This window comes from Channa argus, chromosome 2 (assembly GCF_033026475.1).
Source record: "Channa argus isolate prfri chromosome 2, Channa argus male v1.0, whole genome shotgun sequence".
In the NCBI taxonomy this organism is placed as follows: domain Eukaryota; kingdom Metazoa; phylum Chordata; class Actinopteri; order Anabantiformes; family Channidae; genus Channa; species Channa argus.
Genome location: NC_090198.1, coordinates 8,188,506 through 8,713,840, shown reverse-complemented (window position 1 = coordinate 8,713,840; position 525,335 = coordinate 8,188,506). Strand labels below are relative to the sequence as shown.

Here is a 525,335-nt window from a genome sequence, read left to right as displayed (position 1 = left end):
TGGTAATAATTTCCCAATAAATTAGATCAGGGTACCTCCGGATTAGCAACCACCTCTGCTCAAAGGAATTCAAATTACACCATGTAGCCTGCGTTTTATTCCATTGCTGAGAGGCAATGAAAGTTGTACAGTAGCCTGGATTAAAAAATGCCTTTACATCACAAAGCATTAGCTACAATTTCCCATAATATTTTCCATAAGAATGCATCAATCCCCTTACAATACAACAAGTTGCATTTAAATGACTGTTTGCATGAGTATTTATCTATCCTATTCACCTATAAAGATGTTATGTGGGGGGCAGAGCATTGGGTATCAGTGGTAGAGCATTGGGTTGGGATGCAGATGGCAGTAGGTTCGAATCCCACCCCACCAGGTGTGGCCCCACCCAGCCACCAAGGGCAACCTTGGTTCCGGTCCCAAGCACGGACAAAAAAAAATGGGAGGGTTAGGCATCCAGCGTAAAAACACATGCCAAATCAAGGTGCGGAACATGTTCCACTGTGGGGACCCCTGAAGGGACAAGCCGAAAGCTGTTGATCTATTCACCTATAAAGATGTTATTTTTAATAATAAACCATATCAGCAATAATCCCCACGCATGGGCTTCCTAGGCTCAAACTCATATCATATTGAGCTCTGTGGTCAGCATAAGTCTGTCGTTTGGGGGTCTTTGACATGAGAATAAGGTTTAGTCTTATTGGACAGAGGCACCACATGAAAGAAGACTAAGATCCTTTTGAAGTCTTCAAATCTATAATAAAAGACAGAAGCTACTGTGCCATATCACGGCAGCCTGCCAGTACTTCAATGTGACGGCATAAATGCTGTGGGTTGTCTTGTAAGAAAGGGCCTGTAAGTTTTAATCGATACCACACGAAATTCCTAATGATCATCAACACAATATCTCAACTGCATTTTATGCAGTATTAACAAGTGATTGTGTAATGAATCCAAGATAAGCAACATTGTCGTATTTGTTCATATTGCTTTACTCCATTTTAACTGGGGCACCATCTTGTGAGGTATACGCTCAGCCCGCTGAAGTGGTTACAATGAGTTACCACCATGCCTTTTGTTTAGCTAGAAATGTGTTTAAATCATTCAAATCTGATGGAGATGGGCTAAAAGTAATGCAGCTCTCCTTTACTGACCACCTGCCAGAGTGAGAGGGTGGTAGGCACCTGCTGTAAAACTTTCAGCACCAGGACAAGAGAGCAAATATGAAGCTATAATAAATCACTAAATCATCATAAATAAATAAATAAAAAATATTTACATTTAAGGTGGTTTAATATTTTGTCACAACATAATTTTGTACCTATTGAAAGCAGGCGGATTCTCCCTGCAAAGGATTTACTTCTCCCCAGCTTTTTATTATTATTTGTTTAAATAACATATTTCTCCCACTAAACACAAAACATTTTAAACATGGTATTAAACTATTAATACACAGATTATCATTACAAAAAGGTTTTAAAATGTAAGTTTAAAATTAATTTATATCAAATGTGCCACCCTATTTTGAACATGTGCACTAACTAGTCTGGTCTCCCAATAAAAATATTTTCTGGATCCCTGCAGAGTCGAAACACAGCCTCCTGCTCACCAACAGAAAGGCAAATGGATCCTTCTCAGAAACAAAAAATCAACGTGGTTATACATTAACTTTACATTCTACAAAGGAAACACCTTAGTACATTGATACATAACCTTCAACTACACAACTGTAAATTGAGTTTTGACCTTCACAGAGGGAACAATTGTGTAGCAGTTTGATACATCACCTAATTGCAGGTCCAACGACATTGTTCATTAAGGAGTGTAGTGAGCGGCCAAAGGTGACATGGGGTTGATTTCTGGGAAAGTTCAGATCAAAAATGCAATCTGGTGCCAGGTTCCAGGGAAAGATTTTCACATATTTAGGGATGCGGCTATACACTGGACACATGTCTCTAATAAAACCCTACAGTTGCATTTTTACTAAACAGTGGTTTCCGCACCCTGACTCTATCATCACATGTTGAACCAAGAGGAATCAGTCTCCCCCTTTGAACTAGTCAGCCACAGACACACAGATGAGCTTGTTATTATAGCATCTCGCCTGAATTTGCTGGGAAAGAAGGCTGTCCCTCTGACACACTTCCTGTCCTTTGAAGAGGCCAACGGAGAGATGGCTTTGTGGGCCCTATTTCCAAACTTTGCCTTTGATGCCTGTGAGAGAGGGGGTGGCGGGGGTTTAAAGTCAGAGTTAAATCTCATAGACATGATCCCCACCAAACCTCCAATCAATCCCCATTATCATGGGATGCAGTTATTTTAGCCTGATAAATCGATAAATGAGAAAATAAATTAAGTATATTTGTCTGGGGTTCAGGCAGTTATCAAATCCAGTGGAAAAGCTGCGTTAGTTTCAGTTACGGTTCTTTTTTAATCATGAAAAAAATAATAGAACAAAAGCTAAACTCTTTAGACACCTGCCTGACTGATGTAGGTATTTATTGACCTGGGAGAGCTTCTGCCTTGGTGGCCAACTGTAGTTCACTACTACCATAAAGCTCCTTTGAAACAGGCATTATGGGATGCATTCAGAGAGCTAGATTCTCAAATGGTTTGTCTGTGCTTATGTCCTTGTAACAATGTTAGGGGCCCGACTCCTGGAGAGCCCACCAGAGGGAAAGGTGGCTGGTGCTTAGGAGGGGGATGTGAAGCATACAGAGGGAGAGAAGAGCAGCTGCTGGGCACTCACAGCTCAAACATGTCACGGTTGCCTTTATCCAGAAGAACAAAAGGGCATAGATGTTGCAAAGGGCAGAAGACAATTGTGACTGAAGTACAGTGTTGATTCCTGCAGCGGTGGTGACTCAGCCCTTTGTGGTGGCCCAGGGTGTGATGTGTCAGGCAAAGGACTTACAGCCCGGCATGTGTTTGCAATTCTGAATTCATCCTGGAAACAATGTGTATAACCTGGATTCATAATATGCCTGGACACAATGGAATATTTTGCCAGTTTTACATGTGGTTTAAAAATGTTACATTTCAAATTATTTTAAAATTTTAGCAAATGGAAAAACTCATTTAAATGGTTGATTGTGTATGTGTGGATTCAGTAAAATGAAGTGTATACATATTAATCAAAAGTTCCAATAAAACATCTACACTTAATTTAGTCTTTAACTTTTTTTTGGCACACTACATCATTAAGCTCCATAAAAGTTTAGTGAAGGTAGTGAGACTAATACAAACCACAGAAACAAAAAAAATCATTGGTTGAAGTTTAGGACTTATCTTAAGATTTCTAATAACATTGCTGATCCCATACCTTAAATTATTGGTTTAAGGGAATCCTTACTCTCCCACTTTAAAATTCCTTTTTATCTTAACAGCAGCATAAAATACACTTGTAATGAGGCCTTAAGCCAATTGACATGCCTTTTTGTCAGTAGAAATGTGTGTAAATAAATACACACTTGCAGTCTTTAAGGTGTGTCAAAACTCTCCAAATTTAGGTCTTTATAATCAATACTTTCTGCTTCTGTACTTCTCTTTACTATCTGCACTCGGCACTGGCTGCCTTTTTGAAGCAGTGGGGGTGTAGCCCTATCCAGAACGAAGGCACAATTAGTGTATTCAGCCGAAAACAGTGGGGTTCCCCCTTTGATGTGGGGATCAAATGAAGGAGCTGTGTGTTTTTGTCCAAAATGACAGGCTTGCCAGGTTTACTAATGGGTAGCTAATAGAAAGAGAGGTTTATGATGCTCATTTATTAAACAGTCTGTCATGTGTTGGAAGGGCAGAATAGAAGAGATAGAGAAAAAGAAAAGGAAAGTGGGGTGCAGAAGAGGAAGCAAAGAGAAGCAAGTGGGGGTAGTAGTGAAATGAGGGCTGGGTATACTTTAAAATGGGGAAATTGGAAGTGAGCAGAGGGAAAGAGCAAGGGCAAGGAGAAGATCTCCTAAGAGATCTGCACAAAACCTGAGTTGATGTGAGAAAAGAAGAAGAAGAGAAAGAAAGAAGCAGGAGGAGATAAAATAATCCTTTCCCAAGATAAGAGCAGCCACCAAGACAGGAGCTTCAAAGAGCAAGAGACACTCTCATGGGAGCGTGCCATAAACCTTTCCCTCATCTTCAGAGGAAAATTCAGTCCCTGATCCTAACACGCCCAAGCTCTCAGCACCCACCACTCTGCAGGTGTCCGAGGCCTGGCGACTCCTGGGGTGGGGTGCACACTTCCAAGCAACGCTGCCTTTGAACTGCTTGGACTCGTGTCGAGTGGCGATGGTGATCTGCTCATAAAGTGCAAATGCGAATAGTTAATGAAGAAAAAGAAAAAAATCAGAGACTGTCAGTCCCACCACAGGGAAGAGTAGTGATCTCTGCTATCAGTTTTAAGCAGCACAGCTCTCCGTAGAGGCTGTTTGTCATTTCAAACTGAGCCACAAACAATGCCCTTGCTTTACAGTAGCCCATCCTTTGTGGCTGAGCAAATGTGTGATTTGTGGGATGTTACTAGTGGATGTCATCATGAGTTTAGGGTAAATCATTAACAGTGAGACCGTCCAGTGACCTATGAAAGACCATGTTCCTCTCATCGAGGGCAGGGCACCAGTGGGGCCACTCAGCCAAACAAGGTTTATTTAGCAAAGCTCAGAGTCTCCCACACATTGAGGCCTGTACTTCCATGGAATTCATTATCCCAGGATGTTAACGGGCTGCGGGTGTTTTGAATAGTTTCAGCAGGCTTTGAAACTGCACTCGTTGCTTGGGTTCAATCGCGAAGGGCACCATCAAATTGCAGAGAGTGATATATCATTTTCAGAGCATCTATCTTCACATGCAAAGCTGAGGTGCACACAAGTGGTAGGCTAATGACCAGTACTTTCCACAGCAATTTGGCATGTTTCAGGACAACATGGCTATGGTTTGACCCAGTGAACCTTTCAGCCCTTAGTTTTTTTGTCCACAGACCTTTCACCTTTAGATGAACAGGAATGCAGGACGGTGTGTTTTTATGAAAAGGAAAAATCAACATATATGGTCTGCACCTATACAGCACTATCAGCTTCTTATAGACCCATTCACAGACCCCTTTGACAGCCTGACGTGGAGTTAATCCCATGTTGAGAAACACAAAGTAGTTATTGAAGCTGTAGCAGCACCCACCATCTCTATCTCCACTGATGACAGTGGTTTAACATTGCAGCATACATAGAGGAAACTGAGGGGTTACTGAATTTAGTGTAGCTGTGTGAACATAGCAGCCCTAAAAAGATGAGCTTTATGCTGAGAAGTGATTGGGTACATTGAAAGACAACATTATATGTACCACTTCCTGAACAGATCTATTCCAAAGACCATTTCACAACAGACTATTTAGACATTGTACATTTCATGTGTTTACTCAAAAAAAAATCCTGTAAAGCATATCATTTAACTCGACAAAAGCTTCAGAGTGCTGTCAGCAGAAACAGGCATGCCTCAAGCAGCTTTGTAAAGCAAGTACTTAAAATAATTTTTCCACAACAATAAAACATTTTTCAGTTGGCTCATAGCCACCCCCACAGAAATCTGCCTGTAGCTGCTTGGTGGGAAAACAACAAGGACATTTCAGAAGCAATAAAAGTTATACTAATTCTTTGTTGGCTGGTTTTACCTCTATAAAAAGTTTCAACAACAGTACAATGCAATGAACAAATAAATAATAAAGTGTAATGATTCCTTTTGTAGGACTAGTTCTGGCACAAGCCCATTCTATGAGCCAGCCTCCATACACGAATATGGTTTGACTATAGTGACAGAACAAAATTAGATTTCAAGATTTATTCTCTGAATTGTCTTCTTTGTTTCAGAACAACTTTGATTGTTTTGATCACTTACATGCTAAGTGAAATGAAAGCGACTGTACGCATCAGCTGTTTTTCCATTATATCCACTTTATGGATCCTGTGTTTGAAGTGGACAGCTACACAAATGTGTGTTACTCTATGATCATTTATCCAGATCTAATACACAGGCAGGCTTTGCAGAGCTTTGAGCCAAACTCTAGGGTCAGCAAAGCCACATGCTCATAATTGTGTATAACAGGTTTATTGTTTACCAGGTTCAGCATCTTAGTTTTGTGAGTTAGTATGCCAGGGTTTGCAAATTAGCACAAAACAAAATTAATCTATATGTCTGCACATTAAGCATTGTAGCTGCTTTTTTAATGTTCTGTTTCTCATCAGACGTGCTTCTAGTTAAATCAATTCATCTGTCCTCAGGCCACATGCTGAATTGTATGTTTCTCATGCCAAATGCTGCATGCATGGCCTGAGGTATTTTGCATTTTTGTCATGTTTGTCCATAACTCCAGTGATGGTGTACTGGGATCTGAGGACAAAGATGCAGATGTAGCAGTGAGGCATACTGTTCAAGATACACCTCCTGGGTAGAAACCAGTACAAATGAATGAAACATCAAAACTATGAAACCCTGGCAGAGCACCAAAGATAGGACAATTCATTTTGTGACAAACACGTATTCAGATTCAGAAATTTGTACCAAAGTGTTGGAAATCTTGACCCATGAACATTGTTCTGCTGTTGGCATAGTTAAAGTTGGCCTTACTTCTCAAAAACATTTTAGTATAATGTAGGCACAGTGTAGTGACCAGTTCCTTATGTCACTTCAGTAAGCGAGGATCTTCCACCACTGGGGGTCCTAGAAAACAAGATTCTCCAAGTGTTGCTTTAAAAAGAGGTCAGCTTGTACTCACATCATTGTTGTTTTTTATTCTTAATTTAGCATTCAGTGTAAGAAGATACTCTCTTTCAGAAATCTCAGCTTTTTATTTTAGCATCATTATGCCAACACATGACTGTGTTAACCACTGGACTGTCCCATTGAGAGCTGCATGTGTTCAGGCTCGTACAGTGTACAGTGACATACATGGATTTCGTAAAAAAGAAAATTGCAACTACACTTCTTCCAAAAGCTGATCACACACTCCCCAACATGCCTGTTTCTTATTTATATTTGACAAAAAGTGTCTGTCTAAAGGTTTGCCTGTCTGCCTTTCAAAAAGGACACGTTTTCCATACACATTTAATAAAACTGGGTGGATCTGACAGCACACATGTCTTAGTAAGAAATGCCTTAGTATTTTTCTTTACCCAGTGGTGACCAGGGTCAGCTGTTAGCCTTCAAACACACCACCATCAAAGGCATTAGTGCTAGTGTCAGTAAATGAAGCTCTACAAACTCTTTTTATCATGAGAGGAGGTAGTGCCTTCAGGGTCACATTGAAAAGGGGAAACTACAATCAAATTCAAAGTGCATGAATTAAACAAGTGCTGATAAGTCTGGCATGTTCTTCAAGTATATAGACACAGCTGCACAAGTATACATAGCTGAAAATATCAAAGGGTAAAATATGCAAATTTGTCAAATATGCCTTTGTCAAAAAAGCTTTAGTTTTTTCTGCTTTTATATAATTTTTATATTTAAAAATGTTTTACTTATATATAGCGTCCTTAAGAGTCCACTTAGTTTTCTCTGTTGTGGCTATGAGGCAGCCCTCAGCTGAGAAGAGGGGGAAGTCATCCAGTGATGCATTGCGTGAGATGCATTTCAAACAGTGGGTGAACTGACCCCTAAAGTCGGGTCACCACGTTATGCCCCAATGTCCAGCAAGGCTCCACCCTCTTCTAAAAGAGGGGGCAGTTGAGTCTTCACAATAAAACAATTCATCTCCATAATGAAGTCGTGTTCCCAGAGAGAAAAGGTTGGCCAGTTGGATGGCTGGCGGTCCAACAATTGAGTCTGAAAAAGGGGGATGGGACGGATGGTAAAGCAAGGTTTGGAGGGTGCACAGAGGCCAATGATGTCATCCTGTTAGAGGTTGCGCCTTTTGTTGCCCACTGGTACAAAAAGAAAAAGTAGAGTGGAGTAGAACCTCCCTCAGTAAAGACATTTAGGTGCACAGGCAAGGACATGAGAAGTAAGTTATACTACACATGGACTCAGCTACAAGGACCTCACATATTCTACTCAAGACCTACACAAAAGACATACACGACTAATTCATTTTTGTTATAATGATATCATTTAATTAAATGAAAACACTGGATCCCGCATTTGTAGTTTTAGAGTATGCACACTCAGCTCCACATGCTCATGATTGGGAATGAAATAAAATATTAGACTTTCTTTTCTGATATATTCTTAAAGTGTGTGAAACTCAGAAAAACGATTTGGTCTTAGTGGTGTGAAATTAGTAGTGTGACACTGTTGTCTCTATTAAGTGACAATCAAGACAGAAGGGCAGCTGCTGTCACAATAACAGTTAAAGTTAGCAAAAAGATGAACAGTGCACTTTACCATTGAGCAACTAAATACTTTGTATTTTATGTTCAGCCACAGCTAATTTTAATGGTGTTTTTACAAATCACCACCACAAAAAATTACAGTCCTAAAAGTTTAAAGAATGTTAAGGCTATGAACTCTGTGAGTGTCTCCTACTTTTCAAATGGTGAATCAAGCAGGGTCAAGTCCATCTCCCTTTTGCGTGTTAGGAAACATCTGGAGAGCATATGACCCACAGCAAAGTCTCTTGCTGCGAGATTCCCAATATCAACAACCTTCACAATCACCTGTTAAAACATTCAATGTAACAGCTACTTGATATATTCTTGTTACCTCAGTGATTCTTATCTGTGCTTAGGTGTCTAACATTCATTGACTTTGTTTTAGACAATTAAAATACTTGGATGTTTCCAATTCCACAGAAAGTGCAGCGTATTAAGCATTTGCTTTAAGCTTTTGGAAGTTCCAAAAGTCACATTTTTTTTCTCAGATGTATTTATTCCCTAATTTTTCTTCATGTTTTTAGGTTTGTAGACCATCTTGGAGACAAGGAATGAAGTGAGGAGCGAGTGTGGTGCACTTCCATGAGTGAATTTCTCTGATGAGAACAAACAGGTGCTCATGCTTTACAATCTTGGCAACCAAGCACCAACTCAGACAACCGTCCAGATGTGGTGCAAAATGTAAAACTGGTCATTAGAGGACATTAGAAGATTGATATTAGATGAAACAGCAGTGAAGATGATAATTGATGATCCCCAGTGTTAACAAAAAAGTGTTTGACTGAATTCTTAGAAAATCTCAGAAAAGGACACCCCAGGTGCAATTTGAATGGCTGGTTCCTTCACCATGATAATGGTGCTTGTTGCTAATGTCTTCATTGTTGCTTTTGTCATGCCCCAATCAACCTGCCTTACTTGACTAGTGGTAATAATGGTCAGATTTTCATACCTGTTTGATTAGTGGTTTGGAAATACATTCTAAAATGTGTGTATGTTTTTGCACCTACAAATTCAAATTCAATACACATTCACATTGTGATATAAACAATTTACAATTTAAAATGAATATGTCATTTAGTATTTATTTAATTTTGTAGTTGATACATTTCATAAGTTTTAATGGTACAAACAAATTTAGTAAATGTCTGAAGCAGAGCAGTAATTACTATAAGGCTTAATCTGTGTGTGAACTGTTGCATCAGACTAAAAAAGGGCCATTTCGTGGTCTCCATGTTGATTCTACTCTACTGTATCTGACTTTGATGTATAATGACTGCAGACCTCTGACTTTAAAATGGTAGAGCAACTTAATCCAAGATTAGTCATGTTTTCTCAGTACGAAGCACAAATCTCCCTCCACTTATCAAAGCTGAAACCCTTTTGAAAAATTGAGAAATGGCTCAGGATAAATGTGAGGTTAAAAAGATGTTGATTCTGAACCAAAAACAGCAACAAATATAAAAAAGCTATTTGTGTCGTTTCATTATTGACCTCTCTAATTTTTTATGGTCTCTCGTGTACTTGGTACAGAACAACCCCAGGGTTCAGATATGAGTCAGTCAGCCTGTCCTGTTCATTCTCACACATATTCAGGGGCAATGAAAGGAAAACACCATCACAGTGCTCTCAGTCTATTTTTTTATGGAACTGCTTCTCATTCAGGATCCCTTACCGTGTCAAAACATCTTACATTTCCATATCCACAGTCCTGCCACTGAAAATATCCCTAAACCCTTGTGATGCCTCAATTTGAAGCAAAGTGTCATATACATCCACACCTTGCCAGACTCACTAGTGGCAAGTCTCATCACCGCTTTGTTTTCCTGAGGTCTCAAGTTGTTCCTCTCAGTTTCATAACAGTTTGAAATCTTTTCCGTGAAGGAAGTTGCAAGGGTGTAATTGGGAGCAGATGAGGAAATGAGGCCCCCACTGCGTGCCTCCGTGGTGTCAGCTCTAGTGGAGGGAAAAGCATGGTGGGATGGGAGGGGTACAGTACATGTGGTAAACCAGAAAGTCTGACAGATAGCAAATCATGAGGGAACTACAGGTGGGCAGAGTGGCAGCAGCACCAATGTAAAATAAAACCAAAGAGCTCACACAATTCCTATCAATCCCTTTCATTTTAAAAAGTTGGAATGGATGGAATGAATAATTTTCTCACTGAACATTGAGATAAAACTGAAAATTATTATGTGGCTCTAGAAAATGTTGAAAAGGGTTCTTTGTAATACAGAAAATATTGTGCTGCACAATGTTTTACCATCGATTATCTAATCAAAGAGAGACTTGTCAAGCCATTTGTCATTTAGACATTAGTGTAACTGCTTTTTGTAGCACTCCGCTTGTTGAGATTCTGTGATCTAAAATGTAAATTTGTTAAGCACTTTGCTCTTATCCTGGTACACACAAACTGTGCCCACCTAGTCTTGCCCTGACCCATTTCACTGCACGCAGGACATTTGCATGAAAGGAGAGAAACTCGATGCCAAAATAAACATCAATTAGAGCTGTCAAACACCACCAAAAACAGCTGCAGCTTTGAACAGCTCGACCAGCAGGCTTCAAAAGAGCGCCTTCTTTAAAAGACTGCCTTGCATGTACCAAAGGCCAGGCTGGAATTAGCACGGCCTCAGTTAAAACAGAAATTACCTCTACTAATGAACCGAAGATTATTTCAGTCCTTCATTAAAGTCACGTTTTCCATAATTCATTTACCAGTTATTTTAAAGAGGTACATGTATATGTAGGCTTGTCTTGTACGATGAAAATAAAAACTAAATGTTTTTCTATACAAATACAACAGAGTTTTGTTGAGTTAAATGAAAGCACCACAGGTACAGTAAAGCTGAAGGTGCTTTAAACAGAGCAGACAGGTGCTCAGGAGGAGGGGAAAGCAAACAGGTATTTGTTCCCTCCTGGTGATTTCGCTGAAAACACACGAAGAGCTGTAGTGATTTGTCAATATAGATGTTTTATCTGATTTTAATGTATTATGGCTCCTCTGCTCTTATCCATTTACTCCTACCTTGCAGCCTCAATGCCAAACAGTTTCCGCTGGCAGGAAGAGGTTGAAACTGAGACCTCGCTTCTCATCCATTAAGGCACACAGTGATAGTGAAGGAGCCACTTGACCTTTATAAAAACTAATGAGAGTTCTTGTGAAATAAGAAGCTCTAAATTGGCTTACAGTTACATTAAATGATGAAAATTGAAAAATCTGTAAAAAAATTTCTGTAAAGTCTAGTTAGTCAAACTCAGTTAAAATAAAAATTCAAAGTGATCGGCTGCAAAAACTCAGTGGATTAGTAAGTTTTCCCAACAAATGCCTTTTTATAAACACACATTTATTAGTACAGATTACAACTCCTAGTCTACTTTACTTGGTTTTTCTAAGGTGATCGGTTTTTAGGGTTTTTTTTTCAAGTGAGGTTAACCAATTTGAATTTACAGTGCACAAAAAGCCGCCCTTGAAACATATTCTCACATCTAATGTCTAAATAAAATTCCATGGCAATTTAGTCAGTAGCTGAGAAAATATGTCAGTGTGGAAAGAAGAATTGTTCAAACCTACCTTTTAACATGGCTAACAAGAGAAGTAAAGATGAATGTACCCATTGCAGTCCTTTTATAGCCATGGTACAGCCTTATAATAATAATGTCCCTCTGCTGTTTGTAATTTTGTGAATCATTATCTCAGATATCTCTCCTAATAAAAGCGCAATGTTTGCTCGGCAAGGAATCCTCTGTGTACTATAAACATCTCTGAAAGTTTATACCATCATACACTGGAAGTCGTATAGAGCACATTTATGTGACCAAAATAAATTTTGGATTCTTTATTGTATTTCATGTGGAAGGCAAAGCAAAGGATTCCCCGAGACATCTCTCCAAAAACTGAAAAGGTAAACACATTTTCTTGCTACACACAGAGTAATAGCACTGTTCAAATTACCAAATTAACAATGAGTCAGTGTAATGTCAAAGGAGAAGGAATGAAAGTTTCACTCTGCTTTGATCTGACGTCTTATGGAGGAATCTTCTCAGCATAATGTTAATCTACCCTCTACATTGCAGATTACTCCCACCCTCCTTCATGTGACTGTTCTAAGATGGTCAAGGTAATTTTGACCCACTTAGGCTGCTTTGATCGAAAACCTCTTATAACAGATCATCCACAAAAGAGTTCAGACTGATTTTGTCACTGCCGACCACAACTCCTCTGCTAAGATTCAGAGTCGAAGATAAAGCTTTTCCAAGCTGCCAGAGTTGCTGACAGCCAGTAGAGTTTAAAGCGCTTTCTAATGCTGCCAATCAGCGCGAGTGACTTCCTGCTAATGGCATGCACTCCCGCTTTTTTTACACGAGGGGTGGGGGCTGTCTTATATTTTGGGACAGGAACAGTTCTTTTTTTCCTTTCAAGAAAGTTATGAAGTTTGCAAATTATCTTGTTTGCTCTTGTATTCCTCTGGCTTTTGCTGACACAGAATGACAGCCTGCTTTATGTGACTCTCCTTTTAAAGTCTCTCTTACTGTGATTCTGGCTCTGTTCTGAGTCAGTGAATCGTCGTGGATACGCAACAGTACCTCAAAGCAGCTGTGAGGTAAAAGTAGCAAAGCACTGTCAGCAGCCTCACAAAGGAACAGAAATGTGATTAAAGAGTTAGATAACGAGACAGAAACACAAGAGAGTGTTGAGAGGTGTGTTCACGGACTCCTCAGAAGCGATCTCAAAGCCCCTTTACTTGGAGGCCCGTTCCCTGTCAGAGCTACTCTCTGCTCTGAGCTGTTTTTTTAGAAATGTTGGAGTGGTGCTATGTCTGACTTTACTTAAACCAGACACCAGCTTTTGTTCCAAAAGAGCTAAGGCTTTGCCTTTAAATGCTGTAATGCAGATGTATATTTTCATCTCTTACTTTCCGATCGGTCAATTTTTTAAATTCCGGTTTCACCACGAGGCCATTACACCCAATGTGGACATGTGTCTGTAAGGTGCTGGTTGGATGTGGGATGGGTGGAAAGATTTCAAATTAATTCAGCTACAAAACCCCGAAACATCATGATCAAAGTGTCAGATTTGGCACTGGGTAACACAACAGGCAAAAAGAGAAACGTGCACTATTGATAGACTTAAAAAAAGCACTTGGTCTTGATCAGGCAGCATTTCTCCACAGGCTGAGAAGGAATGTTTGTGGTTGACCTCCATGTTCACTGCATGTCTAATTCAAACATTTGTAGAACGAAGACTTGACAAAGTAGAAGATACTTTTTGGCTGGGGAGTGGTGGTGGGGTGCTATTTAGGTAGGTCAACTAAATCATTTTCCTTTTTAAGGATAAAGATATAATAAAGATAAATATTTTGGTTATAAGAGTGGATGATTTCAGTAGTGTATAAACAGACTTCATTGAAGTGTGAAATGCATGAGTGTGTGAGTGTGTGTGTGTGTGTGTGTGTGTGTGTGTGTGTGTGTGGGGGGGGGGGGGGGGGGGGAGCGGGGTGACTGAGCAGGATGTACAGCCCCTGCTCAAAAGGTTAATAATTGCACACAGTTCTTTTGTAACTTTTAGGATACAGGGAGATAGCTGTGCAAACAGATACATGTAAAACTAGTTGTACAATTACAAAATAAGTCAATCAAATCCACATAAATGCATGTTTTTCTCCCAGGAAGTGTAAGTACTGTCAAAACCTTTTTTATAATGCAACATTTTTAATGTTTTAACCGTTTGGTTTCCTTTACATTGGGAATATTCACATAACCATGTGTGTAAAGGTACGACTATGAATACATTTACTGAGCATACTGTCAATAATACAACTGGAACTAGCATATATTATCATAAAACAGCCTTTTTTGATGTTAATAGTTATCAAAAGTAAAATAGAAAAAAGTTACACAAAAGTTTAACACAAAAGCACATCACAAATGGACATTTCTGTGTCTGTGACATTTTTAACATGCTGACAATATTTGGTGTCCATCTTGAAACTGAATGTAGGTGTTAAGCAGTTTTGTTTTTTGTTTGTTTTTGTTGCATTGGAAGATTTGTTTATTGCCAAGATAATCACTATGGTTATCAACAAATATCAACTGTGCATTTGCTTCAGGTTTCACAGCAATTTTTGTGTTTACATTTGTGTTTACCCCAGATCTGTTTAACCAATGAGTTGACAAAATGTGACATCATGTGATGTATTTTGTTCACTTGGATTTTTCAGTGTATGGAAGGAAACTGAATGAAAGGTAAACTGAAGCAAGTTCAAAAAATGTTCAACGATTAAGAGTAAATGAATCACAGGTATATTGCAATTCATCAGGGGGAAAAAAACAATTGCAGTTGATAACAGCATTTTTCCACAATAACATGTTGTAATACTACAGGCAAGTTGTATCTTGACTGTAGTTGATGCAAATTACAGCTGAATACTGTTGATTTAGGTGGTTGAATTTAAAAGAGAACAAGAGCACTTGATGACAGAAGCAGAGGTGCAACAATTATTTCTTTGGTAAGAAGAAAATTGTCTTATTTGTAAGAGTGATTGTAATTTCCCATTATCTTAACTAAGCTGTGCTGTGACCCCAGCAACACTGTAGAGTGAAGCAGCAGGGCAAAGATTAGTTACGTTAAAGCTGTGTGTAAATAACAGCCTGGACCATGTGAGCAGTAGAAGTCCTCACCCTGAACTACATTTCAACCTGCAGAAACCAGCCAGAGATCCTAGTCCACCTCAGCCTTCCGCTGGTGTTGCTGCCGCTGCACTCAAAGGACATATTTGCTCTTCAGCAAGGAATTGCTCTTTAGTCAGCCCAAGGATGAAGGAAAAAGAGGGACGAAGTGCTAAGATAATTAAGTGCATCACGAGAACAATAAAGTTGCAACCTTTGGCCCACTCACCGGTGGACGTGGGCTATGTTGCTTCAGTTGGCGCAATGCGCACGTGGATTGGTTCATTAGGCTACAGCCACAAGGCTGCGCAACATAGTCATAGAAGCTAGGGTTACAATACTTAACCATCATTATCCCACCGCAGAACTACTTCCTTTTGATGAAGTGGCATGGCAGAACTTTTGGAAGTAGATCTTCAGAAACACGGGCCAAATTGGGGAATTAGGTGAATTAACTAGCAAAAAGATTTTGAATTGAACTGGCCTGAAATTGACTTCTTTTAACATTTGTATAACATTTATATATGGTTGGGGGTGTTCATCAGGATCTTAAGGAGACTCATTCATGACTCAATACATTTTGTCAGAGAATTCCCAACATCTCTAAATCAACAATAGCAGCAACACAGCTTAAGAACCATTTAAACCATGACAACAATATTTTTAGTAATGAGTACTAAAAAGGTATTTTGGTGCAATTCTTTGTCCTTCCAATCTGCGGCTTGTTGAGAAATATCCAACCAGATTTTAGATTGAAAAAAAATAGATCACTATAAGTTAGTAACTCATACATTCTGATGATAAAAAATTCAATTATCCCTTTAACTGTTAAGAACCCCACATTTCCATTGCATTAGTCACTGTTGCAGTTGCTTCCTGCCTCAGCTTGGACAGTCCAATTTTCATTTTGTAAGGGCTAAAAGATTTTTTTCTCTTGTGTATTCATATGGATTTTTTCTCTTATGTAGAATAGCTATGTTTTGTCATTAACTTTCTTTTATGTACTTTTGTGATTTTCAGGTATTTCTTTGAAAGCAATGCAACCAGTGGGTCCAAGACGGCAAAGTGGGTCAACACAGGAAGTGGGAAAGTGCTTTTCTCTTCATGCAAGTGCACTTGAATGGCTTTGAGCATAAGTCAACTTTTTTGCCAGGTAATTAATGTAAAAGGGAAAACAGATAGGAGTTTAGTTAAAGTGGATTTGATAACAGCATTACTATCCAAGACCAATCACTCTCCTTTTGTCAGCTACACAATTTACTGTTTACTGTTTTACTAGAGAAGATTTGGTTACAAAGCTGTTTATAATAATTAAAATAATCCACACAAAGCAATAGGAGTGGCTGATTTTTTTGTCCCACAAGTCTCAACTCTGAAAAACAAAAACCCAATACAACAATTTTTCTGCACGGCTCCCATGAGTGGGACCCTCAATTTTTTCCCTGGGAATGGAATGTGTCCCAGCTCTCCATGTGAAGAGAGAGAAAGGCTTTTAAGTTTCGCTCAAAAATGCAAGAAATCTGCTAAGAGTTTGTGTTTCTCCTCTGGGTCACATTTGCACATTTGTGGCTAATAAAAAACATTTGTTGTGTGCTCACTGTGCTCTGGAATGAAGCCCTAATGGTAATTAATTGATTCCAAGCACTCTGTGCTTCTTCTTGGGAGAAATGAAAGAGACTGCCGACATGTTCTGCATCAATAGCATAACCTTCATTTGGACAAAAAAGCAGCAATACCATAGGGACAGCTAATTTGGAAAAAATGTGTCAAATTGTTATTAAGGGAATTTTTGGCCTTCACATTTCCATCTGGTAATATCTACACAATAGAAACAAAAACCAGGATCTTTTCTTTTTTCAAGTTGTTCAATGTTGAACCTCCAAAGGAACATGACTGAAGTGTAAATAAGTGTCCATTTAGCATTACACTTTCATTGAATAAGAAAAAAACTTTAAAAGCTGTTTTATGCTAATGTCAAGCTTAATTGACATTAGAAAAATTACTCTGGCATACTGAGGGGCTCTGAGATTAGCCAGAAGAGAAAGAACAAGATAAAGCCTTCAAAAGGCCTATTTCAGAGGAATTATAGCGTCCTTTGAACATCATCCAAGTTTTAAATACATTAAAAGCCTGTTGGCATACATGTAAATTAAGCAATACCAAAGTTCTCCAAAGAATTCATGGTGAATCAAACCAAGGGTGTGGGGATAAAATGCAAGGGAAACATGTCCCAGAGGGAGATGGGGGGGGGGGGCTCCTGCCATCTCCCACAAGCCTCTCTGCTCGTCCTTTCTTCTTCATGTCCATTCTGGTGTGGGCCAAGTGGCTTAACTAGATGAAAAGAACAACAGCTAGGAGCTCCCTTGGCAGCGGAGCCCTCATGGTGTCCAAAGTGCCAGTGATGGAGCATTGTGTATAGCACATACAGTACAAAAGCCTGTTTAGCAACACTAAGCACAGAGCACCAGGGATTCTTCTTATTCCTCTGGCCGTCTGGCTGGCCAAACACTGGCACTGTTTGGTCAGGATAGGCTTGGGTACTGGAATGTCTATTCCTCACTGTCCGTAAATCATGTATAGTGAATGGATAGCAGTGTAGGTTCTGTGTGTTTCTATGGCTCCACTGGAGGCTCCTCACAATGTACACTGTTTATAACACCATATATATCATGTCCCTGCAAGTGTGGAGATATCTGACTGCTGTGTCCAAGTTTCAGTTAAACTTCAGAGCAATTCCTGAACAGAAAATCTGCAAAATAAGTAATCAGAGTTACTATTTACAACCAATCTCTTTTACACATTTATCAGTCGGGTGCTTTAAAAAAAAATTTACACAAAAGATGGAGTAAGGAGATGAACCTAAGTAAATGAACATAAATAACAATTAATGTGTATATGAACATAAAAATGGGGCAAACAGACATATTTGTGTGCGTTGTGTATTAATTCAAGGAGCATCTCAGTCTCCTGAAAGTCTGCTTCCATGTCACATTCCATTTTGCTTCTAACCAGCCAAGTATAAAACTGTTTTGTAACATCTCTACTTCTGCTCTTTTGCTTTGCTAGAACAGAAAACATAGACGCTTGGTTGTTTTCTGTCCATGCTCCGCCTTGATGAAGTGATTCTTTGGATACTCATGAACACAAAAACAACAAGAACCATTTTAAGAGTTTTGCAGTAAGTGCAGCACAGTGGTTCATATCCTATAACCAGTGTTACACTAAGAAGATTGAAATCATCTTTAGCATTGCTTGACTATGGTGTTCCCCAAAGGTCCACTCTGGGTTCTCTAATACTTACTATTTCTATCTGTGTATGCATTACAATTTAGCAACTTAGGGGCAAGTGTTGTTGTTGCTGTTGTTGTTGTTGTGTAAACCAGTAGCTTCTTACCATGATGCCCAATGTTAGAATGTACTGCAGTACTGTAAGTGGGCAAGTAGTTGTGAGTAAAGAAGGAAAGCATTCCTTTAAGGCAGGTATGCATTCTGTGATTTTAGGCTGTCCTTGCCGGAGCAAATGGATGACAAACAATGGAAATGTTCAGCAGATGTTATCACTGTATAGCATACATAAACTATAGCTGATTTCATACCCAAACATTTTAGATTCATGTTTAAAATTAATTTATATAAAATGTAACTAAAAAAGCAAAAATCTATCACATACGTAAATCTAGATTCTATTACTGTTACAAATTTTTAAAACCCTGTTTTTACTTCAGATCTTAATTTACTAGGTTACATTCACTTTTCATCTCATCAATCCTCGAAATCTACTCTCCCTTGGTGAAGTTACTAAAAATCACTTAATAACTTCCAATAAATGTCAGGTCTGCAGATCTGATCTTCGGCTCTAAAGTGAAGTTTTCTTTTTGTAAGTTGGGCTATGTATGAGTGAATAGAACAATGAAAGAGAGAATTAAAGTCCGCACTTGAGTTCAGACTTGATCAACACGGTCAAGTCATCACGTCTCCACGAGGATTTACATCTCAAGACGAACAGCGACATGAAAGCACAGAATCTTCAACAGGCTGAAGCACTTAATTTAAAGTTAAGAAGATTTAGATCAAAAGGTTAGAGGGGAAAAAAATAAACTCAACGGACAACCTTCTGAAACAAATCTTGGCCTTCAAAGTGCTAAGCTGTACAAGTTCACAGCCATGGCAGGACACAGTCCGTTCCTTCACAGCCTCAGAAAGATGAAAGGGAAGATTGTCTGCTTGCTTTGATTCAGACTTGGCCAAACAAAGTCAAAAGAATGCCTGGCAAAGTTTATTTTCTGAAACCTTAAAGTTCTTCAACACCCCAACCCACCCCACACCTCCTCTCTCCTCCGCTTATTGAAAGCAAGTGAGCAGGGAGAATTTGTACAATGTAAATTGTTAATTACTTTGGCTTGCTGTGATGCTTAGCTGTGCCACGGGATTGTATTGTGTTGCTGAGCACTTTTAGGCCTCAGACCACATTTTACTGGAACAAGTGGTCAGCGAGTCCTCTGAAAACTGTAAATACTCGTCTCTTGGAACTAGCGGAATGTGCAGCATCTCCAAAATGGAATGGAAGAGGAAAAACCCAAAGCAGCAGAGGATCCTTTATCTGACTGTACAGCCACCCTGGATCCTAAAAATAAATGTTCATTCGCAACTAAACTGCACACATGTTATGTGAAAATGTTGACGTTTAACATAAGTGGTAAGTTATGTTGATTGTGAACATATCAATTATGTGTGTTTGCAAACAATTTTTTCTGGTAAAATATCTGAACTTGCAGTAAAACCTTTCAGCTCTCTCACTACACCTATTTATGGTTGTGTTTAGGGATCTGCCTAACAGTTGGTTAGGGTTATAGAAAGATGGTGGTCTGAGATGAAAATTATTATTGCATTTCTTGCCTGAATCTAACCACACATGGGACACTGGGGTCACAATCAGGTCTGTGGGATGACAGTGCTTCATCCTTTTTAAGCGTGTGTGTGTGAGGTTCATAGCTATGTTCAACTGTCCCGTATGTTGGATAATGTTTAAACATGGACAATATTCTTGCTTAGTGACTCAAGAATGTCGAAACCAAAGATAAAACCATTGCCAATGCCAAAAAAACCCTGTGCTGTCCTTTGGTATTTAATACAAATGTGTTCCGCCAGCTGGACTTTCTCAGTTCTTTCATTGTCTCATTTGTAAATGAACGAACCCACCCCACCAATGCAGCCCTCTGCATTTTTTCACACAGGATCTGTGTGAATACAGCCACTGCACATCACTCAGACTAAGAAAGCTACTGAAAGCCAATCAATTTAATTGATTTAGAAATGTGCTGGTTCTAGTGATGGTGACATGTGACAGAGTCACACATACTCTTCTAAAAACTGTTAAGTGAGAGTGTAGCACCACCAACATCATTGGATCACTGAATGAAGCTGTGTGTTTTTTTAAATATTATCTTGAAAAAAAAGACCTTGAAGTAAGACAAATGTAATTGCAAAAAAAATGTTTAAACATCCACAAGCACCGTGAAAACAAATGTTTCAGGCTATTTGTTCCCCCCTGCTAGAAGTTAAGTCTGATTCTAGCTCCATAGACAATGAACAATATCAGTCATGATCTTCCCCCAATGACAACCAAGTCATTCTTGTGCTAAACCCAACCAAACATTAATGCCTGAGACCTCCAGCAAATTCCAATTTGATGTTTATGGTGATAGTAAATGACAAATTAGTCACGGTGCAAAAACAATCAACCCTAGATGCACATGTCCAGAATTATTCAGAGGAGCAAATATGTGTTTGACTGAACACATGTTGTGGAAAGTTAAAAGTTCAGTCTGGTTTGAGGATGACTCTGGAGAGAATCACACATTTCTGAAATTCCAAAGCTTTAGATCAGCCTGACAAGAGTAACTGTTTGAAATAAATCTCTCAAATAACTTTCCATGAGAAAGCTGAAAAACCAAAAGCATTTGATTTCAAGATCTGCCTCTGATGTGCAACTCAAAGTGATTAAATGCGAAAGACTTTCTGAATTAACTTCAGAGAAATCTCCAAGTAAACAATAATAGGAAACAATATTTAATCACATGCATTTGCTTGTATTCATGCCTGCACATCAGAGAAGCTGCTCCCTCTGTAGTGGTGGATGAGGAAGGCTTCAAATGCGGATCACTTTAATTGACACAACGCTTCATCTTCAAACTACTGTTGACAATCCGCAATTCATGAGCATAATAATTACATAAATAACACATATGAAAGGCCTGTGTGAGCCCGCAGAGGGTCTGAAACATCATTATCAGAGAGTACACAGCTCACTGTGATCAGAGCCTCTCCCAGCTCAGGCCATTTGATGGAGATGCGAGGAGAAGATTACAGCACAATGGCTTTATGCTGCCTGCAGCTCTCCAATGAATGCACATTTGTATATATTTCCACTTTCACAATGTCAGCTGTGCAGCCGTATGGTGGTGCCACTCCCACCGGACTTCAAGAGCACCACTGAGCCACTGAGACAGTCCTAGTGTTCTTTGTTTTGATGTTTGTTTGTTTTAGCAAGAAACTCAACGAAAAGAACCATTTCTGGAGAATTGAAACTTTGAGAAGCTGCAGATCTTTCTGCCATTGATGTGTGTGTGCGCGCGTGTGTGTGAGTGTGTCACCACTTATTTCCGCCCAAAAAAGGCTGTGTTGAAAATGTGGGAGGAAACAAAAAGGCACGTAACTTTTGGGTGTGTCCTGTGGTGTTTATAATAACAGAAAATACCCCTTACTCCTACAACAACTTTGGATCAAGCTGTGCTCATATAAATCTGTAAGTCGAGAAGGGAACCGAATAAGGCAAGCAGGTCAACATGCTGGCTTGATGGTGACTAGATTATCCGCCAACTAATCCACTTTACTCCTTTAATTTTGTCAAATATGGGTTCATAACCAAAAGGAATGAGGTCACTCATTCTTTTTATATGATTTATATTAACATGAGACAGGCTAATGATAATTTCCCAACACTATTTGTAACAAACGCCAACAACTTGCATTTTGGATTTATGTTCAGTTGTGAACACTAGCCTATAAAGATGCACTTAATAATAATTTTTGAGTAATAATCAATTTAAATGAGATTTTTTTCCAGTTCCAAGTAAGCCAGAACAAAACTGAAATCAGACTTATCATTTCACAATGCAAACACTTGGTAATCAGTGAAAAACATTTACACTTTACAGCCCATAATCACACAGGCTGCTGTCTTAAGTTTTGACAGGACCAACATCAACATTGCATCAGTGTTTTTTTTTTTTTTAAATGTTTGCTCTTTTAAATAAACAGTCTTTTTCAAATACTGAGTTCATGAGTGAATGTGATTTTATTTAAGTTAAGGTGGTTCTAAACAAGACCCCTATTCTCATTTACTGTATTTATTGTATTCAAGGTTTGCTAACACTTGACATTAGGTGCTATTTAGTGACATCAGAAGCCTAGTGTGACTAACCATAACTTAGTGACACATCACTTTGTCATTTTACTGGGTGTGGATGCATCAATAAAGACATGAAGAATCACAATTAATAACAATTTATGCAGAAAACCAGGAAATTGCAAATAAGTCACTTACTTTTTCTTGCTACTGGATGATACTGTACATTTTAGGAAAAAGTTCACATAGGGAAGAGGTTTGTATGTTGTGTTGACTGAGAGAAGCACCTGTCTGTCTGGCTTGGGCAGCATTGTTTGTTTGGTGGATTTATTCATTTACTACATACATTTTTTCTACTATAATTTATAATACATAAAGTACATGTTTGGGCAGAGAGAGGAGACAAAGTCATCCAAAGTCAAAGGGCTAAAGTCCAGGTGATGTAACAAGTAACTGATGTTAAAGTCCAAGTCGAGTTGCAGGTCTTTCATGATTTTATCCATTATCAAATCATCAAATTCTTGACTTAACTCTGACTCAAGTCCAAGTCATGTGACTCGAGCCCCCACCTCTGCAATACAATATATGAAGAACACCTTCAGCAGTACGAATGAGAAAGCTGAAAGTTCAAATTAACCGAAAAGGAGGAAGATGAGAAAACAAGGTTCTGGAAGAAAATGTGATGGCCAATGTTTGGAATGTGCAAAAAGCAGAGTGGAGGTAGTTTCACATGGGATGCTTGAATAGCTGTTTCTGGGAGAGGCTCAATCATTTTTCTCGATGATAGAAATAAATGAATTGGGAGGTGTACAGAGACATTGTGTCTGCAAGTTTACAGAGAAACGCATCAAACCTAGTGGGAGGAGCTTTATCATGCAGCAAGACAATGTTCCAAAACACCCTGCCAACTCAACAAAGGACTTCATCAAAGGCAAAATGTGGAAGGTTTTACACTGACCTAGTCCCAAATAAGCATACAGTTCATGCATTTCTGAACCCCCCACTCACCAAAAAGTGCTCTGATGTATGTTATTTAATGTATCAACATTTAAATACCATTGAATAAAAGCTGACCTTTAATATGAAATACTTTGATCTTAAACCCAAATGAGACTTTGTAATGTGAGAGTGATACTGAAAAGTCACCGTTCAACAATAAAATACTGATTAGCTCCTTGTGATCTTACAAACAATGAGGTCCGGTATGTGCAATGCTTTGTACAGGTCTGCTTAAAACATTATAATGAATCACTTCTCCTTTTGATGCCCAGTTTAAACTGGCACAAGAAAACAAAAAAATATATATTTATATGGAATTCATTACATTTGACAGTGGGTTTATTGACAAAGATGCTTTGACTAAGACACATTTCCCAAACAAACTTATTTTAGACATGGTGAAGGTTTTAATGTTGTATAATGAATAGAACATCTACTCGTTTGTCCCAGTGGGAAGCATCCATGGCACATGGTTTTTCATTCCTGCTACACATATACTTGCTGTGACTGCTCCCATATTGAACACATCTGTGGAGTAAACCGCTGCCAAGGCCAAACACAGTGAAGAGTAATTAGTCTTTCTATTCGTATTATTGTTTGAAGACAGCAAAAATGGGGGGAAGCAGATTTAAGCTATTTTGATGAATGTTAATAATGTTCTGTTTGCAGCCATCCCTAATTGTCTTGTTGTCACTAGTTGCTGGCGCATTTCCCACTTTGGCAAAGGTTTAACAATGTCAGCTGTACAGGTTGGTGACAGGTTCGCAAATGTTTTTCCTCAGTAGAGCAGCTTAGGTATTTACAGAATGAGCTGCATCTTAGGTTGTGGCAGTAAATGATGTCCCAGCACGTGCTTTACAACATGCAATGTTGAATGGTTTTGCCTCTTTTGCATGGTTGAAATGATTTAAGCCACGGCAGGTGCCTCAGTGAGCAAAATGTCGCTGAACAAAGAACGCTGCTGTCCAGGCTTTGTAGGCAGGGTGTCCACAGATGTGGAGCCAGACCAGATGGCATGTGCATCTGAAGGAGAAGCTGGAGACAGATGGATAAAAGCACAGAGAATTGCAAGGGGACAAGGACAAGGGCCAGACACAGGCTTGCATTAAGCTATGCAAGTATGGCTATGTGCATCTGACATTTAGCCGGCCCCTGACTCTCCATTGACTCACTCTGCGTGGCTCAAAACATGCCTGCAGGCCAAGAGGACAATGACTGCCTTCTCCTTTAACCAGCATCAAACAGAGAGATGAAAACAGCCACACGACAGAGCACCCGTCAGAAGTGTAAAAATGTAAATGTAATATATGAATATAGCTCTGTGGTGTGCCTCATCCTGAAGACCAGTCTTTAAACATATTGGCCTTGTTCAACCTCACCCACCCACTGCCACTTCATATCTGGAGCATAATTTGTCTGAAGAGAATGCATGATATGTGAATAGCAGCAATGCATAAAATGTGAAAAAATTCCTCTCTTTGTACTCGTGATGTCTTTTTACATCTGAGTCCATGTGGCTGTATAACAATGGGACAAAGAGAATGTGAGATGAAAGCATTACAGCAATTTAAATAACTTTGTCTGCATGTGAGACAGAGATACAGAAAGAGAGAGAGGAGCGCCTAGTGTCACCCAATTAAAAGGTTCAGCAGAGCCTGTGGGAGAGCCAGAGAGAAACTATTACCCAGCTGTAGTTACAGTCAGGCACACAGGGCTCTAATCTTTAAATGTGATTAGATATCCCGCTATGCCTTGCTACAGCTAATACCGTCAACTATTATTTATGTTTAAAAAGTCAAAAATTGTAGATAGATGCATACAGATACAGAGACAATGGATCACCAAACTTTGATTTGTTTTTAGCCTTCTCTTTTATTCAAGTGCAATAGTTTTTTGTAAGCGCTGCATTTCTAAACAAAAGTTGGGTTGGGGACAATGTCATTATTAAACCGAGGAAAATGTGACCACAAAAGCAAAAAAGAAAGAAAGAAAGAAAAACATATGAACATAAAACACAATGTTGAGACTGTAGCCAGAGTTTGGCATTTATTACTTTCTTTTTTAAAACTATGTTATTGTGTTTTACATTTTACTTTAATGTCTATACTTTAATGTTATCGTTGCCTTTCACTTGTGCAGAACTAACTCTGGTTGTAAATGAAAAGATTTTTATTTAAAAATAAAAAGTATCATCCTGCATATTGAGTACTTTTAATAGTTACATAAGAAAAATGTTTGAGCACTTACTCCCTCACTGCTCTCTCTCACTTGTGCCACACATTTGCACAAGGTAAATAGAAATTTATTATATAACTCTTTTGATTTGGGTATAAGTACCATTTGGCATCTTGGTTTCACAGCTAGCAGGTTGTGGCATCCTGTGTGGAGTTTGCATGTTCTGGGTTCTCTGGTTTCCTCCCACTCCATGTTGTTACATAGCTCAGCTTTTTCATGCTTTATCAGCATGAGCTACTTTGACATTAGAGGCCGTATAATTAAAGATCAACGGCTTTGGCATGAATTTGGCATGCATGTTTGTGCCAAGGTGGGGAACCCGCTGTCTTCTGAATTCCAACCCAATGTGCTAGCACTGAGCTACCAGGCCCCCCTCTAATCAATATTCTTTTATAATATTTATTCATTTAGTCAAATTATTTTTCAATATTGTTAAATCTCATTACTGCCAACAATCTGTTTTATGAGGTTTGAATTTTGGTTTGAGTTCAGCTCAGTATCCTCAGTAGTCCAATGAAGTGGCTAAGGGATGTTGGACTGAGGACAGAAAGGTGACCACAGATTCCATCAACAGATCTGTGGATGTGATTACATGAAACACAAGCAGCCTGTGTGCTGAGCAGGATTAGACTTCCTCTCACATATTTACATAAGCCCTGCAAGTAAGTCTAAGTGACAGTGTCAGCTAAATAAAGAAACGACAAGGATGATATCACAAAGACGGCAGCATACAGCTCAGACAGACATCTGGGAGACTGGAAGCAAAACAAGGCCAGGCACCCTCATTGTGTTTAACAGCACTGTTAACGTGACTGCCCATCTCCCCCTTGACTTTACACTGAATGTTATTGAAAGGGAGATCCATTAAATATGGAATTTCAGTGTAATTTGTCTTCAAAAGGGGTAAAAGAGCTCATTATGTGGGCTCTGCTCTTTCTTGACTATTAGAAAGAGGCGTTAGTCATGCCTGCTTATCACACAACCTTATGAGCACAGGATTAAAAGATCAAAGGCTGTCTTAGGTTTAATATTATAGAAAATGTAAGCTCCTTTCTCAGATACGCTTTTGACTTTGCCTTTTATCCTTTCTCAATGCTTAGATAAAAATGTTGGAAATTCATATTCATTTCATCCACTGTCCAATGCAAAATTTATGTCCACACCTCTCATATCAAGAGTGGATGTAAGCGGGTACTGATCTATTTCAAAGTGGACCCTCTAAGACCTTCAAGTCAATTCTCTGTTGATTACACGGGCTTCAAGACTGACAGAAATAAAGACAGTGCTATATTTTCAAGAGAACTTTGAAGTACACTAAGCTGAGGGCAGAGACGTGTTGCTTGCCTGGGTCGGACAGCATCTTCTGACTTAATGAAAATATTCTGTAACCACTCAATTTTAAACTGCAAGGTTTAAGGGTTACAGGGTGATGCAAACACAATGGCTCACAAAAGCCCGAGTCGGGAACTTTCTGTTCTAGTAGCTGTGGATCGCCTAACGAGGACGTACGTTTCTGGCACAAACATCAGAGAGCGAAACCAGCTCCGCTGTCTTATCGCCTCATGCTCATTATTCCCAGAGGAGAATGTACTCCACAACTCAAGGGGACACTGACTTGTAGCAAACAGTGCCCCTTAAAAGCAGTTGTTTTACCACTGATGTTAAGTTTAAAACAGGTGTACGAACCGACAATCGCACTTCTTTCAAATGTAGTTTCATCTGTTTCAAAGTGTGTAGAGTCACTGCAGCATGTAAATATTTCTCCTTTAGTTTTAGACAAGGAAGAAAAAAGTAAGTTTCTGCGCCAGCTCAAACTCGGAGTCAGTCCTGCCCCCGAGCAAAATCTAAGCTCAAATATATGCTTCTGGACTTCAACCAGCGTCTAAACAATGTTGAGATGCAACTTTTTTTAAGTGGATCATCCAGCCTGGCTCACATGCCAAAATCCATGTATTCCTATTTGATGTTTTTACTGGATTTGGTGTTGGTGAGAGCCTTTCAACAACCACAATCAAAAGACAGAGCAGAAAGAAAGGAAACAAGTCAACACCTGCTTGATATTCATTCCAAATTCAGTCATTGAATGCAATTTAGCTTTTAACATATTCAGTGTTTTAAACAAATTATACACCAACCTTTTTTTAATTTTTTAAATAATAAAGACATGATACGTGCAGTGCAGCCTTTAGACTTTCTACGCAGCTTTTCTGCAATAATTCTCCTTTCAGTGTTGTGTAATGAGTTACTGATTAGGCCCTTAGTTTTTAAGTATGTCATTTGAAATGTGTATTCATATTTTTGTGATGTTGTGTCACTTGAATAAAAACCGGTTCTGTTGTAAATCTGCACTTAACAAATCGCTTTATGTTCCAGAAAAGTCGGAGTTAAAACGAAGTATTTTGCAGTCCTATAGCAAAATCAAATCATAAATATACAAACCCCGTTTCTATAAAAGTTAGCACTGTTTCTAAAATGTAATTGAAACTAAAACCTTAATTTATTGAAAAGTGCAAATGTTTTCCCAGTGTTTTCACGGACAAACTTACTTTTATTTTGCAAACTATTTAGCAAAGGAAAGCTACCAGTTGATGCCTTCAACGTGGCATCAAAAGTGGGGGATTACTTAATATTGCAGGTGATGAGACTGCAAACTCTCATCTCTGCAAGTTTTACTGTCCACTTTAAATGTCTTGGCGTGCCATTTCACTTACCCTTTTTCTTGCGTTTCCAATTTGATATATTTGGTTGTTTAATAAAATGTGATGATTGTAATAAAGATAACGGAGTGACTTGTTAGAGCTGGCTTGGTTTAAACAAATCTTACCATATTGGCATGTTTTACTGTTGGTTTCTGTCGGTGCAAGAAAGAAAGGAGCTTGTTTTTGTGAACTCAGTGGGACTCAAACCAAAACTTGACATTTACTGTTGATAATTTAGATAAGCGAAAAGTTATGTGCCATTAAGCCCTATTGTAGCTGCACTGAAAATATCTCAACTTAATGTCACGGGATCAAAACAAAATGAAGCCAGAAATGCAACATGCCTTGCCAAAGACTATTTTTTTCAACAAAGTTAAATAGTTCTTTTATGGATCAAATTTCTTGGAGCTGGTTAACAGCCAACAGGCTAAGATTCATGCAGTTGCAACACCCTTGTAGTTCCTGGCCTTTTGGTCAGGGTGATGTGGGAGAGCAGTGTCCTCTCCTCTTCTACTGGTCGTAAATAGAGATACTTCGACCAATCTTGATAAGAAGCAGACCAAAACACGTTTACAATTATCCCCATATTTCCATTGCTTCACATCTGCTCTCAACTTGGAGAGCATACATGCCAACAAAAGCCTGCAGACGAGACATGCAGAAGGAAAGGGGGTCATCGAGTTTTTATCATACCAAACATTAATTCGCCCTCATCCAAATGTTTTTATCAGAACACATTTGTGGGGTGGGTTCTATTAGAAAACATCTATCCATCTCCAAGAGAGGCTGTCTCATCTTCATCCTAAACTGAAAGCAGCTGGACAGGAGACGGTCCGTGCAGCGCAGTCGGTCTGGGTTCAGTCAGGCTGTCTGTCTGCACAGAGGCCTGCCCTGCAGGTTATGGTTTGAGTGAGTAAAGGAAGAGGAGATAGACAGGCCTGGCTGGAGATCATTAGAGCTTGTTAGTGTCCCTGCTGCCTGGGGCCTGGCGAGGGGCCTCTGTTTGGGGAGCCTCTCCTCTGATCCTACTGAGAGTGAAGCAGCGTGTTAGGGGAACTGGGGGCAGGGACAGAGGAAGGTTGAGCGGGAGTGCGATGGGGGTCTTTGCCACTTACAGTACACCAAACCCCAGAGACATCCCGGCAGATCTGCAGGTCTGACTTTCATCTGCCTCTTCCCTAGGGCCATTAGGCAGTTTAGCTGGGAAACGGCTGCTAAAATATACATCTGTCTTGGTGTCAGCACATACCAGCTCTCCTCTGTCTGTGTGCTGCCGCTAGTCGATTCAATATTTAAATCATCAGTCTCCATAAGTGTTTGATGTCAGCTCTTAACGAGCTCAGTCTCTAACACTGACAGGCCTGTGGACAGAGCGGCTGTTTACTGTCAGGGATGGAAAAGGCTGCCTTCCGTTGTTTCGTCATGTGTCGATAAGATCCAATGAGACTACTTTGTTTGAATAACTGCATAAAGTGCTCCGAGCAATGTGCGCTTCAGCAAGTCTGTTTCATTCTTTCAGCAATTCTGATGACACTTTTGCCAATACTGGATTTCTGTCAGAATGAAAGAGTTGGAGTCGCATGTATCCGTTGATGCAAATCAGCAAAAATCTCTCAGATTATATCGCAGGGCAAATATTCAATTTATTCAAGGTGAGAGATCTGCTGGCTGAGAATATTTCACAGTGACATTTAGATGAATAATATTCTGTGCTTAATGGAGTGCAGGTAACTAATAAACAGCTTACTTAGTGTATGTAGTGGGGAACAAAATTGCATTTATAATAGATTACCATTTGCTGTAATGAGACATTACAGTGAGGAACACCATATTAAATTATGAGATGCTATTAATCGTTTTACAAATTGTATTGTGCTCACACTCTTGTGATATGTCACCTTTTATTATATTACCATCATGCAAGTGGAGGATTCATGATGTGCAAGGCTGTGTGTGTGTGTGTGTGTGTGTGTGTGTGTGTGTGTGTATCTGGGAAGGCTCACTCTCATGAGATTTCAACATTAGAAAACCTGCTGCTTTGCTGACACTACATGACCACTGACCCATGTCAACATAAACCTTTAAGATCTCTGTCAGCAGAGGGTCCTACATATAGCCACTGTATCTTTTTCATGAGCTCAACTCCTGCTGCAGCTCACTCATGAAGAAGATGAAAACGTTTTAATTCAGAAAGCTGAAAAGATTTTATGTCACCACTCTTAACATACAGTCTCAAATGTCATTTCGTGGTCCCTTATATACAGACTACTGCCAAGATATCGTATGTCATGTGGCGACCATTTTGTAACAGGTGTGCAACTTTTATATAAGCAGCTCGGGTCAATCCTGTCCACATTAAGATAAAATTGATAGCACATTTCCAGTTTAAAAAAAGTTTCCAGTTATTCTGTACTTTAACAGCTGTTTCAGCAAAACCAGATGCCCAGCAGGAGAAAATCAATTAATGCTCAATGAGGTGGGTATCTTACTTTTCTAATTGGGTTTACTTAGGCCCCAAATTTGGCCTGGGGAGTGGTGACTTTGGCCACTATCATACACACACACACACGCACACAAACACGGACAAAACATCGCAATAATCTCAACCTTGTCCTTTTAGTCTTTCACCTCACCCTGAGTGCTGCACACATTGAAGGAGAAGGAGAAGGAATCAGTCCCCAGAGAAGGATCCTGCCCCACCCCCTGGCAGGATCTCTTCTGCTCTTTGTGCCTCCCCTGGGCAAAAGAGAAGATTAAAACAAACAGGACTTTAATCAGTGGGTCCCGCTTCTCTCTGCTCAGCTGCCGACAGAAGGAGCCCTCTCCAGGAAGGCTGCCTCAAATCAAAGCTTCCTGCTCGCCACTTGCTGCTTTGCCGATCCGTATCACAACAACAAAACCAGCAGAAACAATTATTTATTCCTTTTGATGTGGGTTTTGAAGTTACCCCACCTCTTCCACCATGCCCCCCCATCCTCTTTCCTCCCCTCCTTCTCTTCCTCACCCAGCCCCTCCAGCTTTCTGTATCTTCTACTCCCAAGGAAATAAGGTCATACCAGCTTCTCCGTTAAGCAGAGGCTGCTTCCAGAATCCACGTCTTTTTTTCTCGTCTTACACCAAGGAAAGTGTGTCATTGAGAAAAAGTTAATGGAGAGCTTCATTAACTTACCACCCCCCTGCTGGGTGTGTTAGATTATAAATGCCACTGTTACACTTTAACAAAATTTTCATTATATTTGTTTAGCTTCATGGTATAATGTGATAATTCAATTATTTCGATAAATTATTTTACTAAAATAAATCTATGGCATATTATTTGTAGCTTACTAAAACGTACACAATATCAAAAAATTTCAAGGTGAAAGAAATGTATACAATCTTTAAACCATTACAAAATGACACCTAGGCAAAAAGCAAATTTACTGTAATCCTGCTGTGAGTAATTTCTTCCTTCTTTGTTTTGAGTGTGCTTTGCATGGATTTGTGCGTTGTGTGAAGGGGTGGATGTGGTGGTTCAAGATGATATGGGAAGGATTTCTCTGTGAGCAGAGAACAAGGTGCTGAGATCGTAACAGATCTGAACCGTGCTGCTGTCACTGCCGCAGATCACGGTTAACCTTTTGTTAGATTCAAAGTGTTGCCGTTGAAAACAATCTCTCAACAGTGCCGAAATGTCTCAGAGCTGCTTTTCAGCTCAATGCACCGCAACATCTGCTAGAGCTGTTGGATAAGTCTGCAGCCTCATCAAAAGGTTTGGCAGAGAAAGGGATCCTCACATGTGAAGAGGGTGATCATGTTTTTATCATTTGCTGAAAGTTGTGATCCTCAGAATGTATTTAATTGGGAAGGCAGTGGGTTGGGGGTCATATACAGTTATTACCCCTTAAACGTCTGCCAAGCTGGTTTTTGACAGGTCACATTTTTGATTCTCGGAAAAACATCAGGAGATTTGTGGGTTTTTTCGCTCAAATTGTCATTTTGGATGCATGTCCCTGCGGTGCAATTTGGATGGTTGGGTGGTTCTGTCTCACATTTTCACCACTTTTTAATGAGCTGGGAGATTCCTAGTCTAACACTGTGTGGAAACTGCCAAGATCTCCACACTGCCTGAATTATACTAAAGAGCCGTACATGTCTTCATTTAACTCATGGCTCTTTAATTATAAGAAACTGTTTTAGTCAGTTATTAAAACCGGCACCATCTGCATAGTGTAATACTTGAATTGTTTTTAGATTTTTTTAATCAACATAAAACATCAGTAGTTCACCAAGATCATTATCAGCTTCAATAATAATATAATTTTTTTTATAATAACACATTTTTAGGTAAATATAAAAAAATTTATTGCCTCCAGGGCAATTAACTGCAGGGCAGACAAACTTCTTTCTTCATTAATTGTAACAAGAAGTGAAAAGTAACCAGTAGAAGTATTTTGTTATGGTACTTTTTGACTGGGACTATGTAGGACACACATTCTTTCAAGCTCTGTTGTAATCACTGGGCAGAAACCTTAATTCTCTTGTTAATACAGGTACCAGGTGCAGTTTGTCATGCAGGATTCTTGTGAACAGATGCCATACAAACCCTACAAACATTGCTGAGCTACGGACAAGCTGGGGTCACACCTCGTAGGCTGGCCTCTGCATGTCCACAGAGAGAGTACGTGAAAGACAAATTGGGTCCTGCAATGCAGACAGAAACTGGCTCACACTCTAACTAAAACAAACCTGATGACTGTGGTGTGCATTCAATGTCTCCTGACTACTGTGTTGTTCTCTACACTCTGTGTGTATATTTATAAATCATCACGCTCTAACCAACCTGCTTGGAGCACTCTGACGGTGTGACCTGTCTAACTATTGACTTGAAGGCAAATGACATCAGAGGGGATTCCCTCGCAGAGCCAGAGCCATGTGTGACTTTGGTGCAGACACAGGAGTAACACTGACTTTTTTTCTGTTTTGGAAGTTACTGGCACTGACTCTGTGTGATTTTGTATTGCTCCCTGCTCTTTAAATCACCACCGGAGATATCGAGTGGAGTGCAAGGTACAGAAAAAGCCCAATTATTTATATATTCCTCTGCTCCTGCACCACCTTGGTCTATGTTGTCCATTTAATGGTACCTTCTAAACACCCCATGAACCAATGTGTGATGAGCTTGTTTCACTCCACTAGACATGGACGGGACATGGGACATGTTATCCATCCGTATCTATCCGACCGTTTGATACAAACCCTTGTTTTTAAACTTTTGCTGAGTCTCATCCCCATCAAGAGGACCCCTTCATTATGTCGAGCTTATACTGCTGATAGGTTAAACCCATCAACATAAAGTGCAGCATAAACAACACTGCTATGTTCATTCTATTGTCCTTACTGTGTTGATTAAGTGTCAGCAAGAGTAAATATTATAACGTGGCTAAAGTCCGGCATCCTACCGCAGCAGGATTTTGCCCTGTGTCAATCTGCATGGAGATTTAATGCTGTGGGAAGAAGGAGATGCTCTTTCCAACCTGCCAACAGACACACTGGGGTGATGTCTTCTCAAATGGTTCATCATGTGAGAAATATTGCTGCTGGCAGAAGCTGCAGGTGTTGCAGTTTTGTACACAGGGGCAGTTGTTTCCACCACAGTCCTCCCCTCGTTGTTACAGTTAACAATAAACCTGTATTACTCCCATACAGCAGAGCAGACCTGCCATGACAGCACTCAGCTGTGCCAGTTTCACTGGGTTATGATCAGGGATTTGACCGTGACCAGCATCTCCAAAGGGTTGGATGTTTTACTTGAACCGTCCCAACGCTAACACCTTCCACCCAGAACCACACTGTGGCATCACAACCTTTCTTTTGTACAGTTCGCAGGTGAGCTTGACATTAAATCTAAAACTTTTTCCCTCAACTTTACAGTTGCATTTACATTCATTCATCACCGTTTTGCTCAGGTAAGAACCAGATGTGAGGTTTAAGATAAGAGGTCTGGAGAATTTTGTGCAGGGCCCCACGAATTCTGGAAATTGATTGCTTTCCCTTCTGTGGTGAAGTGCACTTTATCTTGTAGATATGGGAGCATGTTATTTAGAGGTACTTGGCATTTCTGTCTTCCATCACACTGTTCCCTAAACTTTGCCTGTATGGACATTTTTTTCCAGAGATCTGTCTGTGGCAATCCTCCTCCTATTGCTTTGTGGAGAGATGCATTCTGGGATTACCTTCTTCCACTGGTTAACTTCATCAAATGTTATCAAGTTTGATGTTTCAGTGTGTTTTAAACACAAAAGGTAGAAATTAGAATGAGTAATCGAAGGGTCTTCACTCATGGACAAATGTGGAGTGACTGATAAGAGGATATGAAATGTGTTAGTGTATGCTGGGTTTTGGAATTTCTGGTCAATGTGGGGCTTGTGGAATTTTTGCACTAAAAATTGTTGCACTATACTATCTCTTCATTCCTTACTGTTTTTACACCTAGACCTCGTTTTTCCAGTTCCCCCTGGGTAGTTTCAAAGTGTAGCTTTTGAAATATCCAGTCTTTTAAGACCCGATATGTGCCATTAGAGAAAAATGAGCTGAGATTTCAACACACAGGAATAAATCAGTAGCAACACTGGTGGAAAGTAACAAAGTACTGGACTAAGTAAAAAGTATTAAAATCCCTGTAGTAATTGTCTTTTTTCAAACATAAATCTTTTTATGTATTTTGTATCAATTCATATTCTGAATTCAAATTAAATCTGTCATGTTAAAGTGGATCGAACAGTATGACCAGTGCTCCAAATGTTTCCTGAACTTGAAACCATGCAACACGGACAATTTGAATGAGTAATCTTATGTTATTATCGCTCCCATGAGTCTTAATCTTATGAGTAATTTTAATGGATGGGTTTATTACTCTGTGCACATAGATTAGTTGCATATCTGCCGAGGACAAATGACAAGCACGAATTGACACTTGGCCTTTCTACTAAATGTAAATGTTAAACATATAAAGTCAGACTCTTTTCATATATAAAACTTTCAATATTGTGCAATTTGAAATATTTGTAAAAAGTAATAAATATATGCATTAATGGCATTAAAAGCAGTTATATTTCAAGCCAGTGTATCACCTGCATTGCAATCATGCAAAAATAAGTTAAAACTTTAGCAGACAAGGGATGAGTTAATTAAGTTCTGGTTTTGAGTTGGAAGAGCATAAAACGTCTGGGTGTCAACTGCCATTTTACTTTTAGCTTCCCTTCCCTTCCCACTGCCAGCTGGGGATAGAAAAGCCGTTCAAGAGTTGTGTAATTAGGCAAAGTTTAATTAAAGGACAATTTGAAAATAAAGCAGGCAGACAAAGAGGCAAATTAAAGAGACTTGTAGAGCAGAAAATGAAATACTGAACAAGCTCTGTATCACCTCATTCAGGGACCCAATTTACATGGCAAACAATTACAGTCAGCATGTTTACTATTTTGTGGGAGAAACTTACTGTGAAGTGAAATACAATTTACAGTATGTTGAAATATTACCACATCACATTTATTTCAAGCTCATACATACAATTTCCTTATGAGTGAGAAGAAAATCTTTTTTTTTATCTGACTGAACAAATGAAAAATAACAATATACAAAAGGACAACAAGAACAATGTCCAGGATGTTGAGGTACATGTTCTATACCTTCAGAGATTCAAACCAGATACTGGTTTACTTTTTAGCATATTTGGCAGCTTGGCACTGCAGACTGTAAACATTTATTTTTGGCTGCACATGGACGTCCGTAGTGGGTCTGTTTATAATTTTGGTATAAGCTGTAATAAGACTTTAAATATTTAGCAGTTGAATCTGAGTTGTGCATTGCCAACTGTACATTTGATCTATTTGGTCCAAAATCATTTGGTAATTCTTCTTTATGTTTTCCTCATTCCAGTGTGTGCGGAGCAAAAAGGTGTGACTGCAAGAGGTCTCTGCTATGCAAGCTCTATAGTCCCAACAGCGCACAAGCATGAGGATCATCCAGCTTACTTCTGTGACTGCATTCCAGCAGATTTTTTTCAAGCCACGGGGACTTGATAACTACTATATTCGTAGTTTTCAATCACGTGACTAGCACAGACATCATAACAACACAGTCTGATTGCAGCCTCTCCAAACTAGACACATCAAAAATGTTTCCTGCCACTCAAATATAAGAAGCAGCAGCAGCATCTGAAGCATGTCACTTTAAGAGGATTCAGCTGTGGCAGGCAAAATTAATCCATATCAGAGTCAGAGTTCCATTAAATGCAACAGATATGTCACCAATAAAAAATCCTGTTTGTATACCAGCAGACAGGCTGATAATGGCAAAGTCACTGGACCCTACACATCGAGATCTGACTACTGTTTTCTTTAAAGCACCTAAACCCACAATCTGTGTTGATCTAAAGGGGGGATTTCTGAAAAAAAGAATCCTTACCAGATTTGACAGGCCTACACAGTCCGGTGGATGTGTTGAAATGGGGAGTGACCTGAGAGCAGCTAACGAATCCCCCAGCTCTGGAGCTCAGAGTGCGTCTACACAGTACTCGCTCCACTAAACCCGTCCATATTGTGTAGGCTACTGCACAAAGTAAACTCGTGAGCCCCTCCAGGGACACAGCAGCTGCCCACACATTGTACACGTACAGTCAAAGATATAAAGTGTTTTTTATAATTATTTTTGCAGTGCTTCTCAGATACATTGTGAGGTGTGGATGAGCACTGTAAAGACAGCATCACCCCACTGCTTCCTGAAAAGTGAAAGGACATATTATGCCTTTGATATTTGTGCTGTCAAGCATCAGTGTTACCTTGGAGGAGATGTAAACCTGCAATGCGCTGAGATATCACTAAAAAGCAAGAATTGATTAGTCCAAAAATAGGGATGTGGTTTCTTCCCGGGCCTTAAAATGAACGTGGCAAAGTATGACAAAGGCCCAGCTTCCTCTGATTAATGCTGTGGCACACAAGGAGCTGGTGGCAATTCCAACCAAAAGGCACAATTTTCATTCTTCCTCCATCATCATTACTAACTTTACCCCATACTCAGCGCTGACCATTTAGTCTGAATTGAGTCACACTCAATGGGGGAGGAGAGCTTTGAAAATAACTCTTTATCTGTGTGTGGCTGTTTTTCAGAAAACACAAAAGGACTGACGAGACCATTTATCTGTAGATTCTTTAAAAGAAAAAGAAAGGCAAAGAAAAAAGCTGAGCCTACCTGATGTTTTCTCTCTTTTTTTTTGCCTTTTTTTTTTTTTTTTGTTCATGAGCCACTGTCTGCGATCCCTTTATCTGTCTTTCATTAGCGCCTCACTCGCCCTCTTGGTAGGGTGGGAGTCTGGGAGACAGTCACTTTCTCCCAGCCTGTGATGTTTCTGCAGATTACAGAGGGCCTTTGAAGCCACTGCACTCCTCATTGCCAGGGCCTCAGACAGGCCCATACCATCTGTCAGACTGACAGCAAAGTAGCGGAATGGGGCTGAGACACCCTCTGTTGATCCACACTTTTGTCTTTTATGTGTCACATTTGGATGTAGCGCCGCAGCCACACCTTTGTAATCTACTGCTGGGACCTGCCTGAAAGACCAGCCTCTGCAGCATACAAACACACACCCACAGGCAGGAGAGAATAATGGTCCTCCATAATTACTCATACCTGTGGGCATCAGTCTCTAAATGAGACAATTATTGTCATCCCCTCACAGTGATCGCTGGTGTCCTCCCACTTTTCCAAGGCCCTAGAAATGACTGTCGTGTGGGTCTTTTTGTGCCTAACCAGTGGGTAGGATGTGATTGTTCGTGTGCTTAGGACACTGTAAGTTTGTCTGTTGCAGGCTGAACAATACAGCAGAACAACCAGCCAACAGTAACTTTAGGTTTACTTTACAGGAAAGTTTTCAATTATAGAGAAATATACAAAACTGACTTTTGTTCCAACTGTTAAATATTATGCTAAACTTTTCCAGCTGAAATTATAACTGTGGCTGGCAGATTTTCTCTAATTTAACTGACCTCCGTTGTTGAAAACCTTGTGTCTGAGTTTTAACCAATGCCACATAAATTAAAGAAGTACAACCTTAAATATAGCTCAGAACTCACTTGAGTACGGTGCGACACAGTGCAATAGGAAACTGACTGACACACGTTTTCCCCTCTGGCCTCACGGTTGTTGCACGTCCTGCTGAGAACGTTCAGCACTACAAACCCAGACAAATATGACTCTGCTCATGCTGCTACCAGCTTGCGTACAGACTCGCTCTCCCTTGACACTTCCCGTGCAAGCAGCACTGCAGCACACTCCTCAGATTCCTGCAGAGATGCCTCAAATACCAGACAGTAGACTCAGCCTGTGGATGTCACAGCTGATTCCTGCTTCCTGTGGACTTTGCAGTGTGGTGTCAGTTAGTATTATATGATTGTTTGGATTTAATACAATTTTATACTAATATTTACTGCAAAAAAAAAAAAAAAAAGCCTATTTCAGGAGAATAATGATGGATTTCTTTTATTGTCACTTTATTCACACCAATGTATCATGTGTGACTCGTGTACTTGGGGCCTGAAAAGTAAGTGATACACCCAGCTGTGTCAATATTAAAATGTTTTTTACCTGGTTCCCAAAAGGACAAACAAGTAGCATAGAAATGTCCTCTAACGTGCCCTCTGTGACATCTTCTTCTGGTTGGTGTTGAGGTAGAAAAAGTTACAAACTTCGCAGCATTACTTCTCTGTAGAAACAATAACAACACATTCACACTACAGATGACAAATCGCTGGATTCTGGAGCTGCTGTAGTTCAGTGGGTGGGTTGTCTTGAGCTTGTTTATTTACATGATATGCTGTGAATGGACAATTGTTTGTCTGACACCACACCAACAATGTCAGCAATTTGTTTTTACAAGCCATTTTTTTCTGAGCTGGTACATTATTAAATGTGTTAGACACACACACAAAACAGTAAGTAATCAAGAAACTGAAATGGTGGTTAACAGCTTTTCGTCTGTTTTTTTTTTTCCAAAACACTCACACCCACAAATCTTACACACCCACACACATCTCCAATCAGAACACAGGTTACAAGGTGCTTACATTGCTTACATTGCATGTTAAGCATGTGAGTCGTATGTTAGCGCTGCCCTTTGAAAGAGTTAGCTATGCTGAAGACTATAACATCCAAGTGAGCATAAAAATCTGTTTAGTCCAAATCTAAAGAGCAGCGTGGGGATTAAAGTAGAAAAAAAAGAGTCAGGGTTGCAATGGATAAAGAGAAAGGCACGTATGAGAGGAGATGTCTTTTTGGATGAAACTTTACAAGTCAATTTTGTGAAATTTCAGATCAGTCCCCACTTTTAGGACCATAGAGAAAACTGGATTGCCCCTGTGAAGTCACTCATTGGACACCACTCGCACCAGTACAGCGGTATTTGCTTCCAACAGGTTTCGAGTAAGGCTCCCCCTTCTAAGAAATCAGAAAATTTCAGCTTGAATAGTAAGATTTGCCTCATTCTTATACTTATTATTGATGGCAATGTATTAATGATTAATTCCTGAAGTGCTACAGTATGCAGAGTGTGCGGGAGGGTTGCACATTGTAGAAGAGCAGGCAGAACAGGGAGAAGGAGGGTTTGTTGGTCAGAAAGGATTAAACACAAGTCTCATGCTGGTGAGTGTAGATTTATAATATAGTATAGTAGTAGATAGTTTTAAATAATGCATATCTTATTACTTCCCTCTGTCATGACCATGTGAAGCAGCTTTTGAGTCATTATTGGGCAATGACAAAAACAACACAGGTAATTAACTAGATAACAGCAACAAACTGCTATTATTGATTTATTATTCCATTTCTTTTAATAATTAACTTTTGCCCAACATCGTTTCTTCTTCTAACAGCTTATAAGTCTCCAGCAAAAATTGAAAAAAAAAAAAAGTGTTAAGGGGGCTCTGGGCTAAGAAGGATGGCAGTTGCTGTTCTAAGGTGTGTTGTTTACGAAGACCCAGGTTTACCTGTTTTTGGAGAAGGAGGGGTCCCCGATCAGGCTCTGAAGAGGAGTGAGATTACAGGCAGCGCGTTTCCACCTCAAACGATGCCTCTTCCTGTGTTGAGATGATAAACTCTCATTGAGTTTGCAAAGACCATTTCCCAGCGGCTGTCTTTCAGTTTATATGAACTTTTCAAACGACTAAGGATCTGACGAAGGATCGTCACCATGCTCACAGGCTTTGAACATGTCTCCCCTGTGTATTTTTCCCACCCCAGGACCACTGTCTTCAGAGGTTTGGGGAGAATAAAGGCTCAGACAGAAATCAGCAGTCAGCCCCCACTTCCCCACCTCGCCCCACCACCTTGTCCTGTCACAAACGCTCACGCATTTGCAAATTTATGATGCATGTAAGCATTTTGATGTGTGTGCGGCTTGAAAATACACACACACACACACACACACACACACACACACATACAAACATACACACGCACATACACACATGCAACTTCTAACAAGTATCCCTTGTAGAGTCACACATCAGACCAGCCTCCTTAAAAAAAAAACATTATAATAGAGTTTTTAAAAACAGAATAATACATTAAGCACCTTAAAGCAGAAGGCGACAAACTACAAAAGCACCAAGAAAGCTCAATGAAATATACATTAGAGTAATTGGATCAGAGAAGACTGTGGGTAACAATTGGAGATGGCACATGCTAAATAGAACACTTTCATAACTTAAAATAACTTTAGTGGGGAGTCGCGTTGGCTCAGTGGTCTAAGGCAAACTGTATATTAAACCACAGTGTCCTTTTAAAGTCTGTCTGGCTCGTTTGTCACTTTCCACTCTTGCCACTTGAGTTATCATGGCTGCATTAGGTGTTCTTTGGACAGAACAAACAATTTAGATTCTCTAAATTTCATAATATAAGTAATAGCTACTGCAGCATGTAATCAGCCGAGAGTCACAGCCTCAGACCTGGGTGGGATGTCAGAAGACCACAGGACTTCTCCTAGACGGCAGCGTGATGTAAAAACTGATAATTAAAGCAATGCACACGAAGTGTTTTGGTTGCAGATAAAAATAGAGTCACCAAACGCATAACACTTTAACAGGGATGAGTGATTGATGCTCAAAGATGCTGCCATGACAGACTGGCAGGCACGAGAAAAACACTGAGGCAGAATGATTGGCTTCTCCTCTTTGATGTTTCTGTCTGACTTACTTGTGATGGCTGGTTACATCTTCAAAACCGTTCTGCGTTGACAGTTGTAATGACCCCAAACATTTCATCTGTCATATCTGAGCAGCACTCTGACAACTTCTAGTGAATAGAATATGCTTCTATGACCAAACTTCATGCCTCATTCTTGTATCTATCCATAAGCGGGAAAGTTATTAATTTGCATTTGTCACAGGCTTTAAGTTTGATGAAATTAACCAGAGTAACTTACAGTAATACTTTACAACTTTAAAACCAAGTTTTTGAAAAGTCCAAGAAATGATGCAAATGTCAAAACTACAAAACCCAGAAAACTATTTTTATAAATATTCATGGGGAGGCAGAAGATATTTTTATTTTTATCAACTGTGTGTTAAAATAAACCAAGGTGTGGTTTATTTAACAAAAACCTTTGCAAATAAAAAGCTGATTGTTGAAGATCACTCTAGCATTTTACTGAAATACGCAAATTTACAGCTCGGCTCAGGGTTGTATTAGAGCAGCTCAAACTGGATTGTGCCAGCACCTTATAAATGAAAAAATGACCACAGTTCTCTGGCTCAGTGGTGTCCAAACAGCAAATTTTATCTCCAGTTCTGGTTCAGTCAAACCATAACCCAGACCGATTATGTGTTCAAAGCTTGCCTTTGTATGCCTGTTTGTGTTTTTGTTGTGTATATGTGGAGACACCAAACATCCCAGTTCCATCCAGTCCACAGAGTGGGAAGCGGTTTCCCATGGTTCTGCTGGGATGCTGCTTTCATGTGGAAACAGTCTCTGGGTCCCTTTAGCCCCTTTGTTGTGACAGAGGATAATGAATTTCACAACATCTGCGATTTGTTAACCCTGTTTGGTGTAACTGATCTCCTTTTAATCCATGGACTTCCAACACGTGTGCAGATCCACAGCTGGAATGAAGTAAATGGATCCCATGGCCTCTCTGGAGCTCCATCGGACTGGCCGGGGCTGGCACGCCCTGCCCTTCATCTCCTCCGACCCCAGACACAGAGCTGGGAAACAGCCTGTTTTTGACCACTGCACTCTGCTTTCCTGTAATGAAGACCTTGAAGGACATTTATCTAGTTTGTCCACCAGTTATTCTCCCTTTTAGGACAGATCTGCTGAAGGCTTATACAGTAGTTTGAATCTTAAAGTACACCTAGTGGGATTTGCTCCTCTGTTTAAAACCACTCAATGACTTTGTTTAAATTCTAGGAGGTCAATGGTTCTATTAAATGTAGCAACTTTGAAACTACAAGAACAGGCTGTTTGTCGCAGCAGAAACAGCACCACGGACATATCCTTACCTTTTTAATTGTTAGTGGTTGTTACTGGTAGCCGTTCCCACTCAATATTCTCACTCCTTAACCTCTGGGTGTGGTCTCTAACAACTCCTACGGGACACATCTAGAGTGTATTTGATGTTTGCTGCTAAATGCTCTTCTGTGTACCCCTGGCTGTCGTTAACAGTCTCATTCTATTGGTGTTAGGCCAGTAGTCTACACTAGTTTTGATGAAAAATAATACAAATTTTTGGACAGAGATTGGTGGGGATGAGTTTCCTAAGGTGGGACACTCAACATTATCAGTATGACCACCACATCTGAAGGCAGGAGTAGTTCAAATGGTGCATTCGGACAGTCTTTATTTCTTCAGACCTTTTGACTCTTCATAAAACCTGGAATGCGCTTAGAAGAATGCACACTATCTTTCCTCCATGAATAAAACATCTGTCATTTATCCGTTGGTACAATATGTGCTGATTTAACAGAACATAACAGGACTGCAAGTTAGGGGATCTCCACACTGCACAGTATTGTGCAAAGCTTAGCTTCAGTTTGTTATTTGTCTCCCACTCAAGCCCAATTTTGCTTTATTAGGTTAAGTAATTTGTTGATTAAAATTGTAAAAATGTGTCCTGTGAAAGTCTATGTTATCCAGGAAAAATGTCCAAGATTAATTACAGTTCCCCTCCACTAAAATGTTTTTTTGTAATGCTTATATTTCCCTTCAGTTTGCTGTCCTCTTTTTTTCTAGTCAGAATAATGTAAAGTTTGACACTAAAATCTTTCCTTGAACTCATCTTAAAGCTTGAAGATGTACACTTATGAGCATGATTTGGGAGATCAATTATATTCAATACTAATCCCAGTCTAATAAGCAATTTACCGGGAAATAAGTTTGACATCTATAGAATGGATAGATTTGCATTTAGGATTTTTTAATGAGTTACACTGTATTTTTAATGGAAAATCCAATATAAGCTAGTTAACCAATATAAGATAAGATAGTTGTTTAAAGCAAACTATTTTTAAAATTCAAAATACATGGTTACCAGTTACACGGATTTTAAATCTTTTACATCTTTTAAATACCCCAATCTTTATCATTTTAATGATAATGTGAATTATAACAAGGTAGTTATAATGAAAACAGTTTTTGGCCATTCTTGCTTTATTGTGTCACTTGAAAGCATCTCGGCTTTGGGAAGAAACTAAACGCAATAGAGCTGCTTTCTCAAATCCACTTGGACAGGACGGTCTTGTTCAGTGCTGTTCCCTGTGCTTGCAGAGATGAGCTCTTTAAAACATTTATAATTTAGTGTCAAGTCTTCTCACTAAATGACCCACAATGCAGAAAATCTTACTAACAATAGGCAAAACACCTCTACAGCGCTTGTCTCTTAGTTTTGAGGTTTAATCCTGAACCTGTTTCGCCCCCTAGCGGAAAGAAGTGGGAGGGGGTTGTACGTTCACCGCCTGACGGGCAGGTGGCGCTGCAGGCCTGGCTCGCGCTGTGTTGTTTTCCACTGTAGCGCTTCTGGTACCACTGAGAGAAGTCTGCCGGTGCCATATCAAAATACAAACAATGGGAAAGAAGCACAAAAAGCACAAGTCTGAAAAACACGGTTATGAAGGTATTTCCTTAGCACGTAGTTAAGGCGCTTGTTTATTTTAATCACTTTAGGTTTTGTTTGTAATAAAAAGGCTTGAAGACCAAGTTTCGCGCTTGGTAGCTGCGTTAGCATGATCATAGTTAGCTAGCTATGCAATTTGCTAAAGCTAGCTTTCTTACGGGCTAAACTAAACACATAGCTAATTATGTGTAAGTTATGTGCTTCACGTGCTTCTCTCGACATCGTCACTCGGCCTGAAAAGAAGGAAGGCAGTTTCAGATTACTATAAGTCCCAATCTTAGATAGCTAGCAGTAATTTATCTGAAAACGTTTGGTACGTAACGTTAGGGCTTAGCAATTATTGTCTCTAGCTTAGTATAACTCAGCAGTTCACATTGATCGGTTTGATTAGATCATTGTAATTAAATCATTAACGTGTTGTTCATCTGCCTCTGCAGAATATGGAGAGAGGCCACTGAAACTAGTGTTAAAGGTGTCTGGAAACGAAGTTACGACGGGAAGCTCGAGCCTGGACACATTTTACGACGAACAGTCGGCGGACTATGACAAACCCAAAGACAAAAAGAAGAAAAAGAAGAAGGATAAAGAGAGAAACCTTGGGTCACCGGAGGACGATAGAGGAAAGAAAAAGGTAACAATCTCAGTTATAGTTGAACAAATGTACTGTCGTGAAGTGGATATTTTACTTGATTTGTCCAGATGTTAGACGTAAAGTTCCTAAGAAACGATATTTTGAATGATCAGTGATGTATCTGAAAGACATCACAGGACCCCAGCTAGACTCCCTGAAGCTTGGCCACAAGACAAACTGGTCAGTGGATGATGCAGTTAATATGGGACTGGATTACATCCTGGAACGTCTCCACCGCCCTGGAACATATGCACAGCACTTGTTTGTGGATATTTTGCTGGGCATTCAACACCATCATTTCAGAAATCTCATCTTCCAAATTCTCGCTATCCCCCCAACCTGTTAACCGATTGGACTCGAGGATGTGGAAACTTACATCCTGCACAGACAAACCAGCACCAGTGTTCCCCAGGGATGAGTTCTCTCCCCTCCCTCTGCACAAGTGACTGCATAAACAGTGACTTGACTGTTGGGCTATTAAGGTTTGCAGATAGCACAACTGTTATCTGCCTCATCTGACACAATGACAAGTCTGCATACCGATGGGAAGTTGAGCTGGTGCTGTAGTGATGTCAAAACAGCCTGAAGCTAAACATACTTGAGACTGGAGATGGCAGTAGACTTCAGAAGGAGCCTCCCCACACCATACCCACCAGTTTGTTGTCATCAGTGGAAATCTTCAAGTTCTTGGGGTCCCTTATCTCTCAAGACTTAGGTAGAAGAATAACATCTATCCTCAAAAGTTCTCAGGAGAAGTTCTTGATGCAGAAGTCATTCAACCTACCACTGGAACTGTTCGTCCAATTCTACTCTGCTGTTACTGAGTCTGTCCTGTGCTCTTCTATTACATTCTGCTTATAAGCTATCATAAAACAGGACAAGAACAGACTGCAACAGACAGTGAAAACTGCAGAAAGAGTCTTTGGTGCTCGCCTACCCACTCTCCAGGACTTCTATATCTATAGAGCCAGGAAGCAGCCAAAGAAAATCACCACTGACCCCTCGCACCATGGACACAAGACACTAGACACCGGAACAGTTTCTTTCCTAAGTCCATTTTACTCATGAACAACTGGCATCATACTTACTACTACGTTGCGGCTATTCATGCTGTACCTTACTCTGTGTGTATCCCCACTCAACCACTACATCCCCACACAACGACTAAACTTGCACACAAACTGCACCTTAAGGACACAAGGAATTGTTTCTGAACTTCCAGAAACTGCATCTGGGTTTGCCTTCTTAATGTCGTTCAAATGTTACTCTTGTCTTTTCTGTAATTGTTTCAACATTTATAAATGTCTTGTATGTGTTAGCATAATTGGTCAATAAAGCTAATACTGATTTTGATGTTTGTTTGTTTTTTATGTTAGATGACAAAGAAAAAGAAAGGACAAGATGCTGATGGTGATGATGACCGAGAGCAAAGCAGAACTCCTATTCGTTCAGAGCTGGATAAACTAGAAGGTAGTCTTGTTTGAAAGTTTTCTACCAAGAATCTTTTTTTAACTTTACTTTTTCTTGACTTTTTGAACGTGAATGTTATTCCTCTTAGCAGAAAAAGAACAGACTCCTCTGCAAGAAGCTTTGAATCAACTCATCAGGCAGCTCCAACGGTACAGCATCAAGCTGTTGCAAATTTAGCAACAAGTCTCTTTTTTTGCTTGACATATTTGACCAATACCCATCGCTCTCTCTCTCTCTCTCTCTCTCTCTCTCTCTAATTATTTTTGTAGTGTTACTGTAATCCTGGTACTATGAATAATTGCTTTATGTTCTTTCTCTGTAGGAAAGACCCCAGTGCATTCTTTTCATTTCCAGTGACAGACCTTATTGCTCCTGGCTATTCTGCAATTATCAAAAGGCCCATGGACTTTAGTACAATGAAGGACAAAGTAAAGAAAGAGTGCTACCAGTCACTGGATGAACTAAAGGTATCTATTTATAGTGTGCAAAATTAGTTTATATTCACACACAACAGGGCGAGCCAAAATACATTTTACCTCAAGCTGTGTAAACATATACATTCATAAGTCCTTTTTCTAGTCATCTTGTCAAATGATTGACATGCAGTTTATTGTTGCAGATGGATTTCAGGATTATGTGTGAAAATGCCATGATTTACAACAAACCTGAGACAATCTATCATAAAGCTGCTCGGAAGCTGTTACACTCTGGAATGAAGATTTTGAGCCAGGTAGGAAGCTTCAGGGTAGGTTTCTGTTTCTTCACAGTAAACTCACATCAGCATTCACTAAGGGATTGTAACCAACAAGTTTAACAAAAGCATTCGCCCTTTACTTTGAAAACATTTCTTGGAATATATTCTTTAGGCTGTATATTTAAAATTTTAAGTGTGAAATTTGTGACCTTAATATAATGAATATGGTCAAATATATGATTTATTTTGATATTTTATACCAATTCAGATGATAAGTTAATATACGCTGACCAACTTCATTTACTGTTAAGATAAAACAATTAGCATAAATGTGAACGTCAGGCAAAGTAGGCTTAAAAATTTTCATGGAGCTTTTGAGTAAAACTAAAAGAACTTGCTTTTGCAATTATGAAACAGATGGGGGCAGCAGAAAGCTTCAGAAAGTTTTCTAAATCGTTACTTACAGCAGGGATTCTCAGTCCTGGTCCCCAATGACCCCTGTCCTGCCCACTGCTGATCACCTAAATCAGGTGTGTTTTATCAGTCACCAGTGGGTGGCGAAGTACAGTTAGAACAAGCAGGGCAAGGGCCCTTGGGGAGCAGGATCGAGAACGACTGACTTACAGTATCACCCACAAGTACCACCAACAAGTTAGTGAAGCCTTTTTCTCTTCTGTTCTCTACAGCTATTCTATTATTCTATATCTATTTCTAAATGGAAAATTAAAAGCAAATGGTGTATTGTCTTTTCAATAGGAGAGACTGGAGAGTCTGAAGCAGAGCATAGAATTCATGTCTGACCTTGACCCTTCTGCCCAGCAACTAGGAAAGTCTGAGGAACAAGGGGGCACCAGCCCGGACCAGAACAGAGGACCTGTGACCACAGACACCAGCAAGATTCCCCAAACACCCAGCACACCCAGGTCCTTCACTTTATACTTGTAACATGTCTGAAATCATCACAGCACCTCAACATCAGTGCTTTTTTGCTAAATGAGCCCCCAAGCACAACATGTGGCATATTACACACACAGAAGCCCCTTAATACTTTTGGGTTTTACTTTAGTGCTCAGATGTCTCAAAGACATTTTCGTTTAGAAATGGCCAATTGCTGCCCTGATTTGCAACAGAAAGCCATTTAAAAATACACCCAACTACAGTCATCACCTTGCCTTTCACAATCCTATATTTTCAAAACTGAATAAAAAGCAGACATTTTCAGTCACATGTCAACATAGGAAAAGCTATGTTAGCTAACCAAACACAGCTAACATCAACTACATTAATGGAAATAGTTTCCCACTCTGTCACAGCACAGTTTGTTGCCTTGGCTTTATTTTCCTTTGACAAGAAGGTGAATCAGTTTTCCACTGCAAAGCTGGAGGCTGAGAATGTGAGGAATGTCTTTCGGCATGCTAGGTCTTGTTTTCTTTCATGGCTGTACATCTTTTAAATTTGTTTTGTTGGCCAGTGATGTAACAACCTGGTGATAAAAGTCACGTTGGAAATGACTTGCTATTAGAGGACCAGCCTCAGAAATGCCTTTACTGTTCGACTGTCCTTCAGCTGTTTCCTTTCTTACCTTATCAAAGAAGATACAGTATATAAAATCTTGATGTTGGTCTTTGACATCAATAAAATGCTTACAAGTAGATTAGCTGAAAATGGAAGTCAAACGTAGGCGTTTAATGAACAGAAAAGCAAAGAAAAGCTCATGCAGATTTTCTCTCTGCTGTATTTTGCTGTGTGCATGCTTTTTATTCTCTCTGCAAAGTAACAACCATTCTGTTCATGGTCAAAGCGTCTCATCTGCCGGCTTTCATTTAATGTTTAATTTGCAGACAGGACAAGGACTCTAAGGACGAAGCCGCAAAAGTAGAGAAGGAGTTGGAGGAAATCCGCAAGGTCATTGAGGAATCGGGAGGAAAGCTGTCCAACAGAGTGCTGCAGTGTGATGTGAGAAAGCAGGGTTCAACTCTGGATTTTCTTTAAATAAGCAAATCCACTGATCAAAATACAACGCCTACACTTTCATGAAAGCATGAAAAGGAAAATAGCTCAAAATAGCTATTTGTTGAGAAAATATCTTTTCTTTTAGTCAAACAAAGCAGTTTTTGTTTTAAATGGTTTTGCTTCTGCATGGCAATTTTGGTCATTCAGTGATAGGTGAGATATATATGTTGAATGCATATCATTGCCTTCCCAGTTGTTTAATAACGACTCAGTTCTCACACTAAAGATGTTGTCGTTGATTTTTCCTCCATAAAGCATTATTTGTGATGCGTGTTAAATATACACATATTTATTTGTTGTGTAGTTGGAGTTTGCCAGGCGAAAGTCTGATGGCTCCACCACTCTGGCCATCCTCAATGCAGCAGATCTCTCAGCAGGGGGTAAGTCCATCAGGACCCTTAAAAAAGCAAACATGTTTATGCTAATTATTGAAAATCTAAATCTGTTTAAAAAAATTACTATTTCAAACGCCGATCAATTAATTCAGGAAATTATCTGGAGAATTACTGATACTGAAAAGGAATGTTTGTGGCCATGGAACTTCAGTAGAAAAAATATTATGAAGGAAAAAACTTGTGAACGTTGGTAAAAAGCTTTTCTGTTGCAGATGTTGGTTATTGTCCTGTGAAACTGGGCATGATGTCCAACCGACTGCAGAGCGGTGTGAACACCCTGCCGGGCTTCAGGGAGGACAAGAGGAACCGCACCACTCCAGGTACTCTACTGTGCTGACCGAGACACCTCACGTCACCTGTCTTAGTGTACATGACTGCTAACAAGCTCTTCTTCTGTAAAACACTTCTGCAGTGTCCTACGTGAACTACGGGCCATTTGCCTCCTACGCACCCACCTATGACTCGAGCTTCGCCAACATCAGTAAGGAGGATTCTGACCTTATTTACTCTTTCTACGGAGAAGAGTCCAGTCTGCAGGGATCAGACAGGTATGGACAGTATCGCCACGAACACACTCCAACTCGGGTCACGTCAGGCATTGCTAAAAGTTTTTATTTCAGAGTTGTTGTGTTTTTTTTTAGTCATCCTAACTCCAACCTCATGGTCCTCTGGGCCTCTTTGCCGTAGGGTACTCTTTAGACCTAGGTTTTATGTTTCCAAATAATTATGAAATAAATGATCATTAGATGAATTGTCAAAACAGCATGTTATTAAAAACTAATAATTATAAAATGTTATTTCATCCTTTCTCATTAGAGATTTGTAGCACTTCGGAAATGTAGATAGTTTTTTTTTTTAAAGCCTAACACGTTAACTATGAACTAAAAGCATGAGTTATGATGGCACTTTTCCCAGTAACATGCCTCTTTAATTAAGGTTTTAAGTTTTTAGTACAGTGACCACCCTCTCACCTTTCATCCAATTACTATCTTTCTTGGCCAAAACTAGGAAGCTCAGCACTTACTTAAACTGTGTGTGGGTGTGCGTGTGTGTGGGGTGGGGTGGGGGCACAGCCGTAGGCAGTGAGCATCTGTTAGCTAGAACAATAACAAAACTAAACTGTATTAACACAAGCTGCTGTTGTGAATAAACTAATTGCACACAAACGTTTATTAATTTAGCTCACCTGGTTGGCAAACCACACACAAGGTTGTTGATTTATTTATTACCCTACATCAGAGTGAAGAGATATCTTGATTAGGAGCTACCCTTGCAGCATTTAGATTCTTTGATGTTTTCTTAGGAGAAAGCAACTCTGTGACGACCAGAGTGTGGTTGCTAAAGCAAACAAGATCCAGCTAACATGTTAACTAGACAATCCGTTTGGATGTAGCAGCATAAACTCACATACCTGCAAAGTCAGATATGTAGCATGAACAGCTTTGTTTATCTACAGAAATACATTGTCTTTTTCTGGACTGTGTTCATTTACAGCCATTTATTCATTTGCTATTGGGCTTGGTAAGAGGGATTAAAGGTTATTGTGTTAAAACCAAACCATCTCAGGAACTTTAAAAAAAACAGTGGTGTCTGGTAACAAAATGGAAATTATTTGTTTCTGCACTTCACTCCTTCATTGTGAATCCCTCTTGCACAATTCACTCAATCCTTCATTTCATTTTCAAAGTCGTCTTTTTTTTAAATATGAAAATACATATTTATTGTTACTGGCCTCACATTATGTGAGACAAAGAAACTCTAATCTGCACCCCACTGCTGTTTTAAATGTTTTTGTGTGTTTTTCTGTCAGCTTGACAGAGTTCCTGGCCAAATCAGATGAGTACGTGTACAAAGTGGCAGACAATCTCCTGGATGCAATAACGAATGGAGAACATTCAAAAACTCTGAAGGACCCTGCCCCAGTAAGAGCCTACTGTGATGTCTTAGCTGATGGCTTTGTTTTACTACTGAGTCTTAGTAGCTCAGGAGATTATTATCTAAGGCATGTTCTTTTTGTTTTGCCTGTCCAGCAGGTGGAGGTTCCCGCAAATACACAAGAGGACAAGAAAGATACGGAGGTGAGAAGGGGAGAAAATCTGTAGCTCAATCTCAAACAAAAAAAAAACAAAAACAGTTTGTCCTCAGTGATAAACAGCTTCTGTACATTTTGTGTCCCCACTGTACAGAACAAAGACTGTAGAGATAGACATCAACCTGATAATGGGAAATAGCAGCATGTGTTACGTAAAACCCAAGCCATTTAGCTCCGGCTGTGCTGCTGATTGTCATAAAGCACATGTTCTTGCACTCTGCGTGTGGATACCAAATTTCATTTTGTCAGTATGTATGGTCTTTGCAGATGGTTGCAGCTCCAACCAGCTGTGTCAACATAGCAGGGGCCTCCTATTAACTGTGATCCATCCACACATGGAAAGAACATTTCCCTTCAAAACAGCAGTGCTACTCTAGCTCAAGGCCCGCCGGTGGAGAATTTGTAGAGACCAGTGTTTTCTTTCAGTGCCCGCTGGCTACGTGGCTGAATTGCTCCTCAGAGCAGTGGAGGAAACCGAAGCACAGACCCCCACCACCAGGCACACAACAACCCTCTGTCCTAAACTTTTGCTTTTTTGGGCTGCTTGCCAGTTTACTCATCGCCTGCTTGGTTGTTGCAGCTTTTCATTAGGTTTGATATTTGTTGGAACACAGAAGCAGCCTGACTACAGAGGCTTCAAACGGCTTGGATGTCCCCTTGAATCGTCAGCTGTCTAGTGAGGAATGCATTTTTCCAATCTGACTTAATTTGTTTCTGTCTCTCATAGGTAACTGAACCCGAAGCAACCAGTTGCAGTGGGCTTGAATTCCTGTGCACTGCTGAGGAGCTCTCTGGAGGTACAAGTTCTGACTCACTGAGTTTGTGTTAGATTTATGGATGCAAACAAAAAATATTCCCATGTAATGTTTTCATAATTTTTCTAGTTTTAGTTTCGGGTCACACTCTTCATATCACTCTTCATACATTTCATACACATTTCAAACTGTGTGCTTCAAAGCAGTACTGGTGTGGTTCTGCTGTTTAAATTTGACTGTGAAGAAATGTCTTACAAAACCAAGACCAAAAAAACAGTCTTGATGGTGTTATAAAGTTCAGCTGAAACAAATATCAGGCTTCAGCAATCAGACTTCTCTCATTTTGTCTCCACAAACCCCTTCGCGGCAAGGGGGTGGGGGGCAGCAAACTAAAAATGGGACCTTTGTTCTAAAAAGGTGGACACTATATTAGCTAACACAGACTGCTCTCCACTGAACTTTTCAATGACTACTCTTACATGCGCAGGAGGAACAGTTGCAGTGACACGTTTTATATGTCCATAAAGGCAACTGGGAATTGATTTAAAACTGACTAAAAAAAATGAGTTCATAAAATTTCTAGCAAGAGTCAGGCCAGTCTGAAACTCATACATTTAATTATTATTGACGCAAAACAGCAAATCCTCACTTTAAAGACAGTGTAATGTATGTGTTGATTTCTATCAAATTGTAGTAGCTTTGGTTTCTGCTCATACAATCAATCAAATCAAGTCGTTCAACTCAGTTTATATTGCACTTGAGTATAAACCTGTCTGACTGAACCTGGTCAGTCCTGATGTTTTTTGCGACTCATGGGAACCAACAAAGACTAAATGTTGTTCCCGTTGAAGAAATTAGAAACAACAACTCCCATGTAAATCAATCAGATGAGCCATTTAGCCATCCAGCATCCCATTACACTCCCTCCAAGGCTTTTTCTAACAGCCCATGAAAGCTTTTTTTCCCCCCATCTCCCCTCTCAACACTTGCAGAGATTAATGTAGCAGTCAGACTCGGGGCTCCATGTCAGGGTTCAGGAAGAATGGATGCATTGTGTTCAGTACATGTAACCGAGGACAGGAGGCCCGAGGTAACTGGAGGAACCCAGAGGAAGTATTAATGGAAAGAGTGTCTGTGTGTTCTGTCTCCCTTGTCTGTCACAGAGGCCTTGCACTTCCAGCAGAAATTGGACGAAACTACAAAGCTGCTGCGCGACTTGCAGGAAGCACAGAGAGAGCGACTAAGTGCCAAGCAGCCTCCAAACATGATCTGCTTGCTGGCCCCAACTGCCAAAGAGCTGGAGCTGGGTAAGAGCCTCAAATGTTCGTATAGTGTGTGCATGTAGTCCCTCAATGTCACCAGGGCAGTGATGTCCTTTTCTTGGATTTTACCATGGCTAAGCTGGCTGCTGCTGATGGTACAGTGCCTATAAAAAGTATTTCCCCCCTTTGGACGTTTCACCCTTTCATTGACATTACATCAATCATGGTCAATAAATGTTGGCGACGTTGACAAAATAAAATCTTAAAAATACCTTATTAATGCCAAAGCTTCCCTCTTCAAGCCACTATTTAGTAGATGCACCTTTGGCTGCAATCAAAGCACAGAGTCATTTCAACCAGGTTTTATACTACTTTGACAACTGCTCAAGATCTGGTTGTCGCAGCAAGTCCAGTGACAAATTGAGGTCTGGGCTTTGATCTGGCCACTCCAGAACTTCGTCAGCTCGTCAGTAAACCGTTTCTTAGTAGCTTTCTCTGTATGCTTCAGGTCATCATCTTGCTGAAAAACAAATCTTCTCCTAAGCCATAGTTCTCTTGCAGACTGAATAGAATTGCCCTCCAGGATTGTTCTATATTTTGCCACATTCATTCTACCCTCTACCTTTACAAGCCTTCTAGCCGGCTGTTAAGAAGGATCCCTACAGCATCATGCTGCCACCAGTGGGGATGGTGTTTGTGGTGGCATGCAGTTTTTGGAGACTGCCAAAAGTAGCACCTTGTCTCCTTGCTACACTCCCATGAAGCTTTGACTGGTGAAAAACCTGGGCAACATTTGTATGCACAGTCTCTCCCACCTCAGCTGGTGAAGCTTGTAACTTCATCGGTGTGTTGGTTACTACCTCTCTCACTAGTCTCCTTATTCCACCAACTCAGTTTGTGTGGACAGCCTGCTCAAGTTAGATTTAGACATGTGCCATATTCCTTCTATTTCTTGATGATTGATCGTTGTATGACGAGCATTGAAGATTTATTGTATTTGTTTCTCAACACTCTACACATATGTTTACAAACAGTAATCTCAAACATGTTCACAAACAGTTTAATCCAACAAATTTCTCAAAGTATGGCTAAACCCACAGAACTCGGAAAGAAACAGCGTGCATCCACAGCTACACAGTGAACCTTCAACTTCTACCTTGTCCCCACTATCTTGTGGTCAGTTCCTCTGCTCCAGCTACCATGTCTCTTGTAGTCCACGCCTGTTTTTTCCAATAGCTGAGCTGAACAGTGCACTCTGCTGTAACAAAACCAACGTATGCGTTGTTTCCTTGACAACTGGACAACAAACTTAAAAGGTAAACTAAAAAGGCATCCATAAAGGCAATCAAAGCCATGTGGAGTCATATGGACATGGACATAATCAGTACTTCCTAGTCCAATTAACCATACACGTAGCTTAGCATGAAAACTGGAAATAGAGAGATACATCTACTTGTACCAATGTTTAAATGTAGGAAATTCAAACTGAGTTGCTTGTAGGAGGATTTTGTTACATTTGAACAGAGCCAGTCTAGTTGTTGCAGGTCTTCTGGCTGTAGGTTGAATTCATAGTAAAAACACAGATTAGCCCTGACTGTCTCAGGATACAGCTCTTAAAAAATTGTTCTCTTGAATGTTCCTTCTTTTACCTTTACAGCTGAGAAGGTGACAGGGAACCTGGCTAAGCTGACTGGCCAAGTGGCCCCATGTGATGTCAGCAGCATCTACGGCATCAGGAAGGCCATGGGCGTTGCTGTACCTCCAGAAGCAGCTGGGCCCTTCACAGATCTCACTACAGGTACTGCACAGCTGGGCAGAACATCTTCACTGAGTATTAAAAGTGGCACATGCAGTAAAGCATTTTGTAAAATAACCTGTCATTTATCATGTACCTTTCCATGTTTTCAGTGCAGGACATGGCTGAACCAATGGAGACCTTGCCCAGTTGCCAGGATGCATTTCCAGTTGTTGCTGTATAATGAAATTCTGGAATCTCTCATTTTAATAACTTAAGTTTTGAAAAAGGGTGCTGTTTGTGACATTTGTATGCATTTAAATCAATAAATGTTTTTTATAGAAACCTCAACTCCTGTGAAATATTGCATGATGAACCAGACATAGGAAAACATTTATTACATTCGGTATATGTACAAAAGTCAATGTCACATTTGTTCACATAAAGGACAATATACTGTTATTTTGTAACCACAATTATAGACATGACTATGGTTTCAAAAGGTAAGGCCACAAGACAAATCAAGTATTAAGAGGCACATAGAGCATTTCAGAAGAGTTTAGGTGATCATCTGAGCTGAAGCCAGAAAAAAACATTCACAGCAGGCATGATGTCAGATCACACAGACTAAGGCCCCCGAAGAGCCGCAGGTTCACTTATTGCAGCCAATATGCAGAGAGGCAGCACAATACACCGACTTATCTCAGCAGAATAAGCAGATGTCATACATACAGTACATGGATTTGTCTACTTCCTGAAATGCAGCTGATATTGTATTATGGCTAATTTGCACAGCTGAAACGTAAAAGATTTTCATGAAGATTTGTTACACCTGAATATAAACAGGGCAATTAAAATGTGCTGAAGACCCACTAACGTAAAGATCTGCTTGACCATAAATAAAATCTCACTATTGTCTTTTCTCTGACAATGACGAAGAGAAGTTTTCTTTATCTCCTCTACAGCCGGTTTATGATACAGAAACAGCTCTGTGTGACTCTCATATGTCTTACTTATTACACAGTAACAGAGCAGTGGCCGACCCCTCTCAAACAGAAAAACAATGGGTTTCAATTTATCCTCCAAACAGAATCCTTTTTTGTTTTTGAAGGACCAAGAAGGTCTTGTATAATAACTATATTTGGCATTAGTACAACACGTTTTTTTTTTCACAAATAACATCTAAATTAAAAACAAATTTAAGTACAAAAGTCACTGATGACTAGATGAAAATATATTCTTGAACAGGCTGACCATTTGTTCAGCCTATCTGCGATATTTCAATCCATCCAGCAAGCCCAGAATGGTTCAATTTGACATCCACCAAACAGCAAGGCAGCAGTTCCTTTGTAAGTATCCATTTTGACATCCAAAAAAAAACAAACAAAAAAAAAACTGCTGTATTACAGTCAGGTCAGGTGTGCAGGAGTCTGTAAACTCGTTAAGTTGTGTACACAAGTGTGTCCCGAGTTCTGTCGGCGGTGGACCCGGGACTCAGCTCAGCCCCATACCTTGTTGCTTGCTCATGTCGGTACACACAAAGAAGGTTTTCAGCTCCCCTTTCCCCTTGACGTTGATGAATCCTCGACACTCACACGAGTAGCCCAGCTTATGCAGCACAGTGGACGTCTCTTCTGTTACCTGAAAACTCAAAGCAAATTATATAATGTGTATAATGCATTGTGAGACTCTCTCTACAGCCAAACACCTGACTTTTCTTAATAAATACATGTAGCGATGTAAAACTTCAGTATGACAGCATTATGCTGTAGCTTTGGTACTATTACATTTCAGGACCAGTGCCATTAGCAGAGCCAAAATAATTTAACATCTCAAGTTAAATCACAAATTGCTTTGAAGCCACATAAATGTGATTCACAGCAATAGCAAGTGTAGTTGCATGCAAACTTCTTATGACTAGCTACTAATGGGAATTGTTTTTTCGACTCTTTTTTCTTGTCACTGTTTTGATAGATAAAGACATAGAATCTTTGTGAATCCAGAGGTGATTGTGCTGGGATTTGCAGTACAAAGTTAAGATGTAACTATGTGAGAGGTGACATGACTGAACTAATGGTGTTTGTGTCTGACTGAGGTGAGTGTACCTGGATTTTTCCCAGCTCCCCGGTGCTTTCCATCCTGCTAGCTACATTGACAGTGTTGCCCCAGATGTCATACTGAGGTTTCCTCGCACCAATCACTCCAGCTATCACTGGGCCATGATTAATGCCTTTGGAAAAACAACAAAGTACACACAAATCAAGCTTAATTTTTTGGCTTTTTGGGGCCTTGTGTAATGTCCCTGTGCAGAATTTACAAAGTTAAAAATTTAGACTCATATGTTGACACATCTCAGGCTGTACACTGGTTTAGTTGGTAGAAAGATACCAGACGAGATTTTGATTAATCAAATACAGTGCAGTTTGTTTGCAGTCACTTTTTTCAAGGACATTAGCCAACAGTTTTGTGCAGGGACATTGAAATTGTGCCTGGTTGAAAAGGCTTTGGAAAATATTTCGGCTATTTTCAAAAGAGTTTTCAAAAACAGGAAACACAGTGTCAAATGCTAGTGACAACTGTAAAATGCAAGTAGAGTGGAAATGTTAGACATTAAACAGCAAAGATAGGAAATAAGCTAAAGTTAAAAATTCTTGTTTTGGATTTACTATAAATATAAATGCCTTTTAAATGCCTGTTCACTACACTTACATTTGGAATTCTGTAACAAAGTCCTCATCTTCTTAAAAATGGAAAATCAAATTAATAAATACAAAACATATACTTAATTCTATATGTACTGTATGTTCAGTGTTATTTTTCCCCAGGCGCCACATTTATTGGTCTAGTAAAACAGTAGATTATGGTTACTATTGATCACTATTGTTAACTAATGTAAGCAAACAGACTGATATTCCCAGGTAGCTGACTGACTTTGACTTTTTTGTGTTACTGTTACCAAGTTGTAGCATTTATTGTTATTCCATATAGGTTTGACGTTCTGTAACCCGGTGCTTTTCATTCATTTCATTCAATCGCAATTTTACCTTGAATTTTAACGCAAACAATTCGGTTAATAAAAACTGTTCACACCTGCAGAAACTAACACATCAGCTACAGAATGGGTCGCAGCCTTGTGACACAAGTGATGACTAAAATGTTGTGTGGTCAAGTACAAATTGAAAAAAATAAATAAAAAAGAATTTTTTTTTTTATTAAATAAAGAAAAAAAAAAACAGTAATCAGAAATATAAGCATGTTTAGCGGCACACAGGATCTAACACCATATATAGTGGCTGTCACTTTATTTGATGGAACTCACCCCCAAACCTGTGCTCAGCAGAAAAGCTGCTCACAAAAATGCTGGTATTAATCAATTAACATCAATAAATCTACTCAGAGCATGTATGAAATGTGTGACGTCATTGCCTAAAGAAACACGCCAAAGAAACATTATTATTTTTAATAAACATATTTAATAGTGGGATTAAGTGTGTTTTCTTTTGGTACAATATATTTAATATGACACGGCTGCTGATAAGAACAGCATTGTGTGAACGTTTATAACACTGAGTATCAAAATGTAGTGTTTATGCATTATGTGCATTTTAATCTCCCCCCAAATTGTGAATGTTTTAACAAAAACTTTTATCTAAGATGTCTGCTCAGTATCAGCTGTCTTTGATTGCAGACACAACAGACAGGAGCCAGGATTTCTCAAATGTTCTGTCTCTTTCTGTTTGTTTACTTTATATATTATTCAATGTACTAAGCATAATTTATCGACAATGTTACAGGCAACTCTAAAGAATAAATAAAGATTTTACAGATGTGTTCACTCTGCTAAGATGGTTTACATTTTACTTCAAGCCTGAGTCTGTAACAGCTTCACATCTGCAGTATAAGCAGTAGCACTCACCCTGTCAGTGGATGCTACTGCTCTCATTGCAAGAACACTCCATAAAATGCCAATCGAGAACAATGTAACCAAGGAAACCTGTTGCCTTATTGTGTCAGGGCTACTAGAGACGGATACTGTACAGAACAGTGTGGTATTCAGTCATTGAAAGGTGTACGTCGAAGCTGTCAAGCAGCTGAGTGCGCTCACCCACACGAAGCCTGAAGCTATTGAAGGAATGCCTGTTGATGCCATCCAACTTGCCAATCAAAGCGATGGCAAACTCCACCATGATTCCTATCTGGGCATGCTGCCGCTCTTTGTCCTGAAAGACACAAGTCAGGGCTTTATTACTGCCTGACATGTCAAGAAGTGTTTTGATGGCTTGGTGAGAACTGAAGCTCTACCTGGTTGTTCTCCTGGCCAGGTGTTCCACTAAGCCCTGCAGCAGCCATGTAAGTGCTGCCAATAGTCTTGATCTTCTCCACTCCACTAAACTTTGGCTTGGAGAGCAGCTGTAAGGTTAAAGGTAAGCAAAATTTAGGATGAGTGACCTTTCATCACTTACAGTATTTATTCCTGTTGGCATTTACTTTGTAGGGATATAGCTGGATAACAATCTGTGCCGTTTCAGACCAGCGTAAACTTTCACAGGATCATTATGGTCAACATTTGGAATAATATGTCCATAATAAGAGCTGTGCCACATCTGACACCTATCACAGGGAAGCAAAGAATTACACGATGAAGAGGAAAGAGAGGGTTTCTTCCTGACCTCGTCAAAGTCGGCTATGATCTCGTTGAGCAGCCTCAGGCACTCCAGGCCCTCCTTGTTGATGTCGCACTCCGTGTAAAATTCTTTAAAGTCTGGCACCGAGGCAAACATCACACACACACAATCATAGGACTTGGAATAGAGGTCCTGTTAGGAAAACCCCATAATACAAAACAGTAGTTATTTAAGTTCAGACATCCAGTAACTGCAACAACTCAGTAATGGGATAAATTCTCAAAATGATATTCAACCAAAGTAATTCGAAATGCCACAGCAAAGATTTTTCCCCTAAATTCCTAAACAACTTAATTTGAGAATTTTTGTACATGTAAACTACCTTCACCCAAGTAACGCTAGTTCTGCTTGAATAAAACATTGCCACATGATCCCCATTAGTTTCAGCAGCAATAAATAAGGCACGAGCATAGTTGCCTTGAGTTCATGTATATGACCAAAATGCCCCACTGATCTCAGAGAGTTGTGAAAAATATAGAATTGATCCCTCACCTCGTTCTTTTTATTCTCCCCAACAAACAGTGCTGCCACATGGGCTGGCAGCACATTCTCCAGCAAAAGGCGGTTCAGGTTCTCTCTGGTCTCAATCTCATCTTGCTCTGTGCGATTCTTATACTTTAGTAGAAAGTCTTGGCGGAAGCAGGACTCATTCTAAGAGACAGAGACACATTAAGATGAGAGTGTGCAACAAAAAACAACTTACAACTTTCACTAAGATTTTTTTGTGCCTTAATTGATTACTTTATTTCTTTTAATTAATAGTTTTTATCAGACAAACAAAGACAAAATCATGAACTGAACATATGCTTATAGGTTGTGTGGGATAAAATGTGGAAAAAATGAAATAGGACAAAGAGGCAGCCAGTGAGTGCAGTTACCTGTTTTGCAATGATGAGCATAGTGACCAGAAACAGGGTGATATATATGCAGCTCATCAACTGGGGGTGTTTGACCAGCCCTATACATCTCAGGATAGATTCATCTTCTCTGCTATAGAATAAATGCCAACATTTATGCCTGAGTAGCACATTTCATATACAATACAACAATTCAATGTAAACATAACTAAAATCTGTCTGAGGACCTGTGACCCACCACAGCTTTAATATAATGATATATTAATGATCTACATTAATTCAATTTCACTTTCATGAATTTCTTGTGCAAAAGAAGCATCATAGGACAAACTTCCACGAGAAGCGTCAGAAAACAGAACCCTAAAGAACAGACTACAGGCTGAGACTCACCTGCTGCAGTTACAGCTGCTGTTGGTCTGAGCATAGAGGATATTTCCATAGGCCACAAAAAGTTCCTTTTTGGTGCTGAGTATGAGTATGTAGTATGTGGTGGAGGCCAGGGTGAGGAAGAGCACTTTGAGCTCAAAGCTCACCCGAAGAAAGACTCCACATGCAATCAGCGATAGGATACAGCAGTATACAGAGTACTGAGGGAGAGAAGGAGGGAATGGAGATGGAATGAGACCAGGGACAAATAACAGAAGCAGCTTTCCACAGATAAGGCAGAAAAAGTCTTTGGACAAACTGGAAGTGTGGAATTTGAAAGATGTGGCCAACAACCAGGGAGGTACAAAAAAGAAAGATAATTTAAAGTTCCGTTATAGGAAACGTGAGACCCAGTGTTTCTGGGACTTGACTTTGGGTTGTGAACATTCTTTCATAATTAGTTTATCATAAATCCATCCTGCTATTACGTACTCTTACTCTGGTATTTAATTAAATACACGCCAGAACTACTTTTTAATAATGCTTTACCCTATCGGATATGAAAAATACAAAACAAAAAGCAAACAAACAAACAAAACTATAAATACTGACATTTTATTATGGTATCTGATTAAAAAAATCCATTACTTACTGGCAAGAAGAAGAGGCCTTCTTCAAATCCCTGCTCATTGGAATGATTTTTGTGACAAAGGTCACCAACATATTCTGTGACATTTGTCTGAACAAAACACTGCAGGTGAAATAAAAGTAAATAAATAAATAGACATACATAAATAGAGAGAGAGAAAAAGACAGATGGCAACTATTGAGTGTAGCACAGTAAGATAGTACAGTATATATTGACACATACTAGCACTCATCATGTGAGTGTAGCATTACCAGGTTGAACACTGCCAAGATAATAATGACCGTAGTGGTGATGGTGGCCAGAGGGAGGCGCACACATGGCCGCTTTACCACTGCATCCGAAACAGCTGGCAGCCACTGGCACCTTGACAGCTTCTCTGGAAACAGGCACTGCAAAAGATAAAGAGAATCAGAGAGAAAGGTGAGGGAAGATGGACTCAAACTCACCAAACATGTGACCTCACCAAAACCATTATTTCATCCTCATTATGTACCAAGCTCATGACTATTTATATGTTTGTGTTACATTTCTGGCCCTTTGAAGCATTTTGGTCAGTGATGCTGGGTACTGTGATTTGTAGGACCACCTTTGTGTTGTTTTACATGACCTCCTATATTATCTACAGAAAATGCACAGTATTAGTATCTCATTACTTTAAAATTGAAAAAAGAATTAAACAAAAAATGTTTTTCATCAACATAATTTGTAAAAGCTATTTACAAAAGTTTCTTGATTTGACAATAAAGTAAATTCTTTTCCACATTTTAAATTTTCACTACGATTTTCATTATTATTGCACATATTAAATACAGTGCATTCAGAAAATGTTCAGACCCCCTTCACTTCTTTCACAACTTCGTTATGTTGCAGGCTGATACTACAGTTGTAGTACAATTTTTTTTTTCTCATAATATACCTTCACCTATGCTTGATTATGAAAACAGCAAATGTCATAACAATCTTACACCACTATTGGATGTTCGCCTTCAGGTGAATCACATGGCCTTTGATCTATTGTGAATTTAATCACGAAAATCAAATGTGTGCTTTGCCAGTTAAAAACTACAGTCCAAATAATAAAAGCCATGTTTAACAAAGGAGTACTGACAGATTGTAAGTAAAATTATTTTCCTGAAAGCTTGCTGCAATTTGATGGCATTTACCATGTGTGGCCTGTACATATAATGATCTTCAAAGAATTTCACTCTTAATTTCTCATTCTCAAAGAAAGTAAATTCATGAAATCCCATTTTACAGTAAAACACTCGAGTAATTGACATGCAGTGTGGGTAACCCCTTTACACCAACGCTTGGCCTGCATCCAGTATGGTCTGCAAGGTTGCTGTGGAGATGTATGAAAGGCTTGCTGGTTTTGTTACGCCTGTTTTTTCCCCCCAACGTTACACAAACACACATGCAAATTGGGACAGACTTCCTGACATAAAATGTTCACTAAGTCACCTCACCTAAATCTCTAGTTGTTAAATGTAAACAGAAGATTTACCACACTGACCTGTAGATGACCTGCAAAACAGATGGCCAGGGTCAACAGCACCACACAAACCAACACAGCAAATGACATCCCCAACATCTGTCGACTGAAAGATATAAAAAGCACAGACTGTCATAAAACAGTTTCCACTATCTTCATAATGTAATTTTGAAATGATTCCTGGCTTGTGACCGATAATGTCTGCTACATATCAGAACTCAGAGACAATGAAAACAGATCAAATTAAAAAGGTATATCTGGTTTACGGTATCTGTCAGTGACTGTGGCACATTTTTAAATAACAGGAAAATATGTTCATACTCACTTCTTTGTGACCAACATCTGAACCAAAAAAATGCAGAGGAAGATGAAACTGGCACAGCCAAGATAGTGTTTGAACATAGGTAAATCCAGAGCTCGGTACTTAGATGAAAAAACAAAGACACATGATCCTCGTGTTTAGCACCAGAATGCTTAAATAAAAAGGGCAATGCAGAAATATGTATGCTTTCAGTGATCCATTGCAGCTTTGTAAACAACTAACCTGCTTTTCCAGATCTTTCTTTGGAAACCACAGGGCTAAACTGCCGCTCTCTTCAGACTTTGACCACTGCCTAACAGACAGGAACCAAAGAAGTATGGAATAATGGGAAAAAAGGGGAAGGAGGGTAGAGGGAATGAAGAAAAAATAGCTCTAAACTGAATTGCTTTGATTTTCACCCTTCATGTGTCACAAGTTTAAAATGTGTGCTCACTGTGGAGTCACAAAAGGACACTTGACACAATGACAACAATGATTCAGAAAGGTCTGAATTTTTAACTGCAGTATGTTTAGCTTCCAATGCAAGCAGTTTAAGGTGAATCAAGAAACATGCGAAAGGGCAGTAACATAGTAGTCATCATTTCTATTCTCATCATTTCTATTCCCAAAGAATTTCATGACGGTGAACTCTAGTCCACATCCAAAAAGATATGCAATGAACAACTTTTATAGGTGTGAATCGGCACAAAGCTTTAATCCAGTATACACTTCACATTGTTCATCCATGGCTTCTAAGCTACAGGTTTTGGGAAAAATAACAACACTCTGGTAAAAATGTATACTAAACATATGTACACTAAATCATAGAGCTAAGATACTGTTGACTGACATAGGCAATTAGGGGTGCACTTATTAAGCATTGTCTTGATATCAATTTTCCCATATTCTTTATTATAACCACAGTGATACACCAACATGAGACTACAGCCATGTTAGCAGCTCCATAAAGCTCTACTTTGGTACACTGGTGCTTTGAGCTACACATGGAACAAGCTCAAATCTACACTGACAATGCTAATATGCTGATGATTATCATTATGAGCATATGGGGCCAACTCACCAAACAACTGACAGATCAACGACCATCTCTATGCCATTTCTACAGCAATGCCAATACGTGGTTTGTAAGTTACAATACTGGTACAACTTAATAAAAAAAGAAGTTGTGAAAAATAATGAGAAATTTGTGACGTAGCCATGTCCGTGACTATCACAAGCTGAGGATATTATACCCCGTGCAATTTAGTGCAAATTTGACCTTTAATTTTTCAAGAAATCTGCGTCACAGTTTTGTTAAATACACTGCATGCATACAATGACTTACTTGCTGCTGAGCTCATCTATGGTAGTGGTCATCTCATTGTGCAGCTCCTCATCAAACTTACTCTTCTGGGATTTGTTCCTGCACCGGAAAGCACAAGACAATTACAAAGAGGCACACAGGCAGACACTGAAACACAGGCTGACCGGACTACTGTAGATGCTGGAAAACCAGATCAAGTCATGCAGGTTACTCACGTCCAGTTTAGCTGTGCTTGTAGGGAACTTTGTTAAGGCCATTCTGAGCATTAGTTAGAAAAGAGAAATATTGTTTGTGTATGTGATAGAATGATTTAGGGGGCCGTGTGTGTGGACGCTGAAGGCTGTGTGTTAGATCATCTCTGTGGGATTCAGCCAAAGTGTTTGCATCATGTTTCTGCTTGGAAACCCCCTACCCTATCAGGAAGGAAACACTCACACAGATGCACATACCCAGATACACAAAAGCCCCAGTCAGTGATTGGTGTTAATACGAGGGTGTCAGTCCTCTAACAGAGGTTACAGGTTTTCTGACGGCTTTTTATATCACACGTTGCCTTGTCACATAGAGGCAGCAGTGAGAAACAGTGAAAAAAGAACAGTATTGCACCACTGCTCAGGTTAGTGTTGGGACAGCAAGGCTCTCCACTAAGGCAGTAGTTCTCACACTGGGGGAGCAGACACCACGCAGAAACTATTTAGGGTGTGGAGGATTAACAGGGTGGTTAAAAACTGTGGGAGGGATTTTTAGTTTGGATCTTTCGATTTAGTGTAATGGGTTATCTTCCTATTTTATCATTGACAAATGAGCTATGTAGCCATTGATCCCACAAATATGTATCAAATCAAAAGGAAATAATTCCTTTTGAGAAACCGCATGAAACATAATTGCTAGGAACTAATTTGCAATTAAAAACTGGACAATTTATGGACAAGCAGAAGGTTTTTCAAAAAAATAATTTTCTTCGGCTACTTATTGGTTTTTTGGGGTCACATCCCAAAACTATGAAAAATACTGCACTTAGGGAAAAAAGACCTTGCGGGCCATAAAGGCCCCACTCACTTATAGCTGCTGAATGGTGGTGTGGGCAAGGTGAAGGGTTCCTCTAGAGACTCATCAAAGCTGCCAGGACCCAACATTAAAAGACAAACATAAATTCATCACAACAAAGGAGTGAGGAATAGAAAAATAAATAATTTTTTTGTAATTAAAATAAATGATGGGCTGATCCAAAGTGAATAAAAAATCGATCTTAAACTGTTAATTAACAGGAGTAGCACACTGAGAGCTGTTACTCTACCCATCGAAAAACACTACTCTGTCGTCAAGCTGGAGTTTGTGCATTTCAATGTCACTTTAGTGTTCACCAGCTGCTGCATCTGCTACAGCAGACTGAATACATGAATGAAATTAACAATTTCCGAGATAAAGCAAGCTTCCGCTCTCTCAAGGTGGAATGTGTGTGCTTTTGCCACACACTTATCTCTTGTAATCACATTACTCCAACCCACACTGTTTGTGTAGGCGAGCCCTGACCGCTAATCAGTTGCTAAACTTTGCCTGTACACTTAATGTCGCTGCCAGATGGGCAAACAGAATTAACCATTATAGGCTATAAACATAATCAATTTGTCTATGCATTATTTGAAGCTAATAGAAATAAAGCTTAACACCCCTACCACTTTCCAGGAATGACTGCCAAGCAGCACAGCTGTACTAAGCAAACCATCAGTGACAACAGTATATTCTGTCAGTGAATGTTTTCTTTTCAGGATGTGACTCCTCCAACACTCCTTTTGCTTCAGGAAGATACACTGCTTTATTTTTAAATAACGAATAATAACCCGCTCTACAATGTCATTGTGTTTTAAATGTTTGATACTAACTGAATGACACATTTAAGTTGCATCTTCTTTAACCAATGACCCACTCATACTGTACATGGGCTAGGGCTGAGGTGGGGTTTTCAGGGTCACAAGCTTTAAATGCTAAAATTCAAAGCCGTATAAAACAACCACTATTAAGATTCATCCCATCAACATTTTTAAGCTCCCACCAAATGCATGCACATTACAAATAATGTGTCTATAGTTCAACAATTGTTATAATGTAATGATTGGGATAGAACATCCCTCCAAATGGTTTGTAATTGTAAACGGTTGTTTGTCTTTGTATGTCTGTCTGTCTGTGCAGGTGCTGAGGTAGCGTTGCAATCTACCCAGGGTGTACCCTGCCTCTCAACCCCCGGACCCTGAACTCTGATGGAAAGATGATCAGTTCATATTATCTGAACAGAGAAAAAAAATCTTGGGAAAGATGGTAGAAGACACTGTTTCCCACTAAAATGCCATTAGCAACAGTGTTGTCCATGGGAAGTCCTCCAGGGTGAACGTGAGACGATCCAACTCTTTGTCCATGTCAAATTTCACAATGACTTACAGTAGTTACAGTTGAATACACCTTAAAATAATGCTAGCTACCAAATGGGACTTCATATGTGAATTTGTCTTACCTGTCAGTGACCTTAGAAGGGGCTGGTCGCAGTGGGATGTCCTGTAAAAACAGGGACAAATTCCTAGTAACATACCTAATAGAGGTTGCATCAACCTATGCTCAGTGTTTGAGAGGTACGGTATCTACATAGCAAAACAAGATATATGCAATATGCATAAGCTTTGACAGCTTAGTACTAATGCAGATTCACATTATTTATACACAACGGTAGTAACCACCTGCAACACAAGTGTTCCTACTGAAAGAACTGAAAGTGATAACAGGTATTGTTACTTTATGTGAGTAAAAAGATTACATTTGCCATTGCTGACACTAATACACCTGGCAAACATATTTAGAACAGCAGGAGTTTTGTATGCAAACAGTAAAAAGTGGCTATTCTATAATAGCTCTATTTGTAGTTTACACACCGGCTATTCCCAACATTATTTTACATTATAAAATGTATAAAACACATGCTTTAGATTTGTGTACTACGCAGGCTGCGAATTTTATTAAAACATATACTAAATCAATTAAAGAGTAAAAAGATTATTTACTCACCTTCATGTGGGCTTTGACAATAGGATCTGGGGTGAAGCCATCTCGGCTCTGGAGGTGGGCAAAAGGTTTAACAGCCCCCCAGGATTCCAGGTAACGGGTCATACGCACAGATGCCCGCATCTTTAGTCCATCATTAACACGAGGTTTAGGTGCACTACGGCTGTTCAGGGATGGGTCCTTGGTCTTAAAAAACATGAACAAATCACATTGCATTCATGGTGTAGTACTGTAGGTATTTGGTTGTAAATCTTAGGCATACAACTAGAGTATGTTCCTAGATCACAAACGTGTTGAGTCTTTAAGAGCACCGCTCTAATTTTGTAGATTTCTCAGTAAAAAGCGTTTTCACAAGTTTATAACTTTGATCTGTTGATGCAGTTTTGGCAGCCTGCCATTCCGCTATGTAGGGTTGTTTACATGTGGTACATGCATGGGTCACCTAAATTTGGTTGCAATTTCCCAATACACAGATGGAGTTAGCTAATTAACGTCAAATCAGCTATGACTTTGGCAACAAAATACACAAGAATGGCAGTTGTTGTTCAATGATATATGTACCAAAACTTGGGATGACTCAGGAGAAGAAAATGTTCTGCCAAAAAATATAAATAAATAAATAACTATATAAAAATCAGTTTTTGTAATTACGCTTACACTGACAGTCTCTTAAACCAAAAAAATTTAGATATCGGGGTGAAACTTAATTGGCCAATATGTGTGAAAGATCAGCTTGGAAGAAAAATATAGTGAAAAAAATAAATAAATCAAAAACACAAAAGAGTTCATATAAAACAAATGTAACGATTAAATGTATATATGCAATAATTTTTTTAGGATTTGTTTCATCATCATTGCAGCAAGACCAGATGTTTCAAAGATACTCCTTTCTCACCTGATTCCTCATTTTGTGCCTTTTCAAGAAAGATGAACACTTACCCGTGGATCAATGACTAGGTAGGTCCGGACATTAAGCTCTTTTAGGTAGCCATCCCTGGTGTGGCCGTTGCCCTCTTCCACTTCATAAGCCTTGTTCAGGTGCTTTAGAGTAGCCTCTGTGATGTGGACACGTCTGAACAAGTTTGGTAAAAAGCAGGAGAAACAATGAAACACTGGCACAGATGTAAGATACTTATTTTTAGTACTGAACAATGATTAGAATTATGGACTTAATTTGTTTAATCACAACACAGAAAAAATGGTATTGAGAACTGTAAGGTGACTGTACAAATGTCTTCATGTGAACTGACCATATGCAATTTCAGGTCAATTGAGTTTTAAGTGGAGTTAAATAATGTATATCCAATGAAAATTAAAAAGTTAATTTTTCAATTATAATGTTGATATTCCATCATATCATTTTCAAGATTTGGGGGTTAACAATGTTAATACTGAAAATATTTGAATATAAATAAACCCTTTCCTTTGTAAATGTAACTTTACATAAAGTTGAAAATATTGGTGATGTCCTGCTAATTACATTGCTGATGCCAAAAGAAACTGTAGGTCTATGAATCATATCCTGTCGTTTAGAGCAAGGCAATGAGGAATGGGTGCTGTTTTGTTTCATGTCAACAGTAGTTTGTGTATGCCAAGCTACTGTTATTAAGCTTATAATACAAAAACAATCTGTGCTACTTACCCTGGAAGGCCTCCAGCCTCCATGTGATTGGCCAGGGTCACATCATGTGACCACACATCAAACTGCCATTTGCGAAGTCCAATCACACCACAGAGAACATTGCCTGAATGTACACCCACTCTCATGTTGATATCCACTCCTGTGGCCTCTCGTACCTGCCTGAAGGCAGTATTTTTGTTAGCACAGATTATTATTGAAGGTTGCTTCTATATGCACACTACAGTTTTTAAGGTAGCCAGATAATGACAAGTCAGAGTAATCTATTTAGGTTTATGTGAAACCCTATTGTCTGATTGTCTGTGTATGTGTCAGTATTCTAAATATCTAAATAAAAACATCCCCTAGAGCCAAGTCACAATTTTCTCAGATTTCCTTTAGGTGATAGCTGGCACAAACTCACTTGATAGCTTCGCACATGTCTAGCCCCATTTTGACACAGTTCTTAGCATGTTTTGGCAAAGATACCGGCAGCCCCGACACACAGTAGTAGCAGTCTCCAAGGATCTTAATTCTCATGCATTCATTTTCCTGTAAAAAGTGACAAAAAATTAAAGTGAAACCATAAAAATACATTTTTGTGCAATTAGGATTTAGACAGATGGGAAAACAAATAAATGGGATGAGTGTACAGATGTCGAAACAGAGGAGCTGTCTAATACAACTTCAGTCTTCCACTAGTGGGATCCAAAAGCAAATCTTTACATTATTTAGGAGACAAGTTAGAGATTGCAAGTTAAACTTTGAGATCAGTGCCAATTGTAATAATGACGAGAAGAATTCTAAACAGCTCACCTTGGCAATTTGGTCAAACTTGCCAAACAATTCATTGAGCATGATGACCAGCTCCTTCGGAGAACAGTCACTGGCCAGTTGGGTGAAGCCAACAATGTCTGCATATAAAATGCTGAAAGACAGAGATACAGTGAAAGTTTAAAACACACAAACACACACATTACTGCTTATGTAGCAAATAAGTGTATTATAAACCTTGACAACAAAGATGAGTACTGCAGATAACCAGCAGGCTTAGATAACGCTGTACCTCCCCCCCAAAAAAGTTCCCACAGAGACCAAGGGTGTTTTCAGGTTTGAGTTATAATAGTCCACTTGAGCAACTGATAAGCAATGGTAATATACAGTTGCACTCACAATTATTTAACCCCCATTAAACGTCAGGTGTTTTGGCAATATTTACAATCTTTCAGCCATTTACAATAAACAAATTAAAAAAGAAAAATTCAAATAGCTTCACACAACTAATGTCAAGCACTGTATAGTTAATGACGTGGCAATTTGTTATCATAAACAATTATTGATGATGTATGATAATTGATACAATATGGAACTGCAAAAACTCCACAGCATCTATGTTGGGTGAAGGTCTGGGCTCTGACTGGGCAAATTCAATAAACAATTTTGTTAGGCCATTCTGTAGAAGATTTACTTTGATGGTTAGGGACATGGTCCTGCTGCATCATCCAACATTTTCTGAGCTTCAGCTTGAGTACAGCTAACTATTATCCTGTAGGATACTGCAATAAATTTAGGACTTAATTTTCTTTCCCACAGTGGCAGGCTGGCCAGTGCCAGAGGCAGCAAAACAGCTTTGAATAATGAATCTCCAATGTACATGTTTTTATATTGGTATGTGGTTCCTGCTTTTAGGGGGCCCTTGTCCCCAATCCCGGCTATATACGTCGAAGTGTCTCTGGCAAGACACTGAACCACCAGGAGCCCTTTTCCATCCTAAGCTGTGCAGTGCCGGTCCAAGCCCGGTAGTAATTGGGGAGGGTTGCGTCAGGAAGGGCATCCTGGATAATAACTGTGCCAAATCAACATGCGGACAATTAACACACATGTTTCATTGATTAGACTCAAGGTTTTCAACCTCCTGATTCCAGTAGCATTTGCTGCTGTCAGTAGCATTTGACCGGAAGAAACTAGACACCATAAAGCTCACACTGTTTGTGCATCACAAATTTAAACCACAAACAGCTGTTTTTTTTCTGCACAGCTCCGTTTCTCACTATAACCAACTATGGCCATTAGAGCCCCTGAGTTGGTTAGTAGGTTTTCCAGCGTAAAGGCACCTCCTATTAACCACCAGTACACCAAATCACTAAAAGGCATGTCTGGTTCACTGTTAAATCATAGTCTAGACCTTTTCAAGTCTGCTGGTTGGCAAATAATGATATCTTATCTGATCTCTGAAAAACTCCAACACCATGAGGAAAAACAGTTGGAAGTTTGGCAAAAGCCCAAATCACATACTAATGCATATGGTTCCAAACCATTTCAAACCTTTTTTTTTTTTAAACATTCTGGATCCTCCAACTGACCAATCCTGTTCCAATACCTGATTTAAAACTGCCAGATGCTTCACGAGACAAACAACACAGCTAATGACTGGTCTGACTGGGGTAATTACAGGTATAGCTCAAGCCCTTAAATGAACATGGTGGCACACATGACTGATGCCACACAGTAACATCTTGATTAGCAAAGGCCAAATAGTGTATTGTCAAAACCTTCATTCAGACATTTGGAAATGTCACTTTACAATGTAGTCTTACTGCTATTAAGAAAAAAAATAAAGTTAAAGCAGAATGCATTTACATTTATTTGAAATGTAAGTCAGTTGGTGAGCCATCTGCCAAAGTTCAGAATAAGCTGACCTAGTATCTGTCAGCACTTCCTAAATTAATGAAACCTTTGTAAAACAAAGAGCTTTAACTGGGTCAGTGCTCTGAAAACAGAGAGGAAACATAATCTCCATCCTTATGTGAAGTGACCAGGATTTGTTTTTGTTTTTTGGCCTTTTATGCGTTATTTAGATTTTATGAGGTGCATAGAAGTAGAGATTCACCTTTAACAGAGAAAGATTCATGTATCACGAAGAACTGGGACAAAGTAGACAGACAGACTAGAGAATGAGTTTGGTTTTGAGAACTTAGCCACGTTTTGTTTTAAAATTTGAAGTATAAGCGAGCTTGAATGTCTTGATGACTGATCAGCAGTGTTCATTCTATGCCAATCCCAAGTCAACAATTCGATGATTATAATAAGGCTTTCAGAATAATTAGATCCTTTATAACAAGGGCCAATACATGATCAATAAATTTATGTTAAGTTAAGTAAAACATTTAGAAAAAATAATATAATAGTTTTTTTTGGTGATAGGTTGTACCTGACATTCTCGTGCCTCTTGACATAAAGGCTGTGAAAGTTATTATCTTTCACAAGTCGCTGTTGCTCTTCCTTGTCTTTACATTCTTGCAAGCGCTCCATAATTGTCAGCTTCATCTTCATGGAGATGTAGACTGGCAGCACTGACTGCAGCAGATTCTCCTGCAAACAAACACATACACAATACATTACATAATCGCAATTTAGATGAGCCAGAAAATGTAACTTACTTGACTTGCACTCATTGTACAGTGATGCGTGATAGTGTCGGCAAATAAAATACAAAAGTCATCCTGGGAACCACTATAACACGCACAATCAAACACACATGCATGATCACAAGCTTATGATCTGAGACTTCTAGAACAAGGTCATTAACATCTTACCCTTTTAACATGGAACGGCACCAAATAATTCCAGACATTTTGACACCATGTTACTACTGTAGCCAAATAATGAAAAACATGATGAAGGGAAAGACCATCCTAGTCTGTGCCAGTATGATTGATACATTAGACAATAGTACACAACGTGAATCTGCCACAATAGCCAGAGGCCTGAGCAACATTGACAGTTCAATGTCATGATTAAGAATGGAATCTGAAGAGGCAACTGCCCAAGAATAGATTAATCCTTCTTTAAAATATCAAAAGGGGGGTCAGGTTCAAAACAAAAACTTTTTATTCATAAAAAATTTTGAATTAGTGTCTTATTGTATGCATGTGAACTTGCTTCCCTCTGCTACAACCTGAACTGCTTCCTTTTATTCTGAATGACCCTTTAATTTTTGTAATGAATCTGAAACTTGAAAATTTTAAAAAGCGGCCTTTGTATAGATGATGTTTATCTGAGATGTCTCACATAATATTATGGTGATGCAAATCGTATGTATTCTAAATGTGAGAAAAACTGTGTTGTCACTAAAAATATGCAGTGACACATATTTACTTTGGTTCTGTTGAAAGCAGTGTAGAGTGGTTCATTTCTGAAAATTACATTAGTGATGGTTTTTAGAACGGAATAAAGTTTAAATGCCATTATGAGGTCATTCATACTCTGCCAAAAAATAGTTCATTGAGGTCCTTACTTATTGAGGGGGGGTTTCTCCCTTGGCTCCTCGTTTGTAGCAGTTTTCATTCTTTGCCAGCCACGCTATTATGTCATGTTTTCTTTGTCTAACTTTGTGCACCAGGCTAATTTTCAGCCCCAATTCAAATACAACAGGAGATGTACATTTTAACGATTATATGATTCATTATGCTTGTCATTCTTCTGGTTAGGCAAAACAGCAGCTTTCCTGTCAGTGTGTTTTATGTTCTGTACTAAGCAACAATCATAACAAATATCCAAAGAGGAAAATTGGTTTTAAAACCGGCATGTGAAGTTGAAGCAAGTCAGCACAGATGCATTTAATTTAAAAGGCATCACAGGAAAATTTAATTTGTGAAGGATTTGTTAGTCACAATGAAAACATCTGTGGGAGAGTCAACGTGAGGCCAGCCATAGGCAAAACGTTAAGAGGAAACAAAATTATGAGCTTGGCAATACTGACAAGCTATTTTTATTGTGTCTGTAACGTTTGTTTCCATTCAGTGAGGTTAATAAATTACATTGCATGTGAAACTGGGCTGTTAAAAATCTCATCACAGTTGCCTTTGAGTATGTAGTACACTATGCTTTCCCTTTCGCCCTGATAAAAATTGGGTTAATGCCATCCATTTTTTAAAAATAAACAAACAGCGCACTGAATTATTACTCTCTTTAAGAGAAAATCAAATGAAAAGTGTGTGTGAATACACGTCTATGCTTATATCAACAAAATGTGTATGAGCCTACTCTCATGATAATCTTAAAACAAACAGGCTCTAAGGCACCTCAATATTTTTATACTTATTAAGAAGGGTATAGTGACAACTATAGTATCAACATAAGCATTAGAGACACAAAAAAATAATAAAGATTCAGACACACACTCTGACCATTCTGCAGCTACACAATCCCATAAGCAACAAAATGTAATACACTCTTCTGACACCTGTGGATAATGGATAACATTTCTCAGCAATCTTCGCTACAGGGGCTCTTCTGTGTGGCCTTTGTGATTCTTTGCCCTTTGCACCCCACATTCATTAATGTGCCATTAAAAGGAAGAGGGCTTGCAAGAATGTAAAGACAAGCAAGAGCAACAGTGACTTGTGAAAGATAATAACTATCACAGCTTTTATGTCAAGAGGCATGAGAATGTCAGGTACAACCTATCACCATAAAATTCGATTAGATAATTTTTTTCTAAATGTTTTAATTTACTGAACATAAATTTATTGATCATGTATTGTTATAAAGCATCACATTATTCTGAAAGCCTTATTATAATCATCAAACTGTTGACTTGGGATGGACATAGAATAAATGTCCATTACCCTTCTCTGGTTCAATGGTTGTCCTACCTTGGATCACTTTTACTTATTTTTTATGAAAGTACGATAATAATGTATGGGTTAACAATATGGTATAAAAAATATATTCCATATTTAACCACTGTTGACTAGGCTGGCCAAACTTTCAAAGTCTTGGCAAACTAAAGCTAGGCAGAGAGTGTGTTGATTTGGCCCGATTTTAGCACTGATCCAATTGTGCCTGATTGAGTTTATAATTGCATCAGACTCTGATCCGACCGGTTGTTGTTTGACGTGCAGTGGGAGTAGGATCCTGCGACCTGATAAATAACTTGAACAATCATCAAAAAGTTTGGTTGGCTGTCTTGATATGCAAGCACCAAAGCGAGATTTTCTTGCACTGCTACACTCATATTATGTTATAAAGGATAGGACGCTTGTTTAAACTTTTATGCTGTAGCATTTTATGGCTAAACCACCTGGCGGTTTAAATGTTGTAGCTGAAACTCCTGTGATATACAGAATTTCACTAGAGAACAGATGCACAATGTGTGCATTAACCCGGCATTCACAGCTTTACATCATTCATTCCCCTATTCTTTTTTTTTTCCCATTGTGGAATCACAATAAGCGACTATTTACAAAAAGCAAAGCTTTATTTCTTTCTTATTTTCAAAACTAAGTATATAGCCCTCTTGTTAACTCTTTAGGAGTCATTGCTGCACACACATGACTGGAGGCTCTATCCGCTGGTCAGTGTAAGCTCCTCATTACTGGTGACAGACTGCCCCATATACTGTGAGCAGTGAGGTTTGAGATTTCGGCCAAGAGGGAAAGTTAATTGAAATGTGTAGTGTATGTAATCACACAGAAGACCAGTAAAAGTCAGAATGGTTCCATTCAGAAAAAGTGTAGCTATATGAACCCCTCTTTGACTGCCAGTGCATTACACTAACCTGCTGCCTCTTTTCAATCTCCAGCTTCATCCGCATGCTCAAGCACCTCAGGGTGTCTTGGAAGGTCTGCCTTAGGGTTTTCTCCATTAGGACCTTATGGAAGGCTCCCACCACAATACCACACAGAAATATCACTGCGTTGGACAGTAGCTACAGAAATAGATAAGGAAAAAGACATTAGAGCGGACATAATATTGCTTATTTAACTTTATCAGTGACTTTCTGAATGTAATTTTTTTAATGCCTGACTCTGGCGAAAATATTATTCTTTAAGTCTTTATTTTAGCTTTACTTTGATAGTAAACAATATTTCATTAGTGTTTGTTTAAGACATCAGTAGGGTATTTATAATTACAGCCTGACTCTTTAGGACAGTTGAATATTTAAATGAGAATACAAATCATTATTATATATAAAAGTTTATATACTGTGTTATTCTTTTATATAAAAACACATTTATTTGTCCTTTCGGCTTATCCTGTAAGGTCAGGGTCGTCACAGCGAATCATTTTTGTTCGAAGCTTGATTTGGTACAGTTTTTACGCCGGATGCCCTTCCTGATGCAACCCTCCCCAATTTCTACTGGGCTTGAGACCGGCACTGCACGGCTGGGGCTGGGCAGTTGGGGCTTCAGTGTCTTGCCCAGGGACAATTCAACATGTGGTCTGGAAAAGCGGGCCCGAACCTCCGACCCTATGGTCAGTAGGCGGGCACTCTACCAACTGAGCCACTGCCACCACTTTTTTATAAAAATAAAATAAATTCAATTACAACAATACTGGCATAAACAACAGCTTAGTAGCTGGTTATAGTCTGGAATTCTTCAACACGCTGCTTCAGTACAAGTTATATAATCATTACAGAAAAATGAATTAAAAAAATTATGGCATAGGTTTATTCAAACAGGTATCACCTGGTTAGCAAGGTGAGATGTGGGTTCACTGTATATAGTGAGGCGCACTGTGAGGACCATAATATGGGACAAGGAGGAGATGATGCTCAATACCACACCATACCACAACTGGAATGGCAGCATGGTGTACACAGTGAAGATGATGAAGAGGAAGAAAGGCACCTGGAAAAATAAAGTTTGGGTCATTTCAACAAGTCATTTTGTGTCCCTGAAATAATCTGTGCCAGAACAAAGTCAAACTCTATTAAATTTTGCCCTCCCTAATTTCAGAAATCTGGTGTTAAAAAATAAAACAAATGAGAAATCTTTATAAACTTACAGTTTAGGCCTAGACATAAAAATCAGCAACAGCTTAAGTAGCTTTTTCACATTTCTGTACACTGAATGTGTAATTGAAGATGCCCCAACAAAATCCAGAACTGCAGAACTGTATCTTAATAGAACTCTGCTGAGAGGTGAGGTTACCTGGTCCCAAGGCAAAATGATAGGGCTGCAAAAGATGAAGGTAAAGCCAAGGGTGAGGTGTGCAGCCCAGACAATCAGACCCAGAAGACGTCTCCATTGATGTGGAAGCCTCTCTATTGTGTTTGTATACACCAGCACAAACACAGCCAGAAAGACACACAGGCTGCCGCTTACCACGCTCACAAAGGCACAATGTTCTCTTGCGCTCTGCTCCAAAAACAGGGACAAGAAGAAAAATAAACATGCATTTTATTACAGTCATACTGTCTTTAGTACTTGTTTGGTGTGAGTGTAGAAGACAGTTGCATATATTTGCGGTGTGGGAAACTCATGGTGGTATTTTATAAAATAAAATTGTATATACATAAGTCATTAGTATCATGTATATGCATTTTTAAAATGTTGCTTAACAAAAACAAAACAATTACAAAAAAAACAGTACCCACCTTGAAGACAGACTATGCAATTGCTTCCTGACATGCTAAACCATCAGCAACAAAATGACTTGTCATGTGTCATGTGGGCAAGTCTAAAAACTTGTCACAATGTAAGTAGGGTATCAACTCCACTGTCAGGTCACAGGCTCTACAAAATTATTATTAATATTATTATGATCACTGTATACTGATGGGTACTATGTTTTTCAAGAAAACCAAAGCAGGTACAGTCTCAACCAATAACCTTTTTTTTTTTTTTAATTCAGTGGTTTATTATTTGTGTCTGCCTGGTCAATTGTGCTCTATTGTTAAAAACGAGGAGTACAAGATGCTCCTGAAAGCCATTGAAACTCTGAGCATTAAGGCTTATCTAGGATTACTGTTTTTTTTTCCCTTAACATCTGTCAGTGCATCATGCCCTGTTCACTCCAGGCTATCATCTTCCTGATTGAGTTACTGTACAGTGAGGAGCAACAATGAGGGGGAAAATATGTGTCCATTTGTCTGCAATAAAGCATCTTGTGTGAATATCTGCATTGCATGTTGCATGAAACTGCCAGCCATGTTTGTCCAAATGTATGCAGGTTGTCTTGGAATAAGAGATAGAGTGGGTGTTGGGGGCAGCACACAAGAGAAAGCAAAGGTTTAAAAGAGTGCTCAAGAGTGAGACAGACGCACAATGTCAGTGTTAATAGATCTATGCTCAAAGAAGGCCATCCCAGCATTGTATGTTGAGCTTTCTGGTTACCATGGCAGCACTGGAAAAGGCCAGGTCTCAACTAAAGCACTTTGTACCTCCTATGTACCTGGGAGTCTCAACAAAACCTTTTGTATGTGGAAAAAGAACAATGATTCTATATGAATAAGAGGTAAAACCCCATAACTAGATTCAGCTGCATGATACACACCACATTAAACCATTATTCCAAATTATGACATTAAAATGTTATGATATATTGGAAAACTGTAATTTCTACATCCTTTCAGTATTTACTACAGGTTGTAATATTTTAAAAGCTGTTTGTTATAGAGTAATAAGTGTACTGCAAATTCCTGATGGCTTTGAAATACCATTTATTGCTAAACAGTCAAGTAAAAAAATTTGTTTTATATTACATTAAGATCAACTGTGAAGAAGAATGCCAATAACTAGATTATCATGATCATAAGTAATTATAGAAAACAAAGGCAGGGGTCAAAATCACAGTGGCTGAAAAATAAAAACACGTGAAATTACAACACAACTGCCTTGTATGTAGGACACCAATGATTTCTAAGAATATGCAACTCAAAGTCATCCTCTCCCAGCTTAGAAACATGTAGAGGAATTTTAGATTATATTTAAACCAGAATCCAGACAAAAGGCAGTTAAATACCACCTCACCATCCACACAGGGCATGAAAACGGAGGTACGAGTGGCACTTAGAACACTGACTGAGCCAGTTTTCCTCTTAGCAGCACACTTCATCCATTGTCCACAATTGAAGGGGAGTTATGCAAGTTGACAGGGACTTTCTGACACCAGTAGCCTCCACCAAACAGGCATCCTGCCCCCTCCTTTGCATCTACATAAACAGTGTTGCACAAGCTCCATCCCAACATTTTGTCTGAACTTCGCTGCACCCCCAGCAACTGTGTGTGCAAGAGAAACAGCTGAGAAGGAAGATAACAAGAGGAATGAAAGTAGATGGTGATGTTGGCATGTTGGGATCAGGGAGTGAATGACCTAGTAAATTTAACATGTGTGCAATTTAAGATGAACTAAACTCTACAAGATATCTGCACAACATAAAATTGGTGTATGTGCATTTATCTGTCTGTGAACAACATACAAAATCTCTGAACATGATGGAAGAGTATGAGAGTAAAACAAAAATCCCAATGTATAAGTACATGGACAAGAAAAAGGGAGTATGCCACAGAGTCAACAGTAACACAATAGAAGGAAGGGTACAATGGTTTTTCCAACAGGGGAAAGTAATATTATCTCCTGTGACAGAAGCTGTCAGTTCACTATATGACCTATGGAACTGACTGAATGCTCTTCTATCCACTTTCAAGCCAAAATCAACAGCATGATGCAGATCAGCACAAGTCATATGATTATCTGTCTTTTCCTCTCCCTGTCAAAACCACAATAACATTCTTTAAGCTTTGACAGCTCTATTGTTCTACCCATTGTTCCCTTGTTTTATGTTTTAGTTCCTTTTTGACTGATCTTCTACTACAAGGTTTTCAAAGCTTACGTGGATTTAGGTTTTAAGAGCAACAGGGTATTTAGTAAGAAATCTGTGCAAGAGGTCCTCAACAGGCATCTCCAAGCCCTCCAAGTCCCTACCAGTTTTGAGGCTACTGTTGTGTGCCTGACCTCTTGTGAAAAAAAAAAGAAATTTCTTCCCATATAACAATCATTATCATTTTTCCACATGCACTTGATGTTATTCAGCAAACACTTTCCTCCACAATGCAAACTGTCCCTTTATCTTATCCAGGGAAGGCACCTGAAATATGCACAATCTATTTCTGGGTCTGTTCCAGCAATGCCCTCGTTCACAAGTCTTACACAACTACGCACTCATTCACACTTCTCAGCAGCTGTACTGTTAGTGAAGAGGAGTGAAGTGCTTTATTTAAGTTATTGCCCAGGGAAAGGACAGAGTACAATTCTTCACATTTTCACAGGCAAACCTAGAGATTCTAACTAACAAGTCACTGCTTTAAAAAACAACTGCTGCTGTCCTAATGTGTCACATTAGTCTCCACACATTACCCTTTGTCTTCTTTGCCATCAGCACAGATAGAAAAATGCTATAGAGATTGTGAATATGTGTCTGTTTAGTCAAATTTCTAGAAGGATGTGCACATGAACCAGAGTGCTAAAAGTTATTTTTTATTATACAGAGCATTTTAGTAACTATGTAGCAAATTTGAACATAAAGTGTATTAAATTGGGTTATTTAACAAAATTTAATCAATTATCTGCCCAATAAATACAATATTTTCTCTGAGTGAACAGATAATTGTTATGGTCTGGTCCGATATAATTTCGAAGCGATTATCTGGCGTGAACTGTGTGTGAAAAATACTGTACAGACTGTCACTGTATTAAACATAAGGTAACATATGCCTGGAGCCCCACAACACATTTGCTGCAAAGACTAAAGGCCTTCAACAATGATTTCAAAAGAGCTTCGGATGTTTCCTCCTACAGCATAGTCTGAAGCCAAGTGTTGTTACTAGTTTCACAATTTACAAGCCATTGTACTATGGAGTCTTTGCTGCCATGTTCCAAGGACGTTGATTTGTGAAGTTAATATAAGGACATGAATGAATGAAAACAATGTGATGTCTATAATTATTCTATAATTACTGTGCTTTACTGTATTAATTAAATTTAAAAAATGGTCTAAAACACCTGAAAAAGCACCTTTCTTGCACTTACTGACATCTTGCCATGCCATTCTTTCAACCTATGTGTACGGCAAAGGCATTGGAACACAAACTAAACAGGCAAAGTGCACTTCAAGGTCATGATGATCTATCACAGGTCTGTGCAGATCTGATCTTAATGATCTGTTAATGTTGTTTAATGGAAAAGTTTCTTTGTTGCAAGTTGCCTAATAAAACTGGTTATATTAAAAAGCTTACAGTAAAGCACCAGGTGTGAAATCCCCTCATTTTGGCAGATCTTACATATCTGTTATTACATTTGCTCACTTAAAAGGCACAATTATGAGGTTTAATTTTACTACAAACATCTGGATGTTACTTACCAGTCGAAGGGCAAAGAAAAGGATGAGGAGGATTCCACATGAGAGCATGGAGAGGCCCAGCAGGAGCACCAGTGGCTGATACTGGCTGATGCAAGAGAATCTGCGGTACAGGGCCTCATGTTTCAGCTCCTGGTCATTCAACAGGTATTTCCCCTTGGCTGGCATGGCTAAGACTTCTTACACAGACATAGCAGGTGTTAAAAAGCAGCACCAGTGAGCAGGAGTGTGTGTTTCCACTTCTTTGTCTGTTTGTGTCTGTTTGTGTCTGTGGGGGTGGGGGTGGGGGTGGGGGAGGGCAGACGTTTGTTAAAAAGAACAGTTTAAGATCTGTTAAGAGCCCCTTTCTAGCTCATGACGCTCAAGTAAAATTTGTGGTTTTCCTCCGGCGTGGCATCTTTAATGTTGTTTCTTCTCTTACAACTTTGTTGTAACTTTCTCTACTATTTGTCCTTTCTTTCTCCCCTTCACTAGTCCTTTTATGTCTTCTATCTTCTGTCTGGTGTTGGCAGCCAGACCTGCTTCATCTTTTGCCAGCTACTGTGTTGATCCCTTCAGTGGGTCTGAGCAATAAGTCCCAGTCTGGGAGGCACAGAGGAGGAGGGGATTTTGAAAAAGGGGAGGAGGGGGCTACAGAAGAAGAGAAGGAGGAAAACAGGAGTTGGTGAGAGAAGAAACAATGGCCACTGATGGTTGCACCAAGATTTATGATGTTACAGAGTGGTGAGGTTGGCAGCTTAACTCCTTAGAAGCACCTGGAATGAAGAGTAAGGGAGAGGGACAAAAAAAAGATAAATATAAGACTGAGACAAACACACAGACACACACAGGGTACTACTACGCAATGAACAGAAAAATATTGTATTTTTGTATACATAATACATGTATAGATGTTATTAGGAAATAACTATTTAATACAGACTTATACCAAACACTAACTGGTTTTGAAATGAGCTTTTAAGGTTTTAATACATTAAAAGAGGCAGAATGTAATAACGCATTTCCTGTGACTCAATACTGTGACCGTGAGAAGTAAAAGCCTTGATCCTTGGATGATAACATGCTTATTCATACCTGAATTTCACAATTTCCACAGTCCAGAAAGTCCTATCTCTGTTTTGGTCATTAACTTTGATAGAAAGCAGCCACAATGATTCATTTGTAAAAAAAAACAGAGAAAGAGAGATGGGCTTGTGACTACTAATAGTAAAACCAGCCACGTAAACCTTTAAGAATGGATCCTTTTCAATTATCTGTAGCCAGTTATTCTGTATAGAGCCACATGGGGAATGGAGCCTATCACAGCTGTCATGTGAAAGGGTGAAAGGCAGGGTACACCCTGGACAGATTACCAGTCTACCTCAAGGCCAACATAGACAGACATACACAGACAGGGGATCATCCACACTTACAGGCAATTTAGACTCACCAACATTCCTTGTGACTATGGGAGGAAACCAGAACCCAAGACCATCATCATGCTATCAAACAAAAGCAATATCAGTAACATATCCTGTATTTAAAACAATATGTCTGCTCACTGTATGAGGGTTGTATTTACAGAGTCTAAAAGAAGAGGTCAGGAAGGCTATTTCAAACACACACACTGTGAATATAGACTGTTCTTATCTTTTTAGACAATTACAGCCCTTTGGCTAGGCCACAAGAAGATTTAAATTCATACATACATACAATCTGTAGACAACACAGTCTTTTTGAAGCATGGGCTGCAATAAGGTAATACCTAGATCCTACTACAGTTATTCTAAAAAATGCTGAGATGTAAATCATTTGGAAAAACGCGACACTGGCTTGGAGCTCAATTGAAACAATGTGAACTTCGTACTGGTGTCAATAGAAACCTCATTTCCCCCTGTTGCTAATATTGCTGTTCTAGAGTGCAGTGCATGTAAGGGACAGCTTCATGTTTGTCCCTCACATAGCAACTGTGACAGATGCTATGTGCCATAAAAATGGGTCCACACAGCACTGGGTATAAGTGAACAGGCTGAAGCAGGGCTGGTGTAAAAAAGCAATACCACAGTGTTATAACTCGATCTCCGGCAGTTTACAGCCACCTTCAACTTTAACTTTTACTGCTGCTGATGGACAGAACGGCATCCACCCAGCTCACCTCCAGTCTTACATAACACCACCAGCAGTAAAAGCAAGCCCGAGAGCAGGGAGGTAAAACAAAGCACGTAGCTGTGGTGGTGGATTGTCCTTGTCTTGCATCAATAAGAACCAGATGGTCTGTTGGAAGGGGACCCTGAATAGATGTGTACAGGTTGTTTACACTGAGGGAGATATTTACTTCACATAAGGAGCTGTTCATTTAATGAGGTCCCCTGATAACAAGCACCACAGTCAAATACTATGCCAAGTTTATGCTTTTTAGGGTGATACACTCCATGATGGGGAAAGTACCAAACCTTTCCATCACTTCAGCCAAGGTCTTTATCTGGAACTTTCACTGCCTATCCCTTGGTGATTGTATCGTTCATTAAGGCAATATTATCCATTCTGAATAGGAATTCCTGAGAAATTTCCTCTTTAAATTTGCAGCACGTTGTTCTGCCATGGCACGATTTTTTGGCATTTTTTTAAGCGAAAATTAATACAGCAGTGTCTGTTTACTTCTATGAATGAAATATTTATATCACAAAACAGTTGGTTGAACTCTGTCATCAGTTTGGTTTCCACCTGCTCCACGCAGCAAGCATCATCCATTAAACAAAGTATCTTGTTCTTTTTCTCCTCCAGCTGGCTTAACTTGGCCTTTCTTGCGTTTATCTGACTTTGCAAAGCATTTTCCAAATCCTTAAGACTTGGCTTTGCCTGTCTTTTTTCCACTATAACTAGATCAATTTCTCCTTCCATTATTCACCGAATGTTAATCCACCTGTTTAGTCCAGTTAGAGAGGGTTTCTTACAAATGTAGTGGCTGAAAGGGCGGCTGTATCTCAGTTGCTAAGGTAGTCTTCGACAGACCACAGGGTCAGTGGTTTGATCCCCGGTCCCGGCTACATGTCAAAGTGTCCTTGGGCAAGACGCTGAACCCCAAGTTGCTCCCAGTGGGTCAGGTGAGCACCTTGCATGGCAGCCACCATCGGGGTGTGTGTGTGTGGTGAATGGGAATCAACATTGTAAAGCACTTTGCATAAAAGTGCTATATAAGTGGCCATTTACCATTTAGTGCAGAGGCAGGCTTACTCGTGTCCAGTGTCCCAAAAATTATCCACTCCAGAGATCGTTGTAGGCCAAACACTGAACCTTTATTGACATTTATTTATCCTACGTTCCAATTGAGCGAATAACAAACTAATTTCACAAAATGTTTCTCAAATAATTCTACAAAACATGTTTCTACAGAACAAGTTTCTCCAATCTGTAAGCAGCACTGATGTACTGTTCATTCCTAAAAATGTAACTAATAATGTCACCAAGACATTTTTTCCCCCAATCTGAATACAACAAAAGAGGCAAGGTTAATAAGGTGTTCTCAGATCAGTGATTAGAGACAGATAACCCAGGTAGTTTATATTTAAAGGACACAGCTATTGTTTACTCAGCTGTTTAGCATTGCAGGAACTCTTATTTACTAGATTGATAAAGCTCCTGGTCCTGATGGAGCTTTCAATGCTCCTACTGTAGGGTTAGCATGGCAAAAAAGCAGCACCTTCAGACCTGTAGATGTGCTGTAGTGCTGAGCTGGAAGCTTCAATAAAGATGTGTCTCTTAGAGCACAGGGATGAATAGCTGAGACAGTGCTCCATTGACTGCCAGGTCTTTCACTATGAAAGCTTGGCAACTGAGGGAATCACATAGCAGCCTTGTAAACTGGCGTCAATGAATCCTGGAATGGCAGCTATACAAAACCAACTGACGTCACTGCTGCTGAGATGCAGGGGCATACAGGCCCTCGTGTCAAAGAAAAGAGGAGGTTAAGTGTAACTGACTTGGTAATTATAATATTTTTCTGTTAATTTCAATATTTAATCTTGGGCAGTTGTACATGTACCTTTATTTGGTGTGTGTGGTCCTTACTTTTTTAAAGGCCTGTTTGAGGGTCAAGATTTGGTTTTAGGGTTTGGGTTAGAAATGGGTTTAAGTTAGGGTCAAAGTAAGGGGCTAAGGATTCCATTATGTCAATTTAGGTCCTAACTAGAAATAAATACAAATAAATAATATACCATTGATAAGAATGGAAACCATGCTTGGAGGATTTGTATTAAATGTACCAGTAGACATTTACAAAGCTGCATTTTTTTGTTGGTATGAGATGATAGAAATGACATGTCATTAAAAGTGTTAATCTGTTAGATCACATTACTATCGGTTGTTGTTTGTGCTTAATTATGCTAAATCAGTATTTCTGTGAAGGTTTTGCACTGTGCACTGCAAAAATCTGCTTGCCCAGTAATACAACCCCAATTCCCCAAAAGTTAGGAAGATGTGTAAAATGTAAATAAAAACATAATGCATGACTTGCAAATCTCATCAACCCTTTTTCTATTCACAATAGAACATAAACAACATATCAGGTTTTCAAAGTGAGAAACTTTACCATTTCATGGAAAATATTAGCTTATTTTGAATTTGATAGCAGCAACAGATCTCAAAGAAGTTGAAACAGGGTGATGTTAACCTTTGTTCTGTTAACAACTGTCTTTAAATGTCTGGAAAGTGAGGAGACCAGTTGCTGGACTATTAGGAGAGGAATGTTGTCCCATTCTTGTCTGATGCAGGATTCTAGTTGCTCAACAGTCCAGGGCCTTTGGTGCTGGATATTTTGTTTTATGATGCGCCAAATGTTTTCTATTGGTCAAAGGTCTGGACTGCTGGCAGGCCAGTTCAGCACCCAGACACTTCTCCTGTGAAGCCGTGCTGTTGTGCTGGATGCAGTATGTGGTTTAGCATTGTCTTGCTGAAATGTGCAAGACCTTCCCTGAAAGAGACATTTTCTGGATGGGAGCATATGTTGCTCTAAAACCTTCATGTACTTTTCAGCACTGATGGTGTCTTTCCAGATGTGTAAGCTGCCCACATCATAGGCACTTATGCACCTCCATACCATCAGAGATGCAGGCTTTTGAAATGTCTGCTAATAACAAGCTGGATGGTCCCTATCCATGGTTTCCAAAAGAATTTCAAATTTTGATTTCATCTGACTACATCTGACCTTTCTATTTTTCCTCAGACCATTTTAAATGAGCTTTGGCCCAGAGAACACCGCAATGTTTCTGGATCGTGTTCACATATGCTGTTTTCTTTGCATGATACAGATTTACCTTATATTTGTGGATTGCACAGCGAACTGTGTTCAAATGTTACTGACCTGTTGTCAATTAACTTAATAAGTTGTCAAATGCTCCTCCATTTGTTTCTGATTTGTGCCAATTACTTTTACTTTTACAGCCTTTGTTTTGAGATGTGTTGCTGCCATCAAAATCAAAATGAGCTAATATTTTCCACAAAATGGTAAAATGTCTCAGTTTCAACATCGAATATGTTGGTCATGTTCTATTGTGAATAAATATGGTTTTGATGAGATTTGCAAGTCCTTGCATTGTATTTTTATTTAGGTTTTACACAGTCCCATCTTTTTTTGGACTTGGGGTTGTAGTTTGAGATTCAGTCATATTTTCTTAGAATATGCCAATACCCTGATTAATGAGAATAATTATGGCATAAGTCAATATTTTCTCTAAAATCTTTCTACTTATATTTTTAATGTTTCAAAAAAAGACATAACATAAAATGTCATGCTGTAAATGACTTGTACCACAAATATTACAGGGAAAAAACAAACAATAAAATAAATTCTAACAAGAGGTATATATATATAAATCTAAAAAGAAATATATTAAAAATATATTTAAAAAAAACACAAATTTTCACTAGTTTTATCTGCATTTTGTTTTTTTGTCCTTCGGCTTATCCTGTGAATTTAGGGTCGCCACAGCGGATCATTGTCCGCATGTTGATTTGGCAGAGTTTTTACGCCGGATGCCCTTCCTGATCCTTGGAGGTTCAGTGTCTTGCCCAGAGACACTTCGACATATAGCCGGGACCGGGGATTGAACCACTGAGTCTGTGGTTCGTGGACGACTGCCTTACCAACTGTGCTACATAATGAGATAATATTGAGAGGCATGTTAGAGCGCGTGCACGCGTGCGCACACACACACACACACACACACACACACACACACACACAGAGAATACCATTTTTGGCTTCCCAGGCATATTAAGCAGGACTAAATGCAGCCTAAAAACACAAGACCGAACAGGAAGGTTTTTATAGAGGTCTGTTAGTTTTGGACAGAAATACATAATATCTGCCCACCAATACATTTGAAATGGGCCAACGGCTATGAGGTTAAAACACTTAGGTCCAATTAAGTCATGATAACACTTCAAGCTGGACGTAAGTCTGACTGAAGGACAGGAGATTTTAAAGGAGAACTTCCAGTCTCCAAGAAGGACCCTTGAATACGGACTTTTATTTAATCAGTCTTCATTTTGTCATTGAATCCTGCCTGAGAATGATCATTCCATTTGTTTTTATTCAAAGTAATTACGAGTAATAAACCTATTTTATCTAAATATCTAGTCAGATTTTCACCAAACCTACACCCATTGCAAACTCTTTTCATGGAGAGCAAACGAGCAGGTCTCTGCAGCAAATCACTCTGCTTTTATGGTCGTCTTTGTGGTTGCATTCAATAAGCTTGGACAAAAAGAGAGAGAGAGAGAGAGAGAGAGAGAGAGAGAGAGAGAGAGAGAAAAGACAAAGCCTGACCTCTGTTAATGAAAAGAAAGAACAACATTTTCCAGCTCACGGTGCACAGATCTAGGGTTAAAGACAATGAAGCTAAAGGTCATCTAGACCAAAGCAACAAGACTCTGACATCATCTGTAGGACTGACTTGTTTGACTAAGCATTCAATTAAAAAAAAACAACAACTCAGAATTCTAACTTCAGTTTTTAAAGTAACCCTACTGATAAATACTCGGAATGACACTAGTTACTAAATCAACTTAATTTCAGATTCAGTTCTCTATTTATGCTCACTCATGCCCTCTCACTCAACCACATGTGCATTTTCTTGTTTCAACCCTTGGCCCAGTTTTGGGTTACTTTTGGGTGAATACTCAAAATGTCTAGAAACGGTTTAAACTTGGTTGTTAAGCTACTAAGAACAGCAAGATTTAACCATATGAAACCTATTTTTGCCTCTCTCGACTGGCTACCAGTTTGTTTGGGATAGATTTTGATGATTTTAATTACATACAAAGCTTTACACGGCCTGACTCTAGCCTACATATCTTTCAATTCAGTGTTTTCCCTACAATAGTACAGGCATGGTGGTCCATCGTGCTAACAAGTTCAACTCCCATGCCTATACAACAGGTATTTTAAAAAAATGTAATACTGTCCAATATACACTCATTGGGAAATAATCATTTTCATTTCATTTGGGAATCTCTGTCAGTTGCCTCTCTCTGATGTATAAATATGGGTCGCTGACGCAGGTATACAGGCTAAGGGGCAAAAGGAAGGTGCAGGTGAACCAATGGATTGAAGCAAACATAGAACAGCCGGCTGGGACCTAGAGTAATTAAAGAACTTCGAACATACCCAGTGGTTGTATCAGACTACCCACAGTGGGCTACATTTCAACTGGTTGTAGATAGAATGTACATACATAGAATTCAGATCAAGAAATTTAAGCTTTCTGAATCTCTCTTGCTTATATTTTAACATATTTTTCTCAGGCTGTCTTTCCGGATTCTATTTGGGCCAAAACACTGTCTTTTTTATCATTTTGTATTCACTACAGCACTTTGTTGTACTTTTGTGAAAAGTGCTCTATTTAAAAAATAGTTTATCATTATTGCTATTAAATGGTCTCCCTATAAGGTGCTTTTATCTGAAGTGCTTAACAGGGTTGCTCCCCATTCACCCATTTGCAAACACAATTACACCAATGATGGCAGCTGCCATGCATGGTGCACACCTGAACAGGGAGTGGACGACTGCTCTACTAACTGAACTACAGATGCCTAATATTATTACTGCACTTCAAGGAATTAATCTCCAGCAGACTAAATAAAAAGCCCTGTTTCATAACTGGACCATTAAACAAGAACTATTCTTGTTAGAAAGATTGTCTTAAGGGGTGTCAAGAAGAAGGGTTTGTTTTTGTAAAAAAATGTTAAAACTATAATCTATGACTTATTCAATGTTTTATAGAGGATAACACAGGAACATTTAAAAGATAGCAATTTAGTGATTTAATTGGAGTAAATTAATCAATTTGTATCAAGTTTCCTGTCACAGTATAATATATGCCATATGCAATATAAAAGGTTAAGCATTATGCTTTATATTCAACATGATTCTATATGAAATAAGAGAAAATTGCTAATTGCCCACTGCTATTCATACATAGGATAAATTCTCTACTGTTCTGAACTGGGTTTAAGCTAACGATGCAAGTAATCATGCAGTAACTTGCCTATACACAGAGCCTTTCCATAAACAGATGACTGATGCATGTACAGCAATGCACCAAGACGATTAGATTAGGCCTCCTGTCCTTTCCCATCTCCCCTACCCTAATCCCAGTACTATCTACTGGTATTGAATTAGCTGCATTCACCAGAAGGAGCTGCTGAAGACTAACAATATTAACAGGATGCTATCTCAGTACTGATATAAGCTACAAATGCCATTGCTTATAATAAATACAGGAAGTGTAAGCAAGAGCACCACATGCTCGGAAGCTGTTACTGTGCAAGTGTTTCACATTTACTTCCACAAACTAAAGCAGAGTCACACTACTACAAGAAAAGCCATTGAGTTTGTTGTTTGACACAAACAGCAGTACAAAGAAGCTTTATTGATTTAAATATACATAGAATTTAGATCTAAACATATCAGCCATGAGGCAAATCCAATATTGAAAAAGCATTGATTGAATTAGTCTCAGTCATTTCCTTCTCTACTACTGTTTTTAAATACACCAGAAAACTCAAAAAGGAAAATTTTCATCCAGGCCATCCTTTAGCATGTCATAACTTTAACTATATAAAATTGCAAATTTGCTTACTAAGCTACCCTCTCATAATGACAAGCTCAACTCATAATGACAAGCTGAACAGCTTTACACATACTCCTTTAAAAGACAATTTTGTGTGGTTATGTGCATCCTTTATTGCGTTAACTTTTCTGGCCTTCTTAAAATAAATTAACTTAACCTAATTTTCTTATATTAACAGTATAATCATCATTTTTTAATTTTAGAAATTACCATTCAATGTATAAATTGCCTACCTGTAGGTTTACAGCTTAAGCTTGGTTGCTGTTGTATCTGTGACAAAGTAGCAACATGTACTTTAGGCTGTCATATAAAACATACTGGTCACACCTATGACAGCAACCAAAGGTATCAACCAATTAACCAGGACGGAAATGTTAAGGAGGACAACTATAAAGAGCAAGCATCAGATGTTATTAACAGCACAACAACAACACCACAACTCTAGCAGCATCATTACTGACTAGATAAATACCAAAAATTTTATATTCTCACACTATGAATTTTGAACTATTCATGTTGTGGAAATAAAAGCTTTTTAGAAATATTATTGTAGTTTTTTTTATTCCAACCATTGGGATATATATAAAAAAAATAAAATAACTTCAGCGTATGATAGTGTACATAAAACGACAAACTTCATTGAATGTTTTATTTCTTTCTTCGTTTTTCCCCACCCAAAATATAAAATGCAAGACTTGGAAACAAACGAAAAGAAATCGGGGTGGAAGAATATGTCACAGTGAGAGAGAGAGACCATTGTTTCCAGCTGGTGTAGCCAGCCACATCCCCTTTTCAGGTTAGGTAATGAGACCCACTCTATTTTGTAACTGTGGATTGGTAGGGCCCCTCCACCACTAACAATAAGAAAACCATAATTATCCTTTGGAATGCCAGCCAACTTACTACCACCACTGCCATTCAAAAAGAAACCTCAACATCTGCAACCAGTGCAGTCAAGAGCTGTTTACACTGCTTAAGAAAACCCAACACTGATTACATACTGAGCTACTACAACAGAAACGGTCTGCTAGCTTCAGATCAGCCTGAAGATGGTAATTTTCCAGGCTACCATAAAGCTCTGGCTGCTGACAAAGCCATCTGGTGCATGTTTTTTTTCTCAATCTACCGTCATAACTAGTGTTGTTTTACTGTAACATAGTTAATGATTCCTACTGTCCATGGACCAAGTGTATTGGTTAAATTTAGGTGTCAGACAGCCTGTAGCCTATACCAGCCTACAGTACTACAGAGAGAGGCTTTGATGTTATACTAGCAGGGGTTAAGTATTCCCTGCCTTTAATAGAAAGAAACATATACCATGGTGACCATCCTAATTAAACACGTGGTGTGTCATTTTTGGGAAGCACAAGCAATAGACATTGGCAACACAGCAATGCCTTAAGATGTAGAAAAATCCTAGTAGTGTTGTAATAGTTTGACCTGAAAACCAGTTCTTCTTGTGCGTTTGCGCCATGTGCAGTAACACACCACACCCTCATGTGTCAACTGTGGTGTCTGCATCCTGTGGCACGAACAGTTAATGATGTAGCTTACTATAACCCTATAGTGCAAAGAGGTCTTCTCTATTTCTGTTTTGAAAGGGAAAAAAAGTAGTGAAATGAAAAGATAACTGAATACATAAATAATAGCAAAATCCAAAGAAAAACATTTAACAAATACTCATAATTCAAAGTAAATCTAACAGTTGACTGAGCATACAAAAAAAAGGCTTTCAAGAGTAGTGAAACATTTTCAGATGTAAAATATATACAAGCAAACAACATGTATTAACATGTGCGTGTAAATACATTTTAGCTTCTTTATATGTGTTTTACAAAGGGTGAGGTCTTGTATCATGCTAAAGGCAAATTAAGGTTAATGGGCCATGACTGCAGTGATTTACTTGTCACATTGACAATGGAATTACATAATATCTGTTACACAACCCCAAAAGAAAAATGGGTGGCAACCAATCTGCTTTTGGATATTGTAAGTGTGTGTGTGTGTGCAAGATGTTAAAATGAACAACAAAAAAAGAAGAAGCTGTAACCGTTTTTTAATTTTGATAGGCATATTCCAGACTATTGTGAGATTGACTTATGTCCAGACACTATTAATTTAATCATATGAAATGTGGGATAACCTAAATTTTTTTCCCGCATAAAAAAATTTAAGGCTGCCACTTCTGTTAAAATGTCATTTCGCCTGAAGCTCTTCCTGTTTGCAGTCTGCTGATTGTTGCTGTGGGCAGTTAAAATCACCAGGTCTGATCAGCTATCGTTAATTCACCAAAATTAATTGGGACAAGGTCAAAATTAAACTTGCCATGTGTGTGCTCTGTAAAGAAACAGACCTTAATACAACAAAGCCAATAATTTGTTTATAGGAGGTTAGAGGCATAAACACATATAAAATAACCAGAGTGGACTAACATTTCTGAAGTCCCAAATCAACAGATGTCAGTTAAGGTTCTCAGCAGTCTATCTGGCCTCAATTTTCAGATAACTCAAGCAAAGTAAGATTATTAGTCAAACCATCAGCTGTTCTAACATCAGTTTAACAGTCTCTCAAGTTATGATTTCAACAAATCAGACTAAAATTAACTTTTATTCTCAATCAGGACCTTCATTTGGACCAAGAAAAAAATGGAATAGGAAAAAAATGATGTATCAAGTCAGTGGGTCAGTATGTATATACATGTTTAAATAACAGTAGCTTTCTTTTGTGGCCATGTAGCTTACTGTACACAGTGGATAATTTTTACTGTGTATTTTGAACATCTCTGAATTTACTTGACATACGGAAGACAAAGGACGAAGTTTAATCTGGTCTCTTCTTCAGAATGTAGCTATAAGCGTCATTCCGATTTCTCTTGTCAACTTTTCAACTCAGATTGTTTTTGTTTTAAAATTAGTCAGATAACATAACAGGTTATATAGACTATGACTTAATTTTTTCCTCTGCAATATTTAATTCTTGTGTTTGTATAAATCAAATAATGTTGAAAAAAATGGCTATGGCTATGATGCTCTTTAATTTATTGTTGGATATAATGACGCTACTGTTGCAGAAGGAGTGATGATATATTATGATTTGATTTTTAATAAAAAAATGTACACACTGTAAATTCTCACTAAAAAAAAACATTTTATTGGCCGATTCCACAAAATAGAAAGAAAGTTAAGAGATATTTAACCTAACATGATCTTGGCCTTAAATTTTTAAATGTTTTATTTTTAAGATAATTCAGACATATTAGTGTAATTCAAGAGATAAAGCTCTCCAAATATTGTTCTTTTTAGAAATTGTAAGAAATGCACTTGCAGTCTGTCATGTTAAATTAGGTAATTTTCACAATAATAAACAATAGACTAAGACAACTGCACAGGTGCTTAAGTTTAAAAGAATATTTCAATAAATAAATTATATGGAGAAGACAGCTTTACACAACAGACAATTCAAATTAAGCTGGTATGGATTTTTAAGTTTAAACAACTACCTAACTTGTTTTATAATAAATAACATTACAAACTCCAGCAGCTGTTCTGACTTACAAATATTATTTAATTTTACTCAGTTATCAACAATGTATACTTACTTTATACATACTAACAAATTTTAAGTTAATTGTAAGGGGTTGTGAATAAAGCTAACTTAGGATGCCAACTACACTGCACAAGCTGAACATTTCACATTAGATAAACCAACTTAAACTAGTTTATTTCACTTTCACTCTATATTATTTTTTTATTCTAAATAGTTATTTTGCTTAGTTTATTGTGTTTAGTTTTAGCCTACTAAATATGTAATTGTTAATTCAAAAAACTATTATGAGAACTGCAACTCACATAATTTATTTCACATAAAGTTTCTTCTGTGTGTTTAGATATTTATTGACAACCAGGCTGCCTGAACTTGTTCTTATGTACCTAAGAGTTTCATTGTCTCTAGACATCTGCAGAGCTCCATAGTTACAATTGTATATATGCAATCTACTGTTATTTTGAGAATTATATGTATTGGTTTAGCAGAGCATCCTTGTAGAATTTAAGTCTTGCACATCACTGTAGAACAATGTTTTTTTTATGCAGTGCTTGTGGGTGGGAAGTCAGGAGGGATGCACAAGCATGTTGTTAGTCCAAGCATCTGTGCAGAGGAGGGTGGGCTCTGAATTAATTTGATAATACAGTTCTGTCTGCCGCAGTGCTTTAACAGTTGTGAATTACATTTTAGTCATCATTTGCCTAGAAGCCTTTTATTTCAATAACTTAGTTGGTCTTATTTGTTCATGCACAGCCATTCAGGAGGTAGACACATTATTGTGTAAATAACACATACTTAACTGTATAATAAAACTGGATTTTGGTATACTGTGAAATCTGCAAATAAAAAAACTATTACAGTTATTATGATATAAGAGTAGTAATGGATTAAATTAACTTCAAGTATATTTATGTATATTTATGTTTTATGTGTGGACTCCAGTGAGGAAGTTATAACGATAACCTGCATGATGCGTGGAGTCAGCATATGTACATCTGCGACAACAGCCTCGTGGCATTTGCTTAAAGTAGGGGTGAGTGATCTGGCAAAAAGTTCATTACTATCTTTTTTAAACAGAGTCATCATCCACAATCTACATCATAATCTTTCTTCCCAATTTTAAAACATAGAGTAGAGAACAGCCAGACTAGAAACAGACAAATAGTAGATAGTAAGTACTATGTTCCATCAGTCCAGATCAGTCCAGCAGTAGCCCTGAAGTAGTGCAGGGTTGTATACCAGTTGTAAGTTATACAGACAGTATGAATTCTTCATATACTGCCTTACTGTCCAAAATCTCAAATAACAGCTATAATAATTAATTCTGTATTGACAGCAGGATCCTATTGATTGTGTCAATCCTTACCCATTGTCTTTAGGTATAACTAAGTGTATAACATTAATTACCAACAACGTACTCTCTTTAACAAGGCAAAACCACATGGCATATATTTGTGCAATACTAATAGCTGCAAATTTACAAAATTACAGGCTTTACACCAGGGGTGCCCACACTTTTTTGGCTTGTCAGCTACTTATAAAATGACCAAGTGAAAAGGATGTACCTACTATAAAAATACAGAACATATATTTATTTCTGAATATATTGAGAATTCTTTATATGCACAATATATGTTGGTGTGGTGGCTTGCATAACGACATATACCCAATGCCGCTCCATATTTACCTTCTTTGGTATAGCAATGACAGACTGGCAGATGAGGTTAACGCACCTCGAAAAGGACATAGTGAAAAAAAAAGTCCACCTCCCACTCCGTATGGAAGTGGCAAGTTTTTGATTTCGAGCTTTGTCCAGCTCCCCCACTAATTTTTATACCTTTTAGTTTAAAAGAAATAAATTGGAGGCTCCCTAGCTTTCTACAGTTTTGCAATCAATTTGTAAGTCAATCAAGTGACAAATTTAAGAGTGAGGACAGATGATGGGCTGACGTTTATTTTGTTAATTCAATGACATTTACCCACACTATCTTTGCGATCAACCGGTAGATTGCGATCGACCGGTAGATTGCGATCGACCGGTAGATTGTGATCGACGTATTGGGCACCCCTGCTTTACACTGTCAAATGGCATGCTGGGTAGCTGCTCTCAAGTAAGGAAGGTAGCCTAAAAGTCTGCTAAGAGCTGCAGTTAACAACTGAGCCCATGGTGCAAAGTTAAAATATGTAAAATTATGTTTGTATTTTAATGTTTCACTCAAACACTATTGTTAATGAGAACTGGTGCCCTTGTAAGATAAACTTATCTATTTATTCATTAAAATGTTACATTTCACCTACTTAAGAGACACAGCTTGGTGCTGTTCTCGGTTAATCAACTCCCTAAAATGGTTGCTCTGCTTAGCCTCTGCTTCTTCAAATGTGTGGTCAACAGCCTCAACAACTCCTGAAACTGACCCACAGGCCCCCTGAAGTTTGTTCCTAAAATTCTGGTAGAACTGTAACTCATATACCAACACTGAAACCCTCTGTGTTCTCCCATTTTCCTTAGTATGGGATGCATGCATTTAGGTCTCCATTGTTTAGTGTGCATCACTGTACAGAAGCATATTTCCCCACTGACTTACAAAGAATGCACACACCTGTTAACATTTTTATTTCAGCCGCCTTTAACTTTTGTCAGTGGATTAAATTAGTTAACAGTAAGGATGGGCATTTGAATTACTGAGTTTGAATAATTGAGGAATATAAAGTCAATTATATGAATAAATGTAATTTCAATCCTGCTGGTAGAACCATGGAAATATAAATTAAATCTGCAAAGTGAGCACTCTTTGCAATCTGAGCAATCTTTGTTGTCCAACTGAGTGAAAAAAACGCTACACTACTAGAGCCCATGCGCTCTGTGCTTAGCTAGAGGACAAACAGACTCAACATATTTCCGCTCATCTATATTTAAAAAAAGAAAATAGCTCAAAAATTTATTCATCTTCTTATATTAAGCATTCAAACTATCCAATCAATTATTTAAGCACATCCCAAACTACCAGTTAATGTGATTTGGCATTTAACATTTTGACCAGAAACAGGGATAATCAGCGCTAAAAATAAAAAAGGTAAAAAAATCAAGAGACATGAGATTAAAAATTTGCATTAAATTAAAACAGTATTGCCACTGAAATGGTGTAGCCAGATAAATTAAATCAGAAGTAGACCCCCCACCCCAATTCTTGCTAGTTTTTCTCAAAAAAGTGCCATAGCACTGATCCACTTCACTTAAGCTCTATGAATCTATAAAGTTTACAAACAAGAGTGGGGTGTAAAATAAAAAAAAAAAAAAAAGGACCAATCTATTAATAACTTAAAATGACGCCTAAAGTTCACTACACCTTCCAGCCAGATACAAACAACATGCTTTAGGCTATTATAAGCAGGATGATGTGAGATGAAGTGGGAAGTCAAACAAGACTCTCTTATCCTTCTTAACACTGATAAGTTTTTTGTTAAGTCTATCTCTTAAAACCCAAGGGCCCCAGCAGGTTTGCAGTGTTGTCAGGGCATTCGATGCCAAAATACAGGCATTACGTTTTCTACATACTCATACCATTGCCGACAGTCAAGTCATGAGCTCCCGAAGAGTAGCGTGCTCTGGCTGCTTGATTCAGCCACTGATAGGATAGTCTAATATAGGTTAGGTCAATATGATGTGACACATTTCCCCACAGACGTAAATAAGATAGGATAAACTGCTTGAGTTTCACTTAAGACATTTATTGTGCACTTGGGTCATAAAGATAATCGAGTGACTCTGACTCCTTGTAGATGTGCACTGTTGCATGAACGTCCCAGTCATACACAGGCATGTCACAGTGAAAAATGCTGACTGTATGTGCTATAAGTGCTGTATGGGATGGCATATTCAACTAAGCTTTCAATTACAGCTGTGTAGCAACAGAGAGGTCACACAGTGGGAGTGACGCAGAATGAGCGCAGAGGGATGTCATTACCTGAAATGCCTCCTGAGAAACATGGACGACTGGAATAGATAGGAACTCGAGTGCAACAGTGTCCTTGTTTTTCATGACAGTGTGTTCATTAGCATTTTTTCAATAATCTTCTCTTACTAGATCTTTGAGACTTGTGTTGAACAGTTGTAGTCAAGTTCATGGTGGTCTTTACGATGGGTCTGTGTTCTCCAGTGCCACACTATTTCTTCTGGCTCTCAATGGAAGCTTTGTCTGTGGCAGCTGTAGACTATATAGCACAGCTAAAGTTATTGGATTTGTAAAAGCCTATGTTTTGCCATTACCAGCCAAGGAATGTGTATGTAAGCAAAGCTTCTGTAGAGCCACAAAGTCAGGAATGTCTGCAGGCAGAACCCCCCTTCCTAAGGGTTTCTGTGGCTAAGCAGGAAGAAGAGTTTTTGGCTGAATTGGATGAATTGGAAGTGAGGTTACTTTCACTGTGCATCTCTCTGCTGTGCAAGGTTCCACTAAGGAACTGGGTTTAAATTGTGGCAGTTTTAAAGTCCCACTTAGTGCCCAGGTGTGGAGGACTTAGATTACATGTTGACTATGACCCCAACCAGAACTGAAAAGGATTAGGGATTCTTAGTCATAACGTAATTTGTGGTTTGGTGACAGTCTATTTTAGTTCTCTCTTCAGTCTCTGGCTGTAATTCTGATCTTGCACTTACACTACATAGCACTGTGTGAGGACCAAATATTCATATCCTGATAAAGTTTATATCATATCCCCATAATGATATGTTTCTCTGGTCTTTTTTTCTTATATTCAGTAACATTACCACATGGGTAGGCCGATTTCTTATTACAATTTGAATTATATACATGACAAAAAGGTTTGTTTTAACTCAAGAACAGGCAAAAATTTCCTGTTCTTGTATAATCTGAAGCTTTGTCTATCTACACGACTTCCAGTTGTTTCCAACCAGTCGTCAAGTGTGTTACTCAGAGCATATTGAATCATCAGGTAGTCAAAGACTAGAAATCTGTAACAGTTGGTGGAAGCAGTCTTTATGTTTGAACAATCCAGTCTTGGCTAGATTTCTGGGGTGCTTTAACTAAAGCTTGGGACACACCTGAAGACTGGACAGGTCACACAAAGACTTTCCAAATATCACATATTTCTAATCTCTGACAGTCTTCAAATAGCACTTACCTGATGACTGAGTAAATTATGTGCAACACACTTAACGTCTGCTTGGGAATAACTGAAAGTCCTGGAGATTGACCGTAACCAAACCCCAACCTTACCCTAATCTTACACTATGCCATAACTCTAAAATTAATTTCTGGATTTGTGGGGCCCAGGTGTTAGGAACAAGACACGAGTGTGTAAAGTTTTGGGCCCCATCATCTAACACACGCTCATGCACACACACACTTTCTTGAATCACATAGGCTTCATCTGAAAGAGGAACATGGAGCTTTTTGTTCAATATTCTGTCAACTGTTAGCAATCATTACTTTCTGGTTCATTACATTTACTACACAGCACCTTTTCAGTTGGCTTAGAGCATGTCGCCACAAGTTCTGGATTTCTCACATTTCAAAGCTAACCATGTCGATTTTAGCAGGTCTTAGCAGTCTCTAATATTGTGTCACCAACAGCTTTTCTGAAATGTCTAAGTTTGAGTGTATATCAGTCTGATATACATCAGATTCTGCCTTGTTAAAGTCCAAAAGTTTTAGAATACTCTAAATGAGTTAAAACCACAAAGATATGTTCCATGTTCTTCAATTTAAATCCCTCCCACTCTTTTTACCTCTTCACCTCTCTTCTATCCTTTCATTCTCTTCTCTAAAATCTGAATGCTGTTCTACAGAGCTCAAACTTCAAACAAGCACACATACTTTCAATGCTGTGGCAGCTTTCTTGAGCGAAGGCCAAGCCTACCCTGTGACAGGCAGTCGACCGCACACCATTTAACTTCCTTGGCAACTGTGACTCATTTCCCTAACAACGCTGCAAGGACAGCTTTATAAAAAGGGAACCTGCAGCCACTGCAGATAGTCACAGATGGATGCTGTTACGAAAGCAACAACTGCTTTTAAGTTATATCTGGACAAACAATCATCTATTTGGGATAGATAAGGAACAGATAAAAACAATCATTTCTAATTGATTTATGGGCATTTGTTCCTGGGATTCAGATTTAAGCAGAACCTGACCCTTTAAGGCTATAGAAATTAAAGCCTTTTATCATACACTACAGAGAAATGAAAGGGATAAGGCACAATACATGAATTATTTTTGTTCTGCAAAAACGTTTTTGTATAATTCTTCAACCAAGACAGCATCATGTCACAAAATAGCTTAGCTAACCATTATTCAATTTGACAGAATAGCATCCTTTTGACTCGATGTGACATCTGAGCAGTAAACTTGACTCCACTGCACCACTTCATCTCATGTGGTGACACCAATGATCAGTGTGACAGCCTCACAAAAGGACACAGACAGCATGTGTAGCAGTAAGGGAAATCAGAGCATTGAAATGACATGGGATACCATAGTAAAGTCAAAATGGTGCATTAACAAACTGCAGCAATGTTCTTGATTTTCTTGTAATTTTGCTCAGCTAATTAATTATAAGCATCCACTTATAAATATTACTCACACCACTATTATCTCTTTGAATAGTGTAGGTAAGGATTATATAATAACTACAACCATTTTTTGTTTTGTCTGATTTTTAATAACTTTCAAAATAAATATTGATACCAACCTCCAAAGTCTATTGATGCTATTTTCTGATTAGTGGTACTGGGATGTATAAATTAAAATTTGGTGTTAGAAGAAAGCATAATGAAGCATAATGAAGGTTGTTAGCTGCATTTTCTAATTAATAGATTAACAGTTTGGTATATAAAGTGTCAAGAAATAGCATATTCTACAAAGACAATCCTGTCATTTGAGAACATGGAGTCAGAGAATTTTATGCAAATTATTTTTGACTTTCATGTAAAGTTTTCAGCTCTACATTATCAACTTAATAGGAAATCTTATCCCCTGCCATTGAAATCGTTCAGCTCGACTGCCAGCCATCCTGTTGTATTTGTATCGTAGGCCCTCTATTCATTCTACCAGGTCTTCTTCACAGAGAGCTAATCCTGGCTAATCACTCATTAACCAACCGAGCACAATGAGTAGCTTGTTGAAGCACCAGTGCCACAAGCCTCACTCTGGCATCCAGACACTGGAAATGTCTGACAGAGCAAATGCACATGCCTGTACAATACAAAACTTGCAAACTTAAAGATGCAGGCCACTGCATAACATCCAAATGTACTGCTCTACAATTGGGGTTGCAAAGTATGTACATTCCTCAAATCTCTAAAAATCCATCAACAGTCTTCAGAATGGATAGTTCCAGAATGGAAGTTAAAGATTTCTCATGTCTCTTTTCACTTAGTGTCCTTAGTTACTGATATCTTTTACAGTTAAGGTCTTTTCAGTTTTAAACTGAGTTCTGCAAACTCTGTCTCAATGGCACTTCTCCAGATGGGATGCTCTTATAAGCATTACATAAAGTCCTTCAACCACAGCAAGCACAAAATTTACTGAAATTGAAATGGGGGGAGAGCAAGACACCCACACATCTGCGCCATCCACACTCAACAAGCGTTCACAGGAGGCATGCATTGGCTCACACTTGCCACAGGGTATTTCAACATTTAATCTACAAGTTAGACACACAAGGTTATTTTAATGTGTATGAAGATGTGGCTTGAAGCATTTAACACATTTAACCTGTACTAGCGTATTATATGTATATTATTCAAGATTTAGGATATCTGAAAACCTCACTGATTGTGTTTGATTATAAATGAATGATTCAGTTTTCACTTAAATGCATTCTACCATTAAACTGCTGAAGGCAGACTATAATTAGTGCTTTCACAAAGGGGCTGTGGGTGGAGAAGGTGCCCAGGAAATGGAACAATTTAACAGACAATAGGGTGAAGAGGTATTTCTCTAATGGCACTCCAAGGCATCCCATCTTGTTGGCACTGATCCTCTTCAAATAGCGGAAGTAAAAGAAGGCTCAGGCTTTTATGGCCCCTCAAACCTTTCCTGAGCAAGACACATTAGTGATCTTGAACAAGATTGACTGAAAATTACAGGCCACAAAAAGTCAACAGAAGACACAATACAAATATAATACATATAAATGTTGATATACCAATGATGTTAAACATACTCCTGGGAAAAACTGTTTTGCCTAGGTTCCACAGAAGTACTTACTCATTAAACACATCAAATGAATTACACTTGAACATACCAAGTAGATGTGTTCAACTAAAATGTGTTGTAACGTGTGTACTTGGTTGCTGTGCATGTACATGAATAGGCAGGGAATTTTAAATATCACCATAGAAACAGCTGTAAACCAAAACACTGTGTGTGTGTGTGTGTAGCTTAATGTTGGCATGCATAATGAATACATTTGAAGGAATATGCAAAGATAAACTTGCATATACCATATTTTATCAAAGATTCCAGTTTTGTGAATCAGAGATTTTTGTGGTGACAGCAGAGCATACACGAAAACAGAGTAAGGTGAGAAAGAAGTCAATATTTTTTAGGATCTAATAAGCAAGGCTCCTCAAATCCAAAATATTCTTCTGTCATCAATTTGTCAGTATGGAATTTTTAGAGCCATGGTACAACCTACTAAATATGAAAAAAAGGAGGGCATACAAACTGACATGACGATGTCACCAAAACCCTTGCTGCATGATGTGCAGGCTAAATGTAACAGCAGAAGGTGTATTGGTCAAAGGTCATTGGGGAAAAATGTGAGCTAGGGGCCTGACATGTTTAGCCAGCCCTAACACTGCATTTACTGCTTAAAATGACAAACAGAATTTCAGCATTCAGTAATTAAAATTAATTCTTTAAGGAAAGATGGTTAGTGTCTCTATTAGTGCTCAAAGAATTTGAGAGAAGATGTTCCACTCTTTAACACTGTAATACAAACACAATTGGACCGAGTGATATTGTTGCATATTGTCATGTCAGTTTCCGTCCCATTCTCAGTTCAAAATTAAGAATTGAATCTGATTAACATAGTATATTTTAGCCTTTAAACTTTTAGCCTTTCAAAGTTAATATTTTTTTTACCTTCAGTACTTGGATCAAACAGATTCTGATAAACACAATCTATCAGAGGTCAGCTACATATTTAAAAACATTTACTTGAGGTTAACCTAAGTATCAGATCTGAATCAGTATCGGCCGAATACCTAATACTAAAAGGTTATGTAGCCACTATCCCCCACTTCCTGTTGTCAGTTTTCTCCCAACAGCTTCACTGGTCAACATTAGCTCTGATTGTTTTCTCCTGATCCCGACTATTTAAACCCAGCTTTTCCTACAGTCCCACTGCCAGATTGTCTCTGTGTACTCCCAGACATTGTGCTTTCAATCACCAGTCAGCTCATGGTCCCAGACCTGCTATCATCAAAGGTTCTAACCTGCGGTCCAACTGCCCATCGGTTCCTTAGCCTGTAGTGGTTGTTCCTTTTCTGGTGCCTGGGTTGGCCGACATGTTTCCCGTTCTCTTGCCCAAGACAGTGCTTGAGCCTCTTCCTGGCCTGGCTAATGCCTCCTCTGTTCCCAAGCAAGCACCTGGGTAGTCCAACGAACTATGTGCTCCTGAGTTAGCAAATTCCAGTTGGTTTCTGAACCTAACCCTATGCAGCTCTATGATCTGCCAACTTGTAAGCCGGATCTGGAGTTGGCCAACGGTCAACAACCACCCATTCCTGGACGAACCAACTCTCCTCCAGTTCCTAAGTCGGTCTGTGGTCTTCCTATTCCTGCAGCTGCCTATGGATGCCCCGCCTATTCCTAGTCCTGGGTGGGCCGAAGCCCTGTTTGTCCCTGGTCATGTCTTTAGTCGTCTGATATCCTACTTGCTGTGTTGCTGGAGGGGCTCAGCCATCTACATTGGCCTTCTGCTAGGCCCCTGGAGGGGTTAAGCCCCTGCTATCGGCCTCACTCTACCGGGCCTTCTTACCTGGACTATCTGCCTCCAACCATGGACTAGCCCAAGCCGGCTGTTTATACCCATTTGGTTGGTCCCTTTTCAGTATTTGGTTATTCAATATTTGGTCATTTTTTTCATTCCCGTCTGTTGGCTTTTGTTAAATGTTTGATTTGGTTATTTTTTTTGTCCCTGTCCTTCTCAGCCTCTGTACACTCAGTCTATGTATGTGCGCACCCTTTATTGTTAAATCTGACCCTGGTTGTTTTGTATGTGTGCACCCCTTTTGGCTAGTCCATATTGTTTTGCGCAGTTCCCGTGTATATTTGGTTTCTCTGTTTTCCCTGGCACTGGGATTAGTTCTCCTGCGTTGGTTCATGCAGTCTCTTTCACGCAGTTTCTTGCTAGTTTTCAGTTCTCTAGGTTACTCAGCCCTGTATTATATCCATTTCCTATAACCCAATTTTGGTGCTTTTCTCCCTAGCTACTGTTTGTTCTGTAGCTTCACTATAGTGTGCTGTCCGTTCTCCTTTTATGGAGTTCTGTTGTTCGACTACACCCTTTCAATAAAGTAGGTTTAACCTTTTACAGTCACCTCACTTGGGTCCCCTGTTATACTCCCCTGACAGAAAACATCTCTTTCATAAAATTAAATTCTGTAACTGCCACATTATGTTGCAGCCACAGGTCAAACTGTACTGCAAATTAAAAACTATATATAATCCAAGAGGTGCTTCTTTTGTTTTTTTAAAAACACAGTTACCTCCCTAGTCGTCTAGCATCAGTGAACAAACTCCCTTGACAGTACACATCATCTATATACGCAGCTGTATCTTGCTCCCATTTCTTACTAGCCATTCTTATCCACATTAAGACCTAGGGTCAATTTAGAGTTTCCACGTGATCGAAACTGTGCCTATAGTCAGGGAGAAGATCTGAGTTCAACCCAGCAAAGGCCAGAGCTCCTTATATCAATTCAAAAGTGCCAACCACTGAGGTACTGTGCTGCATCCTTTATGAACCCTTCAGTAATCTAACAAGTTATTTTTTGATCCTTTGTCTTCATTATGTAATTTTTATCAGAACAAAAATGAACCAAATTAGGCAATTCATATTCTGGTGTGTTTAATCTAAAACAATTTATCTCAGATTGATCACACCTAGATAATCTTGAATTTATTGCAGAACTTTCATGAACAACTTGCTGCATTGGTGCTGTTGTTTCCCAATAAAGGAGCTCAATATGTGCAGTCAGTCATTCAATTCAAAACAGTATTATTTAAATGCACTTGTAGAGATCTAGCATAACATCAAATGGTTGTGTTTTGAATCGACTTTGTGAGGTTTCAGGAAGGGACAGATAATGTCATTAAAACGTGTGAAGCCTAGTACTAGCACAAACAATTATATTTTATTACGTTTAATGTGTTGCTTTTCAAAGCATGGATTTGTCTAATTGCAAACTATGCAAAATATATGCGCACAACTTTAAGCAGCAGAGAAGCACTTACTGACATCGTGTCAGTGACAAATCTTTCAGCCTTTTGTAACTTTAATAAACTTGGTCCCAGTAGCATTTAGTTCATGCATTGTTTTTAAAATGGGGAATCTTCCTACAATTTCTTTACAATACACTAGGGAATCCTGAGTGTGAAAATAGAGAGAGCCATCAACCAAGTAAAGGTCATCTCCACACAACACTCTCACATGTTGGACCAATAGGTATTGACATGAGGTTGGGTTCACTTTAAATAGATCAAAAAGCTCAGCCAGTGTGAAAACAACGCATAGTGTTTGGTGATTTCAGTGTGTATGGTAGTAAGTGGCCTGAATCATGGGCTGATGATCTGCTGACCAATGTTTTTGCTCTGTTTTGATACCTGTATTTACATCTTTGCCATGTTTAAGTCTGACGAGTTGTCAAAAGCATCTTATAAATACATGGTCAGAAATTATTTTGAGGTGATGTCTAAAATTAAAAGTGAGCTGCTGCGACTACTTAAATGTAGGAAAACATATTTTCCTTTATTTGATGTCTTTCCAGGAAAAAGGAAGACAGCATAGGAGAAAGAATATTCACTGCAAGGTAAAGGCTGTGCTGAAGAAAGATTACTGTTAATCTCTGCCTGGATTTGGTTTTGCTATTATTCCCACAAATAAGCATAGCATACATATAGGGAAACCAAATGTCTCTCCATAGACATTAGGAATGATTGAAAAAAACTGAAGGCCCCAGAGTTGGAGTTAATGAGCCTAATTAGTCTCCAGTGTGTATTCAGGGGAAGAGCACACTGTCCAACAAGAGAAACCTTTTTATTTTAAGCCTGATATGGAAGACAGGGAGAGAGAAGGGAGAATCTGCTTTAAAGTGGATGAGAGAAAGTGAGAATGAAACATGAGAGAAAAACAGAGGATGGGAGAGTGGGGAGAAATTGGTGAACTCATCAGGGTTATGGCTGAATAGAAGCATTCGGAAAACATCATGGCGGTTTAATGAAAACAGAAAAGGCCTATTATGCGAGCAATCCTCACATAATAGGCATTTTATAATAGAATAGGCCTGGATGACATCTGTCTACTGATGCAGAGTTAGGAAGGGAGTTTGCAACAGTAGAGAGAGGGACAATAATTGTTTTCTGACACGGATTCATTTCAAACACTTTATATGACAAACCACCAATGTACTATAAAATAATGCTGTTTGGGGGATAGAGACTTACTGCAATATAGGTGCACAAATCAGATAGTGTGATACTTTCTGGTGATCAAACAGAATAACTCGTATTGAAACAAATAACTATTACTTTACCTAAAACAGCAAAGAAAAGAATGTTAGGCTGCAGAGTAAGAATGATACTGAAAGCATGGCTCCTGATATCAACCCTAGTTCTAAAGAAAACCAGCAATAAGACACATATATTTCCTGTGGAGGTTCCCTGTACTTCCTGTCAAGGTCACTGTTGTTATCAACCACAGACCAAAACTGTATCTACCAAATGCATGTGCACTTGCAGAGTTGTACGTCTTTAGGTGAGCCGAGAAAATTAACACAATGCAAGTCAACAGCATTCTCCTTAACATGAGTTATATACAAAACAACAAATATGACCACTAATGGCTTTATTTTGTTGAGCAGTAAATAACCTTAAGATACTCAAAAACAAATTCAGTACCAAGTACACCAAACACTTCTTTCAAAACAGGAAAAAAAAATTTACTAACTGCAGCAAAACCTGACCAAATTTCCAGCACTCCAAGGATACAGGTAGATGGAATTGATGCATAGATTGGTGCACAACAGTCAACAAAAGCCTACACAATATCCTGAATTGTCTCAGGCACTCCAATTTATTTGTTTGTTTTTTTGTCTTTTGGTAGTTCAGGGTCGCTACAGTGGATCATTGGTCCGCATGTTGATTTGGCACTTTTTTTCTTTAAATGCCGGATGCCTTTCCTGACGCAACCCTCCCCAATTTTATCGTTCTTGGGACCAGCACTACACGGCTAGGGATGGGGATGGGTGGTTTGGATTTCAGTGTCTTTCCCACTTCAACATGCGTACGGGGAGAGCGGGGAGCCAGCCTTCGACACTATGGTCGCCCCCATCCCAGTCCCAGGGACTCCAAATACATTACAAAAAACAAGAAGAAGATATACCAGTTGAGGCAGTTAATGTATCATCGGAAAAATCAAAGACTGTCTAACATTAATGCTCAGATTTGGAGAAGCCTTATACACCTGTGAAAGTACTTACAACTTACTTCAGGAAAAAATGCCCTATGCTGCCTATATGATGAGCTGAGGCTGAATAATAGAGGAAACTAAAAACCAAAATCACTCTACCACTGTTTAGTAGGAGACTCGTCACAAAAGAACGACGAAAATAGTGCACACTGCCATCAATCTAAATAGTGCAGAACGGTTTTTGAGGTTTTAGCGCATGTATGCATGCTTTCTGAAGCTGTCCAGCCCTCAACAGATGGCCCCTGTAGATATTCATCAAACTGTAAAATCAATCTACTGACCATGAAATCTCAGTAGGTTTCCCATTATGTCAAAATTTAATACATCACAGCATCACAATGGATAACATCACTCAACGACAGCAAATGTGTCACAACTGTAGATTACAGTTTTTCTATAAAAAGTCCGAGGCATGGTCCTAGGCACTGCTGCAGAGTACTGATTCATAACAAAGACGTACATTCCAGATGTTCTGTTTTGCTGCTCAGTAGAAAGATCTGGAATTAAAGTTTTGTATACTTGTTATATTTAAATACAACCTTCTCTATACCTCAAAACCCACACCACATTGGCTCTTCTCCTTGATTTTTGACCCTGTGCCTTCTTTTGTGGCAAACCAGTTTTTACCAGGAATCTGTCCCCATGACACAAAACCAGCTACTGTTGACCCCAAAAGTGACCTCCATTTATTACAGCAGAACTGATCAGTGATATGAACCTCGACATGTCTGTCATAATTATGCCAATTATGTAACACCACATACGCACCATATAAACACAATCACAAGGCCAAATGTACTAAATTAGTTCAAGTACAACTTGGATGAAGGCACAGATGTGTTGAAACTAGTTTGTTAGCAATCAAATCAGTAAATTTATTAATGTGATCCAGTCCCTTTCTTTTGAAAAAGTACAGAATTTTAATGTCAGGAATGCATCAATATCCAGTATCAGTGTTTACAGATTTTTCCATACTCCCTTGGTTGCAAAACTAAAACAAGAACTTTAGTTTACAGTGCTAACAACATGCAAAACTTTAGGAAACAGCTTTATTCAGCAACTACACCCACATTTTCTAGAGAAAAAAAGAAGAACACAGACATTTGTAAAGCTACACAACCTTTACTTGACCTCCAATGCATCAAATAGAGATTGTTTAACAGTTCAAAGGGTTCATTTTACTCTATAACTCTATCAATAATTCCACGTTATGAAATTTTACAGCTGCAATGACGTTCAATAAATGCAATGTCTTTGTATGAAGAGTGAAACTTGATGATATCAAGTTACCCCAAAGATTGTATCACATATTACAACAAACATTGTGTTCAGTTAAAGTCAATATTTTCTTTCCAGGTATCATGATGTACATGAGAGCCACTTGGTTAATGTTTTCTCCTAGCAGTAGATGTTTAGATCATGTTTACATACACACATTGCCAGAGTATGTGTACACTAAAAATACTGTCTGCTCTATAATTAAGACGTTTGATTCAATGTCTGAATTCACTCTAACCTGTGACGCTATATAGATGCAAAATTGCTGCATACTGCTAGGTTAATAAAAAGGATGGCTTATGATCTGACACTGAGGTCATGTCAACTGTTAAGTTGACACATGTCAACTGCAAACGACAAAATTTGATCTGAACATATACATGTTCATTCTAACCATAAAACTATGACCCTCCGTAGCCACTTACCCTAACCCTACCCAGATAGACAAATTGCAAACAGTGTTTCAATCGGTTTAGTGCCATTTCTTTAATATGTCATGCGTTACATTCTCGGTGAAGTGGACACTATTAACAAAAATCAGCTCAACTTTATTCTATTGGCATTGTGGCAGTAAATTAAAGACGGATATCCTGGGCAAAAACTTAGGCAAACAAAACCAAATCTAACTGCTAAGTGTTTTTTACTAAATTGATTTTGATTTTATCAAAAGTGAGTGACAGCACAGCTCCATGGTATAAGGTAGGACTCTATCATATAGAAAAGGTATACTGTGTAGGGTTGGTTTTAGTTAACATTAAAACCATTTTTAAAGTGGGGACTAAAGGGAAGACTAGTAAAACTGTAATCTTATATAATCTTTTGTACTTTCAAATGTTCAGGAGGACTTCATGTGGTAATTTTACCAAGAATCTAAAATCTGACTTTTAAATGATAAAAATAAGCGGCTCTCAATCTGACCATGAACACAATGTTTTAGGAAGAGATCTTAAGAGATACTTAACTCTGCAGAGTAGACATTAGGCAGTACGTTTGCATTAAAAAAAAACATTTCCTGTCTTTAAAAAAATTTTTCTAGGGTAAGGCTTGGTTGGAGGAACAAAGTCAAGAGACTAAAGACAACACACAAAGACTGGAAAACTAGATTTCATTTCACTGCTATGTCAATAGGGAAGCTTGTCCTAAAGAAATGACCAGAAATAAACACACACTTGCATTGACACGATGAAGCAATAAGACAATTGTCATGGCCACCCAGAGCAAGAACCCAAGAAGACTTTGGAAGACGGGTAGGAAGTCTTCAAAAACATGCACCTTTGGGATCATTGTCACAGGGCTCCAGTATAGTTGAACATATCTTATGCTTTTATAAGTGGTGGTCTTCAGCACTGACTTAAGACAAGGTGACTAACAGGAGGCACATAGCAAATATGATTTCTGTTCATACTGGATGTTTCTTATGATGCTCGTTAACTACTCAAAACGTGATTTATCTTTAGATCAACGAGCAAATGTTCATGTGAGAGAACGCATGTATTCAACTCTGAAGTTTACAGCTTATCGGCTCTTCTCTTCAAGTCCGACGACGCAAGCAGGCAGGCAGGCTGGCTAGCTCAAGGAACCCGAAATGCTAAAATGTCAACATCAAGACTGAAGATGACAAGAGCAGCCAGGTGAAAACGCGGCACGAAAACACCGAAAAAAAAAAAAACTCGAACATTTTTTTACTTTAACCGCTGGCATAACGTACAATCTTTGGCGCAAATCAAAAGCTAGCGACAGAGATGAAACAATTTTTGAATAAGAAATCAATTTTCATAATTTGGGGATTTAGTACGGCAGCAGTTTACCTTCCACTGAGTGTTGTGCCAAACGCCAACAGGATTTCAGTTGTAAAGCAAAAAGAAAAAACACACCATTATTTTCGGTTAAATTAAATACCAGTGCCTTACCTGGCTGGTTCATATAACGTCCCGCAGACACATCAACACAAGCGAGAGGGAGGTGAGAGTTGTGAGCGCGTGCTGGTTCCTCGTGCTCTCCAACTGTCGGTGCGCGTGCGGTTCACAGCGAAGACGCCCCTCCTTCATCTCCGTAACACCCACGCGCCCAACAGCTCACTATTGTGAGAGATGCACGTTCTCAGTCAAACCCCAACTTTCCAGATCAAATTACCTTACGGCAATAGCACGTTACGGCGAGGAGAGGAAAAGTCACGATACAGCAAAGCAAAAAACTGTCTCGACACCTGGTTTTATTGGACTGTTTTTATTGCATGAATTGTGGCTGCAGAGAAACAACGTTTCGGGTGAGTATAGTTGAGTTTGACACTTCCTGCAGGGAAGAAAGATGGTCAGTGGACATTCAGATGGGCACGGCTCACTTCAGTTATTCACCTTCCTAATGAGTCCGTCTACCACCAGACCTGCGCTTATATACTGCATTTAAACCACAACTGTAGAGCTGGAGGATGGGAAATGGAACCGTTGGAACCGGGATTCATAGTGCACATAACAAATGTGCTTTACCGTCTTAACAGAGAAATTTAGATTTGCTGTAGAAGTGATAGAGTAGTGATCTTTAACGTAAGGTGGAAGTTATTGCTGGCTACATGTTTTATGTACTGTGTTATGTCTTCTTACATCTGAATGGGACAGTTAAGGGAATTGCACTGTGCTTTATTGTGTGACTCCCTGCAGCAAGCACTAAGCTCAACAGGTTTTCTATGTGCAGCTGCCCATTCAGGTCAGATATCGGCATAAAAAAAAAAAAAAAAAAAAAAAAAAAAAAAAAATCACATCACAAACATAACAACTTTAACCATTCAAATGCAGTATACGAGCACAAACTGTGACTTAGAGCAACGACTCCATCTACAGGTTAGTTGTTGTACTGCAATAAACACAGGTGGTGTTGACAAAGTATTTTGTTGCTGACAGTTCATTAAAAAAAAAAAAAAAAAATCAGCTCCCTTTTAAAGTAGACCAGCCACATATTAAAACAAAATTACCGTATGACTTGTAAAATGGTCTCAAACTTTTCAAAGTAACTTGGTCACACAACTGCCACTGGGAAAAAAAACCCCAATTAAATAGTGATGGTGGTATTTTACTGTACCTGAATATACCGGTTTCCACCCCACCCCACCTCAACTTGTCCCATTTCAAACATAGAACTTACATAACATATGGGCTCTAATGTTAATTATACATTTACATCCTTACTATGTTCATATAATTAATAAAAAAATAAATACATTTAACTCATACAAATGATTTTGTAGTATGCAAATTGCCAAAGGAACAGATTATCACCCACAATTGTATTGTTAACACTTTTTTCTTTCAAGTGTAGGATTTTCAATAAAATCATTATCACCCCTTATTAATTGAAACCTGTAGTCTTAAAGCCTTTCTACACCGATGTGGCTGTGCTATTGAGCTGGGAGAGATCCACCTCCACCCAGTCATCTATAGGGCTGTACGTGAGCATTAGCTCACACAAGGCTAAATATCAACACTGGAGCACACTCGCAGAGATCAACCAGGAGTAAAAATAGATGCTGATGATTTATGTTGGCAATGGGCCCCAAACCAGCTTTTGGCTTTGGCCGAAAAGCTGAGGGCATGAGATGTGCACATTTACATGACTTCAATTTTGTAAAAAGGTAATATGAAACAATCTTGTCTACTTGTATTTTTTGACTTTTCCTGATGCATTTTTGTACAAATCTTTGTCTAACCTGTTCAGGCATAACAAAACAGATTAAACAACAGAAAAAAATCAAACAAAGAGAAATCTCATGCACAAGTTATGTCCCACTCTTATAGATTGCATTTGTAAGTTACCACCTTAAAAATCTGTTTACATATTTGTCTATTGTTCAACATAACATTTTTCTTTTTGTACATTTTAATTTTTTTTTGTTTTTTGATAATATTTTTGATCCTATTTTCCAGCCAGCAGCTCTGGGTACTGATCCAGAGAAGATTCCAGACACCGGACCTGTCCATTCCTGTACAGCAGGAGGTGCAAGAGGCATGTTGTGTAGATGCTGACGCTAGGAAGGAAAATTGCTCCAAAAAAAGAAGCGGTTTGGAAGCAAATGAGTATTTATCCTTTGTGATTTCAGTTCAGGTCTAAAAAAATTTAAACCCCATGTCTTATTTTTTTTTCTTTGTTCTTTTTCCTGCTAGAAATTGTTGCTTGTCACCCCGAAAAGCTTGACAGAGAGACAGATACTGTAGATCTTTTCCTACTACTAAAAACCTCCCGAAGCTGGCAGCAGAAGTGGGACTTGACAGTCAGTCCACTGCAGACAAGGACAGGGGAAAGGGTGCAGGCAAGGTCACCCCTATCTGCAGAGGTCCTCAGGGTCTCGCACATTTTTCCTCTTTTTGCCGTTGCCCTGGTGGTGAGGCTTGTTGTTCGGATGACTTTTGGTGCTGGAGGTGTTCTGCTGCCCGTGGTGGCCACTATTGTGGTGAGAACGAGACATTCTGGCCTGTGATCAGAGCACAAACAAAATCTCAGTGTTGATGTAAGGTTAATGACAGTTTTTTTTTTTTTTTTTAACCTTTTAAGGTAAAGATAAAAAAGCTAAGGCTACCTTTCCTGCTTTGTTGCTCCCAGTTGGAGTGCTGGTAGTGTGGGCCGGGGTTCTGTGATTATTGATGCCAGCAGGCTTTTCTTTGTGGTCACTGGAGACCCAGCTAGACTGCTGTTTAGAGGTCTTACATGGCGTGCCATCAGAATCCTGGCGAGGAAAATAATTGATGACTAAACAGTGTTTTTACCATTTGGACAGAAGTTTCCCTTGTTCACATTTAAGTGCAACAGATAAATGCAATGTGTGTATCTAATTGCAGAACTGACCGCGTCGCTAGAACTAGAGGTGGAGGACGTAGAAGAAGGAGACAGTGGAGATGAGGAGGGGGAGGAGCGCAGTGAAGGGGATGGAGAGGAGGAGTTGGAGGAGTTCTTGCTGTGCGGAGCCGACGGCAGAGCTACAACTGCATCATCATCATCCGGAACGTTGTTGTTGCACTCGTCAAGCTGCTGGGACTCAAACAATGTGACATCATTTCCTACAGAAACAGAGAGGAGACAAAAATAAAAGCAAAGACCAGGTTGGCTTTGAAGGCCTTACTCAGTCCAACCCACACTGACCTGGCATAGGGTGACCTTTAACCCTAGCTTTACCAGTTTTATAGTTTTAAGTTTTAACTAGGTTTCAATAAATATTGAAAATTGTTGGAACATACTGTTTAGTGGCAGATCATTCTGAGATCTGCTCCCCCAGTTAACTTGAATCCACTGCCTGTAGTCATCAACATCCTGTGTTACCCGGATTATTCTGCCGAGTATGCTGTGAGGGGACACATAAGAAGGCATACCTGTCACTTTTCTACTGGTGTAACAATTCAACACTGAATGGTGAAAGATCAACTGACAATGAAGGCTTAAGGGGCCGAGCGCTCATTAGTGTGGTTAAAAAATTCTTTAACAAGCTTCTTACCTCTCACTCTCATTATTGGGGTAATACTTGGCAATGGGTGACACAGCATGGCTAAGCACCACATAGGCGTAGTCAAATGCCTGCTTAACCTGCATGGCACCATATGAACTCCGCCCAACATCATTGTCTGTCGGACACAAGTAAGATAAATGAAAGAACCAGACGATATGATAATACACGCTATACTAAAATCTGGTAAAGGAAATTAAAATTTTTGTCCTTTTAAAAAGGTCAGGCTCATTTCATGTTCCTACCTGGCTGGAGTGGGTCCTCAATGTAAAGCATGGAGGGCCTGTAGCCATCCATCATGTTCTTCTGAACCTCATCTTTGGCAACATAGCAACCTCCATCTTTTATCCTGATGCCTGTTTTCAGGTAGTTGAAGTGGCGACCATAGAGTTCAAAGAATTCAATGAGAAGAACACCGATGTTGATATTGGGACTGCACACATCCTCCCTGTAATGAAGCTGGAAAAGGACACAGAAATGGGTAAATGTTAGAATTATTGCAGAATGGTAATTGCACTGTATTGACCAGTCCCAGACCTTTAAAAGACTATGAAGCATGGACTGTCATGTTAGTGTAATGGTAACATTTTGTGCCGTAGTATTTACTCTAGACCAACAATGATTTAAAAAAACAAAAGAAAAAAGACAACTGCAGTGGGTGAACAGTTTGGCACCAAATGCTCTGAATTGGCATTATTTTGTACAGCGGTCTGCATTAAGACTTAACACTGTGTATGTGTGAGATCTAGTTTTGGGCAACATTTTGTTTAAAAAAAAAAAAAAAAAAAAATGTGTTCACAAATTTCGGAATTAAGAAGCCTGTCACCCAGTGGAGTGGTGTGTCCTGCAGATGTGTATTTTATTGTTTTTGGACAAAACAGAGGTCCATGGTACAGACAAGTTAATCCAGACTGGTGGCTGACACTAAACATAAAAAGCTGTTGTTCATGACAAAGTGTGTCTGACCTGCAGGAAGCTGACTGCCATAAGAAACAGACTGTATGAGCCAATTCCACCAGTGAAAACTTCATTGAGCTCCCTCTGAAGTAGGAACTGCTTGAGCACCAAGACCAGGTAAGGCAGAACAGGATATTTCTACAGGAAAAACACAGATGCAGTAAGGACAAAATACAATATAGATATTGATGTCTACAGCACATTATAGAATGAATCATTAAGGTAACGAGAACAAAAAAAAAATAAAAATTTTTAATTGACCTGTAATTCTGGTCCCAAAAACACAATACACAGAGCCAACTAGAAATATTGCAATAGCAGAAATGTTGGAAAATGGACATTGCCTGTTTGTGAACTTGGCAATTAGCAGCCAATACCTCTTTGAATTCTTTGATGAGCCGAGAAGCTTTAACACCACTCTTCACATTGAAGCTGATGTCCACTTTGACCTCAGTGAAGGAGTCTGTCAGTTTGATGATGGGAACCTAACAACATAACACACAGTCAGAGAAGAATAATTTGTGAACGCACTACCAAATCACTACTGCTTAACTGGTGCTAAAAGACTAGTTGCATAGTTGTTAGCATATTCCTTAAATTAAATCCTCAAGCAAAAATTTACAGTCTCAATCTGCTTATTTTTTTTTTTTGTTTTGTTTTGTTTTTTTAAAGGGATTTAAAGAAAATGCTTAGTTTAGAACATTTAAGTCCGGAAATGAATATAACTCCAATATAAAGGAAAATCCTAGCAAAGATTAAAAATAACACAGTGCTACGAGTTAGTATTAAGCACACTACATTACTAAAACTCTTTTTGTGACACTGAACAATATAAAAGGTATGAACTTGACTAAGATAAAATTTAGTCTGATGCACTTGGCATCTCCTTTGATGCATACGTTTGTATATATGTCATGCATAACCAATGTAGACACAATAAAATTAAAGCTTGTGTGAATGTGAGTTACAGCACATCTTGTGAAGCTGACTGACATATTGATTAATATAAAAAAGGATGACCGTAGAGTATTATTCATCATCACATTTACCACAAATTGAACAGTTTTTAAAACAAAGAACATTTTAAAGTGGGTAGTCTTACCGTGGCTTTGTCCAAAACCTTGATGGAGTTCTCATCTGCAACATTTCTCTTACGAAGAGCCTCTTCCAGCGTCCAGAGAGGAAGCGTCTCCCATTTCCCAAAAACCACCAAGTCAATGTCACTGTAGGAAGGGGAAAAAATAAAATATACAAAAAAAACTAGAAATACTAGTGCGTTTTCTCCAATAATAAAAACTTTTGGGGGTTTTCGCTATATGTTCTATTTACTCTACAGGGATTGCGATAAAAATACAGTAACACTGCACTCCACATTGTAGATCTCTGCAGACAAATGTCTTTGGTTCCCTCTTTTGGCAACGTGCAGCTGAGCAGACTGTGTGGTTTGTATTTACTACACAGAATCTCACAAGCACCCACTGTAAACATGCAAACAAGGGTACACACAGTGTAAATGATTTGCATCATGTAGCTAAAACATAGACAGACTTTACAAATGTTTCCAGAACAGCAGACAGACAGACACGCACGCACAAACAAAGACACACACAGCATCCACAAACTGCTTAGTCCTAATAAAGTGCTAAATATGGGGTCAGGAGTCCACTAATCTGAGTGACATGTCTGTGTGTCTAGTTGGCCAGTTATTTGTTGTGTGTGGGTGGTTATGTGATTATCTGCCTGTCAGCAGTCACAAGTCTCTCTCAAATTCATGTTTTTGAAAAGATTTAGGATCAGCAGTGCTACAAATGACTTTGATCTTCAAAAACAAAAGCTTGCTAGACAGGGCAGTTTCCTTAACTGGGTCAGTTTGACAAAAATAAAAAAGAATGCATGAGGTAAAATCTCTGGGCTGGTTTAGGACACCAGGTGGCTCACCTTGTTGGTAGATAAAGACCAGTGTTGAAGCTCCCAAACACCTGAACCTGAGGAGAGACAAGAGGCACAGTCAGTTACACAAACACACACGGTTGTTTCTGTTTAATAGATTAAATAAATTAGGATCATTTAATAATCTAGAACAGCCTGTTGACCTTTTCTTGAGTATGCTAACAGTTTTTTCTCTGACAGACTAGAACATGGACTGACTGAGTAATCGAGCTATGTCATCAAGCAAGCACCAAGACAGTGTTCTTTGATTTTCCCACACTATCCTTTACTACAACAAGAACCGGTTCTCCGGCTGCACAAATAATAATATTGTACAGCTTATCATGGTAATGTATTGGCAAGCCCAAACAAAAAGCATAGGTGTGGTACAAGAGGTACTGATCAGGTGAGGGACAAAAAAAAGAGTATATAGTTAATGTGTTTTAAGAGAGAGATTGAACACAAGGATAACAGATATTTATTGTTTTTGTCAGACTGATGTAGAAATTTGTCATGGTGAAAATCCAAACTGGCAGAATGTTAACATTGACAATTAACCTTTAAGCCACTGATCTTTTAACCCTAGAGAAACTAAAATATCCTCAACCTTTCACCTTTTCTTGTTTTGCCTAGTGCACACAAATTGGTTTGCAAACAAGAATAGACTTAAGCGCTAGTCGCTTCAACAACCTCCCTACAACCCACATTAACCATTAGTGTAAGCTCTGGTTTAAAGCCCAGTCACATGTCCAGGGCTAAGATTATGCCAGAATTGTTTGTGTGAATTAATTATCTAGTGATACAAATTCTGAGCAGTTTTCTCAAATAAGCGTAGGTTAACAATCAATAATTGGTTAATCACCAACAAGTTAGGAAAAACAGCGCTCTTTAATAAAACCGTGTTTACAACTGTACTGTAATCGTTACTGGTTTTGCAGAAAAGATTTTTAAGATAATTTAAAGAACTAATTAAATTAATCAAATCACATAAATTGTAAATGAAACTGTGACTTTATTAAAAAGTTTTACTCCTGTCTGTTGATAGTCAACAATTGTCCAGATAATATATCTAAATTATTAAACGCAGCAAACAATGCAGCACAACTTGTAGGCCTTACTGCAAACCAAACATATCGGACTAAAAGTGCTTCAATATAAATAACTTCTGTGACATTTTCAAATAAAGGGCAAGAGCACAGTCTTCTGAAGATGATAGTGACCTGTTTGTTGTAAACTGTAGCTACTGTAAGTCCAGCTGCTAGAAACAACTGCAAAACTGGGACCAATTGAAATAAATTTACAAAAAATAAAGGTTCTTTCATGTCAGCATTAGAACAGACTTCTTGGTGGCCTCCCTGACTAGCACCCTTCTTGCGGTCATTCAGTGTTTGAGAACAGCCGGCTTTATTTACACGTTTGCCAAATTCTTTTTATTCCATTCAAAAAAATACAAAATAAGTATTGAACATCTCTCCATACATAATTCAAGATCATGATTTTCTGTGGCAACAGTCTGGAAACACTTGTGCCTAGTGGAAAATAAAGGTTGTAGGACCAAGTTGTCTCTGCTTGGTCTGCATTGTGCTCCTTAATTTAGGGGCTGCTAAGCTTAGTCCAGACACACTGTTCTATCAGCAGGTGAGTACAAGGATGCCTGAGGTCGAGCTGACTAAGATGACCAAGCTAAGCAGTGTGCAGCCGACAGATAAAAGACAACAAAAGAATTCTATAAGAAAGGCCGTGCAAAATCTATTAGCTTACAGCTTGGCTTTGATACTGACTCTGGTGAGTGAGTGCCGTAAATGACCCCGTAAATGACCATGTGTCCAAGGTAAACTAGTCTCAGTACCCAACCAGTGCAGCAAACAATCAGGTTTGTTAATTTACCATCCAACAATCTGTCTAAACAAAATAACCTTTGGTGATTCACGGAGTCCCTCTTAGATATCTTTAGTACAGCCAAGGAAAATAATTGCTGTGGGAAATTCTCCCCGATTATCAGTGGAACATAGAAATATCAGCCCTGTTGCACTGTACAAGCAGAACAAGGAAATAATTTTCTTTTGTTTTTTTGGGGTGATTGGTACCTCAGCACTGGGCCATAGGTCCTGGATGACTCCCTTAATTCTGTCCACCACCTCCAGCCTCATCTTCTCTTCCTCTGGACGTGGGGAGATGTACTCATAGAAGTCTTTGATCTCCTCGTGTAACCTGCACAGCACACAGAACAGAACATTTTAGAATAATATAGAAATTAACATAAAAATAACCTTGTTGAGTAAATCTGTGAGTTAAATATCTAGCATAATCTTTTTTAGGTAAATTAGTGTTAGGAGATTTCTGAAATTCCATTATATTGTAAAAGGACATTATGGCAGCAGTTTTCCTTCTACTTGTGTCTCTTTGTATTCATCAAGGTTTCATGAATCAGAACCTCACAAGGGAGCCCATTACCTTAAAACCGTTTCCTTCATCTCTCCACAACCCTCTGCAGAGATGTGAATCTAGGCTCCTGATTTTAAGAACTACTCGGAACAACCAAAAGGTGTGAATTACATAAACAGCAGAATATGAAGCAGGGTGTTGTCAAAAAGAGCAGGTTTGACTACAGGTAGATTCAAGCCAGTCAGTAAAATAATTAGTCTGAATCTTAGTCTTCCTGATGCAGTCGGTCCTAATGTGGGTAAACTTAAAGTATCTGCGTCAGTGCTCTAATTTTGTTGCACTGAATATTTGTATATTGCACAAATTACACTGAGTTTATTGTGAAACATTGTTCCAATGTATTTATTACAGTGTGGCCGCTTAAAAAGGTGTTGATAGGCGTATGATACCAAAAATAAATTAACATGGCCTTAGTTTTAGTTACATTCAAAATCAAGAAAGGGTTTACAGCACTGTTAAAAAAAAAAAGAATGACATTTCATCATTGTTCAGGAGGCTGACTGTGACTTCGATGCCTAGGAATTTCAGCAAAAGACATGACAATTGTCAATCCTGCTAATACATTTATTTATGACAAACAGAAAGGCAGTGACAAGTCTTATGAAAGCATGAGTTAATATTCCCAAGAGGAACAAGCAGAGCTTTTTCTCAAACGACTAGTAAACTGTAGAGCAAAGTTAAAATAAAACAGGAAGTTCCAGCATGTTTTCCAGCATAGGGTCAGTAAAAACAAAGTTGTTCTCAGTAAGGGCAGACTAAGCAAGGGGACCATATTTGTCCTTGGCACAGGTCACTGTGCCCACACACTCTGACCTCTTCACCAACCAGTTTTGTCCACATACACATTTACACTGTGGGTGGACAAATAAGAACTGAAAAACACAAGAGCAGACATACACATACGCTTGCATGGAGAACCAGCCAGATTAGGCCAATAACAGTTTTGTTCTCCTTTGCACTTGCCAGAAAGGGAGATGAAAAGTAACATTCTGCTTTCGTAATTAAACCAACAAAGCAAAGTGTGCGTATACCACATAGAGTTGGAAAAGAAAAAGACTTTGAGCCACCAACACTGCCTGTTGTTTGGATTACGCCCCAAAGAGCGTAAAGAGAATGTGTGTGTCAGTCTGTCTGCTGTCTGGGTTTTATGTAACCAATGCTCTTTACCTGATGTGATTGTTTAGGTAAATGGTCTTCTTGGGTGACCTGTGTATTCCACTACCAGAGAATGTGACGCTGATGTAATCAACATTTTTTGAGATTTACACCGTGGTTCTGTTTAGGTGAGCTACATGTTGCACAGGGCCACTGGAAAACTCTCCACGTAATTATAGTAATTAGTTTTTCCATATACCATTACTTGCTATTGCAATTTTATTTCTTAAGGTGGATTCCCTTTTCTTCATCTTCATCTCTTCCCATCTAAACCAAATTTGAGCAATTTGAGCAAACTCTACACATAAGCTAGATTACTTTTCCTACAAATACATTCGTCATAAATACACATCTGTTAACTAAAATAGTGGTTTGAGAGATTATCACAAAAAACAGCTTAAAGTGAATCCATGAAACTGGATCACATAATTTGATTTTATTGAAAAACAGACCAGTTAAAGGTGCCAGTGCAGTGTAAATGGTTTATTTTTTATGTTTGTGTGTTGAATTTTATCAAATGCTTTCTACCTGATAACCTTTCTGAACTATAGAGATTAATCTCTCTTCCCTGTGCATAATGCAGACTCCTCACAGAAATGTCAGGTTTCATTTTGGAGTAAAAGAAACTCTGAAGCTACAAAACAACAACAAGTTTGGAGTATTTAAAAAATCTTTTTTTAGTTTACAGCTATGTATGATTACTTCTGTAAAGATTATTCTAGAAAAAGGCATTTTCTGTCAATTTTTTACTTCTTTTCCTATGAACTAAATTGAACTAAAAACCACTACAGGGAAAGCAGACATCAATAACAACATCTCCACTCCAAAGCAACAGTAGGTTTCATTTCACACCAAACAGGCTACTACTGCTCCCTTTATCACGTGATCAGAGCAAGCATAGAAATTGAACCTCATGCTCCACCCCATTGGATCAAGTTACATTCCAGTCTTGTGCCTGCCTAAGAAGCACATGGACCCTTTGCACTGCTTATCGGATTATTCCACTTGCCTATATGGTAGTAATGTTATGTAATCTCATGGAACAAGTTTCTAAAGAGCTGAGGCTCCCAGAGGAGGAAAGAAAAATATTCTCCGTTTCCCTCTGACATGATTATGCTAGTGTCACTAAAAGGTTGCCAGTCATGCGGACTTGCTAGGTGCCTATCAAGTTAATGCTGGTTAAGTTATAGCAGGGAAAGGAGACGAAATGCTACTATGAAGGACACAAAAAGTGCAAAATATTTCTCCAACAGCTAGTCAGAGTCACACAAACTGATTAATAATTAAGCTGCTGTAGCACTGCAGCCAAGGCTATATTAATATGTTTTCAGACAGTACACCCTAGCCCAAGGGTATAAAGACACTATTGACTCATTGTTGAGGTCAATGCATCTTTAAACAAGTGAAACACGCATTTCCTTGACATTACTTGCAAATGTACTACAATGAAAAAAAAACAAACACATCATGTCTACCATATTAGTGTCAGGTAAACCTGTGTCCCACTCAGTGCATATTTAATGCAATGCAAATTGTTTCTTTTCAAGTCTCGGATGCAAACCATCATGTTTCTGTATTACAAAACAGTGCTTCATCCTGAGCTAAACAATGATCCCTGACATTCTTACGGCACCTCCACATCAATGCACTGCAACAGTTAGAGAAGCACAATCACAACTTTTTGGTAAAAGAAGAAGAAAGTGGGAAAAGTCTAAAGAGAGGAAAAATGAAATGAACAAAGTGACCAAGCACTGGGTCAGGCATCATTAAGATGAAAGAGAAAAAACAGACAGCAGGAGAAAGAGAGACAATTGGGTGTGGTGTTTTCATGTGAACAAGAGCCATCTGGTAAGATGGGTGAGAACAGGTTATTCGCATCACTCTGAGCATCACTCACTGACTGTTCAGGTATTTTTGCACTGCAGTACCAAGGTGTGTGTCTAATGCCTGCATCATAGAATGTAGTAGTGAAAAACAGACATGCTGAGACAACAAGACAAGACACTTATGTGTCAAGAAACACCTGCTTGAAATATGAGATTGCTGATGCGTTTAATTAAATAAGCCATGTTCGGCTGCTATGTTTTAGATCAGGGGTCACCAACAGGTGCCCGTGGCCCCCAAGGACCACATGAGTATCCTGCGGGCCTGTTCTAAAAATAGCTCACCATAGCACCACTTACCAATGAGCTGCATCTAATTTTGTTGTTGCTATTCTTTTTTAAAATCACATTTGATAGTTGTGGTGTGAAATCATTAACATGATCCAAGTCTTCACATAGATGAATATCATTAATTTAATTATTTACTAATATTAACATATAATTAAAAGGTAAATTGAGCACATTTGTTTTTTCAAAAGTGTGTATCAAACTGGTAGCCCTTCGCATTAATCAGTACCCAAGAAGTAGCTCTCAGTTTAAAAAAGGTTGGTGACCCCTGTTTTAGATGGTTGTGGTATTATCCAGGAAAGATTTCCAATATCAATTTTACAAGGGCTTGAAACTGTGGGCTTTGAGGATAGTGAGCGTTATGTGACACTTTAGCATAGAAGATCTACACCAACAAAGAGCAGCTTAGAGTTGACAGGATTGCCAGCGGGCAAACCAGGTGGATCACACAGCTTTTCAAAATGAGGACAACCCCAAACAGTAGCAGAGATGTCGATGTCTCGCAGATGGCGTATTCATTAATGTTTTATCAATAAACTGATCTGGGCTGCAAAGTGCTGTCAACTGGAACAAAACAGCTCCAGTTACACAGAAACGCTGCTGACTACTAGTGATAGGCTTGTTCAAGCTTGAGTGATGCAGCAGGGAGCTGAGGTCAAAAAAGGAACAATCGGGACTATAAATATTATAGCACTAGAGCTCGCACAAGCATACACAAGTCCATTATATAGTATCACACCAAGAGTGCAACATCAAGTGATCTGGTTCTGGTGTACCAACGAGGACAGTTCATTTTTATTCAAGATACGGGCGTCTGTAGCTCAGTTGGTAAGGAAGTCTTCCACGGACCAGAGGGTCAGTGGTTTGATCCCGAGTGGTTTGATCAAAGTCTCTCTGGGCAAGACACTGAAACACCAACACTCCTTTCCCATCCCCAGCTGTGCAGTGCTGGTCCAAGCCCAGTGGAAATTGGGGAGGGTTGTGTCAGGAAGGGCATCCGGCATAAAAACTGTGCCAAATCAACATGTGGACAATGATCCGCTGTGGCGACCCTGAACTTATTATCCCATAAGTGTCAGCCGAAAGGACAAAAAAGTTCAAAAAAGTTTCAATAGTGAGAGAAAAATACAACGCCTACCAATTGCTCCAAAATAATTTATTCTGGTTACTTTTTTGTTGACTGGAAATAGCTTTGGTGTAGTAAGCCCATCAGTCTGAGTAGCTTTTAGTGTGGCTTTAAATAGATTTTAATTTATTTTTGGTTCATTATTAGTGTGAGTATCTAGCAGTTTTCACTGCAATAGTGATTTTCTGACCTTACTAACACACTATCACTAATAAAACAATCACATTTCATAGATTATAACAAAAACGCATTTTTACAGACGTTCAACTACATCAGTTTGGACCACGGGAATTGTTTCAGTTGCACGGTTTCACTACACATGGGGAGGTTGGGTGATGGAAAGCTGACCACACATGCTGTTCAGAAGGGACCTGTTTCACCTAGCGTCTAACAGAGCAGCACACAGGCTGCCCTCTCCATAGGTTTACACACTTTGGCTGAGAGCCAGCCAGCGAGCAGAGAAGCAAGAGCGTGACATAGATGTCAAAGCCAGTAGAAGCTGGATGAACCACAGTTCTAATAATGGAACTTCAGTCACCAAGGTGCTGGGAGTCATGGATCACCAAACGACAGCGACAATAATCCTATGAGTCAGGGCATCGTTGAGCGGTTAACCACACATTTCATTAGCCTGCAATTGATGCCCCTGCTTCACCAGTCGAAACTAGCTGCCAAACCCCAGGCATGGCTAAAATGTATCAAGTGCAGCTGCTATGTCATTACTACCACTTTGGGCCACAGGAGCAAATTGCTTTGCAGAAATAGGATATTCCCCAAATCTGAATTTATCAGATTATGATGAAGCGTTTGGATGAACTGTAGAAACATATATTTGCAGTCACAGACAGGGCAAGCTAAAAAAGCTAAATGCAGGGGAGTAAAACATTCTTTACTACAGCTTCTAGTCAAGGTGTCCATGTCCACGACAGTTCAGATGTAACAGGAAACCCAAGCAACCACGGGGAGATTATTCAAACTCCTCACAGAAAGGCTGCTGAGGGCAGGTGGATCTGAACTAGAGACCTGGTAACTATGAGGCAGCATCTCTAACCACTTCCACACCGGGCTGCCTCATCAACTGTACTCTGTACTTCTGTGTTCCGTACGTTATTTGGCACTTCAGCCTCCTTTCAGCTAGAAACACTGTTCAAACTTCAAAACGTTCATCTTATAAAAAGGACATGGGTGCAAAATGCTTTTTAATATCTTTCATACTTTTTAAAAATAATCAGCTTTTTACAGAAACGTTTTCTCATTTAAACGAATGGAGAGACTCCTCAGCTCCTCTTCAGCTTTGTCCTCTTTCATCTTTAACTAGTCGGGCATACTTCAGCCTGGAGAGACCATTCAAACTTTCAGCAAATCACAAGACTGTCCGCTATAAGCATTGTATTCCCCTTTTAAATTTCGTTTACGGTTTTTGAATAATTGCATTTTTAGTTGGAGGTACTTTTTGGTGAATTTCCAACTTCCCCATTAGTGTGTATTGCAGAATGTTGCCCCAGCTAGAGAGGGTGACATATCCAACACCTAACTTCTAGCTTTAACTTTTATCAAAATTTTTTCCTTGTTTTCTTCAGTCAACTTTCATCTTTCCTCATCAAATTATACATTATAACGTAGGCAGTTCTGTGTTCTTTTTAGGAAATGTAACTCTCATAGTGACAGGACTTCCAGTTCTTTCAGTATTTGGCCAGAAGCAGAGAGAGTGCTGTCTCAAACTCCAATTGGAGCCTATTATAACGGAGGTCTAGAAAGTCTCCTCAGATCACAAACCAGGGCTGCCACACCGTCATTTTATTAAGTATCATCAAATAAAAGTATATCACTGCCACTCACATTTTTTTTAATGTTGTTAATAGTACTAATACACATTTGCAAGGCAAAGTCTGAGCAGTTTATAACCTCTCTTCAGCAAATGTGAGTGACTCAGCAGATTGAGAGCTGCCATTGCCATGGTAACAGACACCACTGAATCAGGTCTTGTAATTGGGCTTAGAGCTTTCCAAGTAAAAGCCATTTTGGTAAATATAAAAAAATCTCTTTTTTAAATAGTAAAATTTGATTGTGGGTTTAGACTACCTGCAGTAATCCAGGTCCAGGTTCCCTGATTGGATAATTGTTACTTTCTGTCTGATAGTAAACATTTTAGCTATTTTAGTTAAAGCAAAACTGGCAAACAATATGCAGAGAGGGGCAGGTTACTTTGTCTGACATGCAGTAGCAAATGGTGAGTTAGCAAGAATTAAACAACATTTTATTGTTTGCACTTCCATCGGTTATATGGAAGTGCAAACAATAAACAGAGAGCAGTAAAACTTCACAATAAAAACTCACAACAAGAGTTCAGCAGGACAGAAATGGACCTGAGCTGTCCCAGGCTGAACTTACTTCCTTTGCCCATACAAAGATTCTTAAATAACTCTCCTGAACAACCAGAAAATCAGGTGGAAACACTCCCTTAGAGCCCCTGATTTGATTGGATGGGCACTGAAGAGGATCAGGTTTCTCTCAGGGCTGGCTTTGTTTTGTACAAGCAAGACTGTGGGGTGCATGTAAACACTTGGAACTAGTTCCAGAAAGATTGCAGGAGCATAAAACACAAATATGCACATGGTTCAGCCATCCCTATGGTCAAATATAGTGATTGTCTTATGAGTACCGAATTTGAACTTGCACCAAAGTTCTTTCTTGCTCCTTCCAAATATGTTTCCTAGGTTAAATTTTTCTGATCCCAAATTACTCCTGACTGAGTTGGCAAATAAAATTGGGGATCCTTCATTCAACAGTGTGAAACTGGAAAAAGCAAACATGGAGATCAGGCATAATATAAAGTCCCTAGTTTGAAAAAAAATCCTACAGCAGAGCTTCTTCGGATTTATGGTTTTCAAACACGTCTCGTTAAAAATCAATTGCTCCTCAGCCTGCCCATAGTAACACTGCTGTGCTGCCTTATTACAAGCAGCCATAGCTGAGGTAACAGCATTATAGTAAAGCAGGGAGTTTTTATTTCACTAAACAGCATAAATGACAGCAACAAGCAGTCCTGTCACAGGATTATGTGGAAATTGGGTTTCTTTTGACCTTTGTATTGTGCCATTTTCTATGGCTACAAACCTGTAAATCAAGCGACCAAAACCAGCAGAACCATTTTTCTAAAACTGGGTGTTTAATATTCTCCTACACATCTCACATACAGAATGCATTTTCCTGGCACCACAATGTTTAATGTGAGTGCACTTTTGACTGTAAAATCCAAATAACAAAGGCAACTTCACATCCAGATACATGTGCAACTGGATATAAACATCCAGTAATGCAAGCACTCTGTCATTGTGTATGGTCAGACATGAGTATGGTTATACTAAAAGCCTTCTGTGGTGGAGAGTGTGATCAAGGCTCTGAGGTTCAGGTCCTGGTATTAGCAGATCTAATCACTGAGGAATGTCCCTGAGCAAACACAGAGCTCCCATATTACTATAAATGAGGATCAGCCTAAGACAGAGCTCTGTACTCCGATGTTCTGCTTGTCTATGCAAGCCTTGACAGAAAGGGGTGGTGAACGGACAAATCTCTGCACCTAAAAGGCCTTTAAAACACAACCCCGCCCACCAAAATATTTCTCCCCATTTATCGCATCCAAATCAACCATTGCTGAGCAAAGTTCTTCGTTAACAAACATGTGACTTAATACTGTTGCCTAATGTTTAGGATTGGGCTTGGTTATTTACAACAATGTAGGCAAAACTAAATGTAAATTTTCCCTAACGAATCAAATCTCACACTCAGTGAATGAAGTGCCAGTCTGGTTATGAACAACTCAATGAATTCCCCACTGAAGTGAAAGTGTGGTCTGTAGAATGACAAAAGTAGCAACTCGTGAAGTATAAAGCTAAAGATCACTGAAGTTGGCATTAACACCACAACACAATGTATTTCAACATATTTCACCATTAGGTTTCATCACCCTGCCTGTTGGGCTTGGTTAAGACTTTGGATTATCTGTTGATCAGATCCATGTAATTGTAACTTTCATAGCACCTATAAAGAAACCTCCAGTATTTGGATCAAGTAACTCAGAATCAGAATAATCAGTTTAATAATTCTGAATGATTCAAACTAATCCATCACAAGTCAGGCTGCTCTGCAGGTGTGTACACACAATCTTCAACAACCATTGTGTACACATGAGTGAGTGCTGCACATATATTATTGAGAACTGGATTTTTGGGAGGGCCCATAAAGCATACTCATACTAGATTTCATGTCACATGAGAGGATGCAAAAATGAGACTTCCGCAGTCCAAGTTAGCTGACTTCCTGTAGACTCCCCACACACATAAATGAGCTAAAGAAATTAAATCATGTGGCTCTTCTAAACTTTACAAATGTTACTGGGCCAAATTGATTAAGTCATGATAACACAGTTAGTTTAATGTATTTGTGACACTCTGAAAAAAGTATTGTTTGTTTTACAGACACTCCTTTGCCAATAATTGGTTATGGGAAAATGCCTTTTCGGAGACTACTTGTCACAGGATGACCACAGACCCTACGCTAAAAATGTCTTCACAACCAGGCTCAGTTCCTGGAGATGTGACTGGCATAAATCACACTTGTCTGTGCAGAAGTTACTGCACTTTCTGCACCTGTAGCAGGCAGTCTGGTAAAATCTACAGAAAGCCCTTGAGATAAAAAGTATGTTGGAAAACAGTGTCTGTACTCTGTCTTATTTTCACCCAATTACTCTTGTGGTCCTAATAAATGAATAGTTTGTCTAATCATTTGTGTTTGAAAGGTGAGGGACAGAAAATGCATCCAGAGTCATGTGCAGTCAGAACAGTTGCAGAATATATGATATATGTATATATATTTTTTTCCAGCTTTTTAATACCAATACACTGATTCTTCACACAAACTGTTGGTTAACCTTAAGACTCATTTGTCACCCTCTGGTATCCTTTCATCTGTCATTTGGCAGAAGTCCCATGACTAATTGAATTCTTTGAGTTGGAATATTATATTGTACATATTCTTGCACTGGATCATTGTGACAGCTTCAGTTGACAACAAAGTATTGAAAGCTATTTTACAACTTTGGCAAACACATCCAACCAAGTGTGACTTAGTAAAGTGCTGTCTAATATCTACAAAAATAGGGAGGACAGAGGTCAAGTGAAGGGGCCCACATGTGACTGGAGTTAGGGTAGCACCATTATAGCTCCTTGATGTGCTTTTTTAGGCTTCCTCCTTTGGATTTCAATCATTTGATTTGTTTTATTCACTGTTTGGTGGCAACATATAAATAAACCCCATATTATCCATCAAGGATTAACATGTTGAAGGTTCACAGGATTATACAGTAAAAACTAAAAAGGTATGGTTTGAATAAAATCCAGTCAAACTTTCTGCGTATTGAAAGATTTGCTTTTAACTGGACTTGATCATCCCTTTGGCAAAATGCTTTTTTAAAAATTATCTAAATATTCAACGAACAATCCATTCATGGGTGGTTTCTCTAAGTCCAGGAAAATGCCCTTTAAGTAGTTAGTCGTTAGTTGAAGGCAAAGCCTTTCTACTCAACACATTTGTAAAGGGCTCTCTTTTTAGTATATTATTGATGTAAGTTATGCTGAATGTAGTTTAAGGTCATTTAACAAAATGCAAATGCCATGAATTGTAGATTCACCGACTTTCAACATGTCAGCGTTGCATGCTACTTTACAATGTTATCCAAGCCGGTGGGTGTGGATTGTAAAGTGGGTGTGGTGGGATTAACTACTTCAGTTGTTTCCTTGGGTGTCACTCGAGTTTGAAGGTGTTTGAAGGTGGTTAAGTAATTTCTTAAATAAGATGATTTACATCAAGTGTACACAGGATACCCTGGAACATTAACAGCCTCACACCTGGGGTTCTGTTGTGCACCAGGATCTTTTGGGATTTTTGAGGTCTCGCTGTGGGTCTCGTTCCAGGAGTGGGTTATCAGAAATAACACACACAATCTCATCTACTGTAATAAACCATCTCTTACCCTACAATTCCCTCCGAGTAGTTCCTCACTTTCCACGGGGTGCCCGTGAAACCATCATAGTCTCCTGTGTCGGAGGCATTGCCACTGTTCAAGAGCCTGGAATTGAATCCGAAAGTGCTAGCTTTGTTGTCTCTTTTCCTTTTGTTGGGGTGTCCGTCCGTCAGTCCCCTGCAAAGCGAAGCGACCCCACTGCCCTGCTGCTGCCCCCCTCCGCCGACACCGCCCCTGCCAGCAGCTCGGTTGTTGTGGTTGCTATTGGTTTCCAGTGGTATAAAGTCCCGCTGTTCCGTTATTTCTCCGTCCCCGACTGAGGTCGACATTCCCTGAGCCCTGACTTCCCCGATACCGGTGTTTGAGTCAAGTGCCCCGTTTCTGCCGGTGAAGACGGTTCCCGAAGCCCCGTTGATGTTCGCTTTCAGGATCGCTGTGCTCTGAGAACCAGTGGTGTAGCTGTTATTTACATGCAAATAACCGAGCCCTTGGGTTGTCTCCCAAATCTGCATCCACAGGTTGTTAGCGGGTCCACGTTGTTCTGGTTGAAACCAAGCGATTCTCGGATCCATCAAACGACTCTATAGGCAATCCGCCCCCCTCCCCACCATCGAGCAACGCTCAGCTCGTGTGCAGCTAGCCAGGTCGCTAGCTAAGGTTAGCTAGCCTGCTATAGCCTCGTTATAGCTGCCGCTAGCCGAGCTTCTCGGCTCCCCGTTACTTCTAGAATCCGGTTAAAAACACGTTCCTTAGTAAATACTATATACAGATGTTAACCAAAGTCATCCACAGGAACAAGACAAGAGATGTGTTAAAGTGTTAAAAAATGGTGGCTGAAGGCAAAGTTCAGGTTGAAGACTGTAGAAACGTGCAGCTGGTGCCTGTCGAAATGCCTCTCTGACCCTTTCCTCCTTATCGCGGGTCCCTCAATGGCGGCGTGTACGGCGCTACTGCGCATGCGCGGAACAAAAGCGAGCAGGGGCGGAGAATGTTGTTACGCAACAAACTGGTGCTTTTTCTTACATAATGGCTGATTTATTATTCATCATTTAAGTAAAATGAACAAGGAATGGACTCTAAATATTTTCAATTCTACAACGTAAAGTGCACATATTTTAAATGTTTTTATCACTGACGTTTGAGTTCATATACCACTGTGAATCCCAGATATAATCCAACGCATAACTCAAAAAATTCGATACACGGTTTATGACCCAATATACTTAGTTGTATTAAAGCCCTAATACACCTATAATTAAACGTTTGCAAGTGACAGCAGGTAACATTAATTAGTAAATAAAAACTATTAAATAACATCAATTTTTATTTTAGCAATTAAACCAGTCATCATTCCAAATTTTGGTAGGTACACAATCATTTAGACCGGAGAATTTATCAACAAATTCCAAAGTCTAAAAATAGGGTATTTGTCAAACCAACATAAGCACAAATATATTGTGCCTTAATTTACTTTAAAACAATTCTCTCTCTCTCTCTCTATATATATATATATATCAGTAGCTATGACTAGCATCAAACTGGGCAACAATCATAGTTTAGCTAAGTTTTAAAGGATTAGGACAAAAAATTTAAAATATAATGAAAAACAGAAACATCTTCAGAAATCAGTATTTATTGTCAAAAAAGTCAATCCACAGCGATTACATATTCTCCCTCCAATAGCCTTTAGTTTGTTTTTTATTTGACGATATAATCTATGATTATTTTACAAAATAGCTGTTGGAAACACCAGAAAATGAAAAGGGTTGGATTTATCAGTTATCTGGCACATGACAAAATGTAGATCAGATGGAAAAATGATGACACCATTTTATAATGGTTCTAACAGCAATATTTTCAACATGAAGAGTGCATGAGAGTAGTGCTTGAAAGTAGCGTTATCTAGGTAAGCAACTGTAATTACCGTAGCAGGCTAAGCACATACCTCACACAACATGGTGTAATATAACCGTACATTCTCCCTTAATGCACATGGCAGGTGTTTGGTGCACAGTGAAGCAGAGGTAGACAATATGTGCTTATTTAAACTAAAACTAAAATTATTTAGATGATAAATGGGAGATAACATCACACAATCCAAGAATTCAGAACTGCCACAAGCAATTTTGAATAGCTCTGCCTCAAATCTCTCGTTAGGACCAGCAGAACTGCAATCATCACAAATTTGGCCCTATGGAATATGGGGCTAAACAGGAATACCTGTCATAACTTGATACATGGGTACCATAATTAGTCTATTAAATTGTTACCAGGGGACATAAAAATATTTAAATCCAATGCTGAAAATCCTCTTCAGTTAAAAAAAGGGTTTTTTTTTTTTTTACTGCAACATGCAGTAACTAATAATTGGAGCTTCTAGCATCTTTCTTCACAAGTAAACATTCACATCAAGTAAAACAGTAAGTTATTTGAATAAAAATGGAAAAAACAAACAACAATAAATGGTTTACTATCAACATAATAAATACTTCATGATAAAACAACCATATAAGTATACTATGCTTCTAGTCACATACAAAATCTCCAAATCACAGATCAGTTAGACTAATTGCAATGTGATGCACTGAAAGTGCTCATTTTTTCACCACCTTCTCCAGATATCCAATGAATCTCCTCAGGTTGACTTTGATGTTGTCTAGCACACATAGCTGCTGAGGGCTGTACTTGCCTCTTCCTTCTTTACGAATCTAAGAGCAAAAGAAAATATATTGTTATTCTTATTGGAAAGTAACAAGAAACAGAGTAGGGGGAAAGGTGCAGTGGTGGCAAGGATAAGTTATTTCGGCAATTACTGTAAAGTAAAAGTAAAATGTCAGAAAAATTACTGAGTATAATGTAAAGTAAGATTAACCTTGGCCTTAAAGACAGGCTGAAGTGCCTTTAGTGCAGGTAGTAACTGGATGTTTTTAGCAGCTTTTTCTGCCTCGTCTCCATCTGCAAAAACGTCAAACAAGGCGTCGAGGGCTTCTCCGTTCACAACCAGGTCTGCATCCTTTGTGGCAACTGCAAGTAAGGCGTTTCCAATCATCTGTGGGAGGAGAGTTTCTTAGAGGACGAACAAACACTCCACATGAAGAAAAGAGAAAATGATACCTGAAGCGTTTCGGCAGTTCCCTTTTCTTTGGCTAATGTGCTGCCAGTGATGCCCAGAATGGCGACAGCGTTGACCCTCACACTGACAACATCACAGCGAGTGGCTGCTTCGCTCAGGCTCATCAGCTGCTGGGGGGTCATACACTGAGAAAACCAAACATGCATAGTGAGCTGTCGAAAACAGACACAGTCCACAGTGTTTAGTGTGAACTGACACTGGAGTTTTGACAGGAATATAAACTCTAGACTGTGTTGTCTATGAATTTATTCAGCACATTATTTTGACAACAAATGTGAAATTAGAGTTAGAGGGGCACTCGTTACAGGGAATCACATTCAGCCTAGGAACCGAATCCATGTCCAACTTAATGGACATGCAATGCCAAATCAGTGGAGTAACACTCATCACCCATTCATGCAAATGTTTGCAAAAATCTTCTTTTAGTCTTTTTTACCTGTGGGATGTTTTGGGAGGCAATCATCTGTAACAGAGACCGCATTGCACTGATAACAGCCTCAAGAAACTCTTCATCTTTTGGTATCTCTGAAAACAAAAGAAGGAGTTGTGATTACTCAGCATTTGTATTGTTTGCTTCACAATTTCTACTCTATACTGCATGGAGTCATTCTAGGAATACATAAAAAATGTAATTCAAAATCTAAACTACATTAATGATTAAATGTCAGACCTGCTGCTCCAAAAACCAGGGTGGACAGATGCTGCGCTGCATCCTGCAGGGCTGCAGGTCCTCCCAGAGACTTTGCATCCATGGTGGAGAGGATGCTATGGAGACATGTCAGAGCCCGGGACTGCACACGGTGCATCCTAAGGAAATAATTACTTCTGTTAGAAAGCAGAAGGAGCGAAGAGGAAGATGGCAAATGATCCCTTAAACAAGGAACTCAGGATTACTTTATTTTCAGGCTTCTCCAAGAGGAATTCTGATGGCACACGTCCAAGGCTTCCTTTCTAGGAAACTCTGTTTTTTGGAGGACCTTCAATCAAGAGAAAAAAATGTAATTACTATAACCATCTTTACATAATTTAGTGAGTGTCTGCTAGTGCATGTTTGTGGATATAGATCTATGTTCAACACAGGTAAAGTAATTCAGTTTGCGTTGCTTGTGGTAGATGGGGTTTAGTATATATTTATAAATATACTTTATACTGGTAATAATTGCAAATAAAAAAAGACTACAATGTAAGTTGAATTATGTTCACATATTCAACTTTCTGACACCCTGTTGTCAATGAGCTGAGCTGTTACTGATGAAGCAGAAGGATATTTGCCTTTGCAGGGATGCTGTGGTTAATTAAAGCTCCGTGAACTTCAGCTGACAAACACAGTGGAGACATAAGATTGGAAACTCCATCACAAAGGCCATCTGGACCCATGTCACTTTCATCGCTGCTCGATTCCTCCTCCCACTCGTCGTCCGATGGGTCTTTACACGGACACACAGAAAATTGTTCAAGTACAACTAAAGGTATCTGTAGGCAATCAAATAAACTAATTTCATGCATTTCTTGTTATACCAAGTTATCAGAGACAATTATTTCCTGTGGCCGTGTCACAGGAAATAATGTTGATGAAAAGTGCCTGGGGTCAGCATTGGTGTCTATGCCCAGAGTACTCACCATCAGAGCAGCACATGTTGACGATGATCTCCAGCGACGTTTGCTGGGCTGTCAGCAAGGCCGTTGCCTCCCTCAGCTCCTCCTTGCCCCTCTGGAGAAAAACAAGCATGTAAGTCATCAGCCTACCAAATGACTGTTATCACCCAATCTGTGATTCCGCTGACCGCCAAAATGCAAACATCTCTTTTAAAAGCTGTATTCAAACATGTGGTCTTGTGCTTTTCAAACTGTGATGGCAGAGAAACCCTCCTACAATGTCATTTTTGCAGGAGAAGCAAGGTTTGTACAGAGCTGTCAGCTCAGTCCCACCTATTATAGCTACGCTTGTACGTGTTGAATTAAACTTAAAAAAACTTAGATGGTAACCCACAACATTGGAGGGTATTTTGGAACGACGCCATGATTGTCACCCATAGTCGTAGGGCACTGGCTGTGACAGAGCTGAGAGGGACAGCTCTGTCCTTAAGAGGTCGGTTTTGGGGCCTGTCAGCAAAGTGGTCCCCTATTGAACCTTGCTGAGTGTCCCCAATCTGCGCTCACGACCCAGACAGTTCGTCTTGCTCAGTAAGCCCCGCTCGCACTCCAGGATGACTCACGATGCCACCATTCACATTAACATGCGCCTTCAAAACACAAAACTGGATTGCCAAACATAGATGGCAGTACACATCACAATCTAAAATTAAAGATGTGGCAGTAAACCATTTTTACCTATCCTAAGAGCCCAAATAGTTTTTTGATAATCATTTACATGTATCTGTTGACTTAAGTATACAAATTTGGAATTTAAGATACTCTCCTTAAAGCGCGGAAAGGGCCAATAGCAGGCTTCAAAAGGATATGCCTCCTGCTTGCATCACAGCTTCATAAACATCTTTTCATCATTCATTGCATCCATTGTATAGCATATGCATTAATATAGTTAAACATATAAATAAGATTTTTTTTACTTATACAGCAACATATAGAGACCATATGAGACATATCACTGACAGGCAGGAGGTCGGAGAAATCGTTATCAGCCTTCACAGATTTTCCATTCCTTTTGTGTTTAGGTGCTTCCTCCTCTTCATCCATCTCCTCCACAGGGAGTTCCCCTGCAGCATGGTCTTCTGCATCTGTCACAGCTGGTGAGCTTCTCTGACGAACCTCTTCTTCTTGTCTGAGATGAGGTATTAGAGTACCTGCGTCTAAGTCCAGGCACTGTGACAAGGTGGCCACAACAGTGCTGAGTGTCTGGGCCTGACTGGCAGCAGGCAGGCTGCCTTTCATGTTCCACAGTGTCCCTGAGTGGAGCAAGTAATTGAGTTAGGTCCCAGGAAGGAAAATGAAAAACATGATAGTTATTTGCGTCTTCGTTTGTCATTTTTAACCTGCATAATGGTGGTAAGTTACAGTTTTGAACAATTTAGGAAAAATAAATATACAGAAGTGACTAAATGTACCTGCAGCCAATGTCCGAAGGAGAGTGTGTGCTATGTCTGGCTGGGATGACAGCAGCACTTTCTCCAGGGCTCCGACCACAGCAGTATTCAGGCTACATAGCAGTTCTGGGTTATCCTCAGTAACAGTGTGCAAACAGTGGGCTGTGAGAAAAGAAAGAAGACAACTTTTCTTTCTGAACTGGGGCTTCTTATCTCTGAGATGAGAGCTAAGAATATCTCTGATTTGGTCTGACTGAGGCTAAAACATGAAATTAAATAATAAAATATTGTAATCAGCTTCCAGATTTCCAATAAAATATTTTCAAGTGAAATTAATGTCACAAAAAGGAAAACTATATTGTGTTTTAGGTACAGATTCATGATTGTTATTTCATATGTACAGTGACCTTGAGTGACCCAAAAGGTGCTTTTAAATAAAATGTATTATTATTATTATTATCCTCTGTGATTGCTGGCCACACCACCTTTATTGCTTGTTATGCATTACTTTTGTATTTGCCCATTTCCTGTTTCCCTCTTTACACTCTACTAAAGGCAAAATGCCAAAAAAAAAAGAGAAAAAAATGTCTTCCCCAAAATGTCAAACTATCTTTTGTTGAGAGTATAAGCAGCCACATTTTATTTTATTTGTTTAGGTTTTTTATTTAACAAAAAAGTTGACACTTGGACTGAAAGGTTGTTTTACTGCCATAGGGATGTAATAAAACCCATCCACTTAGGTTGTAAAGACTGCATGACTTCAATACTGGAGCCACTGGTATTCAGTTATAATCCCAGCCAGCTGACAAATATTTTATTTGAGCTGTCATTAAAAATGTTATAGTACCTTAAATATGTTTTATTTTGTTTGCAAATATCAGTGCACCTCTATGTGAACCCGGTTAACTTTTATCGTTTACATATGAAGTCAACCAATGCAACCACAAGGGGCACAAGTAAGTGTCTTCTTGTGCCAATCTCAAGACTGGATAAATGCAGAGGGTTGTGTTAGGAAGGGCATCCGACATAAAACACATGCCAAATTAAACATGTAAATCATGACTTCCACATCTAATCGGACTTCCATACCGGATTGGTCAGGGCCTGGGTTAACAATGACGGCCACCAGTGGTGTTTACCTACAGGGTGCCGGTGGAAATTGGGCTACTGTTGGTCGAAGACTGTAAGATTGACAGAGACTTTGAATGTTGGGACTATGACAGGGGAAGGCAAGAAAGTTGGTTGATATAATGCAGAGAAGGAAGGTGGATTTGAAGGTGGACTGTGTATCCAGGAGACCAGGTGGAAAGGTAGCAAGGGTTCAAGTTGTTCTACCATGGGTCGGATAGGAAGAGAAATGAAGTAGGAGTTATCCTGAAAGAGGAGTTTGTGAGGAATGTTCTAGAGTTGAAAGATAATCAGACAGCTTGATGAGTCTGAAGCTAGAAATAGAAGGCGTGATGTTTAATGTTTTTAGTGGTTATGCTCCACACGTAGGATGTGAGTTAGAAGAGAAGGAGAAATTCTGGACTGAGTTAGATGAAGTGATGCTGAGCATCCCCAGAGGTGAGAGAGTGGTGATTGTTGCAGATTTCAATGGACATGTAGGTGAAGGGAACAGAGGTGATGAGAATGTGATGGGCAGATTCAGGACAGGAACACAGAAGGACAGATCGTGGTAGACTTTGCAAAAAGGATGGAAATGGCTGTGGTGGACCACATCTTGTGCCAAAGTTGTAACCCCCAAGAGATCAGTGACTGCAAAGTATTGGTAGGGGAAAGCGAAGCCAGACATCAAAGGATATGGGTGTGTAAAATGACTCTGCTCTGGCTTTGTCCTCTACATCTTCCTCACCATCAGAGGACGAAGTGATGGAAGTTGAAAAAGGAAGAATGTTGTGTAGTTTTCAGGGAGGAGACGAGACAGATGATGAGACTCTGGGTGGTCAGGAGGTGCTTCCAGATGACTGGACCACTACAGCTAATGTGATCAGGGAGATATGTAGGAGGGTACTCTGTATCTTTGGGAAAGAGAAAAGTGGACAAGGAGACTAGGTGGTGGAACGAGGACGTTCAGGAGAATATGAGGAATTGTATGCTAGGTTGGACACTAAGGTGGGAGAGGTGAATTTGTACAGGTTGGTGTGGCAGAGAGATAGAGATGGGAAGGATGTGAGTCTGTGAAGAAACTGTCAGGTGTGTTGTGTGATAAAAGAGTATCAGCGAGAATGAAAGGAAAGGTGTTCAAGACGGTGGTGAGACCAGCGATGTTGTTTGGCTTAGAGACAGTGGCACTGTAGACCGGCTTACCAACCGGCTGTAGCTAAGTTGGTAAGGCAATTGACCCTGGACCATGGACCACAGGGTCAGTGGTTCAATCCCCACTCCTTGCTACAAGTCAAAGTGTCCTTGGGCAATACACTGAACCCCAAGTTGCTCCCGGTGGGTCAGGTGAGCACCTTGCATGGCATCGGTGTGTGAGTGTGTGTGAATGGGTGAATGGGATGCAACATTGTAAAGCGCTTTGGATAAAAGCGCTATATAAGCGACTATTTACCATTTACCATTTACCAAAAGACAGGAGACAGAGCTGGAGGTAGCAGAGCTTAAGATGTTGAGGTTCTCTTTGGGAGTGACGAGGATGGACAGGATCAGGAATAAAGACACGAGGGACAGATCATGTTAGATATGTTGGAGATAAAGTCAGAGAGGCCAGACTCAGGTGGTTTGGACATGTTCAGAGAAGAGACTGAATATATCGGTAGAAGGATGCTGAGGTTGGAGCTGCCAGGTAGGAGGTCTAGAGGAAGACCAAGGAGGAGATTTATGGATGTAGTGAGAGAGGACATGAAGTTAGTTGGTGCGAGAGAAGAGGATGCAGAGGACAGGGTTAGATGGAGGCACATGATTGCTGTGGCGACCCCTGAAATGGAACAGCCGAAAGGAAAAGAAGATTTGAAGGACCAACAAACAAACAAAATACAAGAACTTGATGCCTGAGCAGTAAAGATAATGGTTATTCACATGCACAGTCCAGGAATAGCAAGGTAACAGGTCCCACACTAGCAATAATGGAACTCTGCATCTTAATATTCAGACAGGAAGTTGGTCATGAACCAATAATGTATTAACTATAAATCCTTACCAACTAGGATGAAAACAAACAAAATTCAGTCATCATGACCATTTACCAGAGTATTAATTACTAGTCTTACCAGCAGATATGGCCAGTTCCACGTTGTGTTGATGTCTCTCCATACAGAGGACAACCGCATCCAGGAGACCGGACTTGTTGAACATTGACAGTGCCTGGCTGCTGCTCTCACTGGCAGGAGAACATGTTATATCACAGACTTAGGTAAAGCAAAAAATAAAAAACATTTTGAATAACTGAGGATTGATATTTATGATTTAGTGTGAGTTACATTTGCAGAAAAACCCACACAGATTAAATCATCATGCAGTTTTCTGGACAAGCAACACCCAATAGCCTAATAAGCTGCTAAAGGGTGGCAGTGGCTCAGTTGGTAGAGTGGCCGACCTCCGACTAAAGGGTCGGAGGTTTGCACCCTGCTCTTCCTGGCCACATGTCGAAGTGTCCCTGGGAAAGACACTGAACCCCCAATGGCCCATCCCCAGCCGGACATTGCTGGTCACAAGTCCGGTAGATATTGGAAAGGGTTGGAGGGCATCCAGAATAAAAACTGTTCCAAATCAACATGCGGACAATGATCCGCTGTGGAGACCCTGAACTCACGGGATAAGCCCAAAGGACAAAAAGAAAAAAAGCCTAACAAGCTGGTGAGGTACACCGAGTAAACCATTCCTTGAGTTAAAAAAAAAAAAACAGTAGCGTGCATGACCTCTTGGCTTACCATAAATTCCAGAGTAAATTCACAGCTTCGTTGGCTATGTCTTCCACTGCATTCTTCTCATCTTTCATGGGGACAAGAGAGCTCTCAAAACCAGCACAGCACTGTGTTGTAGACGACAACAAAGCACAAGTGAAACAGGGACACACTTTGCTTTTGTCATTATCCACTGAAAAGTTTAAAAAGTAAACATTTATATAGACCGTGTTTTCCTTATATGAACATATCCAAAAGACTGATGATCATTGCTCAGTATAAGATGAAACATTAACTTCAGCATTAGTTCAGTGATCCCAGGTTGTTGATCAGATTCAGAGTAGGTGGAGGCATTTTAAAAACTCTTGGATATGTTTGCTCTGGAATCAGACCTAATTGCTGAGGATGTCGTGGTCTGCTGTAAGGCTGCTGATGAGGAAGAAATGAAGTGATGGGGTGAGCTAAAAGCAGGAGAGAAGTCTCACCTCTCTAAGCAGTGCTGTCAGAGGAGTCATGACGTCGTGCTTTACCATGTCCTCACATACCTCCTGACCTCCGCATGCACTCAGATTCCTGTCAGGGAGAAACACACCCAGTCAGTAAGAGGAGATGTCAAAGATGCTGTGTGTGAGAGAGAGGTAGAGCCTGAAGATACTCTATGGGCAATGTTCTTACTTGGATATCCGATACAAACGGATAAAAGCTTTACTGCAGGACAATAGTCAGGACAAGTGTTAAGGCTGTATTGTGGTGGCAAAGCAACTGTTGACTGTGAAAGGAGTATGATGATGAATATGATGACTGCATCCTTTTAGAAAGACTTCATCACTGATGAAATAGTTGTAGTATTTCAGGGGAGCTTAGAGATAGTTAACCAGCAGTAAAACAAAACAGAAAAGTGGCTGTGAAGGGAGTTAAATTGGTATGTGTGTGTGTGACAATTAAATAGTTAACTTAATATGTGATTTATATACACTTCTATGTGCAAACGCAAATAATCGCATAGTATATGCAGCCTATGTTTAACTGTTAAGTATTTATAAAATACACAAATATTTCCGTTTGGGTTCTATATGATATAATTTAACATATTTATAGTCACATTGCACCTATGTGGAAAAAAGAAAAGGTATTCACCCGTTTGTTTTTACCACTGAAGCATAGCTGGTTTAATTTAGATTTTCTGACCAACGTTTTTTTTTAAAGAGTGAAAAGGGGGAAAAATTACTACATAAATAATCACCCTGTTTAAAATAGGTTGCCTAATTGATGATAATTGATTGATACAAGAAAATTTCAATTTGTTGAATGTCCCTTTTTAGTGCATTAATTCCATTATTGAGAAAATGAATGCATACAGCACATGTGTAAGTCTGCTAAAACCTGGCACTCATGATCATTTTTTTCATATTGGTTGATATCAACAACTCCTACAATATTATTCCGGTCACTACTCTCTAAGATGCTGACAAACTGCTCTGAACGTTTTGGTCTAGCATCTGCCATATTCTCTTTAGGTTCTTAAGGTAGTGTTTTGTTTGAGATGGTTGAACAAACTACATGTGGTATTCGATTCAGATTGGCTCATACAGATTTCTGACAACTTGCAAATCGTGAATGGTTGAGGTTCCACTTGGTGTGGAACCATTTTCAATGGGAACCAAAGGAAGCACTTTTTGTAAGAATGACCTCCTTCAGCATGTGAGCTTAAACCCCCACCATGCTTGTTTGGTGGGGCGTGAAAATGGGATCCACAAATGTGTGTGACATCTCTACATGCTTACATCATACATCACAGTAGTAAAGACCCACTTAATGAAGGACCAAAATGAATTTATAGACAGATGGCTGACTTCAACTTCATGATATTACCTTAAACTTATTTAAATGTGCTGTTTCACTTGATAACAAACTGTCACAAAGAGAGCACCAATGGCTAAGTACCTTGGAATAATCTGCAAAATCTCTGTCAGAATATCGGTATCATACCTGTTTCTCCCATTCTGCTGACAGTGTGTAAATGCAGCTTAAAGCCGAATTTGTTCACCCATTCCGACTCACTGTTACTTATTGTAACACTGAAAATCAACCTAAAACTAAACTATTGAATTTTCATCTTCGTGGTCATCGAGCACAGCCTTAATGTCACTACTTGCTGTTTTTGAAAATAAGGCAACTAAGGCGGGGTGCCACATAAGACACAAGCACAACTGCAGTAGAATAAGCACAGTGTGTAATTGATAACATTAATTATTGAGGTATTCTAGCTTTTGTTTCCTGGAAATCTTAAATGGAGATGAGCCACTGGTAATATTAGTTCTGGCTAGGTATTTGTGCTTTGACAAGTCAAAATTTCTGGTTACTTTACTAGATTTGCTGAATATGGTGACCCAGCCAAACTCAAAATTAACATGTTTTAGGATAAAATGTGTATTAGACGCTCCTTTTACAAAGGATTCCCATATTTATGGGGGTCATCCTGCTGCTTGTTCCCTTTCACTGACCAGCTTGTTTAAAATAACTCCTAATCTTTTGTACAGTAGTCACTAACTTTCCAGTTATCAAGGGCAACCTTGGTGCCGGTCCGAGCACAGATAAAACGGATGCCAACATCAACGTGCGACCCCTGAAGGGACACGCTGTTGATCCAGTAGTCACCAACTTATATTTCCCAAAAATAAGGCTTGAGATGATCTTATAAGTCAGACTAAGATCTTCTCAGACTTAAGATTCTTTTGAAAAACACAGTCCAGGTCTGAAATAAACAAAGAACCTTGGTTTGCTACTGGCTCACCTGAGTGCACCTGTGGCAGTCTCTCGGACACCTAGGCTGCTATCCAGCAGCATGGGCCCAAGGCGCCTGACAGCATCTCTTTGGAGGAAACCAGGGATCGTCTGGCTCTGTTGCACCACCCGAGAAATGCTGGCACATGCAAACTCTCGCATGTCTGCACTGGGACTCTGCAACTATGGAAATACACACAAATCATAACACCAACTATAAAAGCTAGCGTGTATCAGACTATTTTACTCTAAGTAACGATATCCCCAGCTGCGTTCCCTAACACAAGTATCAGTATAACGAAAGCAAGTTATCATATGATCATACATGAGTTTTTGATTGAAATATGCAAACGAAACGAGCAACAATTCATAACAGCCGCAAAAAACAGCCTTCAGAGTAAAGTCACACATAGTAAAATAAATCATTGGTTAAATAAACTCAAAATTATCTGTCTTCGTTATACTAATAAAGCATAACTTCACCTATTTAGTGTTTAAGCGATTACTCCTAGGCATGATTCAGTTAACAGGTTAACAAAGTAACGTAGATATTAATAAAAAAAAACACGACTAATATATAGTCCTACTTTCTCCAGGAACTCGGCAGCTGGACAACTATCTTCATCGTGCTCCTCTTCGTCGTCCACTTCCTTCACAGCATTCACCGGCAATCCAACCGCGTTGAACTGCGGACGTTTAAACTTAGTGGTTTTACTTTTACCCATTTCAAATCGTATTAAAGTGCATATAATTGGCGCATATAATTAGTTTTCTCTCTCTCTCTCTGGCCAGATGGCTTAGCTTAAAAATCTCAAACATACAACACAGTGCCAGTCTGGTTAGAGGCCATGTGGAAAATTCCGCTCTACCGTAAAGTGCTTGTTGCTAACAGAAAGCAGAAGCTGTCGCAAAAATACGAGGAAAGCAACAACCAAAAATGAGGACAGATTTTAATACTCCGCAATTAAATCATAGGCAGAGGCTTTACATATAGACATGACTAAAGAAATGAGACATATTTACACCTTAAGTATTTATTAGCTAAATAACTTTAAAAATAAAAACATTTAGATAAAATACATGCTTTTCACATCAGAAACAGAAATACACATCTGAACTCACTGAATGAGTAAAATATATCAAAAACGTTTTTAGCAGATCAGCAGCTTTAGTGGTGACATTAACACAGAAACACTGTTAAAAGGCCTGTGAAGTTCATTTCTTCCATGTGCATTTCCTATTTGACGACAAATTCTGCATCCGTGTTGTTCCCCACTGTGTTGTACAGACCACGCAATGGAGAGGAGTCACTGAGAAATGAGTGGACATCGACAAGGACCAAGTATATTGTCTTTACAGCCCACATAAGCTTGTTGTTATTGGATGTTCGGTCGTGGTTTGAGAATCAGTTTTCCTGTCTGTAAAAACAAATGAAATAAGCTTTAATAAACTTGCACAAATAAAAGCTGTGTGAAGCACTGTAGGTCACACCGTTACTCACATCATCACAGGACATGTTGTATTCTGCTAAAACTGTCCGACAGCGGGCAGCAATACTGAGGTCAAAGGTCAAGGATGTCAAACAGTAAGTATACAAAAAGTGCACATATGTAAAATTAAATATCTTGTTAAGAGTGGATGTGTGTGGTTAGAACAGAGGCTAGAATCATAGGTCACACAAAACAAGGCACTTCATATTAAGTTAGACAAAAAGATACATTGACGGTGCCACAACTCGTTTGTGGATTCCAGCAAAGAAGAGAGCTATTAGAGTGATGCAGCTAATAGTGAAAAAGGGATGATTCCACAGTGATGAAAGAAAAGAGACCTGCAGAACAAAAGTGACAAAGGAAAATGATGGTGGAAACAAGGTACTAATAAAGACAAAAGTCAAAGTCAATGATAAAATGCAAAGTAATTTCAAAGTATATACAAAATGTAAAATACAAAACAGTATAAGTGTACAAAGAACTAAATAAATAAAAGATTATAATAAGTACTAAAGTAAGATGGACACATTTTAAAGTCATACAGCATACAAGCAAAAAGGATTTGTGTCAGCGGACAAACTGCAAAAAAGTGTTTCCACATTAGTTTTCATAGTTTTCACAGTTTTCATATTCATTGCTCTTACCCACATTTTTCAATAATAAGCACAACGACACAACTAGACTGGATTTTCCACTAATACATACCTTTTGCGTATCCGGGTCTATTAACCAGTTCCAAGCCCCCGTAGCCGTACAGACAGACACCACAATCAGAATCACTGAAACGTGAAGGCAGCAAAATGAAATGCATTTCAGGAGACCAACTGTGGCTCAACAATGGTGATAGTAGGGGCTTCTGGAGTTTCAATTGTTCTGGCTAAGTTGGAGGGATATGGCTTCACGGATCTTACCAATGGCCATCCTGGTACCACCGAACAAGTTATGGACATTTTCTTTTCCAACCTGCATTTTATACTAAGTGTGTGTTCATGTGAAATACTAAAAAACTAAATGAGGATTCAGAATATACTATAACATACTGTAGCACATGATTATTATAATTTTTTTAAAGAATGTTTTTCTTTTGTTTGATGAAGGATCTATTCTGTCTGTATCCTATGTAAACAATTTTTTTACAGTAAAGTAATTGGTCAAAGTTTTAGCTGCTGACAAGTATGATTTTGTCGTCAGAGGTTAACCTCCTTTAGAGCAAGTTACCCATGGAGCATGAGCCCGTCTCACATGCACTGGAATCCTGACATTTTTCTGACCTTGTCCAGAGAGGGTCTATGTGCGAATGCAAACGTCCAAGTGAGATGTTCCCGATATTATTGAGACAGAGATTTGAGTAATTGAAACTTTTATCATGTATGGCTCCAATGTGCTGTAAACAAAACACTGTTTACCAATGCCTACGTTTTTTATCGTATTGCGTCTCCTGTGAGAACTGAACATTGAAATCAAGTTTAGTTTCTCCCATGAGAACGCTTCAGACTCAGACAATCTCCCCAATGTCTGAAATGCAACTCTGAACAATATCCGGGCTGATTTCTTCGGACATTGTCTGGAGTTCATAAGTTAAATGCTGATCTAAGATAAATAAAAGTGAGAAATCCTTGTGGTCCTTCGACAAATGACAGATATCCGGGGCAATGCCACAGTTTTAGCAATCAACATAGGCGTTTACTCACTTCTCCATCGGCCAGTTGCAGGTTGCAAACAGGAGACATACTCTGTCAGTCTTCTCTCAAAGGCCTTCAGATCTGGAAGAAAAACAGCAACATTCATACACTGTATTTGGACCTGTTGTCATTTTCTTTTTATATCAAGACTACATTTTTGAATTCACTGATTGCTTGTATCATCTTAACATGAAACATCTTAACATAACTACTGTCAATCTCAGCTCTAAAGCTTGTCATTTGTGAATTATCCAAGTTGTTAACTGAAAGGAAGCATGGTAAAATGCAGACAGAAGGATAACTTCATTAAGTTGTTGCTGTAGTTTAAAGCGGACTACATTTATTATTTAGCTAGTGTTTATTTTTAACAGCACTAGCAAAATAATGCCACATACCAAGGCATTTATAGCCTGAACAATAGACAGGCAGAACAACATTAAATTAATTCGATGCACGGGACAGGACACAATGCAAAACACAGTAACTATAGTAAACACAAAATGATTAAAACATAAAACGAGCAAGAAAATGCACACCGATTAGGACAATAGACACAAATAATGCACAAGCACAGATTTCAAACGATGATACTCTACCAAACCGTATAAAAACAAGCACCAGCAACTTTACTTATGGCAAAGCTAAGCTGTGTTTGCTACTTTCCAAGCTCCAATAAGGCGCAGTAGGAACTGGCAGACTAGATTTCTAAATGTGTTGAGAGTCTGTCGGTTAAGCTAACGTTAGCAAACCGGCTAAGTGTGATAGCGTTAGGCAGGCGAGCCAGCAAACGTTGCACTCTGTATTGGCATCTTAACACACCTATGTTAATGGATAATAGTATAGCTATTAGTCACAAACATGTCGGAGAATAAATAAATAAGAATAAGTTAATTAAAGCGCCTTCAGTATTTATTACCTTCGGCCTGTTCCAAGGAATTCATGTCTGCCAGTCCCAGCAGCCTGCGGTTGGCTGTTCCACTGCTTACCTAAACTGAAGGACAGGCCGAACAGACCAATCCGCAAAGGCTGTAACATCACATCTAACGTGATTGGCTAACAAACAGGCAAAAGGCGGAACGAACAGGCAGAGTCCACCCAGAACCATAGAGGCACAAGAGTTCCGACAGCGGTCACATGATTCATGTAGCTTCGAATAGTAATGACCCCAGACTGTTTATTTAGATTTAATCTTTTCAATTTAGAAAACTATGATGTATTGTACAACTTTCCAGCCTGATTCTGTATTTGCTAATCAATGATTGATTTTTTGAAATAATATTAATATTCAGAAATAATTGTACAGAATTACTTATTACAGCATAGGCCGTTACTGTTAGGTTAGCTCTGTGAATGTTAAAAATATCGAATAAATCATTTCAAAATATTTTGACAAAAACATTATTCTTGCTGGTCAAATTAACATTAGGTTCCAGTCTGTTAGCTAGTTGTTAGCTAGTTACGTCTTTCCATTGATCAGCACTTTTTTTTTTTTTGCCCTTTCGGCTTATACCGTGAGTTTAGGGTCGTCACAGCGGATCATTGTCTTCTACCGGGCTGGGGACCGGCGCTGCACGGCTGGGGATGGGCGACGGTCGGTAGGCGACCGCTCCACCAACTGAGCCACTGCAAATTGCAAATGTGTGTAGGTATTTACGGCTTGTTGTTCACATGCTGTAAATATCCTGTAATAGTAGCTGCTAAGTCAAAACTATAACATATGTCATGATCCCAGCTGATTTAAACTTTTTTACCTTATAAAATACAAGAAAACACCGCAGCTTAACAACGAGATAATGGAGTTGACGTCACTGTCTTTCAAAAACCACTCCAGTCCAAGTCCAGCCCGTAGCGCCCTGGTCCATAACTGATCCACACTATAGATGGCGCTGTATGGATTCAGAAACACCTCACACTTTTTTCATATGATGATTGACGTTACATACATTCAATTTAGCACAAATAACAGTCAAATAATACTTAATATAGGGTACTTACAATTAAACCCAGGTGCAATTTGAGTTCAACTGTTTATTTACTAATGGAGATTTAAAAATGATTTGAATGATTGATTGATTGATTGATTCTAAGTTAGTTCAGTTTCGGAATTCGGATAAGATTTGGATAACCAGGACAGCTCTTTGATTATTTTATTCTGTTAGGATGCTTGATAATATTTGGAAAGTAAAAAGTAATTGTGATAGGGAAATGAATCATCAGAGTTATTAAATAATGGTGTTTTACCAAAATACCTTAATATTTACTTTACATTTTACTTATTCCCCAATCTTGTTTAATTATGTCTGTCCATGTTTTATTGGCCACCAAGACCAACCACACTTTTCTATGGTTGAGATTATTCTTGGGTACGTAAATTAAATGCACACAAATTCTGAAAATGCAAATCAGGCAATGAATAAAATGGCATTACATAGCATATTTTTTCCTTTGTTATTATAAAATGGCATCTTTAACATATACAAACTCAAAGTACTGCTCATTTTTTAACAGATGATTAGGCAACAACAAGCTATTCCTTGGAACTTAAAAAATCATCCAATTTCATGAAAGTTTCAAACTACAATGATCATGTGTTTGATTTAGAGTGTGTAGCATGCTGTTTTGTTTACAGGCTGTAATTTATCTTTTAGCATTATACAGAACTTTTCTTTTAGAATTTGATCGATTTCCTCATCTGGGATGTCCCTCATATCTAAGACATCAACATCTTCCTCTGGCTTGTAGGTCACCTCACTGTAGGTCCAGCCAACCAGGGCTCTGAATCCTGTGGGTGTTTGTAAAGAGCAGATGGTCTTATTGGTGAACAGTGAGCTAGGATCTGTCTGAAGTTTGTTGTTTGTCTCAAGGAAATGATCCACCTCACGAGGCACCAAACTGAAGCAGTAGATTTGGTTTGTTTCCACCCTGTTCACCAGACTTGATTTGGCAAATTCGGGATTGACAACCTTTGGCTTTCTCCCAGTTTTCTCCAGCACCCAAATGTCCCCCTTGTCAATGAGACGAAAGATCCCTGCTGCCTGAGGTTGGCCCTTTCCAGAGACAAGCTCCAGGGGCTCCCACAATTGGGAGGACACGCCAAAGCTCACATCTGTTATGTATGCCTTTCCATCAATGACCACCTTGTTGATGAGGTGAGTATCAGCAGGGCCAAAGACATTGGTGGTACTGTGGAAAACTTTGGAGCCCAAGGTCACAGTGTCATAGCCCATTTTTCTCAGCACCCAGCCAAACAGAGAGTTGTTCTCCATGCACCAACCACCACGATTGCTCCTCACCAACTTATTGAAAATGACCTCGAGGTCCATGGTGATTCTCTCACCACAGTGCATGCTGAGGTTTTCAAATGGAAGTGACATGACATGTTGTTTGTGGATCAGCTTCAGGGTTCCAAGATCCGGTTTATCATAAGAGCCATGGAAGCCAATTCTTTTGAAGTACTCCTCCAAATTCATCTTACCTGTGAAACATAGCATATTGTATTATTTTATCACATCAATGTACCTGTTTTGTAATTGCACCCAGTTCTGCAAAGTTATCTCATTTGTCTTAGACCTTAAAAAGGCTTCATGTCAATTATGATTGACAGAACTTAATGATTAATCAGTCACAAAGTTGTTGTTTTTTTTGTTTTTGTTTTTATTAAAATCAGACATTTGGGAAACTGGTTATTTAGTGCATTCTGCAAACATAATAATCCTCATTAAACACATTAAATTCACTTTCATGCAAATGTTTAATAATTTTAAAATAGTCATAATCAAACATCAAAGACTCACACATTTCCATAAATCCATACGTGTGTTATGTGGTTTATCCAGAGTGGATAACAATTAAGTCAAATGTAAACGCATTAAGTAACCAGGTTAAACTCAGCTTGTAGTGTCATGTAAAAGGGAAAACTAGTTAACTAGGGAAATAGGGAGACCTGGTTTCCTCTAGATTTCTGTTGGGGAAGGCCGAGTTCTTTGAAATGTAGATACATAACCAGGTTTCTAATGGGCTTTTGTCCAACTGCATGTGTGTAACAAAAAGCTGCAGACAGGAACAGACAGCTGAGTGAAAGGCAGAGTGGAGGAAGAGCTCATTAATGGGGCAATGTTGCCTCATTTTTTTAAACAAAGTCGGCCTAAAGCGCAACAGAAAATTTTACTAACACAAAGTCCCTCGCAGAAGCCTAAAAAAGTCACTTTCCCTTGTGGATTTTTTTAAATTCGGACAGCAAAGCAATACAAAATATGAAACAAAAGCATAGACCCTTACCTTTCATACAGGTTGGCCGCGAAACGTCAAAATTGTAAATTCTGAGGGATGAGAATTTCTATGGGGACGAAGCTTTCACACAAAGGAAAAACAACACAACTTCTTCTTTCTTTCTTTGTAGTTGATCCTATATACGAGTGAGGCTTAGTTAATTGTAAATGTCTTCCTGACTTTGTCTGGGGTAGTTGATGATTTGCCGGGCCTGACACATGCTTGGCTTAGGGGGCAAAGTATACACGATGAAGCAATCAGATAATACACATATTTCTACTTGCCCAAATGAGCAAAGTCGTTATTATGTTGTGCAAGCAAATCATTCCATTTGCATCTCATGTTCTTCAACAATACTGGAACAACAATTTTCCCATGTCCTTACTGATTATGTTGGGCCTTCATTTAAAACAAAACAAAAACAAAAACAAAAAAATTAACAATGGATTCACTTACACTGCCTTTATATGGGGGACACAATATAACTTTTTACAACGGAATAAACACATTCTTCCGATTCCAAAGGCAAATTACAATTTGTAAGATTTAAAACACACTCCTCCCTACTTCAATGCACTTGCATGCTGTTTTCTTTAAGTTACGTTCCATGAGATTGGAAAATTCAATATCATTAAACAACAAACAAGTGCGAGGAATTTCTGTATGCAATAGAAATCAACAGAAAGGAAAGTAACAGCATATAAGAAAAAATAATTTAAAAAAAACGTAAATTTATTCTGAAGCATTTCTTGGCCTTCGGATTATATTCAATGATTTGGATGTTTCAAGAGCTTTCTAAATTTTCACATTCAATATTGTGGCAAAAATTTCTACTTCTACTTGTTTTTCAATTAACCCAGCGTTCAAGTGTAGCAAAAAAAACAGATTTTCGTAGGTATCAAGAACATATTAAATAAAGTCATAAGTAAACCAACACATCTCAGTTCAAAAGAAATTTGAAAACAGAGATGGATTACTGAAAGGGCCTATGGGGCACAGTCCCGGGTGGACTAAAGAAGCCTGGGTGGAGTAAAGAAAAATTACACAAACTGAGCAAAAAGAGATTTAAAAAAAGACAAAAACAGATACAAAACAGAAAACACAAAGACACTCAATTTGCCCCCAAAGAAAGGGTGGGGGGCCCTTCCCAGTCTGTGCCCAGGGGCCCATTTTCTTCTTATCCCTATACTAAAAAGAATTATGGGGATAGAGACAAGTTGGGCTGTCTACACACTAACCCAACAATTTAAAAACTATGTAATGAAATAGTACAGTTAGTTTAAATTAGTTTATATGAATCTTCCAGGATCTGGATTGTGTTATCATAAGTAAATATATATAGTCCTTCAGCCAGGTTGTGACATATGTTCAGGACTGTAAAATTAAAAATTATGTTTTTCAGAGTGTGTAGCATGCTGTTTTATTTACAGGCTGTAGTTTGTTTTGCAGCTTTATATTAAACCTTTCCCTCAGAATTTGATCGATCTCCTCATCTGGGATGTCCCTCATATCTAAGACATCAACATCTTCCTCTGGTTTGTAAGTCACCTCACTGTATGTCCAGCCAAGCAGGGCTCTGAATCCTGTGGGTGTTTGTAAAGAGCAGATGGTCTTATTGGTGAACAGTGTGTTAGGATCTGTCTGAAGTTTGAGGCACATCTCAAGGAAATGATCCACCTCACGAGGCACCAAACTGAAGCAGTAGATTTGCTTTGTTTCCACCCTGTTCACCAGACTTGATTTGGCAAATTCGGGATTGACAACCTTTGGCTTTCTCCCAGTTTTCTCCAGCACCCAAATGTCCCCCTTGTCAATGAGACGAAAGATCCCTGCTGCCTGAGGTTGTTCCTTTCCTGAGACAAGTTCCAGGGGCTCCCACACTTGGCAGGAGACGCCAAAGCCCACATCTGTTATGTATGCCTTTCCATCAATGACCACCTTGTTGATGAGGTGGGAGGCATTAGGGCCAAAGTCATTAATGGCACTGTTGAAAACTCTGGAGCCCAAGGTCACAGGGTCATAGCCCATTTTTCTCAGCGCCCAGCCAAACAGAGAGTTGTTCTCCATGCACCAACCACCACGATTGCTCCTCACCAACTTATTGAAAATGACCTCGAGGTCCATGGTGATTCTCTCACCACAGTGCATGCTGAGGTTTTCAAAAGGAAGTGACATGACATGTTGTTTGTGGATCAGCTTCAGGGTTCCAAGATCCGGTTTATCATAAGAGCCATGGAAGCCAATTCTTCTGAAGTACTCCTCCAAATTCATCTTACCTTTGAAAAACGGGACATTATACGAACTGACGTCTTTCTAGGCAACACATAAGATAAACTATGGGTCCATATCAAAACCTATTAACCCGCTATAAAATATAAACAATTGTTTCTCGGCTGGGTGGCATTACGCACTAGGTTCCTGTTTAGACAGTAAGTTTTACAGTAATTTATGTGGATCATCTTGTTATTTGACCAATAGGTTCTTATCATTCCGCGGTCTCCTATCTTGTCGACGTTACGGTGTTTTGGCACCGTTTTGGATCTACAAACTCGCACACCATTATTAACGCTACAATTTCAATCAATAGTTTTCAACGCTGTTTCAATCGCTACTCGTATCTCGATGACACGGTTCAAAATTACTATCCTTACCTTAAAACTGTGATGTAACGTGCAGATGTCAGATGATGAACTAACATGGCTGTCTTCGAGTCAGGAAGAAAAAGTTTGTTTTGGCGTGGTGTCCAGGCGCAGTGTCGCCATCAGGTGGCGCTGTTTTCCTACTAACGTTGTAGCACGTGACATGTACAGAGAAGACGTCAACAAATTAACCATAATGAAGAAGTGTGAGATAGTTTGTTAATTATGTGATTGAACATAATATAACCTGTTGTTTGAAGTTAAAATCTACGCATATTATAGTATGACCATTCTTTTGTAACACTGAGCAGTCTATCTTAGAAACCGATAACGTATTATTTGTTTTTAGTTTAAAAATTGTTTATCACACAGAAAAACAATATTAGGTTGATTACAAAAAAATCGAAATTTTAATCAGTGCTACGGTTCACACAAGAAAAAAAAACGCATAATGGATGGATTGAGTGCAAATAGTAGTTTAAGTGAAATGCAATGGTTCGTGATTTAAATTTGTGTCTGACGGAATAGGTAATATATGAATAATAATACTGGTACCGCGATTGAACAAACTATACGATTTGCTTTTAGTTATTCTAGTACTTTTAAACATTAAACCTGTTACCGAGATCTTCGTGTTCGTTATTGCAGGCACTTAAGTGCCAGAAGTCTGCAGCGCATTGAGACATGCGACTTTCAAAATAAAAGCCTCGCTGTAAATAGCAACATTAGAACGCAGTGGTGGAGGTCTCCTAAGGTGGTTTACTCAAGTATACGTGAAAATACCATTTAAGAAAGCTTGGGCAGAAACCGAAGAAAGTATGTGCACAAGTATATTCCTGAAATGTAGCTTATCTACGCATCAACGTATTTCCCGCGTCTTTGTACGTTTACTGGACGTCAAGCCAATAGCTGCAGTTTTGGTGTAATTTACGTAAAAAAAAAATCACGTATAGCACCTACTGAGGAAGTGCACGCCGGTATCATCGCGCACTCGGATGTATTGTCTTTAGCGGAGTTTAAAACACATATTTTACTTATTTTCTTATCGGTTTCTGTTAAGGTTAGTATCGATGGTCAGTACGTTCATTTGAATAGTTTACACAAGCTGTGGATTTTTCTTAACTATGCTACTGACTGTGCATGAATCCACACGTTGTTGCATAATTTGCATGCTGTATTAATCCAAAAGTACAAAAATATTTATGTAGTGCGATCATAGACATCATATACAGCACGCTTGTTCGATAGAATCATAAAGCTGCCATATATGTAATACAGCGTTAGTACACATAGAAATATCCACCTTATTACCTACATCTCATTGAGCCCCCAAGGTCAGTGAACTAGCCCACATACTGTATGTTACGCAAGTTTAGCCGAAGGGTTTTTGTACGATTTTCAATTGTGTGGGAGTGTTTTTGTGAGTACTTTCAGAAACTTAATGTATAGTCGCTTTTCCAACAGTAGATCTAATCCTTTCTTCGATGCACAGCTCGCCCTCTGGAATGGAAAACGTTCGCGCAGACACGTTTTTGATAACTGGAGGATGTGGCTACTTTGGTCATCGGTAAGGAGTTTTCGTACCGCATGTATGTCATGCATGAATGTATTCCTTCAGTCCTATTATTACTGGTACGTTGTACTGTCACGCTGCTTTACCACAACAAGATGGCGTAGTTGCATCAGTTTTGTCCATTAGGCTGTTTTAGAATTTCATGCAATTGCTGTGTATTTGTCTTAGCTTTACAACTTTAGTTAAAATGGAGGATTGTTATGGCCTTTAATGGAAAGATTAATTATTATGTAATAACTTTTTGCCCCTGCAGCCTGGCATGCTCACTGCATAAAAAAGGAGCCAGAATCATTCTGTTTGACACAGTTCCTCCAAGCCAAGAAACACCAGAGGACATTACGTTTGTGCAGGGTGATATACGTGACTACGCACACATTGGAAAGACCATGAAAGGTGTGGATTGTGTGTTCCACATCGCCTCCTATGGTATGTCTGGCAGGGAGCAACTGAATCATCATCTGATTGAGGCAGTGAATGTTCAAGGCACACAGAACATCCTAAAGGCATGCGTTGAGCATGGAGTGTCCAGGCTGATTTACACAAGCACCTTCAATGTTGTATTTGGAGGCCAAGTGATAGAGAATGGAGATGAACGCCTTCCTTATCTACCTCTTCATCTTCATCCCGACCACTATTCTAGAACAAAGTCCCTGGCTGAGATGGCAGTGCTAAAAGCAAATGGCACAGCATTAAAGGATGGCTCTGGGATGCTGACAACTTGTGCACTGCGTCCAGCAGGAATCTACGGGCCTGGTGAGCAAAGGCACCTACCCAGAATAGTTGGCTACATTGAAAAGGGAATCTTTAGGTTTGTTTATGGTAAACCCACCAGCCTGGTGGAGTTTGTCCATGTGGACAACCTTGTGTTGGCACATGAGCTGGCTGCACAGGCCTTGACCTCAGAGAAGCAGCACTGCTCTGCTGGCCAGGCTTACTTCATTTCAGATGGCAGACCTGTCAATAATTTTGAATTCTTCCGACCCCTTGTTGAGGGTTTAGGGTATTCTTTCCCCAAACTACGTCTGCCTCTCTCTCTTGTTTACTTTTTTGCCTTTCTCACAGAAATTATTCACCACCTCATCGGCCCCTTCTATAATTTCCAGCCTCTGCTGACACGTACAGAAGTATATAAAACTGGTGTGACGCATTACTTCAGCATGGCAAAAGCCAAGGCAGACCTGGGTTATGAGCCTCTGGAACACAACCTGGATGAGGTTGTACAATGGTTCAGAAGCAGAGGCCATGGGAAAAAACTGCAGAGCTCCATCTTCAGGCAATTACTACTAGACATCTTGTTTGCTGCTGCCTTTGTTGCCTTGGTTCTCTCTTTTCTTCCAGTTGTTGGCAGTTGATGAGCAGGTTAAGCATTGCAACATCATTGTGCCATACATCCTGTATCATACATACAGGATGGGTGCCAAACGTTGCATCACCTTAGTTGTAAATTGCAAAAAGAGCAAAACCAAGATTTTATACATGAACATAATATATAAGGCACATTTGGTTTGTACAAATGTTCCTTAATCACCAGAAGTAATACAAATGGTCAAGAAGTGTATAAAAAGAAAGTTATAGTAAAATAATAAAAAGAGCAGCACTTGTATCCATTTACGTGCAGTTTTAGCCCATTCTTCATGGCACAATAGTCCCAAGTCTACCTGTTTGCTGGGTTGTCTGCCACGTACAGCTTCGGGTCTTCGACTATATTTAGGTGTAGTGACTTGGAAGGCCATGGAGAAACATTCACTTTATTCTTTTTAAACTATTATTGAGTTGATTTGTTTTGTTCTTTGAATCATTGTCTTGTTGAAGGATCCACTGCCTCTTTGTTTTTAGCTTTGTGACTGATTAGGCCGCCTTCATTCTTCCTTCCACTTTATTCAGAGCTCCAGTGCCCAGTGCAAATACACCCTAAAAACAACATTGAGTCTTCACCCTGACTGTTGGAATGGTGTACCTCTCCTTAAAGGCAAAGTTTTTTCTTATTGCACATACCTGTACAAATTATGACTAAATAATTCTAATTTTTCTAATAAGACCACTCAGACAAACTCAGACAACACCTGACGGTGGAGTTGTGGACTTTAATTTCATTTACGTCTAAGGACTTTGTCAGGTCCCCTGCTATTTGTTTTGGAATTTTATGTGGCTCTCGAGCATGTTTCCTAGCATCTCTTAGTTTTTTTTTCTTGGTCTTCCACTTCTTGGACGAACTTTAATATGACCATGTTTCCTCCATTTCTGGATTATAGTTTTGACAGTTGGTACTGGTATCACTAAATGCTTTGAAATATTTAACATCTGTCTCCAGCTTTAGGAAGTATTAATAATTTAATTTTGAGTGCTTTTGAAGGCTATTTTTGTGATTCCATTATTATTGCTCTCAACAAACCATTTCAAATTGCCCCTTAAGATCTACCCTTTGCAAATTTAGTTGAAGTTGTTTTAACATACCTGGTGCTAAATGTGGACAGACTTTTTTTGAAGATAAGACACCTGATTTTACATATTAAAGCTAAGTACCCAGATGGATCAAGGGCGATGCAAACTTGCACTGGCATAATCAACATTTTTTTTACTATAACTTTCTTTTTATAGCCTTCTTTATCATTTTTGTCTGTTCTGGTGATACGCTTACATTTGTACTAACTGAATCTGCATTATTATGTGGATTTTTTATTTCCTCAAAACAGCATGCAAACATTTTTATTCAACTCTACCATGATAGGCGTACACTCTTAATATCAAAAATGGCTATTATTTACAAGTTCTTGAGTCATAGAAGAACTGTATATAAGACTAAGTCAATGAAAGCAAACTGATTTTTGATGAGGACATTGCCTTTAACACTGTACAACAATTATTATTTAGCATAATTATCACATTTAGAGACTATGGGTCAAATACTTATTTTGTCCACAATGAAGAAAATATATAAAATATATATATAAGGCCAAGTGTAGGGCAAGTGGTTAATGCTGTGTGTGTGTGTGTGTGTGAAAGAGAGAGAGAGTGTGTAAGAAAAATCATAAAAGATGCTAAAATGTTTTGAATATGGTAATGAATAAAACCTTACTATTCAAATGATTTTTTTTTTTTTGCAGATGTTTTTGAAGTAATGGATATGTTGTAATTATCATATTTACACAGTTTCAATCAACCTGAATTCAAAATTTAAAAAATGGGCTAAAATTAAAGGTTTAGTAAAATGCATATATTTATCGTTTTGATAAAGACTTGTAAAGTTCTAGTACCCTAGCGTGATTTTGCTTTCTTTCTTTCCTTCATTTAAGAACCACAGCTCATGAGTTTTCAGCTTATGCCTGGCTAAAAATAATAATTTTTATCCAGCCTAATAATTTTAAACATGTATGTAGAACATATAAGTGGATTTCAACCTATTAGCTATCATAATGAGATTTTCCTAAATGCACATAGGCCAATTAGTTTGGGCAACCTGAGGATCTCAATCATCTGTCTTAAAGGTGAAAAAACGTAAGTTTGAAATAGCTTTGCCCTCCATGTTACCAATGGACTGCAGCCTATTCCTGGTGTAAATCGAGTCGGACCAGGTGAGGCATGCTTTGTGGGGTATTTTAGTCAGCCTGCGATGAATGCAGACGTCCCCTTCTCTCTAAACTCTTCTCTTTTCAGAGCCGGCAGCCCCTTGCTGAGTTGGTCACAATCATTGTTTCTCTGCAGCATTAACCACATTCCACAGAGGCGCAGCGCATCCTGTCTCCATCCCCGCATTCCTTTTACGCAAACGAGTCCCCTGTGTGAAACGGTATTTTATTTAGATTTTCGGACGCTTGGTTTGCTCAGACTAGTATACAAGCGATACTCACGTCTTATCAGATTATCCTGCCTACTTAAATGTGTGGCACAGTGACCGTAAGAGAAATCCAGGGTGAAAACCAACAAGGGGAAATTCCTCCGCGCAGCGCGCCATTGACTGTAAAGACCTTTCAACTTAACAAAAACTGAAGTTGATAAACGTATCCCTGTCGGCTGAAACTGTGAGAAAGAGTTAGTATTTTCGGCGGAGCGGGCAAAGCAGAAGAGGAAGATGCGGCACACGGTGGATGTTTCTGCGTACGCTGGTGGTTTTCTGTAGATGAGCGACGGCTGTACCGCGGCGTTTTGTTTTGATTTCCATGTGAAATGCAATTAGTGCTCCGCGGAGCTCGCTAGTTTGGCTCGCGCAGCGGAGCCCACTTTCAACTTGTTTCTCGCCTCGGGAGCTCAACATGGAGCACTATCAGGAAGACTTGGGACTCCGGGCCACGAAACTGATGGAGGACATTTCTTTGTATGATGCGTATAAAGACGGGATGTACAATGTGAGGAGAGACTTGGTGATTAACCCCGATTTGGACTTTTCGGCTCCGGCAGTGGCAGAGCATCAAAGTAAGCCAATGAATGGGACCTCCGTGCTCCACCAGCAGCATCACACCGTGGAGAATTTCACGTCTGGGAATAAAGTGTACAACGCGGCTCCGGTGCGCCCCGTCAGCTGCAGCCGGACCGTCCCTGTGGATTTCTGTGCCCCTCAGAGAGACGCGGGTTACAGCGAGGATGGCTGCTGCACCAAATCCGAAGTGGCTCTGCCGTGCTACACGGGCGCTTCCGAGAGGCACAGGAGATACTCTCTGGAGGTGCAGGGCCACAGGTACAGCACCGGATCCGCCTTCGACGGTGTGCCTCTCAACAAGCCGGTGGCTCTGCCGGGCAACAGGTGCAACAGTGTGTGCATTACCAGCATCCACGACGGGAGATATACCGCCACCAGTCCCCGGTCCAGCTTGGCATCTCCTCTGTCTTCTCAGGAGCAGAGCAAGCACGCCAGCCCGAGGTCGAGCATCAGCAGCCCGCGTACTAGTTTGGTGGTACCGGGTCAGGACAGGTACACGAGCCCCAGGTCTAGTTTGGTGCACTGTGAAGGCAACAGTGTCGTGAGTCCCAGGTCCAGCTATGCAAGCACTGCCAGCGACACGAGTAAACACTCCAGCCCCAGGACCAGCCTCAACAGCTGCGACTGCTGCAGCAAGCCCAGCAGCAACCGCACCAGCGGCATAAGTATGGGCTACGACCAACGGCATACCAGCCCTAGGTCGAGCACGGCAAGTCAGTACTCCTTCACCACCAGCCCGAGATCCAGCTACTCTGACTCCCGGTACGGGCCTGTAGTAAACCATGACCTGGAGGGGGCGATTTTACACGCGGCGCCGCTGGCGAGTCCTCGTTCGAGCATCTGCAGCCAGGACGGGAGTGCAAGACCTGGAGCCCCCGCAAACTGCGTGGTCAGTCCCCGGTCCAGCATCTCCAGTCACAGCTCCAGAAGTTCTCGCAGCTCCAGGGGGTCTATGAGCACCTACCCGGACCTACAGCTGCCGTCACCCAGGTCGTCCATGCTGGGGAGCAGTTTACACGAGGATACACTGCTGCAGGAGCTCGGAGACTCAAGCGGGATCCAAAATCGCGTCCATCTCCAGGGGCTCTCGGGAATGCCAGAGCCTCAACAGCAAGCAGCCCAAACGGGAGGGACTGTGGAGATGACCGTAGGGTCTCCATCATCACTTGTTTACGGGATGTCTTCAAAAACTGCATCCTCAGGCCAGAGGTTTAAGCTACCTTACCAAGTGACCCCCAGCCGAGAGAGCGGGCCAAGCCAGGCAGAGAGACGGCTGGAAGCGCTCACCCTGGAACTGGAAAAGGAGTTGGAGATTCATATGAAAAAGGAATACTTTGGTATGTAATATTAATTGGATGGTTTGTTTATAAGAACTCCCGCCTATGTTTTTTTTTAGACTTGCTGTTAGACATGGCTGAAAAGCGTTCAGAATATGCAAACAAACTACATGCTCCTGTTTATAGTTAGAACACAAACCTCTACTACTAAAATAAATCTCTTTTGGTCCCAGAGACTCAGGCCCAGACCAAACCAACATTTTTTATTTATTTCAAATTTGACATCGGTCTCACTTTAAAACGCCTGTGTTAAGACTTGAGTTTTGTTGTTTCTGTGCACGACGGCTTTATTTATGGGTTCGTTATCTCGTCAACGTTTGTTTGCAACCTGCAAACGCTACATTAACGCTAACAGGGACGCCTGTGGCAGATAAGACTGGCTTTGCGAAACAATACAAATTTCTGTCTTGGCAGAGCTAACGTTTGCACAGAGCTGCACCTCGCTGAATGGAGCCTTCTGTTCTGCCAGAGCAGACACCCTTTGGTCATTCAGAGTAGTGTGGTCTGGCATTGTTGAAAATGGAGCTATCCTTTGGGTATAGCTCCAAATTGCACTTGTGGTGAAGTGCAATTTGAGAGTTACAGTAGAGAAGTGAGTCAGACTTTGTGGATAATTTTGGAAATAAACTTGTTGTTTAAAGTATGACTTCCTCCCTTAGTCTAGTCTTTTTTTCATATTTTTCCCCCAAGAACTGAACACTGTGGTGTTTTTCTGTTTAGGGAGTTTGAGACCCAATACGTTTTACTTCACCAGCAGTAAGACAGCTACAGAAAGCCTGCTGAGGAAGTTACTGTCTACCTTTGAATTAGCAGCCAGACAAATTGCTGCAGCCAGAGAGTGGTGGCTTGTTTTATAGCCAGTGCACTTGCTCAGAATGAGACCAAGACAGCTGTTGATATGTTCCAGAGAAGCAGGTGAGAGAAGGGGGCTGGAAGATGGGACTGAGACATGAGGTGAGAACAGGAGAGATAATGGTGAAAGAAGCAAGAGGGTGGAAAAAGATAGTGATGAGGATTGAAAAGAAAGGGAGAGAAAGGGAAGAATGCAGTCAGACACTCCTCACACTGAGGCCCAATAGAGACAGCACTGTTTCCGTAGCGACAGTGGAGAAATTGATCGTAGGGGCTTTTTTCGAGGGGGGGGCAGTCCTGCCTGCCAGCGTTCAACACTGCCTGATCTGCACTGCTCTGCTGGCCGGCTGGCCCTTGTGTGGCCTCTGTTTGTTGTGGTGGCGAAGGAGCTGTGAATCAACAGCTGGCCCGATACAGGCTTGCAATTCAAGCAATAGAGCGAGGCCCACCCCCCACCCCCTTACCCCTCTCTCCCCTCCACCACTACCCCGCCCTGATTCTCCCGCAAAGCCCTTCATTAACCAGCCAGTGGGGAGTCGGGCAACACCAGACACTTGGCACACGATCTTGGCTGCCGGGCCAGACGTAGTTGGTGGGGGTCAAGTCTGATCACCTGCCCAGAATTATAATGGCAGTAGTCATGCACATGCCTGACGCACACACACGCTGACTTGTGGACAACAGCACACTGGCTGCACTGTGTTCTGCACTACATCTTCCTTCTGACACACTGTACATGCTCAAGTTGCTTGTGACCTAAGATGAGAGAACCTCTAATTTCTTTTAACCCTAGACCATCCTCTGATGTTTGAATTGCTCTCGGTTGTGTTACAAGAAGATCTCTGTCCTGAAACATAAAGTATTATTGTTGTCCAACAATAATAATGTGTTCACTAACTTAATAACTTCTGTAGGAGGTGCAGATGTTTTAAAGAATCAGTTAACAAGAAATCTGCAGTTCATCTCTCTTTGAAGTTTTCTTGCCATTTGTTTGATTGAAGACATTTGTGTAACTTGTCCTTGTCTTGAGATTGTGTTGTAAGTAGTCCAAGTTACAATGAGTGATAGAGTAAAGTGTCATGAATCAGGCTGTGCAAAGCTTTTTACAACTCTTTGCATGTTCTGTGTTGTGTTGTTTTCTGTCAGTGAAGGTACAGTTACTAAGTCGGGTACAATAAAAACATTCTCTAATAGATGACTTATTGTAATCACATCACATAATCAAGGTATGTCACCATTACATCAGAAAGAGTTTCTTTGCTTGATGTTGCACATTATATTTGAGAGAATTTTACTCTTTCAGAAAAATAACCAAAATCTATTTTATATTGATGCACTGTACTCATTCCCTGTTCTTATTTCATCAGCAGACTAATCTGTGTGATGCCAGAAACCTTCTCTCAAGCCTAGTAATGAGCCTTTATTGAGCCATACTGCTGCTTAGAAACAAATGTGGCTGGATCTTAACAACAGTGTTTAATTTCCAAATATCTCTCTCAAACACACACAGACACACACACACACACAATGTATTTGTGTGTGGGTTTAGTGATGCAATTTTATTTTTAACCCCAGTAAAAGCACAACATCCTGTCTATACCAAATGGACATGTTATGAAATGGGCACATGAGAGGGTGAGCATCCTGTTTTAAATTGATGACAAGAATGCTACAGAGATTTCCCTGCCACCTTCTAATACGATAACAACTTCCCTGACTCATAAAGATCCTTTTTATATCTCTAGCATGTGCTGAAAGTTGTAACAGGTTCGTTTTGATTTCTTTATGACTGATGTTTTTGCCATGAGAAAGAAAGTTGCCCTGGTGATAACGGAATCTCAACAGTCTTGCCAACACATGGTGTGTAGTTTTTGGGGAAACTGCAGCATAGTTGCAACCAGAGGCCAAAAAGTGGTAAAGGTAAAACAACGCTGCTACTGTTTATAAATTATTCATACTCCTTCTGTTTAGCTGTTGGGTGGAGAGTCAAAGTCAAAGACCTGTATCGGATATGGCACAGACGGAATAAAGCTGTGGGAAAGAAATATATAAAAGATTAAAGAAAGATAATAAGCACATAATACGGCTGCTATTATTGTTATTATGAAGCTGGTTAATGGTGCATATTAATAAAAACACCTGGTGACTTTAAGGGTTTGAGGAGTAAAGAACCCACAGATCTGCTGTGTCTGTAGATACCTGTCTCACCTCTGCATCTCCATTAAAATGCCTGGGGTGGCTTGACTAAAGTATGTACACTGTTGTTATATTTTCTTTGTTATTTTGGTCCACTAGCTGTCAAGCAAGTAATGCAGAGAATGAGGTACATGGTTTATTGTCATCTGATTTAATGTGCAGTTAGTAAGGTGTGGCAGGCAAAAAACCGAGACACAAAGAAAACAATGTAGTAATGATTAGCAATTACATCTTGCTCTTTAATATCAAATAGAATCGTCCAACACAGTGCATCACAGCTTGATGCATACGCGTCAGTCAGAGCCCCCATGATATAACCCCTATCCACCACAACATTAAAACTATTATTTTCCAGTTAGTGTTTTGGCTAATTGGTCTACTTCTCTCAAATTGTGTACAGTTAACAGTAATTTTGGAAATCTGTGAAAGAATACTACACCAAAAGCAGCTTGTCCATGTCACCTTCCTGCAACTGTGGCGCAGGAAGGTAGAGCGGTTGTCCACCAATCTCACAGTTGTTGGTTCAATCCCCGGCTCCTCTGGTCACATGTCGAAGTGTCCTTGAGCAAGACACTGAACCCCAACTTAGTTGCTCCCGGTGAGTGTTGGCCAGCTGCATAGCAGCTCCCCCATCGGTGTGAGATTGTAAGTGCAGACCATTTACCATTTACCATCTATTGTCGGGCACAGCAAATACTCATGAGAGGAAGTATGTTGTCCTGATACCCATCAAAAAGGGAACAGACACTTCCTGAGAACATGGAGGAAGATGGTCAGATGCCTGAACTAAAAAGCCAGTTCAGCCTGGCTATCATTGCTTCACTGAACATAACCCTGGTTGTGTTATAAACCGTTTGTGCTGCAGAGGTAATAAAGAATAAGTACATGTAGTGACATAGTGCTCAAAGAAAGCAACTAATAAATTGGGTCCTAATTGCAGCATGTTTCATTTCCTGGCAGCAAATGTCATCACCTCATTGAGGATTGATTGTTTCGTTATTAACAGACTAAAGACTGATTTGGCCTGTTAGAGTCTGTGTTTGATGCATGCAGTGCCGGTCCAAGCCCGGTAGAAATTGGGGAGGGTTGTGTCAGGAAGGGCATCCGGCGTAAAAACTGTGCCAAATCAACATGCGGACAATGATCCGCTGTGGCGACCCCGAACTCACGGGATAAAGCCGAAAGGAGAGTAGTAGAGTCTGTGTTTGATGCCAGAGAGAACCAATGGTTCTGCTACAAGCATCTCTGGCCATGAGCTGATACATTTTCTGTGTAAATCAGGATGATCATAACGCTACGTATCATGTAAATTTTCTTTCCTCTTTATACTAGGTTAGTGGCTTCAGAAAGTATTCGGCTTAATTTCAATTGAATTTAAAACAAGTTCATTGTGTTTGTTCTGATTATCATAGTGATGTGTACAGAATTTGACTGGAGTCCACCTATGGCAAATAGGTTGGTTGGCTGGTTTAAACATACTGTTACTTCAGAGAGTATTCAGGCCCCTTTACTTTCTGCACACTATGCTGTGGTGTGGAAAGAATGTAATGAAAACAGGAAACATATTATTATAAATTATTGTCACTTAAAAACCAAAGACACTCCTTTGCGTAGATATTCACCCTTAATTCAGTACCTTGTACAATCCCCTTAGTACAGCCTTAAATCTTCTCATGTCGGTCTTTCCAAATTTCTCACATTGTCATTTGGCAGTTTGTCCCATTCTTACTGAATGATTGTTTTAGGCTCCATCAGATTTGAAGGGAGGTGTCTTTGAACTGCCATTTTCAGGTCTCTCCACAGATGTTGTGTGGGCTGTAAGTCTGGGCTTTGGCTGGGCCATTCAGAGAGTTGGTGCAAAGCCACTCCAACAATGTTTCATCTGTGTGTTTCAGGTCATTGTTGTACTGAAAGGTGAACTGTCTATAGAAAAGCAGGGCCTGGTGTTCATCAATCATAGTGTTTGAAGTTCTATGCAGTGAGTTTCACGTGCACCATCAGACCAGAGATTTTTTATCCTCATGCTCTGTGTTAACTTTGTGTGTCACAGCACATGTCTGAACAGTAAATTTATAAATGTCCAACACATTCAGGCACCTGTTGTATTTTTTGTTTTACTTTTCATAGACAGGAAAGGGAATATTGTTTAAACAACTAGGGTAATTTAAACTTTGTTCATTCATTCATTCATATCGCTCATTTGTTATTTTTATCATTCATTGCGTAAGTACAATCACAAGTTCAGATTATACAAGGAAATGGCAATATTTGCCTTTGATGCGAATGAATTAATTTGTACAAACACTTCTGGTTTAAAGGGAATACAGGCTACCTTTAAAGGATTTTCCTGTACCCTTGTCCTTAATCTGTGTTTACAATGTCAAAGAAAACTTGAGCTGTTTTAAAAGGGAAATCATTTTCTTACCCAACCAACGATTTTGACCAAGTGTACCCTTACTCTGCATCTACCCTGTATACTGTCTGTCTGTCGGAGGAGGTTGTGTCATCCAGTTCCCGTGTAGGGGCTTTGTGAGGCCTTGTGTGCTAAAGGACCTGTAACCCCAGACTTGCCCCACCCAGGCTTTGACCCTGCACTTCCTGAGGATTGTGACCCAAGTAGAGTTTGTCTTGTGTGTAGCAAGTTAGTGTGTTACATCCAAATACTTTAAAGGTCCCCCTGCCCTCTTTGATGTAATTCACTAAAGGTCCCAGGACTTTGTGCAGTATGTTAGCTCAGCATGCACCTCTCATACATCTGTGGATGACTGAGCATTGCCTCCGTAGATCAGTCGGTGCACTGCACATCTGCTGTAAACTGTTTTGGGACTGACGGTCACTGTAAAAGTCTCGAAAGAATTGCTTTGCAGGTGGGAGGAGCGTTTGTGGTTACACTGCAGAAAAAGAGTTGTGTATTTGGCGTTTCTGTCTGTCCTCACTGTTTTGAAGTGGATGAGGTTCACTTCGGAAAAGGTGATGTCACTGTGGGCAGTCACAACAACATTTCAATGAAAATCTAATTGCAGTGGTCGGGTTTCCACTTGTACTGTCAAAATACCATCAAACCACTCCCAAAGAGCTAATGAAACGGTTTGTTTAATGTTGCAATGTGAATATTAAAACTGCAGTTTTCAGCCTCAGAAATTAGGGCTGCACGTACAGAGATTGAACTCACTGCCTCGGTGGCTACAACCATGGTAACGTGAAAGGAAACTGCACAATCCTCATCTGCAAAGACTCAAATATTGCTTCTGAAAGTATTCTACCATTTGGGTTAATAGTTTTTGCTTTTAATTTAACCGTTGCATAATTACAGAAATGCACACATGATTTAACACTCTTTTGTTCAGCTTTCCAGCAAAGCTCCAGCTAAACTGACAACACTTCCAAGAATTATTAGATTTTAATGGGGCATGGAAGTCCTCTAGAAAAGGTTGTGTATATAGTACAGCTTAGTTCATCATACACTCTATTACAAACACCTCATAAAATGTGGCGTAAACTAATGGTAAATCAGTGCTTACAGTGCTTTGTTTAGAGTTACAGAACAAAGTAATTTAGACAATGTTAAAAAGTGCTGTAAGTTATTCACAGAATTTGGTCTACACAGTGTAAGATGCTTTACATTATTGTTGCATATAACGCACTTCGCTCAACATACACTACATACGCTTAACTAACTGACCTTGTCTCTCTAACAGGTATTTGTGTCAAATGTGGGAAGGGTGTATATGGAGCCAGCCAGGCCTGTCAGGCTATGGGGAACCTGTATCATACAAACTGCTTCACTTGCTGCTCCTGTGGTAAGTAAAATGGTTAATTTGGTTTTAAGTACTGGTAGTTTTAGCTTTGAAGTGGTGACTTTGTTATATATTTGACAGAAGCAGAAGTTTCACCTCTGCCCTTTTGCATTATAGTTGTTTTACTATATTTAATCTGCTGGCTTCAGTCCTTTCACCAAACTGAACTTTTACATCACTTCATTCAGCTTGATATTATGTTTATGTCGCTGGTTTTGGGGAGACTGACATAATCCTCATTTGTCTGACAATCACTGTCATTACCACCTACAAATCATGTGGTTCAATGGGACTAATATTGTCACAGTCCTACTTCTATTTAGGATAAAATAATACTTCAAGTTTTGGAACTATTTAAGACAATATAAAGAGGAAGTATATTGTTTCTATAGATTTAGTGAAGTGTTTTGCTTTTTTTAGATTATATTCTTTTACCTTTTGGCAAGTTGGTACCAATAAACAAATGCCAAGTGAATTGTTAGCAGTTCTGTGTGCAGTGTATCCTTGGTTTACAACCAGCTATCACAGGATTACTTTGAGGAGCATGATTTTTCAGTGATTTCTAAGATGATACATATTCCCAGTGGACTCTGGAGATAATGATATTGTAAAGTGTGTAGGGCGTTGACATTTGACAAAGCTATGACTCTTGAAATTAAGTTGCAGTTTGTGTCAAAATCAAAAATGGCTTTTAAAGTACCTTAATTGCCAAAATGGAATGTGTGTCACAACCAATGCTGCAGCTGCAACATCTGACAGTGTTGACAAACAGGCCAACTCATAACTAACCGGAACACTGAGATGAACCAGCTTCATCCCATGCAGTACCTTCGCCTCATGTCTCCCTGGCTGTGCTCCTCTGAGTTGTTAAAAACATCTGGTTTAGTTTTTTGTACAACAAGTTAACAGTTAGCACAAAGAGTGACAAATACATTTTAAACTGTCATTTCTTTAGGTTGACCTACAAATATCTGCAAAGACCATTGTCATCTACTGTTGTTGCTATTTTGGGGCAAAGACAAACTACCTTTGTTGGTTTTGCTACCTGGTTTTTGCATGTAAGTGTTATGTTGAAAATCCACAATATACATATGTGTCATATGTATGTCATAAGTATGTGTATGCTTAAATACATCCCATGACTTATAAACCGAATCAAATGAAGACAGTAAGGAAAATGTGTGCTAAACTTTCTTCCTCAGTTTGGTCCCCACCCTTGCTGTCTGCATAATTTCAGTGTTCCTTCATGCTTTTTTGCTATAAGCATCAGCCGCTGTTGTCTCTGCTGAAATATCATTATTAGTATCACCAGGTTTCTGTCAGAGGTGGTGTTTAAACCAGGATAAAAACATCTACTGCTTATAAAAATTGCTCAGCCTGACATCTGCTCAGTAGAATAAGAGATCAGCTCAGTTCTCCCTGCAACAACAACAAGTTATAATGCCATAATGACATAAAATGTTTGCATTATTTTGGTCTGTAAGACTGTAATTAAATCTGTTCTTGAGCTCAGAGTACAGTATACTGTGTGTGTGTGTGTGTGTGTGTGTGTGTGTGTGTGTGTGTGTGTGTGTGTGTGTGTGTGTGTGTGTGTGTTTGTGTTTTATTTTTGTTTTTTGTTTTTTTAATGTTCCTGTCACCCGACTCCAGCCCTCCTCTCCTGTTTCCCAGGGAAACAAGAGGAAGATGTCGGGAGAGAGCTTTTTAGCCAGGTTTCATCCATTCATATGTGTAGTATTCACGGATACCAATCCTCCACCCCACCCCCTCCGGCTGTGGAAGAACTGCCTATAATTTACATGTAACCGAAGCCACATACTTTCCGATTTATTGTGTGTCTGAAGAAAGAGGGGCCAGATGCTGAGTGTTCAGTTGCTGAAGTTGTGGGGTTTGCTGTGGAAAAGTAGCCTCTGACCTGGTTTAAGCTGTAAGTTCTCTTTTAATAGCCTGATTATGTCTTTAGGTTTATTTAGGAGTCTTTAATTAGTTCCACTCACTGCATTTAAAACAGGTTATTCTTGACATTTGGACCTCCAGGCAAGCTTATTTGTAAGATAACGAGATTATTTCCTCTAAAGATTGGAAATATTCTGAGTCATGATTATTTGTAGGGAGGGGGTAATGACATAATAAAATAACTATGTGGAAGTTTATGGTTGTTAGACAAAAACCACAAACAGGTCCAGAGATAATTGTTATTGCATTTATTGGGGATATTATGTCTTTGATTAGTTGACAAATCATCTTCTGTACTCGGCATGGGTTGATTTTAAGAACCTCACAGGCAGTCTCGCCGCTCGAGATGGTTTATTGTTAACGCAAACTCTGTAATGAATCATTTGACCTCATGTGAATGGGATTGTTTGTTTTTAGAAAGAGTTTTAAAGGTCTCTGAGAAGTTTACTTTCAAAGTGCCTTCATTTGTCATAACACCATCTAGTGATTGATCAGGAGCAATGCTTTTTACGTTCCTGTTTGTTTTTTTTCCTCTGTGCTTCTGAGTTGGGTCCTCCTGGAGTCTGAAGGTCCAGAGTGAGGCAGAGTTTGCTGAGACATAGCTCGCTGGTAGCCTTGGGCTTTGTTTAACCATGCATAATTGAGCCCTCCTCTTGGCTTACTCCCATGGTTGCACCCTTTTTCATGAAATGGCCAAGAATGCAAACTACCCCCTCCACTTCAGCTGGCCTTCCGTGGAGGACCGCAATCAGACAGTCACAAAGTGTACCAGACCTGCTTATCAGAGGGGGCAGGCTTGGCGTGGGCTCTCATTAAACGGCACATGCACAGGGAAGTGCATACATGTGCAGACATGCATGCATACAAATGGACATGGATTTAGGGTCCTTTCAAGATTTTAAGATCCATTTTGTCCTTTAAGAACTGGCTCAAATGACTCAATTTCTGGATTGTACTTCAAAAATAAAGATACCACATGTACCTTTTTGAATATTTGTTTTAGTACAAATATAATCCAAAACTTCAAAAAATCATATTGTGGAAAGGTGCAGTTAAAGCCTCATATGAAGTCAGCGAACAGCTCTCACAGCAGTACAGAGATATTTGCTCGCCCCTTTAAGCAGAGAATTTCAATTATGTCTGCTTGATTATTCAGTTTAGGAGTATTCTCCTGTATTGTAATATCATAACAGTGACTACCTGTAGCACTGGGCTGGACAGAGCACAGTGCGTTTATTTCCAGTCTCATGTTGGTGCTAGCTTAAGTTTGCCTAACATACACTCACTGGCAACTTCATCGGGTACATCTGTAGAATCTAATGCAATCAAACATAGCTGCTCTACTATAAATTCTACTTTTACAAGGTTGCAATTTTTCCATTTTTAAGTTTGTACTGTAACCTTGTGAAAGGAGAATTTATGGTAGAGCTGCTGTATTGGATTGCAGTATGTAGCTGTACCTAATAAAGTGGCCAGTGAGTGCAGATTTAAAGTTAAATGTGTTGCTCGCTGCTGTTTAAGTGCCACTGAGCAAGGTGTTGGTTTTCGTCTACAGCTGAAATTGTTGCAGAGAGACGGGCACTCTTCCCAGGTTCCACAGAATATGTTTTCATATTTTTTTTAAAGTTAATATATATTTCAGTGTGACTGTTAGGCAATGTGCTGTTGAACATAAACATGTCTCCACCAGATAAAATGGTAAAAAAATAAACATGCTTCTTCAGGCTGTATGAGAAGACTGTCAACCGCAAAGCTGATGACTCATTTGTGTGTTGCAGTAATCCAAGCAACCCCTGAAAGCACTGGCAGAAGAAGAGAGCTTATGGGCTTGAATTTCTCAAATCATTCACTGCCACTACTTGCACCTGCCAGGCAGCGGAAATCAGAAAGCTGAAAAACAAGGAACTTTCTTTTGTGTGTGTGTGTGTGTGTGTTTGGGTGTGTGTGTGTGTGTTTGGGTGTGGGTGTGTGCACGCGTGTGTTATTTTATATTCCCGGAGTGGAACAGTGGTAATATAATAAGGATGTGAGCTGTGGAAGCTACAATAAAAACATATTAAATGTGTTTTATTTAAAATGTATTGAATAATTAATATATACCAGTATATGTATAAAATATATACTGGTATATAAAATGTACTGTTACAAATGTCTGTTATACATTAACAGGTATTCAGAAGTAGGTGGTCAGTGAGCCAATGGCTAACAAACCTGTAGCAGAATTGTATTATTGACACTAGATTTAACTATTCGGGTAGTTGAGGTCCCCCTCTTCTTTACACCAGTAACAGGAATACTAGATGCTGTAGGACATGTTGCAACTAGGCTCCTTTTAATAATATTGCCCTGAATTTGGGCCATAGCTTAGTGTTATTTTCCCCTTTTATTAATCTGTGGACTTTTTAATTAACAGGTTGATTCTATAGTCAATTAAATATCCAATCATGACGAGTGCTTATAACCAGAGATTTGTTTGACACAATTGTTACCAGTAACAGTCAGTTATAGTACCTCGAGTTTGCATTAGCGTGGAGAAGTTGACTGGCCGTCATATTTTGTCCTAGCTCTGTTTTTTGTACCCACACAGGACACGAGGCATAGCAGACATCACCAATCACTGGCGTTAGATTTGTGAGCCAAAATTATATTTTAGCTGTCGTGCATTTGCCCTGTGAAGACAATGTGATGTATATATGTATATATAATAGTATAGAAGTTTCTTCTCTGATTTTGAAACACACAAAAAAATATTAGCAGAAATGTCACAGCTCCCGTGCTTTCAAATCCAACTGCACCAAGACCGCAAGATAACAAAATAACAGTGCGTAACAGACTAAAGAATTTTCTTAATGTTATATTTCCAGTAGGAACTACAGAAAGAAAGCATCTCGCGTCTCCTTGTCTCTTGTTTTTATGTCAGCCTCTGCAGTTGTTGCCATATCTCCAGCAGCATGTCCTCACAATTGTACTTTAAATCCAAGGCTACACCAGCCTTATGGTGCTTGTGTTTTGTTTTTCATTCCCTTTGAAGAGCTGTCTTCTATTGACCTCCAGCCAGAAAGAGCTGTCATTTGGTTTCAGACCGGTTTGAAAATGTTGTGAATTTTGCAGCCATGTCTAAAATCAGACTGACTGGTGAAAATTTGACCTGCAAACATCAAGAGATGTTGTGTTTTGTGCATTGCCACTGACTGAGAATGCTGAACACACCTCTTCTCAACACAATGGTGGGCAAAGTAAAGGTTGATGTAGCTTAATATGTTAGAAATAAAGCATACCTTTAGACTGTGCTGGGGCTGTGCATCTGTTTCAGCATTACCTTGACCCTCAGGAGTGTGGCAGCCAAACCTGGTTTGTATGTTAACTGTGGAAATGCATCATTTGTTGTGCTTACTGCTTCCCGGCTGCGTCTTCATCAAAAATGCCCTGCAGATGCTCACCATCTCATTCTGTAAAAAAAGCTGTCTTTCTGTCTTATCTCTCTTCTCCAAATCTTTGGTTTCTCTCCCAGAGACAGAGAACAGGCAGTGAGTGATGCTTCACTCCAGCAAGAACAAGGGCAACACTTGTATTTAGACTGGTCTATTGTCAGTACCAAAACATAGATGTAATGAAAGTGATAAAACACAAATATCACTCTTTCCTGTTCCTTTTATCTAATAGCATAGATGTCAAAAACAAGCTTTTGTATGTTATCAAGTTTAAAATTGCTTGAGAGGAATCAAACTGGAACTCTTTCATTTAAAATGGAGGCAGGTCCAGTGTTTTTGGAAGCACCATCTGTGTGATTACTTGTGGTTTCATCTCAGACCCGCACCTGCTGTAAAACACCTGTTTGGTCAGCCATTGACATGTCAAGTATTTGGTCAAGGGATAGCTAAGTTCAATGGGGGAAAAAATCTTGACCAGAAAACTGTTTTTCTTTCAGTAACAACAAAGTGATCCTACTCTATTTAAGGGTGTTGTGTAAAGCTGCAACGCTTCCTCTCTTTTAATTTGGGAAGTGTGACAAATTTCATGTGTCCCACATGATCCAAAGCAGGAGAAAAGCCAGGTTCAGACAAACATTACTTGTAAAAGAAAAACATTATAGTGAACCCACCTTGAGTAATGCCATAAAGCTATATCCATTGCAATTAAGCTCTGTGGTGCAACATCGTCCACAACACAGCTTTTTAGAGCTATCAGTAAACGTTGCTGATTTATTCAGGAAAACAACTGCATTCCGGTTTGTTTTGTGAAAGTGCTCAACACAATTGTTGTAGCACAGAAAAAAAATTTAGCTGAATAATATCTTTGCCATGGTGATTCAACCAGGCCAACATTCATTTCCATGGCAACTCCATTATTGGAAAAAAAGAGCGCAATAGCAGAATGAGCTTTAATTCCTAAATGACCAAAATTACTAGTAACCAGCATTAATGAATGCAGAGGTTCAGGGCCTTAAAGCCCCAGCAATAATATTATTAGAAATCAGAATCGGGGGACAAAATCATTGTTATGTGTGATTATTAATTTTGTATAGGCAACTAAACTGTGGTTTGTTTTTTTTGTTTTTTAGTTTTATTAGGTTTTCAGCTATTCTGTTTTCCATAAAATTTATGCCAACTCAGTCAGTTTTTGATTATGTATATATTTGACACTTTGTATATTAACATTGAAAGAATTTTAAGGTGTTTTACTAATCATAAATAATAGGAAGGGTCTGTTTTGTATTCACAAAAGGACCCAGTCTTATGTTTAATATATAGTGCAAATAATTTTGTATTGAATCCAGGTACATTTAGTATTATGGAGCCATAAAGTCTTTCTAAATCCTGCAGATAGATTGCAAATTATAGCTTATTCTATCATTTGCAGCCCTGTGAGGAGTTTCAGCCTCTCTGCTGCGCTGTCTGGTGACAAAAGGCCAAAGGAGAGAGAGGCAAGCATGGAGCCCTCCCCCTCCTTTACTCTGTGAGGGAAGCAGGGAGAGAGAGGGTGTTGGAGAGGTGCGGGGGGTTGAATAGGACCAGCTAGTGACCTCAGGCAGAAAGAATGTCCCCGTTTGCTCAGTCGGCCCACTCCCCTAGCAGCGCTCCACACAGTCATCAGCACTGGGGCCTTTGTGTTCACCTTCCAGACCCCAAACTCCAGAGCAGAGGCCACAGACAAGCACACAGCAACACCTCACAGCCCCTGCTGCTGCGCTATTCACTATATGTTGCTGCAAGTTTAGCCTCTCAAAATCCTGCTTTTGAAGACGGTGTGTCTCAAGAGTTGCTTCACATGGAGTTCTTCCTCAATCCAGCTTTTCTCTTTGCTCCATGCTACCAAAATGCTAATTGCTGCTCAGTCTCAAAGTCTTAAAAGTCTCATCTATTGTGTGGACAGCATTCCTCTGCCTCTCCAGCCATTTATGTGGATGTTAATGTATTGCCATCTCCCAGCATTGTGACACTGTGTTTGTGTGTGAAATATAGCGATTGCATAAATTTCAGTGTTAAAAAGAAAGGGGGGGAGTTGTCCCCGCATCTTTCACATGCTGGGACACCCATAAAATCAATGGTGGCTCAAGACGACAATTAAATCTGACTAATCCAGCAGATTTATGAGATCCATGTGCCTCGTCTGCCAGGCTTGGGTGAAGTCATCGCGCTGCCAGAGAGACAGCGCTGCTGTTAAATGAATTTGAATGGGGGAGCTGTGAGGGATGCATGGCAGGGGGCTGCAGAAGCCAGCCCGCAGCAGAATTTCCTTTTTAGATTGGATTCAAACTTGGATTCTGATGAATGAAGGCTCATCCAGAGGAATTCAGCCTCGAAGCTTAGTGAGCTGAACCTAGGCCCGCTGCGGTCTGGACATGTTTCTGTGGATGTGTTTGTGAGTTGTGGGGCTGGAGCTATTGATTATTTTTTTATTATATGTAGTCTTGTGTCAGAAGTGTACCCAAAGTGCTGTTTTAAAGTTTCACCAGTTTAATCAGCAGTCAGAAACTCTGAGCCTTGATTTTAATGATCTAGAACAATGATAAAATCCAGTATGAGCAGCAGATGATTGGTATTGTATCTTGATAAATAGCAAGATTTGAATGAATAATCAAATCGATAATGTTGTGTATGCAAATCATTTCAGCACACCCAGTGTTCATAGATGTGTCAAAGTTGGGGACATCCTCCTTCCAGGCTGCTATTGCTGGTCTGCCTGTGAGTGGTAAACAATGGCCGAGAAGTGAAGACGAGAGATTTTTGGGGGAGGTTTGGGAGGCAGCCTGCTGTATTGATTGTGTATGGTTGTGAATGGAATCCCATTGGGATCAATGGCCGAAGTAATTAAACAGTTGTTGTCTTATCTTTGGCCTCACATCTGCTCTGTAGTGACATGCTGCTCAGATTGTAGCGAGATCACGGGATTTTATAGATACTGTGATGATAGTGTCACAAATTAAGAGAATTTATGTCGGGTTGTTATTTTGTGCAATGTTGCAGACATGGATCCATGAATAACTTACAAATAATTACATTCAGGGTTGAAAAGAGTCATTAAAATAAATTGGTCAGACAGACTGAGGTCTTAAATTTACAGGAAAGGGACAGCATGTAAAACTCCCTATCCTCCAAGTTCCATATGCAGCTTGATTGAATTATTAGGTAGACACCTCCTTACATGGTACATGACAAACCATATCAAACCACTTTAAATGTACATATTAAAAAAATTTATTTTAGCTTCAGACTTGGTTAGTTCTCATTATGCTAAAAGTTATACAGCTGGTACCTACCAACTTGTCACTCTGGCAGGGGGTGGCACTTTGGCCACCCCTCTAGCCCTGTCCCTGGTGTCAGACAATAGTCTGATGACATTCAAGTGATATCATTAAGGTTGTTCTATCTAAAAAGTTACTTTCAACTTTTCCAGCTGCAGGAGTTGTCTCCCAATTTGCCACAATTGTGTTTTAAGTTCTGGACAAACCAGGAAAAGGTACAGCAAAATTAAATCTGGGGGCCTGGTGGATCAGTGGTAGAGCATTGGGTTGGGATGCAGAAGGCTGCGGGTTCGAATCCCAGGTGTTGGTGGCCATGCCCTGAGCCTGGACAAAAAATAGGCGTGACGGAATGCGGCAGGAAGAGCATCCAGCGTAAAAACCTATGCCCAATCAATGTGCAGAACACGTTCCACTGTGGCGAGCCCTAAAGGGACAAGCCAAAATCCGTTGATCTTTGGTGAATGTGGCTTTGTCTGAAATCATCCCCTACTTGCTATATATGTCTTAATGTTGAGTCTGTAATCTTTCTACCGTATAGTTCACTGAAAGTATCCCACAATTCAACACTAAATGCTCTTCATTTTAGAGATGAGAAAATTACTGTCCCGGGCTCAAACAGCTGTTAGTGATGACGCAACATGACAATGATTAGAAAGTGTCCCAAATGTCAAACCACTGCTCACTATTAAGTGAACTATTAATCATATAGGGAGAAGGGAATCAGGGAATGGGCGTGGTTTTGGTTATGTGAGGGACTGCTTTTCTGTTTCAAGTAGCAAGTGGTCTAGAAAAAATGTGGACAATGTTAAAGTTGTTGAAGAGGAAAAATAAAGGTTGTCAGCTTAGACCTAATGTAAGAATAACTCAGCAAGCTGACTCCGGCTCCACTAATGTGAGCAGTGTTCTACAGAAGAAGAGGTTGTAACACAACTGAGTGTTTAACCAAATTGCTGTTGGTCAAGGTTGGGAATTTGTTTGTATGTGGAGTAAAAATTAGCTTGTGGAAATTTCAATCGCCCCTGTAATTGAATCCACTAATTGTATAAAATTGCACTACACAATATTTGTGTGAGGTTGGGAGCTGATGTTTGGCAAAGACCTAACTCACATTCTGTGTACACCCTCAAGGTGGGGACTGTTTATTTTAATAATTTTTTTGTTGGTTTAAATTTGTCTAAATGCCTAAATTATGAAATCCGGCAAATTCGACTCTTGAATTCCCTACATCCTATAAGTGGATTAACTATGTTGTCTTTTATTTTCAGGGCGGAGGCTGCGAGGGAAAGCGTTCTACAACGTCAATGGGAAGGTCTATTGTGAGGAGGACTTCCTGGTACGTCACCTGTGTGATTGATTCTGCTACGTGATGAATAGATCGGCTGATCAGCCTTATGCTGATGTATACCTCATGTTGCTGCTAAGGAGCAGCCAGCGGGGCAGAGAGTGAGGGATTAGGATTTACATTACATTCTGCAACCCTCCAGAGGAAACAGACATTTCAGCTACAATTAGGAGTTAAGCGCCACCCCTCCAATTCACTTTATTTTCCCCCCAATTTCCCCAAGGAGCTCAATTACCCCACAAGCTCCTCCCTAGCACTTACTATTAAGAGTGGGAGGAGGTGTGAAGGACAGATGTCACTATCAGGCTCCTGCTCCATCTGCTTCAGGTTAACAGGGCAGACAGGGGGCCTGCCATCGTAGTGTCTTTACTTGGTTGTAATTATTATAAGAGTTAGTTTCATATACATGACCAGAATGAGATGATAATAGAGGAAATGAACTGACCTTTTTGGTCATGAGGTTTTGTATAGTGTAGCTAAAAGGTTCCTCTAACATAATTGTTTAAAACAGCTTTATACTCCAAGCAAGCCTTTAACACATTGACCCATCTGCTGTCAGTACTTCCTGTTTATAGACAGTTTCCCCTTTTAGTTTAATCTGTTGGTCTGTTAGGAAATACTTAAATTCCTGTTTTGCTTTTTGCAATCTGTCCTTGTGATAAACGGATGCTGGAGGTCGGATGATAGGATAGGACTAATATTCCCCCCTCCCTCTTGTGGCTGAGTCTGGCCTGTTACCCCACGGGTGTTTTAGGGGCAGGGGGAAGTGCTGGCAGATGGTGGATCTGGTGCTGAGATGTCAGAGGGCGTGCTGCCCATCACCTCCCACCTCCACCTGGTAGCCACTTCTCCTCTACCAGCCCCCCAAGTCATACGGTCACAACTGTGCAGCAGATGTGAGCTACAAATGGTCACCTTTACTATTTACCTGTAGCGTGGGTTTAATAGAAAGGAGATAGGGATCGTCTTTTGGCCCTTTTCTCGCAGCCAGTCCAGTGGAGATGCATATGGTCTGACATGCCAGTTCCCAAACATCACTGGATGTAGCTGTATGAATATGAAGGAGAAAAACATCAGAATAAAAACTAAACTTGCGCTGCGGCCTGATAAACATCTCACCCGCGGGACAAAAGAAACCCTTTTTGTGTCCATTTCAAGAGTGCAGCAGCACCCTCTATAGACGGCTCTAAGACGTGTTTGTGCATGTTCTACTGATTGTGTGGCCGCACAAAATTCTCCCAAATTCACTGCTAAGGATAAAAATAAATTGTGTGTCTTGTCTCACCCACAGTACTCTGGTTTCCAGCAGACAGCTGAGAAGTGTTTTGTGTGTGGTCACCTCATCATGGAGATGGTAAGAGCTTTATCAAACAGTGCTAATACATGGACAATATTTTTGATTTCTCTGGCCACTTGATTGCATTATTGTATTTATATGGTTGTGCAAGATCCTCATGGCCTCACTCCCAAGTCTTACTGTTATTTCGTGTGGGGGCGTGTGTGTCTAGATTCTCCAGGCACTAGGCAAGTCCTACCATCCTGGCTGTTTCCGTTGTGTGGTGTGTAAAGAAGGTCTAGACGGAGTGCCTTTCACTGTGGATGTTGAGAACAACATTTACTGTGTTAAAGACTACCACACGTAAGGAGAACTTCACTTTTCTCAGTTCACTGATAAAATGTGATTACTGCATGACACAATGTTGCCTGGAATTTGCAAAAAAAAAAAACACTGTCACAAAATGTATAGGACTTAATTCAATCCTGTCAATGTTACTGTTTAGACTAGTGTTTATACTGGTATTTATTTGAGAATGTGTGTATGAAGAGTGGAATATGAATTTGACTGAAAAGAATTACACAGAGACTGTTGTGAATGTTCGCATTTTAAACTTATGTCATCTCCTCTATAAAAAGGGTTTTTGCTCCCAAGTGTGCCTCCTGCAACCAGCCCATCCTCCCAGCCCAGGTAAGAAACACGTATGCAATGCAAGTTTAAACACATTTTACATACGTTATGTTTATCATTTAAGGAAATGTGCGGAACTAACCAAGCAAATGTCTGGAGTCTGATGAACGTTGAATTAACTTAAGTTGTTAACTTAAGACAACCTTTACATCCTGAATTGAATGCGATCAGATCTTTGTATCTATTTATATGCTATTTAGAAAGCAAAATACTAATACCCTTCCTATTAGTCATTGCTCTGTCAAAATAAACTTAAAACTAGGTTTAAAAGATAAAACTTATTGAACCAGGGTTTTAATGAGATGCTAGACTGGTGTAATGTGAAGCTCTGACTGTGTGTTTGTTCCACCAGGGCTCTGAGGAAACCATCCGGGTTGTTTCTATGGACAAGGATTACCATGTGGAGTGTTATCATTGTGAGGTGAGATGCTTCTCCTGTCGTCACGCACGCACGCACAGGGTATGACTAAGACCGTGCATGTTGTTTGACTGGAGTCCGTCTGACAACAGTGCATATGATTCAGCTTCTCAGGCTGCTGTGAAATGAATGAGACAACACACACAATTTACGGTGTCAAGCTAGAAACACCTGCACACGCACACATCAACTCAGTCCCGTGAACGCATTGAACCCGGGTAAGAGCTGTAAACGCTGGGATGAGGCTACGCTCTGTTTTGTACCAGCGAGTGTGACTCACCACTCTTGTGGAATGAATGAGACACACAAAAAACACTCAGACTGATACCAGCTCAAGGTTACAGCTCCACTTTGTGACTCACTGACAGAGCACATTCCAGTATTGAGCTCTGGACTCAGGGGACTTGTTGCTAAAACCAGACTTGTGAAATCTCAGTCACCCTGCTACTCAACTATATCAGACAGTTAGAGAAGCAAATAAACATTTCATGCCACCCAGTAGTGAATCTCCTTTTTTTGTTTGTTTTTTTTGTTTGGTTTTGATGAATTGTAAACACTGAATTTAGAAACAGAAGATTTCAAACAGAACAAAATGTGCCAGTTTCTCTGAATGGCTGATATTCCACTTCATAGAAATGGATCGTATTATTATGTAAGCAGCGGGTAAATATTCAGCTGTGCTCTAGAGGACAGGGTGTAAGGGTAAAGTCCAATGCTGAATGGTAAATTTATTACATTTTGGTGAAAAATAAACTAATTTTTCAGCTACTGTAAGACTGAAGGTGCATCCACAGTTGGTCTCTTTTATTTTAGTGCTGAGCAGAAAATAAAGTGAGCCTCACATGTACATGAATGCAGTGTAATACTTCATTCATAATACATGCACTTTCAGCTGCTCTTTTAATTCTGAGCCACAATGGCAGCAGAGAGATCTATGGCTAGTGATTTTATGTAATCCCTTCAACAGGTTCAGGGTCCACACCAGGGAGTTATCCATGTCAAAGGTGCGCAGAATTCCTTCACAGGCTCAAGGTTTATTGTGTTCATTCCTAAATGCATGCAACTTTGGGTGTTTCACATTACTCTGTAATTTAAATAAAATAAACAAAAAAATGCACAGGACCAGGACTCATCTTAGCTACCACTAGGATAAACTGACTTTTTTCATACTTCTGTTCTTCCTTCTGGACATCAGAATGCTCCCAGGATATTGCACAAAACTTACTGCTGACCAATGACATCAGCCTGACTAAAGTCACTGCGTCAATGCTTCATCCGTCCATAAAAACCAAAAAGAAATCCCTACACTGTATGTGCTTACAATAAATGTGGTAACAATAAAAACAATAAATGTGGATCTACCTAAAAGCACTCCTAAATATCAGTAATTAGCTTGTTATATTGTATATGTTCTGTTTCTGCACTTTTTGTACAAAATATTTATCTAATATTTAAATAGGTCTTATGTAACTGGAACACAATGTTTGTGTTTGGTTTGGTTTTTGTGTTTGTGGTGTGTTCATCTTTGTGCCTTTACATTTTAGGACTGTGGGCTCCAGTTAAACGATGAGGAGGGACACCGTTGTTACCCCCTGGATGGCCACCTGCTCTGCCACAGCTGCCATATCCACCGGCTACAGCTGCAGGTCCCCGCCCATCCGCCCCCAAGTTACCCGCTACATGTCACCGAGCTGTGAGGGGGAGACATGTGGGCAACACAAAGTGGTCCGGGACACCAGCACTGGGCACTCCTTCCAGCAGTTCTAGGGAATCTATGTGTGGCCAATCTGACCGTCTGCCCTGTCCTCCACTGGACAGCCAGGCCATGGACTAACGCACACAGTGCAGCTCCCACCACAAGCTCTGCTGTCCCACAAGAGGGTGGGGAAAAGGGGTCACCCTGCTTCTCCATCAGTGGTCCATTCCTGACCCTTTCTCCTTGGGTGCCCATCACCCAGAGGGATGTAACACTAACTAACCTGTGCACATTTATCAAAAAGAGTGATTTTGTAATGCTGGTGGGCATGCAGACTCACCTCTCCTTGCATCTCTCTTTTTTATTTTTATGTTTTTCATTCCTGTGCTCTGACTGAAATGGTCTACCACTGTCAATGTACCAGTGCTGTTGTGAGAATGCTGTTGGTCTCGGCTTCAGGAAGGCCAGGGAATGAACAGCTACATTCCAGTGCTGGCTGCAATGGACAGGCCAAGGGTAGGCATGCCATGCCTTCAGAGTGGACTCTCTGTGCAGCTTCTCATACAGATATGCAGCCCTGCTAAAGGCTATGCAAAGGGCACCCAGCATCATTGTACAGGGTTATGAGAAAAACTGTAGCCTCATCGCTCCTCACCCTGGACCACGACGACATAACAGATGCACCGTAGCGCCACGAGCCCAGAGGACCAACTGGCATTCCGCTTAGAAGTCTTAGACGAGACCTCGAGAAATTCACAAGCAGTGTCTTAATTAATGATTATATTATGACAGAAAAAGAAAATTTAGATGCACATAGATTTTCTTTCAAATATGATTATATATTTTGCAGACATTTTCCACATTGAGATTGTAGACGTAGATTCTCGTTGTGTGTGTGTGTGTGTGTGTGTGTGTGCGCGTGTACGTGTGTGTGTAATGCACTCTTGATAAATTCAGAGGTGAAACCTGCTTTCTGTCAGGCAGTCTGAAGCCTTTGAAGAATTTTAGGTCTCTTATATCATTTCTCCTCCAAGACACAGAGCCTCCTCGTGTCTGTCAGTGGGTCAAAGATCCACAGGCTTTATAGGAGCAGAGCTGTGCTCGAATAGTATGTGTGCCTTTATTTTTTTATTTCACTTCGAGTACCAAATGGCTAATGACCAGACTGGTTATTTTGCAACAGATGAGTTTCTTTGCTGTTGCATAATGTAAACTGTCTTTCTATTGCCTGCAGACAGTTGTAACACACAGTCTTAAACATTCTAGACCAATGTGGTTCTCTTGGGTATAATCTTAAGCATTGCACTTATAGTAAATGCTCTGAATTGGAAAGGATATTTAAGAAAAGTGAAGTGAATTAAAACATGTTTTTCTTTTTCTACTGGAAATGACACATACCCTGATCAGCGTGTATGAGGAAATTATCACTATGATTTAAACAAACTAACTGAACAGATTAACCTTTCCAACATGTGAACTTCAAGAAGACAGTAATAAAAAGTTTATAAAACGATTTATAGTTCTAAAAGGGTGTAGGAAATAACCTTATCTTAACTGTGGACTCTTCAAACCTTCTGTCAAGCGTCCCTCTGTGGGACAAAGTTATCAAAGAGGCCCGGAAGTCAGAGAGTTTACTAAGACTCAAATGTTTAAAGGACGACTTCACCAATTTTCCATTAGCTTTCTTTGGCTTTAGTTTAGGGTGTAAATGAACATTAATGCTTGTACACGTCCCTCTGACTTCCCTATTTTAAATCCCCCGAAAGAGTTTCTCATCATTAGGAGTCCAGATTTCATATTAAGAGCAACATGATGACTTAATCTTAACTGAAGGTTCCTCCAAATTATGTCACCTGGAGACATTTTTCAGCTAGAAAGAGATATTTTTAATATAGGAAAGTCAAAAGGACGTTTAATGGCTTTTATGTACGCGTTCTACCCAAACCAGAACCCAAAGAAGCAAGTTCAAAATCAGTGAAGGTGTCCTTTAAGTAAAGAGATTAAGGCCTATGGATGGAACATGCAGTGTTCCTGTGGAAGGCAAACATCAGGTCATGAGGCAAGAAAAATGAAAGCTATTCTAAACAGTGGTTTAAAAACAGGAGAACTCTGGTTGGGGACTCTAAATACACGTTAAAATCATCAAGCTGATGATAAGAGGCAGTCAGCAGGAAATGGCTAATTTGCTTCAAATGAGAAATAAAATGTAAAAAATCATTTAAAAGTAATTTTCTGGCACTGACACCTTCCCTGAATGTGGGACCTTGCCCATCTGGTATTCGAAGAGGAAAAAAAAAATATACAGCATTTTCTTTTGTTCAAATACCTTTCACTCCAGGTCTGCACAGGACACTGTTTCCTGATATGTTTTCCAGACGCTTTGTCACGTGAGCACTGAGCACACAGTGCGTTACTATGAGGAACCTCCACTTGTCTGGATGCCTTAAGACAGTACTGGTATGTCTGTGTCTCGCTCTGGTCTGCCGTGAAGTCTGCTGTTGTGTTCTGAGAGGGGATGGCCCTCAAAACCCGACGCTGCTGGTCCTGCCGGTGTTTTTAGGGAGGTCCCCTGTGTTTCGCTTGGTGGTTGTGTGCGTGTGTGCGTGTGTGTGTGTGTACGCAGTATGTACGTGGGCGTTTGAAGGTACGTGTGTTCAGTAAGTCTGGTGTGTATGTGCATATATGCAAAATAAAAATGACATGAGACACAAAAACACTTGAAACTCAGATTTGTGTTAATTCTAGAAAAAGTCTCACACTTCCCACCCGGGTTTCTGTTGTGTTTCTGTTGAGTTTCATAGAATTGGTACTCAGTAGATTATCCCCTTTACCTTAAAGGTTACAAAGCAGAATTAAAGATATTCTGAGTAGCCTTTGTTTTTGAGGAATAATCGTCATTTTTGCACAGAGTTTAAATCTGAGCTGCTGCACATTTATGCAGACAAACCCAAACTACGTGTGCTTACTTCAAATATGAGAAAATTCCATAAATGTTTTCAGCATGTATGTGAGAGTGTGTGTTTGTGTGTGCTCACACTAGTGGCGGGGCCATGGCACATGCAACACCTCACTGTGTTTGCAGGGCAGCGCAGCATCCAACAGAATGACCCCTCCTCTTTCTGTTAGCCCAGTAATTATTTTGTTGATGCTGTCTATCACATATGTTGTTCCAGATGTTTGTGTCTAATTCTTGGTGTTTGTTTTTAATTTCTATCTGGTACCACTTAAATGGGGTTTACACATGTTTGTGTCAGTGTGCCAATAGCTGATACATTTTATCATCCTCTGACTGAAGCAAACTCCACCAATCTGGTCTCCAGTCCAGAATCAAAAACTTACCAGGTATTATTTGCAAACATTGGCCTAGCTTGTATTCTTACTGTAATACTGTGATTTACACAGGTCTGAATAAGTACTACTGAATGTGTCAGAAGCAGAGACTGAAGGCAGGGGTCACCACAGACAGAGAGTGCTAATGTAACCTTATGTAATGAGATTCATTCGAATGTAATAATGATTAGTGTAGGTTCTCCTCCCGGTTGTATATTTGTAAAATCAGAAAAGGACTGTATACTGTACATGAGGCATTGCCCTTATCATATAATGTTTGTAACCTCAGCTTTGTACAAAGGTTCTGGACAATTAATGTGTGCTATACTTGAAGAATGAGGCATTTTCTGGACTTACCTGCACAATATCACCCCCCCCAAAAAAATACTGAAGGAGAGTGTTCCCTCTTAAAACAAATTGTCTTAATCCACCAGTTTTAAAAAGTACTACATTTCTATTACATAGCACACAGCTAGTTACCTTGTACACAAAGAGGGAGTTTTTTCTTTCTGTCAAAAATCACTTGCAAAGACAAGACGTTGTCCTACTGGTAGTTTCTATAAGCACACCTCCACACCTGTCACATATCTTTTGTATCTCCACGTGTTTTGATTACCTAGATGGTTCATAAAAAAGGAAAACTAGATCTATTTATCTAAACATGAAAAAAATCTAAAGTTATTTAATGTATTAAAATTCGGACGTATCATTTAACTGTAGATGACATTATCAGCTTTTTCAATAAAGTGGTTTTGTAGCTAACTACAAAAAGTTTTTTTCTTTTTTCTTTTGCTGTTTGTGTAATTATGTATGTTTAGCAAATCATAACTTTTTATTGTACAGTGTGAATTCTGCCTCAAAAGTACAGCATGACTCTGAAACTGTTGTTAAAAAATTATTATCTTCCTATAATAACTATTGAAAAGCAGTAGCTTTTATTCTGGAAGTCTCGTTCAACAATAAATAAACAATAAAACACAAACCTAAAGTCAAGAAATTAGGGAATCAAGACATTGAACAGTGGTCATTTGTTTAATAATATAAAGAGCAACACAGCTGACACTACGTTTATTACAGTACTATTCATTTAAGCCACAATATATTACATCAAACCAAAATATATAAATAAATTCCCCCTCTGTAACAGTAATACGGCAACGTTTTGCTACAACCGTGAGAATTATTTTTTACTTTTTTTACTTTTGCTTTTATATTCTTTTTAGGATTTCTCTAGTTATAACGAGATGGGGATTAAAAACGAAATTCCTCATGGTGGCAGCAGTACGTTGCTGTAATACGATGTACTGCTATTAGTTTACTATTTACTATTTTAGTTTACTATTGGTTTAATACGTTTAATAGTTTAATAAGTGTGGTACACAAATCAAGTGTATTTTTATAGGCATTAAAGTCTCAAAGGCTACCCAAGATCCACATTGTAAAAACAGTGAAAACAAACTGTTGATTAAAATCAAGAATCACGACCTCAGACGCCCAAATGGGATTAAGGAAAACTCCCACATCACATCATTAGCAGTCCATTATAAATATGCTTGGGGCTTGTGCTCTCCACAGTTTGTAAAATGCTGCTGTATAATTACATCTATGCACGCAACCCTGTATCGTAGCATGTCATGTGATGGTGTCTCCCTCCTGGGACGCGGCTCAGTACTCTCCAAAAAAACAAACTATGAAGCAAAAGAAAAAAACTAGTAGCGACTGACAAACATGAGTTTAAAATAATATCGGAGAAGATACGAGGCAGCAGTAATCTGTGGCAGCCAGCGGAAACACAGTCACTAATGAGTGTAGTCCCTTGGTAGTGACCCTTTACTCCAGCACATAAACATTTTCTGGAAGTCAGTGAAATGTATTAATATAGCCTTATAGTTTACATTATAAAACATTGGAATTCACACTTTAAAAAAAACGATACATTTGTGCAGCTATAACTTAATTCATAGAGTTAAAGTTGTCTCCTGTTGCTGTTTCAGTGAATGATGGTCTTTAAAATTGCATATAAAACAGTTTGGCTGCTGAGCTGAATGAGGAGACTGCTCCCCCGTGGTGCCTTATTGTACAACATTTGAACTAATTGGAGCATAAAGTAGGTTGATTACAGGAATTGTCCTCCTAATGTCAAATACGAAAGTGTGAATCTTGCTCCAAGCTGAATAGATCACAAACAGTCTCTAAAATGTCATGGACACACAGTCCATTGATGCTTTATATACTCACTTTCTCATTTAGCTGACATTCCTGATTGCATCTCTTTGAGATATCATAGTTTTTTTTGCAAGTAGGAAAGCAGCTCGTGATGGAAAATGTCTCGTCTTCACTAAGGAGGCAGAAAAACCACAGAAGAAAAATGAAAAAGTTTCTCAAAGCATACTGGTCTTTTGACCTGAAGACATGGTAACTATGCGTCGTGGTTTTAAATTGTCAGATAAGTTTTACCCAAGTACAGTGGGTTAAAAATGTAAAAGTGTGGAATAATGAAGAGGATGGAGAAATTTTGTGACCCTTTTTCTATTAAATATAGTTTTCTTGACCAGTGCTAATGAAAGCATATGCTTTCTGTGTGGTCCTGGTTACAGGAAGTACAAATATCATCTCTATGAAGATCCTGCAGGTGAGTAGGTGGGTTACACAAGCAAAATCCCGTATTTCACTCCTCACTAGCTTATTAAATTACTTCTGTCTGGCTTAATCCCCAAGGCATTAAAAACCAAGACATCCACTCTTTTCAGTTACAGGAAATACTTGTTTGAAAGACAGGCTTGTGGATATCTGTTAGATATGACTGTACGGAGAGAGAAAGGGGGACAATGAGAGAAGTGGACTCTCACGGTGGTACCTGCACTGAGCATGAAACTTGAGCAGTCAAAACATGTACATCCCTTTCACCATTTAGTCTCAGATTTCAATTACAGTAGGCACAGCTGTATTTATTAGTGAGTGGGTCACTGATAGAGATGTAGATGCATTTTGTGACCACACTGACCAAGTCCTCCTGTGAGTGGCACATTGGTGTTCGGTGTGAGGAGCTCTCTGGTGTTAGTTGACAACTCCATGAGGTGGGGCACAAAGCGCCCTTTATACGTGTTAGGGTTCCACCCTGTGACTCAGTGAGCTGTGTGTGTGCTTGCACATTTGTGTGTATGTGTGTGTGTGTTCAGAGGTAGTGGAGCCCCAAGGGATCTACAGTGAGGTGAGCTCTGTTACAATGCACAAAAGAAAACCTTCCGTCTGATGCCCACTGGTCCCTCCACCGCCAGGAAAGGAGAGGAAATATGCTCAGCACAGGGTTACCTCATACGTTCTCAGTCTTTGGTTACTCTGGACATCTTGTCACCTTTTTACAAGAAAAATGTTAACTTCCTGTTCACTCCCCTCTGTCTAAATCATGACCTATATATATACATACCTTCCAAATTTCCTCTTTGGAAGATTGCGATTTGATTGATATAAAACTTAAAAGTGAAGTTACCTTTCAAACCTTCAAACACTCTGATCGAACTTACCTGTTTATTCCCTCCCATGTCTGTTTGTATTTTTAAGCTTTTGTTGAAAAAACTAAAGATCACAAACAAAGTAATGCTCCATGACTCATCATAGAACCAAAACTGTTATCTGTTATCAGTCTCACATTCTTTTTCTTGTGAAAATGTGGTACCTAGATTTCCCACGAAACGATTCCACTGTTGGTCAGAGATTGAGTTGTGTTACGCGGGTTGTGGCCAATGTAGCCTATCATACACATATGAGTAATTATTGCATCACATTAAGGTTACAGAACTGGGGGAAGCTGTAGCTCAGTTGGTAATGGCTGTCATTCACAGACCAAAGGGTCAGTGGTTCAATCCCCAGTCCCAGCTATATGTCAAAGTGTCTCTGGGCAAGACACTGAAGCTCCAACAGCCCATTCCCATCCCCTGTGCAGCGCCGGTGGAAATTGGGGAGGGTTGTGTCAGGAAGGGCATCCAGTGTAAAAACTGTGCCAAATCAACATGTGGACAAGGATCCGCTGTGGCGACACTGAACTCAAACCCTGTAGAGTGATTGATAGTGAATCACTGTAAAATAAATGTTTGATGCTCCCACCAGGGTGAGCTCACAAACAAAACTCTCCTTAAATTTGTTGTTTTTTTTGGGTGATGATAGTTACCTCAAACTCTCAAGATCAGATCCAATCAGACATAATCAGAGTGACTGGATACTTTCTGCAATTTGGGGGAACAATGTCAATTCTACATATCGAAGATCAGTTTATTTTCCATGGTGGGGGAGGTGGAGTCTGGCTGTACACAGTTGAATATTCTCAGGCTCTGAACTTTTTATGGCTTGATTTGCACTGAACCTTTTAAAGCAAAGTCAGTCTTACAAGCTGGAGGTGTAGAGTTTGGAAGAAATTCATTCATCTTGAAACATTAGACAGTTTAACTGCATTATAGAAAATTTAGGAACCAGCAGTCCCTCATTACTTAGGAGGCAGGATGCCACTACCTCTGCTGCTTTGCTACTGCAGGGTTAATATGTTGACCGTAACTTGTACATTTTACCAATAACAAACCACTGGAGGGTTGTATACCAATCATCCATGTGTTGGAAGAAGAAACAGAAGTGCACAGGTGACTGATTCATTTGGTCTAATGACGGAATAAACCTTTATTGTTAATGCTGAACTGAGTCACTGCCAGGAGACGACCTAAACCACTGTGAAGGTTTAAAACTTTGATCTACCTCCTAACAAAAACAAAACACCACAACTGAGCCGGTTTGGCATGAAATATGTCATTACAATAAGAAACAGCCTTGATCTGAAAGCCTGAGATACCAACTGTCATTCTCCCACTGAATATTTCAGTTTTGTGTATCAGTCCAACTGAGGCTAAAACCAGTGTGGGAGTTTTTTTTTCCATCTCTCTCATTGTGGTGCTAACTAAGAGCCAGATGCCAGTCACTATATCAGTATTTTTGTGGACTCAGCACAGGCAGTGAAGACAAAAAAGGGTTCTCAGTATTCCAAACCCACACAGATAACCAAATAAGTGACCCGGAGCGGTTCCATGAGGACAAACAAGCCCAGCTGACTGAGATTAATTGCTAAAAAGAAACTTTTGACCGCACTATGAGGTCAGGAACATCGCAGAAGAAAAATTTGTTCACGTTATGTATTATTGCAAAACATTTGCACAACAGCATTTTTATTTCATTTATCAGATTTAGTTGTTCTACTTCCCTTTTACCAGCTGATCACACACATCCACTAACATGGGAAATCTGAGATCTTATGATTTAAGTATTTTTGAGGGCCACAAGGTCTGTGGTATGTTCTCCATGTGATCGCCAACAACAGTGTGTTTAGAAATGGATGCAGCTAATGGGCATGTGCAGTAAGTTAGGGTGGACATGGAGCCTGAGCAACCAGGGGCCAGCTGGAGCCTTGTGCACCCTCATGGGAGAGCTGCTAGCTTACTATGCAGCAGTTTGACAAGCTCTGCCCACGTACTTCAGTTAATCTTTATATAACTTCTCTAGTCGTGGGAAAAGTGAAGCTGGGCTTCACTTAATGGTTGTTTTTTACAGCATGCAGGGTTTCTGAGTCACTGCTGTCAGTGACAGTCTCTGACTACAGACTGGGAACTTGAGAGGGACCATCCACTGGCTCTGATATTGGGAAATGTGGTTTGAGTACGTTGGGCTTGAAGGGTCAGTGCTTAACCCAAGAGAATATGGTCTCTGCAGATTCCTGGGAGGGGAGGAAAGTGGGAGAATAGTTGAGTAACGCACATTAAAAGCATTCCAGTGACGTTCAAGTGAGAATTCAAACTGGATGCAGACCATTCTTCTCTTCTCAGGCCGAGTTTCTGAGATTGTTTGCATGCAAAGATGCCGATCCTCCTCCAGCAGTTCATGATGAATACTGATGTGTTGGGAACACGATGCAATAGTAAGATGTGGTTAATTCAGCGGAATCTAAAACTCTTCTCTAACCCTCTGTCCGACACCGCCACAAACTTGGGACCACACGGTCGAAAAGTGGCCGCGGGTGACGTCACCATGGTAACCACTGCACTGGGGAAGGTTGGGACCCTGATTGAGCGAGGGGGGCAGCTCTTGAAAAGGGAAAAACTGACTGACAGGCACAACCAATAAAGCATGAAGTGGAATGTGAGGGTGTGTAGCCCCATTGTTCAGCAAACATATTGGGAATGTACAGTAAACCCCTGTTCTTGCATTAATGCTGCTATGTGATTCTGTTCATCTGTGTGCTTAGGTGACTCCAAATCACTAATTTCCTCATGCCAACTCACTGCTTATTCATTTGAACCTCTGGCTTCACTGGCAGAGCAGATTCATAATTCAGAGTAAGTCTGAGTTGTGGGTGTTTCTGTGACTGAGCCGACAGCTCTTTGTAGATACATTTCATTCAGAAATGTGACACTATTTGCAATATTGTGCACTGGAATCATGGAAATCTGTGGAGATAAATTGTTTGTCTGGACAGTTTAACTAATAATTTCCATCCATTTCCATTTTGTGCGGAAACTGACAATGAGGAGGATTTTTATTCTCACTCACTTTCTTCTGCATATCGTTTCAGAGCCCGAGATAAAAAGAACAAGTTAGATTTGAAGTAAAGTATTGTTGCCTGGCAACAGCATTGGAAACCCAGCAGTGTCTGAGGGTCTAGATTTTTTTTTAACTTTCTGTTTGTCCTCATACACTCTCTGTAATTGGACCCAGCAGTGAGTCTGAGGAAAATAAAACAGGAAAATGAAATCTATTTTAGGTCATCTTTCTTCAGTGCATGTTGGTTAATAGCATCACATGTAATATTTGGTTCTTTTTTCTCTCTCAAACCATTAATATATGTGATTTGATCTTCATAGTGGAATTTTACAGACAAAGTTTTTTGAAAAATATTACCAATCAAGTTTAACAGTGTTTAAATATAGTGACAGGGAAGAGTGGCTCTCTGTGCAGATGTTGTTGAGTCCAGCTGTTTGTTTTTCTGTCTAAATGGATGCTGTGGAGTCTGGGGATTTGTGGGGAGGAACAGTGCAGATGGACTGACCTTTGACCCTTTGTTCCACTGACTAAATGGTAGCTTAGTGGGTGGCTGATCGTGTAAATAAGTCTGGCACTCTGATGCCACCTAGTGGCATGACACTAACATAGGCGTGTTAGGTTGAGAGAATAAATGTTGCAGCAGCTCTCATTTTAACTTGTAATAACAGTTACACTCATTATATAATATATTACATACCTGTCGTATCTGTGTATGCATATATGTATGTTTCTAATATTAGGCACAGTGAGGTACAGGTGATGGGCTACAGGGGGATTCTGTTGAGATGTTTATTCCAGAAATTACAATTTTTGTGGCTTATTCACAGTGAGGAACTACCTAGCATAGCATAGACAGCACTTTAGACAGTCACGAAATTCATAATCAGAGGACAAACATATAGAGTGCTTCAGCTCAACTGTGTGGGAGTGATGAGCTGCCTCCGTGTGTCTCCTGTCCTCGTAGCGCACTAATGCTGATGAGAAGGAAGAAAAAGTGAAAGATGTGGACTGAAGTGAGAGTTGCTCAACTCAGGCAGAGTTCTTCTTGAGGAAGTTGATTAATCCGTTGGTGGAGGAGTCGTGGGAGTGGACCTCTGCACTGTCCTTGAGCTCAGGCTCGATCTTCTTTGCAAGTTGTTTGCCCAGTTCAACTCTGATAATAAAAAGAGAGAGAAGGGTTGTAATGCAGATGCTTGAAGAACTTATAAAACTGTATTATTGTATAGCATGTCCAGTTTTTTAAATGCTCATGTTAGACATGATTTGCAAACTGTGGTGCAAGGATGTACAATAAAGAAAACAAGGATTATCAACAGTAAAATGATGTGCTTCGTAGAAACTGACTCACCCCCACTGGTCAAAGCTGTTAATCTCCCACATTACACCCTGGGTGAAGATCTTGTGCTCATACATTGCTGTTTAAAAACACAGAATAACTATTATTACAACACCAATAATGCTACTACGGTGCAGGTCAATTATGAATAGAGTGACTTTTACTATGCAACAGACCACAATGTCCTGACTGCACCTCACTGGTTGTCAGACAACATTCTTTTGTGCTATTTACATTTCCACAGTAAATAGGCTATTGTTGGTACAACATAAACTCCACATTAGGAACAGAGATAGAATCCTCAGACATTGTCATAGATAAAAACATGAACAATAATGGCTCATCAGTGGCTATTATTCATGAGGGATCTTTGCTATTTCTCACCTATAAGTGCTCCAAGTGTGTACGGCGTCAGTTTCTTGAAGATGATTGAGTTTGTCGGCCTGTTTCCTTGGAATACCTGTAATAAACACAAACACATATTTCATTCTACAGTTCATTTTTGTACATGCAATTGTCTCAAATGCGCCCAACAAATTTTAAATTGCTCACTGGAGGGCCTTACTCTCTCTCTGTCCTTCCTCACATCAAGTAGGGATTTTTTTTTGTATAAATAACATTAGATCTCATGAGGTTATGTTCAGGTTTACTATTAAGTTAACTTAAGTTTGTGGTTATTACTAGAAGAGCTGCAGAGTGTTTGCTCGTTCTTGACTTGACTTACTTTGTGTGGCAGGATTTTCTCCAGAGCTTCTCCACTAAGGCCACTGGCTTCCAGCTCTTTCCTGGCCTCCTCTGTGGTCTTACCCTTCATCAGAGCTTCTGTCTGGGCCAGGAAGTTAGCCAACAGGATCTGCAGACACATCAAACTCGCAACTTCAGAAGTAGCACAGTACCGTACAGTACTGTACTGTATATTTTACAGTGATATCATTGTCACAGTTGCAAGACAGATGCAATTTTAGGCCTCAAAATTCCTCAGAGGTCACAAAGTGATGTTTGGTAGTCTCTGAGATAATTATTAAAAAAATTTCTGGAATTCATTGTGTGAACACATAAGTGCAATAAAAAATTGTAAGGCATTTTGGGACCTTATCTTAATATACAGTAAGTCAAATATATTACTCTACCTTGTGGTGAAGATTGTCTCTGATGGGATGCTGAGTCTGAGCTGGGATCAGGAAGTCTGAAGGCACCATGCGTGTTCCTGAGTTTAACACGATTGGACAGCAGTAAGTTAACCTAATGAACCACAGCATGAGGATAGGCAACTGACGCTACCAGTAAAAATAACATTTGATTTCATCAAGATATTATAGGATGATAATACTGAACAGTGACGATACCTTGGTGGATGAGCTGGTAGAAAGCATGCTGTCCATTGGTTCCTGGCTCTCCCCAAACTATTGGCCCAGTGTGATAATTTACACGTGCTCCATGGTTGGTGATGTACTTTCCATTAGACTCCATGTCACCCTAGGTAACAAACACCCTTTAATGTAGAAAACTGATTATTTATTTGTTATAAAGTCATGTGTATTAAATTGTCCCTTATGGGTGCAGCCTTATTCGAAAACCCTCTTTTGAATTATGTTTTTAATGATTTTTAATAATACGCCATCTTTTTGTGAAAGGTCTGACAGTGACCTGTGGTGCCTGTCGCAGTGTGGGGGCAGACCTGTTGGAAGTAGGCAGTGAAGCGGTGCATGTACTGATCATAGGGCAGCATGGCGTGAGTCTCAGCACGGAAGAAGTTGATGTACCAGATGCCCAGCAGAGCCAGCAGGACGGGAGCGTTCTTATCCAGAGGAGCGGTGCGAAAATGGTTGTCCTGTCAGAAGGAGGAATTTACATGCATGTATTGTGCATATTCTCTTAAAGTAGGCCCATGTATACAATTACTTTTTTAACTGAAGCTGTCATGTCATCCTGGATTACTTACCATCCAGTGAGCCCCAGAAAGAAGCTTCTCAAAGTTTTCAAATCCTGATGAAGAGAAGAGATGAAACACAAATGTTAACTGATTGAATATTGATTATCAGTTGAACTGATAACTAAAATTGTTTGTGTCTCTTCACAAATAAACAGACAGCAGTCCTACTTGTTTATTCATGCATTACTGGCAACAATATTAGTTTATCCTTCAGTAAAATATCAGTAGCCTGTATAGATGACAACTGAGATCGTTTCCAGTAGCACAGTTAGGATGTTCATATTTTTTGTATTGAGGACAATGTCTCAATAACTACTGAAAGATCTGGATAAAATTTGATACAGATATTCATGCCATAAGATGGATTTTGTCATTACTTTGGTGCCGTGACATTGCATCTACCACCATCAGCAGCATCACAGTGTGCTAACCATTGCTATTTACAGGGTAAAATGCTAAATGTGCAAAACATTACTATTTAAACATTGTCACCATAAATGGGATACTGTCTGCCTTTTTGGTTTTGCTGTAAACATGTATGTTTTTTTCATACACACCAATGTGCAGAGCAATGGCCATTCCAATTGCAGACCACAAGGAAAAACGACCACCAACCCACTGAAAGAGAAAATATTAAATATAATAATAATTAAAATATAGGCGACGTGATTTTTAAGAGGAGTAACAGGTTCTGCAGACAACAACAGTTGCCATATTAAGGGGAAAAATACAATAACACATTTTTGTCACTTAATGTCACTTTTGATCTTTTGCAAACTCCTGTCTTTGTCAAGTTTTTTTCTTGACTGGCTGTCACATTCTGTATGACATAAAAACTTTATACTCTGCCATAGCTGTTAGCCTTTAAATACCAACAATGTCACTAAATGCAGCTCGCTGACCTTTGATGCACCTAGCCTTTACAGTAACCCCTGAGAGAGAAGGTTGCTACCAATAATAACTGAGTGTGAAGAGAGACGCTTCTGATTTCCCAGCAGCTGTCGGCCACGTCTGTCCCACCTACTTCAGAGGTCAAAAGTCTAGCTTATTTATAGCTGCTGCCTGCAGCCCCATCAAAGTCTGGGGATAAAGAAAAGATCTGCTGCACACATTCTCCTTTCAGACTTAAAAAGCACTCACATCCCAGAACTCAAACATGTTCTCTGTGTCAATGCCGAAGTCCTTCACTTTGGGCTAAGTGAGAGACAGACGAAAGCAGGACAGTTAGGATCAGATGTCCAAACAAAAAGGGGAAGATGTAGCATCTAATAGTGTGTTGTGGCTTACTCCATTTGTGGACAGGGCTACAAAGTGCTTGGCAACAGCAGCTTTCTGTTTAAACAAAAGACAATATGTTATAAAAATAATAGGGAGTATCAGCTATTTGTTGTGTTCCGTTGTCACTGCATACTCACATCTTTAGCATGTTCAAGGAACCATGCTTTGGCTGACTCAGCGTTGGTAATAGTCTCTTGGGTGGTAAATGTCTGTGAAAGGACATAGTACTAGTATCAATACAACTGCATGCAAAACTGAAATTATACAATCTCCTTGTAAAATGACCTGTCACCTGGATCAGACATTTAATATAGGGTCACAATAATTTTCCTAAATGGACGCACAATAGTTTTGCAATAGCTTAGTTGTAGCTGCTCCTGGCTCGTAAAGGACAGTATGAATGAATTGATATTATACTGGCTTGACCAGCCTATTAAAAGCCTCTAGCATCTTATGGTATGCACATCAGAACCAGTCATTAAAATGAATGGAAAACTAATTATGGTAAGTCGGTGACAAGAAACATAACTAAACTTTTCGAATGAGAGATGATAATATGGTGCAATTTTAAAAGAAAACTGCTTATAAATCAGCTACCTTGGATGCGATGATGAAGAGCGTGGTCTCAGCATTAAGCTGTTCCAGGGTCTTGGCGATGTGCGTTCCATCAATATTTGACACAAACCACACACGTGGCCCACCCTTTGAGTAAGGCTTCAGGGCCTCAGTCACCATGAGAGGGCCCTGTGTTTAAAAACAATTCACAAATCACAGTTATTTCATAGTGAGAGTTATGAAAAGACTGTATGCAACTTAACAGCCAAACATATGGCAATAAAACACATTTAATCTTCCCACAAAGTGCACTCACAAGGTCAGATCCTCCGATACCAATATTGACAACATCCGTGATGGCCTTTCCTGTGTAGCCCTTCCACTCCCCGCTGCGGACTCTCTGTGCATTATGTCACAAACAGGAGCACCAGATAAACACAGTCATCAGTTAGATGCATGAGAGAACTGAGCATAATCTCCAAAGTCATACTATAAGATGTGAAAAACTTTGTGATTTCCCTTCACTTACATGACAGAAGCCCTTCATTTTTTCAAGAACCTTGTTGACATCTGGCATTACATCCTTGCCATCCACCACAATGGGAATGTTGGAGCGGTTCCTCAGAGCTACATGGAGCACAGCACGGCCCTTTGTGTGCACAGCACCAGGAAACAAAATCCAAAGAGGTATACTTTACTATTGGGATCTTGTACTGTTTGATTATTCAGCTGATAAACAATTTCAAGTATGTTGGGGGTTTTGTTCCATGTGGTGTAAATTCGGAGTTGGAGTCGGAGAAAAGTTTTTTTTCACTTTAAACTAAATTAGAGGTGACAATGGTCAAATGGTCAACAATGAGCACCTCAGTGAAGTTGATCCTCTCTCCTGTGAACATCTTCTCTCTGGCACCTTCAATACCTCGTGACTTGGCCTTAAGAAGACATTAGCATCAGATAGATATTCTCTAGCCCAAATGTATGCATGTATTTTATGAACACACATAAATTACATTTAGTTGCTGAAGTTAGTGACCCATCCTGCAAGCTGGTGCACATATTAATTCCTGGTGTGCTTCCTGAAAGCTCTGGTAGCATTTAAAAAGCCATAGACTGAATATAAATGGCTTTACCAGATCAACCAGCAACTTCATGACTTCATCTGTGATGAGATTCTTGGAGTAATCAAGAAGAATGTCTCCATCCTCAGTTTTCAGTGTGAGGCTGCCAAACACAAAAAGACAACAGTGGTGGGAACAGCAAAGGCTGTGGTATTTTCCTTGTAAAAGTGCAACCAGACAAACAGTAAAATTCTGTGGTCAAGTGATGGTTTGACATGTAGTTTTCACAGTAACACGATGGAGCTGCTGGGGCTGAATAGCTGGAATGAAACAGATCATGCTCATGGGAATTCTTCTGCAATTAAACAAGCAATTGTAGTCATTATACAACACATTTACATACATACAAAATCTCTACATCCAGCTGTCTACTGCTGTGCAAAATGCATTTTACACTATAAAACCTTTTAAATAGGATATATACCTCAACTTGTTGAACCTTTCCTTGTCAGCCTCAAACATTTGTCTCATGTTGAGGTTCTGGGCATGGGCTGTGTACCACTCCTGCAGCTTTTGGAAGGTGGGGTCCTGTGTGAGTCCCATGTTTTCCAGTGGGGGGCTTGCTGTGCTCCGCTGTGCTCGACTACCCTGGCTGAGTGGGACCAAGCAGGTCAGTGGCAAGCTTTTTCAAGGACAGCCCAGATCGACAGTTGCCCCTCCTACGAGTGACACACTACAGTATACTCTTGTGCTTGTCAAACACCTCTACACAGTCCTGCAGGGCAGCATCACGGAAACACAGTGGCATGCTGCTCAATCATCATATGGTCCACTCGTTGTGAATTCTTCTGAAATACAAATACATAGTATATTTACAGAACAAACATATTACAATATTCACCATTTTGTATGATATACAGATGCATATTAATACATTTTCATAAATACTGAAGTCATTACTAACAGCGTAAGATACCACACACACACACACACACACACACACACACACACACACACATATATATATATATATATATATATATATATATATACCTATAATTAACTATGAAACATTTTTTTAAATTTAGAGATTAGAGATCTCTAAGTTACAATGTGGACATTTACTAATCTAATTATGAAAAAAAATTAATGTGCTAGATAGAAACTGTTTAGGTCTGTTATTAGATGCTCAACATGGCAAAACCGATTCACGCCCAGCTCCTTTTATATCTTTAAATCAAAGTTATTTACTATGTATTCTTGAGATGTATTCTTTGTTTGTTTTGATTTTTATGAAGCTCGTTTTGTTTTAACTATATTTTACTGTTGTGAGATATGATCTCGTATTTTGTCACCAAGCTGTGGCCTTTAATCAGAGTTTTTACTTTATATGCATAGTAGAATAATTCCTTCAGGAGCATTACTAAAAGAATGATGATGCAGTTGAAATTCTCCAGGTCTATGCAGACTATGAAACAAAAACAAAGGACAGCACAGACGTCTGTGTGCAAGAGCAATTTGTTGACTTCCACACCCCCAAGTGACCGCTTTTATATTATGTGGTATAGGATGTAATATTATTTTTTAAACATCAGAGGGCGAGAAATCCCTGTAGCTTGAACAAATTATTTTTAGGCCTGCAGTCAGCGTCATTCGACTCTGTATTAGATATAATGAATCATAATATTTGGATTAATTGGTCAGGGTGAGCATTATGACTTAATGTGCTTTTACTAATTAGTGAATTTAAATGCGTAAATTAAAACACCGATGAATTAATTTGTTGCTTTCCTCTCCTTTCTTTTGCTATTTTTTTAATAATTATGAGTTATGAAATCCTTTATTATGATAGTGTAGACCAATACATAAAGTGTTAACACTTGTTTTGTTTTGGCATCCTCAGTTTACATAGTTATGCTGCTACTTTAAGGTAAATTACAGAGCAATCGTTTTGATATATTCATGGTTTTAATATTACTTCAATTGGCTGCGGTGTCCTATTAACCCTCAAACTATTGTTTCATAATGTCGTGTTATCACTAGTTGTATTCACTTTTAAGGCATAGGAAATGTGTAATCATATAAAAGTAATTGGAAACATTAATAAAACCTTCACACTAATTATGGACAGTGTTTCCTCAAAAACGTTGTTTACACAAGATGGGTTTTATTGTGAAAGATGAGTCGGAAGTGTTTGTTTGTATTGACGCGGAGCGGACGGTGGTCACACAGACTGGGATTCGCTGTCAAGAGGGTGGATGCCCAGAGCTGGTGAGCGATGCGGTCATTAACTTAACGTGTACTAACATTTTTTTTGTGTTTCACTTGTTTCTTCTTGGTTACGGTGGCGCTGGCTGTTGTTTGCTCGCGTTCTGGTGTTGCTGCGCCGCTTCCATTAGTCTGTTTTCTCTTCCAGCACTGACAACCATGTCGCAGAGAGCTAGCTGGTTGGCTAACGTTAGCTCCCACAGCTATGTAGCTAGCCTGCTTAGATGAGACACTGATGGGTCCATTATCGGACACACCTTATCTGACATGAGCATTGCTCTTTTCCTCCAGAATTGCAGCCTTAGACATCCATTTATAGTCGGGCAAATGATTTTAGAGGCGTGTGCACATAAATGCGTTATTTTTGTGCAACTGTACACTTATATTTTGGTTAGACAAACCAAATTCTCTATCTGCTGATAAAGCGCATCCGCCTAGGCTAGCAAAGGAAGGCTGATTGGCGGTATCGTTAATTTATGTTTCCCCTGCCGCTGCCATGTATCTGAGAATGATGCTTCAGTTTTGTCAGTACCTTGTCGACGGATAGCCTTGGTAGTCCAGGTAAGAAAGAAGACTGCGTTAATAAGCTTAAGCTCGGCGACCTGGTTTGACTATATGTCCGATAACGGACCTGGGCGTTCTTGGGTTTAGTTAACGAATACGCTGCAGTCAGTCGGTCATCGCCACCGCACCAGTAACGTTAATATGTGTTGTAGGTTAACACTGGACCAGCGGTCGACAGATCGGTGATTAAAGCTCAGTGGAAGCAATGCCCGTGGCTGGCGTTTATTGATGGTGTGGTCCGGGGAAAGTAAACTATAGCTCCCTAGCCATGAAGCGCGACTGGTCCTCTGTGACCAGTGGCCGAGTGTCGGTAATGGAGAGGGGCCAGGCTGTGGAACGACTTTAGACGCTGTGGCGTTTTCCTGTCACTCGCTTTTCTAACGTTGGGTGTACTGATGCCGCGGAAGCCTTTCCGGCGACGCTGCGTTTAGGGCGTTAAAAGGCCGTATTAATAGCTGCGACATACTGTTCCAGTGACTTGGGCCATATCATCCCTGAGAGTTTCGATGAAACCGGCAGTACGTGCGTTTGCAGGGATTCTGTTACATCTACCTCCAACATAGCCATCGGGTTTTTAAAATATTCCTTAGCAAGCATCAGGCCAAGCAACTAATCTGTTCAGCCCTGTCGAAGTTGCCAGGTTGTGTTGCTAACTGTGTTTCGCTGTTGCATTAGCCGTATGGTCAGGTTTAGAAAACAGCTAATCTGCTATAGAGGTGTTGTAGATTTATAATCCCATACCACAAATGCGCTAAACATGGTGAATTGACGCTTGTGTTATTCACCAGATACTCTAGGGAATATTTTTCTTTATCCAATTCTGTGGCTTAAGATCATTAACTCTCAGAACAAAACAGATGTTGGTAATGTGGGTTTATATAGTCTCTATAGTACAGAGGAGAGATATCTGGAATTACATTAATAAATAATGTTGCCCCACTTCTCTGATGTGGTGTAGGCACCTACAGCCTAGTCAGATATCTGTTTATTTACACCATGTGCCACATGTTTCCTGTTTTGGTCGCTGGAGTGTAGAAATTATAGTAGGAGTGACACTTTAATGACCTGTAGAATTTGATCATACAGAAAGAACAATGAGGTTGGTCAGGTCCATTGAATGCAGGTATGCAAATAATCCAGGGCTGCAAGGTTTGTTATAAACAGCCAATCTGTTTGTTGCTGAAATTAGCTTCCATTGTCATACCATCATATTTTTGCAGGGGAAAATGCTTGTTGTGAACAGAATTGGGAAATCAAATTTTGCCTTTAGCCTTGTTGGCCTTAATATTTCATTTGATTTTACTGTGGAAAAAGAGAAGTATTTTTGCTGGCCTATAAAAATGTTGACAGCATACAGAAATAGGACAGTAAAGAGTTGTTCCGTTTAAAACTTTGAATCACAATGAACAACAATGAAGGTTGTTACTTTTGTTAAAAAGACCTTATTGATGTTGATGATGTTGACTGGGGCCCCAGTACAGTAATGACTAAAATCAAATTCTGAATCTAGTGCAATTGTAAAGTTGAACTAGACAATTATGTCAAGGTTGCTATAGCTTTCACTGAAATAGCCACAAACCTGTTAACTATCTACAGTTTCTACAGTGTGTTTCTGTGGAAATGTGTGTTTTGCTTTGCAAAATTCCTATCGCTGTCCAAACTGATTATTTTCAATGATGTGCCTGAATGGTTGTCTCAGTGCGTAGACTTTTATTAGGGTTTTAGTTGTTCATCTTAAGTTTATCTTAAGTTTTTTTTTTTGTTGTTGTTGTCAGTATTTGTCAACATGTGATATGACCAGGGGTGGCAGTTTTCCTTAGTCCAACATTGAATCCGGATGCATGTGTGAGGAAGTCACAAGATTACTGTTTGCACTTGCCTCGGGTGGAGTAAAGGCCTATGCTTTATAGGCACTGTTTCCACAGAGGTGAATGATAATTTCTTCAGCAACTAAGCATTTTAATGTTTTGAATGTTGCCCAGCTTCAAAAGATGCAAGAGTCGCTGTGAGGGGGTGGGGGGAATAACCAAGCCCACTGTATTATTAGAACCTAGGAATTGTAATATTATGTGTATTGGTTTTTAGTTTTTTCTCCCAGATTGGACAATACAGACAACAGTTTGCATTTAGTTCTTTTCATCTCTTTTTGAGAGAACTAGCAGTCTAATCTCAGAAAGTTCTAACAAAGTTGTTTTCTTCTAGATGGTGTCATCAGCAACAGGTGATGACTAATGTTGCCTTTAGATTGTAGTTTCCCTAGCCATTTCCTTACAGATATACTCTTAGTTGTAGCATACTTCCACAAAGATTTTCTTGCTTTGGTACAGTTTTTTGCCACACAAACTTGGGTTGGTGGGGCTTAACTTTGTAGTACCTGGAAAAATTTGGTCTCCAAATGATAGACAGAGTTGTTTCATAAGCAGTAAATTATGCCAGTGTGTATTTCATCTTAGTATAATCATGTAATACTATGATTCAATATTTTGATACTTGGAGGAAACTGTCTGTTCTATAAGAGAAATTCTATAAGATATTTTTGAATTTGAAGCTATTGTAATATTTTGGGTTACATGGGCTGAAAGGCTCTTAAGTCTACATTTTGAAGCTATTCTGTGTTTCACAGTGCCAAAAAACGTATAGTGTAACTATACTAAATGTAAAAAAACAACAACTGTAATTCATAAAATGGGAAGAAAATTAGTTTTAGTATATTGAATAAATCCTGTGCTGTGGCAGTACATATTTATATTTATTTGTTAGCTTATATCATGTACAAAACGTTTGATGTTCCATGCACCAGAGAGATGTAGGCTGTATTTTTTGCTTGTATCATGTGACAGAATTTTCATTAAAATGCACAAAACTTACCACATTATCTCTGTGTGTGTGTGTGTGAGAGAGAGTGTCTGCTTTTTATCAAACAGAGCATGTTTCAGCTCTACATATAGCCCACTGCTGTTTCATCTGCTGTTTAGTTAGCACTGCTTATTTTGTATACCTAAACTAAATAGGTACTTTTTGTGCAGAATCAAATATAATGCAAGTCTTTATACAGAAGGAAGCAGCTAGCAGGCATATAAATAAGAGAGGGAGAGGAGTTCTAGCATAGGAAATCTCACCCTTGATCCTGGGAAACGTGCTTAGTCTTAGTTTGTGGTCAGCCATTCGCCCCTCGGTCAAATGTTCCCAGTGAGATGCATGAATGCTTGTGCAGTAGAGATGATCAAATACAACAAGAATCAAGGCTACCATGAAGCTCTAAAGGAACATGATACTTATCTGTATTCATGTCTGCAGGAAATATTTTTCTTGTGCTTTTTCCATAAGCGGGTCATAAGTCATGATCAGCGACCAAACCCTAAATAATGGAGTTATTGAATAATAGTTAATTGATATGTGATATGTGGTTTAAGGGCACTTTAGCAGTGTCTTAAATTGGTGGTTCACTGTTTAGTTTACATTTTATATGTATAGTATATCCACTATATCTAGCCTGTTGGTCACATGGAACACAGACTCTTCAAGCTGTCACCACTAAATCAGACTTTCCCTTCTCTGTACAACATTGTTGGTTTTAATAACTCCTAGTAACTTGAAGTTACTGCACTGCTGTGTTTGTTTGATTTTCTACTATTGCTGTTTTTGTAATGTATTCTGAAGTTACCTCTTGTAACTGTAATTGTATCTAATGTGGAAGAATGAATTCTTACTGTTGTCCTGGCTAAAAATACAGCACCCTTGTGGCTGGCATGCAGCACATCCTGCAACCTCAGTGTATGCCTACTATAGACTAAGGGAAGCATTTTCACATACACAGGTTGTCACCAGCCTTTTATGAATGGAACTGACGCCAGAGCCTTTCTCTACCACCCTCATTAGTTGAAAACCGATGGTCAGGCACTGTAGACAGACTCTATTGTGCACTTATATTCTGTCTAGTTCTAGTTTATTTACAGTCAAATATCGAAAGGCATTTATGCTCTGATTAAATCCGACAGGCATTTTGGTTATTAATCTGTCTTTTCCAGAGTCCATCTTGATTCCCAGGAGGAGAGTTAAATTAATTAGTCAGTATTTTTTTCATTTATAGGGTATTGGAACACGTCAGTATTCTATTAAAGCAAAGGCACATGTTTAAACATGTGTTTGCATATGTGACACAGACTTGGGGCCCTCAAGTATGTGCTTTGTTAGAGTGGCCTGCCTGCTATTTTTATTGGTGCTATAAGCTACTTACAGTGTCAGTAATGACACAACAGGTTAGCCTAATATTATCCAGCCTGTTCACAAACTCTGTCAGCCTCTTGACTGATAGGAGTATTAGGTATTGTCCTAACTTACTCAACAGTTGTTTGCTTCAGCGTCAAGAAAAGTTTCACTACTGCTTTATAACGTGGAGAATCTGCCAAAAGTGCACAATCCTGCAGAGTTAACAGCTTTTTATGATATCTCAGTATTAAAGTAAATGTATTTTTAGTTTCAAACCCTCAGCATCAAAATGGAACCAAAAAAGCATTAGTTGTTGGAACAAACCAACCCAACAAAACCAGCAGCTGCTTACAAAATAATTCCAGGAGAAATCTATTCTTGCTGTTAATATTAAATTGTAGCCAGTTTGCTTTATTTCTCTTCCTCTCACAAAGTTATGAAGCTGTGTGTGTGTCCCGTGTGTGTGTGTCCTGTGTGTTGGTATGGCGAGACCAGGGCCTATTACAATACTCTCCTTGTGTTCTGTAGGCAAGAGGAGCCTGCCTCAGCTCCTGTCACACAGTTGCTCACGGCACTTGTTCTGTCATTTGGACTGACCCCCTCGACGTGCCTGCTGATTCTCATACTTCAAATGCTGGCTATCTGCTTGGTGGAATGTCTCCAGTCAAGCTCAGCTGGCAGATTAGAGGTTACGCTGAGCTAAAGCTAAGTCAGTCTAATGCAAAAGTCTTGTAATAAATTCTCCCTCCATGAAGGTGATGAGGTTCAATTTTTGATACATTGGTTTTACAGACAAGTTGATTGAACTAACTGTGTGATCATGTTACAGACTGTAGTGTGCTGCTTTTTCTGCTGTACAGCATTGAGCATAAAGGTTTTATCCTTATTTAGTAAAGCATTATTGATATAAGATGGTCAGATAAAATAATAGAAACATTTGTCAGCATTACACAGTTCAAAACAACCACAAACTACATTACACAATTACATGATATTTTGAGGAGATGTTTTGCAATGTATGGTTGGGTTTTCCGACCTGCTACTTCGTGTTGGTTTGAAGCCACATTAAGAGGGTTCTGGGGAAATGCATTCCTTTGCTTCATTGGCAACAGATGTAGGGGAGAACTTTTTTCTTTTCTTGAGCTGAACACTTTGGAGTGTCTAAAAACAGTGTGGTGTGGACTCTAGGGCAGCTGTTTTGCCCATGGAGGCTGAAATAGACTTCATGAGCGAGCTAATGTTGGGCCTGTGGCTGGAACGTCAGGGGGCCTGTGCTTGCCTCATAGTGGCAGATGGATAAGGAGCTGTCAGCATGGGTAACAGTTGCCCCATCCACAGCTATTAAGCTACCTAGTAGTGATGTGACAGTCACAGAAATACAACAGATCCTAAAGCAACTGCTCTTGGTACCATAATTGGAAATATCCTGAAGTGGGCTTGTGACCAGATGTTGGGCTGGTCCATTTTGTCAAATCTGTTGAGTAATCTCTGTGGGGAAAGTGAATAAAATAACTGAAAAATGCTTTTCTGAAACTGGTTTTGAGATGCCTTTGAGCTATGGTACTAGTATGCTTTAGTGAGGATGCTCAGTGGCTAGTATTAGAAGGGTGCATATGTACCATGCGCTCAATCCCAGGTGTCTAGCACAATGTGATTGCAAAGCAGATTTAGTAATTTTAACCCAAGTAATTTGGGAATAAAATTAGATGCTATGATGCTAGCTCTTTAAAAACATCATCTTATTTGCCTGTTGTCAGCTGCAAGTTGTTTGTCCATACAGACAGGTAAATCATACTTTGTGATTTACTACATACCCTTACCTGTGGCATACTTTGCTTGACATTCTTTGTTGCTGGCGACAGGGAGCTTGCTCCACGAAACCTAAACCTCCTTCCTGATAGAGCCGACCAGCTGACATGTGCGGTGATTGGGAAAGTAGAGCTAACATTAGCCCTACACCGCTCCTACTGGAGGAAGGACATACAAGTGGGCTGGCACAATTTCATTACATCCGGAGGGGCTCTCCTATCACATGTTTGTTTGGGTGCAACCTCTTATACAGTGTACCATGCACCAGAAGGCAGGCAGCCAACATAGCTACCCCCAGAACCCAGCAGACCTCATTAATATTGATAGCATGTCTGCTTCTCTTGGGATAACCTTTGCTTATGAATGTTTATAGCTAGGAAAGAAATGCTGACAATTAACACTAATAATGTTACATACATAGAAAATAATATATCAGCTCAAATCTGTCAACCGAAGCAAGTATCAAAGCAAATAGTCTTGAATTTTCTTTAAAAGAAAATCTGCCTTTGTTGGACAGGCAAAAGGCATTGTGAGTTTAATCAGTTCCTACTTTTGTTATTCAGACTAAAGAGTGTGGAGCTATACATGAAAGTTAAACAGAGGCAGTGTTTTCACCCTTGGAAAAGTAAAAATCCACAGAACTAGTTGAAGTTATATACTGCATCTTAGTACCATACTACATACTAGTATATCCTGGTTAAATATGAATAGTTTTTGCTTATTATTTACAAAAACATCAATGTAATTTGGCTTGTTTCTAGTGCTCCAGCAGATGTCAAAGTGTAATGCCATAATACCACTACTGATTAAACAAAAAGCAAAATGTTTTCTCAGAAATTAAATATTTAACATTGCGTTTCCAAGCCACCTTCCCAAAGCTGTCTCACCACTGTCCACACTATTAGTTTAAATTATTTGCAGCTGTGAGCAGATACTACTGTCACATGCAATACAGAGTGAAGTGTTTTGAGAACTAAATAATTATACTGAGGAGAAATAATCATCCATCCAACATCCAAGATCGATCCACAAGAGCACAACAACAAAAAACATTATTATAGGAAATGTAAAAGGTGAAATTTTCATTTTACTCTCCGTGGTGGCTATTCTGACCTTTTTAGCTTTCTTTTAAACACCTTGACACACAGTATGTTTTTACTCCTGTCTGTTATTTACTCCAACAGTGTGAGAACTAGAGTGGTTAACCCCAAGCTAGCAAAGCTCCGGTTTCCCGTTACTGTAAGTCACAGAAGCTAATATTCGATTAACTGCGTCAACTAGCAGGCAGTGCATGGCACCTGGCAGGTTCTTACTTTGGCGGTAATCTCTGGGATTTAGAGGTCTGTTGTACTAGTTACTGGAGCAGCTCCCAAACACAGTGAATAACAAGTAAACAGTTTGCATTAAGCCAGGCTTAATCTCAGACGTGCTTGCTGTATCTGAATTTTTTTCTGCCCAGTTTGTTGGTTGATGATTCACATTTTCGCAAAACGTATCAAACATCTTTTACTTTAGTCCTGATTGCATTAATATGTACCTGTCATGGCTAATACTTGATCCACTTAACAACTGTGTCAAGGGCAGTACTCATGGTACAGTTGCTGTTGTGTAAGAGTTAAAAACTGGGAAGCAATCTCTGTTGTCCCACCATGCGGGGGTCATTAGTTTCCTTCAGCTCTCACTTCCCTCAATGACCAGGGACAGATGAGGGTGCCAGGCATACCCCTCTGTTTGTGAAAGGAAGTGAGGTTTGAAGGTCAGGAGAATGTTGGCAGGGATAAGTAATGAAAGTCACTCAACTAAATCCACTACACGGCTGCTTAGCATACAATAACAGCAGCCTGGATTGTGTTAACTAGTAGGGGACAGTGTATCTTTCCACAAGTTGCTTTCCTGACTCATCCCAAAACACAGAGGCTTTCAGCATGGTGCTACAAGATAACATAGTGTGGATGCTCCACAGAATAACAGCACTGCTGTGCAGGGAACCGTATATCTAACAGATTAGTTGGGATAAATACCTGGTTTAGTACAAATAAAATTTATGTTGATGTATAGTGTGTTATTGAGTGTAACATGATCAGCAGTATGAATCAACTTTAATGCCAACTTGTCTTTTACAGAGCACTTGAACACAGTAATGTACTGTTTGAGCAAAATAACAATATTAAAAATGTTATTTTTCTAGACATGTTTCAGAAAGAAGCAATAGCAATGCAAAGGAGATGGCCAGTTGATGCTATTTGAAAGCCTTTTTTCTCATCAGCTTTGTTGGTATGGGAAATTATTTGTAAAGTCTTATTGCAGATTAGGTTTAACACAATTTCTTCATAGTGAGAAATGTCTGTATGTGTGTTAAGTCTTACATGTGTCTTTGTGAAATCTTTAGTCACTGTGAACTGCGTCTGTCTTTGACATGCAATACTGGTACTTATACTAAGACGTGAGGCCAACTTTCCCTTCGTCATGACAGTATAAAATATTATGTTCATAACCAAATGAAAAGGCCAAAGGAAAATGGACAAGTCATGTAATTCATGAATCAGAGTATTGTGACTCCTACTATGAGTAGCTCAACAGACTCTGCAGTGTCTTCCAACAATGGCTTCTTGCAGGAATTTTTCTGTGCAGCTGTGTTCTTCTAAATCAAAATCTGCCAGAGATTCTTTTCAGAGATGCACTCTGTGTGGTATAGTGTTAATAAATATCTAGAAATGTACAACCTTAAACCTCAGCCCTGTACCAAACTGTAACATAATATTACTGCCACATTGAGACCAATTTCATTAAAATCATCCTCTTCTTATCAGAGCAGAAACACAACATTTTTATTTGTCACTACAACAAACAATACATCCCAAAACAATAGAAATGTTAAACAGTAGTAATAGTTTGTTTTCATGATGCTTATGGACCCTAACCATTAGGTAGTTGGAAGAAGCAAGCTTGAAAAATTCAAGTTGAAAAGTTGTGGAATAAAAGTGCGTTTTAGTTATCATTTTCATGAACACCCATTTTATAGAGTTTAAAACTTTAAACTTTAACTTTAAAAAGTTACTTACCAAAATATGTTACTTTCTTCCCTCACAACTATTGTTAGGGTTATTACATATGTAATTCTCCCAAAAACCAATTCTATGTCATCCTGATTGGGGGCGCAGCCAATGAATTAGCTGAACTTAAATCCAAACTAATAAAAACAGCAAAATTTATTTAAGGCCCTTTTAAGTTAAAATATAGAATATAGAACTTAAAAGACAGCACCTGCAAAACAACTTCCAGCATTTACTCACAAGTAGAATTAAAGGCGATCTGTTTGAGACTTGACATTATTTAATGCTTATGATTTATTAAAACCAGTAACACAAGTTTAATAAGCTTGACTTCAGTATGGCTTCAGTATGGTTACAATTAGAAGGGATGGCTTTGCTGCAGCACTTGGTGTACACTGCAGAGTGTTTTCAGGTCATTTGGGAGTGGACCAACTATTTAGGTCTAGGGGCTTAAATTGAGTGTAAAATTATTTTTATACAAATGCGAATTTTACATCTTTCTAAGAGTATCTAAGACTACTTCACCTACTGTTGGATCCTACACAGAATTTAGGCTCACCATTTGTTCTTTACTATCCTCACTTTAATAATTGTCAATAATCACATGGAAATATTATAAACCGTGCATGTGTTGTTCAGTCTTGGTTTTTCTTTGGATGTAACTGTGAAGCAGTTGAAGCTTGCTATGTGACATGATGCCAATCCTCTCTTCTGTGTCTCTGCCCCTTCCTCCCTTAGGAAATGACCTAGAGGCCTTACAGACACATTTGTGCTTTTGTCACTCTAATCTGCATCCACGGAGAACAGCGAGATCTGGAAGCACATTTGTTTCCGCGGTGAGTAATATCTACCTCAGCCAGCAGACAAGGCAGAAACCAGGAAGCTGCTGGAGATTTCAGACAGGCAGACGGAGCTATCAGGTGGCCACTTGCTCACTGCCTGCAGAGTCCTGCTATATGAAAAGGATTTGAGACGGACTGGATCTGTCTGCCCTTCGCCTCCCTCTGCTCCTGACAGCCAGTGCACAAGAAAAGCTGAAGCCCCATCCTCTGATTCCAGCATTTACTCACTTTTTTCCTTTTTTTTTATTAGTAATTTTCCCTCTGTGCTGTTGAGCAGTGTCTAATTTACTTTGGTTTAACTTTTCATTTTTGCATTCAGCTTTTAAAAAGGATTTCCTACTTAATAAACCTATACTTGGCTGATATAGATATATATATATATATATATATATATGTACATACATATGTGTATATACTGTATGAAGATTAATGTTTTTCCAGCTCTGAAGGCAAATTAATGCACTTTAAAACTTGGCTGTGATATCACTGTAAGTAAATTACGGAGTGCTTTCGACTTTTCCCTCCTGTATTATGATAATTCTTTTTGAAGCAGGAAACAGAGAATATGGAGCTGTGTTAGTGCCGTTTTTCCAGCTGGGCCTAACGTATCTGCAGCAGGGCTGCATGTAAGCTTTTCATCCACCCTGCCAGGCTTTTTTGCCATCTGACCTCACCCACTTCTGTGCTGCCTCTCAGCAAGGCACACTGAGATGAGCCTCTGTCAGGTGGAATCCTTGGGCTGTCTTTTTACATAACTTGAACAGTTTTAGGACTGTTGGATTTAGAGTTTTTGTAAAGACGACAAGGGCACTTTGTGGAGATATACGAACTTAAAACAGGAGCTTCCGGTGCTGTGGCACCACTTATGTATTGTTGTAGTGCGCAGGAAAGTAAAATGGACTACAAGCGTCGCTTTTTGCTCGGCGGGTCCAAGCAGAAAGTACAACAGCACCAGCAGTACCAGATGCCTGAGCTGAGCCGGACCCTGAGCGCCTCTCTTTCCTCCTCATGCTCGGCCTCTTCGCCCATGGGCACCGGGGGGGGCATGCCTGGAAGCTGCCACCCACCTCCTTCTGCCACCACCACAGCTGTTGCCGACATCCAGCAAGGCATCTCCAAATATTTGGATGCCCTCAACGTGTTCTGCCGGGCCAGCGCCTTCCTTACAGAACTGTTCAGCAGTGTGTTCAGGAACTCCCACTATTCCAAAGCAGCTATGCAACTGAAGGACGTGCAGGAACACGTCATGGAGGCGGCCAGCAGGCTGACTGCAGCAATAAAGCCTGAGATCGCCAAGATGCTGATGGAGCTGAGCGCTGGGGCAGCCAACTTCAAAGACCAGAACGACTTCAGCCTGCAGGATGTTGAGGTAGGTGCTCATGCAGAATCACACATCATCTGACTGTAAACACATGCTAAACTAGTTTATATGCTGGATTAAGTCAAGTTGCATTGACTTAAATACGTAAATACCTCTGTTTAATTTCTGCCAGCAAACAAGAAAATTAATTACATTCAGAGTCTGTTGTTTGCTCTGCTGGAAAGAATTGGTTAAGCTCACAACCTGAGGCACCACACTCAAGTGCCACATACTTTATAATATTCGTTTACCCATGACTCATTCTCTAGTGGTTGTGCTAAGATGCTTAGCTGTTCTCTGTTAGAAGGCTTGCTCCATGAATCTGTGTTTGCTGGCTCAAATAGGATTCTCATGCACAATGTTAAGCTGGTGTCAGGATCTGAGGGAAATGTGCAAGAAAACACTGAGTGTGAGAAGAAGTGTCATCTTTTGTATTTCTGAACCCACACCTTCTTTCCATAGCACATTTGTCAAAATTCTAGCTAACCCCCCTTTTTTTGGTGACTTTAATATCGGAAAACTTTTTTTGTCTTTCTCTCCTGTACACTGCTGTTTTTGTCCTTTTGTCAAACCTGGTTAGGAGCTCTACATCTGCATTTAATTGCATCGTGACTTGTGTGTATATATACGTTTCTTAAACAGAGATAAGGATGCTATGAAAGAATAAAAAAGCTTAAACATTATTGAGAATAACAAACCCCATGTCTAAGAGAACTGTAAATCACTGTGAATAAAAGCAGTGTTTTAGGCTCATAGTTGGTGTATAAAGACCTGGTAACCCTTTTCAAGTAAATCTATGTTCTGCTAGACTTACTTAAAAACCTAGGTGACAAGGTTCATGTTTCCCAGTTGGATAACTAACGATAAAACTTTCAGACCTCAAACCTGTGGGTATTCATTACAAAATCTGCATTTGGAAAAGACCTGCAGACAGTGATTTCAAATGGAGAAACTTAACAGGTGTTTGGCCTTGTGATGAATGATTAAAATTTGTGTTGGAAAGAGCGTCTCGGTAATGATATTCATAAGATTGTTTCCAATTGTTTTAATTGTGATTCTACACCACACCCAAGCAGCACCCAGCATTAAGCCAATATTTCCTTAGTGCTCCTTATGTATCCAGTATTTATTGTACAGTTGTGAAGCTGTCCACCCCATCCCACAGATACGTTTTTTCTAACCTTTATCTAATGCAAGAAAATGAACATGTCCAATTTATTATGACTTGAGTGTGATCAAATTAACTGTTTACATGTACTTAAAACTACAATGCACAACTAGAACTACCTTGAGACTCAGAATCAATTCTCTCTGCTCTAAAACAGTTTTGCTTTGCTATTCAGACTCCACCATGCGCTGCACAAACCTTCTTGTAGTCTTCCTTCTAAAATCACAAATAAGAAGCTGCAAAACTTACTAATGAAGCAGAAATCATAGTGCATATTGCATAGTGTATCTTTAGCTACCCTGGTTACTGAAAATCCATTTTGCCATGCAGTATATTAGTAACCAGATTGCTCCACAACCTTGGACTTAATTTGAAAGCATGGTTCACAGATTCTAACTGTAGAGAGACATAAGACACTGCTAAGTTTCAGCATAGACAAACCAGAAAATCTGCGTTTTCCGTGATAAACCGGTCTTGGAAAATTATTTTATTTTCCTTAGTACCTATTAGTCTCAGTAATGATATTCATATTACTCATTATGGAAACCAGTTGGTTATTGTTTACTTAATAGTTAAGAAATAATCTTACTTGGGAAAGCTAATGGTAATCCAGCTGAATGGGATTTGAGGTCAGTAGCTGCCATTTTAGTTTAGTAATAGCATTTGGATGAAAAAAGTCCAAGAAGTTGATATAGTTCGAATGACAAATATTTGTTTCACAGAGGAATGGATAATTTAAGATGTGGTCTTGTGTAAGAGTAATAAAGCAATATAATGCAATAATAATGTGAATTATTGGTGTTTTTCAATAATCATTTAACACGTACCAGAGACTGGGTACATGGCTGCAGCCAAGCATTGAAGGGACTGCAGGACCTTAGTGGATGTGGCTGGGCCCAAAACAGGAAACACTTTAGCACCGCAGTCAGTAAATCTGACTGTCTGTGGTCTTGATATGCATAGATGAATATTAGAGGAGGCCCAAGTCTATGAAAGTTTGGACCACATGGCTTGTTACTCACAATGGCTGTGTGGCCCTGGACATAAAGGGTACATTTGTTGTAAGCAAAAAAGGAAACAAGCTAATACTTTATAAAGGCCTTATGGTGGTGTATTAGTTGTTTTTGCCTCTGAGAAAAACATTGTGCATGTAACCAGTAAAGTTACATCGGTGAAGTGAAAGATAGATAACTAGATAGAAAGTGAGTTCTTCTATTCCCGAATGGTTTTTACTCATTGTTCAATTATATAGTAACGTTACACTAAGGTGAAATAATGTTGTTTGCTCTTAATTCAAAGTATGATCACTTTTGTTAGTACAGAGTCATGTGGGTCCAAATTGCACAGAGGAAGTATATAAAAACTGTTTCTAAAACTGAAGAATGGGTGATTAAAACATATTGGCACATTTTATTATTTTAGACTTCAATAACCTGTATGGTTTTGTGATGAATCATCCATGGTCCAGTTTGTGTTAACTCAAGCGTTCACTCAATGGCTTTTCAAACAAATATCTGCTCCACCATATATACTCCTCTCAATTGATAAAAGCAGCTTTTTTCTCACAGATCTTGTTTGTGATCAGTGATGCTAATTCAGCCAGTCTCTTATAAACTTATATTTTTGTAACTGTAAAAGGGATTTTCCTTTTGTCTGTTTGATTCAAGGAATGTTGTTTGGCAGCTGGATGTATTGTGAGGTCTTCAGAAAGCATTTCGGAGTATAGAGAGCTCTGGTATGTGACCCCCCCCCCCCCCCCCTTTTTTTTTTCTTCTTCTTTTTTGCCTCACTCTTTCTCCCCACCCCCAACTTTTTTTTTTTTTTCTGGTAACCATAGTCCCCTAAACTTCAGTTCAGTGGAGGCTGAAAAATAAACTACATCTTTTCCAAATCAGTGCCTGGCTCCTTGGCTGCTTAGGGTGACTTTACTGCCAAATATGCATGAAAATGTCACGGTTTGTTTAGAGGCCGTTTGCCGAGCTCGTAAGTTTAACCACAGAGCAAAGATGGAGAGGTCCCTACAACCGGAGAGGCCTTCATAGCTTCCCTAATCAGATAACCAAATAAGCTCATCCACCCAACACCAGTGCACACTGGAAAGACTGGAAAAATAACTCCTTGGTCTTTGGTCTAGCTGTTACAAATACTCTTGGCATTTTAAGGTTTTTAAGTGGAATGTGGCCTCAATTGAGAATATCATTTGAGGATGAAACATATAAAGTATTTATTGTAGGAGTTATTTTCATTTGGTGTTTCAACTTGATTGCTGTTTGTTTAAGGTTCAGATATATTGTCATTTACTCACGTTTCTTTTTCATATGGATACCAGTCCAAGATTGAACAGACTAAGAACTTAAAAAAAAAAAAAAAAAAAAAAAAGTATAAACAACCCTCCCTAGTAAGGGAGAGCACTCTTGCATTAATAGCAACAATTGCTGATGTAAACAAGGCCCAGTGTATTATCTAGAAGACTAGATATGCTGGAATTCCACCAAATGAATTTTTGAATTTGTTGCTTGAATAAATAAGCTCTTTATAACCTGGTAGGTAATTTGGTACCACTGGCCTGATGATAAGATGGTGAGAAGAGGCTTCAGCTGGGCTTGGAGAGATCTTTGATGATTGTCTGATTGGAAGGTGATGACTTCCTATTTGCTAAGCAAAATAAAAAAAAATTTTCAGTGACTGCATTTACATGGACTTAAGTAACCGGGTTACAGTTGACTTTCTCGGGAAATCTGATTTCTTGAGTTTCATGTATGCGAGACAGCTGGTTTCCAAAATCGGGGTAGGAGATTAGGGAAACCATGTTTCCCCAGGTAGATTAATGTTGGCAGAGTAATCAGTGTTCTCCATGTATACGCTTAACCAGATTTTCTAATCGGCTTTCTCCAACTGCGCATGTGTGTAACCAAAAGCTGCAGACAGTAAGCTGCACTCAGCTGAGTGGAAGAATGAATGAAAGTAGACATTGTTTACGATTTAACGGCAATGCCGCCTCGCTTTTATTCCACGCGAGGTCTGACAGAAAATTTACAGAAAAGACTATGCAGGAATTAAAATCCCCCTTACCCGAAATTGCCTTTGACAAATGCTTGATAAGGAAAGGAAATGTGTTTACAAGAATGAACCACAGCCCACATTATTTCTTTAAGTGTGATCATTGTGATCTTTAAAGAATAGTTCCTCTTTAACTTAAAGTTTAGTTTTGTACACTCATTTGGCAGATGAGATAAAATATCGAACTACTCTTTCATTGCCAACAGTGAAATTGGTTATTTTTTGTACAAGATCCAGGTTTTAACAAAAATTGTGATCCCTGTTTCCTTATCTTTTTTTTTTTTTTCCCATAGTTCTGTCAGTGGTGCAACATAACATTACTATTGGTTATTGTGAAAGCCTCACATTCCCTTCCCCTAGTTTAAAGCTCTAGATCAGAGGAACACTACTCTCAGGGATTTAATACACTAATAGTCCAGGTGTTCTCAGAAAATGGTAGTATCAATGTAGACTGATTCTCGATTTGCCTTGTTTGGACCTGAGAGGGGCCCATTGTCAGCTTGGCCCTGCTGCACTCTTACTTCTCATATTTTCCATGACTGTGTGGGCTACTGCACAGCCAATCACATGTGTTATCCATTATCTTGTGCTGTAGCCATGTCCTTTTATTCAGATTTTTTTTTTGTCAGCTTGTGTCTGTGCTTTTTAGGATACACCTAATATGGAGAATTTAGGTTCATTATCTTCTGTTATTCTGTTATATATCTCTATTTTCCTTATTTCTCATCATAAGAAGCGGTATTAGCTTTTGAAATCTGTGCCCAAACAATAATCATATTTTGCATTTTACATCTTTTGTTTTTGTTAGGCATACTAGCTAGAGTGTCACCACACCGGTTCTCTCTGAAATATATTACAATTGTTGGATGTAGAGTGTAACCATGAGATTTTACCATTCATGGACTCCATAGGGTGTAAATCTTAGTGCTACTATGATGTTGTCATTTGTGTTTCTAAATGAAACGTCACTGCTTTATGGATCGATGTGGAATTTGCTATAAGATATTAGGGCAATTGAGCACAAAGTTAAATGATTAACATAGACAAAGTTACGTGACTTTTTAGATCTTTGGGACAGGCTCTCTGGCAAGCTAGTCTGGGGAAAAGGAAATGATGAAGTACAGCGCAGTAAACGCAAGAAAACAAGGATATATAAAAGTTGGGAGCTAACTAGCAAATGTGTTTTTTGACACTTGTTTTTGTTTTGTTTTGTTGTTTCTTTTTACCTAAATTTCAATTTTATATTGTTTGGCCATTTAGCATTTTTAAAAGTAGACAGGTGGCAGAAAATGTGTTTCTGAAACTGAGAGCAAAAACCATGAAAGAAAAATCAAGGTCTGAACTTAACTGTGTGTGAAAATCGTTACACACATATTTAAATTACACAGTATCCAAGTCTAGGCTTTCGTGATGAACCAACATAGTTTTTTATTTTGTTGGTGTGTTATAACAGACATCCAGTGCACATTACGTGCACTGAATGGAATAGCACAACATAGAAGCCACCATCAAAATTCCAAAGTCATTGCTCAAACATTCCAAAGAGGACGACTGATTTGCCATCGTGTCCTGTTTTGTAGTTGTTGCAAAAACAAAGAGACTTCCAACAGGTAGATGTTTTACGCCTTCAGTCATCTACACGGTTTAGTTTTGGTTTCAATGAAAGTTAGTTTTGTCCCATTGTTCCATCAGAAAGCAGCAGCATATTTCTGTACACAGCCTTCCCCTTGAGATATTTTCAGCAGGTACCTGAATAAAAAAACCCTGTGTTCATGCAGACCATGTTTTCCTCTTATTTGGCTTACTGGACAACGAATGGCCTGTAAGCGTGGATTATTCCGTCTCTAAACAAACACTTAACTGAAGCAACATCTGAAGCAATCTCTCTCTCTCTTTTTTCAGCTCACTATTTCTTTCTCTGTCTCCCTCTCTCTATAAGACAGAGACAGTAATGTGCAAACTTTCACAACACGTTACCACAAATCCATATCTGGGCAAGGATGATCTCTCTCAAGTGGTTTCTCTTAAACGCTAGAACATACCACAGTTTTGTTTGAGTATTTATTACCCTTTAAAGACTTTTTACTACCACAAAGTGCAACATAATTGCTAAAAGCATTTCAAGAATTCCAAAGTTTAACTAAACAGATCAATAGCCAAATTTTAATTTATATTGTAGCTGTCTTTGCTAAAATTCCCAGTCTTTGAATAAAAAAATACACAAACAAAACCTCTCTTTCCCCGCCTCCCTGTCATCACATATTGAACCTATTCTGCTAGGTTTTATACCTATTTACAGCACACAGTTTGCCAAAAATGCATGGCATGTATAGTAAGCTGAAATCTGCCTGTGCATTATGCTTTGTTTTGAAAGAGGATGCATTTTCTGATTTGTGATGCATAACACAGCCTTGGCTGTCACCTTTTAAGTTCCAAACTGGTGTTTTTGTTATGGTGTTTTGCAAACAATATGTTTATACTTTAGGTTATTGAATAAACCAGATATTGTTATAGTCAGCCATCAGTGACTTTTGTTTTAATTATTTATTTTTGTATTAATAACAGAAGGAGCCTGAGCACAATTGGCTTTTATATTTTTTTGTGATTTGGAGGATTCTGTGTAAAAACATGTGTATATATACCTTTTGTAGGTGTGACACTTTTGTATTTATTATCTTATTGCCAGGCAAATGTCATGCTTAATCAACATAGTACACCCTTGGGCAACCTATCTTTTTAGAATGAGAGACATTTTTTTCCCGCTAAAAACAAAAAGCCAGGTCACAAGTTTTGCATTTTCTTTTTATTTCCTAGATTTTATTTTGTAGAAAGTTTGGGATAACTTTACATATTTTGTTGGTAAAGTATTTGGAAATAGTGTTAACTAATAACTGAGGGATGTGGAGATACATGTTTCCTACCTTGTGGGTGTCCGGATTGTTTGGCGGCCCATAAGCCTTCACACATACACTGGAAAACTGAAATTCTCCGGATTTTATCTGGAGGGGATGTATGTGAAAACGCAGATGTCTGAGTGAGATTATCTGGACTTTATCTTGTCAGCCCCCTAGTACAAAGTCCAGATTATGTGCTTGAGGTTGTGTGCTGCTATGTCCCAAATGGTCAGGAGGATTTTAAAGTAAGCGAGTAGGCATGTTAAGGATGTTTCTGTCAGACTGCCACGGTTTCTTTCTCCCCCCCCCCCCCCCTTAAGAGATTCACATCTCTGATGTGTTACATGTGTGAAATGCAACTGTGGAAAACGTGCTTGGCTGATTTCTCCATTGTCCAGAGTTCATGTGTGAAAGACTATATACTGTTCTTACTGAGGTGCTCTAGTATATCAAAGAGGGAGGTTCTTCAGAAATGATCACAGTAAACTTGTCTTTCCAGGTACTGGGTCGGTGCTTCCTCACGGTGATGCAGGTCCATTTCCAGTTTCTGTCACAGGCTTTGCAGAAGGTTCAACCTGTGGCTCAGTCATGCCTGGCAGAGGCCCTTGCCCAAGCCCAGGAACGTTGTGCCAATGCACGCCCTCAAAGCTCCAACCTCGGACCCCTCACAGAGTTAGAGGAAGCCTCCCGCTCATGGAAAGGTGTTGCTGAGGTATGCAGCCACATTTGACAGTATGGATTTTGTCTGTGCGAGGTGGAATGCCGACTTTTTTCATATTACTGAGGAATGCCAGCTTTTTATGACTTTTCAGCCTCAATTTCCTATTTTTTGGGCTACATGTATGAACCCTTGTAAGGAAGAATGTTTTGCATATCCTAAATAATCCCCAGGCAAACCTGTCCCTCTGGCCCATTTTAAGCTTTATAGTTTACAGTGAGGCAGAGAAGAGAATAGTGGGCTGATTGGCCTGCTAAACCCTGGCATGCAGAGAATGTCCTAGAGTGGACTATTCCTGGGTAGATAGTGATAAAATGTGCTGGTGGGGGTGTTTAGGCAGAGGGAGGTAGTCGGGCCTCAATTTTAGAATCTGCACATGTGTGTTTTAATCTTCTAACAAGTTGTATTTTCTAGTGATTAATGTTTTGTCAGTGATCAAAGTATCAAAGAGAATTTTCTTGTAAAACCCCACTTTATTCTCAGATCTTTCTAATATCATTTAATTTTTTTTTGTCAATCCTTATATACAGGCAATTTTTAATGGTCACTGCAGAGCATTCATTTGTTACACCCTATGAGATCTCTGAAATGCTTCTGCTGTCACTCTGACCCGGTTCTCTGTTGGTTGTTGCTGTGTCCTCAGGCCACGGCAAGGCTGAGAGAGAGGGGCCGGGATGGTTGCCTGGCAGGCATCCAGGTTCAGCAGCTCTTCTGCTCCAACACCACCACCATCCCTGAGCACCAGCTGAAGGAGCTCAACATGAAGATTGACAGTGCTTTACAGGTACTGTTCTATTAGTGATTTTTAGCTTAGTAAAAAGCATGATGACTTTTAATTTGTTAATACATCAATTCAATAGTTGAGGATGAAAGAAATATTGCACTAATAGCTTGTCATGTTTTATCTCAATTTCCAGGCCTATAAAGCAGCACTAGAGAGCCTTGGCCATAGTGAGTATGCACTGAAAGCCGGCTTTCATCTTAACCCAAAAGCGGTGGAAGCAGCCTTGCAGGTGAGGACGGTAAACCAAAGGCACATAACTGGACAATGCTGTCCAAGATTTACAGATTTGTCTTTGACATATATCTGTGCAGGGCTGCTGCAATGAAGCAGAAGCCCAGCAGGCTGGAAGGATGCACACCACCTCCCAGCCCATCCAGTGTGAGTTGCCCACCATCCCTGTGCAGATTGGCTCACATTTCCTCAAAGGAGTGTCGTTTAATGAGTCTGCAGCGGAAAATCTCAAACTGAAAACGGTACAGCCCTTGCCCGACTTGCCCTAAATATATTTCATTTGTTTTAGTCACTAAATGTTTTGTTGATGGCCTGCTGTGTTTTGTGTTCTCAGCACACGATGCTGCAGCTCATTAAGGAGGCACTGGGACAGAATGGAGTAGCCCCCAGGGATGACTCTCCAGTAACCGAGGTCCTCAACCAAGTCTGCCCCTCTAGTTGGAGAGGAGCTTGCAAGACAGCTGTTCAGCTGCTGTTTGCCCAGGCTGGTCTGGTGAGTGGACATGTGAAAAAACTGTTTAATTTATATATATTTTTAAATCCTTTTGGCTTACCCTGTAAATTCAGGGTCGCAACAGCGGATCATTTTGTGCACATGTTGATTTGGCACAGTTTTTAAGCTGGATCCTCTTCCTGATGCAGCACTCTTCCATTTCTACTGGGTTTGGGACAGGCACTGAACGGACGGGGATATGGAAGGGCCTTTGGGGGTTAGGTGTCTTGCCCAGGGACACTTCAACATGTGGTCGGGAAGAGCGGGGTGCTAACCCGACCACGTGGGTAGACGGACAAACAAACAAACAAAAAAATAAATAAAGAGAAAACCAAACAGGTTGATACAGTTACATAATTATTAGCACTCACTAGCACGTCCTCAAAAATATATAAATTGCTTTACAGAGTGCGACATATCAATCAAGGTTGGATAAGAATATTTTTGTTCATGTTGTACTACCACAAACTTTTGTGCACTCTAAACAAAACTGATTCACTTAAATATAAGCCACAACCGCTTCTGTGTGTCACCTTCAATTTTGACACTAATACGGTTGGAATGATCAAATAGCATAGACTAGGTAGTAATGAGTTGTATTTGTGAGCAATGTATAGTTTTTAGATGTCTAACTTTCTAAGAAAAGTAAGTAGAATAATTTTTCTTTACTATAGATTTTATTTTTATGCCTTTTTATTTCAAATTTTTTATCACTTCAAAAAAATCAAATGCTTTTTCAAAGACTGTCACCAGAAACATGTACTGTGTAGTTTATTTGTAAGTGAATTGTTCTCTCCGAACAATCTCTTAATGCAACACCTTTCTGTTTCTGAACAATAATCCGCACTAGTGTGTTTGTCATGTTAAGTCACCTCAGTGACTCAGTGCAAAAAGGAGGGGGCAGGCTCACGTGAGCAGGCCCGCTGTTCTTCACTGACACTTCTGCTGAAGTTATTGAATCCTCTCCCTTTGTGTTTTTGCGGGTTTGGCAACGTGCATTCCGTTGTTTGTCAGATTTGTAATGGAGATGAGATCTGTCTGCCTTTTGTTTTTTAGACCGCCGAAGGGCGTAAACAAACACTCGATAGACACAAAAAGAAACACATTCCTTCTGCATCTGGGCAAAGGATGGGCTCACCTGGGCGGGTCTTCAAACACCCTTACCCCATCTGTCCCTCCTCCTCTTGTTGAAAAGAAGAGTCAGTCACTGAGAGGGAGAGTCAGTGGCAGCACTCTCTCATCACAGTAACACTAGTGTGTTTATGCTCTGGTGTTTATTTCCTCTGTGTGGTCTGCTCTGTTTTGTGTGTCAAACTGAGGGAGTATTCCCATCCACTCCTGCCAGCCCTGTGCTAACTGTTAAACAATACTGCTTGATGGACGAGTATGTTTGCATTAACACATTAGCTAAGCCTATTGCTTCTCAACCCAAAATACATGATGCAGTGTAGACACTGAAACATTTATTATTTAGTATATTTCCTGCACTTACATTCATATATTTGTGCACGGACTGTCATGTGTCATTCAGATCTGCACGCCCAAACTTTTTCCTCTTTTTTCTTTTTTTCAATTCACAGCATTCACAGTGAGAGTGACTGTGCCTTCTGTTCCAAGGACTTGCTGATCAGCAATGTTGCCGTTTTTTTTTTTTTTTCTGGTCATGGCTTTCAGAGTGTAGTGAAGAAGTGGACCTCATCTCCTCATCCTTCCTGACTTCGATGACCTAGGTGTTAAATGGCTAATAGACAGTTTGTCTGTGGCTCTCTTACATGAGTAGCCCGGGGTTTCTGAGGATACACCTGCTTTTTAAATAACAATAGGGTAGCTTCCTGCAATACAGGAAGAGGACTCCTCCCACCTTCCCTCCCTCTTTGTAACCCAGCTGCACTGGTCTCAAGAAGCCAAGGCCACTTTCAAAGAACTTGCAAATATATTTGACCAGCAGCAGGCAGGAAGGGTAGCCTGTTTGTTGTTGCAGTCTGATTGAATGTGTTTGGCTTCCTTACCTCGAACTGCCTATCGCTGGTGGGAAAATAATGCCACATGCAAAAAAAAAAAAAAGATAATTATTTTTCATGTTACCATGTCTGGTATTTGTGTAAAATCTGACTGGTTTACGTTCTGTAAAATGTAGAGCAATGTACAAATTGCGTAATGGCGGCTTTTTGTAAATGAGTCAACACAAAGTATTCTGTAAACTTTTGTGAACCTGTTGCACAAGCAGAATTTTCCATAAGGAAGCAAATAACTTTGAAGAAACCTTTATCAGGAGACACTGATGCAGGTGTATTTTTATGTCCCAACAGGTGGTTGTTGATACAGCTCAGATTGAAAACAAGGAGGCCTATGCTCCCCAGATCACTCTGGAGGGGTCCAAGGTGTTGGTCCAGGTTCCTTCTACATGGTGAGTACATCAAGAAACTTTGGTTGTGAAACACTCGTCTTTGTACTAGTATGTCTTATTTTCTCCTGCAGTACTGGTCATTGGAATGCAACACCAGACTTTTATCGATATGGATCATTGGAGAAATAGCTCAAATTGATGTTAGAATCTTTACAGCTATTACATGCATATATTCAATAATTGTATATTTAATAATATAATATCTAATATCCAAAGGAAATGTCCCTGTCATTTACTAAGAAGTTAAGACTACATGGCTGAACCTAAACTTCTCTTTGGCCACAGTCATCTTTTATTTATTATTTTTTTTAATTGGTTGTCTTGCAGACACGTCTGAAAATCCAAATAAAAGTTGACTAATGAGATAATTGTACATGACAGTTTAGTCTTTTAGTTTTAGCGCCAGTTTAGCTATACAAGTTATACAACTTGGACCTTGGCCCTGATATAATTAGGATATTAATAAAACTATTTAGATTTGTTTATGTAGTTGAAATAAACATTGTTATTGAGTTATTTACATTCATTTCCCAAGAACTCCATAATGGTTACTGATTTGTTTACATTTTTCCAAGCACTTCCAATATCTGTGATTTTCTTTTTTTATTTCTCAGGTTATCATATTTTACTCATCTGAAGCATAATGCTAATAACCCACTGTTATGTGGGAGGGTCATCTTTGTTTCATACTAGTAGTCTCAGTCAACTGTGTACAATGTTGTAAGTGGACCATTACAATGGTTACATTTTTTTCTAAAAAGACTAAAGACTACTGAATTATGAGTAATAGCAGTGTGACAACATCTTAAAGAAATATTTTGTTGCTCTGTGCTGGATTTCAAAATCCCTGTGGTCAGTACGTCTCTTACATTTCAAACCTCATGACGTTGTTTGGACTAGGTCAAATGGTATGAAGGGTTTAAAATTCATGTTAGGTTTGTTATTTCACTAAAGGAGTAAGTTTTTATTTAATGCACTCAATGATATAATAAACCAATATAGCCCAGGTTTTGGGTGTGTTTATGCCTTAAATCCATGTCAGACTATCCCATAAGGCAGTCACAATGTTGTTGAAAATGTGAGTGTTTCGATCTCAGCATTGGGTTATGAATACACAAAACACTAGTGTGCTGAAAAAACCCTCTTGGGTTTTTATGATGTTTTCTTGTTTATAAATATCACATTTCAAGTATTAGTTAACAAATGCACCTGGGCCTTTTTTTTCCCCCAAAACATTGCATTGGATTTATGGTTCATGTCGTTTCCTGTTCTGCATGTTGATGTGTATGCCTACATATACAGGTGTCTGAAAGAGGACCCAGCCACAATGTCTCTGCTACAGCGAAGCTTGGACCCAGAGAAGACACTTGGTCTAGTAGATGTGCTTTACACAGCTGTGTTTGACATCAACAGGTGGAAGGAAAGAAAGTGAGTGACTGCAAAATAATAATATTCACTCACTTTTGCATTGAAGGCAATAAACGAACCCTAGTGTGTTTGTACCACCAAACAATGAATATACAGTGAGGGGGTAAAGTGCTGAATAGCATACTGTAAATCACCAGAATTTAATTTCATTGCAATGGTTCTGATGATGCTCACATAATTCTGGAAGATATTTTATCAAATGTGTTACCTCTCAGTCTGACTACATCTTTGCATCGTCTTGGTTTATAAAAAGTCGGTGTGAACATAAATGGGACCAGAACTAAAATGCCACAATGTATTTTTTTCTCTTGGTTTAGACCAAATGAATCCATGTACATATGTGATAACCACTTTAGTCAGGGAAAATCACATTACTGCATGAAGTACTTTTAATACTAAATAGTCTGTGTTCCTCTTTCAAAAGGGAGCAAACCTTGCCAACTATTCAGATACAACTGCAGCGGGAAAGCCCAGAATATGGCAGCCAGGCAGATCTGCCTCCAGGCTCTAGCTCCAAGACCTCCAGTGGACTGCCCAAAACAATATCCAAGCTGACTTCCAAGTTTACCAAGAAGGTCTCATCCAGCTCTAATAGTGGGGGCAGTTACTCTATCCCTAGCACTCCATCTCGCAGCATGCTAACAACTAGTAGCTCTGAGGAGAAGGCCAAAAGTCTGGGCCACAGTGATGGGAGATTACAGAGTATCCTCCACATGGGCAGCCTGTCCTGCCAACCTGACTCTATCCAGCAGGGCCAGCTGGCCAACGGCTCAGTGTCCGAGGACCAAGGGATGAACCTGCCGACTGACCAAGAGATGCAGGATGTCATCGACTTTCTCTCAGGATTTAACATGGGTAAATCCCAGCAGGCCTCACCCCTGGTAAAGAGGAGAAACTCTGTGGCGTCTGCAAACCCCGCTGAGCTGAAGCCACCCAGTGGACCTTCACCATCATCCCAGTCCATCTCTCACAGTGCCCTACAGCCCTCAGCTCAGACCATGGCTCAGCCTCCGTCAGTGCAGAAGCAGCAACCACAGCCACAACCACAGCCACCTACTCAGCAGCACCAACAGCCCCCTTCTCCACCTCAGCAACCCTCCCCACAGACTCTACAGTACTACCAGCACCTTCTGCAGCCCATCAGTCAGCAACAGCCACCCCCCCAGCTTCCTCCTCAACAGACCCCACCACAGGTTCTGCAACAGCAGAGAGTGGCAAGCAAGTGGCTTGGCACCTCTGGGCAACAACCTCCACCGCAAGGCCCCCCAGCAGGACTGTCACCTCTGGGTCCCATTGGGCAGTGGGGATCCCCTGGACTACCAGATCTGAGCTCAGACTTGTACAGTCTTGGCCTGGTCAGTACCTACATGGACAGCGTCATGTCAGAGATGCTGGGTCAGAAGCCACAGGGGCCCCGCAACAACACTTGGCCCAACAGGGACCAGAGCGAGGGAGTGTTTGGAGTCCTGGGAGACACACTGCCTTTTGACCCTGCAGGTGAGATCTACCTACCTTATTATGTATGTTCATGAGGGGTTGTCAGTGGATTACAATTTATTTAAAAAAAAAAAAAAGATATATATGAAGTAAATTACATTTTTAAAAAGCCCATTTATTACCCAGTGAGAGAGCGTTATGCAAAACCAAACTGTCAATGTCAACAGGGCGAGATCAAATGTCAAAATCTTAATTTTTATTTTGGTTTAATTTTGTACTGCAGTAAATACTTGGATATTCATAACTGGGCATGGATATCCTAAGTTAGCTCAAGTGCCCCTACAGTATATTCCAGTTAAAACTATTAGGAGGCATTACTCATCTATGTTCAAATCTTACATTAAAGTAAATTTGTTTGCAGGTACAGTGTGACTAGTATACAATGATTATCATGCTCAAAAGACAAGACACTAATAAAATGCTAGAAAAAAAAAGAAAATGCACTGTGAATACTTCAGTGCTGAATGTCCAAGCAAAGCTATAGGAAAGCTGAACTTGAAAGAAAAATCGACAAGGCTTTTATTTTGAAAGTGTGTTTTCTGTGTGTGTGTGTGTGTGTTTCTGCTGTTTGTTACCATGGCAACGCCAGCTTTGAACAAGCTGAGTCACTCACATAAGCTGAATACAGGCTGTGAATTGCTGAGACTTTGCTTCGCAAAATGTGTAAAAATGATAGTCCTATTAACAAAATAAAAAATTCGAGTGGCAGAAGTTAGTACACGTGATGTCACTCACTCTAGCTGGGCCAACATTCTGCAATACACACTAATGGAGAGGTTGAAAAATAACCGTAAAGTACCTCAAACTTAACCTGATTGTCCAAAAAATGAAAGAAAAACAATAAGATTTTGCCAGACTACATGAAAAAATGTTTGTTGGGTTTCTAATGTACGTTTACTAAGGGAAATATCTTGTGTGGTAGCGTGCTCCGAGCGTCATTACTATACTATTGTTTACGTGTCATGTCAAGCTGCCAAGTGTAAAATACTGTTTATATACTATTTTGTATTTTTAGGCAGATTCCAGACCACTTTAGACCATGATGTGAGTAGCCAATGTGATCAATGTGAGGCAGATAGTATGGACAGCTTTCTGTAGCCGTGCATGTTAGGGAGATGATTTATGCTGAATTCAGCTTGTGTCCTGTTTTTACAGGGCAGCAGACTCTTTTGATTGCAGTCTAGGCCTATTGTGCAGAGTTGACTTTACAGCTATTGTGATATTTCTGCTACGGTGGGCAGTCTGGCTAAATGGATTGAGCTGCAGGGAGCCATTGAGAAAAGCTGAGCGTGTCAGAAACCCATAGTTATGTTTATCCTCTCCCCACACAGTTGGCTCTGACCCGGAGTTTGCTCGTTACGTCGCCGGCGTCAGTCAGGCCATGCAGCAGAAACGGCAGGTGCAGCACATCCGTCGACCCAGCAACACACGCAGCAACTGGCCAATGTCGGATGACCAGCACAGGACCTGGTCCCATCCTGAGTACTACAGTGAGGGGTAGGTATTTGTACACAGCATCTACCTTGTTTGTTAAAAACAAGAAGCATGCACAGACACACGTGTAAAATCCCTGGCACTGTGTTTCAGGATGTATTTGTGGCAGCAGCGTGGTTCCAAACTGCTGGAGGGTTATTTAAAGCTTAGTTTCACCATAGTGCGCAGTATAGCTGTGCAATGTGCTGATTTAATTTTTTTATTGTCACACACTTTGACACATGAGGCTTTTACTGTTAATTATGATGGTTGTCATTTAATTCTTCCTGTAAGTGTGAGCCATCATCCTGCTTAGAGACTAATATGGGAAAGCAAAAGTAAACAAGCAGCTATTACTGCAGTGGCAGTTTATTTGTGAAATCTATACGTGAATTTCACTTTTTAACCACCTTTCATAAAGCTGTAACATAATCAAGACACCTGAAAACTCTGAATAGATGATTTTTAGACCCCAGATCATTTCCCCAGTGTGTTGACATTTTTAATATCTTCAAATAAATATGACCGTGTTAAACATGGTATTGTTAAAGAGTACAATGGAAAGACTGTCAACACCTTTTCTGGTTATGTCTTCAGTGAGGCAGTGAACAACAGCTGGACCGCTAATCAGGGCGACTCAGCCAGCTCCAGCGACGAGACGTCTTCAGCAAATGGAGACAGTCTGTTTTCCATGTTTTCTGGGCCGGACCTCGTTGCAGCAGTTAAACAAAGGAGGTACGTCTAAAGCTGGTTAATACATTTTTCTTTGGTTAATATTTTACACTCAAACACACAACTACATATTATGGAGTTCTTGTTCGTGTTAGCCGTCCATATTTGCTCCCTTGCCATCATACTTATGATCATGGATAAGGTTCAGTGTACCTTTCTCTGCCCTAAGGAAACACAGCTGTGGTGAGCCAGAGGTCTGCACCCTGCCCTCACCACCACTCCATCACATAAGCGATGATAACCAGGTGAATTATGAGCTCCTTTCTTTTCACAGACTTAGCCTGCATTTGTGGTCAAGTTCAAAATTCAGTCAGAAGTTCTTTGGTACTCAGAGATTTTTTTTTTAGGTGTCACTTTTTATTGCATGTCCACTTTCTAATGTTGGTTGTGCTCCACAGGACAGCAAAACTAAAACTTGGCCGCCCAAAGCACCATGGCAGCACTCCACCCACACCAACACAATGCCCAATCCCAGCTCTTCCTTGTACCAGATGAACATCCCTCCTTCCTCCCAGTGGAGCGACTCCATGCAGATGCTGCAGTCTCCTGTGTGGTCCACTACCAGCGACTGCTCGCCCTCCACCGGCATCTCATCTGGTTTTCCATTCACCCAGCAGCAGCAGCAGCAGCAACAGCAACAGCAGCAACATAAACCCATGACCAAGGGCTTTAAATCCTTCCCCCTTAAACATGAGCACAGGCCCTCCTACCTTCACCAATACTGATCCGCCAGTTTAAAAAGTCCATGGTGAAGTGCCATGGAGGACCTGTAGCAGTTGAATGAGCCACTAAGTGGGCCCAACTGCACCAATTAGAGTCCACACCCACTTGATTGGAAGCTTTCATAGCCTCAAAAGCAAAATTAACTATACACTGGCTCGTCATTTTTGTATTTCTATTTTTCCACGTCAAACATCCCCATTTGAAAAAGAGGCATATTTTGAAGTTTTTTTGATTTGGTATGTTTTAACTACAAAATGTGCATGTGTCATGCTAGCAGCAGTTAGCCTAGTGGTTGTTTCTCTGTCTGTTGAGCTAGTATCTCCTCAGACCAGAGCTGGAGATGTGCACGGCCATCACCCACTTGCTTCTGCAGCTGAACTTGTGTGTAAAGGAGGAGACTAAATGGGGGCTCTCAATTTGCCCAATGATGAATATACTGTGTCTACATAGCTGTAACTGCCAAATCTCATGCAAGATGACTCAGAATACAGCTTACCATCTACTGTTTCATAGCTTGTAAAATACTACAGTTAAAATATAAATATTTAGTTCTTTTTATTAAGAGGCTTTGAGCAGGCTCAGCATAAATATAGTAAGTCACTGCAGAGGTGTAATTTGAGTGAAATACACTACTTTTTCAACAACTGACCAGAGTCATGAATAATAGCAGAAACTATGTGCCATGTTGGTATTGATAGCACTTGCAGAATATTATTTCCAACCAAAGCGTTGTTCAGAAGATGAATGGTGCTGAAGAGGTAGGAGGTGAGATTATTGGTGAAACAGTGAAGTTACACACCCTACTAGATCAGAGCATTAGGGAACATCTTCACACCCACAGTTCATGTCCTCCTCTCTAATTGGCAGATGTTTGTTCTAGATTGACACTAACTCTCATAAACCTAACTTTTCTTTTTTCTTTGTTTAATAATACAATATTTTTCTTGTACAATTATTGACAGTATTAATCTTATTTTTGTATTTTCTTACATGTTATACCATTACTGTATGTTAGTATTCTTGTAGGCAAATTACATAAAACGTTATTTTCCACTTTCCCAATATGTGAAAAAGCACATTTTTTTCCTACAGAGTTGAATTACACCATCTATCTATAAAGGTTACCAAATATGCCATGATAAACACTAAAACATTGTGTGATGAGGGTGTTTTGGAGCCCTTGTTTCTTCGGTTTCTATGGCAATGGGCTGTATTTAAAAGCCCAGAATGTTATCTTTTTGTGATGTTTGCGGATGCCAATGTTGCCTGTATTTATGAAATGACACGTTTTCAGAAAACTAACATACTTAACATGTTTACAGAGAATTGTTTGCTGTAAATACATATAAATATATATCTTTTTATAGTAAATGTGCTTTGCACAATCAAAATATAGGGTTTGTTGCTTTTTGTCTGTGTTATATCCCTAACTGTTGCAGTCTTTTTTTAAAGACATCATTACACACCTTGGACTGTAACTGTTAGCTTCTCAGCTGTGTCAAATGGTTTACTAGTGGCTTCTACAAACAATTAAAAAAAATAAAAACATGTTGCCCTGATAGAAGATATGAAAGGGGACAGCTTGGCTTATGTTGCTTATTGTTCTCTTGAGCTGGCAACTGAATTTTTCCAAGTGTACCAGCAATGCAAAAAATGAATAAAAATAAATAGCAATTGAAAATTGTCTCTGTACTTATTTGGCACAAAAATTACTAACTTTCCAACTTAAATGTAATGATGTCCTCAGCTTTGGCTTTAAAACTAACTGGGATTCTCGTGTTTTGTGAACAGACCCAACAGGCACTTAAAAATATACAATATTTTAATATACATTTTATTAGGTACAGAAAACTACTGCATTCAGATTTCTTCATTTACCAATTAACGCAGAATGTAAGAAAAAAAACACCAGTAATTGTGGAAACTAAACATTAATAGTTTAACACTTTAAATTGAACATAAATATTGTAATATACAACCACTTCCAGTATAAAGTGCAAATCCAAACTCCACTGCCATCATGTCCCTCCGTGCCCATTCACAGCTGATATGGAGGCCGTAGTTTCACTTGATGAAGACTGGAACCAGAAACGACAGAGTATTAGGAACACGTTACTGCACGCGTTACTGCACGTTAATCGTGCACTCTGTGGTGTGTCCTTACATTTGAGGAGAGAGGCATGTTGTCAGGGCTGGCATCAGCTATGGTTGCCAGATAGACGATGTTGCGGTGCAGGATTTGTTGGTATCTGGTGGGGACAAACATGTACAATAGATACACGGGTGGCAAGGCATCAACGATGCGTTACTGTAACGTAGCTTAACTTACTGTACACACTCCACTGCTCGTCCTTTCTGCATGTATTCAGCGATGCATCTTATTAACTGGTCGTTTTCATCCAGCAACTGGGACAGACACCGCAAAAGACACATCATTGTTGTTTGAACAGCGTAGGTAACTCTGCTTACTCTGCTAACGTTAACATTACAGTGTCTGTGTGTCTGTCTGAGTGTGCAGAAACACTAAAAAGAAAAAACCGTACAGTGCTAATTACATCTGTGCGTGAGCATGAGCGCAACCCAACTGAGCGCGAACTAAAGGCGAGCGAGTGGAAAAGCTGGTGACGTGAGCTAGCTGCTGGCTAACGGCTAATGTCTGCTTAACAGTTTAATGTTTAGGAATATGAACAAACAACTAGTTTGCCGTTCAGTTTCTTCTACTCGTGTCTTACCCTCTGTATTGTTTCTTGGTTGATTTTCGCTTTTCCTCGTAGTTTCTTTGGAACAAATACAATCGACATTATTGTGCAGTCGCAGCTGGGCGGGCTGGCCGCGTTTCTTCTTCTTTTTCTTAATTGTTTCTCCCAAAGTAACCAGCAGCGTATCGCCGCCTACTGTACCGGAATATTTATGTTTATAGAAATATATAATTTTCATACACACACAAAAGGGAGGAGTGGAATATATATTACAGTATTTGTTGTGTATAGCTCATTGATACACGCATTCAGGATAAAGTTAAAGCATGACTGGAGACATGATAGTTATATTTTGTAGCAAAAATCAATTTTCCTAGTCCTTAAGTTAAAAACATCTGCTGTTTGTTTTATATTATACCTTATGTTTTTCGCTCTGGTGTTCAAAATGTGCTGCATTTTTAGTAATTGTTTTTCTAAGTAGAGAAGTCGCTTTCCCTTTAATACTTTAATGGGTTTATGATAAATACTACTTTTACCACGTGGTCACTTTATTAATAATGCCAAGCACTTTGGGATGGCCATGATTATTTTTACTCAATGTATTGTATAATTTATTAAACTTACTGCGTCCAAGGTTTAGTTTGTTCATTGTCCACTGTGAATAAATCTTAACTTTTCATCCAATATCACACTTAAGCCCAAATTTATTTTTAATCAGGACAGTCTCCATTTTTATGTTAAAAACAAACGCCCACCTGTGCCACCCTCAGGCCAAAATGTAAAGTTGATCCCTGCCTCTCCAGTTTGTATCTACAAGTGTATTTGCTAAACTCTTTCCACTCAATTCATTGGAAATTGTACAACAAATTAAAGAAAATGTGGTTTTCCTAATTGTCAAGGACACATTGAAGACACACAAAATGAAAAAAAAGAAAGAAAAAAAAGTAGTGATCCAAAACATGTTTATTGCTTTTTACACAATGTAAAATATTATTCATTTAAGAATATGATTCTTAAAATCTGTTCTAGCTGCCTAAATGAACTCTGTGGAAACAGGAGGTAGAGCAGTCTTCCTCCACTCCCAGGGTTGCCAATTTACTTCCTGGCTCCCATTCACATGTTCAAATGCTCGTGAGTGAGATGCTGAACCCTAAATCAGTTGCTTCTGCCAACAGCGGCCAGCTCCCCACTGGTGATTGTGACTGAGTGGGAATTGGTGAATGAGAAGCAGTTTAAAATGCTTTAAAAATGAAGACCATTTACATGTACTATTACATCGGAGATCTCTATCTCTCTCTCTGATCAAATTTATAAGATGTAATATTTGAATACAAGACAACTTTTAAGAAGGAAAAAAAAAAAAAAACCCAAACATGAATATTGTACAATTCTTTATTCAACGTAAAAACTCAATTTTACTGATATTCAGAAAACAATTCCTGGTTTACAATTCCAGTGACTGGAAGGAATAACAAACATACAAAAACTTGTCAGTTTTGAATAGCTCTAATAATTTGTCTCAAATTCAAAGTTGCTGGTTATTGCGAAAGTCCACATTAGTGATGTCACCTACTGGGGAGTTTGTGCAATATCCAGTTAAAAATCAGGCTTTAATCTGGGCTGCTATACTCCAAACATCCACAGATTCTGAGAACGATTCGGTTTCACCTGTAGTGCTATCAATACTTCAGACAAATAGTAAACTTTAAGTTAAAGGGAGAGCTGTAGAAAATTACCACTGTGAAGGCACTCCCTAAATACCAACAAATCAGAAATCAAAAAAAAAAAAAAAAAGAAAAAAAAAAAACCCTCCATCCCTCCAATACACTGGCACCACATCTTGTTCTTGTCCCTTTGTTTACAAGTCAGTAGAAAAAAAAAATAAAGCTACTCCAATGAACAATTACATTGACAATGCAACAAGGAGCTAAAACAAGGGGCTGGCATCAGAAATGCAGTAATTTGTACTGAACATATTTAGACATCATTCAATCCATGTACAAGAATTCAGATTTTTAGTAAACAATCCTCAACAACACTGCAGGTATTTAGATTTGCAGTAGAAACAGCTGACTGCAGCAACACATGAAGAAACAATGTGGATGACAGCACAGTAAGACAATTCAGAAGATGCTGATAACGGAAAAAACATGCTTTAACGGCTCAGTGTGTTTCGGAGAAAAACTGATTCAAGAGGACTGACCGAATTACTTTAGCTCAACCAAATGATCGGCTATACGAATATACACAGACACTTTTTTTGGGAATACAGCAGAGCATTTTTTTAAAATCTAAAATCTAACTTATGCAAGGTCAGTCTGACTGCAGGTTTTTAATTAACCTCTACATAAACCTGAAGAACCTCTAAAAAGCATTAGTAGTTGCTGATGTTTCTCCTTTATAGACATAGGAATGCTCTTATTTGTAATCCAACTATAACATACCTGCTCAAAAACCTAAAGTCAACAAATATTTCTAAAGCTAAGGCTGTAACTGGGGTAACCTCATAGTTAAGTGGAATAGGCTGCCATCATTACCAAAGCAACTCCAAGCATGGCTACAAACCTAACGCAGAAATAATTCATCTGATGGGGAAATCAAAGCATGACCTAAAGGTTCCAACTACCTAAGTCAGTCTGTCATGCAGCAATTTGCTGGGAGGGGGACTAGATATACATTCATTCATTACAATATTAAGTTGAGATTCTTTCAGCTGGTTTTAACTTTTACTTCACTGAGGGTGTGAAGAAAAAAAAAAAAAAACAACTTCCTACAAACTGCATAAAAATACTGAACAGTGAATTTTAGCGCCAACAAATGTAATATGTAAAAGATAAAAAATAAAGCTATCGATCACATGAACTGTGATCCACTCACAGTATCAGTGGGCTTTCTGCATACACCTTTCAATATCAAAGACAACTTCAGTAAGAAATTAACTTGATTGATGCAAAAATACAGAGTTACTCCAAAGCACAAGGTATTTACACATGTTCTTGTCAATCTGGTGACTGTGTCAAAACGTCTGGGTCAAAAAACATAAAAATAAAAACATGTTTCAGAGTTGAGAAAGAGCTAAACTCACCCCTGATGTGGACCCTGGTACTGCTGACTGAGAGCAAGTCTTGATTCTTTTTGTCAAATGTTGAGACCCAACAAAAAAAAAAAACTAAACAAAAAAACCCCACAAGATTCTTGAAATGGTATAATTTAATGACAATACTGTAGATTCACTGCTTCAGTACTACGCAGCCACCTTGTTTTCCTTCTGGAGATAGAGAGAGAAAAAATACAAGGTAACAGGTTAGAATTGCCATTTCTACAGCATGAAAAAGGTAATAAAGCTGATACTTACCCTGTATTCAAAATCAGAGAAATCCCGGCCGCCTCGGCCACCTCTGAAGCCAGGTGGAGCGCCCCTAGGTGGTCCGAAGGAACCCCTGCTTGCTGGTCGCCCTCTGCCTCCACGGGGCCCGATAAAACCTCGGCCACGGAAACCCCCTCTTCCTCGACCATACCTCATAGGGATGCCAAATGTCTCCGCATTCATTCGTCTCTCCTCTGCCCAGGTTGTCCTTCGCTCCCTAACACGCAAAGACTGATCAGCCTCAATCCTATTTTTGCAAGACGTGAATATTTAATAAAACGTTTATGTAAAAAGGGAGGCACCACAGGATGAAATGGAAATTTTAGTTTTCTGCTTTTACGTATTGTGCAGCAATGTGAGTACTAGCGTTACTAAATAAAAAACAGAAACAACCATTTACACCTCTTCAGAGAAGGGAGTCTACATTGCTGCTTTAACCAGTGCACAGCAGACTTTAATCACTCTCTCTCTCAAGTGACAAAAGATTATTTCAGTGGCCTTTTCACCTGAGGCACCTCCCATCACAGTACTAGTAGTAAGGTGACTTACTTTGAATATCCTCTTTCACCCGCTTTACTTGAAAAGATAAAAAATAAAAGAGTCTCAGTGTTAACAATTTGCATTTAAATAAATTATACAAGGCATTGAGACAGAAGGGATAAACGTTCGGTGGCATGATACCAGGCAGATGCAATTTTTTTTATTTATATGCACGTACGGACTAAAGTGTGGATAAACAGAAGAATGCTAGCTGAAAGTCTTGACTAAACTGAGCTTTGCTTACAAAAAGAAGTGATCTCTGCAACAGCAGAGCTATGACAAGAGAACCATGATGTTTTTGTTAAATGATCCTGACAATAAATACTGCGTGAAATTTATATAGAATGAAAGATGCCAAAAATCAGTCACTATCACTGATACTCTGTCCTTGTCTCTCTGATGTCTTCCTGCTCACAAGTGAATCACAAGTCCACCAGAACTTTTAGGCAGTTATAGTCTGCATGCATTCAGCTTTGGCTTCAGCATGTTCAGTGATTATCCAGAACCGCACACTGGACAACACAGACGGGGGATGGGGGACCACGGGAAAAGCTGATACTGCTCCTCTTTTTTTATGTTGTTTTTATGTGCCATAGTTTTATTGTGGGTACAATAATGTCTTCCCTCATCTTTGCAGCACCCTCTGTTCTCCTGCTGCTGCTTCAGTTGCCAATAAAATTCACTTGGTTGAAAACCTAATTTTAAACATATGTGTAAAATCATTGAACTGTAGAGCCTTGCATTAATTAATGTCCACTGAATGTTAAAATGACTTCAGTTAAATAGGGTCAACAATTTTAAGAACCATCAAAATTGTATTTAAGACTGAGTGTTCTTAAGACCTTAAGGCCTAAAATTCAGATGACTTTCAGGACACTTGCAACATCCTCCCTAAAAAAAAAAAAAAAAAAAAAAGACTTCAAACTGGACCCTAACTCTTATTTTATCTCCTTAAAAAGGGGTTATGGTTCATGAAATATAGAAAAGCCATTTAAAAACATCAAGGTACCTTAAATCATCACAGGACAAGTTATCAAAGAAGGACTTAGACTTGTCGTAGTAACACGGGTTTAGCACAGCCTCCTCCTCCTCAGTGGTTCCCTCATTTGCCAGATGTTCTGAGTCAGCAGTCTGCTCTCCATTAAGTGCCTTTTCCTCTGTTTTGTTGGAAGAAATTTTGTAAAAAATTGAAAACACAGCTAACTTATACCTAACAAAGTGGCTGGGCAAAGACAGGAAATTAATGGAGGTGTTATCAATGCACAGATATTATGAAAAAATCTCTGAAGATGGTAAAACTATGTTTGAGCCTGTTTCCAATGAAATGTTATGCATTATTGAATTTGTATCATCAAGAGGTTACTCCTAACACTGCTTTTCTTGTGAAAATGTGTGTTGTTCTCTTGCCTCAGAAACGGTGATAGAAAATGGTAATGTATAAAAACGTAATAATGATGCCCTTTAATATCTGCAGGTGTTACTTTGGGCTTTACTGAAGTTACATTTTACTCCTACATTTGGGTGATACTTGTCTTTTCATAAAATTTTATGTGCCGACAAAAGATTTTTCAACCTTTAAAAATAAAGAAAATAAATGCAGCATTCAGTTTGTTGCTCTTTAAGATTCAACTGAAGCTGTACCTTTCAGTTTGAGTTTGGTCTGGAGTTCTTTGTCAATCTCATCTTTGTGAAACTGGGCATTGGCAGTCTCAAAGTCAAAGTCTTCGTCAAACTTCACGGTACCATCCCTGCGGACATTTACTTTCCCTCTGCTGCGGTTTCCTCTTCCACGGCCGCGGCGGATCGGCTGAGCACCTGCTGAGAAATAACAGGAAACATTTTTCAGCAATGCTCAATGAGCGAGGCAGACAATGCAGCAATGAGTTAGCTAGGAGCTACAGTATGCATTTAAAACAAGCTTGTTTAAACCCATATCAGATGTTTACTGTTTTAAGAAGGAAATCTTATTCATGCATCATTCCACAGTTAACCACTAAACAAACAGGCGCTGCGTTTAATCATAAGCTGTTCATCTGATTTTGATGCAACACCCTTAATCCTCAAATGTCTCATCCACCATGTCTCAGTAAAGAATGAAGTTTAGGGCTGCAAAGGTTCTTAATGAGTATTACAGTCTATTAGGATGCAACAGCTGACAACATGAGTATACATTAATTTGTTACTTACCAGCTTGCTGCTTATTGGAGTCTTTGTTTTCAACAGCACCATGATCATTATTCGGCTGCGAGATTTTCTGAACCTCAGGAGCTGAGCAGCAAAACATACCATTGGTATTAATTTAACTCAAACTAACAGACACTTCTGCTGACTTTTATCCGCCGCATAAAGCAGAACATAAACTGACCAGGTGTCTTTACCTTTTCTCTGTTCCAATAGGTCTGGGGGCTTTTGGCTACCACTAGCTGTGCTGGTGGGTCTGGAAGCTGCTGCCCCTGTCTGACTCCTCTGTCCTAAAGGTGCAGGTGGAGCTGAGGCAGCTGATGGTGGGGCTTGCACAGCCTGCTCCAGAGTAGGACCTTTAGTTAAAGAGTCCAGCTGGGGACTAGTGTGTCCTGTAGAAATGGCAAAGTGAGATTTAAATTTCACAATGAACTTCAATGCATCATAGTTTGTCTTAAAGCAGCTGAGAGTCATCATTAGAGTTTAGTGGTAAACCAAAGGATGAGCAGTACAACAACCCATAACATTAACAACAGAACAAGACAATGCATAACACCGAAAACAAAAACAAACCTCCATCATTTTCCACCTGCCAACTTGTACCATTTTTTCCTCACTAGTGGCTAGAACTGAGTTACACCTAGGCAATAAATCACTAAATTTCATATCAAAAAATTACTGATGGCACCTTCAACACTCACACGTTTATTGTAATTTACTACAAATTTCTGATTTGAACCGCTGACCACAGGACCACTGTTCGATCACCGGTCCCGGCTATAAGTTGAAGTGTCTCTGGGCAAGACACAGAATCCCCAACAGCCCTTTCCCATCCCCAGCTGTACCGGTCCAAGCCCGGTAGAAATTGGGGAGGGTTGTAGCAGAAAGGATAAGCCGAAAGGACAAAACCAAAATACAAATTTCTGGTTTTGTCAGTTCTACTTTTCATTTCAAGAATCTAACCCATCATAGACAACAGGTAAAAGTCAAGGATTCAGATACTGCTATTGTGTACTGATACCACATTAACCTCCCCAAGTAGGTAAAGGTGAAAAAATTTATTTGGTTTAAAGCAGTTTTAAAACAACAAGTCTCTTTTATAGCACTGGTTGCTGCCATATTTTCTTTGGCGGAAAAACGTCTGCACTCGTGGGATTTGCTTGGATGCAGTGGACTGAAAATAAATTTTTTTCCACCCAGAAACCCATACTAGAAGCCAGACAGTGTAGCACTCATCAGTACCAGTCATGGCAAGTATTCAAATACAATTTTAATCGAGTCCGGGAAAAGGTGGTATCAAGACATCCTAAGTGAAAATAAATGTCTAAATCATTTATAAATATTTAATCTATATTGTTGGGTCTTAATTGATTTTCTTTATTCCAGAAAATAACAGATTTTTATTTATTCAAGTAAACCAATTAATTTGTCATTTAAAATAGGTCCCAATGTGCATTTTACCGCCTTTTGTCCCAACCGAACCACTTTCATGACACCTTTGACCAGGAACTGTTCCTACCTCCTGCTCCAACAGATCCAAACTGCTGAGCTGCAAGGGGTGTAACACCAAACTGGGTGTAAGGTGTGACAGGAGCTCTGCTGAATGGAGCATAGGGCCCAGCAGACTGGAATGATGCTGCAGCTGCACCTTTGGAAGGTCCAATTGATGACTACAAAAATATATATACACAGACATGAAAGAAATAAAATTCACAAGTATTTAAAAACAAACAAACAAAAAAACAACAACAAAAGAAATTCACAAGTATAAAAAAAAAGAAAATCACAAGTGTGTGTGTGTATATATATATATATATATATATATATATATATATATATATATATATATATATATATATATATACACACACACACACATATATATAAAAAAAGCATTTATTAGACGTGTCACTATCACAACTGTAAACTGTTAAGCAAGTCACCATCTCCACTGCTATTCACTCCAGAAACACTCTACTGCAATTAGTGAGCCTTAATATTGCAGCCATGAGAACAGAAACAATATCCACAGAAGCATGAGCTGAAAACCATAGTATGCAATTTGACACATGAAGTTTAAGATGGGATTTTACCCATATTATGGAAGTAATTTGGTCTAAGCAAAAGAGCCAAAAAGTATATATATAGATTAGTGTACAAGTGCTCAGTGTCTATTGGGGCCAGTTCCATGACACTGGCATTGCCGACTACACTAGACTTTAATGAACTGGAGCTACAATTAACGTTAGATGAATCTCTGACTTTGTTTTTTTTTTTTTACTGTGAACAAACATGTGCAACAAGAACAGGACAGGTGCAATACTGTTGCACTTGATGTTTCTGATAGCATTAATGATGATTCAGTTCTACCCAATAGCAGGAGACCATGACAGTGAATTGAGGTGAACGCTAAATAAGACTCTGCAAGCACTTAAAAATCAGCAATTACCGGAATTATTTGCACCTGAGCTTTTGCTTCCATCTTTGGCATTCATTTTAAATAACACAAGCTACAACATCTTTAAAATGTGTTTAGGAAAGAGCATCAATGTTTACAGACTTTAACATGATATAAATGCAGCCATTTTTTTTTTAAATAGTACAAGAATACAGACAAATGCACTTACTTGAACTATGGCAGGGTCCTGAGGCAGAGTGCTGGCGGCTTTGGGTGGCTCACACACCGTCAGGTCTTTGATGTCACTTCCTCTAAAAATGATATACTCAAACACTTCCTCCCGAGGTGGAATTGGCCTGTCAGTAGGACGATCTTCAGTGCCAAAAGAGCGAACTGTTTGAAAAATTCACAATGAGACACGAAATTTCATTCTTCCTTTTTACTGAATGTAATTTGGTCAGTGGTGAAACAAAATTACTGTTGAAGTGTGTCAAACTGTTAGTTTGTTAGTCGAAAGCTAATCCTTCTTTTGCCTGTTTAAGTACTCAAAATGCATCACACGAAACTACGTAATGTTCCCATCCCCGTCCACAAAGACCTGGAAAAAAGGTTCTTAAGCCTTTACGCTTAATTTTAATATTTGGCATGCGAGTTGTAGTTTGGAGTTCACATCCCCACGTTTGAAACAAAGACTTGTATAAAACTCGGCATTTAACCCATAACCAAATACTTAACGGTGTGTTTGACAGCAACAAATCATTCATTTTCAATTGCACGCCACCGCGGGAATCAGGAAAGGCCACATAATTGACGTTCGCACAATCACAACGTAAACAAAAGACAGAGTTGACGGCAGCACCGCTTAGCTGTTAGTTGGCTACATGCTAGCTAACGTAGCTAACTACGTGAAACGTAATTGTTTCAGCCATGTTTCTTAATACATTAACACGCTGCGTTACAACTCAAGTGAGCACTCGAGTCCACTTCTTAGTTACGTAACTTACCTTTTGCAAGTGCTACTGTTGAGTTTTCAGTGTCAATTGTGTACAAAATTCCTTCATAGCGTATCTCGGCCTTGGAAATTAGGCTAATTTTGCTGCCTATGTACGGCGTCCCTCCTGCGCTCATGTTTACCCAAAGGACTTAATAGACTTACTTCCCCTGAATTGGTTTACTTAAATCGGTTCTTTAAAGAGCAGTAGCCTTTCAAGCTACATCAGATGAGTTGTTAGCTTCGCGGTGGGTCAAGCGCGCTCGCTTCTGAACTGATCTCTGCTACAACATGGCCGTTTTCATTTTCCTTCGCTCGCCGCTAAGGATGTTGGGAGAATGGTTGCGGCTCATTTTTCTGAAGTTGCCTCCTTTTCCGCTCACTGCTTCGTGTTTTATGTTTAGTTCTCATGCAGGTTAAGTGTTTAATTGGATAAAACCACGTGAACTCCTAAAAATCACCGAGTTTTGTTCACTTTTAGGTTAACTTTTAGTGGAGGAAATGCAGGATTAAGGTTTGGGATTCAGCCCTTTTCTTTTCTTATCGCGATAATACACGGGATCATCTCTCTCCACCCTGCCCCCATATTATATTAGGAAACAGTTTTAGGTTCAGAAAAGTGTATGCCGCATAATTGGTATTTGATCCTACGATTGCATTGTTTTTAACAATAAACTCCTGCACTAAGACACCTATTTTTCTGTGCCCAATATAAGAGTTTTGTAAGGTTATGTAAGCGCACGGTACTTACACTATTACAACAGTTCTTCATAATACTTATTAAAAAAAGGACTTGAAAAAATAATATAAAATGTACAACTAGGATGCCCCTCATGTGATGACGTCAGATTCATTCCCACAATGCCTAGTAACACGCAGGCGCGCTGTAAAAAAATAGAAGACAGCTATCTGTGATCAGAGATGGCGGGCACCTCCGACCCCCTGGAAGATATGCTATTTTCAGAGGTGGATGAAAAAGCTGTGAGTGACCTAGTGGGCTCATTGGAGTCACAGCTTGCTGGCCAAAGCAACCCAGCAGGTAAAACTGACGAAAACGGAGGCGCTGGCTCAGTGCCCCCCGCTAACCATCACTTAGGAAAAACGCTACCAGTGGGTACCACAACACTAGAACAACAACAAGGACGCCGTAATAAACCCGAGATGCGCCAGGAGATCAACTCTAAAGACGTTAGCCCGGACAAAACTGTCACGTCGCCTTCTTTGGGTTGTGCCCCTTCTTTTGGCGAGCCTTCCACCACTTCAGCTGCCTGTGTCAACGCCACTTGCAGCGGTTCGCAATCACATGGAGCATCCATCACAACACTGACTGCATCTGCTGTGTCAACTTTGGCATCTCCGTCAGTCAGCATCAGCACCGCATCCAGTCGGGGCTCCAAGGGATCCCCCGGGTCAGGTGAGGCGTCGACAGAAGCTAGAAAACGCATAACCACGCCGCGGAGGAGCGCCTCTGCTCGGATAAAGAGTTTGAACGGCGCTGCTGTAACGACAAGGAGGAACAGCAACACAGCGGTGGTCGACAACGCCAGCTCTGTGGATGCCAGTGCAACTATACCAAACTCTACACGACCGGCGACATCCTCTATTAACACTTCGACTTTCACCTTATGTAACGCTAGCCTGCCTGTCGGTCAGTCGGCTATTGCTCTCGACCGGGGAACCCCTACCATTGCTCTGCATAGACTCCCGAATCATATTGTAGCCAGTATAGCCCAGAACGGCAACGGGACCAGCGTTTCGGCCTTGGTTGAGCAAGGTGCTCGCATAGGACCCGCCACCTCTACTGCTGTGCAGGAGAACCACAGCAAAGCGGTCACAGAAGCCGGGGCTTCCAAAACAGACGATTGTCAGTCCAAACTTGTAATGTCAAGTCAATCTGATAGTGTCAATTCTGTAATAACCACTGTTTGCTCTGCATCTCCTGTTGTTACACCAGCGACCACCACGGCAGCAGCTACAACAACCACAACAGTAACTCAGCCTCTGAGCTCTGCCACAGCCTCTGCTTGTGTTACAGGAGTGGCAACTAGTTCTGTATGTGGAATTAATCAGACTACATCAGTGACTACCACTGTTAGCATGGTCAGGCCCACAGTTCCATCGCCAACACCTGCTGTGGCCACGTCTGCACAGTCCCACATCCCTGGGCTTACAGCAACTCAAAGGATTGTAGCTCCCCAGCTGATTGTCAGACCACCTCAACAGCAGACGACCATTCAACTGCCCCCTGGGTTCACCATCCCACCGGGTAAGGTTTGCAGGAGGAGGACGTAGAGCAACAGGAAGGTCCTGTTTACTCTTGTTTTTAAATAACTTTACCAGAGGCTACACTGTGTGGATACACCGTGCCCTCGATAGGATGGGTACTGTTCCTGTGTGAAAAATATGCCTTTTGATTAATGCATTTATTCATTATAGTTATAGCATGCGTGGCCCCGGGGGACTCAATAACTTCACCCAGCAGTGTTAATACAATGTTATGCCACTTGTGCAGCTCACATCAAATTTACACCAAACATCTTTGACATTATAACAGGAAACCACCATTGTGAACTAAATAATGAGAAATTAAACTCGACATACTTGACATTTGCAGTGAAACTGTCAAATTGTATTTAGCAGTACATTTTAGTTATTTAGTTGATGCTGAAGTTTTTAGACCTAAGTGTCTCAATTGAAGATCAGAGCTGTGTGTTTATTTGATCACAGGACAAATTCTGTAATGTATCTGTGTTATCAGACTTTCAGCTCGAGGCACATGGTTTTATGAGTTTACTGTCAGGAGAAGACAGGTTTTTTTTTTAATGAAAAAATATTGAAATGGGACAAGCCAATATATTCATACATCAATGCCACACACTACTCACCAAATGCTATATGTACAAGCATGGAGCTGAACACAACTGTCACTAAAGTTTCAAACATTTGCTTTTTACACTAATAGTTAGTTTAACATATACAGTATCAGCATCAAGAGAGTATACAAGGTGACAGAATCCCATTAGTTTTTAAAAAAAATGCGAAGCTGAAATTAACCAGTTAACTAACTAACTAACCAGCTAACTGTTGACTTAAGTGCACTGGAGCATCTTGTCACAAGATATTGTAATACATATTTAGAATGTAGATCACTTTGTTTCTTCATACTTATTAGAGTCACAAGTGAATAGGCGCAGTGTTTTGGTAGCCCAAGTTTAGCAACTATGTTTTGCAGGTGCTCCCTCCCGTGACCCTCATATTCTTTTAGGGAGTAAGCATTGCTGGTAATTGCTGTGGACAGTAGTTAGAATGATTTGTGTGCTGCCCTGCTGAATGTTGTTCTGAGTCACCTTACCTCAGGAATAATGGCTCTGTGAGATAGTCAAAGTATTATCAAAATATGCTATTAACCTTTCCATTGACCTTGTGGCTTGTTCCCTCTATGGAAATTATGCTAAGATAAACAAATGTGAAATAAAACATTTTATCTTGACCTGACATGGGCTTTTTCACAACTGTGCCACTGTAATAAATGCAAGCCTTATTATTTTGTTTATTCTTTATTCTTGTTTTATTTATCTTTCTTATTTCAGTTTAATTTCTAGCTGTTTGGCATGTTTCCTCTAAAAGAAGTTTTAATCGTTGTGAAGAAATACTGTGGGACTGTTGGATTAAACTGATCGTATGACCGTATGAACTGACAACTAGGACTGAGCATTGTATGAATGTTTTCAATTCCATTGTCAATACAAATACTTTGAGTTTGACACAGGTTCCTAACCCATACTTTTTAAAATAAGGTACATTTTATGAAATCAATTTTAACAACAGGTTACACTCCAAATCTAGTAAGTTTGTTTTAATCACCTTATTATTTTTACTCTTAAAGCAGTTTTACACAACAATAATTCATCAATTTAACACAACGTAAAGCTGTTTAACAGGTCAATGAATGAATGTATGAAAGTACTTTTGGAACCACATCCACTGTAATAAGGAATATTATAGTAAAACAATTTGCAAGTCAGGGTCAAATGCTGCATGCTTATTGGCTCACTGATGCTGATGAGATTTACTCCTTAGGTACTGAAATTTGGTATTAAATAACAAGGCATGTTTGGTCAGTGCCTTAAAAGCTGGTTGTGACAGGCCAAAAAGGTCTTTGGCTCAGTTTCTCTGGTTATCCATCCATTTATTATCTTTAACCACTTAGCCTGTTCAGGGTATGTCTTGGACAGGTTGCCAGTCACTGTCAGGAGCAACACAGATAGACACACACAGACAGACAACCATTCACGCTCGCATTCACACCAACAGACGATTTAGAGTGATCAGTTAACATAACATGCACGTCCTTGGACTGTGGGAGGAAACTGGAGTACTCAGAGGAAACACACACAAGCATGGGAACAACATGAGAACTCCACACAGAAAAGCCGCAGCCGGCAGGTAGATTTGAACTGGGGACCTTCTAGCTGTCAGGTGGCAGTGCTGACCCCTCAACCACTGTGTTGCCTGTTTCTATGGTCAACAGCAGTTTATTAATTTCAAAATGATTTTGAACACTTAGGCTTAAGGTAACCATGTATTATATTTCTCCTAATGTCTACTTGTTTGTTTAATCACTAATTTTCCTGCCAGTTAGAATTTTAGAATGCAAACTTCTTTGGTTATTTGTACACGTGAATAGCAGAGTGAGGACATCTGTCATCCACATCCAAAATATGTCCATGTTTGATGAGATTTTGGTTTTAGTACCATGCAGTGACTATGAACTTATAGCATTTTCTTTTTCATGTTCACTGATCTCCAGGAATGGTGTTGGTGCGTACAGAGTTGGGTCAGCTAGTGATGGTCCCTCAGCAGGCTTTAGCCCAAGCACAGGCTCAAGCTCAGGCCCAGGCACAGAACAATATCTCACCGCGACCTGCCACACCCACCACAGGAGCATCTTTCAGAGTAACAACACCACAGGTGAGACTCTGCTACAGAAGCTGCAAGGTAGCTAGGACCCATATATTAATATGACCGCTGCACACAGATTTACTCCTCAAATAGTGTAGGGCTACATGGCGGCAGTGGCTGAGTCGGTACAGTGGCTGCCCACCGATAATAGGGTCAGAGGTTCCTGCCGCCCCTCTTCCCGACCACATGTCAAAGTGTCCCTGGGCAAGAGACTGAACCTCCAACAGCCCATCCCCAGCAGCGCTGTGCTGGTCCCAATTGGGGAGTGTTGCATCAGCAAGGGCATCCAGCGTAAAACATGTGCCAAATCAACATGCTGACTAATGATCCGCTGTGGGGAACCTGAATTTAAGAAATAAGCCGAAAGGACAAAAAAAATATTTTAGGGCAATGTAAATCCACACTGTATCTGATAGTGGTTCATGGTATACCTGCAGGCATTTTGGAACATGGTGTATAACTGGCTTTATTTCAGATTTGGTGTAAGTCACAGTTTAGAGGATGGGTCATCAGATTTGTTTGGAACACACGTGAAACATTCCTATCTAGCGATTTAATCTCATGTAGGAACACAAATAATGTTCTTTTTGGGTTTTGTAGATGAGATGTAGCAATATCTTATTTCTTTCTGCTTATGTCTTCACAATAAAAAATAAAAACTTTGAACATGGCATGGTGCCAGGCGGAGTTGTGTGTCAGAAACTCCTGATCTACTTGGATTTCCATGCACAGCCATCTCTAGGATTTAGAAGTCCTGTGGGCAAAATGCTATGTGGATTTCAGATATCAGAGGAGAATGGCCAGACTGGTTTAGGTGATTGAAAGGTGACATTAACTTTTGTTTAGAAGAGCATCTCTAAAAACATCCCTTTATGACCACAGTAACATACAATGGCACAAAGCTAAAATCATCTCAAACTGGTTTCTTGGCAATGAGTTTACTGTATTCAAATGACATCCACAATCACCAGAACTCAGTCCGAGAGAGCCCCTTTGGGATGTGGTGGAATGCGAGATTCTCATCATGAATGTGCAGCTGACAGGTCTGCAGCAACTGTGCGATCCTGTAATGGCAATATAGACTAAAATCTCTAAAGAATGTTGGGTGCTCGGTCCTGAAGGCAAAAGGGTGTCCAATTTCATACTAATCAAGTGGCCAGCGAGTGTACTTCGGTCTATTGCCCATACATTTTTATTACAGTTAACTTCACATATTGTACACTGCAAATCCATGATTGAATTACTTCCATCCATCCATCCATTATCATTTAGCGCTTGTCTCGTTTGGGCATCGCGGGGTTGCTGGAGCCAATCCCAGCTCTCACTGAGCACATGGCAGGGTACAACCTACACAGGACTCCAGTTTGCCTCAGGGCTATATTCATTTGTTGTACTTATACTTTATTAATGTATTCATTTTACATACAACACTAAATGTTAGTGGCACAACTCAATCTGTTAAAAAAACATTTGCAGTTGCGGCAGGAAGGCCATCCGGCGTAAAACAAAAAAAACTCATGCCAAAACAGAGTGCAGAACACATTCTGCTGTGGCAACCCCTGAAGGGACAAGCACAAAGCTGTTGATTTGAAGCTATACAAAAAATTCTGCAGCCCAAGACCGAATTAAAGATCAGTCTTTCACCACCTCCACTCACATAGTTAACCAGATATTGAACATTATTTATTTTTTGGCTTACTGCATACTTTGCCTCAGGGGGTAAGCAGTCTTCCAGTAATCCTAGGGTTGTTTGGTTGATTCCAGAATCCTCCGGTTCATAGCATTCTTAAGACACTGAACTCCAACTTAGTTACTCCGTGAGTGTAGGCCAGCGGCATAGCAGCTTCCCCATTGGTGCGCGAGTGTTTGTGAGTGTGAATGGGTGTATGAGAAGCAGTGAAAAGCACTTTGGGCACGAACAAGATAGAAAGCGCTCAATAAGTGCAAACTTTTTACCATTTAGTTTAAAAGTGGATCATGACAGAAAGCCAAAAGACAGCTACCAACTAATCAACTCATGACATTCTCTATTTCGGCAACACCGTAGCTAACACTGTATGCCAAAAGATATTGTTGCTGTTAATATCAACTCTGGTTTGGTCTGTGTTGAATTATATCACTCAAATCAAAATACAAGCCACACAAGTAAGTAAAATAAACACTATCACCAGTGCTCTTAGGAAAGAACCGATCCCTGGACAGAAGCAGGTTCCTAATTGCTGTCACATGGCTGCCCACTGCTCCTAAATACTGTAATGTGGCTAAAGAAAGGATATGAAACAGTTAAAGTCTGAAAAGAGACTGTTGTGGGAGGCCATCTCTAATGTTTGAAGTGGAGAATGAGTTTTTAGTATCCAGGACAGTATACAATTGTAACACAGATAGGACTATGGACAGCTCCTGGTGCTGAAATAACATCTATTTTCAAAATTTTGTTCTTTATTTATTTTGGTAGTTTCATTGAGTGATGTAGTTACTTTTCCTTTAATACAATGCAGCACTGACCAACCTAATTGGAGCAGACGGGAATAAAGGCCCTGCTCAAGGGCACAACCGGCTCAAGGGTGTTAATAAAGCAAGTGCTGCCTTTTACTTGTCGCAACTAGGTCTAGTTGGTCTAATCATCTCTGGAGTCGAATAGTTAATGTTGGTTGGGGACCACCTCAACAAGTGAACTGCTTAGCCGTACACCCTAATTAGGATGTGATTAATAAGTTTAATAGTGTAATTATGGAATAATGACAGAAAATTCTTAATTTTTTTATGTATAGATTAAACTAAAATTAATAGGTGAAATAATGATTCAAGGCTTCTTAATGACTCCATGGGGTGCTCTCATCAAAATTTAACAAGCTACTGAATCATTAATTGGAATTTGCTTATTATCACCTGTGGTTACATCACTCATGTAAAAACTGGAGCTTCTGCCAGTGGGTTCACACCTTTGGCATGTAATTGCTTTTAATAATGAGGTTACCAGATTGTTCATCACCCACCGTTTCTCTGTAAATTAAACATTCCAGCTAAATTGGACTGACATTAGAATGACAGCAAAGCACTAATAAACCTGCCAGTTGTGAATAGCAAATCAGAGGGGTTGATGTGTTTACCTCAGCATATTTGTAGTAGGCATACATTACGTTAAGTTATACGTTTACATTATATTATTTAAAAATCCATATTTATAGGTTCAGTGCATGTATATTTTCAAATTGTACAACTGCTTTTAAAAGATTATTTTTATATGTGATGGATAACAAAACAAACATAGTGATTTTTTTTTAACTTCAAAATGAATACAAAATGAACTTTATCATTGCTTTGACATATTTTATTTTAAATATAGTTGTGTTCTGTTTTGGATCTTGGGATTCAGCAGTGTTGTTCAGTTATGGAACAGCTAAGATAATGTTTTGGCCTCCCTATTTAAAACGAGGGGGGCAAAACTTTAGAACCACTTCTTCTTATAATGCACTTCATTATGACTCCACTAGCCACTCTGACCTCAATGATAAACAGAGCATGGAATTATCACCTTTCTGACAATTTCAATTTAAAAACTAAGAAAATATAACGTAAAAGAAGAATTCATGGCAGAGCTGCTGTATTGGATTCCATTAGATTGTACAGGTGTACCTAATAAAGTGGCCAGTGAGTGTATGTTCTTTATAAGTTGAATGTTTACAACAATGCCCAATGCATTGCACCAAAGCCCAAACTGATTTATTCAAACACCCAATTACTAACTCATGATTCATACACATATTTAGTTAACATTTTTTTAAAAAAAGGAAAACAAGCTTAAGATATTCAGCTTTGCGAAAGCTTAACGCTTAAAATAACGAATAGATCATAATAATTGCTGCAAATCAATATCTGCAGAAGTGTTGTTTTAGCTCTAATGTCCTGTTAAGTTGTCAGGTACCAAAAACGTCCACAATACTCAATCCTCAAATCAGCAAAAGAGTATAGTATTACAGTACAAAGTGGCTTCTGAATAGCACTTGATTATAGTCCTCTGGTCAGATTGTGGTTGGCAAACAACAGTAATAACTGCTTGAGACAGAAGCCTGTTATTCCTTCGGGGCTAAGTGCCTAATTAAATCTCAAAACGAAAGATCTTACCCCGCTAACCATTGTTCTGGTCTCTCAAAGTTGGAGTACAGAGAGCCTCTAACGATCTTTGGCTCTTGTTCATCAGATCACTAACTGCAAGGACAAAAGGCTGACACTAGAGGGCAGCATTGGGCAAACTGTATCTCAGCTGCTTCTTTCATTTATGAATTAGACTGTGCTGCTGTTGCACTCAGGGCTACAGTAAGACATGTGTTCATCTTTCTTTCTACTACTATTAGGAGTATTTTAACCTGGGAATGTAAAAAGAGAAGAAGAAGACTACACTTTGTGCCAATCAAAGCTAATGCACGTTTAGGAAAAAATTAACCTATATTATTTATCCACATGCTTAATGCATATCAGTGTTTCCTGGATTAGTGCAGGTATTCTACACCAGTGTGTGGTACACCCACCAGTCAGCAGCATTACACCCTGCTTTTCAAAACTGTGCTTGTTCTTCATATGACATATATAAAATGTTACTTCACATCTTTCTTAGACTGTCCACGTTCACTCATTCTGCTGACTCCGCCGTTGCCCAGTGGCTTTAGAGATCGAAGTCCCAATCCGTTACACAACAACGCCCCCTCCTGCCTCTTTACTCATAGCCAATCAACCTTTATACATCCTGATATGAACCCCTCTCAAAAGAGAGATGCAGATTTTCATTGCCTCTCACAGTCACAGTGATGACAAATTAGCGGGCCGCGGCATTGCCGTCTCGACAGGAAAAGCAGTTGCAGGGAAATGAAAGGGAATGGTGTTTATTCCCAGAGCTCAACCCTCTGTCAGCCTGTCACTCTTCCCATGACCCTGAGGGGAGAAACGGAAGGCATCCTGAGCTTCCTTCCTTCCATACCTGTTAAATCATTCATCATCCAACTGCCTGATTATTTTAAAAAGCTAACAAGGCTTTGGTTCTTGGGTGTGTTTGTGTGTTTCAGTCTGTGTGTGTGTTTATATGTAAGGCAGAAAGAGAGGGAGCAAGAAAAAGGCATTGCCTGCGGTGGGATGCACCCTGTGGCTCTTAACAACCCCACCACTCCCTCACCCCTTCACCCTCATCCCCTCTCGCCTCATCCCTCATACACCCACTTTCTCTCAACTCTTAAGTACAACATTCTTTTGGAACCTACAAAGCTTTTAGAACAGAGGGAACTCCCTCCTGCTCTTTCTCATCCTACTTCCGTGCTCCTGTCCTTGGCAGGGTTGTGTGTCAGTTTGTGTGTTTTCATTTGTGTGCAAGACAACCGCCGTTTTTCGTGTGCTTGCGAGTGTGTGTGTGCGTGTGTGTGTGTGTGTGTGTGTGTGTGTGAAAGAGAGAGAGAGAGAGAGAGAGATGAGTAACTGGTCATTAGTGTGGTTTTGTGGCAATTGGTGCACACTGTCCACCCCTCCCATTTGCTCCCAGGCCTTTAATATGCTATTAAAATAATAGATATATTTATAATAGTTATGTATTGCACATGATTTCTTACATACGTATCACTTTGCATATTTTGGTCCAGTGAATTAGTAAAAAATAAAGCATACTGTACAAATAATGTTTTCGAGCTACATTTATGGCAAATGTGTTTTTGTGTAAACTGGTTCCTGTTCATAACTTCATTCATTCTGGTTTTCTGAGTCTTCATTAATTTGCATGCATTTGCATTTAAGTAAGTACACTGCTTATAAGTCAGGTCAAGCCATCATCAGGATCAGCTATGTGTCCTCCCCAGCATCAGGAATAGGTACACAGCCATGGTTCTACATGGAGCCGTATCCTCGCAGATGGCTTTTTATGCAAATTTCTTTATTAGTTGCATAAGTCACACCAATTATTATGCTGTCTGCCGTTTTCATTAAAACAAATGCCAGTTAGGTAAGCTAATTGCGCTGGAAGAATAGTGTTCCAAGAAACAGCAACATTATTCAGCCTCTTCAAACTAATCATCCTTTGTGTTTCATAGTAAAAGCTTGTAAATGCTGAGGGCTTGAATAAATTGAGTATAGGCAATGAAACTCAGTGTAACCTACAAATTTGTTGCCAAAGGCCTAAGTGATTTACTTGTTTTATGCTGATCAGATATTAAAGAATATTTACAAAATTGACGATGCATCAATCGATATCCCTGATTGCATAGCCAATCCGTCATCTGCTCTAGAGTTTTTTTTATTTTATTTAACCTGCTGGTCAGTTTGGGCTAAATCCAAGTCCAATAATTTACAGTGACTTGTTTTCAGTTCATTACATTTTACCTTTTATGGCAACAGTAAAACAATTTAGAGTTTCACACTTAGTAAAATCCTTAGACATTAAGTCTAGTAAATGTATAGGAATGCACAGGTCCCACTATGTAGGATCAGACCCCAGAACAGTGACACAACAATCTGCTGTTACCTGGACGACTGTGTTCTTCTCTGTTGCACCTCTAACATGCTGCCACCTTCTTTCTTCTCTCCTGCTGTCCTCACCTCTGTGCCAGGCAAACTGCTGCTCTTTTCTTCCTCTCTTGCTCTGTCTCTCACAAAGTCCCAGTGTTTTTTCTGCTTGCCATCCACTTCCTCTATGGTCATACCTCTGCTTTTTATGATCTTTGTTTTTTAGGTGCCTTGTATTTATTTATCGCCTAGCCCCCCCCCCCCAATACATTTTCTGTGATATATTCATCTTGTACTCTGTTCCTCTTTTTTTCTCTTTCTTTGTGTTGGTCTCTTTCTTTCCGACAGTCTTCTGTGACCTCTCAGAGCACCAGACAGTGTCCTTTGACACCGGCCAAGATGGTACCTGCTCCCTCTCCCACTCCTTCCAGTCCTGTCCTTCAGACCTCCTCCTCTTCTTCTTCCTCCTCCTGCCCTGCACTTCGCCCAGTGAGAAAACCCTCCTTACTTGCCTATTTTTTGTCCTCTTGTCTGACTAGCAGTAGCAAAAAACATTGCACTCTTGTAGTCCAGAGGTTACAGTAGGCTGGGAATCTGATTGGAATTCACTACAATGAATGAGTTCCACTTTCAACACCCTCAGGTTTTTGTTGTCAGTTGTAAAAATGGGACCACAACACTTACATTAAAATGATCCAGTATGATAGAATATGATGGTAGGGTTTATTAAAAGCTTAATTGTCATGTACATAGGCACATTTGTGAATAGACATGCTAACATTTCTTACTTTCAGCACTGGAATACTTGGTGTACTTGGTGAAATTCTGCAGTACGTACATTTTGAGTTTTCATTCTTTTCGAGGTAAATGCTGACGTTGCGTTTGAATTAAGGCGCTATCATCATTGATCATTGTTAAAGTTTTATATTATACTGAGCATTTAGAAAGTTGCTATGAGATAATATTTGATTTTTAAAGACACAACAATAAATGCTACTTTAAGTAACATTATCTGCTAAAGGTACGAGTAAAAATATTAAAACCACTTATTTTAGGACATCATGTCAAAAGCAAGATGCTTGCGGAGTATTTTTTAGGAATTGAAATAAATGAGGCCAGCTGAAAAATGTGTACCTATTGGTTATTGCTGCCTGGTTACAAATAACTTGCACTGCTGCAGACAATATTTTAAGCCAAAAATTTCTTTGGCTTTGGCCAAATCTGTTGTTTCCTATAGAGATACTTTATATTGTGACTGATTGTACATTTTTGCTCAGAGAAGAACATTGATTTGAAGACCTTGTCTTTGGAAAATGTTATACACTCTGCAACCATTTAGTGCAGACACAGTAGATATATATTTATTTTGGCTCACACAACACTACATGCCAGCATACAGTACATGTAGACATGCTTGCCCCCACCTATATGTGGCTGCGTGATCAGACACTAATGTGTCCTCTATGCATTTTAGGAGCATTCACACCTGGATTTAGAGCTGGCCACTGATTATATCACATAAAATGCATTTTACTGCCAAGTGTGAACAGGCCCTGAGAGACTCAGAAGAGGTGATGAGGGCTTTAGAGTGAGAGACTGCTGATGGCACTTCATCTGTTCTGCAAAATTTGTGGTTTGCATGTGAGATATTTTCTAGTCGTTTATTCCCTCGTGCATGTTAGTGTGAAAGTAGACACTGGGTAGCTCATGTCTGGAATTACTAATAACAAATCCTTGATAGGTGGGCGGAGGTTTTTGCTGTCAGGTAGGTGATTATTAAGAAAAGCGGTGATGGCCTCCTTTCCCAGCATTGTCTTTCCCAGCCTCTAGCTTGTCACCTCCTCCCCTTCTTCCTCCTTGTCTGTTAAGCGATGTTCACCGAAGTCAGGACACCAGATGTGACAGGAGTGCTGTGACGCCTGCCTCCTGTTCTCTGTGGCCTTGCTATAAGCAAAGCGTCACGTCCTGTTTATCTCTCTGTCTCTGCTTTGCTCTTTCAGAAGGGCCCCGTGGCACCGGCCGTGGCTGTGACGGCTCCCCAGCAGACCCCCGTGGTTATGACCCCCCAGGCTCCGGCCCAGGCTGCCTCCCAGCCAGTGCAGCCTCCACAGACGAGCATTGCGACAGGCCCTGGAGCTTCTGTCGTGTCCCAGGTCCATTCTCTCTACTGCCCAGTCTCCCACCCCAACCTCCCACACTCCACCCTTAAGGGTGCGAGCACTGTCACAGCTGCCAGCAGGCTGGCTGTGTCACAAGCTCAGCCCAGGACCCACAGATTCACCGCCTCACACAGCTGGCTATGGACAAAAAGTCTCACACATGCCTGCACACGTTTGAACTCATACATTCACACAAGTGCAAACTGACCCAAGGACATACAGATGCATAAAGACAAAGAACTATCATGTATACACATATTTACACATTCAGGGACACTCAGTCAGAGATGCAGGCTCACTAACATATACAATAACACCCCCAGACATACAGACGTGCATCTCCAAATATATACAGCTAGAGACTTCATGAGGACTACAATTTGTTGCCACTGGCAGCTTGACTGGACAGGTGTCATTTACGAGTTCAGTTCATTTCTTTCTGTAGTTTAACATTTTAGTTTGATTTAGGAAAATGCAGGACGAATACAAGGCCACTTCCTTTCTGTTAAAGCTCGACACACCACCAGTACTTTACAAGCATTTGTCAAAAGCTGAAGCTGCCACTATTTAGATGTTTGGATATAACAATAAAAATTTTGATGGATAGTAAATAATTGATTTATTGTCTCCTGACAGGAAATGCAAGAGAACGTGAAGAAGTGTAAGAATTTCCTGGCCACACTTATCAAGCTGGCTTCTCACAATTCTCCGTCCCCTGAGACTTCAAAGAATGTCAAGGCTCTGGTTCAAGACCTACTGGTGAGATTAAAAACCAGCCAACACTACGGAAACCACTCCAGTACTGATCATATTCAGTTTAGCCTCTTTGTACATATTGTGTTTAAAAGATGTGCTGTTAGTCGTGACTGACTTTTGACATATATGTCTTACATTTACAAAAAAAACTGGTGTAGTCTTGACAAATGCTCCTTTTCTAAAGCCATGTTTACATAAGAGCTTTGCTTTCCGCACTTAGAAACATCTGCACACATTAAATCAAATGGATTATTATAGTGTGCTGTTGTACTAAATATGTCAAACCTCTAGATGGCAGCATGAAACTCATTCCAAAGCTCTCCTTTTGTCTGTATTTGTACAGTGTTATAATTACCAAGTTGTGCCCTGAGGTGCCAGGATTAGATGAGTTTTTGTGGTTGATCATCAGCTCCGGTGATGGGATTTCATCATGTTGTATGTAACATAATGTTTGAGGTTTACACTTTCCACTTCACTTTAACAGGATGCCAAGATTGAACCAGAAGAATTCACAAGCCGGCTGCAGACTGAACTTAAGTCATCTCCGCAGCCTTACCTGGTGCCCTTCCTCAAGGTGGTGTTCTTGCTCACAAACTTTTTTTAACCTTCTCTTTAAACAAGCTACATCAGCTGTGAGACTGCTGCCTACACTGAATGAAGAATTGACCATTTGAACTGGATACCTAGTGCTGAAGGCTAAAGCTCCAAAAACTGACCTTTTACATAGTTTCTTTTTAACTGATACCTACACCAAGTTACCCTACACCTGCCTCACAAAGTAGTCCTCTTGAAGGCTGCCCTACATTGTTTATGTACTGGACCCTTTAGCTGCCTTCAAATTTGACCCCTAAAATTGTTCTCTGATTTGACCTCCTGCCCCCTTGACTCATTGCCTAGCCTGCCTATCTCTAACTCAAGTATTTCCCTGAAGTGATCTGCTAAAGTAGCCCCTTTCCCTGGCATAAGAGCCAGTGATGGCTAGCCCTGACTGTCGAATTATACACACATACACACATATCCCTCTGGCCTGACTTCTGATTGTGTGTGACAGTGGCCCCCGCAGCCATCCATGCCAGTAGCCAGCAGGTTTCTTCAGCCAACCGTGATGAGCGTCACATCAAGGCGCTCAACTGCCCAGCTCGGCCACAAACACATGTTGTCATGCAAAGTTAGGTTGCTTATGTCAAAAAATCTGCCTGAAATAGTTTCTGCGGAGCAACATGAGCTCCTCAGGTCAGCCATGACCATGGGTAATGAGAAATGGCTCATGGACATGGCATATAGAGTATTAAATATACTGAAGATTCATTTAGTAAGTGTTTCCCTAGCCAACTGTGGCCATATTTTTGTGACATTATACCTAATTTGTAACTATATATGGTCTTCTGTAATGCAATTCTGTTTTGCTCCATGACCATAAACTCTGACTTCTCTCTGTCCATCAACAGAAGAGCCTTCCGGCCCTGCGGCTGTCTTTGCTGAATAGTCAGCAGTCCCTGACCCAGCCCCTGCAGCAGGGAGTCAAACCAGTACCCGGCGGCACCCCTCCTGCCATCATAGCTGGGCCAGCTGTCTGCATACGTCACCCTAACAGCGTCAGCACCACTACGGGTGCCAGTGCGCTGCCTGGTGGGGCGCTTGGACATCCAGCTGCCATGGTATGTACGACATACACCAAGTAGAACAGACTTCAGCACACACACGTGCATACACACAAGCACAGGTTTGTGTTTTGATTTTTTTGTGTTTCAACCTAATGCAAACCAAAAACCTAACCGTAACTTCAACCCAACTCCAACCCTAAACCCAAATTTAAACCCTAGTCTTAACCCTAAAACAGGCCTATGAGCTTGTTGGGAAAAAATGTCCGGTTAGGAAAAAACTTTGTTTGGCACTAACAAATACAGCTGCATGCACTCACAAACACACATACAGCAACAATCAAATACACTGCTATGTAACTCAGAACAACAGCAGTTATTAAAGAGGAAATAAACCCTGGTGAAATTTTGCTGTAAATTATGTTCAGCTGAATCCTCTGGCTGAATCCCACAATGTGATTAATTACACTAATCAGGTATAGTATTGTGACCACCTTAGCAATGTAATGCTATCCAATACAGTGGATCTGCCTTTTACTTTTGTTTTACAATGTTATCATTTCTCAGTTTTTAGTTTAGTTTAGTCAGAAAGGTGATAATTCTACGATGTGTTTATTACTCAGGTCAAATTGGGTAGTGGAGTTGTACTGGAATGCATCATAAGATATGGGTTCTAATGTTTTGGCCACCTCATTTGTTTTAAACAGGGTGAAATAAAGTAGGGTAATGCATTTGTTAACTCACCGTGAAAGTACTTCTAACAAAGTAACTGTTTTGGTCAACGTAGTCCTTTTTTGGGTATGAAATAATTACATGTAGCTTGATTAATGTTTGTGAATATTACGCATGCACACATTGCAATGACCATCCAAAAATGATATATATTGTGAAGCCTCTACTGTCGATGTATAAACCTAGTATGTATTGCTCCATTAAAATGTGTGATCTGAAGACATATCTTCTGTTCTTTTCCTCCAAAGACTAGATCATGTACACAAACAAAACTATATGTAAGGTGTGTGAGGATGGACAGTTAAAGCTACACTGGTCAGGTAATAGATGTGACAAATATTTACCCACAATATTCCTGCATTCAATAAAGAAGTGCTAGAATGTGATGGATGCAGACCTCCAGGGTAGGTGGTGTTTGTGTGTGTGTGTGTGTGTGTGTGTGTGTGTGTGTGTGTGTGTGTGTGTGTGTGTGTGTGTGTGTTGATAGGTCTTGCACGAATTATAAGGCTAAAAAAGTGTTACAGTGCCATAGCTGGGAGTCACACAGCCAAGATTTTGTTAGTGTCATGCCCAGCTCATAAACTTGCTGAAGAATCACTCTTAGTTTACCAGAAAACCAGAAAAATTTGAGTATTTCGCCTGATAAGTTTAGATCTTGTATTTCTGTTAGGCCAACAAAAGGTCTCACATGCTATTCAGTTTTTAGCATTAATTTTCATTCTCTAATTTAAAAAAAAAAAACGTTAATTATTTACCTTTTCTTTAAATTTATTGTGATTTTCTATAAACAACAATAAAGTGGAAAGCTAGCCGCCTTATTGGTTGATGCTCCAATGGTTAGAATTTAGAAATTTTTAACCACAGTGAGTCACTCAGGGTCAGACAGAAGTCCAAGCTATTATACCATGCCTGCCCTGTGCCACAGATTTGACCCAGGACCCTGAGATGAATGAGCTAAAAGCAGCACAGAGACTGCACTTTTCACAGGAATACTGCTTAAGCTAGGCCAGGTAACCTGCAGGGGCCGGTACTGAACAGGCTCACTCCACTCACAGTTAGCACATTACCATCTGTGTGTGAGTGTAGTGTATGGGCACACAAACGCTGAAAATCTTACAGACGTCTATGGGTAGGGTCAAGCGAGGTCATTTTCTGATTGGTCTGGTCCAGGCAGAAGGGTGTGCAAGCTAGAGGCTTCTCTTTCTCTTGTACATTTTCTCTCAGTCTTTTTCTTGCTTTTTCGTTCCCTCCTCCTTATTTTTCTCTCAGTGGTTTTCTTCCTAGGAATTTTTTTCCAACTTGCCTTCTCTCTTTTTTTCTCTTTTGCCACTATGTTCCCTTTCCATCTCTTTCTAACAGTTCCTCTCACTGTATCTAGCCCTGCACCCATTAACTGTTGAAGGGTGAAGGGAGGTAACTAGGTCAGCCCCTGGGTCAATTTTAAAGCAATGCGGCGGCCGCAGTCTATGTCCAGAACATGCCTCTGGTCTCTTTTACACACACACATACGCACACACATGCACACACACTCACCAACATAAGCTATAACACAAAACATTAGTAAATGATTGCCCCTGGCACATCAACAGTCGCAAACTAGACAGCTAGTTGAATTACGCTAAAAAAACGCTGTAACCACAGTGGTATGGAAAGATTTGTTAGAGTGGTCTGACAGTTTTTACAGTAGACATGAAGTAATATTATTATAGTTTTCTACTGGCAAACATTCCAATTTGGAAAATGGTTAAAATGTAACTAGTGACAGCAAAATGCAATATGCATTTAATGTAATTTACAGCTTCTTTTTATTGCAAGAGATCTGAGGTACAAATATGTTTTTAAGCACATTTGGGGAAGAAAATCGACAAGTTAAATAGAAAAAAGTGTAAATTTAAAATGTCATTTTGTATTCTGATTTATGAAAAATTAACCCACAAGCTGTAATGAAATTTGCTGGACCATAAATGTCCTCAGGGTAAATAATATATGAGGCGGATAGACTTAACAAAACAGTGAATGAGTTTTAACTAGGCCACGTTGCTACACAGCAGTGCACATTTCACTGCAACATTGTGTACTTGTTCTGTTGTATAGGCTCATTACATGCTCTTCAGGTAATACTTTTTACATTTGAAAAGCAAGGACAATTCAGACAGTTTGTTTAAAATTGTGTTTTTCTGAATTGGATTTTTTTTTTAAAATCTGCTCAATTGCGGCAAACAAATTGTTCCGATCTTACAAATTTTGCTCTCATAAGTTTTTTAGAAAGAAAGATTTTATCATAAACAACCTGACCCTGATTTCCAAACTTTCTTCCTGAGTTTTCCTACTCTCTTAACTGTGTCGCTGACTGGCCAGAGGTGCTAGCTATCTCTGCCTGTGCTGAATGCATTTTTTCACAACCATTCCATTCTCCCAGGCCCCTGCAGTGGATCTCTGGGAAAAATGGCCTCTGTCTTTTTTCAGTAGCTTGAACAGTAATATAGCATGTGTCAGGGAATGGAAAACAAGGCTAAAAAATATGCAGCAAGAAGCAAACTGGTAAGAATGGATGGCTGAGCCTGAGGTCCGGCCTGTGGCTGCTACCAAGGAAGGAAGTGACTCTAATAGCCCAGCACAGCCCCATCCACCTCCCTGCTTCTTCTTCTTGTGCCACCACTTCTTCTTCATCTAAACACCATGGTCTTGACTTCTTATTGCCTTTGTCTTATCTGGAAATGCGAGCAAATTTAGGTCATGAGCAGTGACAGAAATCCATCCTCCTCGTGCATTTAAATTGATCTCTGGCAGTATAGTGTGTAGAAAGCCGCTATAGAATTTTTGATCCCTAAACACATTCTGCATCTATCCTTCATTACTACTGCAGACATTTGTAATATCTTACAGTAGAAATCAGTACACTCAAGTGTCACTTGGCTAGCTTATCTCTGGATAATGTTTTGCAACAACCGCAAATGAAAGGACCAAGTTTATTAACAAAATAATTTCTTCCGGGTATGGTACAAAAATGCAGATATGGTAGGGATACATTTTAACCTCCTCTCTTACATTGATATTGTCTTAATGCTTCAAAAGCTACAGTAAAGTACATAAGCTCTGTTTATTTTGTACTTAGGGAATCAAGACACCAGGTGCTGTTGGTGGCCAGGTCCGGATGCCCATGGTGATCACGCCTGTCAGAGCACAAGGTACTGTACTGTAAGAAGTCTGAAGGCCTTTTCCAGCTACTTTAGATTGAGGTTTCTCTGACTCACACCACTTATCTGTATCTGGACTGCAAATTTCACATCTTTTAGTGAGTGCAGTACCAGGCAGATATTTGAAGATTTCAAACTCAGTTTGACCTGCCGTTTAAACAAACAGCAGGCAAAACAGGTTAATACATAAGATAGCCATTAGTGCAACTCTAAATGTTCTCTCAGTAGGCTCAGATGTGTAAACAGGCAGGAGCCACAGAGAGAACAGGTGTTTTTCCTGTCTGGTTATAAAGCCTTCTCAAACATTTGAGCTGCTGCTTACTCACACTGATTCACAAACACTCTTCCCACAGAAGCCCACAAATATCGCCCCAACACCAACCGGGCGTAACGCTCCCCTAAGAGAGCTGTGTGCTCTCAGGTGGGGTGTGTAATGTGTGTATGTGTTTGTACCTGCTTTTGCTTGTGTGCGTGCTTGTGTACGATCAGAGGTGCATACAAATTTGATCTGCCCCCTTCCCCAAGATTGCCTGCAGTGAAAGATCTGTAGGTTGTTTTATGCCCATAAATTGGAATGCGGGGATAGTTCTAAAAATACTTTTCTGTGCCTCTTGGCTAGGAACATGCCTGTTAAAATCAAGTTTAAATTCACTCTGGCAGTCCTTGTGCCTCTCTGGAAAACGTGTCTCGGAGCAGGATGCGGTTTAGGAGTGTAAGGAGAGCCGGTGAAGTGCAGTGATATTGACAGAGCGACGCTCTCCGCACCAACCTGGGGAGAGTGACAGTACTGCCTCCCCACCCCCTCTCCTTCTACCCCTGCGAGGAAGACAGAGACAGTTGAAGGTAGTCGTTAGACAGGAGGATATTTGATGCAGATAGAAAGGGACACTTCAATGATAATATTACTACTTTCCTGTTTTGTTTAGTGCTTCTTCTTTGTTTTTTCTTCATTTCCTTAACAGGAACAATGGGAAAGGGAGCCGTCATCCAAGCAGGCAAAAGTCCCATGGGGTTGGCTGTTCAGATCTCTGGGAATCAGAAAAACAAGCTCAACGACCCCGGAGGAGGTTCTTTCCGGTACAACTCCTCTCTTCTGGAGATAGGCTGTTGAGCGCCTGTTGTTCTTGGGCTCCATCACATGGGGGCAGCATTTCACTAGGAAGCTTCTGCATGACTACAGGGTACACTCTCAGCTAAGGCTATGAGTGTTTATCCCAGTTGCTTGCATGGCCACCTGTCTGCCTGCCTGCCCGGCTGGTTGATCGGTGGTCCTTTCTCTCTGCGCCCACCACATAGCAACACACTGCCAGCCAATAGATCACCTTCACCATCGCCCTCTTTGTGTCAGTGTCACAACTCATTGACAGGATTAGAAATGAGCGAAATCTTAATTTAGAAATTAGGTAATTGTGTCCAGATGGTTGGAATTTCTGGATGCGGCTCTGAAAATACCTTTTGGTTAAGTCAAACATATGGTATTTAGCCTGCAGCTTTCCTCTCTCTCTCTCTCTCTCTCTCTCTCTCTCTCTCTCTCTCTCTCTGGTCTTGTCTCTGCTTCAGCAGGGCTTTTGTCTAAAAACATAAAAGGTTCATCGCCCACATGCTGGCCTTTGTGGTCCGTGTTTTGTGTGCATCTTTGTGTATTTGTGTTTGTCTGTGTGTGTGCAGCATGTATATGTATATGTTTGCATGTATGCCTCTTTTTGTGTTTGTGTCCCTGCTTGGGTGCACATGAACATATGTGTATATCCTAAGAGCCTAATAATATTTCGGTTTGCTTATGTGCGTGTACCAAATGTGTGTATGCATGTATTGACAGGACCAGGGGTTTAGGGTTGCCCCGGTGTGACCGGGCTGGTGCAAGAAGAGTCTGGGTCACATGGGCCAACGGGTTTATGGTAATGGCTCCTGTCTCCTGAGGGGAAAGGCAGCACCCGGGGCTCTGATTGATAAACCAATAAATCTTTAGCTGCGTTGGTAATTAAGCTGTCAGGCTTGCTTGTTACTGACAACCTCTTTTCCCCAGCGGTGATCACAGTAGCCCTCCACCCACAAACACAATATTTGAACATATGCCCAAAAATGCACATCATCACTGTCATGAAAGAAGCATATCACTGACATTTTGTTGCATATATTTTGTCCGGTCCAGGTCAGGTGTTAGTTTACCTGTCATGCACGTGTGCTTCAAACAAACTACGAAATGTGTGGTCCCCTAATACCATTCGAGCTTCCATCTGTATGTTTGGTACAGGCAGATAGATTATTCCCTCCAGCAACACACATTTTTTTGATTTCCATGACTCACATTTTTATTTCAACTGAAATACGAAGTTGCAAAACCTGATTTTGATTTACATTTTTTTGAGAAATGGACCTCTGTTGAAATTATCTCCATCTCTCATTTGTTTTCTTTTTTCATGCATTTGCAGTCAGTGTTAGACACTATTGCTCTGCCACTATATTTTTACTATCAACATTATCCATAGTTTAAGTTGAAAACAGTGAGAAACTCTTTACTTGCTGAGGTATCAGCTGGCGTCTGAACCCTCTGAGTTCTGTAGTTCCCAACACTGTTTATTGTTTGCTGTTGTTTTTCTTACCTGAGGATATAAACATGTTGGAACACACTCCAGTGTTACAAGGTGATCTGTTGGAAGCCATTGTGTCTTCGCATCACATCTAGAAGCCTGCCCCTCATTCATTTTATATAAGATGGCCAAAAGATTAGAACCATCTTTTCTTATAATGCACGTCAGTATGAATCCACCACACACTATGACCTCAAAATTAAACACATAGTACAAATATCAATATTATAATAGTTTCAACCTAAAAACTGACAAATTATAGCCTTGTAAAAGTAGAATTCATGGCAGAACCACTGATTAGATTGCATTAAATTGCCCAGGTGGTCATAATGTTATGCCTAATCGGTGTAAATAAGAGAGGAGAAATCATTAGAGAGAAAGTAAAAAGGCACCGTATATAGCTAGTTTTTGTCATTTTGAAATAATATAAATGTTTTTTTCTATTTGAGTTAATGTAATGTACTTGCATGGTAACAAAGGCCTGACATAGGAGAGAGAGGGAAATAACAAAATTCACTGGCTGGTCACTTAGCGTCCACCAGAATCCCACCCACCCAGCCTGCATCGTGTTCAGCTGTAGTTGGTAGGGTAGGGCTGTCACTCTGAGCCACTGGTCCCAGCGGTCCAGCTGTAGCACACATACATACTGCAGGGCTCGTGGGGTTTCCAGTACAGCTACAGACTTATGTGTAAGTGCTTTTGTTGTTGTGTTTATGTGTGTGTAGTTTATAATGCAGAGTAAAAGCAGCTGTCTCGGTGTCCCCCCTTTCTCCCCTGCTCATCTCACTGTAAACACTCAACATCCGCTGCAATCACAGGCGAGCCAGCCCAGGCCCTCAGCCCTCTGTCAACCTCCAAGCACAGCCTTAGCCCCTCAAATCCAAGCCATGGTGGACACGCACACATCTGCACACACAAACACTTGCACATTCACATGAAAAACATACACATACCTACACACAGGATTAAAAGTTTTTGTTCACCAGTCACAGTTGCCAGTGGATCACCAGCCTTTTTCCTTCGTTTACTAGCAAAGAGATTTCACTTTATTTTGACTTATTAAACGTATAGCACTGTTTAGATTGTTGGTGAGTGTATTGGCCCCTCCTGTACCACCACTGACACCAGGGTTGTTATCCACTTGGGTCATGAAAACATCCCATTGGCTGCCCAGTGAAGCACAGGCTAAGTTTTAAAAATACTTCTCTAGTGGTCCATGTCTCTCATTTTGGGCCCAACAAGCCTGCATGGCCTGGGTGTTAGTCAAAGGGATCCATCAGGGTCCCCTGCCTGGCCGCAGAGACCTTTATCCACAGGGGTGGTGGTGGTAATGGAAGGGGGCTGGGCCCAGGAGATCTGAATGCAGCCCTATCTACACAGACACAACCTTTAAATGGCAAGTGCAGTCCTCCCAACACTTATGGCGTGCCCTCGCTGAAACACAAGTTGGATATGGAAACGACATGCATATGTATTCCTGTGACCGCTGGCTCCATGTCCCCGAGCAAACCCAAACCAATAACTGGGAGGCTGCTCTGTAGCTGCTGTGGAAGCTAATTACATCTCTGCTTTATTAGCGCTGAGATGTAGTGAAGAATGTTTTGCATTTCATATTTTGTTCCCTCCATTTAATGTCAGACCTGTCTCAGGCATTTTCATTTCATTATGAGTCCCAGCGATCCCAAACAACCCAAGAAATCATTAGTTCCAAGAAAAAAAGAAACATTATTAATTATAATATTAGCAGTGTTCTTGGATACTGTGTGATGTTTTATATGCCAATACAGCTGTGTAATACGTATGTTACCTAGTAGATGTGTTCATTGAAGTTTGTAGTTTTAAACCAAACATATATTTAAATTCTGACTGGTGAAAATTACTTTCATCTGAGTGACCGAGCTATCCTGGACCGAGCTATCCTGGACCGGTAGTTTTGCCAGCAAAATATATAAAAAGAGTATGTCTCTGGGTTTATGTAAGCTAAACCTGTTGTATAATATAGACAACCTTATACAGATATCTGAAGTTCTCTTGTGGCATTTTTATACGAAAATATCATTAATGGCCACATAAAATACAAATTGCATTTTATTGCATTGATTTTGTTTTTATAGGTACAGATACATAATCATATTATATTCACTACAAAGACTAATACCACATAGTTTAATATGTACTGTGTTACCGTAAAGAAAAAGAAAAACACAGAAAAATTGTAATTGCACAACAGTGTACTTACTACATTAATCCTAAACCATGTGCTGGGGTATCGGCTTCACAAAAATTTTACTGTCAAATTCTGCGCTGATTGTTGCAGGATTTTCTCTTTTGCACAGCTTGTTGTCAGTACTATGTTTCTGACAGATCTTGTGGAATCAGTCACCTCTTCATGTTCATTAGCCTCATGGGCAGTTTTAATCTGTGAAAATAGCTGTATTTGTTGTTTATATTTTTAACCTTAGTGAACATGGTCCTAGGCATGTTTCTTCTTAGGACAGGTCATGTTATCCATGAGGACATGATGGAGGAAGTACGCAGCCTGAGGTTCAGCACAGGATATAATCCTATGTATCCTTGCTTGTGTTGTTATGTAGATTCTCTCTGTGACGATATAATTAGACTGAGTGCTAGAGGAGAGGAAGAAAAGTGGAAGGCAGAGGTGTGTGAGTTTCAGGGAGTTGCTCTAATCATCTTTGTCAACCTCCCACCGTGATGTCAAGTTTCATATCGGCTCTTTGTGGCCGCACCAAAGAGCAGAAAGGGCTCGGTGGGGTAGAGTTGGCTGGCGGTGTGTGCCCACAGTCAGGCGCCTGAAAGAACTTGGGGCCCTGCACTGTACACAGTACATGCATACACAAAAGCGCAGCAATGCACGCACAAGGTCTGTCGCAACAAACAGCGGTGGCATGAACATAAATGACTGTGGAGATGAGCCAGTAAGTGGCGAGAGGCCACTCTGTGTGTGTTCCGTGGTTCTCTGTTCCTCCGTCAAAGCCACTCAGAAAATCCACTGTTCGCTCAGGGCCAGTCCTGTGAGCACAAGACGTCATCACTGCTAATTCAGGCCAGAATCAGAATCATTACTTGCCAAGTACAACAATTGTGCAGGAATTTGTTTTTGTGACAACTCACAAAGAAAATTACTGCCTTTAAAGGATGTGTGGGCCCAAATGCAACGACCCAAACACAATTTCTGCATGTTTACCCTCATCTGTGTTTGTGTTAATATGTATCAAAATGTAATCAATGTGAAGTCAACCTTATACCTTTGAAAAATGACCAATACATTATGAAAATACATCGCCTAGTGTGGCAAAGTAGTGTGCAAATGGAACTTGTTGACATTGGCGTATAGCTAGATGCATCACAGCTCAGTTGCCAATTCTCAGGAGCATCCTTACCAAGCTAAACTCTGCCCAAATGCTCTTCATCTCCCTGCCTCTCTTAGTGCTGACACAAATAGACCCCGGAATGGGAGTTCTGTGCCATTATGGCTGATGTATAGCCTTCTGTGACAAAACAAATGCATAACTTAATTCAATAACATATTCGTGAATAAAAAACAGGATATTCAAAGCATTTTTTTTTTGAGGAATGCATTGTGATGATGTTAGGACATAAATGTTGATAAGGAGGAGAAATTCACTTCTCATTTCTCAAACTAAATTCTTATTTTACAGTAAAATAAGATTTTTTTTTTCCACTGTGCTTTTTTCCCCCTAAAATTTGTATTTTAAAAAATGCGTTTTAATGCTGCATTTTCACCTGCATTGCAGACTTTGTTTTTACGAATGGACACAAGCAAACTGAACACACCTTGACCACAGTTGCCTGAGTGGGTTTTTGCCCACCCAAGTTGGGTTTTTAGAGTAGGTCTTTCCCTATGTAAAGGGGTTAATCTTGTATTTTAATTTGTGTTTCCTAGCTTATGTATTTTGTTAATAGCTTTTCTTTTACCTTAAAGGGATGATGATGACATCAATGATGTGGCGTCCATGGCTGGGGTAAACCTGAATGAGGAGAGTGCAAGAATACTCGCCACCAACTCAGAGCTAGTGGGAACGCAGATCCGCTCATGTAAAGATGAGGCCTTTCTCCATCCGGGACTGCTACATCGACGAATTCTGGAGACCGGTAAGATAATTGTACAATGCAGTGTAACACACAAACTCTTTAACATTTAAGAGCAGTGACTCCCAACTGGTCTAGCCCCAGGCTCCATGTTTCTCCTCAGTCATTATATGAAGGTCGACGCAAAAGCTAGATTACCGCATTCAGTTTTGCAGAATAGTAGCAACATGTGGCCTGATAACACAGGGAAATAACATTTGTTGTAAGAAGATGTCTTACCTGCTTAAAATGCACTGCATAATTAAATAATAACGACCAAAACAAGTGCCTTCACTTTATGACTTAAAACCCAGTAAAACAAAAACAATGCAAAGACTCATCATAGTAACAGGTAAAATAGGACAAGAAACAGGGCAATGAAGTAGGTTCTGTACACATTATAGGTAGACCTGTATCCTTTTCAGTTTGCAAAAAACATGAATAGGCAGAGATTTGCTGGCTTGCAAACAAACTGCAGACAAATGAGTGAGAAATCTGTTTTTAGCAATTTATTTCATTTATTTATTATTTTTTTACATAGGAACTTTATGGCCAGTGTTACTGGGCCAAAGCTATGATGCCACATTTGCAAAGATACATTGTGTTGAATGGTTGCATGTGTTTGATATCAAAGAAGGTAAGGGAGGGATGCTCAGTCTTCACCACACCTTAAAAACTAAGAGCAGTTGACCTTAGTGAATTTATTTTTCAGTGTGCTGTTACATCACAGCTTCACCAACTGAGCTTCATCACTGCCTGCCAACTTGGTACTTTTCACGTAGACTGTGAAGGGATTGTGTATCAAAGACATACCTGTGTTTAAGGGGAAAGTAGTTGTTCAACTAGTCCGGAATTTTAGCCACATATGCCATCCTGCTAGTCTTGGTCAGAGCAGTTCTCCTTGTGGTGTCCAGTTGCTTCATCTCATGGCAAATACTGGGAAACAAGTCATGTCGTCCTCTGAAATGATGGCCTACTCACAGAGCTACTGTATCGACTTTATGAAACTTACATTATTTTCAATCTTTTCAAATATACGGTGCTCCCTTTCTTGCACAGCTGTTCCACAGGATGCACTACTTGCAAGCTATGCCGCATCAGTAAATAGGTCAGCAAAAGGAAAGTGGGATTGTGAAAGGAAAGCTGCAATCTCTCTTTGATGTTCAATGATGCTTTAGATTACTTTTCTCAGCATACCTCTGCAAAGTACTTTACATTGCATATGTTCACTGTCCAGATCCTGTGTAATTGAATGTAATGTAATTCACTGCCTTGATACTTTTCAGTGTTTCATCTACAGCAGCACTGGCACAGTTTACTTTGCTGCTGTGGCCTGTTTTCTACAAAAATCTGATTTCAAGTCATATTAGGGGCTTCGTCCAAACTTGTCTTCACCACTGCAGAATTTTTTAATCATGTAGAACATCAGTCGTCATCTCAGGTCAACAGTTTCTGAACTCAAGTAAACCTCCACAGTATTAAAAATGTCCTCATCAGTTGCAATGGTGGAAATCTTTCTAGTACAGAGAAACTGTTCCTTAAAGTCATCTTCCCACACATGCTTCACATAAAGCAGCAAAATGGCAGTATTTGCAACATCCGTGGATTCATCCATCTGTAGTGCATTATAGTCATTGGCCTTTACACAAGCTGTGGTCTGTTGTTGTATGTCTTTTGACATATTTTGAATCTGCCTCTGAATGGTGGTGTTGGACAGTGATGTGGTTCCATGTGAATGGTGGCAGGTAGAATAAGGTCCTCTGCAATAGTGTTGTCTTTTTTGCACATTGCAATACATTTAATAATGTGATAAGGTACGTGGAGTCTGTGTTGTTCCTTTGAAAAGGAAAACAATGATTTGGAATTCTTTCAGTTTGTGCAATTTTCTTAAAAGACTCCATGTAATTTGTTACCAAATGGCATTTAGACTTTTTATTGTTTTATGCAGTTTGCTTGCCAGCACTTGGCTGCAGACAACAAACTGAAGATTTTGTCCTTGTCCTTCAATAGAAATAATACCAAGTTTAATATATTTTGTATCGTACTTGTATTTGGCCCTGTTGCAAGAGTAGCTAGTGTTCTCTGTCAGGCACAGGCCTCAAAGAAATATGGAAATAATAACAGTTTTCTATAAAGAGTGGTAATTGACCCTGTTTTTTGTTTGTGGTGTCCTGAGAAATTACTTTTTATGTTGTGGGGGGGCACTTGTAGCTTTTTGTTAAAATATCACAAGTGGCCGCTGCGAACATTTGTCTGAATATCCAGTTCTGATAATACTGATACTCCAGGGTCTAGATGTATTATCAGAACTGTACATTAGTCTGTTGAGTCTGTTCGCTCTACAGAAACAATGGTTTACAATAAAAGTGTGTCTTTTATTTTTCTCAAATTTTGGACAGTGACCCACCAGTTGGGAACCACTGTTGTAGATGGCTATTCAGCTACAGTTTGAGAACAATAAATCTGATGCTTTTCAGAAATCAAGTGGTTTCTACAGACACGAAGAATCTTAATGTTATAACCATGCACCCCAACCATTCCCCTTTAAAAAAACAACAATCCACAGCTGAAAATCCAGGCTGTAGTGATGATGAAATCACTATTTGTTGTCTTTTATGTTAGGAACATGTTGTTTTCGTATTTGTAGTGTCATCACTAAAGACGGTTTTGATATTGTCTCCATCAGTGGTTCAGGCTGAGCCTTTTCTTGTTTGGCCTCAGTTTAAATTTGATGCACTTAACAATTCTTTCACCTCTTTTAATGAATTCTTCAGTGGCTGTCTGAACTCACTGGACCCCAGGCACACACATAAATACTTTATGGGTTTGTCTTTTGAACGCTGGCTGTCAGATTGTCCTCTGGACTAAAGCAACAGAGTTTAGAGGAATGACACTTGGCAGTGAGATTTTGATTCTTTCTCTTTTTAGTGGATCTTGACACTCTGATAGCACACAATACTGCATGTGCTAATCGATACAGGCACAGAGGTCTTGGTTTGTTTGCAGCATCACATGAGAGTGATAGTGTCTTCATTACCTCTGTTTGCTGGCGGCAGTCAGTTTTATTGCTTGAAATATACTTTAGTCTCTAGCTGCACAGTGAAACCTGTGAAAACGTATAATGAGCATTATTACTCAAGATAAAACTGTGCCTAGCATCTTGCTCCTGTGCATCAGATCAAAAAACACACTGCGTAATTCCACGTGACGGGGAGTCTGGCGCCCTCAACTTGTTTTATCTCAATTAAAGTATCTTTAGTGTAGCACACAAGCCCGCAGGTCATGATTCATTACGTGGACTCTTGGCATGGTTGTTATCCCGTCACCTTGGGGCAGAGAGGTTGTTTAAAAATATAAATCTTTCCTTGGGGGGGTGCGCAGCATGATGCAGGGCAGGATGCTAGGACGCCCCCTGCTGAGGAAGTGGCACTTATGCAGCTTTGTTGTGTCAGTGATTGGCCTCTCCACGCTCCCAGCTGACAGCAGTCCGAGGGAGGCTCCCCCAGCCTGCCAGCTCCACTCAATCAGAAAAGCCTCGGCCGCTCCTCTTTACTGTACAAACTCAAAGTTTCATTCTGCCCTGCCTTCTTATTTACCACTGAACATCCCGCTACAACTTCACTATGACCTTTCCTGTCCTCTGCCTGCCCCACAGAAACATAGCCTCTAGGGCTGGTCATTGTCTTTTCACTGAGGTAGTGAAACACAGAGCAGATACCAGTTCACTTTGTCCTACTGCATGTTAACCTTTTTTTTTTTTTAAATGTTCAAGTCACAGGAGACATCCTAATTCCCCATGCTTTCCACCCTATTATTTAATTTTTTCTTTTTTGAATAGAGGAGAGGATGTTGGCCTCCTCCTTCTATCCCCTTCTTTATTTGTCTCTTTATGTCTCTCCATGTCTCATTTCCTCTCCTCTTTTATTTACCCCCTCCATATAAACACTAGCGGTGCCCTCCTCTTCCAAACCTCTCTTCTTCAGGCTTGTCCTTGAGGTTGGGGGAAGTGAATTTACCCCCCCTCCATCTCAAGACACAGCTGGAGTCCTCTAGAAAAATCTCCTCAAAGTCAAAACTTTTACGGTCCCCACACAGTTTGTGCACACACATGTGAATGGGCTAATCACATCTACTGAACTAAATATAGTTTAGTTAAAATTATATAAAAATAAGAATCCTTATAATAGTAATGTAATATTGCCTCAGTAGCTATCACAAATACAGAGTGGCAAGAAAACGTATGTGAACCGTTTGGATTGACCTGTTTCTTTGCAAAGATTGGTCTTAAAATGTGATCTGAACTTACAGACAATTGTATTGTAGTCTTTCATGTCTTTTTCGAACAAACTCAAACTTCAAACAAACTTTGAACAAACTACATTTTTAGGTAATCGTAGGACAAGTGAGGGAATCCTTGGCGTTGACTGAAGTAGTTGAACCTCCTTTAACAGCTATAATGTCAAACAAGCTGTTATTTTTTAGAATACCTTGATAAACTTGGGAACCCTAACCCTTCACTGCTGGGATGATGGTTTCTTGTTGGGATGTATCCTGTTGGCACAATTTAATGGCTAAATACCATCCCTAACAAGAAATAGTTTTAGCCTTTTGGAATTTAGTTTAAGCTTGATTTCCTGCTTGATGCACATGATTAATTTTCAAAGCAAGGCAAGTGCCAAATTCTGTGCTCACATTATGTCAGTTTGCCATGAAACACGCTTGACCTACTACACGGGAAAACAGGGAATTGGGCTAATATATAAGCCACAATAGAAAGACATGAGCTCCAATATAACTATCTCTCCCATGAGAAATGGTGGAGCTTGGTGAAACAGTGTTTCTAGTTTGTGACCAAGAGCATATTTAACTTACTTTACTGTTAGTTTTGTTGTATTGGATATTTTTTTTACAAGGAATATGTTGTTTCTAAATTTTTTGACTATTGATTGTTTGGCCTTTTTAATGTGATCTGGGTGAAGCCAAAGCAAATCAGCACCTTAGCTTTGGAAGTCTGGGTTTCACATGTTGCTTTTCCGTATAATGTCCATTTGAGTTGTGTGGCTAATTGTATTAGTGACACACAACACAAACGAAAAATTGCGAGAATCTATGAATTAGCTGTTAAGAATGTATTGATCGACTTATATCTTAATGATTCAAATGTATGCTTTCCACGTCTACAAAGCTGTAGTGTGATTGGCTAACTTTGGTGTAACAGGTCACCACCTAGCTCTTTTCAAAACAGGCTTTATTGGTGCTTTTCACTATCTTTTGTAGTAATCGTGCTTATGCACACATAATAAATTCAGTTGTAAGTATCCTTGACGTAACCCAAGTAAATAAAGAAAACCCAGAAAGACAAGAAAAGACATTAACAAAAAACTTGGTTAAAACAATGGAAAGAAAATGTAAATTTATTAAAAGAAATAAACTAGCTTTATGGAATGGGGTAGGGATTGTAGAGTTTGGGTCATATACTATATTTACGTCCATGTAAATGTCCATAATTTGATTGATGTGAAAAGTAAATATTCGTCATTAAATGGATCTGTGTGGACCTACAGTATATACTCCCTAGACTACGAAATTGGCTTTTTCACAGTAATGTTGTGCTCTTTAGTTAGTTCACATTTTCATATAAAATACTGTACATGAAAGATCATGTTTTTAGGAAACTGAAGTCAATCAGTGTTTCTCTGACCTTGTGACATTGCCGCTTGTTGTGCCACTGTAATTATAAGGCGAACAGGGCTCCCTGCATCCATTTCAAAGCTTGAGCGTGTGAAGACTATATGTATTGTTCAGCTGATTTAAATAATTGGTGTGGTTTACTTAAAAGGCTGCCAGAGAGAAAATTATGTTAATGGAATAATTTAAAAGGAAGTTGGAAACAGATAGTAACCCTACCAAAGTCTGTCCTCTTCTCTTTTGTTATGACTTCAGATGAGTTTTGCTCCAAGGAAACTAAATTATCCTCCTCCCTCAAAAAAAGATGGTCAATGTCATTTACACACTTGGAGGAGCTTAGCTAGTAAAGATTCTCTGGAATTTGTACTAAGACTGAGAAACAAATTAACTTTTTTTGTGTGATGAGTCCTATTTATGGGACTTGACTGTTAATACAGACAGTTACTCTGTGTGCATGGAAACATGTGTGCATATGTTTGTAAGGAGAGCTGAATGAGAAATCTGGACTAATAATGAGAAACAAAACTACTTACTGTACCTGCTGTGTCAGAAGGAAAACTAATGATAAGGTTTCATCTACACATTAGCTATAGCATTAGCTTGTCCCTGAGGGTCACAGGTAACATTGAGCATGAGGTGAGGACATCCAGGAAATGTCACCAGTAAAGCCCATGCCTGATATGTGAATCCAGACAATCATGCACACCTATATGCAACTTAGATTCACCATTTAACTGTATTTGCATGCTTTGGGAATGTGGAACCAAGGACCCTTTTTCCTGTGGGGTAATGTTGATAGGCACTGCACCACTGTGCAACCTGGAAATTGTTTAATCATTTCTTAAATGTGTGTTTGTGTGTATGCTTCACAGCCAAGAAGTTTGGAGTCACAGAGGTTTCCATGGAGGCAGTAACATTCATCTCACACGCCACGCAGTCACGACTTCGCACTGTAGTAGAAAAAGTTTCTGCAATTGCACAGCACCGCCTGGATTCCTGTAAGGTAGTTAAAATGCACACACCCACACACACACACACATACACATACCCACAAAACTAAGTACAGTCTATTTTTTGTAATCATGTTTGGAAGTTATTATTATTGGTTAGATTAAGCTTATTGATGATTGAATGAATTTTGATTCCATGACACTCCATGTGCATCAGCTTTCAAATTCCCTGGTGTATTTTTAAGCTTCTTAGCCTATTAGGTAAATGTGACAGTTATATCGCAGGGTTAGGGAATAAAATGAATGTGTTAAAAGTGTATAATAAGTGTATAATAACAACAGATCAGCCTAACCCCAGCAAGAGACATTCCAAAAATTGTGTTTGTCCATTTGTTTGCTGACTTTATCTAATGCAACTGGCTTGTCCATTGAGGGATGACCAGTAATTTACAAACCACATCAATTTAGATTTTTTTTAGCTAAAATGTAATTTTATTGCTGATTTAAACAATATCTCACTGTTTGGTACAGGTGTCAAACAAGAAGTTCATATGTGAAAAGTGCTAATGTGAACACATGCTAGGCAGTATTTTATGTATATCTCTCCAACTTAAAACGCTATTACAACATTATAGGCCAATATAACAAATTCAGATAAACTTGAAAAAAAAATGTATATATTTACTTAAATCCACCTTCTGCTGTGCCACTGAAAAGTCACTGAAATGCAGGTGTGACTAGGTCTTAGCCTTCTGTTAATGTCCTTTCACTCACTGCAGCCAATCACCATCTCCCACTCAACTCCTTGTACTCTGACATGCTGTAATGCGATCAAGGTTATACACAATTAGTATTTCCCGAATGAGAGTTCAAGCCCATGTCTCTCTTGAACTGGCTAGACATTTGAGAGCCTTGCACTTGACTATTTCAATCAGATTGAACTTGACATTAACATAATCATTGTCATGATGCAAACAAGACAAAGACAGTTTGGAAGCTGGAGGGAACAAGTCTTTCCCTCTTCTGCCCTGAAAACATAGGATGGATAACCAAAGCATATTGTAGGCTAGGCCGAGTGGGTTGCCTTCAAAATAACTTGAAAAAAATACAATGTTTGTAAATACAAATGCAATGTTTGAAAGTTATTGTGAAACAGAAATGTAACTATAGAAACAATAACTACAAAGAAGTAACAACATTTTTATTGTGATTGATGTTCATTGTGATTAATATTCATATCACTTGACCTGGGAAAGAAGCTTCTTCAGTAAACTAAAGCACATACTTGCACAAGCACACAAATGTGGTGTGTGCAGAAATGCTCTTTACCTGTCTTACACGTAAACTCAGAGAATAGTGCAAACGTACTACAAAAAAAAAGCATAAATGTTAATATGGAATCTTTTTTTGTACAGTTAAGTTGATAAACAGGAGAGCTCAGACTTTTCAGTCAGTCAGTCAAAACTAGATGAATGAAAGAACTGTCTGTGTAAACCTGCCTACTGTTTTGTTATTGGTGACTTTATTTCTCATAGCCCTTGAATGGAACTATGTAGCCACATTTAATTGGTGTACATTAAAGCACAAAATCATCTAGACTACAAGCCTAAGTCTTGGCATGGTGGGGGAACTTGGGGGGAAACTTTGAAATTGTGTTGTTCCTGATACCACGATGGTAGGATGAGGAGGAGAGAGGAAGAGCCTCGCTACAGCTGTCCCCATCTTGTTTTGAGCTTCTTCTTTCTGTACGTTCTTTTCCTTTTTTGTGGTTTTGTAAATGAGGTGTGTGTGTGTGTGTGTGTATGTGTGTGTGTGTGTGAGGGAGGGAGGAACGAAGTTCTCTGTTGACATCAGCGAAAAAAAAAGAGAGAAAAAGACCAAAAGACAAAGCGGCCTAAAAGAGCAACCGGGCTTCAACGGCAGGAATTACAGAAAGAGTGCAGGCTCAGCGCTGCAACAAAGAGCAGGCGGGCTGGATGAGAGAAAGAGGGGGTTGGAGGGGTGCTGGCGATGAGCCTCTTCTGATGTGTCTTTGTATTCTGTGCCACCCAGCTTCTCTCATCCACTCATGGAAACACACACACACACACACACACACACAGAGAGTGCAAGAAAGAGTGCAAGTGATGTAGAAATCAAGTGCAAGAGAAGAACAGAGGTGCATGGGAGACATACGCACACAAACATGTAGATAAGCAATTATCCTATTAACTTTTGATGACCTACAAAAGTTGTTTTTACACTTTGCTTTTCCCAAGTGGCAGATGATGCTCTATATGCAAACAAAAATGTTGTCTGTAAAAGTTAGTGTGTTGATATGAAACCAGTGGTTTTCCAGTTCAACTACCTGTTATAATTTAGATTTGTGCTATAACAAAATGTTAATGACAATAATAATGATGTTTTATGCTTATTAAAAGAACATGCCTGTGTTATTTGTTAAAGTCCTGTACATTTCGATGGTGATACTAGTCCATTGTGCTTTTCTTGCAAGGATAAAGTAATTGAATGCATTAAATCACACCTAATTTTGACAAAATGTTTATTTTAATTCAGATAAGAAGATTTAAATTTAAAATACACAGAATACAGTGCCGTTCATATTTATTACCCATACCTTAAAGGTTTACCAGACAAAAAAAATCAGCAATTTAAAGGTGTCACCTCTGTAAATATTTTATCTTCAGTTTTAATTACTAAAACTGATGACTAATTATGGTAACCACAGAAATTGTTGGGAGATTGATTTTTCAGGCCAAATTATCCCATGAATTTCTCAATATTGTCTCATTATTATCAGATAAATATTCATTTAGTGCTTAATAAATACTAATTTGTTAACATTTAGATAATTCAGTAGGCTATTTCTAGGTAGTCTAAGGTCTGTTTTAAACTTTCAAAACTTGTGGTCAAAGCCTCAGAGGCACCAGCTGAATGGGAGACTGAGCTTTTTTAAACTGTTGCTGTTGCAGTGATTTTCTCGCTATCTGCTTGTCAGGATGATGAGTGCTACGAGCAATCTGCAGACGTTCGCTCTCAGCTCCGCTTCTTCGAGCATCTGGAGAGAATCGAAAAGCAGAGGAAGGACGAGCAGGAGAGAGAGATCTTGTTGAAAGCTGCAAAAGTAAGTTATTGTCACCTCACCATCTCGCTTTATGTGCACATGTGTGCGAGGTAGTTGTTATGTCCTCACGCAACAGTGTGTGCTTGTGTACTGGTGTGTGTGTTCGTGTGCATTTTGCTCCTGCACAGGCCCTGACAGATGAATTAGAGTGTGACACCAGTGGATGAAGTGACCTCCCTGTGTCCTCCCAGGCTCCTGGCCCTAGGGCTCCTCTGTCCTGGCTCTTCCTCCCTGGACACAAGGAGGAGGGGGGACCACGTACACTGTGCACCCCCCATGTACCATGCCACTGCCACACACACACACACACACACACACACCAGTACACAATCACAAACAGTCATTCCTACGTAACCTCTATCAAAAGCCTCGACAGTTCAGGTGAAACAGAGCATCAGTTTTCGAAAGACTGTAAATTTCAGTGTCAGATGTATCTTTTTTGAGGTACACTTTTACCAGGAACATGGCACCATATACAGAAAGTATTGCAATTTCCCATCAGCACTAACAGAGCTGTTTTTAGGATGAACGGCATGGACAGAGCTAGTTGGGTTTAAACATAAACTCCAAGGAAAATTGTGTGTACACTGTCTGTAGAAACAGTACAAATACAATACAAATAAACAAAAAAAAAATGTCACAAATTGCAGTGCTTCAATTTAAAGTTACAATACACAACTTCATCATAAGTCTTAACATCTATCTGCTCCCAGCCTTCCCTCACACTGCTCCGCTATTCTCCACCACACTGCCTATAACTTTAGGTGGATGTTAAAAATACAATTAAATTACAATACACGCATGTTCCAACATTCAACAATCAAGCAGAAATAACTGAAATTCTCTGATTGCTCAGAAGAGCGAGCCCTATGTAAAAACTTTTAGATGTAAATATGTCTTCACTGCTGCCAGTGTTCCTCAATGAGTCTTGGTCATAGCTTTGGTGGCACCGCTTTACATTAAGATACAGTATGTTTTGGAACATATTTCTACAAATAAACTATTTATTAGAAATACGTTAGTGTATCTTTAAACGTTACATAAATAAATTCAAGCTCAATCAAAACTACAGGCAGTGCTGTTCACTGTATCCTGAGAGATGGGAAAGGTTATTTTATTGACTTACAAAAAGTTTATTTCTAACAAACTTTTATCAAAAATTACAATCCTCAAATATCATGATGATGATTCTTCTTACCTCTATCGTAATGCCCTACTCAACAGTAGGTTAAAAAGTTTGTAAATTGAGATGTAATTCACATTTCGGTTATAGAATGCATAAAGTTGCATTTAATGGAGTCTGATTAAGTTGCTTTACTACAACAAACTTTTAAATTTTAGTCAGCACTATTGTCAAGTTAGTTTGTTATCAAACAAGTATAGTTTATATCACTTATATAGCGCTTTAGAAAGACGTACAGTTGGTGTGTCCAGTATAGAAGATATATTCTATACATTATTAAACATCTCTTTAGTCATGGACGCAAGTGAGCATTTGTCCAACTGTATTATAAGTAGTTGCAATACATAAAATACTTAATACTATAGTACTTAGTAGTACTTAATAGAATAAAACTTACAGTATAGAATAGATAGTTGTTGCACTAACATAATAAAAAGTATTATAACTACTTATTTCAGGTAGGGCCCTTGCATTGGTACCTGTCTGCTATTTTGATCTCAGTTCTGTGCACATAGAGACATTTGTTTATTAGTAAAAAAAAGAATTAAAATGTGAAAAATCACAAATAACAAAAAAATGAGGGAGAGATTTTTTTGTCAAATGAAAATGCCCCGCGGTGCAACATTAGCAGAAAGCTAGGTTAATTTAATTAATTTTGAATGGAGCCAATGTCCCACAGTAAAGATTCTCATTGTAGCACACCTCACCGTTATAATTGCATTATTATGCTCCAGTCCTGCCACGCAGGATATTGGAAAATCCAGTAGTTGATGAACACTGACCACCAGACCTCATGACCTGTCCGTTGTTTTCTTTTAGGAACAAACAGACAAAAGACATTGCCTCAGCAGAAAACGACATGTAATGTGTGTTGTTAAAATAGTGAAGCTCTATCAGTGCCCAGCCCTACATGGTTGCACAGTGTAATCTTTTTTTTTTTTTTACTGAGAAAAAACTCTCTTTATTAACAGGATTAGTGAAAAAGTTTTGCAAATTTAAGATCTTGTTGGAAGGGCTTACCTCAGGGCTATTTGGATTGCATGAGCCTTGTTGAGGAGAGTTTGACTTCACCTCAGAGCTATGGCTATGGCTTTTTGGCTCTTGTTGCCATGGCGTTTCAGTTCAAGGAGAAGTTTGCAAAGCACATCTTTGCCTAATAATTGTGTGATATATTACACCAACAAACTAACAGCAACACTAGCTGATATCGTTGTAGTCTTCTTTCTACTATTGATCTACATGTGCTATGTCTCTTTTTTTTTTGCCATTTCCATAATATTTTATAAACTACAACATATTTATGACATCTGGTATAAGAGTGAACTGGCTCTGATCCCTGCAGTCAGAATAACAGACTGATTGAAATGTTGTGTTAAAAAGTTACTGATGATGTAACCTTGGACATACCGTTGGTGTTGCTGTCAGTGTTTCAGTTTATTTTTTGTTCCCCCACTGCCAACTGTCCAAACTCTAAATGTCATGTTTTGCCATTCATTTTTTTAAAGGTAAAACAAGGCAGTTTTATTTGCACTTTTCATTTTGGAACAATGTTCAGAAATGGATGGGGAGAAATCCACTACTGAATATATCATAAGCCTCAAAACTATATAGTGCTATGCAGCCAGAAGACATACTGCATAAGTATCTCAGCTATTTATTTTTTTTGTTCACATTCAAAAGATCTCTAATATAAAATGTGTAAGATAAGGCTTGTCAATGAAAATGGGTATTTTGTGGATATTTATTTCTTTCACTTTCAGTAATTTGTAAAGTACATGAGAAACAAGCATATTTATATATTTCTGATGACTGCAAGAGGAATGGCAGGTTTCATGCAATGGACTCAATATTCAACAGAATATATTGACAGAATGTTCAATATTAAGTTAACTTTACTCTTTCCACATACAACCCACAGCTAAATGAAACAAGTACAACCCTGTGGTGGTTTTCATACAATGTTAGAAAACCACCCAGCTTCAGTGGTGCTTGAAAGTTTGTGAATCCTTTAGAATTTTTTTCTATTCCTGCATAAATTTGACCTAAACCATGATCAGATTTTCACGTAAATTTTTAAACCTGATGAAGGGAACCCAATCTAACAAATTAGATTTAAAAAAATAACAGCTGTTTTGGTAGGAACATTTTCAATATTAAATATTTGCGTGTAGCAAAAGTATACCAATCCATGCATTGAATAACTGGTGTGACTCCCATTCTGTAGCAACAACTTCAATATTTCGGGTAACTATTTATCATAATCTGCCTGACAGTCAACTGGTAGAGTCCAAACTTTTACAACATTTTTTGTAACCCTTTCCAGCCTGGTAAGGCTCAACATCTCTTTTTCAAAGCCATTACACACTTCTACATACCTGTGTGGCAAAGAACAGTCAAGATAGTGAAGACCCAGATTTCTCTGTGAATAAGGCAGGCCCTCCCTAACACCTGATTCTCATTCGCTGAATTACAAACTAATTTCTACTTGAAGTGAATAATTAATCCTAGACCTTCACATACTTTGACTGCACACAAAAATGTAATATTGGACGTATTCCCACAATAAAAAAAAGCGCGACTATCTTGACTCATTTGTTTAATGGGGTTCTCTTTATCCAGTCTTGAAAATCTGATCATGTTTTGTTTATGTTTATGCAGAAAGAAAGGAAAGTCTAAAGGCTTCAAAACTGAACCACCACTGTAAGTTAAAGTAGGCAAAACTAGTTGAGGTGAAAAGAACTCAGGATGCCATCACAAAATAGCTCCTGGAATATGGAACATGACAGGTTGATGATATACTGTGGAACACTGTATTTCAGTATGGTGTTTCTTTATTATTTAAGTATTGTTCATTCCACACAAACCCAACAAAGCTTGTCAGTGTCTAGTTCCAGGTCCTCTTCTCCCCTCTGTTTTCTGCTGTAAGTGGGAAAACCAGGGCAGCTGACAGAGGAGATGTAAAGCATGCCAGTGGCACCGCTGCCCTTTGTAAGCAGTCCCATCTGTACCAACCACTCCCACTCCTGCACCCCGCAACCACCCACCTTCCTGCCTGCCTCTCTCCTGCTCGAGCGCCCGCTAATCTGACCTCTCGAGTAAGAACCCCACTAAAGTAATCCCCTTCACCCCTGTCTTCCCTCCTCCTTCCATCAATACCAGCCCTCCCTTCCTCTACGCCGTCCATTTAAAATATGACTCACGTCTTAAGGGATGCTCTGGCCGACCGGAGGGCAAACACATTAGTTATAGTTGAGATACCGACCAGTACGTGAATTGCCTGATATATTTAAAGCCAATTAGCAGGAAGGCTAGGAGGAGCAGCTCTCCGTCCATAAGACAGAAAGGATGAGAATAAGAGAGAAGGGAGAGAGAGAGGTTTGAGGCATGAGTGGGTTGTCTTGCTTTCGAAGGAGGCCCAGCACCTGCTCTGATTAATTTAGTATTTGAAGTAAAATGTAAATGATTAAACTAAACTGTATTTTTAACAAATGCACATAGTGTATCATAAAATATGTCCAAGGGACGTATCATTATATAATCCTTTTGCATACAGTAGACCTACATGATAAACCTTTTGCCCAAAGGTTTCAAACAATGAGGGTAAGATATGGTTGTACAAAAATGTTGAGGGTTTTTGGTGGACCTGACCTAATTATGAATAATCCAATCAAAATATAACTACACAGAATATGTCTATTTTCACAAAATAGCAGCATTCAGATAGTGTGCAGAGCGGTAATCTGCCTGTATTGCCTGCAGTGGTCAACCGTACATGTACATTTTGTTGCGTGGCAAAGGATTCCTAGGGACAAGTACATTCACCTAGATCTTGGCTGCTGATTAAAATAGAAGTGCTGTGTTGTTACACCAGGGACACACATGCACACACACACACGGCAATAGCTAGCCACACTGTCTTACAGTGACATACGCATAACCACTGCCACTGATACTCACCAACATCCTTTGCCCTGTGTGTGTGTGGGTGTGTGTGCGTGCATGCGTGCGTGTGTGTGTGTGTGTGTGTGTGCTGGCTCGTGCAGAATTTTTAATAACCTCTTTTGATTAGAATCCCCCTCTAGCGGCTTATTTAGGGCTGGATTTGGAGCGGGTTTAAAGGCCACTGCCCCCCAGGGGGCACTCCATTGCACTTCTCAGAATTCAAATACGATGTCCTTGACACCTCTGTATCTTGTTCCCATTTTGCACTATTTTTGCTGCAGCAGCAACAGATGAGTAGCGAGGGGATGCAGGGGCGGGGGCTCCTTAAACCAGCTGTTAACCTGTGTCCCCCCCCCCCCCCCTTTTTTTTTTACTCCACAGAGTCGCTCCAGGCAAGAAGACCCAGAGCAAGCTCGGCTGAAACAGAAAGCTAAGGAGGTAAGCTGCTGCGGAGATCATTACCCTTGACATTTCCCCGACTCTGGTGTATTAATTTTTCATGCCTCACTACATATGTAATGCCATTTAAAGTCGGACTTAAAAAAGTTTAAGGAATTATTCACCCAGATTGATGCCCATGTGTGGAAAATTCTGCTCACCAAAGACACTGCACTTCCTCCACCCCTCCTTTTTTTTCTTCATCTTTTCCAGCCTCTTCATCTCACACCAGTTTCAATTTTGGTTTAACTGCTGTTCATTGAGCCCTGCCTTTTATTTGGTAGATGACGTATTAGGTGATGAGAAGAGTAGACAGGGCTAACAGTAATAGCCATTATATGTTTATACACCACTATTGACATGTCAGTGTTTCATCTTAGATAAACAAATGTGTTCATTTTATGTTAGTATGGCTGTAAGTTAAATCTGTCTTAACCTACTTAGTACAGTAAACCACTGTGGGATAAAAGAGGTTAAAACAAATTATCTTTTTAAAGTATGTTTGTTAATAACTTCTGTTATAGCAACACATCATCGCTAGTAAAAGTGTTTGGTGAATGAGTCAAATTCATGATCTACATTATACATTAACTTTTACTTTTACTATAAAGAGTAAAAATAGTTATTTCCTTTAGCGAAGTACGGGCCAGAGCGAAACACTCAGGATTGCAAACTGTGTTTAAACTGATGTAGGGCACTTCTTTTGGTACTACGTTGCTATATCTTCCATATTTTAAGTGCAGGTCTTGCTATAAGCAAATTCCCAGTGGAACTCAGAAAGTAGACCAGTCTTCTTTTAGAGGTTAGATATTGTTGTTTACGTAAATGAAATAGTTCTGTCACAGCGGAAGTTTGCATTTGCTTTATTCTTTGTTTACTCCAGAATAACTTTATTTGGTGCTTTCAGTATTTGGATCGCAAACAGGGATCAAGAGGATTGTTTGGAGTAGTCAGAGTAGGCAGGAGGATAAAACAAGCACCGCTCACCTGTTGTTGTTGTTGATGTTGAACTTAAGGTGGAGATGTGGTTTCCTCTGAATTGCCTTCGTACCACAAAGCCTTTTATTCATCCAGATAAAGTTTACTAAGCACGTATGCACTTTTCTCACTAACAATCAAATTTATACCCACACACTTCTGCAGTTTTGCATCTGACAGCTCCCCAGTGCAGCCATTAATATTGGCCACTCAGCTCTACATATTTAGCGATAACTAATAATGCCCTGCTCAAGGGCAAATCATGATTATTATTTGGCCAGCCTGTTTAACTTTTAGGATTTTCTTTGCACTGTTGTGTTGAACTTATGACCTTCAAGTGACAAGTCGACTTCTTTTACCTCTGGCTACTGGCAGTGCTCTGTCTTTTCTCTGCGTCTCTCACGGACATTTCTTTCTAGCAACAGTGAGCCCTGCTGCAGTTGAGAACATTCACACTAGATCTCAGCCTACCCATAAGCCCCACATATGCAAATGAAGCAGCGTAATAGGCACTGCGATAGGTTTTCCCCAGGGGCCATGTGATCAAAGTGGATCTCCTCCCTGTTAAGTGGCAGTCCGCTCGTCATGTGGATATGGCCAGATTAGCGCCTTATGAGGAGACGCCATGTGCACGTATGCACATTTTCCTCTGGAATTTTAAAAAGGTGGTTTGGAAATTGTTACTTTATGTAATGCTTTTTCTTGTTAGAGACAAGAAACACTCCCAGTCACCCAAATGCCCCCATCTACATGCGCACACACACACACATTACACATACACACACACAACCAACACCCTCCCTCACTTCTTTCTTTTTTGCTTAATGGCCATCGTTTCTCAGCCCCCGTGCCTCTCCGGTTTTCATCACCTGACTGGCTCAAGGGGACAGAGCTGGCTGTTTGTGTCACTGCAGAGTCTGTCGGCAGCTCACACATCTGCACAAATTTCATCAGGATAATGAGCCTGAGCTACTCTTCCAGGCGACGGGCAGAGGAGCCAGCTTCTCTTTAAGCCTCTCTCCTGATCTCACACACACACACACACACACACACACACACACACACACACACACACACACACACACACACACACACATAAACAAACACAAATCAACAACCACCTAAAAATCATTATTTTGAAGAGGTGGAATTACAGTGTGTTATACACTTGAACCAAATGTTGGAGTGTAAGTTGAGCTGGCACTTCATTTGTTATTAAAAAGCATGGTTCACTGTGTTGTGAAACTGCTGTTGCATACCTGAGTCTAGTTTGAATGCCAACAACAAGATATTAAGCCATGAACAGCAAATTGATAGTTTGAGGGAAATTCATTTAGTTAGCCCAAAATCACAGGTTTGACTCAAAGGACTTTATATCTCTAGACCCTTGATTTCGGTAAGGAAAAGCTCCACACAAAAAGAGGAAAAAATCTGGAAAAGTGACAGAATTGTGTATATTTCATTCTTCATACTCGGGTATTAAAAGGTAAAAGGTTTTAGCCTGAGAGACTAAAATCCTGTCAATACAGTGACTAGTAACTGCAACTCACTAGCACTGCTGCACAGAATCTTTTAGCCACATAGCATTAGTTCATAAATGTTAATACACTGAAAATAAAGACGGGCTAGTCAAAACATACAAATTAAACATTAAAATAAATATCCTTAAATTTAATTCATGTTGTTTGATAGAATCGGCCTAACAGTGGGATTCACTACCAAGTTTTATCGTCACCTCTTGACCTTTCCACCAAGAGTTGGAAAGGAAGAGTAAACTGTTTGCTGTTTGCACAGTAAACTGCTTGAAAATATAATGAATATTTTGCAAATTCTGTAGTTACAATGATTCTTTTTTATTTGATTTGTTAGATGAAAACATCAGAGATAAAGATGTACAAATGAATAAGGTTTAAACATGACTGAGTTATGTCTTTGAGAAGGACTTTCTAATGCACATCGCAGCAGTAAAGCTGTCAGATCTCTGATCTTGTTCTTACCTATGCCAAATCAGCAGCTACACAAACTACAATAACCATTGTCCTGTTGTTTTCAGAACATCTGAGTGCATTTGTTCCTTTCTATCTCTCAAGTTATACTCGATTTACCTCTCTAATGCTCCCTTGGGGAGGCACGCATCACAAACCACTGTTTTGAAACCACTGCCACAATCAGTCCAACACTTGTACACGAGAAATATTTATTGAATACATTCATGCTCTAGAATGTATGGACCCTATCCAAATTTCAATATTTTCTATAAGCTCTCTAGTTTTTTTAATTGCATAGTCATGGCTCTATTTACACCACCAATGTAGTGGACAACCTTGTCACCAGTGGTACAGGCTGCACAGATAGTCACTAGCAGAGGTCTTGCGTGAGAGAGAGCCAGAGCGCCTCTGTTTCCTCCATTCACTACCATTTGGCCGAAAGGTCAGATGGGCTATTTCAGAAATGCCCCCAGTAAAAATCAATGGGCAAATTGTGGCGCTCAGTTCCTGTTTGTTGTTGTTGGAGGTGGTGGGTCTGTGTGTTATGTCTGTTCCATCACTGAGGCAGGAGGCCTAATCATTGAGAGTGAGAGAATGAGTGAGAGCGAGAGGGAAGGAGACAGAGAGATACAGACACAGACACAGAGAGGAAAGGATACTTGGGGGTGGGTGTGGGGTAAAGGGAGATAGAGAGTGAGTTAAGGCCAGTAGAGATACATCACAATGTCAGACACACAGACATACTGCAGCCACAGATTCATCATCACAACTGCGTCTGCAGGCACAACTGGACACAGGAAACGAGTGAACTGGAGAAGAGGAGTGGAGAGGAGACAGGAGAAGAGGGACGAGGGAAGAAGAGAAAGACAAATTGGCTACTATAGCTGGCCAAAATCTGGCCAGACGCTTCTTTTAGAGTCTGTTCAGGAGGTGCTTTTCATTTCATGCCAAGAACTGTCTATTGTATGGCACAGTTCATGTTCCTTTCCTTAACATTGTCATAAACTATTCTGAAGCACATTGCTGTACTTATCCAGGTCCCCTTATGGTGAGCTAATTTGCTGTCACATATAGTACTAATGAAATAATGAAAATTATTCCACAGCTGTGCAGCAACAGGTGACCTCAACAAGAAAAATGCTTTAATCGGGTAGCTGGCAGTAGAGAAATATCAGGACATGAGTGATGGGGGAGACAAGGAATGATGTGTACCAAAGCAGCACTTTAACCCTTAAACCACCAGGGGGCCCTTTGAAGGCTGCTTTGTAACAGTTTGAAAATATTCTCCAATATATGTCAAAATGTTTGAGGCCACAGTCCCCAAACATAATCTGTTTAAAACTATAAACTATTTAGAAAGGATCGATTGCATATGCAACGTTGAAATGCACTTAATTCACATTCTCTTACTCTGTTTCAACACGAGGAATCTGTGGAGTGAGTGTAGTAGGGTGTTGCTAGAAAGCAGCGTGGAGCGTAGTCTAGCTTCCCTGGATAAGTAAAGGTTAGAAAATGGTTAACACAGTCTGTCTCCCACTGATAGCCCAATCACTGCCAGACCTTAAGATGATGTAGGAGGAATGTTCCTCTACTCTCCTTTTCTCTCCTGTTCTTTTTCTTTTTCCATTCTTCCACATCACTATGCCCTTGCAGCAACACTTCACTTTTTGCTTAGAGTGATTCCAGAAGACTCGTGTGAAACCGAGAGCTGTCCAATGGGATTCTCCGAGGTTTTTTGTTAGAATAATTTTCCTCAAATATTTTTCTTCTTCAGGCATTGAGAGATTCTTTTGCCCATTTTGACGCAGCAGCATTGCTTGAAATGTCTTGAACCTCTATCGAATTAATTCTGCCCTAGTTCAACTTTGAACCTTGCATGGCTTCAATTACCAGCCTGCAGTTATGTTGTTGTATGAACTTATATGTTATAATCTATGAGTCAAATTACACTGTATACTCATGTGACATATATATATAAACATGGTGAAATTTAGCATATTTAGCCTCATTGCTCAGATCCTGCAGAACCAATCACATTCCCTTTGTGTGTGTTTTTAAATCTAGTATCATTGCTCAGCCAGTTTGCACCAGGCCTTAAAGCAATCATACATGTTTCTTGATTGGTTTGCATCCTCCACAAGTGACCAGGTCACAGAAAGACTGGAATCCACCTACACTGTAAGCCCCATTAGTCAGTCTTGTGTGTCAAAGGACTATGTAGCACTCCTTTAGTTTTCATTAGACCTGTAATATTTGCAGGTTCATAGGCTCGCATCCTCTGGCCCTCCAAAAACTGATCTGTTCAAAGAGGCACTCTCCCCCATTAGGCAGGCCTCAGGGCAAATAGCTGCTATCCTCCTCCACATTCTCCCCCTTTCTGTGCTAACTGTCAAAGAGACTTCTTGCTGTTTGTGTGTCGCTGTTATATTCTTGTTTCATATCTAGTATGGATAGCGCAGTGACAAACACGGTCAACTCATAGAATCCTGAATTGTAGAACCCTGTTCTGCTTAATGTGTGTTTCTTTTTTACATTTTGAGTTATGCATTAGTTCTGCAGGTGTATAGTTAGTATAACTGACACTAGATTTTAGTCTCCTTTAAAAGATCATGTAGGAAGCTGATGTAGATCATTTAATGATCACTTCAGAAAGGTCTGTTTTTAGACCCTCAAGATGTGCAGGATACTGAATAGTACACTGTAATCCTATTTTTATTTGTTGCTTTGTTGGCAGTAGTCTCAACTTAAGTTTTTTTCTTCACCTCAAGACATATTACAAGAAAAAAAGGCAATAAAAGTACCTTTGGTGTTCCTGTGTGTTTTCGAATATTACAAAGTGCTGTAATGAGAAGGAAAACAACAAAAAAGGAGATTTTTTTTCTCTTTTGCCTCAGAGGGAGATAGCGACTCGTCTTCTCGCTGTACAAGCCTGTAGGTTCACTTTTCTCTTTGTGTGCCGGAGCACTCCTTGGGACTCGAGCGACAGGGGAATTGGGCATGCTGAGCTACGCTGGTGGCGAGGTGCCAGCCTTGTGTGCCTGGGATATAAGTGAGAGGGAGGCAGGAGGCAGGACACGTTTCAATTAGGCAACAAACACTACACACACACAGAGGACAGGAGAGGAGAAAAAAAAACACCTCTCGCTCACCAGCTAACTTCTCCCTTCTGACCTCTCACAAAAACACACTTCCCTGATCTACGCCGCCTCACCTTTTCTCTTCTTTTTCATTTCAAATGTGGGGTGTCATTTTTGTGTAGTTCATATGGGAAGGACAGTAACTGTGGGCTTTGTGAGGTGATGCTAAGTGTGCCAGCTCGGCCTGCATGTTTCCATTAGATTGTCATGTTGGCTAATTAGAGAGCGGCAGCATGATTCACCTTGTTAATTAGGAGGACTTGCACACCATGTGCCCGGGGGCGGTTTGGGGAAGAGGAGCCCAGCCTCAGAGCCCGCTAGTTGCCTGCTGCCTATGAAGATTCCCCTTCTCATCTACCTTCCTTTCACTTCTCTCTTTTTTTTTTTTTTTTTTTTGATTTGGAAATGAATAAATCATTGAGAGCGTCCTTTCTCGAAGTGTGAATATCTGAGTTCTCATCTTTTTCTGGATGCAAATTAGGCGTGATCAATAGAAGGTGACGAGCAGCGAATCTAAATGTTAAAAAAAAGAGAGACATGGAGAGAGAAGACTGCTAGATGAAGCACAGCAGCATAGAATGAGACAAAGCGAGCGAACATTTAAGGTAGGAAATTTTCCCTTAGATAAGCATTATTTTTAATGATCACCACTCTTTCCCCGTCACTCCAGTGCGACACCGTCAGAATCTGCTTAACACTGATTTCTGACTCCTTCATTAAACACCATTCCTTGGCAAAATGTGTAGCGTAAATGTTATTATTCATAAAAATAATACTTTGAAGGCATCAAATCTTTTAGACACATTCAATTTATCCACACATTTCATCCAAACTCGCTCTGCCACATTTAAATCTTGCAAATAAGATGAAGTACAGATGAAGAGGAACTGCAGGGTCATGATAGTGACACTCACATAACGACCTTAGCTTAAGGAATGGCTGAGGGCTCTAAATAATTGGTCCTTGGCCCTGGAAACACTTCTGACATACCCAGCTTCAGAGAAAATGGAACACTGAACCAAGAGTATTATCTCATGCATGTATTTCGAATCAGTCTCCATAGGTAAAATAATGTAATTACAAACGGATTTACCGGAATATTTAAGGAGATTTATGCACATTAAAAGCAGACAGAAAAAAACTGAGTTCAGTACATTTTGAGTATTGAATGATATCGTTACATGAGAAGTACAAATGTGCAAATACATGGTTTTTCAGTTATTAATATACCCATTAAACATTAAAACAGCCTGACTATTATTGGGTAGGTCCCCCTCATTCTGCCAAAACTTGACATACATTAGTCTGTATGTTGTAAATCCAACACTAAACAATACTTTTTACCTACAAAGGCAGGTAGACATGGCAGGTTTCAATACAGCTGTTGACATCATGCACAAATTCTACTTATATTTGAATATATAAAATCAATATTCAGTATTTTACCTTGACAAATTCTTGAGTTGTTGATGATATTGTATATCTTGCTATCTAGTTTTTACACAAATGCTTGCCTACACTAGCAGGTCAAGGCTGAGCTCATCTCTTTGCAGTGTCTTAGTGCAGATGGAGAAGTGAAACCTGATTGGTTACTGCAAATGGCCCTTCTCCCTGCAGCAAACTAACTGCCAGGCACTTCACATGAAGAAAGGCCTCAAGATGCACTTCACAGATGTTCACGTAATGTTGGCCATGTGGGTGTCAGGTGAATGATATCCATGAATTACTGACATGCATAAAACACAGGCATAAAATGTCAACACACAGTTATGTTAAGTAAACTTTTACAAAGGCTCTTGTAGTGTTAGGAATACCTGCATTTGACACTGGTGTTTGAAATATAAAATCTCTTTTTGTAATTTCTCTTTGAATGAGAAAAATCTCTTGTCTCACAAATCCCAGAAGCCCAAATTAATGGAACATTTGTACACGCAGATCTTAACTCATACGTACATCCTAACTAAGAACGTTTAATAATAATAATAATAATATTAATAATAACAAGTAATAAGCACACATCCTTTTTTGATTTTTAAATAGTAATTGGAAGTTTACACCCAAACTCATGTCATGTTAGCATGCTCACAATGACAGAGAGTATTATGTGAATAGTATGTAGATGCTAAAGAGGTATAATGTTCACCATGGTCACCATCTTAGTTTAGTGCATTAGCGCACTGACCTTCATCACACAAGCATGGCTAACAACTAATCAAATGATGAATTTTCTTACAGTTACTGGCTTTAGTTTCAGTTTTTGTTTGATTTATCACTCAAAGCTACAATATCTCACTTAAGAAGCACTACCACAAAACTCAAATTCCACCCACTCTGCTCTGCACAGCCCTCCCTGCTCTGCTACGCTCACTTTCTAATAAGAGAGCAACAAAAAAAGCATTATATAAAGTATCTTTAAGAAGAATTTTGAAATTTGAAATCATTCTGCATTCATTCATAAAGTGGAGGTGGGGGAAGGTGACAGTAAATTGGGGGAGACAATACAGCAAATACCCTGAACAAAAGCAAATGTTAAAATTAATCTTAAGCCACTGGCTCACCAGCACATGCCACAACTAATCGTTGTGACTGAAACTGAATTTTATTTTACTATGTGGGGCTGCTTGGATGCCATTGTCCTGCGATGCTTACATGGACCTGATATACCTGACAGCAGACAAACATTTTTAGGATTCTAGTTGTAAATCAAGGTGATTTATTATCTTTCACATGTGAAGTTTTGAGTTTATACAGTGCAAGTGACATCCTCCAAGCCATTCTCTTGCACTGCTGACACTGAATATCATTATTATCGGTGCTAATTCAACACTCAGCTGGTGTGGACAACATTCACACCAGCAGAGTAAAAACTACATCCAGCAGAGCCATACTTTGCTTTCCTCAAGAACATAAGATGAAGAGTTTACATTGCAGTTTATTGTATTCATTTTTTATTCACTTTTTTTGATTAACTAATTAAACATTAATTAATATACTACCTGTACTAACTGTATGTACATTTAATATTATGTTGGTGAAGAAAATATTTGTTTTGTACCCAACTATATAAAGTACATTACAATGCTAAAGAGCCAGAAAAGTCCTCAACGGAAAACCTCAGCTGTGGGAAACCTGCATCTAAAAAAACAATTCGGGACAGACCAGCTTGCTCCACACACAGGCTCACACACATAATTCACACTTTGTACTAGGGGACTCGAACGATAATGTCCAGATAATGTCAGGAGCGTCTCTTGAAAGAAGCCTAATACTGCATATCAGCTCTTTGGGTACCTTCTGAGCAGCGTTCTATTCTTTCAGCCCATTCTTCAAGACATTATTTTTCTAAGTCTGCCAGATTGTTTGGTTGTCTGCTTTTAGTCTCTCCACAGGTTTTCAGAGAAGTTAAGTCTAAAGGTTGGGACCACCATGGTAAAACATTCACCCTATTCTTTCTAAATCGTCCCCGAGGTGACTTTGTTTTGTGCTTTGGCTCATTCTCTTGTTAAAGCATCCACTTCCTCCTCATTTTCAGCCTTTTGACTGATGGTAGGAGGCTTTCATTTAAAATCTTTTGACATTGGGCTGCATTCTTCTACTTTATGCAGAGCTCTGGTGCCAGATGTAGATATACAACCCAAAACATCGGTGAGTCTGCACCTGCCTACATATATAGAGTTTTTTTCTCGCTACATTTACCTGTGCAAAATATGACCAAATAATTCAACTTTGATCTCATCAGACCACATAAATTTTGTTTCCAAAACTTCATTCCCATGCTCCTTAGCATACTGCCTCATGTTTAGAAGTAAATAAAGGCTTTCTGCGTGCCTTTCTTTCAAATGATCTAGACTTGCACACTGTGCAGACTACACTTGATTGTGGAGACTGTGGACTATTATTCCAATTGCCTCTAAGGTCAGGTCCCCTGCTGTTTGATTTGCATTCTTACGCAGCTCTCGAGCAGGTTTCCTATCATCTCTTTCAGTTATTTGTCTCGGGCTTATTGTGCCCATGTTTCTTCCTTTTGTGTATTAGAATCTTCACAGTTGGTACTGATATCCCTAAAAGCTTTATATTATTTATAAAGCTTTTTAAAACTTAAATATATAAAGTTTTATATATAAAGCCATAAAACTTTATATATTTATATCCTTCTACAGCTTTACGAAGGTATATCAATTTCATTTTTAGGTCTTCTGAAAGCTTTTTTCCTGATCTAATTATTATTATCTCGTTTTGCTCTCAGCAAACTGTTTAAGACTGCCCCTGGAGATCTCCCCACAAATTTAAAGTGCAAGTGCAATTTAACACACCTGGTGCCGCATTCAGTGTTGTTGTTGTTGTTATTTTCTAAGATCAGACACCTTATTTTAAAGGTAAAACATCTGATTTTACATTAAAAATAATTTAGCCAAAGGGCTCATCAAGTGGAATGTGAATTATTGCACTGAGAGAATTGTCATTATTTTACTAAAACGTTTTTATATACTTCTTGACTAGTTTTGTTACTTCTTATGATAAAAGGCCAATTGTACTAGCTGGATGTCCATTAAATACTATGTTGATAGAAAAACATGATGAAGGCAATAAAGTATTTGTACGCTACCAAGGCTTTTTCAAAAATAATAGCATTCACCAAAAGTGGCATATGTTATGTGTATATACCGAGAAGCTCCCTGCTGTGTCCTGTTGGACCAGAGATGGCTAGGGGGAGGGTAAGAGGCAAACCAAGTCAAAAACGCATGGTCTGCCTTTTATGCTGTTGTCTTTGCAGGGTAGAGAGCCCTTTAGCTTTCTTCACCGCCCCATAGCTGCTTGTGACGTCAAGCAGAGCATGTTCTGCTCTACCAAGGACATCTGTCTGTAAGCGTCTGGGGGGCCACGAGCTGCCCCTTAGGCCAGGAGGAAGGAGGATAGAGAGAAAAGCCTTTGTTAAAAAAGAGCCGAGATAGAGAACGGCACGTTGGCAATCATGGCTCCTGCAGCTCATCCTCGTCTTCACTCCAAGCATATCAGGTTGCTCGATGGTTCTTGCCATATTTTAGACGTTTTTGCATCACAAGGGAATATACCACTTTTTCTTCTGTGTTGAGAAAATCCCTTTTATTTGTTATTTAACTCTTGACTGACAATTATACCTGTATATTAATAATATATAATATAGGTTTAAGATAAACTTGCAAATTATTTAGAATGTGTCAAATAGGTGAAGTAAAAAGCCAAATGGATCTTATTATTCTCACTTCCAGACTTAAATTCCAGTTTTAAATGCAGTATAGTAATACATAACAATAAATCATAATAAAATATAACAAAACTAATGGATTCACAGATGCTTTGTGTATCAGTAGACAGTAATGTGTGGCGGGCTGTTTTAAAATGAAAACAGAATTTTCTCCACACTACCTAAAGCAATATAAATATATACAAAGTCTTCCTCTGAGAGATGGATATATTATTGCCCTCAAACTAGAGATCTTAATCTCATTTTAATATGATTGTGAAGGAATCATATATGACATAATTTCATGACATAAATAATTTGATGACTAAATGCAATGTTATTTTAGGGCCAAGAATTTTCAAAGATAACAAGCATATTTTGTTTGGATTAATGGCTAGAAAATAAGGTGCGGTATTTTTGGGGTGGGTTCTGGATATATTCTTATTACATTTTTATTGTCACAAAACATTGCATGATATCGTTTGGTATGTGCTTAGCAGGGCACTCAACATCTGTAAGAGGGCTCTGTGCAACAGCAAGTGATTCCCATTTGTATTTCCATAGACATTGACTATAAAATAGTGACCTGTTGTGCCTTTTTCATCAAGACTGAAACATCTTTCGAACAAAGCCGTAAATTGATTCTCCTGAAAATGTTCTAAATCCCCTGACCTTTGCTAATAATTTGACTGTACAAGTCCCAGTTCCCTGCTTCTAAAGGGCATAAGGGTAGACTGGAAATACTGGTATTTAAGTGACTTTAGAACAGCAGATGTTTATGTGGTACCATTGATCGGAACTGGCAAATGTATGCATCTTATTATTTGTTTCTGGGATGAATCTCTGCAGTGACCTTTGCAGTTTAAGGCGATGTTTGTACCTATGCCTTAACACTGCTGACAGGATAGTCCACAAGTGAGATATTCTTTAACTGTATTTCATCACGTCACACTTTTGCGCTCATTTTGTGGATCTATGATTTCCAAACATGCCATTAGTGGTTTTACATTTAATGTAGCAGTCTGGGGGCGGCTGTAGCTCCGTTGGTAAAGGCAGTCATCCACAGACCAGTTGTGTGATCCCCAGTCCCGTCTATATGTCGAAATATCTCTGGGCAATACACTTAACTCCCAAGACCCCTTTCCCATCCCCAGCTGTGCCAGTCCAAGCCAGGTAGAAATTGGGGATGGTTGCATCAGAATGGGCATTGGGCGTAAAAACTGCCAAATCAACATGTGAACAATGATCCGCTGTGGCGACCCTGAACTCACGGGATAAGCTGAAAGGATAACAAACAAACAAACAAAAAAGTACCAGTCTATAAAACAATCAATCACAGGTGTAAAACAGTGCAGGGCAGTGCAGAAACTCACTACCAGTGATTAATGTAATTAGTAACACCAAACCAAACAACCAAAACAAACAAACCAATTGTATGTAGAGTGAATAAGTGAATAGAGAATATTAACTATATCTTTAAATCTCTATGCATTTCAGGACACTTGATGTAAACAGTCTAAGGTCTTAAACTTTCTTAAATGCAAAGTGTATCCACATTCCTTTGTACTGCTACAACTGCGTTAGAAAATTTGACCCCTATGTAAATGTTTGATTTTGATTCTATTGAACAAACTCCTACGGAAGAATAAATCGAATCAAAGCTTGGCCCAACTCTGGTTTGTATCAAAGGTAAACTCAGATTGAAATCAGATATCAGATAGCAGTCTCCCCATGTCATGGGGAGACTGACGGGAAACACAGACTGCAGGGTTGCAGATGGTAAAATGATGTCTTCATTTATCATACAGTCATAAATCTGAAAATGCAGAGAGTTGCTGTGGGCGCCGGGAGCCCATGCCTGGTGCCAACTGCCAGGCAGAGATGCCGGCATCCTGGTGCCATCAGTGAGATAGTGGACCTCTCTCTCCCTCTCTTCTGCTCTGTAGCTCTCTGGCAGCTTACTTTGCAGCCGGAAGGTCAAGCCTGGTGAGATTTGTGTTTTTGTTATGGCAAAGCCTAATAAGGTTAGTATTGATACCATTAATGCTACATTTGCAGTGTGGACAAGGCCAATAATCATATCCACCCTTTTTGCCATATCCAGTTATGATTCTCAGTTTAAGACCGTTTGCACAGGGTTAACTCTTTGTGAATAAATTGAATCTGTGCTAGTATTCATACGTATTTGGTTTTTTAACAACAGTGTTTTCATTTTCACCACCATACTCATTTAAAAGGGATAAATGCATTTTGGATATTCAGCTGGTTGGCACTGCTGCTATTATTTCCCTTACTTTGTGTTGTCAGCGTGTTTGAATCTTTCAACAGTTCCGCCGTGCTAAATGTGAAGTGGCAACACCCTAAAGGGCATGCCTTGCCAGCGGGGTTTTAGGAAAAAATCAGAGACAACTGCATGCACATTTTAGATCAGACTTTGTACACCAAAGCAACCTTTTACAGAGCGCCATCTGAAAGTAACATGAAATTTTTCCCTGATCAGACAACACCAGCATCCAGCCAACACATGCTGAGAGATAACATAAAAGAACATGAAAGACATGAAAGCACACATTGATTGTCCCTGTTCGCTTTAACCCAGGCCTCTCTCCCCCAGCGGGCAGGCACACAGGCAAGCTGGTGGGTAGGCATTCCCTGTGCTCTGGCCAAGATTGATAGGCATGTGTGTGTGTGTGTCTGTGTGAGTGAGTGAGTGAGTGAGTGAGAGAATGTAAGTGTATATGTGTGGACACGCGTGCGTGCGTTTGTGTGTGTGTTTGCATGTTGAAGGGAGTGCTGACACCCTCTGTGCCATGGCCACAGGCCCTCACACGTCCACCCAATAGAAAGAGTTGCTCTTAGCGACTCTGGGTCCTCCCTCAGCCCTACGGCCAGACGTGACATTACCTTGGGCAGTGCCTCCCCACAACCTCACCCTTATACATCACAAACTGAAAAAAAAAAAATCACAGTGGGATCATGTGACTGCACATACACACACTATTTCACAAGAGCTCTGATAATGGCTGACAACATTTTGGCTTCCATTTTGGAAGATCTTGTACAGTACATGGATGGACAGAAAGAAGTATAAGGAGGGGTTTTTTCACTTTAACTCATATTTTCTATTATTTAGTCCTACTCTTGACTCTAAAGTTTTGTTTACAAATATGTGAAATTGAAATTGGGGTTGACGTTTAGGGCTACAGTTACTCTACACATGATGAACTTAGACAACGTACAGTATTACGTAGCTAGTACGATTATTGTCTTATCTTTGCATTGTTGTGCCTTCTTCAGATGCAACAACAGGAACTGGCCCAGATGAGACAGCGAGATGCCAACCTTACAGCACTAGCTGCTATTGGACCCCGCAAAAAACGCAAGGTAGATTCACCAGGGGCCACACCATCAGGGACTGAGGTAAGGCTCTCTTTATGGCTATACTTGTTTTTTATACATTTTTGTGCCTATTTAATTGTTAGTGACTCAACAAAAGTTCAATCAGTAACTTTGCCATTTATGCGGAGTTATACTGTGTTTGTCTAGGAAACACAAAACTTTTATATAAATTGTATTTTACTATTCATGGTAGTTCAAGGGCAAGCAGAACGACATTCATTTGTGATTATGATATACTGGCATAACATGATTACAACCTACTACCAAGAATGCTACAATCCAAAATATATTATTTTCTCAATATCTCTTTGTGTTATTTTTGGTGTAGCCAGCTTTCAGTGGTAATTTGTCATTTTCTTAGAACATTTCATCAATAACCCATGATTGACCATGTAATTTTGGTTTAAAATTAGGCAAAATATATGCAGCCCTTGTTACCACCTAATCGTTTGCTAGTTTTGTTTATCTGCCAACAGTTATTTTATTAATTCTTATATAGAAACTGATTTTGTTTTGACTGAATGATGTATGTGTAAGTCAGCAAGTGAGTCAGATTTCTCTGTTACATTGCTCATTTCAGAGCTCATACAATAAATTGTTAACTTTGTATTCTCTATTTAGACATGCTGTTTATATGCTTTCTTTTCCTCTTGCTTAAATGACATGTGGCCTTTTTGTTGGAAATTGCGATCCCATCACAATGCACTCGTGGAGTTTCCTTTCTACAATTAGGCTTCTTTTTAAATCACAAAAAAAAAAAAATGTTGTTTAGATCTTTTAACAATGACAATTATAAACCAAATAGTGATTGTTTAATTAATTCATGTATTTGTTGAGTCTGTGCTGGTCACGACACAAACACTAAGCGACAAACAAGGGAAAGCAAATAATTCAAATAACAAGCTAAATAACAGACATTGTTGATAATGAATGGCTGCAATGTAAGTGTCATAAAATAGTTATATATTATCACCCAACTACAGCAATGTTATTTATTATCAGGTGTCAGAAACATTACACACTTCTCTGTGACTGCTTTCTGTCACAAGTTGGTCATTGGGTTTCTGTCTTGTTATGTTAAAACACTGTGTAGGTAAACATATAAGTAAAATAAAATAATGATAGCATACAAATTTAAATACCCTTACTTTTATTTATGTTCATTTGTTTACTTATGTGCTCATATTAGTTTTTTGCCAAGTTGCCACAAATGTAATTAATTTGTTTCCAATTTGACATTCTTGTTCCCACAGTATTCAGCTGTATGTATGAACAAATAAGCTTGTGAGGTAGATAGGAAGTGCACTGGTGTGTCTGTGACACAGTGTGCAGCCCTCTGTTCTCATGTTTTTTCATCTAGAACGTGGATGAAGATGAACAAAAGTGAAACCTCTGATTAGAGTCATGATCCAATACCTTTCTGGAAGTAGCAAGGAGCAGTTTGTTTTTGGAAAGAGTACTTTGTTGGTTACGTATGTTTGAAAGCCTTTGTGTTTTAAATGCACACATCCCCCTTGTGTTTAACCTGTTAAGCCTTAACCACGTTTAGGAAAGTCTTATAACCCACCCTCCACAATCTACATTAGCAGAAGTGACAAAGATATGCGTGTGCTACATGGAGCATGGTGACATACTCCCATGTGACTTGCCTAGTCTGTTCTTAATTAAGCGGAGCTGTGTTATTATAAAGAATTGTCTCCTGTTTGAGGTTCCGCAAGCTGTGAATTGAGTATCATATATCTCTAGCACGGGGTCATACATGAAGTCACGCACATTTGCTGTACGAAGTCACATTTTCCTTTGGGCGGCAGGGGAAACATTTAAATTCCACATATTCATCTGTAAATATGATGAATCCAAAATAAGCCTGAATTTTGAATGTCAATTGGTCATTTTAATAACCTGCTTATCGTGTTGCATCTTCACATCCTTCGCTTAGCAGCTGTATGCTGCTGAGGAGCATAGTAATGTACCCGGTAAAAAAGCATAAATAACAAAATAAAAGCATTACTTCTGGTCCTTGAGTGCAGTGCCAAACTCTTTCAGAATGTTTTACCCTGATGGGTATTAGCCTGCGACCTTCTACTGCATAAAAAAAAGCGGTTTTCCCAAATGCAGTTATACAACATAAACATGAATATACATTATATTAGAGTTGTTGTCTTTTTCATTTTTTCCCTTTTTTAATGTCCTGTTCATGTAAAATTAGAGGGGAATAATGAAGTGAAGTCAGAGTGTGCCCCTCCTCTGGAGTGATTGCAGAGGGGGCGGAGGAGGAATCTTAACTTATTTTCACTTCGTTTTCACCTCCTCACATTTCTTCATTTCACATGGGCTGGATGCGCCTGCGGCATTCTCTTTCCCTTCTCCAGAGCAAAGTGAATGTGACTTTTCTAAGGGGGTCACAGGATGCCTGGAGGCCTGTGGGTGTTACTGGACTGTTGCCTGCTCTTAGCTTCACTGAGGGGCTTGTCATAGATTTCATCTCCACAGAAATGAGCCGGGGGGCCCTGGCCAGGAGCACAAGCAGCCAACGTTATGAAGGGCCCACGCTGATTATTTCCCTCTGACATCGCATCCTGAGCTTTCCGCATTAATCCCAGACAAAGGCAGCCCTTCAGTGCTGTGCCAGAGCTCAAATTAGGAGCCAGATAATGGCCTTGTTGAGATCCTGCTCTCTACACCAAAAGGCAGCGCTCCCACTGAAATCCTCTTAAATATTCGTTCTCTCTTGCTTGTACCTTCCCTCATCAGCCTGCTTCTCCACCATGTTTGGACTGTGACGGAATTCAGGTGACACAATTTCACCTAATTTCCCTCAACCCAACTTCTGCCCCCATTCACCCACCTTTAATTTGATGGAAGCTTGGCTGGGCTTTGGCCTGTGCCTGGATATGGATTGCCATGGGCTGTGAAACTGATAGCTAGTCAAGACTGGAGTGTCTGTCTCCAGTCTGATCTAGTCTGCAGGAGGGAACAAAGGGGGCCTTACAGGGCTCCACAGGGTGGATTACTACCAAGGAGCCAATGGCTAGGGCTGCTGGCTGGCTCACTGGAAGAAGAAGGCCTGCTGTGGCCCCAGTGGTGGGTCACTGCACAGGCAGGGGCTACCCAACCCCCCCCCCCACACACACACACACACACACACACACACACACAAACAGACACACACACACTGTAAATAGTCACTATCCCTACAGCCCTAACCCTCCAATCAACACACACAGGCTTTTGAAGTTCTGCACCAGAGTCCCTGAAGAAGGTGGTGGAATGAAGTGCAGTCATCAAAGGGCAGGTAAAGGTGGCACGAATGGCCTTTGCTCCCCAGATATTAGCTAGAAGATGTAAGCACTAATTCTGTGTCTGTTAAAAAAGTGTTGAGCTATTGAAATATTTTCCTGTTGGACACAAAAAACACATACAGACCTATTGAAAATATATATAAAATCAAAAGCTTTTTCTTTAATTGTGGCTCCTGCAACCAAACAATACATAAAGTTGTAACAGCCTAGATATCCAGATGGGTAACAAATTAAAGGAAAACAGCTACATAATTTGTCTCATAAAGGTGTTTGGCCACTAAGTGCTGCCTGAACAGCTTTAATGCACCTTGGCAATGATTCTATAGGTCTCTAGTTACTGTCACATGGGAATTCCAGACTATGTCCAAAGATTACCATATATAGAATACTGTGTTACACAGTGTTAACACAGTGTTTTGTTTACAGAACATCAATGCTATACCAAAAATTTGCTGCCCTATCCACTGAAGGGCTCACTCAGACATTACTCGGACTTTATATTAGGCCGCTCGCAGGATAAAGTTTGGGGCATCTGACTCAGACATTTGCATTCTCACATGGGTAATATCTAGAGAAGCTGGGGGGTTTCAGTGCATGTGTGGCAGCCGCTTATGTACTGGAAGATATAACATTCTCTCAAAAGATATCACCACACTTGGTCTTTTGATGTTGGTGGTGGAGAATGCAGTTTTTCCTCACGTATTGGACTAATTAATGATGTCTTTTTAGTCACTCTTTCTACTGAAACACCAGCCAGTTGAGCTCTATTTGTGACAGAAGCCCTTTCGAACAATTAACCTAAAGTTGCTCAAAACATTTTCCTTTGCCATCTTGATTCCAAATCACAACCAGGACCAGTTAGTCCTACTCAGCAGTTGTATACTTATCACAGAACATGATTTGAAGTTATTTGCCCCATTGCATCCTGTAGTTTACCTGTGTGGGAGCATCCACATTTGTTATGTTTCTACACTTTTTTATTAAAGTTTTTTTCCTTTTCCTTTACACCAGCATCTGTATTTTGTATGTAGAAAAGTTCAAAATGGATTTTAGCTTTGTGAGTCAGGGATAGGAGACAGTCGAATAGAGCTTTATTCACAATGATTATTCCATCACACCCTCTGTATTCAGTCCTTCACACTTTCAACATGATTTGAACACTTCTCTGTTTCATTTCCCCCCATTGATTTTTGGATGATCTCTCTTTTCACATTTTGTGAATCTTGAAAAACTGTGTTACCAGTTTATGAAAGACAGAGACTCTTCAGTACATCTAAGGTTAGAAGTAAAGGTTCTGCGATGTAAAATGTGCCTTGATTCACAACGTACTGCAGTATTAAAATTGCTCAGAGCTTTGAAACATCCTTGACACATTTATGAGCACAGAGTTATCATCCAGGCATTTAGGCCATTTATCACATTAAAGGAAAAGCTTTGTTGTCATAAAAATGACAATAGCGGCCAAATTGCCCCAGTTTGTACAACCATGCTGCCGTTCTCCTATCTGTCTCGACCAGGCGCAATTCAAGGGACAAAGGTAGGCGAGTGTTTTAATAGTGAGCACAGTCTATTTTCCATTTGAATTCATTTCACCTTCTTTCTTTGAGGCTGTAGATCAGAAAGAAGGAGTGAGGCAATAGAGTGAGAGGCATGGGGAGAGGGGGGGAAAGCACATGGAAAACTGATGCCCTTTCCTCCAGCTAAATTAACAGGAATCACGTGGAAAACAATCTGAGTCTCCAATGAAGGGGGGTGGGGGGGGGGGACCATTAAAATTAGCCCCAAGCTATGGACTGCACCCAATATCACTAAAGCTGCACTCACTACAGATGTGGAGGCTGGCTTACAGGCAAACTATGCTCTGTTCTATAGCTACAATTAAAATCAACCTCGCTGCCAAAAAATAGGAGGGGGAAAGAGGGGGTAGAAAGGCAGACATGAAACATCAAAGACAGATTGAAATGTGTAGTCAGTAATAAGAGTGGTCTCCAAGCCCTGAGGTTTGCCACGGTCCCCTTGTTAATGAGAAATTTTGACCTCTGGTTTGTAAGTTAAACTTGTAATCTCGGTTAATGAAGTAAATCAATCCCAACTCTGGAGCTTTCAGTGTTGCTCCCTTTGCCTTTTCCCCACCAACCTCCCCTCTGTCCTTCTTTCTTGTTCTTTTCTCCTTCTCCTCCTCCTCCTGTGTCCCTCCCAATGAGCTGCCTGGGAGGAAAATGACCAGGTCTTCAACCAGACAAACAGGAAACTCACAGAGCGTGAGGGTTCCGGAGCTGGAGGGGGGGCGTAAGGACTCAGCGGACTTGGACCAACGAGGCTGTTTGGTTAAGGAGACAGGCCAACTAGTAGAAGGGACAGCATGGTGAAAACCACTCACTTCTCCTCCCCCAGTCTGTTCTTTTCATTTTTTTTGCCTAGAGTCCATTGGGGATAGTATTTGGTTAAAACGTCATGCCTGCTTGCTGGTACAGTGGCAGTAATGTGCAAGTACTGCACAGTACTTACTAGAGTCTCCTCCTGTTTTTACTACCACAACATCCCTCCTTCCTACTTTCCTCTTCCTCCTCTCCATGTCCAAACCCTCTGCACAGTGAACACTTTTAGTAGCAAAGACAACTAACTTTCTTTTTAATTTCCTAAACACGTGGAGCTCCACTTTTGCTCTAAACTACAGTATATGTAGGCTTCAGTTAAACCCACTGGGATTCATTGACATTAACCCCTGATTAGGTGTGTATTTATTTATTTTATCATAAGTTATGCAGGGTGGGATATGAAGTAGCGTACAGTGACTTTAACATGACTTATATCAGGCTGTAATGAAGCAAGAAAGATTCCTGTGTGGGTTCACCTTCTCTACATGCTACATAAATAGGATTAAAGAGGGCACAGAGAGGCTGCTATTAGTATCATAATGCCAAGAAGACTGTAATATTAGTTTGACTTTGCCTCTCAAAGCAATTCTGTATTTCCAGCGAGGACGCAAAGGAGACAGAGTCGAGTCTTCAGAATGGTTACAGGGGCTCCTTGGCTAGATGCCATTCATTCTTAGAGCTTTAACACAGTGCACTTTGCCAACTTTCCCTTCCCCTGCACAATGCAGAGTACAGTGGTACCCACCAGTGGTTATTGCACTATGGACTATGGGTTAAAGCATTTAAAATGCAGCTATAACATTAGCATGAAATCATAAATTCTTTTTTTCTTTCAATTATGTGGAATACATTTATTGAGTCTTGTTGTAATCTATAGTGAAATGTCAATGTCCATAATATGTACATAATATGAGGTCAGATCTTCATACCTGCAATACCTGAGAGTGAACTTACCATAATCTGACAATACGATTATATTGTCAAATTGTCACCATATTACAGTACATATATTTATTTGCAGTATTGAAAAAAGTTTCAATTTATTGAGTGTTCTCTGTGACATTGTGACAGCTATAGCACAGTGTTTAAAATGTTACTCCACTAACCTCATTAACATTAAGTGATAGAACTACCACAAGATATATCCATATGGCACATGAACCTGGAAAGATGAGCTCTGGAATACACGGTTATTGTGAAAAAAAAGACAACCAACATTCTCACACAAAGCAAGCAGGGGGTGGCAAACAGGAGTTCATTAAAGATATAAATTAAAGCTAAAACTATATATACGCAATATACAAAAAGTTGGCATACAAGACTAGTTTATTACTTATCAGTAATATAACACAAAGTTTGTAGTAGATTGAAATGTACTGCCCCCCCTTCATTGATGAAAAGAGGGTGAAAGCACTTTTAAAGTTCATAAACACACATAGGGGCTGTCTACTGTATGTAAGTGAGGGAGAGTAGAGAGGATTCCTGCATTTTACAGGTGGGTATTGATGTACTGTACTTAACTGATAGTTCCCAATCTAAAATAACAATATAAGAAAAACCTGCGTCATTGTAAAAAATCTCAAGTCACCTTCAAGAGAGAAAACTATATGCTTTTATAATAAAGCTTAATACACTACATGGCTACAACCTTTTTTTGGTAACTACTTTTGGCTCCATGTGATGACCATGAATGAAGGCCCTTAAATATCTGCTCATCGTGACAGCTGCTTTTTCAGTGTTTTGGACAGTTTCAACTTCACGATGGCATTGTAGTCCACACAGTGTGCCACTGTTTTAACTATCCACCTATCTACAACAGGTTGAATCAGAATGACACAAGGGATCAGAAGGAACCTATTAATATACATTAAACACATTTTTAAAAATTCACACTGTTCTTAATAGTTTCCAAATAGACCTTAAATTTATATGTGTGTATAAATGTTCACATTATTGTTAACATTGTAATTTCCCTATTTAGATAAGCTCTTATATATCCATATTCATGGAAAAATAGTGATCTCCCTCATTTCTGCCTTTAAAACTTTGCCCTGAAATAATGGTTAAATATACAATTTTGACAACAAAGTTAAGCCTTAGGCACTTAAAAGATACCCATCTTAAAGAAATTAATTACCTCCCTTGTTAATCTTGATATAATTAAATTTCTGAAGAATGAAATTTGCTAACACCCCTCCCCCCCGCCTCGCTGCTATGGAGGCGGGCCGAGAATGGGTGGCTCTCTAGCTAGCCTGCTGGCCAGAGACATGGGGACAGCCTAACAGCCTGGGCCCCATGTTGTGTTATACCGCACTGTGCAAACCCACTCATCTCATCCTACGCCTTCACCACTCACAGGGATGAGAAGAGAAAACGCCTCAATCACTGCTTTGCCATTCAGTGGCTGCTTGTGTTTCCTCCATCCTTAGAGGAGACAGAAACTCAGGGCCACCAAATTCCTATTCTTAACTTGTGATAATGTTGTTGAACGACTTGAGATTTTTAGAGCGCGGGCGCTGCTAATGAAGTTGTCAACACAGAGCCTCTGAAACTTACATGGTGGAGCCCCGGAGAGCCCAAAGAGTACTTTGTGTTATGGCTCACTTAAGAAACTCCTGTGTCTTTATCTGACTTACTGTCGTTATTTATAGGACCTCCTGTGATGCTGTTAGATTTAACCCTGATGGCTTTGTGTAGCGCAGCACTACGGCATAGTCAGGGAGCTGTGCATTTTCTTGGTATTATGTGTTTACTTTTTTTGTTTTTTGTTTTTTCGTTTGACTGTAAGTTTTCTGTCAGCTCCATTGTCAGCTGTCAAGGTGTGAGCCTGGGGAAAAAAAGGCTCAAACCTCAAAGGAGGGGGGGCAGAAGAATGCCAATAAGGGTGGATAGGAGGTGGTAATATGTATGGAGTAGGCAAAATACTACAACAAGATGGCAGAAATGCCAGCATGGAGAGCGGTTTGAGTTTTCCAGAATCTGATTCAGGGCTTTTGATTGTAGAGGTGTACATGATGCATCTTGTAAGCAACAACTCGCTGTTTAAAACTAAATAATGGAGCACGGTCTGTATATTTACTGTATCATAGTTCATCTCTAGCAGTTTGCATTTGTCACTTGTCTGTCAAAAAGTGAATTTTTGTGTTACCTACACATATACTTTTGCAGCAGCTGTTTCTCTTCACTCCTTTCCTAGATGCCTTTAATATTGTATGTGGGATTGTCATTGAAAGAGATCCGTTGAGATTTTAGTTATTCTGTAGAATGGTAAAAGATGTCACCAGGTAAACAAATGTGGTAAATATTTCAGACGTCTTTTAAATGAACATGTATGATAGGATAATATTTATTGTTTTTTTATTAAACGATTTACAGAATAACCTCTCCACATAACACATGGCAATAGGTTACAGGTTGCTTAGATAACAGGCAAATGAAAAAAATATGTTGTGGCAGATTATAAATTAGTCAATGTGATGGCTCACACCCCTAAAAACATGTGCTGATATCTACCCCATTATTCCAGTCTTTAAGCTTTTGATTACAGGCTCCGGTTGTGCATTTTTCTCTAATTCTTGAGCTATACCCCCCATAATATGAACAAACCACCAGCCACTTTTCTTGACTGAGATGGCCCACGTAAAGGAGTCACACAAATGCAGTTCGGATCTGTGCTTCAGTCTAAGCAGCATTTATTTAATTGTGGGCTACAACATTGTTGTGATACAGTGTCCTCTAGTTTGTCTTTTAATGGAAAAACAGAACATCTAAAATTAGCTTCAGAAAATGGTGAAAGAGAACAAACAAGGCGATCCATTAGTGAGGATGGGTTATTGGCTGACTTGCCTCTTCTCATGGCGGCCCATTAAAAGTGATAATGTCTGCCTGCAGCAGTGCCTGGGGAAGAAGAAGGAGGCCATGGAAGGCATATTTCACATGCATCAGACACTGGAATTAAATAGACCAATGTTCCCTAAAAAGACTGAAGTACATCTCTTTCTGATGTGCGTCCCGGGCAAAAATTCATTGATCTTAGAATGTCCCTTGGCAATTATAAAATATTAAATCCAAGTCGCACTTTTTGGCTCAGCTTAATTTTTTTTCCTCGCTTTTAGCTGCTTTCCATTTGACCAATTTAGAAAAAAAGTTAGAAATAGATGGCTGTGAAAAAAAAGGCACTGATAATAAAGACTGGCCCCACTTTTAGATATCTTTTGTTATGTTTCTGTGTTGTTTTTGCAGAACATCTCAGATCATTAAATGGGGTGAGTTCCCAGCAGAGAGTGCCTGAAACATTTTACAGTATCACAGCTGTGTTAACCAGGAGCGCAAGTGACTGGGATTGAGGCGTACAGGAGGGTGAAGTTCATATGACATCTTTATTTCTGAACACAAGGTCTTCTGTGTCACTGATCCTTGTTGCAGCACTCTGGTAGTGACAGATATTTGTCAGCTGCTTTCCATTAGCTCTGTGGCCCTGGTGCCCGCCTTCATGGCCCCTTTATGTCCCTCAGAGATTACAGAGGGGTCTACAGTTAATTGCCCAAAACATTAAATTTAACATATATCTCAATAAATATAATCAGCCAGCTGTTTGACAAGGTACACAGTTCATTAAGTCCCCTTGCTTGTTTGTCGTTTCCCTAATTAAGATTTAGAATCGATCATTGAGTGTGTAATGTACAGTGGAGCTCGGCTTGCACGGGGAGTTTCTCTGCTCAAACGAAAGGAATGCCATGCGCTTGCTAAAGCTTTACCATTTAGCACACTTACTGCAATGGGAATTAGACATCCTGTGCTAATTAGGGAGGCCAATTAACTGTGAAATTCAGGCGTTTTTGACAAATAATCTCAGCAGAATTCAGACATCATCATGTACATGAATGTTCTTAGTCCTAAATGGAGAGAGGATAAAGGCTATTTGGCACTAGTGCTGTTTTATATGTCTGCTTGATGCTAAAATTGTGTGATTTTGTTGGACTATTTGTATCTCATTAATCCGTTGAATTTGCCTGCACTTTCCTACATACATGTTCACTAAATTCCATTTCCATGTTTGGTGCTATTTAAACAATAGGTAAGATATGATGTGACTGTTACTGGATGTACTAAGCCACTGAATGATATAAGACTTTCTTGTCTGAAGGAAAAGTAATTTTAACAAACTTCGATCTGCTAGTTTAAGCAGAGTGACAACAGTTTGGCTCTGGTTTGGCCTCGAAGCAGCAGAACAACAACATTGCATTTGGCCATGTTTGGCAGGGCAGCTGCCCAAGACTTGACCTCTATTAGCTTTCCTGGAACAAAGAAACCATAAGAGAACCTCAGTGTTTCTGTGTCTCTCTGTCCCATTTTGATTCATTATCACATGTATTTTTTAGATTGCATAAATTATGTATTTGTTGGACTAATGAACGCCCTGCACTGATAGAACTTTGGGAGAGTTGTGAATAGCTGGATACGGCCTCTATCACCCACATCAGTTTTCTGAATACATGTCAGGACAGTTTTGAGTTATGGATGTGGTTTGGCTGAAAAAGATCTGATCAGCCTTTTGGACTTTTTTTATTATTAATTTTTTTATATGCACACTCCTCAATGTCCAGAGAGCCACAAAACGTAAACTTACCTGGCTTGTGTCACTACACACAACTTTTGTTTTCAAGCGTTTATGTATCTGTGTGTTAGGGTGTGTGCTGATATTCATTTATGTTTGTGTGTGGGTGTGTGTGGTCTGACTGGTTGACCACAGCCTCCGCCCCTCCCCCCGCTGTCTTTATTACCTGTTCGACCTATCCTAAGTGCTTTTTTCCTGCTATATAAAGAAACGCATTTAAACATGCTTGGGCTGGCACTTTCTCTTCAGTTGGAGTCTTAATAGAAAGCCGCCATTACACTATGGAAGGCAATGGCTGTGGGTGTATGCTGAAGCTGTTTGGATACCAGGCAGCGCCGGAGGTGTGTTTGCTGGGCGCCGGTGGGCAACTCCTGCAGCCGCCCGCCTCAGGTGCAGGAAGAATTGAGTACTTCCTAATACAAGATGTGTAATTATTATGGCAGACAAGGGTGTGGATTTAAACCAAGTCAATATATAGATAAGCGTTATGTTTACACACGCGCACAGACACAGCTGCCTGGAAATGATGCTGTTGTATGTGGTATAATAAAGCAGGTTGCCAAAATGCTGTGCAGGTAGGGAGGAAGCCTTCTGGGCCTGTGGAAGTGGAATCTGATGGGAGAAATGAGGCCTCCAGGAAGGTGCCAGCAAAACTGTAATGAGGAACTTTTTAACTGAATCCAAATTTTGTGATGTCGCCTGCCATTTTTACCCAACAACCTACCTAGAATGCTAATTTTGAAACCGTAGCACTAAATGTACCAAATAATGGAATCAATGGGCATCTATGCACATCTATACTTGCTGCAGATAGCGTAAAAGTTGTATATAAATATGTTAAAATTGAATGCTATCTACATCCACAGAATCAAAAGGTCTAAAAACTCTTGTCAGTGTCTCAGCTTGTTGTTGGATGTCAAACAATGACACTGGGGGTCATGAATGTTCACAGAAACACTTTTCACAAAAAAAAAAAAACCTCCTCTAAAGTTTTGGTTCGTCTTTGTGGGCCATCTATATAAAACATTAAACTCTACACTTTCCCCAGAAGAGCCTGGATTTTAATCAGACCTGCTACTCAGACAGCCATTTTCCTGCCTTTCATACTTGGCAGGCGTCACATCAGGTGCATGGGGACCAGTGACAGCGGCTCAGGAACTGAGCCTGTGATGGCTAAATTATTTCTATTTGAGATCAAGGAACAATTCATAGTGTGACCCTGTGCTGTAAATGTGCTTTCTAATCTCCTCCATCTCCATATCTACTGTGGCCCCACTGTGCGTTCCTTTTGTTCTAAGTGAAATGTGTCACTGCTCATATGAGGATTTATGTGAAGACTGACAGTTCAGCATACAGCATGTCTGCAGAGCGGTGGGATCCGTCACGCTGCCTTTTGGTCTCTTAACTCATTCCCAAATCAGTGTCTGTTGGTAGCGGGGTTTTGTGTTATTCAGTGCCATGCTATTTTGCTAGCTTTCTCTTTTCCCTAATTAGGCCATTTGCAAGATGCGCCCCTCTTAGTGTGGTCATTTATGTTCGATCCAACTGAACTGATAGGCTTTTGTTAACTGGTTGTTCCTATTTGAAACGTTTTGCGAATACATCAAAGGACGGACCACAAGCCTCATTTGGCAACTTTCTCCCAGCTATCCATCGGCTGCAAAACACCCCGGTGCCTCGATTATTAACTCAGTCACCACCCTCTCATTCAACTTGAATTAAAAATTAAAAACCAGCAGAAATGACAGTGCCACACCATTGAAAGTAAAGTGTTGAAAACCAACAAGGGCTCATTAGCGAGTAGTTCTGAAGACAAGCATTCTGACTTGAGACTCATTACACTTCTTCTATTTAACTCTAATTGGGTTCATTTTATATATGAAATGCTTTGAATATTTAATGTTAAAAAGTTCTACTTCTGGTACTTTATGTAACCAAAGATACTTGGCCTGTGTTAATTGTCCAGGTTATCCGGCAGCTGTTAGCGGTTTCTCAATCTGGTTCTCTCTATAGAAAACGGCAATGAGGAAAGACACTGAACACATTGCTTTGTGGATTATTGATTGGTTCGTGATCTTCAGATAAACAGAGCTGTTTTATAAATCACAACAATTGCAAAAGTATGGAGCTGTGATATTAGCCCCTGTTGTCCTATTCTGATTGCGGACAAAAAGGCTTTCTCTCTATTTAATAAGCAAAATCAACCCATATGTGAGCATAACCCCAAAATCCTAAATAGCAGTGCCAATTTAAGCTTCAGAGACGCAGCTAATTAACCCTTTATAGTATTTAATATGTTGTTTAGCTAGCCAGGCTTAAAGCTTTTTAATTAAAATGTAACAATGTTACATTTTCTTCCTCTGGTTGCCTTCACACAATCTTTTGTTTCTCTCAGGTTGAAAAGAAAGAGAGAGGGTAAGAAAATGCAAGATTGTGTTTCCAGGCAGGAAAGTTTGAAGTTCTTTGTTTGGAAACGTTTGGGGTGCAGCGCACTGTTTAGCTTGGTGACCCTGTGACTGTCTTCTGAGGAATTGCAGGAGCAGCCCTGCAGAATAGTGCTCCAGGGTCAGCTTTCATCTTAGCGGTAACCTGTGGACTTTGAAACTCAGGGCGATGGAATTGCAGCTTTGTCAGTACACTACTAATTAGAAAATTCCTGACCTCGAGCAAGATGTTTTAATTATGTGTTGTGTCAACGAGTTTGCAGATTTAATCCACCGTTGATACACACTCAAGTGTGCAAACTGTGTCGCACATTGTAGTAGATCAAGTGGAATGATGAAGGGGCTTTTTGCTTCATCTTTCTCCGCCTCATGTAACCTTACGTCTTCCCTGCATGAAGTGCCATCACATGCTTAAGTAGCCAAATTAGACGTGGAGTTAATGTGTTAGCTCGTGAAAAAGCTGGTCTGATTTGCCTTGGTTTGTGGGAGGCTGAACAATGTGACAGTATTGTGCTGGGTGTGAGCTCTCTGTTGCAGTGAGTCAGTGTGAGAGAAGGCAGGAAGGGGTTAAACAGAAATTGAGCGGGGATGCTGGGGGCAGCAGTGCTGCAGAACATAGCAGTGTTCGTGCGAAGGCAAGTCATTTCCCGAAACACTGCAGACACATGGCCTGCGGCGCTCTAAAACCTTTGGAGACCAAAATGGCTTGCAGGAGTTAGAAGTAATAAGGTGTTTTTTTGCCTTCTTTCTCCTTGACTGAAATTCTGCACGGTTGCTATGCATTGCCATGGAGCTGTGTAGCTGTTTTTATGGTTTATGTGGGTATTAAGATGCTCTGCAACTGGCCATTTTTGAGATTTGTTGTTCTTTAGTTGTGAAGCAAATGGAAGTTGTTTGCTTTGAAAGTAATTCCCTCATCTTTTGCCATGATCAGAATGCTAGACCTCACTTTCATCTCTTTGTGTTTTCCCCTTTATGCTTTAAGATGTTCTCTGCTGTTCACGAAATGACAAATTGAATAAACCACACATGAGACAATTAAAAAAAAAAAAAACAAACGGCAAAAGTGTTTCACTCTGCTCTATTTTACAAAGCTCAGTGACAATGGCAGCTTCGTGTTTAAGCTTTTCCACAATAAGAGGAACGTGTGAAAGGACTAAAGGCCGCCTGTGTTGGCATGTGATCATAAAGCTGTGCTATTAGTTTATCCTGACCTCTTTGATTATTGGTGGACTGACCCAAAACCCTTTTTCTTCTTGGCTCCCTTTTCTGCTTCAAAGAGAGACTCTGGCATATAATCTGGCTATGTACATCTGTGAATTATTATTCTAATTCTTTATACGTTTATTAGAGCTGAATAAACTCCACATCAAATACATCACTCGGGCAATGTCAGAAAGCCCCGGGCAAATCAGCCGACATCTGTTAACTCTTTCAAAATGGCCTCATCCAGCATGTCTGTGGGCGTAGATGAGCGAGAAAAAGGAGAGGCGAGAGGGAGAGAGGGAGAAAGTCTCTGTTGCTGATTAATGGCGACCGTAGAAGAGGCGTTTAAGGCCGAATGTGGAGATGAAGCAGGGCTGCACTCCCACGGCTGGGCTCCGCACTGTAAACACTGTTAAGGGACGAGGTAGCGTTCCCCGACTGAAATGCGGCGTAGAGGAGAACATGTGGGAAAGCTTTGCTTCCTGGCACATAGTCAGTCAACCAAGTCAGTCACTCAGTCCTTCAGTCAGTAAATTACTCAGCCAGTCATGAGTCAGTCTCGCCCTCAGTCAGCCAAACAGCCAGTTCTTCAGTTAGTCTGTCCGTCGGCAAATCATTGAGTTCCACAGCCAACCAGCATCCATGCAGGTATGTCACTCTGTCAGGTACTTGTGATGAGCGGAGCCTCACCAGCACTACCTGAATTCCTCTGCTAGTTTCTACCAGCACATTTAGCATATACAACTGGACCACCAGATCACGGCTGGCCACTAGTCAAACTGACTAGCATCATACACAAAATCAATCACTGTTTGACCAGTGTCTGCTGTTAATTTTAGAATTATAAGAGCACCACCTGGTTCCAGTTTTTGCTCCGGTTCTTTGTTTAGTTTGTCGACAGTGTTATCCCGATTGTTGTGCTATATATGTCCTCCTTGCCTGAAGCAGAAACACCAGAATTTAAACAGATTTTTTAGCATCAAAGTAATAACAACAATAGAGTAATGTTGCATCATGAACACTGGTCTTGTCTCTCTCCTTAAGTTTGAGTGCTGAGCAACATTGCTGTTTTCCCTTCATCTTGCAGTTTTGGTTGACACAGTATGGTGACCGTTGTGTCATAACGCACTGGTCTGCGCACTACATGTGTGTATTTTCTCACCATGCAGCCCCTGTCTGCAACTTCTGTTGTGAGGAGTGGAGTGCTGAGACAGCAGGTTGGCCTGTGCAGGGGCTGAGTTGCTCTGTGTGCCTGGCAAAGTGGGCCATTAACCCACCGCCCTAAGGTGTGACCTGGGCCAAATCCAATATTGGCTCCAGCATCAAGGCACAGGTGCCACTCAAGGTTCAAAGCCACAGTTCAGCAACAAACCCACCACCGCTCCTGCCCCACCCCCTTTCCCTTTTCTTACATTAAAGGACTGAATGTAAATTCCTCAACACACCTACCAGTATCACTGCTGCCACTGCAGAATTGGAGACAGAGACTTAAAAGCTCCAGTGAGAAACATAGAGAAAACAGAGGAAACATACATTAGTAACAAAATGTCAATTTAGTTAAATCTGAATAAATTTTACTGCTCTCAAGGTACCACTGGATGTTGCTGATCATCAGAGGACCTTTATTTATGTCAGTGGATGAAGTATACAGTCATAATTACAAAGAGTCAAATAGGAATCTAAGTAATTATGCAAATAGGAGCTCTGTGTATGATCCTCATTAGCATTTGTTTATAGTTGTTTGACACAAGATGTGTATGAAACAAGCCTGGAGTCTTGAATGTGGACATAGACTAAAATAGTCCCAGTGCATTTTTGTCCACTCACTGCCACATACAACCATACAACCATTTACATGTACAAACCTACAGTTTCAGTCTTCATCCACTGCTAAAATGCACTTGTTTAGGTAATGTTCCCTGTTAGCTGACACTTTCGTAGATGATGTAGATTTTCTTACATGTCTTAGTAAATCCTTCTGAAAATGAAACTATATGAATGTTATTAGCTTTATAGATTCACATTTTGTTGTGATAAATGATTAAGAAAGCAAGAAAAATTATAAATTTTATATTTGTTGTGGATAATATCATTGGCAATCATTGGCAAGTTTTATCATGTACTATATAAGTAGCCTTATTACATTGTGATTGAATTATTATTACAATACTTTCAACATATGGCTGGAGCCAGAAGACAAGCTCCCTCTCCTCCTTTTTCTTCTCCCCTTGTCTCCTTTCCTCTCCACTTTCTGCTCTTTCTCTCTCTGTTTTTCTCCCTGTCCCCCGCTCCAAACAAGTCAAATGTCTGAAGAGATGTATCGAAATATCCCTGTGCGTTCTGTACGATGGATATGTCATATGACATAATGCCTTCAAGGGCCCATCACAGATAAAATGACAGATGCTGTTTTTTGCCTCATGGATCTTTCTTGGCCAGGCTGATTTTGAGACTTTCAGTTTTGCTCTCCTCCTTTCTGGCTCTCTTTGTGACTCTGCTCCCCTGCGTTTTCTCTTTTCCTCACTTTTTCTTTTCATCCGTGTGACCTCACAAAGCCTGCCATTTTGTTTTTCATTGGATTTCAGACACAATGACTGTGTAATTGCTGGCGACAGGGAAAGCGTGGTCGTTGATGTCTCGCTTTCCTTTTTAACTGACACTCAGCCATCTGCTTTGTTTAGCGCTGGTGTTTACCCCCCCCTCCCCTCCCTTCCCTCCTCCACAGCATGATTTCCTGTGTGTACTGACGAGAAGGATGGTCTCCATAGATACCAACAACAAGGTACCTGTGTTTGTGATGTTGACATTCTTTATGAGGAGGGCACATAAAGATAAAAACAAGAGGCAGTGTTGAGTGAATTCCTGGTTGAGCGTTGACCTTTCTGCCTGTATTTGGATCACTTAAGGCTGTCCCTGTCCCTGTGGCACATCCACTGTGACCACGGCACAACCCTTGCACAGTGGCCCATGGCGACTGCTGTCCATCTATCCAGGTGGATGGATGGCTTTGATTGGTAAAATCTGTGGCCCTGTCGCCCGGCTCACTTGTGAGTGGCAGTAATTGGCATGGCAGTAGTCAGGCTCATCTTTCACATGTGGTCAGCCATGATTGACCTGATTAGGCCAGGGTCGCTCCCCAAAGTGAGGGTCCGGTGCGCCTTAAGGTGACAAGGAGCTGGCTGTACCCACTTGCGCTTCAAGCCAAATCCCTCCTAGCTTGTGAGTATTACTGACTAGAGATGGTAGATGTAATTGAGGTAAGTTGGTGGAAACAGTGGCCTGGCTGTCCTCACTCATCACCCCTGCTGTCCAGGGGTCAGAGAGTGTACTGAACGAAATTTGAGATGAGGCATCGTCATACAGTGTACACAAAGACAAGCATATGAGGGGGCGGGTGCTGGAGGGACTTTGGTTTAGTTCTTGCAAATTCATACGCATCATATGTTTGCAATTAAGGCCTGTCTGTACTGTGTGTTTACAGAGTGGTGCAATCAATGTAATTGTGAGAGGGTGTTCCTGACTGAAATGTTGGTCTTATTTCTCTCTGCCTGGGTTCAAGTGGGCACTCATTGGATTTGTTTCCCAGTGTTTCTCATTTCCAAATGTATATGCATCTCTTGATTTGTATCAGCCTCTGTATACACTCCCTTTTTTTTTATCGTTCTCATTTTTCCTGGATCAAATACAAACAACAAGCGTTCCATTTCAGAGTGAGACGTCAGCTCAGATCTATGTCAGCAGTGTTGTTTATTTAGAGGGAAAATCTGTTCATATTCTGGGCAATGTAAAGAGGCCATAAACACACTTAAATAAAACTGATGGTTTCCCCTGCCACCCGAGCACATCGGCAATGTTCTTCTGAGCCTTATGTTCAACTAGTTTAAGAAAAAAAAAGTCAGCGAATGCTCTGACGCACCTGAAGATCTGGACATTATTAAAGTCTCTTTTTGATCTCATTCATGCTTTCAAGAAGGATTATTTCTCTTAATTGGACGTGTATACTTGCTTGGCGGCCACAGCATTCCTTACTATTGATACTGTCAATGTGTTTGCCATTCAACGATTACTTCATGTAGTGAATGGGAAACATAGTGTGGCTTACTTCTAAACACCGTTGTGTTTCACCATGGAAACTACCAGTTTGAATGAATCACCAAGGCAAATATCTTTTTCTTCGCTGAAGACAAAGTGAAGACAAATTTCCTAAACGAAAAAGACAGAAGACTTAAAGGAAACCCAGAGAAAAGAGCAGGAAATTTAGATCTTACAAAGTGTCAATTATTATAGTTTAAAATTCATTTTAAATTATTGGACAAAAATAAATATAATTGCACAATTATATGATATGAGGTCACTGCACTTTAAATTCCAGAAAGGGGCCTGGGAAAGAGGTAGGGTTCACATTTAGCACCTCTGAAGGTCACATTCCAGTCATATACTGGAATATTCCATTGTGCCCCTAGTTAGTTTCAGGATTCCTACACAGCTTTGAAAGAGTATGGAAAATCTGTTTCATTATCTCCATGGAAGAAATGTTGAAATGGACAGAAACAAGTCTACAACAATGTTAGTGGCTTTACGAGGCTGAACTTAATTACGACAGTGCATTTAGGTAAATGTGATATTCTCACAATTACAGTTTGTGATGTTAGGAATGCCTCTTGTTTACGATGTTCAGCATATTTGCGTGTTAGCATAAAAAACTAAAGGGTGATGGAAATAGCATTTGTTTTTCAAACATTTAGACTTAAACCATAAGAATCAACACATTTATTACAAGTACTTCTCTCTAGAGGATATGAATATCTGTGATCAAATGTACAGCACTTGATGTGATATTGCTCTCAAACACCCATTTCAACCTTGGTGGTACCACGGGAAACATCTGGGTCACCAAAGTCGTAAGAGTTTTCCTCTGGGAACCATCAATATCTATTCAAAATTTCATGCCAATGCATTAAAGGTCGACTTCACCCACTTGCACACCATATGGTTCTCTTTGAGGAGTACATGTATATGAATGTTATTAAACTTCTCTCTGACTTCCCTGTATTAAAATATTTCAGCTTGTAGCCATAAAATATGATGTAATCTGGAGAGGTTTTTCAGTTCAGATGATGTCATCTGAAGTTCTGGAGGAGCAGGTTGACCACAACTAAAGCCTCCAAAGTATGAGCAAAGATGACATCATCGCCTCCAGATGATGTTGTCTTTCTGTGTTTTAAAACATGTTTTAAAAAACTGAAAGCAGAGGAATTTTTTTATTAATCAGTCATTCATATACTCCCCAAACTACAACCATTCACTGAGGTTGGATCAAACAACTGACTGGCATTTCCATCCCCAGAGCCACGCTAACAGCATGGCCTACTTGCTATGTCCTAGCACTGTAACTCAAAATTTCTATGAAGTTGTTGAAATGAAAATAAAGAATGCATTTTCTTTAAACTTTTTTGTGTTTGTAAGAGTGTGGTCAACTGCCTATCACAGTCTGAGCTCATCTTCTTTTTGATGCATAAATATTACAGTTGCTGCTGCTGAAAACGTACTAGTAATAGGTTGACTTGTATGTGTATGTTGTGTCAAAAGGCAATATAGTATTGTAAATGTGAAAATATTTTGAGTTTTTTTTTCCCCTTGTACTTTAGGCCCTGAAAGGTGTGGAAAGCCTTAAGTAATCTTGTTTGAATCCCTTCATCTCACCTTTTTGACATTTTTCTGCAGGTTTCAGGCAGCACAGCGGGCTCCCCAGCCAGCTCCTCCGCCCCGTCCACCTCATCGCGCCAGTACACTCGGCAGCGCATCACTCGCGTCAACCTCAGGGACTTAATCTTCTACATGGAGCAGGAGAGAGAGACCACCCACTCCCTCCTCCTTTACCGTGCCCTGCTCAAGTAGCCTCTGCTCCACTCAGCACCCACCTCAACCTCCTCCTCCTTCCCAGCCACGTGCCTTCAGATCAGATCTAATGTTTCAGCTCTGTGTCTCCATATGTACTGTAGTGACGTTTGATGTAGCTTTTAATAAGAAGACAGAAGAGAGAGAAAATATTACAAAAATAAAACTGTTGTTCTGTGTCTTCTCTGTTTAGCTTAATGGCGTGTGGTTTGAACATTCAGTTTAAAGGCCATATCAATATTTGAAGTTGGGTTTCTTAGAGGAACAGTGTTTTCATGTCCCAGGTCTTGTTTCAGAACTTGTTCTTTGTATGCTGGTTAGTTATTTATTTGACATCACTGGCAGAGGCTTCAATGAACCACCTCAAAGTAAGGTTTATTTGCGTTCACACCTCGATACAGCCTATGATCCTCCACAAGCTATTGTTGAACATAGTTCACCGAATGTAGTTTAGCTGATTTCAGTAAGAGACTTTACAGATTTCTATATTGAGACATTTTAAACCATTAAGATTCCAAATAACAGCATCACATTCAATTTCCTTATTGTATGTGTAAATAGTTCGTTTTGAATTATTTTACAGCATGTATAATTTCTCTCACGTGTAAGCTTTGTAAGAAAGGAGTAACTCGTGTCAATATTATTAAACCTGATGTTTTGTAAAATCATGTGCTTTGAATGATTAAAATTTAGATTCAGTTCACCTGTAGATTATTTGTTATAACACGAAATCCACTTAACCCTTACAAAAAGATAATTTGAAAAAACTTGGTCTGCACTATGACACCAGTTTCTTATTGGTTGCCCTTGTCGAGAGAGTCAGTCTTTTTTTTTTTTTTTGGAACTCACGTTTTTTGAACATTGTTTTAATAATTAGATGTTTGAAAGTTATGTCAACTCTTCAACATAACTGGTTAAGAAATGAAGTTTTGGGTCAGAGCCAAGTGTAACCTCATCTAACAACAGACATTCCTTTATCTGCCCCATCACTGTAATAGCTGCACACGAATGATGTTTAAAAGATTTTAATTATTGTCAAAGAGGTCTCAGGAGCCTGTTTTGGCCCTTTCCTCTCTAATAACGGTAGTACTTGAATTGTTTAGTACATAGCACTTATATTTGTTTCTATCCAAAATTAAATACCACAGTAATATTTATCTCTGTAGGGATGCAGATGTATGAATCCAGCCCAAAATTGATTTCTAATTTCTCCTCCCCTTTTGTTTCTCTCTTTGTGTTTCTGACTGAAGACAGAAATGGAACAAAATGCCTGCTTTTTACATGTAGTCCTGCATTCTCGCCTTTTTGTTTTAGTTTTTCTTCTTTTTTTTAAAACAAATCCAAATAGTATTTTGTAATATTGTCCTTTATGTTTTTTGTTATATTTTTTTTAATTTAACTAAATATCTTGGCCTCTATGCAGCTTTTCTTGTCATACTGAAATGTATTTAAATATAGGTGACATTTGAAATAATTGTTGTGCGTTGTAAATTTTGACAGCACTTTTATAATATCTTTTACCCGACAACTGAAAGCTATCCCTGTATTATAATAAAGTCTCTTTTAAGTAAAAAAAAACAAAACAATATTGCCAATTTCTGTCAAATGACAATTATTTTTAACTTAACTTTAACTTTAATTAATATATTTCTTTTGGGTTTCTTTTTGGATTGGCTTTTTGCTTAACACATTTTCATACATTTTATCTCCAAGACTCCATGTTTTACAAACAAGCACAACATTATCTATTGTGATGATTTGAAATGATTTTATTAATGATTCTTATGGGTTACGGTGGTTTCACAGGAGGAGATTTCTACTATTTCAGCTTTTTAGCCAAAATATTAGGACGTTATTACTAATGTAAGCAGATTGGAGAAATAACATTTCAATGTAAAAATAATTTGTAAATATTGTTTACAAAACTATGTGTTTATTAGAACCACGTTATTTTTGGTAAACTCTTGTAAATATCTTGAAAATTTCCTGTTTGTGTGAAAAAACAATACTTATGTATTTGTACCTATTTTGTAAAGGAATAAATAAGCTGTTTACTAAACTGAGCAGATTCTGACTTAGTCCATTTCTTCTTCAGTTTTCCTATAACAGCATGTGGGTTTTAACAGGAATTAAAAAATCTTTTAGTCTAAAATGACTTATTAAGCATGCAGTGCCACTCTCTACTTTCATTTCTCACTACATAAACCATAAAAATAGGCAGCTGTGCCTTGCAAGACAGTTTTTAACAAAGTCAACTTATAATTCAGCCTGCTTCGTTTCCATTTCTAACATTGCACATGCTAAGTACAAACTTAGTCAGGCACTGCTGCTCATCTGAAAAGTCCCCCTAGGTTTCAGCTGCTAATTAAGCAGAAGCATTTTTAAAAAGACCAAACTGTTTAACTCAGTGCAAAATATTGGGGTTTGGAAGCTTTTTTTTTTTCAAGATCTTAGCCAATTCCTCAATGCCTCTGGTGCTTTAGCCTGTTGATCTGGATTCAGCCCCAAAGACCACCATCCCCGCGTATGCTTGAGTACAGTAAGCTGTAGAGATTTATGAGGTGTCATCAGTGCAATTACAGGAAACTGAGTTCAACCTCCTGAATATGTAAACCACATACATACTGTGATCAACGTTTTTATACATCACCATTAGCACAAGAAAAAGGACACGCTAAGGGCTGTGAGAACAACATCAGAGCAACAAGACACAGATCAGATATACAATACATCCTTTTATTATCGCAAATATGCAAGAAAAGTCAAATGGAGACACTGTAAATGAACACATGCCCTTTAATACCACAGTCTAATTGTTTTAAACACTTTAAATAATATACATTTGCACCTTGTTATACCTTTTGAAATGTTTAATCCATATGTACACAATGTAATGCTTTGAATTCTTTTCATTCTTTTTGTGAGAAGGACTAAGAGATCTCTTAAAAACACGAGGGTCCCCTAAAACCCAGAGTCCGGATAATTCAATATACAACGACTGTACAGCTGACCTGCCTTGGAGGTGGAGTATATGCCATGTCAGATGGCTCAACACTGACCAGTACTTCTGAAAAGTGTTTGAAAGTGTCTAGGAAGTTTCCAGTCCTGTCGGGTTTGACTAGCTTTGTTGGTAACCTGCCGTTTATCGGCGGAGATGGACGGGTCATCCCAGAATTGGTTATTGCAAACAGAGAAACATATACCTGCAGTTTTTCTTCCTTTTTTAATTTTTTGCTTTATGCGTTAGCTTGAATGATCATTTATGATTCTTTTTTTCACAAATGCATAACCATTAGCTCTGGAAAGCTTTTAAAAGCCCACTGTGTAATTTCAAAATGCCACATCAGTCAGAAAATATGTCTTCTTTTCCTGCTGAAAAAAACTCATTCTTTGCAGATGGGTGTCTTTAGAACAACACTGATCATTTTTTCCCCGTTTCCTCAAGAACTAACCCACATGAGTTTCCACACCTCATTTCAACTGGATCAAAGATCCTGGGATCAGCAGCAGAGTGAGGTCCCCTGGCTGTACAGTGTGTTCTGAGTATTCTCAGATCTGACTCATCAGTTTGTTTGGTTTCTTGTGGTGTGGTCCAGCGAGCCACAGCATAGGAGGGCGTTTTGAAAACCAGGGCATGGGGATGACACAGCAGCAGGGGGTGCAACCCGAGCTTCTACTGGCACCACTGAGCTGGGAGCCTACAGGGAGGCGGAGGGGGGGCAAGGAGCACTAGGCCTCGGCACATGAAAGGCCTGGTTGACCATTCCCTTTGAGGCAACTAGATGCAAAGGCGCAGGCCACTGGCAGGTCAGAACAAAGATGGGCTTGATTGTGAGAGAGACCCCCAGGGAGAACTGTGTAGGACTGGGAGCTACACTTACACTGAACTCATCTTTATCCACTCACTTAATCAGTGGCCGTCTGGCGAGAGCATATATTAGGGCAACATGGTCAGAAGAACTAGCACTCATTTTTAATTAACGACTAGTCTATAAAAACAGCCTTAGTTTAACTCCAGCAACTGCCAGCACCCACAAAGATCAGAATGAGCTTCTTTTTTTTCTCTCTCTGTCTTTTGGACTGGAAGAAACAGCATGTGTAAGTTACACACACATATAAAGCATGAAAACTTGGCCTTTCTTGTTTCTGTCTTTGATCCAGAAATGTTGAGAATAAGACCAAAAGAATGAGAGCAGGATAGGGTAAATGCCGCCCACTCGCCTCCTTTTGAATAACACGCAGATGCTGAGAGAGTACAGTTCACTTTGGGTTCTGCCATACATACATGAGAAGAACCACTGAAATAATCTTGGCTTAGAAGTGACAATATTGAAACAAACAGAGACTTTTTCTCCCAAATTTAGTGCGAAGGTACTGTGGGCTATTCTCAACAAAACTGTCAAGACTGGAGGCCTCGAAGAACAAATGGTACCCATCATTCGGTTTTGAATAATCTATTTGTCTTCTGTAGCTATAAACTGTAAAAAGAGATGACGTCTCTCTCTGTTTGTACAATCAACAACGTTGGCACCTCTGCGTTGGTACCTAAAGTTTTTCCTCTTCTTAAATCTTTTATTACATGTATATTAAGTTATTGGTCTTCTGAAACATAAGAACATAAACAGCTCGACTTGGCACTGAGCTCGGGTAAGTGTTTCGAGGGAGCAGGGCAGGACAGCTTCAGGAAATGTTTAAGTGCAAAGAATCTTTAATAAGCATTTTGAGTACATTTCTTGCTGGTCATGAGACATACTGGTAAATGTCAGCTTTCCACGTGGTCCTTAAGTCTTTAACATTCTATCTTAACGGAGCTGCAATACACTTAGAGCTTGTGCAACTTCAACCTGAATTTAAAAATGGCAAACTTTCTTAAGTGTCTGCTAAATTTAAACAAGCGCTTGTGCTCGTGTGAGAGAATCGGATCAGAGATCTCAGATATTTTTTAGAGCTAATAGGCAGAAATTCCAGAGCACTTTTTTTTCATGTGTGCTGCACATTTGACTATAAACAATGTTGAAACATCCAGGTTCTCTTCCATCCCCATTTGAACAATGGGACTTTTTCCGGCTCTGAATGCATTGCCAGCCAGATCGCTTTAGCCACATAGCCTGCAGACATCTGAGTTTCTGCAGCTACTGCCAAGAAACGCTCCCTCACAAGCTCTCAAAGCCTAATGAATACAACTCTCATACATCCTTCATATTGGAGAAAGGAAAGAAAAAGACATTAAAAATAATCCTATTAATAATAATTGTTTACACCATGTCATGATAAGAACAGCAAAAGGAGCAATAAGAACATACTTTAGAAACAACAATGAAAAATTGTAATAATCAGTTGGCAAACGATGCTGTTTTCAGGGAGGCCCTGGTGTCTGTAGCCAGGCCTGTGGGGTAAGGTGGGAGGAAGGTGGAGGGACATGGGGTATCAGGGACTGGGGCCTCTCGAAGGATTTGCAAGAGTGGATTATGTCTTCTTCCTGTCATCCTTGAACGTGTTCTGTCTGCCAAAGCCTCCTTGTCCCACAGCAGGCCAGCTTTGTCACCAATCAGACAAGACATGGGCCTCATATAGACACAGAGCTGGTTGACACACTGCTTGTACAGGACTGTGTGTGTGTGTGTGTGTGTGTCTGTGTGTGCGTGTGTGTGCTTGTGTGTATGTGTGTGTGCGTGCGTGTGCTGGTTGGGGTTCAAGGATTGGGCAGTTGTGTCCCTCCAAAAGGGTCAGGACAACGTTTTTGTGAAGATGGGGGAAAAATAAATGGTAGTAAAATAGTTCATGTGAGCTGCTGTTGGGTCCATTTGCGGTTGTAGTCATCACAGTCCAAGATTCTTTGGGTATTAATTAACATGATTAAAAACTTTTGTTGCTGATACCTTTTTTTCTTTGTGTGGTACTACATTCCCCTTCAAGTTCTGCAGGGCTGGCGAGGTTAACAAGCCTCTGCTAATACTTAGGTAAGCTGAAGGGTGGTTGTGGTCCTGTAAGGGTAAGAATGGGGCAAGGGTGGGGTGGGGGTCGTGTGAGAAGATGGGAGGAGTCATCAGGGGGTGTGGGTTGTTCTCAGTCCCTCTCCCAGAATGCTCTAGTCCAGGGGTTCCTGTTTTATCCTGATGGGCGTGTTGATGGAGAGACTCCGTCGGTCCTCGCGACACAACACATACTCGCTGAACTGGGACGAGTCCACGCCGCCTCCGCATGAGGCCGCCACGCTGAAACCCTTTTGGAAAAGACGCTCCAGAACCTGCAGGGAGGACGGACAAAAGAGCCATGTCAACAGGGCTGAAACTAACAGGGTGTTACTGATGAAGACGGTGGTTCCTAAGTTCATACTTTACATACTACACGCTAACCCCCAGTAGAAAGGTGATTTAGAGTTTAGTTTGCAGCAGCTGTTGTACAGATTAAACAGACAGGATACAACAACAATTAGTAAACTTCACAGCTGCTAGTCGATGGATTTGAAACAGAACCAGCTTTCTCCCCTAATTCTCAGCAAGAAAATAAAAACATTTCCTAATTCGTCAAACTTTTGAACAAAGAATGTGAGCACAAATTTAATCTGATAAATACTTTATCCCCTTCAGTCTTTGCTGATTCTCTCATTATCAGGATTTGAATGTTTGCACTGCATTTACAATTTATCAAATCATCAGCTGTAAATATAAATACATCTAAAATAGGTACAGTATCATGTCTTTATTTCCATCTGTTCACCTGACATCGACCTCACATCTTCCTCAGTTACAACGTGCACCATGTGTCATCAATCCTTCCCCTCCTCCAATCACACGCAGCAATGGAATAAAAGCAGGAGACGCTCGAAATTCACAACACCTCGGCAATATTCATGCCGCTTGTGCTGGATTGGCCACTGAACCCAGGGCATGAGCTCAAAGGGATGAGGAAAGCAGAGTGTGAGTGAGGTGTGTTAAGGGGCTGAGTAGAGCTCAGCGTGTGTGATTACTGGAGCTTCTAATTTGAGTAATGAGGCTGAGGTGAGAGGAGAAGTAAGGCAGAGAGCGAAGAAGAGTGCGACGTGCGGGGAATAACGATAGGGAGTACTGGGTGATCTGTGTGAGGGCAAAGTGTTGGAGCTGCAGGGAGTCAAGGGGGATACATGTTAGCCCCCGAGTCTGGGCATTGATACACACACACTAGTCCAAATGCAGATATGCTCAGACACAAACATGTGAACTCTAACATCACTTTTCTCTCCTCAACTGCTCTAATCCTTGTGGGATGTTTTTTCTTTTTTGAGGGGGTATATCTAAATCCCAGTGCGAGGAGTGCTGTGTATTTACTTATTCCCCCATCCTGTTAATGGAGTGTGCAATGCATGGAAATGAAAGGTCTTGCCAAAGGCTAACCCCCCCTGCCTGATATAGAGCCAGAGAACTTCACACAAAATAGATCAGTTTTTTCAGTGCCCACACACACACACACACACACACACACACATACACACACACACACATTCATACACATACAATCTACAATCTGACACACAGACTCATGGCAAAGGATGACCTCTCGAATTACACAAGTGATGGTACCATCGGGTTAAAGTGAGGCCTTGAGGTCGAGGGGCTACTGTCTCTGCTGACTGGGGAGCAACACAACACAGAGCAACCGATAAACCCCACATGTAATTCGATGTGTGCAAGAGTAAAGTCTTACAAATACCAATTACAACACACAAACTAACATACAAACTTGTTGGGCAAACCTGACCCCCCCCCCCCCACATTCCCCCCCACACACACTTCCTGATTAACACTAAAACGTATGTGGGGCGACATGCTGCTTGTAAACAAAAAGGACCACTTGGTAAAGTCACCCCCCTCCCTTTTCATCCTCTGGCCATACGACAGCGACAAACTCTGTAATTTTTGAGACAGAAGGGGCGGCAGACAGCTGATGGTGGGGATGGCTAATTAAGAGACCTGCCCAAGCATCAAACACTTCCAAATCCATGACAGACGACGGAGGAGCCTAACGATTATGGAAATGATATTACATAGCCTTCTTTGATCATTGCATCACATTGCATTTTTTCCCCATCATCTCTTAAAGCATGTGGGACTCTGTCATGTTCGGCAATGAATTTGGTCACAGAGGAGAATGGCCTGATCAATAAAGATAGTCTGAAATTTCTTTTATCATTAATGCATGGCAACACAAAAGACTTAAGGATATTATTATAGATAGTTGTAATTGACTGAAGGACTCAAGAAGCCATAAAAAAAAAAACTTCACATTCAGTTTAACACAGTGAATTAGTGCCATGGGGGAATAAACAACACACTGAATAATTAAGATGTATCCAAGCAAAAGGTTTTAATGTCCACAGGACAATGTCCTGAAATCAATCCCAGCTGACAACAGAAAGCAATGCACCCTCTTAAAAGCTAAAACATGTCCTGGTGGCTCAGTTCAACACTACATATTTGAGACCGCAGGCCTTCAGATCCCAGCTTATGTTGTACTTATGCAGATTTCTCTGCTTACTTTCCTGTCTCACTTGAGCGAAACCATAACAAAGTCCTAGCAGCGAGTTGCATGTGAGCAATCTGATTGGTTGAAGTCTAATTCCAGCCATGTTGATTTCTGTGAAATAGCATTATTACTAGTTAGCTGTGTTTGTTTTGTTCCTTTTCATGTACAGTACTTTGAACTTAGAGACCACCTTCCCACAGTCTAATGTTGTTGCACAGTGCTTGTCACTCCTATTTTTTTAAAAAAAACAGGAAACAGGACTAAAGAAGCACAGAGGACTATGACAATACTTCATCATAACCCACAAAGTTTGCTACTTCTACCCAAAACTCTGTGCTGCTTCTTGTCTTTTTCGGGGCTGTGTGATTGATTCAGAGTGCTGAATAAAAGCTTCTCATCTCTTCGAAGCTCTAGCCATCTCTATACATTTGAAACATAATAAACCATTCTCATAGTTGCAGGGTCGACTCAGCCCCCAAAACATACACACACCATTCAACATATAACCATCTTACTATGCTGCCGCTCAATCTGGGGTCGCCCTGGGGACAAGAAGGAGATATCAGCCTCTCTCCTATAACCTCCCAGTGCCGTATATTTCCACCATAGCAAAGATGGCGAGATAGGAATCAAAGCAGAGGAGTCTCAGGGCTGAAAAGCAGAGCACAATGTAATATTGATGGCCACCAGAGAGCACACACACACACACACACACACACACACACACACACACACACTGACACAGTATGATGGGCGCTACACTCAGGGGGTCGCTTTTGTTTAACTATGCACAGTCTTTCATATGTGACAAGGAGCGCTAACTGCAGCCTCGGCATCGTATCCTCTGTTTATTGCAAGCATCTGGCATAAAACAGACAAAAAACTCAGACTCTTTCTAATTTTCAAAGCCATCTGCCAGCTTTTGTAGAAATCACGAGCAACAAACATACTTTGACAGTGACAATATATTCCCATAGTATTTGCAGCTCATTATCAAGCAACCATGTTTGTGGAACTGACTGAGACTGAGCTCACTATTACAAATGGACAATTCAATTCAAAGTGTCTTCCAGCAGCTGTACTTTTGTTCAGGTGGCACTGGTGGGAATAAGACTCCTGACCGAGCCAGTGTTAATAGAGGTGGATGGGGGGCAGGGGTGTGTGTGGTTAGGTCAGTCCTCAAAGGGACCACATGTAGTTCCGATTAAAGTGAACAGACTTGAGCACATGAGGATGATCACTCTCACACTACATGACTCAGTACGTTTTCTTTTTCATCTGTGGTGTGTACAGTACATTTCTGATAATGGCTGTGTACTTTTGCTTAAGTGAGTTTGGGAATAATGAATACGGTGTTGTAATTGCATTGTGTGACTTTTACTTAAGTCCGGGACCTTTTTTTTCTTACCAACCATGGTCATATATATTTAGCAATACTCGAATTATATAATAACACTTCAAATATGAAATAGTAATGAAGTATGTTACATGACAACTCTTTTGTTTTTATAAATGTGTGAATATTTTTTATGTATTTTCTAAGACCTTGTTTCATCTAGACTAAATCTCTGAATAATTCTCTTTTTTATATTATTTGAAAAATTACTGTGTCTTAATTCACATTGGCTGTTGCTAGGGTAACAACGAAAATTACATGCAAATCCAGCTGCAGCCAACAAAAGCGAATAAAATCCAGCAACAACTGCTCTAAAGCTGTCTTTCAAATCTTTATCCTCTCCATCCTGCAGGTTAATTCCCTACCTGCTGAACTCAAGTGCTCAATGTTATAGAACCACACTGGGAGTGCAGGAACCCCCAACTACAGCAGCGTAATCTCTTGTTCTGCCACTCAGGCCACTGAGAAGCACCACTGAGGTGTTTGTGTGGCCTTGTCTGCACTGATGAGCTGTGCTTTCTCTTTCCATCCAGTGCAGGATTGATGGAGTGGCAGTGTAACATGTAAGAGAGTGTTGCGATGTGTTGCGTTCCCCCGCCCGGGCAACAAGGGGACAAGGGGCCCTTCTCTACGACTGCCTCCGCTGTCACATTGATGAAGGACGAATTGGCTCTGGTGTGATCTGAGTGCTTCATCATGGTGATGCATGGAGCAGCAGGCCTGACTTCAGCTCTGGGACGCGCGTGTGTACACCTCTGTGGCTCTTTGGCTAAATGTTTTCCCTCCGTTAAGTGCCTTTGCTGCTCTCTGTTTCTCTCCCCTGGATCTACATCACAGCGCAGGTGGTTTGCATTATTCCTTAAATTCCATTCATGACTTCATGGAGAATCACTCACTAAGGTGGAGCTGTTTATTCTCACTCTCTCACATTTGAATACACACGATGAAAGACTAAAGATGGGACTAAATTTACAGTGCACAATGCAAGATATTACTTCCAAGATTCTCTCTGCAGACTGATGCAAAATGTTAGTATTTTTATAGTTCCCACTGGAAATAGAAGACGGCACAATAACATCACAAATTGATACTCTTAAAGCCTTAAAAACTGTATCCTTGAAATGGTTTGAATATCACAGAGTAACCGAGTGAGTATAAGCAGTTTTACTGACCTTAGGGGTGTTACTTTAAGTGAATAAAAACTGAATAAAAAACGGAATAAACTGTTAAATCTAGGTTGCTGTGCTTAGTGTACAGTAAAGCATTGAGAAATGTCATGTTATCTCATTGTGACCAAAGTATCACAAGGTCTAGCTGTTTCCAGCCCTGGGCAAGACAGCTACAGTACCTTAGCTTCAGTAAAATCATTTGGGATTAAAATGAATCCTCTATGCCAGTGACATAACAAAAAAACTGTGTAGATTCAGAAGTCGGCGTGTATCCATCTCTTTTCTGTCAAGACCGTAGATACTGTGGTCAGGACAAGGCTGCATCTGCCCTTCTTTCTCTGCCTGGCCATCCTCTGTGGGAAGGGTGTAGTGATATGTGTGTTCCCCTGAGTAGGGGTCCAGGACTGAAATCAGATCAGAGGCTCATTGTCTGGCGAGTGAGACAAGGATTATTTTCCTAACCTTCTCATACCTTCATGCAACAATGAGAGAGGACAAAATTGCGAGTTGTTTAGAAAAAGCTCCCCTTACACTGAAAAACACCTCCATCTGCTCCTTGTGTCCTCATCTACATCGACTCAATGAGCCGGGCACCTCTACTGTGCATGCATATGTGTGTGTGTGTGTGTGTGTGTATGCGTGTGTGTCTGTGTGCTCACTTGTGCTTTAGCTATTGTTTTTCCACCGCAAGTGTATTTGTGTGTCTTAAAGGGGCCGGCATGAGACAAAAAAGAGCCACAAATAGCACCACCTTCACCAAGAGAGGGGCCATACTGTGAGACAAAAGGGCGCATCGCTTACAGGAAACCTTGAAGATCCAGCTCCTCTTGCTGTTAGCAGTTTGTCGGAAAAGAGGATTTCAGCACATATCGCCTTCAAAGGAGCAGCCTAATAAAAAAACTAAACAATAAAAACTCCTTTCAGACCATGCTAGTCAGATGCACTCACATCCCGTAACCAGTCTCACTGGTAAACAGAGTGGGAAAATGTTGTGTTAGTTGATGCGGCCAATTAATTATATTGCAAGTCATTTAAAAATCTATAAAAGAAGTATAAACCGGTTTAGGCTGTTTGAGAAATTGTAAGTATGGTATTAAAAAATGCAATACGTGTATTTCAATTGCCTTGAGCGGTGTTATATTGGAGTCTTTTTAAAAAAGGAGCTGTGTCTTAAAAAGGAGTAAAGCGTAAATTATGCATATCATTTCCCCCCCCCCCTTTCCATTCCTCTTCATTTTTTCGCAGGAAAACATGGCCGCAGTCCACACGTGCTTTGTCCCGCTCGCTCGGCTCTCCTCCCTGGAGGTGGTCTCTCACACTGGCAGGAGGGAGGTGGAGGTGTCAGAGCAGACTAGTCTGCCTGGGAGAGGCTCTCTGTGGGTGCTGGAGGGGGCAAGGCTCCTCTATGTGTTGGCCTGTTCATGGCTTTGGGCACTCAAGTGTGTTATATATCGAGCCCGTGGTGTGAGGCTGTTATGTTCCCCCATGTTCTCCCTCTCACATACCTCTCTGGGTAACACAAGTGCATAACTTGTTTTCTGAGGTTGTTTTTAAAATGTTAGTGCACGCAGTAGCCAGCACTGCTTTATTAACATCTCTTTTATTGGACATACTATTTGTGAATATTCGTTTACTGTGTGGGAAAAATGACAATGACACTGCCACAAACAGGCCAGGCTCACATTTCACATCACCGCTTACAAAATGTGAGAGTCAATTTCAATAAGCAATAAACAACCTAGACTGAACACCTGCCATTACCTCTAGTAATCTCTTGACAAACTGACTGTAGCTCCATCAAAATGGCTATTATCTCAAAATGCAGTATAAAGGGCCACAAATTGTACCAACTGACTCAAATCAAAAAGTTTTGAGGTGGATTTTCAACTTTTTTATACTCTAGTAAATGTACGCATACACCAAGGTTTATCCTAGTTACTGACATGAAGCAACTAAAGCCCAGTAACACCATCAACGCCCTGGTTGGACAGAACAAGTGCAAGCTAGGTACGTGTATTTGATGGTGGTGGTGAAAAATGGTTTGCTTGCTCAGCACAATCCTTTGCTGGATAAATAAAAGTAGAAAAATGTCTCCACTGTGGCATACAAAACCATTTTTACCTACTCATAGTGACTCATGGTTTCTCTGTGGAATCTGTTTTCTAACCTCAAAGACAGGACTGATTCCACAAAACACCTACACTGCCAAATCATTCCAAAACAACTAAACTTTGACAAGGGTTGGGGTGCAAGATACCAAGGACTCAAATGCATTTAAAAGACACTTTGCTAATTCTATACTGGATGTTTTAAATGTTTTGTCTCATACTGTAATAATGTAACTTTCTAGCACTGTTATACTTTTCTGACAGCCGTTTAAACTCCTTAATAAACTGTTAGAACTGTGGTACTGATACTGTAGTTACTGTGTAGTTGTCAAAAGTATTGAACCCTGTCTCCTACAGTGGCCACTGAGTTATGCACCACTCTATTTAGTATAGTACCTCATTGGATGCCAGGCTGATGTCATACAGTATTGTTACAATACTGTGAATGTACTTTATATTACTTGTGTAAATGTTCATCTGAATTCCCATTTATTCTGTCGCATTCTGTGTGAGGATGTTTTGTACTATGACAAGCTGAGCAGGTCAAAGTCACACATTCCTTCACACAACTATGAACAAAACAAACATCCCCACCCCTGATCATGGAACACACAGTGTGAACAGTGGCAAGGCTTTAAGTTTCAAGTTAGTATATGAAACTAAGACATGAGTCCTACAGCGCTTGTTTGTATGTCCTGATTTCAGGAGCAGTTTGTCTACTTCGTAGAAATTCAGTTCACTTTGGCCTTAGATAATTGAAGAATATTATAATTATATATTAATGTTAGGATATTGGGTTCAATATTCTACTTCATTTTGAATAAGAAACAATAGCTATATATGAAAATCATTATTGATGACTACCATGCTTAAGGAAATTAATGTATGTAATACAGCTCGTCATTAGTAACGTGCAGATTTATTAGCTGATAGTTTGGGTTACATTATGATTTTTTCATAATTTAGGCTACACCTAACAAAGTTTTGTCCTCGCTCTTGGGTTCAGTGTGTATTGGAGCTGTCATCAAGGAATTGTCAGTAAATATATCATTAATTTTGTGGAGTGCTACTTCCTCAAATTTTCCTATATCAAGCACTGTGCTCTACAACATATATGTCATTTTATATTATTAAATACTTTTCTTTTTTAAAATAACTAATATTTTTATAATTGCGTATGTGGGTTTTATTGTGTCTTGTTTTACCTAAACTCATAGCAGATCTGTATTTTGCATGAAATACAGGGAGGAGGGGACTTTTATCTGTACTAATTCTAATTTGTCTTAAACTAATGTTTAAAGTATTAACATATGTAAGTAAGTATTAATAAGTCATGATGTCTGATAATATAACTATAGGCAACATAATCAAACTGCTCAGCAATATACTACTATCAAATTCTTTCTGATGTGTTACCTGGACGGAGTTGAGCCTGCAGTAGCCATTGAGGGGAAAGCGGATGACATGCGTTGGGTCCTGGTTCCAGCCGGCGTTGACTGAGTTACACATAACGTCTCCAGTCTCGGGAAAGATCTCCTCAATGAGGACCTTCTCCCCACTTAAGGCGATCCGCTCGCCCAGGTCAGGTGTGACGCGCACCACCAGGCAGTCGCAGGGCTGCGCCATCCGTCGTTGCTCGCGCTCCTGCTTCCAGCGCTCCAGCTCCTTGATCATGGGTGTCAGCTGGTAATAGCGTGCCTCCTCGTACAGCAGGTGGAAGTCCTATACAGGTAGATGAATATGGAGATGAGAGCAATGAGCTTGCATGTGTGCTACAGCCCTCTTGGCTAAAAAGTATGTGTGACTAACACACTTTGACATTCACAGCATTACATCTCATCACCAAGGTCAAACCCTACACATATACCGAATTGTGCAACATTAAGATGACAGTAGAAGGTATATATACAGAATATCCTGATGGCTTCCCCACAGCAACTCATGATAAAGTGTCCTTGAGCAATAAACTTAACAGTAATTACTTGAGGAGGGCTGCACTAACTCCATCAGTGCTTTGACCCTTCTACTGCAGTGACACATCAGCACAGGCAAACGCAGAGGAAGAGTGACAGGTGCAGTAAGTGCCCTACATGTTTATGAATATATTCAGGAAACACACTTCTCTACATTGTGTACCCCAAACCATAATGTCCTTTGTCCTCACCTTCTGCTATGAAAAACACTAAGGAGGTCAACATAACCTCCTTTTTACTGCGTTTACGTGACTTTTCTTTTGATCTGCCTTTTGATTTGAAATCACTATTAGGATGTGTTGTAATCAAAGCAATGACATCTATCTATCACCATGGCATCTTGTTGTGTCAGCTCTATAGAGGTTGAAGTTTATTTGGCACTAAAAGCAAGTTCATCTGGATAAGAACCAGAATAGCTGAAATGTAAATGTAAAATAACCATTGTCTTTGTGCAATTAAAGGCATTGCATGACCTCAATACAGCTAACGTGTTTCCATGGAATACATCTTCTGGAAAGAAGAACAATAAACCAAGATTGGTAATGGCCTCCAACCAACAGGACAACATTCTTGATAAACAAAGCATAACCATGCTGCAGCTCCCCTCCACCCTAGCTCTTGGCAGAGCTGTGCTAGCCCTTAGCATGTTTTAGTGAGCTGACTCCAGAAAGGCCGTCAATAGGGCTCCGGTGAAGTGGGATGGTGCATTCCTCTGTGCAGACAGTCTGCAGCAGATTGCCTGCCTCTCCCTCCTGGGCAGGGCTTGCTGGGGGCAATTTGCCCCTGCGCTCTTGCCTCTAATTTCCCACAAGACCAGATGGCACCATCATTCACCGCAACCATAGAAAATACGGAGAGGAGGAGGTTCGCTATTGGAGGCAGACGGGAGGTGAGGAAAAGATATGTACAAGTGAACATGAGGACAACCATCAGCCAAGAAGGGTTTTAATGTATTCATCACATGGAGGGAGTTTTATGTTAATGAGACTTGTGGCCCAATGTTAAGCTCCTATTAGAACAAGATTTAATTAGGTTACACCTAAATGCAGCAAATCATCCTGCCAAATTATTAATTAATAAATCTCTTTTCTGATTAGTGTTTCAAAGTCACAAACTGACAGCTCAATTCATCCTGCCATCCATAGGTTTTTCTGTACATGATGTCCATGTTCCTTAGCTTATGGTTTGTATAGTGTTTGGACAACTAACAACTGATTGTGCATTTGGTCACATGTAGACAAAGAATGAGCACTGCAAAGTCTAAATGCCCTTGAAACAGTGAGAGGGTGTGTTTGTGCTGCAGAAACAACATATGTTTCATATAGTCTGCATCATTGGTGGCTGTGGGTGTTGGGTGCTGGGACTGCCAGGGAGTCCTGGTCTAAAAAGAGTTTTCCCCTTTCGTTCTGCAGACCACTGCTGGGTATAGAAACAGAGCACGGCAGCATACAGCATATTCATTAACCCTGCTGATTCTGTCAGACTCTTTAGCCTTGAAAAGCCTCCCTCAGTGGTTTACCCCTTCATCTGAACTGTGCCTTCATCTGAGGCGTGTGAACGACACCCAAATACAACTCCATCTGGACAGAGTGTTGACGCAACACATCTTAAGCTGACGGTCTAATATTTAAGATTTTAAAATGCGAGAGAGGGGGTGTGTGAGTCCTTTTTCTTCCCTTTTTCTCTTCCTTTTTCAATGTCTTTTCCTCTCCTGGCCTTCTTGCTGCAGCTGACAAAACTCATACAGAGACACTACCCTTCAGGCAGCTCTCTGTATCAAAGTGTAGCTCCTCATCCTTCACAGGTCTGAAGCCATGGATGGATATGTTTTTAACAGGGGTCTGTCTGCAAGGCACTTTAGTCATCCTGAGCAGCGCAGAAAACAACAGAGTAATCCTAAGCGCTGAGGTGAGGATGAGAGGGAGACAGGGCCAACAGCTCCGTCCTGGCTGTTGGAGCTGCTGCTACTGCTGCCAGCTCTACGAGACAATTCATCCCCCAATCCTGTGTCCAGACAGCCCGTTTGAGCTTCAAAATAATGATCCGACCTGATCGCCCACCGGCAAGGCAACATCTCAGGGAAGGACGGAGGGAGGGAGATAGGAGGAGGAGGAGGCAGAGAGAGGAGAAGAAGAAATTATGGAAACTGTCACTATGAGGGCGTTGGTTGAAACACTTTATGTATGTTTTGGACTTAAAATGGCTAAACCCGCACAAGTAGAGGATCACAGGTTCTTGATTAAGAAGGACAACAATAAAACACTCCAGCCAACACTCTCCTTCTGCCAAAAGAAAAAAAAACATTAGCTTTTCCCTCTCTTAACATTTGATAGCCAAAGAAAGATTATTGATTTAAAGTGCAATAGCCCGATGCAGAAGCCACTAACTCTTAACGGTTTACAACCATGCCCCCGATATGACTGAGCATTGCTTACACTCTTGTGATTAATTGTAGTTTGAATAATGAGATGAGGGAGGATATTAATAGTGAATATTTTGTTCCACTGATGTAGGCTGAAAAATTTTCTTTTCCTTTTCTGCTCAGACTTTCACATTGATTTAGCAAAACACACAGCGCCGTGGTTGCCAGCAGCAGAACAGAGCCAGCCCTCAGGCGACGGCAAGCCTGATTGTGTTCAGATAAGGACATGCTCAATTCCGCCTCGCACTATTTGCATTTTTTTCCCTGGCTTCACGCAAATTGAAAGGTATGCAGATCAACACTGGCTTATGCGAGGGGATTGTAATGAGTAGAAACAATGAAGTCCCATGCATTCTCTCCAGTCGCAGTGCATGATTGGACTGTCAAGACTTCACAGAAAGGGAGGGGAAAGCATGAATAAAAGGACAAAAACTAATCGGTTCTGAGTCAGGCCATCCTTTGCCAAAATATGCAGGGCTTTCATGTCATGTTCTGTTGTCTGAGGTTTGGCTCTTGTTCAGACTATCCGTGAGGCCCGGAGAGTTTGCCCCTGGCTCCTAGAGGCTTGGCCTCACCTTGTTTCATTGTAGAGAATGATGAACAAGTGCCAGCCTGGTGGAAAGGTCACACAAGTTAAGGTGGAGTAGAAAGGAAGAGTAGAATAGACCTAGGAAATAAAAACCTTGAACAGGAGGGAGCTGCAGGCAGAATGTGTAATAATTCTGCCATACATGGTCGTACGAGTATTTATGACATGAGTCGAACTTGCTACTGATATCATCAGCTTGGCTTGAAGCTGCATTAATAAATATTTTGATGTAGCGTGAAAGACGTTGGGTGTAGCGTTGAACCTAGACGGAATCATCAGCCTACTCTGTAGCTCCTGTCAGTTGTACAGAGCTCAGAGCAGCACACAGCTTTACTTCACTACTCTCATCAAGTTCATTTATTACGGCGACAACGGAGAGTTTTAACTTAAACAGCGCTGACACCACAGAAAATAAAAGCAAATTTCTTAGCAACTAAAAAGTGAGATATTTTAGACATACAGGGCTTCTATTTGGCAGCTGGCAAAAAAACAACTTTTAAATGAGCTACTGTTTGTTAACACATTCTCCATATCAGCATAACTGTATATAATACACTGTCTGTGTATTCATTTACAACATGGTTGTTTTATGTAGACAGTAGCACAGAACTCCGTGCTCCAACACTGTGTGATTACAGATGCAGGTTAGTATGAACTGCACTAGCAGGCCACAGCTTTTCTTGCCAGTGAGGCCTTGATTATAAGTGCGGCCTCCTGTGGAGTTGGTCACGGGAGCAGAGCGGCATATAGGCTATGTCACCTGGGCTCACCTCTATAGAAGCATCTGAGTGGAAAAACAACTGCTTGGGGCTTTGGCACACACATCAACGGGTCACGTTCCAGTTAGCCAGCTAGCATCTTACCTCTCCGTAAAGTTCAACTGTGAGTGTGTTCCATATTTCTTTTTTCCCTCTGAAAGCTTCCTAATTACTGCTTATACTAATACAACAGTTAATTAATGGAAACAGCAGCTTAGCAGTGACATCAGGTCTATTTTGAAAACATGCACTCTGACAGGGCAGACATACATTAATAAAGACAAATATACTCACACTCGTTATACTCGTTACTGAAACATCTGTATGTCTAAGCAGGGGACTTTCTACTTGTTATATTGTTAAACTGTATGAGTCGATGGTGCAGACAAGTTCACACAATACAGTATGTTGTGGTGTGGGTACATACCTTGAAGTCATCTGGAAGGAGCAATTTGCTGGTCCTGAGGAAACTGAGAATGTAGCGGAATATCTCGCCATCCCGATCTATGAAGTAGTGCTGCTTCAAGCTGTCCAACACGATGGGCTCGGTGCCATTGAACAGACGACTAATTCTGAAAATTGAAATACACACACACACACACACACACACACATAATGAAATGAGCCAGCTCCCTTCAAATGCATGAAACAATTACCTTCCATTTATTTTTCAATTTTATTAGCACTAAGCTTGAAATGCATTAGCATCCCAGGTTGAAACAAGGGGCTTAAGGCACAGTTCCTCCATTCCAGACTTGTTTGAAGTGTCCCTTCTGCAGAGAGATTACAACAACACACACGCTTGCTGCTTGTACTTAAAGAAATTAATGGCATGAATGTAGCATTACAGCTCTATTATTCCGTCTGTCAGAGGAGTGGAAATGAAACAGAGGTAAGAAACGGTGGAGAAAAGATATTTTGCATTTGCGGTTTCACTTTGTTATGACTATAAGATGAATTTGGACTGTAACGGTCTGTATTTTATGCAGATACAGTTTGTGATGACATCTTTGTGCTCTATATCATATTCAAATGAGTCATAAACTTACTCCTTGTCAACAGGATGAATGTTTTCTTTCCATATCCATATTTTAATAAAACTGAATCACTTCAATAAAAATGAATAAATCACTAATGTTTTCCTATTAATAAATATTATTTTTAACAATAGTTAGATTTTTTAAATTTCAACAAATATCAACAAGGCTTCGGTGTAATAATAAGACACCTGTTGCTGCCTAGCGTCCCACATTTAACCCCTTCCCCCTAGTGTACTGCAAGATTAAGGGCTTAGTTGAAGTTGGCTACAGGGGCTCATCAAGGCAACGAGTGGAAATTGCTGTTATCTTTAAACTTTCATCACACCATGTTGGTGCCATGCCTCGAGATACCGTTGGACAGATATTCATTTCCCTTCGCCTTTGTGTGGTTTTACTGCCGCTTACCTGCAGGTCCCTCTGTTGCTGGTCTAATAATCTCATCTAGGCACCTCAACTTTATCTGTTTGTTCATTTTCAATGTTAAACAATCCTCTTTGATCATTAAATGGCCTTTTTTAGCATCTCTAAAATACTGAAGCTGTGTTTTATATAAATGTTTTCATTTTGTTAGACTTTTTACTGCAAAAACACAAAATACTTAACCTGAGAAACCTGGAAGGCCTGCGCAGTTTAAATAAGGTGCACTAGTGATTTACACAAGAAATTGCTTGCACTCCTGCTTCATTGCACATTTCCACTGTCTTTCTTAGAAACAGCTCCTGGCAGGGGGCTGCGTTACTGTTATTATCATCATTTGGATGTAATGAGCCCTTTTTAAAACTTCTAGATTGGCTGACAAAGTTGTATGATGTAAAATCTATTTGCAAACATGCCAACACGTATACACACATGTACCCAGCACTGCCTCAGAACTGGTATTGTCAAACTCTATTACAAGACACTGGAAGAGATCAGCAGTGGGAATGTCAGTGAACAAACAGCAGGGCTGGATTCACTCTAAGACTCATTTAACTGCATTTACAATTAGAATCCTCTGCTTTCTGAAAGTGCGCCCTTGTATGTACCTTGTATGTATCAGGTATCTTCCGACCCCGATGTGTCGGCTCAACACTCAAGCTTTCACATCAAATTCACCGGGTTTCTTTTCCTTTGACTTGAATGTGTGAAGAAGCAGAGCAAAGATGGTTCTGCCTCCCCCTCTCTTTCATTCTCTCCTCTCCTGCCATCCTTTCTCCCTTTCAATCTCTTTTTCTTTCTTTCTTTCTCCATATCCATCCTTCTCCCCTACTCGCTTTCTCTCTGGAAATCGATGCAAAATGCTTTATAAAAAACCAATACTCATCTCCCCATTTTGCCCGAGGTGTTCCTTTCTCATATGGTCTTGCAATTCTTCCAGCTAGAATTTCACCATACCCCTCTAGGCTAACTCTGTTTTTCATCTCCACTTTTTTTAAAAAGCAATTAAAATGCTGCCTGTTTTTCTTTTTCTTTCCCTCTCTCCTACTCCCTTTACTCTCTCTCTCTCTCTCTCTCTCTCTGTTGGTCTCCTCGTTTTTTTCCCTTTCTGTTAAATCCCTCAATTGGAGTGGGGTTGTTTTTACCAGGTAGAAGGAGAAAAGGGTGTGGGGATGTGCATGGAAATTAAAAGAAAAGATACACAAACAGACAGGCCAGAAGAGTGAGAGAGAAGGAGAGAAGAAAGAGATAGAAGATCAACGATGGGAGAAACTGAGAGATCAGAAAAGAAAAATGCAGATAACAGTAAGAGAAGAACAGGGTGTATTGAAAGGTCAGAATAAAAAACAAACAGAATAGAAAATTAAGCAAGACACATGGAAAGAGTGGAGAAAACACTACAACAGACCCATAGAGAAAGAAAAAGTCTGGGAGAAAGATGGAGATGGTGGGTGTAGGAGGTTATCAAGGACAGGAACAGCTCAGATCTCCCAGCCCAGCTGTGCCAAGTTAGGGCAGGCAGCGGGGCAGTAGGTGGCCAAAATCTGGCAGGACCCTCGCCTGCAGTAGCTGCAGCTGACCAGCAGCGGAGAGCTGCCAGGGAGGATGGAGAAGGACCCAGCGCAGCTATCACTGACTCTACTACAACAGATGGTATCTGGAAACAGCAACACTAATGTACGTCTCATGAACGCACGATCCGCAGCAGCTGGCCGCAAACAGAAACAAACACACCCAGTGATCGGTGAGTGTTTCCCACTTGACATCAAAGACTGCCCGCAACAGCTTCTGCATAGTAGAATTCAAAAGTGGAAGTTTAAGACCTGCTGACCCCGATTTGAGTCCTGCCTAAAACGACTTTAATATCTAATAGCCTTGTGGTCCTCTGGCAAGCTCGGACAAAAGGTGTTATAGGAAAACAATTTTAATTTTGATGGGTTGTCTGAAATTCTGGTCTTCTTCTAGATACCTTCTCACAAACCACTTTGTGAGCACTAAATCATCAAAATCCTTTCTGACATTTCAGCTCTATTGCACAATATTTGCCTTCATGGGTCTATGGTGTAATTTTCTTTTTTTTAGAACATTTTTCTGTATTAATGCTTTAACCAAGCATCTCCATATTTATACTGACAATTTGTGTTTATCTGCACTTTATGAAAATGTTTTATCTGTTTTTTTTTTTTAGAGCTACAAAACTTGAGCGCTTTAATTAATTCTCATTACTGTTTCATGTCAAGTGAGTAAAACTAAAACTCTTATCACGCAGCTAATTTTTTTTCTTTAGATCATGGTTACATGTGTTAGTGCCATAAAGTGTCTTTACACAGCACTTCGTTATTTAAGGGGGCATGCTTAGAATGGCTAAGAGGCTTAACAACGACAAGAGATAAAAAAAATAAAAGGAAACACAGTGTTTCTGAAATCCACACACAGTAATAAACGAGATGTTCTTTTCTATGCTAATTGTAGTGATTTCAGCTTACAGAAAAATAACCTATTAAACACTGTGGAGCAGCAAAAAAGCACAACGCCAATACGGATCTTTCGTTTCTGGACACAGAGCATTGGTAAATGAGAAAAATGTCCAGTGGTCCCTTCAAAATAGTTTCCTTGTCTTCGGAACATTTCCCCTAATTTCTTCAGCTTCTGTTCAAGTGACTGCTGAGACTGTCCTCTTTGAGAGCTGCACAGAGAGTGCATCAATGTTTCATGACCCCTGTCCCTTAATATGGCCCACACAGAAGAAGATGAATAACCACACATTAGTTACTAGACTAACTTTCTCTTGGCACGCTGCATTATTTAGAGCCCAATCTATTAAAAGTAATCATCAACTTTAAACTCTTTAACCCGGCTCTTTTAGTCGCCACATTTTTTAGCTTTTTTTGGTCACACTCAACCGGACATGGCCGAATGCAGTGTATAACGGCTATGCCAGTGTAATTGTTTGGCTTTCTGCTGTCAGCCATTATCCTAATTCACACAAAAGGGCCCCTCCTTCCACTGGCTCCAATGGAAAGTGTAGCCCTCGGGCAATCTGTACACCGAGGAGGCTGGGAGAAACAGTGAGTTTATGTGTGTGTGTGCGTGTGTGTGTGTTTGTTGTGTGTGTGTGTTATCCAGAGTGAGAAAGAAACATAAAAAGAGAGAGAGAGAGAGACAGAGAGACAGAGAGAGAGAGGGGAAAGAGCTCTCCAGCTAACACTCACACTGGTATCCGGTCTTTACTCTGACTGTAAAAACACTGTTTGGGTTCTCTGACATGACTCTGTGCTCCATTTGCACGGTGCCCTGTGTGTGTTCCCCTATGAATAACTTCTTTGTAAAGTGTGAAGCTGCATCAGAGTATTAAAATAAACACAATAGTATTACACAAACCCTAAATTAATTCAACAAAATGTGACGTGTTCAAACACAATTTTGAGCAAATTCAAGTAACATCAGCACATTTGATAGAAAGAGCTGGTAAAAACTAACTATTTTTGTATCCACTGGATAAACCCAACATAACGGTAAAACAGTGGGGCAAAAAAAGCCTCTTAATAACAAAAAAACAAATAAACCTTGTCTGGGATGAGATTTATTTTTCCAACGACATGTTACAAAGGAGGAGTTGTCAGGGATTTCCTGTCAGCAGACTCTATGAATATCAAGACCTTATTACCAAGGGATTATGTGGATTGTTTCCTGTGGCCAATTTGGCAGATTTTCTAACAACCTGCTGTATGTTTACCTTGGCCCACATGGGATTCTGTCAGCTGATGCAGAATTGAAATGTAATAAATGACACCCTGCATTTAAGGAAGAAGCAGGGGGCTAAACCATCCCATAGTAAAGATGAAAAAAGTGGTACAGTTCAAATAAGTAGAGAATGGAGATATTTTATCATTAGTTTCTTTCATCCCCAGTGGCATCACCTCACATGTGGATGGAGCTAAAAACATGAATGAAGTGGGAGGGTGGATTACCAACAGCTCTTATACAAACTGAATCATTATGGCAAAGTCTGAAGAGCATCAGAAATAAAAGCTCAGTTTACTTTTATGTATGATAGACTCTAACTCTGTCTGAAAGAGCACACATCTTAGCTTTTCCTGTCCACACAAATATTCAGAGAATGTGTTTTAAAGGTTTAAAATTTCAATGCCTGACTGAATTAGAGCCTATGTTCTATGCTTGAAAAATAAGGAATAATGATTCTGTTGTCTTTTTTTAAGAAAGCTAAATATGGTACCAAAAATCAACTATTATCATAATACATGTATATCTGGTTTTGTACGTGTTTGAACTCAAACACTGAGTATAAACAAGATATGATGATGATAAGGTTGGTTTTGAAATAGTGAAGAAAATCAATATGTAACATTTCCCAATAAACTAGATATGAATCAGAACTGAAGCTGCCCCACATCAGCTTTGATGAACAGGAACCCGACATTTACAAAATAGTTGTTTCTCAGAGAATTCATGACAACACTCTGATCTACATACTGGGGAAAAAACACTGCAAAAGGAGAAGTGTATGTGTTTGGTGTGTAAATTCACTCAAACAGTTCCACTCAGATCAGCAACAAAACATGTGAAAAGCACTGTAGTTTTTGGATTGGCACCAGATGAATTTTCAAATACTAACGTGTGAAAAAAGATACAAAATTGAACCATTGCAGGTATTTATTAAACAATTAAAATAACCAGGAGTAAAACAAACAAAAACAATCACATTCATCATTTTAAAGCACAGAGAACTGAGGGAAATGTTCTCATTCGGTGTGAAAAGATATTAAACCTGTGACTTTTAGGGATGATTGTCATGATAAAAGTTGCAATGCAGTCAGCCCAAGGTACTGTTAACCTCATAAATGTCATTGGCCTTAATTAAGGCAAACTACATTCAAATAATGTAATAACTGAATTCACTGAAAGGCAATACTAAGCTGATAACGAAAGAATCAACGTGATTTAAAAGTACTGGACGATTTAAGAAGGAAACGTTTCCCACTATCACAATTAAAAAAAAACAAGAAAGAGCAGAAAAGCAATATAACATTTCCTCCGATAAATAGGATAAATGTTATAATTTAATTACATAACTGCATATGTTGCATGTCTTACCTTGAGTCTGGGTACTTGGTGAGGGTCGCTAGGCTGCTGGTGTACATGTGTCCCCCGACATCGATGTGCACCGGGGCGTTTGCCTTGGTCAGCTGAGCCGGCAGAGGGATCCCCTGAGCGGCCAGAGGAGAGACCGGGGACCGGGTCAGAGACAGCCGTGACATGCTTCTTCCCTCCTGAAAGCAAGTGTACAGAAAAGCCATGGGAGTAAAGGTAGAGAAAGAAATCAATACAGTGATCCTACACAGGGAAGCAGATAGTATCCTTTGAATGGTATCAGATCACTTCCATGTCTGTCTGGTCGCATATTTAGCCTGGAAATTATTGCCACCGCTCTAATTAAGTATGTTTGCATCTTTTCATGCAGCACCGGAGGCGAGGATAGGAGGATGCTTATTAGAGAACCGGTGTGAGAGAGATAGACAGATAGAAGGAGAGGAGAGAGAGGGAGGGGGGGCAGGGGGGGTAGAAAGGGAGGAATGCTAGGTGTCAGCCTCCAGGGGAATAAAACAAACTGCTGCTGCAATATTCTAATTAAAGGTCGCCTTATGTGTTAGACGTGATGTACCCAGGCACACCAACCACCAATCTGAGAGCAAGGAAAACACGAGGGGGGGCAACTTTTCCTCATGACACACACACTCACTACACAAAAAGATTAAGATGAAAACTTGTCATGTATCTACGTACGTATTTATGACTTGTGTAACAAGCGTTGGAAATAAGCTCCAAACTAAACGTGCGTAAAAGCGCACCAGAGATGAGTTTAACGCAGCAAGACATTAGCATACACGCAAATAGTTAACAGCAATAGGCCAAACTATAGGAGAACGTGGCTCGATACCAGACAGATACATTTTAAAATAAATGTACGAAATTATAAATACGTCACTAATAAACTCCAGCATAATACCTTGTGTGAGTGCGGGGAGACAAGTTTGAGAGAGCAGACTCGGGTTTACTGGGAGCACACTGGCACAAACCGAGGTCAGCATGGAGCTGAGTTTGATTACCTGATAAAATGTCTGAGAAAATATTTTTAGTTCACTTCGTTACGCCGCTATTTGGTGTCATTGGAACAGAGAAGACGTTATATCTCCAACTCACTGGTGCGTAAAACAGCTGCAGGTAAACCTTCTACCCTCAGTTTGGACACGTTTTAATGGGACTTTTGTCTTTTAGAAAAAATTGTGTACATTTTAAAAAGACTAAAACATGTAGGGACTATTTGAAACATTTGATTTGGAGAACACACGTATTTAGGTTTTAAAAGGTCACGGTTTACACTTTGCCCTCCAGGCTTTGCGTAACACAGACCTTTTCTAAGGGAATATACAGCGAAACTTTCAGACTTTGAGCTTCACAGAACACCTACATAACTGGCTTTGAACGGACTGATATAATACCACTTATTACACCACAAACAGTCAGTTTGTTGTTGCACATATGAGCTGTTCAACGGTAGTGACTGAGAGACTGGAGGCCGACGTGAAAGTCCGCCCTCAACCCCGCTGCTCTGAGAAAAGTGCCGCAGGCCACAAAGTGAGACTGGAGGTTTTTTTTCCAGGGGGTGGTGCCCGACTGCCAGCGGTATCATGTTCGTTTAATACAAATACAAGACGACTGCATTACTTTTCCAAATCCCAGGAAAGGGGAAAAAAACTTGGAAAGACTTAAGAAGTTTGGGGTACATAAGGGCAGTCCCAGCGTCAGCCCCCATCTCCTTCAACCAACCAACCGATTAACCAATTAAGCAACTAAATCACGATATACATGGACAGAAAAATATCCATGAATGTCCTCACACTCCCGCAGATCAATCTATAGCATTTCAAAATTTGACCAGTCTTCCCCTCACTCTGCCCCTCTCTCTCTCACACACACACAAACACACGCACACACACACACACACACAGGCTCCACATAGGATAAATTCCTCCACAGAAATCCCAGCAGCTGTACAGGCATTAACTTTCTCCTCCGACTTTCCGTGTTGTTGCTCCCTTCCTCTGACCCTGTGTATCCGATTTCACCCTGACGACATCCACACAAGTTCACCCAGGTAACCCACAATTGGAACAACCATAAACCGGAACCGTTTAACTAGGAAACGACATGATACAACATCCCGATCACTGGTGCTCTGCCCTTAACTGTACTCAAAAGCTCAACATGGCGTCTTATTCGTGCCGTACAATTAAAACCGCAGCCTCGACACGTGTAATTCATAACCCGTTTCATTAAAACCACACGTTGACTGTCCAGTCTGTGAGAAACGAGCGGCAGCCACTTCGGGTTGAGCAGCAGTCGCCTTACTGCTCAGCACCAGTCCGAAAACTGCACACACTCAAGCTCTGGCTGTGATTAAAAACAGTACATTCTGTAATATGAAAATGTCACCATACCGTTTCAAACATTGTCGGGAGTCCAGACGAAATCCGTGCCGGCGGCCGGTCCCAGCTGCTGTTCGCGTAAACCACAGCAATTTCAAATATTTTCTCCAAATGCCCTCGACTTTGTGGCACAACTACACACCATCCAGCTCCAGCACGACGCTATATGCTGCCGTACGGAAAGGCTAAGTCTTTGCTCTGTATCCCACACAAAACTGCTTTTTAAAACCAGCAGGCTGTGGCCGGGATGGACCGCTTGCAAAGTGTCCGTGTGGCTCTAATGGGTCTATTGCAAGGCTGACTCGACCTGTCCTCACCAAGCGTCTTTGTACCAAAGCGCACAGGAAGCGTCCTTACCTTGAACATAGATAGATGATCTCCTTCCCCTTCTCTGCTCTTATTTGGATACGCGTAAAAAAAAAAATGTGCGCTCTTGTTGGAATCCTGCTTCGTATTTCAGCTTCTTGTCTGCCTTTTTGCCTAAATGAAACTGCCCCTGTGGTTTGTTAGGAGAAGAAGAAAGCCAATAATCCGTCTCTAAATAACAGAGCAGAGCTAAAAAAGAAAATTCTTGCTCCGGGCTGCCCAAGCGCCTCTGGGCCAGGGATTAGGCTACAATTAGCTCAACTCCACTCTCTCGCCCAGGCAATTTTCTCAAGGAAGAAAACGTGATACCCCCTATTCTCCAAATTGTAACTGCACATATATAATAACTTTTCTTATTTTTTTTCCCCCGGAAAAAAGTAGACCGTTCCTCTTAACGGTGTGAAGTTGTGATTTGCAGGGGGTAGGACACCTAACAGGCAACTGTCAGTCGCTCAATAGATTTAGAGCAGCAAAAAGCAGATTTTAATCATTGTCATTTCGTCTGATGTAATAGTTCCCCAGGCAGTTCCAGCTAGCAGGCATACATTTCCATCACCAGCCTAAATTTAAAGTTTAAAGGCAGACAGGCTGCCATAGTCCTTCACCCTTCCTACGAATAATAAAGGCGCAGTAACTTGTTGATAAAGTCTCAGTAGAAAAATATGTTGAAAACGAAGCGATATCCTTGAACCAATATGTTTAATGCGGTGATTTCCCCCCCGTTTGCCCGCTCTCCCTTTCTCTCCCTCTCTCTTGCCTTAATGTCTGGAGTTGTAACGCCAAATTTCCTGCAGGCCGTTAAAATCAAATGACGTCTATGGACATGCATGCATGCTGCTGCTGCTGCTGCAGAAAGCGCCCTCACAACCTGCCTGCAGCCAAATGCGCCATTTCAATTATAGCGCAGGGCTTGGATGGAGATATCTGCCCAGAACTACCCCCCCTCACTCTCGAATGAAAGCAGGCAGCCTCAAGACCTCTGGAAAATACGATTCTGGCTGATTATTGTTATTTTTCAACACAGAAACACACAACACGCTCAAGTGTTGCGCCACTTATGCACCGGGTGAAGGGGAGAGGGAGTCGAAGCAGGTGCTCACACCAAGGAGGCGATTATTTATTTATTTGCATGTTTGTTTATTTGCGGGTAAATAACTGTGAATAATTGATGCAACATTGAGCCCAGTAATTACTCTGTACCAGCATCTTGAGAGAGATGTAAGACTCGTTTCTTGATATTTGGCGCCAACCAGCGTAGGAACTTATTATTGGTCCACGGGAAATACAGGGCTATATTCACAGTCTGGCAACCTTCATTACGTTTCAGCGATGCCACGAAAAATGACGATCTGCGACTTAAACATCCCATTTTTATCTTCTATCACCATCATGTTTCTTGCCTGCAGGGACGCACAGCATCTTAACATTTCTATGTCTTGTTTTTCAATAAGTTAGTAAAGGATCAACATTTAAATTGGAAATAAAATAGTTGAGAGTTGACAGCAGGACTGGTGGGAGTGTGAGAATGCATCTCTCCTTGAAGCGGGCCAAGTATTCATAATTAGACAGACCCCAGCGCGCCTCTGAGCGCTCCTCTCTTCCCCTCTGGCACAGATTTATTGTTTCCAGGGGTACAAACTGGAGGGGACACTGGATTTTTTTTCTCATTAAAGGAAACAAGCCCGCAGTTAGTTCAATTACATGAGGTATGCAGGGATGTTGTAAATTTAAAGATTTAAATAGCTTACAAAGTGGCCCCGGGCCCCATCAGTTAATTTCCTTAATTTATGGATTTTAGCGAAGTGTCTATGTGGAAGGAAAGAACTAGGTCATCTTGAGGATTTGCATGCAACGTTGAGATTTTTTAACAGATCCAAACATCTGCCCTCTTGACCACCACCTCAGCAGGTGAGTGGACCGGTATGATACGTATCTGTTTCTATTACTGATTTAAAAGTGTCACAAACAAAACACACACACTGACTTTCATTTTCAGGCAAAAAAGCAGATCTGATCATAACATGTGACCCAAATAATGAGATTATTGATGTTTGGTCTCCCTGATGCAGGCACAGAGATAACAGCTCTGTTCTACTTATTATTAAAGTTTTGTTCCACTAAATTCCCCCCGCAAGTTTTAATGCTTGTCTCAAATGTATATAGATTGTTGCTTAATTCTGAATCAAAATGTTAAAGTCTACAGTACATAAAAAAAAAATACATGATCTTAATAAACCACAGGAAGTTGGAACATGGTACCATCTGCTGGTTAGCAGCTCAGTCGTGCGTAGTTATTGTGGTCTTTGTATACTGAATGGATGTTCTGTAAACCTCATGTAGATCTGGACAGCAGGGATGCTACATTTACGATTCATGTCCAGGGTTAGGGTTTGACATCCCGGCTGAGTCCAAATCTAGTGAGGCCTTTTATTGGCCCCAGATGGATCGATTTGTGCGCCACTGAGGCTTAACATAACATCTGGCCCATGAACATGCATTTTGTGAGCCGCATAACCCAGGTCACACACTGTACTTGTGAAAACAGTAGGTACAATACAGTCAAATCCAGCCTTCTACATGCGAGAATTTGCAAGGATCTCTTTCAAGCATTTCAACATCAGATCAGCACTCCTGCTTTCCCCTCTGGCATATGGAGAAAGTTTGAAAAGAACATTCAGAACTTGCTTTTAGTAATCTTCATGCCCTGTGGAGCCCGGTTGCTGTCAATCGCTCCATTCTTCCAGCCATTTGACATTCTGCTTGATGTTGGTGTGTGTCTGAGGTGCAGCAGCGACACATATTGTTCATTATTTCAGAGAGAGAAAGAGAGAAACAGTGAGAGAGAGAGAGAAAGAGAGAGAGAGAGAGAGAGAGAGAGAGAGAGAGAGGGAATAAGAGGGTGTCGGTTTATTAATAGAACGTGTGGGGTTGTGTTGCACACAAACACCTAACAAGCACAGTGCAAAAATTCCCTCAAGTGCTTAATATCAGCAATTAAGTTTCCGAAAAAGCTGAGCACAAAGAGACTGTGTACTGTCTTGTACTTCTGAGAGTTGCTGTTATAAGTCAGTTCCACTTTTACAGGTGAAACTCTAATGACCCTGACGCTGTCATGTTACCTCTTTGGTGTACGCAGATTTATTAAGTGAGTGGTTTAGACATTTAGTAAATATTAACCAACTGTGAAGTGTGCTATACCTGCAGCACAGCAGACATTTACCCTTGCCATGCTGTGCATACCGCTTTGTAGTGGTGCAAAGTACTCAGTATAAGTGAAAAGGGTTTCTGCTGTTCGTACGTAAAATTGTACTTGACAAATCACTGAACCTCACGTAGTTCCATTGCCTTAAATGACATCCTACGGTGTCCTAAATTTCCCATTGGAGATCAATACATTTGGTAAAAAATTAGAGAGGATTCCTGCTTCACACTCAGAGCATCTATATAAATAAAATCACTTCTCTGATAATCTGGTTTTGCGTAGCATCAACATCTGGACCAGTCTTTGAGATTTGGCTAAACAATCTCTTTTGCTGCCATCATGTGGTCTGAGGTACTAATCACAGAAAATGTACAAGCTTCACCTGACCAAGGCTTTCAGGTAAGAGAGAGGCCTCTCTCATTGCCTTTGGAGGACTGACTTTTGTTTGTGTGTACAGAAGTTAAAATATGATTGATGATGCAAAGACAGTAGACACATTCTCTGGTTCGTCAGGGAGGAAGAAGTTATATTGCGACTTTGTTTTGTGTCCTTTCTGTCACCAAACTCTCTTTGGTGATGGATACCAGTGCAATACTTTCTGAAATTCTTTTTTAAGAAATTCTTTGCTTCTGGCTCAAAACCAGTCTTACAAGCATCCAGCATCATGCTTTGAATGTGTGAACAGAGAAAAAAAAAGAGCTTTTGCTTTTGTTGCCTCTACTATTTGGTTAGCAGTAACAACGTGAACAGTGTGATGTCTCCAATCACATCTGGTATGTGTCACATAACATTCCCCCGACTCAACGTGCCTTGGGGGGAAGTCCCTGGCACTGCGGAGCACCCACAGTCCTCATTAGAGTGCATGTGTCACGATGGCATCAACCCGCAGCCTTGACTTATGCTTTATATTTACAGTCATCCATCACAACGCTGTCATCACAACAGTCAGAAAACATGGATCTTGTCTTGAACGGTTTGTGGTATATACAGCATCCTTGAGGGCCTTTTTCTGTTTGTAGCCATGTTGTTGAGACTAGTAATGGCCTGAGACTAAAACTGGAGACCCTGTCCTTTTGTTGAGCACTGAGCTAACAGCACAGAGGAGGCACAAGGTTTGATGTGTCTTCTGAAGGCCTGCTGCTTTGTCAACACTGAGGCCTCCGCACTGACACTATGGAAGCGGAGCGCCTCAGGGGGACAGGGAAGGGAGGGGTGGGGTTCGGGTGGGAAAGAAGGGTGGGTCACTGCAGCCTGGTGAAAGAAAGGCAGAGAGAAAGAGAGACAGACAGAGAAAGGGAAGAGAGAGAGAAAGAGTCGACGGGGGGAAGGGTGCCAGCTAGTGTGGCCAGAGCCCAAGGCTAGAGGAGAGTGCTCTGTGCAGCAGACTGCCTGATAGGGACCGAGGCTGCTGGCTGATGACATTTTATGGTCACAACATGCAATCCCTCCAACTTTAGTTAGTGAAAATCCAGTTTTCATACACTGGAGAGTGGTATTCTTCATTTTGGGGTTTTGTTACAGCTCCACAAGAATGTGCATTTTGCGTGTCATCGCGTCCTTTGAGCTTCAGTTCTGTTACAGTAAACAGAACAATGGGTGGTACAATAATCACTAAAATCAAACCATATGGAAGCATAAAAACTTTTTCAACCTATTCTGTACAAATGCTGTGCATACTCCACATTAATTGCCCTTATGAGTTTTCACTTATTGTTCATAATTTAATTCTGTTGTTTTGTCAATAAGAAAACAAAGCATTAAAGACAATATAAATTAATATAACTAATGTAGCAGAACTGTTTCTTCCCCTGTTGTAGTCCTTAGTAAAACAACACAGAGATTAAGTTTTCAACATACACCACTATGGTCCTCTAGACCCCTCCAGTTGAGCTGCTCGGTGGCCACAGACCAGACTGTGCTTGTGCTGGGTTTTTTTTTGTGCAGAACACATATTTTTTAGTTCCTTCATGGCTGGATAGATACTAAACACCAATGCGATGTACCAGTGGTATATACAGTATAATGCTGTAGTATTCCTCTGCATCATTTCCACATTATGACCACAGCTAACATCTTCTGTTTTGTTGGATATGTACTTATGGCCTGTTAATCTATGATATATATGTTTTGTGCAGTAAATCTGAAAAAGTTTGTTGTCTTCCAGTGGGTTAGGCAGAGCCAAAGCCTGGGCTCGCCAGAGGCACCACGCTCTCCCAGGCTGGGCTGATACAGGCTGAGCAGGCAGCGCCCTGCAGACATTGCTTTCTTTCACCAACACTTTGTGTTAAGTGGCCATAATAGCACTGGGTTACCATTGTGCATGCAAGCAGATAGTTTATTCTCTTACACGTCATTATGGTTCAGTTGTGTGTGTGGTCTCAGCATTGTTTCCCCTCTGTTTCAGCTCTGACCTCATCCTGTCACTTTACACTGATATAGACTACTACTTTATTTCTGTGAAGCCACTGTGCAGAGACTAACAAAGCACTGTCAGCCATAAGACTGTTGGCATCCTCCTGTTTGTTTAGAAGTGCACATTCAAGACTCCAAAGTTTGCCCTCCTTCCAATTATCTTCTCCATTAAAATAACAAAACATTCGATAGGCGTAGTTGTTTTGATTTATATTTTTCTTTTGACACTGGATGAATTGACAGGGATGTGCACTTGTACAATTATCACCTTATTCTGCAGCAGGACTAGTCTTAGCCTTTTTGGTGCTGGGGGTCTTCATCCAAAGGACGAATAAACTATACTATATATAACTGCCAAATAAACTGGCAGCATTAGATTTTCCTGCATTGTTGTGTTTTTTTTTTTTTTTCTTTAACTGAAATTACCATCTGTGTGTTAACGTTCACTTATCTTCAGAGTGGGACTACTACCATACAGCTTTATGTTTGAGTTATGATTGTGATTTATAATCTAAATATATCGTGTTCCATAATTGTGAACCTTTTACTGAAATAGTAAAAGGTTCCACACCTTCAAACTCAGGGGTACAGTTACCACTTACTGCCCCATTGGTCTTCACAGCTTTTCATATTTTTGTATGAACTGACAGACTACTTTGAGAGCCAGGCCATTTATACAGTTCAATGTTGTTTTTATGACTTGTTTGCCAAACCGTATCAAACTTTGCTTTTGAAGAATTTCACACTTAAAACCCAGTTCTGATCTTTCATGTCTTTAATGAACACAGCCCTTAAATGCACAAAGTGATGGTGGAAAAAGTAATGGCATCACCAGACCCCTGATGTTCCTAAGCACTAACTGGAGTTGTTGCTTTGCACGTAGCTGGAAAGGGTTACGAAGTAATCTCAAATCTCGGAAACTTTAGATATTCGTCAGTCCTCGGTTAGACAAAATGTCTATAAATGGAAACGATTTGGTACTGTGTCTACTCTCCATAAAAGTGGGCACCCAGCCAAAATCACTCACAGAATACTCAATGAGGTATAAAAGAGCCCTAGAGTAACAGCTAAAGACTTGAAGAATTCATTAGACTTGGTTAACATTTCTGTTCATGAGTCAACCATACACAAAACATTTGACAGGCATAGTATCCATGGCAAGACACCCTGGAGGAGCCCATTGCTCTCCAAAAACACATGCAGCATATCTTCAGTTTGCCAGAGACCACCTTGACACTCCACAACATTACTGAGAAAATGTCTTGTGGACAGATTAAACAAAGGTAGGAGGTCTTTAGGAGGAACACACAGCATTACATATGGTATATGACGAGAACCGTGAATCAACATGAAAACATCATCCACCAATAAAGTACAGTAGAGGGAGCATCAGGAAACATCAGTTCTTTAAGGAAGAATAGTCCATAAATAGTCCTGAATGTAGTACAGGTCTAATTCACAGATACAGGAAACACTTGCTTGAGGCTATTGCTGCCAAAGCTGGTTCGGCTGGTTGTTAAAAACTGTTGGCATTACTTTTTCCATCAACAATTTGTATGTTTAATGAATGTGTTCAATAAAGACATGAAAGTTCATGACTGTTTGTGTTTTATCAGTTAAGAAGGTTTGTTGATATGTGACTTGGGTGAAGATCAGATCACGTTCCGTAATCAGTTAATGCAGAAATCCCATTACTTTTTCTTGTGACTACCTTATTTAAAATAAAGGAGGTGACCAAAACATTAGAACCACTTCTTCTTAATGCATTCCACTATGGCTACACTACCCACTATGACCTTAGGAATAAAAACATAGTAGAATTATCACCTTAGTGGCAATTTTAACCTACTGTATAAAGTGAGTGCATGAATTTACACAGGTGGTCATAATGTTATGCCTGAGGAGTGTTACGTTGAATAACATTGTTTATTGTCTATTGCTACCTGTGAGCAAAAATGGCTCTGGGTACATACCTGAAACATTGAAGATTCCACACAACATTTTTAGCCAGTGACCTTTTGCAAACTGGAGTCTTCGCAAGAAGCATTCAGGCAGTCAGTTATTGTTGTACAGCAGGTATCTTAGGACCGTTGATATTCTGCAGATCATGGCTCCACTGAGGAAGCTGACAAAGTGGTGCGAGCTGCTCTGGAGTCGTGTCTTGAGTGGCATTCCAGCTGACCAGTCCATAGTGTACAGTTAGCCCAGTGTTCAGCACAGCCTTGCTCATGTAAAGTCTTGTGTTGAGAGAAGGAGCAGAACTTTAAGCAGAGAAACTGCCCCTTTGCTGAAAATGTTGAAAAACTGGGAACTGGGAAACCCAAAGACAGGGTGGGCAGAAAGAGATTGCAACTTGTTTTGCATTGGGTAAGACCACGTATGATAATGCTGGGCACAAGGACACTCCACTTGGTCTGCTAAATGTTCTCCTGGTTAGGAATGGAGAAGTGAAAAAAATATGTTTCACACTGCAAATGCTGTCTTGCTGGAAAGCTAGCAGAACCTGAAGCTAGAGTACAATCATAGTCAATCAAGACTAGTCTGTCCTTAGAGCTGGTTTGTCTAGACTTTTGGGCAGCAGAGGGGAAGCACGGGGAGAATATTGATGTGCTTGTCATCACATATCATTTTGCAAAGTTATCATTTGCATTTTCCTGGTCAAATTGGACATTCAAGACCTTATCGAAAAAGGACTTACTTTGAGAGAAAATTAAGTGTAGAGTTGAAAGTATCAGAGATAAAGAAAACACCCGATGGGAAATACACAGAAAGATGTTTTGTACTGAATATTTGTGTTATTCTATGTGTTAAATTGAAAAAATGTGTCTTATAGGTCAGTTTACAGGCTTGGTTCCATGCTTGTTTTTTGAAAGAAAGTTAAACAACATCAATATTTGGCATCTCAAGTGCCAAACATCCATACATCCATCCATATATTTATATAGCTTTAAATATTTTAATGAGGGAAGACACAATTAACAATAATACAGAAATTTAGTTGAAGATTCTCATTGACCCCGTCGATTAGGATGAACAGGGATAAAGCCTTATAAAGAGCAGCCAGGAGCAGAATCCCAACAAAGCCTACACTGGGGCTTGATGCTGCTGGTAAAGGGGTGAAGCTGCAATTCATTTCAATGACTGAAGACACCACTATCATTAATACACAAATTGAATTTAATAAAGATTTAGGTGTTGACCTCATCAATTAGAATGAATAGTGATGAAGCCCCGTAAAGAGCCAATGTAAATAGAGTCTTAATTGTATTAAGCAGTATAATATAATTTCCCAGATGCATACACCTTTATTCGATGCATAATTAAACCGAATGAAACAATGATAGCAATGCAAATGGGGTGGGATGCATTGGTGCTAGGAGGCAGAAAATATGAAAATAAATGCATCTGGGTAGATGAAGGCTTGTAAAAGCATAGAATGAGCACAGGAAAGAAAAGGCCTGTGAATATATAAAAATAGAGTGGCTGTAAATATATGAACTTGCCTATGGTTAGATGAAGGCCCACAGTATGTCAAATGTGTCCTGGTAGATGAAGGCCCCTAAATATATACATGCATAGAGGGAGATGAGAGGCCATAAATAAATAAATGAAATAAGAAGTATATAAAATTCATGTTAGTATATGAAAGCCACCAAATATGTTTAATGCTTACAAGTAGATAAAGGTCAGTAAATTCTAACTTAAACATAAAATATTTATGTCATGGCAGCATGGTGGTTGAGTGGATTGTGCTGCTGCCTCACAGCTGGAAGCTCCCTGGTTTGACTCCACTGACTGCAGCCTTTCTGTGTGGAGTTGGCATGTTCTCCACATGCCTGTGTGACTTTCCTCCAGGCACTCTGTGTTCCTCCAGAGGGATGCTTATCATGCATTTGCATGTTGTTGGAATTAGCTGTCATAAATACAACTTTAAAGAACTGTTGAAGATGACATTTACCCTACCACTGGAGCTCAGTTCCACATAAACTCTGTCACTGAAAACTCTGTGTCTTGAGATTGATTCATCAACACTAGAGTCTAATGAATAGCACCACCACGATGTCCTGCTTGGGAATAAACTGCTGTGAGCTGCCGCGGTGCACCTGTCTTCTGTCAGGCAGCCACAGCGCTGCAGCCACACCAGCCAGCCTACAGGCACTCCTAGATAACTCCTGTCTGATTAGCTCCTTAGGAGGACATTGTTCCAAAAGCAATTCACTAGACTCCCAGTATTAATTTAGTCCCGAGAGAGAGGCCCATCCATCCTAGGTAGGATGGGCGGTGCTCGGGGCCTACCCTACGGCCTGCTAATAGCACGGCACCTCCTGGCCTGTCACTATAAGTGATAGTCTCTGCAAATTTGTTGCCTCGTTGTGTGTTTGTCCCACAAGGCAGTGCACCTCCCTCCCTCCACTTTTCTCCTTCTCTCTCTTCCTCTCTGTCAGCAGTGGTTCAGGGCAGGTGTCTTCTCCGTCACTTCCATCACTCATGCTGCTTGACGAAGGGAAGACACAGTTCAGAACACGGCAGGAGCAGGGGGGTGATTCATTGAAAGCTCACCTTTCTCCTTGAAAATGAATGGGAGAGAGAAACATTTGCTGCCTTGTTTGGGTGTTTGTGGGGGCTGCCAGCCACGAGGAAATCAAAGGAGAATTTGAAAATGCTCATAATGCTGTTGAAGCTGGCAGAGTTACTCAAAAGCCAATAAAAGTCTGTGGCATACTCTGATGTTTGATCCTCCTTTATTGATAAAGAAGCCAGGCAGATGTGAACCAGCAGGGGATCCCAGCTGGTTTATGGAGAGGGCTTTCTCTTTACTTGTTTGCTGTTTCTTTTTATATGGCAAAACTGTTTTTTTTGGGACTAGGTGAAGGAGACACTTGGGTTAATCCCAATCCTTGCCTTTGGCCCCACCACTCAGCTCTAAAGTGGTCGGGTTATGGAGCTGTTCAAACGGACGGTTTCCATACACGTACTCAAAACCAAGGGTTATGAATACATGTCAGTATTTCTCTATTAACTGGCCTGTACATTTAGTTAACCACACATATAACCCTGTTTAATGTTGTTTCATTTATATTATGTATGTTTTTTGACCTAAAGTAGAATGTAAACCACTAATATCACTTTACGCAACATTAATAATCTAGTTAACAACAACTAACAAGACTGCAAGAACCCCACATTTTACAGTCATTCTATATTGAATTTAATCCTTTCTGTATTGCATTGCTCTTCTAAAAGCAGTGCAGGCTCACAGGGTAGCAGAGCAGGTTGCAAGCAGTGATGTAGCATGTGTTGATGTGACCTGTTTTACAGAGGTAAACCTGTGTTAAGCCAGTCTGTGGTTTTATGGAACCCCTGCTCATTTGGCTCTGATGACATCTTAAAGGGTTGTTCCATCATTAGCCCATATGTTACCCTCGGTTTTGTGGGGAAACTTGGATAAAAAGATGGACAGGGAATAAAACATAATTCGGCATTGGGCCTAGCAGTACTGCCATGTGCTTTTTGAAGGACACATACAAATTAGGAGGATCTTTGTAGGTGGGGTTTTAGATATGATTGAACATTTTGTTTGAGGTTTACTATTGTATTTGTTTGCACAGTATCTGTACAATGATAAATGGAAAGATAATAATTGGCAAATTGTGTTAATTTGGCTGTTAAAGTTTCAGTGGTGAACTGATATTATTATTGATGTTATTTATCTCCTCTCCAATTTAGATCATTGACCTCTGACATATGAAACAAAGTGAATTACAAACTAGTGTGTCATGATAGCTGACTGATTTGTTCGGCCAAGAGAGTCGTTTTAAACATTGGAACATGGTGCTCAGAGTTGGAAGGCTTGGTGAAAAACAAGCAACCGAATGGAGCAATGCAAACCAACAGCAAAAGCTTCCAAAACCTGTTCTAATGCCATCAAAGCTGCAATGTTATTAATATGATGATTAGGTAGGTGAATCATTGATTACAGTGGGTGTTTCAGTTATATATCAACGTAGGTAACTCATCTTTATAGAGAAATGTGAGATTATTGTTGTGTAAGTTACAGTGTATAAGAGCTCCAGGTAATAGAAAATTATGGATTATTTCTTTTAAGAAAACACCCCAATATGGTTTAGTATATTGATATGGTTTTGCAACCTCTCCACCACTATTAAGACTCAAATAAATGTATCTCCTTTCCACTTTCCATCACCGTTCAGATGGTCGCTGCAAGCCTGGATGTGTATTCACATTAAAAATCCATCCACAATATGCTGTCAGTAGAGTTGGAGGAGGGTGACATTGTGGAGAGTTATTGTTCCAACCCAAATGTTTTGGCCATTCTGGCTTGGTGGAGATACAGCCCCAAGGTTAAAGAACAGCTCTGCCTGCAGGAGCTTGTGTGACTGGCTTCATTTTGGATCCTGTCTTTACTGATGGGATTCATTAAAGTTGCTGCATAATTCATGTTGATGCCAGCGTATTGCTTAATTACAAGACCTGCAGAGGCTTTCATGTTTTTTTTTTTGGTGTCAAAAAAGAAGCACGACAGGTGGTGGCAGCAAATTGGATGGCAGAGTGCACATTACTATACTACACATACCTCAGTGTGCATGAAAGTACATAAGGAGCATTGTTCTTTGACTGGCTAAACTAGTGCTGGGGTTTGTAATATTTGAAATGCAGCACTGCCATCATGTGGTTATCTGCAATATGTCTCTGGATAGATGAGGTAACTCAGCAGGGAGTTCAGTTTTTACATGTGGTAAGAGTTGGCCTTGACATACAGATCAAGGGGACTTTTCTCTAAAGTAGTAGGACAGAAAAACGAACCACGAACAAAATAGTCAGGCTGCTAAATCAACTCTTGGTCTAATGCGAAGAATACGAGATAATAGTTAATATATTAATTTTTCTGATTTAAATTAAATTTTAAATGAAATAATGACAGATGTAGTTCTCTAAAGTGTTGTTATCACTTGGTCCACCACAAATTAGTAGTGTGTTGATAAAGGATCCTGGCCAGTTAATCAAATGAGTTGTCTGGGAAGCACACATCATCAACAAGACTCGAGTTTTGATATTTCCTTCACAAAATTATTTCCCACTTGTCATTTTGCCTTGTTTGATTAACACCAGAACTCAAGCAAATCATTTTAATGAGGTTCATATAACTGAGAGACGAGTCTGGAGTGTGCCGCAACACAAAACACAAAACAAACAAGAGTTTCGTGTGAAGGGGGAGAACCAACCTGGCAAGCATGTGAATCGGAGAAGTTTTGCATTTGACGTTTGAGGAAATATTTTGTGCCTGTTAGATCTCGCCCCACTGAATCGAGGAATCAATCTCTCAAATCAGTTTTGTTCTGCTAATAAATAGGAGATTTTGCAAAGGCATTGAGACAGTTGTTACCAATGTAAGTGTGTGTGTAAGCAGCTGAGTGTGTGTCTTTGTGATATACATGTGTGGGGCATGTGTGTGCGCCTGCGAATGTTTGTGTGACAGAGCGCTGTCGTAAGACAATCAGCAGAAACCTGTCATCAGTCATGTTATTGCTGGCTTGCAGGCAAACATGAAGGTTAACTGAGGAACTTATAATAATAATAATACTTGAAAAATGGAGCAAAGTCTCTTTTTACAGTCTGCCCAACTAAGGCGAGGTTGTTTATCACTTTGGGAAGATGTTTGGTTGCTTCCCTTGTATGTCTGCTTTGGGCCCTTAAGCCGATTTAGCTACACAACCACGTTCTCTTCAAAGCATGTCAAGATTTTCCACGCGCACTAATGAGGTAAATGGATGGCTTTTGTTTTCTCCACAGTCTTAACTCCCCCCAAAGTGCTCTCATGACTTATACAAGAGCTGCTGCTGAAATCAGCCTTAAGCATTTAATCAAATTTCTAACTCTACTGAGTGATCAATTTGAGCTGCAGTATTCATCTGCCACACGTGTGTGCGCATAATCTCACGTTCACACAAACACATGCACATGTACAAGCCAGCACAACAACAAAAGCAGTAAGGTGGTTAATTGTTTATTTAACAATGTAAAAAAATAGTATCATCATAAAATGTTGCTGTGACACATTTTGCCCTTTTTACAGCTTGGTGCAGTGTGTGAACACCATGCACAGTACTGTATATATCCAGGCAACATATGGTAAGTAAGGTACGACTATGTACTTATAACACAAAAATGAAAGCATCACATTAAAAAGCACCTAGATCTCAAAAACTTTTATTTGTAGACAGGAAAGAGTGAATTGACAGATGTGTCGGTTTGTTGAGTTGATGTACTGATGTAAAAACCTGAAGCAGTTGCTGTGTAATCTGACTTCTAACCTTTACATATTTACTATAAGTTATTGTTTTGTTCTTCTACTGCGAATGTGTAAATGCAAAAACACAAATTGGGTAGAACTACTTGAAATGTTAGATTAATATGGTGAAAGGAGAACTGTGATGATAATAAAAGAAATATTTTTTATTGGTTAAAATAGCATAATGTGATGAAGGTCAACATTTATGGGGATTGATGTGTTTTATATCACAGTTGTTCGTGTGAGATACTGGAATTGCAAAGTGTTGAATCTCCTGTGTAGTTCTGGTTTGCAGCTCTGGTGCTAAAATGGTTGTGACTACAAAGTTAAAATTGTTTAAGAAAAGCAAAATAAATACTAGAGTCAAGTTAAACTAGTCATACAGGCCATAGTTTAACACGTCAAAGTTTATTAAAAGTTTAATAATTCTTACTTATCGTTTTTGAAATCTCAACTCTGCTCTGTGGATTTTTCTTAGTTGTCTGGTAACATTTTTTGACACCTACACTTAATACCGCAGATTGAAGCTCGTGGTAGAGATTCTATAATATAAATATATATATCAGCTCTTGTTCTTGGGAATTTGTCATCGAAGTCTCGTCTAACTTGAGACATTGTGTGCTAGGTGACAATTTTTAAAGATTCGACTTGAGATAATCTATGCCCAGTGGAAGTATGTGAAAAAACAAAAGGGAAATCCATCCAAAAAATCTTCAACTATCTTTTCAGAGTTTCTTGCACCGGTGCTAAGTTATTGTACAACTGGGAATCGTTCAAAGACCAGCAGTCGACAACAAAAAGCTGCAGTTGACTATAATTCAGCACAGCTGTTAGATTTGTTAGAGTTAGAGTTGACATTTTAATGTTGTGAATATAAAACTTCACTGTTACAAAAAAGAAAGAAAAAAGAGAAGAAAAAATATTGCTATTTTTTCTCTCTAGATGGAAAAATGTTATTCTCAGGGATTCTTCAAAAGTCATCCTGGGAAATGTTGGAAACCACTACATTAAGTACAGAGAGGTGAAACAGGATGGAGACTGGTCTACCAAAAAAAAAATCATCTGAAAATCCCTCCTGGCAACTCATGAACATCACAGACTGATGACACATAGCTGTATAAGAGCGTAAGAGACGTTTTTCTTATAGAGTAAACTAGACACTGTTATTTTTGCCAGTGAACATATGTTCAGTGAAATCTGAATGTGCCAACAACACATACTGTGCTATTTCCCCTTGTGTGTTTTCAGATACAATGACTTATTTACAAGTTGCTGCTCTGAATGAGCTGTATTCAGCTCACTGCTTCTGACTTCATATTATTATTTTAATTTTTTGTGCTACTTTTAAAGTGGAAATTCACCAATTTCAACTTGCTATGGTGCATCCTCCGGTTCTAGTTTGGGGAATACAGTACAGTACAGTATATCAATTCTTTTACGTATCGCTCATTTTTGTCTATATTAAAATGTTTCCCTGTTTTAAGCCAAAAACTTCTCCAAATTACATCCTCTGGAGGACATTTTCATCATCAGGAGTTCAGATGATGTCATCTGTAGGATTTCTGAAAAACATGTTGACCATGACTAGAGTATAATAAGATAGTGAACTTACCAATTGCTGCAAGCTGTGAGGAAATGGCCCTGCATCATGTAGCTTTAAAAATTCTGTTTTGCTGTCAGCCTAATGCTTTTATTTGAATAAAGCTCTAGTTTAAATATGTAATTAAAAATAAAATATTATCTAACACAAACTCAATAACTTGCCAGTTTAGTGAAACATTTCATGTTTCATTGTACAGAAAATATTAGTATTGATTCCCTGTGATAGCTGCCTCAAATCTGTATGCATTTCACTGTCTACCTTGATCCTCTGCTGGACCCAACACCAACACTATCACACAGCATAGACTATAATATTGTCTAATAACTTAGCAACTGTCTTTTAGTCAACAGACTTTTATATTAATAAAAACAATAATTATCTTGTGTGAGATCCCGGCTTTTTCTACATATATACTTATCCCTGACTTTCAGTCTTTTACCATCATGAGGCTAACATTTGTGGCTTTGGGCGGGCATGAAATATTCCACAGGTGATCATGTGTCTCTCAGGAAAAAAAATCCAGTGTGTTATATTTAGCCAAAAATACCAAATTATGTGCATAGCTGTATGCTGATAAATTCACTAAGCTGCAGAAAGATATCGTAAAAATTCAATGCTAAAAACTCCAGCACACTCAAGAGGCTTTCAGATGTTCAGTTTATCAATAATCGGACATGTACAGATTGCAGATTTGCATGTGCAGATTTGTTCATGTATGATTGTTAATACGCTGAAGAGCTTTGGTTCTAATTAGCAAATATTAAAAGCATTTTTAAACTAATATGGTGAACAAACATTAGCACGTTAATGTTTTTTATCCTGATTCTGGACTTTTGTTTGTTTTATTTCTTGTGTTCTGTCTTGTACTTTTATTTTGTAGCAACTTAGTTCCTTTTCCTGTTTGTCTTTTTGGTTGCTTTTTACACCTTGTTCGTCTTGATTGTTTTCACCTGTTCCGCTGTTTATTTAGACCTATTCCTTAATTAATAAAAACCTTTCTTTAAATTAACCCTTCTTCCCGTCACATTTCCTGGGTCCTTAATATTACAAAATATTATTATCCTAATATTACTAAGTCCTTTACATTTTGAGCATGTGAGCATGACAACAAAAACAGTGAGCTCAAAGCACTTCTGTGACTAAATGCAGCCATGTGTTGAAGATTCTTTTTATTTAATCAATTGAGAAATGTTATAAATTTTAAAAAAGAGCATATTAAACTATGTGCGTAAACAATGGGTCAAGGGAAACACTAATTCAAAACTCTCTAAAGATCAGAAACCACAAACACAAAGACTCGACACAAACAACAAAAGTGCAAAGGGAAAGAATGTACACACATGAAAAATGCTAAAGACAATTTATTAGTAGACGCTCATCAGCCAGAAATAACCACCTGAAGAATGTCTTCCTGAAATACACCATTTGATTGGCAGTGTAAAATAAGGCAAAGGGCGTAAGATCATATTTTATACACTTTTGCACCAACAACAAACAGTTATACATTCACTTGATACTGTAATTATGCTTTTGATAAGTCTGTCCATACACCCACATACCAAGAAAACTTAATTAGCTGGGAGGGCAGGGACCGAGAGTGTTCGCAAGAGTAATACTTGTTATAATGCAAAAGCTGTTTTGGCCAGAGAATGGCTATACCGACACAGAATCTGACCACAACCTAAACAAAGACTAGATTTTGCAAAAAGCAAAAGCCAAAACACTACTGACAAGGGTTCATACAATTACCATCACTGTGAAAGGGTATTAACACCAGGATTTGTAAAGGTCTTCAAAAGTCAGTTATGGTGTGTATAGAATTAAATTGTATGAATTCCCTTTGACTCATAAGCAAATACATCTCTTTTTAAGCATTTGGTTACATAAAACACATTTCCAGTAAGCTGCAAAGCATTTAGCTGAATAGTGACATTACAGAGACCAACCAAAGGTTGTTTCCAGCACACCAAGTCATCATTGCACCGTGTCCTCACAAGTAGAATTTTGGTGTCACTTTTTATTTCCATTTGCATTTTTCATCACAGTATGGTAACTTGAAACTTGAGAACTGCCATGAGGAACATTGACTTATGTCTCAATTCAGTCAATTTTACAATATTGTAATATCTTAGACATGTTTAGTCTTTATATAATCTTTATATATCTCAATTTCACACAGTTATGAGATCTGACCTACATCAAGTAGTGCTTAAGAAAAACACTTGAATGACTTAAGTATTAGCCAGGTGCTGTGTTTGGAATACATATATTTTATGGTATATATATATATATATATATATATATATATATATATATATATATATATATATAAATTCCAAAATATTTGGGAAAAATGAGTGTAAAAATATTTAAACAGCTTATTTTTTATCCACATAAAACAATAATACACAGACATGAGTGCCTACACCCGCCCACCCACCCACACACACACACACACGCACACACACACACACACACACACACACATACTTGTTTACCTCCCTTGCGGGGCCCGCTAGTTTTTTACCCACTGGTAGGGTCCACCCTATCCAGTGGTTCTACACCGCTATAAAAAATCACACAAATCTAAAAAAAAATTAGAATTAAAAATTTCACTTTTAAATCACAGAATATAAAACTTAATTTTTCATGCCCGTTTTTTTGTTGCTTGTGGGGTCTCTTTCTAACGGTCAGTATTTATGAGATCCACCTTCACACACACATGCATATTTCCAGTTTACGTGTCTTAGCAGGGAACAAAATCTTCATCTGGAGAAATTAGTTCTGTTATTTTTCCTTTACCTTGTTTTTAAAGAAAATGCAGGGCAGTATCAGGGATTTATATTCTACTTTACATTCTCTCTATTCCACATCTGTTATTCCTTTACACCAAACATTTCACATTTTGCCACTTCAAGTTAATGAAAGATAAGAGCATTATGAAGACGACGATATTAGAATACTCAAACTTGAATCTCTTCTCAATTACCAAACCACGCGGTATAGGGATTTTCCCTTTTATTTCTGCAGTTTGCTGTTTTACACAAAACATTTCAGAAAAAAAAAAAAAAAAACTCAAGGATTTGAGCTTATGGAGCACATATTAACATAGCTGGATGCAAAAACTTGCATCCAACTTATTTTGAAAGAGCAAAAATTGGCTTATACAAATCAAATGTTAATCACTTTATTACCATTTTTACCATTTCAAAATAAGGGAATGTAAACTTCTGCTTTTGCATAATGAGAAAAAACAAAAGAGACTGCAGAACAGAGGACACCAACTGTAAACCAATAACATAGCCATACTCTTGAACTAAAATTCTGTATGTGTGTGTAGTGTGTTCTTGCTTCATAAATGAAAAATATTTGAGATCTGTAGGGTAGTGGGAAGAATTTTGTGATAAAATGTCATAGCTGAACAGACACCAAAGAGGGCATGGTGAAGGAACTGAGAAAAACATGATTACCTTCAAACAGGCATCAACAGAAAGTATAGAACAAAGGACCAGCCTTGTGTTTCTACCCGTTCATTAAAGCTCTTCTACTGTACCTTTCTTCTCATGGTAGTAATTCGATTTTTTATGAAGTATTTAACTGCTTTCCAGTCTCGGTTTCCCAGAGCTTGAGGTTCTGCAGCAATGCAACGTTCACAGTCCACCTTACCTGGAACTTGTTTCATCACTATACATTTTCGTAAATGCTTTTCTACTGCAGCACATTCCTCTGGTGTCCAGCTTCTTTTCACTGCAGTTTGATTACCTAAATGTGCATAAGAAGATCATATTATATTTTAGATTTAAAAACTTCAAATCTTAACCTGAAAGGAAACACAACTAGATTAATCACATATTCACTGCAGTACTGAATTGGTTCAAAGGCCATAAAGGACTCCTCCACAGTCATTCAGTTTTGGGAAAGACTATGTTAAACCCAAACTGCTGTATACTTACAGACCTCCAAATGGGGACATTATACCCCCTACACACAGAAACCATGTATGATGTGTATCATCTTCCTCTCCATCCCCCATCTCGCACATATCCATTCTTCACTCCACGAGTAAACTGATTGTGCACCCTTCAAAGCCTTCCATAGTTAATGCAATTGTTACCTAGAGATTTAAAGTTCATATACTTCACTTAATGCCCAACTCCACATTGGTTATAAACAAGACCAAAATATACTACGTCACTGAAGTGGGTGATGCCCACGGATGCCCTTCAATGACCTGCATTTTTTGAGCAGTGCACTTTAAACGTTTTGTGATGGTGATGTCCTAGTCTAGTAATATCTGCTTGTGTACTAACTGGAAGTGCTGGTAAGAAACTTGGAAATCGAAAGGGCCTGCTGGTCCAAGAAGGAACCACTATTCTAAGCTGACCTCTCCTTTTAGCCAACTTCCTCTGGTTTTGGCCACTTGATGAGGAGGTACATTCTTGTAGGGATGTCACACTGACCTCATTCTCTGAAACCAGTGCCATACTGGTATCTGTGTACAGAAAATAAAGAGTTAGATATGCAAGATTAATAGATCAATCAATAGATTTACATTGCTCAAAAGAATAGCTAGTATAAATTAATATAATTTAATATGGCAAGTGTGTCTCTTAATGATGAGCTAACTCCATGATGGTACCTTCTTGATGGGATGCCACACTGTCCACATGTTTGGTCCCCTGTTCTTCTGGAATACCGTAATCTGGGTACAGTAAAAAAAAAATTACTACAAGTACTTAAGACAGTTATTTAGAACTAACATATGAAGTAGCTATTAGTAAAGCTGACTGGAGCTATCATGCATAACTGATCATATGGGATTGACAATTTCTATTTCTCCATTTTGCCATGGTTTTGTGTGCTGTGCTAAATCAAATTTACATGTTAGCAACCTACAAGGGTTAAAAAGTCTGGTTCTGCATGAAGGGGTGAGATTTGCACATGCCCAGACCACTCCTATATTGTATAAGTTTGAAAGATAATGTGAAATTACTCATTGTTCCTCTTTAATTTTGGTGCAGTTGTTTGCTAATTGGGGTGGGAGAATAATTTTGTGGTCAAATCCTTCAAGCAGCAGGTCCACAGCTTAAACACCAAAATATTGAGCACACAAACAGTACTACATACCAACTAACCGCTCACTCTTCATTTGATAAAAGCTAAACAAATGTGATTTAATGTAATCTATATATAACAAAACTATGACGACAGTTACAGCATAACAAATATATAAGCACTGCTGCTGAGATTAACATAGAAATTACTTTATTTTGTTAATTACTAATGATACTATAAGTTTATATTTTTTAGCTTAATTTTCTCAACAGGTTGGATTTCCATATCCCACACCTAGAGAAGCTCAGTTGGACTACACAGAAAATGCAACTTGATATATGGGCAAAAATAAATAATTAAAACAGGCTTGGATCCACACTACTTTATAGTTGTAAGTTGTAAGAATTCTTTTGAACTTTGGAATATGTGTGAAAAGCTTTTTGACTTCACTAGAACTGCACCCCTACAGGGAGTTTACAGCTTTTTTCTATTGAGTGGAAAACAGCGGTGCCTTAATATTAATTCCCACTGACAGTTTCCCATGATTAAAAACTTGATAAGGACACCCCAAACAAAAGAATTCTCATATGTACTATTTTACATTATAGAAAATAGATGCTGGCTTTAAAAAAATAGCAAAATTATTCCTAAATGTGGTCAATAGCTACAGAAACCTGCCAGCATTTAATCGTCCAAACAAAATCCACATGCACTAGTCAAAAGTATTCATATCCATTGAGAAATCATTCATTCCAACCACTTAAGATAAAACAACATACATACCTTCTATGTCCTCTTGTGAACACTCCTCCATGTCAACAGTTTCTAAAATGTTAATTGATAAAATGAATTGGAAAGCTGAAAACTGATGTGATCAAGAGTGTAATAAAGTACTGCATAAATTGCTGACTGTAGATAAAGTTAATCTACAAAACTCGCCCTTTTCATAAGTCAATTAGTTAAAGTGAAACATTTAAAAGTAGGATTAGACAGAAATTGTCCTTTTTAAATGTTTCTTTTTTTTACATTGACATATAATAAGTCTTAATACCATTCACATCAAGGTGAATTTCATCCAGACTCTTCCCTTTGTACTCTCCTAGCCGTCCCTGTTCCATTGCCAGGAGAACTTTACTTATTTTTGCTAGCTGTAGGGTGCCCTCTGGAAGACGGTAGTGCTTTCTGTGTACTTCAATGTTATGCCCAAGAAAATCTGCCAACTGGTCAAGTTCTGTAGTCTTGAGATTGAGAACGGTGGATAGGGTAGCAATGTGTTTCCTGAGTTTTGTTGAGGTTAGTGCTTTGGGAGTTTTTATGTCATCACATTCATTCACAAATTGTCTAATGCAGTCTGAACCCCTGAGGTAATGGACAGATTGTGGTAATGCAAACAAGTATCCATTTTCATTAAACACTCCACATTCTTCTCGCTTTTCAGTCAGAGTATCAAGTGATTCTCTCATGTCTGGAGTGAGGAGAACAGGAACTTTCCTTCCTCTCTTTCCTACTATGGTTATCCGAATAAAATGTTTGCAAAGCTTCTGCTCGAGTGCTGTAAGGGCCAAGTTAACATCTTCATGTGTTTCTGATGTGTCTCTTGATAAGTACACTGACAAAGGCATTCTGGATACCTCTCCTGCTCTCCGGCGGTTAAAGAGAATAACTTGTGCCAGTGTCACTCTAGCAAGGTCTTTCCAGTTTGAGGGTGAAGGCTCTTCTTTCAGGGCATTCAATTGTTTCCGCTGTTTTCCAGACAAGTAGCAATGAAGATTCTGGACATCCTGTGTGAATGGTAGAAGTTGAGGAGAATTCCACTTGGTCTGGTCAAGCTGGGTTAGTGCTTGGCTTGCAATGTCAAATTTCCAACTCTCTTGGTATAGCTGTGCAAAATCCTCAGCATCCTTGACAGTTTGTTTATCTTTGTTCTTTAATCCTTCAGACTTGAGAAACATGGCCAAAGAATGCAAGCTGTGTCCCACTTTGCGAGCAAGAGATGGACGTTGATATCTGCCAGTTTCATCACTAAATCCAGCCAGGCATCTTGCAGCAGTGACAACATGATTGTACTTTTCAGGTTTTATGAGATCTTTGATAGTCTTCACAAGTGCAATCTTTTTTGCTTCCAATAGCAGTCTACCAAGCTCTCTCAGCTTTTGTCGAATGTACTGATGTTGGCTGATTACCTTCTCATTCTTCATAAACAGCCTGTAACCATACTGTAGAATGCAGTTGTCTTCTTTAACTGCTACTGCAATCTTGTCTTGATTCATATCACTTAAGAACTTCCAGTATGCTTCACTTAATCCAGGTGGAACAGGTTCAGCAAAAGCACACAATGCCTGGACTCTTGTTTTTCCTGGTTTAGATGGCTTCCCCTGAGGCTTGAACCTGCAGACCTTGAAATGTCGCCACATCACTGTTTTTGTGAACAATCCATAGCAGTACACACAATGTGTATATTCCTGTCCTTCTTTTCTTTTCTTTGGTTGTTTCCATGGGATGAGTTTGCCTTTGTGGCTCTCCAAAACTTCAGTGTTGTGCTCAAAGTTCCCCTTATTTCGGATATAATCTAATTGCAGTCGCCTTTCTTTTGAGTTCTTTGGCAAACTAAAAGCTTTGGCAACATCAATCATATTTTTGTGTTTACGCATCAAATGTCTTGACATTTTCTGAACTACTTGTCCACAGTACAAGCACTGATGTTTTTTATTATATCTCCTTGACCCATCCTCCTTTTTCAAAACTGGATTAACAAAAACAGATGGCTCTTCAAGGAGTGCAGTTTCATCCTCATTTGCATCAGCTGTGCCTTCAGGAAATCTTTGTGTGGAATCACAACTTGCAACAACTATGTTTCTGCTCTGACTAGACTCAGACTGGGTCTGACTAGAAGACTTGCTTCTTCTCTGACTAGTAGATCCAATGTTGTTCTCTCTCTTTTTTTCAAGGGATAATTCCAAGCTACCATCACTGTCTGTGCTTTCTTCCCTGGGATTTGGAATATACTCCTCTTCGCTTTCTCCACTTGCTTCATCTGATTGTATAAGACTATCTTCAATCTTTTAAAGAAAAAAAAAAATGTTGTTAATATCTTTCCCTACAAATTATTGTGTTAGTGTGACAACTTGGCTACACTTTTGTCAACTGCCTGTTAGAATAGTATACTCTCTATAGGGGCATTAAGTGAAATTACTTTCATTCAAAGTAAATTCACAAATTTGAGATATGTTAAACTATTGGGACAAAAAAAATTGCAAACTATTTGAATCTACAGCATAAAACTGCGCAGGCGTAGTTTAAAAAATGACTTCTCCGGTAAAAGTGCAAGTGTTTAAATTATGCAAACATATTCACAAAGGCACAATATTATAATTCTGAGTTTGAATTGCACTGCCCACTAACTAATAGCATTAAAGGGTAAGATAAAAAATAAAATAGACTTACAGGATGGCAACACCTTCTTCTTGGCCTTTGGAAAGCCTTTTTAGATTGTGATGATGAAGGACACTCTGTGCTGTCATCACTTGAATCATAGAGTGCATCAGAAAAATGTGGTATTCTATTCATCTGCAAAAACAGTTATGTTAAATAAAAATCATTACAGGGGAAATGCTTGGAAATTGCCTTATCCACTTAGTTGGTATTAACAGAACTGACACGATATTTTGTCAGAGACATACCAGAATGCTTTTTGTTCTTCTAAGCTTAGGAACAGCATTATCCTCATTATCAGTTTCATCCACTACAGTCTCACTCTTTGAATCTTGGAGAAAATCAGAATGATCTGGTACACTATCCTGCAAAATGGGTGTAATGTTAAGGTATGGCAATCAATTTTTGTTAATGTTTTATAAAAATCAATCACAGGACAAGGATTTTAACACTTGATGCTACACACATGCTATACACTTGACACTATGAACATTTTACTGGAATTTAAGACATACCAGAATGTTTTCTGTAATTTTGTTAATTTGGATGACTGTATGAGAGCCATCGTTTATATAGCCTTCGTCTGTATCATCAGTTTCAGAATAGTCCACTAGGGAAAAACTATTAACAGTGAAAACCTAAATGTAATAAAACAAATAATTAGAAAGGAAAAAAATATTTTAAAAAAGTAGAATAGACAAAAAACAATCATCTAAATTAGCATGTTAGTTATATTTAGGACAGGCATCAACAAGTCTCGCAAAACAACATAGAGGCTGACATGAATTACATTAAAAATATAATTTTAAAAATGCATCAAATAAATACGTGTTGCATTATATATACTTTAATTTTGATACAAACTGCTATTGAGCCAATTGAATAAAATTACAAAGAGTTGGAATTCATCTCTTCATAAGAGAATTACACAAAGTACAGGTCAACAAAAGTGATTTGTAACTAATGGCTAGTGTGACTAGTGACTCCACCTGGATTAAGTGAACTTGAGGATCCTGGGAGGGGAAGACTAGAAACTCATGCATATGACCAAATGCATCTCTCAGATTAACAGGGTGCATAAGAACTAGAAAAAAATTGTATTTACTCTTTTACCTCAACCACATGCACTCATGTTACCCAAACAGTAATCCTGACTCAAAAGCTGTTTTGGAAGAGCAGTGAACAAGTCCCTATCTTCATATGAGAATTACACAAAGTACAGGTGAACAAAGAAGGTATGTGACTAGTGTGTGCATTACTTTATTACCTGTGTGCTGGGATCATTTTTGTTTGAATCCTCACACGTAGGATGATCTATAGGGGATGTATCAGTCTCAACTGCCAAAGTAGGAGTCTGCTTGTTTTCCACCTGGTATTCAGACCGAAATCAAAAGCACATCAAGAACTGCCAGACATTGGTTATTTACAGATTCACAAGTTGTCTAAGATAGCTCAGCTGTCAGCTATTTCTAAAATAGCACTTAGCATAAAGAAATAACCACATGCTATGGCCTTTCTGCATGACTGACAACAGCATAGAAGTGGATGCAATGGATAACATTCAAAATACCTTCTGAAAACATGAAGCCCCTAAAGAGGTGTAGCATTATAACTATAATAACTTGAGGTTTGACCCTGGCAGGTATTAAGGCAATGATGTAAAATAACTATAAGTTAGATCCATACGGGAGGACCCCATAAGGGGAGAAACTATTAAATTCTGAGTGTGTGAGATTAACTGACTACTTGAGGGCCCCATAAGTGGAAGACTAGAAACACAAGCGAATGAGCACATGAGTCACTTAGGTTAACTGGATGCAGGAGGGCCCCATGAGAGAAAGACTAGGAAGATTTGTCAGGTTTACTCTTTTCCATCAAAAAGTTGTTTTGGAAGAGCAGTGAACAAGTCCCTATCTTCATATGAGAATTACACAAAGTACAGGTGAACAAAGAAAGTATGTGACTAGTGTGTGCATTACTTTATTACCTGTGTTCTGGGATCATCTTTGTTTGTATCCTCACTCGTAGGATGATCTATAGGGGATGTATCAGTCTCAACTGCCAAAGTAGGAGTCTGCTTGTTTTCCACCTGGTATTCAGACCAAAATCAAAAGCACATCAAGAACTGCCAGACATTGGTTATTTACAGATTCACAAGTTGTCTAAGATTGTTTAGCTGTCAGCTATTTCTAAAACAGCATTTAGCATAAAGAAATAACCACATGCTATGGCCTTTCTGCATGACTGACAACAGCATAGAAGTGGATGCAATGGATAACATTCAAAATACCTTCTGAAAACATGAAGCCCCTAAAGAGGTGTAGCATTATGACTATAATAACTTGAGGTTTGACCTTGGCAGGTATTAAGGCAATGATGTAAAATAACTATAAGTTAGATCCATACGGGAGGACCCCATAAGGGGAGAAACTATTAAATTCTGAGTGTGTGAGATTCACAGATTACTTGAGGGCCCCATAAGTGGAAGACTAGAAACACAAGCGAATGAGCATATGAGTCACTTAGGTTAACTGGATGCAGGAGGGCCCCATGAGGGAAAGACTAGGAAGATTTGTCAGGTTTACTCTTATCCATCAAAAAGCTTTTTTGGAAGAGCAGTGAACAAGTCCCTATCTTCATATGAGAATTACACAAAGTACAGGTGAACAAAGAAAGTATGTGACTAAGTGTGTGCATTGCTTTATTACCTGTGTGCTGGGATCATCTTTGTTTGAATCCTCACACGTAGGATGATCTATAGGGGATATATCGGTCTCAACTGCCAAAGTAGGAGTCTGCTTGTTTTCCACCTGGTATTCAGACCAAAATCAAAAGCACATCAAGAACTGCCAGACATTGGTTATTTACAGATTCACAAGTTGTCTAAGATTGTTTAGCTGTCAGCTATTTCTAAAACAGCATTTAGCATAAAGAAATAACCACATGCTATGGCCTTTCTGCATGACTGACAACAGCATAGAAGTGGATGCAATGGATAACATTCAAAATACCTTCTGAAAACATGAAGCCCCTAAAGAGGTGTAGCATTATGACTATAATAACTTGAGGTTTGACCTTGGCAGGTATTAAGGCAATGATGTAAAATAACTATAAGTTAGATCCATACGGGAGGACCCCATAAGGGGAGAAACTATTAAATTCTGAGTGTGTGAGATTCACAGATTACTTGAGGGCCCCATAAGTGGAAGACTAGAAACACAAGCGAATGAGCCTATGAGTCACTTAGGTTAGCTGGATGCAGGAGGGCCCCATGAGGGAAAGACTAGGAAGATTTGTCAGGTTTACATCAAGAACTGCCAGACATTGGTTATTTACAGATTCACAAGTTGTCTAAGATAGCTCAGATGTCAGCTATTTCTAAAATAGCATTTAGCATAAAGAAATAACCACATGCTATGGCCTTTCTGCATGACTGACAACAGCATAGAAGTGGATGCAATGGATAACATTCAAAATACCTTCTGAAAACATGAAGCCCCTAAAGAGTTGTAGCATTATAACTATAATAAGTTGAGGTTTGACCTTGGCAGGTATTAAGGCAATGATGTAAAATAACTATAAGTTAGATCCATACGGGAGGACCCCATAAGGGGAGAAACTTTAAAATTCTGAGTGTGTAAGATTAACTGACTACTTGAGGGCCCCATAAGTGGAAGACTAGAAACACAAGCGAATGAGCATATGAGTCACTTAGGTTAACTGGATGCAGGAGGGCCCCATGAGGGAAAGACTAGGAAGATTTGTCAGGTTTACTCTTATCCATCAAAAAGCTTTTTTGGAAGAGCAGTGAACAAGTCCCTATCTTCATATGAGAATTACACAAAGTACAGGTGAACAAAGAAAGTATGTGACTAAGTGTGTGCATTGCTTTATTACCTGTGTGCTGGGATCATCTTTGTTTGAATCCTCACACGTAGGATGATCTATAGGGGATATATCGGTCTCAACTGCCAAAGTAGGAGTCTGCTTGTTTTCCACCTGGTATTCAGACCAAAATCAAAAGCACATCAAGAACTGCCAGACATTGGTTATTTACAGATTCACAAGTTGTCTAAGATTGTTTAGCTGTCAGCTATTTCTAAAACAGCATTTAGCATAAAGAAATAACCACATGCTATGGCCTTTCTGCATGACTGACAACAGCATAGAAGTGGATGCAATGGATAACATTCAAAATACCTTCTGAAAACATGAAGCCCCTAAAGAGGTGTAGCATTATGACTATAATAACTTGAGGTTTGACCTTGGCAGGTATTAAGGCAATGATGTAAAATAACTATAAGTTAGATCCATACGGGAGGACCCCATAAGGGGAGAAACTATTAAATTCTGAGTGTGTGAGATTCACAGATTACTTGAGGGCCCCATAAGTGGAAGACTAGAAACACAAGCGAATGAGCATATGAGTCACTTAGGTTAACTGGATGCAGGAGGGCCCCATGAGGGAAAGACTAGGAAGATTTGTCAGGTTTACATCAAGAACTGCCAGACATTGGTTATTTACAGATTCACAAGTTGTCTAAGATAGCTCAGATGTCAGCTATTTCTAAAATAGCATTTAGCATAAAGAAATAACCACATGCTATGGCCTTTCTGCATGACTGACAACAGCATAGAAGTGGATGCAATGGATAACATTCAAAATACCTTCTGAAAACATGAAGCCCCTAAAGAGTTGTAGCATTATAACTATAATAACTTGAGGTTTGACCTTGGCAGGTATTAAGGCAATGATGTAAAATAACTATAAGTTAGATCCATACGGGAGGACCCCATAAGGGGAGAAACTTTAAAATTCTGAGTGTGTAAGATTAACTGACTACTTGAGGGCCCCATAAGTGGAAGACTAGAAACACAAGCGAATGAGCATATGAGTCACTTAGGTTAACTGGATGCAGGAGGGCCCCATGAGGGAAAGACTAGGAAGATTTGTCAGGTTTACTCTTATCCATCAAAAAGCTTTTTTGGAAGAGCAGTGAACAAGTCCCTATCTTCATATGAGAATTACACAAAGTACAGGTGAACAAAGAAAGTATGTGACTAAGTGTGTGCATTGCTTTATTACCTGTGTGCTGGGATCATCTTTGTTTGAATCCTCACACGTAGGATGATCTATAGGGGATATATCGGTCTCAACTGCCAAAGTAGGAGTCTGCTTGTTTTCCACCTGGTATTCAGACCAAAATCAAAAGCACATCAAGAACTGCCAGACATTGGTTATTTACAGATTCACAAGTTGTCTAAGATTGTTTAGCTGTCAGCTATTTCTAAAACAGCATTTAGCATAAAGAAATAACTACATGCTATGGCCTTTCTGCATGACTGACAACAGCATAGAAGTGGATGCAATGGATAACATTCAAAATACCTTCCGAAAACATGAAGCCCCTAAAGAGGTGTAGCATTATGACTATAATAACTTGAGGTTTGACCTTGGCAGGTATTAAGGCAATGATGTAAAATAACTATAAGTTAGATCCATACGGGAGGACCCCATAAGGGGAGAAACTATTAAATTCTGAGTGTGTGAGATTCACAGATTACTTGAGGGCCCCATAAGTGGAAGACTAGAAACACAAGCGAATGAGCATATGAGTCACTTAGGTTAACTGGATGCAGGAGGGCCCCATGAGGGAAAGACTAGGAAGATTTGTCAGGTTTACATCAAGAACTGCCAGACATTGGTTATTTACAGATTCACAAGTTGTCTAAGATAGCTCAGATGTCAGCTATTTCTAAAATAGCATTTAGCATAAAGAAATAACCACATGCTATGGCCTTTCTGCATGACTGACAACAGCATAGAAGTGGATGCAATGGATAACATTCAAAATACCTTCTGAAAACATGAAGCCCCTAAAGAGTTGTAGCATTATGACTATAATAACTTGAGGTTTGACCTTGGCAGGTATTAAGGCAATGATGTAAAATAACTATAAGTTAGATCCATACGGGAGGACCCCATAAGGGGAGAAACTTTAAAATTCTGAGTGTGTAAGATTAACTGACTACTTGAGGGCCCCATAAGTGGAAGACTAGAAACACAAGCGAATGAGCATATGAGTCACTTAGGTTAACTGGATGCAGGAGGGCCCCATGAGGGAAAGACTAGGAAGATTTTGTCTATGATAGCTCAGCTGTCAGGTATTTTTTGCATCATTGTATTACTACTTTACCTTTGAACTGGCATCATCTGTTTTTGAATCTTTATGGGAAGGATGGTGTATAGGGGAAGTCCCAATTACCACAGCAGGGGCCTTCTTGTTTTTCACCTAGAAATCAGATGAAAAATAATAACTTTTAGGGATATCACTTAATCTTAAAAGAACATGGATACACACATAAATTTACAAAACAATGGAAAAATATAAAAGTTGTTACATTAGTCAGTACAACTTCACACGCAAGTTAGTATGCCCTATTTAACCAACTCACCTTTTTACGCCATGGCCATTTTGAATCACCATAGTTGTAATCAATTTCCTCTCCTATCTCTATTTTCCTAACTGCAAAGAGGCACAAATGTGGCTTGCCATCTACTATGATTTTTTTCATGATGCAGTTTGGAGATTTGCCATTATCATTTACTAATCTTCCAAGAGAGCCATCTTCCTTGGATGCATCAATACTAAAAGGTATAAAAGGTAAAACATTCAAATGTTAGTTATTTTACAAAAATCAGGCTTCACAGTGTAAACATATTTAAGAACCATAAATAATGTGTGATAACAGAAACTTCTAGACTGGCTCAGTCTAGTTTAAAATATCAATACTTAGAAGTGATAGCTTGAATAAGATTTCTCCTTCTTTTTGTAATTCATCAACTATTCGAAACTTTCAGCTCTTAAAGACTTTCTACATTTCTTCAAAAGATGTTTTGTTATAATCTTACCACCAGTGATGATTTTGCCACTCAAATTCAAACAGAAATGTACTCTCTATCTCTGTGTAGTGTCTTGACTGGCATTCTTCCACTGATATAAGTTGACCCCTGTACTCCAAGACAAAAGCACCTGGGTCGACGGGCTGGCTAGCGAACACTCCTCTTCCTATAAGGTTATTTTAGATATACATTTGATTAACAGAAACAATGAGCTGTCTTAACCTTTAACATACAGCATGACCCACCTCTTGTCACTTAAATGTGGTGCAACAATAACAAGAAAGAGTATAGCCTACTTCCTTTACAACCAACAGCTAGACCTATTGAGTATCAGCACAATGGCTTCTCTGGAAATGCCAATATATATCTGTTTCTAATATGTAGCATAAATATTTGCTTTAATATATGTATGAAATTAATAGTAATAGTAAAAGACCTGCTATCCCTGAGGGAGGACATGAAGTTAGTTGGTGTGAGTGAAGAGGATGCAGAGGATAGAGTTAGATGGAGGCACATGATTCGCTGTGGCAACCCCTGAAAGGGAGCAGCCGAAAGGAAAAGAAGTAAAAGACCTGCTATCCCTTACCTTTGTTAGTGTCAATATATCTTTCTATAAACCCAGGCTTGTCCCTTGAAGATTGAATGTAAGACTTTGCATCCTCAGCAGGCTGTAGTCTTGAGTTCCGTTTACTCATTATGGCTCTGTGAAACAGTTTTTAAGTCATAACACAGGTTATCTTATTAACTAATCACCTGAGTATTTTAATATTTCATGGTATATGGTCTATGTAGATTGCTCAACAGAAACCCAGGAATATTCAAAATAGCAGACCATAAATATAAAACACGAGGTATATTCAAACAAACAATAGTCAAACAAATTACTCCCTCTCCTTCTTTGCTAACCTGTCCTTTCCTAACCATATTCCTTGAGATAGGAAAAAACTACTGTGATGCTTAGAGAAGAGAACCCAACAATCCAATGTTCCAAAGATGATCTACAAAAGGTTTATTCAGGACACCTAGCGAAACATATTACTTCATTAAAGCAGGGATTTCAGCATTTAACATAAAACTATTTTCATAAATGAAATACAGCAAAAAAATTGGATTTAATGTAAATTAAGTAAAGGTTATGTTCCAGCGTTAATTTTACTGTTATCATTACAGGATCATCTTTATATATGGAGGACTTTAGTGCTTTCTACAAGATATTATGAAAATCCTGGAGCTTAATGGTAGGAGGATTCATCTCCAAGAAGAGAGAACTGTATGCATTTATACACATAAATCATTATTAAAATGTATTGATTAGGCCATTTATAACTTATTTCTGACATGGAGACAGTATAAACAAACAGAATCTAATATTTATTATTTACCTACCCTTTGCACAAGTGACATGCCAGATTCACACATTATATAAATGGCATTCTAAATATTACATAACATCCATCTTTATCAAAGCTGTCATATTTATTTTCTAATAGGTAAAATTTAATTTGTTGACCAAGGTAAAAATATATTTTTTTGTCATGAGTTTTCTTTTTTACACAGCAGGCTAAACTTATGAGGTTATTTGTGGATAATGAATAAAAAGAAGTGAAAAAAGTCAGCTAAAAACCATCACCTTCCCCTCTACTTCTCAATGATCCCCTTGAGCAAGGCCAAAATCTGAATCCTACTAATTTTTACACATTACCATAATAAATATTAGGCACTTGTACTTCAAAAAGGGGAAAATTTGCTCCCACCCCCATTTGCAGTACAGTTCCCACCCCTTAAAGTCCAAGTGAATATTGTCCTGAAGAAACACCGAACAATTTTATCAGTGTTATCATTTACTTAGCTAATGCTAGCGCTAATGCTAGCGCTAATGCTAGCGCTAATGCTAACGCTAGCATCTTGCATGAGATGGCACTTTACAAACGAGTTAAAAACGCTCATTACCAGCTCTTTGTTAGCATTGATAGTATTTGAGGTATAAGTTGACTTACATTTCTTTATTGTCTTGTATTACTGCCGTAGTGATTTTGTCCTGTTTAGTCCACAAGAAGCATGCGGTCTTCACCGAGCTGCAGTCATGGTGCATTCAAAGCCCGCAACAGTGTGGGTCTTTTCAGCATGTATTTCTTTTCAATGTATTTCTAACTAAACCTGATCCTTTAACAAAAAAGCCTCTTCCCATGATTTGAAGCAAATTGATTGATTCTTTTATTTCCTTATGGATCAATATTTGTCATACATGTAATTTTATGTATTTTGAAAGTTTAAAAGTAAGATTTTAGTGACATGTAGATGTACAACATGTGTGACGTACGTGCCTTAAAGGCAACTAATCTCATCTAGCTACGATCCAAATGAATATCTTATCTTATAAAATCAATTGTATTTTAACCTTCAGAGAAAATGTGCTAGATACGTATCTATAACATTACAGCAGTAGCTACCGAGCTATAGATCACTTTACAAGCTGTAAGCTATAACATAGCTAACATTAGAAGGTAGTATGGTGTTGCTAACATTACCAGCCAACATGCTGTAGCTAACTTTAGCAACTATAAATTTATATTACAACTTCACTTTGTACCCTGCTTGCAACTCTGCAGAGGATAAAAAAGTTAAAAACTGTAAAAAAAAAATCAGAAAAGAAACCTACCTGCTCCCTTCATGAAGTTTTCATACTGGTAAATGGCACAATATTCTGTGGTTTGAGGAAATGGGCGTGTATCCCAAATTGGTGACGGTGACGGTGAAGTAGCCAATCAAATGTCTTCTTATCATCAGGGCTGTACTCTGATTGGTTGAAATGTTACACACTTCCGAAAGTGTGTATCTTTTGCAATACCAAGCCCCTAGCACTAGTTGGCAGTACTGAGGATAAATTTTACACACACTTCACACACACTTTTCCAAAATTTCTGACCTTGTGGGCCAAATGAAAAAAAAGCAAGAGCAACATTAGGGGAGGCTCCTGAGCTGCTTTTTGAATGAAATCTTTGTGGGGCCCAGCATTTTGGGCCCCACAAAGGCTTTGGGCCCCACGCTGTTGGTGGGCTCCTTGCCACTGGGCCTCACCAAGTAAGAATTGCAAGTGCACACAGACACACACACACACACACAAACACACATTGACATTTCTATGGGTAAAAATGGCGTTAGCCAGGATGGGTGACCAGGTGGGAATGCAGCTCATCTGTACAGGGTTTATTATACTATTCAAAAATCAAACATATCTGGGGATATTTATTTAGAGAGCTAATTTCCAAAGTTGAATATATCCAAAAATATTCCTTGCCACCTCCAGACAACAGAGTTATATCTATTCTTTCATCAAATGTAGTCACATCCTTTACATTAAAAGGTTATGCAGATTTTTTTGTCATTTAGTTTTGTGAAACTCGTGTTTCCCAGCTGGTGGATATTTTATTTTGGAAAGAAACTCTGCAGTTACACAACGTTCTACACTGGTATTACTGAAAGAACAATCAATGACATCGAAAAGGAAATAAACATATTTTCACTAAGAAGCACTGAATATATATATATATATATATATATATATATATATATATATATATATATATATATATATATATATATATATATTTTAGAAATACATAGAAAAATATATAGTCATCTGAATGCCCATTATACACAGTAGTGTCAGAAAAAAGCCTAAATGTTGGTGTCGGAGAGATGTGATACATACAGAGTGTACAGAGTTACTGACGTGTGAGATCTGAAAGTGACAGCTGTTTAGGGTGTAGAGTGTGGAAAATGGAAAAGTGTGGGCACAGTCTCTTTGTCTCTTTCTGGTCCAACTGTCCAAATCATTCATTAGATCTAAACACTTGCTTTTAGCTCGTTTGTTGAGTTTGGTTCCCAACGCTGTCAACACGACTTTAACGATTAGCAGGCCTTTAACACTAACAGGTATTAATAGATATTGGCAGCAACACTTTGTACCCTGCAAGTACCCGAATGCCCTGCAGTCAACAACCCAAGTAAATACCTCAAGTGATGTGGGATCTATAGCAGTGTATGTGTTAGACTAAAGCACAAACCTAAATTGCAAAGTTAGAAATACAAAAATGCTACAATAAGTGCACACAGCTTCCAAGTGGGCAGCACTTGACACATTTTTAACAGTTTCAAGATTTATACTGTACTTTTTATAATGGTACATTTTGTTTGTGTTTGGTAAAACAATTTCAATGAAATATCTGTATTAGTATGCATTTATACACAGAGGTATACTGATGCCTAATTTGCTGTTAGTCAAATAGTAAATGCAAATATACAAACATTTTAAAAACGTTTATTGTAAAAAAAAAACTGCAGCAGGATGACTGAGGGTGATGGGGTTGGTAATCATAGCTTGAACTATATCTGAAGTCAACCCAAGGCTAAATATAACAAATAACAAATATATTCAAACATATTGTAGTACGAATATGACATATTATGATAAGATAACATACTGAAATCACTTCGAATTTAGGAATGTGATTTGAATTGGTATGAAATCCCATTTATGTGATTTCTACAGTTAAATGAAAACATAAATCACATTTGCAAATGTTATTTGACTCACAGAAAGGCATAATTTAAAGCCTGTTGATAAATTGATAAATTTATAAACATTTTTCTAAAATAACCTTTATATTTTTTTTTTATTTGAATGTGCTAGTATTCAATAAATACCTTTCATTTCAGGACAAGCTGGAATATTTAATACAGCATTACAAGAACCATTTTTTTGTCCAAAGATGAAGATATCTGTTAGAAATTGGTTAATAAAAAGCAGCTTTTTCAGAATCCAGAGGAGCTTTGGTCTCCCTGACTTCTCTGCTTTAATGCAAAAGATCCATGTGAGCAAATGACTAAGCCTCTTTATGATTTCTGTCACGGTGGAGAAGTTGATGTAGTGGAATGTTACGTTGAGTCAAGAGTCTTGATTGGAGTAAATCAATATAAATCTTTAAAAGGCTTTGAGTAGTTAAACATCAGATAGTCCATGTAGTAGAAGTCATAGACTCGCTGTCTCTCCAATGTGCTAACCTGTGAAAAGTATTTTTGTGTGATCTGCATAGAGGTCCTCTTGTCATTTGGGTTCCTGTCTTTAAAACTGGGCAGCGTGAGATTGGGTGGGGCCCCAGTCCATCGCAGGAGAAAGTTGGACTCCTCCTCCATGTTCTCAAACTTTCCAATGAAATCATAGTCTATCAGACAAGGGTTGCAGAGCTGGTTCACCTGCTCCCAGTGGATATCCATTCCCACGGGCCGGTGGACGTCCAGTAGGTACTGCACAAACTCCTTAAATGTGACCCCACTGCCTGTCTTCAGGGCTGCCCAGGATGGGTTCACCCTGTACTTGGAGATGATGGGTTTCCCAAACAGTGAGTGGTAATAGTTGTTTGGATTCTCAAACTTATCCCTATAAGCTGATACCATTCTCTCCAAGGGCTCTCTGACAAATATGACCTTGGTGTAGGTTTCCAGACGGTGCATGATTCCCTGTCGGTCAAAGCTGTCAAGTTTCTTGAGATGGTGGCCATAGTGGACCGTGTCATGTTTAATGCTCTGAGTATTGGGCGCCTGGCCTGCCAGCACCATCAGGGTCCTCTTCCAGTTGGAACAGCCGGCCTTGGGCACCTGGCAGTACAACAACTTGTACTTGTCCTCCACAAAGAGATGTTTCACATGGTGACGTGTGATAGTCCTGGAGATACTGCTTTTGTACTTAGCACACATCTCCTTCATCAGTTGTCGCCGTGTTTCCAGGATATCAGAGAGCTTTTTCCAGCTCTCGGGCGAAAAAGAGCCTGAGTGAGAGGAGGAGGAAATTGGGGATGAGGAGAATGAAGAGGACGAAGAAACGTTGTTGGTGTGATTGATTGGGGGGCTTGTTTTCAACAGTTTGCGGTGTCTTTTGGAGACATGAAGGGAGCCTATGTCCTGCTCTCGAGACTCAGGGGTGGCTGTCAGTCTGCTCTTCTCAAAGTGCGGGAACTGCATTGGAGGGATCGGGCTGGACAAGAGGCCTTCTGCTGATTGGTGGTCCAGATAGTTGTCAGCTTTACCTCTTTCTCTGTCCTGGGTAGAAAGAGTCTGTGAGAAAACACGACAAAGACAACACGTTCAGTTGACAATAAGGATATAAACGTGAACATATGATTCATACTTGCTGGTTCCAACTAGTTGGAAAAGCTGAGTTATTATTAGAAATAACACGTCTAACCTTGTTACATTCAGTACTCAAGTGAGCCACTTGATGGTGCTGTTTCATCACACCTTAAAACAATATACCGTGTTGCACACTAATGTCACACGCTGCCCAGTGCCATCCACGACCTATCAATAAACAGAGCTGTAAAATCATATAAATGTCTTATAAACACTTAATGGGGAATCTAAATTAGACTCATCTACTGCCTGATTACCATCAGATGATGCCTGAGGCCATCATGCATTCTGACATTTTATTTCAATTAAATGCTGTAATGGCATCATAAACCCAATGGACTGGATGTATAATTTTAGTTTTACAACAGACAAGGTGATGAGACCATCATGAATCTTGGCTCATCCCCCTCCTGACTTAAATGACTATATTCATCTGCAGGGATATGTGGAGGGGGAGGGAGGAATTTTATGAATAATGTGAGCGAGGGGCAGCTATCTGTACACCAGATATCACATTCTTCAGGGTTTGCACTGATGTAAGACTTTCATAGGTGCTGCTGATCACAGCAGAGATGAGAGCAAGTAGGAGCTGAGAAAAGATACAGTAGTACGACTTCTGCATCTCTGACATGGAAACCTAGTTTATAAAGTAGATTGTCTGGAGGTCAAACACGATGCTGCTCTTTCTCCAACTATCTGAACTTCAGAGTTACCTAATAACTATACAAATGTTTTGAAAATACAATTTAAAAAGTCAGCTTATGGATCCATAGACCTACTGAAACTTAGGATTAAACAATAAAATTTATTTAACAAAAAACATAAAGAAAGATTCTACACTGGAAGACAACAGCAACAACAACACACAAAGTCTCTAAAGCTCCTTTTAGACATGCCTACACTTAATCTGAACACACAAGGTATCTGGCTGATTTTGCACCCTGCTCACTTTTCTGTAAAATTCGCAGCCACAGTCTTTTAGCATGAACGTTTGAACTGCATGCAGCTGCATTAATAAACACGCGTGTCCAACATTACAATGTACTGATGCAGGATGCTGTTAAGTACTGTGGGCCTACTGATCATGACACTTTAGGAAGTGACTCTTTAAAAGCTGCGACTATATCCCAGAAATTAATTCACAAGCTCAGCTCGCTAAGAACGTGACTGTGGACTTTGGAACAGACAGAAACGGCAAGAAAATGAGAAATGTGAGTGAACGACACTATCAATCTCTTTAACAGACTGATGAAACCAGCCATGTTACCCGTCTGATGTCCAAAAACAACTTAAGTGCGATGGCGTCCTGAGGAATACGGGCCTCGTCTGACTGGGGCATTTACTCAGTAAAGTCTGACTGACTGCATGCACAGTGTGAGGTCAGCGCCTCTACACAGATGCTATCAGACACGCTGAGAGGTACAAGGCTGACAATCACTTTTTTGCTATAGATAACAGGTGGGAGCAACCTGTGTATCTGTGTTTTGGGAGAAAAGGAGTAAACACGTACCTCTCTGGACTGCCGTGGAGTGCTTCCAAGCTTCACACCTGGGTAGAGGGAAGAGAAAACAGACAAGGAAATCAGCACTTAAGTAAACAACAGGTTTTTTTTTTTTTTGTCCTCATGGAAGAGCGTTAGGGACCTGTGATGCATCACAAGCTCCACTAATTTAATGCTTCCTATCACTTAGCACATCTACTTTTGATCCCTGCTAAAGCACCACTGCTCTACTAGTTCACGGAGCAAAGGGAGGTAGCTCTATGTGTGTAATGAGCTGCCACAAGCATGAAAAGTTGGTAAATGATTTGAGCTCCCAGTAGTAAGCACTGCGAATGAGGCAGGGGAAATAAAATACACAGAAAAAAAAAAGGGGGGAAATGGGATCTTATTTGTTTTAATTTGGAAGAAAGAACAGAAGTAAGAAAGAAAGACAGCCAGCAAACCAGGCAAAGGAGCCAATAAAAGATTGAAAAAGGGGTATTTAGCAGATTAGAAGAAAGTCAAACAAAGGGAAATGTGCAGTTTGTTAAATTTCGGGAGGAGAGCAGGAGAGTGATAGAGACATACTGACTGGTTTTATGGGAGGATTGGGGACAGGTGGGACGTGCGTTGGCAGATGCGTGGCGGCCGGACAGACGACATGTTTAGCGGTCTGTCTCCAGCTCGACATCTCCTTTCCTGAGGTCCCCCCATCCTACTGATATGTAATCAGGCTGACAGCTCTGAGGGGGGCTGCATGGTTCTTGATGGGGGAGCAAAGACACCTCTGCCTGAGTGGCCTGTCACTTCCAATTTGAGAGTGGAAGTGATAGGAACCTGCACGAGGGGCAGAGGAGAACGGGCGGCAGATGCAGGCCACAACCTTCCCTAAGAGATGAGATCTGCAGAGCCCTATCTCACACATAAACACGCCTCAGTGGAGAGGGAATAAAATGTGCTGCTAGTTGTTTAAGATTAGTATTCGCTGGAGAGCTGTGTTGCTGTCTGGCTTTGTGTGTTGAATCTTTACTTGTCTTCATTGTTCTGAACAAGACACTGAAGGAGGAGACTGGGGAGGACAAAGAACAGGAATGTGCTAAGTAGGTGGTGTTTCACATTTTCTGATCTCATTTGGCTGCTGCTGTGCCATTTGATTTCTCAACCCTAATGAGCACATATGTGTCATGTCCATCTCTGATATCGGTTTACATCGACACCTACTGTATGAAACGCATGAATATTTATCACAACGCACACAGATGTCATTGCCAGGGAAACGCAGTCAAGTGCAACAATAGCAGCGGTCTTTCACTGTCTGCTGTTCTAAACCGATGACGCAGAACAAGCTCCTTGTAGCCCTGACCATCTTGTCAAGATGCACACTTGGTTATCGATCTTGAAAACCCCATCAAGGTGGTAATAGAAATCTCCAAAGGTAATTGGTTGCTTCTAAGAGGTGTTTTGTCTGGCAGTTGTTACAAGTTTGTCACAGCTGTTGATGCCGGTACTGTTGCACGTTCCCATTCTGTGCCGCCCCTTCAAAAATGTCAAACCCTTTATTGTGCCAATCTGCTGAGCAACACAAAACAGGACAAACATTTCCGAACAGCTCTTTGAATATCTGACCTTTATGTGTATCCTCTGAGCTGCAAAAGGAAATGTTTTGAAAAACAAGAAAAGTGAAGTGTAGAAAGGCGAAACTGGATTCAACTGAGCACACGTCGCTCTCTCAGTTGTCCTGTTCACTGTGTGTGTGACAAAGGTGGTCTTGTTAAGGTTGTTTTGAAAAGAAATTTGACATAACTTGATTTGATTTGCCAAATCTAATCTTGAAAAACTGCTACAAATTTGGTTGAAATTATGGCTCTCAACATGCAAGATTTTCTCAAGTAGGGAGCCAAAATTACATTTCCCGAGAGGAGCAGTTTTCCATGATAGAGTATAACTGAAACAACTAATATAACAATGTAAACCAAATTTCAGAGGGATTTGTAAACATCATTTATCTCTGTAGTATCCTTTTGGTTGAGGGTAATAGTTGCAGTTTGATTGCAATTTCACACTCAGTCAATTCCACTCAGTATAACAATGCTATTGATTTTTACTGCTGCGCTGTGAAACTGTGATGAATTGTGAGACTGAAGTTTCATCCTATGAGATGCAGAAAATTCATCCTAGTAATTCAGGAGATATAGCCGTGCAGATATAGCAGCTACGGTGGCAGCTTAAGTTCAGTATATATGCATATTATATGAATAATCTAAAACTCAATACTGTGTCCAAGGTATCATTTGGAAGTTGAGATGCATTAAGAGTTTTTTATGCAGGTGTGTTTTCACTGTATACTGTAGCATTCATTAAAAAGGTTCTCTGCAGTAGAGGACGAAAACAGTCCACCAATTAAGTTGTAGCTGTGTTTATCTCCAGATATTAAATGTCAGCTTTTAATGCCCCAAGGGGTTCGAACAAACTCAGACAAATATGAAACTCTTCACTCACAGCATAGGTCAAAAGAAGGCCTGTGATAAGTTATGCTTTGATCCTCAGGTATTTCATAGGAATTTTGGTCCTGATGGAAACTGATTTAAAACACAATAGGCCCTTAAGCCTTGTCCTCTGTTGCCCTCTAAAGTAACCTTGAGAGTTGCAACTCTTTCAGAGACAAAGCCTCTGAATATTCATGCAGACAAGCAGGCATTACTGCAAGGATTCACATAAGCAAGGGCCACATCATTAGTGGATCTATTATCATCACTCCCTCTCAAAGATCCTTGTACAACTCTCTAACAGAGACACACATCAAACATCCTTTTGTTCCTGCCACCGCTGTCGAGGAGGAGCAAAGGACAAAAACAATGTGAAATAATGAGCTTTTTAAGTGAAGGATTATGGCCCCCATGTTTTAGGAGAACTTGTTAAATGCTCAGTTTTAACCGGCTACAGACCAGGAGGGTGCTAGAAGCCAGACAAGGCGTGTCCTCCTCCGGCCCACCATTCAGACTAGGCAGCCATGCCGCACCACTATAAACCTTTCATTAATCATTCAGCACACCGAGACACCGTGACCCCAACAGGCTGCACATCCCCAACTACCCAACAAACTACCCACACCTGCACTCTGCACACACGCTCCTCCTCCACTTGACTCTGTGTGGGAATACAGGGCTCTGGCATGCTGGTGAGGTTTATCAGAGAAAAAAAAACACTTGAGCACAGAGGCATTAAGCTTTAAACTGCGATCCATTGATGTTTTAACTTGTTGTGGTGAAAGATAAGACGAGGTTTCAATTGGCACTGAAATCCTCCATGGCTGGACCAGAGAGAGCTGTAGCAGGGGAGGAGGAGGTGATGAGTGGACAATCAGTGAGTTGGGATTGAGTATGTTCTTGTAGAGGGTCTCTGAAGACCAAACACAGACCATCTAAAATTTGTGTCTCATCATCTGGAAACTGGCTCATGAAAGAAAGCTTGGAGGCTTTAAGACTTTCGTAGGTGTTGATAATTCAAAGCACAAATTTGGCCTAGAATAAATCACTGCACATCTTTGATCCAAATGACACAAACAACCAGGACACCAAGAAACAGATTCATCCCAGCACTTCAACTGGAACTGTGATGCCAAACCAGAGCCAATCAGTGAGCGGGATTTAGTTCCATAAGTGATCAAAGTCAACTGACATTGTGTAATTTGATTAATTTTAAACATTGATGTGAACTTCTGAAAGTGAAACACTGTGACCAGCCAGAAGCCAAGTGTACTTTTTAGTGTTAATGACTTTACACACAGTAGACAAGTAACAGCAACAGAGGCAACGAGTGATGCAACCACACTCTCTGGTTGGATTCAAATGTTAGCTGTCCTTTTGAACCCTAAGACGCTGGGGCACACTGTTTTTAACCACCCTATGACAGGTGGTTAACCCATAATGATCAGCAGCATCAACATTTATTTTGTAAAAAACATATCATATTTATATATGATATTACTATATGCGTCATGTCTCATGATGTCACTGGCGACGTTGCCTTTGTCCAGCCTGTTATAGTCTGTAGTAGTAATTTATCAAAGTCTCAAAAATCAAATCCAGAACAACCGTACAATCAAAGGCCACTGATGCACAGTGGGAACCTAGAAGTGTACTCAGGCAAAAAGAATCTATTGTCTGTTCTCAAATTCATGTTTCAGTAGGGTTTATTTATCCAGACACAAGCAAGCATGCAACAAACAGTCCATTGTTCTTGCTCTTATAAAAAAAACTCTGCATGCCGGACCTATACCTGCCTACTTCCTTATAAACCTGAGGTGCCCACAGTATTGTCAAAATACAAAAATAAGGTAAAGCAGTCCGGATAAACAACTCAAGGAAAGATAAACTAAAAAAAGAAAGAAAGATACTAAACCAACATAACCTATTTTAAATTACATAATATCATAGATAATATTGATCCAACTTTTCAAACGAGCAAGCTAAGACTCACAAATAGCTGCTACATCGTCACTGAAACTTGGCACAGTGTCTCTGTACACTACACTGTGTGAGACCACGTCCTCGGCTCAGAGATGGCTGTTCCACTTTGGTGTAGATGGCCTCCTTTAATTCTCTTTCAAGCCATTTGTCTTCTCTGGCCAGAATGTGAACACTGCTGTCTTCAAAGGAGTGTCCCTAGTCTTTAAAATGCAGATGCATTTCAGAGTTCTGCTTCTGAGGAGCTGCCTCTCCTGTGCTGTGCCATGCATTTGTGAAGTGATTGTTTTGATTCTGCAATGTACAAATCTCTGCCTTCCCCACGTCATATACTATATATTAGTTTGCTCTTGCCAGAGTGTTTTGTTCTCTGGGTGGACAAGCTTCTGGGCCCGTGTTATGGCCCAGTTTAAAATCTACAGAATGCTTTGAGATATTCAGATTTCACCGCTAATACTGCATCTTTCTGCGGATTTTGCTATAAGCGTTCAATTACAAAAAGAGTACATTCACTTTTATTATACTTTTAGGAATCTGCGGGATCAAAATCCAATTTTCACTCTCCTCTTAGCTCTGCTTTGGTCTCCACTAACTCCTGAGGAAAAAAAAAATCTCTAGCTGCTAAGTGCTCCACTGTCACTGTGTCTGCCTGCTACGGTACATGGTCCCGAGCATCTAGTGCACGGTGAAAGTCTTGTGATGAAAGTAGCTGTGACACCAATTGGTGTAATAGAACGTATTTTATACTGTAGCTTCAAATATAAAATGTGTAATTATATGTGTTGCCAGCTTTATCATAAATGACGTGTAACCCCAAATGAAGCAGTGAAAAGACTTTCAAATCTTTCTGGATGAGCTGTTCATTTGCTGAAATTTAAATGAAGAAGACGACACTTCCTCCATTCTCCCAGCACATTAAATCACTGTGTCTTCCATGCACCATAAATAACACATGGTTTGGCTCATAATTGTCTATGGCAGAGCACGAGGTAAGCACACACGAAGACTAAATCAACATTCATTGTGATAAAAAAAAAACAAACCCTGAGCTCTGTAAAAAGACTATTTAAAACTGATGAGAGAGGGTGTAGTGCTGCACAGACACCTTTGCACTATTTTCAGAGCACTTTGCTGCTCCAAGCCAGTGCAGCTGCTCAGCTCATGCGTCGCCACTTTGATCCTACCATCACTCATACTGAATACCAAATTATACACCAAATACCTGTATACCAAATTAAATGTTTGATGATATGTTTTGTCACGGCAAAGTTGTATAGTATAAATATGTTTGATTCCTTGTATTTACAACCCACTATAAAGCTCTTACCCTCATTAAACATTGCAGCTACCTTTTATTATGCTTTTAAAGACCTTTTTATAGACAGGATCCTCTAAATCTAGTAATTAAATGACCAAATTGAGGCAATGGATTTTTTTTTTTGCCTCTGACGGACATACTGTACTCCATAGTGCTTCAGGAATAAAAGCCTTCCTATCGAGCCAAAACCCGCAAAACTGCATTTAATGATAAAGAGAGACGGCCTCTGTGGGGCAATAAAGTAGGTAGCTCTAATAATATGCCTCATGGTTTAATTTGCTCTAATTCAGGGCTTCTTTTTCTGTGTGATCTTCAGATTCTTCTCTCATGCTGCTAATGCTGGGCAGCGAACACAGCAGGGGGCAAATAATGAACTGCACAGACAGGGGTATGAAATGGGGCACTGATTAGTGTTTTTGGCAATTCATTTTGACAACAATATATGCTCAGTTCAGATGCTATTTGGGGTACTTTCAAGGTTAAGAGATGCGAAAACTTCCAATGACAGATTTCCATGGAAACAGAGTCAGAGAGCTGTATATGTGGGTGTGGTGGGAGGTGGCTTGCTTTAATATCACATAGAGGACAAGGCCTGGCAGCTTGCATGACGAGGGAAGTGTAAACAAATGCTACCTGTCAGCTGCAGGCCTGGGGTTAAGTGAATTATGTCAGCCTAGATGAGGTGCAGGAGGCTTTAATTGGCATCTATCTTGTTTAGATGCAGCAGCGCTTTTGACCTGGGCACAGAATATACACTGCTGTACTCCTTTTGTGAACCACATATCAGCTGATGAGGTACAAAAAGTCGACACAGTGTGCGGAGATTTTGCAAGATTTTCTGATGTGGAGCTTTAACATCAAAGCACAACTATGGCTGGATAAAGAACAGTGGTTATGATTACACGTGAGGAGTGAAACAGTGAGGAAACCATTGTACACAGAAGAAGAGACATGACAGACAAACAAAGACAAATAAAGCTTCAATATGTCTGTGTGAACAAAGTACAGGGTGGAGTCTTGAAGGTTGGCAGTGACATCAATTCAGACAGTCTGCCTTGTTTTGCCATCCAATTATTGGTGTGACTGATGACTCTAACATAGTAATAAAGTGGATTGCGCTTAAAATTCAGTTGAAGTGTCAAAACTTTAATACTATGCTGGCGACTGCAGAAGAAGCACAGAACCAGAAAAAGAAGCTGCAGGTGAGAACTTTAAAAGAAACCTAAAGGAAGGATGGTCTTTACTTTTACTAATAAACATGGACAGCTCCTGGTCCTGAAATAAAGGCTAACTCCACCCCAGGATAAAAACATGAAAACTTAAACAATTTAATTAAACAATACCCTAAAACTTTGATTTAATCACAAACACTGTGTATTTTTACAGTCAAACTCCAATTTTCATTATCCACAACAATTTTCCTTCAATTTTGGAGAAACCTGATTTGTTTTTATTTGAGATGTGGTATTTGTCAAATTCCAAACATAATTGTGCACTCCTAGTCGCTAATGGTTTTATTATTAATTTTTATTTTTTTTGCTTCCCTGGAGCCACTTAAAGCTTTAAGCACACAAGTTGTTTGATTTCAAAATTCTTAATTTCTTCTTGATTAAAGTCAATGCCAACTCCTTTTATTATGCGCTGTTGTTACATTGGCAGTGTGCTGAGGTGCTGTGATCAGATGCCGCTATGTCTTTGTTAAGCCTCTGTGCTCCCCTGTTCACCTCTATTTGCAGTGAGATTGGGAACTAGAATTGGCCGTGTCACTGTTTACCCTGGCCTCTCATTTGAGTCTGCTCCACGTTCTCTCACACCCCTTGTTTTCCTGTCAGAGCACTACTGATTACAGCAGGGACTGATGAGTCCAGACATGTGAGTAAAGCACAAGGGCCACAGCTGAATACTAAGTGAATAGTTTGGGGTCTGCTTCGACACATCCAGAGATCAGGTTGACAGGTAAGGTGTGATATTTCAAGAAGCTTGGTTTTGAATAGACAAACTGAACTGTCATGCCTCAGTAATAATACGCTACAGTGTCTCCTGTTGGTTTAATTTATTGAGGTCAACATATAGGATGCAGATTAAATCATAATCTTCTAGCCATCAAGCATTAATTGTGGGTAAAAATCAAAGGGTTCCTTAATCTGTATCAACCGTTCCCTAGGTTTACACACATGCCGCAGAAACTGGTTCAAGTGTCATTGAGAGTCAAGTGTGAATACTGATTAGCTGTCAGTTGCATTACATTGTATTACAAGTTGGGAATAACAGGACAGGCACTTGGACTTTACTCCTCTAAGCAACCTTATTTCCCTGTCAGTGGCCTTGGAGCCATGTATTCTTAACATGGCCTCTGGGCTCCAACCACCTCTCAAACAAGACCAATACCAGGCCTTCATAGTACGTCCTAATTAGCCCCGAGCTCTTTTCTGTTTTCTTCTGATTCACCTCTGGGTCTCGCCTCTGTTTTCCTCCACATTTCCACCATTAGCATTCATTTCCCTTCCAGATGCTGGTCTTTTACTCCATCCTCTCCCAAGTGTCTTATCTCCCCTCTCTTCCTCCACTCCTGTCCAGCACATCACCTCTGGCCTTCAGTCTCCACCTATAATTTCCTTTGGCTCTTGTCTGTGCCCTCTCTATCGCTTCCCAGCTACATTCATGCCATCCAGCAAAACAATAGAATAGCACCAAATAATAAACACTATACGCCTACAGAATTTGTAACATTACAGCTCCTGTGACCAAGGCAGCTTTCCCTTTGTGTACAACACTGTACTACATTATCAATGAAAAAAGCAGTAAAAGTTTTTTATTTTGCACTTTTTTAAAAAGAAATCTTCTCATAACCACACTCTGTATTGCTGGGCTCTGACAGACAATGAAATGTGTGTGTGAACATCTAAACAAAGTTCTTACTCAACCCTTCTTCAGCTCTGTGCTAATGAGAAGAGTGTGTGTGTGTGTGTGTGTGTGTGTTTGTGTGTGTGTGTGCTACAAAGGGCTGTCACACTGACTGACACTCCCTTATGCCTGAAATAACTTTTACACATAAGGTGGCTGTTGCCCCAAGGTCCCCAGAGCTGAGGTGTCATTTAAGAAACACAGCTTGTTTTTGCTGCAGCTTACATGCTGCTGACTGCCAGCCCACTGCTCTGCCTATTATGGAGCAATCAAACCCCCCCCCCCCAAAAAAAAGACTGTTCACAACAACTGTGCTGTGGCAAATACTGAAATCATGTCTGCATTATTTTGTCTTTACTTAAGCTTTGTAAAATTCTGTTGTCCATTATTAAATATAAGTCTACAGTGCTTACATTTGCTAGTCCAGGGATCCAAACTGGCAGCCTTCAGCCTTCATGCTATTAGCTGCCTCAGCCGCAGCCTCATTTCTGAGTAAAGAACATAGACTATAAAAACTGTAAACCCTCTCTAACTCCAGCATGAGCCTGACACAACAGTTGACGGCAAAAACTCGCAGAATAAAATGCTTAGGGAACACGAATTCAGTTTGCAAGCATTTTTTTGAAGCAATTTTGTGCCTATGTGAAGCACCTGGTCAGGTATTCATAATCTACTCGCTTGCTTGGAAAATTGGCTGAAAACTATCCGTGGCAAAATGTCTTCGACCCAACGCTTTTTTCCTGGTCTCAGCCTCAGTCTGTCTGATTACCTGGCTTCAGCGTTTAAAATGCTCATTGCTCATGCTCCCTCGTTCTCCTATCTCAGACTCCTTTCTTCTCCCTGTCAGGGAAAATGCCAGAGAGGTGCAGTGAGAGCCATGCTCTGCTCCCAGCGCTGGTAATTTGACAGCGAGCAGAGAGGGTGCAGAATAATTGGAATAGCATTTATGTGTCAATGTGACACTGAGGGAGAGAGCTCAACATTTAACGTGTCCGACTGGAAAGGGAGGGGGAAAAACGACAAGTCAGAGATTCCTGGAATAGATTTCACAAGTTGTCTAGCTAAAGCAGTAGTGGGTTAATCAGACAAACTAGACATCTGGCCTTTTGTCAGAGCTGTTTGTGTCTGCGGCTCTGGGAGAACAGACTGGAGCAATACAAATGCTGCTTTTGGCCAAACTTTGGTCTTGTGAACAACAAGCCAATACTGGCCAGGGCGGAGCCATTCTGATGATTTTAATTGGACCTAACTCAGTAGGGCACTTGCATCTAGAGACAATACAAGCTTTCATTGTTTTTTTTTTTCAACAAGTCCATCCTATTATCAACCGATGCCGAATTTTTGCCTGAAAGTGCACCTCTCCAACAGGACTAACACAACATTCACAAAGCAGAGGATGTGACTGACAGGTTTCACAGAAGCTTTAATGTGATTTCTTTCACTGCTTTCAATGTGAAAGGGGTGGATATTCCTATTAACAGATGACACTTGAGCAAAACAGCCCAAGTCCATAGATCAGGGGAAAGAAACCCACAGCTTTCAACAAAAACATTGCATACATTTCAGCAACACTGGTGTTTTTGTACAATTTGGACAATAGAGGCTGTCATGCTGAAGAGCCTGTGTTTGCATGTCAGCAACTCTCACATAAGAGAGGTCTACATCAAAGCCGAATGCTCCAGCAATCATCGGGACAAAGATAATACAACTGTTGGTTACAGCTTCTGTCTGGTGCTGGCTAGCCAGTGAAGATGACTTTCTGTCCCTTCTGTTCTGCTCTCATAGTGGCTGCTGCTGCCAGTCTCAGCGAAGAGGGACAGCCCAGTGTAATGAGCAGGATTACCAAGGGAGAGTGGCAGGAATAGCACGGTATCAAAGGAAATCCAGTCAGCGAGGGATATTCAGACAGCATTCCCGTTCTTTTATTCATTGCCTGAGCAACCAGAGTGACTCAGCTCACTCTCCTGCTGTCAAACCCTGTCATTACCCATTAGTGTGTTTCTGCCTGGCTGGGGACCGCACACTGCTGCAGCTGCCATGTGTGAGTAGGTGCTTTCACATTTGCGTCTGTGTGCGTGTGCCTAATGAACAGATGTGAGTGTGCAGTGTGTGTATGCTGTACATGTGCGCACTGCATGTGTTAACATTGGCGGCTAGAAGTTGTCTGGCAGTGGGCAGGTGTTCTGCCACGATGGCTACATATTGCAGTTGTTAAGAAGCGGAAACAAAACTTCCTTTAAAAGTTTTCAAACAGGTAGAAAGCAATAAATCACTTGCCGAGCTTCAGAGGAGGGTGTAGGCACTTTTATAGATGGTTGCAACTGAAGAATTGCTGTTCTACATTTTGTGGTTTTAACTTTTAACAAACTTTGTAAATTTTTTTTTTTTACTTTTTACACCCTTAAATGATAATGAATAAATTATGTGTCTTTATTTCCCAATGATTCCCTTTAATGATTCCTGAAACAAAGTATGTAATTTAGTAGTATTTGGATGGAAAATAAGTGTTCGTTTGAGTAAATTAATTCACTAATAAGTTACTACTCGAAACTTTTATTTGGCTTGTAGATGTTAAATTTTGTATTTTTCTGTGAACAAATTCCACATTTTTACACATTCAGCTCATCTGTTGTGCATCCCATGCTCATACAAGCAAAAAATTAATTGGAAGGAAGTCCATGATTAGTACCAAATGCATGGTCTTTTCCGGGACAATTCCTTAGAAATTTCTTTGGAAGATAATTGCTCAGCAGTTATGGACCCTCAACAAATACCTTCATTAAACAAGTGGCACTACAAAAGAGCTTGTATTATGGTCCTTTTTTACTCATTTTCATACTACTGAGTGTATTTCTACATGTCCTTGACATTTCATGCACTCATAGTTACATTTCTCTAAATGCATCTTTACAAACAACCCAGATTCTCTCCTGTCCTCTTTCAGTCTGTTAACTATGCTGTTAACATATGATTTGCCTAATTTAATAATTAAAACTAAACTGGATTCTGCTCCTAAATGTAAAGGGGAAGAACCCGCTGTCGCACAGTTGAGACTTCAGCAGGAGGTTTAAGAACCTTATGATCATTTCTAACATTCATTACAAAGTCACAGTCTTGTGATTCAATCACAGCTGGAGGCAGCTAGCTTAGCTTTAGCACACATAATGCATTGTATTCGTTTGGATGAAGAACAGAGGATACAATGTTCATTCTATGCTTGTTTTAAAAGCATTGGATGACATACTTCTTCTTCCAAAACTGGAGACCTTTCTATTTTTAGCATACAAACAAATGTTTTTACCACATTGTGGACGGTGCACTGCACATGTGTGACATTTAAGGTGGAATTATGGAGACTCTGACAATATTTACAACGGCTTTGTTTAAGAACAAAGAAATACGTCATCTTGTGGAGTGGTGTGTCTGCACGTTGGTGACATAAATGAAAGAGCAAGTACAGGCTGAAGCTTGACAACTAACCAAACATGCGTAGAGACGTTTCAGTGTTGGCTTCAGCATCTGTATGGTGATTGTGGACAAGAGGATTAATTTAAAAAGTACTGCATTGCTCCTCTTCTGGCTACAATGCATTTTGTGTGCTCAGTACTGCTGTTGTTCGGCACTGCAAAACAAGGAAATAAGGACGGTTAATCACTGTCATAACAAGATGTACTTATCTACAAAGTAGTCTCTCTTCCTTTCCAGGTAGAGAATTTGAAAACTTTAACTGACACCTTGCTTTTAAGTAGATGTGAGCCAATGCTGTTTAGAGTTTGTCTGCCAAATAACACTTCTTTCACACAAAAAAAATAAAAAATGTCACCTTTTAGATTTTAGCTGGCAGTTTGCACTGTCTCCACCATTGGGAAAGCTTAGACAAGTATTACTACTAACATATACACCTTGAAATTTCTGCGAGGCCAGTTTATTGAAATTATTCCAGTTCTGTACAATCCACGATTTCAGTTGCAGAAAAAAATAAACGTAATTTTTATTTCACCTTGCAGCTCAGTAAAAAGAGTGATTCATCAGATAATGTGCCCGAGAGAATTGAAATTTAGTCAACTTGCAAACCCAATGCTCATGTATAACTCCACACATTTCTGGTGGTGTGTGTGTATGTTTGTGATAAGGTTGAAGAGGCTGGGCCTTAGGCATTACTGCTCTTTTCTCTCTGCTCAGCTGTGGTCCCTGAGGAGGGCAGGCAACACGCCAGAACTGCCAGGCTGGTAGAGATCCAGATAAGATGGACAGACAGAGAGCGGGATATGTGCATCGGTGTGTTCGTGCGTGTGTGAATGAAGGTGGGGGGCAAACTTATCAAAGAGAGAAATAGAAGAGTGAAATCGGATGAAAGACAGACAGGAAGAAAGCCAGGCAAGAGAGGACAGAGCAGACCAGTACACTGAGAAGGAGAAGAGGGACAGATGTGATTGAGAGAAACAAAATCCTTGAAAAACAAGAGAGGAATAAGGAAAAGAAGCGCAGGGAGAGAGACTGAGAGGTGATTGAGAAAACGACAGAGACAGAACAAAGTGACAGAAACAAAGAGTAAGAGACATGAAGAGGAGGAGAGATTAAAGGGAGGGACTGAGTGAAAGAGAGACAGAAGTCTTGAAAGAGCATAAATGAAATAAAGTAGGAAGGTTTCAGGCCTGCAGTGAGTTCTTTCAGGCCTTCTGCCAATGTTGTCCACCTAAGGGGAAAGTCCTCTTTGGCCATCTGTAACACTGAGACTTAGTCCAAACCCACACCAGTAACTCTAAAATGATATTATTTACATATATCACCACACACTCACTCACACACACACGCACACACACACAACAAGCGAGCACGTGATATCATCTGTGGCTCGTCCTGTACATAACAGTTACATTGTGACTCAACACCTCATTGTGTGTCAGATTTCTCTAAACACTTTTTGCTCTACACTGTTTGTTCCCAAAGTTAATAAGATTGAAGAACAAAGTCTCTGGGCACACTTTAAGGACTACAAACTAACAGAAACGCAAAAAGCTTTTGCAGTCATATTAATTTGAATTCCTTATTTGAAGAGTGCACATCTGAGGAATACATGAAGTAAAATTACCTTCCCAGATCTGCATAAACCTAAGATTTAATAAGAAGCTCATGAGAATTTAAAGAACAAAGAAACATAGCACTTATTCAGTTGTTTCAAATGGAAGACAAAAGTGGTTCCTCTCTCAGTTTGCATTGAACTGATATTACAGCCCTATGCCTGTAGTTTTGTCCTCTATTCATTAATTTGGTTTTAGTGTATTACCTGTAACGTTTCTATGCAAGGAGGTGTAGAAGAAGAGGGCGGTGGAATACACAACTGTTAACACTCTCTTTAACATCTCAGAAACTGCAGTTGATCAGAACAAGTTAGAAACTACAGTATTAATACGAATTATTAACTACAAGCAAATCTCAGGCTGAGTACAAATGTCTGTTCACTCGGATAATTGCAATGATCTTCAGTTGAGGTGATGCTGGTGTGATTGCTCCAGTGGTCCTGCCAACTGTGTAGTTTTGTCAACTTCTATTTTTAAATAAATAGATGTATGCTAGTAGGACGTTTGCTACTACTACTCTAACTGAAAACCACTCCTGCCAGTTGATGATGCAGGGTTACTTACTTCAACTACAGTATCACCTCATTCTCTAGCAGCATCCCACACTATAATCTGTCTGCTCAGCATGTGTAAAGGCTGTTGTGAGACCAAGATTACAATAGCATCCTGGTCCCTGTTTCCTAAACAAATCACCGAGCAAAAGCAGTTAATGCCACTACAGTGTCCACATGTTTATGTGTGCAGTGTTAGTGGACAGAATGTGTGGGGCCATGTGGGGGGCACTGCATACCGCTATGAAGAACTGGTGTCTGCTGACTGATTTTTTTTGAGTGGTGCAAGCCACCACAAAATTAGGTATTCACTGTACTGCACCCTTTTATATTAAATAAGTTATATTGCACCTTTTTGAGGATGAGGTTTGCCTTCACTTCTCAGAGAAGCGTATTTACGACTCTGACGGCCGGCTGAGCTTCACTTTGTGTTACTGTGTGTTCCAGAAAGTGTACACTCCAGCTCCATGCCCAGTCATCTTAGGTTAGAACTATGTAGCTTCCCCAACACTGCTATTGTGCTGCTGGCTGTTTGATGTTGCTGACCTAAAACTTTAAGCTTATTTTATCATTGCACTCACAGAGTCAGTGAAATGCCTACAATGAAAAAATAAAAGTAGCAATTCCTTCCCCCTGCTGTGGCTGCTTGCCTTTATAGCTGGGTCTTTTTGTCTTGTTTTGTACTGTGTTGTGCTATGAGACTGTGCTGCAGAAATTGGCTGGTTTCTACCCTCGGCGGGTCGATCGACTGACAGCTCTGATGTTGCATGAAAAGCAGGTTCAACTGATGAGGGCTCTGGCCGGGCGGGAGTTTGGCCGGCGGTGCGTTGCGAGAGCACTGGCTCTATGGGAGATCTGTGTTATTGAAGGGGGTTCACTCTGAACTCAGCATCTAGCTCAGTGGCTGACAATGGTCTTGTAACAAATGTACCAGTTCTTCAGTTTGCACAATGTCAACAGCCAGGACAGAAACCTGGGTGAGCTGTGTGGGGGTGCAGGGTGTAAACAAAAGAGGAAGATAAAGATTGGGAGACAGAAATATGTGAAGAGGGATTTGTTCTCAGTCTGTCTGAATGTAGGAAAACCGAGCCACCTCTCTGGTTTCAGACAGAAAGCAAACAAAATTCATCTTCAGACATGTTCTCAACAGGCAAGACTCTTCATATTCCTACACTTAATAATAAGATATACCATTACACTGAACACAGACTCCGGAAATCATGAAGAGAACATGTGAGAAAAGTGCAACTACAGTGTGGCGACAAATTAAAAGCTTGAAAACTATATATTTAAGGAGTCACGGCAAGATAAAAAATCAACTAGCAATATGGAAAGCAAAAAAAAAACCCAGAAAGGCAATAAGAATAAGACACCAAGGGATGCCGTGAGAGAAACAGACATCATAAAATAGAGGAGATACAAAAAGCAAAGAAGCCGAAGAAACAGAATACCAGTGGAGTGCAACAAAACAATACGTGACCCAAATATGGCAAAGAAATACACCAGAGAGAGACGAGTGTGTAGAGATGAGATGCTCTCCACATTCTCTCACTCTGTAATTATTCGTCAACTGAGGTCAGTCATTCAAATCATGGAGTAGCTGTTAACCACATGCTGATCTGATGTCACTTACACCTGTTATCCTGCTGTTTATTTGTCTTTTTATGGTCTTTTCTCCCTGCTTTTTTGGACATCAATGAGCTTGTTTTTCACGTTTTTACCTTTAATGATTTTATGTTTTACATTCCAAAAAATCAACTTTTTGACCGAGTCATTTACAAGTTAAAAATACAGCCTAAAGTGCGTATTTTAATTACTCCAATGAAGGAAACTTCACTTCAAATTCATTGTCATTTGTTTCATTTGCTTTATCACAGTGTGTCCAATTAGGGCAATACATTACTGAAGTCTGTATGTGAGTGAATTTGTTTTCTTTATACTTACATGGACTTTAAAACATCCAGTATATTTTAGTGCATGTTGCAGTGAGGTGTGGATATTGGCTCCACTGTTAATTATTAACACCTCTCTTATGACAGATCTGTAGAGATAAGTGTGTGTATTTGCTGCTGCAATGAAAGTCCTGCTCATTTGTACTTTGTTTTTCTATCCACTATTCTAATCACAGAAGAATCAAAAAATAAGAGTTTAGAGAAAAATCTGATCTTTGTAGTGTGATGAGGAGACTGCAGTGTTCCTCAAATTAGACACTAATAGAATTTACATAATCATCATTATTACATTTTCATTTATATATATATATATATATATATATATATATATATATATATATATATATATATATATATATATATAATAATACATTTTCTGCAGAGGTGTGATGGCACCTAACTCAAAAATATAAAAACTTGAAAAAATGACTTTCTATAAGAGGAAAAAAAAATTCATTAATTTTTAATGTAATGTTGTGGTTGTTTTCTTTATTTATTTAATACCATTAAGGTTTGCTCTGTGTGAGATCAAATTAACTTCACTGGAAGTGTCTGTGTCCCAGCGGGGATTGAACAGATTGAGATTCGTGCCTGCGCATCAGGAAGCATTTTGTCATGCTACTTAAGCTATTAATCTATCCTGTGCATCAGTCTAAATAGCGAGCTGTCCACGGCGGCCGTAAGTGAACAACAGACTGAGGCTGACATCCGCCACCAGGAAGATGAGCTGTCAGTTAGGTGATTGACAGACTTGGGTTCTCCCAGCAGCTGAAAGATTAAAGGGAACAGTCGAATGCTCACTGAGAATTGAAAGAAGAGTCAACTGCCTTGCCAGCCATCCTGTCTAATGATGGCGGCCCGCAAACCCACATACCGAGCTAGATCAGCCTTGCGTCATGTCAGCATAGCATTATTAATGGCAGTCACTTAAAACCTTATTATAGCTTCAGCTCATGGATACGCCTGATGGCTCAGAGGTTCAGCCTGGTGGGGATTGGCCAGGTAATGAATAAATGACATGCTTAACCATACCACCAAAATAATATTGCACTGCATTATACCAGTGGGGAACGAAGAGAGTTTTTTTAAAAATGAAGCACACACTACAATCTGTACAATCACAATTTTTTCATGAAGAACAATGGCAGCCAAGTTACAATAATGGCTGTCAGACAGCAGCAGGGGACATTATAAGCTTATGTGATGATGTTATTGTCCATGGCCAATTTTTGTATTCAATGAAACTAAAATAGCGGAGATAGGTTGGTCACAGTGCATCCACAGAAAATAGGCAAGCAATCTTGTTCAAGTGTCTGAAGAGAGGGTCAACCAAAGCCAGACTGTGGACTTTAATTCTGGGCCTCATGCTTGCTTTTGCAAAGTTGCACCAATTCTTTTTTTTGTACTAACAGACAAATTGCACACAAAAAGAAAATTGTTGCTGAAGATATCAAAGACAACTCTACAGTTCCCTTCAGCTTTAGCATTTCAACTCACATGTTTAGCTTTACGGTCTCCAGCTATCTGATGTATAAGGACATAATGAGCTGGTAAAGCGCACGATATATCCCTCAAGGAGAGAAAGAACAAAAACAAACATCAACATTATGTTTCACAATGTTGGACAATGAGTGGCTGGAATAACGTGGGCTTCGATTTGTGTTGCCCAAAAACACCCTAACATTCATCCATCTGTTATCTTAACTGCTAAGAATGCTCAGAATGGGTACAACCTGGACAGGCCGCCAGTCTATCTCAGGGCCAACACAGAGAAACATAGACAGAGACAGACAACCATTCACAGTCACATTCACACCTACGGGCAACTTAAAGTCACCAATTAACCTAACATGCATGTCTTTTGACTGGAAACCAGGAAGAACATACAGACTCCACACAGAAAGGCCACAGCTGGCAGGTAGAATTAAACTGCCGACCTTTCAGCCTTCCAGCTGTGCAGCGCTAACCGTGCACCAACATCCTAACAGCTAATGCTGTTTTATGTCTTATCAAGTAACAAAAACCCTTATTGTTGAAGGATGTTACAGAAATAAAGTTACCCTGCTTTCAGTTTTATTGGTGCGAAACCACAAATTCACACTTGTCAGTTTTTCTGCCAATGAAGACTTCACAACCATTTACTAGCCAACCCAGCTAACGTGGAGAGTATCCTGCATTTAATCTAGCTAAATGAAAACAGCACCAGCGTGAAGTAAGGGGAGACAGGAGTGTTATTTGTGCTAGAATTGCACTATGCTTTCCCCACAGTGCGGTGCCGTAATTGCGCCACCTCGCAGCATGGATCAAATGCCTCCTGTTGAGTGTTTCCATCATTTTGAAGGTTATGGCACTTTGATGTACCGTGAGCTGTGTCTTTTGAATATCTAATGTCATATCCTGTGTTTAAGGTGACTCTCCAGTGTACATGGGATGAAAATGTTTGCCAGGAATACATGAAACAGAAAAATAAAAAGTATTAAATGATTAAAGTTTAAGAGCTCTTCATCAAAGTGGCAATGAGTGACTAATACTTAGGACCTAAGTGCTTTTATCCTCAGGAGCGAAGTTTACCTCATGATTATGGGTTATAGTTGAGTTGTAAATGGTAAATGGTCTGCACTTATATAGTGCTTTTCTACCTATTGCCACTCAAAGCACTTTACCCGGCTTCTCATTCATCCATTCACACTCAAAATCACACACTCACTCACACACCGATGGGGGAGCTGCTGTGCAGCTGGCCAACACTCAGCGGGGGCAACTAAGTTGGGGGTCAGTGTCTTGCTCAAGGACACTTCGACATTTGACCAGAAGAGCTGGAGATCGAACCAGCAACTGGGGGATTGGTGCATGACCGCTCTACCTCGTGCGCCACAGCCATATGTCTATTTTCTCTTTACTCAGCCATAATGCACAAAGTAACATTTATTTAGAGTTATAAGAAATAAACAGCTTTTTCCATGATGTGGTCAATTGATATACATAAACACACTATATACTATATACTACATACTAATGTAGTAGATATTATGTAATAAAATATTCCATTGTAGCAGCTCCATTCACGATCTGCTGCTGTTTATGCTACGAGTCTCAAACAGCAGCCATTAGAAATAAGTCAGTCTCTGTTGAGCCAGGTGTGTCACCAGAGCTTTATAACACTGCAACTGTTACACAAAACACAGATAATACAGTGTGTGTCAGAAAGAGAACATTATAACAAACTGCAAAGAGTTTGTAGTTGCAGCTGCTATTTTGGTGAATAATTGGCACAATTTCAGATGCTGCAGCACTGCCAGGTTCTGTCTTTCTAAAGTGGCAGAGCCAAACAAATGAGCTAAGACTCAAATAAAAGAGAAATTATATATTTTGTGAATAAAATAAACACAAATGTTTTTGTCTTTGTTAATGCAATTCTAAAAAACATGGCCATTACCTTTCGTTAGATTAGTTCCAGAACTTGGGGTTTTACATGGGAGATGCACAAACTGCAGTTAATGGCCATAAAAGTGTTTTGGGTTATGAGATGAAGCAATGGGACCATAAAACACCCGTGTTCCCACCCTGACATGATTTTATAACAGGTTGTCAGTAGTAAATGCACATTATACATCCACCCACAGCAGCAGCTACAACAGGGGAAGGTTCAACATCACCTTAACAAGGCAGAGCATCTCCCATTGGTACAAATGCAAACCTGCTCCCTGTGCCGAGTGACATGAACCACTTGGCCTCACTAAACAAGCTAGAGACCAAATGTAAACTAATTACTGGTTTTGCCATTAGCTCAGCTTCAGTGTGTGTTGAGTGTTGGTCCATAGGGTGTCCTTGTGTCATACCAAGACCCAATAATCTGCAGCCAGAAAAGATCAAAGGACACTGTACATATGCTAATTAACCTTAATTGCAAATGAAACCTGGGAAGTGTGATTCAGTACAGCAGAACATAAACCGAAGCTCAGTTCAGATGCTTTTGCCTTTGACACAACACAGTGGACAGAAGTACTCCTTAATTCTCTGCTTTTCACGTATTAATTTCCTTTGCTCCTACAATTTAGCATTACTGTGGAGGCGAGGTTGGTAGCTGAAGTATCCCGTTTCTCTTCATTCTGGCATGTACTCCTGCTTTATGTTTTACCTAAATGCATCATATTCCAAATGTCTTTACCATTTCCCTACTACCCCAAGAGAAAAAAGTTTGTGCCCATCTAACTTTTGGCTTCACATCTAGTGAAGAAAATGCTGTTAAATCCCCTCTGGGGAGCAGAGTTACACAGTGTCACGATCAAAAGACAGTGCACATGTTATCAGCTTCTCTTTCTCTTCTTTGCTTTGTCTGACGAAATGTGAGACAGATGTGGGAATAATATTAGCATTGGCAAGCTGTCTCCAAGTTGATGGACAGCTTTTGAAATTGGTGGTTCTGAACAAAATGGATCACTTTTTTAGGAGACACGAGTGTGGGTTGTAGAAATCATTGCAATATTACATTGTCATTACAGTCATTTAGCCAATGTGCTAGTTCTGAACAACTTACAGTTAGAGCAGCAAAGAAATAGGCTTCAGTTCCTTCATCACCAATATCACCGCCAGAGTGATGAGCTTGATAGAACTAGCCAGAACGAGCTGCGTAGGAGGACTGGCATGGGTGAGTTTGTCACGGGTGATGACAGGACCAACTGCAGCTTGTTGGCTGCTTCCACCCTTTGTCGAAGTGGCGACGAGTGAAAACCTGAACGTCTAACTGTCCGATAGAGCATACAAGAGATTCCTACCCCCCACAATACTGTGACCCTTTGGTGAAATGCTAACATGCATGATTAGATCTAAAAAATATGTGAGGACATACATTTCAAATAACACTGTGCGCACATGAGTGAACCACTCCACAACAAAGGAAAGCAATAAAAGTCAGTGAGAGGGATGCCAAGTAGAGGATCACAACCTTTTTGAGCCCATGTCCTGCAGCTCCGAGTGCTGGAAAAGGTCAGCTCTGTTTTCACCAGAGGTGGACGGAGCTGGATTGACTCCAAAGCAACCGGTGTGAAAAGAGGCGGCGGACGGGTGAGTCATCCTGACCTGGCAGCAACTACTACAATGTGGGCACTGCTCACTGTCTCTGGTCATCCTTTCTTCCAGTTCTGTGTTTGCTTCCCTTAACATGTCTCACATGGATGCTATTTAATATTCACACAAATGCATGCGCACACTCACACAAAGGAGTCCATCTGCTGCAGGATGAATCAGTGGAGTAATAATTCTGGATTCACCTACTCCCACTGTGGCCATCTTTGATTTCTTGGAAAAATCATTCATATTAAATAGATGCGGGGATAGAAAGCAAACAAGAAAGAAAGGAGGAATGAGGTGAATGACATCATTGTAGTGGGTGTGGCTGATGTGCTTTTGGGTGATACTGACATTTTGTCACACAAGAGGATCCACATAACTGCAGCGTATTGTGCTGTAGCAGAGTAAATGCCACCCACAAAGGCTGCTGTTTCCCTATTTCCCCTCATGCCAAGTTGAAAGGGCCTTCAAATATTCATAAACATTCCCATCAATAAAGAAAGGCTGCAGTCATCACCTCACCAGAAGAATGGCTCTTAATGGTCATGGGACTGAAATGCAAAAAGGTTGGTGGTGAGGCGAGCGTGGTGGTTTGGGATGATACCACCTCCCCCACTCAACATTCAGGAGCAAATAGGTACTTTAGCTACATGGCCAGTGATTGTCGAGGTCCATTCTCAGATGCTCCGTTCGCTTGTATTCACTTTTACGAATGCATTTGTGAGCTCAGGCAAGTCCCCTGGGTTTTTCAGTGTGGTCTATGTAAACTTTGCTGATTGAGGAAATGCGATTAAGTGATTAAAGGACAAAGTCAAGGCTTGGATCAGCACCACACAATCAATATTTCTCATATGTCAACAAAATAAAAAGCTCTCTTGACTATTTGATTTAAGCTGCTGACAGAGTGTGAATAAGGACAGAACAGCAGGTGCAATGTTTTGAAACATTTTATCATTTCTAAGAAAAAGTATGACCTCCCATAAAAGTCACTGCAAATTAAAGTAACTTGCAGCAAAAAAAAAAAAAAAAACCCTAAAGAACATTGTTGCTGATGTTTCATTTTCTAACCACTTTTTTCCTCACATTAAACATATTATTACAACATTAATGCAGCTATGGGTCTGCATTTGTAATTACCTTTCAGATAATTGAAGTCCTAAATGTTTTCATTCTGAGGCAAAATGGAATTTTCTAGTGAACATGGTCATGATGCAGAAAATTAGACGTTAATACCAGGATATTAGTGTGGGATTGAATTTCACAGAAAAAAGTGTAAAGTTATATACCCTCACTCGCTGGGTTATGCCTGTCAAACCCTGATTAAAGGCCACAAAGTTAAAGGATCCACCAAAGAGTATCTGGCTCTTTGAGAAATAAATTCTGCTGATCCACTTTGCACATGTTGCTTTTCACTGAAACTACGGAGAACAAATATTAGCATTAGTTTGGATGGAGAAGAGAGCATCTGATTAAAGACAAGTAGACTACAGTCAGTCACACATATGAGTTCTAAATATGTTTAGAACCCATAAAACTCTACTGTCACACAGGAGGGACGCTGTGGATCCCGCGTGGAAGCAACCCATGCAACGCTACGCTTCATTTAGTCTCTGTCATGCCGAAACCTACAGCAGATCTGCTACAGAGAGCACTGTTTTAGAACTGCAGGGTTAATCCAACAGCATGCAATTTATTCGACACCACAGCTAATCTGAATACTCCATCTTATCAAGCGTGTGATCTGGTGGAGAACTGCATCTGTTCTTAGCTGGGGTGTCTTAATGCCGAGTGTGCACGATAAATCGCCACCCCACTGTGAGCAGGAGATGGATTACAGTGCTTTCATGAGGAGAAAATCACCTACATTAGCAAAATAAAAGGCCATTGTCATATACAACGAACCCAACCCCCATAAAAAGAGAAGTAATTCCAGATGGAAGTGTGTGGGTGTGTGTGTGTGTGAGAGAGAGAGATACGGAAAGAGTCAATGACTTTAGGTTCTCATAAGAATGAAAAATTATTATTAATAAATGCTTCTTGCCAAGTTCAGAGTAGAAACAGCAGTGGACACAGTAAAAGCAAAGTGCGCCTGCTAAGACTGAGTTGCAAGGCTTGAAGCAAACATGCACTGTTAACAAAAAAGAATCAAAAAGCTTGTAGATATTAAATTTAAACACGTTGTGATAAGATTTGTAGCTTGATTAAAAGCAGAGCCATTTTTATTCACCTGCACTTTCAATTCATAACCATGGGACAAAATTATCATTTGTCATTGGCGGCAAGTATTGAACGATTTGCAGTATCCAAATTAAGAACTAAATGTAAAGATGAGATAAATGGATGTACAGTATGTGAATTTAAATGGGTGTAATGAAACTGCATGCAAACCACAAGAAATTGATCAAGTGTCATGTTCCTTTAATTAACGATTAAGTCAAAGGCAATGAGATTCAACACTGTAACTGTCAATATCTCCTTAAAAGAAATTACCAAATAAATGCTGCATTTTCAGTGAAACGTGTTCCTCAGGATTTGATAGTCACTTTGTAACTTGGCTACATGTTTGCCATGAAACAGAATTTTGCAGAATATTTGGTTCTGAGTTTTTTTTTTTTTTACATGAAGATTTGGTAACACTTTATATTTTGTCCCTGTAATTTAGGCTCAGATGAACGTGTTGACACATCAGTATGGTGCAGCTTTGTGGTGAAGAGGATGGAGATGAAGGCTAGGATTATGGAATGAAAATAAATCTTTTATTACACAGGACCCTATGTGCGTATGAGTCTAAGTCTTTGTTGACATGTATCCTTCCGTACCTTTTTTTAAAGCAATATGTGCAAAAGCACTGTTGGTGTGCATGCACATATGTGTTTGTGTTTGTTTGTGTGTCTCTGCTGTGTCTGCAGGTGGTTACATGTGGGTGTGGTTGTGCTGTCTGAGAGGTAAAGCCTGTGTTATTAGGCTGCAGCCCTCGAGCTCTCAGCTCTGTGTGTGTACAGTCAGAGCAGTGGGACAGACAGAGATTGCCACCACCTGCGGCCCAGCTGGGAGCTGCTGCAGAATGAGAGCTGAGAAGAAGAGAAGAGGTGAGCGAAGGGAGGTAAAGGAGGAGTACATAATTACATGGCAGAGCAGAAGCTCATCTCCAGGTACTCCGAGAACACCCCTTTCCTCTTTTCCTCTGTTCCACAGAACACACACGCACGCACACATATTCTTGCAATCCACCCCTACACCCCCTTTATGTCTTCATTTGGGAGAAAACAATCCATCAGACAAAGGTCAGTGCACTCCACCTTCATCACACCAGGTGCACACACACACACACACACACACATTTAAGAAACAGCAACAAAAGAAATTCCAAAGAAGATAACTTCAGTGGAGTATGTACTGTGCATATGTGCATGTATTTGTTCCAAAGCCTAAAAGAAATTGTAAGATTCAAATTTTGGACAATTAAAGACATGACTATTAAATATTGTCTTTACATAAGGTGTCATTCACACAATGCAACCACGAGGGGGCACAAGTCAGTGTCTTCTTGTGCCAGTCCGGAAGGGCATTCAACGTAAAACACATGCCAAGTTAAACATGCGAATCGCGGCTTCCACACTGAATCTGACTTCCAAACCAGATCTGTCGGGGCCTGGGTTAACAACAATTGGCACCGGTGCCGTTGACCTACATGGTGCTGGTACAAATTAGGCTACTGTTACTTGAAGAATAAGAGGAGGAAGGCTTGGTCATAGGCAGAGAGGGAAGAGGAAAACCAAAAGTGTAGGACTGACAGTAGCCACTTTGAATGTTGGGACTATGACAGGGGTAGGCTAGAGAGTTGATGCAGAGTAGGAAGTTGGATATACTGTGTGTCCAGGAGACCAGGTGGAAAGGTAGCAAGGCTCGAAGCTTAGGGGCAGGGTTCAAGTTGTTTTACCATGGGTTGGATAGGAAGAGAAATGGGCTAGGAGTTATCCTGCAAGAAGAGCTTGTGAGGAATGTTCTAGAGGTGAAAAGAGTATCAGACAGGTTGATGAGTCTGAAACTGGAAATTGAAGGTGTGATGTTAAATGTTGTTAGAAGAGAAGGAAAAGCTCTTGAGTGAGTTAGATGAAGTGATGCTGAGCATCCCCCGAGGTGCGAGAGTGGTGATTGGTGCAGATTTCAATGGACATGCAGGTGAAGGGAACAGAGGTGATGAGAATGTGATGGGAAGGTTTGGTCTTCAGGACAGTGAAGAGGATGAAGAGTATAAAGGCAGTTGGCCCTGATTACATGGAAGAGGAATGGAAGTGTTTGCAGTAGAGTTTCTGACTAGTTGGTTTAAGAAGATCTTGGAGAGTGAGAGGATGACAGAAAAATGGAGGAGAAGTGTACTGGTGCACATTTTTAAGAACAAGGGAGATGTGCAGAGCTGTGGCAACTACAGAGGAATAAAGCTGATGAGCCACACAATGAAAGTTGTGGGAAAGAGTAGTGGAAGCTAGGCTAAGGGCAGAGGGGAGCATATTTTTATGTTTTTTGTCCTTTCGGCTTATCCCATGAGCTCAGGGTCGCCACAGCGGATCATTGTCTGCATGTTGACAATGACACAACCCTGACACAACCGTCTCCAATTTCTACTATTTCTATTCGGCACTGCACAGCCTTTACCAACTGAGCTACAGCCGCCCCTGCAGAGGTGGGCATACAGTATGTGAGCATCAAAATGGTTTCATGCCTAGAAAGAGTCCAAAAGCTGCTTAATTTGTTTTGAGGATGATGATGGAGACGTACAGAGAAGGTCATAGGGAGTTGCACTGTGTCTTCGTAGATTCAGCGAAAGCGTATGACAGGGTGCCGAGAGAGGAGCTTTGGTATTGAGGAAGTCTGGATTGGCAGAGAAGTATGTGAGAGTGGTGCAGGACATATATGAGAGCTGTAAGACCGTGGTAGACAGGAATCTCCGTGGACTATAATGTTTGCAGATGATATTATGATCTGTAGCGAGAGGACGGCGCAGGTGGAAGAAAAATCTAGAGAGGTGGAGGTATGCAGATAATTTGCTGGGGCGACTCCTAAAAGCGAACAGCCAAAAGGACAAGAAGAAGACACGCTGTCATACACACAGGTGTTTTGTGTGTAATAGTAATGAAGAAGAACCCACCCTAATCAAAACACGTGGCTGGTGTTTGCCTGCCTGCAGAACTGCTCAGAGTTGGATTGGATTCAGACTTTGATAATCCGTCACGGTGCGGCTGCACACAACTGGCCAATCAATGGATGCTATCCTGCTTGACAAATGAAATGAGTGTCTCCTGATTCTCAGTCACAGAAGAAAAGAAATCAATCCTATTTATGTGTGACTTCCCAAAGCTGTACAACATGTATTTATTGGGACATCAACAAGATTATGGCAGGAAACCAAACAAAGTTAAAACACTTACAAGACACACATACATAAAGGAATCATCTCTCCAGCCTGGGAAAGTGATGTTTGTGTTCTGCAAATACAGATACCTACTAAATTGTACTGTTCCTTTAGCCTGTAAAACAGGCATCGACATGCTGCTATCTTCTTGTAGCACTTAACATTCATAAGGAGCTACTGTAGCAGAAAGGACATCTGAGAAGTGTTTTCCTCACCTACTGATGCTGGTAAAATCTCACTCTTTTGATATTTAGTGAGGGAATAGTTGCATTTTCTGGCACCTGAAGAAACTCAAGGGTAAGGCTTACTTATGTGATATTTGGCATCACGTGACCTCTTTCTAATTCCAAACATCTACTATTAATTAGGTTTTGCCTGAAATGCTGCTCTATCACAATTAGCACTGCTTTTGCAACTACGCAGGTGTCTAAACATGGTAGGTATTAACTGCATGTCTACACATAGATATCTGAGAAACGTTTTGTTCTTTACACTTTCTGCTGGGTGCAACAAAAACCGCTTATAAGTTAACACATACGACTGAAATAAATCTAAAACACAGAGTGCAAAGAGTAAAATAGAGCAGATGACAAAACAGAAAATAAGGAGTAAAGCAAAGCGGATTGTGGCAATTTCAATTACTGTAAGTGATGAAGTTAGCTTAGGTCTCAGTGACAGGTGCTATGAGAGCCCCCAGGCTCTGACAGCAGAGGCCAAGTCACCCTTTTGGTCTTAGTCTGTGATTTTGGAAGAGACAAGAGACCCCTATTGGAGGACCTCAGGCTATACCCAGACTCATATTAAATTCTAATGCTTTGAGTAGAACACCGAAGGACTCTGTTCAAAGCTGTTTATATGTTTTGCAAATTACATTTGTTTTCAGTACATAAATAGTGATAATCATTTTCTAATGATATCAACCACTGCAACTTGTAAAAATCTGGCATTTGACCTATTGCCACATGTTGTGCATGTAACATAAAGATCAAAGCAAATTAGTGTTTAAAATAGTGAATAGTAAGTATTAATTCAGAATTTCAGAATGGTTTGTAGATGAAATTCTTTTTTCTTCTTTTAGAGAATTCTTTAAAATGCAATTGTATCTGTTTAACAGTGAAAGATTCTAAGATGGTTTCTAAGATTCGTTAATTTTTGAAATATGCTTATTTCAAGACATATGTTGATTTTAGAAATAAATTAAGTTTTTATTTTGTTAAATTATTTTAAATCTTTCTATTTAATGTTAGTAAGAGGTAAAAGATTATGCAGCCTTGAGTTTTACAGGGTTCCATATGAAGCATACACAAAGAATGAAACGAATTAAAAGCATGAGTTCAGACATTTAACAATTATTTCTTTGGTCGTTGTTTTTGCACATACTGCAAATTTGTTTGCGGTGACCTTTGTTGTCAGACTGAAAATGTATTAAAGATGATGAAGTAACATCATATATAATGCACTGAAAAGAAACACACTGTACACATCGATGAAAGCTTTCTCAGGTTGAAAAGCCAGCTATGCTTTGTGTGTAAATTGGATAGCTGGATAAAGAAGACAAGCTCAGTTTCAAAATGTCACTTCATTGAGCTGCACCACATCCAGAAACCAATAAATAGTCCTCAAAATGAAAGAAAGCAGCCTGAAAAGATCATGCCATTTTTATTATGAATATCCAAAGCAATATTTTATTGTTATTAAAAACCTCTGGTCCATAGATATCCCCTGGAAGAGCTGTTTTAATATCCTTATAATTTAATATCCTCAGCAGGATTCATTTTTATCTCTCTGTCTGAAACAGCTCCCTGCAACTTACATTCGCTGACAGCAAATGTAGATGTAGTGCATTAAGTGACACCCCTGAATAATAATTCCATGGCGATGATATGAGGACGGTTTATTTTCCATCCGCATGGGTGGGAAATGATTCATATTTGCAGCTGAATGTTGAAAATTACACGGGTAAGAAGTGGTTTTGCATAATAGTTTTAAGAGTTCAGCGCTTGCATAATTTTCTCTAACATAGGGAAGGTCAACAACCCATTTGACTTAATGGGATTTTAATTCCTACAGTACTGAAGACTATTTACATTGGGTGTATTTACATACCAGCAGCTTGTAAGGAAACACTTTTAACTGAGAGTTGTTTGATCATTGAGCCTGGAGGCCGACAGTGTGCAGGCTCACTCTATGGTTTCTAATGTTAGGATGTTAATGTGTGTATGGTTGTTTTTGAAAGCAAGGAAAAAACTCAGACTACTGCATTTTTCATGTCTTAATTGGTGGTGTTGTAGATGGAGACCCTCACACTTTAATTGTTTGACTAGAACAGTGTCTCCTGTCCTCTCCACCTCACTGCACTCTCCTTCATGGTCGGAGGTGGTCCGAGGCCCGGTGGGTGTGGGTGTGTGTATGTGTTTGTGTGTGTATGGGTGAAGTTATATACCAATTTAAATACACAGACATAAGACACACAAAGACCACTGGATCAGACTACACATAAGACAGAAGTCAACAGCATTAGCGTTTTGTTTTCTGTGAGATTTTTGTATTTTTTAAATAAGAACAACATTTCCCACAACGCTGATGGTGATATTCTATTCTAACTTTTCTTGTGATGAAAAAAAGAGCAAGCAACATTTGATCAAGGCGTGTTGAGTAAGTTTTGGCCAATGAAAGGGATTCATCTGCTGGTATTCGGCTCGGGAATGAATGGGACTCATGTACTTCTACAGTGAACTGGATCAAATATGGTTTCTACTTTTTAATAATCACATTTGTCAAAGAAGGTTGAGAGGCACTCTGGAAAGAAAATATTTGTATGCTTATGGCATTGTTGATCTAGTTTTTATTATTCCTACATGAATTTCTGCATTCCTGCTAACGACCAAGCAAGGCTGAAGTTGTGTGTATGATTCTAGTTCGAGCATTAATGACAAGGTTAGAAACAAAACGGCAACTACGATCAATTCTTTACTTTTACTATAGATTTTTAACCAGGGGAGACAGTCTCTCCTTCCCCCAACACTGCATTTTGCCGCAGGGTGCCTTATTAAAAGATGTTTGGGAAAGATGTTTTGGAGAGTGTGTTTCAATTATTGACAGGCAGTGCCCAGCTAAAACATATCAATGCCCCAAATGAATGTAGACTGTTTTACAGTTTGCTCAATACGTGCACATTCTGAAAAAGACATACACGTGAACTTAAATGAACAGAATGGCTGACTGTTTGGTAGTGGTATGTACTGTTTATTGAAAATTTTCCGGAAGTCCCTTAAAAGATAAAAACAAACCAGCCAAGGATTGTTGTGTTTACACCAATCCTAAAGAAATGAAATGCTGCGGTAAACCCTTTTCACTTTATTGTACTTCTACAGCATACTGAGATGGTACTGCATGAATTTAATACGGTGTAAGTGAGTCGGTGGAGACTATGTTTCAATTCTCTATGTGATTTCCATTAGTCACTGTTTTAGTAAAAGCAGTTTTTAAACTGGTGAGACACTGAAAACGCAAAACTGTACTGTGCCTGGAGATCAAGAGTCACATTTAAATGTCCCTTTCACTGTTGTTTTGGGTAAGGACATTTTACACATTATGCCTCAATCTAACCTCTAAATAGGGCTTAAGAAAAGAAGGATATGATCACCCACTGCCAAACCAGAGGTGGCCAGTGGTGCTCGTCTCAGCATTTGGAAGATCCTTTTTTCCTCAGGCAGGATATCTCAGTATATCACACAATAGAACACTAAATAGCTCTCTGCGCTGACGGGCCAATAAGGTGCTCAGTCAAGCGGACCGTGTGCCACTCAACCCACATTCCAGATGCCGCCCAACACTGTCTGTCCATTAATGGGAGACAGCAGCATGTTCAGTGATTAGGCTGGGTAATGGTGAGTGACTGCTACTGGATGGTTTGTTGAGGTAGTGTCTGTGGAGGACGCTGACGTACCTTAATCGAGTGTATGCTGCATATTCACAATGAATAATAGGTCTAGACAGTGGTGTGTGCATGGACTTTCTCACATGGAGGAAAAAAAAAACTGCATAGAGTCTCTCACTTCTCTCATGTGAAGGTGGTGATTAGAGAACAAGATGGTGATTCATTTCCTGACTTTTGGCACAGCCACTCTGGATTCTCCTGGGAAACTGCAAAGCCTGTATTATACTGGGGATGCTCACAGAACCCAGCTGCTAATGAAATAAGAGCTCCTCTGAGCCAATGCTCCCTTCACATTTCGGTGTTTGCAGGCAAAAATGAGGAACTAGAATGCACCTACCTCACTTAGTCAAGTTTTAAACAACACAAACTACCATTTGAATCGTGTTTGCAATGCACGTTACATAGATAACATCATTTTTTTTTTCATTGTGATTGTACAGCTGCGTCTAGCCACAGTTACCTGTGCTCTTTACTTTGGAGAATCTGATCATTCAGACGCCGGATTCATTTACTTAGTGTTTATGTAGTTTAGTAAAATCCTCTGCAGTGTGTAACAGAAGGACATGAAATGTTGGATGTGTTAGTGATATTTCTTTAGTGAACATTTAGAGGATGATTCAGATGGTTGATTGTCAGAATTAATCCCAGAATTTACTCATTCTAATAGCAACAAGGATCACAGATTAATTAAGTTGATACATTTGTTTCTTCGACCGAAGCCAGAAACTGGCAGATAATGTTACTAAAATGCAAGATGCTTCTTATTAATACCAGAGTGTCAGGTTAACTTATGAACAAAAGATATTTTTTAACAGGGTACTGATTCACTAACGAGGAGTCTGTCTTCACTCTTTGAGTCTCCTTATGAAAACATTAAAACAGTAATTAGCTTTTTTTTACTGCTAAAGAACGTAATGCATTTTGTTGAAGGTTTTAGTTTTATGTAATTTAATCTTTGTCCTGTATTTGTCGTAGAAAGCTGGGCTTTTCTTTTGGTTGATGGTGCATCTGTGGTGGTCCTTCGTTGTTTTATATTTACTTTGTTGTAAGCATGGGTACACGTTGAAATAAAGCATAAATATGTAAAAAATAGAAAACACAACACAACCTGCAACCAGGCTGCTCAACCTTTAGTTTGAAACAACTTTATATGGACATGGTTATAGGAAAGTGGTACAAAGCAGACTTACAGACACAGACATGAAACAAAGTAAAAGTACTCACTGCAAACGCAGTACAGCAACATGTAAAACTAAAAAAAAACTACTAGTAATTGAGTAAAAATCCATCTTATCAAACTGACAACACACACACACACACACACACCATCCTATTGTACCTAAATGATAGTGGTACCTATGCCATCCCCTCCTAGTGGAGACAACTGTTTCAAACAAGTTCTGTTAATTTACTTTGAAAGGGTTTACAAGGAACAGACTCACATTAACTTACAGTAAATAAACCAGTGTCTCACAAGTGTTTTGGGAGGAGCTCGTTAAAATTCAAGTACAAGCTCAGAGTCAGTGATGCGAAAAAGAGACGAAACGCATGCAACGCATGACTAATACCACTGGGCTAACATCAAACAACACATGATAACCACAGCATCACTACAGTGGCTTTACAGGAGAACACAAAGTGGACACAAAGATTTGGATAGACTGGAGGAAGAAATGCAGAGGACCCGGTGGGTGGGTCAGTTGTGTTTAAGCTTTGGGTGCATCCAACACAACTGACTGACTGATATGTATTTATATGAACACATTGGAGGAGAACAAGTTTTTAAAAATCCCAGTTTTTAAAAATGCTTACTGATGTACAAGGACTGCTTTCTTAGTTGCAATAATGTTAAAGCAAACATCAAATCAGCTCATAATATATTCTTTGAATATGCTGACAGTACTTATTGGTGCCTTCCACTATTGAAAGCCACATCCAATTTGCTTGACAAATTTCTCAAAACAAGGCCAGAAAAAGTTCTGCCGTTAAGGCAAGTTTAACCGCAAGCTGCAATTTCTCTTACTTTTTTATTTGTTATGAGATGAAATCATAATTCAAATGCAAAAGCCTCGCTTGCATTATGCTTTTCACATTTAGTTAGTAGTGTACAGTTTCAGCCAACCAGAGAAATACAAATTCAAAGAGCAATTCAGATTGAGCAGTTTACTTCGGCTGCCACAGAAAACCTTCTTTATGGCAGGACTGAGGGCATGTTTGAATGAGCAGTGCTATCTGCTGACTTTCTCTTTTCTTCCTAATTCATACAACATCATTTCAAATCAAAGCCTGATTTGGCTTCATCAGGCATAATGAGCAGAAAACCCATTTTTAATACACACATTATACAAACACAGCCTAAGATACATCATTGGTTAATCAAGTCACCATCTGTATCAGCTGTATTGTTACAGTTTATTCTCCTTTGCTTTTTAAAGAGAAAATGAGGAATCAAAGACAAACAAGTTGTAACAAAACACCTGGCTTTCCTTTCAGTCCATGTGTCAATAAAATTCAGCTCATATATATGCTTCTCATTTCAAAAACAATCTAGATCCAGATTGCCACCTATGGCAATTGATTTTTTTCTGTGCCTTGAATCTGTGTGGCTGTGTTCCAAAACTGTAACACACTGGGAGAGTTAAATCCTGTCTTCTAATAGTGCTTTTATGCTCTGAAAGCATTTTGATTGTTGCTTTGTTTTACCAACATACATTAAACCACACGGGCACTTTCAATCACCCCACTGGTGTCTCTTCACAATAAAGGTCAGCCCTGGGATGGGTTGCCTGTATTCTTTAGTGCATGTTGTTGCAGGTTATTGCACTGAGCACAAGAATTCAGGTTTTGCTGAACTTCTCAGATCTAAACATATTAAAACATTTTAAATCATACATATATGTGCGAAGGAGGACACCTCAACAATTGACCAGGTCTTTCATCAGAACTCAATTACTAGAGTTTTACAATAATGCCTTTGAAAGATAGCAAGATTTTCAAATTGTTGTTAATATAAATCTACAAAGAAAGACAACTTTTCTGGGTCTGTGAGGTGGATTTTCTTAATGATTTACGTATTTTTGAGAGTCCTTAACAGCCACTTAAAACAAAGATACTTTGATCTACCTCCTTGCCCTCAGGTCAAAGTCACAGTCAAATGTCTCTTGATGTCGTTTCTGTTTGACCCGCGACATCTGAAAGATTTTACTTTGATTCAATATGATGTTTTGGTCTGAGAAGAAAAGCAGTATGAGCAGCAGCAATGCAAAACTAATACCCTGAACATATTTTTTTTAAATGTAATTTTGATTCCATTAAAATCTCTTGCTTCCATATATGCATCCATACTATGAGAGATCAACATACAGTAGGTATTTGAATGCAATGTTTCTTTTGGTTGCCAAGGCACATACATGTTTCATCTCTGACTCGATCAGTCAGCTCCAGAAAGAAAAATCATTAGCTTCAATTACATAAATTGGCGTGTTACTGCTTTAAGCCAAAATGAAGATTTACTTTAGAATTTCTTAGCAAACTACTCCCCAAAAATAACTGCAAAACTGTACAAATAAAACTTCCTTTACTAGAGTTCCTAACATTTTATATTTATAGCAGAGAGCTGTATTTATTTTGGTGAATACCTGCCCCTTAGGTGTCCTCAGTGAGTTCAAGACCTGTCCTCATTACTTCGACTAACCTTTCATCTCACTGCACAGTGATCTTCCACCTGCTCTTCGCGCTTCATTTAGAGAAACCCTGTTTTTCTGCCTTTTTTTTCCCTCCTAACTTAAAAAAAAACTTTCTTTAAACTTAACTATCAATTGTCCTGATGTACAGTAACCTACTTTGTGACTGTCCAGCTGTTGGGAATAAGTAAGATAATATTACCATATTCAACCCCTGGATGTATGTTCTCTAATCTGTTATGTGGTAAGTTTATACTTTTAGTCACTTTGTTACACTTGCTATATAAACAGAACTTTCCATGTCTTAAATGCGTCTTAGAGTCAGCTTCTTCTAAGAGGCCTGTCATGTCAAAACCGAGCATGGCCCTGAAATCTTACTTAACATGGAGTGATGGCACAGGGAGCTTATTGGGACTTTAACCACTTGTCTGAAGTCATACTGTATCTTTACGCTGTTTCCATTTGCCATTTTCTTTACACAATCGGTATTTTCCCAGATGACAAAAACACCTTCTGAGCCAGTGGCCTCAGGTCTTATCAGTGTGCTAAAATAAATAAGTTGAATTAAAGCAGTAATGTCTTATTTAGTCAAAATATCACTTATCTCTAAATATAATGATGAATACAAAATCTCTCTCCAATCCTCTGCCAATTTAAATTACTTTCATCCTACACTTTTTGAAATTTAACTTGAGAAACTCAAGCAAGACTTTCAAATTGGGGAGCGAATGCAGGGGCAAGTTTTCAGGTTGATTAAAAATGTATTTTGTGCTGGCATAGAAAGTAACCTAAACACACCAGGCACTTCACTGAGCCTCCCTCAGGGTGTGCTGGATTCTTTCTGCACATGTGCTCTCTCATTTGAATGTCTTGTACAAGTTATTTTTTTATACTGAGACAGTGTCACTATCCAAAACTTGATTATGTTTTTTTTGTTTCGGTGTGATTTGGACACTTGACAATATAAATGGAAATATCTAATTGGAGTAGATTGGAAGAAATGAAATACTTTTGCATTGCTTTACTGTATTATTTGTTTTTTGTATTTAGACTACTCATATAGTCTAAATACAAAACACAAAAAACAAATAATATTTAAATACATGTATTTACACAAAAAAACAAGGGCAATGCAAAAGTTAGAAGTTTTTTTTCAAGGCTTAGCTCTTGAATCCACCACTACAGGTTTTATTTGCTGTGATGCTGTGCTCTCCAGGCCTTTGAGCTCTCCTCTCCTCTGAGGTCCTGCCTTCTGTTCACTGGTACTGTTTGTTTCCCACTCCAGGCTCAACTATAGGCTGCCAACTGCGCTTCTCCTCCCTTCCTACTCCCTCTCTTACTGTAGCTTCCTGTGTTGGAAGAAGGCCCAGTGTTTCCAAGCTTAAATAATATGCATTTCTCTGTGTTTCTGAAAGAGGAGCAAGCTCCTCACCTGGAGCCTGGAGAGTCCTTTCAGTCTGTTCCATCCAGGCAAACGAGAGCCCTGTCTGCTGTTTTATTTACCAGCATCCTGAATAATTCAGGACAATTTAGCTGTGCTTCAGTCAGTTGGAGAAAATGACAAGCTATATTATAAGCCAGGATGCCCTCAAAAACTAATGAATAAAACACTGTAAGAGGAATTAATCTCTTTAAATAAACCTTTTTGTGATTCATGTGGAGCATGCACTGTGAGCCAGAAAAACAAACAAGGCTCGCAAGCTATTCTTTCCATGGATATCATATCATTCGGGATGGGGCATAGCCTGAGGAGCTGCATTGTTTGGTAATTTTGGGAGCTAATATCTAATGAGAAATGTGACTACCTCCTTTTTATCTCCTAGAAATTAGTCTCTCTGTGTGGCTTCCATGCTAAATCATATGATATAAGGTGTGTACTCTTAGAGAAGGGGTTTATTGTCTTGGATTCATCACCTTGATTTTGCAATTTCAACTCTGACTTAGAAATGCATGTGTTGGGATTAGATGCATAATTCAGCCTCTTCCATTTTAGTATTTCAGGTAAAAGATAAATTCTTTATTACACGCCCTCCAGCTTTGAAACGCAACTCTCCTCCCCAAATAGCAAAAATGTACTGCATAGTCCCATTTCCCTAAACCCTGTCTCCCAGGGAAGCTGTTAAAGAGGCAGCACTCTCCATCTGTCACTCAGTGCAAGCAGACCTGGAAAATTCCTCGGTGGTGATGGAGCCTTGATAAATATGTCATCTGCTGTCCATCCTTTCCTTGCCTGCCATCCAATTTATTTTGCTTATAATTGATTACTTGCTCTTCCGCACCATGTGAGTTTAATATTACAGTTTGGGATTTTGCAGTGCACCCTGTGAAACCTCTATTCACTTCGCATTAACTCGGAGCTGTGACTCATAAACAAACTCTTACAAGAGTTTTTAGCGAAAGCATTGCTGACCTAATTTCCTCACATCGCTAGTCAACTTTTCCACCACCGCCAACACCATCAGCACCATTAACGCCAAACCTAGCACAACGTTCTTATCAGCGAGTCGATACCTCCAGCAACAGGCCTGAACTGAAGGTTCAAAAGTACTGTGCGCTGCTATCAATAGATCACTACTTAACCTCCCAGCTGTGTGGGTCACTGACTGCGTCTAACGATCTCTGGAATTACAGAGACGGAAATCACCTTTGCCAAGAAAATTATTGCTTCTATGCTCCTAGATGAAGTTGTCCTTAAACTATACGCCGCATGGCTGGAACCAGGCAAAATGGTACAGTGTCATCTTTTCAGATTGATTCATTCAGCACTAAAAGCACATTGTCCCTATGCTGCACACTACGTGGAGCACATCCCTTTAACTGCTTGGGGAGATCTTGAACTGATAGCAGGCCAAAGGCCAGACGTGACAAAATTTAAAACATTTAATCAAAGGGCAAGGGGAAAGATGCCAACAGTCTGACCTTGGTTATATCATATGGAATCACAATTCTCTGCATGTTGCAGGTATAAAGCGCTGAGCTGGTAAAAAGCACATCTGGGAGTAATAGGATTGGCTGCACTGCATATATCATGGTAATCTGAACATAAAGAAACAAAAGGTGCACAGAAAAAAATATGAAAGATGCAGTCTTCTTAGGGTCTCTCTCCGGGCTGAGACAAAATCTCTTTTTTTCCACAAGTACCACAACAAACTTTTGTCATGTTCTTTTCATTAATTTCTCTTTGTCACAAATAAAAGTTTCAATGTCTCCAAAGCCGGAGTTTCCTTTCAGGGCTATAGCCCACTAAGAATAATCTCACGTGTCGCATTCAAAATTATGTTTCTTTTATTTGCCTTGTTTGCCCCTTACTCCTGTTACAGCTGCACAGTGGGCTCTCTGTCACTCCTGCCCTTAGCATGCATGCTACAAGCAAGCTTCATTGGCAGTAGTATTTATACGCTGAATGTCCACCACCTCCATTAATGCATAAATACTAATTAAAATTTAAACCTATCTTCCAGTATTTTTTTTTTTAAAATGTGTGTGCACAGCTTGTTGTAATCAGTACATGTGACTTTTGATACTTTGTCTGCAACATGATTCAAAGAATTTCGGGGTTGAATAATAAAATAAAAATGAATAATAAAAATAAGTGAAATAACTATAGCAATACACCTTTTTTTACTTTTTTTTTTTTTTTTTATCCCTGTGGTCCTGCAGACTTAAGATACTCTCCCGCTCTAGAAGCAGACCAGTGATTCTAGTTGTGACAGATGTAACATTATCACCACTGAAACTGAAGGTCTGAACTAAACATAGAATAAGCTTCAATGCTCCTATTGGCGTTTGTACTCCAACCCTTTATATCATATCAGTTTGATCATTATTGTTTTAATATGGAATTCTTCTATTGGATTTGGTATCACTGAGTAGATCTACATGCAGTATACAGTTGGCCTACTTAAGATACTTTAAACAGATTTTGAAATGCTAAGCAAAGTTAAAGCCTATTTATTCATATTATTTGTTATTTTTTGGCCCAACCATAAAATTCCATAACCCCATGTAGTCCTCGAAACATTCTCACACTGCCACAGCTAACACAAAGTCGTGTGTGATGTTTGTATTGGTTTTGTGGGCACTTGTGTAATGTCTGTAAGTTTTTTAAAACATCATTTTAAAGACATATCCAAAAATAAGTATACTTTTAGATTTACAGTAAATGTGAATTTCTCCTACCAATTCAAAACTGAAATCGCAATTACATTTTTTTCTCCCTGTCCCTTACTGTAGATGCATTCACGTTGTAAGAGACCATCTGCCTCAAAATCATCACTGTACACTTCTTTCACTCCTCCCTTTGAAGGTATCTTGTATCTTACTGTCAATGACATTTTGACTAGTCCTAATTTCATTTATAAGATATATTTAATTTGGCATATTTACAAGATATCATGACTTCAGGTGACATGATGCAGTCATGGGAGACCAGAATGACTTGAGGCAAGAGACGAAGAAGCATTAAGTTAAGTGGCAAAATATGTGAAAGAGCATCAAACAACAATTCGTTCTCATCCAGTGCTGACTAACGTCTGGTAACACCGTGCTCCTATTACCACAGGGTCTGCTGATGTTTCAGCAATACATTGTCCGTGAATCTCCGATGATTTATAATATTTGAACCACCTGTGTATGCCGAGGTTAAACAGAAGGTAACACTGACACAGGTAACTAGGTGTATCAGGAGAGCTGATCTAGCTGACAGGAAGTCTCCCCAGCCCTCCTGAAGATTTATGTCATCAGCACCGAGCATTAATGAGCTTCAAGTAAAATATATTTTGCTCATATTTATTAAAGTTATGCTTAGGTATCAGCCAGTATCTGTCAGAGCACATCATCAGAACTCAGGAGACACGGAGCTTATTCAATGCTCTATTTCAAATTACTCTCAGGTGTTTTAATTTGAAAGCCTGCCGACTGTTCCCACCCCCCAGTCTCCTTTTTTCTTTATTTTTTCTTTTTATTTTCGATTTCCAAAATGACGACACTGTCTTCGTTGCACTTTTGTATCATTGGAGCAATAGAATTACAGATATCTGAGATATATATATATATGGCTATGTGGCTATTTACAACTCTGATTTAGGATTCCAGTTGAAGATATCTGAGATTTAAATGTCTGGAATTCACATTATGGATAATTAGAACTGAAATGTAGATATCTTAAAATTGTTTTTCATTAAAGTCAATGTGACATTCTAGACTAGTCAAAATGTAATTACAGATATCTTTAATTCAAATTCTGATTTTCTAAAATGCTAAAATTGCAGTCAAAATGTTGATGCGGATATCTAAAATTACATTTTTGACCAGTTATAAATAAATTTCAGGTATCTGAAATTTGAATTCTCTCACTCCAATAAATGCTAAAACAGCGTAATGATGAAAGTGACGCCATTTCCGATATCCAGAAAGGAATTGCAACTACTCAAAAGGTCATTGTAGATATCTTAAATGTTCATTCTACTCAGAATGCAGTTATATATAAATTTGACTAGTCCCATGTTAATTTTGACCAGTCAAAATGCAGTTCTTAATATCTGAAATGTATTCAACTGAAAACTGTTAGATGCTAAATCGGCTTGCTATACAATCCGACACGAAACACATACTGACACCAGTCAAAAATGTGTGAAGGTTTCATCACTCTAAAAACCAAAATGCTGCAAAATCTCAAGTTATTTAACTTGCTTGCAGTGATTTGAACAGCTTATGGACCCATTTGCCACTTTTACAATTACAGCTAGAGAAACTAAACAACTTGGGTGGGGCTGTTTGGGAGTGGGGTAATAGTAATAAAGATTATTAATAAAAAAATTAATGAGAACAGCTTCTGAACCAGATGAAACTACTCTAAATAAGTGTGAGTATTTGCTGCTATACTGTTTCCTGAGTGGACCTCTGTTTGCAACACAAATAGACAAGTCTATTTTTCTGCTTTGTGGCAGGCACTAAGGGAATTGGATAAATCCTCCTGGCCCGGCTTTAGAAGCTGGATTTTACTTGGCCATTGTAATCTAATGAGATATTATTAGCTCTGATGGTGGCTCAGCATCAGCGTCACCCAAAGGTCACAAGCCGTTTAAAAGGAAGATTGCTCAGAGGCTGTTTAGGTTAAGAGTGAGGGTGGAGATGAAGATGGAAGACAGAGGAGCTGCTGATGAAAGAATGAGAGAGGAGAAATGTTCCCTGATTGTTTATGGTTCGCCCAGTGGGAGAAAATAGATCATGGCAAATCCTTTACTGTACATTATGCAAGTATACTATGAAAGGTATCTGCATACAGTATGTTTGAGAGAAGCAAATGACCAAATATTTCAGAAAATATCAGAAACATTTGCATCTCTTCACAGCTGCACACTAAATCGCTGTGTGAGAAGAGTGAGATGTTTGACTGTCACAGCAGAGGGAGTGTAATCCTTCAGTTACAAGATTATTTATACCAAAACACAGTCACCCATTGAAAAAACGAATAAAGCCGTTAGTATATATAAACTATGTTAGCTTCATATAATTCACTTTGGAGCAATTACACCCAAACGTTTGCGATGGTAAACATAGTTCAGTGTGCAGAAGGTGTTTATTCAGATGAAAACACACGATGCACCTGCCTTTGCTGAAGGCACTTGGCTGAAATGACAGAAGAAATCCCTGAACTGGGCCTCCAATCCAAATGGAAATGAACCCACCAAGATGTGTATGATGTGCAGAGCAGTTGAGCATGGCAATCAGAGGCGATTATGAGGGTTTCTTGCCTTATCATCCTGTGTTTACAAGGATACAGGGACTCATTGTGTACGCTGTCGATTGAAGGGCACCAGAAATGACAGAGCAGATGGACAAGCACTTCACTCATGGGTCTAGAGTTACACATAAACTACTGACCAGGAGGCACTAGTAAAGAATAATAATTGCCATAGGCATCGCACAATGCTCCTCGATGCCAAGTGAAGCTGGTTTGTAAATAGAGGCTATTTTCTGATCAGTCAATTTCCTACAAACCATTTTATTTTACTGCTCAGAAATAGAAACTTCCCGGTGACCTTGGAAATAATCCTGCTAAAGCTTTTTCTCCTCATGCCATCTACTCTTTGTCCCTTATGGCTGAATATTATACAAGAGAAAAACAAAACGACCATCTCATATGCACCAAATGATTTCTTTTTCCATCTTAAGTGCCATATAGGGACAGATCAGCTGATGTGGTAAAGCTGTCCCCTGATTCTTCACGGACTGTGTTTTACACCGGATGTTGATGTAATTACAGGGGTGCAAACTGAAAAGGCCAGTTTGGCCCTCAAGGCACATTGACCTCATAACAGGTCCATTAGATGCGTATCAGTGAGCTAATACACATCAAATGGCACTGGGCTCATATGACAGCACACAGGTACCTGCATCCTGTGTTTAGGGTTAGACACCGCAAGCCACATGCAGACATGGAATGATGGTAGAGCTGAGTGGTGGTGAAGTAGAGTGAACAGACATTTAGTCCACTTAAAACCACAGCATATAGAAATGGGAAAACAAAACAAAACACTCACATACATGCTTGAGTGCATGAGTAGAATGATAGGACTGGACTGGGCTGCTTTTATGTTCATTATCAGTGTTAAACCTGCAGTACTACTCGATCCTTTCTATGTATATTATTACCATTTCATCTGCTCAAAGCTGCCAGCTGTCCCTTTAGTTTTAGGACATTATTGAGCCATTCTCCTACTCAATGGGGCTGTTTCAGGGGACTCTTAAGGACGTATTGGTTATAGCCAGTGCTTTAAGTGCAGCAGTCTGATTCTCAAAAGTAATTTAAAAAGGTTTTGACTTTCTTTGAGTCTGTGAAGTAATATGAGATAACCCTTTGTTACACTTAGCATTTTAGGAGAGGGAAAGACATTTTTTACCCTTTTAACCAATGACTTCGAAAATCACAAAGGCATGTTAAATATTTTAAAATGTATCTGTTATACTTTAAAGGAAATTCGAAGCAAAGCCAGATGATTAACCTTCATTTCCATAATAAGAACAAGCCAAACACATACTGTATAGTATCAGCTCCATGGTATGCAAATTAACTCCAATAAGAGCTCTTCAGTTCAACAGAGGCACACAGGGTAATGCCAAGATCCAATTCATAATGTAAGAATTAGTGGGGAGACAACACTCTAATTTTTTGCCTGGAAGCCAAGACAGAAAGCTGACATGAACACATCCTTTCAAGTTCCTCATGTAAACAGACCGGGGTTGCTGCAACAAAGCATGGCATTGGACTTGGACTTATGTTGACGTGATACTCCATGTTGGGGGAAAGAACAAACATGAGACACTGTATGTGCTCTGTGTTCATCATGCTTTTCACAGGCCATCTCTCCCTAAAGACATTTGCTAAATATTGCAGGCAGAGATGCATGCCATGGACATGAACAATCTTGCAGCAGACCATACTCCCACACATGGAGATAAGAAAGAGACAAGTGGAAAGAAAGCTTGTATAATGACTACCCTGTTTTGCACTTTTAGGGAACAGCAATTTTGCTGTTATTTCATTATGTTTAACACCATACTCACTCCTCAGACAGTGATCACACAGCTGCCCTTCATTGCCCAGGAGGTGCCTACAGCACAGTACATACAATACACGTGTATCGTTCAGCAAAGATCAATTATTACTTGGCCTTCTGATGTTAAACAGTTGGTTCAGGATTTTTCCAGCAGGTCTTCATGTAAAATTGAGTAACACCCAGCATGTGACTGCTTTGCAAGAAACTGGGGGCACTTCAGGGTTCAAGTTTAGTCCCACAAACATAATGATGTCATGTATGTTGCAAAGCTACAGTCAAAACAAATGTCTGTTTTTTCTTGTTGACCTAATAAACTGATGACAATAAAGAAAAGTAAGCGAAGATGATTTCACAGCCAGTATCTGAATGTTAGAGTAATGAAGTTCGTCCTCAGTGCTCCCCACTAAAAAGAGTAGAAATTTGACATACATTATGAAACAAAGAAGATATTACTGTTTCTGATTGCTGATTCTTCTGTTCATTTTGAAATTCTAAAAAATAAAATGTCATTCTTTGAAAATGAATGGTATAGGCACAGGTAGTTACCGGGTCATAACTTTTAATCTGGACTCTTCTCTTTTTGTTTCCTTACTGTCCCACTTATGGATCAATATTACTTATGACTGAAACTAAACTTTTTACTGTCAGCCCTGCTAACACAGTTACAGATCATGATGCCTTGAGCTGAGACACTTGTCATATAGAGTGTGCAGGAGACAAAGTGAGAAAGATATTCAGCCATTTTCCTTTTCTGCAAGAAATGAATTTTCCTCCTCTTCAGTAATTTGTTAATGTCTCATCTTCAGGCACGAATTGGCATATTGCATGTCAGTTTTGTTCCGTGGTGCCTTGGCGACCAGTGATTCACTGCTGAGTCATGCAACATGAGCTGTGAGACTTATTCAACTGCTCCTGGATGTGATCTAGCACTGAGATGTGTTACATTTTCTCCTCATTAGTATACACTGTTAAGGGAACTGAAAAGAAGTATCTGGAACATCAGGGGGTCATGTCCAAAGGGGTACAGAGTGTGGGCAGAATAGGACTTGTTTACTTTTTCCTAGTTAGACTTAGAGAAAAAAAACAATCTCCAATTTACCAGAGGCACTATAATGATCCAGGTGCAGAGAGTGTCTGTCTCTTTCCCAGTGGCTAAATATTGACAGTGTTTGGTAGCAGCAGATGGGCTGAACGGTGAACGCAGGCTGTGCTGGAAGGAATGAGTGAGTGTACGAGCGACATCTGGTCCTTCCTGCGCCCAGTGGACCTGGTTGCTACATCAAGCTGCCTCATTAGAACTAGCTGGGGCTTTAGGATCATTCTGCCACTCAAGCCACTGCTCTAGTGCTCCCCATCAAATTCCTCATTTGCCACTGTGCCAAGAACGAAGAACCAAAAAATGTGCTGTGTCTGCAAGTTTTGCATATCCCACCGCTTTCTCTGCATCCTGCTGGGGTCACCTATTCGCACTTCGGTTTTATTTCGCCAGAAGAGAATTATTATGTGGTTGCTGTCTAAAATGTTGTCAACCTGAGCTCACAGCTGGCTTTCTGTGAAGCTGTCTGACTAGTGGGATATGGCTTATAATACCCCAGTGTCAGATGAAAATAAAAATATCCATGAATGAACACTCTGTCGATTAATGACAGAGTTTGTCTACACATAAATTGCATCTTGTGCATATGATGAATTCCATACACCAAAAAAGTTGTTAAATCTGTTTTCCAATTCCAACCAATAGCTGCTGCTCTTTGCATAAAACAAACAACAAGAACAACAAGAACTGCTGTTGTGATGGTTTTTCAGGCAGAATTACTTTTAGAGTAGCTCACAACAATCCAGTCTCAGCAAAGCATTTGCAAATTTACATCCACACTGGAGAATCTCCCACCTAATTTCCAAAACTACAAGCATGTCATTCATAGGGTTTGCAGTACCAACCCTGAAAGTATTGTTGTTATTGTTCTAATATTTTCTCTCTCTATTTTTATTACATTTAAAATTGTTACTTTTTAAATTACCACAAGTATCTTGTAATCTTTAAACACAATTGCGAATTCATAAAAAAACAGATGTTATGAATTTAATTGTAATTCTGCAGGGAATTAAAACTACTTTGGGCTGCAGTAATCACAGGAGAGATCCTGGTCAGAGCATGTGGTGTTGAATTACTGTGATCACAAGGCATGGATCCATAGATTTCCACTCTGAGTAAAGAGTCATCTATTTCTCTGATGGCTCTGGCAAGTGCTCATCTCTGTGCAGAATGTGGCCCTCTCCTCTGGGCTCTGCTTCAGCAGCTCAACTCGCCTCTCCTCAAGGCCGCAATCATCTGCAGCACCATCTACTTATCACAGAGGGCTGTTTGGATTACCACACCACATTTAATGGCAAGCTTTCATATGATGAATATTATAATCTACAACACAGGACACACTACACATTCCGTGCCCCTTCACAGAGCACTGCTTTGCTGAATTCATCCCTGAAGCTTCCCCCCTCCTCAAATCACTTCATCCCAGCACACTGTTCAAATTGTTCTGGACAACGTAAGAAAGGAGAGAAACCCACACGCGTGCACGTGCGCACACACACACACTCAAAATACAACAAATAAACAAAATGCATATTGTCTTGCAATACTGAGACTCTTCCTCTTACAGCAGCTGGATACATAGTAAAACACACTGCTGTTTTAGTTTCTATTTTTTTTCCTTTTGCCAGTAAATGAAATGTCCCTGCAATCAGTCGTCAATAACCAATATCAGATGCTTAGTGTGTGCTTTATTCTGATCGTTGTGAGCAATAAATATAATCCTCAAGCACTGACAGAGCATAGATGTAATTTGCTGTAAGCTTCAAGCTGGCTGGGGTAAAGAGAAGGTGTGGCAGTCATACTGCATTTTCTTGTTTCATTTCAGTCAGGAAGCTGAACTCCTGGCACAGAGAAAGACTTACTTTAGGCTACAGTATAGAGGGGGTGGACACACTCATGGCACCACCTGTACAAAATAATTCAATGCCTAAAAGTCTCAAATTCAAAGTCTAAAAGCCCTGCAAGAAATTCTCTGTTTGTGAAGCTTATATTTTCTATTTTAGTGAACCTGCATTAGAGAGTTGTTAATTCGGTCGTATGCTCATTTAAAGGTTTACTATAGAATAACACACCAGCAGTGACAGCAGTGACAGACTGTACCTGTATGTGCTAACTGCTGCTATAAAGATTGTGACTGATTCTGTCTAAATCTGTGATAGCTATATTTTAAGTGTCTCCTAACTCTGACCTCACTTCTCTTGACTTGGCCATTACCATAAAATGTCTCCTCACTTGCTCTCCAAAATAGAATTCATGGACAAATGAATGAATGTTCTCCAATTCTGTCAGAAAATCTGTGACACACACTAACTTTTCTCAAATGCTTCTCCATTTTAACACTTACCTAACCTCCACACGACACAGAAAACTTAATTCCCTGTTCTGCCTGAACATAGTCTTTTTCCCCATTTCACTTCTTGACTTATGTCAGTCTGGATAAGAGCTAAACAGCTGATATGAATAATGCAGATTGAATGAATCTGAAGCAGTGCCAGTGAAAACCGGAACATGTCTGGGGAAAAACGCTTTTAAGCACGAAAGTCTCCTAAATTGCAAAAAGAAGCACGGACGGATTCTCAAACTGTAACCTCAGACATCCTATCAACTAATTACCTTCAATCTTCAAACTAATCAACTAGAGTTCTACTAGTGTATGTGCACACAGTTTTCAAAGGATTTCTAACACCAGTGAAGTGCTTTTTCCCTAACTACTGTTATTCCCACAGCCCGGATTTTGGGCTGTTTTAAGTATGGGGTTCAACAAGCTGTTGAAAATGAAAGAGCACTTATCAGATAATACTGTATGTGGCTTACAGTAGAAAGAGGAAACAATATTGTTAGTATGATTTTCCCTCTAATCAAAGTATCCACATTGCTCTGCATTTTAGTGTCCAGACTCTGACGAGACTTTAAATACATACCAGTGTAATCAAAGCTAAGGATGATTGCAGCCGATTATAAGAGGGAAAAAGCAGCATTTGTGTTTACATCTGCTGCTCTATCGAAGGGACTCCTCTCTAATTTATGGCATTTTAAGTGTTTTGAGCAGAAATAAATGTTTTACATGTCTAGGGTTTAAAGCCTCGCTTGCTTGATGGAAATAGTTATATTAGGTCAAGACTGATTTAGCTGAGTGGCAACTTAAAACATATGTTTATGCAAAGCTGTCTGCTGCATACCAGCCTTCTAATTGAATACCTTGGAATGTACGGATATTTTATTTGGTTGATTAAATGCACTCATTACACATTCAGCTTTCTGCCAGTGACAAAAATGTGTGATGCACAAACATATAGATCAAAAAAATACAAAAATGCTTGTCAACACAGTGACATGGCCTGTGGCGTTCCATTTAATTCAACACTGTCCCATGAGCTCGAGGCAGCTGCTGCCTGAAAGGGTGATCTTCTGGGGTGCTAAGAAGCGTCTGGGCACTATATTAACAGGGAGAGGGGCTACTGCCTGATGGAATATTGATAAAATGTTTTTTGTTTGCTGCACATTGCTCGGAGAGTTGACAGCTCACTGCACTAAATCATAAAGCCCACTTGGGCGTACTGCGGAGTCAATAACCAGTTCTCTTTCTATTCTGGGAATGCACTCAGTTTCTGGGAGGTCGTCCACTGAAGCAACGCTGGTGTTGAAAGACTCGCAGCAACTCTCTGAGCCTTCTGCTCTGAGCTACAGTTACATAGCCTTAATATTAACTTCTACAACAGTTAGAACAGTACCGATGCTGAGTGCACTATTTATTCAGAACACTGGCCCTGAGTGCTACCATCCCAGTGCCCGACTTCTACACGTATGTGGCTTCAGTTTGGGCTGTACCAGATGCATGTCTCTGCACTTGCAGTATATGCCACCAAGGCACGCTCTGTAAATGCTGCTGTACTTGCTAAATGAAGTGATCCTGGCTCAGAAACTTGCTGTCTGGATATTCTCGGGCGTTGAAAGACAGATACGCATATCAGAAAAAGACGTAGATTTTCTCCCGTAAAAGTCAGTGAGGTGACAGTCATTGTAAACGCTTGTGGTTCTCTGTGAGAGCTAGTGACATGTATCTTTGGTGTGAATGAAATGTTTTTCTCTGCATGGTGACAGGTGGGTAGAGCATGCTGGAGCTCTGGCAGGCCGTGCACCAGCAACAGCAGCGGCAGCATCAGCAGTGGCAGCTTCAGCATCAAAGCTGAGCACAGGAGACGGCCTGCCAGAGAAGGTGAGGATGCCAAGAGCTGCTGTATCATTACAAAGCTGCTCTTTCAACTATAAATTATACACTACCTCTTGAAACCCTAACTCTTGTGTTTGAGATGTTACCTGAATGAGTTGCCAATGGAGACATGTCTTTTTAGGAGTGGATATTTTTGTGTAACATAATTAGTCCAGAAGAAATTAGTAGGGTGCATATATGTCAGGAATGGCCATTTTTAAAATCTCATTTCACCGATTTAAAACAACCAAACAGATAACCTAGCTTGTCTTTTTGTAGGACACTGATGTCAAAAGTACGGTACAGGTCCCAGATCAATGTGACTTGATGCATTCCTTGATTGCTGGTCTGCATGTTGAGACAGTATGTCAAGAGGCAGAGCATGGGAGAGCTGTGATGTGTTTATTTATAGAGTACAATGAGCCTAATTGGTTAATTGGTCTAATGATTGATTTGCTATTGAGTTTGGTGTCGTCTGTCTTGACTCTGCAGTGAGGGATGTCTTGAAATAGCAGGGATGACAGCAAGGAGAAAGAGGAGCTAATACTTTTCCCCGAGTGCAAGATACTCCTATTAACAGCCCAGAGTCTCCCTGAGACTTCAGCCCACTGCAGCAATTAGACACATCAAGGTTACAACTCAGTCTGGCTGTCACCAGGCTGATTTAAAGCCCACTTATTAAGAGGGGTTTATATTTCAACGCCCACAGTTTTGGATCTCAATTTTTTGTTTGATTTATTTGCCACCTCTGGTTTTGACTCATTGCCCCATCTGATAAGGGATCAGAGTTGTTTTAAAATGCTGCACACCTATAGGATGTTCATAGTGGCCTCAATCTACATTCAAAAAGGAATAAAGCGAACAGCCTCAGGGCCTGATGATCCTAACCTGTGTAGCAGAAAGTGCAAAATGAATCGTGTCTATCAAAGCGCAGCATAACATTTCCTTGTTCAGATTTCCATGTCTATGTAATTAAGCATGTCCCTCCATCAGCTTAAAGTTTCGTCTGCAGCTGGAGTCAGGCTAAATGGCTAAATTCAATAACTGGATATGTCTGTTGGTCATAGGACGGTAATTTTTTCCACAGAAGTGTTGTTTCAACAAATGGAATTATTCCTCTCCATGGCAGAGAGCAGCACATTACAAGATTTGATAGGCACAAATAAATCATGGCTTTATGCATAACAGTTTTCCACCTCATGCAGAGGAGTTAGCTCAGGGGCCTATCTGCTTCCTGGCTTCAGGTTTGAAATTCAATTACCCGCTGCCCTGGGTAGCTGCTTGCTGGAAGCAAATCATGGATCTGAGGTAAGGTTTAATGGATTTGAAATATAATTTAGCTCTGGCTCGGCTCCTTAGAGACAGGTCACCATTACCTATAACCACATTAGAGGTAATCAAAGATTCTCCTGAATTCGTTACCTTAGCTTCCAGTGAGCACCTTGACTGTTCTATTTTTTTTTATTCAACTCTGATGTATTTAAAGGGCACGTTTCCTACAGGCTTAAATTATGGATTTCATGTCGATTTATTGTGAAGGTACACTATCTTTTCGTCGTGGAAACCTACAATGAGAGATCTATTGCTGGGACTGGATGAGATATCATATTTATTAATAGCATTAGTTTCTAACAGCATTCATTCATGGCTCTGTCTTAACACACCAAATGTCTCTAAAAGACCTACAAGCCATTGGGCAGGGCTCAAGGTACCTGCTGCTCTTTTGCTTTAATTGCAGACTGTGGCTCACTGCTTGGCCTTTCTTCCCAAGGAACCTTCTTTTTTCAATAGACAGCGACTCCCCATCCTCAGACACCTGTTATTAATTCTCTCCTGTTTAATCAGAGACCTGGGAGGTAGCAGCCGATCCTCAGGCTGTGAGGATGACAAATGAATTGCCAGGGTAGAAAAATGGACTCAAATTCATCCTCTCCTGGAATTTGTGTTCACATACATGCATTGTTCCTCACGGATAAAGGATGGCACGGGGGTGATTTTGAAGGTGCCGCACAGAATTCCAATAAATAGTTAATGTTGCAAAAAGTCATCCAATATATGTAGCTCCCTGGCATTTGGGGGCTTTGGAAAAGAAGATTAGTGTGGCTAACATAATAAAGATGAAACTCAAAAGATAATTTTGATAATGAAAAGCAAATAGCAAAAATCTGTAGCCTTTTTTAGACCATTTAAAGCTTTCCTCTGCATATAAACAAGAAGGATTCTAGTTTTAAAATCCTTTTGCTTTGCTGCCTTTCCTCCATCTGTGAAGCCACCTGGAAATGTCACTGTCGCTGTCTTCCATACAAATACAGTCCATCCACTGATCCACCGTGAAGCACGTGAGGATAAGACAGCAGGACCTCACATTCTAGATGAACTGTACTGCTTACATTTCAATGAAGGGACCTTAAAGGTTCCGCATTTAATGAATTTTAACTTACGTTAAGCAAACCATAAAGCTGGCTTAGGAATTTGCACTGCTCTGTGAAAGGGAAAAGTGTTTCAGTGAGGAGTTGGTCATTAATATTGGCTTGCATCAGTATTCTAAATCCATTAGTCATTAATATTTCTTAATAGTATTCCTCAACTTTGAACATAATGAATATGCATAAAGACACAGCATGTGCCGAGCCTGAGCCTTACACATGCAGGCTAAAGAAATCATCCAGTCAGTGGAATGAAAAAGTTTTCTGGGGTGCAAAAGTATTTACTCAGCGTTGCGTCATCAAAAAGAAGCTGTTACCTACTAAACCCTTGAATGGTTGCTCTTTTAAGTGGCTGGGAAGGAAAGGCATGTTTTTCTCGTCTCAACTGACATTCAATATGGGACAGAAAGGAGGTGACCTTGCAAAGCCGGGCAGTGTGATGGGCTGTCTCCAGTCTTAGAACTACTCCCTCGTGCCTGCATTACCTTTGTGAAATGACGTTAGCTACAGCTGTGGCTTAAAAAGGTTTGTTTTGGAAACTCGTACCTAATATGGGTGACTTTTGGCACACGTACTTTCCTAATACAGCAGACATTTCATTTTGAGCAGCCATATGTCGGGTAAAGCACAATAAAAGCTGTAAAATGTATAAAAGGAGCACTCATCTAATGCAAAAGCATCAGAAGTGAAGGATCAGCAACATACTGTGTATTTTCAGACTCTTACATTTGGTCAAAATCACCCTTCCAAGCTTTTTTTGCTTTTTGTTGCAGAATCTGTTATAATGCAAATCCAACTGCTGTCAAAAGATTGTAACAGCATCCTTTTTTTTCCCTTTTGAACAAGTCAACTCACAAATCGAAAGGTTTAACTATGACAAGATATTTATGGTTTGAAAATATGGACTACTGTGAAAGATTAAATACCAGCAACAAAATAAAGCACCACTGTCTACTACCTCTGCTTACAAGAATAGTCATGATTTCAGAGTCAATAGCCCTGACTTTGAGAGATTGGTGGTTTTTCTTTTGTTTCAAAAGGGATATGTGGTGTATCTTAGAACAGATTCTCAGGTTCAGATTCAACCAGCAGTTGCTGACAAAGATAAAGTAACCAGTATCTAAAGCTTGTTTTTTGTTCACAGTTACTCTGTCCTGTTACAGTGTGCATGCATTCATGAATAAGGCAATGAGCATTTATGGTTAAAAACAAGAACAGAGGGGTCTGAATTCTACATAGATCATGCTGTCGTAACATCAAAACAGCTACCATCAAGGAACCCGCTCAATTTCATTTCATCTCAGTTTACTTGCTGACAATAGAAACGGATAATGTATTTCAGCCAACAGACTGCTTTGTGCTGATTTTCAAAGGTTCCAGTTGTCATTCAAAGTCCTTGCTTGCAAAGTCATTGCATTGATTGTTTAAAGACAGACTGCTGCCAAGCATTTATGCACATAACGGAAGATGTATTAGTGAACATAAAACCTTAAGAGGGTCAGGGCATTAAAAAACACTCCACAGGAACATTTTAGCAGAACTACAAAGTGTTGTGTTTCTCAAGTTGCACCCAGCAGACACAGGTACGTGTCTGAAAATCAAAAACCTACTGTCTTCTGTTGCTCTTCTGGTACTGTGGCCAAGAAGAACTGGGTTTCTCTCCTCAGAGCCTTTGATGTGACAAGGCAACTATAAGAGTCACTCATCAAGTGTGCGAATGCACAAAAACCTTCAGATGATGCAAGTCTTAAAGGTCTTAAAGGTCATTCCTCAAAGTGAGTCTTTCTGGACTAACACAGCATGAATCAAAAACCAACACCGTCATTCTGCAAAACTAAAACCACTATCAGTGTAACTGAAGCTGACATGAAAAAGAAAAGCACCAAATTTCCTTTTTCTTTTTAATGAGCCACTATTACATGTATGCCTCTCCAACAAGATGCCATTCCGTGAACGAAATTAGCTTGATTCTTTTTTTTAATCAAGACTTTAAAAACGTACTGCATATTCAACGACCCCAATATTTACTGAAAGGTGGTATTGTTTAGGGAAAAGGAAAAAATATGCATTGGGTAGTATGACAGAGCGTGGGCTATTCAGCACCTTCAAAACCAACAGTTCCATCAGAGGCATCCATGGTGTGCAGAAGCAGCCCACGGTCAAGTGGTAATCAGGCTTCTTTGTGCTGCCTCAACCCAGTTTGTGGATAATCACGGTGGGGCAATGGGCTGGTGAGTAAGGCCTGTGTGGTTGCCTATCCTCTAGCTGTTTGATCACTGTAGGAGGACAACGCTGAGGCAGAGAAGGAGAAATAATCAATGCCTAAAGGCTATAAACAAATAATTATGAGGACTGTGAACTGTCTGCAGTTCTGAGATGTGTCAAAAAACCTGCCATAGGGCCAGATAAATAATGGAAAACAAATCAGTGCCATTCTTGCTGCCAGTGTCACAACCTTTTGCCGAATAGCATAAAGCGATCAGTTGGATTTATATGTGCAGTGGCTGGTGTATTTATCAGCGAATTCCCCACCTCATCTGGCCACCGCGAGAGCCAGGGAGGAAGGATAAGGGACTTCTCAGTGGAACTGACAAAACGGTGAACAAATCTGAGGCAGAGTCACTGTGAGTGACACCTTTCAGACACATAGCTTGTAATCCACTGAGCTGCCAATGAAAGACGGTTTTACAGAGCTCTGCTTCAGCCGGTGTTGTTACCTCTTCTCAAAGAACTGAGATCAAGAAAACCCTAACTACAGTTTGCTGGATAGATTGAAGCAATTTATATCAGACTTGTATTATTCTATGAGGACATACATGGCTCTTGGATTTGGCTGCACACTGATTGGGTCACAGAGGGATCACAGACAGTCAAATGAATAATATAAAGGGGACAACCCAGTACTTCATCTGGCCAAACAATGTGGAAGCTTTTATTGTAAAGCAACCACAGACACTGTGTTGGATATTGTGGTTGGAGATGACTGTGAGTGATTAACATATTGCACATTTGTAGTTCATTTTACATTTTGCATGTAACTATATACATAGTTGGCTTTAAAAGTTGGCATCCCCTCATTTTGAAATGGCAAAAAGAGTAAAACAAAGATTTTTTTCATCAACATAATATTTCACCTAAACCTGGTAAAAATGTTGTTTCTCTACATATTAATTAGTTACTATTTAAATAACACAATAATGCACCTTCAGCTAGTTCAAATGTCATTTCATCATCAGAAGTAAGAAAACGGATGCAGCAATGTCTATAAAACAATAGTAACATTCCAAAAGTGCAAAAATCATTCATCCAATCATTTGCATTCCCATTTATACATTTGTTAAAATTTTAACATAAATTAATTTCTGATGAAACAAGAATTGTACTGATTAAATGTACATCAAATTATATGTTGATGAAAAAATTCTTTGTTTTACTCTATTTGCCATTTTAAAATAAGGAGAAGCAAACTTTTTCAACCAGCTGTACATCTGTGTAACACCTATCACAGATTTGTCTTTGTTATCTTGTTTCTGATGACGTACAGGCTGTGAAATTCTCTTAATTTCCAATAGCAGCTCTATGCAATTGTTGTTCTTGATTTTTGTATTTGCCCTTTATTAATGTTAAGCCTGGTTACAGCAATGAAGTCAAAGCAGTTTCCACCACTGAAATGTCAAACTAATTAATGGTCTGCAATTTTTCAACCTGAGGTCCCCTGAACCTCGCTCCTTTCTCTCCACAAATTCACCACACTTCCAGAAAAAGATAAAAAAAAGTCAAGCTTGTTAACAAAAAATGATATTGTACTTCATTAAAGTTTAATGTAATATCTTACTGTCTGTCCTCATCAGATCCTTCCATCATGACTCCCTCTAACCGTGTATAAATCAATCCAAAAGATTAGCTTTCATTAAAAACCTTATGAAGACACTAGTCTGTCACCAGCAATCGATCCTTCAACACAAAGAGCCACTGTACTTCCATTCAGTTCCATATCAGTGGTCTGCACTCTGCATAAATGGACTCACAAGCTTGAGTGTGTGTGTTTATCTTCTCTTGTATCTGCACACATACTGTACTCTTACTGGCATGACTGAATCATTGCATGAGCGTGGTTCATCAATGAGGTGGGGTGGATAAGAGCGGGATTATATTCAGGCCTGGCTGTGTGGCTCTGAGCCATGGGACAGTGACCCTGATAAATCTCTGCAGACTGTGAGGCAGTGTGGCTGCATTCTGTAGCAAAAAAAAAACAAAAAAAACTCATGGTATGGGGTTTGATCTATGTGGGAAGATGGTTGTGAGATGGGAGCCAAGCAAGCAGACCATGACATCCGCGTGTCTCAGCAGAGCAGCGGCAACTAACACGCCGTGCGACTCTCATGTGACAGAGTCATCATGACAATGCACTGGCAACTGATGTGTCATGTCACTGCCCTGTGAAAATGGAAGACAGTGCTGAGAATGCAATAAAGAAGATGTGTGTATGTGTGTGTGTGTGTGTGTGTGTGTGTGGCAGTTTGAGGTGGAATTTAAAACAATGCTACTGTGACTAGACACAGATAGGAGGAGGGCATGTCCCTGCTGAGTTTCTGATTATCTTATGATCTCAGATACACTACAAAGCAAAAAACAGGGAACTGCTTCAGCTTGCCTTCTTTCTCCACAGTGTGACAGTGTGTCCACAGTGTGCTCTCTATATGATAAATTATGTTTATACAGTTTCGTCTGCATGTGATGAGTTGTTTTATTTGGGTTTGGGACAAAAGTGCAGAGTGCCATTATACAAATCATTGTATCTCAGCTGGGTGTGCTATCTTCATAGCATTTAAATGTTAATGTCGTTCAGTTTCTTCACAATGTTTATCTGAAAGAATCCGCTGTCTCTGACTGTTGTTGACAAGCTTGCTGGTAAAAGAAGACATTATTGGATGTAACGATTGGAGTTTGGTGCACAGTACAATACTGGGTTCTATGCCGTTGCGGTGGTAAGATGTTAAGGTTGTGGTGGGAATCCAGAATTTACTAGTGAGTCTTCTGGAGGCATCATCTGTCTGAATTAATCAAAAAGCTGTGATAGAATGAGGAACCACACAAAACACACAACACAATAGAGACACACACTCCCTTCTTTCTAATAGGTGGCTCAGGCATTGGTTTTCACAGTCCTGTTTACTGGTAAGTGATAACACACCATCATGCGTCAGTAATCATTTAAAGCCTCCTCTTTGAGTTGTGGTTTGAGAGAAGCAATAGGACTTTCAGACACTGGATGTGATCCGAAAGCCAACACAGAGCAAACAATATTTTCACAGCTAAGTTCTGGGAATTTGAAGCAGTGGGCAGAAGGTCTCAGTTCAAACTGCCCTCTGAGGGCGTGGTGAGATGAGTCAATATTTTCCCTAGTCGTCATATAGCTCTAAAAGATTTGAGTCAGTTGTGATCAGCTTTAAAACTGCAAAAACATTGATAATGTAAGTGAACCCAGGTGGTGACTGCTGCAGGCTTGTTGGTACACACAGTGCATCAGATTACAGTCACTAAATCCAAATCAATATAGTCTATGGAGAAAGAAAAATAACAACTAAGTCTCACGGTGTCACATTCAAGGTGCAACTTCATCACTGATGAAAACCTGCCATGCATTTAGTCACAGCTGTGCTGTGATCCTCCAAGTGAGCGAACCCTGGACTGAAAAAGCAGGCTTGAAATGTCTATCAAGAATATTCATTTTTCTACGGTTACTTTTATGTAGCTGCTCATAAATAGATTCATTACACATCTTGTGCAACCACCTTAAAAATAGAAAACAATTCACAAAAATGTCCTCCTCCAGTAAGCCAAGTTCCTCTAGGGGAAAAACAATAGCCTTGATATCTTCAAACAAATGGAAGTATGCAAGCTCTGCTGAAATGTTTTCTGCTATGTTGCACTGTGCATAGGGATGTACTTTGCATATCTATTATGCACTTTCAATGTGAACGAGCAACCATGTGGAACTCATCCGAAATCTGCTTTATATTTCTTTTGAAATCGATATTCAGTTCACTGCCATTTTCAAGTCTAGCGACGACAACTGCCTGAAGGCACCCAGATCATAGGGTTCTTGTGAGAGGAAGAGATACTAATACCTGCATTACTTAACTTTTGGAGGAAACAATAAACTACTACTGTACTGAATGTACTTTTACTTCTGTGTTGCTTTGAAGTGTTGACTGTGTGTATCGGTGGGACAAATGCAAACTGCTGGTTTAATTAGGCGTTGGACTGACCTAACATGAGCCCTTTAATGCTTGTGAGGCTCCACTGTTGTTATTTTTATCACTTGTGTGTTTTGCTCAAAGTGCTAGTGGAAAGAGATACAGCGCTTACCTTTCCGGTGTCAGCATGAAGAGATGCATGAGTGGCAGCGCATGAGGCGAGATGGGAAAGGGGAACAAAGAAGAAACAGCATTAGTCACCAATCCTTTGTAAATTCACAAATAGTGTGTAAAAAATGTAACTGGCATTTTCATCAGTGACCAGGTAAATCCAGAGACAATCATGTTTCGCTCTGTTCACAAAGGACAGATGTACTACACCGAATGATAGGATTAGTCACATTGGAAGAAATTATGTTTGGCATTTTATGAAGCGTTATTACAGTCCAGACCAAAAGTATTTGGACCTTTGTTCTTTATGCTCTAATAGATATAAAATACTGCATTTAAACTGCCAAGTCTTCACTTTAATTCTGGTTGATTTACATCAATATAGAAAGAGTTATAATCGCTGTAGTAATAAGTGACTCAATGAGTAGAACATAAGGCTGAGATGCAGAAGTCTCTCAGTTCAGATACAAGCCCATGAACCAGGTGTGTTCCTGAGTGAGAAACTCAGCGCTGGCCCACTAGGTTTATTTTACTGTAACATGTATATGTAAATTTATATTTATATCTAATTTTAAGAGTCTTCAAATTTTATGTGTTCAAAAGGATTCAGACATATATTTAAAATCAAACAAACATCATCATCCAGTAGGTTACTGTATATTTAGCAGCCCAGGGACTTAGTTTTGAACCCTTGCAAGTTTGTCTCTTTGTGTTGAAAGGGATATATGTCACACAAATATTGATTAATAGTGATGTAAATGTACTCAAATCAACGTTAAGCTTGGTATTATTTGAATCTACAGAGCCTGTATAACAAATGCGTTTTTTTTTTTAAATTCAGGTTTTATGTGAAATCTACAAAATTTACACCAACATTTTGCAAAGACACATCCTACAAACAATAAAGCGTGCAGCTCTGCCTTCCTCTGTCAGAACTTATTTACTGTATACTGCGTTTGTGCAAGCATGTGTGTGTTTATCCCTCTCACTGTCTCTCTGGATCTGTTTGTGTTGAAATCCATGCAAATGTGGGTCAGCAAAGACACAATTCACGGGTAAAGTAAAGTAAAACCTCCTGTACAGTGGACACTGTACTGTATGTGCAGTTCTCTCAGTGTCGGACAGCTGGACGCAACAGAACGCAAAGGCCAACTTAACCTTGCTCATCATGAAACTTAGCCCATTTCTCGCTAATTAATGCAACAGTGTGGTGTCTTCAACTACGTCTTTCTGCTCTTGCCCACAACCATTAGCCCTGTGGCCTCAGTGAGGACTGCCTTTGGCCATTGCCCCGCAGCTCTGTCCAGCATATATAGAGCACTACAGCTTGGCTTCAAGGACATGCCCAAGGCAGCACAGACCAAAATCAGTGCAGGCAAAGTGAGGGGGCATAAGGATTGTCCGATGAGGTGAGAAAAAATGGGCAAAAATGTTTGGAGAAGTCAATTAAATTTGTCCAATTGCCAAGTTTAGTTCTTGCAACAAAATGATAAAAAGATTAAATTCTCTGAGTTCAACAAGAAAGAGATGAATGTAGGACATTGTTTCAGAACAGCTTTTGTGTCATTATCCTATCCAGTTTCTACAGCCTGTGTTTCTGTTTCATAATAAATTGCTTGTGATTTAATTAATTATGCAGTAGTATTAAATAAAACATTAGGGAAATTTTTATTTTATTGAAGTAAGTGTTCACCTTGGCAATTAAGCGACATTTTATATGGCCTGAGCCGGTTTAAATGATGAAAATCACTAGCTGTGGCTGCTCTGTAAAACTCTCAGATACACATAACTCTCACAGAAAGATTATGCAGATGACAGTAGATGTTCGAAAATAATTTTTTGCATTAGTATCTTTGAAACAGAATTATTACTTAAAGGTTTCTGGCAACGAGAAGAGCAAAGCTGTAGGATAAAAACTATATTGAGCATTTTTCCAGAACATTGTCATATGTTATGTGATGTGTAATGTAGCTCTTTAGAGTTGCCTTTAGCTTTAGCTGCTGTATGTGTTTATAACCGTCATGGTCCCACTTTTATCCTGAGGTCAAATGCCACAAGCTCTATTCTATACAACCTGGCTCTCGGTCAGATCACTACTTTTAATAATTTTGATGGCACAATGGTTGAGTTTGGCAATACACACTGAAAAACTGTCAAAAACCGATGCAGTGCTTTTTTAAATTATTTTAATTTGGTATGCTCCATAAAAAGTGACTGCCTTAAAAATGACCTCTAATTGCTGAAACAAGAATGTAAAATCTTTGAAACCACAATGTTGTATTCTGGGACTAGAGCTTTGTCTGACAAGGTTTTCACAATGTAAATGGTATGGCTCTGATTTCTAGTAAGTATAATTATGTTTTGAATGGTAATGCACCAAAGCAGCATTTAACTTGCATTATTTGTCAATTAATGGGGGCTTGGCTTAAATATTTAAATTTGTAGATATTAGCATTGTAGTGGCAGATATCCTGTCTTATGTAAACAGATTAGAACGGTTTCAAATACTATTTGCAGATAGTTATTAATGTTTGCCTTGAACTGCTGGTAGAAGCGCAGGTGGGACTGACAATTCAGATGCTGTCAGATAAGGTGTCCATCATAGAGCAGTGGACTAAATTGAAATGCAAACCTGTGTGGCAGAACCATTTTCAGTAAAGTTAGTGTGAGGCATTTGGAAAAAAAGGTGTCCATCAAATTGCAAATGTTATTCTACATGTACTAAGGTGGAAATTTGCATAACAGATCTATAGCTTCATAGGTAGCTCATGATCCGTAATTATTTTTTTATTCACTTTAGGGACAATGTGGTGACTAATAATGTTATATTCAAGTGAAACGAGGTGAAAACATTAAGGCCTATGGTGCCACTCATCTTCCAGCTCTTTGACACCATTACTCTTAGAGGTTCTTTTACAGCTCTATCTGTCATCTAACACTGACATCTGGCTCTCAGATGCAGGAGCAGATCTGTGCACACATGGAAAAAACGACAACAAAAAAAAATTAACAACACTACCATGTGTTAAAAATATACAAATTAGATGATTAGTTTATGGATCAAGTAGAATTTTCAATTTAAAATGTAAGCAACATTAAATGTGTCATCGGCCGTTAAAGTTTACACATTTTTTTTGCCCATTAATGATCCCTCTCAGTTATGTCAGAACCATAACATTTGACAATCTCTGTTTCCCAATCCTTTTATTGTTGAAACCCAGGCACTAATATTCTAATTACTAACTCATTTCACATTACTCAGATATTTCTCACAGGCACTGAAGGCAGTGCAGCGTTAATTTATTTGCGGCAACTCAGTTGCAGTTTATGCTTGAAACAATTAGTCCACCATTCTCAGTTTAAAATTAGTTAAGGAAAATGAGTTCAGGGAGGAAGCGGTTTCTTTTAATGAACTTTAGAATGTAATGAACAAGTGGCCCCAACAGATACATACACACCTGGTTAATCTGTACAGCTGGATAGTTAGTTTAGTTTTGTTGTTTCACAGTTGCTGGACTCAGTGCTAGTCCCTCAGCATGAAGGGCCTACAGTGGGAACTCTGGCTGCACCTGCTGGAAATGAGGCTGTAACCTGATATTGAACACAGGTGCTTTCAGATAGCCTGCTTATTAGCCTCCTGCTCAGGCCAAAAATACTTATTTCACAACACACATTGGGTCTTGTGAAAAAAACACTTACTTAGTCTTGACTTACAGTAAATTTCTTCTACTATATTCTAAGAGGCTTGTTTGTACGAATGTTCCATGCTAGAATTTGAGAATTAGCACAATCCACCCACCTCTAACATCACTGCTTCATTTGTTGGAAGGTTGCTATCACGCCATACAAGAGTGAAAAGAAATATTGTCCATAGCTGAGCGTCAGGTCTGCTGTCAGAAATCACCAAGCTAAAACAAATTTAACAGACTCAACTAGTTTACACTAAAAGACCCCAAACAATAAGAATATGCTAATATAACATACGTCAATGCTGCACGGTTGCAGAAATAATGTGGGAGTGGTTCAGGCTACATGAAGTTAGGTGCTAAGAACATCTCTGTAAAGCAAAGAGCCCCAACCAACATGCAATTTGGTCGAGAGGGCGACAGCTACTGAGGTATTAGAGAGAGAGAAGTTTCCCACTTTACCTAACAACAATACACACATGTAGAAACTGCTGGGTGGAAATATGCCTATAAAATCACTGAAACATACAATATCACTCAGAAAACAGCCATGATGATATGGTGAATAAAAGATTTAGTTTAGTAATAAATCTGTTTTATCTTAAACTCAAGTTCATTTGGATGAACTTGCCACTGTAAATCTTTAGTCAAATTAGTTTGTTTTGTGACAGAAATGTTCCCTCTTGGAAGAATTGTAGTAATTGTAATTGGTGTCTTCTTCTGACTATCTCTCAAACCCCTTCTATTTATACTCAAACCCAAGAAAGGAACCACCCTCACAAAACATGAATGAAGAAACCAGGTACACGCAGTTGACCGTCATCATTCTTGTCCCTTTCTAGGTTATCGGAAGATATCAGTTGAGAAGCATTAAAACCCCTTTATTCCACCTTCATGTGTGTGACCCCAGGACCCACTATCTACTACATTGCTTTGGGCCTTGTAACAACAAAGTGCCTGCTGTGATCTTAAGCAGTCCTCTAAACATGACACACCCTGTGTCTTCTTGTCCTCTTTGTGACCTCTTTAATAAGCCCATCTTGGTTGACTGTTTGCTAATTATCTAACCATATGACTGAATTTACTCTATTCCCCCCAGTTTTCATCTGTCGGGCAAAAGAAGACTCAGTGTTCATCACTCAGGATTTTTGTTCACGATGAATCTTAAAGAAAATGTCTCTTAAATCACTTGTATTAGGGACAGGAGGGACAAGGAATCGAACAACTGACCCCGTGGGTCCATGGACGAGTGCCTTATCAAGTGAGCTACAGCTGCCACGTGCTAACACGAACATCAGTGATTCCATAGTACAGCAGTGTTATGTAACACTGTGACTGTGCCCAGTCTGTGCTTGACCTTTTCAAACTAAGTAGATCCGGTTGTTAAAATATCCTTATGAATGCAGGACTTTCATTTACTATTAGTAGGTAGAATACTTTATCTACTACTATTTGTAATTATTTGTTTATATCTTTTGGCTTGATGTTTTTTTTCAGTTGCAACCAAATAACGATCTAAAAATAAAGATGCTGTGCGACTTGTACCTCTAGGTGTGTAACAAACTTTGACTGAGTGAAGAAAATGTCAAACAAGCATATTTCGGAGATGCTGACACAGCCCTCCGAACATGTCTAATCAGGCAAACGATTTGAAACACCTTTGTGAAATGCCTAAGAGCGTATAAAAAAGAAAAAGAAAAAGTGTAGTTCCTTACACTTTTAGACCAGTGGTGGAAAATAAATCACTCATGGTTCTCTATTATTGACCCTGTGTGACACCATGACATGCCATGGCAACACAGGGCAAGTGTCAAGTTTTACTGGTCATCCTTTAGCGATGTTGTTTGCAGTGCGGCATATTTTGTGGCGGTGGATCACAACTTTCATGGAGCCTGCCATTTTTATCACGTCACTGTAACTGCAGGGACGCCTGACAATCCAGCAGGGAAGGGCAGAAGTGCACCTCATTACTGTATGTGAATGTTGCCAGGCTTCAGATCAGTCAGCAAAAATAATTAGGCGTAATATTACCGCGTGTTATATCTTGTGAGAGACTGAAACCATCCAGTTGGGATCGATTGCACTCTCTTTGTGTGGGGAAAAAGTAATAAACATAATTATGCTTTTTGCTGCTTTTTGAATCGAAGCCACACAGTGTGACTGAATGGGCTGCATGTGCGCACTCAAGCAGAACGTCTTGCCAATTACCACAAATCATAGTCAGCTGGTTTTCTACCTCCTTTAATAGGACTGAAAACTTCCCTCCTTGCCTCTTGCTTAGCATCGTTGAGCACGGCACATTCAACACTACCATCTAATGTCATGCTCATTAAAATATAAATTGGTTTATGATTACTACCTGCAACTTTGAAACTGGACCAATTGATGGTGATGTGGCCAGAGGCAGAGAAGATTAAAAGACAGCATAGGTTTGTCATCAGCCTGTACACACATCACAGTCAAACTGTGTAATTGTTATACCTCCAATCTTATGGATTCATCTTTGTACCCTGTGCGCTAATAAAAAATGAATAAACAACATCAAATGTCATCCATCTGCCTTCTACTGATGAATGAAGATGTTTGACAAACGCTGTCTGCAGAAACATCAGGGCGGTCGGAGATTCTATACACAGCACAGCTACAGTAACTTAGTGGCAGAGCTGGCAGTTTCTTTTTTCAGTACAGTCATTGCAGGCAGTCACAGATGCAAATATTGCGATAACATCACGACGGGATTGATGTTTGAATCCAGTATATGACGCAGTTTTATGCAGTTTATAGCATGTGCATACTATACAGAATGTTCCTACATAGCAAATTTGCCGATGACTTACACCGTATTGTGCTTTGTTGCTACACTGCATAATTTTATTTCATTTCCATTTTTTTTTCATCGTGTTAAAATTTCTGAGCCCTTTCTCATCTGCACTAAAATAAATTCCACTTGCTGAGTGGCACGATGATGAAATTGTAAATTAAAGTTATGTTCACAAAAATAGAAAGATTGGCTCTGGAATTCATGGGTTTGTTTTCCCTAGTGAAGCACTCTCTTTGCTATAGAAGCCATAAAATTTCACAAAGGCACATATAAAACCAGGGATTAGCTGTCACTTTCATACCAATGAATTTCTGTTGGATGTGACAGAGTTCTAAAGAAAATATGTTCCTATCAATAATGACAACAGAGTGTTAAGTAGCCAAAACAAATCCAGTTTTCTAGTAGTGATTCACTGCTCTTAAGAAAGATTGGGAACATTTTCCAATGCCATGCTTCTGCTCTGGTGTCAAACACATGGAAACACAGCTCTACATGAGAGGACAGAAGGTCTCCGCTTTCACCCCCCACCACCACCCCCCACCCCATGCATAAGCAGCCAATTTGTAAGCGGTTTTAGCAGTAAACTCAACCACACCATTATTTGTACACACCTTTTAAATATCCATGATAGCACCTCTAGTCAAAACTGTATTTTTACTAGTCAGAATAGTAATTTAAAATCCTCACAGTTACATTCTACATATTTGAAGAATTATCATTTCAGACAACAACATCAGATATCTACAATGTAATTTTAGATAAAGAATGAATATTTTTCATATCTGTGATAGAATTTCTACTAAGAGAAACTCTTAGCAATTCTCAATGTTTTTATTTTAGATATCTAAAACATATTCAACTATACATCATGAATAATGTAATGTTGTAATGGAATATCCAAAACCACATTGTGACTAGGAAAAAGGTCAATAGTAATATCCACAGTTACTATCATGACTAGTCAGAGTTCAATTTTAGATATCTATAATTAAGATTATGACAAAACAAAGCAACTGCAGATATTCCAAATGCATTGTGGGAGTTTGATGGAAATATTTTTTATTTTGGATATATGAAATAAAATTACACCTAATGACAAACACATTGCAGATATCAATAAATTCCAATAAGATTTCTATCACAGATTTTCAAAAATATTTATTGTTGATATCTAAATAGACATTGTAGACGTTAAATTGAAAGCCCAATACAAATGAATGGCAAATATGACATAATTATCAAGGAAGAATGATGCTGTGGATATCTAAAATGTTCTTCACCCCGTCACAGGCAGGCTATCCCTTTATATTAAAGCCTGATTCAGTTCAATATCCTGCTGCACACACAGAGCTTGACATTTATATTGAATTAAAAAAGTAGGACTTTAATTAATTCACATACCCGCTCAGCTTAATAATACTCTCTTCCATCTTCGATGCATTGAAATTAATCAAGCGTGACTCATTGGAAATGGATGTTTGGTTCAAATAAGCATTCTCACTGAGAACAATAAATATGCCTAATGGACTTTAATACAACTGCCAGGCATCTAATGTCTTATTTCTGCCACAGTGCTATGTATGGAGCTGGCGTGATTATAGGTGCTTGTATCACAAAGGGCTTGGCAATAACTAAATATGAACACAATGCAATATTCCAGCTGTACATGATGAAAAGATTTATTTTATATTCTAGAAAATTAACATCACTGAAGTTAGAAATAGTGTGAAATGGTCATTTTTAAATTTTTTTAAAATTACTATACTCTGTAAAGTTGATCTATGTAAGTGTTGACCTATTATTAGCGCTCAATTTTAATCCAAATATTCCATCTACTTAATCACAAACTCATGTTAACGCAACATGTAAATGACATAGAATGCATTCAGATTAGACCATTGTAAACAAAAATAAAAACTAAACTGTAATCTGTCAAATGTATTATGTGTTCTATATACTCTAGTAAATTAAAGTGGGTTAAATGCATAGATGTGTGACAAATTAAAGGAAAAACCTGAATAAATGAACGGTGGCCTATGGATGATGATGCCCCCATTCACAGGAAACCCAGGAAAAGTGAATGGTTTGATGAATGTAAAAATCATGTGATAATCATGGACGATGGCCTTTCGTAATTTCGAGATCTCAACCGATTTGAACAACTGTAGGAGATTTTCAACCAATGTGTTGAAAATCAGTGCTCACCAAAAACCCCAAATGAGAAAATACATTTGTCGCTTTTGGAACAATGGTGTTCTAGACTTCTAGAAGAGGGTGCATTGAAGCGCCTTACTAAGACACTGTTGATGAAATTCTAAAGTGGACAATCAAAGTAATGCTACAAGCTTGGCTTTTTAAAATATGTACTGTATGTTTGAGTTGTTGAATTACACAAAACTAGCTTGCTTTTTACTAACTGCTGGATAATATTTACGAGCAACCATTTAGTGATAATTTTTGTGTGAAATAAAAGCTTTCTCCACTGAAGCACTGGCTGCAAGAGTGTATCTGTTTTTTCTTCTCAGGTCAAATAATAAGGCAAGATTGACAAATGAAAGTATGACCCATGGCATGGCGTATAGCCTTCTATTGATAAATGCTGGGCAACTGCCCATTCAAGGTTAATAATGGAAGCCCACAGCTCTTCTTGTAGCAGAAGTGACATTGAGAGAAACCCTGAAATTTTCATCTATTTGAGCACTGAATGATGTCTTTGTTGATACAAGGAAATAGGATGTCATCAACTTGTGTGCCACCGACCTGCCAGTTCATCCTGTGCGTCACTCACATTGGAATTAAACCCCTGCTTCATCTACAGAACACTGCCTCAACGCCGAATTTGTTCTGACTATCACTATTTATTAAAAACAAAGAAGATGTATAATAGAGGTGATGTGGATTTATGCAGAATTATTTTGCAAAAGTTAGTCTTCAACGAGGTTTGTGGAAATTATACGGTAGTTTTCTCTTTGAAGACTCAGCATGAATTGTCTCAATAATAAAGGACCATGAAATGGACAAAATAAACAGACATTAAGAGCAACTACTACTACTGGAAGAGAACGAAAAAAGACATGCATTGCCACTCCTGCAAGCAGTAATCGTGTGTAGATATCTGGCAGGCTGCAGATTATAAGAGGCAGTGTGGGGGAAGTAATAAAATATACAGATAAGAAACAACATACAAAGACTCATAAGTTGGCAAGAATACAAATGATTTAACTTTAGCTGCTTAAAAAAGAGAAGCAAACCATGCATTTACTATAAACCTTGCAAAAGAGGCACAGCACACCAGTCCTTCATCAGAGTCGGTGTAAATAAAATGTTTGTCTATTAGAAATATTAACACATTTACTGTACAGTCATTTATCTCAGTGGCATCAATGCTGAAGCATAATGGCGCCATTTAGATGAATCGCTTCACCACTAACAGACACAAGACTGTAAAGCTCTAATAATATGCTCACATCCCTCTCACCCAGCATGGCATATTGTAAAGATACTGACCAGAGGTTCAGTGAGGTCATTAAACGCACAAGGCCAACATCCAACAATATTCCGTTAAGGAATGACCACAGCATACAAACAAGGTAACATTTCACAGCCATGTGGTGGAATTAATTTAAATTGCCTGTTTTTTTGCCCCTCTTTTTTTTTTTTTTTTTTTTTTATTTCAAATGCCTGTCATAAAGTAAACACGGCTTTTGGCTGCGTCTCATAAACTTCCTCTGTGGTAACGGCGATCCTTTTGACAGAAATGCCCAATCAAAGCAGCAATGGGTCAATGTGGAGATGTTCCAGTTGTGTGAATTATGGCAGACTTCAGAGAATTATTTTAATGGGACTCCAAGCTGTGGTAGTAAAACCTTTGGCAGCTTGTTGGCTCGGCAGACACCATTTATGTGTATCTTGTAGTTGATACAAGCTTTATACAAGCTCTGAAGTACTGGGGCTCTCTTTGTATTGTAGGTCCCAACCTCAGGGGCCCTTCAGTATTTTTAAATACTGAAGCTGGATTATGGTTTCCAGGCCTAATACTCGTGGCATTGAGACAAACAGTGTGGAAGATCATTTTCTATGGCAGCATTTTAATAATAGTTTAAGCACACGTTGCATCTCTACTTGCAGTAAGTGGCTTCTGGATTTGAACTCTGACAGCAAACATGATGTTAGTTTCAAAAAAGCCTAAAAATGTCCTAAGGGCAGCGGGGACATGGTACATAAGCAAACTATTCTGCTGTTATGCTGTGAAGAAAAAGTCACATCATTTAGAGTTTGATGAATCAACTCCCTCTCCCAGTGCTCCTCTCACACCCACAACATGCTGCTATAAATTACACTTGACACTTCTCTCCACATAATTTGTCTCCAGATGGCACCCTGCCCAACATTTTGAAAGTTAGCAAATAAAAAAAAGGACACTTTTTTTTTTACTCTTGAGTAGAAGTGAAGAAGAGTGAATAGTAATATACAAGTAGAGTTTATAATTAGTTTTCCCTGCCCCCCAAAACAACAGGCTATTATCCTCCTGGCAGCGTGGCCCCGTGCTGCCTCCTCTCCATTTACAGCTTAATAACTGGCCAGTGCTCAAAACCTCTCTTCCGAAAAAGCTTTCAGTATTCATGGACAGTCGACCCAACATCTTCATCATGAGATAATGTGCTTCATGTTTATTCCGCCCAGCGCTAAAACATGTTTGATAATAAATTTATCACCATAATGTTCACACACCGCTTCTTTCAGAGGACTCATTTCATCATTGTAAAAAGCAGCATTGAATTGGTTTGCAAGTAAACAGTAAACATGGGCTGACCACACGTTATGCATGCATGATATAAAATCAGAATTCACACATTATGTATTCAAATGTGGCAAATGTGAACACACACACAGAGGTAGACAGACAGACATAGTGGTATAATTTATGTTTCCCACATGAAGAAGAGGCAATAATTACTGATTCTTCCATATGTCATGTCAGCTTGTTCATCAAATCATTTTAGAAAATAAAATTTTGTGCATTTTTGTTTGTGTTCATGAAAGACTTTCTTGCAGTACAGAAGGTCTCTAATTACCACGGAGAATGGTTTCATCTAACACCGCTGCCTTATCGCGACACATGCAGGCACGGAGAGTGTAGATGTGTGTCAATCCACTCAATAGTTGTTACAGCAATAGACTGGCAAATGGTTGGGGGGACACTCCTGAGTCATTTGACATGCAAATTAAATAAGAAGTAATAGCTGCTGACACTGAATTCTCAAGAGATCACAATCTGCAATTCAGTGATCATAATAGAACCAATATCTGAACATACACTGCTATTAGTCTGTAGACGAAACTATAATTTCATGTGATTTCCCAAGTGGTTCTTCCACTTGTATCTCTCGCTGAAGAAAATAAATCAGATTCCCTGATAGGGGTCATGTATGAGGTGACATGACTCCTGTGCATTTGGCTGCACTTGCGGTTCTGTTGGACTGGTCAAAGCTGATAAAAAAAAAAAAAAAACACAGTTAAATCCAAATGGTCAGTTTGTGCAGCAACTGCAGTTGGATAAATGGCATTGTAGCTGTAAAATGTCTGCATGTTTGTGTACAGAATCTGTGTAAATAACATTTTCACACCAAACGGACCACCGTGCAAGAAATCTGGTGGATTTACATTACATGATTTGTAGCAGGACTTAAACTGTTCAACATTCAAACCTGTGCAAATGGGGACAATTACTGTGAATGTTGAGCTATAACATAAAAAATGATGATTATTTTAGCTTTCACAGTTTTCCTTAAATAGTGAGCCATTTTCCCAGTATGTGACCTCTAATCAACCAAATATTAGACTTTTAGACACATCAGAAAACCTAATTAAAGAGCTTTGTGAATGGTGCATGGTGTGTAACTGTGTCCCTTTATCATGTCACTGTACAGCTGTTCTCTCAGTGAAGCTTTAAACACTGGCCCACCCAACATAATCTATTTTGAAGCTATTCAAGGTGTGTATAGTACATTAAAACATGCACTGATACATCAATTCTAACACTTAGGAGATTTTTCTGTCTTAACAATGTTTTAATAATTTCTGTCATTTTATTTCAGATAAAACCAATACAACTGTTAATGCAACTTGAATGTGAATGAGCCAGTAATATGAATAGTGTGGGATCATTTTCAGTGTTTTCTTTACTATTATGTGAAAGTTAATGGAGCTTCCCACCTTGACCCTGTAATACACAAGTGTGCATCCAACGCTTAAATGCATATAACGCTTAAAGAAAATGCCCAGTGACAGTTTACTAAAGCCTTTTGTGTTCATACCCAATTTTACAAGCTCAGACAATTCTGCACAGGTGCATGTGAATATAAGACAGTCCAAGTAACCATAGAAACTCCCTCACTGCTGACAGGCTGGCAGAGGAGACGTTCAGAGCAGAGGGCCATGGGCTGATGTTTGCACAGCATATTAGGAATTAACAAACCACAGCTTGATAAATCAAACATTTTTTATTCACAATACATATTTTTATTACAATGCAGAACACTCATTTTTTTGTTCCACGGAAGACAAAAAGTCAAAAAGCATGATTATTATGACCTTTGGTCACACAGTATGCCTTATGCCATCTTGGCAGATTCTAGCACAGGGAATTTGGCCAAACGCAGGGGGGACTGGATAGAGATGAGGGAGAGATGAGCAAGGTGCAGCCAATCAGGACTCACGAGTCAAAACCTCGCACACCAGTCAGTTCTGCCTGTAAACCTATTTCTCATCTAAATCTCATCATCTTCTTCTGACTATCACACACACACAGACACACACAGACACACACACACACGCAAACACACACACACACACACACACACACGCAAACACACACACACACACACACACACACACACACACACACACACACACACACACACACACACACACACACACACACACAAACACAGTCTTGTTAGAAAAGGAGCCACCATTTAGCCATAGATGATGCTTAGACATGCACTGATAGCCATCAGTGCCAATCTGCCATGGAATTGTTTTAATGTTGTGAAATAAAAAATTCAATCCACAGGTGTCAGAACAAAGCACCTGCAAGTTTTGTAACTTGCTGTGTGGGACTGTGCAGTCTCCCTGCCCATGCCTACCCCTGACCACCACAAAAGTTAAACCACCAAATGGCATTAATGTGTATACGTGTATAAAGAAGGCTAATTTTATTCATGTGTAGTTCACCAGCTAATGATTAAAGTGTTGTACTGAAGTATTTGAGCTACAAGTAGAACAAGATTTCCCAGCACCCTCTGCTTTTCTAATGTAGCTTTTTAAGACTCTCCTGCAGATCAAACTCAAACTGCTCACTATTAAAGATTTAACCTAATTAGATCTGACAGTTGATTGATGATTGAGGATATCATATTTGGGATGCCTCTTTTCAGATGTCTTAAAACATATTTCAAAATGGAGGATCAACCTCAGCAGCTGAGAATATTCATTACTGTAATGATTAAACAATAAATGTGCACAGAAAATATGACATGGTTGTTATAAATCATGAGTGTAAAAGTCTGTTCAAGCCTATAGAATAAATATAGGACTGATCAACGTATTCCATGCAGGTTCATATGAATTCCCTGCAGGGTTACTGCATATGTAACCAGCTGTGAATCTCCAGGCACATATTTGCTAATCGGGAAAGAAAAATAAGTTTGTTGTCACGGCAGTTGTGGGTGATTTGATTAATGGCATCCATTCCCGGTGTGCCTCTCCCATGATGCATGTCAACCTGAAGGGGATACTCACTTGTCTCATTACGTGTTGCCTGAAAATTGTAGGTGTGTGCTAAACTGATATTTACATTAGCATACTAACAAGCACCATTACTGTGTGTATGCTGTACCTCCTTTGCTTGTGGACACTCACAAAGAGTGAGGCTGGGCCATGCAGTTAGCTGAATCCTGGAGATGAGGGTAATGAATTGTGTTCCACATATGGCACATTGATAAACTCACTTCATGCCATTAATCAGCAGCAAAGGGAAATAGGAGAGTCTTGGGAATGTGCGATGATTGACAGACTAATTGAGTTAGAGGAACAGCATTTCTTGCGATGAATATGGCTCTGCTTACATCGGCTAATTAAAGGTAGCCACTGTGTGCACTGTGGAGGAAACTTTCCTACGCGGCTGTGTGGAAGAATCAGTTTTAGTGGGATTACATTTCTGTGTAATGATCGGGTGTGTGTGTGGCAGTAAGACAAAGCAAATGGAAAAGCTATGATGCATAGTCAGACACTGGTCAGTGCTAGCTAACGTACAGGCACGCCAGCAGCGGAATTATTTGAATAGGATGGGATTATTGCCATTATGATTGCCGACATAAAAGCTGATCATAGTGTGTGATTATCTCGCTGAGTCTCATCCTCCTCTTACAGCAGCAGAGCTGAGATTGCAGTAGACATCTGCCTTGCCCTCAGTCTCAAAATATCTTACATGCGTTGCATTCCCTTTGAGTTTCTTTCCTAGGGCAATTCTTCTTTTCTATTAGCATCTCATCTGGCCTTACACATTGAATTTTCTCACTTTATATTTGTGTGCCAAGCAGCGCTTCTGCTTGAATAGCAGAATAATCCAATCAGCCGGGAGCGCCTCAGACCCAAGACATCTGACCTCTACTGAGGACGGGATCTTGTCAAAGAGCCTCTTATTTCAGATAATAATTATCCCGCTTTGTTTGTATATCCTCATTTCTGCTGTGTGCTACAAGCCAATTTGTTTTTATCAGTAGTAATGTATAAAACATAAGGGAATTTTCATGTAATACTCATTGCAAGAGGGACCTTTGATAATATTAAATAAATACCTTGAGGTGGCAAAGGTTTGCAAGGTGGCTGGGTGCATCTGCATGTGATTGTTATCAAGGACCACTATTATATTATTAGGCTCAGATTGGGTTAATCTAAGAAAAAAAGCTCCCGCCTCTGTGCACATTTATCTCTTTATGGGCTGTAATGGTTATGAGGTTTTCATCACTAAAATCTGTTGGTTTTCAGATGTTGAATGAGTAATTGATCATTACCATGTCATCTAATAGATTCAAATTCAATTCAAATTTGCAAGTGTTTTTGTGAGGCTGCTAGTCAGAGTGCAATTTGATCATTTGTAATCATCTAACAATCAGCAACAACACAATGAGTTCAGTTAAAACAGAAACTGTTCATTATCTAGATGTCAGACAAATTCTTCTTCCCACAGTTCATTTGCTAAATTGCCACGACGAGTCCTTTGCTCATTTTTGAGGAGTCATGGAAAAAAAAAAGGCCAAAGCTCAGCAGAGAACTGTCGTTCATGAAGTCCTTTTAGTCCATGCAAAAAGGTACAATTAAAGTACTTAATCAGAAGGTAACAAAGAACGAAGGAACAGGTGTGAGAGTAAAAATGATTTTCTCACCTCCTTCAGTGCTGAGTCCAGAGTTAGCAGTAATACCATTGTTGGACACAGCGCTGGCGCTTACATCTAGTGTGGTGACTTGAGCCTCTAAGATGTAATCTCAGGAAACCCTCTGGTCTCGGCTACTAGCCTATACAATTGTCTACTTTTATTTGTTTGCTATCTTCCACAGTCTCCTGCCGTGAATCACCCGACCCGTCGACAGCGGGGAAAAAAAAGGTGGCTCTCTTTACCTACTTTGCTTTAACAGGGACTTTGTTCTTGCTTGTTTAACCCTTTTCACAAAGGCAAAGGCCTACAGTAGTGCACCGGTAACTTTTATCAGATTATATGCAATCAAACAACCCTTTGACGGTTACGTGACTCTGAGTGTCTGCGGTGAGAGTGCATTAGTACTTAAAAGCCTTGGGAAAACAATTATCCAACCTCCTACATTTTACGTATTTCCTTTAAAGCAGGATGGTAGGGCAGTACAGAATGCAGGAAGGGCAATGGAATATATTTAGAGGAAAAAAGTGCAGCCAGGTGCTGTGGGTACAATCTAGTGATTAGTTTGTGTGCAGGCCAGAGAAAAACAGGCAGTTACCTGACTCTCGATAAGCTGAGACTATGACCTCTACTTTATATCAGGTTACTCTCTTCAGTTGCTATAAGTAAGTACCTCTGGCTGAGGAGGTACTTTAAAGTAGCAGCTCATTGTTTGCAACCTTCTTCATAAAACCACAGAGGTTCGGCAGCTGTAGAGCAGTGTTTTTCTTGTTATACTGCATCATATTAAAGTGTTTACTAGCAATAGGAAAGACTGTGACTTAACATTTTTTGCTGTTAATTATGCAAGTAGTCCATGTAAACGGCAGAATGTTAACAAGGTGTAGTTTATGATGGCTTGTGAGGACACTGGAACACAGAAGGAAAGGCTAATTAGAAGAACCTGATAAGTTATGGTTTGATGGGCTTTTAGCCCCCACCGTGCTTGCGGCATAAATCCTACAATATTTACACGTCGTCTCCAGATGAACGTGAATCGTTGGCTTTGAATTCATAAGTGTCGAGCATACAGCATCACGCAGTCATCGCGCTATACGTCCCATCTGTTACATATGTGAGGTCCTGTTATGTTATGTAGTACATGTAAATTATTTTAAGCCCTCTATTGTTAGCTGCCTTGTAATGTGTCAGCATCAACTAGTTTCCTAATTTATGCGACACATTAAAACAAATCTGGTCCTGGAGGAAGAAAAGGAAAAGCCATGCAACTGAATGGAAATATAGAGACAGAGAGAAAGAAAGAGAGAGAGGAAGATGAGAGTGTGAGTAATATTCATAGTGCACAACATTACTCATTAGCATGTGGAAAACCTCTGCCATAGTAACATAATCCTCATCCAAGGCCTTCAGATTTAGTAAAAAGACATGGAGCCTGAATCTTTCATTAAATGAAGGCTTATTTCATTATTTAAAAGGTGTTATTTTCTGCCTCAGCTCACAGGCTAAACGCCAACTGGCAACTCCAAGGCCTATTTAAATGAGTCAGATTCTGGTCCCATCTGCCCTGCTGGTTCCTTCACTCTTCCTTGCGAGTGGGTGGGCAGACTGGATAATGCAGTCAGGCTGCAAGATGCAGACTGGCTTCTGCTGTGTCATCTGTCTTCCCACTAACCAGCCCACTCACCTGTGCCAAAGCCACGGTCTCAGCAACGTGCAGACCTCCCAGCCACAGGTAGGATCATTTTAATTGGGAGTATTTCAGCTGTTGTATTGCCGTGTTATCAGGAAATTGGATTTTATTTCCTCCTAACTGTCATGCACTATATAACTGAACCGCTGCTTTATTTAAAGACGTCATGGGAAATGGCCGGTACGGAGGTACTGTATGCGATCACTACCTTGGTGAAAGACATTTTGTTAGGGATAAAAGAATTGACGTCTGTCTTTGAACCACTCACACAAACATTAGCAAGTAATGTTGGCGCTGCCTCATCACACGGTCACTAATAAACCGTGTATTTCCTGCTAAAATCACAAACAGTTTAGAAGTATCCGCTTAAATAATCTGCTTTCATATATACACTGTCTGTCATTAGAACATGCTCAGCAAATTGTTGAATCCGTCTGCATAGGAGTAACCATTTGAATTTCATATATATTTGAGCCACACAATGAGCATGGCCTTGTTCTTTCGCTATGCATAATCATGTCATGTAGATCTGGAGTTTGCATGCTTTGTGAATGAATGGCTGCAGTTTAATAGACTGTCAAATAGAGAGCATCATTACATACAGCTCTGACTACTGAGGGATCATTTAAATAATGTAGTTAGCTACATTATTATCTGTTTCATTCATTACTGGATGGTAGAGTGTTTCTGCCGCTATTACAGAGGGATAACACTTCACTGTATGAAACCTTTCATTTACTGAGCTGGGTTTGGCATAATGTTGTGTGTTGTCTCCAAGGAGGAAACCATTATCTGCAGAGCAGAAATCCTCTCTCCATAGAAAGTCTTCAGCTTCATAACAAACAAAAAACTGGCTTTTTTTTTTTTTCCCTTTTACTCCAATTTTGAAATGACTTAGTGAATAAATCTCTGCTGAGGAATGAAGCAGTTTCCATTGCTACTTATCAGGGGATTTGTGTAGCTCTGAGCGCTAAACAGGAAACGAAGCCAGAGGAAATAAAAGAGCCAGCACAAGCCCATAACATAACATCTGTTGACATTAGCTGTTAAGTGAAATATGACCACGGTGTGCACTTTCATTATGAAAAGACAATGTTTTTGTTGTTCGTGGTCCAATCTGCTAATCTCCAGAACACTTTCATGGCAAGATGGAAATCTCTGAATTAATTAGAAGATTTGGCACCCACCACTTTCCCTGGTGAGCAATGTGCTCTCTTGTTACTGTGATGCACAAAATAATTCCCCACTTTGCCAGATGCCCTGTTATCTAGAGCAATGAGTTTATTATCCTCTGAAAATGAAAAGTGATATTCTGACTTGCAGATGCCTTACAGTCTATATTTTACACAAATGACATTCATTGTATTGGAGGAATGTCAAAATTAATGTGGAAAGGTGAGAGATATTACTTACTATTGTTGTGATACTATATTGATTGCTTCCACTGCCAACGAAGCTAGGGAGGGTCAACCAAAGGCCAGGGCCCCAGGAGTTGGTATTGTCTTCACTTTATTCAGCTCAAGGTCAATACTGTATGGATATCTACACGATCCATTATATAAATGGAAGTTTTACCCAAGCGGTTATTGGTGATGAAAAGCACTAAAGATTTGGTGCCAGTTTTGTCCTGAGTTACCTCTATACATAGTTCTGTGTGGGGTGCTCATAGATGATGATGTCAGTACTTTGTATGAGGACGCCATGAGGCAACACTGCGAGAGGGATGTGGGAACAATTTTAGTAACTTTATTGGTGAGGAAACAAGGGAAGAATAACAGATGAAACAGGTGAAAGTAAAAAGCACAAACTAAGCACAAAACCAGGGAACTTAATAAGAAACTAAAATACCAAATATGAATGCAACATATAACAGAGAGCCAGGGCTAATGAAACTAAAAATCTCTCCAAACACAAGGAGGGCAAACGGAGACTAGGGCTAGAATAAAACCAAAATTACTACCGAGTGAGATCAGAAGTCCATACAAACAAAAGTTGGGAGCTCAAAAACCATGAGCCAGAGAAAATGCGAAGACAGGGTGAGGCAAGTATAACAAAAGCGAACCGAGACGTGGAAACTTGGATATGGGGGAGAGGTGGGCTTAAAAAGGGCAGGGGAACAGGTTATAACAATTGAGAGCGGTGATGACGAGTGGTAAAGTTGTAGAAATAAACTGGAGACAAGAAGCGGAGAAAAGGGGGAACAAAATAAAACTCCAGAGCAGGAAGTGAATGTGAGCGTCAGATTATGACAGATGATAAAAAAAAAAATAAATGTGCATTGTTTTGTGCTACAGAAATAAAGCACATTGTGACTTTAAATATGAATGTCTTCATCCTACTAAGCTTCGTGAAGGGAATGCTGCTGTTAAAACCCATGCATTGCACAAACTTACTGCATTTGTTTACAAGGACCAACAATTGTAACTTTGAGTCTGAAGGTTTTCCTCTTCACCGCCTTCTTTGCTTAAATCTTTTACGCATACTCGTTTTCTCCCACTGGCTTTTTTCTCGGGAAGTAATCAGAAGTAAAGCGGCAAAAAGGAATCAGCAGTATAATTAGAGTAATTAAGAAAGCACAGGGCAGGCAGTGTTTTAGATGCCATGAACCACTAAGCACAATCCCTTGGTGGTAATTACATGTATACACAACCAGCCTGAGCTTTGTTCAAGGTTTTGCTACACTGGCCTCGGATTGCATAACAGTGGTTTGTGCACGCAGGAAGACATAATTGGCTGTAGAAACAAAAACATGATCTCAAACTGAGATGATCTTGTGGTTTAGTGTCATGGAAAATAATCAGGTACGCAGTGTTCGGGTTGATTTATTCCTGCGATGACTGCATGGTTAAAATGGAGTGACAAAAGTACAGTAGTTAACCAGTGTGGAGGCTTGGTAGAATATACAGTGTGGTTTGGGGATGGACGAGTGTTATGGATTTAATTTCCTCTTCCAACAGGAAAATAAAGATTTCTGTGGCTCAGCTGATTTTTTTTCCCCCCAAACATAAAAGGCGAATGAAGATAACCTTTTATCTACTTTACGTGACATTTTGAAGGTTCACATTTCACCAAGTGGAACAGATCTCATCCGAATGTCCTTGCAGAATGGTTACATCAGTGTTGCTCCTCCCCTCTGGCCTGAGTCTACCTGTTCCGCTCTCTCCTGCACCTCACATAGGTTGCAGTGCTTGTATAAGGACAACCCTCCAATTCTAACCTCACAATGAACTTCTCCCACTGGGGATGTACTATTTTAGGGTAACACCTAGGGAGAACCCCTGGTGTGATACTGATATTTTTCCCAGACCTCTGCACCACTGATGCAGTTATATCAAGCTGAGGACACACACTGGCACAGTTACAAAATCATTTACATTCTAGTCAACCTGGCCTGCCTTACACCATCCCACAGATCATCTCCTAGAAGGAACCTAAAATCACATTGGATACGGATCAACCCATTCCCTCCTTGTCAATCAAACTGGAGTTAGATGAATGTGGTAATTCTAAGTGCAGTTTTCTTTAAGTCAGTGCCCGTTAAGCTAAACAGTAACAAATTCAAATACTCTTAAAAGATTTCAAAGTCAGGTCTAATTTAAGGTTTCACAGTGCAGATTACCCACTGACTTTTAATACTGCAATGAAATAAAACCTACAGTATAGAAGTACAAGCTCTGCTTTGGCAATTTCATAAAGTGCATGTCTACTCTTTCTCACAAATTACTTTTCATTGCCTTGGAAATGGAGTCAGGTTGCACTTTTTGTTCCACTGAGTCACAAAAAGGAAATAGGGTTCAATTATATTCCATGTAGTGAAACCGGCCATTTTGATTTTTTTGTTTCAGACTGTAACTCATTTTATAGGATTGGTGAGTGATTCAAATACTAATCAGCGTTGGCTATTTCATCCAAGTATCAAAGTGTCCTTGGGAAAGACACTAAATCCTAAGTTGCTTTGTGGGTTCTTCACTTGTAAGTTGCTTTGGATTAAAGTGTCAGATGGCCATATATAAATAATTGATCAGATACTGCTATAATACCACTTAGACTCCTGTCTATACAAGCCAAGTTAATGAGACAGCAGCGCTAATTTCCAAATTGATGTAATTATTTTAAGTGCTGTATTAAAGCCAAAGCTGAGGAATATTCATCATGATCATCAACCACAACATTTAAGACATATTTGCTTCACTGTGTTACAGGAAGATGAACAGCATGTGATACTGAGAGGCAATTTTCCGACTATGTAATGCACATTTTAGCTTGTTATCCCTCAAGGTCAAATTAATTGCTGTATTATGTCACAGGATTTGAAAGGTAAGTATTTTTGCAAAACAAACCTTTGATTAGAGACTTTCCAAATGACATACAGTATAATAGGGATTCCATTAAAAAGTGATAAAAGAATGAAAATCTGTCTTTGAGCCCATCAGGCGCCTGTGGCTCTACAGTGGGCCTTAATAGCAGCTTTCACTGGCCCATGCTTTTAAATATTACCTGGAGAAACCTCATTAATTCCCACTTAATTCTCATCACATTCCATTTGGTGGATGACTGGCTGGGCGAAAGCTGTGATACTGAGCGATAGTATCAATGCTGGAATTGCATTCTGACAGGCTCCTTATTCACTTAACAAGCAAATGATCCCAATGCATTTTAGATACTGTAATTAATCATTTACATACTCAGATTATCACCTGATAGGTCATCCTGCTGTGCATTCGCTCTCATTAAAATGCTAATCAAACTGCTGACCCACCCTACTGGTGAGGAAGACTCCTCACAATGACTTACTCCCTCTTGCTTTGTCTCAACCCCATAAGACCTCCATACCAGGAGGTGCCGTGGGCTGAAAAAGAGAACCGTCCCACAGAACAAGAGATTCATTTATTCCCCTCTGCTTCCCAGTGCTGCTGTGGAAACGCAGGGCTCATTAACCAAATGTGATTTTTAAAATAGCTGTTTCCCCTCAGCTTCACCTAATTTATATACAATACACCACAGGTAGCCGATATTCGTCGAAAAGGGGGAACCTCTGAGATGATGAACTGCTGCAGACTCACTTGTATTGTTATGAGCTGGGATGTGTGCTGAGGAGGGGAGAATGATGAAATGAGAAGCAGCATGAGTTTCCAAAGATAATGTAACGATTCTGTAATTTAACCACCATGTTTCGGGGCAGTCCTAGAAGTCAAAATCTGGGAAGCTGTATTAAGGCGCAGAGTCTGTGACCTAATACAGCAATTACAATATAGGATGTCCAACATCAATCTAACCCAACCTTGCTGTCAACAGCACATTTTAAATTTACTCAAATTAAAGTTTTTGTATTTCTTGCTTGCCTTGCTGCCTTGAGTTGTGGATACTGCTGGAAACTTTAAATTTCCCATCGGTATTGAACTGTGATGGCCACAGCCTCGGCCACACCCTAAATATGTCTGGTGATGTTTTCACTTACCTTTGATTTTACCTTAAGCCACTATTCTTCTTTCCACTATTAGGTTTAAGTTTTCATAATCAAAAGAAAAGAAAAGAAAGCAGCTCAGTATTAGGTTTATTTGTTCGGCATACACAATTAGACCTTGTAACACGCACATAGGATTAAATGTGGATTGTCAGTACTTAAAGTAGATTAATTTAAGATGTATTAATTTAAATTTTCTTTCTCTTGAGTTACCATTCTGCTGGTCCAGGGGTGTTGGCCAATTAAACTACTATAGATCCAGGCTGTACCAAGTGCCCCGCTGGATACATGGGGGAGAGGAAAATATGGGGAAAGCGTTTCTTTAGTTGTTATAGGTCATTTAAAACTTTGGTACATTATTTTACATTACATTGTTTTTGTGTAGTTAAAAATCGGATAATTTTAGTAAAACTGTCTGTCTAGCTGGTGTTTATAATTTGTTTACTTACAGTAATGTCTTCCCCTCATATTGGCTCATATTGGTTTGGCCAGCCAGTATATATGTTGCCCCTTGTGTCTCTCAGGTTAGCTCAGTTTTGTCTTTGTTTATGGTTAGAACTTGTGATTAAGTCCAGTTTGCTCTTCTAAGTTTAGCTCTTTGTTGTTTTCTTTTATGGCCCAATTTTGTTAGTAATTAAAATGTCTTTGTATAATTTGCATTTTGAGTGAATAAAAACTCACTTTTCTTTTAACTTTAATTCCTGTTTCCTGTGTCTAACTGCTCGTTCCGTGACACTAACAACACTGTGACATTATCACTGAGTTTAACATGTGACATTTGTTTCAACAAAGCAACACAATAACAGATTAAAAAGTGTGGACTAATAACAAACTCTACAATCAGGTTTGCGAAAGGTTACGTTGACACTATTCAATCTGACAGACTCACAAATATCCTTGTCTTGTACAAATTATATTTCCACACAACTAAGCTGCAGCTTCAATTACGTTTTTGTACAGAAACCAATTATGCAATGGATTAATAGTTAGACTGAACAAAGTTCTACATAAATTAATGAGAACTGAGTTTAAAAGGAGGTGGATGTGGTCAATCATGGGTGTGTAAAGTGCAGGACTGTCACACATCAGACTTGAGTTCCAGGGTCCCATGTTTGGTTAAGTTCATGCAATTACAGTTGTTTTTCTTTAAACCTATCAAATGCTTTGAGCACCTAAACCATATCTTAAAATAAGTTAATATCTCTGTAGTCAGACAAACTGGATGTTGTAATAAAGAATGGGATATTTTGGCTGAACTGACACAGACTGGTAACATTCTGCTCAGTATCACCATATTTGTTACTTGACATCTTAAATGTCAACATGTCCTCAAGTTTCTGCTAACAGAAAATGTCACATGTGGCCAATTATGTCCCCATAAAAACACATGTTCACATATACATGTAAACATAATTCTTAGCAGGCCTGGTTGCTCACAAAGCAGCACAGTTTAAATGCCTCAAATGACTTCAAACAATCATACATTTTAGCTTTGTCTCTAATTTGGTGTAGACTTTCGTTCAGCAAACAAAACATGCTTACGGTTTTAAGCACTGCGATAATTAAAATTATGTATAATGTGTCACTGTTTTTTGTTCCTGTATGTAAATGGTTTCCCATCTGACAGGCAGATGCACTGAAGTATTTGAGTCTACAAATCAACAGTGTAAAATGATTATAAAACACTTCTCCTTTGCTGAAGGATATGAAAGTGCACTGCGATAATGGAGCAGTTATTTTGATAAAGCGCTGTCAGTAAACAGGGCATATAAAAACACACATGACTGGGTGGCTGCACAGCAAACCATGCATGCTGGCATCACAAGCCACAAGGAAGGCCTGAGTTGACTGGTATAGACATGGCTATATCGACTAAAATATGCACACACACACACACACACACACACACACACCATCACAGTTCAGTGCATTATAGTGAACTAGGAAGTCACAATGTGGTGCATGTTAAAGTGAAAATGTAAGAATATTTAAATCAAAATTTTGTAAAGATTAACATAAAGTTTTTGGATTGGTTGGTTTTAAACAATACAACATGCAGCAAGACATCACATGCTGTCATAGTTAGATCAGAGAATAGTTACTATTCTCTCAGTCGGCAGCTGGTCAATTTTAATCCCACTAATTAATACATCTTGTTTGTTTAATCCATAAAAAACTTCCTTTGAAAACCAACAATTCTCAGTTTTATGTGTGGGAGCAATAACTTCGTGTCTCTGCTGGTTGCCTGGCAACTGGTCTCCCCCATACCATTCTGATTAGTTGTTTCCAGACTTAGTTTTTGTGCATGGATTAAAGTAATGAGACAAGGCCTAATTAGTGAGCTTTAGAGGTGCTGATAGGTAGGTTTTCTGACAGGCTACTTTAACCGTTTCACCATTTTCAGTCACTGTGTTAAGATAAGCTAACTGACTGCTGGCTACAGGTATGAGAGTGGCACCAATTGTTTAATCCAACTGTCTGCAGAAAAATGGTAAAACTATTCATTTAAGTTTGACTCATTTGTTAACTTACTCGGTAATGTGTAGGTTACAATATTCCTAGTAATGTAAAAACTCATGTATTCTGAAGCCTGTAGATATTATACTGTATATGATGTAAACACTGTTAAGATGGAATCAGTATTAATGAATACTTCATATTGAAAATGCAGTATTCATGAATACTGATTCCATCTTCATTGAAATATTGTAAAAGTCATATTGTCTTTTAAAATGTGCTTCCTGACAGGATACCAAGGCATACCATGATTACTGAGGACGCTGATGATGAAAATGTGTAAAGCTGAGTGACACATATCATATTGATGGATTGTTGATTGTAAGTCCAAGCTGATAAATGGTCTGCTTATGTCATGTCATGTTTAATAAGATTATTTGACACTAAACTAAACTAAACTGTTAGAATAATTCTAGTGCTGATACTTCCTTTTATCCTCATATTGTTTGAAGTACTCCCAAATTTATAAGTATCAGAATATATAAGCAGTAAGTCAGAATATATAACATACAGTATGTTGGTAAACCAATGTGCACCTTACCGTACTTGTAGTATTAGGAAATTGTAGTAGTAAAATCATGTAACAATTTACAGCGAGCGTTGCAGCTCCGTGTTTTGAAGGTGTTGTATCGCACAAAAATATATTTAGTATTGCAGTACCAGTGCTAAAACACAAACATTTTCAAACTTTTGCCCAAGGCATACAGAGTTCACACTGTGCAGCACCTGTCTGTAATACTCCCTCAATGCCGATGCTAAACTGAGGATGTCGTTTCCTGACTGTGAATCTTAAACTGCTGTTGCGGGGAAAAAGCACTTTTCTTTGTTTATCTTAAATTCACATTGTACAAACACAAAAATCAGGGTTGTTTGCATACAACCGCAGTCTCTCACACACATACTTACACTTGTATACTGTGCTACTTTTTAAAACCCAGACTGTGGGATGGTAATTAATAAATGTCTCTGTGTTTTCATCTCATAAAGCCTCAGAACACACGCTGCAGGAAAAAAGCGTAAATCAAAAACAATAATTATTTTTCTTCTGAAAGCCTGAATGTACAATGAATGTGCTGGTATGATAATGGCACCAGTTCAGAAATGCTGTAACCAAATATAAGTATAGGCATTAACAGTTAATGCTGACAGATGTACCGTATCACTACATATGCAAAGCACAAAAACAGAAACTCAGATCAAAACAAACAGTGACACACAGGCACAACATATTATTCAAAGACTGCATTCATAAATAGACAGGAACAGCCAAGCCTGTGCTTGGAGTCAGTGCAAAAGGCGAGTGAAAACTTACATGTATTCTTTGATCTCACAGAGCTGAGCCACTCAATTCTTTTCTGCACAAGCAAAGCTCTTGTTTTTTCTGTGGTCTAAAAATAGACTTTCATTAATATTGTCCGTGACAATATTAATCATGTCAAACCTCCAACAGAGTATAGGAGCGGATCGAAGTAGTCTGTCGTATTCAGGAAAATATTGTACAGTACAGTAGCTGCTCTTGGATAAAGCCACTCTCCAGCAAACAAATGACTGCAATAACTCTAGGCCTCAAATACAATAGGTTCTTTGCAGAAAGGAATCAAATAAATGAAACAAACTGACTCAAAGTGATATGTCAGTACATTAGATGTCTCTGTGCCGATACCATCCCAGATGTAGACGATGGAGAGGTCACCTGTGGCTCTGATGGTGAGGTGAGCCATGAACCAAAAATACAGACATGTAACTCATTTTCCTTTAACATATTTTCTGAATAGTTTTTACTTAATCAAAAATCCCAAATGGGATTAGTTTAAAGGCAGTGGAAGCTGTAACAGCTGTTGTGTCTGTGTATAATAATGGTTGAAATTTACCGTTATACATTTCACTCCATAATAAAAAATAGACCCTTTCACTGATACGCTAAAAAAGTGCAATTTGAAGGGGACAAAAGGAATGAATCAGGCAAAGAACGAATCCAATTAGGAACCTAAGCCATAGCGACACAAAAGAAAGAGAATCAATAATACAAATGTCGAGACAGACCAAAGCAGATCCAAAAATCCCCTCCATCTCTCATGGAGAGGATGAATATTTTTCATTGTCTCTGTGGCAGCTTACTTATCGTCCTCTTAACTTCAGCAGGACTGATAGTGCAGGCGTGATTTATCACTGGTCAGCAGTGAGGCTACTGATCCCTGAAAGAGGTTTGTGTTAATACATTATTCAAAACTTTTTTTAATCTGCCCCTTCAGGATTACAGGGGAAAACTGCTTAGTTTTTTTTTCCAAAGGCTTACCATACATGTGCCTTCTGCTTTCCACTCCGTTTGACTGTTTTATTGCACATCTATGAAGAAGACCAGGGGGAGACAATGGTAACATTTACCCTTGTGGAGATATTTGTCCAAAATTAAACTAGATATCATGGCATAACTGTATTTGTTAAAGAAAGCCAAGGTTTTCCATCCTGTGTTTCCATTCCAGACATCTTTTTAGATTGTGCCAATACTGTTAACAGCTGTGCTGAGAGCGAGCCAAATCGATTAGGTTATGTTATGATGTTATGAGAAGCTCGTTGCAATTGCAGCTGAGCATCAATTGAGAAGTAACTGAATGAGAAAAGCCATGTGTTAATGAGGTGAGTAATTAAAGAGGGAGATACTGAGTCTGCTGACCCCTGTGGCCCTGTGGACCGGAAAGAGATGGACCATGAGGCCAAAGATGACTCATTAGACGAGCTTGGCTACACAGAGAGGCTTCATGCTCCCTTAGCTTTACATCTCTCACTGACCTGCACAGATTGAGATGATTATTGCTTCTCAGAGTAACAATGTGCCTAATTTTTTAGTTAAGCACCACCCCACCCTACCCCACCCCCACCACCACCACCACCACCATGTGAGTATGGTACAAACTAGAAGACTTGTGCTTCCAGTCAAATAGGAATTCCTTACTTGGACAGCCGAGTGAACAAATAGGTGCCAAGAGAGAAAGGCATTATAAGATAAGAGGCCAGATGAGACAAGGCTGAACATGATGCGGGGGAGATGTGGGACTTTGGCAGTGACAGTGCCGATGTCTACAAAAACATGGGAAGCACCCGCTTTCAATGCCAGGGAAAAACACTGTGTCAGACATGGGACTTATGTAAGACAGGTTAATGGGTATGTGCCTCTGTTAGTGTCAAGGATAATGACTAATTGTGGAAAAAATGAACAGAGAAATATATATTTTTAAATTTAACAAAAATAACAGCATCCCGGCTGGTATGTTATCTAAATGGTCTGCTTATACATGTACTTACTTAAAATGCTATACTGCACATTTCATTTTATAAATCTATAACAATGTTATATGTCATGTGTTGTGATGTTACAGTAATCAATTCAAATCTATTTAAAGCACTGAGCATTAAGCATAGTGGGGAAGAAATACCAGTGCATCGTGCAAGCAATGTTTGAACTAAATTATAAGCAGGTTACCACATTATGAGCTTTTATGGAATGTTTAATTATATTATTCACAATTATCACATCATGAGATGCCACATGGCAATTGATATAATCACTGAAAATTAAACAGTAATTTGCTCAACTGCTTGTTAACGGAAAAAAATAACATTGTAATTTGTTATCAGCCAAGTGTGTTCCACAGGCAGTGCCTTATCGACTACATCATCTCTGGACAAAAATTTAAACAAGAGCAAATGAAAGACATGGCATCACGCTGAAAGAGAGAAGACAGACGAGCGATTAACAGAGATGGTTCCATGGCTTCATCTCTTTGTCTCCATGTGGACAGTGGCTTTATTTATGACTGTGTTTAACATACATTCTGCACATTCAGTCCTGATTAATTCTGAACTATTCTTTTTAGTGCAGGATTCATCAAATGACTTCTGAAACACTGCACTTGCACAAGAGAATTTTATTTATTATTATTTTTTATTAATAGGACCTTTTGTGTCACTTTGAGATAATGTATGACATGCGTTCAAGCAAATATCAATCTTCACCACAACATTTATTCTGGAAATAGGCAGAAGGTCTGTAGATCTACCCTGAGAATAACTTTTACAAATAATTACTTAAATTTTTTCAGGTGCCTTATCTGCTCAAGTTGATCCATCTTTTTTGCATATTAATCCCCTGGCCTCACCTGTCCTCAGCATTGTCCTCCCCATTAAAGATAGTGTAAACAGCAAAGCCTTACTCCTCGGCTGTTCAAATTTGGACATGGTAATCGTCTCTCTGATGTGGTGATGGGAGCAGAGTCACTCCAAACGTGACAGGTGCTGTACTGAAAAAGGAGCCAGATAAAATCTTCCCTTTCAACCCAGTGATAATTTACTGCTGTCCAGGAAGGGTTCCTCTCTCTATTGGCAGATCATCTTCAAATATTAGAGAAAATAAATAAGAATATCCATAGTGGCATCTTTTTCATTCATCTTGAGTGCACTAAGCCATAAGATCCGGTATATTCATAAAATGTGTTTTGTATAGGTGTGTGTTAAATCCTATTCCCAGTGTAGAAGGAAGAATAATGCTAGCTTCTGCTAGCAGAAAAAAAACAAAAAACGATCCATAGCAAATCTATGAATAACAAAGTGTAAAAAACCCCCACACCCTCCCAAAATGTTTGATTCCACCTTGGTGCTGACAACACAAGGAAATGGATGCGGTTTCTTCGCCCACGCTCAATTCTCTTAAAGGTGGATAATCCATACAGCGGACACACATCCGATTAACATGATTTAGGACAATGCCTTTCTTCAATTTGGTGACATCTTTGGCGATAAGTAGTCATTGCTTAGGTGTTACATCACTTCCCTTAGCAATCACCCTCTAATAGCACTGGACTGACAAGCCTGCCTCATCCACTGTGACGGCAGCATCTTTCAAGCATTTGTTACCCAACAATGCCTGTTTATAACTAGTGTACAGTGTGTTTTGTGCATGTTACAAGATAATAATCAAAGACAAATGTCGACAAGATGACGCGTTTCTCACACTTATGACCAGGTTTGCTGTTTATATTTACTATCAAAAAGTTTTCTTTTACTTCAAACCCAAGCCAGTATTGGCACAGGCTCAAAATTTTGGTGGAAACAATCTGCATGTTCTCTAAATAATAAATAATAGCAAAGCCTCGTAATATAAAATGAAGATATCATCATCTCTTCCAATCCTAGGCAATAATTGTTATTCTGTTGCTCTAACCTGATTCATAGCCTGTATTTATTTACTTTTTCTAAATAAAGCAGCTACTCAATCCATACACACATTGGATTTTCCTGTGCAGCTACTACAAAATGCAAAAAGTTGCTGATAATTACAGTACTTTATAGTAATGGACCAATGAATCAATAGAAGTAAACTCAAAGGAGATTTGGTCTGAAAACTCTTCACAGAGCTATTCAACGTAATTCATCCACATTTGTCAGCATGGCATTAAGTACATCTCACTCCTCTTGTTATCATCCTTCCACCTCCACCCCAACCCCACTCCCAAACACACAGGATCTGCCTTCTTCCCCCACCACATCTTTCCTTCTCCAAGATAAGAAGGACCAAGCTCAAATCGGGAGATGCTGCACGGCAGGTGTCTTTCTTCAAACATCCCACGCTCGTCTCCATGCAGAGATGGCGTAAAACTGACATCGACAACAGGAGCCTCATTAATCTTTATAGCAGCTCAAGTCTGTGTTTTATTCTTCTCTCTGCCTGTCTGCGAGGTGGCATATTCTCCTGAGAGCACTCTTCAACACCTTGGAGGTGCGGCACGTTCTCACCGAAAAAGACTGAGCATGTGGTGGAGAGCAGATGAAAGGAAAACAGGGCGTGTATTTGAATATAACCTCTGTGAAGCATTTACAGAATTAACAGCTTAAGCAGCTTGGAAATCTCCTCTTTATTTTTTTGAACACCTGTCCCCGTGACCCTGCATACTGCAGTTAGCTCAGGCTGTTAACAAAGTTTTGTCCTCAGCCTGCTGTCAGCCGTTACACAATGCATGCGTGCACCCATGAGAGACTGCTTCGTGTGAATAGCTGGACTTTACATGTGAACGAAAAAAAATCTTGTCTTTATTATCATCGTCGTTTTTTTTTTTGTGGCAGTGAAACCTGCCTTGTTCCAAGGATATTAAACACACACAAAAGGCCACTGAGAAGGTATAATCGAGGAGATGCCCCAATTCTGTCAAAATGTTCCTTCACTGAGTCCTCCCAGCGTTTTTCTGCAGTGCTTTGTTGCCTGGCTCGCCTGCGAGAATCAATCAGCTCTTTACACCTGGGTTACGACGGCCCCCACTAGCCACTGTGCGTCAGTGTGGCACGGTTAGAGGAGGAGAGACTTACAAGCTCACAATTTCCGTTGTTGTGCCCTAACAAATGTAATTAGGGTTATAATTAGCCTGACAATAATTAGCATAATAGATATGGAAAAATGCAAACCTCTCAAGTAAAATGTAATAACAACAGGGAGGGTGGCTAGCTTAATAGCTCAATAGAGTGGGTGCTCATTAGTTATAGGCTTCTGCCCCGACTCCCCATGACCCTATACATATATTATATATTGAAGGGTCCCTGGGCAAAAAAGGGTGAACCCTCAAACTGCCCAGCCCAGCTGTTTAGGTTGTGTAGGCAAGTATTTATCTGAGTGTCAGCCAAGTGGAAGGTCATGTCAGGAAGGGCATCTGGTGTAAAGAACATTGACTGTGACCCCAAGGTTTTGGAATAAGTTGCAAGAGAAAGAAAATGTAATAACGTGATGATGACAAGAGTTATAATACTGTGTGTACAACTCTTTGAGATTATATAGATAGATAGATATAGATAGATTATATACCTACGCTAAAACAAAAGTACAAACATGCAATGAATTCTGGATTTCTGTCCAGAATGTCAGGATTCACAACAATGCAGCTCAGTCTAGTTTCTCCAAATTAAAACTATTTAGATTAAAAAAAACTAATCAACTGAAGGTCATCAACTGATCTCAACAATTCTTTCCTCTAAATCATGGAAACTTTTCAGTCAAGGTAGCCATTACTGCACAGTCTTAAACAGCCTGAGGGCACGTGTGTTTAAAAGAAAATAAAAAAGCACAATAGGTTTCTTCCACATAGGCGTGAGCAGAATTCTTATTGTTAGTTAAGGGTCAAGAGCTGTGACCTGGCTCCAATCTTGGAGGCAGATCCAAATGTCTCCAGGAGCAAAATGACAAAGATTAACTGTGCCTTGGAGCTTGAAAGCTCATAATTAATGCTGCCTCACTTCCCTCTGTGCCTCAGCTGGGATGAGGATTGACACTGAATTGATAGAGTTGCCATTTAGAGGTCAGTCATACCACGATGGAACAGACAGTGCCAAAGCACGTATGTGTCCGGTTTAAGCATACATTGATCTTCAGCAGAATTTTAAAATGTTCACATTTACAAACTGTGGACGGATGCACTCTTGCATTTGAGTTTAAAAGAAGTAAATTAATAATTACAAGTCCTGTTGGCAAGGTAGAATTTTCCTCTTGGAGCTTTTAGCATTTATTGTTCTTTCGAGTAAGTAAAAAGCAACAATAAATAGACACAGCAGGCTTTGTCAGGTCTTTGGTGGAGCCTTAAGTTTTTGAATGTGCTGTTGGTCCTGCTGGCTGTAGGCTGAGAGAAACATGCTGAGCAGTGCCAGTCACTGTGTGGAGTACAGTGCAGTAAACAGCCTTAGAAAAAGGGCGGCTTTGAAAGCCTCCCTCCTACTTCTGAGTGGGCTCGGCAAATCCCTCCATTGAAGTGGGCTTATTTCTTAACAGCGCTCTTACAATTTTGTATGGATCCTCCGGAATCCTCTCGGCACATAAACACCCACAATGATATTGGCAAAAAAAAAAAAAAAAAACGGAAACGTTCTCTTATGAAATATAGTATGATTCATAATCAATAGACGGGGTTGTGACGGAAGGGGTCCTATTTTGTGAGCTGTGGCTGTCTGAAGACACCAAAGGGCCTGTGAGACATACTGTACTGCCTGGTATAGTGGAGTGAGTGTATCAGTTCCAGTGGAGGTGGTCTAAATCCCCCACCGCGATGATGGAAGACAGTCCTGCTATGGAGGTTAAGTCCTTTGGCCTCCATCTCACCTAAGTCAGTTCTCATAAAACAGGGAGTGCTGAGTTTTATGGTGCAGGAAGACAAAATATCTCAAAGACTTACTGAGATATCAGGAAATAAATACAAGGGGATCTATGTCTAATTCTCTTTTGTGCCAGCCTGAGAAAATTGAAAATGGGTTGTGAACAACTCAATTTGTCTCGATGTAATTTAATGGCCTGTACCTGTTAAGGGCTCTGTCTAATGCAGTAAAACACAATGAGAAAAAATGCTTCATAGTCCAGGAAACAGGCTGGAAAATGTACGACAGCTGCCTGGAAGCTTTTTCAATTTTGTATTTTTTATTTCTTTTTTGTTGAGAAAGCTATGTAAAGCCCTAAGATATAAACAAAATAAAATAAAAATAAGAGAAAAAAAAAAAACGCCAAATTTTAACATCAGTTAGGATACGTGTCAATAATAAAAATGTTAGAGGTGTTTTGAAGAAGGAGCTATTTTTTTGTAAATGTTTTCCTACTTGAAATGAACGTTAAGAGGTTCATTTATGTGTCAAGTGTAAAATCATGGCACACTGTTCCTTCAACAATAAAGGCTGTAATGAGAAAATGGGTGCTCATTTTTCATTTCTAAAAAGCTTCCTCATCACAGACATGGTCACTGTCTGACAATAGTAATAGAGTCAGACATGAGGCTTAGATGCTTGTGCTATGTCCTCAGTACTGACATTAATGGCCACTCATTGAGTTTCTGAAGGCCATTAGCTGAAAGGACAAAGCTTTGGAGCAGAGATAAACTGGGAAGATGTACTGCATTTTGTAATGGGCTGCGATTTGAAGTAAAGTGCTCCATTGGGTGTGTTGCCTGTGTAGTAAAATAAATAAACCATATGTTACCTTATTGCAAAGTTGCACCAAAATAAATTTATGGGAGACACTATGAATGCACGATACATCCGGATAAAGTGAAATATACTGCGTCCATATGGTCTATAAATCTGTTTATTCATGCATGAGTCAAAAATGCAGGTTTTCAGCCATAACCTGATTTATTTACACGTAGTTTGTTCTCATTTATCATCTTTTTGGGATTTTTATTTTTATTTTTATTTTTTTGCATATGTGGCAGCTGTCAGACATTAACAACAAAAGACATTAAAATTACAAACAGACAAACAACACAACACTCCAATGATACATCACAAATAAATCAGAGATCTGTTTAACACTGGAGGTTGTAAAGAATCTGTGTGCACAGCATATGCAGTAGGCAATGCTGGTACCCTGTACATTTGTCCTGATGGTAACAACTCATATTCATCATAAAGAGGATGTGGTATATCTCTGAGGGTTGCGTGGCCTCTGGCCAGGCAGTGTCATTCTATAAGGCTGTTTACCTGCAATTTACCTCCACATATTAACAAAGAGTCAGAATACTCAATGAATGACTGACTGATAGAAGAGAACTAGTGTCCACACCAAATGACACCAAGCAGTCATGAGGTAATGTCCTAATGCAAAGTGTTATTTAGCAACCTTCAGCATCTTTAAAAATCATGAACTGTAAAATATCACTCATTCAAAAGTTGATTTAGCCACTTGGCCTGTTGCACCACTGTTAATAAAAAGCTTATTACAATCAGCCACTTTCTGTCTCTGTCACTTGACATTACCAGGTTAAAGAACTGAATTAATCTGCTTAGAATTAGACAAGTCAAGCTGGGACTAGAATGAAAATGCAGCGGGATACTGATGATTTAACACTTAGCTGGCACAGTGTTTGCTAAAGAAATCTGTCTATATTAATGTTATCAAACCATTAAGCTTTGCCTCTCAAGCTGAATCGGTGAGCCAAAATTTTAGCCAAAATATTAGTAAAGCAGCTTCTGAATCACAGGCCATGTGAAAAAACACCTGTTTATCCACACTATCTCATCTCAAACATATATCTATATATATATATATATATATATATATTTATATATATATATATCCAAAATAAAACTTTAAAACTTGACCATACCTATTTCACATATGTGTTACAAAACAAAGACTAAAACGAAATAAAAACCAGGTGCTAAAATTAACTCTGTGAGGTACAAGTAGCTCTGCATTTGATTGATGGTAGAACCAATCTGTCCAGTGCAAACAGACACTTCTGTAGCGGTCGAATTGTCACACATAAGGTCAGTCCAGCAGTTCTTCTTATAGAGGTTTGTTCAGGAATTCAAACAGGAAGACGGAGACAACCTTTTCATCACGGTATCCAAAAAGGAAGCTGGGCACTAATAATTAAAGCACCCTTCCACTGTCAATCTACACCAGAATACTTAAATTATCTTCAGTCTCGATCATTTCCTTGCACTGATTTCACATCAGCCATTGGCATTGACACACTCATTATGGGGCCAGTAACTCAGCCACAAGCCAGGAAATTGAGTTCTTTGTCCAAGGCCAAGCTCATAGATTCCAGTCCTTTCCAACCGCTGTCACTGTTTGATCATTAGAAGTGAATCCGGAATGTCACTCACAGACGGCTCCACAGTTATCTTTGCCTGTAAATGCCAATAAAAATCCATGGCCTCTTATTATGGCAAACAATTGTGATTTTCAAATTGATAAATATTTCCTGAATATAGAGACTGACACTAAATCAGTAGTGATGCTTCTTACTAATTTTTTCTGCCAAATGCTCAGAAACAAAAAACTCAACAATGTCTGAATAATTCACTACTGCGTGAGATAGGACTAGACATCAATGATCCTCACAGGATGAATCCCCTTTTCCACAGGTGGTGCATTTAGGATGACATTTGTGGTTGTTCTTGAAATATCCTAAAAACTACTAGATGGACTGTACAATTCAGTAAGACATCAGTGGCACCCTGAGGATGACCGGTAATGATGCTAATTTCCTGACCTTTTGTATTGTGCAGGATTTCCATTAGCTGACAGGTAAATAATGGACAAGCACCTTATCCCATGAATGCTCCCGAGTTTTTTTTTTGGGAACTATTACAAATCTTCCTATTTTATGCTGTGAATGGAGCACAAGTGCAATCTCGGGGAGAGAGAGATCAGATCTCAGTGATGGGCTAGCCTGGCTGGCGACTCCTCCGCAGTGCCGACACAGGAGGCAGTGTGAGCGGCAAATAAGCAGAACAGTATTGACAGCCAAGAACATTCTGAGATACAGGAGAGCAATACAACGTAATGTCTGATTGTGTTTTTTTCTGCAGCGGCTGTTTAAGAGCAATTATACCAGCGCCTCTACAGACATTACACAAGATGGAGCTGCTCAGCCCTGGTTCAGTGATGTTAACTGTCAGTGGGCCAGCATTCAAAGACTTGATAATGGAGTTTTTCTCCTGCACAGCAAATAGTGGAGAACTAATATAGAAAAGTGTCATCAGCCGGTTTATACGTGATCAGACCATTGATACAGTCGTGCTCACCTCAAGGTTGAGGCTTTTAAACATACCAGGGGAAAGCACTTTTTGGAGGAACTAATACTGGGTCACCATGTCTGTTAAATGCCCATGTGGAATGGGATTTTATCCAAGTGGACCTTCTCTTAGGTGAAACAAGAAGTGGTTTGGACTTACCACTACTCTCCAGCCTCATGGATATACAATCCTAAGCAGAAATGATCTGTGACCAGTAACAATTAACAGTTACTTCCTGACAGTTACCTGAAAGGTTTGATTTATCAATGTATTAATAAGAACCTCTGGAAAGGACTGTACAGTACATAGTTCTTGTTCCAAGTGTAGGGCAATAATAATTGATGTCTTTTAGACAGATATAAGGAAAACACCACCATATGTTAAAGTAAGATGTTTTCATTATTTAATGCATTTGTAAATTAGAACACTTTCCAAATTGTTGTGACTTGCTAGATTCTGATGCATGTCGAGGCCTGTTTTTATGTTTTCTATCGCTCCTTAGTTGGATAGATGAGAGCACATTATCTCAGTGGGTGTTCGCAACATGAAACATCACTGTAGTGCATAAAAACGCAGGAAATCACATTTGGAGCACAGAAATATGCTTCAGATTGCTCTTATTGGCATGTAGAGAGACTAAAATGGAAGGCGTGTGAGCTTAAGTCTCATATACATAGTTTGTACTTTCATTATAGCCATTTGTCACAAGGTCCTTGAGATGTTGAAAAAATATTTACAGTTTTATTCTGCTGTTTTTTATATTTGTCCAGTATCACTTTGTGGGCAAACAATCACACCAGCCTGCACAGGGTGACCCCCCAGTTATCCAAAATAGCACCAGGTCAAAGTAATTTCTCTACCACTCAGCTGCACGAAAAAACAACTAAGAGTATCTATTTCATAGCATGTGACTGGTGTTTCAGGATCAATAACCACTAGTCCACAAGCTAACACACCCACAACCCCCTGTCCCCCCGACCCAGTCTAAAATCAAATGGTAAACAGCCTGAAATAGCTCCTGTGTGACTAATTCCTTCTCTTGCCCATAACTACAACTAGATTATAAGTGGCTTTTTGAATGGACCAGAAAATTTGATTTCTTTACGCTGTTTGAGACAACACCAACACAAATCCTACAAAAAGAAAAAAAAAAATCTGTCTTGTCAATATTAAAAGCTGCTAAGATCAAAGATGGATGTGAATGTTTTTTTTTTTTACCCATGGCAGCTCCGATGAGTAATTTAAAAGCAATTTCAGATTTGTAACGTTTAGAAGAAACAAACAGAGTAGGGATGGTTAGGGTTGATGAGAGACCGAGATACACTACGGCAAGTGCAGGCAATTATCTGTGGTGATCCCCTTGTTAAATACTGTATAATGCCCAGGTTGTATTGATTTACTGGCTGCAGACTGTTGACAGCTCCCATATTGTGGTCCTATTGCCCACTGAAGTGTGCATTAGGACTTGGTGTTGGCAGCAATATGGCTTTTACATTTAACAATCTGTGCCCAGACGGAGTGGAAGGGCTCGAGAGACAAGTTGACAGAGGGGAGCCTCCCATCACTTGTCAGCATTGTCAGGGGCAATGCCTTATTATCCCCAGTCTATCAGCTGCTATTCGTGTCATTTATCATTCTCATCGCCTTTTCTTTTTGGCTCACATGAGAAAGAGCGAGACGAGGTCTGGAGGGGATTTATGTATATAAATATGTCGAAAATTGGCTCAGTATGGATTCCTTCGCTCGTGCAGACCTCTTTGTCTGGTGGCCCATAGAGGTGGCTTTTTTGTATCCCCCAGCAGTTCCGTGACTCTTTCCATCAATGGCCTGCCATTCAGGAGATAAGCATCATCTGTGCCCCTCTCCACTGACACCACCACTTCCTCCAGGAGTCAGCAGATTACATTTTAGAAGTTGACAGCTTGTTATCACTCTAGGTAGCAGGAGGGCCTAATCTTTTGTTTCTTTTTTGTTGTTTTCTTTTTTTTTTGTTTTGGCTAAGGGATGGCTGAAAAGTCACCGGCTCAGGCCACTGATTCCAATGACTTCCCTCCTTGTGCCCTCTGCAGTGACACGCACTGCAAATAGGCCACTCTCTCCTCTAGTCTTTTCATCCTTCTCTAAGAGTGCCTGCACTTTGTAGAGGGATTACAGTGATGGAAGTCTCAGCAGTGCACAATGATATCCATTCAACATGTCTGCCTAGCAGACGGGGGACGGGTTCAGGTCTGATTTGATAATGGGTACACAGTCTGCAGGGACGGATCATAGCTCCTAAAGCAGGACTTGTCCTTTGGGAACAATCATGTGGATCCCTCTCAGAATGATATCCATGACTATAATAGGGGTGGAGAATAGAATGGTTCTGGTACAATATTGCAGCTCAATACTGCAGTTTGTGCACAGCGGAAAGCTTTTCTTTGCTGAAGTTTCTGCAACTACATTATGCTACTAAGAAAAAAAAAACTATACAGAGTAGAGTGGAGACTAGATGTTTTATCAGAACTGGCAGGTCCCAGATGCTAAGTTCCCACAAAGAAAACGTAAAATTACTATGTTACATTTTAAGCTTGATATGGCAGCTGGATGACCAGCTGCTTTTTGTCCAAGCTCTCCTACAATATATTCACGGTGTGCTGGACACACTTCATTTTTGCAGAAATCTGAAAGCCATTCACCTATGAACAGACATTTAACTAAAGCTGCACATTCAAAAGTGTACATAAGGACAGGTAAAAAATAATTGACTATGAGGAGTTCAGGCAGGAAATATCTATTAATGACAGATTTTAGCCTTGAGCCACTTCACCTCACCTCATAGATATGAATTGACCTGTTTAAAGGAATGGCAAAATAAACAGTTTTGTCGTACTAACAATAACACATCTTGCATAAGCTTCCCTTGCTGGGCAGATGACAACTCCAGCAACCTTGAACATTGCCATGTATTATCACTGCTTTGCTTTTGAAGCCACTAGATACAGTATCTCCTCTGTGAGAACTGTGGTTATATAACCTCCCTTTCTCCTCCCACTCTCTCTTTGTACGTCTCTTCCTGTCTCTGGCGTTCTCAGCCTCTCTAGAAAACTGGAAGATGGCTACAAAGTAAAACTTACAAGCTTTTTCAGTTGAGAATACTTAAGACAAGGCGTTCAGCTTTTCTGATGTGTTTGCAGAGGTGAAGACAAGCTTTCTGACAGGAACATAATGTTTGATGTGAACACACTCATACAGATGCAGTGACATTAAAAAAATCATTCTGCTTATGCAACACATTAGTGCTGTCTGATGAAATTAATTCTGCAAAGCGTATTTCTATCAAACGGACGTAGGAGAAGATGTTATCCCCATCAATTTGCCACATGTGTGTTTAATGCACACTGTAAAAACTCTGTCTTTCTGATTACCAAGCAGGAGAGATCAGCACAGTGTATTTTGCCACAAGATTGAATTGAATGTAAGATTTGAAATTGATATTTCACACTTTTAAACAACTGTCTACAAACAAAAACACATCCCTGCTTTATACCTTCATGCCAGCAGGCCCGCTGTAGGCTAAAAGACAGAGGAGACACAGCACCTGCTAAGTGGAGTGATTAGTCTCCAGGCTGGTGTGTTAAGAATTTAATAGAATTACTGTATAGGTGAAAATCAGCCTCTTATGGTTTCACTGGAGATTAGATTAGTATCTTGACCACATTAATATAACCAAGGCTGTGTAGTGTAACTCTTGATTTATTGATGGTCCTGCGGTAATTTAAGCCTAACTGAATTGAAACTATTGGTGTATTTACTCAGAAGTTACACCATGAAACTGGTTGCTTCAAGGCTAACGAGTCGAACACAAAAAGCCCGTCTTGGCTCTATTATGTTGCTGTTGATAAACAATTTTTAATAATCAGTCCAGTCCAGATTAACTGGTACTCCCATGGGGAGGCGTTCCCAGAGATGCCTGAAAATCCAATGTTGGACAGATAGCAGAACAACTCGGGATTCTGCCAGCAAGGACAATGTCGTAGTGAGCAAGAAGCCAAGTGCTGAGTTTCATCAATGTTGGCATAGCTGTGCCCTGCTAAGGCCAACCTGCTCATAATAATTACAGAGGAACACAGTTTCAGTGCATGCATTGTTCAGGACAGGTGTTCTGCCAGCTGTGTCTCAGCTGACATTTGGTACTTGTGGTCAGTCAGAGCTCAAGGGGACACACAGTAATCGATACACATTCAATACAAGTTTGTGAGCCTGGAAAGGCACAAAAGCTGGTGCCTTTCCAAAATCACTAATAGTTTATGTTGCAATCGGATATGGGCTTTATCCTGAAATAGATACACTTTAGTCAGTCATCCAAACCAATCAGATTAGGACAGAATCTAGGCGAGGAATCTCAATGTGAACTTTGGCCTTTGTCTGTGGTTAAATGTGCTGTATATACGATTTTAAAGCCACTAAAGATGGACGGCTCACTGTAGAATGGATTGAGTCTCAGCTGTGGTTCATGCAGTGACATACAAACAGAGGCAGCATCTTGTGATTACAGTCTTCAAAAACATTTTTAAAAATCAGCCTCACTGTTGGATCGACCTGGTTTTCTAGCCTTGTTGTGTGTTTTTTTTCCTTTGGAGTTTTTAATGTTACTCAGCGTGGCATTATGGAAAAGGCCAACCTGAAAGCCCCCCCACCACCAGCAGGATGGCCAAGCTATGCTCTGCTGCTCGGCAGGGGCCCTGACCCTATCTGCTTGTCAGGACCTCAAAAGATGCATCTTCAAGTCTCCTGAGTTGAAAGAAATATCACAGCATATGTTTTTCTTATTTCAGTCAACATTGTCTCTCTCTCTTATCCCTCCTTTCATTATACTGTATATGTTTGCATTCTGACCTGTATTTGTTTTTTATCATTTTCTGAATACCATTAGATCCGTTTGTTCCAATGTTTATAAGTTACAAAAAATAAAGAACTAGGGGCAGCAAGATGGTAGAGTGGTTAGCACTGCTGCCTCATATCTGGAAGGTTCCCAGTTCAAATTCCCGGCGCACTGAGGCCTTTCTGTAAGGAGTTTGCATATTCTCCCTGTGCTGGCGTGGGTTTCCACCAGCTACTCCAGTTTCCTCCCACAGTACAAAGACATACATGTTGGGGCAACTCTAGAGCGGAAGGTAGAGCTGTCGCTCACCAATCCCCCTGTTGATGGTTCAACCCCCGGAACAAGACACTGAACCCCAACAGCTGCATAGCAGTGCCCCCATCAGTGTGTGTGATTGTGACTCTGAATGGGTGAATAAGAAGCAGTGTAAAGCCCCTTTGAGTAGCAATAGGTATATAAGTGCAGAACATTTACCATTTAATAGTTGACTTTTAGTTGTTTTGAATGTCTCTTTGTGCCGTGACACTGAATAGGAGTTAAAGATAATGGATGGATGGATGGATGGATAAATAATAAAAACTTAAAGCCCCAATAAAAATGAATTGGTATTCTGAATGCCAGTCGTGGTTAGAGTCCTCAGAACTGGCAAGGAAAGTTTCAGAAGCCAAAACTGATGTTGACTAAAATTAGCATCATGATATTGGGTTTTAATGAGTCTGCATAGTTTTATTTATTGTATCGTTGAAAAACATTTCTGTAACAATCAAGTTTCTGTAACAGTCTTCGGTGTAGAGCATGTCAGCTGACCACAATCAAAACTCGGTGGTGGCATAAAAAGTTGTATCTTGAAGTAAATATTAATGCTAATTAATATTAATTTTCTTTGGTCAAAGCTTCCACAAGCAGAAATAAAGCAGCTGTCCAACTAAAATAACCTTACAAATATTAGATGACCTTAAGAAAAAGTGAATCTTGGATGGCAAGTTATACAGCAACCAAACCAAACGCCAAAAGACTTATTTAGAAATTTTGCTATACTTGCTAAACCTTTGTTGGCATGTGTGGAGGATCATAAACCGGAATGTCTCTAACACAAACACACAACAAGCAAATATATCAAGGTGTGACAAAATAAGCAGCTAATGATTAGTTAGTTACTGGTCCAACAGCAAGACTGCCAACTGCCAACTGCTTCTGTCGAGTATCCTTTTTAGCTTTTTTATCTCCCACCAATGAGTATAATCCAGCCCACTGTTACTGTCTGTCTGCTCTTTCTTTCACCTCGTCACTTCCCTTACTTTTGAAATGCCATCGCTATGGATGGATAACGAGAATACCGAGTTACACCGTGCCAAAATGATTTTGGAGTAAAACTGTTTGAAAGTAAAACTGTCACAAATTTCACCCTCCTTTTCCCTGTTCATGTAAACTGTTTATTGGTAAAGTAAAAATGATTTCCTGAAGCTCACATGTGTCAAAAGACTTCTCATGTTTATATAAACAATTTTTGTTTACACCGACCTGTGTTGGAACAGGAATGAGGAAAAATAAAATGTATTTGTACAGACTGGCATGTAGAAGCCACTGGCCCGAAGGATCAGATGGCAGGAAAACCAGATTATGATGCAAGGCCCCGATGGCATAACCCCAGGCATTAATGTTAATGGAAAACCACATGACCTTGCAGTTGCCTCTGAGCGGCTTCATTTTAAATCCAATTGACATAGCCCAGGTCTGAAAGAGGCTGGAGAGATTGTGATGCAGGCACCTGATACCCATGCATTACAAATGGTCTGTTTTCCTTTTATTTCTTTTCAGGTTATCACAGGGGCCCCTGGTACGGTTTCCTCTGGTCCCTGAGGTGAACAGGGGAAGGCAGAGCTGAATGTGGAACAGTGTCTGCTGTAGTTGCTGGGATACCCTTACCCCATGCCAGATGTCATGTTATCCCAACACTGAGCAGGATGACAAAGCTTAGACTGCTTTAACATTCCAATCAAGGTATGTTGACGTTCTTATTCTCAAGAGACAGAAAACCCCTTTGTTTAGTGAGGGCATTTTGTACTTTACGTAGTGTAAAATCACAGCGGAGTTGGCTTTGCCAAGTATTGCTTTCCAGTGATCTTCCTGCTCCGGGAGGAATGGAGGGGATGGTGCCAGCACAATACGAACAGGTTGCGTCGAAGGAGCTTTGCACACATGCAGAACGGAAAGACAGGGTTAAATAACATCCAGTGTTTTCCACAAGCATCCAGTGTAGGATTTGCCTTCAAATATAGTGCAGTTTCACTGCCGATGACCCTCATCAGCACAATTTAATTATATTAAGAGACAGTTAAATTAGACTTTGCAAACAGATAAGGCTTAAGGGATTACTGGACCTCTGATGGTGAGATCACATTTTACCTTGGAGCATGAAACAATATGCCCAGTTCCTGGCAGGCTCCATGTGGACAGAGATAAAGGGATCAGTCAGATGGTTATTTTATTCTACTTTTTATTTACTGCATTATGAATGGTCTGCACATATACAAACACACTTTTTCACAATTAATTTGACACGATGACAGACAAAACAACAAACCTCACTGTTATTTACGTTATTTATCCTGACCGCACTAAGTGTGTTCACTCTATGCTTCCCCTGTATCTCCATATTACTGCAACATTCAGTGTTCTTTTTCTTCTCTAAGAAACTGTTTGCCACTGCCAAAAAAACTGCTTTGGTACAATAAGAGTGAATATTCCAGTTTTTAAAGTTAAGCTGATCAGTAACACGAGGATATTATATAACCCAATAACATATCTGTACTCTTCAATCACCATCACTGCATGTCTGTTTTTGCTGAGATCTACATTTGCAGAAATGTAATATGTTATTATAACATTAGGTATATTTTTATTTCATTAGGTAGGTGTTATGACACTAATGAATAGTGCAATCTTCATTATGTGTGGACTTTGCATGTTGTCTCTATGCCTGCGTGGGTTGTCTCAGCGTACTCTGCTTTGCTCCCACAGTCCAAAGACATGCAGTTATGTTAACTAGCAACTCTACATTGCCAGTAGATGTGAATGTGAGTGTGAATGTTTGCCTGTCTCTCTGTGTCAGCATGTTATAGAGTGGTGACCGGCGTGAACCAGGCTCTCGCCCAGTGACAGCTGAGATCAGCTGTGGATGGATGAAGAATCAGCTCATGTTTCAACAAGCTGCTTTTAAGGCTGTAATATTTAATTACATATGCATCCACGCATTAAATGATTAAGTAGAAGAAGAGCATGTCCTGTAGCGTATTGTAAGCACAGTTCCACCCACACAGCTGCAGTCAGCTGCGGTCAGTAATGTTAAACTGTGTGCACTTAGGGTAATGTAGGCTACTTTTGTTAAAAGCACTTGACAAATGGCACGTTATTATCACTTACACTAAGATTCGGGGATTTGCTTCCTAGTAAACACACTTTCACCAGCACACTGCAGTGGGACAACTATTTAGTCTGTTTTTCTCCATTTATGAATTGCATGATGTTAGTATGTGATACTCAGGTTGACCTTCCTCTCACCAGAGCAGTTGGTCGTCACTGACATGCTCAACAGAAAAATGCCCAGAGGTCTAAATTTGTGCAGACAATCTATCTTAACTGCTAGCTCTTCAGGTGTCTCTTCTCCCAGAGAAAGCTGCTACTGTTTCTGCAATTGTCCTTAAACAATTACTTGGAAGAGATCAGGGGGAAACCGTTGCCAGTTAAACTGTAGTTTTCTCAGGTCCCATTGTGCAGGCCATCTAAACCATGGGATACAAAACTCACAAGCTCACTGCAAGCCAAATAAAGAGGTGGAGAAAGAGGGGGAGGCAGATAAAAGCTGACACCCAATGTATTATAACTCTGCTCTATTAGATATGAGCTTGTGCTAGGGTGAAGCACCATAGCTTAAGGCAAAGATACTGCTTGCTCATTGTGCTTTAGTGAGGGGGCTGGAGGACTGTGTAGCCACTGTGTTCTGATACACCACACAGTGTCTCATGCATGATTTAGTAAACTAGAATTCTTACTACTATCTAGTAGTGGAATAGCAAGCTAGATAATAAAATGTGCTTGGGCTGCAAAACCTACCCTAAAACATATACTGCAAAAACTAGCTAACAATCAGAAAGCAAGTGAAATGTTTTTTATCTGTCATTTTTAGCCATCATTCCATTTAGGTTGAACAGAAAATGCTGAATATTTAATTTTTATTTTATTTTATTTAAGGAATACTGGAGCTTCTCCTGTAAATACTGTACATACTTTATTTATTCAGTATTGTTATCATTACAGTTCAGTGTAACACAACCAGTCTGTTGCTTTTTAAACTTAGAATTTTTTAAACTTAGGGGGTTATACTCATGTTTATAAATAGAGGAAACAAACCATTAATAACATTTTATGCTTTGAGTAAAGTCAACTAATAGATATCAATATGATCATTTTATCATTTTATTGCCTTTTTTAATCTACCAGTGTACGGATGGTTAAGGTTTGGTTCCCAAGGAGAAACGAGGTTGTGAAAAAAAAAAATTAGGGAAAAATTGTTGATAGAAGATCAACAAGTCCTTAGAATGAAATGACAGAATATGTAGGTGGTTCATGCTCTTCACATCAAAATAGAACAATACAAGCAATCTGACACCACTATTGACTGAACAAGATTGCATTAAAAAAAAAACCTAATGTCATACTGACTTTCTCCTTTGTTCCAGACAGAAAGATAATTACTGTGTCTGCTATTTTGTCCGGCCGTTAGTGTCATTTTAACATTGACGAATAAAGAGTGTTGGTTAGTGTTTTATACAAATACAGACTGAAATTGAATATTTTATTCTGGCTAGCTATATGAATCATTTTCACAACTATTTTTACATTATTTAAGGGTCCCCCCTCTAAAAAATATTTTAATATTTTATTTGCATGATTTCTAAATAACAGTGTCTAAACTGTTCTCTTGTTCTTGACTAATTAGTTTAGTTTAGAATTTTAACAGAATATAAAACACAAGTGTAAAAACATACAAAAATGACATCTTTTATGTTTGTTAAATGTCAGGTGCTGGGAAATTATTCTTTGGAAGCATAATTTCCAAAACAAGCAAAACATGTTCCAGGTTAAAATCAAATGCCTCTCCTGGCACTGTCAGCACTCATCAGTGCTTTAATTGAAAAACGTGGCCGCCTGACAGATTCCACTACCATGACAGTAAAGCCGTTTCAGATGCATCTTGCAGCACATGAAAATTGTACAGTTGAAAACTATCCATTTGGTGTAATCCTTAAATGCGTGAAATGCTTTCTTCCAAGCTCTTATGGGTCTGATATTTGACCATGACTATTAAATACTGGTTGTCATGATTTGTTACATGTCTGTGCGCATGTGTGTAGCATGTGTGCTTCTCTGTGTGTGGTGTATGTGGTTGCATCATTGTGAATGGCCTTTTTTTTTTCACCTGACAGTGTGCCTGAAAGCATCTGACAATCAGGGGAATATTAGAGGGTTGGAGAGATTCCACTCTGGCTAAATGGCTCTTATTGCTGTGGAGTGTGACACTGCTCTAATATTCATAATGATTCACAGTGCTGTTGACACACGATAGAAGCAATATTCAGTGGATTGCAGCTTCTCTGACTCCTCTTCTCTGACACTGACTCATTACAACTCACTGAGTGTCATAGGTAAAAACATTAGGAAACTAACATTTTATGTAATTTAATGCATTACGGTTCAAAACTAGTAAGTGCAGCTCCTGAAAGTTCCTAATGTTTATAAAATATATGGTGCAACAACATGAAACTAATTCGGTTTTCATTTTGGTCAAAAGTGTAGTACAAGTCAAACAGGCACATAAGCAAGCAGCTGATCCCATTTCGGAGACACGAAGCAGCTTAGTTTTACACGCTCAGGACACTCGTCCATCATGGCTGCTTAAACCCCAATCTCCTTAATGCTGAGTTGCGTTACTTTACAAGGACAAAGGTTTGACTCATTTGGAAATTGAATGCCTCCTTCTATCACAATGGAAACTCTGACCACAGGGCCACTGAGCTGGAATGGAAAGGGGCAGCATTTGGGGAACAAAAACACAAACACACACACACACAAATCTTTCAATGTGCCAGTGTGCTGCTCTGCCTGGCTGTGCTGGGTCAAGCCGTGGCTGTGCATATGGTAAATGCTTAGACTGCAGCTCCATTTGTAGTTGACTCTCTGATTCTACGGATGTGGCTGCTGTAGCTATACTGTGAGAAAGTGGTGTGAAATCTGTGGTATTATATTATGGCTGAAGGAAGTACTCAAGTATTACAATTATAAGCAATACATTAACGTGTTGCTGAATTTTTTTTTTAGATGGATTTTTAAGTTTGCAAGATCCAATAGTCCACACGAGATTTTTATGTATGTTTGAAGATTTGAATATACTACGTATACCATCCACTTCTAAAATGGGGACAAATATATAATGAAAGTTCTTTGTACGAGCAATCGAACGTTCTTACTTTTATCTACTGAAGCACAAACATAAATGAAAGCGGCATAGATGGATTTGATTGGCCTGTTCAAGTAAATCAACCTGCTATTGTTCACCTGTTGTCGGGCCTACAAGGCATTTTAGGGCAGAACATTACTAAATATTCACTAAGTAGCACTGATGAAACCATGAGAAGATGCATCAAACTATGTGTGAAAAGCAACTTCTTCACAAATAAAGTATTTCCCACATACGGAAATATGAATTGTTAAAAGAAAGCAGTCTAATACATTTTTCCACCACATGGCACCAGCTTGGCTCAACTCTGCTCACTTTGGTATCAGGCACTTTGTTTTCCATTGCAGGGCTAGTACCTTTTAATTGTTGATAATCAACATTGCGATGGCACATGCAACCACTGTGAAGCTATCGTCAATCCATCACACACAAAAACAATTGTGGATATTGAAGCAATGCTGTTCTTGAGGATGAGGAGATGAAGGCAGCGAGAGCAAAGAAAAAAAAAAACTTTTCAAGGTTCACTCGTTAAAACAACCTTATGTACAAAAAGTTTGATCACTTGTTATCGTATGTGATTTTTAAGGGACGGAACAAACATCTGTGCATTTGGAAAACAAGTTTCCTGACTGTATTCTGTTTTAAGGAACATAGACACTAACCTGGTCCTGGTTGCGGGACCATTTCTGATAGATCCTGCTGGTGGATGAAAAGAACCAGACCTCCAGCAGCGAACAGCAGGAGGAACCAGAGGGAACAGGGCAGTCTCCTTCTCCGTCCACGCAGGGAGTCCACCACCATCTTCCACTTCATCCACAGCATGATGCGACACAGCCAGACGCTAATGTAACAAGTTCTGCAGAGAAATCAAAGAAAAAGGCAAGAGGAAAGAGAAGGGGAAGCGAGACATAGACAAAAGTTGAGTGAGCAAAGCAGCCAGAGCTTTGATTGAATAAATAAAGTTTTTGCTTGTATGTAAAACAGTGTGTTCAGAGTTTGTCACTTCTCTGTATCAATACTGCAAGGAAACATATGGATTAAAGTACTGTCCAAAATTCTACTCAATTCTACTCAAGTAACTGATCTGAAAACTAATTAAACAGTATGTAGAATGTAGCTGCCATTCATCTGTGTCTCAGATTACAGTTCCTGATTTGCAGAAAAGATTTTTATCTTCATGAAATGAAGATATAGAATCCTGAGATAGAAAAAGATAGAATCCTGTCATTTTTAATTACATTATGAAGTTTATAGCATTAGGTCTGAGCACATTGTCTGGTTTCTGTGAATCCACAGCAAGTGTAGTTCAGTTTAAGAGAAAGACAAAATAACCCAGCATATGTTATTTACTGAAACCCAACACCTTCGAATATTTCAGTTAGAAGGAAAAACCCAGAAAGTCTGATGAATTAAAGCTACAGTAGTTAGAAATTCAGAATGAGTACACGATGGGATAACACCTAATTCCATCAAATAAATGCATCTGTGTTGTGTTTGCATGGGCACAGTATGGTAAACACTATTCCAGTTGGACTGGCATGAGTGCAGACCAACTCTGGGCGCTGTTCAAAACAGTAGAAAGAGCGTGCAGCATCTTGCTTCAAATTAATATGCAAATGAACTCGACTACTCAAGCATGTCGTCATTGGAGGAGAAAAGTAGACTGTGTTTCAGTGACATCAAAAACTTGATTTTCACACTGTGCTAAAATAAAAAGCTATAAATAAGCTCTAAATGAACGTCAGGCAACACATTATACATTTCAAGGCATGATGCTTGCACATATATTGATTTTTTTTATGTCATCTTGGTTATGTGGATGCTAAAATACAGAGATGATAAAATCCAGTATTAAAATATGGAGGTGAAACAGAATCCTGAGGGGCCTATAAGAATGTCTCACCACACAACCAAAGTAACAAACAATGACCTCAAATACATCAAAAAGCCAACGTTAGGGAAATAGTGCAAAAACCCTACGATATGTAAGCTAAGGTAAAGTGAAATAAAATACGAGTGTGTGCTGTTGCCCATAAAGTTGGAATAATTCTTTTGTGTTTTCAGACATTCCTCTTTTTTGCAAAGGTTAATTATGGTTTAATTCACACTGTGATACGTTTGGAAGAGATTGTTCTTAATAGATAAAGATATGCTCTTTATCTATCAAGAATAAATCACGTTGTCACAATAATTTCACGAGAAGAGGTAAAAAATATTTTATTCCAGCTTTATGGGCAACAGTGTGTGTTTTGGTGTGTGAGAGTGTGTGTGTATATATGTGTAAAAAGCTTCCAAATGAACACTTTAAACTCTGTTTTTAGGTTGAATGAGTCGCTCTTATTTTTATTAAATCTATATAATAGTTAAAGCTATTTCTGCAATAGAGTTATGTATCAGGGTTAGAGTTATTAGATATTAGCTTTTACGAAACGTGTGCTGCAGTATAAAAGCTGTCAGCGGCTGCCATCGTAGAATAACAATAAAATGAAAATGACACTTTACACTTGGACAGACATTAATTTGACTGGCACAGCAGTGGAACCCATATCAAAGTGAACAACATCACAGAATTCATTTTTCTGGAGATTAAACCAGTCATGGAGATGTCAAACCATTAGGCCACCCTCAAAACCATTTGTTCAGCTTTTTATTGGCAATATTTCCATATGAATGTCCTTTAGGTCATTTTGAGAGGAAAGCCGGCAGCCAAAGGTACACACTGGATGGAAAGTGGCATTAAAAGGTGCAAGAACGGATTTCTCAATGCGTGAGAATTATTATTTCGAACAGGCAGCCCTATGTTTGACCCACACGATAGGAGGTGCATGTTTTTTTTTAAATACATCCTTGTGTCTCACCACACTCTGACTGTACTCAAGTTTATTTGTGCGGATGAATGTGTTGTGTGAGTTCAGTTCAGTGCAACACAAACCCTGCAGAACTGGAGAGTTTTCTGTATGCGGTCTAAAAGTGATCCACACTACGTATATTGTTGTTCCATTACTATAACATACACATATATATCTACATATATTTATACTGGGTAAGGAGCTAATTCACATAGACTGCTCTTTCTTTAATCTTCACAGTCTGAGCAACAAAGACAACAAAAATGACGGAGAGAAAAGAAGGCAACAAAGAATGTCCGTATCATGCAAAACTCTATGTATTTATACAATAAATTGCTCCATGGGGATACATTCATACATTTCATGCCAACTCAGGTGGTAACCAACAGGACTCTTGCTGGCTGCCTTTTTTGTCCTTTTATGTGAACCACTTTGATGAAAACCTTTTAATCAGTAGATTAAAAAGTGCACTGCTATCCAGCGAATTAAAGCCACAATACTCATGAGGGTGCCCTTTGGTGGGATTTGGCCACCGAGCTCGTATAAAGCTGCTACCTGTTGTATCCCAGTAAAGGGCGACATCTCTGCTGGCTCAACAATTTCATATTTTAGTTTGCACACAAATGGTTACAGCCATCATCCGATCTACTCAGTGTGTGCTGAGTGCTAAGCAAATCATGTTTTAGATCGTGTGTGACAAGACAGAAGTGATTGCTGTCAAGCTGACTCCCTTTTCATCCTGCACTTTCAGAGTCACAAACGCATACATATGCTGAGAGATGCTATCCTTTCATTCTGTTTTCTGAGTTTGACCTTTTGCATCCCTGTGTCATTCATACTGCCAGCGCAAACCACAGAATGTAACCTTATCACCAAAAATCATCCCAGGTTTTCACTTCCATTTCCTTTTTTTCCAGGTCTCAACGCGCTGTTTCATCACCTTATTTTTGTACAAGATATTGAGGTCATGTAAGCACCTGGCTGTTGTTTTCTGGCTATTGGAAATATTTTTGAAAATGCCTAAACTAGTGTATTGCTATTTCAGAGCAAGGTATAGCAATGGAGTACAGAATCAGCAATGTGTGAAAAGTATGTACTGTATGTCAGTGTTGATTTTAGTGATTTCAAAAGAGTGTCCTTGTTTTCTTGGCCTTGAGCAAGTGGTTGGTTTCAGCAGCTCCCCTCACATTGTTACAATGAGACTGCAACACAGTCATTCTTACCGTGAGAATGCTGCTGACATTTTAGCCATTTGTTTGCTTCTGCTATCAGTACAAAGTAGCATTTTTTAAAAACAATGAACAATAAGTGTAGGAAACAGTAGTAAAACACAAAATCTGAAATCACTTACAGTAGTTTCTGCTGGTAAAACAGTGTTGAGTTGAAATGTTCTGCCTCTGTCAGTAATTTTAGTTGGTTCTTAAAAGAAGTTATGAACTACAGAGTTATGGACTAAATGATTCTACAATCCATGAAAAAAAGATAAGAGCTAACAAATATAACAGAATTTACAAAGTGACTAAAGCTGTGTTTGCATGGGCTAAATCAGATATCAAAACCCAAACACTGTAAATGCCCTTTTCGTGCCCCACACCGTAAAATCCAATTGCTGACCTAAGTTTACTTGGTCATCAACAATATGTGCTTAGTTAGAGTTAATGGGTTAATGAGAGCAGAGTGAAGCTTACTTAAAATAATCAAGAACAGTAGCAACAACATTTACACTACTACACCAGCGTGAGAAAACAATGCAAAGCAGCCTGGCACAATTCATCAACCCATTAAACAGAAAAAAAAACATCAGCCTTTTTCTCTCCACCTGCCCTTGGAGCATATTCTGCTGGTATTTGGTAATTCATTTTTCCAAAGTGCAGTACTAATTGTTTAAAATGTAGCTCATGTTCATTCAGTGCCTCAGCAGTAAAGTACATCGGTTTGCGTGGCGTAAAAATTCAATCGTAAATCAGAAAATTCCAAGTTGCAGAAAACTTGACTTCAGTTAGTTCAGCTTAAATAAATGTGTTGAATGGAACATACACAGTTTATTTTAACTCAGATGATGTGTCGTTTTGAAAACACTAGTCTATACAAAGTCATGAGTATATGAAATATGAATAATTGAGTACTCCGTGCTGTTAATTTAGCAATTCAAACTCAAGTAAAAGTTTACTACACCTATTTGCTATTTACTATTTGTTGTACAAAATACAATACCCAGTTCTATCTACTCATTTTTTAAGGTGATTGGTATTTGTGCTTTTATAAAGTAAACTATTTACTTGTAAAAAAATGATCCGGGAGATTTCTTTTTAATATTATTCATGTCTAGTCCCCTCAGTGTTTTAGTGAAAGTGAAGAGGCTCAGCTAGTAAACACAGAAAGGGAAACCATCGCCAGGCCTTTTTCATAAATTATTGATTACACGCACAGGAACTTGATAAGGGTAGAATGGGAGCTGGTATAGGATCGTGTTCAAAGCGCTGCTAATTGCATTTGCCATACTGCTGTGATGAGCCCCAGCAATCAGTGTAGATTTGCCATCAACCCTGCTACAGTAGCTACAGCTTATTGAAAAACAGCTCTACATATATTTTAAAAAGGTTCACATAATCAGCAGTGAGAGGTTAATATGTATACATATAAATATGTAAACAATAAAGTTGGCTGCATCCTTGTGAGGATGTGAGGCAATAAACTGCAAAGATGCCTATAAACTAATATGAGAGTCAAAGTTCTTCATTCATAATGTATTAATGCAACAGCTTCAGAAAAGTACATTTGTGCATATGCTTTTATCCGTTATAGGCTCAAATGTAAGCCGTCTTATTCTGAAACCAACCAGGTGCTGCAGAAAACAGAGTCAAACTTGCAGTTTACACATATAAAAAATGTTACGTACGTTAAAAACATATTTAACATGTTTTGTGTGACTGACAGATGAACTGAGAGGTGACTACACATCAGACAAACTACTTGGAGGCAAGCTGGTAGAGAAGCTGTACAGGCATCTGGTTTTCACTTCCATTCCCAGCCCTCCCCCCCCACCTCTTTCTGGAAAACAGCCAAATGAATCAAGCGTCAAAAGACAAATGTACCTACAATATAGTCGAAGCAGCCACACCAAAAACTGCTACTGATAAAAAAAAAAAAACCCTGTGACGGTGACCCGGCACACTGGCCTCAGGATAGCTACCAGCTCAGGCAGGGCAGGTGATGACAGCTCCAACACTATCAGACATGCTCCTATACAACACATCCTCGCCATATCATGTCAGCCCAATACCTACCATGGGCCACTGCTGTGCTCCACTACACACTTCTCAGATGAGGTTACAGATTAGACTCTATTTCAGCAGCTCACTGACCAGCGGAGTGGAGTTGATAAATTACATGCAAGCCTATTTGGTGAAACAAAACAGTAAACCGAATCCGAGTTATATCCAAGTAAGACAATTCCTGTTCTTGTTTTTTTTTTAATGTGATTCAGTGTGATTTTTGTATTATTGCTTGAACAGTTAAAGATCTGCTGCTAAAATTTCATTTCACTGAGGGGAAATAAAGCTGCTTCTATCTCCTTGGATTGTGTGAGATTTTTTTTTTTTTCATTTGTATTTGTTTTGTGGGAGGTCCAAAAGCTTGTTGGAAGCAGTTATTCATTTCTAAATTTCATTTCAGTGGCTACTACACATACTGTAAGGTTAAAGCTGCAGTCTGTTTTCGCTGCCAACAACATACCTGACCCTGTTACACCAGACAAATGGCTCATTTGGCAAACAGTTGGGCTGTATTGTCTAATGCTTTCATTACCATTTAAAACTCATATATTTGCACTCAATGGGCTCTTCTTAGTAACGGTGCACTGAAACCCACTAACAACTCAAGGCCTATTAAAAGCTACATGCTCAAGGTCACCTGTTCCTACATGTACAAGTGAAACCGGCGCAGGTTTACTCCATGCACTGTTTATATCTGCTCTTAAATGCAGCTCCATCATGAAAGGGAGAAGTAGATGGAAGGGAGGAGACAGGGTGAGGAAATGTTACACCTTGACATGCTGAGAGACAGATGGTGCAACGGTGGTGCAACTCACCTTTGAGAAAATGTTGCTGATATTTTCCTGCCTCTGGATCTGTCAAAGGAACAAGGAATCAAGAGGAACTTTAGACTGTAAGGAATCAGCTGTACAGAGTTTCAGGTTAGTGTAAAATTCAGTGGAATAAGCAAGAATGCACAACTAAACATACTGCTATGAATAGTGCACCACGCCAATGAAAGCTATTGTTATTTGCCTCAAAATATGGATTTCTCATGTGAGCTCCATTTTCCAAGACCTCATAAAAATAATTCTCCTGTGTGAGCACTTCAGTGTGTATGGAAATGCAAAAAAAAACAAAAAACAAATTCTACAGATCAAACATCTGTTTGCGGACATATTTCAACTGTGTCAAAACAATCTACAAATTCATGGAACAAGGGCTCCGTGATTAATGACTGACCCGTGTACTAGTGTATGCTGCAACCATACAGCATGTCTGTACTGGAAATATTGAGTTCTTATGCAAGTGGCAGATTGATTAAAGACAGTAAATGGTCTTAGCGAGAAGCACATGAATAAATATGGGCACTGTTTTCAGTGGTACATTGACAAAAGCTCAGGATGTTGGTCTTAATCCCTGTCCAAAAAACAATAATGACAATCTTTGAAATTCGGTTGGATTAGCTGTGTTGGTCTAAAATGTAAATATGACCACACACTGGATGATGAAATCAATTGTCAATCTTTAAATGCGGCTGTGTAGGTGTTTAAAAAGTGTGATGGTTACATAGCCTTAAAAAGAAAATGTTGCCATAGAAATGTGAGGTAGACTCAGATTTAAATTTTATTAAGTTTTTTTTTGCGTTTTGTCCCTTTGGCCTAAATTCTTCAGCAAACTCATCGAATGCTCTTAAGAACTCATTAAATCTTAGTCTTTTGGACCATCTGCTAAACCTTGACCTGCTCAAGATTTACTGCCTCAAGCTTCGACCAAGTTCTCACCCAAGTCCTCCACATGGGTAAACGCACATCTAAATCAATAGAGCTGAATCTTTACTCATCCCACTCATTTTCCCTCACCTTGCTTTTAATTGTCAAACAGTTTTGTAGATTGCCAGGAGCGAGGTCATACATTCTTCAGATCCACTGGATGCTTGTCTGCTTTGTTAATTCTGTTGAAGCTTGTTGCTTTACTTTATAATTTTATCATTATCGTGTCATTATCATTATTTTATAATTTTATCATTTACTGTATATGCGACTGCAGTATGTATGTCTTTCTAGAAAAAACAATCATTATGTTAGAATAGTAATTAAAAATTAGAAATGTGTGCTGGTGCACACGCTACGAATATTTTGTTAATACCAAGGCATCAACAAAGCTGTTGTCTTTGGTTCTGTCCTTGAGTGAATTATGGTCTTAGCGCTCAATGAAATGATTTTACCACTGAAAAACATAATGCTTATTAGACTAATATTAAATTCAAAGCTGATTTCCCTGACAAATGTGTTCAATCAGCGCACACTTAATGTGAAAAACTATGCAGGGACACTACATTAAAAGTCAAATGCAATTCTTATTTTGAAAACATTTCACGTCGTTGTTAATTCCTGTCTGAGCACAGTGGGACCTCAGACATTGCATATTACACAAAGTCCATGCAGTTTTCGTCCTTGATTAGAAAATGTAGGGGGCACAGTCCTCAACTAATTAACAAGCAAAGCCAAAACCAAAACCACAGTCCTTGAAGATGTGTTTTGCTGTTGTTGTTGTTTGATGTAGTAACAAATTTGCTCTGTGTAGTGGTTTTGTCAGATAAATTATGGGGGTATCATTTGGAGTTGGGAGCAAGGTGAATAAATTTGCTTTTACATTTCTCTCATAGGCCCAATCTCCTGACATTTTATCAAAATTCATATCAAGTCTTGTTGCGCAAGTATGTGAAGAGCAGAAAATTACATGTTCCTACTGTGAGATGCAGAAAAGGAGAGGGATTATTTTCTTATTCTATGATTATTATTTTCCTGCACTGTAAAGAAAAAGATAGCTTTTGGCCAAATAGTTCTCTTCTTTCTAGATGTTGTTGATGGTCCTCAAACACTATTATTCTCATAGGGTGGAGCATCTTCTAACACCAATTTACCAATGCAAGGACATGTAAAAACTGTTGACATCAATAAATGCCCCCAGGCTCAGTCAGACACATTAGTACTGCAGAGCATTAACTGCTCCACTGACATAATGAAAGCAACTGTAAAAAAACAGTTTTGTCAGAAACCTTTTTCATCAAAACATCCTGGATCACTGATGGCGGCAAATTATTAGAGCTGAACTAAGGAGAAAAGGCTCGGCTGCCATTGATTTCCTGAAATCTTAAATTAAAGAAGCCCTTGGTTCCATGACCTAAATAAAATTTCATAAGATATATCGTCTTTAAGCGCTTGTTCTATTATAATCAAAAGGGGGCTTGAACCTATCCCAGCTGTGTGGACGACAGGTAGGGTTAAAGTCTGGACCAGTCCACCGGCGGACTGCTCTATACGAAACCATCCATACAATACAAAAATGACTGGAAACTAATTTTAGGGCTAAACGCTAGTGCTGAAACATGAGGATAAATGTAAATGATTTGACAACTTGTACATTTCAAACTCATTCGACTCAAAGTGACATTTTGCTTGAGGCAATTTATACAATTTTGTGCAGTTCACTCTGGAGCTGCAAAAGGCCTCATATAACTTCCCCCCCACCCCCCCCTGCTAATGCAGTGGTGCCACTCAAGACCTGCAATTCTCTTTTGATGTGTAAAATTGGTGGGGTTCCTTTTCAATGATCATTTACACATTAGAAAACACACATTGGAAACAATCATACTACTGGATAAAAAGAGGTTTTGTGCAGGAATACAAGCACATTTGCTCTTGAGTGCCACTCAGTGATTGACAGAGTGAATTAAAAGAACATGTGTCCACCTCTCCGTGAACAAATAGCAATTTACGACAACTTTGTAATGTGAAAAGTGAATGTGGATGTTGTCACTCGGTGTGCAAACCAGAGTTTACTGCACTTTCTGCAAACCCGGATGCAATGTACATAGTGCATTATTCTCAAAAAATTCAACTGATACGTTTGGTATATAAATGATGGTGACTAAAGGGACATTACACAAACATACATTTATCGCACAGGCAGGACCGGAAGAAAAGTTTTTGCAGTGCACTAAAAGTTTGAGCTGAGTCCCTATCGTCAGTAAAGGCTTTGTCTTTGTAAGAAATAATACGGCTTATAGCAGAAAATGTGACAGACGATGTGTGAACAATATCAACTGTATAATCCCTGTTTCCGAGAAAGATCATTAGCTGCATTCAGAGCAAGTTGATTCAGTCAAAGCATGAAGAGGTGAGTTTTTAATTAACTAGCTGCTCGGGTGAAGCACATTTCGTGTATAAATGGAACTTGTGCAGTATCAGGCTCTCTCTTAGTGGGAGCCATCAATGTTTGTGTGGTCTGTATAAGAGGACTGTAGCTGGTATTATGTGGCTGATGTTTTGCAAGCAACTAAAAAGTAATGTTACTGCCTCGAAATATGATGTAATGTATCTTTTAATAAGCAGTAATAAGTAGTAACTCACTTTTGACAAGTCACTTTTGACAAGGTTGTAGCCACATGTGTTGTGTCTTGGTTGTACAGCAGTCTGTGGTGCATTTGGGAGTCAGTTGCCAACAACATTGCCTTCACAAACTTTGCTGACAGAAAAATCAAACCAGCAGAACAAAAACTGTCACTGTCAAAAGGACTATGTGATTAGCTATATAGAGGTCTTCAAAAAAAGGCAGCTGCTGTTGATCAGCCAGCCATCAACTCATGGAAGTTTCCAGGGCATCACAACAACTCACCAAACATCCCAGAGCTTTCGAAAAGTTTTACGTAAGAAACGTGAGTGACAATGAAAAGGTGAGTGTTTGACTACAAGAATTTAGCAGCACTGGACAGAATGACTATTGGGGAAAAAAAAGTTATAAAAACATGTTTGGCCTTTATTTTTTTGTAGTATCTGTAGAATTTTATCTGTAAAAAACGTACAATCAAAACAGTTCCAGGTTTTTAAATACAAATACTGTGAGTACCAAGTAGAAATGTTGCTCATCCTTTACCAAACTCCAATGGGCTAAAATCTAGATTTGGCCTAGATTATGCAGACTAAAGGAATGTGCTTGTGCATATGGATTCAGCTTTTTAATCTAAAGTGTAAATAAACCAACAGTGACCTTTCTACACATTTGCTCAGGCAGTAGGGAGCTGAGAGACACGTCATTAAGGTGGATTAGAGTGTCTGGGGTGCAGGTGTTACAAAATCAAACACAAATTCAGGGAGAAAAGAAAACAGACTAGTGTCTATACTGTAGCTACACACAGACAGCAATCTAATTATTGTCATAATGTAATTACAAGGCACTTCCCACATACTGGGATTTTGTGTGCTCCTCTACAGGCTGTGCTCAATGTCAGCAATTTGCAGTTTTGCTGCTACTGCATTGTTGTTTCTGCAGGTCGTCTGTTGTTGAGTCTCCAGCCGGAAAAACTAGGTTGAATGTATGAATGAAAGTATGATGCTACACCCTTTGGGCAACATTATTACGGAGCACTCCGTTAATTCCATTCCATTGTTGAGTCTAGATATCTTTTAAATTTCCAGTTCTGAATTCAGACAAAAGTGTAGTTATAGTATTTGATACCTATAGTTACTTTATATGGCATAGAGTTGGGCTCTAGTACTGCTGTAAGGAACCTTGGAGTTATTTTTGACCAGGATATGTCCTTTACCTCGCACATGAAACAGATCTCAAGAACAGACTTCTTCAACTGGCTGACAATAAATGTTTTGAACCTTATACTTTTGTTAGGAAATTTAACTTTGTCTTTTTTACAAGCTGGAGAAAACAACAAGCAGCATAAATATATTATTAGTTCTGTCACATAAGAGAGACAAACAACCTACATTTATGTGACTTAAGGTCGGAGGATTTGTTGGATATACAACACATATTAGTTGTAAATTCTAATGTTTAAAAATAGGAAAGAGCTTCCAGATATTTTTTTTAGACTATAGTCAAAAGGTACAGTAGCATTTCAAATGCACTGTAAAACATACTGGATGGATAATTTATCGAGATACATACAGTAAGTGTAAAGGGCATTTATACTTCAAAACTATACACTACCACTCAGACTCTGCCTTTTTTTCTTTTATGCTCCTTGCAACATTCATCGTGCGCCAACAGTAAATGTTTTCACATCCCTAATAACCCTGGACCACCAAAGTATTTAAAAGGATATGCACTTTAAAACTGTCCTTTTTTCTGCTTTCAGACTGCTCAGTGATGACCAATCTAATTTTGGAGTGAAGATGCTACATTCATATTGCACATACCTGAGGCCTTCGTAGCTTTTAAAGAACATAAGTTACATTCAGCAGCAGCCTACTGATTAGCCATTTAGTATTAAGGCGCCAGTATAATGTCCAAAATGTATATTTGTATAATAGAAGTAAAAAGCCTCACTATGCCTTTCCTCAAATAAAATAAAGAGCATATTTACCGAATTATGCCCCAACATCTTTATCAATGACTTGTATAACATGTTGTGCAACGACTACTGAAGAGAACAATATTTGGTAGGTACAAATAATGAATGTCAATGTATTACAGCTCTATATTGAAACAGACAGCGTTGTTATTTACTGCATATTTAAATAAGATGCTTACTCAGTCAGGTTCAAGGGGCCCTTTTCCCACAGGGATACACAGCAGTGAAAAGGACAGGAGCCTGAAAATATAAATTATGTGCATGTATAAATACTGTACACTGTCCCTAACGTTAACCACTTAAATATATAAATACACAATTCCCTTACGCTCGTTGGTTAAGTGGGCATAAAGTGGAAACAATGGGAACCGATACTAAAAGAATTACATTTTCTAGCACATATACATAGTAGCCACCAGCAGGAGAACATTGTAAAATCGATGAATATAGTAATGTATATTTGAGAATGGCTATCAAATTTGATTCACATCCACAGGAGAAGCCATACGTTCCTGGGATTTACGGAAGGGGAACTCAGCATTTAAAAAAAAAAAAAAAATCACTCGAGTGTAGCCAATTTCGCTGCCTGAGTTCCTTGTCTCTGGTGGATTTGGATTCGGAAGAGAGTATTTCCTGTGATTAATTTGTCAGATAGGTCTCTGGCTGGGACATAAATTGCTCGTTGTCTCAAAAAGACTTGAGATAGTGAATGCAGAAAGGCTGCAGGGGGCATTTAGAAGTAGTAAAACCAGTTCACTTTTAACAGTTTAAAACAAGACGAAAACAGGAAGAGCAAAGGAATAAATGAAATGATGGTTATTCAAAAATATTTCGTTTATATACATAATAACTAAAAGTATGTTTTTCTACTCTCAGATTACAATTAAGCAAAAATGTACAGGGTTTTGATACCAAATGTTTTGCTTTTAAGAGAAGGAATTTCTACATTTACAGCTATTGATAGATGCAAATTAGCTAGTGCAGAAATCAAATCTATGACCTTTTGCTTACTGGATTTTTGGAGCCCCTGCAGTTAATCCTGCAGAAAAGTCTGCTAGTCGAGGTTTCATTTTAGCAGTTTAGAACAAGATGCTTTGTGCAGCCTTTGAGGAGAGAGGAGCTGTCTTGGGATTTCATTTCAGTCTAAAGCCTTTTAATTATATCTCACACATGGTGATGAAAAGACAGTTGACAAGATTAAAGTTAAAATTGTCATGCTCTGTACGTCTTACATCAGAATGTGCTGTAGCAAAAAAAAAAAAAAAGGTGTAAGAAATATGCAGACATTGTGAGTGTGCAGGTGTTATTTAAAGAGCCAATACAGTCTATGCCACTACAGCAAAAAGAGAGATGACAGTCAAAGCTACAATTGATTTTTATAGGTGAATCTACAAGATGTCAAATATATACAATGTGACAGTTTCTTTATTGAGCTCTGGTTGCCAGTGGGAGTTAAAAGATTGCTGAATAAAACACTGAGGGCTTTTGGATGTATTTCTTCCCATTCTGATAAACTCCACTTCAGACAGAAAATAACTTAATAGCTAATGGGTCATTGATAATACTAAATTCCCCTGATAGGCCTCATTAAGTGGACTTGAGCACTACAAAGTGGCAGCAACTGGTGGTATTTGCTTTGATGGTGCTGGAGCCGGGCTTTTACACTGTGGGCAGTTTAGTAATACCTAAAATTTGCGGCAGCACCCTGTAGAACTGTGACAACCCCGGCTGTCTCGGATTCCTGGCCTCTGCTCCCAGTTGTCTTTCACTCATTGTGCTTGGAGGGCAGACCCAACATGCGCTCACGTATCAACAGCAAATCACACGCAGCAATTCCAGCTTCCAAATGCTGAAAACCATAATTCCAGGTACTTTGCACATCGGTGGCTTTACCACACAAGCAGATTCTTGTCACTTCCTTTTGTGCTATGCTCAGCAGGTTTCCCATGTTTGTACTGTTAAACCTGCTTGTTACCATAACCACTGCTCTAAGAAATATTCGCTCCATAGTACCTGAAACAGCTTATTAACATGCACTGTGTTATTATTCAGTTTCGTGTCATTGTTGCCGTCGTGCAGCCCTGTTAATGTTTTGCTCTACAATGAGACTGACAATCCTGTATTGTCTGTCTGTCGTGTAATGTCACCAGCAATTAACTACTAAATGCCAAATTATTACTGCACAAGCTGTGTTAACAGTGTAAAAGTGATGCCTGTTTTTTAGTTGCCTTAATGGAAAATGTTTTAAAAACACTTAATAAACTATAGGAAGGCTAGCAATTCTTAACCTGTATGACACTTACAGTATCAGCGTGTGGCAGGTCATTATTTTGGCATTTCACAATGTCATTGTGTCAGTAAGCAATTACACAAAGGTCAACCTTGTAGTTTTGCTGCAAGAGAAGGAAGGGTTTCTCCAAAGTCACTAGTCTTCTTTTGCAATTGTCTTTACAACATTGCCATTTCTCAAGCCAAGTATAGCTAAGTATAAACTGATTTGGCTAAAATGAATCTTAGGAAAGCCCACAATTATCCTGTTCGGTCTGTAACTGATAAGTTTGTTTGAGGGGGAACTAAGTCACAGGTAAATTCTCACTGACTGTGGACAAATTGCTAGTGGTCTATTTACATTTACATTTACATTTTTATATGCATTTAGTCATTTGGCAGATGCTTTTGTCCAAAGCCACTTACTAGCAACAAGCCAAGGAGAAAACATTAAAGCAAAGTGCTATGACAAGTGTTCCATTTCATGAGATGCAGGTGCAAGAAATAAAAAACAGGTTTTTGTTTTTTGTTTGTTAAAGTGCATGAGGCGATCTTAGTACAATCTGACGCTCCAGCAAATACTTCACTCCGGAGATCGTTGTATGACGAACATTGAACGTTTATGTACGTGCTTTCCGACTTAGCCGATGACGGCTCAATTGTACATACAAGTTTAAGCGCATTCTCACAAGCATATTCACAAACGGCTTAATCATACAAGTTTCTCAAAGTATGGTTGAACTCACAGAACTCGGTAAGAAACCGTGTGTCTCCACAGCTACACCGAACCTTTTTGTTCTACCTTGTTGCGGTTCCACAGCACCTTGCAGTCAGCTGACCTGAACAGTATCTTTTGTAACAAACTCTTTGCACTGTATTATTCTACTTGATAACTGGACAGCAAACTTTAGGTAAACTACAAAGGTAACTATCAAAGGTATATGATGTCACTAATGACATCATCAGTACACAGAAACATAACACAATACAGTGCCGTTCACATTACAATACACAATACATACTACATAAAACTAAAACTGAGAAAAACCTTGGTTGGCTCATAAAGTGCATAAGAAGTTGTGGAAGAGTTCAGTTTTCAGCATTTTTTCAAATTTTTGGAGTGAGGCTGGTGAGCGTGCAGAGCTTGATAGCTCGTTCCATTATAGTGGGAGCACTGAGAAAGGTTTTGCTTTTTTTTTTTTTTTTTGGTGTAGTGATGGGACCACCAGACACTTCAATGGTAGAGCGCAGTCGCTGGGAGGGATTGTAGAGCTGGAAAAAGGGAGTTGAGGTAGGCAGGTGCTGTACAGTTAACCACACTATAGGCAAGAGTCAGAGCTTTGAACATGATTCTGGCAGCTCCAGGAAGCAGGTTCAGAGATCTGGAGAGGAGATTGACATGTCTTCTTTTTGGCGAATTAAAAATGAGAAGTGCTGCTGCATTTTGGATTAACTTGAGGGGTTTGTTTGTGCATGTTGGTAGCCCCATCAAATCGAGACAAGACATGACAGCATCTACACAGTTGTGTTGTATTGAACATCTGGTCGGAAACACTAGAACTTCTGTGTTGACAAGTTTGAGTTTAAGAAATCTTTATCTCATTAAAGATGTCAGAGAGATAGGCAGAAATGTGTAATGAGACAATGGCGTCAGCCGACTGAAAGGACAGCAGGAGTTCGGTGTCATCAGCATCGCAATGATAAGAAAAGACATGTGTGTGGAGGATGGAACCCAGGGATTTAGTATGGATGGAAAAAAGAAGGGGCCCAAGAACTGAGCCCTAAGGCAGTGAGAAAAACGCTCCCCTGCCAGGATACCTTGTAAGTTCGTCCAGATAAGTAAACCCGAAAACAGACCAGAGCTGTTCCACAGATGCCCAAGATCAATGAGGTTGCTGTACAGAGCTGGCAACAGTTAAGCATCAGCTCTAACAACCAGCTAGTCACTTTTTAGTCATTCTATCCAAAACAGTAAGGCTGAAGTATCACACCTGTAAATTACTGAAATCTTAACAAGCACACAGGGAATATTCAAACCTTTACTAAAGCATGATTAATTTTTTTACACTGTTAACAGCAGAAAATGGTTTATGATGACCCTTAAACCAAATTCAAATTCAGCCCATCATATTAAAATCCTCAAGGTGTGCACATTAAGTTGAGGAATGCCAACAACTTTTTTGAAAGGACAATTATCCATTCTCTACAGGCTCCACAGGCAATAACTGGGATTATTTTAGATTTGATATTCAGTCTGATACTGTATACCAATTTTCTTATTGATTATTGTAATGTATCCATACTCTTTAGTTACAGTGAAAGGGTCACTTTAGCATGCCCTGTAATGTAAAAAGGTGAGCACATTTTTTTCTCCATATGGATGATTATCTCACATAACAGATTCTCTATCATTGAATATTTCATGCAAGTCAAACTTTTCACATGAATTTAACATGACAGGGGTCTCTCCATAAAGAGGTATCCCCATCTTTTCATTAACAGGGTAAGGATAATAATAAAAAATTAAAAAAACAACGAAATAATGAAAAAAAAAACGAAATATTGATCTCAGTGTATGGAGCTAGATTTAATCTCAAGTAGAATAAAAACAAGTACACACATCTAAACAAACAAAAATAAATAATAATCTCACTGTAACTGTGGGGACAACTTGTCTATTTGGATACTTGATCTGCTTGCACTGTATAGTGATATAAAAAGCCAGAGGAGAGCCAAGATATAACAATATTCATAACAATCAATCTAATAAAAACCCCAAATTTTGCAATCCCTTAAAATCTAAACCATTGCTTTAGGATTATTTCTGCTTTTTTTAACACCTCTCCACAGACACAGCATTATGGGAACATGAATGCTCTGTCATCATAGTATTCATGTAAGGCAGAAGTGTTAAAAAAAGATAAGCCAAGGATCAAAGTTAGATTTTTTTTTCATTCCATAAACCAGGGGGATTGTTTTATGTGCAAATACAGAAAACATTAAATGGGGGATGTGTTTACAAAGTGAGACTTGAGAGGAAGCCATGGCTCTTTGTGAGAGACCGTGGTTATAAATACATACATAGCGCCTCCTTTTTCGAAATTTCATGATGTGTTTTTCTAACATGAGGCTGTTTCTTAGCTATAAAATTAAATCCAATGGATTATGGAAGCAGTTTCTTCTTGAGCAATTTGAGGATATTTAATTCTTTGTGACCCAATGAGTGGCAAATGGCATATTCAAAATGGAATTTTGCAGTGTTACAGTAGCTTTTACATCTTTACATTCAGGAAAGAAATTTCTAAACAACATGCCTGTTCTGTCTTTTCCACGACTCCATTAGTCTCTCATCTATTCCGTCCTTTTGTTTTGGAAAACTACAGTTCTTCAGTTTGTGCCCTGGGTCCAAATTAGCATTGAAAATCCACTTTAATTTCTCCAAAAATCTGAAGACCAGACAGCCGACGAGAGAAAGTTGCAGGAAAGTAGCCATGACCTCACTCTGAAAGTATAATTTCAGTCTCAGTGGTTGAACATCTGCCAATATGTTTGCAATATGAACTCAGAGTCACTGAATTTTGTATGACTTTTGAATTTTGTAGTAAATTGTATAAAATGTAGAAAATTGCATAAAAATGAAACAAAGCAACTTTTGCCGAAGAATTTTCAGTATGACTTTCTTCAAACGAAAGTAAGGAGGAAAACTTTAAAGCACCTTGTTAAAGCTTCACTAAAGCTCTGCAGCTTCCCAATAAGTGTGGGCAACATTCAGTAACCAAGATCCTGTTGTGTCGACTGTCTGCTGTGCTTCAAACTAAATGTGCTCCTCTGACCATAAAACACGCTTTTTCAAAAGTGTTTAAAAGGACCCACCAGACCTAAAAAGTATTCTCTTTATTGTTTTATCTGGGTTGTTTGAAAAGAAATTCCTTTCCTATTGGGTTGATCTGCCAAAGATATACTGGAAAATGAATTTGAAGACTCGTGCCACTGGTGCATCAGCACTACCCCCACAGACTGTTTTTATGAAGTCAGAGGTCCAAACATGAATAAGGATCTCAAAGCATACAAGCAGGCAGGAATCAAAGATATGTTTGTGATCGAGACGTTGTTGGTTTGAGTTTGTGAAGGAGCTGAGAAAGTTTTGCCAGGTAAAGGGAATGAGTAATAGTGTTCAGGTCTGTTCGCATGCCAACAGTGGTTCAGCTCCCAGGTGTGAACCTCCACTGTACAGTGTACCCAAATGAATGAGAGCAGGTGGTCTGTGATTAAAGAAAGCCTTCATTCTCAGCCCACCTACAGGTTCCCATTTACAACAATAAATAGATTTGGCAGAAATCACAATGACGATAATAGATTCAATTTTTTTAGCAACATACCACGAAACATTCTTAAGGCCTGTATCTGTTCATGCTATCACGAAAAAGCTGTGAATTCAACAATACAAACTATGAACACAGTTAAACATGATTTCTAAGGGACACCAGTGGCAGGTAAAGATATGAAGTATATTACAGTAAAGAAATGGTGATATGGCATTAAGGAGGATCAGTATTAATGCGTTTAATAGACCACAAAGGGTCCCTGTTGTACTTTTTGTAACCTGCTTTAATACCAGGCTTAACTAGCCAAAACTATAATAGACTCACATTTGATTAGGACCTGATTAACTATAATTGAATGGTAATGTAAATTTTTAATGGCTGCATAAATGGATCATTATTCGTATTAAACAGCACAGACACGAGTTTACTTATCACAGTCATTTTGAAGACACCAACACTGAACTTACACTCGGACACTAATGCCTAAATTGTTAATCTTAAATATTAATAACCATCTCTCATTAAAATTTTATGCAAAGCACTTAGGTTGAGGGAATAATATTTCACTGCTTAATTTGCTAAACTGCAGGTGTATATCATAACAAGACGGAAGAGATTAATTCCACTGGCTAAATACTCTTAGCTGGAAGGTTCTGGCTCATAGAAAAAGTTTAATTCAGTGTTTTAATGGTGTGAACACTGAGGTTATTCAACATGGAGCACAGCTATTCTATACAGGGATGTATAGAAGAGGAATGTTTTTGTTTCTTAATTTCTGAATTAAAATGCTTTAACGTGTTCCGCCTACTTGCACATGAGTCCAGATTTGCATTTCAACTATAGAAGAAATTCAAATGTGTAGTTTGTTTAAAACCAACTTGATGGTCTTGATGTTTCTGTTTTTAATAAATCAGTAATACATGCATTCCCTGCACATCCAGTCTTGCATCCTGCAGCACGTTACTTAATTTTATTTTGGTGTCACGACAAATATATGACTCCTGACTTAACAAGTTGGAGCAGTCCAAAGCTATGATCAAAAAAAGCCCTCTGCTGTATTTCTCTCTCTAGCTGTGAGTGCGAGAAAATGAATGAAGTGAAATTGAGAAACTTGCAGTTGATCTAACTACTTGTAAGATCCGGTACACTGAGATTTCCAATACATGGCATTTTTTTAATAAACAAAAGGTGATTTTTTTTTAAGCAAGCTTTGTCTCAAGGCCTTATAGTCTCAACCCTTAATGCCACCGTGACAAATATGTGAAATGAATTCCATCTGCAGTGAGGGGATGTTTGAATACCTTTTTTTGGATATCAATTTATAGTGCTAAAATGGCATGAGCAAATTTCCAGCTTGTACAACTATGCGCTTGTTGTCTAACAGGAATAATTGTGACTACTTGTAGCTACATTGGCTTTCAGATGATCAAAGTGTCTGGTTTAAGTAAGGTGACCAGCTGGAAGCACCACAGGGACTTTCAGTACTGGCTTGAAACCACTGCCCTGGTCAATACACACTCATCTGCCCCTCCCCCCCCCAAACCCTTTAATCTTCAGTCACTATATATAAACTGCCTCCGTGTGAGCAGATCATAGGAAATTGACACAGATGCGACTTCCCAGGCAAGGAAATCAGGTGCACTCATTAGTCGCATGAGGCTTCCTGCGGGGTCAAAGAGGGCAGAGATTGTGGGTAATTAAATGTGGAAAATGAAACACTAATTGAATGAGCAACCCACTGCCTCTGGTTCTTGTTTAATCATATGGAGAAGCAGATAACAAAAAAATGGGATTCATTTTCTTTCATGAGGGGGGTGTAATTATGTGCTGCATGAATTAATCACTTTAGAAAAAGCATTAAATATCAATCAAGGTAGATGTGTTTATATTGACTCAATTACCAGTGAAACTCTGCGATTGAATGATTAACAGTTTACCAGCAAATTACGTTGTAACTAATGTGATCAAATCCAGACGAGATTAAACACAAAGACCTTGTTTTTATTATTTTATCCCAAATAAATATCATGAATGAATAGGTTATTTCAGTAGTGAATACAGTGTATAATATAGACCAGCCAACATTCGTGGGGAAAACTGGTGTGTGTTTCCCTTAATCCAGTCCAACCTGCTCTATGCCAGTCTTTGTTCAAACCCCTGGCTTTGTTCACACAGTGATTTATTGGCTGTATGTTATGGTTAGACCCAGTAATTTGTCAAAAAGTTGCAATATACTTTCTTGATAGAAGGACTGAAATTATCTGACAGATAAATATGAGGGTATTTACTATAAAGAGTCCCCAACTATATTTCTCAGTTGATTTTGATTTGTCAAACCTCAAACTGTTGTACACAGCCACCACGTTTTAAAATTGTAGTGTCATGATGTTGGGGAAGGTTGTCATCCAGAGGTTGAGTCATGTCAATAAGACGAAAATCAATGTTTTAATAATTTTCTCAGCTATCAGATCTGTGCTTTAATAAAATAGAAACCTGATACTGTATTGTGGAATCAGTTTGTTTAAAACAATGGAACAAAATCCGATTTTGAGCATTTACAAAGAGCAGTGTGAAGTGGGTGCTGATTAGGACTGTAGAATTGTGTTCTTTTAAGACATGGTGCCCAGCTAAAATGTTCTAAAGGTTGTGGTAATTATTTAACCCATTTAATCACCACATCTTTCGAATTGTATGATTATGTTATTTGCATAAATGTAAGCAATAGCAGGGCAGCGTTGTGGGTTTGCATTTCTTCCCCACTTGCATGGGTCTTCTCCCGTTTCCTCCCACCGTCCAAAGATGGGCAGCTATGGGCTTATTCATGGCTCTAAATTGCCCATAGGTATGAAGGTGACAATCTCTGTGCCTGTGCTGGGCTGGTGACTGGTCAATGACGTACTTGCCTCATGTCCTATGACAACTTGGACAAGCTTCACCACCTCTGAAACCCTTAACAGGATATGTGGTATACTGTAGATAAAGGATGGAGATCTAAAAGTGGAACTGGATTTGGACAGGTGTTATCTCAGTGTTACTGTGACCCAGCATAATTTCTCAAATTGGTGCTTTTGCCTGATTATTCTATGAGGGAACATTAAACCCATTTGAGCCCATCTACAGCCCAAATTGAGACTTAGCTGCTGCCGCCACCTCTGGAAAGACCTGAATGTGTTGACAAGTCTTTACTGACAAGCTTAGGCAAAACAAATTAGTGTAATTAAATCGGGCAGCAACACTCTGGCCTAATTGATCAGCACCCTGGCACTGGGACATGTATATTTTCAGAAGAGTTAACATTTTAAGAGCCCCACAGTGAAATGAAAAGCTGGCAGCCAGCATGTTTGTGTCCTTGGTCCTGGATTTTCTAGGCGCCACACTGTTTTTAAACTTACCGAGCACCTGGGCCAGCATCAGTCTCTGAACCGGTCACCTTGTCAGCCTGAGAGAAAAGGCTGCTACACACTGTATTTGCTCTGGGCCAACCCACATCCTCCCCAGTTTGACAAAAACCTGCTTCTCCTCAACCATTTTTTAGCTCCAAGATAAATGAGCGTTGTCACTGCTCCACACATAATAGGGTGGCAAAAGGGGCAGTATCTCTCAAAGAAATACTGACATCACAAGCCAACCCCAGAGCAACAATGTCCCCAAATAACATTCTGTTTTCATTCCCCAATTCATCAGCCCGGATACTGAACTGGACTGAAGTCAAGTTGGCAGGGAAAAAGTCAGCTATTGCTTTTAAATGTGTGCTCTTTGGACTTGGCCCCACAACACTTTTCACCTGCATGATTTATAGCTGCATATATCCATTCTGTACACCAAAACACATCAGCAGCAATGACTGCATATTAAACCACGATTCCCTCATAGAATTAGTGATGCCTGCTTATTGTTTAGCCACACTGTCTTCAGAGAGATGTTTTAGCTTTGACTATAGTTATACAGAATCTCCTCACAAGTCATAGCCGAGGTCGTAGGTACCTCTATCTGTAATTAATAATTACTATATTTGATCTACAAGGTAGTTGTAATGATCTCATCAGCCTTTACAGAGTGCTACAGTTGGGGGCATTTTATTAGACATTAAAACAAACATGTTTCTCAATTTATTTCCTCTGGGCTCCCTTCAACCGTTGCATGATAGACACTGTCCATGTATGGGCCTCTGATATTGTTCAAAGATGGGAGAGTTGGCACACGGGTCTCTCTTACTCACTCTCTCAGTCTCACAAACACACACACACACACACACACTCTTGCCCTTTTTCTCACTCCCTCTGTCTCATCTGTCCCCGTCTTTCCCTCCTGCCTCTCACATAACAAGATGAACACTTTCACTTTCTCTCCTTACTCGTCTTACTCCCCCTACGGTGCCTCACTCTAATCCTGCCATGAAAGTGACTCACATTATTGCAATCTTCAGTTTAATGCACTTTAATAGCATTAATATGTGCCGTTCCCTCTTCATCTGCAATAAACACCCCTTACATCTTAAGAAAGCCGCTTAGGAGCAATTGACATGGCTAGTGTACAAATTCAGAAACATACCACGGGTAAAAAGCAAAATAATTCATTGTAAAAGAGTAATCTTCTTTTTTTTAATACGCTGGCACCCACCCGGCGCGGCGTGGCACACGGTATACTGTAAACAGACACTGGGGGAACTTAGGCAAGGAGCAGCCAGCTCCCTGTAGTCCTTCCCACTCACTCTCACTGTGTGGAGGAGGCCTGCAGATACGGGAGGAACACGAGTCCCCACCACCTTCTGTGCCACCCATGTTGCCGCTGCATTGACAGCCAAGGTCAGCTCAGAAATGATAGAGGGCTCCTGCATGGAGATAAGACTCCCACAAACAGCTCAGCCACTGTGCCTCCTCTCCCAGGAAAGTGAATCCTGGACCTGAATTATTCAATGGGTCTCCCCCACCCTAAATAACAGCCGGCAAGCATTGTTTGACATCGCAGATGAATAATTAAGGACTGACCTTTTGTTCCCATTAGAGGTGATAGGTTGATGGCTTCGTAGTTTGCGGTTGAGGCTGTGAGGCAATGCGGAGGTGCTGTGCAGAGAAAGTAGGAATTTGAATTTGTTTTTTATAATCAGCCAAAGTGTAATGCACAAGCAGCTCTGCTAAGAAAAGAAACACGTCCCTGTGGGATGCATTGATACACAAAGACTTAGATGATGTCTTTGTTGATTGTTCCTAAAGCACAGCCTGAAGCCAGTCTTTGTCACTACTTCTATGTTCTCATAAGAATTGTACTGTAGTTTCTTCCTGACACATCAGAGGCTTTTTGATTATGCCAGTCAAGAGCGTGTAGTCAACTCTGTGAATCAGAAATGATGAATTAATACAAAGCTCATTGGGCTAAATCTGGTTTGGTGGCTTTCCACTGAATTATGGTCTATTTTCTAGTTTTGTTTTCATTAGCTTAATTGTCAATAAGCTAATGAATCATAAAACTATTTACAGCACAAAAGCTATCTAGTACATCCAAATTATAAAACTGTACAACAAATGATTCTCTTCATTAATTTCTTCTATGCAGAACAATGCAAATCCTTAACCCTGATGTACAGGAAAAGGCTGGAAATATTTTCTGTTCTTATTGTTATAGACAAATACCACATAAGATCAAAACTAACATTGAATTCATCCTACTTAAAGTACTGTATGTTTACCCAGAGCCTGACACATCTTATTCCTCTGTGCCTTAGAGCTCCACTGTTGTGCAAAAATTTCTCTTCATTACAGTGAACAGGGACAGTTGAATCAATCCTACGCACACACTCTATTCGCTCATATGGATTGTTTTAGATTTAAAGTGATATTGGATATTGTATTGGGGTAGTGTAAATATCCAACTAAAATTAGCATCACAATACCCGTCTAAAAAGATCTCACCATGTGATAGTATTATTTTTTTTAAATATCCATAGAAGGTTGCTGTTGGGGCGGCTGCTGCCAAGACACTGAACCGGGGTTGCTCCCGATGGGTCAGGTCACCACCTGTGTGTGTTTGTAAGTGTGCATATGTTTGTGTGTGAATGGGTGAATGAAAAGTAACACTGTAAAGTTCTGTGGACACAATTCATTACATACGCTGATCATTTACCATTTACCAACCACAGCTGAATTGTGAATTCACCCCTGACCACCAGGGACAGCAGTGAGCAACTTGATGCTTGGTGTACATGTTCCAGGAAAAGAAGATGCTTTGAAAAATATGATTGGACAAACCACACAAGGGTGAGATTTGAGCTTTACAATTTGTATTTGTGTTCTTCAAAAGGAAAGAATTTAAGGCTGTTAGTAGTAACAGTGGAATTTTATTTTGAACGTGGTTGTAATGTATAGTTTGTTTTTTTGTCCTTTCGGTTTATCCCGGGAGTTCAGGGTCACCACAGCGGATGTCCGCATGTTAATTTGGCATAGTTTTTACACGGGATGCCCTTCCTGACACAACCCTCCCCAGTTTCTACCGGGCTTGGACCAGCACTGCACAGATGGGGATGGGCAGGGGGCTGTTAGGAGTTCAGAGTCCAGAGACACTTCGACATATAGCTGGGACCAGGGATCAAACCACTGACCCTGTGGTCTGTGGACGACTGCCTTTACCAACTGAGCTACAGTTGGTTGTAATGTACAGCCCCTGGTTGTAATAGTAAATATGTTTTTATGGTAAACAATAACATATGCATTAAAATGGCAAGAGTTAACATCAGTTGCATCCTTATTGATTGTCTCCTTTTTCAGAATATAACAGTCAGAAAGTATAGTTGCTTTGGTCTTTTATGGCATTGAAAAGGTAGAAATGCTGTATGACACCAGCTCAGTACTTCAAGATATAACAAAGTCCAACTTTTTTGATTAAATTATGCTAATACTATATTGGATTGAGTCTATAAATGTTCTGAGTGAGACGCATCTTCTCCAGAAAAGGTTTTGACTGAGGTAGACCTCCTGGTCCTCTTACGGTGAGATGAAGAACACTCGAGCTGCAGTCCATCTGCAGTGACACACTCAAGAGAGAGCAACTCTGAGGCGAGCACAGATTCCTAGTTTAATGTGAGATTGGGTGCCGAAGACAGACCACATTAACAGTCGAGGATAGGAATAATTCATTGTGATCAAAGTGCAGATCGTGCTCCATTCCATCACGAAGCTGATGTGGCGGAATAAAAAAGAGCCTGCTTTTTCTCCTTCTGCAGCTGTAGCAGCTTCCCAGATGGAAACGGTGAGGCGAAGTTATCTCTGTGAAGCCACTGTGTGTTTCTCGTCATGTGCTCGGCACTCGTTCTCAGGTGGCTTCGCTTCAGAAGGTCTGTGACTCCTCCAACATGTATCATCAGGTAAAAGTAAAGAGAGAGGAAAGAAACGAGCACTCCCACGCACGACGCGTCTTCTCAATCAGAGCGAGGGGTGAATATCAGATTCGCAGCTCACAGCGGGAGGTCGTGTGACTGAAGCCATGTGCCATAAAGTGCACACCCAAGGACCCACTGCCTGTGACACTGCACCTGCACGAGCATGATCATAGAGTCAAAGGTCAGAGCTGCCTGACTGAATGAAAATGCGATTCCTCTTTCAGGCACTGTAACACTCCATTCGACTTGTTTTCTTTGTGCAGTTTTCTGTGCAGCTTAGGACCACACACAGATGCACCCACCACCTTTCTCTGCACATACATGAATGCGAGCATCTCACCATACTAGTGTTGCATTTTTCCTTTTTCTCTCATACTTTATGCGTTAATTTTCACGGGGGCGCACGCGTTGCCTCCCATTTCCTCTTTTTTTGTTTGTTTGTTTATTTGTTTTCAGCCCTTCCTCCTTTTCTTCCCTTGCAATCGCACACCAACACATAGACGAACACATGCCTGCTTCTTCAAGTTTCATTTTCTCTCCCGCCCACACACAGACACACACGCCTCTTTCTTTCTCTCTATCGTTTTCTGCATCTCCAACCCTTTCTGCTACAATGTCACTCCTTCAGTGCACACACACGCAGACACACACACACACAGAAATACACAACAGCACAGAGATACAAGCTCCTTCATCTTCTCTTTTATTTCTTCTCCCTCCCACACTTTTCCTATCACTACTGCCATGCCCGCAACCACACACGGGCGCCTGTTTCTCTCTCATTTTCTCTCTCTCTCTCTTTCTTACCCACCCTTTCTCTCCCAGTCACTCCTTCAACACACACACACACACACAAGCTCATACAAACATACAAACCTCTTCTTCTGTCTCTTATTGATTCTCTCATCCCGTCTCCCTCCCACAAGCACGTACACACACACACACACAAATGTACGCACTACTGGCAGTCCAGCTTCCCTTACTCCCAGCTGGGCTTGGACAGCTCTCTTCCTCTGGCCTCGCTGGGCCATCTGGAGTGCAACGTCCCCTGCTCTGCTGGTCTCCTGCCAGCCGCTGAGCCTCCCAAGATGAACACAGCATCTTCAAGCACAATTTGTATGCGTCAAAGCTCTGCTGTGTGTCCACTGACCTAGCTGAGTGAAGTCATTGAGTCTTGCATTTCCCACCTCAAAAGAGCCTCATTCTGCTTTGATGACACCTGCGCTCTCGTTCTCTCTGGAAGGAGGATGGTGCAGTAATTGATTAAAGCCACTGAGCAACCTTACTTGGCAATTGGAGCTCTGTTTATGATCTCTTGGAGAGCTTGTCTTTCCATGACGAGGGAATTTCAAAATCTGCTGTGCAGCTCAAGTAGCCCAGTAAGCATTTTGGGCAAAAAATACCTGTCTTGGACCTGCAATAAGGTTTACCAGATAATGGATGCGTCTCTCTCATTTAACACACACAGAACTCAAATCAACCCAAAACACAAACACAGTCACCCAAACACAGAATGTGAAGTTAATTTCAAGTCACGTTAACTGTTCGGGGACGCCGGCGCCAACTTGTGAGGATCCCATTGCTTTTCTGTTGTCGAGTTGAAAAATGTGTTTTGACTTTTTCTGTCATGATTCTGAAGCATGGAAGGTCAGCACTGCTGCTATAGTAGCTAGTATATGGGTGCTGCCTTACCTTTGCATGTACAACAGTACTCAAAAGAGCAGATTGGGTAAGAAAACATTACTATCTTTCTGTTCTTCATCTTATACTATCCCCATCATATTTGAAGCATTTAAAATACCTTTTCAGCCAAACAAAAGATACGCAAGTAATTTATATTAACCACTGTGACAGGCATGGATCACAAAATGGTCCCCCATGATCTAACATGGCCTGGCCTAACCTCACATTCTCTATAGGACAGGAACTTGCAGTGGGAACACAACATAAACCTTTAACACAAAGTGTCAACACCAGATGAATTCTAGCCACAGAGTAGAAATTGTCTATTGCAGCTTCAAACCCTGTTCAAAGTTTCCCCAGAAGACCACAGATTGTCCTGTCCATAGGTTGTCCATAGTTTTGGGCTGACTGACTTAATGACTTAAATACAAAACACCTAATGTATTTAAAATATAAAAAAAGATTTGGAAAAAAACGTGACTTTAAATATAAATTGGTCCTTTTGAAATGAATCGTAACTTAGGTCATAAGATTCCCACCTCAAAGGGACCTTGTTCTGCTTTGATTACACACGACAGGGTAACCGATTAACGGATGTAAGTCAAAATAAATGCCATTACAACACTCTTTAAGGTCTTTTAGGTCTTTTTTAACTGACCACTAAAAATGGGACTGAGAATAAAATGAAACCAAGAAGAAAATGTTGCACACATAATTAAAACCTTCTAAGCTTTCATCCTTTCTACAATTTGTTTGGGCTGATTTGACCCTGGCAGTTTCAATTCTGATTCATTTGGACAACGCACTGCAAGCACCTTGACTTTTAAAGGTGTTACAAAACTTAACGGCACATTTAAGATGCTGGAGCAAAATCATTTATACTATAAAAGTGTCAAAAAATAAGACACATGCCTGAAACCAGTGGTTTTACGGTTTAGTGAGCAAACCAATCCTGTGTGACACCCGAGCAACAGAACCAACCAACTCTTTTCTGCTTTGTAGCTATATTCCTGCCCCGGGTTTGCCAGTTTAGAAAAAATAAAAGCCATTAACAACTGTGGAATGGATCACTGACCCTCATCATCAGCTACAAAGCTTTTATATAAAGACGCTGAACATGAATTGATTTCAAAACACAGCATCATGTGTGCTGCATGAAGGCATCAGGTACCAGCAGGTGGCAAAGTGAGAGACCAACATAAACCACTGGCTTCCTCAGTCACTGCTGCAATACAACAAGTCCCTATATGTGAAAATCATGTCATGTCCAGCCCTAAATCCTTTGATGTGCACCTCTATAACTCCTTATTGTCAACTCAACAATGCCTGCAAGTGATGATCTGCAAACACACATCTCCTTTGTCGTATAGTGACATCAACAGCACAGCAGCAAACTGAAATAACAGTACCCAGAATTATTTTGGCAATAATTGCCAAAACTGATGACCAGTGTTTCCTGTTAAAGTAAATAAACTCTATGCAGTGTAAAAGCTGAGGCAATAGTATAGGCAATGGACAAGCACAGCTCTAATGCTCAAACTTTTGTTCAAAAGGGTTTAAAAAATTTTGGAGGGAACAGATGAATGGACACTAAAGTGAATTTGAAAAAGCAGAATGGTTTATTTTAGCAACCATAAAAAGTGAAATCAACAGGCTGTCTGTGGGTCAGCACTTTTCTCTAGTTTTCTCGTGTAAGAAAAATCAATAGTAACTGATACTTTATGCCTGTATCAAACTAAATGTAACACACGACGACCCCAGGACCCTGCCTCAACATGATACCTCAGAGACATGCCTGCAGTTTTCTGGACACTGTATGTAGTGTTGGACTTACCTTAACAAGTCTCCCTAAACACCATGAAGCTCAAAAGCAGGTTGAGAAGTAAGAGTGTCTTCCTCTTCCTCACTAGTTGATCAGCCAAGTCTCTCCGTTTCAGCACCACGGAAAGCGCGTCCGTCTCTTTGGGAACCGATACAAGTTAATGGTTGATGCTGGGAACGCATCGACTGTGCAGACTGAGTACACGTCTCCCTCAAGTTTGATGCCACCGCGTTGATGCTCTGTGTGGAGCAGACATGACTCGCCGTGCCTGGTGCTTTCAGAAAGACTATGACCAATCACAATACCTCTCGCTCTTCGCTCTCACATGTTTGCGCATCCCCGAAGAGTCTCCAAGGACCGGTGCCTGTCTGCCTCGAGGCGGGCACGGCCGCAGTATTAGTGAATTTTAGACTGGCTCCTCCTGTTATCAGAGCACATCTTCCCTTGCAGAGCTCTCTTTGTCTTCACGGCGATGCTGATACTGATTAAAAAAAAAAAAAAAAAACCCCAAAAAGCAACAACAAAAAAATGGGGCTATGGATGTCGTCCTGCGCATCGACCGAGTACGAGAGCGGAGCAGTGGGAGCCCGGAGCAGAAGAGGGTGTCTCTTATAGGGACTGAGTTCATTAAAAACTCTTCTAATATGGATGAGCTCCGTGTCTCATCGTCATTATAGTTTTGTCTTACCAAACGGCGGGATCATGGCGCGCTGCAAGTGTATAGGCTACTGTATGATGTGCGCTGCTGTAATAAATGCAACTGAGCTACAGTAGAGGCGGCATAGAGTTTAAAACTGCAATGCATCCGTGCTCGTACGAGATGTGAGACAGATATATCCAGACAACGAAGTCCAACGCCATTTATAAGAAATTCATTAATAATTATAGTTTATAAATCACACTGAGCCACTGAGCATGTGAGGGCTGTATTTGTGTCTGAAAATTATTTTCAGACTTTTAACCAACACACTGTGAACAGCACCTTAACTGAGGACGGAATTTTTGTAACTCGATTATTTTAATATTTTTTGATTCATTGAGACATAATGCATTCATAAATACGAACGTTTACAGTACCTGCTACAAAAATAAAGGCAATATTCAAAAATACTCGTATATAGTATATAGCTCAGTGCGGTTGGAATTGTATTAAATTAAGGTCCAGTCAGACTTTTTTTTTATGTGATTAGCTCAAAGTGGCACCTTAGCAAATCGGGCTAACTTAATTAAGCCTATGTAAAATCTTCCAGCCAGTGAACAGGCAAGGGCCTCAGAAAAAGCACACACAATAAGCTATTTAATCTTGCACTGATTTGAACTAAAGGATTTTGCCCAGTCACTTTCTCTTCAAAAAAAAAAAAAAGAGGCATAGTTGGAAAAAATAGCACTTTAATGAAAAGAGAAAAAGCCCTGTGGGATGATATCAAAAGCCAGTGGATGTGCATAATTCATCTCTTCAAGCCCTTATTTTTCAAATTATGCCCTGCAGAAAGGCTTTTTTTAACCCTTTTCTTTCCTTAAAAAAACCCTTAAATATTAGCCCTCTATATGGCCCAGGAGGGAGGCTGTTCCCTTGAATCTACTGAAGCGGTATGTTTTTTAGTTTGTTTTCCTATAGGTGACAACTAGTGCAAGTACGTAAAAACCTCGAATCAGAGGCCTTGGGGGAGTCTCTTACTGGTGAAGAGCTCAATATTTGAAATGAGCTGTTGAAGCAGGTCAGAGGAAGTGCAACATCTGAGTGTGTAAACCTGTTATGTTCACATGTCAAAGTAGAGGACTTCCTGTTGAGACAATATTGTTTAAATTCATTAATTACAGTAACCATCTTACATTTTGTTTAAAACACATGCACCTGTGACATGCTGTTGGTGGACCGCACTGAAAACATTGTTTATAATAAAGTAAATATGACATGGCATTGCGTGACGTTGTGGTTTTGTCTGTACATCCTCTTGTTTCTGGGTGTGGCTGCTTAGAAACATCTGAGGCTGACACACTGGCAGTCTCCTCCTGACTTGAGCACACCCCCCTCTGCTGGCGTTAGGCAGAAAATAAATTTCTCCTCCCAGCTTCGTTTGGCTGCAGGGACTCTTGGGTACAAGTCCAAGAACACAAATTCAGCTCCACAGAAAGGTTTGCTATCCACTGCAGCACAAGCAGGGTTTATTGTGAAGGAGTTCTTTTTTTATTTATTTTTTTTATTCACAAAGCTGCTGCATGTAAGTGGGGCAAAACATCGCCCAAGTCCTGAAGATCTAAGAGGCACCACCACAGCAGCTGCAGCATGTCTCTGCGGGGATTTTGAGCCATTCACTGTGTGTGGTATCAGCAGACCTGCCTAGAAATATATGCCAAAAATGATCAGTGTTGCTTATTTTGGATCTGCAAGAATGGAAAATAAATGAATGTGGTTTTGCAAGGAATCAATTACAAAGCAATACTGTTTGATAAATTCTGGGTTTAGAATAACTACCAATGCATTAGTGTAGTGTCATCTGTAGGTTACTCATTAAAATCTGACCGTGCCCTGTTGTTAGAGGAGCTATTTTATCATTCTAAAGAATTTAATTAGTGATTTGATAACAGTGTTCGACAAACAAAATCTTAAAGTCGACAGTATCATTTGGCGTCATCTTGATTTGCGAATGTCCACATCTCTAATGCACTTTAATAAACACGTTGCCTGTTGGACAGCTCGATGGATTTTGAAGGTTGTGAGTCTTGACACAATTCCCTGGCCAAAAGACAAACAGCCCCCTCGTGGCACACTCATCAGTTCTATCCCTCACACTGCTCATCGCTCATCCAAGTCTGGCATCTGGTGTTACTCATAATCAATAGTGTTGGGATCCAAAGTCAGCACAGAGCAAACAGTTGCCAATTATATAGCACCAACAGAATAGTGTGACTGTCATGTTAAAAGTTTTTCTTCCTGGCTGAACTCAAAGTTTTGTATTGTCATTCATGGCAAATGAATAAAGGTGAAATGTCTGATGTGTCAAAAGCAACCTGCTTGTTGCGATCGCCTAGAAATCATCCATAACGCTCTTTAGACTCTCAGCATTTGACCTTTAGGATCTTTGTAACTTTAAATCTATGTGCATGTTCTTGCATGTTGATCACTTCCCAGTTTTCACTGTCTATTCTGTGTGATAAACTTTGGACACATGAGTAAGCTATGGATACCAAGAAATGTATGATTCAATATATTCTGACACAAACTATACCCCAAGGTTCAATATTGCTTACTTCAAACTTGTTACTCAGCAATAGCAATACTCTGAAGTGCTTTTGGCTCTGCTGCCCTTTGATTGATTATGATAAATGGGTATGAGCAACAGTTTAATGAATTACACTGGCCAGAATAAATACAGGATTCTCCATG

General features: G+C 39.6%; 17 protein-coding genes across 43 annotated transcripts; 4 read left to right on the top strand and 13 right to left on the bottom strand.

The window, feature by feature from the left end:
• The first annotated feature begins 44,364 nt into the window (after positions 1–44,364).
• On the top strand, positions 44,365–55,888 carry brd7 (bromodomain containing 7). Of its 8 annotated transcripts, none has more exons than XM_067495161.1 (17): positions 44,365–44,490; positions 44,928–45,121; positions 46,498–46,591; positions 46,683–46,740; positions 46,914–47,058; positions 47,211–47,321; positions 48,042–48,208; positions 49,127–49,241; positions 49,603–49,678; positions 49,906–50,013; positions 50,106–50,241; positions 51,504–51,615; positions 51,727–51,771; positions 52,513–52,582; positions 53,704–53,847; positions 55,460–55,600; positions 55,711–55,888. In XM_067495161.1, the coding sequence occupies exons 1-17, from the start codon at positions 44,442–44,444 to the stop codon at positions 55,779–55,781; spliced, it is 1,836 nt and encodes a 611-aa protein (XP_067351262.1). In that variant the 5' UTR covers positions 44,365–44,441; the 3' UTR covers positions 55,782–55,888. The 8 variants fall into 8 exon arrangements, with proteins under 8 accessions (XP_067351262.1, XP_067351261.1, XP_067351257.1 ...); XM_067495160.1 differs by having other exon boundaries at positions 51,724–51,771; XM_067495156.1 differs by having other exon boundaries at positions 47,211–47,336; positions 51,724–51,771.
• A 30-nt stretch (positions 55,889–55,918) lies between these two features.
• adcy7 (adenylate cyclase 7) lies at positions 55,919–111,743 on the bottom strand. Of its 5 annotated transcripts, XM_067495143.1 has the most exons (28): positions 111,587–111,621; positions 83,458–83,509; positions 82,032–82,783; positions 77,821–78,027; positions 77,356–77,517; positions 76,443–76,592; positions 73,092–73,252; positions 70,697–70,808; positions 70,305–70,432; positions 69,905–70,063; positions 69,202–69,334; positions 68,266–68,448; positions 67,721–67,761; positions 66,271–66,330; positions 65,233–65,310; positions 64,131–64,200; positions 63,912–64,009; positions 63,608–63,692; positions 62,346–62,483; positions 62,098–62,196; positions 61,470–61,666; positions 61,101–61,212; positions 60,715–60,873; positions 60,208–60,354; positions 59,840–59,947; positions 59,643–59,757; positions 57,643–57,767; positions 55,919–57,178 (listed from the first exon to the last, which is right to left on the bottom strand). In XM_067495143.1, the coding sequence occupies exons 3-28, from the start codon at positions 82,194–82,196 to the stop codon at positions 57,032–57,034; spliced, it is 3,339 nt and encodes a 1,112-aa protein (XP_067351244.1). In that variant the 5' UTR covers positions 82,197–82,783; positions 83,458–83,509; positions 111,587–111,621; the 3' UTR covers positions 55,919–57,031. The 5 variants fall into 5 exon arrangements, with proteins under 5 accessions (XP_067351244.1, XP_067351243.1, XP_067351247.1 ...); XM_067495142.1 differs by lacking the exon at positions 83,458–83,509 and having other exon boundaries at positions 111,587–111,743; XM_067495146.1 differs by lacking the exon at positions 83,458–83,509 and having other exon boundaries at positions 61,101–61,209; positions 111,587–111,743.
• Positions 111,744–111,886: 143 nt separating this feature from the next.
• tent4b (terminal nucleotidyltransferase 4B) lies at positions 111,887–131,897 on the bottom strand. Its single transcript, XM_067495153.1, has 12 exons — positions 130,976–131,897; positions 120,135–120,258; positions 118,057–118,103; positions 117,221–117,341; positions 116,496–116,603; positions 116,128–116,256; positions 115,407–115,620; positions 115,153–115,279; positions 114,899–115,002; positions 114,510–114,721; positions 114,244–114,390; positions 111,887–114,138 (listed from the first exon to the last, which is right to left on the bottom strand). Exons 1-12 carry the CDS (start codon positions 131,536–131,538, stop codon positions 113,989–113,991), a joined length of 2,046 nt encoding a protein of 681 aa, XP_067351254.1. The 5' UTR covers positions 131,539–131,897; the 3' UTR covers positions 111,887–113,988.
• A 686-nt stretch (positions 131,898–132,583) lies between these two features.
• On the bottom strand, positions 132,584–144,650 carry heatr3 (HEAT repeat containing 3). The gene is made up of 15 exons (XM_067495154.1): positions 144,363–144,650; positions 143,786–143,958; positions 141,477–141,564; positions 141,019–141,119; positions 140,359–140,468; positions 137,165–137,305; positions 136,713–137,005; positions 135,720–135,810; positions 135,372–135,526; positions 134,994–135,076; positions 134,770–134,906; positions 134,536–134,624; positions 134,081–134,224; positions 133,839–134,015; positions 132,584–133,674 (listed from the first exon to the last, which is right to left on the bottom strand). The coding sequence occupies exons 1-15, from the start codon at positions 144,498–144,500 to the stop codon at positions 133,561–133,563; spliced, it is 2,034 nt and encodes a 677-aa protein (XP_067351255.1). The 5' UTR covers positions 144,501–144,650; the 3' UTR covers positions 132,584–133,560.
• Positions 144,651–144,793: 143 nt separating this feature from the next.
• cnep1r1 (CTD nuclear envelope phosphatase 1 regulatory subunit 1) lies at positions 144,794–148,057 on the bottom strand. Its single transcript, XM_067495168.1, has 6 exons — positions 147,864–148,057; positions 146,957–147,028; positions 145,971–146,044; positions 145,494–145,603; positions 145,277–145,331; positions 144,794–145,193 (listed from the first exon to the last, which is right to left on the bottom strand). The coding sequence occupies exons 1-6, from the start codon at positions 147,886–147,888 to the stop codon at positions 145,152–145,154; spliced, it is 378 nt and encodes a 125-aa protein (XP_067351269.1). The 5' UTR covers positions 147,889–148,057; the 3' UTR covers positions 144,794–145,151.
• A 905-nt stretch (positions 148,058–148,962) lies between these two features.
• On the bottom strand, positions 148,963–151,363 carry LOC137112273 (arylamine N-acetyltransferase, pineal gland isozyme NAT-10-like). Its single transcript, XM_067495165.1, has 2 exons — positions 151,226–151,363; positions 148,963–150,422 (listed from the first exon to the last, which is right to left on the bottom strand). Exons 1-2 carry the CDS (start codon positions 151,230–151,232, stop codon positions 149,545–149,547), a joined length of 885 nt encoding a protein of 294 aa, XP_067351266.1. The 5' UTR covers positions 151,233–151,363; the 3' UTR covers positions 148,963–149,544.
• A 564-nt stretch (positions 151,364–151,927) lies between these two features.
• Positions 151,928–154,066, bottom strand: LOC137112289 (arylamine N-acetyltransferase, pineal gland isozyme NAT-10-like). Its single transcript, XM_067495166.1, has 2 exons — positions 153,868–154,066; positions 151,928–153,492 (listed from the first exon to the last, which is right to left on the bottom strand). Exon 2 carries the CDS (start codon positions 153,485–153,487, stop codon positions 152,615–152,617), a length of 873 nt encoding a protein of 290 aa, XP_067351267.1. The 5' UTR covers positions 153,488–153,492; positions 153,868–154,066; the 3' UTR covers positions 151,928–152,614.
• Positions 154,067–154,788: 722 nt separating this feature from the next.
• wtip (WT1 interacting protein) lies at positions 154,789–186,488 on the top strand. 5 transcript variants are annotated; one of them, XM_067495150.1, is made up of 10 exons: positions 154,789–154,915; positions 155,348–155,422; positions 155,682–156,181; positions 167,926–168,027; positions 177,991–178,058; positions 179,359–179,421; positions 179,576–179,706; positions 179,982–180,033; positions 180,386–180,454; positions 181,996–186,488. In XM_067495150.1, the coding sequence occupies exons 2-10, from the start codon at positions 155,361–155,363 to the stop codon at positions 182,146–182,148; spliced, it is 1,200 nt and encodes a 399-aa protein (XP_067351251.1). In that variant the 5' UTR covers positions 154,789–154,915; positions 155,348–155,360; the 3' UTR covers positions 182,149–186,488. The 5 variants fall into 5 exon arrangements, with proteins under 5 accessions (XP_067351251.1, XP_067351252.1, XP_067351249.1 ...); XM_067495151.1 differs by lacking the exon at positions 154,789–154,915 and adding an exon at positions 154,936–155,189; XM_067495148.1 differs by lacking the exons at positions 154,789–154,915; positions 155,348–155,422; positions 155,682–156,181 and adding an exon at positions 156,781–161,179.
• A 6,340-nt stretch (positions 186,489–192,828) lies between these two features.
• gpib (glucose-6-phosphate isomerase b) lies at positions 192,829–198,877 on the bottom strand. The gene is made up of 18 exons (XM_067495164.1): positions 198,698–198,877; positions 198,286–198,376; positions 198,019–198,087; positions 197,685–197,804; positions 197,472–197,555; positions 197,198–197,344; positions 196,738–196,809; positions 196,610–196,654; positions 196,463–196,516; positions 195,880–195,940; positions 195,332–195,375; positions 195,068–195,220; positions 194,736–194,865; positions 194,520–194,596; positions 194,114–194,242; positions 193,774–193,849; positions 193,402–193,468; positions 192,829–193,206 (listed from the first exon to the last, which is right to left on the bottom strand). Exons 1-18 carry the CDS (start codon positions 198,814–198,816, stop codon positions 193,083–193,085), a joined length of 1,662 nt encoding a protein of 553 aa, XP_067351265.1. The 5' UTR covers positions 198,817–198,877; the 3' UTR covers positions 192,829–193,082.
• Positions 198,878–200,398: 1,521 nt separating this feature from the next.
• Positions 200,399–231,607, top strand: LOC137111865 (granule associated Rac and RHOG effector protein 1-like). 2 transcript variants are annotated; one of them, XM_067495128.1, is made up of 14 exons: positions 200,399–200,484; positions 210,855–212,327; positions 219,940–220,152; positions 220,802–220,942; positions 221,076–221,171; positions 221,254–221,415; positions 221,508–221,666; positions 223,976–224,073; positions 225,376–225,501; positions 225,926–226,998; positions 228,330–228,495; positions 229,069–229,206; positions 229,373–229,448; positions 229,602–231,607. In XM_067495128.1, exons 2-14 carry the CDS (start codon positions 211,824–211,826, stop codon positions 229,926–229,928), a joined length of 3,279 nt encoding a protein of 1,092 aa, XP_067351229.1. In that variant the 5' UTR covers positions 200,399–200,484; positions 210,855–211,823; the 3' UTR covers positions 229,929–231,607. The 2 variants fall into 2 exon arrangements, with proteins under 2 accessions (XP_067351229.1, XP_067351230.1); XM_067495129.1 differs by lacking the exon at positions 219,940–220,152.
• A 123-nt stretch (positions 231,608–231,730) lies between these two features.
• On the bottom strand, positions 231,731–232,814 carry ss18l2 (ss18, like 2). The gene is made up of 4 exons (XM_067495141.1): positions 232,659–232,814; positions 232,256–232,332; positions 232,091–232,175; positions 231,731–232,004 (listed from the first exon to the last, which is right to left on the bottom strand). Exons 1-4 carry the CDS (start codon positions 232,725–232,727, stop codon positions 231,945–231,947), a joined length of 291 nt encoding a protein of 96 aa, XP_067351242.1. The 5' UTR covers positions 232,728–232,814; the 3' UTR covers positions 231,731–231,944.
• A 1,189-nt stretch (positions 232,815–234,003) lies between these two features.
• LOC137111937 (protein LSM14 homolog A-like) lies at positions 234,004–242,436 on the bottom strand. Of its 2 annotated transcripts, none has more exons than XM_067495136.1 (10): positions 242,116–242,436; positions 241,341–241,504; positions 240,233–240,383; positions 238,911–239,105; positions 238,720–238,800; positions 238,174–238,347; positions 237,542–237,689; positions 236,542–236,568; positions 235,981–236,209; positions 234,004–235,893 (listed from the first exon to the last, which is right to left on the bottom strand). In XM_067495136.1, the coding sequence occupies exons 1-10, from the start codon at positions 242,237–242,239 to the stop codon at positions 235,870–235,872; spliced, it is 1,317 nt and encodes a 438-aa protein (XP_067351237.1). In that variant the 5' UTR covers positions 242,240–242,436; the 3' UTR covers positions 234,004–235,869. The 2 variants fall into 2 exon arrangements, with proteins under 2 accessions (XP_067351237.1, XP_067351236.1); XM_067495135.1 differs by having other exon boundaries at positions 238,174–238,350; positions 242,116–242,435.
• A 481-nt stretch (positions 242,437–242,917) lies between these two features.
• LOC137111891 (transcription initiation factor TFIID subunit 4-like) lies at positions 242,918–321,645 on the top strand. Of its 4 annotated transcripts, XM_067495131.1 has the most exons (15): positions 242,942–244,368; positions 246,913–247,073; positions 253,893–254,033; positions 255,545–255,697; positions 256,340–256,462; positions 256,944–257,033; positions 257,908–258,117; positions 261,908–261,980; positions 262,952–263,066; positions 268,545–268,714; positions 275,251–275,381; positions 278,327–278,452; positions 283,959–284,015; positions 298,640–298,762; positions 319,413–321,645. In XM_067495131.1, exons 1-15 carry the CDS (start codon positions 243,024–243,026, stop codon positions 319,584–319,586), a joined length of 3,192 nt encoding a protein of 1,063 aa, XP_067351232.1. In that variant the 5' UTR covers positions 242,942–243,023; the 3' UTR covers positions 319,587–321,645. The 4 variants fall into 4 exon arrangements, with proteins under 4 accessions (XP_067351235.1, XP_067351233.1, XP_067351232.1 ...); XM_067495132.1 differs by lacking the exon at positions 256,944–257,033 and having other exon boundaries at positions 242,940–244,368; XM_067495133.1 differs by lacking the exon at positions 253,893–254,033 and having other exon boundaries at positions 242,946–244,368.
• A 661-nt stretch (positions 321,646–322,306) lies between these two features.
• LOC137111963 (BTB/POZ domain-containing protein kctd15) lies at positions 322,307–348,708 on the bottom strand. Of its 4 annotated transcripts, XM_067495140.1 has the most exons (6): positions 346,183–347,245; positions 345,989–346,100; positions 345,076–345,251; positions 338,931–339,075; positions 334,178–334,483; positions 322,307–325,833 (listed from the first exon to the last, which is right to left on the bottom strand). In XM_067495140.1, the coding sequence occupies exons 3-6, from the start codon at positions 345,237–345,239 to the stop codon at positions 325,675–325,677; spliced, it is 774 nt and encodes a 257-aa protein (XP_067351241.1). In that variant the 5' UTR covers positions 345,240–345,251; positions 345,989–346,100; positions 346,183–347,245; the 3' UTR covers positions 322,307–325,674. The 4 variants fall into 4 exon arrangements, with proteins under 4 accessions (XP_067351241.1, XP_067351240.1, XP_067351239.1 ...); XM_067495139.1 differs by lacking the exons at positions 345,989–346,100; positions 346,183–347,245 and adding an exon at positions 347,826–348,708; XM_067495138.1 differs by lacking the exons at positions 345,989–346,100; positions 346,183–347,245 and adding an exon at positions 347,481–347,819.
• An 18,246-nt stretch (positions 348,709–366,954) lies between these two features.
• Positions 366,955–373,935, bottom strand: LOC137115839 (uncharacterized). The gene is made up of 10 exons (XM_067495518.1): positions 373,837–373,935; positions 373,117–373,218; positions 372,365–372,487; positions 372,098–372,214; positions 371,862–371,984; positions 369,469–371,476; positions 369,201–369,242; positions 368,002–368,064; positions 367,823–367,854; positions 366,955–367,124 (listed from the first exon to the last, which is right to left on the bottom strand). Exons 5-10 carry the CDS (start codon positions 371,982–371,984, stop codon positions 367,107–367,109), a joined length of 2,286 nt encoding a protein of 761 aa, XP_067351619.1. The 5' UTR covers positions 372,098–372,214; positions 372,365–372,487; positions 373,117–373,218; positions 373,837–373,935; the 3' UTR covers positions 366,955–367,106.
• Positions 373,936–375,396: 1,461 nt separating this feature from the next.
• LOC137117443 (N-lysine methyltransferase KMT5A-A-like) lies at positions 375,397–382,315 on the bottom strand. Its single transcript, XM_067495661.1, has 7 exons — positions 380,751–382,315; positions 379,340–379,455; positions 378,763–378,919; positions 378,306–378,498; positions 378,047–378,142; positions 376,936–377,037; positions 375,397–375,848 (listed from the first exon to the last, which is right to left on the bottom strand). The coding sequence occupies exons 1-7, from the start codon at positions 380,843–380,845 to the stop codon at positions 375,675–375,677; spliced, it is 933 nt and encodes a 310-aa protein (XP_067351762.1). The 5' UTR covers positions 380,846–382,315; the 3' UTR covers positions 375,397–375,674.
• A 56-nt stretch (positions 382,316–382,371) lies between these two features.
• Positions 382,372–522,728, bottom strand: LOC137111818 (carbohydrate sulfotransferase 8-like). 4 transcript variants are annotated; one of them, XM_067495126.1, is made up of 5 exons: positions 521,960–522,728; positions 516,059–516,133; positions 492,667–492,860; positions 386,453–386,490; positions 382,372–384,867 (listed from the first exon to the last, which is right to left on the bottom strand). In XM_067495126.1, exons 3-5 carry the CDS (start codon positions 492,824–492,826, stop codon positions 383,725–383,727), a joined length of 1,341 nt encoding a protein of 446 aa, XP_067351227.1. In that variant the 5' UTR covers positions 492,827–492,860; positions 516,059–516,133; positions 521,960–522,728; the 3' UTR covers positions 382,372–383,724. The 4 variants fall into 4 exon arrangements, with proteins under 4 accessions (XP_067351227.1, XP_067351226.1, XP_067351225.1 ...); XM_067495125.1 differs by lacking the exon at positions 516,059–516,133 and adding an exon at positions 498,944–498,982; XM_067495124.1 differs by lacking the exon at positions 516,059–516,133 and having other exon boundaries at positions 521,960–522,726.
• Positions 522,729–525,335: the final 2,607 nt, after the last annotated feature.

What these genes read in the sequence shown, in the direction of transcription:
- LOC137115839 (XM_067495518.1), bottom strand. Translation starts at nt 371,984, where the DNA reads ATGAATAGAATACCACATTTTTCTGATGCACTCTATGATTCAAGTGAT. An exon ending in GAAGAAGGTGTTGCCATCCT is followed by an intron (nt 371,477 to 371,861) that starts GTAAGTCTATTT and finishes TTTCTTTAAAAG; the next exon opens with ATTGAAGATAGTCTTATACA. An exon ending in AATTCACCTTGATGTGAATG is followed by an intron (nt 369,243 to 369,468) that starts GTATTAAGACTT and finishes TTAACATTTTAG; the next exon opens with AAACTGTTGACATGGAGGAG.
- LOC137111891 (XM_067495131.1), top strand. Translation starts at nt 243,024, where the DNA reads ATGGCGGGCACCTCCGACCCCCTGGAAGATATGCTATTTTCAGAGGTG. An exon ending in GAGCTTCTGTCGTGTCCCAG is followed by an intron (nt 255,698 to 256,339) that starts GTCCATTCTCTC and finishes GTCTCCTGACAG; the next exon opens with GAAATGCAAGAGAACGTGAA. An exon ending in CACGCCTGTCAGAGCACAAG is followed by an intron (nt 261,981 to 262,951) that starts GTACTGTACTGT and finishes TTTCCTTAACAG; the next exon opens with GAACAATGGGAAAGGGAGCC.
- LOC137111818 (XM_067495126.1), bottom strand. Translation starts at nt 492,826, where the DNA reads ATGCTGTGGATGAAGTGGAAGATGGTGGTGGACTCCCTGCGTGGACGG. An exon ending in GGTCCCGCAACCAGGACCAG is followed by an intron (nt 386,491 to 492,666) that starts GTTAGTGTCTAT and finishes CCCTCTACCCAG; the next exon opens with GTGTGAAGCTTGGAAGCACT. An exon ending in CTCCACGGCAGTCCAGAGAG is followed by an intron (nt 384,868 to 386,452) that starts GTACGTGTTTAC and finishes GTTTTCTCACAG; the next exon opens with ACTCTTTCTACCCAGGACAG.
- LOC137111963 (XM_067495137.1), bottom strand. Translation starts at nt 345,278, where the DNA reads ATGGCTTTTCTGTACACTTGCTTTCAGGAGGGAAGAAGCATGTCACGG. An exon ending in ACCAAGTACCCAGACTCAAG is followed by an intron (nt 339,076 to 345,075) that starts GTAAGACATGCA and finishes TTCAATTTTCAG; the next exon opens with AATTAGTCGTCTGTTCAATG. An exon ending in GCAGGCTCAACTCCGTCCAG is followed by an intron (nt 325,834 to 334,177) that starts GTAACACATCAG and finishes TCCTCCCTGCAG; the next exon opens with GTTCTGGAGCGTCTTTTCCA.
- cnep1r1 (XM_067495168.1), bottom strand. Translation starts at nt 147,888, where the DNA reads ATGAATTCCTTGGAACAGGCCGAAG. An exon ending in TTCCTTGGAACAGGCCGAAG is followed by an intron (nt 147,029 to 147,863) that starts GTAATAAATACT and finishes TTTTTCTTCCAG; the next exon opens with ATCTGAAGGCCTTTGAGAGA. An exon ending in CGAGTTGTGGCACCGTCAAT is followed by an intron (nt 145,332 to 145,493) that starts GTATCTTTTTGT and finishes CTTTGACCTCAG; the next exon opens with TATTGCTGCCCGCTGTCGGA.
- ss18l2 (XM_067495141.1), bottom strand. Translation starts at nt 232,727, where the DNA reads ATGTCGATTGTATTTGTTCCAAAGAAACTACGAGGAAAAGCGAAAATC. An exon ending in CGAGCAGTGGAGTGTGTACA is followed by an intron (nt 232,176 to 232,255) that starts GTAAGTTAAGCT and finishes TGTCCCCACCAG; the next exon opens with ATACCAACAAATCCTGCACC. An exon ending in ACATGCCTCTCTCCTCAAAT is followed by an intron (nt 232,005 to 232,090) that starts GTAAGGACACAC and finishes TTCTGGTTCCAG; the next exon opens with TCTTCATCAAGTGAAACTAC.
- adcy7 (XM_067495142.1), bottom strand. Translation starts at nt 82,196, where the DNA reads ATGCCAGCCAAGGGGAAATACCTGTTGAATGACCAGGAGCTGAAACAT. An exon ending in AAGGCCTCTTCTTCTTGCCA is followed by an intron (nt 61,667 to 62,097) that starts GTAAGTAATGGA and finishes TCTCTCCCTCAG; the next exon opens with TACTCTGTATACTGCTGTAT. An exon ending in TAGCTTCAGGCTTCGTGTGG is followed by an intron (nt 57,768 to 59,642) that starts GTGAGCGCACTC and finishes GTTTTTCCAAAG; the next exon opens with GCATTAATCATGGCCCAGTG.
- LOC137117443 (XM_067495661.1), bottom strand. Translation starts at nt 380,845, where the DNA reads ATGCACCATGACTGCAGCTCGGTGAAGACCGCATGCTTCTTGTGGACT. An exon ending in TGGCAAAATCATCACTGGTG is followed by an intron (nt 378,499 to 378,762) that starts GTAAGATTATAA and finishes TATACCTTTTAG; the next exon opens with TATTGATGCATCCAAGGAAG. An exon ending in CAGATGATGCCAGTTCAAAG is followed by an intron (nt 377,038 to 378,046) that starts GTAAAGTAGTAA and finishes TCTGAATACCAG; the next exon opens with GTGGAAAACAAGCAGACTCC.
- wtip (XM_067495148.1), top strand. Translation starts at nt 159,679, where the DNA reads ATGGAGCACTATCAGGAAGACTTGGGACTCCGGGCCACGAAACTGATG. An exon ending in CTTCACTTGCTGCTCCTGTG is followed by an intron (nt 168,028 to 177,990) that starts GTAAGTAAAATG and finishes TTTTATTTTCAG; the next exon opens with GGCGGAGGCTGCGAGGGAAA. An exon ending in TGGAGTGTTATCATTGTGAG is followed by an intron (nt 180,455 to 181,995) that starts GTGAGATGCTTC and finishes TTTACATTTTAG; the next exon opens with GACTGTGGGCTCCAGTTAAA.
- gpib (XM_067495164.1), bottom strand. Translation starts at nt 198,816, where the DNA reads ATGGGACTCACACAGGACCCCACCTTCCAAAAGCTGCAGGAGTGGTAC. An exon ending in TTTCTGGGGCTCACTGGATG is followed by an intron (nt 195,221 to 195,331) that starts GTAAGTAATCCA and finishes TCCTTCTGACAG; the next exon opens with GACAACCATTTTCGCACCGC. An exon ending in TCACTGCCTACTTCCAACAG is followed by an intron (nt 194,866 to 195,067) that starts GTCTGCCCCCAC and finishes TTTGTTACCTAG; the next exon opens with GGTGACATGGAGTCTAATGG.
- LOC137112289 (XM_067495166.1), bottom strand. Translation starts at nt 153,487, where the DNA reads ATGAATTTGGAGGAGTACTTCAGAAGAATTGGCTTCCATGGCTCTTAT.
- brd7 (XM_067495155.1), top strand. Translation starts at nt 44,442, where the DNA reads ATGGGAAAGAAGCACAAAAAGCACAAGTCTGAAAAACACGGTTATGAA. An exon ending in CAAACACCCAGCACACCCAG is followed by an intron (nt 48,209 to 49,126) that starts GTCCTTCACTTT and finishes TTTAATTTGCAG; the next exon opens with ACAGGACAAGGACTCTAAGG. An exon ending in ACAGAGTGCTGCAGTGTGAT is followed by an intron (nt 49,242 to 49,602) that starts GTGAGAAAGCAG and finishes TTTGTTGTGTAG; the next exon opens with TTGGAGTTTGCCAGGCGAAA.
- LOC137111865 (XM_067495128.1), top strand. Translation starts at nt 211,824, where the DNA reads ATGTATTGTTGTAGTGCGCAGGAAAGTAAAATGGACTACAAGCGTCGC. An exon ending in AAAATCTCAAACTGAAAACG is followed by an intron (nt 221,416 to 221,507) that starts GTACAGCCCTTG and finishes TTGTGTTCTCAG; the next exon opens with CACACGATGCTGCAGCTCAT. An exon ending in GTCCAGGTTCCTTCTACATG is followed by an intron (nt 224,074 to 225,375) that starts GTGAGTACATCA and finishes CTACATATACAG; the next exon opens with GTGTCTGAAAGAGGACCCAG.
- tent4b (XM_067495153.1), bottom strand. Translation starts at nt 131,538, where the DNA reads ATGGATCCGAGAATCGCTTGGTTTCAACCAGAACAACGTGGACCCGCT. An exon ending in TACTCGGAGGGAATTGTAGG is followed by an intron (nt 120,259 to 130,975) that starts GTAAGAGATGGT and finishes TGTGCTGTGCAG; the next exon opens with GTTACACGAGGAGATCAAAG. An exon ending in TGGCAGTCAGCTTCCTGCAG is followed by an intron (nt 115,621 to 116,127) that starts GTCAGACACACT and finishes GTCCTTTTCCAG; the next exon opens with CTTCATTACAGGGAGGATGT.
- heatr3 (XM_067495154.1), bottom strand. Translation starts at nt 144,500, where the DNA reads ATGGGTAAAAGTAAAACCACTAAGTTTAAACGTCCGCAGTTCAACGCG. An exon ending in CTGCCGAGTTCCTGGAGAAA is followed by an intron (nt 143,959 to 144,362) that starts GTAGGACTATAT and finishes GTATTTCCATAG; the next exon opens with TTGCAGAGTCCCAGTGCAGA. An exon ending in CAACATGTGCTGCTCTGATG is followed by an intron (nt 135,527 to 135,719) that starts GTGAGTACTCTG and finishes GTCCGTGTAAAG; the next exon opens with ACCCATCGGACGACGAGTGG.
- LOC137111937 (XM_067495135.1), bottom strand. Translation starts at nt 242,239, where the DNA reads ATGAGCGCAGGAGGGACGCCGTACATAGGCAGCAAAATTAGCCTAATT. An exon ending in AGGACCCTGCCATAGTTCAA is followed by an intron (nt 240,384 to 241,340) that starts GTAAGTGCATTT and finishes ATATTTTTGTAG; the next exon opens with TCATCAATTGGACCTTCCAA. An exon ending in CTCCAATAAGCAGCAAGCTG is followed by an intron (nt 238,351 to 238,719) that starts GTAAGTAACAAA and finishes GTTATTTCTCAG; the next exon opens with CAGGTGCTCAGCCGATCCGC.